Here is a 460,521-nt window from a genome sequence, read left to right as displayed (position 1 = left end):
TCGCTCTTTCCAGGGCCTGTGGTTGGAGGCTATAACTGTTTCGCAAGGGCAGGGGTGGGGTTGTTGAGGAGACAGAAGCAGATAGAAGGTGCTGTAGTTCGAATGTCCTTCCAAAATTTATTGAAACATTGTTGATTAAAATTCATTGATCCTCATTGTTACAGCGTTAAGAACATGGGAAATCAGACTATGACAGTGTTGAAAGGTGGGGCCTTTGGGAGGTGATTGGATCCTGAGGGCTCTGCCTTCATGAATGGATTAATCCACTCTGGATTAATGGGTTAATGGATAAATGGGTCATCATGAGAGTGGCACCGGTGGTTTATAAGGAGAGGAAGTGAGCACATTGACACAGTCAGTCCTGTCGTATGTGATGCCCTGCTCTGCCCAGGACTCTGCAGAGAGTTCCCAGCCAGAAGAAGGTCCTCATCAGATGTGCCCCTTGGCCTTGGGCTTCCCAGCCTCCAAATCTGTAAGAAATAAATTTATTGTCTTCATAAATTATTCAGTTCCAGGTATTCTGTTATTAGCAACAGAAAATGGGCTAACACGGAAAGGATCATGGGGGCGGAATTATCCCAGGCAGTCTCAGAGCATGAGGAGCCATCTGCTGGGGGGCCTGTCACTCTCGCTGATGGAGCAGGGCAATCAGATGAAGCTGGGACTCAGTCCTGTCCATGCCCAGCTGATGATGCAGAGGATTGGGGCAAAAATAAGGACTGCAGGCTAAGACCAAGCTATACCTGGGGACTGGGGTACCCAGGGGGGCTGCTCGGACCCCATCACTCTGTGCAGCACCAGGGTCATGTCTGAGCTCCACAGAAGGAGGGTAGGGGGCACAAGGGGCTTGGAGGCATCATCCCAGGCTGCTTGGGTGCCTTGTGCCCCCAGCTAATGCAGTAAGGGAAGGGGCACTCTCCCCAGTCCACAGCCCCGAGAATTCCAGGGAAGCCTGGGACACACGGGCATCTGGAGGTCCCTGTGTGGCATGTATCTTGGGTCTTAGGAAGGCACTGCCCTCCAGGGGTTATATGGGTGTTTGGAGGGGGGACCGTGAGCACTGCTGGGGAGTTTAGGCTTGCCCAGACTAGAGGAGACTTTCCTGAGAGCCACGGTCCTGACTTAGATGGAGACGAGAGCCAGAAAACAATTGCTTTGACTATGACCCCAGTTCTGTGCAAAGGCCTGTGGCCTGAGTTACTCTGTACACCCCCACCCCAACCCCTTCAGCTTCCCAAGGAGGGAACTTTTCATTAGACACCCACATATGGGGAGCATTGGAAGGGCTGCTGCCCCAGGAGGCAGAGGGTCACAGGTGGGCTTTGATTTTGGACCACCCGGGGGCACACCAGGCCTCCACTACTTATTTGCTATGTCCCCCCAAGCATGCTTCTGAGTTTCTCTGAGCCTCCATTTCTTTCTGTTCAAAGTGGGATTGATGATTATAAGAATGGTGCCTAACTTGAAGCATTATTGAGAGGGTTCAATCAGGAAAGGCACATCAAGTACTTAGCCCTAAATCTGGCACCTAGTTCCAGGCTAGTGCTAGTAAAGAAGGAAAAGGAGAGCCATGGAAAGTCACAGACTTGCTTGGAGAAAGTGACACTGGTGCATGTGGGGCCCCAGCACCTGTGTGAACCTGTGACTGCAGCTTCTAGACCTGGAATAAGGAAGAGGGGCTATGGTGGGCTCCCTGATGCCAGGAGAGACAGGAGTCCTGAGCCCCACCTCTACTGCCCCAAGAAAAATGGTTCAGAGTGTGAGTTTGGAAATATACTTTTGCCAGTTCTCACGCAGGTAGTCAGGCCTGCAGGATCAAGCCTTACTCACTGCACTCACCAAAAAACAGCTTGTAACCCAGGATGCTACTTATTACATTTCCGGTGGGATTTGTTTGGCACAGGAAACAGATCCGGGACCAGTTTTCTGTGCAGCTGCCCCAGAGGAGGTGGCCGGGGAGGAGGGCGTGTGAGGATGCACTGCTGCTGCTAAGGGAGGCCACCATGCAAACGTCCCAGCAGGCTAGAAAGCTGGTGGTTTTTAAGGGATTGTTTGTCATGGAACAGAGCCTGGTGATAATTTTTCTCCTCTCTACAGATAGTTCCAAAGGAGGAGAGTTCTAGAATGAGAGCTTTGTTCCCCTGGAAAGTGCTGGAGAAATGCTCTTTTTATTCTTTCTTGTCCGGGACGCATCTTCCAGAGCTCCATAACTGCCTTCACCTTTCTCTTTGTCTTGTCATGACCCCGTCTTTCTCTAGTCTCTCACTTTCTCAACTTGGAATACTCAAGTTAATAACTTATTTCCAAGGAGTGCATCTTTTAGAAGTCAGATTTGATGTATTTGTATTTTCAGGCCATCCATGCAGAATTGAAAAGGAACCAAAGGTTGCAGTGTCAAAGAAGCTCCTCTTCCCCACATCATCCTGCCAAGCAGGTCCTTTCCTGGGAAACAGTCGACTCATTGTTCTTTTAGATACATCTCCAGAGCTATTCTAAGCACATATAAGCAAGTAAAATACATTGGTTTGTCATGGGTTTCCTTTTTGCCCCAGTGGTCACGTACTTTGAAGAATGTAATCTCTTGAGTAAATCTCCCAATCAGAAGTTCTCAGCCATACGTATGTCAAGGATCGGGAGAGAGGCAAGGAGGGAGTGAAACCAGCAGCCGCAGGAACAACCCGACTTTCCTACCCTCCAGCACTCCCCAGTGAGTGGTGTCAGGGATGGGACTGGGTGGGGCCTGTGACAGTTACCATCTGCAGGTACTATAGTGAGACTCTGTGTTCCAATCATGCTCAAGGTTGAAATTCTCTGAGAACTTCAACTCTGTTTGTGACTATCACTTTTTAGGCAACCAACCCATGGAGCCTTAAGCTGCATATCTGGATATGGGGTGGTTTCCGCAGGTGCAATGGGTGACTGTTTACAGGTACTTATGTCCATGGTTAGGCTCTCCCCAGGCCTGGAGAAAAGTGGGCAGAAAGCATAAGGTCAACTCACATTCTGAGACCAGTGGTTCTGAATGACAGCACTTTGACACTTTGATTAGAGAGTGCTCCTGGCATTCAATAAGCAGGGGCCAGGGATGCTATAGGATTATTTCCTATAATGCCCAGGATAATTCTACACAAGAAAGAATTTTTCTTGAATATAAATCCAACTTTTGGATGCCCCAGACATTTATGTAGTTAAAGAGTACACACACACGCACACACGTAAAGTTATCTGCTCCTAGAACCTAATTTTGTTTTATATATTAATGCAGACTGGTTTTTTTTTTTTTTTTTTTTTTTTTTTTGCCTGGTTTTACAAACAGTACACTTTCCAGAAACACAGCTATGTGAATTGAGGAAACCTTGTGCTTTGTTGTGTTTGGAGCTTTACCATAAGCTGCTGATTTTAGAAAATCACGTCACTGACAGTAGTACTGGACAGCAGCGTGGCATTTGCTGAAAATATACACCAAAACACCAGATTAGGTGCTGCTGCACTCAGCGTGGATTTTGTGTTTAGATACAAGAATTTGATGACTTCGTGAATGTGATTGTGCCTGAGCACTTATGTATGGAACTATAGATGTTATATTATATATATATGTTATGTTATATTATTATAAGTGACCTTCCATTTATTTATTCTTTATATTATGTTACAGCGTTATATTGATTTTCTTTCAAGTTTGGGTGGGTAGGTAGACTCTATTATTTATGATGGTCATTTCTAGATTTAAGAAGTGGACATTGTAAAATATTTGTTATGTAAAAAAAAGAGGTGAGTTGCTCTGTTCTAGGGCCCAACAGAAGAGGAGGACATAATCGGGCAAAGGAAACTGATGCATAAGGGACTAGAAGTGGTGACTACAAGTGGGATGACAAGGGAAGACACTGAATGAGAAGTCATCCATCGTGACAGCCAGAGGGGTCATCATCTTGTCCTCTGGGCCACTGGTTCCTTCAAGGTGGCACATAATCTTATTCCTACATAGAGCCAGCTTCTACCTGCGACCTATGGGCTTCCTGGGAGCACAATGTGTACAGTGGTGGCCCAGGGGACGGACAGAGGAGCTAACATGTGCAAGTCAGTCACCAGAAAGAACTCCAAATTCATGATGGGTCAGATTTTTTATGTATGAAGATCTAAGCTAGACATAGGATACTGTAGACATTAATTGCAAAGATACTTTGTTTCTATTTAGAATACGTATTTTTCTTATTTTTATATGCTTTTACATATAAATGTATATAAACGTATACATGTGTGATATCTGTGTTCCCTTCCATGCTTTTCCTAGGTCAATAGTTTTATGGAATATTGTTGATATATTGCCCTCCATAGAACTCCTGAGAACAGAAATCTGTCTCCCTGTGCTTTTCTAGTGCTCTGACCACAAACAAGGCTTTCATAACAGAGTGAGAATCAACAGGAATAATTCTATTTATCCAGCAATGGCATGCTGTAGGGGATTGAATTATGTCCGCCAAAACTCCCTGAAGCTTGAATTGTGTCCCCCAAGTTTTATGTGTTAGAAACTTAGCCCCCACTGTGACTGTTAAGAGGGTGGGAAATCCTACTATGATAATTGAAAGGTGGAGCCTTGAAGAGGTGATTGGATTGTAGGACTGTGCAGTAGTGAATGGATTAAAAATGGTGGTCGGGGTGTAGTTCCCAGGGCTTTAAGAGAAGAGTCTGTCTCTCTCTCTGCTTCCACCATCTTGCAATGTGAGACCCCTGGGTCACAGTCATCACCACCTGATAGACTTTGGACTTCCCAGGTTCAGAAACTCTAAGCAATGAATTTCACTTTCTTTATAAATCATCCAGTTTCAAGTATTTTGTTATAAGCAACAGAAACAGACTAATGCACATGTGGAAGCTCTTTCCCCATGTTCCTAAATCCCAGGTTGTGTGCATTCTTGGCCCTCCTCACAGTGTCTGCAGAGCTGCATGTCTTCCTGGTACGTCTTCTGCTGGCCGCATCAAGTCGTCATGGTCCTGGGGGTGTGGCCCCTGCCCCCTACACCTTCTCTGGGAGTAGGTGCAGGGGTCAGGGGTTGGGGTCGGGGGTGGATTATGGGAACCTTGGCTGACTCCTCACCTTCAGATCTGCACTTGGCTGCCTGGACTATTTTAAAATCCACTTAACTAGCCTTAGTGGAGAGAAAACAATGCCTTTGTGTACATACTGTTAGCACTGTCATCTTTTCTCCCTTGCCTCCCTTTTCTGGCCAGAGTTTCTTCAGCAGTCCGCACTCTCTAATTTCCTGTGTTTTGCTGCCTTTAACTATCCCTTTGCCAATTATAGCCCAGCCTAATTACAGCTGTGTTCCACATGGTTGTAATCAGAGTGGATATACACTTTCGTATTCTGACTTTTTTGATTTGTTTATATCAAATATTAAATTGCCTTACTCCTACATAGTCTACAATAAAAATTATTGTGTTGGCTTCATAATTATTTCACACCAAGGGGAAATATTATGATTTACCTCTAAAGTCTGCAAAAAATAGTGCTTAATTAAAGACATGAATAAATTTTTTCTCTTCATTTGGATTATTTCCTTTGACTAGATTGCCAGAGTTGGGACTTGTGGGACTTTATGGCTTGCTAAGATCTTTCAATATGTCATCATGTGGCACTATAAATTGTGCTTTTCTTTTCTCATGCTTGCTTTTTATTTTGTTTTTTCTCCCTTATAGGCTGGACCCCCTTTCTCCCAGGTCTAAAGCACCTGTGCCTGAGTTCCTCAACACTCAGAGAGGAGGTAGTGAAGTAGAGCTCCCTACACCCTCATAACTACACTATCTGCTTCTGTAGAATTGCTTGCTTAACCTAAATAACTCCATTTTGCCCCCTGTCTGACCTGCAGATTACCCTCATTTCTGCATGAGAAACCATTGACCTTCTCATAGAAACAAAAACAATTGCATAGAAAAAGGAGCCATACACAGTGAATTATTACATGGGAACAGGAACCATTCACAATGAAAACTTGTATGCTTGACTGTTCGAATGGCTCATTCTCGGCCTCTGTGACCTAGCTCCCTAGCTTGCTTTGTGCACCTGGACAAACCCATGTGCCAATGGGATATAGTTTTTGCTTTTAAAAACCCCACAAGACCAAAGCCTGATGCTGCTCTTCCTTGGTTGCTCCTTGGGAGATAGACGCTGGCCAGCTGGAGTGAATAAACTGCCCTTTTCTGCATGAGTGGCGTGTAAGTGCATTTCTTGCGGGAGGGTGCCTCACATTTTGGAGGCCCCAGTGAGATTCTTTCTCTCGTGAGTATATCCCTCCCTGCATTTATCTCCTAGGAGAAGATAGAGAAGCTGTTCCTCTTCTTCTCCCTGGAGGCAGACGGGCACTTTACTCTCTCCCCAGGTAGGTGAGATCTCAGTAAGGGACAGTGCACCAGTGGGTGGACTGAGTGGGAGGCTGGACGCAGCATTAACTCCCTAGTCCTTGGGCTCCCAAGATATCACTGGGCCAATTGGTAATTTGGATTTGGATTTGGGTTTGGGACTTGCAAATCAATAGGAATTGTGTTTCCGTGTTTCTTGTTCATCTTTGTCATTGTGATTGTTGTGTCTGTGGATATCTTAGACTAATTTTGGACATGGCCACTTGTCTTTTGTGTGTTGCCAGTTGTGTGTTTTTGTGTGTCATTAACTGTGGTCCTATATAACAAATGAGACAAAATTCCTCCAAACAGGTCTATGGGACATCCCCCTTCCATACAGGTTTGGCTTGATATAATCTCTGACAAGCCATCATGACTAAAAAGGTGCCATAAAAAAAATGTCCCAAGGAGAATGGAAATAGAACACCATCTGTGCTTTTAACTAAGCCTTCTCTTCCAGTTTCTCTAAAGAAGAGCGCAACATCCACAGCGCCTTCCATACTCTCTGACGCCTTGGAAGACCCAAGGTGGCTTTAAAAATTAAAAATAATCTAATGGGCTGAGCCCGTGGCGCACTCGGGAGAGTGCGGCGCTGGGAGCGCGGCGACACTCCCACCACGGGTTCGGATCCTATATAGGACTGGCCGGTGCACTCACTGGTTGAGTGCCGGTCACGAAAAAAGACAAAAAAAAAAAAAATTAAAAATAATCTAAGAGTAGTTCCTTTAATAATTTCTTCTCCCTTCACTGGAGAAGATTTAAAAATTTGGGGGAAGTTGATGATAAGTTAAACAGCAGTAGTTCATAACAGCAATGATTTAATCTCTGAATGTACTGTAACCAAAGAAAAGAATTTGAAAAACTGTTGTAGGACTGCTAGATTAGTCCCAGAATGTCAACCTCATTTTCGATTTATTGGCTTTAGTTACTTTATGCCCTGACCTTATTGTAAAAAACAGGTTTGTTGGCATTCTTTCTACTCATGGAGAAAATGGGGAAAACATTACTTTTAAGTTGGTTGAAAGCATTAACTGACAAAACACCTCAGAAAAATGTAAATTAGGCAGCTAAGAAAGCATACTCTGTTCATTACTTTAAAAAATATATATATACAGCCTTATTAACTCCATAGTGTCACAGTTGTCAGAGTCAACATTTAGGTAGATAATAAATAAAATATTTAAATGGTAGTGTAAATAGATTTCAGGGCATACACATAGCTTTTTCCTAAAGAATTGCTCTGGCAACTTTGTTAAAAACCAATTGACCAGAACTATGGGTGTATTTCTGGACTTTCTTTGCCTGTTTCCCATATTCAGAGCAGCACTGCCTCTCCCTGCTGTTCCTCCAAACCCCCCTCTCACTTCCCCACCTGATTTTTCCCTCTGCATACTCAGAGTGGCACTGCATATCAGTCCTCTCCCTGCCATTCCTCCAAACCCCCCTCTCACTCCAGCAGGCTCCCTTGCCTCCCGGAACTCCTCAAGAGCAGGCTCCTTTCATGGTTTACAACTGGACCTTGAGAGCTTGTTTGGAGGTTCTAGCAGGGGAGCGCAGCTACTAGTATACCCTTGACCGAAGAACGGTCCTCTCCTCTAGCGGGGAAGGTCGTCCTCTTTGACCGAGTGCGCAGCTTCGGGAGGGACGCACATGGAGCGGTGAGGGAGGAAGGGGACACCCGCCTAGCCAGCCAGATCAGCCGAATCAACCCTGGCGATCAATGGGTGACAGATGTCGCAGCCAGATCGCCCTCACATCCTCATGGTTTACAACTGGAAAAATCAAAATCCTTCTTTCTCAGAAAAACCCCAGGGCCTCATCTCCCTCCTGGAGTCTGTTTTCTTTACCCACCAACCTACATGGGATGATTGTCAGCAGCTCCTGTAGACTCTCTTCACATCAGAAGAACGCAAGTGGATCCAGTGGGAGGCCCTGAAAACTGTTACCAGTCATGATGGCTGACCCTCTGATGACCCCATTCACCTCAAATGTGTGTTCCCCTCTAACAGACATGGGTGGGACCCAAACAAAGACCAAGGTAAGGGGGCTATCGACCTGTATCACCAGACTCTCCTTAGGGGACTCTGCACAGCAGTCTAGAAGCCCACTAACCTATCAAAAGTAAGTGAAACCATTCAGGGACCAAACAAAACCCACACTGCTTTCCTGAAATGCCTTATGGAGGCTTACAGGACCTACACTTCTGTGGACCCTGAGACCCCAGAAAACTGGCAGGCAATAAATATTGCCTTTGTTACCCAGTCAGCCCCAGACATTAGGAGAAAGCTTTAAAGACAGGAAAGATTTAAAGGAAAATTGTTATCTGAGCTGGTTGAAATTGCCCAGAGGGTCTTTAACAACAGAGATAGTCCAGAAGAGAAACAAACCAAAAAGCTAGATCTTAAGGATGCCTTCTTCCGCCTCCCACTGGCTGAAGTAAGCCAACCTCTCTTTGCCTTTGAATGGACTGACCCTGGGGGAGGATACTCTGGACAATGAACTTGAACTCACCTCCCCCAAGGATTTAAAAATCCCTCAACCTTATTTGATGAAGCCCTTCACTCTGTTTGGTGCCAAGATGTGAGGCATTGCCAAGGGGGTGCTCACCGAAGCCCTGGGACCATGGAAGAGGCCTATCACCTACCTCTCCAAGAGGTTGAACAGTGTAGCTGCAGAATGGCCAACCTGTCTCTGAGCCATATCTGCAACTGCTTTACTGGTAAAAGAGGCCAAAAAGACATATGTTTAGTGGACCCCCACTCTGTACAGACTTTCTTACAAAGTGCACCTGAACATTGGCTCACCAACTCCCACTTCACCCAGTATCAGGCTTTACTTCTAGATCAGCCCCCCAAAACCATGGCTCTAAATCCAGCTACCCTCTTCCCAAATGATAATCCAACTGAGCCTGTCCATGACTGCCTTGAAACAATCGAGACTTTCCAAGGCCTCCAGCTGGACCTGACTGATGTGCCCTGGACAGAGCCTAATGAAATGCTGTTCACTGATGGAAGGAGTTTCATCTCCAATGGAATCAGGGATGCTGGGACAGCCATGGTAACTTTAGATCAGGTCATTTGGGCTCAAACCTTAAGTCAAAGAACCTCTGCTCAAAAGGCTGAACTCATAGCCCTAACACAGGCTTTAAAACACAGAAAAGATAAAACTGTCAACACATATATTGACAACAGATATGCTTTTGCCACTGTCCATGTTTACGGGGACTTTCTACAAACAAAAAGGACTATTAACATCAAAAAATAAATAATAAAGCAAAAATACTAGCCCTCCTTAAGGCCATATGGTATCCAAAAAGAGTGGCCATCATACATTGTCTGAGGCACCAGAAAGATAACTTGTTTGAGGCCCAAGGCAACACTGCTACAGATTTGACTGCCAAAGAGGCCACATTAAAACCAGTGGGGCCATTTGACTCTTTAATAGTCGTTCTAGCACCTCAATTGCTGCCAACTCCCTATTATGCTAAAGAAGAAGTAAAACATGCTAAGATCTTAAAAGCTTCCAACAATGCCATAAATTAAAAAATTCTGCCAGACCATAGGATTTATTTGCCACAGGCTCTAGGCAGATTGCTAATTAAACAAATACATCAAGGAACACACCTTGGATCCACAAAATTAACTCAACTTCTAAAAATATTATTACATCCAAGATCTTGACAAAATAACAAAAGACATTGTTACCAGATATAAAATTTGTTCACAAGTAAATCCAGGGCCAAAACCAAGGCTGCCCATTGGAACCAGAATGCAAGAAACCAACCCTGGCGAACACTGGGAAATTGACTTTACTGTGGTAAAACCTGAACAATATGGGTATCGCTACCTTTTGGTGTTCACAGACACTTTTTCTGGATGGGAAGAAGCCTTTTCTACCAAAACTGCAACCACTCAGATAACACTAAAAAAATTGTTACAAGAAATTGTCCCCAGATTTGGCCTACCTGTAATCTTGGGGTCTGACAATGGCCCAGCCCTCACAGCCCAAATTTCCTGATTATTAGCTAAAACATTAAAAATAAATTGGAATTTACATTATATTTATAGGCCATAAAGTTCAGGACAGGTAGAACGAATGAATCGGATTTTTAAATAAACACTTACCAAATTAAAACTAGAGACTGGTGAGAAGTGCGTGAGCCACCTTCCCTTTACCCTCCTAAGGGCTAAATGCACTCCCTATATACAAGGAATTACACCCTATCTGTTTCCCCACCTCAGAGATGATAAACTTGCTGAAATCACTAACCATAACCTTCTTCAGTCTATGCCAGATTCACCCCTTGGTCAGAGAGGCCTACCCACCGACAAAAGCAATTGGTCAATTCTGCAGAAAGGCCTCCTGGAATTTGAGAGGGGTTATATTGAATCTATGGATCAACTTGGGAAGAATTAACATCTTAACAATATTGTCTTCTAGTCCATGAACATGAAATGTCTCTCCATTTATTTAGATTGTCTTTAATTTCTATTAGCAGTATTTTGTAGTTTTCAACAGACAAGTCTTGCATGCTTTTATTAAATTTGTTCCTAAACATTCTATTCCCTTCAATGCTATTGTGAATGAAATTGTTGAGTTCATTTCAGACTGTTCATTGCTAGTATATAGAAGTACAATTGTTTCTTTCATTTTAATCTCAGGTCCTCAAACTTGTCAAACATGTTTAGTTCTAGTAGCTTTTTGTATGGATTCCTCAGTATTTTCTACACACAGGACCATACCATCTATGGATAAAGACAGTTTTACTTGTTCCTTTCCAATCTGGACCTCCTTCTTTGTCATGAGCAGACTGGCTAGCCTACAATGCTGGCCCCATACAATGCTGCATAAAAATGCCAAGAATGGGCATGCTTGCCTTATTCCTCAGTTTATGGGAAAAGCACCCAGTTTTTCACCATTAAGTATGATGTTAGCTGTGGGCTTTTTGTAGATGCACTTTATTAGATTAAGAAAGGTGCTTTCTATTCCTAGTTTATTGAGAGTTTTTTCCAATTAAATAACAATTTTAAAATGTATAGTGCTTTGATAAAAAGATTTACACCAAGTGGTCAATCTGACAATGTTATAAAAAGTTAGTTTTTTCCTCTTTGCTGTGGTCCTACACAGAGGCTGGACCTATCTGAATACACAGCAGCAGCTGCACCCATATATAATCCACACAATCAGACTAACAAGGTGGATTATATATGGCTCTAGGAACACCTATTGTTTCTATACCAATCATTCGGGTGTTACTAGAGACAGCCTTGCATTAGTCAGAAAACACATTAAAGAAAGAGAAGAGTCATATAGTAATAATGAAAATTGGTTTGAAAATCTTTTTTCCTGGTCACCTTGGTTAACAGCCTTAGGAACAACAATCTCTGGCCCCCTAGTCCTCCATCTCTTCCTAGTTACTGTTGGACCCTGCCTAATTTCTTGCCTCACTAGCTACATTCAAAAACAAGTACAATCAGTCAAACTCCTTGTCTTACATACTAAGTACAACAAATTAAGTACTGATGAGTCATGATTTGATTCCTTCCTAAAGAGGAGTTGGGAATGAAATAGATCTCCCTACACCCTCATAACTACACTATCTGCTTCTGTAGAATTGCTTGCTTAACCTAAGTAACTCCATTTTGCCCGGCATCTGACCTGCAGATTACCCCCACTTCTGCATGAGAAACCATTGACCTTCTCATAGGAACAAAAAACAATTGCATAGAAAAAGGAGCCATACACAGTGAATTATTACATGGGAACAGGAACCATTCACAATGAAAACTTGTATGCTTGACTGTTCGAATGGCTCATTCTCGGCCTCTGTGACCTAGCTCCCTAGCTTGCTTTGTGCACCTGGACAAACCCATGTGCCAATGGGATATAGTTTTTGCTTTTAAAAACCCCACAAGACCAAAGCCTGATGCTGCTCTTCCTTGGTTGCTCCTTGGGAGATAGACGCTGGCCAGCTGGAGTGAATAAACTGCCCTTTTCTGCACGAGTGGTGTGTAAATGCATTTCTTGTGGGACGGTTCCTCACAACAGTAGCGGCTGGGTGCACTGACCCCAGACCGCTGTTGTAGGGAGAACGTATCAGGTGCCATGAGATTTGCAGAGTGGAGAAAACACTTCCACTGCTGAGACTTTTGATAAAATGGTTATCATGATTATGATATTGGTAGCTATCATTTGTTGACTTCCTTTATGTTAGGCATATTACTATTTCATTTTCTCCTCACAACCACGTTACAGGGTAAGTATGTTATCATTTTAATAAAGGAAAAAGCTAAAGCCCAGAGAGATGAAGTAACTGTGCTTTCAGCTGTAAGTTACAAAATACCAAGTTGCAAGTGAATGAAACAACAAGTGTATTAGTCCCTTTTGTGTTGCTATAACAGAAATACCCAAGACAGGGTAATTCACAGAGGTTTATTTGGCTTATGATTCCAGGACAGCTGCATCTGGCATGGGCCTCAGGCTGCTTCTACTCATGGCAGAAAGTGGCAGGCAGCTGGCGGGTACAAGCAGATCACATGGTGAGAGGAAGTGAGAGAGAGAGAGAGAAGGTGCCAGGGTCTTTTTAAGCAACGAGCTCTCGTGGGAACTAATAGAGCGAGAACTCACTCATTAATCCTCCCTACCCCAGGGAGAGCTTTAATCCATTCATGAGGGATCCGCCCCCATGACTCAGTCGGTTTCCGACACTGCCACATTGGGAATCAAATTTCGACATGTTTTGGCAGGGACAACACACCCAAACTCCATCATTGAATATGTAGCCTATGTTTGTCCTACCATTGTAGCTTGGAAGTAGATAACTTATATTGATTTCACAGATGGGACTTTGAACTTTGTACTCTTGAGTTGAAACAAGTTAAGACTTTGGGGATGAAATGAATGCATTTGCATGTGAAAAAGAAATGAGTTTGGGGGGGCCAGGGGTGGAATGTAGTGAATTGGATTATGTTCCCCAAAACTCCCTGAAGCTTGAATTGTGTCCCCCAAGTTTTATGTATTAGAAACTTTGCTGCCACTGTGATGGTTAAGAGGGTGTGAAATCCTATTATGGTAATTGAAAGGTGGGGCCTTGAAGAGGTGATTGGATTGTAGGATGGTGCAGTAGTGAGTGGATTAAAAATGGTGGTCAGGGGAGTGATTCTGAGGGCTTGAAAAGGAGAGTCTGCCTCTCTTTCTGCTTCCACCATCTTGCAATGTGAGATTCCTGAGTCACTGTCACCATCACCAGATGGACTTTGGACTTTCCAGCCTTAGAAACTATACGCAATAAATTTCGTTTTTCTTTATAATTACCCAGTTCCATGTATTTTCTTATAAGCAACATAAACAGACTTATTAGTATTCAACAAGGCTTTCTTAGTCTCTCACATGATGATAAGCCTAGAGGGGGGTCATTCTAGGTTGGTTTGGCAGGTCAAGTGTCATCACGGAACCAATTTCTTTCCATGTTTCTGCTTTGACACCATTAACTTATGGGTGTTTTCCTTCCTTGGTGCAGTGTAAAGCTAGGGCTAGGGCTCACAGACCCCTCGCATGCTAGGCTGGGTCACAAACCCTCCACACGCAGGTCTACGAGCTAGGTAATAGGAAAGAGTCCTTGGAGCTGTGGGTGAAGAAATAATAGGCTTTTATTCAGAGCTAGAGGCAGCCAACCTAATACGGCTTCCCGGAGCATCCTCTAGAAGCTTCACGCATCTTTGCCATTAGTCCTTTATACTCAAGTCCATAATCCAAAAAAAACAAAAAAAACAAAAAACCTGGATGCACATGTGCAATCACATCAGACAATAACAAGGAACACCCATGCACACACGCATACCCACCTCAGATGCTCCATGAGCCTCTGAACATTGGAGGGGTCCTGACAATTTTCCTTATATTTTCCCAACATGCAGCAACTATTTATTTATCTTATTGAAACATAATTGGCTGTACATGTCTGTAGGGTACAGAGTTGCATATCAATACCTATGTGCAATATGTGATGCTCAAATAAGAATAATTAGTATATTCAATATTATACAATGTTATTGTTTTTAGTGGCCCTTTATCAACTCCTCACCCACTTCCCCTCCCCCTTTCTCACCTCTCTGTTCTGTTCTCTCTTTTTTAAAATTCAGTGTTCAGCATGTTACTGTGATTGATGTATCTTTCTTCCTTTTAGTATTTATTTGATGATTTTTTTAGCTCCCAATTATGAGTAAGGACATGCAATGTTTTTCTTTCTGTACCTGGCTTATTTCACTTAACATAATTTTCTCTAAGTCTATCTATGTTGCTGTGAAAGGTAGGATTTCATTCTTTTTATGGCAGAGTAGTATTCCATTATGTAAATATACCACATTTTCCTTATCTAGTCTCACAACTGAATTTAAAAGCAGGAAGACAGTGAAAGGTAGCAGTCTATTAGTGTGTTTGCGTGGATGTGTATTTATTTAATCAAGAAGGAAATATTTCCCAAAGCCTCTGAGACAATTTCCCCTTATGTCTCATTGGTCAGGAGAATTATGTTACTTGGGTTGGCCTGGCCAGGCTGGGTCCACCTTCTCTGAGCACATGGCCCTCCATCTCCCAATATCTGAATAAAATAGTGCTACTCTTAGCAAGAAGAAAGTGAGAGTGGTGTTGGGTGGGCAGCAAGTCTGCCATACTTCCTTCTCCAACATTCCATGGTAGAAGATTCTCTTCTCACAAGACAATGCTGTCTTCCATGACCTTTGCCTTTTAACATGTGTTAGTAGTGTGTGTCTGTGTATGTATGTTTGTGTCTCAGGTGCTCATAATTTTGTTACTGGTGTAGCATGGTCATCAAGTCATAAATTAAGAAATGAGAGGGAACACTGCAGTAATTCTTGCCTGCTATCTTGCACATGAGACAGAGCAGGACGGAGTGGCTAGATCAGTGAGGCATCATCATAAATTAGGAGGAATGCAGGGGGAAGAATGAGATCTGGATTCTAGCCCCAGGTCTGCTTCTTTGTATCTGTGTTGCCTGGGATAAATTATTTAATCTTTCTGAGCCTCAATATTCTAATTGTAAAGCAAGAAGGTTAGACTAGGTAATCCCTAAAGCTCTAATATTCTATAGATGTAATGCAATTTTTTTGTTGAGCAGCTATGAGTAATGCTCTGTGCGGTCTATCACATTATTCCTTTAAAAACTGCTCAAGAACTTCCAGTCAAGATGGAGGAACAGACAGCCCTCAGCATCACTCTCTCCCACAAATCAACCAATTTACAACTGTTAAAAAGCAACAACAGCCAAGCTGGGGCCACTAGAGCTCAAGGGAAGAGGAGGAGAGATCTACAGAGTGCATGAAGGCCAGAGAAGCCATGATGAGAGAAAGAAAAAACCTCTCCAACTGTTCTAAACCCTGTCCACTTCCAGACTGGAGCTGCTGAGCACACTGAACAGGAGCTGGCAAAAGCTGCAGCTGTACCCTTCAGATGAAGATGCTTGGAGGTGGCAGGGAGAAGAGGGCCTTGGTGGCCTCCAGGCCAGCAAGACCACTAATAGGGTTCCTGTGGACCCACATAGGACTGAGGAGCTAGAAGAGCTGAAAAAAAAGGAGCCACGCAGAGGCCAGTGAGTCATCGCAAGGGACTGGAGCATGGCCTGTCCCATGGAAAATATTTGGAGCACCAGCAATGGAGGAAATGGGCTCATCAGGGGAACACTGGGGCATAGCAAGGACAGCTGATCTGCACCCCAATCAGCATAGGACCACTCAGAGGAGAGTGGTCAGGAATATAGAATTGCATGGGGTGCAGTTTGATGAAGACTCAGGCCCAGACCAGTGTTTCTACACAACCCAGGTGCATTGGAGTTCACTAGACCTGGAAGTTCCTATAAAGTCAACCATTAAAACCTGAGCAGCACAAAAAGCCTTCCCCAGGGAACTAACAGCAAAGCAGCAATTTAGCTCAACCACAGAGCTCAAGTACTTGTCCCCATAGAAAGTTCCCCCACTTTAGAAGTAAGCAAAGTACAACAAATTAGTTCTAGTGCAGAGTTTAAGTGGTGGGAACAGCAAATAATTTAACAGAGAACTGAGAGCAAAAACAAAGTACCTACAACCAGAGACAAAGTTTGATATTAACTAGTAAAGGTCTCATTTCACCAAAGAACACCTATAACACCTAGAAGGACCAGAAGTCCCCTGGGCTACCAAGCCAGAAAGGGGGGGACAACTAGGCACACCACAGGTGTCATGGGGCCCGCCCAGAGTCCTGAGGTATGGATCCGGGGACCGGACCCTCCTCCCACAACCAGGCAGACCACCAATGCCACCACCAACTAGCAGCTAGATGCCACAACCACCACACAGATGGTCCACCAGCCACTGGAGTGCATTGATACAAGGAGAGTCACCAGCAGAGACCAAAGAAAAGAAGAAAATGTCTCTCTCCACAAAGACCATTCCAGAGTGACAGAAGAAGCATCTGCTCTATGATAATATTGGGGGACCTGATCACACCTCTCAGCACTGGACAGATCACCTAGGCAACAAATCAACAGAGTAACCATTACTCTTTCGGAGGGAGAGAAGAAACCTAGGGTTATCAGTGGTGGGAGGGGGGAGGGAGGGGGGATACGGAGAGATTGGACAAGGGACATAAAGAATAAGTATGATTTGTAACAATATATATGCTAGTCATATTGATTTGATCAACATATGTCAACATTGAACTCCCAAAATATGTATAATCAATTATGATTCAATAAATATTAAAAAATGATTAAAAAAAACTGCTCAAAATGTATCTTCAAATCATCTGAATGGGGAAGTCAACATTATTCTTGTATATGAGGAATAGTACATTATATAACAGAATTAGATACAGACTATAATATAAGCAGATAGACTCTTTTAAAATGTCTTCATTTTGCATTCCAAATTGCACTTTGAGTGATTATCGTGTTGAGTACTTGTGTTTTACATTTACAGCACAGCTCATCTTTCAGAACTTTTCTGCTATTTCTATTTTCTGTTTTATTGGCAATGCTGTTTCTTTATAATTAAGGAACGTAGCTAAGCTGGGGAAATTCTTTGTGCTTGTATGTTTTGCTCTGTCTTCTGCCCCTCTGCACAAAAACAGTATCTTGGCAGTGGATCTCTTTGGCTCTTAAAAAAACAAACAAACAAACAAACAAACAAAAAAACCAGGAAAAGGAACCAGCAATGGATGATCTACTTTCTGAAACAGTGTGAGAAAGATAAGAAGGTTAGCTTTGCACTCAAAGAGCTTCAACTTCTGCTTTTCCAGTATTTGCAAGAGTTTTCCTGACACTAGGGGAAAAAGAAACAGTGGCCAGAGACTTTCTCCTAAAAATATGCATGAAGGAAACGTGGAGGCCAAGAGAATTCCATGCAATGGGTGCCAGGCTTGCCTCAAAATAGTAGCTGAGGGCCAGCCCATGGCTCACTCGGGAGAGTGCAGTGCAGATAACACCGAGGCCACGGGTTCGGATCCCTATATAGGGATGGCTGGTTAGCTCACTTGTGAGAGCGTGGTGCTGACAACCCCAAGTCAAGGGTTAAGATCCCCTTACCGGTCATCTTTAAAAAAGAAAAAAGAAATTAAAAAAAGAAACAGGAGCTGATGACAGTGAGTTTTTGGTATTTTTCTTCCAAGGTTGTTTCAATATGCAAAGCAGGTCCTCAGCGGCAGCTACTATTCCATCAGCCACATTTCCTAAACTGGATAGTGTATTTTTAGTTGGCAGGAAAAAGAAAAACAAAGCAAAAAAATCCCGACTTGATTAGGAAAGAGGTTGGAAGGTCACTTGGTAGTTAGAAACTCAGATCAGTGCTTAAAGCTTCACTATATTTCCCAGATGAACTACCGATAACCTGTGCAGCAGTGAGCAAGGTGTTTACTTCAATTCTCTCCTTTTATTTGAAAAAAATCACATTAGTAATGATGAATATACTTTTCTGTACAAATCAAACAATATGGAAGTCTCCAGAGCAAAATTCCTAATTTCACCCTCTAAATCACTACTCCCCTCTTCAGAGGTAATCAGGATCAATATGTTTGATTTACAATATTTATAGTTATCTTTCTAAAATACACTTACATATTTTGGAGCACACATTTATGTTTTATTGTTTGTTTTTCTTTGGTTAGGTCTATTTTAATGTAATTGTGATGTCTGTAGCTAACTTATTTCATTTAACAATATGTTCACGGGATCTTTCCACTTTAGGTTCACTTAGGTTTTTTTTGTTATTATTATTTAAAAGAATTTATTAAATGCAGAGAAGGCCACAAAAAAATACAAGAAGTATACTACTAAAATACTTACAGGTAAAATGATATGATTTTGAGATTTACTTATAAACTATCTGGCAATAGAGAAGAAGTAGACTGGGATATAAATATAAGAAGACTGGCCGAGAATTGATCATTGTTGAAGCTGGGTAGTTGGAGGTATACAATACTAGTCTCTTCATTTCCATGCATTTAAAATTTTCCATAGTAAAATACAAAAATATATATGAGCGGCATAAACTATTCCAGTTCACCAAATCTCTGATTCTGCCACAGATTACAGGCTCCCAGGGCTCCTAGGCCTTGTCACATTCCACATTTCTTCTGCAAGAACTCAAAAGTCACCCTCTCTGGAAACTTTCGATTACCTCAGCAGATGGAAGTGGCCCCAGTTTTACTCTCATTATACTTTGTATATACACTCCTAAACACACATACACACTATAGGAATTATCTTATTAAACTGAGATTTTTAAAAAGCTATCACTGATTAAGCCCTTAACCTATATCATACGTTATATCTACATTAGTTTATTCCCTCCCCCAACGGCTCTGGGAGGTAAGATGTTTTATTTCCATTAATAGCTGTGGAAACTGAGGCTAAAGAGATTAAATAACTTGCCTTACCTACTTTTTTTACTTTTTTATTCTCAAATATTACATCATTTTGTCAACAATTATTTTCATATAAGTACATGTGAAAAGTGATCGATATAAAAACTGAGAAGCAAGTACACATCTCACTCAGAAGGAAAGAATGATATTGCCACTATGATATGAAGGCTCCCAGAAGATGAGCTGAAGAGAGTCTCTGGGTCATAGTTTGAATTTTGCTTCCTTGGGAGTTTTACAAGAGCCCTTTCTGCAGAGGTCTGTGGGCACGGCCACAATAGAGTCTTAGGAAGCACAGGCTCACCACAGCTGGTGGGTCCTCGGTGCAGGCCCAGCAGAGCTTATCCAGCAGGAACTTGGTCTGTGGGAGTGGACTACTCCACTTGCTCTATTTCAAACCTTATGTCTAGTCTCGGGAGTGGGCAAAGCAATACTTCTTGTGGTGAAGGAAGTGTCCTCAGCTGATCCTGGTTGTAGAGCAAGGAGGGGAAGGGCAAAACTTCATCAGCACATGATCAAGGCAGGCCAAATACAGATAAGAAGCTGGGCTGAGCTTACCTGGGATTTCTGTCATCAAGGTAGAGTGTGATGACTGCAGACACCTTGGTGATAACAGTCTTCACTGTGTCTGTCTCAAGTCATACTACTTCAGTTTGAACTATTGCTCTCCACATCGTACACACACGTTCTTTCAGATTCCTTTGGACTTTTTCCTGTGTTTGATCCTCTGCTTCTGTATCCCAGGTTTTCCTCTCTCTTGGCTTACTTTGTCATTTTGGTGGAGCACATCTTCAGTAGCTTCTAGGATGCATGGGAAGAAAGTTTTTTGAGACCTCAAATCTCTGAAAATGTCTATATCTTACTCTTACAATGGATTGATAGCTTGGCTGGGTATGAAATTCTAGGATGGAAATCATTTCCTCTCAGAACTTTGAAGGCATTGCTCCATTGTGTTCTGGCTTCCACTGTTCCCGTTGAGAATCTAAAGTCAGACTGACTCTCGATCCATTGATTATGACTTTTTTCTCTCTGGAAGTTTAAAAAAATCTTTTTTTTGTTCCAGGAATTCTGAATCATGTGTTGGGGTATGAGCCTATTTTCGCCCATTATATTGGACACGTAGTGGAACCTTTACTCTGCCCCTTACTCATAGGGGCAAGTTACTTTCAATTCTGGGAAATCTTCTTGAATTCTCTTCTCCATTTTTCATGTTCTTTCTTTCTGGAACTCCTATTATGTGGTTGCTGCACTCTGACTTAGTCTTTAATTTTAAAAATATTTTCTTTCCTTTCTTAAACCTATTCCTTTTCATTCTACTTTCTAAATTTCTTCAACATTATCTTCCAGTCTTTCCATTAAGATGTTCATTTCTGCTGTTGTATTTTTAATTTCCAAGGGCTCATTTTTTGTTCTTTGAACTGTAAAAAATACCATCCTTATTTTATAGGATCTCTCTGAGGATCCACGGAACCAGGTACAATGCCAATAGGAGACCTGAATCATAAAATATATGTGGTGACAACCAGAGGGTTTCTGTTCCTGTTCTTTGAGTTAGTGTAGATTATCTTCTTAAGGTAGCATGCAGTCTGTTTCTTAGCATGGAGCCTGCAGCCTGTTTCTAGCTGGGTCCTATTTGCCACCTTGGAACAGAAAACACAGTCTTGTCAATTGTGCGATGATTACGTAGTGGGCAAATGAAGGAGCATGGAACAGTCACCAATGCAGACTATATACTGGGCTATAAAACAAGTTTTCAATAATTATTAAAGAGTTGAAATCACACAGAATATATCCTCTGTGTGACACAGTGAAATTAAGGTAGAAATGAATAACAGAAAGATATTTGCAAAATCCCTAAATTTTTGGAAAGTTTATAACATATTTCTAAATAACCCATAGATCAAAGAAGAAATTGCAAGGGATATTAGAAAATATTTTGCATTGATGACAGTGAAAATATAACATATAAAAGTTGCAGCAAAAGCACTACTTAAAGGGAATTTTATTCGCTTAAATACTTATATTAGAAAAGAAGAATGATTTTAAAATCAATGATAATGTAAGTGCTAATCTTAAAATGAGAGAAAAAAGAAAAACAAACACGAAGTAGAAGAAATGAAAAAAATCAAAATAAGAATGGGCCCCACACCAGTCAGCCACCAAAAAAATAAAAAATAAAAATAAAATAAAATAAATGAAAGCATTAAAAAAAAAAAAAAAAGAATGGGGCTGGTCTGAGTGCAGAAGTATTTACAACTAATTGATCACAACTTGTTACAGGTTTCTTTGTTCTTTCTCCACTTCCACTGTTTCACTCGACTAGCCTTAAAAAAAAAGTTTTTTTAAAAAGAAGAATGGAAATCAGTAAAATAGAAAAAATTGAGAAAAATCAACGGTCAAACATTGATTCCTTGAAAATATTACTAAAATCAATAAACTGCTGATAAGGCCAACTAAGAGAAAAACAAAACCATGAAGAATAAAAAAAGGGACACTGCTATAAATTCTACAAATATTTAAAAAACTGATAAGGAGGAAGTGTTAAGGAGGTTGTGGAGGAATTGGAGTCCTGGTACACTGATGGTTGGAATGTAAAATGGTGCAGCTGCTGAGGAAAACATTATGGAGGTTCTTTAAAAAATTAATAATAGAACTACCATATGACCAGCAATCTCACTTCTGGGTATACATCCAAAAGAATTGAAATCAGGATAATGATAATGAAGAGGTATCTGCACTCCCATGTTCATTGCAGGATTATTAACAATAATCAACCCGAATACCCATTGACAGATGAATGGATAAAGAAAATGTGGCATACACATTTCTTTGGAACATTATTCAATATAATGAATAATATAACGGAATACTATTCAGCCTTAAAAAAGAAGGAAAATCCTACCATTTGCAACAACATGGGTGGACTTGGAAGACATTATGCTAAGTGAAATAAGTCAGTCACAGGACTACATAATTCCTCTTATATGAGGCATCTAAAATAGTCAAAGATATAGAACTAGACAACAGAATGATGGTTACTAGGGGATGGGATGAAGGGGACATGGGAAGTTGTTGTTCAATGGTATAAAGTTATATAAGATAAGTAAGTTCTAGAGATCTGCTGTGCAACATAGTGCCTGTAGTTAACAATAAGGTATTGCGTACTTAAACATTTAAGAGGGATCTCAAATGAAGTATTCTTACCACAAACCAAATCAAAACAAACAAAAAAAACAAAGTGGCACACAGAAACTTTTGGAGGTGATGGAGTGATGGATATGTTTATTACCTAGATCATGGTGATGGTAACATGAGTGTACACATATGTCCAAACTCATCAAATTGTATACATAAATCATGTACAGTTTTTTTGTATACCAATTTTACCTCAATAAATCTGGAGAGTAATAAGGATATTAAGGACAATAATATCATGCCAATAAAATAAACAACCTAGATAAATTGAATAAATACTATTTATCAAATAAGCTATCTTTTTTTTCTGGCTAACTTGAAATATCACCTTATCAGCAGTTTACTGATTTATACTAAATTCATATATTTATATGTATGTGTGGGTTTGGATATTTCTGATTTCTATATTCCAGTCCAGTATCCTATTTGTAGATTTTTTCTTGACCAATGTCATACTACTTTAATGAATATCTTTAATGTTACTGAATTTGGTAGGGAAAGTTTCCTGTCCTTTGAATTTTACCACCAAAGTCTTGCAGCCATTCTTATGTAGTTTCTCTTTCATATGACTGTTAGGATCATGTTTTCAAATTTCATTAAACAGTTTGGTGGGAAAATGATGTTGGAGTTCTAATTTTGGTGGCTTTTAATAGATTAATTTGTGGAGAGTTGACATTATCACAAAATCAAGACTTCTCATTTAGAAATGTTTGTTGCCTCTGCATTTATGTTGGTCTTTTTTTATTATTATCGTTATTATTATTATTTTTGGTGGCTGGCCAGTACAGGGATGGAACCCTCGACCTTGGTATTATCAGCATCACACTCTAACCAACTGAGCTAATGGGCCAGCCCTTTCTTATTTTTGTATTCTTCAGTGAACTCTTTTTTGGCAGTTGGCTGGTATGGGGATCCAAACCCATGACCTTGGTGTAATAAGGCTGCGCTCTAACCAATTGAGCTAACCGGTCAGCCCAGAACTTTCAACTATTGTACTTTTCAGCTGTAGAATTTCTATTTGGTTCTTTTTATTATTTTCATTTCTCTTTTGAGATTCCCTACCTGTTCACTTAGTAATAACATACTTTCATTAAGTTCCTTAAACATGATATGGTATTTGAAAGGTGGGGCCTTTAAGAGGTGATTGGACCATGAGGACTTGCCCTCATGAATAGATTAACACATGCATGGGTTAATAGGTTATCATGGGAGGAGACTGGTGGCTTTATAAGGAGAGAGAGACACACGCTAGTGCGCTTTTACCCATTCTTCATGTGATACTCCACACCACCTCGGGACTCTGTGGAGAGTCCCCACCAGGAAGAAAGCCCTCACCAGCAGTGCCTTGACCTTGGATTTCTCAGCCTCCCAAACTGTAAGAAATAAATTTATTTCTTTATAAGTTATCCAGTTTCAGGTATTCTGTTGTAAGTCATAGAAAATGGACTAATACAAAGCATATGCCTTACTAACTCTTGAACATATTCATAATAGCTGCTTTGAAGTCTTTGTCTGTTAAATCCAATATTTGGGCCCACTCCAATTCAGTTCCTATTTACTGATTTTCTTTTTCCTGAGTGCTTCTTTTTCACTTCCCTGATTCTTTGCATGTCTAGTTATTTTTGGTTTAAAACTGGACATTGTAGCAATGTGTTACACCCACTTTGGATTTTTAAAAATTAATTATTACTATTATCATTATTTTACATTCTAAGATGTTGTTGTGGAGCAGATGGGGGAGGGGGAGAAGGGAAAAGGGAGGATGATAGGGTTGGAGGGGCAGTGTGGTCGAGGCCCATGGCATCCCCCTCATTCTGGCAGAGGAGCCCAGGGGCCTCCAGTGGTGGCTCAGTTGTGGTTGGGCTGGACGTGGATGTCAGCGGGGGCATGACGGAGGCCCTCAGCCTTCCCACAACCCTGGCTTGGGAACCAGAGGGGGTGTTCTGATCCTTCTATGTTTTATAGGTGTTCTTTGGTGGTGTTAGACCTTTACTGGTTAATATCAGAACTTTGTCTCCGATCTGTGGATGTTTTGTGTTTTATTTCACTGTTGTGCTGGATTATTAGCAACTCCCACCACTTAAACTCTGCACTGGAACTAATTTGTTATCCTTTGGTTACTTCTAAAATGGAGCAACTTCCTTTGGGTACCAGTATCTAAGCCCTATGGTTGAGCTAAATTGCTGCTTTGCTGCTGATTCCCTGGGCAAGACTTTTTGTGCAGCTCAGGGTTTAATTGTTGACCTTGTAAGCACTTCCAGGTCTTGTGAGGTCTGATACACCTGGGTTGTGTGGAAACTCTGATCTGGACCCGAGTCTTTTCAATAAACTGCATCCCCTGCAGATCTATACTCCTGAACAGTCTATACTGAATGCTCCTGTGCTGATTGGAGGGCGGATCAAATGTTCCCCTGATGGGCCTGTTTCCCCCACCCCCAGAACTTCAAACACTTTCATAGGGCTGGCCATGTGCTGGACCCATGCAATGACTCACTGGCCTCTGAGTGGCTTATTTTTTCAGTTGTCTGTGGCCCCTTGCTCCTGTGTGGGTCCACAGGAAGCCTGTTAGTGGTCTTGCTGGCCTAGGGGCCACCACGGCTCTCTTCTCCCCTGCTGCCTCCAAGCAACTTCATCCAAAGGGGACTTCATCTTAAACTGGTCAGGGCTCAAAATGGTTGGAGCGGTTCTTTCTTTCTCTCATTGTGGCTTCTCTTGCCTTCATGAACTCTGTAGGTCTCTCTTCCTCTTCCCTTGAGCTTTAGCAGCCTCAGCTTGTCTGTCATTGCTTTTTAACAGCTGTAAATTGATTGATTGTGGGAGAGTGTGATGCTGGGTTCCACCTCTTCCACCATATTGATCAGAAGTCCCACCCTAGCCATTCTCCCACTCTGGATTCTGTTTTGTTCTTACGAGGGTCGTTGCCTTTTTGTCCTAGAAGGCAGTTAACTTGCCTGTATTTAAACTGAAAAATCTGTCTCCCCAGCAGTTGACAGAAATTGATGAATAGTTCTGCAGTTTTCTCAGGTTCCAGTTGCTTCTTTTTTAGCCTGGTGCCTGGGAGTCTCTCCTGAACTAGTGTAGTTTTTCCCTACAGATTTGGGAAGAATTTATACTCACGTTTTCAGGCTTACCTGATCTACAGTCCCCTTGTTTCTTCCTAAATATTTCTGCCAGCCCTATGTTCTTCCCAATGACACTTCACACCAATAAGGTTTTTGCTTTCTGCAAAAACTGAGCTATGTGCACATTGAGTCAACAGTGCAACAAACTCACAAATCTCATGAGAAGCAGTTATGTCTTCCAAGGGCAGATTCCTCTCTAATCTCTGCCTGCTTTTTCATTGGGCTTCCTGGGGTTTCTAGTGTGTTTCAATAGTTTAGCAGTCAGGAAGTAATTTGAGTAGAGCTTACACTCAACTTTTGGATCTCAGTCTTTCTGTGGCTCTTATACTTATGGAGTTTCCTCCTTAAATATCCAGCTGCTCTGCTGTCCTAAACTCTTCTGACACCTTGAGCTGGTAAGGCTGTGATTTTCTGCCACCAGAACTGGAGGGTATTGGGAAGTACCTTTGGCTTAAGGGCCAAAAACTGTCGGTTCTTACCTGATGCAGTAGTTCAAGAGTAAATTCTTCTCAAGAGTCATTTTCCAAAACAGTAACAACAACAAAAAACATTAAATAGTTGTTTTAAATAAATTTGTACAGTTTTTATAATTTATATCTATGGAAGAAATTGCCCAACATCTTTCATGATACTATAACTGTATGTTCTGCCTTTAGTGAACTGTAACAATTTTCTCCATATATGCTTTGCATACTTCTTACCTTTTTACTATTTTAAGGTTTTTATTGTTTTGGTAATAGCATCTTTGTCTAAATACATTTTCTAATTAGTTATTAATTTTTGTATGTCTCTTTTATACTTAAATTATGCTCATACTGAACTCTTTCTTCTTCTAATTTTTTTAGTTGATTCTCTTGAATGGTTTATAAAGACAATCATATGGTCTGCAAATGACAGTCATGTTTTATCCTTTCTAACATAAGGCCACTCATTTCATTTACTTGACTTGATGCTTTGTCTATAACTTCTAATTCGATATTAAATATGTATTTGTCCATTTCTGCTGCTTATAACAAAATACATGGGACTGGGTGATTTATAAGAAAACAAAATTTATTGTTTACAGTTTTGGAGACTGGGATGTCCACAGTTCAGGGAACACATCTGGTGATGGTCTTGGTGGTGGAGAGAGTAATCACATTGTGAAGTGGCAGAGCAGAGAGAGCACAGAGTAATCTCTTCATTCACTCTCTTTTTAAAAGCTTTCAGAACCAAGTCCATGACCACCATTTTTAATCCATTCACTATGGCATGGTCCTACAATCTAATCACCTCTTCAAGGTCCCACCTTTCAATTAACATAATAGGATTTCTCACCTTCAGTGGTTACAGTGGAGATTAAGTTTTGGGGGGACATTCAACCCAAAGCATTCCACCCCTGACCCCCAAAACTCATGTCCTTTTCACATGCAAATACATTCATTCCATCCCCAAAGTTTAACTTGTTTCAACTCAAAAGTCCAGAGTTCAAAGTCCCATCTGTGCAATCAAAAATAGTTATCTACTTCCAAGATACAATGGTGGGACAAACATAGGGTACATATTCTTATTCAAAAAGGGAGAAATAGGCCAAAAGGAAGGCATAAAGGGTTGGGTCCCCAAGTCCTCAGGGCAGCTCTGCTTCTATGGTTTTCCTGGTCTCAGGCCACACTTCAGCTCTCCCAGGCAGGCATTGCATGCTGGTAGCTCCACAGGTCTGGGGTCTCCATGGCAGTCCTGCTCCCATGGCTCCACCAGCCATGGAACTGTTGGGGTTTCTCTGCTGCAACTTTGACCCCACATTTCAGCTCAGCATTGCTCTAGTGAAGACTCTATGTGGTGACTTTGCCCCTATGACAGATCTCTTCCGGGGCCCCCAGGCTTTTCCATACATCCTCTGAAATCAAGGTGGAGGCTCCCAAATTTCCACAGCTCTGGCATTCTGCAAGCCTGCAGAGCTAGCACCGCATGGACACCACCAAGACTTCTGGCTTGTGTTTTCTGGAGCTGTGTGTCCAGCCACACTTGGGGCCAATTTAGCCATTGCTGGAGCAGCCAAAGCACCTGGGGTACTGGTGCTGCAAGCAGCTTCCCCAGGTGACCCTGGGCAGTGAGCTCCTGGAAGGTTCCTCAGGCCTATTCCCCAAGACCATCCTGTCTCCCTAGGCCTCTGGGCCTATAATAGAAGCATTTGCTCCATAGCTTTCTGAAATGCCTTCTGGAACCTTTCCCCCTTCTCTTGATAATCCCTTTCTTTTGTACTAATCTTCTTAGTACCACTGAATTTTTCTCCTAAAAATGCTGTCTGCTTCTCTACCACATGACCAGGTTACAAATTTTCCAAATCTTTATGCTCTGCTTTCCTTTTAAATTCTGGCTTTATGTCATGCCATTGCCACCATAACTTAGTTTAGGTTGTTACAAGTAGCCTTAATGCTTTGCTGCTTTGAAATTTCTTCTGTGCTCACTTCAGCAGCACATATACTAAAATTGGAATGATACAGAGAAGATTAGCATGGCCCCTGTGCAAGGATGACATGCAAATTCATGAATTATTCCATACTTTTTGATGTGGGGGGGGAGGGGAGAGAGGGAGGGGGACGAGGAATGGGTAAAGGGTCATGAAAATCAACTACAATGTATATTGAAAGTTAAAACAAATAAATAAATAAAAATCTAAAAGAAAAAAAAATTTCTTCCACCAAATGCTCTGGTTCATAACTCCTAAGTTCCAACTTTCACAAAGTCCTAGGGCAAGGACACAATGTAGCCAAGTTCCTTGTCAGTTAATAGCAAGGGTGATCTTTGCCCCAGTTTCTAATAAACTTCTTATTTCTATCTGAGACCTCTGTAGAATGGTCTTTACCGTCCACGCTTCCATAAGCATTCTGGTCACCATCATTTAACCAGTCTCTAAAACATTTCAAATTTTCACTGGTTTTCTTGTCTTCTTCTTCCTCCAAACTCCTCCAAACTTTGCCTAACACCCAGTTCCAAAGCTGCTTCCACATTTTCAAGTATTTGTTATAAGCAACATCCCACTTCTCTGGTACCAAATTTCTGTATTAGTCCGTTTCTGTTGCTTTTAACAACACACACAGAACTAGGTGATTTATAAGAAAACAAAATTTATTGCTAACCATTTTGGAGACTTGGAAGTGCATAGTGCAGGGAACACATCTGATGAGGTTCTTGATGATGGAGACAGTGATGTAGGGTATCACATTGCAAAATGGTGTAACAGAGAGAGCAGAGAGGAATCTCTTCATTCACTCTCCTTTTAAAGCCCTCAGGACCATGCCCCAACCACCATTTTTAATCCATTCACCATGGCATGGACCTACAATCTAATCACCTCTTCAAGGCCCCACTTTTCAATTAATATAATAGGACCTCCCACCCACAACAGTTACAGTGGGGATTAAGTTTTGGGGGGACATTCAGCCCAAGGCAAAATAATAGCAGTGACAGAGGGCACACTTTCCTAATTTTTGTCTGTTTTGGTTACAATTGCTATGAAACAAATTACCCAAAACTTAGTGGCTTAAAATTTTATTTTGCTCATGATTTTGAGGGTCAGGATTTCAGGAAGGGCTTCATCAAGCAGTTCTCACTTGGGGTCTCTCAGGCAGCTGCAGTCAGATATCGGCTAGGGATGGAGTCATCTGAAGGCTCACCTAGGCTGGATGTCCACGATGGCTCACTCACATGGCTGACGGCTGATGCTGGCTATCAGCTGGGAGCTCACCAAGGCTATCAACTGATGTGCCTACATGTGGTCTCTCCATATTAAATGGCCTCTTCACAACATGGCAGCCTCAAGGTAGAGAGACTTACTGCATGGAAGCTCAGGGCTCCAAGAGCAAGTGGGAACCTGCATCACCTTTTCTGATCCAGCCTGAGAAGTCACACAGTACCACTTCTGCTGCATTTTACTTGTCACAAGCAAATTATATGTCCACTCAAGTTCAAAGGGAGGGTACATAGACTCTACCTCTCAATGGGAGGAGTGCCAAACAATTTGTGGCCATATATATATATTTTAAAAAATCTATGCTGTCTTTAGTGGTAAGGCTTCTGATGTCTTACCATTAAGTATAACATTTTCTGTAGAGTTTTGACAGATATTATTTTTAAGTTTGAGAACTCCTTACATTAGATTATGGGCAAATAAAAAGAAGCAGCAGTTGTTGTTGTTTTTTTCATAGACAAATTAATGTAATTCATGGAGAATAGTTGGGAGAAAATTGCCAAACTTGTGAAACATGGCTACACAGATGAAGGTTACTACACAATACCAAATAATATTTAAATTCTAAACTTTGGATTTTAAATCTTTGTTCAGAATATTTTACAGCATAAGAGGGATGTTATTCTTTATGAATTATAATCTGGCTAACAATATTTAGCAATATATAACACATATTGCAAAAATTTCTTATAGAAATAATACATTTCTGTTTTTATGCAAAGGAGCCATTTTTCCCTTAAATAGGGAATCTAAACAATGGTCAGTGAAATAACATTAATTTCACTAAAGCCTCAAATCCCAGCATAGAATCCTGCTAAGCTAGATTTGTTTAGACCACATGGTGAGCTCTTTAAGCAAAACTAAGTGGCCTCTCTCCTAAGCCCACATTTACCACTTCAATAAAGAAAGACTGATCTGGAGCATATAGGTTAAAGGGAAAAATGGACAAGAACCAGATTATCTGCCCCAGTCTCAAGAGCTGAACTGATTTAGGCCATCTGCAGCAGACCTTTCTAGAACACGAAGTGACATATTTTCCAAGAAAGCTGTCCCTGGCCCCATCTTACTTGGTTGCACAGGTTGTGATCAGAAGGGAGGTAAATGATTGCTCTAGAGGGAAAGCAGAGCATCCCACAGGAGAATGGATGTTTACACAATGTGAGTTTATTCATATATCTTTGACCCCTAGGAACACAAGCTGTTCTTGACCTTAGCACATACCCATGCTTGGAAAAGATGTGTTAGTTGGTGGGAGGTGAGGAGGAGGTGAAAAAGCAGGAGTGTAAAAAAAATTGGGTTTCCATTGGAAACCCTTTTCCCCTTTTCCTTTTAAAAATTTAATCAGTCACTCGATTAAATTGATGTTCCCATCTCAATCAGATCATTAGGTGGGAATAAAAAGTTTACATACCAACATGTGGACTTAAACCCATGAACCCTCCATTCAAAATATATAAAAAAGAAAAGGATGATATGGTGTTTTGTTTTTTTTTCACCCTCAAGCATTAAGAAATTTCTTGCCCTTTAATTGCTTTCCCCAGTGACATCAGGTGAGTTATATTAGACATTTTATGTAAAATGGGTATTTCGGAATTGGCTGTGGTAGAAAAAGAAAGGAGTGACATTTAGGAGCTGTATCCAGATATGAGTACTGCTGCCCCCATTGCCCCCTTAGCCACCTGCTAGATCTATTGCCTTTTAAGCAACTTTCAACATCATTCATGTTTGCTAAATGTGGGGAGAGGGCTGGGAAAGGTCTGCCTGGCATGTTAGAACATATTAAACTTATATTCTGTCAAAACTCTAGGAAATAGTGAACCTGTATCTGTCGTAAATTCTGGCTCTCCTCCAGTGAGGGTGTTTCATCCATTTTTGAACAGTCCTTCATACTAGCTATTTGAGTGACTAGGAATCTTGCCTTTTAATCTGGCTCGTTAATTAACTTTTCAGTAAACTGAGATATATCCTACTAATTGCCAAGTTTGTTTCCTTGTTTGTGAAGCACTGAAGTAATCCTCTTATGAATGTGCCTGGGTCACATTTTAAACACTTGTCACTCCTGTAGCAGGTTTGGGAATATTGCAATAATTCCAGAATTGGATGAAGAAATGTATCTTGAATTAAAAAGTATTTAAGCCTGTAGAAAGTGCCACAGCTGAGTATGAATTTCTTACTAGGCAGTATCAAATCCAGGTTGGCTAGTAAATAAACTAGAAACAACAAAGTAAGTAGGAATGAAACATGTAACAGATGCTAGGTTTGCGAGCACACCAGGCCATGCCACACGCCACACGGTGGCAGGCTTACTCTGTATAGAATTTCCTCTTCAGTCCCCAAACTAAAATCCAAACGGGGAGAACAAACTTCATCAAAAAACAAATCTTAAAGCTTGGATTTAACTACATTAAGCCACATGGTTTAGGAAATTAACTTTTAGAAAGGATGACATAAGTTGTTAGGTTGTCAGGATTATATTTTCTCTAAAAAATGTTACTTTACATCGTATGGTACTTGAGGGCAATTATTTGACCTTCACTAGGACATTTTACCTCTAGATCTCAATTTCTTCATCTCTAAACTGATGGATTTGGATTACTTACAGTTCTAAAATCGTCAAAGCTCTCTTACAACTAAAAAAAGCCTAACTATTCTTCAGTAAAAGGAATGTCAGTCATATTGCAGTTGGCTTTATAAGGAATATGGTTTCTGGGATAAGACTGCCTAGGTTTGAGTTTGAGTTCTGCCATTAACTGTGAATATTAGGTACAGCATTCAGCCTATGAAAACTTCAGTTTCTTTGTCTGTAAAGTGGTATAAGTTATAGTACATATCTTACAGAGTTGTTAGGATTAAATGGAAAAAAAAAAGTATGTGTGGCAGAGACTGGCTAACTGTTCACAAAACCATTTCTTTTCTTCCTGGACAAACAGCTAAACCACATTGTCCACCTTAAACTTGCAGTTATTTGTGGCCATGTGACTAAGTTCTGGCCCATGGAACGTGAGAGGAAGGGAGGCATGCTACTCCTAGGCTTAGCTCACAGAATGCTCCCTTTGTCATCTACCTGTTATTTCCCCTTCTGCAAAGACACTGCAAATCACTTATTGGTGGAACCACAAAATGAAAGGGACCTTGGTCCCTGAATCACAGCTTGGAAGAATGCTTTATGCCTATTAGGAACACTATTAATACCATTACTCTTAATATTGCAAACCAAAATCCTAAAATTCTCAAAACTCAAGCAATACAACAGTGATCCTGTCTATAGTATACATGATCTAGCCTTTTCTTTTCTTTTTTTTAAGCTAGAGAAAGTCTAGGAAATAAAGTTGCGTGTGGAAGCAGTAATAATCATATATATAATTTGTAGGAAGTCAGTATCTTGTGTTTATATTTGCTACATTTTTGAAAAACTTAATGGAATATAAAAGAAAGGAAATCAAATAAAAAATTTGAGTTGATGTCACCTTGAAAATAATATTTAAATTTATTTTTCCTTTTGATTACCTCAGTCCATGTTATGATTCTTTCAATGGTTTCTCTCAGTATTTCACACAATGTTTATCCTTCTTTCTTGAAAAGGTCTTTCCTGGCTCCAACACCTTTTGCTGTGTTAGTGCTTTTGCTCATGCCCAGTTTACTCTAATAAAATTCTACCTCTCTTGAAACTCAAATCAAATTTCATGTATTCAGTTAAAGCCTTCCAAGACATCCTAGTTGGAAGGGACCTACCTCCACTGAACCATAATGCTGATACCTATCCCGGGCTCTTAGTATTTGCTGTATTTGTCTTCTTCTATCCTAGGTTTTATTTTCAGGTTGGTTTATATAGCTTGTTTCTCCCTAATCAGATTATAAGCTCCCTGATGCAGGGACTGTGCTTTTTTTTTTACTTTGTATTACAGAAAATAGTAGAGTTCTATGCAAATAGCTATTGATGATTAACTCATTCATTTAAAAGTCAAGTATATGAGATTTTCCCTCACATTTTGGTACCTATCTTTCATAAACTTTTATAAGAATGAAGAGCAATAGCTCTCATAAAATTTCCTTCATAGATGAATCATAATTTATAGTCAGGGACAATAGCGGCAGAGGTGGTATTTTATAGTCAGTGGTTTTGGTTAGAGGAATTTTACAAGGAATAAGTTAGTACCTGTTTTTCCATATTGAAACAAGGACTGTATTATATGTACTACTAATTAAATTTATTTAGTTTTTTTGGTTCTTCATCCTATTCACTTTTTTCTCTTTGTATATTGCCTAAGATGTTTTCCTTAAATTAAGTTATAGCTGAAAATTTTGATGCGTACTTCAACATCTTAAGGACCTTAAGAATGTTTTAACTCTGAATATTGCCTTTCATCTTCAATTTGATTGCTACGTAGTATTCTAGTTCCACCCTGTGCTTATCCTCTAAATAATAGTCATTTTTAATGGCCAATGTTTATTTGGATTTACAAACTCTGCCAATTTCTTTGATCATTGACTCTTGCCTCCTAGTCTTTCCTGCTGTGTTTATTTTTCTTCTATGTCCTTCAGAACTTCTTTCAGCAAGGATCTGTGAGTGGGAAATTCTTCTAGTCTTGGTTTGAAAATGTCTATTTTATCCTAAACTTTGAATACCAGTTTAACTGGTTAGAGAACTCTAGATTAATAGATATTTCCCCCCACCATTTTGAAGATATTATTCCATTATCCTCTGGCCTCTTCTGTTTGCAATAAGCCAGCTTTCAGTCTACATATTGTTTCTGTGTAGGCAATGTGACTTTCAGACCCATTCCTGACATATGTAGGACCCACAGCAAAATTACAAATGGTGGTCCACATACCATATGTCTAAAAACTCATAAGTTAAAAATCAAGCTAACAACTTAATAAATAAAGTATGTTCTATCTTCTTATTTCGATGTATAAAGCTTTTTAATGACCTGATAGCCAAGCTTTGAATTTAGGATTCTTGGAATCCTTGGGGTTCCACATTGGAACATGGGAGAGTAAGGAGTGATTACCACCCTGGCCCTTGCCCCTCAGCTCACCCCTTTCCTTTCCAATCCTGGCTTCATCTCACACTGCAAGGGGCTTCACACGTGCTTGTGGACATTCCACTTCCAAGCTCTGTCCACATTCCCCACAAACAGCCAACTCCCTGGCCATCTCATAGCTCTAGGGGTGTGCAGTCCATCCTCGTGGGAGTGGACCTAGGGAAGAGGCCCACGCAGGTCCTGGAAATGGGTGGGAGCTATCTGGGCAGGGAGTTCCAGGATCTTGAGCATCTGCACATGGTTTGGAGGGAAGGGGCAAGCTTTGGGTGGGCATCTTTCCTTGACACTGCAGTTACCTCCTTAACGGTTTCCTTCTGTCCAATCTGATCCCCATGCTGTATCCAGAGAGAATTAAAAAAACTTTTTAAATCACAGCATTTCACTTCTTTCTTCAAAGTCCTTTAAATGTTTCCCATTGCATTTGAAATAAAATCCTTTAAAAAGACTACAAAGCTCTGGGTGTATGTAAATATACTACGCTTTTTGGCAACAGCTTTTATTCAAGATGTTTCTCTTTCTAGAACACACTCTTCTTCCTGCTCTTCATTTGGCTGACTTCTATCTATTCTATACTTATTGGCTTAAATGTCACCTCTTCTCCAAGTACACCTCCCCTGTTATTTGTTGTCACTGCAACTTATTCATTTCCTTCAGAGTACAAATCACAAATTTATTTTACATCTTTGCTGTCTTCTCCTGCAAACTGCAATCTATACTAGAGAGACTGTCATGGATAAGATGTCCCAAGTCATTCTACTTGGTTATTTAAGGCTTTGTCAATGGTAGATGTGTTCACAACCTGAGGAGGAAAAGGATTGTATCAGTTCGTTTCTGTTGCTTGTAACAAAATACTTAAACTGGGTGATTTATAAAGAAAACAAAATTTGTTGCTTATAGTTTTGGAGGCGAGGAAGTCCAAAGTCCAGGGAACACATCTGGTGAGGGTCTTGGTGGTGGCAACAGTGATGCAGGGTAGCACATTGCAAAATGGCAGAGCAGAGAGAACAGAGACTAACCTTATTCATTCTGTTTTTAAAGTCCTCAGAACCATGCCCCTGACCACCATTTTCAATCCATTCACTATAGCACAGTCCTACAATCTAATCACCTCTTCAAGGCCCCACCTTTCAATCACCATAATAGGATTTTTCACCCTCAGAAGTTACAGTCAGGGCCAGTTTTCTAAAACATAAAACTTGGGGGACAAAATTCAAGCTTCAGGGAATTTTAGGGGAACATAATTCAATCCACCAAAGGGATGCAAGCAAGAGTTGGCAGAAAGAGAAAGTAGGCAGCAGTACAGTCATAACCAGGGCACAGCCAACCCCATGGGGATATCTGAAGCTGTGATGACATTTCAGAGTTATCCCTTGTTGAGATGAGGGAGTCAGGTCTTAACAATCCCACATTGATCAGTCATTTGTTGTAGGCTGCCCCTAGAATGTGGCATGACCTTGCGTAAGGCAGCTTTCTTTAGCCAAGACTATCACTGAAGAGGAATGTCAGCATGTTACAAGCTTCCCAGAAGCTGGGGGAATAAACCCCTGTCTTAAAGGAGAGACTGGACAATGCAGCATAGCACACACCAAAGAGACCATTACTATTTTACTGACCAGTGGTACCCGGTGCTTAATGTGGTTCCTAGCACATAATAGGCATTCAAGGTCTTTTTGAATAAATAAATTACTGAAGTGTCTTGCTTTCTTAGTTTGGAGTATAAAGATCACATCTCATGCCACCTTTCAATATTTTACTAAGAAAATTTAAGGTTAAAGAACAGTACAAAGAACACCTAGATTTAACAATTGTTAACATCTAGTCATATTTGCTCTCTCTCTTTAAGAATAAGGACATGCATATTATTATTATTTTTGCCAAACAATCTGCAGACCTCACTACACTCCATCCTTAAATATTCTGGCATGCATCTCCTAAAAATAAGGACAGTCTCAATATTACTATTATCACATCTAAAAAAATTATAGTAATCCCCTAATATCATCTAATATCTAGTCCATATTAAATTTCTATGATTCTCCACAAAATACAGTGTACAGCTTTTAAAAAAAAAAAATTGGAACTAGGATTCCATCCAAGTTTCATGCATTACATTTGAATATCATATTTCTTCAGTCTCTTTTAACCTAAAACAGTCCCCAGCCCCCTTTTCCCCTATAAACTTAACTTTTTGAAGAAACCAAGGCTAGGAGGATTCTTATCTGTCATTCCATATTTGTCTGATTGTTTTCTCATACTGTCATTTAATTTGTCCAAGGTAACTTCTTTACCATTCTAAACCAATGAATCAAGCACCATCTGAGAATATTTTTACTACCTCCTTCACTACCTCGGCTCACTCCAAGAAGTCTTCAAGATGCATATTAACATCCAGAGCACCAGTCCTGCTTCATAGTCAATTACAGAACTCCTACTTCTTGGAAGACTAGAGACCTCCTATCTCCCAGCAGAAACCGGTGGCCTCCTAATGAGCTATTGTGCTGCCACAGCTAAATGCAGGAGGAACAAGGACCACTGCTGATGAATAAAAAAGAAATATGTCACTGTGAGTTAACATGGACAGTGCAGGAATTCCATAATTAAGAAGCTCTTCGGGCCGAGCCCGTGGCGCACTCGGGAGAGTGCAGCACTGGGAGCGCAGTGACGCTCCCGCCGCAGGTTCGGATCCTATATGGGAATGGCCAGTGCCGGTTGAGTGCCGGTCACGAAAATGACAAAAAAAAAAAAAGAAGCTCTTCCACCTCACAAAGGACAAGTAAGCAACTCTAGACAGAGGGTATTGAATCCTTTTTATGCATAAAGATGATCATATGTGGAGTGATATAGACTGTCACATAACATGCTGTGTTTGGAAGGGTTTCATGCCTAGTCTAGGGAGAGGTGCAGGTTTATGTCTTTAAGCCACCTGTTCGGCACAGGATCTGCCTTGGGACAGGTGGAAGATATGAGTCAGCAGAGTAGTTTACTTTAGCCAGGGCTAAGACACTTATTTGTTTATTTAATATGTTTGCATGGTGAGCAAAGGGAATTCATCTGATTCTTGGGGTGAGGGAAAAAAGGAATTGGAAAATTTTTTTCAGTTCTCTATTACCTCTTCTTTCAATCTTTTTTTCTCTTGTTTTATGCATTGCTTATTTATCCCAACTATAAAAGCGGAAGTAGTTTGATGGATGATTGAGGTTGTAAAACTTATTGTGACACTGATCATATTTACCATGTTTGGTTAAGCTAATTGAAAATCAAGGTGGAATCTCCTTCTAGATACACTCAGTATTTTATTACATGTGTAAAATCCTAAATTAGGTTATCCTTAATTCTGAAAATTGATTATATTGTTGTTGAGACTGTCAGAACAGATTTCCTGACTGTGTACTACATAAACAGGTAAGCAATCCTATATGGTGACCTAAACCTTCCCTATTTAGCCATTATAAGAGTAATGGTTCTCTGGCTTGTCTCTCTCAATCTTGACCAACCCCAAGAGGAGAGAAGGGGCAGAGGAAAAAAAGGGTGGAGATAATCTGGGTGCTCACAGCTATTTTCATTCTCTTAGAAGAAACAGTATTCAAGTCTTTGAGGAAGTAACTTAAATCCTTTTTAATTTTGCTTGCCCAATATCAAGAACTTTCCCGTGGCCTATGAAAAACAAGTGTCCTCCTAAAAGACCTTCAGAAGACTTTTCTTGGCAAAGATGGTCCAGCTGAAGGAACTGGGATCGAATTGGCTGACCCACACCTGCCCAAATTGACACCTGTAGAAGAGAAGCATAGTGGAGAAAAAGATAGCAAACAAAAAATGTTCTAATTTTCTATTTATTGAGAGGTTAACTTTTGAAATGAGATTCTAAAGCCCCCAAGAGTAATTAGAATCATTCTCCTATGTTCTACTCCATCTTAAACCTTACATTAGTTTATCACGTTCTTGACAGGTACTTTTTACCAGCATATCTGTTAGCATTAAGAGGAGGGGTCCTTCCATCCCTTCCACCTGCTAGAGGTATAGCGCAGTTTCTTCTTTAAAGTACTACTTGTAAATTGAGTTCTTTTGCTTTGTATAAAAAGTTTAGAGTGCTCTAAAATAATTTCTGGAACAAGTAACTTTGCTATTTTTAGATAATAATCATAGACAGCTTTTGGAGCTGGGAAAAGACAGGTAAAAAATCATCTAGCACTACTCCAGGCCAATTTTAGATGAAGTGCCTATGACCTATCTGATGGAAAGTTATTCAATCCAATAAATAATGCTAATATGAATAAATGTCATTCTTTCAAGCTCATCAAAATTAACCTAATACGGTTTCCCTTTTCCCAGAGGTAAATGAAGTGACCAAGGCCCCCAATACAGGGTTACTTGCTTTTTCCTAAACAAATAAGGTTTCATGCCTCCCCGCCTTTGAACACATCGCTCTCTCCTGGAATGTTTTTCCTTCCCTTCTTCATCTACTGCTTGTCCTTCAAATCCACCTTCCCAGGAAGTTTTTTTCCTGAACCCCTAATTTGTGGTCCTTAATTTGTGTTCACTTAGCACCTTGAATCATGATACTTTTCACCCAATACTGGAGTAATGAATCAGACTACACATTCCTTGAGGTCAGCAACCATGTCTCAGTGAACTTTTTATCCTCCAAGATGTTCCAAGTATGACATCTGACACATAATAAGCAGTGAGCACTCAGGAAATATTTGATATTTGACTAAAACCACAAGCCCCCATTTTTCTCAAACATGTTTTACAGAAGTTTTTTGATCAAGTTTGTAGCCATAAGAAACTGATTTCAGTTTCTTTGAGCTCAATAGGCCTTTTAGTAAACTCACTGAACTGCTACTACAGTTGGCAACCCACTTCATTCAGTGGATATTGAGGGTCTGTCACATACCAGGCACTATACTAAGCTCAAAGAGCCCTGTTTCAAAGAATTTATAATCTAGGGGAGAAGATGGCAATAGAGAATTCACTTCAAGAAAATTTACAGTACATTTTCAGGCAATGGGAGATTTACGTATCAGAGCATGTACAGAGGTTTCTGGAAATCAAGGAAGAGGTTGCAGCTGACACTGTCTGAATGAAGTTCAGTTGCTGAAGCTGTTGATTCAGGGAGAAGGATACAGGGAAAGAAGAAAAGAGTAGGTGGTATTTGACCTGGATTTTGAAAGATGAGTAGGACTGATGTGTACTTTGGAGGTTGTTAAAGAAAATCAGAGCCTGACAGTAAAGCGACAAAACCAGATTTTATTTACCAACTATTGCAATAGGGGGAAGAGACCTCAGAATAGGCACAAGAGCTGGGCTCAATTCTCCTATTGCAATAGTTTCTGAATAAAACATTTTTACCACTTTACTGTCTGGCTCTAGTTTTCTTTAAGGGGGGTAGGGAGATAGTGTTTCAGGACATTTCAGGTAGAGGCAAAAGAATGAGAAAACCCAAAGGAGAGTTAAGCAACTAAGGGAAAAAGTAAGTAATCCAAAGAAAGTTGAGTACTCAAGGAAGACAAATTCTCTGTCGCCAGAGCCTAGAGTAGTACCGCAGAAGTGGCAGCAGATGAGGAAAAGCAGGCTTCTTTTAGTGACTCAGCGGAGCTGTTTGGTGATACTTAGAAAACGAGATGTTTTCCCGTTTATTCAGGGCAGCTCTGCTGGGAAAGGTAGATTTGAACAAGACTGCTTGGAATGCCCTGCCAAGAAGTTTGGATTTTTTCCTGTAGAGCCAACTGGGGATTCTCAGAGAGCTGTACAGTATTTTACGAAGATGACCGTGGTCTCTATAGGTAATGGGCCGGAGTAGCACAAAGCGGCCGCTCTTCGAGCTTCAGTTTACTCACTTATAAGAAACGGGTGGGTCAGATGCCCGCTCGCGTTCCTCAAACTTCACAGCCTGCTTCCGAGGTGTATCTGTCTTCCTCCCACTCTCCGGACCCTGTGCCTCACCTTCTCCTTTCTCATCTCGGTCCAATTGCCACCTCCCCCCGTCCCCTGACCTTCCTTAGGTGCTTTCAATCGGGGGGTGGGGGGTGGGGGTGGGTGGGGGGGTGGGTGGGTGGGAGGGAGTGGCAGGAGAGACACGTCTCCGGGGAAAACAAACGAGTCTCTGTCCTCCGCAGCCCTTCGCCCCAGGCAGCACCACCTGGGAAGTGCCTCAGGGCCTGACGCGTCCTAGAGTGGGCGGGGCGCGGGTCCTAGGTCCCCGGGGCGCGAGGCCGGCCCTCCCCGCGGCCGAGCCGTGGGGCGGAGCGAAGCCGGGGCCCGCCCCTCGCGCGTCCGGGTTCCCCGAGAGACCAAAGGCCGTGAGTGCCAGCAGCAGCGACCACGCTCCGCCGGGGCTCTCCGTGGAGCCCGTAGCAGGCTTCGGACGGCCAATCCGCTGCTAAAGAAGTCCCGGCTGGGCGGGCGGGGTCACGTGCGGCGGCCCGGGCCACGTGACGCGGCGGGCCCGGCGCCCGCGCGCTGCGCCTCCCGTTCCTGTCCGAGCCGCCGCTCGCTCCCGCTTCTGAGATCCCCGCGGCGCTCCCGGCGGCAGCGGCCAGCTTCGCAGGTAGCGGGTGGGTGCGGGGTCGAGCTCGCGGAGGCCGCTTCCGCCCCTGCCCTTCCCCTGCTGCCCTTCCCCGCGGCCCGGGCCGGCCGTGCCCCGTTACTCCGGCGCCCCCCGCCTCCCGCCCTCCGGCACCCGGCCCGGGCTGCGGGGCGCTGCGTCCGGGCGGCGATGGGGCGGCCGAGCCGGCCTGGTAGCACCCTAGCTAACGTGTTCTCCTGCCAGGGGGAGGACGGGAGGGTGGGGAGAGGCGGGGGAGACTTTTCCCTGCTCCTTCTCTCTTTGGAGCTGCACGGACTCGGGTTTGCTCGCAGCTGAAGTCCGCTCTGGGCGCCCTTTGGCTGAGAGACCCCGCCTCCGACTCTCCCCATCCTCACTTGGTCCTTCCCCAGATCTTAGCATCTCCTACGCCTCCCGAGGGTACCGTGTCACAAGCCGCATTCCTGTTTCCCTTTCCCCCACGGCACGGAATCCGCAAAGGGGGGGATTCTCTTAGTGGGGACCTTTACCCAGGAGTGCGGTGAACTGAGTGAATGACATTTCCCTGGTCCTGCCTCTGATCAAGTACTTGGTCTGTTTTGTTTAAGGTGACCATCGAAGCACTCTCTGTTCTGCTCGTAAATGGCTTTTTGTTTGTATTTATTTGCATGTGAAACACTGTAAAGCTATCTGCTGCAGAACTCTTTGCAGCTGGAGATTACTATTTTATAAAGCAATCTTATAATAGTGCTTTTAAAAAACCAAATTTGTGGTTTTACTTGCCTTTGCTCTGTTCTTTTTTGGGGGGAGGGGGGAGGATTAAAGCCCTTAGAGGGCAAAAACCCAGTTTCTGAAACTGCTGTGTATTGTGTAGTAAGATCAAAGCTCAGAGTACATAATGCCGGAGGGAATGGAAAAGTGATTGAACCCTGACGGGCGTTTATAGCGTGCTTAAAACTTTAGAGAGTATCCATTTGAAGTGAGCGCTGGGTGAATTTCACCCCTTTGAACTGCTTTCCGGTGTTGCTTTGCCCCCCACGGATTTGTTACTCCTTTTCCTCTGGGTGAAGGAGCCGCAAAGGATTACTCAAAGCCCATCTCTTCTGAGCAGTGGGAAGTGGTTAATCTCCCGGAACCCTCAAGAGAGAGGCATTCCTTCCATTTGGGAAATTAACCCCTAATTGGGGTTCTCTTCCCGCATTTATTCTCCAGACCAGGAAGTTACAGGAAAAGAACGTAGGTGGGATTATAGTTTAACAATATAGGCTGGTAACATTCAGTAAAACAAGCCAGATGACATTGCATAAGGCAATTTAAGTGATCCACCAACAAAAGCTTGATCTTAGCAAACATTCCTTCTCCCTACACAGCTTCCCAGTATCTTTACATATCAATCAGTAACTTGTCTGTCTTTGAACCAGCAGCCTTGCTGTGTTATAATTCTTTATCTTACAACAGAGACTATGTAGCCTGGGGAAAATTTTCTGTTTTTTGCAAGGTCAGCATTTTATATGGACTTTTAAGAAGTTAGACTAAACCTGAAAGTACAAGAAACTAGGCCCTGTGCAGGTATCCCTTCAACATGATGATTTCCATTCCTTTGGGTATATACCCGGAAGTGGGATTGCTGGACTGTATGGTAGTTCTGTCTGTAGTTGAGAAACCTCCATACTGTTTTCCATAATGGCTGTACTAATTTACAGTCCCACCAACAGTGTAGGAGGGTTCCCTTTTCTCCACATCCTCACCAGCATTTGTTATTCTCAGTCTTTTTGATAATAGCCAGCCTAGCTGGCATGAGGTGATATCTCAGTGTGGTTTGGCATTTTTATATTCTGTAGTTTAAAAAAAAAGTTACATATTGTGTATACATTGAGGAATGCACCAGAGAGGTGTGATGAGCCTGAGTTTAACCAGAATAGACTTTCTAAAGGGGTTCGATTAATCAAATAATTATCTAAATCAATTATGTATTTGACCTACAATATGGACTTAATTTTTAAAATTTCCAAATATATGTAGTCCACATTATAAACTTATTTTTTTTTTTTTACATTTCACAAGCAAAGAATGGAAAAAAATTTTGAAAATACAGATGAATATAAAGGAGAATGTACATGATCTATAATAACACTATCTAAGGATAACAGTTAATATTTGGGGGTGTAAGTACTTTTTGCTCTACAAATTTACTGGATTCCTGAACTAAGATAGTGAGAATTCAGATTGTAAGGGATACTATGAAATCCAAATCTAGTTTATTACTGAGTTTAGGAGAGCCAGTAACAGAAGTTTTGATAATGAAGAACTTATTCAAATCTATTTGATTCTTGAGTTTAGTTTGGATAGCAAGAGTTCAGATAGCCAGGGATATCTCTATATTTTTAGTATTAGACACACTTTTAAAAATGAGACCATACTCGTGCATATATAATAACAAATTGTAAGACATGTAATAACTTCGGGAGGGGATGAATTTTATTCAGGGAAGACTACACTCAGACCGTTCCTGAAGGATGGTGCCTGTCCTTCCCTCAGGGTCAGGGCTTTGCCAGGATATTCTTTCTGATGCTTAAGAAAAAGTTCTAGTTTTGGAAATAGACAAAGTCTATCTCCTCTCAAGTACTACAATCCTGAATTCAAGTGGCATGGTGGAAACAGCCATTAGTATTGTTTACAGCTGTGGTAGGTTGTTTCCAAAGATTACTGCAGCAATTCTTCCCATCCCTGGACTTGATTGCCAGCTCCTCCCATCAGGAGAGAGTCTGTTTCTGCTCCTTCTTAAATCTAGGCTGGCCTGTGGCTTGTTTTGGCCAATAGAAGGTGACAGAGGTGATGCTATGCTGGTTCTGGGCATGGTCCTTAAGACGCATGGCAGCTTTAGCTTTCACTGTCTCGGAAGCCAGTCAGCATGTAGAGAAGCTTGGGCTAGCCTAGGTGGAGAAAGACCACTTGGAGTGTCCCAGACATGTGAGTGAGGCTTCTGTTATCCCTAGTCAAGCTCCCAGTGCCGGCAACCTCATGAATAACCCCAGCTGAGGGCACTCAAATCACAGAATCAAGAGAAAAAATAAATTGCTATTGTTTTAAGCTGCTGAGTTTTGGGATGGTATGTTAGTCAGCAGTAGATAACTGAAACCACAACAGAGCCTCTCAAGCATAAAACTCTTGGTATAAATCTGGGTCACATATAAGTTAGTCCGAAGATGTGAACCCTGAGCACAAAATTGTGGTCAACATATACAGTAGCATGCTTTAGTGTTAAACCTCTAAATTAATTAAATCTTTACTGTATATCATATCACAATGTACTTATTGAATTAGTTAAACCAAAGACTGTGGCTATATCTTATACTCTAGAAGGTAACTGGTTAAATTAAAAAATTATTTTCTTTTGTGTAATTGGTTATTATTAAACTGGTATTATCAGTTTTAAGTAAAAACTTTGTGGTATGATTATCTGAAGTGTTCTAAATGAATTACCCATTATTAAGATGACAGATGTGATGTTTCTCTCTCAGGGGAGAAAGAATGAATGGATAAATATGCCTCCAACATCTAGCTCCTCAACCTTTAAACTCATTCTCATCCATATCCATCCTTTTCTTTTCCTCTTGTATTATAGCAGACACCCTTTTACAGTTTCTCTTACATCTCTGCTTCAGATCCCATTCCCTGCTACTTCTTCAAGAACCTCATTTAGTTGTTATATCCTCTTCTTTATCTGATCATTCTCTTTGCTGGCTCCTTCTCATTAGCATTTAACTATATTCAAGTCTCTAACATGTCTAAAAAGGTTAACCAAAAATGTCCCTCAACTCCATCTCATTCTACGATTACTTCCTTTTTTCTTTTTTCCATCACACATTTTTTGAGCAAGTTGTTTATACTTATTGCTTCCTTTTCTTCACCTTTCACTCACTCTTCAATCTGCTGCAATCTGGCTGCTTCCGCCCACAGGCTCACTGAGAGTCTTCTTGTTAAGGTTACTAGTAATTAAATCCAATGGTCATTTTTCAGCCCTGACTTTGGTCTCTCAGCAGCATTCGACACTGACGCACCTCCTGCTTGAGATGCTCACGTTCCTAGGCTTCCGTGAGACTGTGCTCTCCTGGTTTTCCTCCTGCTCTGCCTGTCCCTTCACAGTCTTTTCTATGGGGGGACTCCTTGTCCCTTTACTGTTGGAGTTTCTTAGATTTCTGCCCAAGATCTGCTTTTGTTACTCAACACACTTCTTCCTGAGTGATCTCATACCAAGTTTCCAAATCTCTAATCCAGGTATCTTTCTTGAGCTTCATATTTATAAATCTGTTTGTTGGGCCTATCTGCTTTCATATCCCATAGGTACCTAAAACTTAAAAAGTGTCCAGAGTAGAACTGCTCATCTCCCCTGAAGCCTGGTGTGTTCTCTATTGTAGCCAGTGGCATACAGCTTGCTCACTCACTCAAGCTGAGCATCTGGGTATGATCCTTGGCTCTGCCTTCCCCTTATCCAGCTCCCTGCCCTCCTGTTTGGTCAGTTACAGAATCCTTTTGAGTTTCCGTCTTGTCCAGTTTTCTCCATTTCCCTAGCAGAGGCTTCTGTCTTTTCTTTCCTGGCTTACTGTAGCGAGCCTTAGATTCATTCCTTCTAAGCCTTCCTTCCTCACTCCCAAATAGTCTCTATGTCCAGCCAAAGTAATCTTTCACAGGCCTACATCTGATCACACTATGTCCCTCCTTAAGACCCTTCAGGAGTTACATGTTGCTTTAGGATAAAGTCTGAGCTGTTTGGCTATAGCCATGCTAACTTTCTTTCATTTCCTCCACCAGACCTGTGCCTGGCATATGTGCTCACTGTTGCTGGTGCCTCCTTCTGCCCAGGTAGTTGAGGCACGCTCCCCAGTTCTGGTGCTTCCACAGCATCTGAACTTCTCCATCAGAGCACTGGCCACACTGTTGTGAGCATGTTCTTATGTGTCTAGATACCCTCCTCACCTCCTTGTCTAAGTTCTGCTGGCTGTGGGAGGTTGTGGTGTTGGCTCTGTGTCCTGTTTACCTGAGGACATTCAGGAAACATTTATTGAGTGAATAGAGTATGGCTCTGCCTTTCCATTGCTGGAATTTTAGTTTGGCTTTAGGTCATTACAGGGTAGATCTTATACTTTTCATATAGCCAGAGACCAGTAGTTGAAATCACTTTTGGGACCCCACATATAACAGGTTCACAAAACCATAATAGATTGGAACTCAACTCCTTCATCACAGCCTTGAACTCATTAGAAAATTAAAATGAGGTTTTATTGTGTTCTGTTCGTTTTGTGTTCTTTAACGTTTTGACCCATCTATTTTTATTTGGTCTATTTTGCAACGCCTATATGTTTGGTGCAACAAAGAACAAAACCATAGAAGGACATTATTTCTAATCATTTAGATTTCTTTTCTTGTTTCCTTTTGAAAATAAAAGTATCCTGTAAAAGCAATACTTTTATAAGGCCACAGTCAACTCACTACCCTGGGAGGTTACCTTTTTGCTGCTGACTCTTGCCACTTGGGTTGTTTGCTTTTCTAACTTGAGAACATGGCTTCAGTAGAATATTTCTTCACTTAGAACAAGCTGTCAGATTCCCTATGTCCTATAATTGCCTGAAGCTTCTGTGCAGTGACATGAAAGCAGCCCCTTGGATGATGAGGCTAAAGAAATGCTTCCAGAGGCCATTATTACAAGTTGTGCTTGAAGTCAAATAACTTACTGTCAGTTGGGAAGTGACAGTTGTAGGACTTTTTTTTCCTCTTAAATGAGTGATGAATTTGAGCAAAGGGAAGTCACAATCAGTGTTAGGAAATTCTAAAACAACAGTCATGCTGCTCTTTAAATGAAGGTGGGAACATTACCTTCACTCACCTGTACAGGTGGATTCTTCTGCATCTTTATGAAGAATGACAAACTGTTTTGGAGAATGCTTCGTTCTCATACTCCTTAGTCTTGTGGAATGTGTCAAAGATTCAGGACACTCTTTCTTTCACTTGTATTCTTGTAGTGCTGTGAGCTTGCAGAAGAGAAAAGTGGATGACAACTGTTCTAGCAGCTGGGACAGTAACAGCATTAGTGTCTCAGCAAATCTCTGAAACTTTGCTTCTTATTTGCAGCCCTTAAACTGTAGAATGGGTGAAATAGTTTTAAGATGTATCTTTATATAAAAATGTTTGAGGCTAGAGTTCCAGTCAAGATAATGGAATAGACGGTCCCCAGTGTCACTCTCTCCCGCAAATCAACCAATTTACAACTATAAAAATGTAACAACAGCCAAGCTGGGGCCACTGGAGCTCAGGGGAGGAGGAGGAGGAGGAGGAGAGACCTATGGAGTTCATGAAGTGGGAGAAGCCACGATGAGAGAAAGAAAAAATGCTCAGAGTGTTTCATGCTGCAGCTGCTTTAAGGCTGGAACTGCTGAGCACATGGAGCAGGAGCCAGCAGAAGCCGCAGCTGTACCCTTCAGATGGAGTATACTTGGAGGCAGCAAGGGAGAAGACCTTGATGGCTCCCAGGACAGCGAGACCACTAATAGGGTTCCTGTAGACCCATGCAGGAGCGAGGAGCCAGAACAGCTTTAAAAGGGGAGCCACTCAGAAGCTGGTGAGTCATTGCAAGGGACCGGTGCAGAGCCTGTCCCATGGGAAGTGTTTGGAGCACAGGTGGTGGGGGAGATGGGCCCACCAGGAGAACGCTGGGACACAGTAAGGACAGCTGATCTGCCCCCCAGTCAGCGCAGGATCACTCAGAGGAGACTGGTTGGGAATGCAGAATTGCATGGGGTGCAGTTTGATGAAAAAACTCAGGCCCAGATCAGAGTTTCTACACAACCCAGGTGCACCAGGTCTCTGGAGAGCTGGAAGTACCTATAAGGTCAACTGTTAAACCCTGAGCTGCACAAAAAGCCTTCCCTAGGGAAACAGCAGCAAAGCAGCGATTTAACTCAACCACACAGCTCAAGTACTGGCTCCTACAGGAAGTTCACGCATTTTAGAAGTAAGCAAAGGACAAAAAATTAGTTCTGGCCCAGGCACACCACCGGCGCCTCAGGGCCTGCCAGGGGACCTGAGGTATGGGGCCAGGGACCAGACCCCCCCCACCCACCCTTCCCACAACCAGGCACATCGCCAGTGCCTTGGGCTGCCCGGGGTCCTGAGGCATAGAGCCAGGGACCAGAACCCCCCACACACTCCTCCAGCGCCAAGGAGCATGCCAAAAACATCACCTCCATGTGGGTGGCCCACCACAGCCACCACCATCACCACAGCTGCTATGAAAGTGGCTAGACATCACAACCACCATGCAGATGGTCCACCAGCCACTGGAGTGCATTGACACAAGGAGAGTGACCAGCAGAGACCAAAAAAAAGAAGAGTCTCTCTCTCTCCACAAAGCCTATTCAAGAGTGACAGAAGAAGCAGCTGCTCTATGATAATCTTGGGGGACCTGAACATACCTCTCAGCATTGGACAGATCATCTAGGCAGCAAATCAACAGAGTAACCATTACTCTTTCAGAGGGAGAGAAGAAATTTAGGGTTATCAGTGGTGGGAGGAGGGAGGGGGAGAGGTGGATATGGAGAGATTGGACAAGGGACATAAAGAATAAGTACAATTTGTAACAATATACACACTAGTAATCTTGATTTGATCAACATATGTCAACATTGAACCCCCAAAATATGTATAATCAATTATGATTCAATAAAAATACATAATTGAAAAATAAAAATGAAAATGTTTGAGGCTGATTCTATCTTAAAAGCTTATCTGGACCTGGGAAATGCATTTGTTGTCTACAGCAGAGGTATAGCATCTGCTCAGCCTCAAAAAGCCCATTAGAATGAGTATGGAAGAAATTGGTAAGAGTAACATTTGGCTCTTCTGTAACTTGAGAGGTTTTTTGAATCACTTTGGCTGTGGCATAGATGGATGACATAAACTGTAATGTTGTACACTAAAAAGTTTACCCCAAACCCTTGAACTCTTGTTTGAAAGTCTTCTTAGAATTGAAATATAATGTACTCAAAAAAAGAGAAAAGACAGCCACACCATTAAATCTTTCATGTCCAAATGGAACTTCCTTTGGTGAAAAAGGAAATTATGAAGAAAAGCTATTCTTGCAGGAAACTGGATGATTTTCGCGAAGGAAATGCTTACATTTTGTCATCTGCTAGAGTATTGAAAATTTGGTTTCCTGGATTTCATATAACAGTTTTCTGGGATATATAATGTTTATATAGTTGTCACTGTTTTGCATATTATTTTTTCTCCATTTAACACATTAACATGTATCACGTGGACTATATACTTATATGTTGTGTCCTGTGGTTTGCTTAACTATTGCAGTCATATTTGTATTCTAGGTTACTCAGGATCTGACTTTCTGTTAGACCTTCAGCTCCTCAGAGGCAGGGACCATAGTTGTATTGTTCTTTATGATGTCCCCAATATTCTTGGTATCTGGGGTCATTGCAGAAGAAGAATTAATATATGCTATTATTTTGTTCACATTATTATACAGTAATGCTTTTTTTGTGAGGCATCTTAGACTTTATCAATAGCTCATTAACTATAAATAAATTCCTTTTGTAAGGTGGCTTAGCAACTTAAACTGATAACTAATATCATCAACCCATCCAGTTGATGAAAATAGAGAAACTTCTATTAGGAATCTTCAGTGTACATGCAAGTGCTTATTAAAAGCTTTTTTTGCAATTAAAGTCATTTTGTATGTTTGACATTGCTGTTTTCAGTTGTCTAAACCTGGCTATATAGCTTTTATGCAGAAGAAGGTTTAGGACATTTTAAATGGATTGTTCCAGCATTCAGAGTTCTGGTTTCCTCTGAGAATTAGCTTCCACAATAAAGAATGATACAAACTCATTTCATGTTCCAAAAATGACAACAGAGGAAGAGTCAGAATCTTGGCACTAACCAGTTTTGAAGGGTTGCTTACTCTATTCTGGCCTCTTTTCATTAGAAAGCTTTTAGGTCCGCAGAATACAGGTACAGAGGGAAAAAGTCCTCTTCGTGGCTTCAGTCTCCTTGCACCAAATACATTCTGGTTAGAATGGGTGGGGGGAGGGGTGCTTATAAGGAATTTAGGGTTGATTTGTATTGTTAATTCCTTGTAAATTCCTTACGTTGTTTAATATTGAGACCATTATGTTGTCAAAACCAGTTTCCCTGTACTTTCTCTCCGTATCCTGTTGTTTATCAAACTGTGTAAACATAGTCAAATATAACTTTGCTAGATCAGTAAAATAAAATCCTCCTGTGATACTTGGTTCCTAGGGGCGAGTAAAATTCATGTGCTCTTAGAGGAATCAAAAGATTGGTTGCTCCATTATTCCTTCAGTCTTCCAGTTCTAAATGTAGATTTCTAAAAATGGAAGGTCTGTGTTTGTCCTCTTGACTGAATTTGCTTTCAGAGTATAAAATAAAATAATCTTTTCCTCCCCATGCCGCAAGCTCTCTGAGGACAGTGCCAGTAGCTAGCAAAAGCCATCCCGGGGAATGGGATATTGATCTATGGTACTCACGGATGTAGAGCAAGTCCAGTGGGGATACAGGATATATTTTCAAGTGTCAAAAGAAAATGTGGAAATCCAACTGGGTTGGCATTTTATCTTTTGAGGGTATTAAACACTTTTACACTTTTCTTACTTCTATTTGCATTTCTCTTTTCTGTTCTACCTTGCTTTATCTCCATACAGTGAAAAAATCATTGATTCACCTACTAATAATGCACAATGAGTGATAATTCAGGCTGAATGTATCAGTGCTATTTATGATCAAGTATTTCCTAGATAAAAAAATGAGTAAAAAAGTTTACAAAAAACTACTATCTTCCTGACGTACTTCAGAAGTAACTATTTAATATGGCTGACATGCTAATTACAACTCATCATTTTTATGATTATCAATCAAGCCCTGGAAGTACCTGTCATCTTAGCAGTCAGTTTAGTCTAGTTTGAATTGTTCTATGTGCTACAAAGTTCTAAGAAGGCTATGTTTCTTTCAGAAGTGTTCTATTCAGAATTTCTCTCATCTGGACTTGATTCCCAAGACAGAATTAATGAAGTATGATTATACTTTTCCAAAAGTATTTTTTAGGACTGAAACCTTTCTACATTTAATTTTAAAAATGTATTTTAGTGTTTATTAATGCAGGCTTGATATAAGCTCATGGGATCATTATTTGATTTTTAAAAATTATGGTAAAATATACATAACATGAAATTTACCATTTTAACCATTTTTAAGTATACATTTTAGTTACATTAAGTACATTCACAGTTGTACAACCATCACCAGCATCCATCTCTAGGACATTTTCATCATCCCAAAGTGAAACTCTGTACCTGTTAATAACTCCACATCACCACCTACTCCTAGTTCCTAGAAACCACCATTCTACTTTCTGTCTCTATGAATTTGTTCTAGGTACTTCATATAGGTGGAATTATACAATATTTGTACTTTTGTGTCTAGCTTATTTCACATTAGCATAATGTCTTCAAAATTCATCCACATTGTAGCATGTATCAGAATTTCCTTCCTAAAGCTGAATAATATTTCACCGTATATGCATACCACATTTTGTTTATCCATTCTTCTGTTGATTGACATTTTGGTTGTTTCCACATTTTGACTATTGTGAATAACACTGCTGAGACTATTGGTATACAACTATCTGAGTCTCTGCTTTCAATTCTTTTGGGTATATACTGGAAGTGGAATTGTTTGATCATATGGTAATTCTATGTTTAATTTTTTGAGGAACTGCCATACTGTTTTCCACAGTGGCTGTAACATCTTACATTCTACCTTCTGCATTTAATTTTATATTAACAATTCCTTTTACAGATTTTGCCTGAAACATTTTGTCACTCTGTTGTAAATCTAAGGCAAGAATATATCTTAAAACTTTTAACAGCTTAGGGGGTAAAACAATTCAAATAATTAAGCTTTTATTTTCATTTAAAATATTTGTTTATTTTTATTGGTCACAGAATACTTGTTATGAAATTTGGGAATATATTTTAAAGAAAATGTCACCTGTAATCTCTCCAGAGAGACACATTTTAGTGTGTATTATCTTTTTTCTGTATATGTTATACTTAGCAAAATTGTAATCATATAGTACATGTTGTTTAATAATATAGCTAAGTCATACATGGGTTTTGTGGGTTTTTTGTTTCATTTTGTTTTGAACTTGGGAATAAACATATAGTTTAGTTGTATTATACTTTTCATTGGCATCTTCCTTTGGGATGCTTCCTTGTGGGGTGGTTATGATTTGGAGTATACATAGTACTGTGGGAAGGAAAAGCATTGAGTTACCTTTTTTTTTTTTTTTGGTGTTTGTTTTTTCTTGAGTTAACTTTCTTAGGGTACTTAGTTAAGCACTGCTGAATACTAAGCAAGGTATATGCCTATCAGAGAAGGCTTGGGTTGAGCAGACCAGTTAAAGATTTTTTCCTATTAGCAATGCCTCCTTAGTACATTAATAGCATCACTTCACGTCTTACTATTTGAAGCATCTAAATTGCTGCAACTTTATTGAATTTGTTTATCAGCTCTAGGAGATTTTTGGTTGAGTTTATAGGATTTTCTGTATATAGAATCATGTCATCTGCGAACAGGGACAGTTTTACTTCATCTTTTCCAATTTGGATGCCCTTTATTTCTTTCTCTTTCCTGATTGCTCTGGCTAATACTTCCAATACTATGTTGAATAGGAGTGGTGAGAGTGGGCATCCTTGTCTAGTTCCTATTCTTAAAGGAAAAGCTTTTAGCTTTTCTCCATTCAGGATGGTGCTGGCAATGGGTTCGTCATATGTGGCTTTTACTGTGTTGAGATACTTTCTTTCAATCAAGCCCTGGAAGTACCTGTCATCTTAGCAATCAGTTTAGTGTAGTTTGAATTGTTGTATGTGCTGGGAAGTTCCTAAGAAGGCTGTTTCTTTTAGAAATGTTCTATTCAGGGGCTGGCCTGTGGCTCACTTGGGAGAGTGTGGTGCTGATAATACGAAGGCCACAGGTTCGGATTCCTATATAGGGATGGCCATTTAGCTCACTTGGGAGAGCGTGGTGCTGACAACACCAAGTCAAGGGTTAAGATCCCCTTACTGGTCATCTTTAAAAAAAAAAAAAAAAAGAAAGAAACGTTCTATTCAGAATTTTTCTCATCTGGACTTGATTCCCAAGACAGAATTAATGAAGTATGATTGTATTTTTCCAAAAGTATTTTTTAGTCTTGGTAGTTTGTGTCCAGATATTATCCATTTCCTCCAGATTTTCAAATTTATTGGCCTATCATCATTCATAATAGTCTCTAATGATTCTTTATATTTCTGTGGTATTGGTTGTAATGTCTCCTTTTTCATTTCTGATTTTTATTATTTGGGTCTTCTCTCTTTAGTTAGTCTGGCCAATGACTTGTTTATTTTATCTTCTCAAAAAACCAACTTTTTGTTTCATCAAGTTTTTGTATTCTTTTGGTCTCTATTTCATTTTGTTCTACTCTGATCTTAATTATTTCTTTCTGTCCGCTAGTTTTGGGATTGGGTCATCTTGTTTTTCTAGTTCTTTGAGGTGTAATGTTAGGTTGTTTATTTGAAGTCTTTCTATTCTTTTGATGTAAGCACTTATCGCAATAAACTTCTCTCTTAGTACTGCTTTTGCAGTATGCCATAGATTATGGTAAGTTGTACTTGTATTTTCATTGTTTCAAGGAATATTTTGATTTCCTGCTTTATTTCTTTTTTGGCCTATTGGTCATTCAGGAGCATGTTGTTTAATTTCCTTGAATTTGTGTAGTTTCCAAAGTTTTGTTTGTTGTTAATTTCTAATTTTGTTCCATTGTGGTCTGAAAATGTACTTCATATGATTTCAATCTTTCTAAATTTGTTGAGACTTAATTTGTGGCCTAACATGTGGTCTGTCATGGAGAATGATTCATGTGCTAATGAGAAGAATGTATATTGTGCAGTTGTTGGATGAAATGTTTTATATATGTCTGTCAAGTTTGGTCTAAAGTATTGTTTAAATCCAGTGTTTCTCTGCTAATTCTTCGTCTTGATGATCTGTCCAGTGCTGAGAGTGGTGTGTTAAAGTCCCCAATTACTGTGTTGGAGACTATCTCTCCCCTTAGATCCAAACAGTTGCTTTATATATCTGGGTGCTCTGATGTTGGGTACATATATATTTATGATTGTTATATCTTCTTGTTGCATTACCCTTTTATCATTATACAATGTCCTTGTCTCTCTTTATAGTTCTTGATTTGAAGTCTATTTTATCTGATATAATTATGGCACCTCCTGCTCATTTTTGATTTCCATTTGCATGGAATGTCTTTTTCCATCCCTTTACTGTTAATCTATATGTGTCTTTACTGGTGAAATGAGTTTCCTGCAGGCAGCATATAGTTGCAGTATACAAAATCAAAAAACAAAAATCAGTAACATATTATACACCAACAACGAACAAGCAGAAAAAGAAATCAAGAAAACAATCCTATTGCACTCTGTCACCTCTCTCCCCTTGGGTGATGGAGATGCAAAGGATTACTCAAATCCTATTTCTTCTGAGCACTGAGAAACCCTGAAGGCGTTAATTTCCAGGAACCCTCAAGAGAGAGGCATTCCTCCTTGGGAAATTAACACCAGCCTGGGGTCTTCTCCCAGTGTTTCTTCTCCAGGTCAGAAAGTTACAGAAAAGGAACATAGGTGGAGTTATGGCTAAGTATAGTTAATAGAAGCTGGTGGCATCAGTGAAATAACAAAGTGACATTCCATAATGCAATTTGCAAAAGGTTAAGTCGATCCACCAACATAAGCTTGTTCTTAGCAAATACTGTCTTTTCCTACAGCAATTTCCTCAGTATGTTTACATAACAATCAAGTAACTTTAGGTTAACCTGCACCAAGGATGCCTGTCCTTGAGCCTGCAATTTTGCTGTGTTACAATTCTTTATCTACATCAGAGACTTTAGTCTGGGGAAAGTTTCCTGTCTTTTGCAAACTTGACATTTCCATATGTAATTTTTAAAAGTTAGGTTATACCTGAAACTACAGGGTTTTGGCAGCTAGGCCCTGTGAAATACATTTGCTTTATTAATGTCTGTGCTCTCTACACAATCCCATTTATAGTAGCTATCAAAAGAGTAAAATACTTAGGAATACATTTAACCAAGGATGTGAAAAGATCTCTACAATGAGAACTATAATGCACTGCCAAAAGAAATTGAAGAGAACACAAAAAGATAGAAAGACATTTCATGTTCATGGATTGGAAGAATTAACATTGTGAAAATTTCCATACTACCCAAAGTGATCTACAGATTCAATGCAATCCCTATCAAAATACCAATGACATTCTTCACAGAAATAGAAAAAACAATCCTAAAATTCATTTGGAACAACAAAAGACCCCAAGTAGCCAAAGCAATCCTGAGCAAAATAAATAAATAAATAAATAAAGCAAGCCAGAGGCATTGCACTATCTGACTTCAACATATATTACAAAGGAATAGTAACCAAAACAGCATGGTACTGGCATAAAACACACATGAACCAATGGAACAGAATAGAGAATCCAGAAATCAACCCACATACTTACAGCCTACTGGTCTTCAATGAAAGCATCAAGAACAAACTGGGGAAAAGATAGCTAGTCTCTAGCAAGTGGTGCTGGAAAAAGTGGATATCCATGTGTAAAAGAGTGAAACTAGATCCATACATCTCACCAGATACCGAAATCAACTCAAAATGGATTAAAGAGTTAAATATAAGAAATGAAAGTATAAAACTCCTGGAAGAAAACTTAGGGGAAAAAATTTCAGGATGTAGGACTGGGCAAAGACTTTATGAATAAAACCTTAAAAGCACAGGCAACAAAAGGAAAAATAAACAAACAAGACTATATCAAACTAAAAATCTTCTGCATAAGCAAAGGAAACAACAGAGTGAAAAGACAACTTACAAAATGGGAGAAAATATTTGCAAACTAAGGGATTAATCAGTGTACAAGGAACTCAAACAACTTAGTAAAAAAAGAAATAATCCGATTAAAAAATGGCCAAAGGCGTTGGATAGACATTTCTCAAAGGAATGTGTACAAATGGCTAATGGGTATATGAAAAAATGCTCAACATCAGTAATCAAGGAAATGCAAATCAAAACCACTTTAAGATATTATCTCATCCCAGTTAGACTGGCTCTTATCAAAAAGACGGAGAATAACAAATGCTGGCAAGCATGTGGACGAAGGGGAATTCTCCTACGTTGTTGGTGGGACTGTACGTAGTCCAGCCACTATGGAAAACAGTATGGAGGCTTCTCAAACAACTACATGTAGAACTACCATACGATCCAGCAACCCCATTACTGGGTATAAACCCAAAGGAATGGAAATCATTATGTCAAAGGAATACCTGCACTCCAGTGTTTATTGCAGCGCTATTTATAATAGTCAAAATATGAACTCAACCTAAATGTCCATCAACAGATGACTGGATAAAGAAAATGTGATATATATACACAGTGGAATACTACTCACCTATAAAAAAGAATGAAATTCCACCATCCGCAGCAACATGGATGAGCTTTGAGAAAATTATGTTAAGTGAAAAGCTAGGTACAGAAAGAGAAATACCACGTGTTCTCACTCGTAAGTGGGAACTAAAGAAAGAAAGAAAAAAAGGAAAGAAGGAAAAAAGGATACAATAATGTGTAGAACTTTCAGAAGGAGAGAACAGAACTGTGGTTACTAGAGGTGGTAAAGGGAGAGGGGGAGGGTGGCTAGCAAGAAATTGGCCAATGGACACAAGGCATGATTATGTTTTGTAATGATGAACATGCTAATTATCCTGATTTGATCATCACACATTGTACACAGGCATTAATATTCAACTCTGTACCCTACAAATATGTTTAGTAAATTACTTTTCAGTAAAAAAGCAAAAATAAAAAAACCCCTGGGGTCTAGGCACTCTTCCAGGAGTCACTGTGTGGGGGAAAAAATTATTCTGCAGTCTCTGGAATAATTACTTAAATGAAATTTGGTTGAACTGTATTTATGTTACTTTAAAATGAAATCCACACAATTAGAACCAATCTGTTAATACTTCTGTTTCATGTTTAGGCAAATTCAGTAGATACGAGACATCAGAGCTGTCTTACTGCCCTTCCTGTGATAGATCTTTGTACTTCTGAGTCATTATTAGCTACAGAGTTCTTAAGTCCATTGTAGATTTCATAACAGGTTAAATACTAGTTAATTTTTAATGATTCCACCTGATTTGGCTTATTTATTGGTAGTATAAACATTTTATACTTTTGTGATGAGGGTCGAATATTAATTCTTCTTGAAGTTGGTAAATTTATGATACCTAGTATGGTTTTCTAAATACTAGCAAAGGTGCCATGCTCCCAGGAAAAAGGAGTAATTAAACATCTTACCACAGTAATCAAATTGTAATGATGATGGTGGTAATTTTAAGTTAATTAGAATTTTTTTTTTTTTTGTCTTTTTCGTGACCGGCACTCGGCCAGTGAGCGCACAGCCATTCCTCTATAGGATCCGAACCCGTAGCGGGAGCGTCGCCGCGCTCGCAGCGCTGCACTCTCCCGAGTGCGCCACGGGCTCGGCCTTAATTAGAAAATTTTGATGGTCTTTGCATTTATACTGGGCTGCCTTAGGAAGGAAATGCCACATGCCCAAGTTAAGACCTTTTTTCTGTTCTGTATGGCACATAGCATATCCTGCATTGTTTTTCTTTTTCTCTCTTTTTTAAAGTTCTGGAAGGCAATTTTTTTTTTCATTCATTAAATTTTTAAAAATTTTAACATTTGTACATACTTGTGGGGTACAGTGTGTTGTTTCAGTGTTCACTTTTTTTCTGTATTGAGTTTGTATTTTTAAAAAATTGACAGATAACTGTATGTTTTTATTATGTACAACTTTTTTTTTTCCAACAACATATTTTGAGGTATATATACATTGTGGAATGCTTAAATCTAGCTGTGTTAGTCTGTTTTTTTCCCGCTCATAACAGAATGTGGGTAGTTTGTAAAGAAAGGAAATTGATTTTTTACGGTTTTGAAAGCCAGGAAACCCAGGGTCCAGGGGGCACATCTGGTGAGGTCCTTCTTCTGGGAGGGAAGTCTTTACAGAGTCCCATGGCGACAGGGACAACCACACGGTAAGAATGGCAAGAGCACTTGCTTACATGCTCACTTGCTCTTTTTATAAAGCCACCGGTACACACTCGTGATAACCCATTAAACCATTAACACGTTACTCCATGAATGGATTAATCCACTCATGAGAGCATAGTTCTCACAATCCAATCACCTCTTAAAGGCCCTCCCCCCTTTCAACAGTGCTACATTGGGAATCAGGCTCTCACATGAGCTGTGGAAGGAACAAACTTTCAACCCATAGCACTAGCTAATTAACAAATGTATCACCTCACATAGTTACCATTTTTGTGGTAATAGCACATAACATCTACTCTACATTTCTCAAGAATGCAATGTATTATCATTAACAATAGTCACCTTGATGTGCAATAGACCTGAAATTTATTCCCCTGTGTTTTTATACCTCCATAGAACTTCTCAGATAACCTTGCCTGAATTCTGAGGAGATCTGTTCATGTCTTCAGCTGCCCAGGTTGAGTATGGTCTGATGAAGACATACTTTGTGCCTTAGCAGCCTCTAGCCCAAGGACACACCTTGTACTGTTGTGAGCTCCCTGAGGACAGAGATCCTGTTTGATCTCCAGGGCCTGCCTCCCAATGCAGTTGGAAGAGTAAAGGAATAAATGACATTTATGAGGTTTAACCAGGCAAATCTAGGCAGAGGCATTTTGGGGAATTTTTGTTTTTTGAAAGTACTTTTTATATTTGAAGCACTTTAAAAGCAGATACTGGTGTACATTTTTGAGACAAGATAAAGTCAGAAGATAGTAACGTTGGAGAAGTTTAGCCATTGAAGGGCCAGGACTGATGTTCTCTGGAAGATGGAAGAGTCAGAGAGGTGGGGGTTGAATCCTCACTATGCCACCTAATTGCTGTGTGACTTTGGCACATCTTTTCACCTCTGAACCACAATCCTCATCTGTTAAGAGTGGATCATAGTCTCCTTACAAGATCATTGTGAAAATTAAAGGAAATAATGTATGTGAAGCTACCCAACAATTGTTAGTTTCTTCCTTCTGGTTCTTTATTCTTCTTGCCAGATTGTGTTGCTAGGAGTAACTACGTGCTTGGCCCACATTACTACGCCTGCTCTCATGCATCGAAGAAATCCCCTAAAGCTTCTTCATTACATCTTTGATATAAAGTTACACATTTTTAGAAATGGAACAGATTTTTGGGAAACCCAGGCTCAAAAAAGTATTTGTCCTGTCACACTGACTGATTAAAAGTAAACTTGGGACTGACGCACAGGCCTCAGGACTCTCCACTCTTCCCATAATACCAGCTATTGGTGATGCTTTTTCCTTCTGTGATGGGTGTGCACATGTAAGATATATGAACTGTTTTTTATATTGGCTCTTAAATTACAAGTCTTTGGAGAAATACCTTGTAAAATAAAGCTTCAAGTAATTTAGCAATGGGAAAAGTCAAGCCATGTAATAAAACATCATTATGAAAATTGGCCTGATCTTGCAGTAGATTACCAAACCCTCAGGGCAAAGTTGCCTGTATATCTGATTAATGATCTCAGTGTGAAGAAGTTGTGCGGTTTTGAATGGTAATATCTCTTTGTGTTGTAATGTTAAAATCTATATGCTTCTGGATTTTCTTGAAATGTATCTACCAGCTGATAGACATTTTTAGTGCTTGACTTCTTGTGACTCCTTTTCCCCATCTGTTTTGTAAGAGGCTCAAAGCAGGCCACTGCGGGGAATTTTTTTTTTTAATCTTCTAAAGGCATTTAAGATAATCTTATCATGCAAAGAATACTTATAATCGAGAAAAAGAACAGCAGTCCAGTAGAAAAAATAGGCACTTGGCACAAAAGGCTAGCGTGTAAGCTCTTAAACATGAGGCCAAGCAAGAGGTGAAGACTGCAGACTCTGGTTCCAGGTGGCCTGGATTCAGATCCTGACTCTGCTTCCTCCTGGCTTGGGCAAATTCATAAAGTCTCTTGGCCTCCATTTCCTTACTGGTAAAGTAAGGATTATATGCTTTAATAAATGTAAGTACTTAGAACAGTGCTTAGTAATAAGGGTTAGTTTCTATTGTTGCTATTATTCTGGTTATTTCTTTAAAGGATGCCCAACCTCACTCATCATAGAAGCAATGCCAGTTTAAACAAAGCTGAGATACCGTGATGATACACTATGTGGTAAGCATGTAGGTAAACAGGTGCTGTCCTACACTGATGGCGATTTTATATATTGGTACTACTTCATTAGAGGACAGTTTGAAATAGCTATTGAAGGTAAAGTATTAGAAAGTATTAGACTTTGACCTAGCAGTTCAGTTTTTAGGAGTTTATGTATAAAACAAGACGTGTATACAGTAATATATGCAAGTGATAATTGCAGTATTGATCCAGCAAAAGACTGGAAATGACTTAAGTGTCTCTCAGTAGGAAACAGGTAAATTGTTAAATCTATGTAATGGAATGCTATAGTGCCATTGAAAAGAAATAAAGTAGGTTTACCTGTGCTAATACAGAATGATTTTCACAATATACTGTCAAGTGGGGGAGGAAGTTTCCCTTTGTGTTTTTGTTTTTAAGGAAACACACCTACCCACCCCCCCATATAATGCTCATATAAGGGTACTTCACAAAGTTTGAGGAAAAATAGGATTAAAAGATTATATGAATCTTTCCATGAACTTTTTGAAGACCCTCATATGAGTATATGTTCTCTCTGGAAGGAATTACAAACAGCTAATGACAGTGGTTGCCTTTGAGGAGGGGGTCGGGGAGGGATGATAGGGAGACTTATTTTCCTACACCCTTTTGTGCCATTTGAAACAATTTTTTTTTTTTTTATCATGTTCGGGTATTACTCTCCCACCCCCTAATCCTTTACCTGTCCCCACCAACACACACACACAACACATGTGCACACGCACACATTATGCACCCATGCACACACACTAGTCAGAACATTCCAGTGTTATTTGAGGAGTCTGGCTGTGCAGTGACACGGAATAGCCTGATTTGATGGTATTTAGTCCTTATTGAATATGTGGTATGATAATTGGGGCACATAGCAGGCACCTGATCCTTATCATCCAAGTTGGTATCAATGGGAAAAATCTCTCTGGATGGTGGGAACTGAGGCCTTGGCTAAGTGTGCCCAAGCCCCAAGCGTGAGCTATTGGAGATGCTGGGGCCAGAAAGAAACTGGTCCCGAGCCCTCTTCTCTTGGCTATTTGTAGAGGTCTAAGGAGAGGATGAGTAGGAAGGAACTTCAAGTGTTCTGAACCTCATTAGGAAACTCTGGTTTGCCAACTGTTTCTTTCTATTTCAGTTTCCAGAGGTGAGAGCCAGAATGGGAATTGACTTGGCATGATAGGATTTTGTACTTGTGAAGCCCCCTGGAATTTTTAGAAATACTTTTTAACCCTAGAAAAATTGGAGCCATGACCAGGATTCTTTGCATAAAACTTCTTTCATTTATTTATTTGGTTTTGGGTTTTTTAATTTTTTTAGCAGCTGGCTGGTAAGGGGATCTGAATGTGTAAAACTTCTCAAACAGATGAAGTTCAGACTTTTATGGAAATTTATACATCTCTCTACTTCTTGTAGAGTACCATTTAACCTAATTGCAACTTGCATGAAGGCTATAATCATCAGCTTATCAGGATTAGGATAAATTGCCTTATCTTTGTTCATGTGGTAACTTTTCTCAATGTGGAATGAAATATAGTCTGTATATATGTAGAAAATATGGGCATAGAAATTAGAACCAGAAAATACTTTCTTTTGTGGTTTCATCTTGTAAATCGTAGGCAAGTGCTTCTTAGAATTTTGCCCACTCTAGACTCTCTGAGGGATGTCACATTCCCGTCATTAAACAGTGGCTCTGTGTGGCAGTGATTTTCTACAAGGGATGGGGTATTTCAGTGTATCCTGGGGGTGGTAGAGGGAGACTGAGGAGGTAGAGGTAATGATTCTGGTTTTTATAGCACAAGCACACGCACGTATTCCTAGGTGAGAATTAACTGTGTTAGACAAACCAGTATGGTAACCTTTAACTTTGTCTAAATATCTGGGGGGAAACATATTTGAGGAGAGGCTGTAGTTCCATCCAGGTAACATGTCTTCTGTCTATTTTCTGCTGTCTGGTTGCGTGTAAGCACATGTAGAACGATAAACACTGACTAGTGAACGGGCAAGACAAATAGCTGGTTCTAGCAAGATGTTTTCTCGTTCCAGGAAAAGGCCCAGGTGTAAAGGCGAAGAAAGGATTGGACACATTGCCGCAGGAAGTGAGTGATCTGTTTAAACAAAGGTAGTTCATTTACTCTGGAATTAGCTTTAGTTGGCTTTTATTAACAGGCTTTTTTAAAAGTTGTCTTAGTGATTATTTAATTTTTTCTTGGAATGCTTTTTGTTTGTTCCAACAGAGATGTCGGCTTATTTATAGGAATTGCTTGAAGTCAGAGTCATGGTGGATGTAGGAAAGTGGCCAATCTTCACTCTGCTCTCACCTCAAGAAATTGCGTCTATTCGGAAAGCATGTGTCTTTGGCACCTCAGCCAATGAAGCACTGTATGTTACTGATAATGATGAGGTAAGAATCTTTTCAAGCCTAGAGTTCAGTTTTAGAGCTTATTTTGGGGTTGGGCTTCCAAAGTGTGTAGTTTGAAGGCTGAGTAAAGGTGGAGTAAAGAGAACCTGAAGTTTAGGAAGACTGTGTCTTTGATACAATTTCTGTCTTCTTTCAGTTTCTTGATTTTAAACCCCTCTACCCCATGCTACTGTTTGAATTTCATAGTATAGACAAAATAGTGTAAAAAGTAATGTCAGCAGAGGTTGAATTTTTCTTAACTTTATCAGTCTCTTCTTACCTACTGAGCTATCAAATTGAAGTTGAGTGTGTCTTATTTTCAGAGTGGAGAAGGGATCTTTTAATTTAGCTTTAGGCCAAATGACTCAGACAAAACTCTTTGTTTTCTAGGTCTTTGTATTTGGACTGAACTATAGTAACTGCCTAGGAACTGGAGATAACCAGAGTACAATTGTACCCAAAAAGTTAGAAGCCTTATGTGGAAAGAAGATTAAAAGCCTTAGTTATGGGAGTGGTCCACATGTTCTTCTCAGCACTGAAGGTAAAGGGAACAGATCTCAAATCTAGCTTTTCAGTATGTGGGAAACCAAGGAGTTAATTCTAAGCTAAGGGGAGGTAAGGCTGTATCAAATAATTAATCTCTGATTGCTTGTTTTTTAAATTCTGAGGGGAATTAGACAAAGCTGGTAAAAGTTAAACACTTCAGGCTAACTCTGGAACAGCCGTAGAATGTCTTGGAAATTAGGCAAACTTCTGAGGTTTTAGACTACTTAGGTGAAGTTGTGAAAGTTTAGATATAGCAAACAAAGTGGCCCTTCCAGCCTAGTTTTTCAGTGGATTTGTGGTTGCAAGGCAGCTTTCAGGGTTTCCTTGGTACATTTTTTTTAAAACACAGACAATACTATTTTTTCTTTCTTTATGTAGTTTCTGAATTGTGAAGTGAGAAATCTTTGTTTATTCCCTGGCATTCATGTAGATGCCATAGTGAGAAAGTGAGGGTCGCAGGTGCATAGATTCTCATCTTTTTTTCTCTGACTCCCTAAGATCACTAAAGGAGAGTAGACATTTTCCTTTGGTAATTTATCTGCACTGTGGGCTACCAGCACTCTCTGAAAGTTTATGAAATATAACCTAAATTCCTCCTTTTATATTTTAGGCACATTAGCTCTTCCTCTCTCTTTCACAAAGGTCCTCAGCTTTTTGCTGGATAATTTCCTAGAGAGGCATTTGGGAGACAGTTTGCATCCCTGCTTTTCTGTATCTAGATTGAGGAATCACAGCTTCCTTGGATGCTGCCAAAGGCCTTAGTATCTAGCTTTTTAATTGCCCATAACTCGTATCTGAATCTACTCCAAGTTCTCTGCATCTTTTTCAAGCCGTGAGATCCAGATCTTGGCATGATCATCTGGTGAGAGTCTAACTGGTATTGAGCATGTTGAGGTGATTATCTCACTTCTGCTTTGTATAATTGTGCTTTCTGGCATCACACGGCTCTTTCAAACATTGACTGCATTACTGACTGGTTCATCTTGTCATCCACTGTGAACTATGGATTTAAATTTTTCCTAACACATATCAATTTTAACTAGTCCTTGATGGCTGACCGTAAAATTCTGAGGCAGGTTTTTTCAGAGCAAACATACTTAAACATTAACTTTCAATTCTTGGTTTTCTTCAAAGTGGTAACTTTAGGAAACTATAACTCTTCTTTTGGAATTCTTTTTAGAGTCTAGATCATACAGTTTTAGGTATCTTGAGGGTTACACTTAAGATATAAATGAAAAACCGTGTTTTTTGTGGGAATATTTTTCTTTTTCTTTTTAATGTACACAATATACATTAAACATGCTATATATTATGTGACATATGTATGTAAAATGCATATATTCGTGTATATTATATATATCACAAATAGTTTTAAAACAACTTAACACTTTAAACCATCAAGTAGTATCAGATTTTTAGTGAAAAACAGAAATACCTTTGCCTCACCCCCCTTCACTCTTAGTAACTACTCTTCAGAAGGAACCACTGTTAACTCTCTCAGATGTTTTTTCTGCTATTTAATCTCATGGGTTTTTTTTTTTTTTTTTTTAAGAAGATGACCGGTTAAGCAGATCTTAACCCTTGACTTGGTGTTGCCAGCACCACGCTCTCCCAAGTGAGCTAACGGGCCATCCCTATATAGGGATCCGAACCTGTGGCCTTGGTGTTATCAGCACCACATTCTCCCAAGTGAGCCATGGGCCAGCCCTTAATCTCATGTTTTAAAAATACTTTTATTTCTGAATTTTCAATTTTAGATATTATCCTTTGACTTTTTATAAAAGCAGGTGGAATTTAGCTCTCTTTTCCCTATCTTCCCTCTCTTTATCCTTTTAATATACTGATATCACCATTTTGGTTAAGTCGATATTCAGTGTTTACATTATTAGGACTATATAAGTATCATTTATAGATGAGCCATCTCTTTTCTTGTACAACTGTTCATTTTCTTGGGGTTGATAATTGCCTCAAGTTTTTTTCATTTACAGGCAGACCTTGGAGACATTGTGGGTTTGGTTCAGGACCACCACAATAAAGTACATGTTGCAATAAAGTGAGTGACATGAATTTTTTGGTTTTCAGTGCATATAAGAGTTATGTTTACACTATACTATAGTCTGTTAAGTGTGCAATAGCATTATGTTTAAAAAAATACATACCTTAATTAAAAAATACTTTATTGCTGGAAAATGCTAATAATCATCTGAGCCTTCAACAAGTTGTAATCATTTTGAGGGTGGAGGGTCTTACTTCGATGTTGATGGCTGCTGAATGATCAGGGTGGTGGTGGCTGAAGGTTGGGGTGGCTGTGGCAATTTCTTACAATAAGACAACAGTGAAATTTGCATTGATTGACTCTTCCTCTCATGAAAGATTTCTTGGTGGTGTGTGATACTGTTTGATAGCATTTTACCCACAGTAGAAGTTCTTTCAAAATTAGAGTCAGTCCTCCGAAACACTGCTGCTGTTTTATGAACTAAATTTATGTAATATTTGATCTTTTGTTGTCATTTCAATACACAGCATCTTCACCAGGAGTAGATTCCATCTCAAGAAACCACCTTCTTTGTTCATCCATAAGGAGGGACTCCACATCTGTTAAAGTTTTATCATGAGATTGCAGCAGTTCAGTCACATCCTCAGGCTCCATTTCTACTTCTAGCTCTCTTGCTTTTTCCATCACATCTGCAGTTATTTCCACCACTGAAATCTTGAAACCCCCAAAGTCATCCATGATAGCTGGAATCAGCTTCTTCTAAACTCCTGTTAATGTTGATATTTTGACCTCCTCCCATGAATCACAGATATTCTTAATGGCATCTAGAATGGTGAACCTGTTTGTTGGGAAAATGTAATAATTTAATCAGGCCCTCTCGCCTGCTGTCTGGTTAGGGGTGGTGCAGTGCATTCTTTGTAAGCAAATAAGTTGTGTGTGGGTGGAGTGAGTGTGCCTGGCAGCACTATAGCTTGGCTGGTGACTGCCTCGGGCATCTGCTGTGAGTGGCCATGCTCTGGCTTCCAAGGATCTTTTTGTTGGTTACCTAGCTCATAGAGGGGTCTGGTGAACCCAGCCTGGCGTGTGAGGGGTCTGGTGACCTAGCCTGGCGTGTGAAGGGTCTGGGAACCCAGCCTGGCGTGTGAAGGGTTTGCGACCCAGTCTGGACAATGGGCTTGTGAGGGGTCTGTGAGCTCCAGACCCAGCCCTAGCTCTACAAATTGGCCCAGTCTGCAGGATTATGGGCAGGTAAAAGAGCCCGACACTGTTCCAGAAGGTTTTCAATTTACTTTGCTCAGATCCATCAGGAATCAGTGTCTATGGCAGCTGTCACCTTATGTGATGTGTTTCTTAAATAATAAGGCTTAAAAATTGAAATGACTCCTTGATCCATGGGCTACAGAATAGATGTTGTGTTAGCAGGTATGCAGACAGCATTATCTCCTTGTACATCTCCATCAGATGGGTGATTAGATGCATTGTCAATGAGCGGTAGTATTTTGAAAGGAATCTTATTTTTTCTCAGCAGTAGGTCTCAACAGTGGGCTTAAGATACTCAGTAAGACATGTCAACAGACGTGTTCTCATCCAGGCTTTGTTGTCCCATTTATAGAGCCAGGCAGAACAGATTTAGCCTAATTCTTAAGGGCCCTAGGATTTTTGGAATGATAAATGAGCATTGGCTTCAACTTTAAGTCACCGGTTGCATTAGTCCCTAACAAGAGAGTCAGCCTGTCCTTTCAAACTTTGAAGCCAGGTATTGACCTCTCTTCTCTAGCTATGAAAATCCCAGAAGGTGTAGTCTTCCAATATAAGGCTGTTTTGTCTACATTGAAAATCTGTTGTTTGCTGTATCCACCTTCATCAGTGATCTTAGCTAGATCTTCTGGATGACTTGCTACAGCTTCTACATCAGCACTTGCTGCTTCACCTTGCACTTTTATGTTATGGAGACAGCTTCTTTCCTTAAACCTCATGAACCAAGCTCTGCTAGTTTCAGACTTTTCTTCTTCAGCTTTCTCACCTCTTTCAGTCTTCATAGAATTAAAGAGAGTTAGATCCTTGCTCTGGATTAGGCTTTGGCATTAGGAGAATGTGGTGGCTGGTTTGATTTTTCTCTCCAGACTATTAAAACTTTGTCCATATCAGCAACAGGGCTGTTTCACTTTCTTATTTGTGTGTTTACTGAAGTAGCACTTTTAATTTCCCATAAGAACTTTTCCTTTGCATTTACAACTTGGCTAACTGGTGCAAAGTCCTAGCCTTTGACCTGTCTCACCTTTTGACACGTGTCCTCACTAAGCTTAATGATTTTTAGCTTTCGATTTAAACTGAGAGACAGGTGATTCTTCCTTTCACTTGAACACTTAGATGCCATTGAAGGGTTATTAATTGGTCTGATTTCAATATTGTTGTATCTTAGGGAATAGAGGCACTCCAGGAGAGGGAGAGGGACAGCGGGAACAGCTGGTCAGGGAGCAGTCATAACATACACAGCATTTATCGATTAAGTTGCCATCTTATATGGGCATGGTTTGTGGTGCCTCAAAGCAATTATAGTAGTAACATCAAAGACCACTGATCATAGATCACTATATAATAATAATGGAAAACTTTGAAATATTGTGAGAATTACCAAAACGTGACACAGAGACACAAAGTGAGCATATGCTGTTGGAAAAATGGTACTGTAGACTTGCCAGATGAAGGGTTGCCAAAAACCTTCAATTTGTAAAAAACATAGTATCTGCAAAGCTCCGTAAAGCAAAGTGTGGTGAAACAAGATATGCATGTACTTACTTTTCTATACATTTATTGTTAACATATGCCCAGACTCTTCCATAGAACGGCACAATGCTTCTCAGCACATCTAAGCACATCAGGTAATCTCTGGAGCCCTCCGTCCCTTGCTCCAGTCTGGACTGGTCACTCTCTATGCCTACCGCAGCCATCAGCCTGAAATTCACCACACCATCATCCTCAGAAGTCCCTTCAGTTTGTCCTTTCTGGATCCCCTATTTTTTTTTTTTTTTTTTTTTTGACCGGAAAGGGGATTGTAACCCCTGGCTCGGTGTTGTCTGCACCACACTCAGCCAGCGAGCTAACCGGCCATCCCTATATAGGATCTGAACCCGTGGCCTTGGCGCTATCAATGCGGCACTCTCCCTAGTGAGCCCACTGGATCCCCTATGTTTTGTGTTCTGTGTTGTTCTCCTTGGATTATATCCTCATTTGGGTGAAACGCATTCCCTAGTAGCTTCCCTTGGAAGAGGGTGTGAGAGAAACCTTTGAGACCCCATCTTAAGATGTCTTTATTCTACTCTTGCTAATGTTTACCAATGGTTTGCCTGGGCTTAGAATTCTAGGATGGAAATCATATTTCCTCAGAATTTTAAAGTCATCGTGCCTTTTAAGTTTCAGGGTTGCTGTTGAGAGCCTGATGCCATTTAGCTATTTTGTGTATGACTGTTTGTCCCTCTTTTTCTTTACTCCAAGTGTTCTGAAATAATCATGATTCTATATTCTTGTGTGGGTAGTATTTAATTCGTTGTATTGGTCATTCTACAGGCCCTTTAATATGAAAATTCCTTTATTTCTAGAAAACTTTCTTATAATATTTCATGGATAACTTTCCTTCTTTGTTTTCTCTGTCCTCTTCTTTTTGGACTTTTTCTTCTAAGATCAATGTTCATTTGGTATCATTAGTTTACATACAGAACTAAGGCTTGTGGATTTCTTTTTGTCTTCTGAAGCAACATTAAATTAAGTTACTTATAAAATTAATTGTTTCTGGGCACTTAGCCGACTTAGTGTCCAGTCTCTGAAGATTAAACCAAGTTTCCTTAAAGGTCAGAATTCATGGGGTGCTTCCCTGCCTCCTTCCAGGCTCTTCCTCCCCTACTCCCCTGTCCCAGCTTGTTTCACTGTTATATTCTTGGGTGATTTTGCTCCTCTGTTAAGCCTCAAGTGGTCCTGAAGTTTTGTCGTAGGTCTGCCAGAGACAGTGTGGCCAGAGCACAGGACTAGGGAAGTGGATGCTGATGTCCAGTTGGATTGCATTGCTTTGAGGGTTTCCCCAGGTTTTGGGACTAAGAGCCATCTTGTGATGGAGTTCACCTTTCCTGTGCTTCAACAAGGAAAAAGGGAAGAAAGGTGTATGTATACTGTTTTACAAACAGTGAGCTAGCACCAGGCATGGGTGGCTTACCTGATTGGGTGACTCAGACTCTCCTCCTTGAGGGGTATGAGCCCAACCATGCTGTACTCTGGCCATGGCAATTGCGCATATCTGTTCACCTTCATTCACTATTCATCAGTCCCTTGGTCTGATGAAATGTTTTGTGAGATCCATGTCAGTGAATTAAATACCCTGTAAGCCCTCAGATAATGGCACTGGCTGAGGCCCTGTGGGCAGGAAACCCATAGATGGATTGTTGATTTCTGTCAATAAAGGCTGCCTCTTCCGGGATCAAATGAGTCAATTGCAATTGTAATTAAATTACCACCAAGTGGCTGGTTGGTCTCCTCGAGGGATAATGATGTATCAGGGCCTGTGCACTGGCCTCTGTTACTGGCATAGTGGACATTCGGCAATGGTAGCAGCTAGACCAGCCTTGGGGAGTAGGAGCCTGGTCTTCTGTTGTGTTAAGATGTCATTTGCATTTTTCTTCTTAAGAATGAGGTTGAACATCTTTTATATGGTTAAGAGCCGTATTTCTTTCTCTGTGAACCGTCAGTTCATACTTCTATAGAGTTATTTTTTCTTTTGTATTTTTAGGAGCTCTTTTTACATTTGAGTTATTATCTTAGTGATATAAATTACAAATATTTTTTCCCTATATTTAATTTTTTCTTTGCTCATGGTGGTTTTTTCCATGTAAAAGTTTTGTGTGTGCGTGTGTTTTAATGTAACTAGATTTATTAGTCTTTTTTCTTGTTGCTTCTGGAGTTTTGAGTCAGGGAAGTTTTCCTTACTCCCAGGTTATATAGGAATTCATTAAGTTTTTCCTTCTAGTTCCTATATGATTTTATTTTTTACATTTAAATTTCTGATTCATTGAGATGTTATCATAGTGTATGGTAGAGGAATAAATCTAATTTTTCATTATGACTGTACAGTTATCTCAACCCAACTTGTAAAAAGTCCATTTTTCCCCAACTGATACAGCTTTTACTTCCATATGCAATTGATCTATTTCTAGATTTTCAGTTCTATTCTATTGGTCAGTCTGTCTGTTCATGTCCTACTATTAAGCTTAATTTTAGAAGCTTTTTATAGGTTTTAATAACTGGTAGAGTTAGCTATCTTCTTTTTTTTTTTTTATAGAATTTTCCTATTTATCCCTGTTTGTTCTTCCTGATGAACTTCCTATTCAGTTTGTCTAGCTCTAGAAAGCAGCTTTATTGCTTGAAACATTTTATTGCTATGGCTTTAAAGTTATAAATTTACATAGAAAAAACTGGCATCTTTATGATACTGAGTTTTTCTGTTCAAGAACAAGGTATGTATTTCTCTGTTCAAGTTTGTTTTTCTGTCTTTCAGGAGTTAAAACACTCATAGGTTTGCATATTTATTTCACTGATATAACTTTAACATAATATTGTCAGTCGTTTTTTCTAGGTCTTATACAGTTGCTTTCAGTCTTGAGCCTCATCATTCTTAGGATGAAATGTCCCATTTATGGTTTCTGTCATAATTTCTATAATAGGCAACACCTCTTGTGAGGTACACTTTAGAGGTTCTCTAGATCTGCTCTCTGTGTGTGGTCTGTCTTCATTCTAGAATAAATATCCAGAAGGCTGTTTAAATATCAGTACCTTTCCCCTGGTTGCTTGGGGGCTATTGTCAGCGAGCCAGTAGCCTAACTGTAACACTTGGATTTCTTTTGTCGCTCTTGGATATCATTGTTGCCAGGTCTAGATTGTCCTTTACAGGTCGGGGTGTTTTATTACCATGAGAAAGAGAAGAGAAGAGACCATAATTCAGGAACACCTACTCTTCATCCTCACGCGTGCTGTAGGAAGAATGCACAAAACAACAATACTTCAAGTGAGGACATAAAACAGAAAAGTTACCTCTATCAGGATCCCCCCAAAGATAAAGTTAATTAAAAAAAAAAAAAAAAAAAGAAATTCGGAGGCTTCCAGTCAAGATGGTGGAATAGATGGTACCCAGCGCCACTCTCTCTGACAAATCAACCAGTTTACAACTATTAAGAAGCAATGACAGCCAAGCTGAGGCCATTAGTGCTCAGGGGAAGAGGAGGAGAGATCTATGAAGTTCATGAAGGCAGGAGAAGCCATGGTGAGAGAAAGAAAGGATCGCTCCCACCATTTCGAGCCCCGGCTACTTCAAATCTGGAGCTGGTGAGTGTACGGAGCAGAAGCTGGCAAAAGCCACAGCTGTGCCCTTCGTATGAAGTTGCTTGGAGATGGCAGGGGAGAAGAGGACCTTGGTGGCCTCCAGGCCAGAAAGACCACTAACAGAGTTCCCGTGGACCCACACAGGAGTGAGGAGCCAGAACAAATGAATAAAGGAGCCACTCAGAGGCCAGGGAGTCATTGCAAGGGACCAGAGCATGGCCCGTCCTATGGGAAATGTTTGGAGCATGGGCAGCTGGGGAGATGGGCCCACCGGGGGAACACTGGGGCACAGCAGGGACAGCTGATCGGCTCCCCAGTCAGTGCAGGACCACTCAGAGGAGACTGGTCAGGAATATAGAACTGCAGAGTTTCCACACAACCCAGGTGTACTGCAACTTACAAGACCTGGAAGTACAAAGAAGGTCAACAATTAAAACCTGAGCTGCACAAAAAGCCTTCCCCAGGGAATCAGCAGCAAAGCAACAATTTAGCTCAACTACAGGGCTCAAGTGCTGGTCCCCACAGGAAGTTCTCCCATTTTAGAAGTAAGCAAAGGACAGCAAATTGGTTCCAGTGTAGAGTTTAAGTGGTGGGAACAGTGAATAATCCAACACAGAACTGAAAGAAAAAACAAAATACCCACAGATCAGAAACAAAGTTTGATATTTACTATTAAAAGTCTCACATCGCCAAGAGCACCTAGAAAACCTAGAAGGACCAGAAGCCCCCTGGACTCCCAAGCCAGGGCACTGGGGGGCTGAGGGCCTCAGCTATGACCCCCAACATCTGCAACCAGCCCATCAATGACCACCAATCCACCACCAGAAACACCTTGGGCTCCCGAGCTGGGGCATTGGGGGACCGAAGGCTTCAGCCACACCCCTCTGACATCTGTAATCAGCCCAGTGATGACCACCTAGCCACCGCTGGAAGCCCCCTGGTCTCCTGAGCCAGGGTGGTGGGGGGCCAAGGGCTTCAGCCACACCCCCATGACATCTGCATCCAGCCCAGCAATGACCAAATTACTGCTGGAAGCCCCCTGGTCTCCCCTGAAGGAATGAGTGAGGTGCCACAGGCCGCAACCATGCCCCCGTTCCTTCCTCCTTTTCCCACCCTATTTCCTTCCCTATTCCCATCTCTCCTTCCCCTCCAACTGTTCTGCAACATCTCAGAATGTAAAAAAATATATATATATATTAATAAATAAACTTAAAAAAAAAGAATTCAGACAGAGCAGCTTCCAGGTTGGTGAACACGTCAAGGTGCTGGGAGGGTGGCATGCCCAGCCCCTCCCCCATGCCCTGTGCCTCTCTTCCCTTTGGCTGTATCCTTTACAATAAGCCGATTATACTTTCCAAAGATAGCCACAAGAATGTGAGTGAACATGCTCCAGAAGATGCCAACCCCCAGCCATCAAATCATCCCGTCTTTGAAAATTCCTGAGATCACACATATCATGAAGCAAAGACAAGCCGTCTTCCTTATCCCCGTCCAAATTCCTGACACACAGAATAAATGAGTATAATAAAATGGTTGCTTTATGCAAAAAATAAAAAACAGTCAGATTTCATACCATTAAAATTGTCTGTCTGAGAGAAGCTCTGTGATTTTTGTTTCCTTTGCACATAGTGAACCTTTTTCCTCTGCTCTTTGTGAATAAGTGACCCCCCTGCCGCCCCACCCAGGGTTCCCTGAGACTTGGTATTTGGTAAAGTAATAGTAAACATTAGTGTTGAGATTTCCTGTGTCTTCTTCCTTTGGCTTGGTACCCAACACAGGAATTATTGAGATGAATCAAAGTGTTTAGAAACTAATTTTTGTATACATTGTCTTCTGACCACAAAGCTGGTCTTCTATGTTAGTATCAAGTCCTTTCATTAAAGATCTTGCACCTGTTTATCCTGTTCTGTCATCCATCCCTCTGTCCCCCACCTCCCATCAATGGTTACTTTATAGAGAGGAGGATGCAATGTGAGAGAATGAAGGTTGGAGAATGAGTTGTGCAGAGTTCGGGAGAAGAAAGTACAGGGGTTACCATGTCTTCTTGGAGCTGATTCTCTGTGTGCTTTTCCTGTATAGATGGAGTGGTTTATGCCTGGGGCCACAATGGATACAGCCAGCTTGGGAACGGGACGACCAACCAAGGTGTTGCTCCCATCCAAGTCTGTACCAATCTCTTGATCAAGCAAGTGGTTGAAGTGGCTTGTGGTTCACATCATTCAATGGCTCTGGCAGCTGATGGAGAAGTAAGTGCACTGCTTTTATTCTTTTTTTTAAAAATTGTGGTAAAACATGCATAACATAAAATTTACCATCCTAATTTTTAAGTGTACAATTCAATGACATTGAGTACATTCATGTTGTGCAGCCATCACCACTATCCACCCACGGAACTGCTTTCATCTTGCAAAACTGAAACTCTGTACCTATTAAACATTAACTCCCCTTCTCTCCTCTCCCCAACCCCTGGCAACTCCTGTTCTCCTTTCTGCCTCTATGAGTGTGACTGCTCTGGGTACTTCATGAAAGTGGAATCACACTGTATTTGTCTTTTTGTGATTGGCTTATTCCACTTAGCATCATGTCCTCCAGGTTCATCCACACTGTAGCATGTGTTAGAATTTCCTTCCTTTTTAAGGCTGAATAATATTCCATTGTGTGTGTGTGTGTATGTGTGTTTGTATATATATATATATATATATATATATATATGTATATATATGTATATATATGTGTGTGTGTGTGTGTGTGTGTACCAAATTTTGATTATTCCTTTATCTGTTGATGGACACTTGAGTTGCTTCCACTCTTTGGCTATTGTGAAAGTCCCCTGCTTTAAAAAAAAATGAAATAATGACCATGTTTGTAATTGGCATAATGGGACATAGTAGCCCTGTGTGTGTAGCTAAAAACGCTGCAGGAACACACTCTTTTTCTGACATATGTGTATTATGTAACCATGATTGCTCTCTTGATGACAGTAGAATTCATTCTTAAGCCAGTTGAGTCTCATGCTCTTTGATAAGACTACAAATCATATGTGTATGACTGTGTTCTCTACTTTTGTTGTTCATTTATGACCCCATCCCTTGTTTTCTAGTATGTGTGATAATGTTGAGAAAATAACTGTACCAACATTCATAGGTTCTATACCATTGTTCAGTCCCCAGTTCTATGCTTACCTTAAAAGTTAACCATCCTATTGACTCTGCCTTCTAAGTTCTTGTATCATTTTGTTCCTCTCATTGCCTTTGGTCAAGTCTTGTCATCTCCTGCCTGGACTATTGCCATAGTCTCTTCCATTCCATGACTCTTCAGTTGATATACCTGTCTAATCTTACTTCTCTATCCCCTGTGGTTTCTAAAACAAATTACATCATATCGTTCCCCTGTTTAAAGTTCAGTGGTTACAGTGATTTTACTACATAGGACAAGTTATGGATGAAGAAACCAAAAAGGTCTGGGAGACCAAGGATTCACGGCCAGGATATCCTGGAGCCAGGTGCAGCATACAGGCCTTATGCCCAGAATCCACTGTTTCCTAATCCATTTCTCGGTTAGTGGAATTACAGTCCCAATTTTTAAATAAAAGGCAGTGTCATTGCAAGGGAACTTGTGATATTCGAGGAATGCCAGCAGAATGGTTGTTGAAATTAGACAGAACTTGCTAATTTATACAGGCTGGATTCCTGCTTTATTTTAACCTTAAGCGTATGCTACTTTGGATAATTGTGCCAAATATTTGCATTTTTAAACTAGATATTCCTGTGAATATACTTTGAGGAAGTGTTGCGGATTATTTATTTTCTCCTTGTGAAAGGAACCTGTAGCACATATTCTTTTACGACATCAGCAGTGGGTTTTACTGTTGCCTTGGACAGCACCAGGAAGTGCTGACAGAGGAAAGAAGGAATTGTGGAAGCAAAACTCAGGGTGGGTGAGGACCATCTCCTGCAGGCATGTGAAGGGGGGTGGATTGTGGGGGTCTTAGAAATTCTCCTAGGGTTGGAGGAAGTTATCTCCTCTTAATCTCTCTGGTCACTCTCCTGTTTAATAGGAGCAATTGGTAATTAACTTGGAGTGACTTTTTGTTTTGTTTTCCATCTTTGTTGCTAGTTTTTAACTAGCTTAGAGACCTGTTTGTGTCTCTCTCTTCGTTAAAAATCTGGTTTTCAGGTTATGGCAGATAACAGACCAAAAGTAAGCATGGTATGTGGTTGGGGTGGGGAGCCGCTTGAAGCTGACAGACAGCAAATGAGAACTCAAAGCAAGTAGTACTGAGAAAAGCCTCACAACCTGGGGTCATTTCTGTAGGCAGACGTCTTCTTAGCACTTGTGAGCACTACTACTATGTTGTAATGTGAAACTGTGGTTAATAATTACAACCACAATGATCCTGAGTCATCAAGGGAGGCTATGTAATGCCTAGAATTGTCGATTAGTTAAGACAGGGAAAAGCATAGTATGGTTTAGAAGGGTTTTCATGAAAAATGATGAGTATTTGTGCCCACAGTTGAGCAGATTTTTTTATATTACTGATATTTATGTGGCATATACCTCGTTTCCCACTGATGCCAGATTAAAAAATATACATAGGTGCTATAATTATAGAGGCAATGTAGCCTAGTGGTTAAGAGGATAGTGAGACTGCGTGGGCTTAAATTCCACTTGTACGGCTTACTAGCTGTGGAACCTCAAGCAAGTCACTTAACCTCTCTGTGTTTCAGTTTCCGTATATAAAATGGGTATGATAATATTACCTACCCCAGGGTCACTTTACAGAATTACTGTGAAGATTAAACAGGTTAATTTGTGTAAATCATTTAGAACCATTTAGTGCATTGCAAGTACTCATTAAATGGGTTTATTTTATTTTATTTTATTTTTTCGGCAGCTGGTGAGTGTGGGGATCCAAACCCTCAACCTTGGTGTTACTAACACTGCGCTATAACCAGCTGAGCTAACTGACCACCCTCCCCACCTTTTTTTTTTTTAAATGATGTTAAGCATTGTTTTTTTGCGATTAATGTCAGCCAATCACTGCCCTCATTTCTTTCTTTTTTTTTTAAATTTAGCAGCTGGCCGGCAAAGGGATCCAAACCCTTGACCTTAGTGTTATCAGCACCATGCTGTAATCAAGTGAGCTAACTGGCCAGCCCCAAGTGGGTTTATTTTTATTTTATGATTATTTGTGTTAGAGGTAGAATTTTCACCCTAACTATTCTTTTTCTTTTTCCCCTCTCTTTTGTAGGTATTTGCTTGGGGCTATAACAACTGTGGCCAAGTGGGATCAGGATCTACAGCCAATCAACCAACTCCTCGAAAAGTTACAAACTGTTTACATATTAAGAGGGTGGTTGGCATTGCCTGTGGTCAGACCTCCTCCATGGCTGTTCTAGACAATGGCGAGGTGAGCTCTCTCTCCATCCCCCTTTCCCCTTCCACTTCCCCTTTCAACTAAATATCAGTTTCTTCATGAGGTGCGGTATGAGATCAGGGTAGGAAGAGTGCTTTGTTTTGGTAGCTCCGTTGATAGTTAACTGGTTACTGAGCTCCTCCTCAGTATGACTGTTTTAAATTCCAAGATTTATCTGCAAGTAAAGATTCTAGCATGTCTAAATTTTATTTTTTGCTAGATGCTAATAGTCTAATGCTTATAGGTGTTTGTTTGTGATATAATGTAATTGATCAAAGAATTTGATATTACCTCTCACTTCAAATGAAAACGTCAACTGTGCAATCATTGTTTTTAATTTTTAAATTTTTTATTTTCTCAATATACATTGTAGTTGATTTTCATGCCCCTTTACCTGTTCCTCTCCACCTCCTCCCCTTGCCCCCCACAACTGTGCAGTCTTTAAAATTAGCTGATGAAGTCTTTGTAGAACCATCTGCCTATACTTTGAATATTTTTTCATGGGAGGAAGCATCTTGCAAAACCAGAATTTTTTTGTGTTGTTTTGTTTGTTTTTTGGCAGCTGGCTGGTACAAGGATCCAAACCCGTTGACCTTGGTGTTATGAAGCAGAATTTTTTTATCCTGATTGTTGTTAGCCTCTTTTAGAAACTTCCTCTTCAGTTACCCTCTACTGTGGTCACCTTTGAGCTGATGGTTACTTTTATGAAGTTGTTTCTGGTTGTAACTTCCACTTAAGTGGGCTGGTTGCCACCTATGCATGTTTTAGTGCATGAAAATTATACAAAGATACTTCTTTGGACACAGGTGTAATGGCATCATGCAGTAGGACTACTGGGGTGCTTTAGAGTTTACCGATTGCACACCTATGTTAGCTTATTTTTTAATTGATCCTGATTACCACCATGACTTCAGAATTCCTTGAGATAGTCATCTAATATCCTCCATTACAGTATTCTCACTTCTTTGTTTTTTAAAATAAGTTTAATTTTTTAAAATTAGTATTATGTAGTTAATTTTAACAAAGGAAAACAAATAAAATGTATAAAGTAAAAAGTGAATATCTTTTCCACAATCTTGTTAATAGTTTGATGCATATTCTTTTGCACTTTTCTGTATGAACAATTATATATGGATGAGTATAGTTACCTTTTTTTAAAAAAATGGGATGATTATACCTACTACTGCTTTTCTCTTGCTATTCTGCTGCTTGCTTCTCCTCTACCCCGTTGGACAGCATATGTTTTATCTGAATCTATTGTCAGACCGTTTATACAGCTTTTCATCATAACAGCTGCTTGGTTTTGCTTCTGTTGGTAACCCGCATCCAGAGCTCTACTGATGGACATCTTAATTGTTTCTAAATTTTTGCTGTTATAAATGGTGTTGCACTGATTTTCTGTATTGCTGTGTGTCTGTGTATATATCTTTGTACACTTATGCAAGTATTTCTATGGAATCAATGCCCAGAAATAGAATTTCTGGGTGAAGAAGGATGCCATTTAAAATGGTGATAAGCTGTTGCCTGATTCCTCTCCAGAAAGTTCAGATGTGTTAAGCTCTGGCACTGGATGAAAATGCTTTTGACTGTCTCTCACTAGGATAGGCCAGCCCCCTCTTCTCTTCTATCACATAACTTCGAAAAGCCCCAGTGTACGCCTGTCTGCCCTGCATTGCTGTGGGGCTTGGGGCCACTGCAAATCTTGGGTTTCTAATCTGAGCTAGGCCTTTTTGCGTCTGTTCCTGGTCAGTGCTTTTTCCTGCTTCCCACACTGGCTACACTAAACCTTTAGCGCTCCTGTCAAACCTACACCAGCTCCATTACTTTCAGCAGCTGGTTCTCCTTCCTCTCCAGGTATCTAAGGGACCCCCACGTGAGTGAAGCCCATGTTTAACCTCTGTCCTGTCCAGTCCCTCTCTTGGTCCCACTGTCACTCCTTAGTTTGGAGCCTTTTCAGAGCTCACCTAATTGCTGATGAGAGACAAAATAACCTACTAAATTGTCTTCCTCCCTCTCATCTTATACGTTCCAGTCACCATTCATGTTGTGGGCAGCATGATCTCTCAAAAATGCAAATTTAGTTAAATAAATTTGTTTTGAAACATTTCAGTGTAAAATTCATTGGTGTACTCCACTTGCCCCTGTATGTTTTTTTTTTTTTTTTTTTGTCACTTTATCCCCTGGCCCTTGCCTTTCGTTCTGGTCTTTTCTCCTCCCATTACCCCAGACGTGTCCAGCCAGGCCCAATCACTTGTATTCTGGACCTGCCTCTAACACAGTCTGTGCCTGCTACCTGGAATGCCTTTGCCCCCATTCGTCCTGCAACCCTGCTCAGATCTCCACTGTCTAAAAAGTCTCCCCTAAACTTTTTTCCTAGAGCTAAATCCTTTCTCCTCACTGTTCCTATAGTGCCTTGATTATATCTCTACTGTAGTGCTTGCTACCTGTCTGCAAAAAATTGGCAAGTGTCCATCTCCTCTGTTAAACTGTGATCAAAGACTTATTCCTAGTACCTTTCACAGAGTCCTCACATACAGTCAGTGCTTAATGTTAACAAGTCTTGGCTTCCTCATATATAAAACAGGAAAGTGTGACTTTCTAACTAGTAAGTCATGGAGTAGGAACTGATGCCAAATTCTGTGATTCCCTAGCTGCGAAATATATTCTATTCGGAGGTCAGTTGTAGGATCACATAAACTAGAATACATGTGTTGAAAGGATCTGACTTGTTTAGATGGACTGGATTTTTATCTCTTCCTTCTTGTCAGCAGTTTTAAAAGCCCATTCTCTCCCTTTCTCTCCTCTCTAAGGTATATGGCTGGGGCTACAATGGCAACGGTCAGCTGGGCTTGGGAAACAATGGCAATCAGCTGACCCCTGTGAGAGTGGCAGCTTTACACAGTGTGTGCGTGAACCAGGTACGTGTAGTGACCTCATGCTGGCTGGTCCCCATCTGTCTTCCCTGCTCCGACTTGGAGGCATATTGGAGGTTTACTCTTCAATTAGGCTTTTCTGGTAATACTCTGTGCCTTCATTAACCGTATTTAATATTACATCTTCCCTAAATTCCCATGAGAAGAAGGAAGACCATGGTGCTGGTGCGGTCAGTTTTGGCAAGTTAAAATAAAACAAAACAAAAAAAATGGAAAAATTAATTCAGTAGCCTAGGTTTAGGCTTTTCTAATGCTTTTTTAAATGTTTCAGCAAATGTCAGTCTACATCTGATGATGAATTGGCATTCTGCAGAAGCTGGCTGTAATCCTTAAGTAGATGTTTTCTCTGTCCTTCCTGTTTTCCTGTTAATGGTAACCATTTAAATTTATTTGCAGATTGTCTGTGGCTATGCACATACTCTAGCACTAACAGACGAGGGCTTGCTCTATGCCTGGGGAGCTAACACATATGGGCAGCTGGGAACTGGCAATAAAAATAACCTGCTAAGTCCAGCACACATCATGGTGGAGAAAGAAAGGTAACTTGGCTGTGCCGTGTCTTGGGACTTTGTGTGTGTTGTGGCCTTGGGACCGTGTGTGGCAGAGCTGTGGTTGGTGTTTGGCTTTGTGACTTTCTATTTATTGACATCCTCATGTTGAGCAAAAGAGTTTTGAGTACCAGCCAGAATGAACATGAAGTTGATATGATTCTTATGCAGCTTTCTAAAAAAAGCTGTGATTGACAGGCGTGAACACAACTTGGTGTAATTCCTATAGACTTCTTGTTGCTCAGTTAGTAGGGAAGTCAAATTGGGTCTGTGACCATGTTGAAATTCAAAGTGTGATATAAACTTTTTCTTTGAGTCAACTAAAACAGCTTTTAAATAAATGAAACCTGCTCTTGAAAGGCCATTATCTGTTTAAATATCAGTTTTATTTAATGAGTGTTACTGGAATAGATGCTTAATGTTTGTTTGGCAAATGGTGAGGTCTTATGCACCAAGTCTTGGAGGGAGTGTTGACTTTTGATTCTCGAACCCTGCTAACAAAGCATACTGAGAAATGGACGAAGTGTGACTTGAAATCCTTCAGATTGAAATGTTCAAAGCCCATAACCCCAAGACCAGTGCTTAGTAGCCTAACAAGTGTTCTGAGCTCTGGTTGGGAACGAGAGAAGAAGTTGTAGCAGGGTACTTCAAAAAGTTCGTGGAAAAAATAAAGTTAAAAGATAATATGAATCTTTCCATGAACTTTTTGAAGATCCCTCATACTTATGAGGAAATGTATATTGAAGACGGTATTTTTTTGCTACTGTTTAAGCCCCTAGAACTGTCAGGACATTTTGTCAGTGTTCATTTTCCTCGTTTACTTTGATTTCTAGTGTGTTTTTTCAGGTAGGTTGTCCTCGACAGTATGTATTATTTATCCTAAGTCAGAGCAAGCATAGGGTGAGAAGTGAGGCAGTCAGGAAGAGGGAAACACAGTGCCCTGATCTTTTGGTTCTGTTGATAGGACTTAGCAGATGATGTCCCTGGATCTTGGGCTATTTTTTGAGGTGTTCTAAGCATGAACTTTGTAATTAACTTGTGTGGCGTGCTGTGGGCTTCTATGATAAAGAAGTGACATGCATTTTTCTTAAAACTTTTCAGGGTAGTAGAGATTGCAGCCTGTCACTCTGCCCACACATCTGCCGCCAAGACCCAAGGTGGAAACGTGTACATGTGGGGCCAGTGCCGGGGCCAGTCGGTGATCCTACCTCACCTCACCCACTTCTCCTGCACGGATGATGTATTCGCCTGCTTTGCCACCCCCGCCGTCACGTGGCGCCTTCTGTCTGTAGGTAAGAAAACCCAGGGCTACTTCTGCCAAGGAAGAATGGTACTATCAACTGATCGATTTTCCTATTTATTTGCTGGTTGTGGGCTCTTTTAGGTTCTAGAATGTATTATTCTCCATTAACTTTAATACTTTTCCCTAAATTAGATTAGAGTAATCACATTTATTCCTATATTATGAAATATACCCATAGACGACTTATTTTCTCTCCTCAAGTACTTTCATTTTAATCAAGATCAAATTCACATAAGATTAACCATTTTAAAGTGTACAATTCAGTAGCATGTAATATATTCACAATGTCGTGCAGCCACTGTTTATCAAGTGCAAAAACATTTTCATCACCCCAGAGGAACCCTGTGCTCAGGAAGCAGTCACACCCCATCTTCCCTCCCCACTGCCCCTGGCAATCACTCATCTGTTTTTGTTCCTGTGAATTTACCTATTGTGGATATTCATAAAAACGGAATCATACAACATGTCATCTTCTTTGGGTGCTTTTATATAATGTTTTTGAGGCCCATACATAGTGCATGTATCAGAACTTCATTCCCTTTTATGACTGAATAATATTCCATTGTACATATATACCACATTTTTTTTTATCCGTTTATCTGTTGATGGACATTTGAGTTGTTTCCACCTTCTGACTATTGTGAATAGGGCTGTTATGAACATTGGTGTTTAAGCATTTGAGTAACCTGTCCTTAAGTGCTTTGGTTATACTAAATTGATTACATAATTCCATATAATACTAATCTAATCAAAGATGAACTTTTAAAAAAGTGAAGAACTTGTGGTGTTTCAGGTAATGAGTTAACTCCATCTTCTTTGTCTCTTTGTCATTCAACCAGTTTCAAATTCTTTATTTTGGAAGGATATCAAAACATGTATTATAAAGGGTAGGGAATTCATAATGATCTTTTATTACATAATCTGTACCTTTTCTGAATATTATTTTCTCTGAGTCCATTATTGGTTTAAGATATTAAGATATCTTATGGCTGAGTAGCCATTAACAGGGTGATTTTAATCTCTTTTTCTTTTATGTCTTGTTCATTTCTGCCTTTTTGCCAATGTATTTCTTCTAAGGTGTTCTTTTGTTTGTAAGTAGAGGGAATAAGTGGGTCATGATGCCGTGTACTTAAAATTAATGTAGTTTTTGACAACCAGGGAATTTGGGTTGCTCAGCAATTGGTGTTGGAGGTTAGTCTTCTAATATGGGTCATGCTCAGGTGTGTCAGACAGCTGGAATTGTCTCATCATTAGGTGACTAATCGTTATGGTCGTGGGGGCAACAGTATGTTTAGGAAGAGTTAAGCTGCTTGCTGCTCAACTTAAAGTGGAACCAACTGAACATTTCTTTTAAATTAATTTTGCTAGGTTCTTTAGCCATAATACAGTATTTTTTGCAGTGAATATTGCAAATAGAAGAAAATGAGTTCACTAAGCCGGACTGTTTGGCCATAATCACACTTACGTACAGCGTGCACAGCCAAAGCACTTGTGCACATGTCCTCAGGCTTCTGAATACTTATCCTGGAGCTGTCTATAAAAGGCTTCCCCAGGTTCTTGCATCTTAAAGTGGCACAGGTGTCCTTTTCAAAACAAAAGTCCTAACATTTGTAATGTTAAGTTTGGAAAAAATATAGTCGTTGAATATATCTTTTAGATAACTTCTTTCCACCCACTGAAAATCAGGACTGTTTTTTTCCTCTCAGTATATGATCTCAGCTGAGTGTTGGGAAGGTCAGATGGTGAATTCATACTCTTAGGAATAATTCTTCTCTGAAAGGAGAAGAATTTGTTGCCAATTCTTGTTGCCAGAAACAAAGAGGGAGGGAGGGTCATTTCAACCCTATGGCCAGATGCAAAAGTTGAAGCACTGAGGATAAGCTGGTTTTTTGGATGGGCGGGGTAGCAATCTAGACCCATGGACTACTTATCCATCTTAGTCATTTCCTTTCTTTTATTCACCAGCGATCCAGGATACAGGGTCAGGGAAAGCCTGAATTTTGAGGGGCTTTCCACCTTTCCTCCATAGCCAGGAGAGCTCTGTGTTGTGTGTGGTTGAGGCAAGGCTATAGATTGAGATCACAGGGCTTAGGCAAGTGATATTTCTTAGTCACTGTCCCTCCTCTTAGCGTTGCCTTGATAAATACCAGGGCACCGAGTGACACAGCTTCTTCCCAGACATGGACAGCTGAGCTCTATAAGTCACCTTTCTCAGCTTGTGGGCAGGTGAAACCTGTCTCCTACATCCATAGGCTTCCTTCAGTGCCCGATGAGGATCTCTGAAATTTTTTTATCTCCCTGTTAGCCACCCTCTACTTTTTTCCCTTCTTTCAAACATGTGAAGCATAAGAAAGTGTTGCATGAATTTGTACAAGTACCTTTACTTCATAATAACACAGTTCTACTTATCAGGTAACGTCATCACATGTTCTTGTAAAACTGTTCCCTTTGCATATACATTGTCTCAAAATAAAGTTGCTTTGTTTTGAGATAGTGTGTAAGGATTATTCTTTGTACATTGATATTTAGGGCTAAGAGAGATGTTTAGATTCCAGATCCCTAGGAAAAGAGTTTTTCTGCTTAGGAACATGCCTGCTTAACATTACCACTTAAGTGGTTAGTTTGTTTCTTGGACCTCCTTGAGTTGAATATGCAACTACACCAAAGCAGAGCAAAGATGTTTTCAGTGTTTCAGTCAAGGGAATTTGACAGGTTCTTAGTACCAGAAGAGAACCACTCAGGTTTTGAGAGTAGTTGTTGTATCATCATGGACTACCTGTAACTTTTCCTTTTCTTTTTTAAATATACATTTCTAATGTTTAACTAAGATTTTATTTGGCCTTTCCAAATATTTTTATTTCTTTTTGGTAGTTTATAAACACAGGGTACTTATTTTAATACCATGAAACTGATTTGTCAATAAGGCATGAACTCTTGTGAAGTAAAAATCGAATAGAATTACCCACCATGCTGATGATGGTCTTTTTAAAAAATCTTTCAGATCTTGAATCTGTTTCCTGAGATTTCTGTATTAATAATGTTTGTTGCTTTCAGAGCATGAAGACTTTTTAACAGTTGCAGAGTCACTGAAGAAAGAATTTGATAGTCCAGAAACTGCTGATCTGAAGTTTCGAGTCGATGGGAAATATATTCATGTCCATAAAGCTGTTTTGAAAATCAGGTATTTTTGCATGAGCTTAGAGATGTCAATAACCTTACTTTCTTTTTGCCATTTCTATTTCTTTGTTATTCCACAAAATGAATACTGATAAGAAATAGCCTTGGCAGTAGAGAGAAATATCACAACTTAATAGTTTTGCAGATAGTGTCAATCCATTTACTATCAAAGAGCTTTGTGTGTCTGCTCATGTGCCTTTTGGAGAAAGTATAATGTGGGAGTATAAGTATTTGTCTATATTGTTTTTTTAAATTAAGGTTCTTAGGAATACTTATATCCATCTAAAAATGTGTTTACATGGTTAAAAAATATGCAAAAGGTTGTCAGTGAAAAGTATATAGGTCTTCTTTTAACTGTTAAAGATTGATTTTCCCCAAGTAGAAAACTCTCATAGGAATACTGGACTTCTGGCTCTGAGGGACATCTAATTTTTAATTAAAGAAAAGTTCTTTAGATGTAATAAATGGTAGGAGTTTCTTGTATAAATGTGAGGAAACTATGCATTTATTATTAACTCTTTGGACTGTTGCTCCCTGAGGTTGCCATTACAGAGAAAGAGGCACATAAAATCAGACCATTAAACTGTCCATTTAAAGGTCTTTTTGGAAATTTAGTTAAAAACTTATTTGTAAAATAATACATTTTAAGGGAACTGAAAAGTCATATGTCATTCATTACCTAAGGGAGTAAATATTTGAATCACAGTATTAATTGAAAAGATGAACTGGAAATGCTTCTATCCATGAACCTGTGCTCAGCCAGTCTGCTGCTTTCATGTACAGTTTTCTGACCCACTGCATCCATTATTCTTTAATTAGACAGTGATTTCTTTTTTACATCTCAGATGGAGTACAGTGGTCCCCCTTATCCTTGGGGGGATACACTCCATGACCTCCAGTGGATGCCTGAAACCACAGATAGCACCAAACCCTGTATATAATGTGTTTTTTCTTATGCATACATACCTATGATAAAGCTTAATTTATACATTAGGCATAGTAAGAGATTAACAACAGTAACTAATAATAAAATAGAACAATTATAACAATATGCTGTAATAAAAGTTATGGGAATGTGGTCTCTCTCTCTCAAAATATCTTACTGCACTGTACTCACCTATTTCCAGACCTCAGTTGATAGAGGGCACTTGAAACTGCAGGTAAAGGGGAGGACTACTTTAATCTCTTACGTAAGTGGAGCCATTCTTTGAGTATTCCAAATGGATTTTTGAAAATATTTTATGTCTCTTTGTACTATATATCACATTAAAATAATTTGAAAGGGTGATTTTTAAAAAAAATGGATAAAGTGGGCTGGCCCTGTGGCTCACTCAGGAGAGTGCGGCGCTGGTAGCGCCAAGGCCGCGGGTTCGGAACCTACATAGGGATGGCCGGTGCACTCACTGATTGAGCGTGGTGCGGACAACACCGTGCTTGGGGTTGCAATCCCCTTACCGGTCAGAAAAAAAAAATGTATAAAGTATGTTATACTTTAAAAAAATCCAATATTCAGAAATCGGTTCCTCATGCATGTAAATACAGTTTAAAAAGACCCACTCAGGTTTTCTTGAAATAAGTGACTATTCTAGTGAAGTTGAGTGTTTTATAAATAAGTTTGTAATAGGCTTGAGAGGTGAGGAGAGGGAGCAGACAAGGCAGGGAAACAAAATAGCAGTGGTGGCTGTTTTTAAGATGAGTCAGAAGAGAAGAAAAATCACATCAGGTAATGGAATAATAATCAGCTTTACATAATCCAGTTAACATTTAAAACATTTTCAAGAGTTTACTGGTTACATAAAACAAACAAGTGAATCATTTAAATGATGTTAACTCTGTTAGTCAGAGTTTTGAACTCTCATTTCTGGATTTTTTTCATTATTTAAAATGCATTTCTGTATGTCTTTTAAAAAATAAACAAATGAGCAAAAAACTTGATCAGAGTGGGAACTGTCAAAAGGAAACAGCAGTGCTGTTGAAGTGCTGGGTAGTTCTAGGGTCCGTGTATAATTTTTAATATTTGAGAGGAGATCTCAAAAATGAAAGTGTATACGAAAGTTGTACATAAAAGCCCTTGCCAGGGAATGTTTTTAGGGTGCTAATTCTAAAGGTTCACGATCCTGTTGTGTGTGGGCCCAGATATAGTAGTGAAGGAACCCCTAATATCTGCTTAGCTGATTTCATCACCTTAATTAGGAAACTTTTGCTGTTCTGTTTTAGGTGTGAACACTTTCGATCTATGTTCCAGTCTTACTGGAATGAGGACATGAAGGAGGTGATAGAAATAGACCAGTTTTCCTACCCCGTGTATCGTGCCTTCCTCCAGTACCTCTACACAGACACAGTGGATCTGTCTCCTGAAGACGCCATAGGTACCTGAGCCGCACCGGACTGGCCAAGCTGTGTGGGCAGGCAGATAGCTCCTCACGTGCCTAGAGTAGCGAAATGTGAAAAGTTTCAGGTTTATTGGCTTTTACATGGTTTTTAAAAAGGATTTGAAGTAAATGTCTTTAAAAATAGTATTGTGTCATTGTCATGGTTAATCATTGCAGACACAGTTTATGACTGTGGACTTATCTTAATTTTTAAATATTGATGTATAAGTTGCTAATGGATTTAGCATTTTGGAAGCAAAGTTGGGGGGGAAATTTCATGTTTTTTCTTTGGTACTATAGAAGATGTCGAATAAAGTGTATAGGAGAGGTATGTTTTTGGAGGTGGGAGAGTTAGGGAGTAAAAAAGAATTTATTTATTCAAATTCAGAATGTTATTTGCTGAGAAACTTCTGCTGACTTACTACATAACTGTTCACCAAAGTGAAATATGTATGTTTCTGAATTATAGGAAATTATTGTAAACTTGATGAAATCTTTCACACTTTTTGCTTTTAGGTCTTTTGGATTTGGCAACATCTTACTGTGAAAACAGATTGAAAAAGCTCTGTCAGCACATTATCAAGAGAGGAATTACTGTGGAGAATGCCTTTTCATTATTCTCTGCTGCGGTCAGATATGATGCAGAGGTAACATAAAACAGCAAACAGAAAACCAAAGCCACCCTTGTTTAGTCAGTGAACTGACTGATCCTTAAAAATTGAAATCTGACTTTGCTTCTTTATTTTCTGTTCATTGTTTCAAAAGTGGTTGTTCCTCTACTTCCATTTTAACTAAGATAAGAAACTGACTGAGGTCCCAGCAGCTGTACTGCAGGTTGGACTATAAGGTGCCACACCCAATTGGACTAACAAACTGTGTATTTTAGTTTCAAGTCTTTCTCAGGGTCAGCATATATGTTTTTTCAAGATCCACTTTGCTGTGTCCCCAACTCTACCCTGTCATAAGCCAAGAATGCTGTATGATTTATATCTGTGTGTGCTCTGAAATTCTATTATTGTCTAATTATAACTTACAGTTATTCACATGTTAAGAACTTCATGTGGGCTCCTTTCTGTTTTTGCACTGGATTGCATTCTTAATCTAGGATTCATGGATTTCTATGAGAGTCTATGAATTAATGCGCTTTTAGGAGTCTGAAATTTTATGTGCATTTTTTTGAAGTTAAGAATCAAAGCATCAGACTGTAAGCTCCTCATGAGCAGGAACTGTATCTTATTCATCTGTGACCCTACAGTGCCTGGCAGGTATTAGATACTTGATGATAAATGTTGAACTCAATGAAGGTAGTACCACCTAAAGAAGGCATTAAGGACAATTAGTGAGCTAAAGGTTGGTGACATTCAAGATGTCTAGCTAAGGTATGCATGTTAAATAACACAATTAGCCTACTATAGGTATTTTATCATCATTTGACCAGGCAGAATACCTGGTATCAGGGAATTTACCCGCAAAGGTCTGTAGCTATGGCCTTTGAGGTATAACAGAAGACAAACTTCATATTTATCACACTTAGAGATTGAGGTTGACCATTACATCTTGTATTTTCAAAATGTATCCTGTTTTTGTTTGAGGTTATATTATAATTGTAAATATTTAATAAGGTCAAATATAGCTGACTTTGCCTAAGGTCTGACAAGAGATAGAAAGATGATCAAAGTAAATCACTTCTAATAGAAAATGGAGGTTTGAATTTTTTTCCTGTTCTTCCTGTGACACCATAAACTTCTTTCTTAGAAATGCGGGGGTGGCTGGTTAGCTCACTTGGGAGAGTGTGGTGCTGATAATGCCAAGGTCAAGGGTTCAGATCCCCTTACTGGCCAGCTGCCAAAAAAAAAAAAAAAAAAAGAAAGGCAACTAAGAATAGAAATGCTATTTCTTTAGATTTCATTTCCACCCAGTGATATAATTTTAAATTGGGTTGATGCCATTTCTTTCAGTTTGGTGATTGATTGCAGAATCTTCCCTGTGCCTCTCCACATTCCTCCTCCCATTAACAAGTTACACCCTTGGGATTACCAGAGCAATTACACCAGTCAGAACAACTTGGTCAGAGGCAGACATTTTGGCTGTAGTTACTGGAAATTTCTACTTCCTCTGCAGCTAAAATCTACCCTGTAAAGTCTATAGAGAAAGCCTTATGCCTGCCACTTGTACCCATGCCAGCTGATCATTTCTTTCAATAGTTTTCATTTTTCTTATATTAAGTTTGCACATTAAAACTGTTCCTGTGGAGAGACTGCAAGTACATGTGATTCCTCAGAGCCCGTCACAGTGTGGGTGTAGAGTTGTCACTCAAGAATGCATGTTGAGGGCCGGCCCGTGGCTCACTCGGGGGAGTGCGGTGCTGATAACACCAAGGCCCCGGGTTCGGATCCCATATAGGGATGGCCGGTTCTCTCACTGGCTGAGCGTGGTGCTGACAACACCAAGTCAAGGGTTAAGATCCCCTTACCGGTCATCTTTAAAAAAAAAAAAAAAGAATGCATGTTGAATTAAATGAATGAATGAGTGAATTGTATTTGAGACATCTCACCGTGAAGGTATGCTTTTTAAAAAAATGTTAAAAAAAACAACCCCCAAAACATAAACCCCACAAATAGTACACATTCAATGTAGAAAAATTAGAGAACAGAGAAAAGACAAAAAGAAAAAAAATAGCCTCTTTCTTTCTAGGGTATATTTTTTAGGTTCTGATACAAGCTATATAATTGACTAATGTACTTTTACATTTTATTTCCTTAATACTATAGAATGTACTAAGTAAATAAGTGAAGTATTTAGAGTACAAAAATAAAACCCACTTACTATATCTATTAATTGATTGGAAGCTACTAATAAGTGAGATTGGAAATTAACTGCCAAAACTGTTATTTTCAGGAGCTCAACTTAGGGATACTAGGTGACTTTGCCTTCCTTCTGAGGGTCAAAATGCTAGAAAAATGGAGACTACCTGCTTCTCACATTTCTTCCGTTTTCTATAAAAGTTATTACGGTTCCTCCATGTCCACTTTTGATAAGATAATTTTGAAGCACGTGTCCTCACAAAAGCAACAAAAATGTATAGACTCAGTAATTACAAGGATTTGAAAAGGTAAGTTGATTCTTGTGGACCCCATGTGTTATAAATGTGTTATCAAATTTCCTACAAGTTTAATCAAAAAGGGCTTGAAAAAGGAACACTTACATATTCCTCCAGTACAGACCTGAATAAATATTGATGTCAAGGGAGAAAGTGTGCATAAAATATTGTCTCAAGACAGTTCATTATCACATTATAAAAATTTTGGAATGATTCTATTTATACTGATTTTTTTTTTTTCAAGAAATGTTTTTCTACGTATATTTGAACATTAGGAGAAACATTTGGGAAGTATTATTTGTTTAACCAGAGTAGGGAATTTTCCAGAAAAGGCTCCTTGCTGAGCAACTTACAGCTTATGATTTTGCTTTTGGTCGGAAGCAATAAATATGAGCCCAGGAATCTAATTCAAAAATTGGTTCCCCAACCAATATGAGTATTAGAAAGCTTTGTGCTAAAGCTTAGATGGTCAGCATTTTTTTCTTCTTTTAGTGGGCCAAGTGAGGTTTTCCATGATCAGTAGGCTGTGTAATATTTTTTGTGTACTGAGAAAAAGCACGCTTATTTTTTCTTATATGGTAGGACATTTAAATATGTTCTGAAAAACAAAATGCACTTTGATCTGTAATATTTTGTACTTGATACACTATAAAATGAATTGTAGACTTATGGTTTTGGGTTTTGTTTTGTAATTATTTTAACAGGTTTGGACAGAGTTAGGTGTGGATTGTGATCCTTTGCCATCTGGAATGTGTCTCAAGGGTGGCTTATGACACAAAGGCAACCTGTCTCACCCCCGCTAACTAGTCTTCCAAAGAAGTGTTAACATTCACTTCTTTTAGCTGTGGAATTTTAGGACTGGATAAGAACTTTGTTAAAGGCTGAATTAGCATTTAAAAAAATAAGGATATTAAGACTATCAATTCTTTGTTTTGTTTTGTTACTAAAGAAAATCTGTGGAAAGGAAAAACAACTCATTTTCAGAGTTTGTATAGTGATTGGAATAATTTAAACGTTTAAAGATTTGGAATGAATTTATAAATTATTTCAGAATTGCAATTTTTAATTTTCATCTTCCTTGTTAAGTACAATAAATCTGCTATTTTATCTGATTTGCCTTTGAACCACTTTATTATAATCTCACCATAGAATATCATAAACATAGAGTTTAGTTTCTAATATCAAGAAGACTGTATTAGACCCCTCGGTTTTACATCCTTTTCTTCACTTCCCTGTTCCACGGACCTTAAGAAGACTTTTTCATTCTCTTATGAACTTTTTTCATCTGCTGGTCAAAGGATCCTTCTTGTCTTTCTTGGAATTGTTTTTTTTAAAGCCTAACAATCTTGTTACAGAGTTGACCCTTGAACAACAAAAGTTTGAATTGTGTGGGTCAATTTGTATGTGGATTTTTTTCAATAAATGTATGTATAGTACTGTAAATGTATTTTCTCTGATTTTCCTAACATTTTCTTTAGCTTATTTTATTATAAGAATACAGCATATAATACTTATAGAGAATATGTGTTAGTTGACTGTTTATGTTATCAGTAAGGCTTCTGGTCAGTGGTAGAGCTTCTGGTCAATGATAGGGTATCAGTAGTTAACAGGAAAAGTTATGTATGGATATTTGACTGTGGTGGGAAGGGATGTTGGTGCCCTTAACCCTCAAGTTGTTCAAGGGTCCACTGCAGTTGACTTACTAGTTGAGCAAGAGTTGCATTCTCTAGGTAATTAAAGATCTGATCATTTGCAGAATGAGGTGAGCACATCATGTAGGTTCTTAAAGAGTGGTCTCACCAGAAGGGTGTTTATGTAGTTCACTCATCAAAGGCAAACTGCTCAGGGCATTGGCTGCTAAGTGAATCTGCATGACTGCCCCTCTCTCTGGTTCATTTAAATGAACTTGCAAATTCAAATCTCTCTCCAAATGCATTCAGTGCTTCCTTCTGTCTGCCTTAAGCACGGTTATTTAAACAACCCAGATTTAGATTGTTTTCGGTATTCTCTAGTTTGACTTTTAATGTTTGAAACTGTTGAACATTTTTTGTATACCAAGATATCTCACCAGTTCAAACAAATTGGAGGGGAAGGGAAGGCGGTTTGATAGGACTGCTTTTTTAAACGTATGAAGTGAGTTGTAACTAGGAGCCCCATTTGTATAACTAACTGTACTGTGTAAAAAAGTTCTTGAAGTTTATACTCAAAGTAATTTCTGCACAGTTAGTAAGCTAAGTAAACTCACTGTAAACTCATGTTTTCATATACACTAAAAAGATCTTGAATTCCAAATTAGGCACAAAAGTGATAAGATTTTACAGTGCCAGAGTTTGGTGCATTCTTTTCCTGTGAATTTGAAATTATATAAGTAAGATTTAATATTTGAAGGTCCTTATCCGATACATTACATGGTTTGAAGAACTTTCTATGCTCATAACTGGCTACTTCTTCAGAAGTTATGTGCAAATAAACTGGTTTTTATTTTTAATAACTAAATAAGATTAAAATGTGACTTTTATATCCCTGTGGAATATAATTTAGTCCAGAGAGCTATTTATTAATCACTGGGAGAGCACTACTGGGAGTAGTGCTTTTTCTTGAATAATAATCTGAAAGGGAATGTTTTATATAGCTTAACATTTTAGTTTATTATAATACATCGAGTATTCAGCTGTACGTTTGGTCCACTGAGAAACTCTGATTTAAAAACATGGATCCAGGGATTGTGCTATCATTTTAAATGCATTTTGTAATACCTAGAAAACAACTGGCAGCAGCTGGCTAACACACATTAGGTGCAGTTTAGCTCTAATGGTGACATGACTGGATGGGTTTCCTGAGTTAACTCTAGGTAGGGCATCTTTCAGGACCCTTAGAATAAGGAAATAATTGTTTGCACAAGTTTGCACTGAGAAAGCAGAAAAAGAGTCTTTCTGTATGTTTGCGTGGTCCCTTCCTCTCTATCTAAAATTGCCAACTTGTGGTGCCTGGAAATGTGAAGCTAAGACCCTGCAGTTTAAACGTTGTTGAGTTCCTGGTTCAATAGAACCCTAAGTATTGACCTTCAGTGTAGAACTTACCAGCTGGCCAAGTTATAAAACTCAAGCTATTTGTGGTAAGAGCTTTTAGTATGATTTGCTTATATATATATTGTCTTTGTATACATTCCACGTGCCTAACTGATTTAATAAATATATGTTCCAACATTTGAAGGAACAAACAATATTAGAGTTTTGGAGGGGATGAAAGGATATATTAGCATAGGCAGAAATTGATTTTTAAATAGTTCTGGTTTACCACTTGTATAGGTTACTTTCCTGTGGAAAATCTATCTGTGATGGAAGAGGGGTATATATAGTTTTGTAGCTTCAAAAATGAAGTCATTTTTATTAGGAGAGCATGAAAGTGAATTTAAGATTTGGGAGATTTTCTTTTTAATGTGTCACTTTAGGTTGACTACAGCTGTTCATCACTTTTCTATGTTTCTTAAATTTTTCTCTTCCTTAAACCAACTAAATCACATCTTAATTATTTTCTCTTTCTTGAATGTGACAAAACACATAATATGGACTAAAGTGGCATTTGGCTTTTTACATCTTTGAGAATAACTAGTCTATATGATATCTGCGGAGAAATGTGCGTGTGTGTGTGCCCGTGTGTGTGTGTTTTTTGAAGAGTCACACTTGAGTTAGGGGAATCATTGTTTTTCTGTGTTGTGAGTAAATAGTATGAGTTTTTCTTTTTATTTTTTATTTTTTTTTATTTTTTTTTATTTTGTCGATATACATTGTAGCTGATTATTGCTCCCCATCACCAAAACCTCCCTCCCTTCTCCCCCCCCCCCCCAACAATGTCCTTTCTGTTTGCTTGTTGTATCAACTAGTATGAGTTTTTCTGACACCTGTTTGTGGTCACTTGTTTGCCTAATTTGAGGCATCTGGCCTCTGAAATATGTTTTCTGGGGGAGGGTGAGAGATTTGGGGTAAGCGGTTTGGAAAGAAGTAAATCAGTCATAGTTAATAAAAAAAGGCCTCTTCTTGTTTTTATTTTTGTTGTGTGTGTCCAGGATTTAGAAGAATTCTGCTTTAAGTTTTGCATCAATCATTTGACAGAAGTTACACAGACTGCAGCATTTTGGCAAATGGATGGCCCTCTGCTAAAGGAGTTCATTGCTAAAGCCAGTAAATGTGGAGCCTTTAAGAACTGAAGCACAAGCTGCTGGGTTTGTGAGTGCTCAGGGGCACTGCTGATGCTGTGCCCAGTGTGTGCTCTACGGGTGATGTAATTCTGCAGGTAAAAAACTATCAGGTTTTTTTTTTTTCCCCACATCTGTGACACAGTCTCTGTGTAGGAATACATGAAGGATGTAACGGCTTTTCTTGAGCCCATTTTAAACAACTCTTGTTTGCAGATATGTATATTTTAAATGTGACCTTTCTTATATTTGGCCTGGAACATTGTAACAAGTTTAGCTGTTTTTTGTTTTTGATTAGAGGAACTTCTGAACATGGATAGGGGAAGTTGGTAATTACCCTCCTGGGCCACGCATCAAGGATGTTTTGATACCAGAAATTGTAATAGTTTGTGAATTGTGAGATAAACTTAGAGGCCCTACCATGAATTAAAGATGCTGGAAGTGCTGCATTAGTTGCTAGTTCAGGATCCTTACTGTGAAGGAATAGTTAAGATTGTTTGAGGCTTTTGTTTGTGTGCTTGTGCTATCGATGACTTTTTTTTTAATTTCAAGGTATATCAAAGTAATATTCAGTTTAACGTAAGTTAAAACTATTAAAATAATTACGTAAAGATAAATTTCTAGGTTAGACAAGATTTCTCTTAAGATTTAAGTGCATGAAGAGTAGTAATTTTGAACTGAAAGACTCCCGCAGTGGGTAGTCAGTCAGTTCAGGGAGACCCTCCCAAGGAACAGCGAGACCACGGCTTCGGATGCAAAAACAAGAGGTTTATTGAACACACAGGTACCCGGGCGACTCAGTCTTTCGAAAGACTGGCGCGCCGAGTAGAGCTCCTGGGTCCTTTTTATAGCAAAAAGCGCGGGTACAGAAGCGAGAAGCAAGGTAATTGGTTAGTTTAAATCAAGCCAGGGGTGAACTTCGGTCAAGTGGGAGTCCTTGAAACAGCTGAGGGGCACTCTTGAAACTTTAACTGACTTGTCTATTTCTGGGAACTATCCGCCCTTTGCCTCGGGCCGGGGCCCAGGTGCATAACCACAGATATCCTGTTTGACTCTGTTCCCCTTGTTTCTTAACTTGACTTTTTGGCTGTATTTTCCCTATACCCTTGTAAAAAGCACTTCCTTCATTCCCCCATTTCTCTTGTGGATCGCTCTAATCTTAGAGCGGAATTAAAGTTATCTTCGCCATTTAAGGTTTGGTATTTTTGCCTAAGGACCAGAATCTTAACTGCACTTACCCTATCATTGATGAATTGGACTAGTCTATTGATGACGTAGGGCCCAAGGGTGAACAACAGAAGGAGGAGTAATAGGGGCCCGGCGATGGTTGACAGTAGGGTGGTCAACCAAGGGGAGTTATTTGATCTGGTTATAAGCATTTTCATAGTTTGAGTCAGGAGGCCTGACTCTTTTAGAGGCCGGTGCATCAATTTCTGGAATATCCCAAGCCTCGAGACCCGCCGCCAGGGCACATATATCAGGGGTAAGGGAGGGCCACCAAGTCCAAAGGGGGTGGACTTCTGTCTTGAACCAGACAACCTTTCCAGTTTGGGACAGTACCTGCCAGGTGAGGGTGTTGGGCTGGTTAGGGTTATTACTTGGTAGGCTTGCTCCGCCGCCGCCGAATGCGCAACTTAAGAGGATTATCAGTCCTCTCCAGCTCCCAGGATTCATCTGGTACGGAGGGTGGCGCAGGCTTGAGGTGAGAAGCATGTACCCAGGCTGCAATGCCGTCTACTTTTACCGCTGTTGGTGTGGTCAGTAGCACCAGGTACGGGCCTTTCCACCGAGGCTCAAGGCTGCCGGTCCGATGGCGCCTAACAAGCACTTGGTCTCCGACCTGGAACGGATGAGGGATGGCCACGGCACCTGGCTCGTATACCTCCTTGATCTGGTCCCAGATCTGGGTTTTTACAACTTCTAAAGCCTTTAAGTGAGTAAATAAGACAGGAAGAAAGTTATCATCGGGACCCAGTGTTCCTCCCAACTCAAGTATGGGGGGGGGTCCCCCGTGGAGGATTTCATAAGGGGTCAGACCAAGCTGGCCAGGGGTATTCCTGGCTCTGAACAGCGCTAAGGGAAGGAGGGCCACCCAGTCTTTTCCACCGGTCTCTAAGGCCAATTTAGTTAAGGTCTCTTTGATGGTTCTATTCATTCTCTCTACTTGACCTGAGCTCTGGGGCCTATACGCACAATGTAATTTCCAATTTATTCCCAGTTGTGTGGCCAGTCCCTGGCTTACCTGAGCAACAAAGGCTGGGCCATTATCTGACCCGATCACCTTAGGGATCCCGAAACGGGGCAGGATTTCTTCTAGTATCTTTTTACATACAGTCAGGGCCGTTTCAGTTTTGGTAGGGAAAGCTTCTACCCATCCAGAGAAAGTATCTACAAATACTAGCAGATACTTGTTTCTATACCGGCCAGGCTTTACCTCTGTAAAGTCTACTTCCCAGTATACGCCGGGTCGATCTCCCCGTTGTCTTTTTCCGGTCTCTCGGTAGGTGGTAGCCGCATTAGTCATGGCGCAAGCCGGACACCGATTGGCGACTTCTTGAACAGTGGACCGGAGGTTCGGGATGGAGAGGCTGGTGCGGCTTGCCAGTTGAAGGAGCTTTTCTGGTCCTAAGTGTGTTAGCTGGTGTAACCGCTGAATGAATTCCTTTCCCTGGTCAGGAGTGAGCTCTCCTGGCCTGGTCTTAGCTTGAGCAGGCTCGATTGGCTCTTGAAGCTTTATAGTTTCTGCTAGCACCCTGACCGACAGGGCGGCTTGTTTTGCAGCCTCGTCGGCCCTCCGGTTCCCGGCCGCCACAGGGTTATTTCCTCTCTGGTGGCCCGGGCAGTGGATAATGGCGACCTGCTGTCCGTGTAGATGTTGATGTTTTTTCCTTCGGCTAGGCGTAATGCCTGCGTCAAGGCGATTAGCTCGGCCTTCTGGGCTGATGTCCCTTCTGGCAGGCTGCTTGCCCATACCGTCCGTTTGCCATCTACGATGGCGGCCCCTGCTCTCCGCTTACCTTCCACAATGAAGCTGCTACCGTCTGTATACCAGGCAGGCACTCCGGGCAATGGCTGGTCCTTCAGGTCCCGTCGAGTCCCAGCTTCTTCAGCAAGGATTTCTGAGCATTGGTGTACTGGGGTGGATTCTGACTCGACTGGTAGTAGGGTAGCTGGGTTCAGGACAGCAGGGGGCGCGAAAGATATCCTTTCGTTTAGCAGCAAACTCTGGTAATGAGTCATTCTGGCATTGGTCATCCACCGATTGGGGGGCTGCCGCACAATACTTTCGAGGCTGTGGGAAGCAATCACAGTCACATTTTGCCCCAAGGTTAACTTATCAGCGTCTTTGAGGAGGAGTGCCACTGCAGCAACCGCTTTTAGGCAGGTTGGCCACCCACTGGCCACTGGATCCAGTTTTTTTGATAGATAAGCTACTGGCCGTCGCCATGGTCCTAGGGTCTGAGTAAGCACTCCTCGGGCCACACCGGCTCTTTCATCTACGTATAGAGTAAACGGTTTGGTGAGGTCTGGGAGAGCCAAGGCGGGGGCAGACAGCAAGGCTTTTTTTATGTGGTCAAAAGCCTTTTGATGCTCCTCAGTCCAGGTAAAAGGAATGTTTTCCCTTGTCAGGGGGTACAAGGGTGCAGCCAGGGAAGCAAACCCAGGAATCCAGAGCCTGCAGAATCCGGCAGTACCCAGAAATTCGCGGACCTGCCTGGGGGTTGTGGGAGTGGGGATCTTCATAACTGTAGCTTTCCGGGCCGCGGTCAGCCATCTTTTTCCCTCTTTGAGCAGGTACCCCAAATAGGTGACCTCCTTCTGGCATAACTGGGCCTTTTTAGCTGATACCCGGTACCCCAACTTACTCAGTTCCTGCAAGAGCTTCTGTGTCCCTTTTTTGCAGCCTTCATATGTGGGAGCCGCCACCAGGAGGTCGTCCACATATTGGAGTAATGTGACCTGGGGGTTGAGAGCCCTAAAAGGAGCTAAATCTCGGTGGAGGGCCTCGTCGAAGAGAGTGGGAGAGTTTTTGAACCCCTGTGGCAGCCGTGTCCAGGTCAGCTGACCTGTGTTACCTTTTTCTGGGTCTCTCCACTCGAACGCGAACAGTGGCTGGCTGTTGGGGTGTAGTCTGAGGCAAAAAAAGGCATCCTTGAGATCCAAGACTGAGTACCAAGTGTGACTAGGCGGAAGGGAACTCAGGAGGCTGTATGGGTTTGGGACTGAGGGATGAATGTCTTGCACCCTTTTGTTAATTTCTCTCAAGTCTTGGACTGGCCGATAGTCATTGGTCCCTGGCTTTTTTACTGGTAGCAGAGGGGTGTTCCAGGGCGACTGGCAGGGCACTAAGACCCCTAGGTCTAAGAACCTTTGGATGTGGGGTCTGATGCCTTCCCGGGCTTCTTTAGTCATTGGATACTGTCGGACGGCCACCGGTGAGGCACCCGATTTCAGCTCTACTACTACTGGTGGGACGTTATTGGCCAGTCCCATACCTGTCTTTTCTGCCCATACGGTGGGAAAAAGTTGGAGCCAGGATGGGTCGATGGAGGGAGAGGCCGGCTTTTCATACAGCCGGTATTCTTCTTCTAGGTTTAGGACCAGGCACATGGTAGAGTGATCTCCCCATGTTACTTGTGGGCCCTCTGTAGAAAACTGGATTTGAGCTTTTAGTTTGGTTAGGAGGTCCCTGCCCAACAGAGGAGCGGGGCACTCGGGTATGACCAGAAAGGAGTGGGTTACTTGTTTATATCCAACTTTTAAAAGTCTCTTTGTGGTCCAGGGGTAGACGTTGCTTCCTGTCGCTCCTTCTACAACTGTCCGTCTAGGCTCTATTTCTCCCATGGGTTGGGTCAATACCGAATGTTCAGCCCCGGTATCGACCAGGAACTCAATGGGGGTCCCCTCCACAGTCAGTGTTACCCTAGGTTCGGGGAGGGGGTCCGAACCCCGACTCCCCTAGTCATCTAGGGATAGAACCTTGGCTTCTCTGATGTTCTTTTTCCGGGGACATTCTCTTGCCCAGTGACCCTTCTCTTTACAGTACGCGCATTGGTCTTTGTCTAGAGGGGGTCTTCCATCCCTAGGTGTTTTCTTTGCCCGGTTGCTCAGGTTCCCTGTCTGCCTATCTCTAGACCCTCTTTCACCTACCACTGCGGCCAAAATCCTAGTCAAGTTTTTTTTTCTTGGCGCCTATCGCGCCGTCTCTCTCTCTCTTCTGTCTCTCTTTTTTCTCTTTCTTGTTTTTCCTCTTCTGTCTCTCTCTTGTGGTACACCTTTTCTGCCTCTCTCACTAAATCTTGTAAGGAATAATCTTGGAGCCCCTCTAGCCTCTGCAACTTTTTCTTGATATCTGGGGCTGCCTGTCCGATGAAGGCCATTGCAACCGCAGCCTGCTGCCCCTCAGAAGAGGGTTCAAACGGAGTGTACCTTCTATAGGCCTCCATTAGGCGTTCCAAGAAAACCGAGGGGGGTTCTACTGGTCCCTGCAAGACCTCTCTTACCTTAGCCAAATTGGTGGGGCGCCGGGCTGCCCCTTTGAGACCTGCCACTAGAGTCCGGCGGTAGACCAGAAGACGCTCCCTACCTTCGGCCGTGTTGTAATCCCATTGAGGTCGATTGAGGGGGAAGGCCTCATTAATGAGGTTCTCGAGTTGTGTAGGGGCCCCGTTGTCCCCGAGAACGTTCTTGCGGGCCTCCAGAAGAATCCTTTCTCGCTCTTCAGTGGTGAAGAGGATCTGGAGTAGCTGTTGGCAATCGTCCCAAGTGGGCTGGTGAGAGAACATAAGGGACTCAAGAAGTCCCGTGAGTCCTGCTGGTTTTTCAGAAAAAGACGGGTGGTTAGACTTCCAATTGTAAAGATCTGCTGAGGAAAAAGGCCAATACTGTAGAGGGACCAAGCCATTAGGCTCAGCTGGGGGCCCTATGGCTCGGAGGGGCAAAGCTACGGTGGAGTCAGGACCGGAGCCGTCTCTCGGACTGCGAGGTTGGCGGCTCCTAGTCCCCGCAGCCGGTCCCTCAGGGCTAGGATCACCGGGCGCTCGGCCTGGTGCCGATCTGTTTCCCTGAGGGGCCAGAGGGGGCAGCGGAGCCGCCGGGTAAGGTGGGGTTTCAGAGAGAGAAAATAGGTCATCTGGTGTCGGGAGGACGGGGGGTTGGGGAGGGGCGGAAGGCTTCCTTGTAGGTGGCCTTTGAGTATTTTCTGATCCCGAAACAACAGCGACTTTGCTGGAGGGTGGCACCCAGGGAGGGGGATTCTGGGCGAGGTCTTGCCATACCACGACACAGGCAACCTGGTCCGGGTGTCCTCCGGTCTCCTGAAAAACAATCTTTTTAACTGCAAAAATGACAGTAAGATCAAAGGTTCCCTCTGGCGGCCAACCTACGCCGAATGTGGGCCACTCAGACGAACAGAAAGTCTGCCATTTTCCTTTTTTGATCTCCATGGACAGATTGTGAGCCCTGGCTTTGACATCTTTCCAATGATCTAGAGTAAGGGAGAGGGGCGTAAGGGCACTTTGCCCCATCTCGAAAATTTCCAATAGGGGAACGACGACGCAAAGACCTATCACAACTAAGACAAAAAGAAACCAGAAACGGCGACGAGACCGAGTGCCGTAGAAATAGAAGAAAGAGTCCGATGGCAGAGCGCGCCTCCCGAGACGCGGTGAGACCAAAACACAATAATCCTCTGCCAAGGGGTCCACCAGGCGTCCCTGGTCCTCCCCTGATCCTGGGACGTCTCCCAGGATTGCCGGGTGGCGAGCCCCCGAACACGTCTGTTCGCTACCCGCACTTCGCTCCCAGAGCGACTAACCCGGAACAAACTGAAACCAAAATGCGCGCGCTCAGAAAAGACAGTCGAAATCACTGAGTCAGACACAGAGACGAGACACAGAAACGAGACACAGAACGACTGCTGGCCAGCTTACCTCCCGTTGGTGGGTCGGTGGTCCCTGGGTGGGGGTCTCCGATCCCGGACGAGCCCCCAAATGAAAGACTCCCGCAGTGGGTAGTCAGTCAGTTCAGGGAGACCCTCCCAAGGAACAGCGAGACCACGGCTTCGGATGCAAAAACAAGAGGTTTATTGAACACACAGGTACCCGGGCGACTCAGTCTTTCGAAAGACTGGCGCGCCGAGTAGAGCTCCTGGGTCCTTTTTATAGCAAAAAGCGCGGGTACAGAAGCGAGAAGCAAGGTAATTGGTTAGTTTAAATCAAGCCAGGGGTGAACTTCGGTCAAGTGGGAGTCCTTGAAACAGCTGAGGGGCACTCTTGAAACTTTAACTGACTTGTCTATTTCTGGGAACTATCCGCCCTTTGCCTCGGGCCGGGGCCCAGGTGCATAACCACAGATATCCTGTTTGACTCTGTTCCCCTTGTTTCTTAACTTGACTTTTTGGCTGTATTTTCCCTATACCCTTGTAAAAAGCACTTCCTTCAGAACTATCCTTGAAAAGTTGATAATGAAAGAAACCGCATTTGGATAAGGGTGAATATTTTATAAATTAGAATCTCCTTTACTTATTCAACAGTGTTTTATTTTTTATTTCATTAAGGTAGGATTTGAGAACTCAAATTTAAATTGTCCTCCTCTTTTTCCCCTATAAGTGCTAATAACTCTTGAGGGAAATGACGACATACAGTATATTCTTGCCGTCCTAAGTTATTGCTGCTCAGTCATCAGATCTGCTACACATGATGTAAAGAAGTACTTCTTAAAACCAACTTTCTTATAGGACTTAATGGAATTTGCTGTACCTCTTTAGGCCAAATACCATCACAAATTTGCTTATTTGAAACTACACTACCTTTCATTTTTGATGTTCCTCTCCTTTTAATTGTATTAGGTACAATATTTAACTCAATTTAATCTTGAGAAAGGGTCAAAATTAAGATTTTCTTGAAAAGATTCTATTTAAAATGCACGTTTTTAAAATCTGGTTATGAAACATGACTTTGGGATGTAAAAGTGTTCAACCTTAAGTTTTATCATGTTATGTCCATTGAGCTTGCTTTAAGAATGAAGCTTTGTTCTGCTCTCTGGTATAAACTTGTTTCTGTTTATGTGAGCTCCCTGAGTGAACTTTCCCTGCTTGGAAGGTCCCCCTTCTGAACTTGGAGCCTGAATAGTTTCAGAGCCAAATTAACAAGAGGGCAAAGACATGCTGCAGCTGCTATTTTTAGCAGTGTTTTTAAACGTGTGTATATACTGGGATAGGAGGGGGAGTGAGGCCCCATATATAGGAGTTCATTGATAAGCGAAATACATGCAAACCTAGAAGTCCCCGCCCTCTTTTCTTGATCATCACAAGTGATTGAAGCCCGATAAATTATTAGGTTAGAATTAGTCCTATAACATGATAGAATTTTTCTTTCTAGGTTGATAAATTCACATTAATTTGGTTATTAGCTATGATGGGTAGTGTTTGTAACAATCACTGTTCTGTAGGGTTATGTTCTGAACAAAATGAGAACTTCAGTATGTTTACTATTGCTCTTACTTGAAAAAAAATTTTCAAAAAAAAGCACAAATTAAAGTAGTAGATCCATATCCATAGATAGTTCGTTCATTCAACAAATATTTACTGAGTTCCTAATATAGGTGAAGAACCACCTCTCATATTAGATTACTGAGTAATTTGTATGAGTATGTATGGAAGTGAAGAGAACAAAAATAAGTCCTTCAAAAAATACTTGAGTATCTTTTTAAAAAAAATACACCCTTGTATTTTCTACTTGGTTTTGTTGTTAATCATAGCAGGAGATGAAAACTATTCTTTGAATTGGTGTTTTTCCATCTGATGTAATAATGGAAGCCAAAGTATTCACATTTCTTAAAATAGCCCTAAATGTACTCTTGAACTTCTTACTGGAACAATGTTTGATACTCTAGTATATAGGCTGTATTTATGTAATGTTTAGAATGACATATTAATAAAGTAATCCATTAAAACAGGCATGTAGAGTTGTTCCCCGCCCCCCCAACAATCAGCAGTATGCAGCCTTAAAAAGGAAGGAAATTGACACATGCTACAACATGGATAAACCTTGAGGACATTATGTTAAGTGAAATAAGCCAGTCACAAAAAGACAAATAGCATATGATTCTACTTACATGATTTAGAGTAGTAGAGTAGTCAAATTCATGGAGACAGAAAGTAGATTGATGGTTGCCAGGGGCTGGGGGAGGGAATTGGGGAGTTAATGGGTTGAGAGTTTCTGTTTTGCAAGATGAAGACTTCTTTGAATGGATGGCAGTGATGGTCGCACAGCAATATGAGTGTGCCGTTGAACTGTACATTTAAAAATGGTTGAGGTGGTAAATTTTGTTATGTATATTTTGCCACAATTAAAAAAAAAATTCAATAGTATGATTCTTAACAGGTATCAGGCTAAAATAGGTACCACCATAAACATGTCAACTGCTTGATTTTCAACTAATACACCCACATACATCATAGAAATCCTTGAATTTTATTTCTGCTGAAAGATAGTACAATTGAACTGTCACAGCGGAAAAATATATGCATCCTTCAGGGGTAATTATAAATGAAGGGAAAGACGTAGTTCCTATTAGCAAGGAATATATAAATTATTAGGAGAGAGGGGAGATAGGTTTAGGAATTAACAACACAGTAAGATATTTATGAACAGCTTTTCATAATAGAACCCAATCTGGTTAACATGATAAGGAATTGTTCTGAAGATACTGCTTGTGAAGTATAAGTGAATATATAACATGTCCTTTTAGCTTATCTCCAAAACAATGGGTAAGTGGAAGAGCAAAAAATAAGCCAGGGCCTTTTAGAAGGAAATGTTGGCAAGGTGAGTGAGAGAGTGTGTGTGTGTGTGTGTGTGTTTGATTACATATCCCACAATGCCAAACACTGTGCCCTGTGCTTCACATACATTTTATTTAGTATATACATTTTGTCCCATAACATAGGTAGAATGAGGCTTAGATAGATTAATTTGTTTAAAGTTTTTCAGTAGCGACATAGCTGAAGTACAAATCCAGGTCTGTTTTCGCAGTTTGCCCAGTGTTTGCCTACTTTTTGACCACTAAACACATGTTGCTACATTATGCCAAGTTACTTACTGTGAGTGATAGATTAAATTTCAAAGTAAAGCAGGGAACAAAAGTTTTTCAGTAAAGATCATGACATCAAAACCATTAGATAAGCTTTGCTTATGATGTTGTATGAATAGGAAGCTAGCTAGAGTCATATAGACCAGGGGAAATGTTTATTCAGTGGGTCTCAGACGGAGTCTTGGCTTCTGTAGTTTTTAAAGTTCCCCAGATAATTCTGATGTGCAGCCAAATTTGAAAATCACTGATTTACATTTTTGTCCTTCAAGTAACAATGACTTGGGCTAGGGTTACCATTACAACAGGAATGGAATGTTCTTTTTGGTCTATGTTGTAGTCTTCCTTTAACAAATAGTTTTTTGAGAACTTAGTGTGTCAGACACCACGCTGGGGACTCAGATCAAATCCATTTTGAAATGTAGCATTATTGCAAATCAATCAGAGTACTATGGTAAAGGGAACTGTTAATATTTTCAGGAGTCATACATGGTAGTATGTGCTTAAAAATCTGAATTGTATATCGTTAGGTCGGAAAAAATCTTAACTATTAATGTTTTTCCTTCTTGCATATTCCCACTGCTGTTCTTATTCATAGAGTCCAGTTTTAAATGTAGGCATAGGTTCTGAAGATGATGAATGCTGTTGTGATGATTGTGGCTGAAAAAAAATTTAAAAAGCAGAAGTGACATGAAGACGGGTAAATAAATTTGGTACAAAAAGTATGTTCAAATTTATCTCCAAGAGCCATTATAGGCTGGAACTAGTCTCAAGAACATTTTATGCATGCATTCCACACACATTTATTGAGCATGCTAGGTGGTGGGAACACGATAGTGAGCAAAATATTGTGAGGAAAATATAAAGTAAGCAAAACACAGGAATAGTGAGTTACTGCCCTCAGAACTCATACTCCAGTGGTGTGATTCATGTAAGATACATTCAGTTACACTAAGAAGTGATATGAAAGAAAAGTACTGTGAGATGGAACAAACGAGAGATTGTTATCATGAGATCCCCAGGAGAAGGCAGAGAAAGGTAAAAGAGCAGTTAAGACTTCACAACAGGATGTACAACGGCCCTGGGGATAGGAGCACCTTGTGTGTTACTGGAATCAACTTAGGTCACTAGGGAGTGGAAGGACACACTAGCAGGAAGCCACCCACAGGATTTTAAGTGCAGAGGGTGGGAGAGATGGGAGGCATGATGCAATTTACTCCAGCAGAATCTGAAAAACATTTTATTGGAGAGCAAGAGAGAGAGGTGAGTTGGTGATAGAGGGAGGCAATAAATACCAAGTTGGGCATAAAATGTCAATCAGTAAGAACAGGTAAGAGCTGGTGGAGACCACACTTTGTGGCCTAGAGAGAGATGAGAGGTCTAGTCCCAAAGGTGCAGTTTTCACTGGCTGGGTCTCCGCTTTGAGCCTGCTTGCAATTTTGCCTGAGTCCTGGCTAAGGAAATGGTAATCCTTAGGAAGACAGGGAAGACAGTGACGTAGAACTTGACCTGAGGTCTCTGTTTACTTGAAAATGGCACATGGTTTGTTTTAAGTCCTGAAGTAGCTCAATCTCTTCCTTCAGTTGCTGCCGCCTTTTTTCAGATTCATGAATTTTATTCTCTATTGCTATAAAAAGAAGAAATAAAGTGATTTCAGATTATTCAGTACTTTTATCAGAAATAATGTACTATTTCTAGTCCTTTTCACTTGCCAGTATACAGTACACAATACTTGTGGCTCAAATGAAAAGAATCTTGTGAGCAGGAACTGGTTCTTTTGTGCCTTTGCTTTTTCTTCTAATTCAGGCTACAAATCTAGCACTTATCACACACACAACTGATCAGTAAATCTTTAAGATGTTATATACATTTATAGCAGAACAATTCCCTTTTGTATATCTTTGAGAATTTGAAAACAGTGCCTGTATATCCTTCATGCTATGCTTTATCTGTTGAGAGATGATTGGAGAGAGAATGTGGCTAGAATATCAAGGATAATGGCAAATGTTTCATACAGGCGCATCCAGTTTTTAATGTTACATAAAAGCTACTAGTTTTACATAGGAATAGGAAGGTTTTATTGGGGAAATTTAGGAAGAAAATATTTTAGTTAGCCTTTATATACAATAATATACAGTGGCAATGTAATTTTTTAAAAAGCCTTGAAGAGTTTTTAAAATACAAACATACATAATCTTCAGAATAACTGCATACCTATAGTTAACCAAACATTAGTAAGGCTAAATTAAGAGAGTCTTTATCATTTGGGTGTCAAAAGTTAAGCCTTTTAAGTTGGTTCTCATGTAGTTCCAAGTAGTGTCTCCTGGTGTCCCACACCCCACAAATACTACATTATAATACACAGTTGGCCCTTTGTATCTGTGGGTTCCACATCTGTAGATTCAGTCAACTATGGATCTAAAATATTTGGGAAAAAAATGGGTGGTTGTGTCCATACTGAACATATACACTTTTTTTGTCATTATTTCCCAAACAATACGGTGTAACAATTTACATAGCATTTACATTGTATTAGGTAGAATAAGTAATCTAGAGATGATTTAAAGTATATGGGAGGATGTGCATATGTAGTATGCAAATACTATATACAGTTTTATATCAGAGACTTGAGCATCCTCGAATTTTCTGCTGGGGGGATGGTGGTAGTCCTGGAACCAATGCCCCTGCGGATACCAAAGGTCCACTGTCCCAACTAACCCATTCAAGTAGTGATGTGTGACATGTCCCTACAGACATGAGTGACATGTTCCAAATGTATTTCTTTTATACGAAAAAAAACATAGATGAAAGTCCCCTATAAAATAAAGCTTTTTAGAAAAAGATTTTAAAGCTGCTTTTTTAAAAAATAAGGATACTCCCATTAGCACATATCCTCAAGAGACATTAAAAGATGCACTTTTTTGGTAGATTTTTAAAAATTTTTTTCTCTAATCATAAGTGTTAATACAAAATTCAAATAGAAACGTGTGATGTAGAAAACCAAAATAAGAAAGGTTGTGTATGTTGAGACAGGGATGTGAGCTGATGTCTTCTCTACAGGGAAAACCTCAGACAAATGCATCTGCGGGAGAGTGGAGGGTAAGGCCACTTCAGAGGGAGCCCTTTACACCAACCTCCGTGTCAGTCTGCGCCCCCACTCCCATCCACGAGGTGCAGTGCACAGCCTGCCCTGCTATGTGAGGCAGCCTTGATAGAGAAGTCAGATCAGACTCATAAATAAATGGAAAGTTATCTGGTCTTGAAGGTTTCTTAATACTGAAAGGAGGACTCGATAAATGGGCATATTTTATGGGAAGGTTGTCTCCCTCCCTGACAACCCACACCAGTTTTTCTTCTACAAAAATTTTTTGGCTATTGCTCAGTTTTTCTGATAAACGTGAGAATCAGTCACAACCCTCCCTTCCCCCAATAAGATATTGGATTAGATTTGAAGATTACTGTTGGGAGAATTGAAATGTTTACATATCTTACCAAGTGAGAAGGAGGCAGGCTGCAGGATGGCTTGTTACAGCCTCTCCACCCAAGAGCAGAGAGGCTGCTGGGAAGTCTCCTGCCCGAACCCACACACATGCCAAAATGCATTCCAATTTTGAAGTCCATTTTTTGTTATTTCTACTTTTTTTATGAGTTTTTTCTGATTACAAAAGTATTCATGCATATGTAGAAAATTTGGGAAATATAGCACTAAAAGAACAGACAAAAGAAATCACTATAATCCAACTGCCTATCAATAATTACTGTTTCCACTGGGTGCAGTTTTTCTGTGTGCATTTGTTGCCCATATACTGGTTTTTTTCTTTGTGTGTGTGTGTGGGGGGGTCATACTGTTTTTACTTATGTTTTTTTAATTTTTATTGAATCAAAATTGATTATAGATATTTTTGGGGTTCAACATTGAGATATGTTGATCAAATCAATATTACTGACATGTATATTGTTACAAATCATACTTATTCTTTATGCCCCTTGTCCAGTCTCTCCCGATCACCCTTTCTCTCCCCACTCTAATCACCCTAGATTTCTTCTCTCCTTCTGAAAGAATAATGGTTACTCTGTTGATTTGTTGCCTGGATGATCTGTTCAATGCTGAGAGGTATGATCAGGTCTCCCAATATTATCATAGAGCAAATGATTCTTCTGTCACTCTGAAATGATCTTTGTGGGGAGAGATGTCCTCTTCTTTATCTCTGCTGGTAACTCTCCTGGTGTCAATACACTCCAGTGGCTGGCAGACCATCTGCATGGTGGTTGTGGTGTCTAGCCACTTTTGTGGCAGCCATGGTTATTGTGGTGGCTATGGTGGGCCACCCAAGTGGAGGTGATGTTTTTCGCATGCTCCTTTGTGCTGGCTGTGTGCCTAGTTGTGGGAAGTGTCTGATCCCCGGATCCGTGCCTTAGCACTCTGGGCGGGCCCTGAGGTGCTGGCGTGTTGTGCCTGGTTGTGGGAAAGGGTCCCCTTCTCCATGCCTCAGGTCCCTGTGCAGGCCCTGAGGCACTGGCATGGTATGCCTGGTTGTGGGAGGGAGGTCTGGGGGGCTCCATGCCTCAGGTCACTGGGTGGGCCCTGAGGCGCTGACGCAGTGTGTCTGGTTGTGGGAGGGGAGTCTGGTCCACTTCTTCATGATTCAGGTCCCCAGGCAGGCCCCTAGACGCTGGCAGTGTGCCTGGTTGGGGGGTGTGTCTGGTCCTCAGCTCCATGCCTCATGTCCTCTGGCAGGCCCCAAGGTGCTTAGTATTCCTGGGCCAGAACTAATTTTTTGTCCTTTGCTTACTTCTAAAACAGGGGAACTTCCTGTGGGAACCAGTACTTGAGCTGTGTTGAGCTAAATTGCTGCTTTGCTGCTGTTTCCCTAGGGAAGGTTTTTTGTGCAGCTCAGGGTTTAATGGTTGACCTTATAGGTACTTCCAGCTCTCCAGAGACTCGGTGCACCTGGGTTGTGTAGAAACTCTGATCTGGGCCTGAGTTTTTTTCATCAAACTGCACCCCATGCAGTTCTGCAGTCCTGACCAGTCTCCTCTGATTGGTCCTGAGCCAATTGGGGGGCAGAATGGCTGTCCTTGTTGTGTCCCAGTGTTCTCCCAGTGGACCTGTCTCCCCCACCACCTGTGCTCCAAATACCTCCCACAGAATGGGCTGTACACCAGTCCCTTACAATGACTCACTGGCCTCTGAATGGGTCCCTTTTCAGCTGTTCTGGCTCCTTGCCCCTGCGTGGGTCAACAGGAACCCTTTTAGTGGTCTTGCTGTCCTGGGGGCCACAAGGCCCTCTTCTCCCCTGCTGCCTCCAAGTAACTCCATCTGAAGGGCACAGCTGCGGCTTTTGCCGGCTCTTGCTCCATGCACTCAGCAGTTCGAGCCTTAAAGCAGCTGTGGCCCAAAACACTCAGAGCAGTTTTTTCTCTCATCATGGTTTCTCCCACTTTCATGACTCCATAGGTCTCTTTTCCTCTTCCCCTGAGCTGTAGTGGCCCCGGTTTGGCTGATTTTACATTTTTATAGTTGTAAATTGGTTGATTTGTGGGAGAGAGTGACGCAGGGGACCGCCTATACCGCCATTTTGACTGGAACTCCATACTGTTTTTATAATGGACTTTTTTTCATTTAGTAAAACCGTGCACATTCTTATAAAATATAATTTTTATCACCTACATATTATTATATTATTTCAGTACAGTATATGTGATAAATATTTTTAAACTATGCTGCTCGGTTATTTTATAACTCATATACCTGCTTGAAAATTTACAAATGTGTCTTCAAACAATCCACAGTCAAAAAGTGATGTCCCAATTTCTTCATAGTCTGGAGGGAGAAAAACATTTTCAGTATTAGTTTTAATTTTAATAATTTGTATAGGCAGAAACACCTCAGAAAATAAGCCAAAATAGGGAAAAGTAAAAGAGCAGTCATCTACTGTAGAACTTTAGTGTTAGACTGCAGAAGCAGTAGCATCACATGGAACTTGTTAGAAATGTCAATTCTTGGCATTTCTATGGAATCAGAACCCCCAGGGGGGAGGCCCAGCGATCTGTGTTTTAACAAGCCCTCCAAGCGATTCTGAGGTACTGCTTGGTCCAGAAAACAAGTAAAAGAATGTAAATGGAAATGTTTACTCTTAATTTCACTTTTTGGTTTTGTCCTGTAGAAAATAGTCCCTTTCAAATAAGCATATATTTTATATTATTGCCTATAATATAGACTGTCAAGCTTTCCCTTATAAAATAACTATATTTATAATAAAGTTTTTAAGGTCATGATATAAGAAGGCTAAGTAGCTATATACCTGCATATACACATGGAACTTCAGTTTCCGAAAGAGCTCCTTACGAAACTTCTTTACAAAAGTTCATATTCAACTAAACCCAACATCAATCAAAACATTAAAATTACTTCTATACTTTAAACTTTAAGTTAATATTATTAAAAAAAGGACAATTGGTTTATTAAGGAATAGACTTAGTGTCCAATCAAAACTGTAACATAACATCGTTCTCAGACCTCAGCAACAATCATGCAGGCGGTCGGGGCAGACGTGGCCCAACCCTGTTCTGAACATGCCTTTCTCTGAGTGGTCACCTGTTAGCACCTCTGGAATACACATGCCATTTCTCAGAGCATCAAGCTACTTTTTACTACATTATTGAGTTTGTGAATTACCCACATGCTGTTGATTTATAAAAGACAGCAGATCTGATACAGAAGACAGAGAGAAAAAAGAAACAGAATGGAAATAAAATGTGTACCTTTTTTCTTTGTTTTGTTTTACACCTAGGGCTGTGAGAAGTCTATATTTAGAAATATTGCTTATTCAGTACCTGATTCTGAAGTAGTCTCATCCATGAGTCTTTCTTGAATCAAATGAAGTTTGTCTAATATTTCTTCAAATAAGTCATTAAGAAGTCCTGCTTGCTTACATTTCTTAAGAAACGGAACTTGCACAATTTTATCTAAGAATAAGAAAAACATTTTAGAAGGAAATGGTCTGTCTTAGGACAGCTAATCACTGATGGTTATTTCTGCAGACTTTGCCTCGTGGCAAATAAGCATAATCACTAACATAACACATATAGCACCTTTGCCTTTTCTATTAATTGTAATTTCTTCATACCTCATTTTTTTCCAGCTGAAACAATGAATGAAATGTTACAAAAAGAGAAAATAAAGACTTCTTACAATAACTATATGAGTTAAGAGATTTTCTAAAATTTAGAAATCTCAAATATTTGAGATGACAGTCTCTGTTGTTTTTTCTGTCACAGTTACTATGTGTTGTTATGGAATGTCTATTTCCCTAAAGAATGGAAAGCTTCAATCACTGGGGTCACAATGTGAGACACACACAACAATGGATTCTGGACTCAGGCAAGCCTGGCTTTTTCTTTATTAAGAAGCATATCTTTTCTTGATACTGAAGAGTAATGGACCATTTGAACCCGAGTTATTTTGATATGCTGGAGTTATGAGTGGATAGTTATGATATGATTTATACATATTTATACAATTGACATGATTTATACTCATGTTAATTACTACAAGTCTAGAAGAATAAATATTAAAGTGGGATACTGATGGAATTTGGATGTGTTGTCCCCTCCAAAACTCATGTGGAAATTTGACCTCCAATGTGACAGTGTTGGAAACTGATTGAGTCATGGGGGCGGATCCCCCATGAATGGATTAATGCTCTCCCTGGGGGAGGGGGGATTAATGAGTGAGTTCTCGCTCTATTAGTTCCTGTGAGAGTTCGTTGCTAAAAAGACCCTGGCACCTTCTCTCTCTCTCCTCTCTCTCTCTCTCCCTCCCTCCCTCTCCCTCTCCCCCCCTCCCCCCCCCTCCGCCATGAGTAGAAGCAGCCTGAGGCCCGTGCCAGATGCAGCTGTCCCGGAATCATATGCCAAATAAACCTCTTTTCCTTATAAATTACCCAGTCAGGTATTTCTGTTATGGCAACACAAATGGACTAAAACAGATACCAACTTTGAAATACATGGGTCAACATTTTTATAAGTATTGTAGGCCATATTTGTTACAGATGTCACTTATAGCAAACCTGTGTGTCTGCCATGCTCTTCCTTCATTTGTCTTAAGATTCCAGTGAATTTCATTTTTTCAGGTGGCTAGAAGGAGAGAAAATCAAGATTACATTGATTTTACTGTTGCATAAATGAAAACCAATCTTTTGCTGTGTATGATTAAATGATATGCCTGTGGTGAAAATCATGCCCATATTCATATGTAGATATAAACATCAAGTGTCTTTTTGTTTTGTATAACAAAACATCAAGAGGTGTTTGACAAGCACCTCTTCTATAAACAGCAGGAGATGAAGGTTGCTGGCTCATATTAATTTAGTTTATATGAGCTGATGTGTAAAAACTTAATTTTAAATCTCCAAAGTATTTTCACATACTTTAAACGTAATAATAAATTTGTAACAGTTACAAATTAGCTGTGTGGTTCACACACCTGGGAAATAACTTGGCTACGTAAGGGTGCTCAACTGCACCCTCTGCCTATTGGAAGACCTTAAGTACCCTGTAGGGTCAGATGTTCTCACTGATTTGATGCCAGGGGATACTTTATAGGAGCTGCAGGAATGTCACCTCCTGAAGGTTATTATGTGATTGGAACTTCCAGCTTCTCTTTAATACTCATATCCTATGTTTCTATCATCTAGGAATTATCTAAGAGCTTCCTGAATATGGGATTCTTCCCAAAAAGGCATTCTCAGGATGCCTAGTTTCAACTCTATCTAGGCTGAGAACACAGATGAAGAATTTTATAGGGCCGAGCCCGTGGCGCACTCGGTAGAGTGCTGCGCTGGGAGCGCGGCGACGCTCCCGCCGCGGGTTCGGATCCTATATAAGAATGACCTGTGCACTCACTGGCTGAGTGCCGGTCACGAAAAAACGACAAAAAAAAAAAAAAAAAAAATTTTATACAAATGCTATCTAATCAAATGATTTGAAAAGTACATTTCACCTGAAATTCAGAATGGTTTAAATAAGGACTCTGTATGAAGAAATTTAAAGCTATAACTAAATTAAGTCAAATTACCTGCACATGAATGCCTGTTGAGAGAGTTTTCTTCTTTCCTTTTTTTCCTTTCCCTCTTGAAAAATCAGCTGAAAATATAAATCATTTAATATAAAGCATTTAAAAATCAGAATACATAAAAGATTGCTGACTACATAAAATATAAAACTCTTATATGTCAAAAGTTATTACAAAGTCAAAAGATATGACAGAGATGAAACATTTGCAGCACATATGATAAAGGGTTAATTTTTAAAATGTAAAAAGATCTTATAAGTCAATACGAAAAAGATAAGCAATTGAGGAGAAAAATGGGCAGATGGGAAACCCTCTGGGGAGAGGGCTCATTGAATAGAAAAACGAACAAATTGGATCATAGGAAAAAAATATAATTGGTGAAAAGGTATGGGAATGCACTCAATTTCACTCATAAGTAAAGATATGCAAGTAAAACAAGTTTTCACCTATTAGACTGATAAGGATAAAGACATTTAATATATAATGTTTGCAAAGATTTAGGTTAACCATGTACCACTGGTGCAGTTTCTCTGGAAGATAATAAGCCAATAGTTATCCAGAATTTCACTGTTTATATTCTTCGGCCCAGCTATTCTACTTACAGGAAGTTTTCCTAATAGTATAGTTACATAAAGTCACAAAGATGCATGGAGACTATGTTAACTGCAGTATTAAATGTAATAGAAAAGATTAGAAATAATCTAAATATCCATCAAGCAGAGAATAATAGTCCAATTGTGTTACAGCTATACAATGGAATATTATGCAGCCTTTTAAAAATAACGTAGATTCTACTTATGCTGATGTGGGAGGATCTCTGAGACATTGCAAGGGAAAAAAGCAAAGTATAGTACTAAGTATGTTTATATATACTGAAAAGTTTTGGAAGAATTCAAAAGAAACAAGAACTGTTTCCTCTGGGGAGAGAATTCATTTTAGACAGTGGTATAATCTGCTTTTTAAAACTAATACATTATTGTCTTTCCCTGTCAATAAATACTGAGAGAGCAATATTTTTTTACAGTATTTCCTGATGAGTTAAAAGGATAAATGACTGAAAAATGAGGATAAAGATATTGTTTAGAGAATGCTCTTTACCACCATAAAACGCAGTTGGTCTGACACAGAACTAAGTATTTTCTTAAAGAGGTCCTGACTCTAGTTTACAGTGAACATTCCAGATTTAGTGCTAAGGCACTGCTATTCTCATGAATGAATATACAAGTACATCCCATAACTCCAGTTAGCTGGGATCCAAATTGCTTCAGTGGAAATGCTAACCATGCGTTCTTAGGAAATTTTTATTCAGGGAATGTGCAGCACTTTATTAATTTTATCTACTGAAAACTCTAATATTCCTATAGGAAAGAAGTAGTCACAAAAGTCAAAGCTTTCTATGTCTTTGGTCCTGTTAGTGTAGTGAGGATGGAAGATATCACAGAATGGCCTAGAGAGAATAGGTCTAGTTCACAAAGAAGAAAAATTAGTCAATTGTATGACACAGTGCACGAAGAAGCTGAGTCCTTAATTTTATAACTATGTAAAATTTTAACTCAAAAATTTGTATGTTAATTCAATAAGGCTAGTTAATCAGACTGTTACATATCTTACCTAAATGTTTAGCTTCTTTAAACCCATAGTACTAAATTTTAGAAACTTACCACTTTGAGTGTTAGTCAGTGATTCAGGAACATGTTGTTGGCAAAACACTCTGAAAATATGCAATTTCAAAGAATTGTTAAATATTTTTATTTATGGTTTTCAAATATTATGTCTATTTTCTTGTGATTTAAAAAGGTACTAACCTATTTTCATGATGGCTTCACCCAAAATATTTATTTTTAAAGAAAATGCATTTAAGCCTGTATGAAAGTACTGACCTACATCAAGTATAGACGGAGACTCTGTCAGGTGTCTTCTGTGTTCTCTGAGCCCCAGGACGGTCATTATGTTCTCTCAAGGAGTGAGTGCTTACTAAATATTTTGAGCAATACTAGTTCATGTAATGTGGTCAGTGGGATTTTATTCTATAAAGATAGCTAGAGATCTAACATCTTGTAAGACATGCAAATTTCTGTCTACACAATCTGTGTACAAATATGACTACACAAAATTCTGATTTTCAAAAATAAATAGCACAAAATTGTATGCATTAATTTGGGGAAATGTAGTTTTCAAAGTGAACAGGTATCTCCCCTAGATCTTTTTTTTAAGTTATTTTTTCTTTTACTTTTGTTTTCATTTTTTTCTCTCTCCCCCAGACCTTAGATTTGACCTACAAAGAGCCTAGAATTGATCAATGTCCTCCAAGAGAAAAAAAAGTAGCATAGCAGTCTATGATGAAGAAATGAAGGGATGAATTTCAAGGAACCGCTCTGGCCCCATTTTCTTTTCAGCACTTTGTCCTCAGCCCCCAGCTACAGCTCCCTTTCTTTCCTATGATGCTAACAGCCAGGATGCAGTGCTCATCTGGCCTAGGGGAATATACAATCTCTTCCCATCTCACACCAATTTCCACCTCCTCCGTGCAGCCTTCCCGGCAACACTCAATCAAAATTAATCTCCTCCCTGCTCCCCTCCACCCCCCGGATTCTGGTATTACTGAGCACTTTCATTTGCCAAGTACATAAATTTTTTCAAATATATTGACCTTTCGGGGCCTCCCACCAGGTGACAACTTCTCTGAAGTTCAGTCTATATCTTATTTCTATTTGTATAAATAGCACGTAGCAAGGTGTCTCGTTTATAAGCACTCCAAATGTTTAAATTCAGTTTAAAAGGCCGGCCCGTGGCTCACTCGGTAGAGTGCGGTGCTGATAACACCAAGGCCACGGGTTCGGGTCCTATATAGGGATGGCCGGTTTGCTCACTGGCTGAGCGTGGTGCTGACAACACCAAGCCAAGGGTTGAGATCCCCTTACCGGTCATCTTTTAAAAAAAAAAAAATAAATAAATAAATAAATAAATAAATAAATTCAGTTTAAAAATGTATAAAAATTCACTTATTCTTGATAAAACGATGGGGAAAAAAGACTAGAGTACTTACTCATTAGTTCTACTAATGTGTGATCAGCATATTTTTTCAAACTTTAAGATACAGCAGGGACTTGACTTTTTTGTTTAATCTTGTTTAATGTCATTGTAAAGTCATAATAAAACAAATCTCTGGGAAGGTAAATAATAAAAGTGAAACTCAGAGTATAAAAACCTATGCGTGTCTTAGCACATTAAACATAAAAAGTGCTGTACAAAATTAACGTATTTACACATTTCCCTTCTAATGTCTCAAGCAATGAAATACCTATGGAACTTGCTCAAAATCAGATTTAAAATTATTTAGGAAACTTCTTTTAATGGTAGGCCTGTCCATCTAGTTTTAGAATATATGGCTCCTAAACCTAAAGACAACATGGTGAAGAGCAAGAACTTGGGAGCCCTGAAGCCCAGCTCTACTACTTACCAGCTAAGTGACCTGGGAACAAGTTACTAAGTGTCTCAGGGCCTCAGTTTCCTCATCTGTAAAATGGGGATAATAGTACCTACTTCACTGAGCTGTTGTGAGGATTAAATGAGTTAACATTTGTAAAGCACTTAGAACTATGCCTGGCATAAAGTAAGTGGTTATTAAATAAATTAATAAAATAAAATAGTGCCTGGAATACTCTGATAAAATTGGGGATATATGCCCACAGGGGGGAAAAAAATACAGCCTCTGAATGGAATTTTACAAAATAATTTTAAGAATGTAACAAATCTTACAAAAGTTGTATTTTAAAAAGTAATGCTCTCCTAACACTAATCTTGTTATTCACAATATTGTGATTCAAAAAAATAAATGCATTTCACTGAAATTTAAAATGTTCAAGCAGAATCTATGCACATGCCCCCCAAAAGTGAGAAGTGTCATCCTGGCTCTTCAACTTCAGAGGGCCAAACTCTTTCTAAGATGATTTGTTCTTTCAACTTTGTGTGACATAATTTAGACTGCATTTTTTACACCAAAAAGAGTCAATTGAACATGATCTGAAACAATTCAGTTAACAACTGTCTTACTGATTTCTTGTGACCAAACTGTACAATTATTTAACTGAACTGAAATATTTTGTCAGAAAAAAGACCAAGGTTCTCCCTGGGTAAAACAATATAATCCTATTAGATTTGAAATATGCCTTACTGGATCCAAATTAACATTAAAGAATTATTTAAAGAAATGGAGAAAAATTTAAACACCAAAGCAATATAGAGTAAGTTTCTTTAAGAACTTAATGACTGATTACTGTGTTTGCTGCCAAGTTTCTTTATCATATTTAGTATCTATTTATAGGCAAGATTGTGGTGGTGACCTATTTATTGGTATGATGGTGGGAAATTATATTTATTCCACACAGAAGATGGAGGAATAAACCAATGAGCCTGTGGCTATACAGGAAGTAAGGACCTCTTCCTGTTTGCAGTAAACAACAAGTTTGGACTGGTTCCTGTCTCTTGCTCACCCTTTAGGTCATTCCCGCCATTGTGACAAACACTATGACCAACAGGAAGGAAAGGATACAGAGAAATTAAAAACAAAAACAAAAAACCCAAGACTTTAAATTATTTTCTTCTTAAGTTATTTAGGGAGGATGTTGTGAGGTCAGGTTTCCAACTGGGCATCCCCCAAACCATGTTCTCATTTGAAAACCATTTACATGAAATTAAGTGTCCTTGTCTTAATCTAACCATTCCTATCTCAATCCCCCCAAAATGTAGTTTTAAAACTGGTTTATTAAATACTTATAAATTCCTCGAGCTCCATCAGTTTGTAGAAATGCGTTGTCTCTCCTGGCACAGAAAAAGTGGTAATTCTTGGCACAGGATTTTAAGTCACATCCCACGGTGGCTCCTCTTTCACCACAAAATGTGCATTTCTACAGAAGAACAGATTTTATGAGTAAACGCGTTTTTCATCATCTTTGTTAAAAGTTAAAGATATCATTAAATGCTATCTAAGTCAGCAGCCCTATGTTTTTATCCTGAACATCATTAGCAAAATTCCACTTTCAGCTACAAACATTAAGTACTTACATTTGGCCTCTCACTTGGAAATATCAGCAAAACCTTAGCTAACTAGAACACTTGGCACAGACTATTTTGTAATGATCTGATTAAAAGTAGAAAACGCTTTTTGTTTCAGAAACAATCTCTCGTTTTAAGAGATTTCTACAAAGCAGAGCTGGCAAACTTGTCCAGCTCCAGGCAAGGAGTCCTGTTATGAACACTGAGCCTGGGGCACAAGCAGCTGCTGGCTATGCCACAGAGAGCAGCACAGCCTCAAGCCAGCACTTCTCCCGCTCAGATTCCTTCCTAGGGTATAGGACCTGCCTTATGGAGGTCCTGTTGAGGATAACGTGAGATGAAGTCAGGGAAACCTCTCTGGAATCTATGTAGTAGGGCCCAAAAGTAAAAATTTAAAAAACACACCCTCTGGGTAATACAGTTTTTTCTTAGTTTAATGTATTTGATCCCTTGCTTTTATTTACATATCTACTTGTATTTTTATATATGAAGGTGATGTAGAGATGGTTCGGCAGATAGTGTGACCACAGAAACTCAGCTGGTCAGGACCAAGGCTGATTAGCATCATACTCTGTCTGAGTGACATGGAGGCACAATGAAGCCACCTTGCAGAACAGGAGATCATTCATACAATATCCCAAGGGCAGAACAAGCAAGCACATAAATAGTTGATTCTGATAACCCACAGAAAAATGGTAACAGGCAAATCACAGAAGAAGAAATACAAATGGCTAATAAACATTCATTTAAAGAGTATATAAGTATGTAGTATTTAGTATGTAGTAGCTTTGAAGTGGCAGACACTGTTTTGTGAAAAAGGAAAACACTAGTGAACAAAGCAGAGAAGGTACCTGCCCACATAAAGTTTACATTTTAGTAGAGAGAATGTACAATGGTCAAATAAAGGAAATTTATTTTTTTTATTTTTTTATTTTTTTAAAGATGACCGGTAAGGGGATCTTAACCCTTGACTTGGTGTTGTCAGCACCACGCTCAGCCAGTGAGCGAACCAGCCATCCGTATATGGGATCCGAACCCGGGGCCTTGGTGTTATCAGCACTGCACTCTCCCGAGTGAGCCACGGCCGGCCCAATAATGGAAATTTAAATCTAAGTTTACATTCTAGTGGATAGACAATGATCAAATAAAGCAAATTTCAAAACATCTCACAAAGTGTATTTTAATTCTACACAATGTAGAATGTGTAGAGTATCTTTGGGTCCTTATATCAGACTGGGTGGTCAGTAGATTGGGTGTCACCTCTATGGAGGTGATAAAGAAGCTGAAATTTGAAGAATAGCTCTGGCCATGCAACAAAGCAGGGGAAAGACATTCTAAGCAGAGGGCCTTGAGTTCTTGTAGAAAGAATGAGCTTCCCCACTGCCAAGCTTACCAGAAGGACCAGAGGGACAGCCAGTGTTGTTGGAGCAGCGAGGGGCCAAGGGGTAGAGTCTCAGGTAAGATCAAAGAGGTAAGGAAGGGCTGGATCATGCAGGACTTACAAACCAGAGTAAGGAGCTGGGTTTCATCTTCATGCAAGTGGAACATATACTGATTAGTATCTTTAAGAGATCCTTCTGGCTGCTTTGTGGAGAATGGGTTGGGGTAGGGATGGCAGAGAGAAAGCAGGGCAAGTATCAGTAATCTTCAGCAACTGCCCAGCAAGAGAGATCAGTGACTTCACTATGGTGGATCAGTGACACTGACAGCAATGGGTGGGTGGATGCAAGAAATGTCTAGAGATAGCACTGATGGGCTTGCTGTTGGCCTGGGAGGCTGATGAGGAAAAGATAATCGTTAGATTTCTAGCTCAGACAAATGGATGAATGATGATGCTGTTTATTGGGGTGAAGAATGAGCAAGTTTGGATGGAGAGAGTGTGTGTGTGTAGGGGATGGAATTGTGTTCTTTTTCGGTGAGTTTAACATGAGATGCTATTACATATCCATGTAGATATGTCAGGTGGAAATCTGGAATTCTAGGAAGGGGATAGGGCTGGAGATAGATAGATTTCTAAGTCCTTGGCATATGGGTGATATTTAAGCCATGGCAACTGGGTGAGACCATGTAGGAAAGATGTTCAGATTGAGGAAGAAGCCCAGGACCCAGCGTTGAGGCACTCCAAATTTCAGAGGCTGAACAGAGGAGGAGAAAGCAGCCAAGACGCCTAGGAAGAAACAGCCATAAAGGCTGGAGACACTCGGAGTGTGTATCAGGAAGGAAAAAGAAGAAAGTGCTTCAAGCTGCAGCGCATGGACAACCGTGTGAAATATTGCTGAAAAGTCAAATATGGACTCAGAAGTGACATTTGTGATATTTGACCAGTTTCTTGTGTACATGGGAGGATTTCTTTTTTAAGATAACATGATCAGTTGAGGGGAATAATCTAGTAGAAAGGGAGATACTGATGTGAAGTGCGTATAGGGAAATCCAAGAACCTAGTCCTGAAGGAGGGCTGCAGGTGGCTGCAAAGCCCAGGGGAGGAGTGGCTTTGACAGGAGGCAGGTCAGAGAGTCCACCGACAGAGGTGGATGGGCAGTAGTTTGGGTAATGGGAGTTTCTGTCTAAAGGCTTCCATTTTCTCAGGAAAAACTAGGCAAAATCAGCCTGGGGTTGGGAGAGGTTTTAAAGAGAGAAGAGAGGAGGTAAAATAAAACAGTAAATGTACAGGATGGAGTGTGAAGCAAACATATGACGAAAGTGTAGAGGGCCCTTTTGAGGTTGGTGGCCATGAATCAAAGATCAGTCAGTGCATTTGCAGGTTTTCCTCCAATTCTTCAACTGCTCAAGTACTAGTGCTACGCAGCCTATGCACACAACAGACAGAAGGGTTCAACCACAGTTGGGACTTTGCTAGGTGAGTAAGGAAGTGTGTGGGGTGGTGGGAGAGGGAGGCCAGGGTGTTTGCAAGAGAGTGATCGTGGTGGTGGGCCTTGGCTTTAGGGGGGCCACTGACTTTAAGGGGATCAGTGAAGAATTGCTGGAGTTGGGTGAGCTGGGAGCATGGGAGATACCTAAACAGAAATAATGTTCAACCTCTTCCATAATCATGGAAATGCAAGGTAAAGCTTTTCTATGAGACTTGCAAAAATTAACGAGTAGTGATATTCATTTTTGTCAAGGGCTGGGAAAAGTTCTCTTCTATCCACTATGCACAGAAGTATAAATTGTTACAACCTTTCCAAGAGGACAGTTTGTCAGTGCAGTTCAAAAATTTTAAAAGGAAATCTCTTCAACTCAGCAGTTCCATTTCTAGGAGTCTGTTCTACAGTAATAAGTACACGAGGATATATGTACGTACAAACGTGTGTTGCAGCATTACCTGTTATGGTGAAAACTCAGAGTTAACTCATCATCTAACAAGAAAGGAATGCTTTCACGAATTATGGTATACCCTCTGGAATTCTAGGAATTCAGTAAAGAGAATATCTCGGAGAGTCATATGCTCGCAGTTTTATGAATGTGCCCTGATCTTTCTTGCCTTCCACACCTCTGCATATGCCATTCCCTTTCTGGAATTCCCCTTCCCCATCTTCCTTTTCACCCTGCTACCCCCCAACACTAGGAAGGCTTCCTGAGCCCCAGCTGCAGGGAGGAGGCTGCTTGCTAAGGGCCTGCTTGCTGACCTCTCTCAAAGCACTTACCCGTCTGTACTGAAACTGCGTGCACTGGCCTGTCTTCCCCATGGGGTGTGCACTGTGAATCTGCCCACACACAACAAGGCTTCCACAAGTACCTGTTAGTGAGTGGGTAACTATTATATCAGGTAACTTTTCACTCCTCTCCCCTTTATCCTCCACTTCCAACACATCTCAAAGTCTTCCCAGTAGCAAAGTCTGCATCTCAAAGTCTGCAAAAACCCTCAGGTGCACCTGCTTCCTTCTGAATATTACGCCTCCAGTCAACTGCCCTCATTCCTCAGCCTGAGTTTTTTCATATGTGTACAACCACTACAATCTAATGGTGGGGTTTCTTTAACTCTATGTCTCCTTACTCAAATGCAATAAACAAAGAGCAACAAAAAAGCAATCTTTCAGGTGAGGTCTGTCTGCTACTTTCTAATCAAAGGGGCTACTTGCTTACCCATCTTATCATACCCAAAGTCCTAGGGATGGACTCCAGCAGCTTCTTCCTCCCTGTCAGCACTAATGATATCACTGTCCAGTCTTTCTGATTAATATTGTATAAAAATTGAGGGCAGGAGCCAGTCTGTTTTTATGACTTGCTTCAAGAACTACTACAATATTGTGTACACCGTCCAAGACAGCATAATTTGCAGATTTCCATCAGGACTGATCTCCTTCATTCTGGACTTTCCATTTCTTCTATTTACAAAATGGGCATCATCATCATAGCTGGGAGTCTTCATAGAGCAATGTGTGTAACACACCTACTGCAAGATGCTGCTGATGCCTTGCAAGGACTAAATAAATATTTGTCCCTGGTCACTAACCTTACTGTGGTTGTGGTCAGAGTGTGGGGCACTCACACTTGCTGTCCCGCTTGCTAAGCTGTAAGGGCCTTTCACAGAGGAGGTCGATTGTAATGAGCCCAGTAGGATAACTCCTCAGCATTCCTTCCTTTCCAGTGAGCCCCCTATGACTCATGGGGAGCTGACCCCAGCTCCAAGGGTAGATCCTGATTAGTATGGACACCCCCAGAAAATGGTGCAGAAAAAGGGGTGCAACCTAATTAAACTTTCAGAAGGGCTCCTATTCCATGCGTGGGGATGACCCTTCTCTTTTGCTGGATATGAACAAGAAAGCTTGATGCTCCAGTTGCTGCCTCCCCCACTACAACCACAAGGGGACTAGGTGATGTGGGGACAAGAGGGCAGAGAGGAAGAACCTGGACCCCAATGACATCATAGAGCCACTGTATCAACCAACCTCGAAGCAGGTGTTTCCTTTGGTTATGTGAGAAAATAAACATCCTCTTTCTTAAAGCCAATTTGAGTTGAGGTTTCTTCTACTTATAGCCAAAACCATCTAATTCATATCTACTTTACTGATGAAGGGTGTGGTAGTTTATTTTAAAATATTAAATGTTCAGTTGAAGCTAAGTTTCCAGTAGAGGTCCTACTTCTTTCAGCTCTCCAAGATGCTTCTCTATCCCTGGTTTATCAATCAAATAGACTTTCTTTTGAATGCATCCCCTGAGGGTCTGTTCATCCTGTATGAATAATAAAATCATTTACACTTACCAATTTCCTTCCTCTATGGATTTCTTTCTTTACTGATTCCACATCAAAATTTCTATCATAATTAGGTGAATTGGGATCCTCACATTCCACAAGTGCTGAAGAATACAGCTGCAGATTGGAAAAAAAATCCAGAGTATGCACAAAGTAATACTGAAAGCTAAAGTCAGAAAATGATACCAAAAAGTACTCACCAGGAATGGAAGATGGATTGGGGGTTGAACAGTGACCACCTTTTGGAGTGTATGAGCAGACCATAGACCACCCTACTTCTTAGGGAGAACCCAAATCCCCAGGCATGTTTTATACTCAGTAACCCTAACCCACAATGGCTAATTGGACCTGGGTGGGACCCTAATACCAAGCTGGGTCAATCAGATTCCCTATCCTAGGAATGTGGAATAGGACCTAAGCAACAGCTGAAGCCACATGATCAGAGCAAGCTAGTACACAAAGAAAGAAAAGCAAAACTGAGGGCTAGAGAAAGGACATTCTAGTTTCCTGATGGCTTTCTACCTCCTGTTTCTTAGACCTACCTGCATGCCTGCCTTTAGGAGCCATGAAATGCCCTCACAATCTTATTACAAATCCCCTTTTATGTTTAGGCCCGCTCAAGTTTCTATGTGCTACTTGAAACCAAAAGAATCCAACCTACCTTCTGAATTGAAGATCAATATTACACATATACTCAAATAACAAAGGCATGAAAAATGTAAGAGAAAATTTTGGTGACATTGGCATAGGCAAATATTTCTTATAAAAAGCAGAAACCAGGGCAGGCCAGTTAGCTCAGCTGGTTAGAACAGAGCCATATAACACCAAGGTCATGGGTCCCCATACTGGCCAGCCACTAAAAAAAAAAAAAAAAAAAAAAAAGTAAGTACGAAAACAGAAACCATAAATAAAAATGAGGTGGACCTCATCAAAATTAAAATTCTTTGCTCTTTGATGGACATTGCTAAGAAAACAAAGAGGCAAGCCAGAGAATGGAAGAAAATATTCACAATACATATATCTGATGAAAGACTTATATCTAGAACATTGGAAAAACTTACAAGTCAATAATAAGACAAACAATTAAATTAAAAATGGGCAAAAAATTTGAACAGACACTTCATAAAAGATTTATGAATGGTGAATAAGCACATGAAAAGATGTTCAATATCATTAACCTTCAGGCAAATTGAAACCAACAATGAAATACTCATATACACCCACTAGACTGACAAAAATTAAAAAAGACTGAAAACATCAAGTGTTGATGAGAATGTGGAGCAAATGAAATTCTTACACACTGTTGGTAGAAGTGTAAAATAACACAATCACTTTTAAAATTAGACACACATTGGGCTGAGCCCGTGGCTCACTCGGGAGAGTGTGGCGCTGGGAGCGCCGAGGCCGCGGGTTCGGATCCCATATAGGGATGGCCGGTTTGCTCACTGGGTGAGCGTGGTGCTGACAACACCAAGTCAAGGGTTAAGATCCCCTTACCGGTCATCTTTTTAAAAAAAAATAAAAAATAAAAAAATAAAATTAGACACACATTTATTTTATGATCCAATGATTCTTCTAGATATTCACCCAAGAGAAATAAATGCATATGTCCACATAAAGACTCACAGATGTTTATAACAGATTTATCATACTAGCTCCAAACTGGAAATAACACATGTCTATCAACAGGGGAATGAATAAACAAATTGTGATATATCCATACAATGGAATACTACAAAGAAAGAAAAAGGAATGCAATACAGACACACAAAAACATGGATGAATCTCCAAAACACTGTACTGAGCAAAGGAAGCCAGACGCAAATGAGTACATATTACTGATTCCTTTCATATGAAATTTGAGAAACTATAAGACTAATCTATAGGGGCTTAGGGTAGGGAGGAACTGACTGCAAAGGGCCTGAGGGAACCTTCTGGAGTAACAGAAATGTTCTATATCTTGATCATGGTAGTGGTTACACTGGTGCGTTATGTGACTCAAAACTCTTCAAAATCAACACTTAAAACGGGTGCATTCTGCCTTATGCAAATTGTGCCAATAAAGTTAACTAAAAACAGTAGCAAATCAACATCAATAGCATATTAGAATAAAATATAATGATCAAATAGTGTTGATCTCAGAATGGTTTAACATCATAAAAAAAATATATAACACATTACTGACAGATTAAAAGGAAAAAACTCGAGACATGAAAACTAAATGCAACCCATGAGCTGCAATCCTTTAAAGAATATTATTAGGAAAACAGGTGGAACCTGGGTGGTCTGAGGAGAGGAATGTAATAATGTTAATTTCCCAATTTTTTTGGTTATATTGTAATCGTGAAAAAAAAAAGTTTATAAAAAATAAAAAAAGATAGAAATCGGGACAGATGACACATCATTTAATTTAAAATGGTTCCAACCAAAAATAAATTCTTTGTACTGTATGTGCAACTTTTCTATAAGTTTGAGATTTTAAAAAACCATCAAATTATGTACATAAAAAAGCAGAACAAATCATTTAGCACTGTTTGTGGACAGAGAAAGAGGGAAAGAATCCAGATCATTTCAATAGACACAGAACAAGCATTTAATATTCAATACTCTAACTTTTAGCAAACTAGAAATAAAAGGTAACTTCCTTATTTTAATAAAATAAATACAAAGGGCCGAGCCGTGGCGCACTCAGGAGAGTGCGGCGCTGCAAGCGGGGCGACGCTCCGGCCGCGGGTTCGGATCCTATACAGCAATGGCCGGTGCACTCACTGGCTGAGTGCCGGTCACGAAAAAGACAAAATAAATAAATAAATAAATAAATACAAAATTTAATGATAAGACTTTAGAAGCATCCCATTAATATTAGAAACAAGACAGAACTCCCTATTTTAACTGCTTTTAATCACCACTATGATAGAATGTTCTAGAAAAAATGCAGTAACAAGAAAAAGAAATTAAGACTCCCCCAGATTAAAGGGAAATAAATAAAATCATCCTTACTTACAGATGAGGATTATCTAAATAGAATATCCAGGTGAATCTAAAGACTTTTAGAATTAAAAATAATCTGGCAAGGTTGTTGGATGAGATCAATAAATAAAAATCAGTAGTGTTTGTATATCCCGATAATATCTCAGTTAAAGAAAGAGGTATTAGAAAAAAGCAAAACAAAACAAAAACCCAAGAATAAGCCTAACCCAAAATTCTGGACCTCTACTGAAAAAAAAAAACAAAATATTAAACAATTTTGAAACTCACAAAAGAAGACCTGAGTAATTGGAGAGACAGAAAAGTAAAATAAGGGTTATTTGAACACAAGGACTGCGATAAAATGACAGTCGATCTGATAACTGAGACAGCTACTGGGTGTCTAACAGGCAGGTAGCGAATACGGCGTGGATATTCTGGACAAAGGGTTGATTCACATCCTGGGTGGGACGGAGCAGGATGGCATGAGATTTCATAATGCTACTCAGAACAGCGCACAATTTAAAACTTATGAAATGTTTATTGCTGGAATTTTCCATTTAGTATTTTTGGACCATGGCAGACCACGGGTAACTAAAACCACAGAAAGCAAAACCAAGGATAAGGCGGGACTACTGAGCCATTTATCTATTCTCATATGTCCTACCCTAAAAGTACTCATGTACTTTCAAGTAAGTTTTCAAGTAACTTACCAAACAATTTTCATGAGCAGCTATATTCTCTGATTGTGCAAAGTACAGGATGCTAAACTCCTTGAAATCTTTGGGGCAGAGTGCACACGTCCTTTTTTCCATCTTTTCTGTAACCTGAAAGACACCTATAAGTAACATCCCTGGTGAGAAATGGAAAAGTGATTTCTTGGTCTTGCTAACTCCTCTTCCAGTCTTAAAGTAGGGCACTTACTTAAGGCAGGGCACTTGTTTTTATGAGAGATCTTCAACTCCCAGAGAGACAAAAAAAAAAAAAAAAAAAAAAAAATTGGGGGCCAAAGTGGAAAAGTAACTTACTTTGTATTTTTTAATGAAAGAAAAGAAAAAAATAATAATAATGAATTCATTTAAAAATGAGGAAAACCTTTATTCAGGAAACACAACCAGGAATTTAAATATAGGCAAAGTTCTCAAAACACTGCCTCACCCCATAGCAAGCTCTCAATAATAATAATCATTACTGTCATTACAAATCAACAAGAAAACAATGGCGGATTTACAAAATAGTACTCTGGTTAACTATCTGTAAAAAAAAAAGTTAGATCTTTATGCCATATTACATTCAAAAATAAATTATAGGAGAATTAAAGAAGTAAATAAGCAATGTACTTCAATTTAAATGTGCTTTAATTCAATATTATAATTAGGAGAGAAAGATATATAAATGTAGGAATTTTTTTTTTTTTAAAGGAAAGGAATGTAAGAAAGGAAAGGAACCTAAGGGAAGAAGTGCTAGGAAGAAAAGGGAAGAGGCAGAGGGAAAGAAAAGCCAGCTTTTGGGAAGATCCAGAGCTTCTCTCACTGTATCCATTTAAGATTTTTTTTTGCTTGTTTCAATGCTCACCCTCTTATTCCTTTGGTACTCTATAGTAGAAAACAGCTTTTATTTTTAATCTTAAAATTTTAGTGTTTTTTCAAAAGAAAAAAATTTGGGGGGCAGCTGTCCAGCACAGTGAAAACATTTTGTTTTGAAACACAGATTTATCATTCAATGGTGAAAGTTTTAAATTTAGATAAGGTAAGCCACTTTTAAGCAGTTTCTAAAAGTCCGTTTTGTTATTCAAATCTCTTATACTCTCTCTCTCTAAGTTGTCTTTCACTTTACAAAGTCAGGAGACTGTATTTGGAGCTGGCATTTATTTTCACATTCAGATGAGTTTCTTCTTTAATTAATATCTATTTCTTGGACTTGGGTCCTACCTAGTGGGGATAGAAATTAGTTGTCCCTTGCTCCCCACCAACCAAGAGAAAAGGGTGAGTCACAGTGAAAACTGCTCAGGTGAAATAGGCTGTTTCTCTTCATTCATCTCAAACAACCAACGATTTGGGGAGCATGTCTTGTGTGCAAGTCACTGTGTTGAGCACTCTAGACCAGCGCTGTCCAAACATACAGCGAGTCACAAATGTGAGCCACAGGTGTCACTGAAAACTTTCTAGGAGCCTCGTTGAAAAAGCAAAAAAGAAACAGGTGAAATTAATTTTAACAATGTGCTTTATTCAATCAAATATATCCAAAACATTATGTCCTTTCAAAATTTAGTCACCATAAGAATTATTCATTCTTTTGTACTGAACCTTTGAAATCCAGTGTGTATTTTTGAACTTACAGCACATCTTGATCAGATGAGACACATTTTTAAGGGCTCAATAGCTACAGGTAGCAAGTGGCTACTGTATGGAACAGTATAGCAGAGGAAATAAAAGATATGTGAGACACAACTGGTGTCTGCAAAAAGCTTATAATAGCAATTAGGAAAATAACAGAATAAATGCCACAAAGTAATACAATTGCTAAGTGAGGGAGAAATACAGATGCTCTGAAGTTGAGGAGGAAGTGCTCCTTGGAGAAAGGGTTGTCAAGGACGTGGGTCCTGAGTTGGCACAACTTGGAGACCACAGAAAGGGGAGAGGGGGTGGGAGGGACAGTGCCAAGACGGTAGCAGCCAAGGCCAAGGGGTGTGAGCAGGAGACAGTAAACCAGCAGGGCTGAAGAGGAGAAGCTGTGCAAAAGAAGCTGGAAAAGGATTTGAGAAACAGAGGGTGAAAGGCTGCCAAGAAGGATGTTTAAACAGGACAATAATATGGTAACAATGTTGTTTTAAGAAGCTCAATCTTAAGAGCACAGCAGCGTTGCCACCACCTCTGTATTCCCAGACGCTGAGATCCTAGGAACCTACGAACTTGGGAGTGCCACTCAGACAAGGCACAGAGCCACCAGAGTGAGCACCAGGGACTGTGCTCAGGTATCAGCCACCTGACAGCTCCATCCAATGCAGCACACTTGTCGCCAGGTGGCCTCCAGCTGTCCACAGAAGGGGGCCAATGCTAATGGACAGAAACACAAGGCGAGACTTACAGGCTCTTCTTAGTGGCTTTTTCCCATCACAGTGTCCTAAAAGATCTTGCCTCTTCTAGCTCATTTATTCTTCTAGAATAGAGGAAGCATGTAACTCTCTGTAGTTGGGCAAGTCATATGGGGAATTTTACATAGACAGGCATCTCTATTTGAATTCTTTCTACACATTATCTGAAACCCATGAACCAAATACATTTGGTATCCCTTGCAATCCGCGCTTAGGTACTGTACAGATTTCAGATGGGTGTGTCATGGTGACTGGGGGATTTTAGACAAGAGCCCACTGGTATCCATCAGTGGCTGAGACCAAGAACAATGAAGATCAGCAGGGCCCCTCAGGGGCCTTCTCCTGGTTTAGCAGCCCTCAGGACCCACAGAGACCCACCCACTGGGCAAGATTACAGGATTTGAGAACTCTCAAAAATGAAACTGGTAGGCAAGAAAGGTCAACTTTATCACTGAGTCCAGTAATTGCATACCTGAATCGGATAAAGACCAAAACAGAAGAGGAGTGGACATTACCTAGAGGCTTGGAAAGGAACTTAGTAATGGGCTTGGAGAACAAATGTCTCCATCATATTGTCTCTCATGACATGGCTGGATATAACTTTGGGAGAAGTTAAGTGTGACTGAATTTGTACTTGGGATCACCAGAATGCATTAGCAGGGCTATCTTTAGAATATATAAAAAGGAATAAAGTTGTGTGTGTTGTAGGGGAGGGACGGTGGGCAGCCAAGAGACTCCGTTATGGTATCTGTCTAGCTCACAGTTTAACACAGGGTTGACTCTCAGTAGGCATGTTTGTCCTCTGTGACTCCATTTCTTTAGATGGATGTGATAGTCCCAGAAGACCAACCTATCCATCTCCCACATACACAGAATTCAGAATACAGGGGTACTTCAAAAAGTTCATGGAAAAATAGAATCGAAAGTTAATACAAATTTTTCTGTGAACTCTTTGAAGTACACTCATAGAAAATATTAGTTCAGATTGGGCTGGTTTCTTGAAGGAGATGTAAAAACTGGGAGGCTATGAGGGTAGTCACCTTCTATCCCATTATCAGGAAAACTGGACCAAAGAAAGACAGAAAAGAACAAAACAGATAGGCTGAGGGATGCAGCGATAAGAGACAGGAGAATACTGTCAAAACGTGTAATGAGGGCTGACCAGTTGGCTCACTTGGGAGAGCATGGTGCTGATAAAACCCAGGTCAAGGGTTCAGATTCCTATACTGGTCAGCTGCCAAAAAAAAAAGTTTGTAGTGGCTTCTCAGGCCCTAGTTCCTGGCTCTTTCTGGAAAATGCTACATCATCCGGACTCTAGGGGTCTGTGAGTTTGGTCTCCCTGCTTATCAAGCATCCCTTTCACTTAAGTTAGATCAAGTTGCTTTTGTAGTATTCACAGCCAACAAGTCCTGATTGACACTGGAAGCACCATGACCTGATTTGTGTATGAGCACTCACGTGTGTGTACATGAGTGTGTGCACACTTGTGTTTAAAACACAATACTGGCAGCAGTGTGGAAGGTGGACTGCCCTGCCCTCAGTGGCCTTCTGATGATTTCCTGTTCCTGCCTCTGCTTCCCTGTCATGACCCCACTGTGTTCTTCACATTACTGCCAGGGTGATCTATCTAAAATGTACATCTGCCCCCATCTCCCCATCACTTACAGAATTGAAGCCAAGCTCCTTAATGTTGTATACAAGCCCATCCATTCCTTCAAAATTTAATAAGGAACTACTATGTCATCATTATTTAATATTTAATAACATTTAATGAGGACCTATTGTCCTAACACTAGCAGGTAAACTATTCTAAAAGCTAGGGATATATATAAGAGAATAAGACGAGAGTCTCAACTGTCATGGAACTTACATTCCAGTGGTAGAGACGACATACATTAAAGTCCCCCCACTCCCCAGGTATTGTTGATAAATGCTACAGAGAAGAACAGAGCTGGAGAGGAGGTAGAGAGGAATTAGGAGCCAGGGACGGGTGCTCTTTTAGAGAGGATGGGCAGGCAAGGCTGAGGGAAGATAGACATGAGCAGAGAACTGAATATGGTGGGAAAATGAAAAGGGGTGATATGGAGACAAATTTTCCTTGCAGAGGGAAGAATAAATGGAAAGATCCCAAGGCAGGGACAGGTTTGGTGGTTCAGAGGACCCACAAGGCAGCAAGAGGTGGCAGAGTCATCCAGATGGGCAGGAGTCAAATCAGATAAGGACATGGGGTGAACTGTAGGCCAGGTTAGGAGATTGTTCTGAGTAATGGGAGACTAGTGGAGGGTTTTGAGTAGGAGAATCACATTTGCTTTTTGTTTTTTAAGGATTATTTTGGCTGCTATAGAGTCCTGTCTGTAAGAAAGTCTAGGGTAGAAGCCAGGAAACCAATAGTCCAGGTAGGAGCCAACGGTGACCTGGGCTTGGATGTCAATAACGGAGGTGGTGAGAAGCAGTCAGGCCCAAGATACATTCTGAAGACAGAACTGACTGGCTTGACTGGTGCATTGTTAGATGGCGTCTGAGGAGGGAAGAGAGGCTCTTAGGACACTGGCCCAAGCAACTGGGTGAATGGAATGGTGAAGACTGGTGGTCGAGCAGGTTTGAGGTATGTGAGTATTTGTGGGGGAAACAAGAGTTGGTCTCTGGGAGTTGTTCAGATTGAGATCATTCCAGACAAGGAAGAAGTTGCTTATAACAGTTTGGAGTTTAGGAAAGAGTTCCTAATGGAACCTCACCTTCTGAAACTCATCTTGCAGTCCACATATGAGTATGTACTAGATGAATGAAACATTCAGCTGGTTGGCTTGTGGTTGTTACATATATTTTCTTTATTCGTGTCATCTTCTCTGCCTGAAACACCCTTTCAACCTTTCTACCTTTGGCTGACTCTTGCTTTTTAAAACTAAGATCAGGTATCCGCTCTTCCAAAAAGCTTTCCCTGAACAGCAGGCGGAGTTCGGAGCCCTTCATCTGTGCCTGTGCGGTTCTGACCACCTCATAGTATATTAAAGTTACCTATTAGACTCTCTAGGGCAGAGTCTGCCTGACTCATCTTTGTATCCCCAGGACCTAGCCCTGATCCAGACACATAGCAGGAGCTCTGCACATGTTTAAGTGAAGGGAAGGAGCCCACTCAGAAGACCCACTGAAGCTGAAGGCCCAGGAAGGATGGAACCACTGAAAGGAGAGGTACGGAGGTCCAGTCACATCCGTGAAAGCTTTCCCGACTGCTTACTGAGCCGCAGCTGAGCGCGTCCCTTGCCCAGGGCCTACTTCTCTCTGCCAGGGCCCCTCTCCCACTGCAGTTTTCCGGGTGGGTGGAATGGCGAGTTTACGTCGGTTCTCCTGCATGCTCGCCGGTCTGACGGAGTGCAGCTGGGGGGACCGGGCTGCCCCGTTGCCAGCGGGAGAGGTAAACGGAAGCCGTGCCCGCCTGTCCGTCCCCCCGGGCACGCCCGCGGGGCACGCCGGGTCCGCCCAACGCTGCCCGGCGGCGGCTGTGGGCCGGGCCGGAGTAGAGCACCCAGGCCCCGCAAACGGCCGCGACCCGAGCGCAGGCCCCTCGGCCCGGGCCTGTGGCTGCCCGCCCCCGCGCCGTACTCACCGGTGGGGAAGGGGAGCGCGCCCCGCGCGGGCTGGGTCTCGGGGCGGTCAGCGCCGCACACCCAGTCAGGCCGGGACGGCGAGGCGTGGGCCATGGCGGCTGGGCCGCTGAGGGGTGGCGGCCCGACGGCTGCGCACTCGCTGCGCTCCCGGAAGTGGCCGGCGGGGTCCGCTTTCGTTTTTTGAATCCGCGCTGTGCCGGGAACCGGCCGCCGGGCCCGGGTGGGCTGCGCACGCAGGGCTTCCCATGCGCAGTTCTCCAGACCCGATTCTTGGTATGAATACTTTTAAAAACAGAAACAAAGCCAGGCACTCCGGCCCCTCGGCTCAGCTGGAGATGATCGCTCTTGTGAGGGTTTCTTCTAAAAATTTTATCACACCGAGTTTGGCCTAAATAGGCACATTTTAAACAGATATATCTTAAACCGATGCAGGATTAAGCCGACCCTAAATCCAGTTGCCAGTAGCAAGCCTTTATTTAGCACCCATGGGGCACAGAGCACCATACATAAGTTTTTTTCAGTCCATGTTAACAAATATATATGTAGAGAAATATGAATGCATAGTTAAATTATAGTTTTTTAAAAAAGTTCTGGAATATCAGCATATAATAGTTGGTTTGCTGAAGAATTAAAGGAAAACTTTTGGAGGTCTTGGACTTGGAGCGGGTTCTAAAGAGGAAAAATGCAAATTGGGGACAGAAAAGAGAAACAATAATAAAAAGTACAACTTGGATAGCCTTGACAAATACGAAACTGATTACAGAATCAGAAATGTGGGAGTTAAAAAACAGGAGAAAACAGAACCAGTTTTTTGCTCTCCAGGCAGAAAGATGGAAGAATATTTCTTGCCAGAGTGAAAAGAACGCCCTTAACATTAGGAGGTTTCTCAGCAAAATAGCTCAGGTAGGTCATGGTAAAGTGGAAAAGCCCTTTCTCACACTTTGGGCTTATAATAAGCTTTTATGTTCCACTCTTTTTTTTTTTTTTTTTTTTTTTTAAAAAGATGACCGGTAAGGGGATCTTAACCCTTGACTTGGTGTTGTGAGCACCACGCTCAGCCAGTGAGCGAACCGGCCATCCGTATATGGGATCCGAACCCGTGGCCTTGGTGTTATCAGCACCACACTCTCCCGAGTGAGCCACGGGCCGGCCCATATGTTCCACTCTTAAATATGAGTAGACTACCAAGATCACTAACTCCAAGAAAAGCCTATAAAAGACCAAAGCAAACATACAGGGAAAACAAACTAACCTTGGAGAACACAAAATATGCAGGAAAAAAACATAAACATGAACGCACGTGTGTGTACGTATATGTGTGTATACATACACACACATATAAATAATATCTTCAAAGAGAGGAAATACTGCAACCATGAGCCAAAAATAGTGTGGTATTAAAGAAAAGATTATTCAGAGAGGAGAACTCTTAGTAATAAAAAATATGAGACCAGGAAAATAAAGCACAATAGATGATTTGGAAGATTAAGTTGAGGGAAGGTCCCAGAAAGTAGAGCAAGAAGATAGAGCTGGAAATTAAGACGTAAGAAAATACAAGATAGGAAAATTAGACAACCAGTCCTGGAGGTTTAACATCTAGATAACAGGAATTCAAGGAGAAAAGAGATAAGAAGTCATTAAAGAAATAGTTCAAGGAAATTTGCCTGAACTGAAGGACAAAGTTCTCAGATTGGAAGATTCCACTAGGCACCCAGTATAAGGGATGAAAATGAACCCTTACTAAGGACAGAACATTGGGACAAAGACAATCCTATAACCTTCCAGTGAGATTCAAAACAGGTTATAGGGCCAGCCCGTGGCTCACTTGGTAGAGTGTGGTGCTGATAACACCAAGGCCATGGGTTAGGATCCCAGATAGGGATGCCCGGTGTGCTCACTGGGTGAGCGTGGTGCTGACAACACCAAGTCAAGGGTTAAGAGCCCCTTACCGGTCATCTTTAAAACAAACAAACAAAAAACAGGTTATACGTACAAAAGATAAGGAAGAGAATGGCATCCAACTTTCTAGTCACCACGGAAGCCAGAGACAGAATGTTTTCAGACTTCACAGCAACACTGAAAGCTAGCAGAAGCCTTCAAAACTGAGTATGGGCACTACTCAAGAGTTCTTTACCCTGCTAAAACAGCAATAAAGTGTAAGGGTAAAATAAAGCCATTTTCAAATGTGCAGTCTCAAAACATTTACTTCTCATTTTCCCTTTCTAAAGTTATTGGAGGATGTGCTTCACCAACATGTGGGAGTAAACCAAGGAAAAGGAAAATAATGGGATCTAACTGGAAACAGATTTGACATAAAAGAAAAAGGGAATCTCTAGGTTAACGATGGAAGATGATAGCTGTAAACCAGTCCAGACTGAAGCACACCAAGACTTCAAGAGAAATTTCCCCAGGAGGGTGAAATCTCAAGGAAATATTGGCTAATCCATAGTCCCTTCTGTGCAAAAACATTTCCCATATTGATCAAGTTTCTTCACTTTTAGAGCATTACCTAAAATTCCTTCATTTTTATTCTGAATAAATGGACTTCTCAATGTTCCTCACCTGTCTGCACGCAGTTGGGTTATAATCTTTTGCTTTTTTTCCTAGTTCTTTGGTTTCAAATTCTCTAAAACAATTTCAAGTTAAAGTTTCATCTAGCTCAATATTTTTAAGGAAGGAAACTGGATCCAATCTTAGAATAGATTTTTGTTTGAAAGGTAACTAAACGCAGAATCAAGTCCAAATAAAAGAAAAAAAACGTACAAGATTTTTTTATTTCAAAAGTTCATAGAAAAAAGGAATTAAAAGATAATGTGGGGCCAACTCCGTGTAGCACTCGGGAGAGTGTGGCGCTGGGAGCGCAGTAGTGCTCCCGCCGCGGGTTCGGATCCTATATAGGGATGGCCAGTTTGCTCACTGGCTGAGCGCGGTGTGGCCGGTCACAAAAAAGACAAAAAAAAAAGATAACGTGAATCTTTCCATGAACTTTTTGAAGTACCCTTGTATAACCTCTCAGAAACCAGAATTACTTTTAATCACTCTTTTTTATACTAGTTTTCCCATCTTGGTTCCAAAGGGAAGTTCCTGGCAGCCAAAAGTACATTTTTTTTAGGGATAAAATTCCTTTTGACTCTTGGAGCTTCCCAGTTCCCTTTTCCACTAGATGATCAGAACTAGGTAACCTACACCAAAGTGGTAACTCTTTCCCTTTTTCTCTAGAAAAACAATTTGTAAATTATGCCCAGGAGATCCCAAGAGGCTGTTTCAGACTTTGGGGCTCAGAACTGTTTTGTTTTTTTGTTTTTAAGTGAAATTCTTGCCTAGCACAATTCCTTCTGTCTTATTTTAAATAAGCCAACTCTGATGAGTTTCTAGATTTCCTTTTCTTGTAGGTCTACTCTCTCTAAAACAAAATATTAAACTTCCTGCAGGTTTCTATTCCTTCTTCTACTGTTTGTATTGTAGGAGTGAAAGGAATCTGTGGAAAAGAAGATTCATCTCAAAGAGTTTGCCAGAACCTTACTTATAGAATAGTTTCTCCACCTCTCTACTCAAGTGGTTGATGGGACATTGTTTCATGGAACTTCCCAGAAGTGTTAAAATGTTTGGGAGTAATACACATAAAATTAGTTCTTACATATTCCTCAGGCTCTGATGCCTACCTTGTACCTCATAATGGTAAATGATTTGCCAGAAATTAAACATCAAATATATAGGTAAAATATGTGAAATTTGGCCCTTTGAGGCATGAACTAAAAAAAATAATCACAAAAGCAGTTAGAGAGAGCTGAATTCTATCATGACATTCATTTCTCTTAATATATAATTTACAAATAAGTTATAAATTGCACAGTGATATTTCAGATAAAATGTACATTTCCATCCTACTCATGTAAGAACAAAAGATACCCAATGCATATAATAATGTCCTTATCTTGTTCCTGGCATTTCTAATTCACACAAATAAAGTTAGAAATAAAGGGCCGGCCCCATGGCTCACTCGGGAGAGTGCGACGCTGGTAGCGCCGAGGCTGTAGGTTCGGATCCTATGTAGGGACGGCCGGTGCGCTCACTGGCTGAGCGTGGTGTGGACTACACCGTGCCAAGGGTTGTGATCCCCTTACTGGTCAAAAAAAAAAAAAAAAAAGAGAGAAATAAAGTATGAACCTCCTGACAAGGGGAAACTGAGAAGAATTACCTTGATGGACCTCAACTTAAATGAATTCCGCTTATAACTGAGAGTTCCTTTGCATGGCCGTAATTTCAGCCTGATAAGCTAATATCATGGACAGGCATTAGTTACATATTTACAATATTTTTTTTCTACACTTATTAACCCCACATTGGCAGAGGATTTCCTTCTCAGGCACAGTGCCAGCTTCATAACCGTAATCCCATGTTAGTTCTGTTCTTGCTTTCACATACCTAGAAAGTAGAAATTAAAAAAGAATCATAAATTACCCTAAGTAACTATCAAATGAACCAAACTTGATTATATCAATTTTATATTAACACCATTAACCATCCTCAAAAATATGATCTAGTCTCTCACCCTGACACCAACCAATTAGAAATGATCTTTTATTAAGAATAACCATTTGAGTTTTATTTCAAGCCCACTTAAAATCCTAAGTAAGAAAAATCCATGAGAAAGGAAGTACATTTTGCAAACAGTGATGTGATGACGCCTGTGGTGTGGAAATAGTCGGGGCATAGTCCTGACTTAAATAAGATGTAGCACTGTATCATTTATCCCCTGAATTGAACTGGGTGAGATCTGACATCCTCAGCCCTTTCAGACATTAATTCTAAGTGGGCATAAGAACTAAAATTTTCAGTGTGCAAAATTTTATTGACTAGGAACAGTTTAGGATAATTGAATATTCTAGGGTACTAGATATTTGGGGCTACAGTATACATCTTTTTGCATTTCTCTATTGTTACTTTTAAAGTTACAATTTCAGAATTAAATCATATAAGCAAAATCAATTTCAAACCTGTTGGTGAAGAACGCCACCAATGGAAAATTCCTGTCATGGGTTTCTACAAAAACATTCTGTACCAAGAGATTCGGGCAACAACTATGCTGTTAAAAAAAACCCAAACAACAACAACAAAGGTTAAATATAGCATAGGTTGATGCTTTGTGCTTTAAAGCATTATAGAATACCATTCTGTTTCTAACACATCTCACTAATTTTCTTTCTCTTTTTACTAATATATAAAATATCATGTTCATGACAGTTCTGATAATAGCAGGAACCCATTCAGAAAAGCCCTATTCTGACACTCCTAATATTTTATTGGTGGAAATGTAAAATGATATAAAACCCCCTAAATAAAGATAACTTGTCAATATCTATCATTATTATAAATGCATTTATCTTTTGATTCAGCAATCCCATACCTAGGAATGTATTCATTCTACAGATTCATCTGCATATGTATTTATGTGTAAGATTATTCGTTGAGCATTGTTTTCAAGAGTAAAAGTTTAACCCAAAGGCTGCTTAAAGAGGATTAGTTAAATGAACTTTGGTACATCCAGACAATGGGATTCGATGCAGCCATAAACAAAAACATAGAAACAAAAAGAATGAGGAGCTCTCTCTGTGTATCAATATGGAAGGATCACAATACATTGGTAATTTAAAAAGCAAAGTGTAGGACAGTGAATATAATATGCTAGCTTTTATGTAAAAAAAGGAGAGAAATAAGAACACATATTAACATTTACTTGTATTTGCAGAAGGAAACACTAGAATAATACACAAGAAAGTAATAAAAATGATTACCTTTAAGGTGGAGTGGGGACAGGGAGAATGGGGGCATAGTACTTCTCAAGATACGGCTTTTATTTTTTAACAAAACAAAGTTTTCACAAAAAAGTTTAATATGAAGAATGTACACAAACCTAATTTTTACATCATAGTCCAAAACAGAACTTTTGTAGACATGTGTAAGCAATTGATTTCTCTGCTGAATACAGCCATTAGTTATACTTATTCCAAGGCTTCTACCATGATGATACTATTTCCTTTACGAGTTTTACCACCACTGCAGTACTGTTCTGTTGCCTACTAGCTGCCATCTCCGCACATTCGTCTATTGCAAGATTCATAAAGGGATCAAATCTCTGCAATATTCCTTGGACATGCCTGCTACCGTGTAATTTCATTGACAACTATCTGTCCATACATTTTTTTCAACTTGAGCAAGTGAGCTTGAAAACCTTTTGATATATTTAAATACTTTTCTTACACACCATTCCTGATAGGTTTTTAAAGCAAATGTTTACTATGTGCTAGGCACTGTTTAAGCACTTCATAATAATTCATTTGATCTTCACAACACCCTGAGGCAGTTATTATTATTATCCCCATTTTCCATCTCTGTAATATGAGGCATCAAGAAGTATAGTAACATGCCCATGGTCATACAAGTGGAAGACTAGAACTCTAACCCAGGTAGTCTGGTTTTAGAGTCTCTTAATCATATTTTCCTCACGATTTTGCTAAGAAGCATGGAAAAAAGTTGTTTAGAAATATGAATCTCAGCCCCTATACTCACATTAAGGAAGCGGCCCACATTTCCTTCTTTTGTGGCATCCAATAAAAACACATTCCCTTTACTGAATTTTGGTAGAGAATCAGATGGAGTATTCTTGGTTTCACACAACAACTCTTCATCACAAAAGACCTGCTGTTTTTGACACGTTGGAGATTTTTCCTCTTGGGGCTTTGGTATCTGAACCTCAAACTCCTTTTTAATATTCTGATTATCCAACGTGGTTGCTTGGTTACATCTGCCCCCTGGTGGAGTTTCTTCTCTGCTTTTAGTTATATCTATCACATCTGATTCAATCAGCAGATTGTCTTCAGAATCTTCAACTTGGTTTGAACGTGAGTCCTCTAGACATTTTGGAAGGAATTGTCAGCAAATATGCTTGGTTGAGCAATAGTGCTCAGACTAACACCACTAATTAGATGGTATTTGCTTTAATTATCGCTAATACTTAAATGTGTTAATAATGTAGGTGGTATTACTTTAATTTTAGAAATGAAAACTTTGAGTCTCTGAGAGGCCTGACCCATAATATTGAGAAGTGGGGTAACAAACCCAGAAATATTTGGCTCCCAAAGTCTGCCTTCTTTCTACTACATAACAATGCCTTTTTATGAATCTACATGTTATTTCCTCATTACTATATTTAATCGCTATTCCTACCTGACTTTCTTCTCTTCCACTCTGGAATTTCTATTTAAGTATACTATAAACAGATGTAACAGAGTGGGTGTTTAGGAGCACTCTAGGCCTTTACAATGTCAATGAAAGGCTGAGAAGACCCTGTCAGAGTCACCTTCTACAAGTCCTAACAGCAAAAATTATATTGCTAGGAGTTTGTACATATTCGTGTTGATGTTTTGCTAGATGACCACTCAATAATTGTACTTTTATAAACAATAATAGTTTAATATGAGCCATATTGGTGGGTGTGTAGTGGTATCTCATCATGGCTTTTGTATACATACATATATATATGATTTGGTAGCCAGCTGGTACAGGGATTGAACCTTGGACCTGGGTGTTATTAGCACCATACTCGGCCAGCGAACAATAATACTTTAAAAGTGGATGAACTGCTTAATCGTTTTTCTTATCCAATAATGGAAATCATTTTTTGAGAGTATTCAAAAGTACAAATGCATGTCAGATGAAATAAGGAAAATCACTTATTTAAGAAAAAGTTACTTGTGTCACCTAACTTCAGTGGCACAAAGAAAGTATACCTCCCTAAAATTAAGGCTCTTGATTTAATCATTACTGCTGCTGGCTGCTGTTCCTACATGTACTCATATATTAATCATGGGTTACTTGTAAGCCATAACAATATATAATTATGATTTTTGGAGTGCCTGCTATAGATATTGAAGCAGTCAATGAAAAGAGCAAAAGAATCAAAAGCAATAATACTCATTGTGACTCACATGCATTAAACGATAAAATAAATATAATACATAAAATGCCTTTTCTTGATAGACCTCTTCTATCAAGAAGCTGCCATGCTCCCCCCACCCTCAATCTCCATCCTTTAATACTAGGTGGGTAGTTGGGGTTGCATATGCAAGGAGGCTCAAAGGGTGAAGAGGGAGCAATGGCTGGTTCAGTTCTTCAAACAGGGATATCTGTCAGCAATGTCTCCCTGCTGATGGATACAATGAAATGCAAATGTACCAAAAACCAGGTTTGTCCAGTTGTAATATTAAATATGGCAGGGACTGGTAACTCCGAAAGACAAACACTCAAGGTAGCGATATTTTAGCCCTTCGCTAGAGTCATGCTAAGCATCCTCTGCAGCAGTGTTTGTTGGACCACCACAGGACAATGATATGTTTTTATTTTTAAAGGAGTCCAAAACAAAGAGTTAGAAAGTGGCTGCTTTGAACAGTGCTTCCAAAGCAAGCCACAGACCACCTCTGTGGACCATGTAGAATCAGAGTTGTCCATCCCACCCTTCCTGCCACACATCAGGTCACTGTTGGCAACTAGACTAGAGATCAGCAAACTTCTGTAAAGGGCCGAGCAGCAAATATTTTAGGCTTTGCTGGGCAGTGATTTCTGTTGTGACTACTATCCAACTCTGCTGCTGTAGTCTGAAAGTACAGACAATATGTAAATGAATGACTGTGGCTGTGTTCCACTAAAACTTTATTTATGAACACTGAAATTGTAATTTCATGTAATTTTCAAGTGTCACAAATATTATTCACCTTCTGATTTTTTTCAACTATTTAAAAATATAAAGATCATTTTTAGCTCACAGGCCATACTTAATAGGTAGTGGGCTGCATTTGGCCTGCAAACCATAGTTTACTGATGTCTGATCTAGAGAACTTAGAACTTTTGTGCCAAATGCAGCATGTTTGTCATGGAATCTGAGAAAATGAGCTATAGGTATTGATCTCAACAGATACAGACAGGCAGAAGAGGCAAGCAGTCATAGAGTGAAACAAAGCCTACTTTGCATTCCCTTGGCCTTCAGATGTTCTTGAGTTGGTTTAAGCCCATCATTATCTTCTGAGGTGACAGACTCTGAGGACACAAATCCCTTCAAAGGAAACAAGAAAAATACCTTTACTTTCTAGGTCAGGAAAAAGTATTCAGCAATTAGGCCTCTTTTATCAAGTGTCACTCTTCATAGGCTGTATGTACTAGATTAATTCTGACAAGACTCAAAGCATGTCATAAGTTTTTAGACTAGTGGAAACAACATTTTAACTATGTTCAATTTCTAGGCACTTTATTAAGCCAAAGCTATAAAGACTGTCAAGACATTCTTTGGGCATTAAAATTCAAATACAATCATGTGCCACTTAATGATGTTTGGGTCAATAATGAACTGCATGTATGACAGAGGTCTCATAAGATTATAATATTGTCATAGTACAATTTTAAAAATAAATTTAGTGTAGCATAAGTGTACAGTGATTGTAAAGTCTACAGTAGTGTACAGTGATGTCCTAGGCCTTTGCATTTCACTCATCGCTCATTCATTGATTCACCTAGAGCAAACTTCAGTCCTGCAATCTCCATTCATGGTAAGTGCCTTATATAAGTTTACCATTTTTATCTTGTACACAGGATTTTTACTGTAACTTATGTATGTTTAGATATGTTTAGATACACAAATACTTACAGTTGCCTACAGTATTCAGTAAGTAACATGCTGCACAGTTTTGCAGCCTAGGAGCCATGGGCTGCACCATATAGCCTAGATGTGTAGTAGGCTAAACCATCTAGGTTTGTGTAAGTACACTCTGTGATGTTCACACAAAGATGAAATAGCCTAACAATGTGTATCTCATAACATATCCCTGTTGTTAAGTAACCCATGACTATCCATCTGTCTGTATCCCTCAATTCTAATCATCCTCAGTACTGAGAAAGTGTTGATACTAGATTATAAATTTGCCTTCAACTATAAGTTGTGTAAAGATAAAAATACCTAGTTTCTACTTCAAAGAAAAGGTTAAAGAAGTTGCTTGTCTTTATGCATTGTAGACACTGCCGTCCCTTTAAATGGTAACTTTAAATCGTCCCTTTAAATCGTTAACTTTAAAAGAGGGGTATATGCTTAATACAATATTTGGCACCCAACTAACTGCTCAGTAAATGTTAGCCATTATTATTATTAAAGTTAATAATATTTGAATGGCCAGCATTTACTGAGCACTTAGTTGAGTGCCAAGCATTGTGGTAAGCAATGTTTCTGATATTTATCTGACTTAATCCTCATTTACAGTTAAAAGAAATGAATGCATGGAGATGTCACCCAGCAGCGGAGCTGAAGGTTAAAACCAAGTCTATGTGACCCCATGGCCCAATTTTTTCATAATTATGTGATACTGAGGTGGTACCTACTATACTGTTACTAGGCAGATGGCAAATATTTGCACACCTAGAGCAGAGTTTTCATTTTTCATCACCAAGCCCTATTGTAAGCTACCATTATGTCTACCTCTGTTCATTTTCCCATATCTTTCTCTGCTTCTGAATTTCAGTCTCAGACTAATTTCTTTTTTTTTTTTTTTTTTGTTTTTTTTAAAGATGACCGGTAAGGGGATCTTAACCCTTGACTTGGTGTGGTCAGAACCACGCTCACCCAGTGAGCGAACCGGCCATCCGTATATGGGATCCGAACCCGGGGCCTTGGTGTTATTAGCACCGCACTCTCCCGAGTGAGCCACGGGCCGGCCCTCAGACTAATTTCTGAGTTCAGACTGAAAAGTGTATTCTCAGAGGCTACCACATCGAATATTGCTTTCTGGATGATTCTTTTATAAATTGCATCTTTCCTTTCTCCTATATCTCAAAACCTTCTTCTCCTTAACCTAAATTACTCCATCCCTTTTTACATATCACTATTAACTCCTGAACACTTTAGCTTCTCCCACAAATTCTCCAGATAGCTCTTGGTCTCAGTGGAGCATACTGTCAGATCATGACCAACATTCTCCTCATACATCTAAGTTGGAAACATGCCAACTGACATGGACAATACTAAGTAAATAAGACATGGTCCTAACACTTTAACAGTCCACACATTCCAAAACAATAAAAGAAATCCTAAATACTATTAAATAACAAAAACATTTTGAACTAAGTGGAGGATAGAAAGGTGAAATAACAGTTAATGTTCTTAGAAGGCCCCATCTATGTTTTGCAGTTTTTACCATCTTTTTTCCATTGCATTGAAAAATGGCTGTCTTGGATTTAGGACTTCTAATAACTGAAGGATAGTGAATTCCTGAAATATTGTTATACTCCATTTCCCTGAAAAGGAAAAAAAAAAAGTTACTCTGTATATTACTAAAAATTCTCTTTTTTTGGACTTTGAAATATAGACAATATTACTATTACATAAATATCCATTATCATTAGAAATTAATCTAAGAACATCTATGCTTACCCCTCACTGGAGGAAGGAAATATAATCATATTTTAAAGCCAATAATTTTTGAATTATGTTTTTAAAAAATGAAGAGAACCAATGAAACCTTTGCAAATAGAATGGTGATAGAAAATAGAACAGCAAAACTAAATGACATCCATAAAGAACCTGATTAAAGTCACACAAATTAAAACTCCAAAAACAACACTGAGGAAGGTATGTTGGCTAGCTTTTTAATTGTCCTAGATTTCTCAAAGTGTTAAATTTACAATTGTGAGATAAGATAATAAATAGGAGTGGGGGGGATGGAGGGTGGGAAGAAAAAAAGAGAAGAAAAAAAGAGCCACTCTTGATGAATAATGATTTAGATTGACTTTGGGTCCTCAGCTCTTACTTACATCACAGGCTCTTTTGGATTATTACTGAACTTAGGTGGACATTCCTCAGTTTCAGCACTTCTGGAATGTGTTTCCGATTCTAATGGGATGACTTCAACCTCACAATCTGAACATGCAACTTCTATTTTCCTCTTTTTTGAAAATATATTTTTCATAATATTCTCTTCTTTCCCATTTTTATCGATAGCATTAGGTCTCTCAGTGTTAGCTCTGCTTAGTAATCTTCCTAAATGAAAAAAGTAAAAGACTTTGAATAAGACAGAAGATAATATAATTGCTAACAATAAACAGACATCTCTTCCTGCTCGATGACTAAAGAACCCTGTGATGTATACCTTATTTCTAGAATGAACATAAACACATGAACTCATCTGAGAAAATTGTTCAAGATAATAAACAAAGGACCAGTGACAATATAAGTATCTTAAAGAAGAATTTATTTATTTTGGTACAGAGCATCCGTAGCCCCAAAATACAAAATCTGAAATACTTCTGGCCTCAAGCACTTAGGGTAAGACATACTCAACCTGTATAACATGAAAGAGATTTAGCTACAATAATATAGAAAAAGTATAGATGGATCAGAAAGTTTTCTAGAAAATTAGAGAAGTGAACTCTAGTTTTAAAATTGTAGCTTTTGTGTCTACTTAAATAGGATTTATCATTTAAAATCCACACACTTTTTTATGAAATGACCTTTTTAAATCTGTGGTGATATGTACCTGCTATTCTCATATAAAGTTATGCACAACATTAAAATCTTAGTCTAAAGTTCATGCATTTTCTTTTAAGGGACTCAAAGTTATAGTTACCACGTTAAAGTTAGCAGCTGGGTATTCTCATCCATCATTAGATCACAGAGATACCTTAGGTGCAGATAAAGCCAATGGTACTTCCTGGATACCATTTGGCATTTTATAGACAGCTTGCATCCAAGAGTTATTTTGAGAAAAATGAGAGACAAATGATTTATCAGGCTGTGTAGTGTGATGTGTCTGTAAGTGGGGTGGGACTATTCTGATTTCCAACAATTCCGTTAGCTTCTTCTTGTCCTCCCTTGAAGTGAATCCTGAATTTCAGATGAGGCAGGTTGCTCTGCTCCCTGCTGCCGCAGCTGCAGAGACTCAGTCCAGCACATTTCTTTCAGACTGGCTCTAAAGACGTGTTTTCCAACCATTCTCACACAATGGAGCACAAAGAAAATGAGGATTTTTGCTTGACACACTGGGGTAAACAGACGAGACTACTGGAGACCAACGTGTTTGGCCTGGGTGCTGAGGCTCGAAAGAATGAGTAATTGCACAACTGTTACACATGGCTTGGGAAGTTCTGTTCTAGAGCATATACAACTCTCTGGAGTCTCTGAAATGGAGTGAGTTGTCTAAAGTCACTGCCTGAATGATCACAAGCAGATATACATTACAAAAGTAACTTGTTAGGGCCGGCCTGTGGCTCACTTGGGAGAGTGTGGTGCTGTCAACACCGAGTAAAGGGTTAAGATCCTCATACCAGTCATCTTTTAAAAAAAAAAGTAACTTGTTAAATTCTAATAATAGCTCAAAGCACTGAACAAGATAGTCTTTGACTGATAATCTTTACCTTAGTAAGTCAGTCATTTAGTTATTTTAAAAGTTTTTTCCCCTTACCCTAAGCATTATAGTCAGACAAAAAAATATGCCTTGTACATAACAAGCCCTCATGCAATAACCCAACTGTTATATCTGAGCTTTTTTTTTCTGGAATATCTTGTATCTCCTAAGGCATCTTACCCCTTGAGTGCTCAAGTTCCCTGTTGCTTGCCTTCCTCTGATGCTGCTCCTAGATACTGTTGCTCTTTACCTTGCTATAAGATCTCAATGGCCCTGATTAGGAAAATGGATATCCAGAATTGCAGATCCTATTATAGAATACTTTGAAAACAAACCTTTCTTTTACCTGAATAAATGCAAACAAATGTCCCTCTGTCAATGTCGTCTAGGCAGCGTACTCCCCATCCCTTCTTCTCAGTTTTGAACACCTGTAGCCTCACTTGAGGACCATGTTGGACAACTCGGTTTTGACACATCTGTCGATTACACTTGCACAACAAGCTGCATTCATAAATGCTATCAATAAAATATGCAAAAGAGAAAATCAATCAGGTACCCTAAAAAAGCAGTTTATATTGCTACCTCACTGGCACTGATAATTACTGAGGGAAACAGACTAAGTTGAAAGCTCTTAGAGCTAGACTGCCTGGGAAAACAAGCTGCGTGACCTTAAATGAGTTATTTAAACTCTCTGTGCTTCAATTTTCCATTTTTAAAATGAGGAATATATGATAGTACCTATCTCATAGGGCTGTTTCATGAAGATTAAGTGAATCAATATTTACAAGGAACTTGGGACAATGCCTGTTACATAGTGAATGTAAAGTCTTCTAATTTGTCTAGGAAGAAAATTTCCTACTTCTGTTTCTAAAGGAGTTATTATTTGTTAATAACAACCTTGAAAACTTGAAAATTCCCAATTTTCAGGTAAGCTCTCCAACAGTATATTTCTTAATGGGGAAATGGCTGTCCAATGTAGACTGACCTGAGAGGGGTAACAGGTAACAGCCAGACTCAAAGCAGATGAGTGTTGGAGTATACTTTGTATGTAATACATATGTGGTCTCTGACTTCCATTTTCAAGAACAATATTCAGGTTTTTTAAAAAAAACCCTTAGTAATTTAGATTGTTGGTATCTAGAACCTGAGATTAAACAAAATCTGTAAGACTGGACACCACAATAAAAAAGTACCCACCTTCAAAGACACAAACACCCTGCAACAAATCCTCAAGATATCTTACCCAGTAGGTATTTGTCTCTGTAGTCTTTTATATTTATATCCAGTGGTTATTTTATTACTTGATGGACAAGTTTTGGCATTCCTTGCTGTCAGTTGAAGACAGGCACATTTTGTTCTAAAAGGAAAGCGATGGATGGAGAAGTCAGAATAAAAAAGCACCAAGTCAAGTCTAGACACTGTCTTGATAAAAGTGTAAATGATGTAGTAAAGGTTGTAACTGTGTTTAGAAGAGTTGTTTGGTTCATGGACAATATGGGTTTCTTCCCTAAATAGAATAGACCTCTCTGAAAGACAATATCTACCAAACATTCATAAATAATTATTAACTGCACTGCACCTCTATTTGCTCAAGAAATACTTAACTACATGAGTTTTGTTTAACTTTTCAAGATAAATTCCTTTCATTTCCTATTCAGCAGAAGCTCACTTGTGAAAACTCTGCTAGTTCTGCTCTCCTGCAATAAACCTATGTGTTTCAAATTTGCAAGGGCATAGTTTTGCAGATGTCTTAAGGTTCTTACTCACTTCAGCAACACAAAAACAGACTGGGGAAACTGATGCTGGGTATTTGGGCTAGTACAGTCCTTTTTTTCATATTGTTGCCAGGCAAGAAACTTGCAATCATAAAATTTAACCTGTGTATTTTTCCCTCTAATTATATGGATGATTATCTAACTTCACAGGGACAAATAACTCGATAGAGAGTAAGGAACCTGGGTATCCCAGGTATGAACTAGATAAGTGACTACTGGTGAGCTGATTAGAATCTCTGTATCTCAGTTTCCTTTGCTGAACAAGTGACTTTAAAATCTTTTCTTCCATGCTTCTCTTCCATATATACATAATACAGTCCAGAGTGACGGATGCTGTTTGCAATAGAAAAAAAAAAAAAAATCAACAAATTCATTAATTTGGATTCTGTTTGCAGATGTAGAAATCTAGTTACTTTTTACATGTGATTTTGTTTGCAAAGTTCAAAAAGAACAAAAAAATACAAATAATATAATATACACCTGCATTTCTATAACCCAGAATTAATCGTGAGCATTTTGTCTAATCCTTCTTTTTCCTATACATGTAATTTTAAATGTATACACTGTATATACAGTCTTAAAAAAAAATTAAATAAAACATTACAGGTAAAACTAATCTCTCAAGAGATTTGGTGTGGTGTCCTTTATACTTTTATATATGTACACATACATCTACACACAATATATTGTATTTTCATTAAAAATAAATTACTACAGTTATTATTCTACAGCTTGCTTTTTTCGTTCTATATAATATTTTTGAGATCCATCCGTGCTATATACAAATCTAGCTAATAACTTCTAACTTTTCTATAGCACTTAGTCATTGCCTACTTAATACACAATAAAGTTACTTACAGGTTTTCAATATAACAAACAATGTTGCAATGAGTATCCTTATTCTTAAACACATGTGTAAGCATCTCTAAGATAGTGGCTTTCAAATACTTTTGACTATGATCCACAATAAAAAATACATTTTCCTCATGATCTTGTACAGGCATACACATTTATTTATGTATGTATATATATAAACTGAAACAACAGTGGCATGAAACTTTACCCTTATCACGAGTTATGCAAAATACTAGTTATAACATTTTAAATGATTTTATATCCCACTAAACTTGTAATTTGGAAAATGATGTTCTAGATATACCTAAATGTATTGTTGCTGGAGAGTAGGTATACATGTCTTCAACTGCTATGTAATTGAAAAAAAAACAAATCAACCAACCCTCACCCCCTTAAATGATTGGTTGGTAGAGAATTCTAGTTTTACATTTATTTGCCTTTAGCACTTTAAGCTAATATGTCATTTTTCCCCTACTATTTCTGATGAAATGTGTGTTGTCATTCTATTTTTCCTTTGCAGGAAATCTGTCTTTTCCTTCTGATGGCTTTTGAGATTTATGCTTTACCTCAGATATCTTTAAAGCTGCATTATGATATATTTAGGTGAACATTTATTTTGTTTTCCCTTCTTCATACAGATCAGGCTTTTTCATCCTGAGGACTCGTGTCTTTTTTCTATTCTGAAAAATTCTCAGTGATTATCTCTTTGAATGTATATCTTTCCCATTTTCTCTTCTTCTCAGATGTATGATGAAATTTCTCATTTTATGCTCTGCATTTTTTAACCTATAAGTTATTTCCCCTGTATCTTTATCTCTTTGCATTCTGGGAGATCTCTTTAGTTTTACCTTGCAATTCACTAATTCTTTACTTAGCTATACCAACCTTACCATTTAGTCCATCTACTTAGCTTTTATGTCAATGACTATGTTTTATTTTCCATATTTCCAAATGGTTCTTTTTCATATATTTCACTTTCCTTTTATGACCTCTTTTTCTTATTTCAAGGAAGCAAATTTTTTTTCTCTTTGGACATTTTTTTTTTTTTTTTGTGACCGGTAAGGGGATCGCAACCCTCCTGCGCTCAGCCAGTGAGCGCACTGGCCATCCCTATACAGGATCCGAACCTGCGGCCTGGGCGCTGCTGCGCTCCCAGCGCCGCACTCTCCCGAGTGAGCCACGGGGTCGGCCCTCTTTGGACATTTTAAACAAACCTATTTTAAAGTCCCTAAATCAGATTCTACATTTGTCTCTGATTCCTCAGGTGTGACTCCTTCCTACTTGTTAGGAGTCATGCTGCCTTCAGGGTCCTAAACATCTTTGTGTGCTGTAAATGTTTTTTTGAAATCATACCTTCCGTGGGTTTTACTCCTGTGTGCCACTCTATGTTGGATGCCTTCTCCATTGCTCTGGCTTGGACCCTAAGGGTTTTGCAGCTACAAACCAGGTTTTCATCAATACAATTCCACGCCTTTTGAAATATGAGCATAGATCTCAGCCTTGTGCAGGTACCTGTTTCTATACTCCTGGAGAGCTCAGTGCCGAGATGAAGTAGTTGGGTTATATTTAGAGGCAATGTTTACAAAATAAATTACTTATTTTAAACAAAATAGAACCCAGCATGGTGAGGTTTTTTCTATGAGAGGCCTAAAAGAACTGAGCCAAAAGAAGATAGCAGATTTATCTCTCTCATTTCACACTCCAGCTAACTGAGAGGATGGTGAAAACTATCATCTACACTATTTAAATTATTTCTCTTTCTCTTATTCTTTCTTTTGCCTAGTACAGGTAACTAAATTTGCATTAAGTTAAATATGAGGGTACATCAAAAAGTTCGTGGAAAAACAAAATTGAAAGATAATACAAATCTTTCCATAAACTTTTTTTTTTTTTTTAATTTTATTTTCTCGATATATATTGTGGCTGATTATTGCTTCCCATCACCAAAACCTCCCTCCCTTCTCCCTCCCCTCCTCCCCGCCAACAATGTCCTTTCTGTTTGCTTGTCGTATCACCTTCAAGTAATTGTGGTCGTTATATCGTCTCCCCCCCCCCCCCCGGTTTTGTGTGTGTGTGTGTGTGTGTGTGTGTGTGAGAATTTATATATTAATTTTTAGCTCCCACCAATAAGTGAGAACATGTGGTATTTCTCTTTCTGTGCCTGACTTGTTTCACTTAATTCTCTCAAGGTCCATCCATGTTGTTGCAAATGGCAGTATTTCATTCGTTTTTATAGCTGAGTAGTATTCCATTGTGTAGATGTACCACATTTTCCGTATCCACTCATCTGATGATGGACATTTGGGCTGGTTCCAACTCTTGGCTATTGTAAAGAGTGCTGTGATGAACATTGGGGAACAGGTATACCTTCGACTTGATGATTTCCATTCCTCTGGGTATATTCCCAACAGTGGGATAGCTGGGTCGTATGGTAGATCTATCTGCAGTTGTTTGAGGAACCTCCATACCATTTTCCATAGAGGCTGCACTATTTTGCAGTCCCACCAACAATGTATGAGAGTTCCTTTTTCTCCACAACCTCGCCAGCATTTATCGTTCAGAGTCTTTTGGATTTTAGCCATCCTAACTGGGGTTAGGTGGTATCTCAGTGTGGTTTTGATTTGCATTTCCCAGATGCTGAGTGATGTTGAGCATTTTTTCATATGTCTGTTGGCCATTTGTATATCTTCCTTAGAGAAATGCCTACTTAGCTCTTTTGCCCATTTTTTAATTGGGTTGCTTGTTTTCTTCTTGTAAAGTTGTTTGAGTTCCTTGTATATTCTGGATATTAATCCTTTGTCAGATGTATATTTTGCAAATATTTTCTCCCACTCTGTTGGTTGTCTTTTAACTCTGTTAATTGTTTCTTTTGCTGTGCAGAAGCTTTTTAGTTTGATATAATCCCATTTGTTTATTTTTCCTTTGGTTGCCCGTGCTTTTGGGGTCGTGTTCATGAAGTCTGTGTCCAGTCCTATTTCCTGAAGTGTTTCTCCAATGTTTTCTTTAAGAAGTTTTATTGTTTCAGGGTGTATATTTAAATCCTTAATCCATTTTGAGTTGATTTTAGTATACGGTGAGGGGTATGGATCTAGTTTCATTCTCCTGCATATGGATATCCAGTTATCCCAGCACCATTTGCTGAAGAAGCAGTCCCTTCCCCAGTGAATAGGCTTGGTGCCTTTGTCAAAGATCAGATGGAAGTAAGTGTGTGGGTTGATTTCTGGATTCTCTATTCTATTCCATTGGTCAGTGTGTCTGTTTTTATGCCAGTACCATACTGTTTTGGTTATTATAGCTTTGTAGTATAGCTTAAAGTCCGGTAGTGTTATGCCTCCAGCTTTTTTTTTTTTGCTCAGCATTGCTTTGGCTATGTGTGGTCTTTTATTGTTCCATATAAATGACTGGATAGTTTTTTCCATTTCTGAGAAAAATGTCTTTGGAATTTTGATGGGGATTGCATTGAATTTGTATATCACTTTGGGTAGTATGGACATTTTCACTATGTTGATTCTTCCAATCCAAGAGCATGGAATATGTTTCCATCTTCTTGTATCCTCTCTAATTTCTCTCAGCAGTGGTTTGTAGTTCTCATTATAGAGATTTTTCACCTCCTTAGTGAACTCAATTCCTAAGTATTTTATTTTTTTGGTGGCTATTGTAAATGGGCAGGCTTTCTTGATTTCTAGTTCTGCATGTTCACTATTGGAGAAAAGAAATGCTACTGATTTTTGTGTGTTGATTTTGCATCCTGCTACTGTGCTGAAATCATTTATCAATTCCAGCAGTTTTTTTGTAGAGGTTTTAGGCTGTTCGATATATAGGATCAAGTCATCTGCCAACAGGGACAGTTTGACTTCATCTTTTCCAATCTGGATGCCCTTTATTTCCTTCTCTTCTCTGATTGCTCTGGCTAGTACTTCCAACACTATGTTGAATAGGAGTGGTGAGAGTGGGCATCCTTGTCTAGTGCCTGTTCTTAAAGGAAAAGCTTTCAGCTTATCCCCATTCAGGATGATATTGGCTGTGGGTTTGGCATATATGGCTTTAATTATGTTGAGATACTTTCCCTCTATACCTAACTTGTAGAGGGTCTTTGTCATGAATGAGTGCTGAACTTTATCAAATGCTTTTTCAGCATCTATAGAGATGATCATATGGTCCTTGTGTTTGAGTTTATTAATATGGTGTATCACATTTATTGATTTGCGCATGTTGAACCAACCTTGCATCACTGGAATGAATCCCACTTGATCATGATGAATAATTTTTCGTATGTGTTGCTGTATTCTGTTTGCTAGTATTTTAGTGAGGATTTTTGCATCTATATTCATCAAGGATATTGGCCTGTAGTTTTCTTTTTTGGTTATATCTTTACCTGGCTTTGGTATCAGGATGATGTTTGCTTCATAGAATGAGTTTGGGAGATTTGCGTCCGTTTCAATCTTTTGGAATAGTTTGTAAAGAATCGGTGTCAATTCCTCTTTGAATGTTTGGTAAAATTCTGCTGTGAATCCATCTGGTCCTGGGCTTTTCTTTGTTGGGAGCCTTCTGATAACAGCTTCAATCTCCTTTATTGTTATTGGTCTGTTCAAATTTTCTACGTCTTCATGGTTCAGTTTAGGGAGCTTGTGTGTGTCCAGAAATTTATCCACTTCCTCCAGATTTTCAAATTTGTTGGCGTATAGTTGTTTATAGTAGTCTCGAATGATTCCTTGTATTTCAGATGAATCAGTTGTAATATCACCTTTTTTATTTCTAATTTTTGTTATTTCAGTCTTCTCTCTTCTTTTTTTTGTTAGCTATGCTAATGGTTTGTCAATTTTATTTATCTTTTCAAAAAACCAACTTTTTGATTCGTTGATCTTTTGAATTGTTTTTTGGTTTTCAATTTCATTCAGTTCTGCTCTGATCTTAATGATTTCTTTCCATCTGCTAACTTTAGGTTTGGATTGTTCTTGTTTTTCTAGTTCTTTAAGGTGAAGTGTTGGGTTGTTCACTTGCCATCTTTCTATTCTTCTGAAGTGAGCGTTTAATGCAATAAATTTTCCCCTCAATACTGCTTTTGCAGTATCCCACAGGTTTTGGTATGATGTATCATTGTTTTCATTAGTTTCAATAAATTTTTTGATTTCCTGCTTGATTTCTTCTTGGACCCATATGTCATTAAGTAGAATGCTGTTTAATTTCCATGTGTTTGTATAGTTTCCAGAGTTTCGTTTGTTATTAATTTCTAGTTTTAATCCATTGTGGTCTGAGAAGATACATGGGATAATTCCAATTTTTTTGAATTTATTGAGACTTGATTTGTGACCTAATATGTGATCTATCCTGGAGAATGATCCATGTGCTGATGAGAAGAATGAATATTCTGAGGTTGTTGGATGGAATGTTCTGTAGATATCTGCCAATTCCAATTGGTCTAGAGTCTTGTTTAGATCTTCTGTTTCTCTACTGATTCTTTGCCTAGATGATCTGTTTAATATTGACAGTGGGGTGTTCAGGTCCGCTGCTATTATGGTATTAGTGTCTATTTCCTTCTTTAGGTCTAATAGAGTTTGTTTTATAAATCTGGCTGCTCCAACATTGGGTGCGTACATATTTATGATTGTTATGTCTTCTTGATGGATCAGTCCTTTTATCATTAAGTAGTGTCCCTCATTGTCTCTTTTTATGGTTTTTAGTTTAAAGTCTATTTTGTCAGATATAGGAATAGCTACTCCAGCTTGTTTTTTTTTTCTGTTTGCATGGTAAATCTTTTTCCATCCTTTCACTCTTAGTCTGTGTGAATCTTTATGGGTGAGGTGGGTCTCTTGTAGGCAGCAAATAGTTGGGTCCTGCTTTTTGATCCAGTCAGCCAGTCTGTGTCTTTTAATTGGGGAATTTAAGCCTTTTACATTAAGAGTTGTTATTGAAAGGTGTTGATTTATTCCTAGCATTTTATTGGTTGTTTGGTTGTCTTAGGTGTCTTTTGTTCCTTGCTTTCTGATTTACTGTTTGGTTTCTGTGTTTGTTGGTTCCTTAGGTTGTAGATAGCGTTTTTGTTTGCTTGTTTTCTCTTCATGAATGCCATTTTTATTATACTAGTGGGTTTTGATTTTTCTTGGGTTTTTAGTGCAGTGGTAGTTATTTTTCAGGAACCAAACCCAATACTCCCTTGAGGATTTCTTGTAAGGGTGGTCGTGTGGTAGTGAACTCCCGCAGTTTTTGTTTGTCTGAGAAATATACTATTTGCCCTTCATTTCGGAAGGATAGCCTTGCAGGGTAGAGTATTCTTGGCTGGCAATCTTTGTCTTTTAGTATTTTGAAAATATCATCCCATTCCTTTCTAGCTTTTAGGGTTTGTGATGAAAAGTCTGATGTTAGCCTGATTGGGGCTCCCTTATAGGTGGTTTGACGCTTCTCTTGCAGCTTTTAAGATTCTCTCTTTGTCTCTGAGTTTGGCCAATTTGACTATGACATGTCTTGGAGAAGGCCTTTTTGGGTTGAATACATTTGGAGATCATTGAGCTTCCTGGATCTGAAGATCTGTGACTTTTCCTATACCTGGGAAGTTTTCTGCCACTATTTTTTTGAATATGTTTTCAATGGAATCTCCACTTTCCTTCCCTTCTGGAATACCCATGACTCAGATATTTGAGCGCTTAATGTTGTCTGATATCTCTCTCAGATTTTCTTCCATGTCCTTGATTCTTTTTTCTTTCTTTTTGTCTGCTTGTGTTATTTCGAACAGCCCATCTTCAAGTTCAGAGGTTCTCTCTTCAACTTCGACAAGCCTGCTGGTTAAACTCTCCGTTGTGTTTTTTATTTTGCTGAATAACTTCTTCAGTTCAGCAAGTTCTGCTACATTTTTTTTCAGGACATTGATTTCTTTGTACATTTCCTCTTTCAGATCCTGTATACTTTTCTGCATTTCATCATGATGTCTAGCTGTGTTTTCTTGTATCTCATTTAGTTTCCTTAGAATTATCACTCGAAATTCCTTGTCAGTCATTTCAAGGGCTTCTTGTTCTGTAGGATCTAGAGTTTGAGATTTATTAACTTTTGGTGGTGTACTTTCTTGATTTTTTGTATTTCTGGTATCTTTTTTTTGATGTTTATTCATTGTGGCAGGGGGTTTCACAGTCCACCGGTTTGAGACTAATGAATAAGTAGGATGTTGCTGTGGTTGCCAATTTGGTATGGCTACCTCCGTGGCTGCTCAGTTGGCCTCTAGTGCCTTGTGTGTGTGGTTGCCTCGGGTCTTGGGCTTCTCCGGGGAGCCACCTTTCTGGTCAGCTTGGACTCTGCTGGGCTGGTGGATCACGTACCACAGGGTGTGTGATCGCTGTTGAGCTTTCACTTCCTGTGCAGGACTTCTCCCTGTTCCGTGTGCTCTGGCCCAGGCTGTTGGATCGTGCAGTGGCGACCCCACAGGGTGTGTGGTTTCTGTCGAGTCTCCGCCTCCCTGGCCGCACGTCTCCCCACTCTGTGCGCACTGTGCTGGGCTGGGGCGTGTCTTCTGCAACCCTCGTCTATCAGCTGGGCCTTCAAGACCCTGCTTGGCACCGCCTCGCCCAGGAAGTCTACCAGGTTTCTGCTTGGCACAGACGACCGGTCGCTCTGGGTGCCTTTGTAGCACTGTGTAGATCTTTCTCGGGACTTGTTCACCTTTGTATCCCCCCGGTATAAACCGAGTCTAGCGCCCGCCTGCAGCCAGCTCTCCGGCAGGTTCAAGCAGGCCTGGGAACTCTCCTACCACACTATTCCCAACCAGAAATTGGTTAGGCTTTTTTTCTGAACTGGTCGCCGCAGAGATGGTATCTGCCTCCCAGTAACAGGAAGTTTACCAGGGGCCGGGGTCCAGGGTGCGGTGGAGTGACAGTCGGCCCGTCTGTACTTCCTTGCCCTCCCAACACTGGCCGGGGACGCCCCACGCCACCAACCCGCCAGAGAACCGTGGAGGGAGTGGGAGGGGAGGCCGGTCTGCAGGCTCTGGAAAGCCCTGCGCCGGGCTAAGCAAGTGGGAGGGCTCAGTGGCGGCCGAGCCGGGCGGAGCTGCCTGGACCTGGGAAAATGGTGGCAGCCCCGGGGCGGTGAGTGGCCTGGTGATGCAGGTGGGAGCCGGGTGGGCATCTGCCACCCACAGGACTGGTCCAGGGGTCACTCACAGGGTTTTGCCAGGTCGGGTGTTCACTCTCTGTCTCTGGTTTGTCGCCTTTCCCATTCTCGGCCGCTGCCGTTTCAGGCTGTTCAGTCGCGGCGTGGCTCGGGCGCTCCCAGGAATCTTCTTTAATGCCGGCCTGAAACCTCAAATCCTGAATATGGCAGCTGGCCACCTTCAGCGTGGCCCCGGCCTCAGGGATCCTGTCTGCATCCACAGGAGCCCTGGCGCCGTGTTCCCTGTTTCGAGACTCGCTTTTGCAGGTAAGAAACAGTTCTTTTCCTACTCCACACTTCAACGCTGTTGCCTGTAATTGAGGCAGCCTCTCCTGCCGGGGGCAAAGTGGCGGTCAGCCCCCACGACCGGCCACCAGCAGCGGTCCTCCCTTAAGAGATGGCAAGAGGAAGGTCTACAAGTTTCCTGGCTGCCTGAGGCCCAGTGGCCGACTTTTCCACCTCAGCTACTCCGTGCCAGCCGCCGCAGCCACCGCCATCTTGAAAGTCCCTTTCCATAAACTTTTTGAAGCCCACTTATATAATACAGCTCCACTTTATATCCGCATACCTACAAACGCATATATATTACACATCCTTAAAACAAAATATTTTTCAAAGTCTTAATATATTAGAACATGTTTTCATTTTTTATGGAATATCAATATTATGATCAAGAGGATACTAGCAATAAAAGTTAACTTTCTAAAAAATTAGTCAGAAAATGATTTTTTTACATGATTTGTAAAAGTAAAATATAACGTATAACACAGTGGTTAAAAACATGGGTTCAAATCCTGGATCTACAATTTGTTTGCCCTATGATCTCTCTGATTTGACTTCTCTGCAATTCAATTTCCTCATTTGTAACACAGAGATATTACCCAACTCATGGGTTTTTGTGAAAATTAAATAAGAAAATGTATATAAACTACTTGTCAAAGTGCCTGGCACTGTTAAATGGCATTTGTTATAACTGCTATTATTATGATATGGTCCTAGATTATAAGAAATACTCATCCTTGGAAGAAATCATTTTCAAATTATTATATTTGGTGAAGAGTTTTCTTTCCTATTGCTAGTGAGAGTGCATCTTTCCATTTTAGACTCCTGGTGAACAGGTTTTAGAGAGAGAGACAGACAGACAAATTGACACATATCAGGACTTCTTGACAAGTGTCCCTACATTTAGAAGATTTTTTGAAATGCCACATTTTTCTACTCACATGTCTATGCAGCCCTCAGAACAGTCACATGAATCAGTAAACATGTTGGAAAAGCTGTTTAGATAATATGCTCGTGGCCACACAGTCTTTCTGTACTTAAACTGTGGAAGCTTTCTACTGTCAATTTCATTACAGAAAGAAACAGGCACCGATTCCACTCCATTGCTAATGTCTGCATCAGAAACAATTTCTTCTTGCCTTGGGTAATTCCGAGTCAACTGAACATAGGTATTGAAAGAAAAGTTATCTGTAAATAAAAAGTTACATTCTGTCTCAAGCAGGTAACGAAAAACTTCCTCCACGTTTCGTAGACTCCTTCCACAAGGGGTTTTATAACTCACATGGAGTGCTGAAGAATGAGAGTTTGTCTTCGCGTGTCGTCTTTGGAAGTGACATTTCATTGGTAGCTGCAGAGGGTTTTCTCCCTTGAAGGTTGGTGACATTTTCATTAGACAGGAACAGGAACAGTCATGACATTGGTAAGATGATTCTTTTTCTCCAAACTCTACAACTTTATTTTCCACAGTGAGAATTTCCTTATTTTCTGTAGATCTGTTAAAATAAATCATTTATTAGTATTTCAAATTGATAGTTCAATTCCCCATTTTTATAAAACACTGGTGGTAATTAGTTCCTATTATCTTCTTAGATAACACTAAAATAAGCCAGACTCTGAAATAAACATTTTAGTATGTTCAACAGCCATATAAAGATTATACCTAATCTCACAATACTCCAGGAAGTTATGATTATAGCTGTAACTTCCCGCTAGGTACTTCACAGCACCTAGCAAATTTAGAGTTTATTAGAGCATGCACTCTGATAAAGAGCTGGAAGAAAGGCTACAAGCTTTTTGCTTACAAAAAAACAGTAAAGGCTAGCTGAAAAATTATTTAGTTAGTCAAGAATCCTTTACATTGTTTGTTTGCCTTTAACTTTTTTTGTTTGTTTTTTTGTTGTATCTTTTGTGTTGTTTTTTTCTTAGTACATTTTTTTATTGGTTGTGAATATTCATGAGATACAAAGCTGATTGCCACCACTTGTGCCCTAGATGTGATGGTCAGATCCATACTGGCAGCATACCCATTATTGCAAATTGCAATTATACCCCGTGTCCCCCACCCAATTATCCCCGACCTCCCTCCCCATCCCCTTTCTGCCACTCCACTTTGTATCCCTAGGTATGCTCTCTCCCTCTGCAAGTCCAACACACCACTGTGGTCTTTCTTTCCTCCCTTCTTTCTCTCTTAGTTCCCACTTATGAGTGAGAACATGTGGTATTTATCCTTCTGTGCTTTGCTTATTTCACTCAACATAAGTTTCTCCAAGCTCATCCATGTAGTTGCAAATGGGAGAATTTCATTCTCTTTTAATTTTTTTCCATAATATGTAATCCACCTGATCATATTGACACATCTGAAAATGATGGCAAACTGATATTTTAACAAAATAAAAATCTATGAAGATTCTACTTGTTTGAAACTCAGCTTTAAACTTTCACAAAGAACCTGTTTTATGTAATATTTTCTATTTTTAGATGCCTGTTATGTATTGTAATATAGGTATTTTAGTGATTTTTTTATATTAACTGTACAAAGCAGCAGTGTCCAATAAAACTTTCTCACTGATGGAAATAATCTGCGCTGTTCAATATGGTTGTCACTGGACACATGTGGCTACTAAGCACTTTTAAATTGGCTAGTATGACCAAAGAACTGAACTTTAAGTTTTATCTAATTTTAATTAATTCAAATTAAATGCCACATGTAGCTGGTGGCCACCATATTAGATGTGTAGATATGGACTTTCCTCATCCTTTCTCCAGCTATACAGTAATCCTCTGCCTTAGTTCTACAATTTATTTAACTAGTTCACTATTTTCTCTAATCTTCAGCTATTACAAGTCATGATGTAATGATGTAATGAATAATCTTGTACATAACAATTTCATACATTTAAAGATATCACTGCAGAATACATTTCCAGAAGGTGGAATGCTTGGTCACAGTGTAAATGGATTAGTAATTTTGTTAATATGACTAAATTGCTCTCGATGGAGTCAGCCCCTTCAACAATACACGAAGAGTGCCTGCTTTCACAGAGCTTCATTAATCAACTGGATCTTGATGCTTTTGGATTTTGGACAATCTAATAGGTTAACAGATATATTATATTTTTAAATCTTTTAATGCTGAAAATGTCTGTTTCCAATTTGTCTGTTACCACTTTGATGAACATCCTCATACATAAATCCTTGACCAAATTCCTGATTATTACCTTAAGATACATTCCTTTAACAGGAATATTAGGTCAACAGTAATATGCATTAAGCAAAACTATAATTAGTAAAACTTTCAAACATACACATAAGAGTATATTTTTCTTGTAAAAAAGAAACTATACCGGGCCCCCATGTAGCTGTGAGAAATGCAAAATTCTTGGCACATAATGACTCTGTTCAAACCTCTGCACTAAATGACCACCAAACTCTGGCATGATTTCTAGCAGCAGCATAAGGCCATGTCCCCAGGATGACCCCATCCCCCTCTTACAATGCCTGCCTGAGAAAGCTCAAAGCTTCCAGGAGAATTTACTGTTTGCTCTAGCCAACACCTGACAATAAGCTGACCTCCCCTTTTTAGAGCATTTACTTTTAAAAAAAGGACTTACAATTGTGAACCTTTCTCCTGTCCTTTTGAGATTGATATCTACAGTATCTCCAACTCAGGAGTCTCTTTCTCAAACACCTGATAGCCATTCCTTTGAAATGTAATTATAAAATAAAGAAGGATGAGGCTTCTGTTTCCCAGTCTCTGTGGGAGGATGGAATCCTAATTGCCAGCCAGCAGACACAGCTGTCCTAATCACATTTACACTGACCCTTTGTAATTTTTAACTTGAGCCCCCAATTGTTCCCTGTCCATACTCCCTTACTGTCCTTTTAAAATGCCCGGTTGCTTCTCCACAAAGGAGTCTGGAGCGCAGCTCTGCCCCCTACTGTCAGTACATAGTAAGTGATATCTGTTTTCACCGCATTAACTAATGCCCACCTTTATCTTTGACATATCTTACCAAGCTTCAATAATTACCAAAAATTTTGCCCATTTTACGTCATCTATTCTCTTTCCCTCTTGCTCCTCCCTGAAACGAACACCCACTCTTTTTTCCTGAAGTATTTTAAAACAAATCCCAGACATCACATCTTTTTACCTGAAATAATTCAGTATGTATTTCCGACAAAGCTTTAGAAATAAACATCATCTCAGGGGCTGGCCTGTGGCTCACTTGGGAGAGTGTGGTGCTGATAACACCAAGGCCACGGGTTCGGATCCCTATATAGAGATGGCTGGTTAGCTCTCATGGGAGAGCATGGTGCTGACAACACCAAGGGTTAAGATCCCCTTACCAGTCATCTTAAAAAAAAAGAAAGAAAGAAATATACATCATCTTAATGGCCATCTTCACATTTTCCTGAATCCAAACAAATCCCACATGTTGTATTTGATTCAGATGTCTTTTATATCTCTTTAATTTCATAGCATTGTGGCCTAAGGCTACTGTTTCAAGGGAGCAGGGGTCGGGGGTGAAATGGAGGCTGCAAAACTAACAACCTTCTAATTCTATCACTCTTATTGAATTTTCTGGCTGGCATTCTTTTGTAAAGAAGAAATTTTCCTCACCAATTCTTGGGTTATCCTGACATACAATTCGGACAGGAAAGGCAGGATAAATGCTTGATTCTTTATTTACTACTACTCAGAATAATGAGTTGACTCCTAGCAACTGAAAAAGTGACTGATTTTTAAAATGTTATTAATAAATGTTATTATGAACTCATGGATTTTTACATATTTAATGTCCTTAAGTCAATTGTAGTGACTATTCTTTTTCATGTTCAAATTGTGCCATTTTTGGCCAGTGGGAGCTCCTTCAAGATTGTTCCTGTATCCTTCTAACACAACCACCAGTTTTTGATAGCAGTTTTGCTTTCTGTTACAGGATGCCCAGGTCTGGAATCAGATAATTATCTAAGGAACAATGGTTCCATTTAATAAGAAATGACATGTAGAGATCATAATCATGGTGCTAGGAGGCAGAAACATTTTAATCAACATAGACTCCCAAACTGCTTTCCAAAAAAGCTGAACCAATTTACACTCTCATAAGCACACATGAATGCTTTGTCTATCAGAATATTATTAATTTTTTACTCAACTTGATACATTAAAAAATAGTATTTTATTACTTCCTTAATTGGTTTTTCTATAAGTAATAAGAAGTTTGAACATAACTTCATGTTTATTGGTCTTTTTTTCCCCTCTGGTAAAATGTCTATTCATATACGTTGCCAATTTTTCTAAGGGGCATTTGTTCATTCATTCATCAAAGATTTCTTGAATGCCTGGTATGTGCTAGGTACAATGGAAATAATGATGACAGGAGATCCATAATCTCAAGAAGCTTATATTCTAGGCAGAGAACTAAGTATTTAAAATAAAGTGTAAATAATGTTATGGATACAGCTGTGATACAGGTCATGGAAACAAATATGGAAAGTCATCTAATCTTTATTATTTTTCTGACTTTTTATGGTTCTAATTTTATAATTAATTTTCCTATGGTTTAGGGGTACTATTTCACCTAGAACTTATTTTGATGTACCATGAAGTTCTAACTTAAATTTTCCAAATGATATCCAATTGTTCCAGAGTCATTTTTGAAGAAGTCCTTCTTTTACCTTATGGCCTCTGACAACTTAATCATAGGTTCTTATAAATACATAAACACATTCTCCTATTTTCTATGCTTATTTCATCTCTTGATCAAATTGTTAATTCTTATACCAGTATAACACTGTTTTTCATAGGCTGAAGGAAAATTTTGGTACTTCTCAGGGATGAAAGTCTTCCCTATTTTTCCTTCCAAACATGTTGTAGGTGTTTCCTGATCTTTTATCTTCTGAGATTAAATTTATAATAGCTTGTCAAGTTAAAAAATCCAAGTGCTGGGATTTCATATGGAATTAAATGGGATCTATAGATTTACTTGGGAAGAACTTACATTTTTATAATATTCAGTCTTCCCACCCAGAAACAAGGTAAGTTTATCTGTTCGTTAAAATCTTTATCTTCTTCACGTATATGTCTCTTGTGATTACTCCCAGCTATTTTATTTTTGGATAGTGTAAACAGGGATTTTATTTCATATTTTCTAACAGTATGGACTTTTGTATTTCTGTTTTATGTGATCATTTTACTAAACCCTCTTCTTAGCTTAATAGTTTTACACTTAAATCAGGTTTTCTAGATAGATGAGATTACCTATAAATAGTTTTACTTTGCACATTTCAATAATCATATTTTCTTTGATATTCTATTGTAGTGGCTGGAATTTCTAGAAAAATTTTGAATAACAATAATGATAGCAGGCATTCCTGTCATCTTCATTTGAAGGATATGCTTCTAAGGGTTTCATCAATATGAGAGATGTTGGATGTTGGTTTGAGAAATATCTTCTATTTCTAATAGCTCGTATTTCCTTTTTAAAATGTATTTTAGCATCTATTAGGATGAGATTTTTTCCTGTGTGCACCTTTGTAAAATAGATTGCCCAATATTAAATCATTCTTGCTTGACTAGTATAAATCCTACTTGGTCATCTCATTCTTTAACAATATCTCTTGATTAGAGTTGTTAATACTTTATTTAGAATCTCTATATCTATAATAATGATATCTAAACTTTTTAGGGCCATGAACCCCTTTGACAATCTGATGAAAGCTATGAACTCTCCCCCTCTAGAAATATGCTTTTTAACATAACACTTTGCATACAATTCAGAGGCTCCATAGATCTTATTTAAGGATTCATCTTTATTACAAATAAATCCATATTTACATGGTTTCCATGCCACTGCTATGTTTAAAATATCATATCTTACCCATTCTTAAATTCTACATTTTGACTCATCTTTTGGTAAGAGGATGTCTGAAAAAGTTTCCTGGAAGGGTATGAAGACTGTATATTTTCTGAGCCTTTGCAGAGGTTAAATTTGGTATATCCTGATTTTTGCTATTTTTTGTTTTTTGTCTTGGTACTTGTAAGATATTTATACTTTAGTATCGATATTAAAATGTTTTTAACCAATGTTTATCTATTAGTTATTTTCATTATTGTGATACTTGGTAAAGCATTTTACCTCCAGACTTGATATTTTCTTATACTCAAAAGTTATTGCCTTTGATTATTGCTTCTACTTCATTTATTCTAGCTTCTGGTGTTGTTTGTTTTACATTTTAATTCAGGATAAAACATGGCAGATTTTTCCAAAAGCAATGCTTTTGTAGTGCAGGTTTACATTAATTATTTTTTAATTTATTGAAAATATCTACATTTCATATTTATATAAATATCACATTTTTAAATGGAAAATATGTATTTTTATTTTCTAGGTGCGGAGACTCTGAGTCCTAGTTTAGACATGGTGATTTCCTCCATTTGAGATATGAGCAGCAGCACATTGGCCTTTATCTTACCATCTCTGTTTGAAATTTTTATGTTTTGTAAAGAACATTATAATATATGGATGATCTTGAAAATATTTCAGTAGCACTCACTGGAGTTATTAGTTTCCTATTAGTAGTTTCTTTTAAATATCCTCCTTAATGGAACACATAAATAAAATGTAGTATTTTTACATTACAGAAAACCAAACAAGAGTTAAAGGGAACAAAATAGACTATACACAGTTACATTATTAGATCTCAAAACCAATGCTGAGTAAGGCAAGTAAGAAGGTATGTATGACTGTTCATGTAAACTTAAAAAACTATAAGCAATAGTACTATATATTATCTGTGGATATATAGATGCAATATATATTTATGTGTATATTCATATATTAGGGGCTGGCCAGTTTGCTCAGTTGGTTAGAGCATTGTGTTATAATGCCAAGGTCAAGAGTTTGGACCCCGCACCAGCAACCACCAAAAATAAATATATTCTTATATTGGAAAAGAACTGAAAAAATAAATAATAATACTGATTGCTTCTAGGAAGGCAGATAGGGGCACAGAACTTCTGCTGGGAATTCGGGTATGGTTCTAACATACTAAAATGTTTTATTTTCATTTTAAAAAAGAGACTGGAAGCAAATACAATGGAATGTTAATAGCTGTTAATTCTGGATGGTATGAAAATGAATGTTATATTCCTTTATACATTCTCTATCTTTTAAATTTCTTCAAAAAATAGTAAAAAATATTGGATGAGAATGTAGCTAAAAGATTACTGTCAGTTCATCACTATCCATGGAGTACAATGTACCTAATGCACTAAAAATGAGGGGAAAAGTGGAAAAAAAAAAATAAGGTAAGATTATGTTTTCCTTAAGTAACTTTAATCCATTTTGGTGCTTTTGAATAATGTTGAGAGTTATACAACATAGTAAGAAATATATACTATAACCTACCTTTTGTTTTACTCTTCTATTTATTGTCTGTCTTCTTTGGCCTCGTCTACCTTAGTAATTATTTTTATTCCTTTATTTATTTATTTTAGTGTCCAATATTTCCTCATTTTTTTAAGCCACTGCCTGGATCTACTTGTTCCCTATTATTAGGTGCCAAGTTCCTTCTTACTTCTTTCTCTTATAAAACACTATAGTATACCCTGAACTCTGGGCACTTCTACTTGTTTATCTATCTGAGATCTACCCCCTTTTGTTTTGTTTCATTCAGGATTCATTGTAATAAATTCTCTTAGGTTTTCACAGTTCTGTTCTTTGTTTTGATATAGGCTACTCACTCTCAAGTTACTCATGCATCTATAGGGTTGTATAAATAGTAAACCGAATATTTCATTTCCTTTTTCAATTTGATTTAACCAAATAAATTATGTTTCAAATCAGATTGTGTAGTACCCTTTTATCCAAATGTCATTTTTGATTTCCTTCATTTCATCTATCATTTTTTTTTTTTTTTGGTTTCTATTTTGCCTTTTGGAGGAACAGAACATGAAATACTAATGTAGATGACTCAGTAAGTTCTTCTCTGAATATGAAGGAAATAACTTAGGGAATATGTGAAAGTTATCTGGGTTATCCTTAGTTCTTAAACAACTAATATTTGTACATTAGTTTACAATGTACTTTTACATAATTTCCTCATGTGACAATAAGTACAGCTCCAAGTTAGCCTTTACTGGAACAATATACAATTAGAACTACTTAGGACTAAAATTTGTAATAGAAAATATGCTGATAAAACTTGTAATTTGGAATTAAATAATTTAAGAGTCCAAGAAAGCCAACCCAATTTAAAGTAGTCTTCCTGTGGAGGGGGAGAGTGGAGTGGGGGGAAAAAAGTATTCTTCTTGTGACTAATTTAATAAAAATTAAGAGATACAAGGCTCTAGTTATTGAGCAATTAACAAAGGGAAAAATGTCCTTTTACATTTATTTCATTTTATAAAGAATTTATTTTATTTAAATATTTCTCTTAAATAATCTATATAGAAGAACTTCAAGGTTTTTTGTTTGCTTATTTTTAAATTTTTCTTGCGACTGACCAGTGTGGGGATATGAACCCTTGATGTTGGTATTACCAACACCATGTTCTAATCAACTGAGCTAAACGGTTATCCCTCTTATTACATTTAAGCTAACTGACCATCCCTCTTATTACACTGAATTAGAAAACAAGAACAAGAAAAACATGTAAATGAAACACTAGCATGAGCCTTCGAAATGATTCTTTTCTCATCTTTGCCTAGTTTTATTAAATAGATGGAAAAACCCAACTTACTAAAAGTCTCAGGAGTAAAGTAACCTAATTTCGTCCCCATTTTATGGAGATTAACTTTCTTTAGATGTGAACATTACTGGAAAAAAAGAAAAACAGAAGTAAAACCAATCCTATGCAAAGCATTGTAAACTTAGTTACTGACCCTACAAAAATGTAAAAATGCTAGAGGTAAACAAAGGATAAAGATGTAAGTATAGTTATCCAGTATTGTCTGCACCTGTTTGCCAGCCTCTGGGTAAGGGATTCTCAGTTTGTATGAGGGTTAATAACTGTTTTGTCACTAATCACCTTGAACTTCAAGGTAGAGCATGGCTTCAGAAACTGCCAATTGATTATCTAGCTTTTGACAAGGCTAAGGTAAAAAGCCATTTTATTTTTTATGACCTTTAAAGACGCTTATTTTAAAAAATGAATGTAAACTGTATTCATCTTAAAGACTGTAGTAGACACGTGAACTCAAGAATAAAATACTGAAAGCCTGTTTTCTATTAGAACTAAGATTTTCATCACTGGTTTTGCCATTGACAAATTGTATGACCTTGAGCAACTGAGCTAAGGTTGAGAACCCCTGGGTAAAGTTATTGACCATTTAGTTCACCGGTGTGCCTATAAGACTACTGCCCGCTAAGGGGTTTAACTACTAAAGTAAAATAAGTAATAAACTCATTATCTTCAGAGGACATACAAAAGGAATTACTTAAACATAATTCTGGTCAAGAATGAAATGTTGCCCTGGAATTCTTAATGGCAAAGGAAGAAAATCCTGAGCCTAATTTTTTTTTTTTTCCTGACCGGTAAGGGGATCGCAATCCTCGGCACGGTGTTCTCTGCACCATGCTCAGCCAGTGAGCGCACCGGCCATCCCTATATAGGACCCGAACCCACGGCCTTGGCGCTATCAGCGCCACACTCTCCTGAGTGAGCCACGGGGCCAGCCCATCCTGAGCCTAATTAAACATGTTCCTTCATCAGAGAAGATCTCAGAAAGTTCAACTCCAATTTAGATATGATCTCATGGACAAAGCCTCACACTGGAAATATAGAACAAGAGGGATAGGAGGTTCTAAGGAAACTAAGTTCTGATGATATAATCATGAATACTCCTAATGAGATAAGAAAGCAGTTAGAGAAAACAATTTAATTTCTCTAAGACACTCAGATTTTTAAAAGAATATGTATAAAAGAAAAGATGACTAATTATGAATACAAAATATTGGTATGAACCTGTAAGAAAAGTGTCACAAAGGCTCAAGCCTAATAAGAACTAAGGTTTCTAAAAATGCTGATAAAACAACAATTAGCTTTTTTTTAAAGCTATGCTTCGAACAAAAAAATAATCTGTTAGGGGAAAGATGGCATAAAGTTAACTGATAACAGAGAGAAGGAAGAATTTCTCAAAAACAGTTTTGCCTCTGTCTTTTCCATCTATAACTATGGCCCTCAAGTTGGAAAGACCAGACAAAAATGAAAAGAATTGAAGTCTCTGACAGTTAAAAAGAGGGTATTAGGACTCAAGTTTATTTAAACATGTTCAAGACTATGCCCAAAATAATTAAATACCAAGGTCTTGAAAAAACGTCAAATACAGAAGAATTAAAAAGTAGAAAAATTCTGTCCTGGTTTTTTTTTTTTTTTTTTTTTAAAAGAGAAGGGCAGATTTTAGAAAGTGAAGAATGGTTAGCTTAACATTGAGCTTTTAAATATTTCTAGAGGATGGTATCAAGTGTGTGACTTCTAAATACTTAGAATTTAAAAAGCCAACACTAGACACTGAATCAATAACTAGGTGAGAAAAGTCCAAATTAACTGAAGTTTCCTTTGTGATAAAGTCTTCAGTAAGTCTTGATAAAGTTTGGTAAAGCTATTGTGCTATAGCAGTGAACCTTGATTTCTCATGACAGCCTTGTGAGAGAGAAATGTAGGTGAGACAATAGTAGAGGTAAGTAAACTCACAGTTGGTTGAATAGTTCTTTCTAAAGAGTAATGAGTAATTTCTAGTAGTAATATCTACTAGTGAGCCAGCCACAAGGTTTTGTCTTTGTTCATGTCCTATTCAATATTGTTTTCAATGACCATAATAAAGACTAAAAAGCTTATTTATTTGTACAAGATGTTACACTAGAAAGGACAGAAAATATTAAAGAGATCCAAAATTCAAAAAGATTCTGATACACTGGTTTAATGAGCTTAAACCAAAAAGTGATACTTAAAAGGAATAAACTAACTCCTACATTTAGGCTTAAAATACAATTATCTAAATATAAGATGGGGAAGAGCTTGTTTGATGGTAATTTACATGAAAAAGAATCTTATATTTTACTGAATTAGAGTGAGTGAATCTGTTTTTAAAAATTAATGAAATTTTATGCTGCATATTAGAAGGTCTGAATATCCAGAAAAAAATTGTTTTGAGATCTACTGAAATGGCAAAAGGAGTTAAAAAGTGTGAACTCAGGAGTTATAAAAAGTGTTACAAGTGTTTTAAAATTAAGGAGTTATAAAAGTGTGAACTCAGCTTTCTCTGGGAGCATTTTAAAGTAAGTTTTATGGGTCTTTTAGACTCACTCGAACTGTAATGACATCTCTAATATTTGTAAATACAAATCATATATAATAGTGTCTATCTACAACTCTCACAGACACTAAAATGAAAAAAGAAAAAAAATCTATAATGAGAAATTTTGTCAATTTAATGTTTACCTAAAAAGACAAATGAAATTAGGGCAACAATGTAAGAACTTTCTTTCTCAAGACACTTTTTTGTTTTTTGAAACTATATTTTCTGGGCCGGCCCGTGGCTCACTCGGTAGAGTGCGGTGCTGATAACACCAAGGCCACGGGTTCGGATCCTATATAGGGATGGCCGGTTTGCTCAGTGGCTGAGCGTGGTGCTGACAACACCAAGCCAAGGGTTGAGATCCCCTTACCGGTCATCTTTAAAAAAAAAAAAAAAAAAAGAAACTATATTTTCTGCTCTAGCACAAAATACTTTCAGAAACTTCCTTTTAAATAGTCCTTGAAGATTTTGGTACGGGCATAACCTACTAAAAATACATAAAAAACCAAGTATAAGAGTGTCAGATTCCCTCTTGTACAATTCTTCTTCATGCTGAGGAATCTTTACTGAAATTAATGGTAAAAGGAGAAAGGGAAGATCAGAAAAATTTAGCCTATTCCCATAAACTTTCTGACATTACTTTAGAATTGTTATGCATTTAAAAAACTGAATTGAAAAAGAAGAAACAAAATTAAAAAAAAAAAAAATTGAATTAATACTGAAAGAAACACTTTTGACCATTTTTAATCCTCCGAATAATCCAGGGGAGGGAGAAAAAGCCAACTTAGCAGATTTCAGTTTTTTAATAAAATACACAAAGACACCTGAAGTTAATATTTTTCAAAAGACTTGATTTCCTAGAGATATGAACAAATAAGTAACCTATTAAGGGACTCATAAACTTTATCCTACATAAGAATACTAAAATTTACAACTTTTAAAGCTTTAATGAGGAAAAAACCTTATTTATATATTTTATCTATTCTAATGTCAAATGATTTAGAAAGAGTAAATCTCTTTCTAGGAGCAAAAGCATTAACAACATAAGTAACTTATATACATACAGAAATGTATAGTCTTCTGGAAAGGAGGTTTCATATGATGTAGAAGGAAACGCATTTGATTTGTTTTCCTGTTCATCCTGAGTCACAGACGTATGACCTACATGAAAAAAATACAAATGTGAGTAACAAGTACATCAAGTTAAAAATCATTCACTATAATATTCATAATATATTCATTGACTAGAGATTCTGCCCATACAGAGCACTAAAATTTGCAAACATATTAAGATTTCAAGATTGAGCCAGAACATTAGGTGCCAGAATTTTCAAAAACCTTAAGAAAATAATATAGGATTAAAAAAAACCACTTAGGATAGAAGAGATTTCTACAGGAGAAACTTTAAGATGGCTTGAACTTGAGCTGAATTTTAATCAACAAAGTGAACATCAAGTACCCCTACTTCTGCTTGTATTTTACAGAAAAATAACACAACTTTCCAAGGCTCTATAAAAGGCTTAGAAAATGAAAAATTTATGTACCTTTTGTTTTCTCACTGCTGTATAACTATCTATGGGGAGGTGGCATATGAGGTATTTGGGTACCTCTTCAGATCTGTTTTTTCATATTTTTTCATGTATCTTTTAATCTCATTTCTTGTTTCTTCTTTTTCTTAATTTTATATTTCACCTATTCTTACCCTCTAACATGACTACACTATAGAAATAAAGCTGTGTATAGTATTTAATATAAAAAGCTATAGATTTCCTGTTCTTATTTTGAAAAGTGGATATGTGGAATATTCTGTTTGGTTTAAAACTTTTCTTTATGTGCTGACTTCTTCCTGTGCACTGCGGAACCATAAGAAAAAAAGTGATTCTTATCCTGCCTTAGACTACTGTCTTGCTGTTAAAGAAAAAAATATTCAATAATACTTGTTAAAGCACAGTAAGGCAGACTTCAGGACCATCTCTATAGATATAAGGACCACTGCAGTTGGATTTTGCAGTTACAGAGGGAGACTGGGCTCTAAAGATGCATAAAACCTACTTACAGTAAGGGCAAGTGGGAATTTATAGCCAAGAAGCAGGCTGGGGGTCAGAGGATGGAAAAATTACTAAGAGGAAACATCAGGGATAAAAGGGGATTCTGGTTAAAGTGAACCAACAGGATTCTTGCTGAAGACAACCCAGGGTGATCAGACATCACCTGGGGATGATGGAGTATGAGGAATCTGATCAGATATTTACGGTGCTCAGATATCAAGAGTGATAAGGTATTGAAGGTGGTGGGGCATCATGCTTAAGTGACTTAGGGTTCTTGCTAAAACTGGATTTTTACAAGGAATTACAGTAGTCCTCCCTTTATCCTTGGGTGATATGTTCCAAGACCCCTAGTGGATATATAAAATTGTGGATAGTATTGAACTCTACACACACTATGTTTTTTCCTATACATAATACCTATGATAAAGTTTAATTTATAATTAGGCATAGTAAGAAACTAACAATAACTAATAATAGAATTATAACAATAACCCTAATAAAAGTTATGTGAATGTGGTCTCTCTCTCTCTCTCAAAATCTTATTGTACTGTATTCACTCTTTTTCTTGTGATGTGTCAATCTGATAACCGAGATAGCTACTAAGTGACTAACAGGTGGGTGGCGTATACAGTATGGATATGCTGAGCAAAGGGATGATTCACATCCTGAGCAGGACAGAGTGGGATGGTGCAAGATTTCAACATACTACTCAGAATACTGCACGATTTAAAACTTATAAATTATTTATTTCTGGAATTTTCCATTTAACATTTTCAAACCAAGTTGATTGCGGGTAACTGAAACTGCAGAAAGTGAAACCGCGGATAAGGGGGGACTACTGTTCTCAGGTGGGCCAAGGAGAAGGTTCAGAGGCCTGACTAAAATTTGGTCAAGCAAAGAATCACTGTCATAACATTGGACCTTTATGCAGACCAGTCTTACTAAAAACAAGACCAAAAATTTAAGTAAATAAAAGAATATTTTAAGTTGTAATCCAAAGCCACTTCTTGGCTAATTGGAAAACAAATATCCCTCTTTAATTATCGAGGAAAAGAAAGAAGGTTCAAAATCTGATAGTTGAGGAGAGCTCTAATAACTGATTAGAAATTAAATAAATTTTACAAATTAAGAATTTCTGATTTGTTTCCCAGCTAATTTCTTTGTGTGAGTTATATAAATCTATATTAACAAATATGAACAAAACAAATATATATAAGCATAGTTAGAAATAAAATTATCTGAAAAACATGGACATTTAAAATTAATTAGATAAGGAAAGAAGGGGAAATAATTCCTCTCAAGAAAGTAATCCCTTGTTTGCGGACACAGCAAATATTTATGGGGTTAAACGTAAGCAAGGAAAATAAAGGTAATTAGTGGTTTATAACAGCCTGGGGAGCTCTAAACTGGATCTAGGATGGCTTGTTTTGACTTCAACACCAGGTCCTTCTACTTCTCTCAGTCTCAATATTCCTTTTAAAATAAATCTAGCATGAAACTTTATTACTAGAAGGTTTTTAATCCTTACATTTGCCAGCAATGTCAATTATATAACTCTCCTCAATTACTTACTTACTTAAAAATACTTCACCACCACTGGCAAATACACAGACTTTTATTTTGATAAATCTGTTAAATTTCAGATGAACTATACAAAAATATAAAATTATAACATTCAGCATTTCTACTGAAGAAATTACAACTTTAAAAGACACAAAACAAAAACGCAACTTACTTTTAGTGGAAAATAAGTTGTTTAAGAAAGAAAAATACGTTGTTTAGAATTAATTCCTTGTTACCAGCTCTTCGTAACAAGAGAGGTTAAAAGCTTCTTTCTTGCAAAACTAAAGTAATCCCTTAAGGGTGTGTTGATTCTGAAAGGGTACAGATGTGCCACAGTGGCAGGCAGAATCAACAAATGCAGGAAGAGACTTTCTCTGAACTACATTTACCTGTTTAAAAACAGATTCTCCAAAATAAAAACTCAATTGTCATAAATCCCTTCCCCTGGAAGTTTCATCTACCAGGAAAGACTGACTCTTACCACAAGAAAGCACAGGAAGTGGGCATCATACCTAGACATTTTCACAAACTATCATATCTCCCATCTATTTTCCTCAGGGTCCACTTATATTTCAAAACTCATTTGTGTTTCCAGAAAGGCCACTCCACCCCTCCCTTTCCCCTATTAAGTTGGTATAATAAGCTCTGAAATCTCACCGCTGCTTTGGGTATTCACTTCTTTCTGTGATGTTCCTGTGCACATAAAATTAAAAGTTAATAAATTTGTCTGCCTTTTCTCCTGTCAATCTGTGTTTCATCAGTTTAATTCACAGCCCCCATCACAGCCACTGAGATAGAGAAAAAGTTTTTCCTTCCCTACAATTCCAAGTGTAAATGAACGACACTATGAAAGGGAGACTGTTTTCTTCAAGAACCTAGTCTTGTAAAACTATACTTTAGCTACTGAAATTGAGAATAATTTTGAATAACAGGTTTCTTTAAAATAGATGGTGATACTAGACTGTATTCTCAGAGATTTAAAAGCCTTATGGCTCCAAATTATGGCAGTAAAACAAAAATTATTAAAGTTTGTTGACAGTGTATTATTCCATTTTTGTTGCTTACAACAAAATATCTGAGACTGGGTGTACTTTATAAAGAAAACGAAATTTATTGCTTACTGTTTCTGGGGCTGGGAAGCCAAAGGTGGCGGTGACGGGGGGGGGGGGGGGGGGGGCGGGGGGGACGACTCTCCTCTTCTTTTAAAGCCCTCAGAACACACCCCTAACCACCATTTTTAATCCATTCACTACAGCATGGTTCTGCAATTCAATCACCTCTTCAAGGTTCCACCTTTCAATTACCACAATAGGATTTCCCACCTTCTTCACAAAGTGGGGGATAAGTTTCTAATACATAAAACGTGGGGGACACAATTCAAATTCAGTGAGTTTTGGGAGTACATATTTCAATCCACTACAACAATGTCTAACAGCATTAATTAAATAAAATCTAGTAAATGTACTTTCTCAACACTTAAGCAAATTTATGATAGACTAAGATTTATGGAATGGTGATTCTGATAAAAATAACTTCTCAATTTTTCTTTTTCTAATCTTGGTACATGTAACATAATAAAAAATATATAATGGGTCTCTGCCCTGGTTCCTTACACAAAGTTCCTAAAATCCTTGTAACTTCCTGAGTGATAGGGGTGATAGAAACATCTTCTGTTATAATATTTGGTCTTAGTTCCCAGTTCCTGACACAAGAGCTTCTAAGACCTTTGGAATCTCTGGAGTGATGAGTAGCTTTTGTATGCTAATAAGGTAATTGTGACTGGGATCCCTAGACAGCTTCAGAATGGGGACTAGTCATCAGAATGACCAAGGGACTATTAAAGGGTGGGAACTTTCAGCCTTAACCACCCTCCTTCCCCCATCTCCAGGGTGGGGAGGGAGGCAGGATATTAAGTTAATTGCCAATGGCCAATTATTTCACCAATCATGCCTATGTAATGAGACCTCCACAAAATCCCTAAATGATGGAGTTCAGAGAGTTTCCAGGTGAATGCATCTACATGCTGGGAGGGTGGCACACCCCAATACTCCACAGGGACAGAACCTCCTACACTCAGGGCCTTACCACACATCATCCTATGTACCTCTTCATCTGGCTGTTCATTTGTATCCTTTACAATAAACTGGTAATAGTAAATAAAGTGTTCATTTCTCTGAGTTCTGTGAGCCATTATATAACAAATTACCAAACCTGAGGAGGGGGTTGTGAGAACCCCTGATTTGTAGCCAACTCAATCAGAACTACTAGAGGCCCAGGCTTGTGATTGGCATCTGAAGTGGTGAGCAAATCTTGTGGGACTGAACACTTAAACTGTGAGGTCTATGCTAACTCTGGGTAGTTAGTGTCATAATTGAAATAAATTGCAGGACACCCTGTAGGTGTCCACAGAAAATGGGACAATTGCTTGGTAAGAAAAACCCACACATCTGGTATCAGAAGTGTGTGAGTAGAGAAACAGTTTTCTTTACTACATTATCTGTAATCCTTCTAAACTGAATTTGTTTAGCGCCTGAAAGACCAATGTTCTAAAAGCAATCTAGAAATGATAAATTTATCCACCAATTTATTTATATCAGAATATACCCTTCTAGTACTGTTCTTCTCAGAAAGCAAGTTTAATAGTGGTTTAGAGTCTTAGAATTCTATTTGCCCTCTTTATATGAGGTTTTCTGAAGACACACACTGTGGATTAAATGTCCCCCCAAACTCATTGAGACTTAATCCCTACTGTGACATTAAGAAGGTGGGAAATCCTGTTACAGTAACTAAAAGGTGGAGCCTTGAATAGGTGATTAGATTGTGGGGAACATGCCCTAGTAAACAGATTAATTCATTGATGGTTTAATTGTAGTCATAGGTGTGGTTCTTAGGGCTTTAAAGAGAGTGAAGTTAAGTCTCTCTCTCTTGCATCCTCTTGCCACATGACTTCCTTGCACCCGCTGGCGGCCCTTTTCTGCCGTGAGTAGAAGCAGCCAAAGGCCTACACCACATCCAGCTTTCCCAGAATCATGAACCAAATAAGCTTCTTTCCTTTATAAAGAACCCAGTTTCAGGTATTCTGCTGTAGCAACACAAAAAACGGACTAACACAACACACATCTGCCCATGCTTTCCCTAAGAGGCTTAGTAGGGTGTGCATTTCCTATTTCTGGATGGGTAGGACTTGTCATTTAACAAAAGAAACTGTGATTTATATAATTTAATAATGTGGATCTTATATTTTACTTATAATTATCTTTAATTAATCTGACATATTAAGGGTGGCCTACTTCATGGCAAGAAAATACCAGAGAATACTTTAGATTGGGATAAGAGATGTACATACCCTTTATCAATGTTGAACTGTTACTTATAGTTGCCTCATTCACTAGAATCATTGCTTGGATATATTCTGTTAAGGAAGGAAAAATAGAAATGAATGGTGCCAGCTACTGTGCTAAACAATTTACATATTTTATTTCATTTACTCTTTACAACTCCCCTGAGAGGTTATTATGACTGTCTGCATCAGAGACAAAGAAACTGAGGCTCAAAGGTTAAGCTATTTATTCCAGGTCACTCAGCTAGAAAGTAGCAGAACTGGATTCAAACCTAGATATGTCTGACTCATGAAGGACTGAGAAGGAATATTAAGATGAAAAATAGTATCATAGTACCAGTTTTTTTTGCCAAAAACATAATGTCATAAGAACACCCAGAAATTAAGAATAGTCTGGGGAAAATTTTTCTTTAAAACCCTATGTCCTATTCCCGTACCAGCCAGCTGCCAAAAAACAAATGAATGAACGAAACCCCCAAATATCCTGATGGACTGAAGGAGGATTCCACATTAAAACCTTAAGTTTTACAACCAACCAGAGTTGAAGAAAAATAAATAGAAAAATAAAAACTTGGATGACTGAACTGACTGCCTACATAGAACACAAGTTTTGCTTTCAGCAGACTAGTAAAGCAAGTTCTGTTTAGAGGGCAAAATATAGTTCTATGTATTTTTTTAGATTAGTTGTCTCCGAATAATGGGGTAATAGATAATTTTTCTTTGTTATATTTTTCTATATGTGCCAAATGTTGTACAATGAAAGATATTACTTTTGTAACATTTCTCCTCCCTGCCACACACACACACACACAAAAGATATAAAGGTTAAAAAAAAAAAAAAAAAAAAAAGATAAAACGAAGGGAAAAAAGTAGACTGAGATTTAAAAAACAAAAAATTCAGTGGCTGTTATTCACAAGTAATCACATTCACTCTTACAAAATGTCCATGGTATGGTAAAAGCAAGTTTTCATAGAAGCAGAGTACAAAAAAAAGCAAATAAAATTGATGTTAGGTTCTTAGAAAACAAATCATTTGACTTTTAAAATAAACAATAATATTGTAAATAGAATTATACTGTGTTGCCAGTAGGCAATATTTAGTATTAAATGTATTGAAAGTTTTTATTGCTTTAGACCTTTATTTGTGGCTGACCCATCTTTGATCTTTTGCTTCAGTGACTGCAGCACATTTTGCACTTGTTCAAATATGAAGTCTATTTTTCCATCGTCTTCCAGCTTCATCCAGAAAGCTTTTGCATCACCTAAAATAGAAATAAGTAAATTGCCAAAGAGTTTAATAGAAATAGACTGTAATTTCCCTAAGGCACATATTACAGAAAAATCTACCTGGTTTCTAAATAAAATCAAGATTCTATTGGTCTGTCACTTTCCTTAAGAAAAAAGATTTTGATCATGTCTCCTTATAAAGAGCTAGAAACAATATGATCTAAGTATCTCACCTATTTCTGCTAACTTAAAAAATTCATTGAAAACTTTAGTGACATTATTTCTTGAAAACAGAAGAAATGACTTCACTCTAGAGTGGTAGTAGGGCATACATATAGATATACATGCATTTTTAAAGTTTCAGGGATATAATCTCCACTGAGTATAGAAAAAGATGGTTTCAGAATGAAACATCTGAATGATTGCTGAAATAACTAAATGTTCAACAGTATTGCTTTTCAAAAAGCCTTTTTCAATTTCATGAAACAAAATGTTTAAAGATTTTACAGATAAAGTTATATAAATGAGCCAACATTTTCTGATTCCCAGACAGCTAACACCTTAATCAAAATTCCCTTTGAGCTGTCTGGTTAGCACAGTTGATTAGAGCATGGTACTGGTAACACCAAGGTCTAGAATTCTATCCCTGTGCTGGTCAGCTGCCAAAAAAAAAAAAAAAAAATCTTTGAGAAATAATCCTTTCAAAGTTGGAAACAGAATATGAGAAAGGCAATTAAAATAAATTGGCAAAAGCCAAATATCATGTTTAAAAACAAAGATACCTAAAATGTTAAACACAATTTGTAAAACGTTAAAATTAATGTATAAAATTATTTCAAGTTAATAAGGCCTTAAGCTAAGGAGGGACATCATAACTGCATTTTAGAAAGGTCACTTGGGTAATCACTGAAAGTATGAATGAGCAGAAAGCACAGATAATTTTTAAAAAATAAATTTTCCTTAATAAAAATTAAACCCAGAACCTCTGAGTTTAGCAATGGAAAGAGCATCTTCAAAGGAAAGAGGCCTAGACCTCAGAGTCCCAACTCCAGGTGGAAAGTCACTTTACTCAAAGAGGATCTCTGGCTAATGAGAGCTGCTGCTACCACAGTGGACTTGGGAGGGGTGATATTTCCCTGTCAACACTCTGGCCCAACGTGTAGTACATAAGACTAAGCCTACTTTTAATTCCCCATAGCACAGCTCAAGCAAGGTTTCAAGATTTGAAACAAACGTAATGTGAGAAGACAAAATGGATGAGAAATAGTACTTAAGAGGCAGATAGGGGCCATGACATGGAGGGCCTTGTGTGCCATGCTAAGCAACTTTACTTTTATATAGAAGGCTACTCAAGAGGTGCAAGCATCTTATGATGTTATTAGATATGTCTCTCAGAAAAATCACCCAGGTGGCAGTGAGAGAAGTCAGGAATGATTTCCATTTTTCTGCCTGAGGCAACCATATGGACAATAATGCTGTTCACTGAGGTAGAGAATAAAGTTAGAGGGACAGTGAGAAATTTAAGTAGGGAGAGTCTAATTGTGCAAACTGTATACACAAGCTTTAGAGTAAAGTCTAGTTCAGAAACACAAATTTGGGAGTCAAATAGCATACAAAAGCTTGCTAAAGCCAGAGAAGATGTGATTCCTTAGGGAGACCATATAGACTAAGAAGAAAGAGTCTTCTGTAGAACATCAACATATAAGGGATGAATATAAGGAAAAGGAATGATGAAGACCAAGAAGGTGAAAAGGAAACCTAAGAGGGTAATATCTCAATTTTCAAGGGACGAACAGGAGTGGTGACTAACAATCTAGGTTTTGGAGTTCAGATATATTTGGGTTTGAATCCCAGTACTGCCACTTAGTAGCCATGTGACTACATCTGTTAAATGGGAATAAGAGTAGCATCTACCTCATGTAGCTTATGTGCAGACAAGCATGTGGTAGTTAGTAAGAAATTACCATATATAATTTAATGGGGAATATAATCTTAAGCAAAAGGAATTAATCTTTAATTGTGTAATTTTAGAGATCATCCAACTTAGTGGGGAAAATATTTCGTGAAGCAGAGCTTTCCCAGGGTCCCTAAAATCATTAGGTTTGTCACAGATAGATAACCAACAAAAATACCACTTTTAGGCAAAACTACTTTTCAAATGACTTAATGGATTATTGTTACCATATTTCTTTTCATGGATAGGAGTCCATATGCCATACAAGGATTTATCTTTATTAGAGGTAGACATCTAGATGGGAACGATTTTGAAAGCATTTTAAAATAGCTTCTGGTACCATTAAAATAAAACTCTGTCCTGGCCTGAGAAAAGCAGTAGTGATGCTGGAAGACAGCAACAGGAAACAACTGAATTTTGTCTCTCAGTGACTATCATCTAAAACTGTCTTAGAAATGCCAATACATGTTACTAAATTATTCCGATAGGAAATACTTAAATTATTTAAAAAGTAAACAGAGTAAATACTTAGTCTTGAAACTGATTAATATAGACAACACTAGTAATACAATTTAAGAATATAAAGCCAATCAAAGAAAATACTGAATCTATCTGCTTCTTAAATAAATGACTGTAACTATGCAATTCGTACTTATTTGTTCTGGGTTTTAAATAAATATATTGTTCCTTATGACATCCTTATTATCTCACATTGCTAGTTTTAATTTTCATTAAACTGGCACTTGTTCCTTATGTCTTTCCTCTTGATTATTTTTGTCTTCTTGCTATGAAAACCTTTAACTACAGTAATATTAAACAAGAAAAGAGGTAACCAACTTTCTGATAAATCCAGTTAACAACTTCTGTGCACAGAGACTAAATTAAGTATCATGGGAAGAAACATCTGGATGACTTTCATTTCAACTGCAGACTGAATAGATGGTTACTACAATGTTGACAATTTTCGTTTCTTGCTCCTGACCTTTATTTATTTGCACATTATGTGCATGCTCAGAGTTATAATCTAAAACTGTAAATATTTCAGTATACTTCACTAGAAGATATTTACAAGGAATAAAAGCAGGTACCTGAAGATCAACTCAGTATACGAATATTGCTGCTACTTGCCTATAAAATGAAGAATACCATCTGATAACTGTATTGCCTGTTCAAATTTGCTCTTTTATTTAGCTAGATGGGACTATTTATTGTCAGACCATAATCATGAAGAAGTATAGTAGCTTTGTAAAGAAGGAAGCCAATTAAATTGTGTATCTATATTATATGTCTCCCAATCTCATTTGAGGTAGACAGTCTTTATAAACAGGCAATGCTCATGTATCATACTAATCTGAATTCATTTACTAGATGAATATTTACGGAATACCTACCAAATACACTGATAATGACCTAGGTGCACAAAAACATATATAGAGAGGAGCTTCAGGGCATCTTTGAGCCTGTGATTGGCAAAATGTGGTCTATGAACTCTTGGTAGTCACCAAATCTTTTCAGACAATACACAACATCAAACAATTTTGAAAATAATATGAAGACATTTGCCTTTTTTATGGTATTGACATTAACTGACGTACGGCTCTGGTGAGTAAAACTGCTGGTGTCTTAGCATGAATCAAGGCAATGGCACCAAACTATCAGTAAGTCAATGATCTTCATTGCCAATTTCACTTAAGAATATCTTTGATGAAGCAACATAAATGATTATAATCATTTCCATAGCCATTACAGCACAATGGCTGTCTTAAGAAAAATCACTGGTAGGGTTCTTTGCCTTGCTTGCAAGCTAAACTAACTGCCTTTTTCCCCCCCCCATGGTAAACCATTTTTACTTAAAAGAACCACTGCAGCTGGCCAGTTAGCTCACTCAGGAAAGTGTGGTGTTGATAACACCAAGGTGAAGGGTTCAAATCCCAGTACTAGCCCGCTGCTTCTGCCTACCAAATAATAGTAATAATTGGGGTTTTCCGGTTAGCTGAGCTGGTTAGAGCACAGCCTTATAATTCCAAAGTCATGGGTTTGTATCTCCATACTAGCCAGACACACACACACACACACACACACACACACACACACACACACACACACACGCAAAAAGTTAAAAAAAAAAAAATTAAAGAACCACTGATAAAACTATGATTTTTCAGATTTGGGTCTCTGGCACACATTTTCTTAAAAATGATCAAAGTGAGCCCAAGGGCAAAACTGACAATATTTGTTGCTAACAATAAAATTGAAGCTATCAGGTGAAAACTAAAATTCTGGAAACGTTGCACCTGCCATGGCAAGCCTGAAAGTTTCTCAATAATTAACCTTTTTAATGAGATCAACAGCAATATTAACAAATGTAGTTTTGAAATATCATATGTTGAAATGTATCAACATTTGGAAGATCTTCAAAATTCACTGACCAATATTTTACAAGTGGCTACTATATGATGTTGTAAAATAACACACGAATGTCTTGTCCCACTCAAAGTGCAAGACAGACCAATGGATTTTAATGTAACAGAATATTAAAAACACTCATTGATTGGAGTTCAGATTCCACACTCAATTAACCTTTAAAGAGTGCCTACTTGAATTTTGGAGTCCTAACAAAAAAAATATCCACAATTATAGTATATGAAGAGCTACTAAAATACTTTTCCCTCTTCGAACTTCTTGTCTGTGTGAAGCTTCACTGCCTTTATACAGTTCAACCAAAGCAACATATCACAGCAGACTGAATGCAGAAGCAGATATGAGAATCTCTCTTCTATTTAGCCAGATATCAAGATATGTGTAACAATGTAAAATAATGTTATCCTTCTCACTAATATTTCTGCTTTAGAAAATAGTTACTTTTAACATTTCTAATACTTTGAATTTATTTTCTTAAAAATGAGCCAATTAATACTTTTGAAACTTCTGTTTCAATTCTGAATACAGTAAGTATGAACAGATATAACCCTCATAAACAAAAGGTCTTTGGGGTTTTATATACTCTATAAAGTAGTCCTGAGATCAAAAAATGATTGAGAACCATTGACCTAGATGAGTAAATCAGTACTATAATCTGTTTAATAACACATATATTACAAGTAGGTTAAAGGGCAGTGGAACTATTCTGTATGATACTCCAACAGTAGATTCACGACGTCATGCATTTGTCAACACACACAGAGATTTAAAGAACAAAGAGTGAACCTTAATGTATGCAAATTTCAAAAATCATTTAGAAAGTCAAAGACCCCAGTATAGAATGCAGACTGTGAAGAGAATCTAATTCTATAACAAATGTATAAACAACCTCACTAAAGGGCTGGATTGAAAAGGTGCTGACTGAAGTAACTCTGGAAATGAGTGAGTCTGTAAGATTATAAACAAAAGGAACTGCACATATGTACTGTATTCTAATGGATAAATTATTTTCCCACCTGGGAATGGGTTTACAATTGTGATATACATACACATATACATACATACAGGAATTGAACAATTAAGCAAACGGATGATGGGTGTTGGCAATCAAGTTTCTCACTACTGGAGTGGGAGTTCACAGATAAGGAAGGACAGGAGATTAGAATGATCCATGTGGTAATGAATTAGAGTTGAAAACATCAGCATAAATTCATATTTAGCTTAATATAGATACAGATGATTACATATAGAAATACTTATAGATATGTATATATGTACATGTCAGAATACACATGTTTCCTTGCTCTGTCACCTGAGAGGGACTATAAGCAAGGACACCCCAGTAACAACAAGCCTATCACCCAGACCTTGGTTTCTAATACCATTCTCTCCCATAAAAGGAACCAGACCTCATTCAAGAAATGACTGATTCTAGGGCTGGGGCAAGAAATACACCAGATGAGCCTGGAGACTCTTCTAGTGCTATAAATCAGAAACAAATAACAAACACCTACGCTGATGAGGGTGTGTAAAAAGGACACTGAAGCCAACTGAAAGAGCTCCCAATGGCCAAATCTGGGGCAATTCAGGCAATAAAATAAAGTACAAACTGATTATAATCCAAAGTATAAAATAAGTATCTATGAGTCCATATTGATATAAATAATTGAATAAATAAATGGGGAAGAAGAGAGAAATCTCCCTTGCAGAAAAATTCCAAATAATTTGTGTAGATATTCTGCTGTCAAGGAGGGGGATCATAAATCCCCAATCTTTAATGTGTGGGCTACATGTAGTAATTTACTTCTAAAAACAGTAGGAAATGGGAGGGGAAAAAAAAAAAAGAAAACTTTACGGTGGAGAAAACTGATAAAACTACCTACTAACATCAGCCAGATGATTAAGCTCGGTATCAACAATGAGAAATCATGGTGATAGCATGTACCCTTGATATGAAAATGGCATTTTAACTCTGTGATCTTATCTCCCTAAAACCCATAAACCCAGTCTAATCATGAAAAAAACATCAGACAATAACTCCAATTCTGGGGCATTTTACAAAATACTTGGATACAAATCCCAAAATATCAAAACCGAGAAAAGTCTGAGACAATTCCACAGCCAAGGGTAACCTAAGGAGACATGACAAAGAAATGTACTATATCCTGGATGGGACCTTGGAATGAAAAAAGACATCAGGTGAAAATTAAGGAAATCTAAATAAACTATGGACTTTAGTTACTAGTAGCGTGTCAATATTGGTTCATTAATTGTAACAAATGTTTGCTGGCCGGTTAGCTCAGGGTTAGAGTACAACACTGAGGTCAATGGTTTGGATCCTCTTACTGGCCAACTGCCAAAAAGAAAAAGAAAATTTGTGACAAATGTACCACCCATATGTAAGATGTTAATCATAGGCAAATCTGGGTGTTAGGTATACAGAACTCTCTGTACTATCCTCTCAATTTTTCTGTTAATGTGAAAGTTTCCTAAAAAATAAAGTCTATTTTAAAAACCACATTAAAGTACTAAGTTAGGACTACTGATTCAGAATTATCAAGACAGCCAAAATTGGCTACATGAAAATAATTCCTTAATTCCCTCTAATTCAGAAGAGTCACTTGCAATGAAAAACCTAGAAAAATTCCACAATTCAGCTTAAGTTGTCTATATACTATTAAATATAAAGTTTAACAATGTGTGCTTCAACCTACCATTTTTTTCTCCCATCTTTTGTTGTTGTTTATAAATATAAAACTCTTCAAAATTAGGTTTATAGAAGGACTAAATGATATGAATCACTTTGATTGGAGAATATAATTGTAATCCAATTGTGGTCTCTATGAAAGTTGCAGTCCTCAGACAAAATACATCATTATACCCTTCTAAACCCAATATTCTTTGATACTTGAATTTTCATATAGAAACTGTGGCTGAAGAAAATATCAGAAATGACCAATAGTCCAACCAAAAGACAAGTCCATGCATCTTCACCAAGTGAATATTTGTAGTTGTATCAGATCACTGACAGTATCTTTAAAAATAAAAACCAACTCCATCTTTTGTTCCACAACTGCATGAAACATTCTGTAAAGAAAATAAAGAATAGTGCATATTTGTAAAGGACAAAATATAAAAGGTAAAAAGATACTGTTGTAACAATAGCTCTGTCTTTTAAAATGTCATGACCCATAACAAAAATAATACACATTAACTGGAAAAATGTGTAAAATATCAGATTTCTTGGAATATTGCAGACAAGAATCAGCTATAATCCTTACACTCATATTTAACATATTTGTTAATTTACATTTACATTACATTGTTAGTTAACAATTAGACTATCCCTATTTTTCTTACTTTGGATTTTATAGTGCATATAATATTTTATAATCTTTCATTAATAACATATCCTGCACTTTCCCCATCATTAACTTTTTTTTATAATTCAACTAAGTGGCTGTATAATGTACTTTGGTCAATAATCCATACATTAAAGTATATTAAAGATTTTAATGATTAATTTTTAATAAATTATTAGTAAATAGTATGAATAAGCCTCTGTGTTGGACATTTCGATTGTTTTTATTTTTTTAGATTGTTATTATTTTTCAGTATATAATAAATAACGTTGGAATAAATATACTTTATGCATATTTCCGATTATTCCGTTAGGACATACACCTAGAGGTGGAACTAATAGGTCAAAAACAGATCAACAATTTTCATTATCAAGATGTTATTCAACATTTGGTAAAATCTTCTGCCACTTCCACACCAAACCCACAGAAATGCTAGAAGACTTTTTAAAAATCTATATAGTCATGCTGAAAACAAACAAACAAAAAAACAGAACTCTCTATGGACCAAGTCTGTGAGGCCTCTCTGGGGAAAGGTAACAGATGGGAAGCTACATAGATAAAGCCAACCATAATCACAACAGCAGAAGGATGGGCAGGAATCCTCTCACAGGAGGTAAATGCACAACTGAGAGTCCTCAACCATGTGAAGAAGGCTACACCATGAAAGAGACTTAAGAAGCCCACCAAATTGATGGACTTGTATTCAAGAGGAGAATTAACAGAGCATCCAGAAAATAACTTTAAAACAAATGTTATTGTATTTAATATCCTCAAAGAGCTAAAGAAGGAAACCTCATCCATATAAGGATGAATATGGAAGGAAAGAAGGAAAATATAAGGAAGGAAAGAAAGGAAGAAAATATAAGGAAAGAAATAACATATAATTTTTTTTTTTTTTTTTTTTTTTTTTTTTAAAAGATGACCGGTAAGGGGATCCTAACCCTTGACTTGGTGTTGTCAGCACCACGCTCAGCCAGTGAGCGAACCGGCCATCCGTATATGGGATCCGAACCCGGGGCCTTGGTGTTATCAGCACCGCACTCTCCCGAGTGAGCCACGGGCCGGCCCATAACATATAATTTTGAAAAATAATTAGATACCTTGGACATAAAAGTTGTTGAAATAAACTCAATAGACGACAATAATAGAACAAACTTACACAAAGTGAGTTTGTAACCTAGAAAACTAAGTTGAATAATTCACCAAGAACACAGAGCAAAGAAACAATAGGAAGGATAAATGGAGAGAATGGAGATGAGGTAACAACGATCAAGAATTTCTCAAAAGTGGGAAACACATAAGCCAAGCCCACTGAGTCCACTGGGTGCCAAGCAGATAAAATTCTTAATACACACCACTAGACATACTGTGATAAACTGCAGAGAATAAAAAATACAGTCTTCAGAGCTTCCAAGAAATCTAGGTTATTTAAAAGGGAAGCGTATCAAACTAGTAATGAGACTTCTCACCAGAAATGCCAGATGCAAAATGTTAAAAGAAAATAAGTATGAATCCAGAATTCTATATCCAGCCAAGCTAACTTTCAATATTGAGGGTGAAAAAAAGAGGTTTTAACACATATTAAAAAGCCACTCAGAGACTCTCTGAAAGAAGGAAGTATTTCATGAAGAAAAATGAAACTAGAAGTACTGAGGTACAAGAAGGAACAATAAGCAAGTAAATGAGTAAAACACATCAATGCTACATAAATACAGATTAAAAAGAATTTAAATAACAAATGAAACAAAAATGCTATAAAATATCACCATGAGAGATTATGTTAGTTTTTTGAAGGGGGGATTAAAGATCAGAGAAAAGTAGGAGCATGCTAAATTCTTCATAGGGAGGATATCAACACTGATTAAATTTAGACTTTGTCAGGAAGATATAAATTTAGGAACTGTGTTGAAAATGAAAAGGTAATCTACTGAAACAAACAGAACAGTGAAAACTTGGGCCTAAACTCAATTAAAAAGAGAAAGAGGAAAATAAGATATAAAAGATACAAAGAGAAACATGGTAAATGACAGAATAAGGCCAAATACATTAATCACAATAAAGGTGAATTTGTTAATCCCACCAACTAAAGGACACACTCTCGGGCTGACAGGTTAGCTCAGGTGGTTAGAGTGCAGTGTTGATAAAACCAAGGTCAAGAGTTTGGATCCCTGTACAAAACAGTCACCAAAATAAATAAATAAATAAATAAAGGACAGACTTTCAGACTGGATTACAAGCAAACCTAGCTATATTTTTAAATAAGAGACCCACCTAAATCACATAAAATGTCACAGAAAGGTTGGAAATGAAGGGATGTGAAAAAAGACCCACCAGCAAATACAAGAAGCAGCATTATATGAAAACCAGTAAAGACAAAGAAAAATATTTTATACCAGCAGAACTTACCATGAAGATTTAATATTCATAAACTTTTATGAACAAATAATATCATCTTGAAATATGCAAAGCAAAACTTAAACAAATACAAGGAAAATACACAAATCCAAAATTTTGGTGGGAAAGTAACAAACCTTTCTCAGAAACTGACAAAGTAGGCCAAAAAATGTGGTTATAAAGGATTTAAATGACAGATAAATTAACATGCTTGATCTAACAAAGGTATAGAACTCTGAACCCAATAGAAAATACTTTTGGCAGGGAGGGGAGAAACAGGCATGAAATTTATAAAAATTGACTGTGTACTAGACCAAAAGGAATTCTCAAATTCCAAAGGAATGTTATGAATAATTATACAAAGAAATAAAAACAATAAAGATCTTACCAGAGGTGCATGCCACACATCCTCACCCCTCACTCCCAGTATACCAGGGTCCTTAAAGTTTTATAGATGACCTGTACAAAACTTTCATGGAATGAATAATTTTTATCATATACAAACTTACAGAGCAGGAAAAATACAGAAAGCTAATCACCTTTTTATGAGATTAGGAAAACCTCGACAAGCAAGAAAAAAACTCAAGGTCAAAATCACTTCTGGGAATGGATGAAAAAAAATACTAAATAAAGGAATCCAGCAGTACAGTAAGAGTTTACTACCAAAGTAGGATTTATCCCAGGAATACTCAAAGTTTAACATGAAAAGTTTATCAATGTGAATTCCTCTATTAACAGACGAATGGAGGAAAATTATCATCTCAGATGCAGAAAAACAAAACGAAGCAATTCAATAAATATTAATAACTATTCTGGAGGGGCCTTAGCAAACTAGGAATAAAAGAGACCTTCCTTAATCTGATAAAGAATATCTGCCCAAACCTGGCAGCAAACCTCATACTCAATGAAAAAACATTAGAAACATTTTCATTAGTCAGGAACAGGATTGAGGATACTTGCCATCACTGCTCTGACTCCATATTGTGCTGGAATTCTTAAAGAAATGAAATGTAAGATAAAAAGAGGCCTAAAGATTGAAAGAAGAGAAAAATCTATGACTAGAACAAATAAATAAAAACTAACAAAAAGTAAAGTCAAAAGCCAAGCAAGGAGTCGAGAAAAAACATCAATAACAAAAAGGGGACATAATTAACCATACAAACTGAAGAGATTTTAAAAATTATACAGGATATATAGCATCCAGGACACATAAAGAACTCCTTAAGTCATTAAGAAAATGATGACCCAAAAGAAAAATAGGTAGTTTTCTTAACAGAAATTTTAGAAATGTATATAAATAATAGGTTAACAAACATATAGACACCCCAAGCTTAAATCAGAGAATAAAAATTAAATTAAAAAGTTAGTATCATCTTCAGCCATAAGATGAGCAAAAATTAAGATATCATGTGTTGGTCTAGACTATAGGGAAACCGAATTCTCATAGACTAGGCATGGGATGTGTAAATTAGTAGAGGTACTTTGGAGACAAATTTGGCATGACCTATTAAAATTTAAAATGTTCATAACTTAAAACCAAGCAATTCCACTTTTAGGTATATATCCTTGAGAAATAGCACAACAGCACAAGAAAACACAAAGATTTTCCTTGCAGCATTGTTTGTAAGGTGAAAAATGGGAAACAACCTAATGTCCATCAAGAGAATGGCAAAAAAAAAAATGTTCTATATATAGCACATATCAAACAAAAACAGAATTTAATATGAAAATCGATGAGAGACAAAGAGAAATATTTTACATTAACAGAACAATTCAGTTATACACTGGAACATTATGCAGCAGGTAAAAGATATCCATAAATAACACAATGAGCTATAAATAACATGCATACAGGCAAAAACATTGCCAAGTAAAGAAATAAAGTTACAGAATGATATAGTATACTATTGCTATTTTTAAAAGTACATATGCGGGCCGGCCTGTGGCTCACTCAGGAGAGTGTGGTGCTGATAACACCAAGGCCACGGGTTCGGATCCCACATATGGATGGCCCGTTGCTCATTGGGTGAGCGTGGTGCTGACAACACCAAGTCAAGGGTTAAGATCCCCTTACCGGTCATCTTTAAAAAAAAAAAAAAAAGTACATATGCACATGTGCAACTATAGACAATATGTAAGTATAAGTATAAAAAAGGACTTGAAGGCTCTGCACCAACATGAGGAGGCAAACAAGGATTCTGGATTGTGCTCTTTATCAGTAAGGTTCTAATTTTGTAAAAGGAGAATGTAAAAGTGCACTTAATTTTAAAAGTTGAGGGGACTTCAAACCGTTTCTGAGAAGATTTGTATTTGTACTGTCTTTAATTCCACTTTTCCACGAACTTTTTGAAGTACCCTCGTATACAATTTTCAAAAAGGAGTTGTCTGTTTTAAAGCCTTTTAACAGGCATATTGCCAAGTTGCCTTCCAGAAAGATTCTATCAGCTTATAATTCTACCTAAGCACACTCAGTAATAGCTTTATTTTTAAAAAGCTCTTACCAGTGTTGTTCACACCTTCCTAAAATTTGAAAATAACTGAACTTACAAAAGTAAAACATGTTTACTGAAGACAATTTGCAAAATACTGTACAGTAAAGCATAAAGAAAATATAAATCACTCACAATCTCATCATCCAGAGACAACCGGTGTTAATATTTCTGAGGGTAACTGGGATTTTAAAACGTGTTTACTTTTCCCTTTTCGCACTTTTTCATTTTGACAGCAAAGTAATTAAGACATTTAGCTTCGCTTCCATGTATGCATGACTCCTTTTCGTTTTAAAAAATAGGGCCTAAGGTATCTCGACTCCTGTTTTAATTATGATACTAATGAACATTTACTGAGTATAAACCACGTGTCAGGCACGCTTCTAAATACTTTAAGTTTGTGGGATAAACTAGCATGTCAGCTTTTCTATGAGGAAGCTAAGGCGTGTCACATTGTAAGTGGTAGACAAAAAAGTAAGGAACTGGGCAGCCTGGTTTCAGAATCCAAAAGTTTCGATTACTCTTCTACCGCCTTAAGGTTACCTCTCCTTGGCCTCATAGGATTCCACATGCCGAAGAGCACAGTTAACTACCTGCCTTTCCTTATTTTATTTAATTACTTACGGGGTAATTACTTATTGGATTGTGGTTGATGAGAGTCAAGAGCTCTTAGGATCTAATCTGAACTCCGTGATCTTGGATAAATGATTTCACTTATTTAGGGCTTGTGTCGTCTTACCTGTGAAATGGGTCAGTGGTTAAACCTTCAAATTCTGCTTCTGGGTATTATATTGCAGTCCATTTATAATGCAGCCCCTTTTACAGCCTCAGACTCCCAGATCTTAGAAAAAGCCTCTCATTAAGGCGTGCACCGGGAGACAGACTGAAATGGGGGTTGAGAATTCCGTGCCCCCTTCTCCAGCCCGGGAGTGCACGTGGGTGCAAGGAGCGGAGAGGCTGCAAGGGCTGGAGTGCAGCCCCTGCTCACGCGGCCGAGGGCTCTGTGGCGTATCCAGGTCCTGTCGGGGGGGCTAGCCACCGCCGTGCCTCGCCTACACTGGCTCCACTGCGTTCCACGCCGCCCACCAGACCTGAGGGCTGCGCTCCGCCCGCTCCGTTGTCGAGGCTGGGTTCCCCCGCGGGTAGGGCTCTTCGGCTCCCCGTCACAGAGACCCCACGGCCACAGGTGCCCTCTGGCCGGGAAGTACTTCACCATTTACCATCCCTCAACTCAGAGACAACTGCCCCGCCTCGCCTCAGCCGGGGAGTGAGGAGATTGCAACCTCTCTTTCCTAACGCGATTAACTAGATGGGAGGAGTCGGATGCCAACATCCCCCACCGCCTGGCCCGAAGTCCATTGGTCGCACTCCCCTTGGGTCCCCGCCTCAGAGGTCGGCGCGCGCACCGCCGGCACCGTGGTGGCGTCCGAGCGCGCCGCCTCCCGATTGGCCGCCAGAGCTCTCGGCTTGTCTCGCGTTCCCTGGCTGGACCAATGGGGTTACCCGCAGTCGAGAGGCCAGCATAGCTGGAGTGGTGGCGCAGCTGTTTCCTACGGTAGGTGTATGGCTGCCATCTTGTGTGTGGCTGGGACTGGGCTTCTTGCGGGTGGAAAGCTTATAAAGCAGTTCGTCGTTGTAGAGGGGGCCTGGGGGAACAGTAGGGGAGAGGAGGGGCCTGAGGGAGGAGACCTACAGCCTTTTCAGTTGCCTGAGAGGATAGGTTTCTTGGTCCTGAGCGTCATTCCTCCTCAGGGAAAGGGGATCCCAGGTCTTAGTTTGTTGGTCGTTGTGGGGACTTGGTGAGGGCTTTGATGCCTTAACATTGATTCCTTGGTTCCGGGGAGCTTTTTTAGTTATCTTTGTCTAGAAAAGATTCTATCAATCCCCTTTATTGACGAAAGAGGCTGGGTGGTGGACTACCTGACCAGAAAGGAAGAAAGCTGGTAATGGAAGGGCAGAGAGGGAGATGCCTCACCACTTCGTTTTCTGCAATTTGCGAGGGAGCGGCGGCTAAACTGTTTGCTCTTCTCGAGTGTTACCCTTTGACCAAGGCCATCCTTTGGTATTAGTGAGTTCTGCGTTTGGGTAGTTTTATTTATTTATTTATATTTTTTATTTTTTGACCGGTAAGGGAATCGCAACCCTCGGCACGGTGTGGTCCACACCACGCTCAATCAGTGAGCGCACCGGCCATCCCTATATAGGATCCGAACCCGCGGCCTCGGCGCTACTAGCGTCGCACTCTCCCGAGTGAGCCACGGGCCGGCCCTGGGTAGTTTTATTTCTTAGCGTGCAGCCAGCATTCCTGCAGCGGTCTGTTTTTAAAAGCTAGAAAGTGATGGTCTTTGTAGAAACGGGGAAAGTGAAGAATTTTGTCAAATCTTGATCTTACTGCTTTTGATGTGTTGAAGATTTATAATTCACTGGTCTGCCATGACGTGTTTGCTTGCTTCGTCATGGGGCAGGAGAGGCTTCTGTAAGGGAAACCACCTAAACGTCTGATCTCTTTAGGAGTGGGAGGAAAGAGACAGGAATTGCCCGTTTTCCTTCTTATATATGTAATTTTTTATCAATAGAAATCACGCGTCGTCTTTCATTTCAGTAGAAATTTTTTTCGGATCTGAAGACCAAGGCAATGAAAGGCTAGTATTTTGTGACTAACTCTGGCAGGTTTTAATTTTTTTATTTTTGGCGGCTGGCCGTTAAGGGGAACTGAACCTTGACCTTGGTGTTACAAGGCTGAGCTGTAACCAACTGAGTAACCGGCCAGCTCCAACTCTAGCAGTTTTGACACTCAGAAGAAAGCAGAGATACTTATCTTACTCTCTTGAGTTTAGTTTTCAGTTATTCAAGGTTAACTGATGACCCAGCCGAGCTATCAGTACGTGATATAGACACTTCGTGATAGGAATACTGAAAAACAAAAACAAACAGTAAAATAATAGTGATGAATTTAAAATTAATTTTGTTTTTAATTTACTTTTTTGTTTGTGAGCTCTGTAAAGTCTTAAGTTGCAAGAATGCAACATCAATAATTTAGTGTGAGTTGATGTGTTAATACAATCTGTCTTATCATGTAGGAGATGGATGCATTAGAAACACCAATTTCTTAGTAGGAACTCAGTAAATGCTTGCTAATACTTTAGTGTTTCATTAACCTATAAAAATGCCTGGCATATCTTAGACAACATAATCGTTGAGTGAATAAGTAAAAGAATGTGATAACTGAGAGGTATGAATATTTTTTTTTTAGCCCAACTAAGAATCTTTTAATGTGCTTTCTGGAAAACTTGACTTTTGGTTTGGACTAAATATATTTGTTACTTCCAGTTTATACATACAAATAATATTAAGGATAGGTTCATAATACTTTTACAAGGTCTTCCTATAGAGAAATTTAGATAATTAAGATGAGCCCTCAAGCAATAATGCTCTGTTTGCCATTGTTTTCTTGAAAGCACATAAGATCTCAGTAGATGAATACCAAATTTAACAGTGCTTTGTATCTCTTCTTTTTTTTTTTTTTTTAAAGATGACCCGTAAGGGGATCTTAACCCTTGACTTGGTGTTGTCAGCACCACGCTCTCCCAAGTGAGCTAACTGGCCATCCCTATATAGGGATCCGAACCTGTGACCCTGGTGTTATCAGCACCACACTCTCCTAAATGAGCCACAGGCCGGCCCTCTTTGTATCTCTTTTGCTGAAGAAAATTTATTGCTTTGCCAGTTTCTTTCTTAACGGGATTAAGTCAAAATACTGCAAAATTTACCATATTGCACAGATATCTGTAAATTTAAATAGATTAGTAAGTTTTAAATAATAAATTATCTTCAGGTTTTTCTATGAAGAGTACAGTCCTTTAGATTTCATAATCTATAATTTCCTGAAAAATTTTAGAAATTTTTTTAGGTGTCATTTTTCAATGAACTACTTTAAGTGACTAAGCAAAAATGATTTTCACTTAAATTGGTATGTTCGAGATTATTTTCTAATGAAATCTCACATACAAATTTAGATTTTTCCCCTTATCATAAGTGATGCACCCTGTTTAATTATAAAAGAACAAATTTGATAACACCTTTTAAATAAATGTACTGTTTTGTGCAGAATGTAGATTAAAATCTGCCTTTATAATTCTCCACAAAAAACCAATTAAAGCTGTTCTCAGGATTTTTTTGGAATTTTTGCATTTGCTATTTTAAAAATCTAAGCGATTTTATGATTGAAGATTTTAGGGTGATTATAAGCGTTTCCCTAAAAAAGCACATTTAAAATATGATAGGTTTTTATGCTTCGGTAACTGAAAAACCAAATTAACATATAATCTTTTCTTCTTTTAAAAATTACTTTTGAAGTATTAGAAATGCATTATGTACTTTATAATAACTTTAATAATATAAAATATCACTTGGGGAACATTTTGAGGTGAATTTGCAGAAAATTTTCCTCATTAATTTAGTGCATTTCATCACATTTCTGGTCTTTAACCAGTGTAGTCCATATGGGGATAAATAAAACAATGTGACTGAAAATAAAAAATAATTTAAAACTGTCTAAAGATCAAAATGACCACTGCAGTTTGTAATGTTCAGCTAATCAGTGAAACTATTTGAATGTCTGAATCATGAGAATTTCCATTAACCACTGACAATGAGTGTTAGATAAAAATGGAACATCCAGATTGTTACTGTTAAAGGAGAAAACATTTAAAGTATTATATATTTAGCTTTTTTTTTAAATAAGGATGGAGGAGGGATACTTTTCTAGGTAAACCCCCTGTGACTTCCTTTCTAATCTCATTTGTTTCTGCTGCTTAAACCAGTATTTTATGTAAATGAGCCCTAAATCTCTGATAAATTCTGGTCTCTTGAGCCCTTAACACACATTTCTCATGGACTTTTGTACACTTTGAGCTACTCAGTTTTATACAACTCTTCTTTTTTATGTTTCCTATCTTGATGAATGTAATAGGTGGCTCAGATTTAAATTTTTAAATTCTTACCTCTTTCCTTTGCCCAACTGGGTGATCTATAGTGTCAGTCTCCAAAATGGCTTTCTTCATGTTTTTACTCTCACTGCCACTGCTCTAATTTAACTGCTCTTTTTTTCCCTCAAAAACATTTTACAGTAGTCCCTTCTTGTCCTCAGCTTTGCGTTCCTGTGGTTTCAGTTACCTGCAGTCAACTGAGGTCTGAAAATATTAATATATTTTAAGAGAGACGGAGAGGCCACATTCACATTACTTTTATTACAGTATATTGTTACAATTATTCTACTTTTATTGTTGTTAATCTCTTACTGTATCTAATTTATAAATTAAGCTTTATCACAAGTATGGATGTATAGGAAAAAACATAGTATATACAGAATTCAGTACTATTGCGGTTTCAGGCATCCACCGGAGGTCTATGGTATATGCCATTGTATTTACAAAGTCCACCCTCCTCAGCCTGAAATTTATATTAAAGTATGGGTTTGGTTACTGTGATGGAGAAACTAAAAAATAATTGTGGCCTTAAAAAAAAAAAGTTTATTTCTTTCCTTTGTAAAAGTATGAGCTGATCAGGTGGCCTTGCAACACACAGTTGTCAGGGGCCCATGTTCTATCTTGTTGCTCTGCCATCCTCAGGCAGCTCCATCTTATGGACCAAGATGGCTGCTTCACATTCTGCCATTACATACTGCATGCTTATGTTGAAGGGTAAAATGTATTGTGGTAGGCGCACAATATTTGTAAGTGAGAATGGGAGTAGGATTTTATTCCCCACCTTAGTTTTTGTTTTTATTTTTATTTTTGTCTGGCCAGTAAAGGGATCTGAACCCTTGATCTTGGTGTTACAAAGCTGTGCTCTCACCAACTAACTCAGCCAGCCAGCCCACAACTTAATTTTTAAAAACTTATTTTTACATTGTAAAAGAAAAAAAAAGTTGAACAATTTTATCACTTCTGTGATGATTTCATGAACATTTGATGGTTATTATCAGGTTCCTGATAGTTATATTGGGAAGGGAGTAAGTAAGGTAGCTTGTGGCCTATATTGTTACTTGTTATTTGTGCATTCTAATGACCACTTTGTACTTTCCATTTCTCTCTGTCAAAGTGTTTCCCACTGCCAAAAATTACATTCTGTTGAAAGTAATTGATGCCTAGCTCTACCACCTTCTACCTGAAGTTTAAACAGGTTTCATTCAAACACAATCTCAAATTCTTAATTTTACATATTTTGTTTTGTTTCTCATGGTCTTGTGAGAATATATTATTTTGGTGAGAAACAAAATAACTCCTTGGAAGGCAGGACTTCTTCCTGAGTCTAGTGAAATGTTTTGTATGTGGTTTATATGGGGTAAATGCTCATTTAAATTATATTTTAAATAGAATAAAGAATTGGGTGAGGAAATCCAAGCTAGGCCTATTAGGCTTTGCATGTAAAGTGTGATCTATGCCTTTGGGGAGTGTGTTCATCTCTCACAAGTCAAGAAATAAAAACATCAGTATCCTGATAGGAAGTGAGCAAAGGACATGAACTCATGACCACAAAAGAGCAACCACAAATGGCTTATATGAAAAAAAAATTAACTAGTAATTAAAGAAATATTAAAACAGTGAAATTATTATTTTTAAACCTGTAAGATAATATACTGTTGACTAGACTACAGTGAGATAAAAATTCTTAATCACTTATAGGAATATAAATTTGTATAACTTCTAGAAAGCAATTTGTCAGAGTATGTTGAGACAAAAATATGTATGCTCTTTGACCTTTTCAAGGAAACTCCTAAGCAAATGGAGATGGAATCAAAGCTTTATGATCACAGTGTAATTTTATACTTGTGAAAATTAGAAATAACAAATATCCAATGGTAGGAGAATAGTTTTATAAGCCATCAAACATTCATCATATTATGAAAACACCAGAAAAAAATGTGGCCATAAAGCAGATAAAAATTACGTAAATATTTTAGAATGAGCTAAGAGAAATTTTTTTTTTTTTTTTTAAAGATGACCGGTAAGGGGATCTTAACCCTTGACTTGGTGTTGTCAGCACCACGCTCAGCCAGTGAGCTAACCAGCCATCCCTATATAGGATCCAAACCCGTGGCCTTGTTGTTATCAGCACCACACACTCCTGAGTGAGCCACGGGCTGGCCCTAAAGATGAAATCTTTGAAAGAGCCACATAAATCAGAAATAAAAGGAGAGATGGCTAGACCACAGAAGGATGTGAACTGAGAGCTGACAGAACTCAGGAAAGATTAGGAAAAAGGAGATGTTCTAAAATGATGATTAAATTAAAACACAAGAGTAGATATATATAACAGAAAACACAATAAGAGAAATAGAGAATAGAAAGGAGAAAAGTGAGGAAAATCAAACATTTTTAAAAAGGAGTCAAGAGGTGACAAGACGGGCAAAGAGGGCCAGAATATATATAATGGGAGTTGCCCAAATGTAAAAACCAAAGCATAGTGGTGATGGGTATATAACCCGTGAATATACTTAATGCCACTGGATTATATATTTAAAAGTGATTAAGGTAAATATTATGTTTATTTTACCACAATAAAAAAAAAAGTAAACTAAAGCAGTGGACTGGAGCAACTATTAGAATTACATTTCAAGAACACTTAACATTAAAGGTTTACCGTGAATCTGGGGTAATCAACCCAGAACAGTTAACACTGAGATGGAGTCTTGTGAAATTGTTGGATTTTGAAAATAAAGGAAAAAACCTTAATGAATCCATGGAAAAAAAAGACCAAGGCCCTTGGAAAGAAAATCAGATTGGATCAGATTTTTTGGCAGCAACATTTTATGCCAGATAAAACAAAGCAACATGTTTTAAAAATAAGGAAATAAAATGATTCGTATCTCACTAAACTGCCTTAAAAGAATTCAGGGCATTGATAGATATTTATAAACATGAAATAATTCAAGGGATATTCTCCCCATGATTTCTTCCTGAAGGATGTATTAAGAGAACAAGTTTCAGAAAACCAAGAAATGATTGGAAAATCTTCAACATAGGCTCAGGTGGTGAGCATTGAATATATTTTGTGTGTATTACCAAGATTAAAAGATGGGTATAATGGTGATAGAATAATTTGTAAATGTTATATAGTCTGACAATGTAGAAATAATATAATCCAACAAAAAATGGGAGAAAGGGAAAGTGAATGTAGAATAAGGTTGTTTGTCTGTTAGGCATAGCTAGGAGCCAAAAGGTAGTGCTTGAAGCTGACTGCTGGAAGCTTAAACATGTACAACATGAGTTTGAACTGCATGCATCTGCTTATACATGGATTTTTAAAAATAAATATATTGGAAAACTTCTTGGAGATTTGTGACAGTTGTTAAAAACTTGCAGAAGAATGGCATATCTTAGAAATAGCAAAAAAATTAGGAAGTGTGTCATGAATGCATAAAATATATGTGAAAGAGAGTGAGCTGAGATGCCGGGTACTGTTCAGGCTTTATTAAAGGAAAATAATCTGCCAGGCTGTGCTCAAAGTGACAGGCAGCCCAGGGCTGCCCTCAAAATGGGGGACAGGACCAGGTATGGGGGTAGGAGAGCATATAGTGCACAGAGGGCTGACTGATACCATCAAGGAGAGGGGCATTATGCTAATGTGGAAACTATGCAACCAGGGTGGAGAATTGTACCCTGGCAGAAGGGTTTCTGTTTTTTCAGGAGGCTTCTCGTAAAGGGAGGGGGGAGGGGTTTAGTGCTGGAGTGGAAAATAAGGCCAGCGGCTATTTTACACTTATTATGTGCACAGTGGTGCTGGTCACATCCAAAATCCATAATTCCTGCCTTTTAAGTATAGGGAGAAGGGGCAAAGGTCTTGTTCTTCTGAAGCTGCTTCCTGCTGGACATGGGCGAAGATATGGAAGAAAAATAAAAGATTTATGTTGGCGAGTAAAACAATTAGGTGGCAGGGTATTGGTTTCGTTTGGGGAGGCTGTATTCCTCCAGGGAAGAGTCACTGATTCTGAGGGACTGATACCCTCCTCGCAGGAACAATTCAGTGACCTTTTGGTTGATGAAAGCCTGCATTCGTTCCTGCAGGAAATTAGAGAAACACCAAAGGAGGCAGGGACCAAAAAATAGGATGAGGCAGAGTTAGGGGTCCTAGTAGGGGCATAAGAGGGTATCCAAGGGTTCAGTGAAATGGTTTAAGTTCTTTTGGATCAACCTGGATCCATTTATGTAATAGCTTTCCTCCTCCAAGAAGAGGCAGATGCCTCCCTTCTCAGCTATAAGGAATTAAAGGGCCCGACGGTTCTGTAAATCAACTGTCCAGAGTGAGGTGACCTGTTGCTGGAGAGAGGACATGTTATCTATACTTAGTTCTGAGAGGTTTTGATAGAATTGAGAGGCAGTAGCAAGGCCCGCTATGCCAGTCCGAGTTGAAGGAAGGATTCCTGCCCCAATTTAAAAGGTACTAGGGCTCCGTGGCGCACTCGGGAGAGTGCGGGTGCTGGGAGCGCAGCACTGCCCCTGCCGCGGGTTCGGAGCCTATATAAGGATGGCCAGTGCGCTCACTGGCTGAGTGCAGTGCGGCCGGTCACAAAAATGACAAAAAAAAAAAAAAAAAAAAAAAAAGTACTAGGGCTGGCCCTTGGCTCACTCGGGAGAGTGCGGTGCTGATAACACCAAGGCCACGGGTTCTGATCCTATATAGGGATGGCCAGTTAGCTCATTGGGTGAGCGTGGTGCTGACAATACCAAGCCAAGGGCTAAGATCCCCTTACCGGTCATCTTTAAAAAAAAATAATAAATAAATAAAAATAAAAGGTACAATTAGTGCCCTGTGGAAGCAGGGGACACTTACTGAGGGAGGGGGCCAAAGTTAGTCCAAGTCCCATCTCCATCCCTCCATCTGTCTGGACGGGGATGTCCAGGAGGAGCCAAAGAAGTATATGCAAGAAATTACAAGAAATTGTGTTGGGGGCAGGCAACAGGATAACATAGTTTTACAAAGGAAATATATTCCAGTTGTAGGGCATGGATGAGGAGGGGGTACGTGAGTGGTAGCATTTGGTGGTGTTATTAAGGCAGAGTGTGGGCAGGCCCTGCACAACACTGACAGTCCCCACTGAGGTGAGTTTAGAGGAAAGCAAAGAGACGTTTGTGGAAACATTGTGGGCTGCATCGACAGGGAGGGGGGTGACCACAGAAAGTTTCTCATGAAGTGGGAGACAGATAAGTTGCCTGGGGACCAGTCTGATTCATTGAGGACTGTGTTGTCCCTGCAGACCTGGAACCTCCATGTTCCAGGTAAGGTGGAGCATTGAGATAGGAGGAAACACGTGGGGAGGATGCGAAGAGTTAGGGAACCAAAAGAATTTAAAGGGCACATTGCCACAATGAAATTGTTAAGCATCCTACTGATAAGTAAAGGAGTGCCAGGAGAAATCTTCCTATAATGTTGCACTTCTTTGGGACAGCACTGGCCAATCCTGTAGCAAGTACTAGAACAGATAGTGTAATAGTAGCTCTTGTGCAAAGGACATGAAGTGGGCCTGCGAGAGTGAGAGGATAATCACTGGGGGAAAGATAATCCTTTTTCAGGGATTGTGGGAAGAGCGGAGGTCCTGGAGATTTTTAGTTTTGTGGGTCCTAAAATGGACGAAGTGTGAAGAGATGTTGGGTTGGGAGTTCAGTAGAGGGACCCCTCTGGCTTGGTGTTAACAGATTCTCAGGTGCTCATTTTACCAAGGATAAGTGATAACAAGGGGCCTTTCCTAGTACTTTTACTGCCATTGGGGTGGTAAGAAGTACTGTATAAGGCCCTTCCCAACCTGGTGAGAGGGGCTTTGGGATTCAGGTCTTAATACACACTTGCTGTCCCGGGCTCAGTTTAAAGTCTGAGAGCGTGGTGGGGAGAGGATGAGGTACTAGAAGGTTGGCCTACTCCCTAAGAAGATCCCTAATGAGTGAAAGAGTAGGGAGATACTGGCCTAAAGGCGCTGAGCTGAAAGAGAGAGATGTGAGGGTGAAGGATCTGCCATACAGAAGCTCAAAGGGGCTGCAGCCTGTGGGCTTGCGGGGGAGCAGCTCACATGCAAGTGAGTGACTGGTAGGTAGGCCAAAATGAAGGATGATTTCTGAGGTAAGAGCATGTGTTACTGCTGTAGCATCCTCTGAAGTGCAGGGAAAAGCCTCAATCCAACCTGAAAAGGTATCTACTAAGTTTAGAAGATAGCGTGTCCTTTTGTGGGGAGGCATGTGCGTAAAGTCAATTTGCCAATCCTGGCTAGGAGTGTATCCTCTGGCCTGGTGGGTGGGAAAGGACCGAACTTGGAGGCCAGCTTGATTGGAGCAACGAGTACACAAAGGACAATTTTGAGTGATTTGTTTTAGTAACTTGGCCATGTGGGGAGAGTAATATATGGGTTGGAGAAGGCGTAGTAGGGGTCCATAGCCTATATGAACCGAATTATGGAAATCTGAAAGAATTTGCTCAGCTTGTGTGGTAGGGAGGACATAGCAACCAGAGAGAGTATACCAGTTGTCCTTTCTTTGTGCTCCCAACTGATGGAGGTGTTGTATTTCTTGGGGTGTGTATTGGGGTAAGGGCGTAGAGGCCATGAGAAGGACCTGAGTGGGAGATGAAGAGTGGGGGCCTGGTGATTGAGCAGCCTGTTTTGCAGTTTGATCCACCAGTTTGTTTCCCTGGGCCATGGAGTTGTTGGAGGTTTGGTGTCCTATGCAGTGTATAACCCCAACCTCGTTTGGGAACTGTGCAGCCTCAATAGTTTGTGTTAGATTTAATATGGCATAACCTGCCATGGGGGGGAGGGGTGTAGGTGGTGCTCCCATCTGTGAACCGTGTAATGGGATGCGGGGAGATGTAGAAAGAGGTCTAAAGCCTCCATGCAATTATGTTCTAAGGGTCATGAGTATTTTGGGATGAGAGTGGCTGAATTTAAGGGGAGGGCAAGTTTGAAGGAAAACTGGACTTTCTCAATGAAAGTAAGGTGAATAAGTTGTAGGTGGGAAGGGGAGAGAATTGACTTGGCCTCATGGCTGAGGAGGTCTTCTTGACTGTTTATTGTCCAAAAGTTAGTTTAGAACTTTGTTGTGTTAAAAGGGTGGCTGCTGCCAACGCCCGTTAACAGGGGCCCATCCTCAAGCTGTGGTGTCTAGTTGTTTAGAGAGGTATGTAACCAGGGAGAAAATATCTCCTGCGTTTTGTCCCAAAACCCCAACTGCCAATCCTTGCGTTTTGGTGATGTATAGGATAAAAGGATGAGATAGGTTTGGGAGAGATAGAGATGGGGCTGTGAGGAGATTGGCTTTTAATCACTGGAAGGGAGAATGAATGGGCTTTGTGGGATCCAAAGGAATGGCTGGATCCCCGTTGGCTGCCTCATAAAGTGGCTTTCCTAGCATGCCAAAGTTAGGAATCCATAGGTGAAGATACCCTGCAAGCCCCAAGAAAGAAAGGATTTCACCCTTTGTGGTAGGAGTAGGGAGTTCAGAAATTAGACTCTTGCAGTCCACCATTATTTCTCTGGTGTGGGGGTGAGGTGGACTCCCAAGTACGTGACTGAAGGAGAAGAAATTTGGGCCTTGCTGGGGATACTCGATATCCCCTGGAGGTCAGCAGGAAAGTAAGAAGAGCAACACTGTGGGCCTGTGAATCATCGTAGGAGGGGCTACAAAGGAGGAGGTCATCCACATATTGTATTAAAGTGCTAGAGGTTGAGGGAAGTCCAGATAAGTCTTGATCCAAGGCCTGGCCGAAGAAGCGGGGGCTATCCTGAAACCCCTGGGGCAGTACTGTACAGGTGATTGTTGGGAACGAGGTGTGTCAGGATCAGTCTTGTACTAAACAGTATGAGCCATTAGGCTTTATAATCAGACAGGTGGGTGTATTAAAAGGTGAGTGGGTAGGCCGCAAGAGATGAGAAGAAAGGAGTTTGTATATGATAGGTTTTGAGCCTATTAGGTGTTTGTTAGCGATGGGGTATTGTGGGACATCAGGGAACAAAGAGGGGTTCCACAATTTAACAAGGATAGGGGAATGGTGCGTAGCAGTGGAGGGAGAAGAAGTGTCCCATATTTGGGATTAACGTTGTCTGAGGGGGAGGGGAAGATGGAACCCCAGGGGCCAGGTCTGGGTGCGGCCTGTAACAGGAGTATTGTAGCTGGAGTTAAAGTTTAGTGTAAGAATAGCTTTGAATAGCAAAGAATAGCTTTGAATTTGTAAAGAATGTCCCATCTCAGTAAGGGGGTTGGGCATTGAGGCATTATTAAGAATTTGTGTGTGAATTGGGTGTGATGTAGGCTGCAGGAAAGGGTTTGGGTGATCCATGGGCAGTATTCTAATCCAAGGATGGGGTTATTGGTCCTGCATATTCAGGAAGGGTAGAGTAAATGGCCCCTTTATCGATGACAAAAGAGATTGGCTTAACTGCCATGAGGCAAGGTACCCTGGGCTCATGCCTGGTGATCTCTGTGGGCCTCGGGCCCTGGGCATCATCAGTTGTCCTCCTGGGCAAAGCCCAGAAACTCCGGTAGGGGTGGCCTAAGGCTGTGGGTTGGGGACTGGGCCACCCCCTCTCTGGCGAGTAGAGCAGTCAATCCACCCAGTGACCGGGGTGTTTGCAGTGAGGACAGGGCCAGGAGGGGGCCTGGGGTTATGACAGACCCGTGGCAAGTGGCCCGGTTTACCGCACTTGAAGTGATTCCTGGGTGATTTGCCCCTTGAGGCAGCTGGCTTTGGAGTATGTGAGCCTCGGATGGCATTAGCCAGGAGTTGGTATATGGCCTGGTCTCTTTTTTCTCCTCCTTCTATTTTTAAAAGCCTTGAAAACAGCATTGAGGAGGTCTTGTTGGGTTGTATTTGGACCATCCTCAAGTGTTTTTAGTTTTTTTCGAATGTCAGGGGCTGATAGGGTAATGAAATGAGAATGTAGTAGAGCCATGCCTGCTAGGGTGTTTAGATCTATACGTGTGTATTTATGTAAGGCCTCAGAGAAGCAGGTTACGAATTTGCTGGGACTTTCAATGGATCTTTGTGTGATTTCTCTAAGCTTGTCATAATTGACTGACTTGTGAGTAGGCTTTTGGAGGCCATGAAGTAGTTGTGTTATCCCGTAGATCCCAATCCCCGTGGCCAGCCTGGTAGTCCCATTTTGGGTCCGTGTGAGGGACGCCTGCGGCCCCCACAGGCCTCCTGTTATTCTGGGCATGTGCCTCATCTTCCTGTTTCTGGGCTGCCATCCAGATCTGTTCCCTGTCCTTGGGGGACAAAGTAGTAGTGAGGATCATAAAAATATCATGCCAGGTGAGATCATAAGACTGGGTGAAATATCTGAATTCCTTAAGATATGTATCCTCGTTGGACTGGAAAGATCCCAGTCATTTTTCAATTTGGGAGAGATTGGAAAGAGAAAAGGGGATATGTACCTGGATAATTCCTTCCATCCCAGCCCCTTCATGGAGGGAATATAAAGGAGCTGGAGCTGAGGTGGGGTTGTTACCTGAGCAAGGGGAAGAAAGAGAGGAATTGGGTGGCTGAGGACGAGCATCTTGAGACCAGGTGTGGGGAAGAGAGGGAAAAGGTGGAGGGGCTGGTGAATGATCTGGAGCATAAGGAGGTAGTTGAGGTGGCCTGTACGGGTAGCAGAGTAGTCTGACGGATCAAAAGATTAATCTGAGTCCAGAAGGGGAAGTCGGGCATGAGCTAGGAGAATTTGAGACGTAGGACAGTTTTTTTGTGTGTGTGTGACCGGTAAGGGGATCGTAACCCTTGGCTTGGTGTCGTCCACACCACGCCCAGCCAGTGAGTGCACCGGTCATCCTTATATAGGATCCGAACCTGCGGCCTCGGCACTCCCAGCGCTGCACTCTCCTGAGTGAGCCACAGGTTCAGCCCCATAGGACAGTTTTGACAGAAAGAAGAATGCATTCAGAGATAGGAGAAGGCCTGAATGAAGAATCTCTACGTCTTGCCATTTCAAGAGTGCAATCTTGTGGCCACTGGGATCTGTTGTAACGAGGCATTCGAGTATTAGTGTCTCCCTGGAGGCTGAGAGGTTGTCCAGGAGACAGCCCAGAGGTGTAGAGCACGGAGTACAGTAGAAAATAAGACATCTAGTTTTGGATTGTGAGGATCCCATTTAGAGGGTGAGAAAGGGCAGTCAGCCCTGGTAGAAGAAGCACAGCAACAAAGAGCATCCTCTTTGCTGTCCATCTTCTTTTCGAGAGAGAACAGCCACCGACTGGCTAGAGGAGCATCCTCCAGTAGCTGGGGGACACGAGAAAAGTTCCCTCTGCCAGGCACGTGGGCTTCGAGAATGAGAGAGAGAGAGAGTTGGGGGAACCCAAGACGAGAGAGGACTGACCCACTGACTCACCCTGGATTGAGGCCAATGTTGGATGTGTTGGTCTGAAATGGCGAAAGGAGAGAGTCCCGAGTATACCCGGTTCTGCAGGTCCAGGAAGGGCAGCTGGGAGCCAGTTAACCCAAGAGTGGGGATCGTCCAACGGTCTGGCCAAGACCCTTCCCGGGTTTCAGCACCATAATTAAAGAAAGTGAGCCGAGACACTGGGTACCGTTCAAGCTTTATTAAAGGAAAAGAATCTGCTAGACTGTGCTCAAAGTGACAGGCAGCTCAGGACAGTCCTCAAAATGGGGGACAGCACCAGGTGTGGGGGTGGTAGAGCTTATATAGGGTGTCAAGGGCTGGCTGATATAATCAAGGAAGGGCATTATGCTAATGTGGAAGCTGTGCAACCAGGGTGGAGAATTGTGCCCTTACGGAAGCAAAAGAGTTTCTGTTTAAGTCAGGAGGCTTCTTGTAAAGGGAAGGGGGTAGGGGTTTGGTGCTGGAGTGGAAGACAAGGCTGGTGGCTATGTTGTGCTTACTGTGTGCACAATGGCGCTGGTCACATCCAAAATCCATTAATACGTGGTGCCATTTGCAATCAAGAAATGTAAACAAATTTAAAGGTGTAGTATTAAACTGATAAGAACAGATACTACCCTTGATCTTAGCCAAAAGGCCAAGAAGTGATGTAGTATTAAATCATAACTGCATAAAATTTACTGTAGTACATGCTGTACTACTTTAGTAATTTCATAGCCACCTCTTGTTGCAAGGTTATGAGTATGGCCTTAAAATGTTGTATGATGTGAATCTTTTCCACATAAGCAGTTAGTTCATCTCTCCTGCAAGTTGTGTATAGCAGTAAAAAGTGGTTTCTGGGGATTTACTCATCTTTATGATTTTCTTAATAACATCATTTCTCTAGCTTACTTTATTGTTAAGGATATAGCATATAATACTTAGGACATATAAAATGTGTGTTAACTTTATGTTATCGGTAAGGCTTCTGGTCAACAGTAGGCTATTAGTAAAGTTTTCGGTGAGTCAAAACTTTTACAAGGATTTTGACCATACAGGGGGTTGGTGCCCCTAACCTTTGTGTTGTTCAAGGGTCTAATGAACAATATAAAACACTAATAAAAGTAATACCATTGATCAAAACTAAATGGTGGGAGAGAAGGAAGAGAAGAGGAAGTTACTAGTTAATTTTGTTATTGCTTATAGTAGGAACCTAGTAATATCTTGAAAGGCATGGGGGAATGAAGAATATTATATGAAGATATTACTATAGAGTTAACCACAAGAACAAAATATACAAAAACTTTGCTAAATACTAAAAGAAATAGTCCTCTAAAAAAAGTAAACAGACCCCATGGTGATACACACACTCTATATGTATTTGTGTGTACACACACACATAATACATGGAACATAGAATATCACAACACCAAAAATATCAGATTGTGATATATAATAAGAAATATATGTTCGGTCTTTGTCCCTGGTTTCTGGCACAGGAATTTCCTGAGTGATAGGGGTGAGAGTAGTGTCTCTTGTTATTCATCATAAGCCCCTCTCAGCCTTACCAGCGTTCATGCTAATGAGGTAACTTGGAGGATGGGGACTGAATATAAGAAGAACTAACCAAGTGAGTAGAAGATTGGAACTTTCAGCTCCACCCATTGACCACCAGGGATGGGTCCGTTTCTTGGTTGCAATCAACCAGTGCAACCAAGACCAGAAGTTTGGATAGGAAGGTTTGTTACTTGTTACAAGCAAGGAGAACACGGGATTGTTCTCAAAGCAGTGTCTCCCCCAAAGGAGGGTTACATCTTTCATAGAGGATAAACATGAATAAGCTTTATTGAAGTTATCACATGTAGAGGTGGGTACCTGCCAGCACAGGTGCAGTTCATCACCATGCTTGCTCATGCATCCCATGTTATGCTAATTAGTAATTATTCTGCCTCTGGGTAGAGAATCTAGTATTGTAATGAGCAAAGTTCCCTCTGGGTTCAGAATTTTAGCCCCGAAACTTGGTGGGTCTGGTCTTAACTGGTTTCTGCTGGTTCTGTGGTCAGAGCTTCTCAACTACCTCGAGCTGGCTGTTCTTATTATTAACCCTTATTAGTCCCCTCCTATTCTGATCCTTTTGGCTAACAGATTGAGTTCGGTCACCAATGGCCAATGATTTAATCAATCATGCCTACTTCCCTAAAAATCCTAAATGATGGAGTTTGGTGAGCTTCTGGGTTGGTGCACACATCAGAGCACTGGGAGGGTGGCATGCTTAGAGAATGCATGGAAGCTCCATGTATCCCTCCCCATACTTTGCTCTATGCATCTCTTCCATTTTTCTGTATCCTTTATAATGAACTTGTGATAGTAAGACACTTTTTTTGTAAGCTCTGTGAGCCATTCTAGCAAAGTATTGATCCCAAGGAGGGTGTCGTGGGAACCTCTGGTTTATAGCCAATTGGTCAGGAGGACAAGTCAGAACCTGATATTTGCAACTGATATCTGAAGTGGGGGTCAATCTTGTGAGACTGAGCCCTTAACTTGTGGGGTCTATGCTAACTATAGTCAGTTAGTGTCATAACTGAATTGTGACCAGAGAATTGGAGAATTCTCCAGTTGTTGTACAGAGAATTGGAGAATTGCTTAATATGAGGGGGAAATTCACACATTTAATGTCAGGAAGTATGTGTGAGTGTACAGAGGAAACAATTTGTTCTCTCTTTGCAGGTGTATCAATAAATGTAAATAGGCTCAACTTAATTAAAAAAAGGATTTTCACATTGTTATATACAAAAGGTACAGCTGTAAAAAGTATGAATAATAAAGGGAATTAATAATAAATTAAGAATAATTTAAAATAGTATCGTTAATAACAATAAAGGGAAGGGCAAACATACACCCTTACAGACAAGTAGAAATTTTTAAAAAGCTCAGTTCATCATCTTGGTATCAGACAAGGCTGAATTTAGGCCAGAAAACATTAAGATGAAGAACATTTTATAAGCTAGAGCCTACAATTCACTAAAAGACTTTTTAAAATATCTATTTACCAAAGGATACATTGACAGCTTTTATAAAGTAAAAACTACAAGAACTGTAACAAGAAATAGAAATATGCTCATAAGAGGGAATTTTAACACACCTCTCAAAATATAGTTGACCCTTGAACAACAGGTTTGAACTTCATGGGTTTACTTATATGTAGATTTTTCAATAAATTTTGTATAGTACTGTGGATGTATTTTCTTTTCCTTCTGATTTTCTTAATAATATTTTCTTTTAAGTAGCTTACTTTAAGAATACAGTCTATAATACATATGATACACAAAATCCATGTTAATCGACTGTTTATGTTATCAGTAAGGCTTCTAATTAGTAGTAGGCTATTAGTAGTTAAGTTTTTGAGTCAAAATTTATACATGGATTTTTGACTGTGGGGGTAGCGGAGTTTATGCCCCTGTCCTCCACATTGTTCAGTGGTCAACTGTAGATTAAAGTGGACCAGAAAAAGTTAGTCATATAATCAGTAAGGTAGTTCTTACAGATTTATATCAAACTCTGAATCCACTAATTGAAATGCATATTTTCAAGTGCACATGGAACACTTATAAAAATGTTTAATATATTTGATGACAAAGAAACCTTAGTTAAAAAAAAATAGGCATACAAATTCTGACCACATACAATAAAATTAGAAAATTATTTGAAAATAAATAAAGGCTGACTCCAGGTTTCTGTAGGATGATGGCAACTGTCGGCAGTAGTCCCCCTTTATCTGTGGTTTTGCTTTCCGCAGTTTACCCATGGTCAGCCACAGTCCAAAAATATTAAATGGAAAATTCTAGAAATAAGTAAATCATAAGTTTTAAATTGCTTGCTGTTCTCAGTAGCATGATGAAATCTCTAGCCTTTCCTCTCCGTTCCTCTGGGGATATTGTCCAGCATATTTTATTGGTTGATTGATTGGTTGGTTATGAATATTCCTGAGATACAAAGCTGATTGTTACTCCTCGTGCCCATGATGTGGGAGCCAGATTCATACTGGCTGTATACCCATTACCACAAATTGCATTTGTACCCTGTGTCTCCCACCCAGTTATTCCCAACCTCCCTCTCCTTCCCCTCTTCCCCTGCACTCCACTTTGTAGCCCACAGAATGTTCTCTCCTTCTGCAAGTCCAATGCACTACTGTGGTCTTTCCTTCTTTCCTTCTTTCTCTCTTATCTACCACATATGAGTGAGTACATGTGGTATTTATTTATCCCTCTGTGCTTTGCTTATTTCACTCAACGTAAGTTTCTCCAGGCTCATCCATGTTCTTGCAAATGGGAGTATTTCATTCTTTTTTATGGCAGAGTAGTATTCCATGGTGTATATATACCACAGTTTCCTTATCCAGTCATCTGTCGATGGACATTTAGGTTGGTTCCATGTCTTGGCTATTATAAACAGAGCTGCAATGAACATGGGAGTGCAGATATGCCTTTGACATGATGCTTTCCATTCCTGTGGGTATATACCCAGAAGTGGGATTTGTCCAGCATGTATATTTACACTGTTTACACTACCTGCCTGTTAGTCACTTAGTAGCCTCTTGGTTATCAGACTGACTGACTGCCCTATTGCAGTGCTTGTGTTCAAGTAGTCCTTATTTTACTTTATTACAGTATATTGTTGTAATTGTTCTATTTTATTATTAGTTACTGTTGTTAATCTCTTACTGTGTCTAATTTATATATTAAACTTTATCATAGGTATGTATGTATGTATGTATAGGAAAAAACACAGTATTTATAGGGTTCAGTACAATACAAGATTTCAGGCACCTGTTAGGAGTCTTGGAACTTATCCTCTGCAGATAAGGGGGGACTAATATAAATTCAAATCTCTCCATACATAATCCAGAAAAGGCATACAGATCTATAAGAGCAAATTTAAACCACCATCACCTTTGTCTAAATAGCATAATGTCAAATTATGGTTATATAGGGAAATCAACACTGAAATCCAGCAGAGCCAGCTCTGGAACCCATGTAGTTGTGGCAAGTGAGATGGAGACTGTGTAGAAAAGAGGGTAGGGAGTCAGGACCTAGGGCCAGCAGAACACAGATAAAATAATTCCCAGAAAGAGAAACCCCCACCCTGAATAGGGAAATACTGAGAAGAGGGGTGAGGCCTGTTAGGCAAAAGGAAAGTAAGTAAAGGAAAGTAGTGGGACCAAAGAGGCAGTCTCAGGAAAGTACTACTTCTTGGGAACGAGGGTGTTATAGAAAGGGCACCATCTACCTGGAGGCTTGGTGGTAAAGAGAAAGAAGAGATAGTAGAAATTAAGGATCTTGGTGAAACAGAATAGAAGATAGGTCATCTCCTCTCTCACCTAAAAGGAGTCATTGTTTAAAAAAAAACAACCAAACACTTAGGTACTATTGAACTAAGAAATCCAGTAAATCATCCAAATCCCTCCAGTCTATACACAACTGTCATCTGGTTTAGGAAAAACAAAAAACTTCAAAATGAAGAGAAGATGACAGACAACATCCATAAAAGTTACTTAAGTAGAAAACAAAATGAGAGTCAAAAAAATTTGAACTGTTTAAAAGTCTCCCCCGAACATTCCACTACAGAGATAAAGAAAACTACGGCACAATACCTCTATCTGAATTAAATATCCCTAAACAAGTATTTGTATCAAATCCAGATTCAAAACTCCATAACAAATGGACAAAAAGAGGAAGATTTGAAAAGTGAATTTACTGAGCTCAGGAGATGAAATGAAGAAAAAGGAAAATTGTCTTTTAAAATGAAGCTAAATTCCAAGGTACCTAAGGGAGAAACAATTTGACTGAATATAATAAGGGTCTCTGACAAAATGCATGAAGATAGCCAAGAGAATGAAAATTAGATGAAGAAAGGTAAATAGAAATAGAAAGTGATTAATATAGAAAATACGTAAAATTAGACTTCCTAAGGAGATAAAACAATGGCAGAGCTAATATTTAAAGTTCAGTCTGTGAAAACATTCTGGAAATAGGAGAACACTCAAATCTACATATTGAAAAGGCTCACTGTTTACTGGGAAAATTGATCCAGAGTGGTCAGCTCAAAGTCATGTCCTAGTAAAACTATTAGACTTTCAAGATAATGAAGAAAAATTCCTCTGGGCTTCTAGGTAGAGAGAAGAGGTTAGCAACAGACTTCTCAACAGCAACCTATAAAGCAAAACAGCCATGGAAAAATATATTTAAAGTCTATGAAAGTGTAAGCCAAGAATTTTCTAACTATGACTCACTCTTGGATTTACCAACTGTATTAAAGTATTTACATGGTGAAAAATGCCATGAGTAAAGACAAATGACGGGGGGGGGGGGGGGGGGGGGGCGGGCGGGAGGGGGCGGGGATATTTGGACTTGAATCACAAAGAGCTAATCTCAATGAAAACAACTTCTAAAAATCCAAGCAAACAAGACCATCAATACAGTAGAAAAATGGGCCAAAGATATGAAGAGTCCACAGAAAAAGAAACTCACATGACACAGGTATAAAAGATGTTCCAGCTTGTCATACAAAGAGAAATACAAATTAAAGATATACTAAAAAATTAAAGCTATACTAAAGCATTTCTCACCAAAATCCAAAAGTTATACAATATGTACTATAGACTGTAGGGAAACAAGTACTTTGATACATTGCTGGTAGGGATACTAAAGCACAAACTGTGGGAGAGAATTTGGCAATATCTAGAAAAATTGCATATGCATTTATCCTTTGACACAGGCATTTAAGTTTTAGGAATCTGTTCTAAAGACACACTGAACTGGCATTTGTGTAAGATTAGTTACAGCAGCATTACTTGTATTAGCAAAAGATTGGAAACAACCGAAATGCACATCAGTAGGGAGCCAATTGGATAAACCAAGGTACATCCAAACAATGGAACAATCTCCAGGTAGATGGTACTCCTTCCAAGTCACCCTCTTGCCCTAGAGGTCATAAAAGAGAATGTAGACAGTCTCTGTGTAGCAATGTAGAATGAGCCGCAGAACATATTATGAAATGGAAAAAAAACTAAGCCATGGAACAGTATGTAGAGTAACCTATAGGTAGAAGGAGTAAAGGAAAGGTGCCAACAGTGGAAGAGAAATTTCTCTAAATATAATTTGTTTATATAATTTTGACCCTATTACATATTCAAAAATAAAATAAGCGTTTGACTGGTTAGCTCAGTTGGGTAGAGCGCAGCCTTATAACACCAAGGTCACAGATTCAGATCCCCATACAGGCCAGTTACCAAAAGTAAAACAAGAACAAAAAAGAAACAAAAATAAAATTAAAAGGTGGAATGAAAAGAAAAATCTGGAAAGGAATGGAAATAAAGTTACACAACTACATATATAGAATTTTGGTGACATAACCACACAAGAAAAAGGAACAATTTACAGTAACTATTTATTTTTGGTGGGTGGCAAGCCAGTTCAGGGGTCCAAACACTTGACCTTGGTGTTATAACACCATGCTCTAACTAACTGAGCTAACCAGCCAGCCCCCTCTAGGAACTTTAAAACAGATTTTGGACTGTGTCATCTTAGTGGGATATCAGTAGTATTATTGTTGGTGTACTGCTGTTGTGAAATGATTTTTATGTATATTACTGGATAAAATAAGTGTTGCGAAATGTTGATAATTGTTGGGCAAAACCACAGAAGTTTATCAAGGCAATGACTTAAGAAAAGTTAGTCTGGCAAGTCCTTTGACAGACTGAATAAAGTGAAAATAAAGTACAAAATTACAAAGAAGCAGAGCTAACATAACAGAGTACATGTTATATGGCAGGCACTGTGATGGTGCTACATATATGCTGTACCGTTAGGTCCTTGCAGCTACACATGGAGACTCACGGTATTATTTTCCTGATGTTATGTAAAGAACTCGGTGAGGAAACAATTCCAGTTACTCGGAGAGATGGAGAGTCAGAAAGTTTATTATGCTAGTGGGACAGGAACACTAGCAGGACCCAGGTGGACTCACGTCCTGATATCCTGGGACCCTGAATGCAGGAAGAGTTGTGGTTATATACTTTTCTTGAGCTGGCATGCAAGCCTTTTATTAGCCTTGTCTGTATCCAGGCAGTCACCTAAGCTGGGGGGCTTTATAAAAGAGGTGAGGGGCTTCACCATGCAGGGTTACAGAGACAGGAAATGTGGTTAAGGGGCTTTTGAAACTCAAGCATGCAACTTCTCTGAAACAGGCAAGCAGCAAGGTTTACACAAGCAGACAGTGCAGTTATGGTGACCACAAACAAGGGTCTTTAGCAGGCAGCTACACAGAGACAGGATGTGATCCATTTTCACAAACTAGGGTCTTGGGTGGGCAGCTTCTGAAGCAGGCAGGTGGCAGGGTTATAAAAGCTGAAGATGCAAACAACTGATTTGACCACTAAACCAACTTTTAGGAGCTTTTTGCAAATAAGCACTTTCCAGCTGCAAAATTAAAATAAAGGGGCTTAGAAATCTACTTTTGGGGGTTTACTATACTGATAGGTCCAGAGAGGTGAAGTAATTTGCTTTATTAGCAAAGGTTGTCCAGTTACTAAATTGGAGATTTTGATTTAAACCCAGATCTCTGTGACTCCAAAGTCTGTGCTTTTTCTATTACATTATTGCAGGCTATACATCAAATATTGAGAAGAAAGAACTTCAGGAGCTAAGTGTTCTATTTAAACCTGTAGTTGCTGCTCAGAAAATAAAGATGCAGACCCCAAATCAGTGGTTTATATGTTCTTCATGCAAGAGCAACATACTAAAGGAGACAAGTGTAAGTTTTCTTTCTCTCTCTCTCTTTTTTTTTTTTTTTTTTGGCAGCTGGCCAGTACAGGGATCAAACCTCAGACCTTGGTGTCATCAGCACATGCTCTAACCAGCATAGCTAATTGGCGGGTTCCTATGTGTCTCTTGTTTTTCTGATGGGAAGACGCAAGCATATACAAACACCCTTATATTGATGTTGGAGATAAATTTTATAAAAGTTGCCATTGGTGACTGAAGTTAGTAAAAGGTGTGATCTAAAAGTATGCTGAAGCATAAAAGAAAAAACCTAGCAGGCGTGGGTTTTCATGATGTTGTTAAAGGCAAAAATCCCTTCAAAGCTTTCCTTTGTACCGCTTCAAAGCTCTTTTTTGAGTATTATGGTATAAAACAGTAGAAAGATGAAAGAGCTAAAATTTTACCAAACATCTAATAGGAAGAGAGCATCTTTAAATCAGGAAATGCTTTGCATAGCCTTTTTGTAAACATTGGCCTTTAAGATACTAATTAGTTTAAATAAGTTTTGTTTCCTCCTGTTGTAGATGCGGGCTGATGGAGATTTCAGAGGTGCTCAAGCCTCCTTCACCCAGGCCTACTCTTTATACTTCTGCTGGTTTCCTTTGATGATAAATATATTTTTCATTCAGTTTAATACTTTTTGTAAGGCCTATCATTAGAAGTAATTTCAAGAGGGGTTTTCCTGTTTTAATTTGATTTATGTATGTTTGATTATGATGAAAAATTAATTTGTAATCCTATATAACTGATAGCAATAAGAATATGTGTTGGATTTGCTATAAGGATTTTCAAAATTAATTTTGAAGCTCTTCTTTTGTCAGAAGCTGTGTTGATTAGTGGCTTTGGGGAAGGCTGAGAACGTTGAAACAAATTTGCAAATGATACATAGCTCATAAGGTAAGCTAATATGATGACTCAGTCAAGATTATAAGTGCCCTTGACAGATTTATAGACTACACTGAACACACTAAAATAAAATATCAGTTACAAATATAATAAACTGACTTAAATTTTACAAAGTAGTTGCAGAAGTACTAAACAGACTTCCATTTGTAGCAATATGATAGACAAGAGATCTTGAATCTCTCCCTCCACTGCACGTGTTTAATACTAGATTTGGTATTAAAAAAATCACTGAAAATGAATGGATGAACCTGTAGGAAAATAAGGGAAACTTTCTGGGACTAGAAACAAAACAACTCTATCCCGTGAAGTCACTGAATACTTTGGGGACAACCATGGATTTCTGTTGGCATAAAAGCTTTGTGCATGGAGAGGGATGGGGACTGAAGAAAAAAATCCTTGGGTCTCACAGAGTTTAGGAAGCCTAATGAGTGACCATCTTGCCAAGGCATTCAGCTCTGGGTGGAGTTAAAAGTCTCCCCTAATAATTCCTGGTTATCAGCTCATATTTATTTGAATTTGGGGCCTTAATTTACACTCTTTTCATGATTCCTTAAACTCCACAAGTGGAGGATTTTGATTTAAAATGGACCTGTGTCTTTAATACTCTTAGGTACCTGGTAGAAACAATCCCAAATCCTCCATGGAGGAATGTGCTATCAACAGTTAGCAAATAATTGTAATTAAAATTCTAACAAATACATTTTTTTAAAAATCACAAAACAAGGGGAAAAAAGCCAAAACACTATGAACCAGTGTCAGTAAAAACTACAAACAACTGAAACAGATCTATGGAGACTTCAGCTATTAGAAATATTCAATACATAAAATAAATATGTTTAATAAATAAAAGAGGGATTCTAAAACATAAACAGTAAGAGACTATAAAAGTAATCAGGTGCATTTAGAAAAGAATAGAATATCAGAAATGAAAATAATATATAATGATAGAACTCAAAAAATTATATGATGGGTTAATCCAGCATATAAGGAACAGTTACAAAGGGAAAGAAACTACATAGAAGGCCATACAGAGAGAAAAAAGGTAGGAAAATGTAAAAGAGATTGTGAGATGATCTGATTAAAGTTCCAGAAAGAAAACATAGAACGGGTATGAGCCAATATTCATAGTAACCATTAAAAATATGCCAGAATTGATGAAAGACACAAATCCTCAGATTTGAAGAGCCCAGTGATTCCCAGGCAGGGTAAAGAAAAAGAAATACACACTCACGTTGTTGTTAAGCTACAGAATACCAAACACAGAGAGACCAATAGGTCATAACCCACACTTTAAAAATACTGTTCTAAATGGTATACTTCAAGAAGAAGGAAAATGGTCCTAAAAGGAAAGTATGAAATGAAAGAAGAAATAGTGAGTAAAGAAAATGGTTAACATGAGTGGTGCTTACAACTAATTGATCACAGTCACTTACAGATTTTTTTGTTTCTTCTCCACTCCCACTGCTTCACTTGAGTAGCTTTAAAGGGAAAAAAAAAAAAAAAAAGGTTAACATGATAACATGAAAAATCTAAGGTAATATTGAAGAAGAAAACAGTAATAATAATGTCTAATTTGGTTGACAAACAAGGTGGAACTATAATAATGTACTTACCTGTAATAGCATGTAAGCTGGTAAGGGTTGATTGGAATTTTAGTATTCTGAGGTCTGTGCATTGTGTGCACTGAAGGAAAAGACATTTTAAATGGAACCAGTAAAAAAAGACTTTCTTTTTTAAACCAATAAACGGAAAATAAAGGAATGATGGAGGAAAAAGTAATTTAAAAAGACGTCAAGAAATAAGTACTCTTTTTTTGTTTTGCTTCTTTTACTCACCTTAGTTATTTTGAGATTTATTGATGTTGTCACATGTATCAGTCATTTATTCCTTTCTATTGCTGAATATTATGTCATTGTATGGATATACCACATTTGTTTATCCATGCATGTGGATGGAGATGGATTGATAGATAAAAATGCTATGACTATTCATGTATGAGTTTTCATATGGACATATGCTTTCTTTTGTCTTGGGTAAATTCCTAGGAATTGGAATGGCTGCGTCATATGGGAGGTGGATGTTTGACTTTTTAAGAAACTGCTAGAATTTTCCAAAGTGGTTACTAACAGGTAAATGAATAACCAAATTGTGGTATATCTATACAGTTGAATACTACTCAGCAATACTTGTAACAAAGTGGATGAATCTCAGAACAATTATGCTACGTGAAAGAAGCCAGGCAAAAAAAGAATACATACTACTTGATTCTACTTATTAAAAATTCTAGAAAATGCAGCCAATCTATAGCAGCAGAAAGCATATCAAATGCAGAGAGTACAGCAATGGAGGGGAGGAAGGGATTATCAAGAGACAGGAGACATCTAGGAGGTTCACTATCTTGATGTGATAGTTTCATGGATATATATACATATATCAAAACTTTTCAAGTTGTACATTTTAAATATTGTGCAGTTTATTGTATGTCAATTATTTCTTAATAGAGCTTTTTAAAAAGAAGGAAAGAAATTAGAGAAGAGAGGAACATGACTTGATAATAATTCCTGTGAAAGGCCTGCAGATGGGGTTCTTATTTGAATTATATTACCTTTAAGCCTCTCAGTGCGATTCTGTGAAAATATGAAGGAAGCAAGTATGATGTTTTCAATATTAAACAACAGGAATTATTAATTAAGAATCAAATATTTAATAATATCAGGCAACGGTAGCCTCAGACAGTCTGCATCTATACCATCCTCACCAACAGAGCAGGAATGTATCAGACCCTGGGACCAGACAACTCTCCTAGAGAGTGCTTGAATGGGCCTTGCAAAATATAACTTTTTTCTCCCACCATATGCACCAGTGGCTGGCTAGTGCTCCTTCTGAATGACCCAGAAAATAGCTAACACTTTCAGTTAGGTTATACGTATGTTAACACTCTCATTAGGTTATAGCCAAGTTGTGTTGGTCTGAAAGCCATTTTGTCTCTATTAGGTAATGTTACACATGTCTACTAATTTCCTATTGCATACTTCACAGTTTAATTCACAGCATTTGGTGATATATTGCTACCCCTACCCCCAGCTGTCTACACCATAAAGAAATCTATCTTTTTTTCACTTCAGTTAGCAGCATGAAAAAGGGCATCCTTAGTTAAGTACAAATTCCAAATTCTGCAACTAAATTTAAATTAAATATTGTAGATCAGCATAAACTCCAGACTGATTAAAAGGAAAACAAGCATTACAGGTAGTAGCATATTTATCAACTTTGTGGGCAACTGGTAGCTTCTCAGCTTTAGAGTAAAAAAAAAAACACTGAAGAGTATTTTATAGATTACAGTATATTGTATAACTTATTGTACTAATGAGTGTTAGTAAACCCAAAGTAAGAAAGGAAAGAGATTAGGAGAAATATTTGAACCAAATAACAAAAATTAATGTTTATAAAACATAAAGAACTTATTAAATTTTATGGGAGAAACCTCAAAACTCTGGTGGATAAATGAAATATGGATATTAATTTATAGTTCTTGTAAGAAGAAATTAAAAAACAAACACAAAGGGGGATGTTCAATCTCACAAGTAATCAAATACATGGAAATTAAAATGGTGAGAGGACATTTTATTTCTAAAGCAGCGAGGATTCAAAAAGGTACTAGGAGATGGTGAGGTTCTGGTATACTCATGCTGGTAGCATCTTTAATTAGTTAATTAAATTACTTTTAGAAATCAGTAATATATACCAAGGTTCTCAAAATGTATATATGTTTTGATCCAGTAGACCTATTTGTGGTACTTTATCTTAAGTAACCTAAATAGGGAAAAAAATGCATGAAAAATTTTTGACAGGATTGATGACAAGAGTGACAAATGGGAAATAACCTAAGTGTCAGTGATAGCAGGTCAGGGAAATTTGGTTAATACTGTGTTGTCAAAAAATGGCAGTTTTTTCTAAATGACTATATAGAAATGTGGGTAATATTTTATATAGTAAGTGATAGAAGTATGTAAAATTTATACTGTTAGTACAGTTATGTGAAATATGTATGTGTATGATAAAAAAAAGTGCTAGGAAATACTCTGAATAAAAATAGTTTTTGTGTTTACAGGGTGAGATATTCTGTTATTGTCCCTAAATTTTTAAAAATGAATTTTCAGTGGAAAAAAATGCAACTTAAAAAAATTAACTAAATGAATGAATGCTTATTGACTTAGAACTGTGGGATATGTAATTTTCTTAGAATTAATGGAGGTCCTGAGTTAAATTTAATTCTCAAATATTTAGGTGCTTTGAAATGAAATCACTTTTTACTTTGCCTGTTCTAGCTTTCTGTAGCTAGCATATATGAATGTCATTGATTTGAGTGGACAAGGTGCTATATTTTATCAATTTGCTAAACAAATTATATTTCAAACATTCGAAGTGTTTACTTATGAGTTATCAACCACATGAGATCATTTACTTTTGTTAAGCATATGTCTGGTTAGAGAGCTGAAGTCATCTTTTCGGGCTGAGTTTTTGTATTATTTTATCTTAGTTATTAGCACTTATTACTATGTTGTAAGTGTTTTTGATGTTTTCATAGCAAGAAAATCATGTTAGTGTAATGCATATCATAACTTAATTCTCTTTATGGGAGAATGGATTTGACTCAGACATGATTCTGTCATTTCCCAAGTAGATAACATGGGTCCAGAGAATTGAATGTATGTGTGAGCTATAGTTCAAAAGGCTGTTGGGACATGAAACTTATATGTACAGATGGTTTAATCATGCAAATTGTTCTGAAGGTGTCATACAGAAATTTTTGCAGGGAAGTTTGGCTTTTTGTTTTTTAATTTAAAATATTTATTATTCTTAGTTCTCTAGACAGTTGATAATAAAGGCCTTGGAGAAAAATAGGAGAGCAGGTGATTATAAAGAGGAATATGGGAAGTTCATGGGAGTTTATCTTTTATGACCTACTATATATTTTTCCTTTAAAGGGAATTTTGATAAACTGTCTTTACGGGCATAAATTCTAAAAAAACGTTTTTAAAATTATAGCTAACGAAGGACTTAAAAAAGTTCTACCTTTTTCTTCTCATTTTCTATAGGGTATAAAAATAAACACGTCTTTTTGAGAACAATGAAAATTTAATAAAGGAATGAAACGATGACTCTATATGACCAAGAATTAATCCTTTATTCTTGCCTTAACATAACAGCACTCTATTTTGCAATAAAAATATATTGCAATCTTCTGAATTATGCTTTTGAAATTGAAAATCAGGAGGTGTTATGGCATTTAGTTTTAATTACATCTACAGCTCTATTTTTTAAGTAATCTTTTCCCCATATTTTTACCCTCGCTAAGTAATTTAGAACTATGGTTACGTACGACATTCTTAACTTGAAATTGGCTTTCTGTTGGACATTGGGGTTGCAGTAAATCTATTAACTATTTTGGTAGTTATTAATCCTATACTTAATTTTTTGGGTTTTTTTTTTTTTTTTTTGACAGCTGACTGGTATAGGGATCAAACCCTTGACCTTAGTGTTATCAGAACCACACTCTAACCAGCTGAGCTAACCAGCCAGCCCCTATACTTAATTTATACCATGCTGCCTCTCTGGGTATTCTGAAGATTAAAAGGCTTAAAGTAGGAGAGACTCTGCCAAGGGACTAATAGTAAGACTCTGCAGTTTAGATGAAGAGAGGTATCAGAAACTGAGCTGAAAACTGATGCTCCAAACCAAGGAGGGATGAGGGGTGATGTCGCACAATGAGAATGAACCAGGAATGCCCTGCTTTAAAGACTTAGGAGAAAAAGAGTGAATAGGTGGGCAGAAGAATGGTCTTTCAGGCCAAATTCATGCAGGTAATCCCTTTTTTTTTTTTTTTTTTAAAGATGACCGGTAAGGGGATCTTAAACCTTGACTTGGTGTGGTCAGCACCACACTCTCCCAAGTGAACTAACCAGCCATCCCTATATAGGGATTCGAACCCTTGGCCTTAGTGTTATCAGCAGCACACTTTCCCAAGTGAGCCACTGGCTGGCTCCTCATGCATGTAATCTTTACTAAGAAATGTACACAAAGACTTTTTAGAGGATGTGTGTGGCATTATGTATAACAGGAAAAAAAGGAAACAACTATAATTGCAGCTTTATTAAATTGTGATATATTTTGCAGTAGAATAGTATACATCCATTAATATGGGGACTTGATATTAAGAGGTGGAATAGAGTAATGTGGAGATTGATTTTATCCAGGGCTGTGTCTGGATAGTAGAATTAATTGTGTCTTTACAGCATTCAGAAGGATTAATTTGAAAGCACCTAGCATGATACCTGGCACATAGAAGACACTTAGGTAATGTTAGTTACTTTTGGATGTGGGGTAAGAACTCAGCTGAATTTCTTGTCAAGGGTGTCTCAAGGTACATGGAAAAGGAAAAGACTTGGATAATGGTGGGAAACTCAGGCAACCTCAATCTTGTGCTAAAACAGTGGGAAGGCACAAGTAGCCCTGGCTACTCCAGGTAAATGAAGGACCTTTGTATTTTAGGAAGTTGGAAAGGGAAAAAGGGGGGAGTGGGGAGGGGGGAACAGAGGCAATAGAAGAGAAGGAAGGAGAATTGAACATTAAATTATACACATTATCCTTGATGCTATGTAAAGATGCTGGTATGTTCAAATATTGACATAGTCTGTATATTTCTCATTTTAAGAAAGAATATGCAAAATCTTCTGGTTGTATAAACTAATATATTCATGACTGTGTATATTTCATAACATGAATATCAATAAATATTGCTGAAAGTATTTTTTTATTAGAGTGTGTTTTTTAACTATATGCGTATGACAATCATAATTTATGGTTTATTTGGTATTATCACTTGCTCATATCTACAAAAAGTTACAAGGAACATTTTAAGATAATATTTTTATCCCTATATTTATTAATAGAAACAAATAATTTGGGGAGGAAAAATTTGTGAAAAATTATTTTTAGCAATGAAATTGTCCGGGCTTCTCTTTCCCCTTTTTAATTGAACCAAAGATGTTGCTACCCTTTTTAAAAAAATTTTTTGGTGGATGGCCAGTGTGGGGATCCAAACCCTCAGTCTCGGTATTACAAGGCTGTCCTCTAACCAACTGAGCTAACCAGCCAGCCTGATGATGCTATCTTATAGAAATACCATTTGCATCTAGTTCACTTAGTAAACAAGAAGGAAATGGAATTTTAAGAAATAAAAGAAAATATATCCAAAATATGAAGAATTGTGAGGATGTCATTTTTAAAGAGTACATGTGTACAGTTAGCAATATTCAGAGTTAGCTAGGAACATAAAATTTAATGAATTACAAAGAAAATAAAAAGTCAAAATAAAGGGCTTATTTTTATTCATGGGAGTCAAAGAATTCCCTTTTGTAATCAGAAATAGTTATTAACAATATCTTTTAAAGCAATATTTATGCCAAAATTTTTTATATTTCTTGATTGTAGTAGTTGACCAAAAAACGAGTCTAAGATTTCGTAGACTCATCTATTCAGAAAATATCTTTCATGGCACACGTATTTTTGCAAAGTAATCTAGTGAGGAGAGGTTTTTAAGTTTAAAAATATCACAATTATAGTAATCTTGAAATTATAATTAAACCAAATGTTATTTCATATATAATGCTGTGTAAAACCAGATAGCTGATATGAGTAGAAATGCCACTGGATTCAAATCCTGGTGATATCACTTGTAAGTTGTGGCATCTGAATTAAGCTATTAAGCATTTCTGAGCTTCAATATCCTTTTCAGAGGCTGCTATAATAATATTTGCTTCATGTTTCTTATTGGTAAAATGGGGCTACTATAATAATAATTGCTTTGTTCCTTTCAAGGCTGTTGTAAAGAATAAATATATGAACATTCTTCGGATATTATAAAATGCTATATAATTATAGTGATGAATGTTAATCTAGGATATTTTGTTTAAATTTGTGTCAAAAGCAACTTTTCAAACATCTTTGAGGTAAAACATTTAATTTCTAGAATTCAGGAATATACAAAACGTGGTTGTAATCACTGATTTGTATATCTTTGCTATGCTTTTTACTTAACTTTTGTGGCAGACTGTTGATTGTCTATGCAAAAGTCATACCAAACCTCCTACTTTCCTGCCTTCTTCCCATGATTTAGGCTGAAAATGCTAGGTACTCATTTTCCTAGGCTTCTTTGCATTGAAGGGTAACCATTTTATCCTATTCAGGCCAATAAGATGTAGATGTTTGTTGCAGGGCTTCCTGAATGATGTTTTTTCCCTGGTAAAAGAGAAGATTGTGAAGAAAGTTCTCCTTTCCCTACCCATTTCTTTCCCTCTTTATTTGGATGCCATTTTTCTTTTCTTTTTTTAAATTTTAATTTGTCAGTATACAATGTAGGTGATTTTTGTGTCTCTTTACCAATTACTCCTTTTCCTTCCTCCCTCTCCCCCCTTCCCCCATCAACATCATATCTGTTCACTTGTCTTAACAAAATCAAGGAATTGTTGTGGTTGTTGTCCCCCCCCCCCCCCCCCCGCCATGCCATTTAATGAGACTATGTCTGAAATTGCCAAGCCATCTGTAGTAGCCAGTCTCCAAGATAGCCCTGTCAGCATGCTGGTATTTGTGCCCTTTTTTCCCCACTTTATACACATTGTCTGTGTGACCAATAGAAAATAGTTGAATGTTACTTTCAAGATTCAGTTATAAAAGACATTGCAGTTTCCATCTTTATCACACTCTTTCTGGTTACTGCTGTGAGAGAAGTTAGCCATGTTGTGATCATCCCTATGGAGAGGCCCACGTAACAAGGAAATGAAGCCTCTAGCCAGTAGCCATATGACTCTTTGGAAGCAGTTCTTCCAGCCCCTGTCAAACTTACAGATGATTGTAGCCCTGAAACTGACATCTGAGCCAGATCCACTCAGCTAACTATTCTTGGATTTCTGACTCTCAGAAACTATGTGAGATAATAAATCTTAAACTGTGTGTCTTAAGTTTATAAGTTTTGGGAAATTGTTTTATAGTAGATAAGTAATATTGATATTGGTACCAGAAGTTGAGTGATGCAAGAAACTGAGTGTTTGTGTCCCATCAAAATTCATATGTTGAAGCCTAACCAGTGGGATGGTACTTGGAGGTGGGGCCTCTGGGAGGTGATTATGTCATGAAGGTGGAGCACTTATGAATGGGATAGTGTCTTTATAAGCATCCCAAAGAGCTTGATTTATCTTCCACTATGTGAGGACACAGTGAGAAAACAGCTGTCAGTGAACCAGGAAGTGGGCCCTCACCAGACACTGAATCTACTGGTGACTTGATCTTGGATTTTCCAGCCCCCAGAACTGTGAGAAACAAAATTGTTTATTTGTTGTTTATAAGCCACCCATTCTGTGTTGTTCTGTTATAGCAGTTCAAATGGACTAAGTCATGTGATGTCATAACAAATATTTTTAAGTGGGCATTGCCTTGGAACTTGGTAGTGGGTGAAAGGTAGATGAACTTTGAGGATAGTGTTAGTGAAACTCTAAAATGTCTTAAAGAGACTAGTCATGTCCTTTGATGAGGTTGTCAGTGTTGGGAAAATAGAATAATTTAATCAGGACCCCTTGCCATAGGCCTGGTTGGGGTAGTGCAGCGCATTCTTTGTAAATTGTGTGGGTGGAGTTAGTGCGCATGCGCTGCGCAGTGACTTGGAGTTTAGTACCTTCGGCTGCTGACACGCACTACCACGCTCTCCAACCTACGGCTTCCAAGGACCTGTTTGCCAGTTACCTAGCTCATAGACCTGTGTGTGAGAGGTCTGGTGACCCAGCCTGCCATGTGAAGGGTTTGTGACCCAGTCTGGACAATCAGCTTGAGGGGTCTGTGAGCTCCAGACTCAGCCCTAGCTTGACAATTGGCCCAGTCGGCAGGTGAAGGAAGGGGGCAAAAGCATGACAACTGGTGTAGTCATGTAGCTTTACAATTGGTATAGTTGGCAGGATTACAGGCAGGTAAAAGAGCGTGACAGCCAGTAAGGGTTTAAAGGAAACTGGGGAGAATCTTATTAGATATTGGAGGAAAGGGGGGTCCTCCTAATGTAGTAGCAGAAATTTTATAAAGCAACACTGTCACCTGTAGTAATGTAGAAACTGGAAAATGTTCATAAGGTACTGGGTAATATAGCTAAGGAGATTTCCAACCAGAGAGTTGAAGGTGCACTTGGTTTATTCTTGCTGCTTATAGTAAAATGTGAGAGGAGGAAGTATGCTAAAGAAAGGGTTGATAAACGTGAAGGAGCTGGGACTTGATGGTTTTAACCATTTTCAGCCTCTCCAGACCATAAATGATGCTAAAATTAAGAAATGGCTGCTTTGGAGCAAAGATCAGATCCAAGGCATAATAAGGAAAACATGTCCTTAAACTGAGGGTGTGGCTATAAATACACATTCATACTTAAGAAAGATAAAAGGTCCTGACTCAGAGTACTTTTCAGTCAGATAAACGGCCCTCAGAAGACTAAGGGTGTGACGAACAGATGGATTCAATCAAATAGGTCTTCTAAGAAACTTACCCTTCATCCATTTCAGAAAAATTTCAAGGTTGAAAAGGGCTTACCTGAAAGATTTATGCATGTGGCTCTTGTTTAATGGAAAGAATCCAAGTGAGATTCCTAGAAGACCACAAAACTTTAAGAAAATTATATTGTAAGGATCACTGCCAGCTTGGACTAAAGGAGACAGACAGAGAGTACAAAATGAAAAGAGGCTTTGGTCACCCAAACTTCTACAAGCAGGAAGCAGACTGAGAAAACTACTCAGCCAAAAGCATGTACTACCTTTCAAGAAAAAGCAAGAATGACTCAGAGGGCTGCATCTAGAGGATGGAACCCAAAGCCACAGAGAATCTGTTCCTGATGGAAGTGGGACTGAATCTTAATCAAGGGACTCTCCAACATTTGTCTGGCTGTATTTCAGTGACCTCATCTGTAAAGCTACATGACTACTCCAGTTGTCAGGCTCTTTTACCTGCCCATAATACTGCACCGACTGGGCCAATTGTGGGGCTAGGGCTGGGTCATTATCTGTTAATTATTTCCTTGTTCTTAGGCTTTTGAATTGTTTCAAGTTTTTCTTAATTACAAATGGTATTGCTTTGAAAATCTTTTCTATAGATTATTTTCTTTTCCCCCTTAGGGTTACTTCTTTATTTATTAATTTTTTTTTTAAAAGATGACCAGTAAGGGGATCTTAACCCTTGACTTGGTGTTGTCAGCACCACACTCAGCCAGTGAGCGAACCGGCCATCCATATATGGGATCCGAACCCGGGGCCTTGGTGTTATCAGCACCACACTCTACCGAGTGAGCCACGGGCCGGCCCAGGGTTACTTCTATAAGAATATTTTCTAAATTGTATTTTTTGGGTAAAGGGGGATTGAACACATGCATAACTCTTAAAATTATCACTAGATTGCTTTCCAAAAAGTTGTAACTAACTTATGATATCACCTGTAGTAAATGTACCTGTTTTTTCAGTTAACCAAATAATTTTGCCACCATGGCTATGCATTTTTCTGTCTTGATTTATTTATTGTATTCCTACTTGGAAATTATTCCCTTGACAAGGCACAATTGAACTTTTATACTTACCTCTATATATGTGTATACATGGATATGTATTTTTCTGTATTTGCATATATTTTTGTGCATGAATATTTTGAGTACCAGGCTTTGTAATTATTTTTCCTAGTCTTATATTCTTATGATTTTTGTTTTGTTTATTGTACAAAACCAGATCAAGTTAATTCTTTTCTATACTAACATCTGGTTGCTTCATTATTTAATTGGGATTGCTTAGGATTTGTTTACATTTTTTTTTTTTTTTTTTTTTTTTTTTTTTTTTTTCCGGTGACCGGCGCTCAGCCAGGGAGTGCACGGATCATCCTTATATAGGATCTGAACCCGCGGCGGCGGGAGCGTCGCCGCGCTGCTAGCGCAGCACGCTACCGAGTGTGCCACGGGCTCAGCCCTGTTTACATTTTAAACTCATTTTACTACTGCAGATTTTGAAAGCACGTTATCTCCTTCATTCTTGTAGATTTTGTCAATTGTAGCTTCATACTGGTGTAATTCTGGTGAAGTGAATTCACTACCATTAAGATACCCATCCTCTTATTATGAAATGTACATTTAACTTACTTAAGCATTCCTGTCAGGAGCAAATCTCCATATGTTTATTTGTTCCTTTATTTAACCAAATAATATATTCACATATTCCTTTATTTCTACTTTTGGAGTTCTCTTACTTTTTTTTTACTTAATTTTATTTTGTTGATATAAAATGTAGTTGATTATTGTGGCCCATTACCGAAACCTCTCTCCCTCCTCCCTCTCCCCCCTCCCTCCCAAAAATGTCCTTTCTGTTTGCTTGTCATATCAACTTCAAGGAATTCTAGTTGTTATGTCTTCTTCCTCCCCCCCCCCTCCCGGGTTTTGTGTGTGTGTGTGTGTGTGTGTGTGTGTGTGTGTGTGTGTGTGTGTGTGAATTTATTTATTTATTTTTAGCTCCCACCAATAAGTGAGAACGTGATATTTCTCTTTCTGTGCCTGACTTGTTTCACCTAATATAATTCTCTCAAGGTCCATCCATGTTGTTGCAAATGGCAGTATTTCATTCGTTTTTATAGCAGAGTAGTATTCCATTGTGTAGATATACCACATTTTCCGTATCCTTTCATCCGATGATGGACATTTGGGCTGGTTCCAACTCTTGGCTATTGTAAAGAGTGCTGCAATGAACATTGGGGAACAGGTATACCTTCGACTTGATGATTTCCATTCCTCTGGGTATATTCCCAGCAGTGGGATAGCTGGGTCATATGGCAGATCTATCTGCAGTTGTTTGAGGAGCCTCCATACCATTTTCCCTAGAGGCTGCACCATTTTGCAGTCCCACCAACAATGTATGAGAGTTCCTTTTTCTCCGCAACCTCGCCAGCATTTATCGTTCAGAGTCTTTTGGGTTTTAGCCATCCTAACTGGGGTGAGATGGTATCTCAGTGTGGTTTTGATTTGCATTTCCCGGATGCTGAGTGATGTTGAGCATTTTTTCATATGTCTGTTGGCCATTTGTATATCTTCCTTAGAGGAATGCCTACTTAGCTCTTTTGCCCATTTTTTAATTGGGTTGCTTGTTTTCTTCTTGTAAAGTTGTTTGAGTTCCTTGTATATTCTGGATATTAATCCATTGTCAGATATATATTTTGCAAATATTTTCTCCCACTCTGTTGGTTGTCTTTTAACTCTGTTAATTGTTTCTTTTGCTGTGCAGAAGCTTTTTAGTTTGATATAATCCCATTTGTTTATTTTTCCTTTGGTTGCCCGTGCTTTTGGGGTTGTATTCATGAAGTCTGTGTCCAGTCCTATTTCCTGAAGTGTTTCTCCTATGTTTTCTTTAAGAAGTTTTATTGTTTCAGGGTGTATATTTAATTCTTTGATCCATTTTGATTTGACTTTAGTGTATGGTGAAAGGTGTGGGTCTAGTTTCATTCTCCTGCATATTGATATCCAGTTCTCCCAGCACTATTTGCTAAAGAGGAAGTCTCTTCCCCAGTGTATAGGCTTGGTGCCTTTGTCAAAGATCAGATGGCTGTAGGTGTGTGGGTTGATTTCTGGATTCTCTATTCTATTCCATTGATCAGTGTGTCTGTTTCTATGCCAGTATCATACTGTTTTGGTTATTATAGCTTTATCGTATAGTTTAAAGTCAGGTAGTGTTATACCTCCAGCTTCATTTTTTTTGCTCAGCGTTGCTTTGGCTATGTGTAGTCTTTTGTTATTCCATATAAATGTCTGGATAGTACTTTCCATTTCTGAGAAAAATGTCTTTGGAATTTTGATGGGGATTGCATTAAATTTGTATATCACTTTGGGTAGTATGGACATTTTCACTATGTTGATTCTTCCAATCCAAGAGCATGGAATATCTTTCCATCTTCTTGTATCCTCTCTAATTTCTCTCAGCAGTGGTTTGCAGTTCTCATTATGGAGATTTTTCACCTCCTTGGTTAACTCAATTCCTAAGTATTTTAATTTTTGGTGGCTATTGTAAATGGGCAGGCTTTCTTGATTTCTAGTTCTGCATGTTCACTATTGGAGAATAGAAATGCTACTGATTTTTGTGTGTTGATTTTGTATCCTGCTACTGTGCTGAAATCATTTATCACCTCCAAGAGTTTTTTTGTAGAGGCTTTAGGCTGTTTGATATATAGGATCATGTCATCTGCAAACAGGGACAGTTTGACTTCATCTTTTCTAATCTGGATGCCCTTTATTTCCTTCTCTTCTCTGATTGCTCTGGCTAGTACTTCCAACACTATGTTGAATAGGAGTGGTGAGAGTGGGCATCCTTGTCTAGTTCCTGTTTTTAAAGGGCTAGCTTTCAGCTTTTCCCCATTCAGGATGATATTGGCAGTGGGTTTATCATATATGGTTTTAATTATGTTGAGGTACTTTCCCTCTATACCTAACTTATAGAGGGTCTTTGTCATGAATGAGTGTTGAATTTTATCAAAGGCTTTTTCAGCATCTATAGAGATGATCATATGGTCCTTGTGTTTGATTTTATTAATATGGTGTATCACGTTTATTGATTTGTGTATGTTGAACCAACCTTGCATCCCTGGGATGAATCCCACTTGATCGTGGTGAATAATTTTACATATGTGTTGCTGTATTCTGTTAGCTAGTATTTTATTGAGGATTTTTGCATCTATATTCATCAAGGATATCGGCCTGTAGTTTCCTTTTTTGGTTATATCTTTACCTGGTTTTAGTATCAGGATGATGTTTGCTTCATAGAATGAGTTTGGGAGATTTGCGTCTGTTTCAATCTTTTGGAATAGTTTGTAAAGAATCGGTGTCAATTCCTCTTTGAATGTTTGATAAAATTCTGCTGTGAATCCATCTGATCCTGGGCTTTTCTTTGTTGGGAGCTTTCTGATAACAGCTTCAATCTCCTTTATTGTTATTGGTCTGTTCAGATTTTCTAGGTCTTCATGACTCAGTTTTGGGAGCTTCTGTGTGTCCAGAAATTTATCCATTTCCTCCAGATTTTCAAACTTGTTGGCGTATAGTTGTTTATAGTAGTCTCAAATGATTCCTTGTATTTCAGATGAATCAGTTATAATATCACCTTTTTCATTTCTAATTTTTGTTATTTGAATCTTCTCTCTTCTTTTTTTTGTTTGCCATGCTAACCGTTTGTCAATTTTATTTATCTTTTCAAAAAACCAACTTTTTGATTCATTGATCTTTTGTATTGTTTTTTGGGTTTCAATTTCATTAAGTTCTGCCCTGATCTTAATGATTTCTTTCCAACTGCTAACTTCAGGTTTGGATTGTTCTTGTTTTTCTAGATCTTTAAGGTGAAGTGTTAGGTTGTTCACTTGCCATCTTTCCAGTCTTCTGAGGTGAGCATTTAATGCAATAAATTTCCCCCTTAGTACTGCTTTTGCAGTATCCCACAGGTTTTGGTATGATGTATCATCATTTTCATTAGTTTCAATAAATTTTTTGATTTCCTGCTTGATTTCTTCTTGGACCCATATGTCATTAAGTAGAATGCTGTTTAATTTCCACGTGTTTGTATAGTTTCCAGAGTTTCGTTTGTTATTAATTTCTAGTTTTAATCCATTGTGGTCTGAGAAGATACATGGGATAATTCCAATTTTTTTGAATTTATTGTGACTTGATTTGTGACCTAATATGTGATCTATCCTGGAGAATGATCCATGTGCTGATGAGAAGAATGAATATTCTGAGGTTGTTGGATGGAATGTTCTGTAGACATCTGCCAAGTCCAATTGGTCTAGAGTCTTGTTTAGATCTTGTGTTTCTCTACTGATTCTTTGCCTAGATGATCTGTCCAATATTGACAGTGTGGTGTTCAGGTCCCCTGCTATTATGGTATTAATGTCTATTTCCTTCTTTAGGTCTAATAGAGTTTGTTTTATAAATCTGGCTGCTCCAACATTGGGTGTGTACATATTTATGATTGTTATGTCTTATTGATGGATCAGTCCTTTTATCATTATGTAGTGTCCCTCATTGTCTCTTTTTATGGTTTTTAGTTTAAAGTCTACTTTGTCAGATATAAGAATAGCTACTCCAGCTCGATTTTCTTTTCTGTTTGCATGGTAAATCTTTTTCCATCCTTTCACTCTTAGTCTATGTGAGTCTTTATTGGTGAGGTGGGTCTCTTGAAGGCAGCATATAGTTGGGTCCTCCTTTTTAATCCAGTCAGCCAGTCTGTGTCTTTTGATTGGGGAATTTAAGCCTTTTACATTGAGTTGTTATTGAATGGTGTTGATTTATTGCTAGCATTTTGTTGATTGTTGTTTGGTTGTCTTAGGTGTCTTTTGTTTCTTGCTTTCTGATTTACTGTTTGTTTTCTGTGTTTGTTGGTTCCTTAGGTTGTAGATAGCGTTTTTGTTTGTTGGTTTTCTCTTCATGAATGCCATTTTTATTATACTAGTGGGTTTAGATTTTTCTTGGGTTTTTATGGCAGTGGTAGTTATTTTTCTATATAACTACCAAACCCAGTACTCCCTTGAGAATTTCTTATAAGGGTGGTCGTGTGGTGGTGAACTCCTGCAGTTTTTGTTTGTCTTAGAAATATACTATTTGCTCTTCATTTCGGAAGGATAGCTTTGCACAGTAGAGTGTTCTTGGCTGACAATCTCTGTCTTTTAGTACTTTGAATATATCATCCCATTCCTTTCTGGCTTTTAGGGTTTGTGATGAAAAGTCTGATGTTAGCCTGATTGGGGCTCCCTTATAGGTAATTTGACGCTTCTCTCTTCCAGCTTTTAAGATTCTCTCTTTGTCTTTGAGTTTTGCCAATTTGAGTTCTGTTACTTTTAATGACTAAATTTATTATTCTGAGAAATTAATCCTCAAGTTTTTAATGTTTTTTTAAAAACTTTTTTTTTTTTTTGCTGGCCAGTACAGGGATCAAACCCTAGACCTTGGTGTTATCAGCACTGTACTCTAACGAACTGAGATAATAAACTTCATTTTTAAACAGTTTTAGATTTACAGAAAAATTACAAAGATAGTACAGAAAATTTTCATGTTTTCTGCAACCAGTTTATTAAATGTCACGTGTTAACATTTTACAATTAGCGAACCAATGAATATTGCTACATTATTAACTGAAGTCCATACTTGATTCAGATTTTCTTGGTTTTTACCAATGTGCTTTTTCTGTTCCAGTATACTAAATTACATTCAGTCGTGATGTCTCCTTAGGCTCCTCTTGGCTGTGACAGTTTCTCAGACTTCCCTTGTTTTTGATGACCTTGACAGTTTTCAGGAGTGCTGGTCAGGTGTTTTGTAAAAATGTTCCTCAATTTGGATTTGTCTGATATTTTTCTCATTAGTATACTGGTGTTATGGTTTTGAGGAGGAAGATCACAGAAGTGCCATTTTCATCACATACTGTCAACATGATTTAGCACTTTTGATGATGACCTTGATCACTGGGGTGAGGTAGTGTTTGCCAGGTTTCCTCATGGTAAAGTTACCATCACCCCTCTTTTTATACTGTGCTCTCTGAAAGGAAGACACTATGTATAACTTACACTTAAGGAGTGGAGAGTTGTGCTGCACCTGCTAATTACTTGGAATTCTTCTGCACAGGGGATTTGTTTCTTCTCTCTCATTTATTATCATTCAGTATGGACTCACCGAAATTTATTAGATTTTTAATGTTTTTATTGTTATCGGAGTGAAATCTCTTCTTTTTGTCATTAAAGAATAAGAATGCCACTGAGGTTATAACTTGCAAATATGCTGGACAGATTTTCTGTATTTGTTATTTTGTTGAATTCCTTAACTTTTCTAGGTCTATAATTACTTTTCTATTTTACTTTTTAGATTATGAGATTTTTAGCGGTTAAGGTTTATTCTTGTTTGTGTTCTTGATATGTGGGGTGTTGGCTGGCACATAGTTTTTGTTCAATAAATGTTGAATAAAATGTGTTAATAAGGTGTTTTGGGGTTTTTTTGTGGGAAGAGAGTTGCTTATTTGTTTTTATTTTCTGGTTCTTATGAACTTTACAACACCTTAGGATTCTAACTTCCATTTCTCTCCCACTAATTCTTACTGTTAATTCAGAATTAGGTATAACTGTTCTGCTTGCTTCACTAGAGTTAGACTTCGAACAGCTAACCTTTATTAGTATATTTAGTGATCTGCATAAGCATCATCTCTTATGGCAGTGGTTATCAAAGTGTGGTCCCGGGACTGACAGCATCAGCATCACTTGGGAACTTGTTAGACATGCAAATTCTTACCTGTCCTAGATCTATTTAATCAGAAACTCTAGGGGCAAGAAGCCATTTCATCTGCCTTCCAGGTGATCCTGATGATGTTTAATGATTGAGAATCCCTGGTGTATGGTATAGTCCTTCACCTGTAAGACATCGGTTTCTTCTTTTGTCCTCTCCCAAGCTCTACCACATTTCTGCACTTAGGCTTATAGATTTCATTTTTTTCTACTTTTTACATGGACAAAATATACTGAAAATATGAGAATAACATTTTCTAGTATTTTAAAATAATTTTAGTGTCATTCATAAGTTATTTTGAGTTTTTGCAGGATGCTCTTTAATACTTAAAAATTGCCTTTTAAAATCATTATTGCTGAATGCTCTTGGTCTTATTCTTCTAAGAATTGCACACTAAATAATATTAGAGAAGAAACAAACTTGAGAAGTGCAAGGAATTCATTGTAGTTGCTTATAGTCCAATAAGTTTAAAAAATAAAAAAAATAAGGGAGAAAAAAATTTTTAAATGCCAAAATTTTCTTGGGCTAATATTTTTAGGAAATACTTATTTTCTTTATCACTAAGTTCATACTTTCCTTGTGCTATCTTTTTTTTTTTTTGTGGCTGGCTGGTACAGGGATCTGAACCCTTGACCTAACCAACTGAGCTAACCAGCCATCACGCTTGTGTTATCTTGAAAATTAGTAAAGGCATTTGCTGTGTAAGTTCAAGGTACCAGTGGAATGTCAATCTGAAGGGCCTGAAGATTTTGAGAGGGAAAGAAAATTGTACAGTTTATTAATCTGTGTCAGTGTTGGCATCTCTTGATTGTCTTTAATCATTCAGTTTGAGATATTATTGGTTCTTGGTACAGTGAGTGACTTGGTACAGTGAGTGGCTGAGACTTGGACATTTGTGTATTATGCTATAAGATTTTAGATCTTATTTAAATCTGTGTTTAGCAGGCCTCCTCCAACACTGCTCCTGGGGGTGAACAGGGTTACTGCTTCATTATCACCAGGTGGGGTTAGAAGCCCAGGTTCTTTACATGTCCTGTGTTGACAGCCTGTGGGGGAGAGTTTGCTTGTTACTGCTGGGCAAAGGAGGGAGTTCGGTTTTCCAGTAGGCCTCCATTGATAACCACCTTGGTTGGGAGGAAGAGGAGCGCTTCATTTCTGCTTCCCTTGTGACCTCCACGGACACCACAGGGAGGGGTTGCCTTGGTAGTGCCGAGTGGTGATGAAAGTCCTGACTCTCTACAAGTCCTCTCTGGCACCACTCCATCGTGGAGAGGGAGGGGCACGTTGTGACTGATAGGAGGCAGTTGTGGAGGTCCAGGCTTCCCAGTGGTCTCTACTGACACAGATGGGGTAAGGGATGGTACTGATTAATGCTCAGGAGAGATGAATGTCCCAGCTCCCCTCTTGTTCCTGATTTAGGGGAAGAGGTTGGAATGTCTTGCTACAGCCAGGCAGGGATGGAAATCTAGGCTTTCTACTTGGTCTTTGCTGACAGGGATGGGGTGGGGACTCACTTTTTTCTGTGATGTTTGTTTGGAGTTATTTATTATCTACAAGTTTTTTCTCTTGCTGGGCTTTTCATGGTTCTTTGGCTAGAGAGAGCAGTCCTTTGGTTGGGGGTGGGGGAGGCTTTTTTTGGTCTCCACTTGGCATTTCTGGGTTACTGGCTTCTCTTATAATGAGTCTGGGATATATGAGGCAAAAAGAAGAAAACCCAGGAAACTCGTTATCGTGTTGTTCCTTGAATCCTGAGGTCCCTAGTCAGTTTGGCTTCTCTCCACCTTTAAATCTTTTTTTTTTTTTTCTTTTTTTTAAATATAATGTACAGGGTTTTTAAAGTTTTACTTAGAAGAATAAAGAAAAATATATCTACTGTATCTTTTCAGAAGCCTCTACTTATATTTTATTGTCCAGTATTCACTCACACTGACACCTCTAGCTGCAAAAGAGCCTGGAGAATGAAGTCTTTATATTGTTTGGCAAAGTACTAAAATAAACAGCATTTTGTTACTAAGGGGAAAGTATAGAGTGGGTATTTGAAGGCAATTGGCCATCTCTAACACATTCATAAAATATGTAAATAAAATTGCAAAATGTTAACCAGTGGAGGAGTTGATTTGGGCAACTTAAGATGAGAAAGTCAGCAAAAAGTGAGGCTAAATGGAGAAGTATCATTAAGTTATATTTATGCATTATTTTCAGAACCTAATTTATTTACATGGAGAAATATGACAATATATTTAAATTTATGTGCTGGCATACTTGTCAGTTCATTGGGGTCTTCTGGACAATGCTATAGAAATAGCAGCAAAATTTATATATCAAAAAATGTTAAAATTCTTCTGTCACATATCTAATTGGATACCTGAGACTTCCTTCTTTAAAGTTGTAATTCTCTAATCTCTATGTTAATGTATTTAACATTACTTACATTTTATGATGGTTGTCACTGAATAATGTATAAAATCTATGGACAAATTGAAACAAAGAATGGATTTGATTAATCCTATTCACTGTTTATTGATTCTTTGACTTTAGTACCAGGATTGCTGACTTTAACCCTAGGTTTTAGAGATAGCTTGCTCTTTTGGGACTATGGCAGGCTTCTTGAGACATGGAATAAAAGAATGAACTAGTTTGAGCTCTTTGTTCAGATTTTGGGGCAGGGAGGGGGGTCTTAAAATTCCTGGTTGAGGTTCAGATCCCTGTACTGGCCAGCTATTTTTAAAAAAAAAAAAAAAAAAAAAGAAAAGCCCCTGTTGAAATTTTCTAGATTCACCATCTCTTGCAAAGTATGAACCAAATAGATTAAAACACAGAAGTGTTTTCTTTTAGAGTGTGTGCCAACTGGTTATACAAAAATTGAATTGGAAAAATTGTGACTCAGGCATTGTAGACTTTACATTTTAAATTTCATTTCTTATTTTTTAGTGGAATACAACATTCTGATTCAAAGGCAGAAAGAAGATTTTGAAGAACCTCTGAAAGATTTTATGTTATTTTATATTTATCAAATAGTTCTTTGAAAATATTTTGCTGAATTAAATGTAAATTAATTGAAAGCATGAGGATTAAGGGTCTTTTCAAAGATACATGAAGTTAAAATAGTAAAGAGTAAAAGCATGTGGCAAAATTATGTCTTTTCTTAATGTGACTTATTTATTTATTATTTATTTGGTGGCTGGCTAGTATAGTTATATGAACCTGTGACCTCGGTGTTGTCAGCACCATGCTCTAACCAAGTGAGCTAACTAGCCAGCCCCCATAATTGCTTTATTTAGATGGAATTAATATATCTTACAGTTTACCCACTGAAGTGTATAGTTCAGTGGTTTTCAGTAAATTCAGAGTTGTGTAACCGTCACCACAATTAATTTTAGAACTTTTTCATCACTCTAAAAAGAAGCCCTATACTCATTAGTAGTCCCCCTGTCCCTCAGCCCTTCCAACCCTAGGCAACCACTAATCTATTTTTATGTCTCTAGATTTGCATATTCTTTATATTTTGTATAAATAGAATCATACAATGTGTGGTCTTTTGTGATTGGCTTTTTTCACTTAGCGTAGTGTTTTTCACTCATGTACATGCATCAGAACTTCATCTTTTTTGTCAAATAATATTCCATTTCATGAATATGCCACATTTTATTTATCCATTCATCAGTTAATGGACACTTGTCTTTTTCTACTTTTTGGCTGTTATGGATAATGCTATGAACATTCATATTCAAGTTTTTGTGTGGATATATGTTTTCATTTCTCTTGGGGCTATACCAAGAAGTGAAATTGCTGAGTCATATGGTAACGCTATGTTTAACCTCTAAGGAGCTGTCAAATGGTTTCTAAAGCAGGTATACCATTTTATATTCCAAAGAACAACGTATGAGAGTTCCAGTTTCTCCACATTTGTGCCAGTGCTTATTATCTTTTTCATTATAGCTATCCTAGTGGGTATTCTCACTTCCTGAATATTTAGCATAATGATTTGAAAATTTTTTTACTCAGAATTTACTTTCTGAATTGAAAACACGCTATAACAATTCTGTGTTTATATAAGCACTGGTGAAAACTTCCTGGGAGAACAAGAGAGCATATTATAGTTTTATCTCAATATTTCCTCTGGTAGAATCTCTTTCTCCTAAGCTCCCAAAGGTGTATGTGTGTATTATCACTGCTATCTTCTCTTCCCTTTTCCTGAAGGATTAACCCTTCGTAGTTCCCAGCATTTGCTTCTGTTAGGTGCCTAAGTCCAATTTAGATAATATATTTAATATTGTTAACACATTATTTTATTTATTTACATTACAGGGCATGTCAGCTTCACTGTAGAAGGAAAATGTAATTTCTATCTGATACAATAGTGTTAAATAATTAAGTTGGGTGTGTTAATCATATGTGAGGAAATCAGTTGGGATTTCTGGATCATCTGGAGATGCATGATTGTTTTCTTCATTTAAAATAATAGAATGCGGGAACAGGGAGTGACTGCAAATAGGCAGGTGATACAAATAGGAGTGATGGAAATGTTCTAAAACTGAAAATGATGGTCACACAGCTCTGTGAATCCAATAAAGTCATTGACTGGTACACTTAAAACAATTTAATTTTGTGTTATGTAGATTATACCTTGATAAAAATTGGAATATAAGGTGTCCACCATCTGAAAGTTGACTGTCCAACACTAATCAAGAATGGATTAGATTCAGATAATAGGGATGGGTGTATATGTGTTGGAAAAAAATCTTCTCACCCAACAGTGAGATTTTTATATGTCAACATAAATTGTGTGATCTAATCATCTAGAATATCTATTTAGGCATCAAAGAGAAACACCAAACAAATATGGATAAGCATTTGCTTGGTTCAGTGTAGAAGATTTTGCGATTATCAATTTTCTTTTTCTGTTTTTAATGAGAACATGAGGACATGTAGGACCTTTTGATCATTTCCTATATCCTACCTAATTATCAGTGTGTGGTCTTTCTCCTCAGTAGGCACCATAATAATAACCTTAGCAAGTATTTGTATAGTGCTTATTGTGTATCAGGCATTGTTCTAGGCACTTTATATATACTCATTTAATCCTTGTAACAGTCCTATGATATAGATGCAGTTATCTCCATTTTACATAAGAGGAAATTGAGGCACAGAGAGATTAAGTAATTTTCCCGAGTTCATCTAGTAAATTGCAAAGACATGTGAAACCAGGCAGAAGTCTCCATAGTCAGTTTTCCCTGGTTGCATAGAGCCTGCAGGTCAAGAAGAAGAGCACTCTTCTCCTCGGTGGTGTTTTTCAAACTGCTGTTCTCCACCCATTAGGGGGTTGTAAAATCAGTTTGGTGGGTTGTAATCCACATTTAAAAAATATAAAATTGAATAGAATAGACGATATTAGAGTTCATCGGATATGATAACAGCAAGTGTTCTGTGAAACTTTTGCTTTAATTGCATGCATGTTAGTTCGCTACTGGGGTTTTTGTGTCAGGCATAATTTTTATTGTGATCATGGCTGGGGTTTAAAAGCACATTCTGTAGAGGGCCACAGCTCTTATGGGGAATCTTAGGCCACTCGTCTTTACTTGTTCTAAAGCCAGTAACAGGAAGTGACGTGTTTTGTCCTCACTAAAACCCAGTTAGGTGTATCTACCTACCCATGAACAGTGAGACAACTGGGGCAAAAGCAGGACTTTCCAGAAGATATGGCTCAGCATAAATGCTCTTTGATTATGAGGAAAGTCAGCACTAACGTAGAACAACTTACAGTAAGTTTAAGCAGAACTTCTCTCAAGAGAAAGTGTTATTCCCTTTGTAGGGGGGGGAAAAAACCCAGAAAATCCAGTTCTGTTTTTAATGAGCATCCCCACTCATCACCTGAAAGTCAGCCCTTCCCCTCTGACTTTCCTTTTGGTTAGAAATAAAGAATGCAGTAGAAAACAGGAAAGTGATTTATAATTTTTTTTTAAAAACCAGTAGGAGATTTATTAACAAATACTTGTTGAGTGCCTACTGTGTGCCAGGCATTATTCTACCTGCTGTGGATGAAGCAGTGAACAGAACAACACACCGAGACTCTGCCCTCGCAAAGCTTATATTCTAGTGTCATTAAAGTTGTCTGCTGTAAAGGTGGAGGCTCCTGCAATAGTGGCTGGCTGTGAGGTGTAGGACTTCCCTGTGCCCATCAGGTCTGACCCTTTCAGCGTTCTGCTCCCACACCAGCCTACCTCACTTCTTGGTGTCATGACCACCATCACTACATTCAAAGGTGTCGACCCCAATAGCAGGAATAGCTCCCAGGTTTTGTGGCCAATTTTTCAGTAGGTTTTGATGAACCAACAAAACAACCCATGAGGAAGAACAAAATGTCCTCTAAAATCTTTGGGATACTTAAGGAAAATCCCCCTTCTTGGGCCAAGTTGGCAGAGGCCAGGTCTAGTGGTGGTATGGAAGATTTGGAGTCATCTGGACTGCAGAGAAGGAACTCTTCCAAAGCAAGCTCTGGAGACTTCTAAGAAGGTGATATTCATGAAAATGTGAACACAAACTTTGTCAGCCACCCTGGGGCAGAATGAAGAGAGAGGCACATGCCTGCCAGCTGCATCTGAAGAATGCAGATGGTGGCAAGTTCAGCATTGTCTTGGACTAACTCCCACTGTCCTGAACTCTGTTTTTTTGTTTTCTTCATGCTTGTGAACTGCACAACTTGAGCCTGACTGTGCCTCCTTTGGATTTGTTCATTAAAAAAGAAGCACTTTATGTATTGCTGACTTTTTTCTTTCTTCCTTTTTGAAGAACAGGTTTTCTTATCTGTCCTGACTTCTCTGGGTCTACTGGCAATGGCATGAATGTTTTCTAGTAGTAGATTGGAGGAAAAGCTTTGTGACACAGTACTGTGTTTTTAAGAACAAACAATTTGGCTCCAAATGTGTTAGAAGATGTTTTGTACTGAGGTTTTTAACACTTTTTACTTGGGTTTACCAAGCCTTGACTGAACAGAACATAAACAGTCCAAAGGCACTGTTCCTGTCAGGCCCTGGCACACAAGCACACAAGGTTGTCTTTATGCAGTCTTCTCCTTGGTGTTGTCCTAGCTTATAGTGAGTGCCCTTTCCCAAAAGCATCTTACTGTGCCATATGGAGCAATAAAGAGGCCTGCGTCTCATGCCTGTTGCCTGCAAAGCAAAGAACTGCCTTTTATTTTTTAACTTTATGAAGTAAGCTGTTACTAACATGACTGGCTGTCTGATGAGCAAAGCCTGCTTCTCTCACGCAGAGGAAGGCTTTGAACATATGATCAAACTGACTGGAGTTCCAAGTGGTAAAGCAAGCAAGGGAGGAGGTCACAGAGAAGTGGGTCTTCATCCAGGAATGGTTCCCACAGGGGCATTGTTCTTACTAAATTGTTGCTGTGTGCATGATGCTGGGGCTTGACCATGAAATGAAGATCTCATCCTTAAATTGTGCATTGTACTTCACAATCCTGGACTGTTGCTCAAACTAAACAATATCCATGTTTTGAGGGAAAAAAAAAAAGTTGTCCACTATGAGGTCCAAATGAGGACCCTTCTCATGCATTCATAACTTTCCTCAACATGGAGTTGTAATAGAAACTCGGAAGTTTACAGGCTTCACCAAATGGTATGGTACCATTTTGTAGAATGTGTAGGTTATAAGAACATCAGAGCCCACATTTTAAAAAATGCTATTTATGGAGAAACATAGCTGCTTTTTTTTTTTTAAACCTTTTCCACTTAGAAATGCTGTGATAGAAAACTTGATTATTACAGAAAAATATGAAGAAGAAAAAAGTAATCCATTATCCTAACACCCAAAGAAAATTACTGTTAAAATTTTCTTGTATTTCCTTCTAGTCTTTTATCTACATAAAATTATGCATGTGTACACACACATACACACATTTATGTGTGTGTATTTATAATTTACAAATGAATTTTAAATATATATCAGTTCTATTGATTTTTATTTAATATTTTCTTATGTGAATATATGGCATTTTAAAATCTTATTTTGATAGCTCTATAATATTCTGTACTAAGATGGTAGCATAAAATAATTTACTCAGTGATTTTCCTATTGTAAATAACATTGCAATAATATCATTGAATATCTAGCCATATCTGATTATTTTCTCAGGATAGCTTTCTGTTAGTATAATTAGAATGGTAAAGAGCATAAATATTCTGGTAAACTGTTTTCCAGAAAGTTTCTTAGGGATTTTGTTCTACTCAGTGGTGTATGAGATTCTGTCTCATCCACATTCTTCCAGGTCTGGTTTATTTTATTTTATTTATTTTTATGTTATTCTTTTTTTCTTTCTTTCTTTTTTTTTGCCTTTTTCGTGACCGGCACTCAGCCAGTGAGTGCACCAGCCATTCCTATATAGGACCAAACCCGCGGCGGGATTGTCGCCGCGCTCCTAGCTCCGCACTCTCCCGTGTGCGCCACGGGCTTGGCCCATGGGTCTGGTTTATTTTTTTAAAATCTTTCTTCCTCTATTTCTTGGGAAGAATGATTGTTTCTTATAATAGTTATGCTTCTTTTTTACTAAGGCAAAAGCTTTCACTTACATTTTGACTCTATTGAAATGGAGAAATTGTCAACCTTTTAGTAAACAAAAATTCTATGTGTAGAAAATGCTGAGTTTCAGTCTGGCTGGTTAGCTCAGTTCTCTGGAACGTGGTACTGTAACACCAACATCAAGGGTTTGGATTCCCATACCCACCAGCCACCAAAGCGAAAAAAAAAATGCCGAGTTTGTTTTGAACAAATGCATTGATAATTCATTTGTGATGAATGCAGAACCCACAGGGGGACTGTTAAAGTATCAGAAGATGACGGTTAAATTGCTTTTTAAGGAGGTGTTTCCTGGCTATTTGAATGGCCTCTGTTTTGTTGAGGTTCAGGATGACTTAAGAATACAGGTTTAGAAGTAGAAGCTGGAACAGAGCTTAATTTTCGTGTTTAATAAAGGGAAGAGGCCTGGCCAGTTATCTCAGTTAGTTAGAGCATGGCGTTACAATGCCAAGGTTATGGGTTCGGATCCCATACTGGCCAGCCACACACACAAAAAAATTTTTTTTAAAGGGGAGAAAAATTTGAAAGGCACAGGGAAAATCCAGCTGGAAAGCAACTCTGGAGAAATGCTATGTGTTGTGTAATGCGAGTCTTCTCTATGACCTCACAAATAAATAAAGAAACTAACTTAGGAAAATCAGGAAATACTTAGTGTACCTAGATTTCTTGTAGAAGCCAGTAAAGAGGCTGTGTGCTAAGTATTGGTTGAAATGGGACCAACACACGTTTGACCAACTATATAGAGGACAGCTAACCGCTGGGTTACCTTCACCATCTAGGTGTCTCCAGTGTCTCATTGTTCATTCTTTCCCTTACCACTGACTTCGTTTCTCATTAGGATCTTTCAGTTTTTACCTCTCCACAGACTTCTTCCTTTGACAACAAATGTATGTGCCCTATCTGCCCACCACTCCACTTCAAAAACTCTTCCCTACATGTTTCCTTTTTAACCATGATTTTTTTTTTCTCCCATTTCCCTTGCTCTCTTCCTTTCCCCTTTCCTCCTGTTTCCCTTTCTCTTTCATTCCAGTCTTCAGATTTTTGATAAAAGTGTTTTCTGTTGCTGGGAATATTGTCCTGTTTTCTATCTCACCATAATTGAATCCTAGTACGGTACTTTCTCAAAGTGCATCTAAATTTCCATTTTTTCCATTTATTCCTTACTTTTTCTTTCCTCACTTAGGTGATCTCTATATTTTATCTTATGGTACTTGATCCTTGATTATTTCTTCTTCCTTTTACACTTTCTTCAGTTTTTATATTCAGATATAATTGTTCATATAGACAACTAAGTTCCGCTGCCCCCACCCCCTGCCAAAAAGTTGTATAAGCTTCTCAAAGACAGCTTCTTTGTCACAGACTTCTTTTGAATTCCTTAGAGAAACTAGTACCACAGTAGTCTTTTAAAAACAACAATAAAGAGTTGTTAAGTGTGATTGCATAATAGTGGAAAAGTAATGAGATTTAGCTCTCAAGTCATACTGGGTACCTACTGCATATCCAAAGACTATAATGTGTAGTTAATTTGAAAATCAGTTGGATTGTAAGTTTTCAGAATTATTGATAATATCATATTGAAAACATTGACAACTTTTTCATGTGTTTTATCAGCTATAAGAAGCAAAAATCTTTTTTTTTAAATAAAAAAAAATGTTTATTAGATGATTATTTTACAGCTTCTTTCAGAGGACTAGCATCTTTTTTTTTTTTTTTTTTAAAGATGACCGGTAAGGGGATCTTAACCCTTGACTTGGTGTTGTCAGCACCATGCTCTCCCAAGTGAGCTAACTGGCCATCCCTATATAGGGATCCGAACCCTTGGCCTTGGTGTTATCAGCACCAAACTCTCCCAAGTGAGCCATGGGCCGGCCCCTAGCATCATGATTTTTAATCCTAACTTATGCTTATGTTATCAGTGAATAAATTAAAAATAGGTTATAAAGTAGCAAAACAAAACAATAAACACCACCTAAATGTCTACATGTAGAGAAGGGGTTAAATAAATTGTGGTACAACAGTATTAAGGAACACCATCCAGCTCTTTAAAAGAACGAAGTAGAGCTACCAAATCTGGCATGTAAAGAAATCCAGGATCTACTATAAAGAAACAAAAATATGTTATAAAGCAGTATGTGTAGTATGATCCCATTTTTAAAATGGTCTCAGTGTCTATTCAAACAAATGCATGTGTCTGTGTGTACCTGGAATAAAAGGTGTGGAAAGAGCACTAAACAGTTAACTGTAGTTAACTTTGAGGAGTGAAATTAGAGAAGAGGAAGGCAGGGGATTTTCAAACAATAGAGAAGCATAAGAAATTAGTTTTTTTAAATGAGCATTTATTTTGAAATTAAAATGCAAAGGATATATTTTTAGAATCAATATAACTAGAAAAGTGTACTAGTTTGTATATTATTTGTAAAACAAGATGCCATTCTGTGTTTACGTTAATTAAATATATTTTTCTCTGAGTAGTAGTTATCGAAAGATTGTAATCATTTCTCCTTCTACCCTAGATCATGTTTTATAAGTCTTCAAAGTTATCATGAAATTTGTTTTATAAAGATAATAGATTCCATTATAATTATTGAACTAATTCCATGCGGGTTTTTCCACTCAATAAATTACCTGAATATGTTTTATTATAAATGCTATGTGTTTGTTTGCCATAAGTGGCTTTGTGTGAATCTGAAAATTAAATGTCATCTGAATATTTCCATTTTAACTCCATAACCATGTAGAAAGAAATACTTTGAGACTAGTTTCCCTTGACATTTTAAACCAAGTTATTTATAATGTTTTCTGTCCCTTTTCTCAACCTCCTTCTTTCTTTGTCCTTCCTTTCTATGGTCTGTTTTTGTTTTTTTTTGTCTTTTACGTGACCGGTACTCAGCCAGTGAGTGCACCGGCCATTCCTATATAGGATCCGAACCCGCGGTGGGAGCGTCACTGCGCTCCCAGTGCCGCACTCTCCCGAGTGTGCCACGGGCTCGGCCCTCTGTGGTCTGTTTAGATCCTGCTTTTCTTTTTTGGTTCTAGAGCACCAGCTCACAAATTATATTTTTAAAAATTTATAACAGTAATGATATGATTTTCCAACATAAAATTTTTGTGTAGTTCTGATTTCAGTAATTTGTAGAAAAGTGAAAGTTTGCAAAAACTTGGAAAATTGGAGTATGAGACACCTTATAAAAAGAGAATGTGTGTCTGTTTTCAACAGGGTGGGAATTGTTCTTTTATTGAGAGGTACCTTGTGTTTTTAACTGAGTCAAGCAAGAACTTTTCATAAAAATACCAACTGTGGAGAAAACAGAACATAGATCCAGCAAAGAAGGGCAGGGATATATGAGAATTATTACTAGCTGCCCTTGTTTATAGCACTAAGCCTATTTTGTTGGTTGTGGGTGCTAGTTATACTCATATATTGTATATCAGGACTCCATGATCTGTTTCTTAACCTCATCCTTTGTTGTTCCTTAAATTGGGAAGTTGGCAGAAAACCATAGCATGTATTTCACTTAGTGTTCTTATGTTGTTTGGATATAAGTGGAATTGTAACTGTTAAATTTAGGATTTGGTTTACATGAATTATAGCCTTCAGCTTTTCTTCTCACTGTATTCATGCGTGTGTGTGTGTGTGTGTGTGTGTGTGTGTGTGTGTGTGTGTGTGTGTTTTGATAAGACCAATTCTCTCTGCTCAAATGCACATTCTCTTACTCCACGACCTCATTCTCTTCAGATGACAATGAGAACTGCTTTTCTGAGAAAATTGAAGCAAACATATTTCCTAACTTAATTTGTCTTTACCTGGGCAGTCTCTTTACTCACACCTTCTCTATCCTTTTCATTTTATGAAAATATATAACATTCTTCTTGGAGTTTAACCTTTCCACTTAAGTTCTTGATCCCTTTCATTGTGGGCGTAAGAATCTTGCCCCATTAATTATCCCCTTCTCATCTTGCATCTTCCTCCTGTCTGTCCCACTCAATCTACCAAGAGGTAATAGTTTAAAAAAAAAAAAAAGGGCAAACAAAAACCTCTTTAATTAGCCGTTCAAGCTGCACTTCTGTTCCTTATCCAATACATGGAAACAATATTATATGCTTGTGCCTCTATTACCTCATCTAACCTCTTATAATCCTAATTTTGCCCTGACCTATTTGTTGTGTCAGGTATTACTAAGACTTCAGCCTGTCATCCTGTATTCTAATCATGGCATGGCAGTTGAACAATGCTACCTAGATCAGAGCCAATATTACCAGTTTTCCAGAAGGACTGGCATGGAATCCTCTGCCTGCTTCATGCTTCACTATACTGCAATATGCTTTGGTGGTTCCAGCCTGGCTGTAGTTTCTCTATCAGCCTATGTCTTTAGGAATTTAGGGAATACGATTTTTTAAAAGGTTTATTTCCTTGTCCTAAGTGGTTCTCTGAAGGCCCTCTTCACCTTAATACCTTTACTTAGTAAGAATTGAAAATGGGCCTTAGAAATTACATTACAGGGGCTGGGTGATTAGCACAGTTGGTTAGAGCACGGTGTTGGTTAAACCAAAGTCAAGGGTTTGGATCCCCATACCAGCTAGACACAAACAAAAAAAAGAGAAAAAAGAAAAAAAAGATTACAGGGTTATGGGTTATGTAATCTAATGGTGTTTGTCACCTCTCTAAGGCAGTCAGTATTATCAAACGCTTCTTGTTCTTGAAGGTCTCTTTTTTTATTTATGGTGACAGTGTACTTTTCTGTTTCTCTTCTCCCTCTCTAATGACTGTTCTTTAGTCACTATTTTTCCCACCACAACCTGTAGGGATTCTCTCAAGTTTTGTCCTTGTTCTTTTTGGTCTTTCTAATACTCTACTGGCAGAATGGATGATTCCCTGATATATTACTCCAGCTCTGTTTTCTCTCCATGTTCTAATTCTGTATGTTTAATCGTCTGTGGGTATCTATATCCAGAAGTCTTGCTGCCACTCGGTGTTGTTACATATCAAGCAACTGGCTATTTTGTAAAATTTGTTTTTCCTCCTGTTGTCCTTATTTATTTTAAAGGTATTTACCCACCAACTCTTTTACACAGGCATGGAAACTCATTGTCATCTTGACTCTTCTTTCTATTACCATCCACATTTACTCATTTGCCAAATCTGTTCTCTCTGATACTCACTCAGATAGTCCTCTCATTTCCACTGCCTACCCACCTTCACCGTCATCCTAGACTACTGAAATTGCCTTTCATTGTACCACCTACTGTTTCTCTGCACTTTTGATTCGTCTTCATACACTGCCAAGTTCATGTTCATTAAGAAAGTTCTGACCATGTCATGACTCCCTTTTGTCCCCCAATTAATTAACTCATTAGCCCAGTATAATCTTCATAATCTGACCCCAACCTGCTTTTCCATTGTTTTTTTATTCACATAGTATTTGCTTCTGACAAACTAAATAATATTTATTTGTTATCTACATTTGGCACTTCCCAGTCCTCTTTGTTCCTATCTCTGTGTGACCAAATCATATCTATTATTCAGGACTGAGTTCTGATGCTACCTTTTCTAATTCCTCAAGAAAGAAGTTTTTGGCTCCTTTGAATTTTTATTATATTTCATTGGTCCTTTCTTTGTGATTCATAATTTTTTTACTTGCACTTAGTTATTTTAGTGCATGCCTTATATCCCCTATTAGAATATAAATCCCTTATTCCACTCTGTATCCCCAAAGAGCAGATTGCCCTCCGGTGGTTGGGTAAATGAATTCTATACACTGAAGTAATAAAGTTGTAACAGAGCCTTGCCATGGTACAGTTTTCAGGGCCACAGCATTTAGTTGTATGATCTGTGTACTGCCCAAAGGCTCCTGGCCTGGGGAATGTATGGGGACTGAAATCCAGCTCATTTCTTATGCCCACCAAACCATAGGCTAGGCTGGCACAAGGCTGCATCTAACTGAAGAAAGGAGTACTTTTTCTTTGTCCAAACATACTTTCTGCTGTTAATCTCTGCATCCATCAACTAGACTACTTCTGTCCCCTTTTCTAGCTCTTACTAAAGTGCTGTATAAGTTAGTAACAGCCTTGAAAGTATTGACAGTATTAGTTGAAGTTCATTATGAAAACTACTTTGTGTCACATAGAAACTGTCCGAGAACTGTTTGGATAGAGCATTTCCTTGATAATTTACTATTAATTTTAGATTCACAAATATTATGGAATCCTACGGCCACTTCTAGAGCCTTTGCTATTGCTTATAATTTTTGACTTAGATCAAATGGCTAATCCATTTCCCTTGCACCCATCTCAACTCTACCTTTTGGTCAAGGTAATCTGATAGGAAGTAACATTTTTTTAATCTTCTTTCAGCTCCATTATGGTGGATTTAATGATAGTGGTTTCTGGAAGTTTTTCCAGTTTGATTTAAGAGTTGGATCATAGAAAAGAATAATATATTTATTCTTTAAGCCCATTTCATTTTATTAGTTTTCTAGTTTAGTAATGTGTCCAGTTATTTATGGATGTGTATAAAATTTCTGTAATCCTGTGGGGGACTGATGAAGTATTCCTCCTTAAATGTATAGACGAAAAGATTAGAGAGGTTAATTGGCCTCTCCAAGAGCACATGGCAAGCAAATGGTGAAGCTAGACTGAAATCCAGGTTTCCATATCCCTATCCTATGATTTTTTTAAAATGCTGCATCCATGGTAACACCTCTTTTAATGGAATTGATTTTGTCTAGTTGGTATATAGTACAAATTCAGAAGTCCTTAAACACATAGTTAATGATGTGTTGGTGTGTGGATGTCTGTGTCTCTGGAGCATCTAGTATTGCACTTTGTATCTGCTAAATATTTAATAACTGAAGCTGATTATATGCTGCTTGTGACTCCAGTGGATCTGCTCCATTCTAGAGTAGTGAGAGAGCAATCACAAGTGGATTTATATACTTTAAATATATGGTGGAGTTGGTTTTTATTCTATGGGTTGGGCAGTACTAACATTCCTCAGTAGGTGCCAGGCATTAAATATATTATTTCTCTTGATCCTCACAACAAGTCCTGGAAGTATGTACATGATCACAATTTAAAGATATATTACTTATGTACAATCAGTTTTCATTTAAATCTGTGTCTGCCTAATTCCAAAGACTCTGTGGCCTGGAATACTAGCCACTTGATATGTGAAGAATGTTCACAACAGCTTATTACATAAAGGCCTTCAGAGGCTGTATATAAATCTATTTACATATTGTTAAATAGATATAGATATATAATATCTCAACATTAGGGAAACTAATTTGTTTTATTATCTATGTCTGTTTGTTGTTAAAAAGACATAGATTTGTTGTTAAATAGATACATGCTATCTCAGCATTAGGAAAACTGGACAGTCAGTCTTTGCACTGGTATAGTTGATCTCATCACTTGGGGTGAAGTATCACAGCTGCCACTGCAGCACAGTACCAGTAGGGGGCCACACTAGTGCTGAAAGGGAGAAAAAGAATGACTTCTGAGCTTTAAGAAACTGTTAATGCATTTTAAGTAGGAGTATCACCTAATTTGTGTTATTCAGCTTCTTCCTTCCTAAAAAAAAGCAGAAAGAGGTGGGGAGCAGAGAAGTCTAAGAGAGAAATCAGAATAATTAAGTTTTGCTCTCTTGTCGAGGTTAATTACAAGACCTTTTAAAGATTTCTAAATTTGGTCTAGAATTAACAATAGATGGGCAATTGGAAATGTGGATTTTAATCTATCAATTAGCCTCCATTTCTATGCACCTTGGACACTTCTGAAGCATTTCTCCTATAGCATTTCCCCTGTATTCTGCTTTTATGAAAGCAATTTGAATATTTTTAAGTAACTTCCAGGGCCCTACAGTTAATTGTGTCAGAAATGGAAAATGAGAAGGAAGAGCTAGAAATATCTATGGCACATGGGCAGTATGGCAAGATTCTAGGAAAAAAGACAGAAAACAAGTTCTTTGCATTGGGGGGGGCCTCCTTCTTAGCATAGGGCTATTGAAGAATAAATCAAATGCTATTCCTGGGCTACCTAAAGGTGTAGATATGATATTTTGTATCTATACTATGATCTCTAGGAACAGAAAAAAAAAAAAAATAGAAAAACAAAACCATGAATGAGAAGTGAGGTAAAGAAAAAGACAATGGGAATAAGAGAGAGGTAAATACCACTTTTTAGAAAAAGGCCTGTGGTTGCCCACATAAGCAAAAATCACAGTAATAGGTCCACAGTGCTTTTTAGCATACTCTAAGAGATACTTATACATACATTTTATTTTATTTTATTTTATTTCCTTTTTTTTTTTTTTTTTGACCAGTAAGGGGATCGCAACCCTTGGCGTGGTGTCGCCTGCACCGCGCTCAGCCAGTGAGTGCCCCAGCCATCCCTATATAGGATCCGAACCGCGGCGGGAGCACCGCTGCGCTCCCAGCGCCGTACTCTCCCGAGTGAGCCACGGGGTCAGCCCTATACATACATTTTATGATGGTGGAAGCAATACAGTCATTTCTGCTATAATGCTTGTTTTGAAAACACAAATTTGTTCCAACGTTATTTATATATTAGGGAATAATTTGAATGTAATGTTAATTTCATGTGTGCTTTTGTGTGGTTTCATTTGTGAGAAACACTACATGATTGCAGAAAATCACCCAGCTGAATCAAGCCACATAGGAATACACAAATGTACACATGCATGCAACTTACACATTTACCAGCTGTCTCAGCATACCATGTGTTTCATGACTCACATCTAATTATGAATGGTGTTACAACTTCGAGCTGATTTCAGATAGCCCTACTTCTGCTATCTCATGATAACTCACAAGTTACATCTAACACCTACCTCCACAAGCAAATTTCACGTCTTTAAAAATTAAGGTTAAGTGCCATATTTATTGTAATATTGATGTATTTTTAATCACTTAACGTGTAAAACTGTGCTACTGTTTTTATTAGGTTCCTACCCTTTTTTTTTTGTTAATGTGTCCCTGAAAAAATTTTTGAGTAGTGTGTTCCAACACCATTCATTTTCCCCATAATCGCTTTTGTGTAACATGATGACTGCTATTTCGTGTTGTAGCAGAAGTGACTATACATGTTCATATAGAAAATTTGGAAAACATACAAGAATACAAGGAGAAAATCACTAGTGATCTAGCTAATGGTTAATAATTTGGTAGTCTTTTCATATCTATATGGAAGGAAATGTTTATTTTAAAAATTTGGGGCTCATATTCTTCACTAAGTTGAGCATCTTGGATTTTTTTGAAACTTGATATTATGTAAGAAATGTATCCCCGTGTATTTAAATATTCTTAAAGAACATGACCTTGATATTCTGGATGGATGAGTGAACTCCACCCAGTGTTCAGCAGGTGTTGTTGAGTGGCCTGTGACTGTGCTGGTTGTTTGGACATCTGTTTTGATGGGTCAGTGCCCATGCCAGATGTACTTTAAATGATTAAATGTAATCCCCTAGTTTTGGGCTTTTAAATTGCTTCTTTTTGTTTTTTCCCTGTAAGTAATGGTGTGATGAACATCACTGTATGTTCTTTCTTCAATACTTATTACTTTCTTAGAATAAATTTCTAGATGTTGAATTACTGAGTAAAAAGTTATATAGCTTAAGGCCTTTGCAACTTATCATCACTATCTCTGTAGAAAAATTTTACTAATTTAGACTCTAACCAAGTACTAGAGTTCTTGTTTTATTGCACCCTCACCAACCTTAGAAGTATAATCAAAATAAACACAAAAACTTTATTATATGTTTAGGTAACTACAGTGTTACTGATCAGGAGAGAAGAATGTAGGGAAAATATGGAGACTAACCCCTTTCTATGGAGTTATATACAGAAGCATATGTACAATGGGAAGTGGAATGATGGCTAGAATTGATAAGTGGGGCTTATTATTTTAAGTAATAAGTGAATGAATGTACTTGGCTAGAGGTTTTATAAAATGTGCAGGTAAGATAAGGAAGATAGGCTATAAAATTTTTGCCTTTTTGCAATAAAAAATGCTGAGTGATTCAAGGATATAAGTAAAAGTCCAATCAAGGGGAATGGAAGTCTTATTTAAGACTTTCCAGACATAACCTCCAGTTGCCAGATTTTAAGCCGCCACCCTCGTGATAAGATAGATGAAATGAAATGAAATGAATCATAATCAGAAGTGGAGCAACATGTGGTTTTGCAAAGCTCCATCTGGGTAGAATTTGAGTCAGAGGATTTTGAGTAGAGACAAAGAATGAGCTTATATGGAAAAGTAACTAAAAGGGCATGTACTAAGTCTGAGAGCTTAGGAACTTCCTAAGCATTGTTTCTGCCTGTTTGTCTGTCTGATGTGCTCACAGCCCTGAGCTAAATTATTATGTAAAAAAGCAGGGAGGCGAAAAATGTAAGAAGGGTTCTAAAGGTTTGTTAGAACCTAGGAGAAGCCTGAACACCCAAGCACCTCCTGCCACTTCTTGCCTGTCAGACAAAGATGAAAGTCTGCTGTGAGGCAGGCTGGGTGTAAGGGGCACGTTTTCCCCATTGTTTGGAAGAAGAGTCAATTAACCTGGAAGCCTGAGTAATGAGCAGAGAAGTGAGGCCTGTGAGAGACAAAAATCACAGTAGCAGGTCCGGAGCCAACAATTTCTGGCTTTGATTAGTAGAAAACAAAAGGCAAAGTGATTAAAAGCCAATCAAGAATAAAGCAGTTGTATTGTCAAAGAAATGGAAGGCTCGGGCCGGCTTGGGGCCGGCCCGTGGGCTCACTCAGGAGAGTGCGGTGCTGATAACACCAAGGCTGCGGGTTCGAATCCTATATAGGGATGGCCAGTTAGCTCGCTGGCTGAGCATGGTGCTGACAACACCAAGCCAAGGGTTAAGATCCCCTTATCGGTCATCTTTAAAAAAAAAAAAAAAAAAGAAGAAATGGAAGGCTGAGAAATAAAGGTGTGTGATGTCCCATCCCCTAGCAACTTCCAGACCCCTAAAACTGATCCAAAACAAGTGAATTGCTTCAGCAGGAAAGCTGTCAGCCAGGAACCATCCACGGTGTCCTCTCAAATATGACCTTGGAGGACAATTGATAAGGGAGAGTCTCCCAGAGAATAGAACCAGAGGCAACCAGTTTGATAACTAAGGAACTCATCTCATTTCCCTTCCCAGGCTGGGAAGCTTGCTCTTCCTGTCCAGCAAAATATCATAGGGATTGATGTTTCTTACCTCCCCCTTTTGCTGGTGTTTTGCTTTCCCTTTGCCTTGTACATTAGATGTGTGTGTGTAGTTGGAAAAGGAGGAAGGGAATGTTTAAATTTTTAATTGAGCCTTAGGATACTAGACCATGAGAAGCTACTTCCAACTTAAGAGCAGATAACCAACAGAGATCTTGGAGCTGGGTGCAATAGGTAGACAAGTTTGAGCAAGGGTGAGTGCACTGTTAGTCTCATTTAGAAAACTTGCCTGATGTTGGGCAGGACCATTCTTGAAAGTATAGATGTGGGAAAAGGGTAGGTATGGATGCTGAGCAACCAGATTGGATTGTGGAATGGTATTATATAATATACAAATGTAACCATACACTCTTTGCAGTCAAATCATAGGGCGGTTAATCTCACCTGACATTTCACTCAATACCTCAAAGTAAGCTTGATAGAAGACTCGAAGTTGCTTTTTCCATAGTATGTCTCTAGAGACGTAATGTGAGCTTCTCACTGTGCCTTCTGCTACCTGGTAGGACTGTCAATTGCTTAGCACTCATATACACTCAGCTGCCAAGCCCGTCAATAACATCCCATCCGTATGGTTTCTATTAGTCCATAGTTGGTTACCTGAGCCTAGCAGAACCAGAGTCATTTTGCAAAGATTGATATGGCTATTAAGAGAGAGATTCACGGCCTTCTCTCCTTTTGAGGATCAAGGCCATGTAACCTGTCAGGGATCATCTTTGCCACCATGTGGAAAGAGCCCAACTGAATGAAAACAACACAGGAGAAAACAATGCAGAAAGAAATATCTCCAATGACATTGTTTAAGCTTGGGCTGAAGTTAGCTTTAATCCAGGTTTCTCAGCCTTGGCACTGTTGACATTTTCAGCTAGATAATTCTTTGTTGGGGGTGTATGTTCTCTGATTGTAGGATGTTTAACAGCATCCCGGCCTCTTTCCACTAGATGCCAATAGTAGATTTCGAATTGTGATAACCAAGAATATCTCCAGACATTACCATGTCTCTTGGGGGGTGAGGGGGAACAAAATATCACTCACCTGAGAACCGTTGCTCTAATCTAGCCTTTTTGGTTACATGATCCTTAAATTCCCTTTTTGCTAAACTTATTTGCATTGGGTCTGTCACTTGCAATCCAAAGAGCTTTAATTAATACACTTTTTCTTAAGCTTTTTTATATTTAAACATAAACAAATGTATTAAATATAAACAACTCTAAAGCCAGTAAAGCAAATTTAACAGATAACAGTAATTGAAGATGTAGCTCTTACGCATAGAACTATATATTTGTGTATTTAGTATTTTACATATTAGAGTCGATTTTTTTTCTTTTGAGCATGACAAACCAGTTTTTGTGCCATTCTTATTGTTGGCAATAAGCATTTTGCCAACTACTTGGGGGCTGGCTGGTTAGCTCAGGTGGTTAGAGCATGGTGCTGTTAAACTACCAATGTTTTAATTTAATTGACTAGTTAATTTAATAATGTGCCTTAAATAATTCAGTAGTTACAATACTTATTACTAGTGAATTGTTACAGTAGATATATACAAAGATGGAGTCTAATCCTCATAACCTGATAACACTGAATGTGAATATGACTGCTAAGGTCGAGGAGGTAATTTGGAATTCTGCATAGCTGTGCTACTATACTGACAAATTATTTTTCTCACTACTTTTCTGTATTCAGATAACTGTAGAATCATTGCTTATTTGGCATGTCATGATGTCATTTGCATAACTTGATCGAAATGCATCATTTACATTTTCGACTCTTCCTCTGTGCTTTTCTCAATAGTTGAGACAATTTTGTTGAACTACATCATTTACAGATTGTTAGTTTCTATTTTTTTCTTTAAAGTCTTATTTAATAAATGAAGTTAAAATCTCATTTTATGAAATTGTGAATTAACAATGTAAAATAGATGTTTTTGTAACAGGTAAAAGAATTCAACATTTTGACATTAGGACTTGCTAATGGCAGTCATATAACCTTAACAGTATTTTAAAAGTTAAATTATAAATTAACTGCAAAGAATTCTTTAAACTTCATTTGAATCTATATTAGATATATTGAAAGATAAAGCAAATACGTCGTTATGTTAATGTGTTATTAAAACAAATATTTTTAATGTAAGAGAAAGCGAGTATGAGATCAAACTAGTAGAGTTAAAACCCTGTAATGATAGATTAGAATTATCAGATTGAGAGATAGATTAGAAAATATACATACAAACTAATGATTTTTTAAATCGTATTTTCTAACTTTGACCACTGGAAGTTGTAGATGTAGTGACATCCCAGTAGCAATGAGTATCCCTGGTACCCCAATTTTTTCTAAATACTATTCCTCACTGAAAAGAACTAGGGCTCCCTGGAGAAATGGCTCATTCTGGATGTGGCACAGGGTAAATACAGGGTGAGCCAGGGACATTTTGTTGAACTGGAAAGCAATGAAAGTTCAAAAATTAATAGCATTGTATCAAAAGGATTCAGGAGCTATCTTGAAAGGACTCCCACTGGCCAATTTGGAAAAATTTGGAGCAATTACAGTATTTTAGATACCTTTTATATACCATCACAAATCCTCTAGGACTCATTTGTCTCATTTCTGCCTTATGCATGCTCTCATGCAGGCATAACCTTACACAGCCTCATCTCCTGCCATTCCACAAGCCCGTTGTTTCCTGCCCCAGGAATTCCTTGTTGAAACTGCTATGGGGTAAGCTGAGTGCCCAGACCCCCACATGTGCACCCTGGATGTACAGAGAAGTTAAAATCCAAGTGTAGGAGAATTGATACCCTGCTGGGCAAGCCTTTGATCAGTGGAAGATGGAGTCCGTGGATAAATTCTTCTCTCACTTTTCTCCTCCTACCTCCCAGGAATGGTCTTGAAATGCAGTTTATGTGGCTTCTAAGGCCTTCTATCTGAAAAATGAAACAGGTGACCAGCTTGATAATACACTGTCATATTAGCTTTCCTTCTCTGCTTTATTCTCTGGTTTCTCACTCCTGCTTGTGATTGGATTCCCTATTAAGATAATATTACATAAGCTTTTTTGCCTCAGACCTTGCTTTTTGGTGAACTCAGGCTAGGAAGACAGCATCAAAAGAATAATGTTGGTAATAAATTGAAACATTGAATATATAAAACTTTATGAACTATAATGATAGTTTAAAGAAGGGAAAGACCTCTCTCACCAAAAAGTATCCTCATTTAACTCTGTCATCAAACAGATGACTAATAGTGGAACAGTGAGACATTATTGCTTCCTGATGTGTAATACATTGTGAATTTATGAAATTATCTTGCCAAAAACATTTAACTTAATTATATTTTATTATGCTTTTAGATCTAACTTGCTGTTTATAGGAAATGCAGAGAGGACAGAGGAATAAGTTACATGACATCACCACAACAAACATTCTCATAAGTTTCTTGAAAAAACCAGACAGTTGTCCTGGTTTCTTGAAAAATTCAAATCAGTTAAAATTAAAAAGGAAGACCTAACCAAATTCAATGCATTATTGTTAATTAGATCTGGTTTGAAAAAACTAACTCTATCTTACCCATCCAAAGATCAGATAAATATTCACCTACATTTTTTCATAGTTCTTTAAGGTTTAATATTTTGTTCCTGATATTGGTTATTTGTGTCTTTTTCTTCATCACTTTTGCTAGTTATCAATTTTATTGATCTTCTCAAAGAATCTATTTTTGCTTCATTGATTTTCTATTGTTTTTCTGTTTCTCATTTTATTGATTCCTGCTCCTTGGGTTTTTTGTTTTTGTTTTTTGTTTTTGCTTTGGGTTTAATTTACTCTTCTAGTTTTCTCAGGTGGAAGCTGAAGTCGTTAACATAAGGCCTATCTTTTATAATAGGAGTACTGTTAAGCATGTCTCTCTAAATACATCTTTACCTGCAGTGCACAGGTTTTGATATATCATGTTTTTACTTTCATTTAGTTTAAAATACTTTCTAATTTCCTTTTTTTTGTTTCTTCTTTGACCAGCCGATTATTTAGTAGTGCGTTGTTTACTTTCCTAATATTTGGGGATATTCCAGAATCTTTTATTTTGATTTCCAAGTTAGTGTGGTCAGAGAACATATTTGATATTATTCAAGTCTTTTTATTTTATTTTATTTTTTAAAAAGTGACCGGTAAGGGGATCTTAGCTCTTGACTTGGTGTTGTCAGCACCACACTCACCGAAGTAAGTGAACTGGCCATCCCTATGTAGGGATCCGAACCCATGGCCTTGGTGTTATCAGCACCACACTCTCCCAAGTGAGCCACGGGCCGACCCCAAAGTCTTTTTAAATTTCCTTTTTTGTTTCCTGGTGGATGGCTGCTATGGGGATCTGAACCTGTGACTTTGGTGTTATAAGCTACACTCTAACCAACTGACCTAACCGGCCAGCCTCTTAAATTTTTTGAGCCTTGTTTTATATTCCAGAATATAGTCTGTCTTAGTAATCATACCATGTGCATTAAAAAAGAACATGTACTTTACTTTTGCAGAGTGGTTTGTTTGATATATGTCACTTTGGTCAAATTGTTTGTGGAACTGTTCACGTCTTTTATGTCCTTACTGATTTTCTGTCTACTGTTTTCAATGAATTATTGAGAGAGGAGTATTTATTTCTTGGACTACAATTGTGGCTTTGTATTTTTATCCTTTTAGTTCTCTCTGCTTTTTTCTTCATGCATTTTGAAGTTCTTTTATTAGGTGTATAAATGTTTAGGATTTTTGTGGCCTCTTGATGAATTGACCCCTTTATTAGTATGAAACTACCCTGTTTATGCCTACTAATATTTTTTGCTCTGAAATCTACTTTAACATTTATAGCTACCTCAGCTTCCTTTTAAGTAGTGTTAGCATGGTATATCTTTTTCATCCTTTTACATTTAATATATTTGTTTCTTCATATTTTAAAGTAGATTTCTTGTCAGCAACATGTACTTGGGTTTTGCCTTTTTTGGGGCCAGTCTAACAGTATTTTATTTTGAATTGAGATGTTTGGATCATTTACATTTAATGTGGTTATTGATAAAGTTTTTTTATTTCATTTTATCTCATTTATTGGCATATTAGCTATATTTCTTTGCAGTTTTTTGTTTGTTTATTTAGTGGTTTCTTTTGATTCTATACAATACATGTTTACTTTATCACAATCTACCTCAAAGCATATACTTTCATTTACCCTCACCTGGCCTTTGTTCTGTTGTTGTAATAACTTTGCGTCTACATATGTCATAAATCCCAAAATACTTTGTTATTATTTTGCTTTAAAAGTAAATTCTCTTTTAAAGTGGTTTCTTAAATAAGAAAATATTATTTTATATTTACCTACATGTTTATTTTTTCTGGTGCTATTTATTCCTTTGTGAAGATTTTCATTTAGTATAATATTTTTTCTGCCTGAAGAAAGGAACTCCTTTAACATTTCTCATGATTCAGATCTGCTGGTTATTAATTCCACTTTTCCATGTCATCATTTCTGAAAGATATTAATAGTTGTTTTCTTTCAGTTGTTTTCAGCATTTCTTTGAAGATGTTGCTCCACTGTCTTCTGACTTATGTTGTTTTTGATGTTTGCTCTCACTTCTTCGTATGTGATGTGTCTTTTTTTCTTAAACTGCTTTTAAGGTATTCTCTTACCACTGTTTTTAAGCAATTTGATTATGATCTACTTTGGTATCATTTTCTTTATCCTTTTTGTGTTTGGAGTATGTTGATCTTAGATCTGTGGATTTATAATTTTCATTATATTTGGAATTTTTCAGCCATTATTTTCAAACTTTAAAAAAATTAATAGCATATTCATTATTACAAATCATAATTATTCTTTATGCCCCTTACCCAACCAATCACTCTCCAACCCCCCTTTCTCCCTCCCCCCCATCTCTAGTATCCTTAGGTTTGTTCTCCTGAAAGTTCAACATATTATGGTGGTCTTTTCTTCCTTCCTTCCTTCTCTCCCTCCCAGTTATGAGTGAAAACGTGGAATTTCTCATTCTGTATCTGGCTTATTTCACTTAACAATTTTCTCCAAGGTCATCCATGTTGCTACAAATGGCAGAATTTCATCCTTTTTTATGGCTGAGTAGTATTCCATTGTGTATATATACCACATTTTCCTTATCCAGTCATCCATTGATGGATATTTAGGTTGGTTCCATAGTTTAGCTGTTGTAAATAGAGCTGCAATGAACATGGGAGTGCAGGTATCCCTTTGAAATAATGATTTCCATTCCTCTGGATATATACCCAGTATTGGGATTGCTGGATCATATGGTAGTTTTATCTGTAGTTGTTTGAGAAACCTCCATACACTTTTCCATAATGGCTGTGCTAATTTACAGTCCCACCAACAGTGTAGGAAGAATTCCCTTTACCCTGCATCCTTGCCAGCACTTGTTATTCTTGGTCTTTTTAATAGTGGCCAGTATAGCTGGGGTGAGATGCTATCTCAGTGTGGTTTTGATTTGCATTTCTCTGAAGATTAGTGATGTGGAGCATTTTTTCATGTACCTGTTGGCCATTTTTATGTCTTCCTTTGAAAAATGTCTATTCAGCTCCTTTTCCCATTTTTTAATTGGATTATTTGTTTTTTTAATCGTGTGGTTTCTTTTTTTTTCTTTTTTCTTCTTTTTTGTCTTTTTCGTGACCGGCACTCAGCCAGTGAGTGCACTCGCCATTCCCATATAGGATCCAAACCCGCGGCGGGAGCATCGCTGCGCTCCCAGCACTGCACTCTCCCAAGTGTGCCACGGGCTTGGCCCCGTGTGGTTTCTTTTTTTAAAAAAATGTATTTATTAATTTTTTTTTTTATAATTTTTTCTGAGATGTGGAGAAGGTGGCAGGGGAAAGAGGGGAAGCGGGAGGAGGTGGAAGGATGGGGGATGTGGTCAAGGCCTATGGCACCTCCCTCATTCCAACAGGGGAGACCAGGGGGCTTCCAGTGGCAGCTCAGTCATTGCTGGGCTGGATGCAGATGTAAGGGGGGTGTAGCTGAAGCCCTAGGTCCCCCACCACCCTAGCTCAGGAACCCAAGGAGTTTCTGGTGGCAGCTCAGTGGTCATGACTGGGCTGTTTGCAGATGTCAGGGAGGCATGCCTGAGGCTCTCACCTCCACCACTCTGGCTTGAGAGCCCAGAGTGTTTCTAGTGGCAGCTCAGTGGTCATCACTGGGCTTGGTGCAGATGTCAGGGGGGCATGGCTGAGGCCCCTGTCCCCCCACTGCCCAAATCAGGAGCCTGGGGCACTTCCTGCAGCAACTCAGTGGTTGTCACTGGGCTGGTTGTGCATGTTGGAGGGACATGCTGAGGCCCTCGGCCCCCCACTACCTCAGCTCGGGAGCCCGGGGAGCTTCCTGTGGCAGCTCGGTGGTTGTTGTTGGGCTGGTTGTGCATGGGGGGGGTGGAGGCGTGGCTGAGGCCCTCAGCCCCCTTCTGCCCCAGGTTTGGAGCCTGGGACGCTTCCTGTGGTGCCTTGCTGGTCATTACTGGGTTGGTTGTGGATGTCAGGGGGACATGGCTGAGGCCCTTGGCTCTCCACTGCTCTGGCTCAGGAGCTGTTGGCACTTTCTATGGCAGCTTGGTGGTCATTGCTGGCCTGATTGTGGATGTTGAGGGGGTGTGGTTGAGGCCACGGCCCTCTCCCCTCCCTGTCTTGGGAGCCTGGGGGCTTCCAGTCCTTCTAGGTTTTATAGGTGTTCTTTGGTGGTGTTAGACCTTTACCAGTTAATATCAAACTTTGTCTCTGATCTGTGGGTGTTTTGTTTTCTTTCAGTTCTGTGTTGGATTATTTGCTATTTCCACCACTTAAACTCTGCACTGGAACTAATTTGTTGTTCTTTGCTTACTTCTAAAATGGGGCAACTTCCTGTGAAGACCAGCACTTGAGCCCTTTAGTTGAACTAAATTGTTGCTTTGCTGCTGTTTCCCCAGGGAAGTCTTTTTGTGCAGCTCCGGGTTTAATTGTTGACCTTGTATGTTCTTCTAGGTCTTGTGAGGTCTGGTACACCTGTGTTGTGTGGAAACTCTGGTCTGGGACATAGTCTTTTCAGCAAACTGCACTCTCCCCAGTTCTGTGTTCCTGACCAGTCTCCACTGAGTGGGCCTGTGTTGACTGGAGGGCAGATCAGCTGTTCATGCTGTGCCCCAGTGTTCCAGCAGTGGGCCCTTCTCCCCCATCCCCCGCACTCCAAACACTTCTCATGGGATGAGCCATGTGCACATCCCTTGTGATGATTCACTGGCCTCTTGAGTGGCTCCTTTTTTCAGTTGTTTGTGGCTCCTCACTCCTCTTTGGGTCCATGGGAGCCCTGTTAGTGGTCTTGCTGTTCTGGGGGTTTCAAAGGCCCTCTTCTCCCCTGCCACCTCCAAGCAACTTCATACAATGGGCACAGCTGCGGCTTCTGCCAGCTCTTGCTCCATGTGCTCACCAGCGCCAGCTTTGAAGCAGCCAGGGCTCAAAATGTTGGGAGTGGGCCTTTCTTTCTCTCACTGTGGCTTCTCCTGCATTCATGGAACTCTATAGGCCTCTCCTCTTCTTCCCCTGAGCTTAAGCAACCCCAGCTTGTCAGTCGTTGCTTTTTAATAGTTGTAAATTGGTTTATTTGTGTGAGAGAGTGATACTGAGGACAGTCTATTCCACCATTTTGACCAGAGTCCTATTATGTAGTTTTTTGAGTTCCATATGTATTCTGGATATTAATACCTCGTTGGACGTATAGTTTACAGACATTTCTCCCATTCCATAGGTTGACTTTCCACTCTGTTTCCTTTGCTGTCCAAAAGCTTTTTAGTTTGATATAATCCCATTTGTTTATTTTGTTGTTGTTGCTTGTGCTTTTGGGATCTTATTCCTATAGTCTTTGCCCAGTCCTACTTCCTGGAGTGTTCCCCCTATGTTTTTTTAAGGTAATTTTATGGTTTCAGGTCTTATATATAAGTCTTTAATCCATTTTGAGTTGATTTTGGAATATAGTGAGAGGTACAGGTCCAGTTTCATTCTGCATATGGACATCCAATTTTCCCAGCACCATTTATTGAAGAGGCAGTCTTTTCCCCAATGTATGTTCTTGGTGCCTTTGTCAAAGATCAGTTGGCTGTAAGAATGTGGGTTGTTTCCTGGGTTTTCTGCTCTGTTCCATTGGTGTGAGTGTCTGTTTTCATGCCAGTACCTTGGTTATAATAGCTTTGTAATGTAATTTGAAGTTGGGTAGTGTTATGCCTCTGGCTTTATTTATTTATTTTTTTGCTCAGGATTGCTTTGGCTATTCACGGTCTTTTCTTGTTCCATATGAATGTTAGGATTGTTTTTTCCATTTCTGTGAAGAATATCATTGGTATTTTGATGGGGATTGCATTGAATCTGTAGATTGCTTTGGGTAGTATGGACATTTTTGCAATGTTAATTCTTCCAATCCAAGAGCATGGTATGTCTTTCTACCTTTTTGTGTCCTCTTTAATTTCTTTCAGTAGTGTTTTGTAGTTCTCACTGTAGTGATCTTTCACCTCCTTGGTTAAATTGGTTCCTAAGTATTTTATTTTTTTGGCAAGTATTGTAAATTTGCTTGCTTTCTTGATTTCTTTTTCTGCTAGTTTGTTATTGCAGTGTAAAAACACTACTGAGTTTTGGGTGTTTATTTTATCCTGCAGCATTATTGAAATTGTTAATCGGCTCTAAGAGTTTTTTAGTAGATCTTTAGGTTTTTCTCTATATATCATGTCATCTGCAGACAGGGACAGTTTGACTTCATCTTTTCCAATTTGGGTGCCCTTTATTTACTTCTCTTGCCTGATTGCTGTGGTTGGTACTTCCAACACAATGTTAAATAGGAGTGGTGAGAGTGGACATCCTTGTCTTGTTTCTGTTCTTGAAGTGAAAGCTTTCAGCTTTTCCCCATTCAGGATGATATTGGCTATTGGTTTGTGGTATATGGCTTTTATTGTGTTGAGTTAATTTCCTTCTATACCTAATTTGCTGAGAATCTTCGTCATGAAGGGATGTTGAATTTTGTTAAATGCTTTTTCTGCATCTATTGAGATAATCATATGGTTTTAGTCCTTGATTTTGTTGATGTGATGTATCATATTTATTGACTTTTGTATGTTGAACCATCCTTGCATCCCTGGGGTGAATCCCACTTGATCATGGTGAATAATTTTTTTGATGTGTTGCTGTATTATGATTGCTAATATTTTGTTGAGGATTTTTGCATTTATGTTCACCAAGGATATTGACCTGAAATTTTCTTTTTTTGTTTTATCTTTGTCTGGTTTTGGTATCAAGGTGATGCTGGCCTCATAGAATGAGTTTGGGAGAATGAATTCTGTTTCAATTTTTGGAATAGTTTGAGGAGAATTGGTGTTAATTCCTCTTTTTTTACTTTGATAGAATTCAATTGTAAAACCATCAGTCCTGGGCTTTTCTTTGTTGGAAGATTTCTGATTACTGCTTCAATCTTGTTGCTGTTATTGGTCCGCTCGTTTTCTGTTTCTTCTTGGTTCAGTCTGGGTAGTTTGTATGTGTCCAAAAATTTATCCATTTCCTCCAGGTTTTCATATTTGTTGGCACACAGTTGTTTATAATAGTCTCTAATGATTTTTTTATATCTGTGGTATTGGTTGTATCTGAAAAGATACTTGGAATGATTTCAATTTTTTTTTTGTTTTGCTGAGACTTGATTTGTGACCTAATGTGGTCTGTCCTGGAGAATGTTCTATGTGCTGATAAGGAGAATGTATATTCTGTAGTTTTTGTATAAAATGTTCTTTAGATATCTGCCAAGCCCAGTTGGTTTAAGATGTAGTTTAAATCCTGTGTCCCTTTGTTGATTTGTTTCCTGGAAGATCTGTCTCAAAGAGAGAGGGGTGGTCAGGTCACCCACTATTATCGTATTAGGGTCTATATCTTTCTTTAGGTCTAAGAGTGTTTGCTTTATATATCTGGGTGCTTTAATGTTATGATTCTTATGTTTTCTAACTGGATAGATGCCTTTATCATTATATAGTGGCCTTCTTTGTCTCTTTTTATGGTTTTTTTGCTTAAAGCCTATTTTATCTGATATAAGAATAGCTGCTCCTGCTGGTTTTTGGTTTCCATTTACATGGCATATCTTTTTCCATCCATTCACTTTTAATCTGTGTGTGTGTCTTTACAGGTGAGATGAGTCTCTTGAAGACAGCTTATACTTGGGTCTAGGTTTTTAATCCAATCAGTCAGCCTTTGTCTTTTGAATGGGGAGTTTAATCCATTTATGTTTAGGGCTGTTATTGGCAGGTATTGTTTTACTCCTGTCATTTTATTGCTTTTTGTTTAGGTGTTTTAAATAATCTTTTCTTCATTTCTTCCCCTTTTGTTTCTTATCTTCAATGTTAGCTGGAAATTTGAGGTGGCATAATTTAGCTTCTTTCTCTTTCTTACTTGCATTTTTGTTTTAATGACAGGTTTTGCTCTTTCTTGTGTATCCATGATAGTCTTTTTCAGTTTCCAGATGCAGGACTCCCTTGCAAATTTCTTGCAGGGATGGTCATGTGGTATTGAACTTCTACAATTTTTGTTTATCAGGGAAATACACTATTTCTCCCCCATTTCTGAAGGATAGCCTTGCTGGGTATAGAATTCTTGGCTGGCAGTATTTTTCTTTTAGTATTTTGAATATATCATCTCACTTTCTTTTGGTCTGTAGGGTTTCAGTTGAGAAGTCTGCTGTTAGATGATTGGGGCTCCCTTATAGGTGACTTGACGCTTTTCTCTTGCTCCTTTTAGAATTCTTTGTTTTTGAGAACTCTGTATTACTTGGAATATCTATAATATTCAGAAAATTTTCAGCCATTATTTTCAAACTTTTTTTTTTCTCCTCTCTCCTTTTGGAATTTGAGTTATATATATATATGAATAAATATATGTACATATTAAGTATATATACATAATTTAAATCCAAAATACACACACAGACACACACACACAGCTGCGTGAAGGTTTTCAATTTTTCAGGGATGTGTTCTCTTTTTTTTAATCTTTTTTCTTGGTGTTTTATTTTGATAACTTCTGCTGCTGTGTCTTCAAGTTTACTAATCATTTCTTCTGCAGTGTCTAATCTGCTGTTTATTCCATTTAGCAGAATTTTTATTTCAGAAATTGCGGTTTTAATCTCTAGAAATTTGATTTGGGTTTGTTTTTATATTTTCCACATCTCTTCTTAACATCCTTATTTTTCTTATACCTTATTGCACCTGTTTCTATTGATTGATTTTTCTCCTTTTTATGCATTGTATTTTCCTACTTTGCATGCCTGATAACTTTTTTATTTTTATTTTTATTATTTTATTTTATTTTATTTTATTTTTTATTTTTATTGAATCAAAATTGATTATGCATTATATATTTTGGGGGTTCAACATTGAGATATGTTGATCAAATCAATATTTCTAGCATATATATTGTTACAAATTGTAATTATTCTTTATGCCCCTTGTCCAATCCCGTCTCATCCCCCTTCCTCTCCCCCTCCCACCTCTAATCACCCTAGATTTCTTCTCTCCCTCTGAAAGAATAATGGTTACTCTGTTGATTTGCTGCCCAAATGATCTGTCCAATGCTGAGAGACATGATCAGGTTCCCCAATACTATCATAGAGCAGATGTCTCTTCTGTCACTATGAAATGGGCTCTGGAGACAGACATCCTCCTCCTTTCTTTATCTCTGCTGGTGACTCTCCTTGTGTCAACTCACTCCAGTGGCTGGTGGACCATCTGCATGGTGGTTGTGGCATCTAGCTGCCTTCACAGCCGCCATGGTTATCATGGTGGCTGTGGTGGGCCACCCACATGGAGGAGATGTTTTTGGCCTGCTCCATGGTGTTGGCAGTGCTCATGGTTGTGGAGAATGTCCGATCCCCGGTTCCATGCCCCAGATCCCCAAGTGGGTCCCGAGGTGCTGGCATGGTGTGCCTGGTTGTGGGAGGGGGGGTCCAGTCCCCTGCTCCATACCCCAGGTCACTGGGTGGGCCCAGAGGCGCTGGCATGGGGTGCCTGGTTGTGGGAGGATGCCTGACAATTTTTGACTGGATGCCAGACATTGTGAATTTTATGTTCTTGTGTGCTAGGTTTTTAAAAAATTCCTTTAAACAATTTTGAATTCTACTCTAGGATGGAGTTAAGTTAGTTGGAAGGAATTTGATCTTTCCAAAGGCTTACTTTTAAGCTCTATTAGGAGGAACTAGTACAATCTTTAATCTAGGGCTAATTTGGTGCCACTGCTGAGGGAATAATCTTCTGAGTACTCACCCAGTTTTCTGTATATTATGAGATTTTGTAACTCTTGCTGTTGGTAACATGAAATATTTCCAGCCCTTTGTGAGTACAGAACTGGGAATTTTTCTGCCTCCCGCTTTCCAGTAATTCCTTCACCTTGGGGAATTTTCTCACAAACATGTGCTTTGTGATGAAAATGTGAGAGGAACCCTCTGCAGATCTCTGGGGCTGTCTTTGCCACTGTCTCCTCTCTGGTACTCATTTGTATGAATTCTAGTCGCATTAGCCTTCCTGAATTCTTAACTGTCTCTTCAACTTGGAGAGGCTGCTGAACTGTGCTTAGGTTCCCTTTTGTGCTCTGCAGCCTGAGGCAATTGTTAAGACTTAACTTGTTTCCTTTCTCTCCGTGATTACTGAGCTGGCCTGCATTGAGTCCAGTGTCTGAAAACCATTTTTTACATATTTTGTCCAGTTTTTTTAGTTATATAAGACAAAAGAGTAAATCTAGCTGCTGTTACTCTGTCATATCCTGAAGCAGAAGTCCCTGTTATTGGACTTTTAATTCTTCTCTGTCCAAATAATTTTTAGAAGATTTTTGTTGTTGTTTAATTTTGAAGTATTAACAAAGCTTTTAAAAGGATATTTGTTTATCTGTTGAAAGTTTTTTAAAAACTTCCAGTTTTATTGTGCTGTGGTCAGAGAATGAAGCTTGCACCATTTCTTCTTTTGAAATTTATTGATTCTTTGTGGCCTAATAAGGTCACATTTTGTGATTTCTTTGTGTGCATCTTTAAAAACGTTTAGTATGAATCAAATATACACACAATCGTATGTACTCAGTCTTATTAATTATGTATTTTAAATTCCTTGACTTTACTTTGTGCCTTTGAATACATTGTAGATTGATTTAAAGTCTCTGAATTTTAAAATAACTTAAAAAAATTAACCTTGTGGTTATTCTAAGAACTACCCTTATAAATTCTGAATTTCAATTATATTAGAACTCTTTGAGTATAATCCAAAATGCTAGGCATTTGAAAAAAGTAGCATGAAAGGAGTTTCAAGATGGCGGCGGCTGCGGCGGCTGGCGCGGAGTAGCTGAGGTGGAAAAGGTGGCCACTGGGCCTCAGGCAGCCGGGAAACTTGTGGACCTTTCTCTGGCCATCTCTTAAGGGAGAACTGCTGCTGCTGGCCGGTCGTGGGGGCTCAACGCCACTTTGCCCCCGGCAGGAGAGGCTGCCTCATTTACAGGCAACAGCTTTGAAGTGTGGAGCAGGAAAAGAACTGATTCTTAGCTGCAAAAGTGAGTCTTGAAACAGGGAACACGGCGCCAGGGCTGCTGTGGATGCAGCCAGGATCCCGGAGGCTGGGGCCGCACTGAAGGCGGCCAGCTGCCCTATCCAGGATTCGAGGTTTCAGGCCGGCATTAAAGAAGACTCCTGGGAGCGCCCGAGCGGCGCCGCGACTGAACAGCCCGAGGCGGCAGCGCCGAGAACACGGAAGGCAACAAACCAGAGACAGAGCGAGCGCCCGACCTGGCACAGCACTGTGAGTGATCCCTGGCAAAGCTCTGTTCGGGGGGTGGATGCCCACGCGGCTCCCCGCCTGCACCACCAGGCCACTCATTGCCCCGGTGCTGCCTCCATTTTCCCAGGTGCGGGCAGCTCCGCCCTGCTCGGCCATCACTGAGCCCATTTGCTTGGCCTGGCGCGGGGCTTTCCGGACCCTGCGGGCCGACCTCCTCTCCCACTCCCTCCACGGTTCTCTGGCAGGGCTGGGGGTGTGGGGAGTCCCGACCAGTTTTGGGAGGGCTAGGAAGTACGGGCGGGCCGACTGTCACTCCACCACACCCTGGACTCCGCCCCGGTAAACTTCCTGTTACTGGGAGTCAGATACCATCTCTGCGACCACCAGTTTGGAAAAAAGCCTAACGAATTTCTGGTTGGGAATAGTGTGGTAGGAGAGTTCCCAGGTCTGCTTGAACCTGCCGGAGAGCAGGCTGCAGGCGGGCACTAGACTCGGTTTATACCGGGGGGATACAAAGGTGAACAAGACCCGAGAAAGATCTACACAGTGCTACAAAGGCACCCAGAGAGACTGGTCGTCTGTGCCTAGCAGAAACCTGGTAGACTTCCTGGGCGAGGCGGTGCTAAGCAGGGTCTTGAAGGCCCAGCTGATAGACGAGGGGTGCAGAAGACACGCCCCAACCCAGCACAGTGTGCACAGAGGGGGGAGACGTGCGGCCAGGGAGGCGGAGACTCGACAGAAACCACACACCCGGTGGGGTCGCCACTGCACGATCTAACAGCCTGGGCCAGAGCACACTGAACGGGGAGAAGTCCTGTACAGAAAGTGAAAGCTCAACAGAGATCACACACCCTGTGGTACGTGATCCACCAGCCCAGCAGAGTACAAGCTGACCAGAAAGGTGGATCCCCGGAGAGGCCCAAGACCCGAGGCAACCACACACACAAGACACTAGAGGCCAACTGAGCAGTCACGGCGGGAGCCATACCAAATTGGCAACCACAGCAACATCCTAGTTAGTCATTAGTCTTAAACCGGTGGACTGTGAAACCCCCTGCCACAATGAATAAACACCAAAAAAAAGACACCAGAAATACAAAAAATCAAGAAAGTACACCACCAAAAGTTAATAAATCTCATACTCTAGATCCTATAGAACAAGAAGCCCTTGAAATAACTGATAAGGAATTTCGAGTGATAATTCTAAGGAAACTGAATGAGATACAAGAAAACTCAGCTAGACATCATGATGAAATGAGGAAAAGTATACAGGATCTGAAAGAGGAAATATACAAGGAAATCAATGTCCTGAAAAAAAATGTAGCAGAACTTGCTGAACTGAAGAAGTTATTCAGCGAAATAAAAAACACAACGGAGAGTTTAACCAGCAGGCTTGTCGAAGTTGAAGAGAGAACCTCTGAACTTGAAGATGGGCTGTTTGAAATAACACAAGCAGACAAAAAGAAAGAAAAAAGAATCAAGGACATGGAAGAAAATCTGAGAGAGATATCAGACAACCTCAAGCGCTCAAATATCCGAGTCATGGGTATTCCAGAAGGGGAGGAAAATGGAGATTCCATTGAAAACATATTCAACAAAATAGTGGCAGAAAACTTCCCAGGTATAGGAAAAATCACAGATCTTCAGATCCAGGAAGCTCAACGATCTCCAAACGTATTCAACCCAAAAAGGCCTTCTCCAAGACATGTCATAGTCAAATTGGCAAAACTCAGAGACAAAGAGAGAATCTTAAAAGCTGCAAGAGAGAAGCGTCAAATCACCTATAAGGGAGCCCCAATCAGGTTAACATCAGACTTTTCATCACAAACCCTAAAAGCCAGAAAGGAATGGGATGATATTTTCAAAATACTAAAAGACAAAGATTGCCAGCCAAGAATACTCTACCCTGCAAGGCTATCCTTCCGAAATGAGGGGCAAATAGTATATTTCTCAGACAAACAAAAACTGCGGGAGTTCACTACCACAAGACCACCCTTACAAGAAATCCTCAAGGGAGTACTGGGTTTGGTTCCTGAAAAATAACTACCACTGCCATAAAAACCTAAGAAAAATCTAAACCCGCTAGTACAATAAAAATGGCATTCATGAAGAGAAAACAAGCTAACAAAAACACTATCTACAACCTAAGGAACCAACAAACAAAGAAACCAAACAGTAAATCAGAAAGCAAGGAACAAAAGACACCTAAGACAACCAAACAACCAATAAAATGCTAAGAATAAATCAACACCTTTCAATAACAACTCTTAATGTTAAAGGCTTAAATTCCCCAATTAAAAGACACAGACTGGCTGACTGGATCAAAAAGCAGGACCCAACTATATGCTGCCTACAAGAGACCCACCTCACCCATAAAGATTCACACAGACTAAGAGTAAAAGGATGGAAAAAGATTTACCATGCAAACAGAAAAGAAAAACGAGCTGGAGTGGCTATTCTTATATCTGACAAAATAGACTTTAAACTAAAAACCATAAAAAGAGACAATGAGGGACACTACTTAATGATAAAAGGACTGATCCATCAAGAAGACATAACAATCATAAATATGTACGCACCCAATGTTGGAGCAGCCAGATTTATAAAACAAACTCTATTAGACCTAAAGAAGGAAATAGACACTAATACCATAATAGCAGGGGACCTGAACACTCCACTGTCAATATTAGACAGATCATCTAGGCAAAGAATCAGTAGAGAAACACAAGATCTAAACAAGACTCTAGACCAATTGGAATTGGCAGATATCTACAGAACATTCCACCCAACAACCTCAGAATATTCATTCTTCTCATCAGCACATGGATCATTCTCCAAGATAGATCACATATTAGGTCACAAATCAAGTCTCAATAAATTCAAAAAAATTGGAATTATCCCATGTATCTTCTCAGACCACAATGGATTAAAACTAGAAATTAATAACAAACAAAACTCTGGAAACTATACAAACACATGGAAATTAAACAGCATTCTACTTAATGACATATGGGTCCAAGAAGAAATCAAGCAGGAAATCAAAAAGTTTATTGAAACTAATGAAAACAATGATACATCATACCAAAACCTGTGGGATACTGCAAAAGCAGTATTGAGGGGAAAATTTATTGCATTAAATGCTCACTTCAGAAGAATGGAAAGATGGCAAGTGAACAACCTAACACTTCACCTTAAAGAACTAGAAAAACAAGAACAATCCAATCCTAAAGTTAGCAGACGGAAAGAAATCATTAAGATCAGAGCAGAACTGAATGAAATTGAAAACCAAAAAACAATTCAAAAGATCAACGAATCAAAAAGTTGGTTTTTTGAAAAGATAAATAAAATTGACAAACCATTAGCATGGCTAACAAAAAAAAGAAGAGAGAAGACTCAAATAACAAAAATTAGAAATGAAAAAGGCGATATTACAACTGATTCATCTGAAATACAAGGAATCATTCGAGACTACTATAAACAACTATACGCCAACAAATTTGAAAATCTGGAGGAAATGGATAAATTTCTGGACACACACAAGCTCCCAAAACTGAACCGTGAAGACGTAGAAAATTTGAACAGACCAATAACAATAAAGGAGATTGAAGGTGTTATCAGAAGGCTCCCAACAAAGAAAAGCCCAGGACCAGATGGATTCACAGCAGAATTTTACCAAACATTCAAAGAGGAATTGACACCGATTCTTTACAAACTATTCCAAAAGATTGAAACGGACGCAAATCTCCCAAACTCATTCTATGAAGCAAACATCATCCTGATACCAAAACCAGGTAAAGATATAACCAAAAAAGAAAACTACAGGCCGATATCCTTGATGAATATAGATGCAAAAATCCTCACTAAAATACTAGCAAACAGAATACAGCAACACATACGAAAAATTATTCATCACGATCAAGTGGGATTCATCCCAGGGATGCAAGGTTGGTTCAACATACGCAAATCAATAAATGTGATACACCATATTAATAAACTCAAACACAAGGACCATATGATCATCTCTATAGATGCTGAAAAAGCATTTGATAAAGTTCAGCACTCATTCATGACAAAGACCCTCTATAAGTTAGGTATAGAGGGAAAGTATCTCAACATAATTAAAGCCATATATGCCAAACCCACTGCCAATATCATCCTGAATGGGGAAAAGCTGAAAGCTTTTCCTTTAAGAACAGGCACTAGACAAGGATGCCCACTCTCACCACTCCTATTCAACATAGTGTTGGAAGTACTAGCCAGAGCAATCAGAGAAGAGAAGGAAATAAAGGGCATCCAGATTGGAAAAGATGAAGTCAAACTGTCCCTGTTTGCAGATGACATGATCCTATATATCGAACAGCCTAAAACCTCTACAAAAAAACTGTTGGAATTGATAAATGATTTCAGCACAGTAGCAGGATACAAAATCAACACACAAAAATCAGTAGCATTTCTTTTCTCCAATAGTGAACATGCAGAAGGAGAAATCAAGAAAGCCTGCCCATTTACAATAGCCACCAAAAAAATAAAATACTTAGGAATTGAGTTAACCAAGGAGGTGAAAAATCTCTATAATGAGAACTACAAACCACTGCTGAGAGAAATTAGAGAGGATACAAGAAGATGGAAAGATATCCCATGCTCTTGGATTGGAAGAATCAACATAGTGAAAATGTCCATACTACCCAAAGTGATATACAAATTCAATGCAATCCCCATCAAAATTCCAAAGACATTTTTCTCAGAAATGGAAAAAACTATTCAGACATTTATATGGAACAATAAAAGACCACGAATAGCCAAAGCAATGCTCAGCAAAAAAAATAAAGCTGGAGGCATAACACTACCTGACTTTAAGCTATACTACAAAGCTATAATAACCAAAACAGTATGGTACTGGCATAAAAACAGACACACTGACCAATGGAATAGAATAGAGAATCCAGAAATCAACCCTCACACTTACTGCCATCTGATCTTTGACAAAGGCACCAAGCCTATTCACTGGGGAAGGGACTGCCTCTTCAGCAAGTGGTGCTGGGATAACTGGATATCGTTATGCAGGAGAATGAAACTAGATCCATACCTCTCACCATATACTAAAATCAACTCAAAATGGATTAAGGATTTAAATATACACCCTGAGACAATAAAACTTCTTAAAGAAAACATAGGGGAAACACTTCAGGAAATAGGACTGGGCACAGAATTCATGAATACGACCCCAAAAGCACGGGCAACCAAAGGAAAAATAAACAAATGGGATTATATCAAACTAAAAAGCTTCTGCACAGCAAAAGAAACAATTAAAAGAGTTAAAAGACAACCAACAGAGTGGGAGAAAATATTTGCAAAATATACATCTGACAAAGGATTAATATCCAGAATATATAAGGAACTCAAACAACTTTACAAGAAGAAAACAAGCAACCCAATTAAAAAATGGGCAAAAGAGCTAAGTAGGCATTTCTCTAAGGAAGATATCCAAATGGCCAACAGACATATGAAAAAATGCTCAACATCACTCAGCATCCGGGAAATGCAAATCAAAACCACATTGAGATACCATCTAACCCCAGTTAGGATGGCTAAAATCCAAAAGACTATGAACGATAAATGCTGGCGAGGCTGCGGAGAAAAAGGAACTCTCATACATTGTTGGTGGGACTGCAAAATGGTGCAGCCTCTATGGAAAATGGTATGGAGGTTCCTTAAACAATTGCAAATAGATCTACCATACGACCCAGCCATCCCACTGTTGGGAATATACCCAGAGGAATGGAAATCATCAAGTCGAAGGTATACCTGTTCCCCAATGTTCATCGCAGCACTCTTTACAATAGCCAAGAGTTGGAACCAGCCCAAATGCCCATCATCAGATGAGTGGATACGGAAAATGTGGTACATCTACACAATGGAATACTACTCAGCTATAAAAACGAATGAAATACTGCCATTTGCAACAACATGGATGGACCTCGAGAGAATTATATTAAGTGAAACAAGTCAGGCACAGAAAGAGAAATACCACATGTTCTCACTTATTGGTGGGAGCTAAAAATTAATATATAAATTCACACACACACATACACACATACACACACAAACGGGGGGGGGGGGTAAGAAGATATAACAACCACAATTATTTGAAGTTGATACAACAAACAAACAGAAAGGACATGGTTGGGGGGGAGGGGGGGAGGGAGAAGGGAGGGAGGTTTTGGTGATGGGGAGCATTAATCAGCTACAATGTATATCGACAAAATAAAATTAAAAAAAAAAAAAAAAATAAAAAAAAAATAAAAGTAAAAAAAAAAAAAAAAAAAAAAAAAAAAAAAAAAAAAACAAAATGCTAGGCACTTAATACCCCTTACGCATTTAGGATGATTTCTATGTAACATCTCTTTAAAAATAAGAGATAAAGCTTTAAAAATTTTACGAAGTTACCGATTGAAGACTAAATTTTAGTAAACTACCGATTGAAAGACTAAGCTACTAATTGGCAGACTAACCTCTATTCTTTGATACCTATTTATTAGGTATTTAGAAATAATCAAATTACCATATAATATATTTAATTTTAAAAGTCTACTTCAAATGAACCAGATTAAGAAATATATAAGGCCGAGTTTAATTTGCTTATTTACTTATTTATTATTATTATTTTTTTTATAAATAATAGAAATTTATTTCTCACAGCTCTGGGGGCTGGGAAGTCCAATCCGTGCTGACAGATTTGGTGAGGGCTGCTCTCTGCTTCCAAGGTGATGCCTCTGGCGGGGAAAAATGCTGTGTCCTCACATGGTGGAAGGGCACAAAAGGACTAATTCTCTCCTACAACCCCCTTCATTTTTTTTTCTAATTTTATTTTGTTGATATACAATGTGATTGATTATTATGGCCCATTACCATAACCTCCCTCCCTCCTCCCGCTCCTCCCTCCCACCCAACAATGTCCTTTCTGTTTGCTTGTCATATCAGCTTCAAGGAACTGTAGTTGTTCTGTCTTCTTCGCCCCCCCCCCCCCGTTTTTTTTTTTTTGTGTGTGTGTGTGTTTGAATTCATTTATTTATTTTTAGCTCCCACCAATAAGTGAGAACATGTGGTATTTCTCTTTCTGTGCCTGACTTGTTTCACTTAATATAATTCTCTCAAGGTCCATCCATGTTGTTGCAAATGGCAGTATTTCATTCGTTTTTATAGCTGAGTAGTATTCCATTGTGTAGATGTACCACATTTTCCGTATGCACTCATCCGATGATGGATATTTGGGCTGGTTCCAACTCTTGGCTATTGTAAAGAGTGCTGCAATGAACATTGGGGAACAGGTATACCTTCGACTTGATGATTTCCATTCCTCTGGGTATATTCCCAGCAGTGGGATAGCTGGGTCATATGGCAGATCTATCTGCAATTTGAGGAACCTCCATACCATTTTCCATAGAGGCTGCACCATTTTGCAGACCCACCAACAATGCATGAGAGTTCCTTTTTCTCCGCAACCTCGCCAGCATTTATCGTTCAGAATCTTTTGGTTTTTAGCCATCCTAACTGGGGTGAGATGGTATCTCAGTGTGGTTTTGATTTGCATTTCCCGGATGCTGAGTGATGTTGAGCATTTTTTCATATGTCTGTTGGCCATTTGTATATCTTCCTTAGAGAAATGCCTACTTAGCTCTTTTGCCCATTTTTAAATTGGGTTGCTTGTTTTTTTCTTGTACAGTTGTTTGAGTTCCTTATATATTCTGGATATTAATCCTTTGTCAGATGTATATTTTGCAAATATTTTCTCCCACTCTGTTGGTTGTCTTTTAACTCTGTTAATTGTTTCTTTTGCTGTGCAGAAGCTTTTTAGTTTGATATAATCCCATTTGTTTATTTTTCCTTTGGTTGCCCGTGCATTTAGGGTCGTATTCATGAAGTTTGTGTCCAGTCCTATTTCCTGAAGTGTTTCTCCTATGTTTTTTTTAAGAAGTTTTATTGTTTCAGGGTGTATATTTAATTCTTTGATCCATTTTGATTTGACTTTAGTGTATGGTGAAAGGTGTGGGTCTAGTTTCATTCTCCTGCATATTGATATCCAGTTCTCCCAGCACCATTTGCTAAAGAGGCAGTCTCTTCCCCAGTGTATGGGCTTGGTGCCTTTGTCAAAGATCAGATGGCTGTAGGTGTGTGGGTTGATTTCTGGATTCTCTATTCTATTCCATTGATCAGTGTGTCTGTTTTTATGCCAGTACCATACTGTTTTGGTTATTATAGCTTTGTAGTATAATTTAAAGGCAGGTAGTGTTATGCCGCAGCATTATTTTTTTTGCTCAGTGTTGCTTTGGCTATATGTGGTCTTTTTTTATTCCATATAAATGTCTGGATAGTTCTTTCCATTTCTGACAAAAATGTCCTTGGAATTTTGATGGGGATTGCATTGAATTTGTGTATCGCTTTGGGTAGTATGGACATTTTCACTATGTTGATTCTTCCAATCCAAGAGCATGGGATATCTTTCCATCTTGTATCCTCTCTAATTTCTCTCAGCAGTGGTTTGTAGTTCTCATTATGGAGATTTTTCACCTCCTTGGTTAACTCAATTCCTAAGTATTTTATTTTTTTGGTGGCTATTGTAAATGGGCAGGCTTTCTTGGTTTCTCTTTCTGCATGTTCACTATTGGAGAATAGAAATGCTACTGATTTTTGTGTGTTGATTTTGTATCCTGCTACTGTGCTGAAATCATTTATCACCTCCAAGAGTTTTTTTGTAGAGGCTTTAGGCTGTTTGATATATAGGATCATGTCATCTGCAAAGAGGCACAGTTTGACTTCATCTTTTTGAATCTGGATGCCCTGTATTTCCTTCTCTTCTCTGATTGCTCTGGCTAGTACTTCCAACACTGTGTTGAATAGGAGTGGTGAGAGTGGGCATTTTTGTCTAGTTCCTGTTCTTAAAGGAAAAGCTTTCAGCTTTTCCCCATTCAGGATGATATTGGCAGTGGGTTTATCATATATGGCTTTAATTATGTTGAGATACTTTCCCTCTATACCTAACTTATAGAGGGTCTTTGTCATGAATGAGTGTTGAATTTTATCAAAGGCTTTTTCAGCATCTATAGAGATGATCATATGGTCCTTGTGTTTGATTTTATTGATATGGTGTATCACATTTATTGATTTGCGTATGTTGAACCAACCTTGCATCCCTGGGATGAATCCCACTTGATCGTGGTGAATAATTTTACGTATGTGTTGCTGTATTCTGTTTGCTAGTATTTTATTGAGGATTTGTGCATCTATATTCATCAAGGATATCGGCCTGTAGTTTTCTTTTTTGGTTATATCTTTACCTGGTTTTGGTATCAGGATGATGTTTGCTTCATAGAATGAGTTTGGGAGATTTGCGTCCGTTTCAATCTTTTGGAATAGTTTGTAAAGAATCGGTGTCAATTCCTCTTTGAATGTTTGATAAAATTTTGCTGTGAATCCATCTGGTCCTGGGCTTTTCTTTGTTGGGAGCCTTCTGATAACAGCTTCAATCTCCTTTATTGTTATTGGTCCGTTCAGATTTTCTACGTCTTCATGACTCACTTTTGGGAGCTTGTGTGTGTCCAGAAATTTATCCATTTCTTCCAGATTTTCAAATTTGTTGGCGTATAGTTGGTTATAGTAGTCTCGAATGATTCCTTGTATTTCAGATGAATCAGTTGTAATATCACCTTTTTCATTTCTAATTTTTGTTATTTGAATCTTCTCTCTTCTTTTTTTTGTTAGCCATGCTAACCGTTTGTCAATTTTATTTATCTTTTCAAAAAACCAACTTTTTGATTCATTGATCTTTTGTATTGTTTTTTGGGTTTCAATTTCATTAAGTTCTGCTCTGATCTTAATGATTTCTTTCCATCTGCTAACTTCAGGTTTGGAATTTTCTTGTTTTTCTAGTTCTTTAAGGTGAAGTGTTAGGTTGTTCACTTGCCATCTTTCCATTCTTCTGCAGTGAGCATTTAATGGAATAAACTTCCCCCTTAGTACTGCTTTTGCAGTATCCCACAGGTTTTGGTATGATGTATCATTATTTTCATTAGTTTCAATAAATTTTTTGATTTCCTGCTTGATTTCTTCTTGGACCCATATGTCATTAAGTAGAATGCTGTTTAATTTCCATGTGTTTGTATAGTTTCCAGAATTTCGTTTGTTATTGATTTCTAGTTTTAATCCATTATGGTCTGAGAAAATACATGGGATAATTCCAATTTTTTTGAATTTGTTGAGATTTGATTTGTGACCTAATGTGTGATCTATCCTGGAGAATGATCCATGTGCTGATGAGAAGAATGAATATTCTGAGGTTGTTGGGTTGAATGTTCTGTAGTATCTGCCAAGTCCAATTGGTCTAGAGTATTGTTTAGATCTTGTGTTTCTCTACTGATTCTTTGCCTAGATGATCTGTCTAATATTGACAGTGGAGTGTTCAGGTCCCCTGCTATTATGGTATTAATGTCTATTTCCTTCTTTAGGTCTAATAGAGTTTGTTTTATAAATCTGGCTGCTCCAACATTGGGTGCATACATATTTATGATTGTTATGTCTTCTTGATGGGTCAGTCCTTTGATCATTATGTAGTGTCCCTCATTGTCTCTTTTTATGATTTTTATTTTAAAGTCTATTTTGTCAGATATAAGAATAGCTACTCCAGCTTGTTTTTCTTTTCTGTTTGCATGGTAAATCTTTTTCCATCCTTTCACTCTTAATCTATGTGAGTCTTTACGGGTGAGGTGGGTCTCTTGAAGGCAGCATATAGTTGGGTCCTCCCTTTTAATCCAGTTTTGATTGGGGAATTTAAGCCTTTTACATTAAGAGTTGTTATTGAAAAGTGTTGATTTATTCCTAGCATTTTATTGATTCTTGTTTGGTTTTCTTAGGTGTCTTTTGTTCCTTACTTTCTGATTTACTGTTTGTTTTCTGTGTTTGTTGGTTCCTTAGGTTGTAGATTGCGTTTTTGTTTGTTTGTTTCTCTTCATGAATGCCATTTTTACTATACTAGTGGGTTTTGATTTTTCTTGGGTTTTTATGGCAGTGGTAGTTATTTTTCAGGAACCAAAGCCAGTACTCCCTTGAGAATTCCTTGTAGGGGTGGTCGTGTAGTGGTAAAATCCCGCAGCTTTTGTTTGTCTGAGAAATGTACTATTTGCCCTTCATTTCAGAAGGATAGCCTTGCATTTTAGAGTATTCTTGGCTGGCAATCTCTGTCTTTTAGTATTTTGAATATATAATCCCATTCCTTTCTGACTTTTAGGGTTTGTGATGAAAAGTCTGATGTTAGCCTGATTGGGGCTCCCTTATAGGTGATTTGATGGTTCTCTATTGCAGCTTTTAAGATTCTCTCTTTGTCTTTGAGTTTTGCCAATTTGACTATAACATGTCTTTGAGAAGACCTTTTTGGGTTGAGTACGTTTGGAGATCGTTGAGCTTCCTGGATCTGAAGATCTGTGATTTTTTCCTATACCTGGAAGTTTTCTGCCACTATTTTGTTGAATATGTTTTCAATGCAATCTCCTTTTTCCTCACCTTCTGGAATACCCATGACTCGGATATTTGAGCGCTTGAGGTTGTCTGATATCTTTCTCAGATTTTCTTCAATGTCTTTGATTCTTTTTTCTTTTTTTTGTCTGCTTGTGTTATTTCAAACAGCTCATCTTCAAGTTCAGTTCTCTCTTCAACTTCCGCAAGCCTGCTGGTTAAACTCTCCGTTGTGTTTTTTATTTCACTGAATAACTTCTTCAGTTCGGCAAGTTCTGCTACATTTTTTTTCAGGGCATTGATTTCCTTGTACATTTCCTCTTTCAGGTCCTGTATACTTTTCCTCATTTCATCATTATGTCTAGCTGAGTTTTCTTGTATTTCATTCAGTTCCCTTAGAATTATCACTCGAAATTCTTGTCAGTCATTTCAAGGGTTTCTTGTTGTATAGGATCTAGAGCTTGAGAGTTATTACCCTTTTGTGGTGTGCTTTCTTGATTTTTCGTATTTCTGGTATCTTTTCTTTGTTGTTTATTCATTGGCAGGGGGTTTCACAGTCTACAGGTTTGGCACTATTGACTGACTAAGATGTTGCTGTGGTTGCCAATTTGGTATGGCTACCTCAGTGACTGCTCAGTTGGCCACTAGTGCCTTGAGTGTGTGGTTGCCTCAGGTCTTGGGCCTCTCTGGGGAGCCACCTCTCTGGCCAGCTTGGACTCTGCTGGGCTGCTGGATCATGGGGTGGGGGTGGTACCTCAGGGTGTGTGGTTTCTGCTGAGCTTGCACTTCCCATGCTGGACTTCTCCCTGTTCCGTGCACTCTGGCCCTGGCTGCTGGGATGTGCTGAGGCACCACAGAGCGTGTGGTCTCTGCAGAGCTTCCCCTTCCCCTGCAGGATGTCTCCTGCTCTGTGCACGCTAGGCCGGGCTTGGGATGGAGCCCAGTGATGGCGGTGAAGCCTACCTGCTGCTGGATCGCGCGGCAGCAGTGTGGACCCTGTGGAGTTCCTGCCTCCCCTTCTGGATGTCTCCCTTCTCTGAGCGCACTAGGCTGGGCTGGGAATGGAGCTAGGTGCCTGCGGTAAAGCCTACCTGCTGGATCACGCAGTGGCAGCCCCACAGGGTGTGTGGTTTCTGCGGAGCCTCTGCCTCCCTTGCTGGACATCTCCCCACTCTGTAAGTGCTGGGCTGGGAATGGAGCCGGGTGGCGGCAGTGAAGCCTATCTGCCGGATCTTGCGAAAGCGGCCCCACAGGGCATGTGGTCTCCACGGAGCTTCTGCCTCCCCCACTGGATGTCTTCCCATTCCTTATGCACTTGATGTTATGTTTTTATAGTTTAAATCGGTTGATTTGTGGGAGAAAGTGACACTAGGGACCGTCTATTCTGCCATCTTCTCAACCCCTTTCATAAGAAATTATTCCCATCCATGAGAGCAGAGCCCTGTGGCCTAATCACCCTGCAAGGGCCCCACCCCTTGATACCATAAGCATAGCAGTGACCTTATTTGGACAAAGCGTTTTTGTTGATGTCTCCTTATTTTTCTTAAAGTATAAAACATTTATATATTTACCTTTTACCTTATTTAAAGGCTTTTGTAGCCTTTAGCCTTTGTAATTCTCACTGAAGAGCTGTTATGCATCCTGACCAATAATACTTGGGTGGTGGGGGACTTTCTTTCCAAATGAAATAATTACATTTGGTTTGTACATAAATAATTAAGCTGCTCTATTTAGTATTTTTGGTGTCAGTATTTTTCTGTGTTCTTTATAATTTTCCCTTTTATAACTGCAAATGTTGGTTTGAGTTTCAAAATATACCATCTTAAAAATACATGAAATTTTCATACAATTACACTGTTAAATTTAAATTATAACTACTCTAAACATAAATCTTCCTTTTTAATTTGTAATTCAGCTCTTTCCTTGGTCTCATAAATTCATAATACTTGCAAATTTACTTGTCCTACTTCCTTATTATGCTTGGGAATAGCATCTTTCCTGAGGAGCTAACATATTATCAGATGAATATGTTATTATTACTGTCAACATGCCTTTGTTAGAAACCTTTATTTACTTTTTAAAAGAGGACGGTCAAGCCAGTTTAATCAGTTGACAAAACCCCATGTTTGAAAAAGTATAAGACTTAAGGGGGAAAAAAAAGTAATGAGAAAAAATTTTGTGTATATCTCTGGACTTTTTTTTTCCCCCAAGAACTAATTTTGCCCCAGCTTATTTGCTTTCTGAGCTTTCTTGTGACATTACGCAATTGGGGAGGGAGGAAGAAAAAGAGAGCTGTGACTGTGTGGTGTGTATCTTAAAGCATGTGGTAGAGAGGGAGAGGAGGACACATAAGGAAGCTGGTTTGACCAGAAACAGAACTGCCTGTGACAGATTAAGAGTCAAGCAAGGCTTGGAATCTGAGAGCAAGCAGAGTGGAAATTTACAGCTGCTCAATTTGAGTGTTCAAGTGATCATTTTCTGTGGTAACTGTTACTCTTCAAAGAGAGAGAGGCAGAAAGTCAAGACAGAATTGTGGAAACTCTTTTCTCTGCCATGCTTTGGTAATAGGAGGCAACTTCTCTTAAATGGAAGGTAAGGCTACTTCATCTAAAGTGCTTTGAGACCAAGAAAGAGCTGTCTTCAGCACCTCATCATGTGTCTACTTTTTGTTGGTTAGACCTGCCTGGGAGTTTCTGTAACATTTGGTGAGTGTCAACAAAGTTATTTATACTGGTTTGTAGAAATGGAATTAATATGGTAAACTTTAGTTTTAATTGAGGTTCTACAGTTAGTGCTTATATATTCATTTTAAACCACGCTGTTACCTTGTTTCTTTGTGCATGATGGATTGCTGTTACTAGGAGAGATTTAAAAAAACAACTACAAAACAATACTTCTCTGTTGCCTAAGGCACTTGAACCATTACCAACTATTCTGTGTCCTTGGAATATCTTATTTTGGAAATGGGTTTTTATTTACAAAGAGTTTCCAGAAATAAAATAGTGGCAGTATACCATTTTTCATGTTTGTCTTTCAACTGCATGAAAATTAAAAAGTTATTTCTTTTTGTCTGTTGTTGGTAAATTTAAAGTTATCATTGTGATGTTTGCTACTATAAATTGTTATAAATGACAGCATTCCCTCTTAATTCAAATAAAAATGTTAACACCCTTAGTTAAAAGGATATATAATTTAAATGTTGAATACTACTGTTAGATTCAGTAAGTGACACCTGATTTTTCTAAAGTTCTGTAATGAAAATAAGAATTAGACAGTTTACATGTTGAATTTGCTATTTGATATAAAATGAATACACAGGGATTTCTCAGCTAAGGAATAAGGCAATTATTTTGTTCTTATAGCTGGTACCAAACTCTCATAAAATCTTGTTCTGTTGAAGAAGTATTATTACCAGATGTGTGTGTGTGTGTGTGTGTGTGTGTGTGTGCGTGTGTGTGTGTGTGTGTGTGCGTGTGTGTGTGTGTAAGCAATAGAGCAGAGAAAAGAAAAATAAACTCTTAAAATATCCAATCACATTCTAATAAACTTTCATTTGTATAATCAAAATAGGAGATTTATGCTCATTATGTATACAGATATATATATTTTTAAAGGCATGAGTGTAAGGCATGTAATCATTCTTCTGTAGGAGAAAGGAAGTATACTTGGGGTCTTCAAAAAGTTTATGGAAAGATTTGTATTATCTTTTAATTCCATTTTTTCATGAATTTTTTGAAGTACCTTCATATATTTTTAACTGCTAAATTGAGTCATTGTATAAAGATGCACCACTATAAGCAAAGTTTCTAATCTACCCTCATACTAGGCTCAAGAAATATATATGTCCTTAGTTATTTAGTCAAGTGAGTCCCTTAAGGCAGAGCAATTTAGCTTAAATTAAAACTTCTGCAGTGTCAGTAAGCACATTAAAAGGGTTTGTACCCTAGATGTAATACAAAATGGCTGTACTTTCTCTAGTATTTCCTCTCTGTGTACAGAATCCTGTAGAACAGGTTTTATTTTGTGAGGTTTTGTACGGTTTTTGTTTTTTTTTTAATTTTTAGCCTCTTGACCTATGTACATATAAGAAGCAACTCAGCTGGTCTGTGGAAACCTTTTCTGGACTTCTTTTTCACTTAAAGTCAAAGGTAAACATAATAGAGATGATATCACAAACCATCTTTTACTTCTTTACAGAATTTCCTACACTTACTCTAAGACTGATTGGAAATTTGCATACAGCTTTACATCTTCAGAATAATTTTTTATTTTAAACCAGTTATTCACTGGTGTTATCTTAGTGGTGGCAGCATTTCTTAAGCCCATTGGAGTATAAATATAGAAATAAAAAATAAGTCATTTCCAATTTACAAATACTTTGTATTTCAGAAGTTTGTGAGTGGGTTGTTGGGAATTTGGAACTCATCTTCCCTGGGAAACAATTTATCAAGTACCTGTTGGGCTTTTATTGTAGCTTAAGAATATATTTTATTCACACTTTAAAAAAAACTATCACCACCTTGAAAAATACTAGAAAATAAATTCTACTGGTAAAACTAAATATAAAACAATTCTGTTGAATAAGACATTATTTTTACTTATCCCAAATATTGATGCTTGAGGGAGGGCAAGTTTTTAGAGGTGGATGGATATTGGAAAGATGCTTATAAATAGGATTTCTAGGTACTTTCACCACCTTCCAAGGTTGATTGCACTGTTCATAAGATCTAATCTGATATTGAAATCAGTGATTTCTCTTTTCCTTGCTTCAAGAATATTTCTGGCCATTGCTTTTATGCTTATCAGCCATTCCTGAAGCCTCGCTCAGTGTGTGGCACATAGTAGGTACCTGATAAATAGTTAATTCATAAGGGCTAAACTGTTTCTTTGGTTCACAAAAGTGGAGCTGAGTAATTTTTCAAGGTGCTGTGGATTGAATGTCCTCCCAAACTCATTGAAATCAAATCCCCACTGTGACAGTGTTAAGAGGGTGGGAAATCCTATTATAGTAATTGAAAGGTCAGGCCTTAAAGAGGTGAGTAGATTGTGAGGACTGCATCCTTGTGAATGGATTGATCCATTCAGTGGAGTAATGGGCATGGTTCTGATGTCTTTATAAAGAGAGCAACTGGGAAGCTTAGTCTCTCTCACTCAAGCCATTTGCCATGTGATACCCTGTGTCGCTTTAGAGCCACCACCTAGAACAGGGCCCTCACCAGATGTGTTCCCTGGACTTTGGACTTCCCAGCCTCTGAAACTGTAAGCAATAAATAATTTCTTTACAGATTACCAGGTTTCAGGTATTTCTGTTATAAGCAACAGAAATGTACTAATACACAAGGTATCCAAAAAAGAAAAGGGGTTTAGGGGCACATATGTTCCATTATGAGATGAAAGAGATGGCCTGAAAAGAATTGATGGAATTGTGAGATGTGAACAAAGCAAAAGTAGTGCAGAATAGGCCTAACTCTTAAGAGAAAAAGAAAGGACTGTGGTGTAATTTGGTAGAATTCCTGAATGAGTAGTCTTGGTGTTGAGGGGAGGTAGTTTATAAGCTAGGTATCTTGAGTACATGGGACATTCTCAAGTCAGGTGTCAACTTTAACTCAGAGGATTATATTTTTGCATATGTTTACTAGGACCCATATGAAGAAATGTGACTTGTTTGAAAAACTCAGATTAGGTCTCTCCAAATTAAGTTTAGTTACACTGGCCCTGAAAGTTTCTCTAAAGTACAAGTATATCAAATTTAAAAGTTAGTAATGCAATAGACATATGTAATGAAATAATAGTGAAATAGTGCAATAGATGCAGGTTACACTGATCTTTGATGATTTTTAGTGGAAGAAAAACTTTTCCATTTGGTAGAAAAAAACTTCCTTCATTCCATGTCAAATCATACAAAAAATGATTATTTTGAGTAGTCCTAAATGGTGTATAGTAGGTTTTTAATAAATATTTATTGAATGAATTAAGGTGGATTTGGGGAGATACTGCAGACCTGCAACCCAGAGCAGCTTAACAGATTTTTTCTCTTAAGGAAAAAATCTACTGTAACTGTAATAGCATGCCTATTAATTATGGTCATACTTAGTATTCCATTGATAATTAAAGTAATTGGTTTAAACTGAAATCTTTACTGCTTTCCAGTTTTGTGACTTATATGTCTTAAATTTCCAGCATAAAGTTACCTAGTTTTTTTGAACTTTGGAGGGATGAAAGATTATAGAGGATTACCCAGCCAGAAAAATTGAATCTGCCCTGGTCATCTGTAGGATAAGAGATAACTTCAGCTAAATCACTTTCATCTCTATTCTCCCATGTTAATGTTTTATAGAATGACAGTTCATAGACAGGCATAGGGGTTACTGAAGCTATGAAACAGTTGCATTTCACACTGTACCTATAAACCTTATCTTAAAACCAATAGCAGTATCTAAGCAAAATTTAATGTTATGTGTAATATATATGTGCTTACAGGAAATACTGAAAAAAATGAATTATATGAGTTTCCCTTGCTAATTCTCTTTTAAAGGATAACCATTTATGAATTCCAGTGAGATCTGATGCTTTGATTATAGTTACCAGTATTTGAGAAAACAAACCTTGCTTTAGATCTCTGCTATAAATTGAGATTGTGAAATTCTAGTATAAAATTGTCATTCACTGGCAATCATTATTAGCTAATAAATGTAGAAAGTTTTATCTCTGATGAATGATGAGAGCTGTCAGCAGAAACATTACTATGAACATAATGAATGAGGTGTTACTAGTTGTTTTTTCTGGAACAGTAGTCTATCTAAGGACCTTTCCTTAGATAGCAATAAATATATTAGGAGTTTTATGTCTTCCTGATTTTATATTAATTCTGTTTTAAAATTTATTTCAGTGTTACAGTACATTAGAATTAAGAAGTATTTACCAAGAGTCATGGGTTTCTCTTATAAAAGAGTTTTTATTGTGCTGTAGGTCTGGCCACGACTTCCAGATAAATGAGGATTCATAAAAAATTTCTCACAAGTTTTCCATTTCTGTGTAAATTATCCATTTCCAGAAAATGTCTCTCCTTCAAACTCTGTTAATAAAATAAAACTTATAAAAACAAAGTCATTCTTAGCCATTTTGCAGTGAGAAAAAGGATTACCAGTGAAAGTCGTTATTTATGCTTGTCTGCTGATTTTCACTCATGTCCATAGCTTTTCAAGTACAAAATTCAAAAAATTGTGGTGCCTTCTAATTACATTTAGGATGTATATTTTTAGATGGAAGAATTGAAGGACAGGAGATAATGACTGAAAGATATTTTGACATATATAATGTGCTTTATAATGGATTTGGTGTCATAATGTGTATGAGAGTACATCAAAATATTCACAGAAAAATTGAATTAAAAGATAATACAAATCCTTCCATGAACTTTTTGAAGACCCCTCATATAACTGCGATAATATGCTCTGTAGTTTATTATCTCTGCAAAGGCAATTCTAAATTGTGATGGGGGTGGGGAATCTTCTTGTATACAGAAAATTCAGTAGAACTGTCAGGTGTACATACAATCAAATGTACCTATTTTAAGAGAACAGTTCAATTAGTGTTGACAGATGTTACTCATGTGGCCTGCTGTCCCACTGACTTTTTTTTTTTTTTTTTTTTAAAGATGACCGGTAAGGGGATCTTAACCCTTGACTTGGTGTTGTCAGCACCACGCTCAGCCAGTGAGCTAACCGGCCATCCATATATGGGATCCGAACCCGTGGCCTTAGTGTTATCAGCACCGCACTCACCCGAGTGAGCCACGGCCCGGCCCCCCACTGAGTTTTTAAAAATGAAACTTACAGGCTCAATTTTTTTCCATAAATGAACTTTTGATGCATTTATTTCTATCTGAGTCATATGTGGGCTACAGATAAAAGAATGGCAATCCCTGAACCTTTCTGAAATTTTTTTTGTGTGGTGATAGGCATATTTATTTATTTTTTTAGTTTAAGAGAAGATGCCTGTATCTTAAGTTTAAATTAACAAGCTCTAAGAAGGAAATTTGAAAATGTTCCTCTCTCACTCATTGTTGATTATGAAATCTGTGAAGGGAAAGAAGGTTTATTTTTGGAGATGGCTTTTGACAATGAGTTAGCAATTTGCTTATACTTTTAATGGTCTTACCTATGAAAACCTTGAGATTTCTTTTTCGGTTTCAGACAAAAATTTCCTACTCCCTTAAATTTTCTTAGGAAACCTTTGAAATTATAACTATTACTGAACAGCGTAATTGGAGGTTAGACATAAAGGCCTGAAAATACTTATTGCTATCTACAGACAGATATTTATTCCCCTTTGAAATCTTTTAAGTGGAATAACAAGAGCATTTAATGCCGAGTAACCTCTTCCTGTAGGTCCTGTGCTTCCTTGCCCCCCACAGCACTCCTCTCCACTTATGTCACTGAACATATTCAGATGACTCACTCAAGTGATTGACTTTGGGTCATCTTTGATGGTGTTCACACACAAGTTAGGAATACAAAATATTTTACTGTGTGTTAGGAAAGGGATTGCTGCCAAAATCTACTACAAAATCTTCAGGGCATGAGTTCCCTGAGAGCAGAGCTGAACAATCTTTTTTGGCCTTTTCTCCAGAATCTGAGCCAAGTACAACTCTTTATGAAACTTCATAGCCAAATAAATCATATTTGACTAATGCTTTTAGAAGACATGATGATCAGGTATTCTACAGTTTGAACTTTAAAAAATGGTTATTTATTCATTAAAAATACTTGAGAAGGTGTTTCATTATAAAAGCATTTGCATGATCTATTATACAAGGTTCTGAAAAAAAACAAAACATTTGAGAGAAGTAGAAAATGAAGCATCTATAAGCCAACTACACTACCCAGAGGCAATCACTGTTAACTTTTTAAAAATATTTTTTTCTATTTATAGGTTTTGTGTGTTTGTTTCCTTTTCATAGTTGTTGTTATGCTCTATGATATGGGATGCTGTTTTTAACATTAATGTTTCAATTTTATTTAATATTCTTTGAAAATATTTTCATATCTATATAAAAGTACCATATTTCATCAAATCTAAGAAACCATTGGTTATAAGTCATATGGCTACTTCATGTACCACCAAGAAAGAAAAAGAACCTGCCAGTTTGTGTAAATGGCTATCAATTGCAAGACACACCCAAATTTCAGAGATATTGAAATGTAAAAAAAAAAAAAAAAAAAGCTTAAAAAATCTGTGACATATACTAATAATTCCATCAAGTGGTTATGTCACAATTTGTTTATTCCCCTCTGGCAGACATTTAATTGTTCTCAAGTTTTTACTATTATTGTATTATAATTATTATATAATATTATAACATTGCAGTACACATTTTTGCATATAAAGATAACCCCTTACTTTAGTTTATTTTCTTAGAACAGGTTGCCGGAAGTGGGATTACTAAGTCAGAGGTTGTGAACATTTTAGGGTTCTAGATCCATATTACCAAGTTAGTGTTCAATTTATATTTCCACCAGTAAGAAATGAGAGAGCCTCTTCCATTGCACCATCAGTAGAATTGAATTTTGTCAGAACAACAACAAAAAAGTTTTTATATCATGGACAAAATAGTCTTTCACTTTGAGTTTGCAATTTTTAAAAAATTTTATGGAGAATGCTTAAACATATAGTTTGTTAACTATATTTTCTCCTTTGTGATTTTCCATTTTCTATATATTATTTCCTTAATGGTTTTCTTATTCGACTTAAAGAGATCTTCTTTTATAACAATATTAGCCCTCTTTCATATTTATATCCCAGAATTCTCTTGTTGTTTGCCTGTAATTTTCATTATTTTTCTATAGAAATTCAAAATTTTTAAATTTGTGGCATATTTATATTAACTTTGACTAGTCAGTCTTTTTCTTTGAGATTTATTTCATCATTTCTAAAATTAGAGAAATTATTTTACATCCAGGAGTTTGAAAGTCACTTATATCAACATCTGTATCTGGGCTGTTTTGTTCCATTGATCTGTCTGTTTTCTTGTGCTACTATGCTACCTATAGTAATTTACATCACTTATGATTTCATTTTTTTCCTTAGTAATCATTCTTTTAAAAATTTGCTATTTGGTATTCTTGTCTAAATTTAGTTACCAACTTTTTTTTTTTTTTTTTGGACTTTTGATTGGAACTGTATTAAGACATTACATGGACTTTAGGACTAAATGGACATTTTAATGATAGTGAGCCTTTCTATTCAAGAACAAGAACAAAATAGATTTTTTTTTTTTTCCGTTGGCAACTGGCTGGTACAGGAAGATAGGTTTTTTTAAACTCAGATTGTTTCTTAGTTTATGTTGTCTTTCTTCCCAAGTGTCTTGTTTCAGAAAAAAAGAAATATGCTCATTATAAATAATGCAGAAAAATACCTAGATGAAAAAATTTAAACTACTGCAAATCTCATAATACCATTATGATTAGCTCAGCTACATTCCAGAAATTGTTCTGTGGATATACACAGTTCAAAAAGGTGGCTGGCTGAAGGGATGAATAGATAAACAGACACATCTTGTACATCTTTAAGTATATCTTCTATATTTTTCAGTTTCATTTGAAAGTTTTCTATTTCAGGAATAGTAATTATCCTTATTTTTGAAATTTAGGCTTTATCGTTTTTAAAATGTAGATCTGGTATAGATATTGTACATATTTAGTTGTAAATGTGAATGGGATATTTTTTTCATTATATTTTCTGACTGGTTATTATGTATGAAAAGTATTAGTTGGTGTATATTTATCCTGTATTCAACTGCTTCACCTAATTCCTGTTAATTCCAGTTGTTCATCTTAGGTTTCTTATGTATATGATCATATTGTCTGTGAATTGCAGTTTTGTCATGTCCTTCCCAAATTTTATGCTGTCTTATATTTTAATGTATTGACCAGAACATATAATAATGGTAGTGTGATAGTGATGGTCTTTGTTTTCTACTTGTTTTTAGGAAAAATGCCTCTATTGACAGTGATTTTGTCTGTTGAGCTGAGATTTATATATCTTTCTTGGTTTTGATTTTATTGGATGCCTTTTTATCATCAAATGAAATAATTTTAATTTGACCTATTGATACAATTATATTAATCAATTTTCTGTTAAATAATCTGATTTGGCATATTATTTTATAAACATAGCCTTTGATTTTATTGACTACAATATTACTTAGGATCTACATTGAACATATTTAAACTGAAAATAATTTAAATCACTTCTCAAGGAACTCCTGTTCTAAATAATTTAAATCACTTCCCAGTGAACTCCTGTTTATATCAATAGCTATTCTAAACTTTTATCTCTTTCCTTAAAATCCCTACCAGACTCCTCTGTTCACTGTCTCTCAAGCAGTGACTTGTTCTTCTACTTAGAGAATATCATAGGTTGCATCAAGGTTACAACATAAAAAAATATATTTAATATAGCCTTTATTCTACCTAACTTATATAAGATACTATTAAATTTATAAAAAGAATTGACTATTGTATATATTATATATATTCTATATACTATATATAGAATATAATAATCTATCCCATTCACAGTGATAACTAAATACATACATTATCTACATTATAATGTGTGTGTATATAATATCTTGAATTCTGCTTTGTCTTATATTCATGTTGTAATATTACTTGTTATATATTTATACATCCCTTTATTCTTGATATTTTTGTGTCATTTTGTTTTAGGTATGTCCATGGCAGAATTTATAGCTGAATTGTGTGTGTGCATGTGTACCCAATTTGAGTCTTGATTTTTTTAGTAGTGGTATTGTATTGTTAATGTTTGCTCCTATTTCTTCCATATTGTTTTATATTCTCTATTTACTATTTATTTATTCTTTCCTTTTCTTTTCCATTCCTGATGCTTGCTGATTCAGTCAAACTATTTTTGTTCCTTTTTTCTCTGCTTCCAGTGGTTGAAAGTTCTGTATCTTAGATCCATTATTGTAGTCTTCACCATTATATATTTAACAACCAATGTAAGAGACAGAATTATCTTAATTTGTGTAAGATGTGATTTTAGAAGACCCAGATGCTTAACTTAAAATAGTTTGGCAAGGTGATTAAATACATGGCAAATATGTTTAAATTTTACCATGATTTAATCATTATCTGTATCCTTTTCCTTGAACAGTCTATAAGAGAATTTTAGTTGTATTTTTGCAGGTTGTTGTTATTTTTGTAATACGTTGCCTCTAACAGAATACTTCATGAATACTTTTTCAGCGATTGTGTTAAGCTTCGTAAGTCATGTTATCAGCCTTTATTTAGACTTTATTTGGACTATAAATTTTATCAGTTTCTTTGCTCTACTCCTTATCTTTTTCAACTATTTTTTCATTTTCCTGTTTCTCCTCCCTCTTCCTTTCTTTTCCTCCTACCCCCTCTCCATCTTCATCCTTAAATAATTTTTCTTTGTCCTCACACCCGCATAATAGTTTGAGTACAGTACTCTAAGTTAAAAATCTTTTCCCTGAAAAATTATGTAAACAGTGTTTAATTGTCTTCTAGCACTTAGTATCCTTATAAATCTTGATTCTACTCTTAGGTGCTACTCTGTATTTTCCCCATCCATGGAAGTTTGTATGATTTCTCCTTAGTCTTAAAGTTCAGAAATTTCAGAGTGTATCTTGGAGTGGGCCCTTTTGTATTCTCTCTGTGTGATAACCATTAGTTTACTTAAATCAGAAGACATGTTCAGCTCAAGGAAATTTTCTTCCTTTTTTTATTTCTTGATTTTTTTGTTATTCTCTCTGTCAGTTATCTCTGTTTTTTCCTTTAAGAATTCCTATTCAATCAGTACTGGCTATCCAGCTCTATCCAGTATATTTCCAACTTTTTTCTCTGAATAGGGTTTTTTTGGTTTTTTTTTTGCTTTTGTTTTGCTCTTCATTCCAGATTTCCATGGTTTGGTCTTCAAATGCTAATTTGTCTCTCAGTTCTATACCAATCTACCAGTCAGCTAGTCTATTGCATTTTTTATTTAATCATGCATGCTTTTAGTTCCAAGAATGTTTTCTCATTTACTGTTTACTACTTTTTCATAGCAGCCTGTTCTTATTTTATGGATTTGGTAGTATAGCATATCTTTTGGAGATGTAACTATAATATAATTTTTATCCCCCCCCCCCAGGGGTTGCTATATTTATTTATTTTTATATTTCTCTTTCTGTTTCTTAATTTTCCTCAAATGCCTGGTGATCCTTGATTGGTATTTATATTTTAAGCAAGGGATTATATTAGTTGGTATTGGTAACTGATATGCTTTCTTCAGCCACCTAAAACAAATGGGCAAAATATAGAAATATGAATTTATAGAAAAATAAAGTTAAAAAGCCAGTAAGTATGTATAAGAAAGTGTTCATTCTTGTTAGTAATTTGAGAAATAAAAATTAAAACAATAATGAGACAACCTTTTACAACTGTCATATTGGCAAAGTTTTAAAATTCTGACAGGTCCAACTTTTGGGAAGGGTGGAAGTTAACTGGAACTTATACACTGCAGTGAGAGTGCAAATTGGTATAACCACTTGGGAAAGCAGTTTGGCCATGTCTAGTAAAGATGAACATAGCTTTTGTCCTCCCACCCCTAAACTTTAGATTGTAACTCATTAGCAGGTAGTGAAATCAATTAACAGAGAATTGTCAGCTCTGTTTGTAAATGATGTAGGATAGAACAGGTAGAATAAAATGGAAAATATTCAGAGGGCAGGAATTGTTTCATGAAACAATAATACATTTATATATTCTTTTGTACTGGGTCTCAATGTAAAATGCATTTCTTCCCACAAATCACTATTTTAAAAAAGTTGAAACCACCACTCTAGAGAAACTCTCATACAAATGTAGACAAGCAAAAGAATCTGTATTACAGCAATGTTTGTAATACTAAACAATTGAAAACAATTAGAAGCTGGAAAATTGGTATATAAATTGTGGTATAGTCATACAATGGGAAGCTACACAGCAGGTGAGAAGTATAAACGAGATGTGTATCAAAGCAAATCTTATAAAAACATAATGCTGAGGTTTTTAAAAAAGCAACTGACAGTATGATACCATTTCTATAAACGTTTAAAGCGTATACAGCAATATCATATATTGTCTGTAAGTGTTAGTAAAAGTGTGAAAATGTATTGGAAAGATAAATGATAAACAGGCACAATATGAGAGAGGGGGATGGGAGCAGGGAGTTGTACCAAGGAAGTTGCTTCAGTTGTTTTGTATTTCTTAAGCTGGTGGTATATGTATAGGAACTTGTTACATTGTTCTCTATTTCATCTTTAAATATTTTATTTAAATTATTTTAAATATTTTACTATTTTATTAAATTATTTTGTTTAAATTAAAATTCCAAGGGGGAAAGTCCTGTTAAAGATTTTTAAAAATTATTATTTTTGATTGACAAATTATAATTGTGTACATTTATGGGCTACAAATGTGATGTTTTGATATATGTATATGGTGTGAAATGATTAAATCAAGCTGGTTAACATATCCATCACCTTGCTTACCTATCATTTTTTATGGTGAGACATTTGAATTTCACTCTAGGTTATTTTGAAATATACAATGTATTATTTTTGAAAAACTTTTTTTATTGATTTAATACACAGAAAACTTATCAAGGAAAATTTCATATTTAGCTTACAATGATAAATATTTATTCTGCATTATGACACTTACCCAGTATAGGTATATTCCTTTGTTTTTATTTATTTATTTATTCATTTTTGGTGGCTGGCCAGTACATTTTTAAAAAAATTTTTAATTGCACATATTTGTGGGGTACAGTGTGTTGTTTCAGTACATGTATATATTGCACAGTGATTCACTTAGGGTAGATAGAATATTAATCACCTAACCATTTATCTTTTCTTTGTGGTGATTATAGTCTTTTCCAGCAATTTAGAAATGTGCCATATAATATTATTAGCTCTAGTCAGCCTAGAGCACCAGAACTTATTCTTCCTATCTACCTATAATTTTGACATTATTATTGATTATAGTCACCCTGCTGTGCAATAGATCTCCAAACCTTATTTCCTCCTATCAATCTGAAACTTTGTACCCTTTGGTCATCAACTTCCCATTCTCACCCTCCCCATGTGCCCAACCTTTGTTAACCATTATTTCTATGAGTTCAACTGTTTTATTTTTATTTATTTATTTTTTTTACTGGAAATTATTTCTTTTCTTTTTTTTTTTTTTTTAATTTTATTTTGTCGATATACATTGTAGCTGATTAATGCTCCCCATCACCAAAACCTCCCTCCCTTCTCCCTCCCCCCCTCCCCCCCAACAATGTCCTTTCTGTTTGCTTGTTGTATCAACTTCAAATAATTGTGGTTGTTATATCTTCTTCCCTCCCCCCGCCGATTTGTGTGTGTGTGTGTGTATGTGTGTGTGTGAATTTATATATTAATGTTTAGCTCCCTCCAATAAGTGAGAACATGTGGTATTTCTCTTTCTGTGCCTGACTTGTTTCACTTAATATAATTCTCTCGAGGTCCATCCATGTTGTTGCAAATGGCAGTATTTCATTCGTTTTTATAGCTGAGTAGTATTCCATTGTGTAGATGTACCACATTTTCCGTATCCACTCATCTGATGATGGGCATTTGGGCTGGTTCCAACTCTTGGCTATTGTAAAGAGTGCTGCGATGAACATTGGGGAACAGGTATACCTTCGACTTGATGATTTCCATTCCTCTGGGTATATTCCCAACAGTGGGATGGCTGGGTCGTATGGTAGATCTATTTGCAATTGTTTAAGGAACCTCCATACCATTTTCCATAGAGGCTGCACCATTTTGCAGTCCCACCAACAATGTATGAGAGTTCCTTTTTCTCCGCAGCCTCGCCAGCATTTATCGTTCAGAGTCTTTTGGATTTTAGCCATCCTAACTGGGGTTAGATGGTATCTCAATGTGGTTTTGATTTGCATTTCCCGGATGCTGAGTGATGTTGAGCATTTTTTCATATGTCTGTTGGCCATTTGGATATCTTCCTTAGAGAAATGCCTACTTAGCTCTTTTGCCCATTTTTTAATTGGGTTGCTTGTTTTCTTCTTGTAAAGTTGTTTGAGTTCCTTATATATTCTGGATATTAATCCTTTGTCAGATGTATATTTTGCAAATATTTTCTCCCACTCTGTTGGTTGTCTTTTAACTCTGTGAATTGTTTCTTTTGCTGTGCAGAAGCTTTTTAGTTTGATATAATCCCATTTGTTTATTTTTCCTTTGGTTGCCCGTGCTTTTGGGGTCGTATTCATGAAGTCTCTGCCCAGTCCTATTTCCTGAAGTGTTTCCCCTATGTTTTCTTTAAGAAGTTTTATTGTCTCAGGGTGTATATTTAAATCCTTAATCCATTTTGAGTTGATTTTAGTATACGGTGAGAGGTATGGATCTAGTTTCATTCTCCTGCATATCGATATCCAGTTATCCCAACACCACTTGCTGAAGAGGCAGGCCCTTCCCCAGTGAATAGGCTTGGTGCCTTTGTCAAAGATCAGATGGCAGTAAGTGTGTGGGTTGATTTCTGGATTCTCTATTCTATTCCATTGGTCAGTGTGTCTGTTTTTATGCCAGTACCATACTGTTTTGGTTATTATAGCTTTGTAGTACAGCTTAAAGTCAGGTAGTGTTATGCCTCCAGCTTTATTTTTTTTGCTGAGCATTGCTTTGGCTATTCGTGGTCTTTTATTGTTCCATATAAATGTTTGAATAGTTTTTTCCATTTCTGAGAAAAATGTCTTTGGAATTTTGATGGGGATTGCATTGAATTTGTATATCACTTTGGGTAGTATGGACATTTTCACTATGTTGATTCTTCCAATCCAAGAGCATGGAATATCTTTCCATCTTCTTGTATCCTCTCTAATTTCTCTCAGCAGTGGTTTGTAGTTCTCATTATAGAGATTTTTCACCTCCTTGGTTAACTCAATTCCTAAGTATTTTATTTTTTTGGTGGCTATTGTAAATGGGCAGGCTTTCTTGATTTCTCCTTCTGCATGTTCACTATTGGAGAAAAGAAATGCTACTGATTTTTGTGTGTTGATTTTGTATCCTGCTACTGTGCTGAAATCATTTATCAATTCCAAGAGTTTTTTTGTAGAGGTTTTAGGCTGTTCGATATATAGGATCATGTCATCTGCAAACAGGGACAGTTTGACTTCATCTTTTCCAATCTGGATGCCCTTTATTTCCTTCTCTTCTCTGATTGCTCTGGCTAGTACTTCCAACACTATGTTGAATAGGAGTAGTGAGAGTGGGCATCCTTGTCTAGTGCCTGTTCTTAAACGAAAAGCTTTCAGCTTTTCCCCATTCAGGATGATATTGGCAGTGGGTTTGTCATATATGGCTTTAATTATGTTGAGATACTTTCCCTCTATACCTAACTTATAGAGGGTCTTTGTCATGAATGAGTGCTGAACTTTATCAAATGCTTTTTCAGCATCTATAGAGATGATCATATGGTCCTTGTGTTTGAGTTTATTAATATGGTGTATCACATTTATTGATTTGCGTATGTTGAACCAACCTTGCATCCCTGGGATGAATCCCACTTGATCGTGATGAATAATTTTTCGTATGTGTTGCTGTATTCTGTTTGCTAGTATTTTAGTGAGGATTTTTGCATCTATATTCATCAAGGATATCGGCCTGTAGTTTTCTTTTTTGGTTATATCTTTACCTGGTTTTGGTATCAGGATGATGTTTGCTTCATAGAATGAGTTTGGGAGATTTGCGTCCGTTTCAATCTTTTGGAATAGTTTGTAAAGAATCGGTGTCAATTCCTCTTTGAATGTTTGGTAAAATTCTGCTGTGAATCCATCTGGTCCTGGGCTTTTCTTTGTTGGGAGCCTTCTGATAACAGCTTCAATCTCCTTTATTGTTATTGGTCTGTTCAAATTTTCTACGTCTTCACGGTTCAGTTTTGGGAGCTTGTGTGTGTCCAGAAATTTATCCATTTCCTCCAGATTTTCAAATTTGTTGGCGTATAGTTGTTTATAGTAGTCTCGAATGATTCCTTGTATTTCAGATGAATCAGTTGTAATATCGCCTTTTTCATTTCTAATTTTTGTTATTTGAGTCTTCTCTCTTCTTTTTTTTGTTAGCCATGCTAATGGTTTGTCAATTTTATTTATCTTTTCAAAAAACCAACTCTTTGATTCGTTGATCTTTTGAATTGTTTTTTGGTTTTCAATTTCATTCAGTTCTGCTCTGATCTTAATGATTTCTTTCCGTCTGCTAACTTTAGGATTGGATTGTTCTTGTTTTTCTAGTTCTTTAAGGTGAAGTGTTAGGTTGTTCACTTGCCATCTTTCCATTCTTCTGAAGTGAGCATTTAATGCAATAAATTTTCCCCTCAATACTGCTTTTGCAGTATCCCACAGGTTTTGGTATGATGTATCATTGTTTTCATTAGTTTCAATAAACTTTTTGATTTCCTGCTTGATTTCTTCTTGGACCCATATGTCATTAAGTAGAATGCTGTTTAATTTCCATGTGTTTGTATAGTTTCCAGAGTTTTGTTTGTTATTAATTTCTAGTTTTAATCCATTGTGGTCTGAGAAGATACATGGGATAATTCCAATTTTTTTGAATTTATTGAGACTTGATTTGTGACCTAATATGTGATCTATCCTGGAGAATGATCCATGTGCTGATGAGAAGAATGAATATTCTGAGGTTGTTGGGTGGAATGTTCTGTAGATATCTGCCAATTCCAATTGGTCTAGAGTCTTGTTTAGATCTTGTGTTTCTCTACTGATTCTTTGCCTAGATGATCTGTCTAATATTGACAGTGGAGTGTTCAGGTCCCCTGCTATTATGGTATTAGTGTCTATTTCCTTCTTTAGGTCTAATAGAGTTTGTTTTATAAATCTGGCTGCTCCAACATTGGGTGCGTACATATTTATGATTGTTATGTCTTCTTGATGGATCAGTCCTTTTATCATTAAGTAGTGTCCCTCATTGTCTCTTTTTATGGTTTTTAGTTTAAAGTCTATTTTGTCAGATATAAGAATAGCCACTCCAGCTCGTTTTTCTTTTCTGTTTGCATGGTAAATCTTTTTCCATCCTTTCACTCTTAGTCTGTGTGAATCTTTATGGGTGAGGTGGGTCTCTTGTAGGCAGCATATAGTTGGGTCCTGCTTTTTGATCCAGTCAGCCAGTCTGTGTCTTTTAATTGGGGAATTTAAGCCTTTAACATTAAGAGTTGTTATTGAAAGGTGTTGATTTATTCCTAGCATTTTATTGGTTGTTTGGTTGTCTTAGGTGTCTTTTGTTCCTTGCTTTCTGATTTACTGTTTGGTTTCTTTGTTTGTTGGTTCCTTAGGTTGTAGATAGTGTTTTTGTTAGCTTGTTTTCTCTTCATGAATGCCATTTTTATTGTACTAGCGGGTTTATATTTTTCTTAGGTTTTTATGGCAGTGGTAGTTATTTTTCAGGAACCAAACCCAGTACTCCCTTGAGGATTTCTTGTAAGGGTGGTTTTGTGGTAGTGAACTCCCGCAGTTTTTGTTTGTCTTAGAAATATACTATTTGCCCCTCATTTCGGAAGGATAGCCTTGCAGGGTAGAGTATTCTTGGCTGGCAATCTTTGTCTTTTAGTATTTTGAAAATATCATCCCATTCCTTTCTAGCTTTTAGGGTTTGTGATGAGAAGTCTGATGTTAACCTGATTGGGGCTCCCTTATAGGTGATTTGACGCTTCTCTCTTGCAGCTTTTAAGATTCTCTCTTTGTCTCTGAGTTTTGCCAATTTGACTATGACATGTCTTGGAGAAGGCCTTTTTGGGTTGAATACGTTTGGAGATCGTTGAGCTTCCTGGATCTGAAGATTTGTGATTTTTCCTATACCTGGGAAGTTTTCTGCCACTATTTTGTTGAATATGTTTTCAATGGAATCTCCATTTTCCTCCCCTTCTGGAATACCCATGACTCGGATATTTGAGCGCTTGAGGTTGTCTGATATCTCTCTCAGATTTTCTTCCATGTCCTTGATTCTTTTTTCTTTCTTTTTGTCTGCTTGTGTTATTTCAAACAGCCCATCTTCAAGTTCAGAGGTTCTCTCTTCAACTTCGACAAGCCTGCTGGTTAAACTCTCCGTTGTGTTTTTTATTTCGCTGAATAACTTCTTCAGTTCAGCAAGTTCTGCTACATTTTTTTTCAGGACATTGATTTCCTTGTATATTTCCTCTTTCAGATCCTGTATACTTTTCCTCATTTCATCATGATGTCTAGCTGAGTTTTCTTGTATCTCATTCAGTTTCCTTAGAATTATCACTCGAAATTCCTTGTCAGTTATTTCAAGGGCTTCTTGTTCTATAGGATCTAGAGTATGAGATTTATTAACTTTTGGTGTGTACTTTCTTGATTTTTTGTATTTCTGGTGTCTTTTTTTTGGTGTTTATTCATTGTGGCAGGGGGTTTCACAGTCCACCGGTTTGAGACTAATGACTAACTAGGATGTTGCTGTGGTTGCCAATTTGTTATGGCTCCCGCCGTGACTGCTCAGTTGGCCTCTAGTGTCTTGTGTGTGTGGTTGCCTCGGGTCTTGGGCTTCTCCGGGGATCCACCTTTCTGGTCAGCTTGTACTCTGCTGGGCTGGTGGATCACGTACCACAGGGTGTGTGCTCTCTGTTGAGCTTTCACTTCCTGTACACGACTTCTCCCTGTTCCATGTGCTCTAGCCCAGGCTGTTAGATCATGCAGTCGCGACCCCACCGGGTGTGTGGTTTCTGTCGAGTCTCCGCCTCCCTGGCCACACGTCTCCCCCCTCTGTGCACACTGTGCTGGGCTGGGGTGTGTCTTCTGCACCCCTCGTCTATCAGCTGGGCCTTCAAGACCCTGCTCATCACCGCCTCGCCCAGGAAGTCTACCAGGTTTCTGCTAGGCACAGACGACCGGTCTCTCTGGGTGCCTTTGTAGCACTGTGTAGATCTTTCTCGGGTCTTGTTCACCTTTGTATCCCCCCGGTATAAACCGAGTCTAGTGCCCGCCTGCAGCCTGCTCTCCGGCAGGTTCAAGCGGACCTGGGAACTCTCCTACCACACTATTTCCAACCAGAAATTCGTTAGGCTTTTTTCCAAACTGGTGGTCGCAGAGATGGTATCTGCCTCCCAGTAACAGGAAGTTTACCGGGCCGGAGTCCAGGGTGTGGTGGAGTGACAGTCGGCCCGCCCGTACTTTCTAGCCCTCCCAACACTGGTCGGGACGCTCCACACCCCCAGCCCCGCCAGAGAACCACGGAGGGAGTGGGAGAGGAGGCCGGCCCGCAGGGTCCGGAAAGCCCCGCGCCAGGCCAAGCAAATGGGCTCAGTGATGGCCGAGCTGCCCGCACCTGGGAAAATGGAGGCAGCACCGGGGCAGTGAGTGGCCTGGTGGTGCAGGCAGGAGCCGCGTGGGCATCCACTCCCCGAACAGAGCTGTGCCAGGGATCACTCACAGTGCTGTGCCAGTTCGGGCGCTCGCTCTGTCTCTGGTTTGTTGCCTTCCGTGTTCTCGGCGCTGCCGCCTCGGGCTGTTCAGTCGCGGCGCCGCTCGGGCGCTCCCAGGAATATTCTTTAATGCCGGCCTGAAACCTCGAATCCTGAATAGGGCAGCTGGCCGCCTTCAGTGCGGCCCCAGCCTCCGGGATCCTGGCTGCGTCCACAGCAGCCCTGGCGCTGTGTTCCCTGTTTCAAGACTCGCTTTTGCAGCTAAGAATCAGTTCTTTTCCTGCTCCACACTTCAAAGCTGTTGCCTGTAAATGAGGCAGCCTCTCCTGCCGGGGGCAAAGTGGCGTTGAGCCCCCACAACCGGCCAGCAGCAGCAGTCCTCCCTTAAGAGATGGCCAGAGGAAGGTCCACAAGTTTCCCGGCTGCCTGAGGCCCAGTGGCCACCTTTTCCACCTCAGCTACTCCGCGCCAGCCGCCGCAGCCGCTGCCATCTTGAAACTCCGAGTTCAACTGTTTTAGATTCCACATACAAGTGAAATGATGCAGTATTTGTCTTTCTGTGTCTGTCTTATTTCACTTAGCATAATGTCCTCCAGATTCACCAATGTTGTGGCAAATGACAGGATTTCCCCCATTCTAAAGACTGAATATTATTCTATTAGGTATATACATACCACATTTTCTTTATCCATTCATCTGTGGAACTTAGGTTGATGCCATATCTTGGCTATTGGTGAATAATGCTGCATTGAGCACAGGAGTGCAGATATCTCTTTGATGTATTGACTGACATATTTTTTTATATTTTGGCTATACCCAGAAGTAGGATTGCTGGATTATATGGTAGTTGTATTTTTAGTTTTTTGAAGAAACTTCATAGTTTCCAAAAATGGCTGTACTACCGTCCCACCGACAGCATACAAGAGTTCCCTTTTCTCTTCATTCTCCCGAACACTTATCTTTCATCTTTTTTGTTTTTATTAGATTGGGTCACAATCCATTTGTGAGTCAATTGCTCTAACTAAGAGCATTGGAATAGTCTGTTCATGTCTGGGTCATGTTTCTACCCTTTTGGTAAGATGGGGTGGGGTGAGGTGGAGAAGTAGGGCAGACTGACCTATCACTAGAAGAAGCAGGGACCAAACACCTAGCAGAGATTTCTTCTTTTTCTTTTACTTCTCTGATTCAGTTATTTTTACTTCTATCATTATCATTTCCATCCTTCTTTTCTTGGAGATTTTTGGAGTCATTTCCTTTTTAACTTTTTTAGTTGAATTCTTATTTATTTTTATTCCCATTTAAATGAATTATAATTATAGATTCTCACCTTCCCACATGTCCTCCCAGCAAAATAAAGGCTCCCTTTCAAAAACTGTTTCTGATTTTTTAGCATTACTTTTGTTGAGTTCTTTGTGGGGTTGATTCCATCTCATCTTTCAGTTAAATTTTTAGTAAGTGTCCATAATCTGTTCACACATAAATGATATGTTGGCTAGAGATTTAATTAATGAGGTTACCGACTTTCCTTCTCAGAAGTCCGTAGATTTTCTCCATGGTTTTATGGCATTTAGTTTTATGGAACTCCAAAGACAATCTGATTTTTATGTTTTTTTGTTTGTTTAAGGTCATTTTGTTGGAATGTGCTTTGAGAGAGGAAATTTGAAAAGCAACAAGATAAACTGAATTTTAGATCTCATCAGTCTTGACTAGAACAAAATTTTAAATGATTGGGTTAAGATCCTTTTGATGCTTAAGTTGTTGTGTATTTGATTATTGCTTCTCCTCCATTTTTAGTTCCTTTTGTTGCTGACTTCCTCCACTTCCCCCCGTTATTGTAATATCTGTTTCTTATGGGATAACACTCTGTCTTCTCCATATCACTATAAAATACTTATATAGATATAAAGATGTATATCTATATGCACTCTATATCTTTTCTCCATCATTTTAGTTTTTCAACGTTTTCTGGCCTTCTGGAAAAATCTTTTTTGTGTCCGTATCTCCTACTACATTGTGAGCCCATTGAAGCTTATTTTGTATTTCCTAGTCCAGTCTCTAGAACATCTTACGTGCTCAGTAAATATTTTTTTGAATGAATAAATGTAGACTAACTTTGTACTTTGCAGTTGCCCTCAATGATTTTCTGTAGTATCATTTCTGCTCTATGCAGATTTGGATTACCATGTTGCACTTGGGGCATGTGTGTATGCACATATATGTATACATATGTTTTTGGTCATTTATCTTGGTCAGCTCTCTTTTTATCTAAATTCTTTTCTCTCTCTCTCTCTTTTCTTTTAATTATGTCTGTTTTAGTTTCACAGAGAATTAATTTTGCACACAACCTTTCCTGTAAGTTTGCAGGGCATTTCCCTCCTTTGCTTATGTAGTTTAAAAAAGGAAAGAAAGAAAGAAAGAAAAAAGAACCTGCTGTTTGTTGCTTATCCGTTTACTTGCTCTTGAAAACGGAAAAGTGCAACAGGGCCAATGTCGGTCCACTAACATTTGTGTGCTGTGTGGCCCGCTGTCAGGATAACACTGAGGGCAAGTACAGTTTTCAGTGCCTTGCAGGCATTCATCTAGTGTCAGTCTGTTGAGCTAACATGGCGTTTTCTTCTGTCCCTACTGCCTCCTTTCCTAAGATATAATGTATGTTCTTAAAACTCTGAGGAAGACTTTATGGAAAAATTACTACCACCATTATATACCCAGAAGGACCATTTTCAGGACTCTCCATTCCTTTTGTCTCCTCCTTAAGCACTTTATCTTTGGCCGTGATGTATACTAGGAGTTAAAGACGCAGAATGGATATGGAATAGTGATGAGTGACCTAGAGCCCACAGTAAATGGCCTATCTAATTAAGAACCCCTTCATTTTATAGATAGAACAAATGACACGCATACAGGGCAATAACTACTTTTGAATTACACAGTGGATCAGTTATCAATCAAGCCTAAATGGGGGTTTAAGTATCTTATGTTTGTGTAGTAGCACAGTTGTCCTGAAAATAAGAGGCGTAGCACTAAGTTGGTGGGTGATGGGGGAGGTGTTCAGGATGGGAGTGGAATGGGGGCTAGCCATGGTCTGAGGAGAACTGGGGCAGGCAGGAGAATTCTTCCTTAATTTGCAGAGGATCTGGGGCTGGACCTGCCTAGTTTGAGAGTGTGAATTTTGATTTCCCTCAAAAGATGGGTCCCAAAGTTGAAGAATAATGATCTTATGAAATTTTAAATCATTATTAAATGAATTTTATATTAGTTATTACAGTAAATAGTACATTTAAAATATAAAAACAACTCAAAAAAGAATACTGTGTTAAGAGGCACTATACTGTGTTATTTCTCCTTATATAAAACCCCATTGCCCCTAAAACATTTGCTTTTTCCCCTTAACAGTAAGCCTCAAAGAGCGGAAATTATGCTTTTCTTGTTTATTCTCTATCCCTAGTACTTAGCAAGGTGCCTATGTTTAGTACTTACTCAGAGTATTTATTTATTTATTTATTTATTAAAAGATGACCAGTAAGGGGATCTTAACCCCTGACTTGGTGTTGTCAGCACCACGCTCTCCCAAGTGAGCCATGGACCAGCCCTCATAGTATTTATTAAATGAATTTAAATGAATTAATGAATGAACCAATAAGCAAATGAAAAGTTGAGAGATAGTGAATCAGGAAATGCTGGCTAACTACCATATTGACATGGAAGTTCTGAAAACGTTTGTAATTTCAGCAAATTAGCATTAGAATTAGCTTGATAGGATGAGAACCAAGTAGAGCAATAGGTGATGGACAGAAACCATATCATATCATATACATATGATACCATATCATATATCTATAATACCATATCATAATTTTTACTGTTGTGATGTCAAGGAGTATTAGTTGAAATTTCCCTCAGTGTGGTGGGACTACATGGAGAAAAGGAGAGATTACATGATTGCACTTGGCTTCTTTTTTTAATTCTGTTTTAATGCTAAATATTTGTACATTGAGTACTAACAGAGAATAGATTTATACTTAAAAAAATAATGAAAAAAAAAGGTGTAATTGACTCAAGGAGCCAGAAATGTCCAGGACACTTAAAACAGAATCATAGCTCAACTACTTCCCCTTTCTCATTAGTGAAATAATTCATTAACTCTGCCATAGAAGTTTTCATAATAATAGCAGCTAAACATTATAGAATACTTGTACAAGGCCCTGTGCACAGTGCTGTACATACCCTTAATCATCACAACAACCGTAAGAGGGAGATGTTATTTCCATTTACAGATAAAACACAGAATCTTAGAGAGGTCACATAATGTGCACAGGATGACCCACGTAGTAAGCAGCAGATGGCTGGATCTGCCCAACTATCCAATGACAGTTTCAGCACCCTCCCCACCCCCACACTACATAAACTTTTAAATACATTCTACCTTTGTTTATGTTTATATCTGCTTATTAAAGAAAAGATTATTAAAGGAAAACCTAGTATATCATTATAATTTTATTTTTGTGTTTTATAGAGGCAAAAAGCTGTCTTCCAAAGCTGTCTCTCTTTTTTTGCACAATACACCATGCACTAAGAATCGCAGTGTAATGATCTTCACATATTTTATCTTTGAGTGCTGTGACAGCTTTTGGTGTTAGCTTTAGAGGCTGATTGGCGTGCCTTACTGTGTATTCAAACTTTTCCTTGGACTGAGAGCAAACAAGTTCCTTTAACACATACCCTCCCCAATTGGGGAGTTGGGGCATAGCCCCAGGATCCCTGCTGAAACAGGAAATGTTTTTTAAGTTTTCTTTCTTATCATCAAAATTTACACCAACATTTTTGGTTTCTACTTCATAACATGTATGTCGTATCCCATTGGAATTCTTGATCACAAACTACAAATATGGATTTTGTTACTTAAAAGGAATTGATTGGATGGATATAAGGTAGTTCATAGATCTGGCAGAAATCCTGAGGAACCAGATTTGAGAAATAGACAGGAATCTAGGGGGATGATGGATTTGGAACCATAGCCTAGGCTATACCATGGGAATAGCTAGTTAGGGTGCTGCTATCAACTGGTGTATACATTTGTGTATAAAAATCTTTCTTCATTGATTAATTGTAATATTTTTAATGAAAATATTGAGGAAAAGTGAAAGTAACCCAAATTCCATCAATAGGGTAATGATAAAATAAATTATGATGTATTTTTACATAATGGCATACTATATAGTTGACCCTTGAACGTGGGGGTTAGGGGTACTGACCCCCCTCAGCAATGAAAAATTTGCATATAACTTTTGACTCCTAGTCTGCTGTTGACCAGAAACCTAACCGATAACATCAGCAGTTGATTAACACATATTATGTATGTTATATGTATCATATACTATATTCTTACAATAAAGTAAGCTCGAGAAACAAAAATGTTATTAAGAAAATCATAAGGAAGAGAAAATACATTTTAAAAACATTTAAATACATCAGGAAAAAAATTTGTATGTAAGTAGACCATGCATTTGAAACCCGTGTTGTTCCAGGCTCAATTGCATTGTTATAAAAAATATCGTAGTAAATCTAAACATACACTCATGGAATGGTATTCAAAATGTAAAATTGGAAAAAAGTTGTGAAATACTTAGTTTAGTATTATTCTATTTTTGTTTAAAATATATTTTGAAACAATAAAACTTCTTAAAAAAAACATAGGAGAAACACTTCAGGAAATAGGACTGGACACAGACTTCATGAATACGACCCCAAAAGCACAGGCAACCAAAGGAAAAATAAACAAATGGGATTATATCAAACTAAAAAGCTTCTGCACAGCAAAAGAAACAATTAACAGAGTTAAAAGACAACCAACAGAGTGGGAGAAAATATTTGCAAAATATACATCTGACAAAGGATTAATATCCAGAATATATAAGGAACTCAAACAACTTTACAAGAAGAAAACAAGCAACCCAATTTAAAAATGGGCAAAAGAGTTAAGTAGGCATTTCTCTAAGGAAGATATCCAAATGGCCAACAGACATATGAAAAAATGCTCAACATCACTCAGCATCCGGGAAATGCAAATCAAAACCACACTGAGATACCATCTAACCCCAGTTAGGATGGCTAAAATTCAAAAGACTCTGAACGATAAATGCTGGCGAGGTTGCGGAGAAAAAAGAACTCTCATACATTATTGGTGGGACTGCAAAATGGTGCAGCCTCTATGGAAAATGGTATGGAGGTTCCTCAAACAATTGCAGATAGATCCACCATATGACCCAGCTATCCCACTGTTGGGATTATACCCAGAGGAATGGAAATCATCAAGTCGAAGGTATACCTGTTCCCCAATGTTCATTGCAGCACTGTTTACAATAGCCAAGAGTTGGAACCAGCCCAAATGTCCATCATCAGATGAGTGGATACGGAAAATGTGGTACATCTACACAATGAAATACTACTCAGCTATAAAAACGAATGAAATACTGCCATTTGCAACAACATGGATGGACCTTGAGAGAATTACATTAAGTGAAATGAGTCAGGCACAGAAAGAGAAATACCACATGTTCTCACTTATTGGTGGGAGCTAAAAATTAATATATAAATTCACACACACACACACACACACACAAAAAAAAAAAAACCGGGGGGGGGGGAGAAGATATAACAACTACAATTACTTGAAGTTGATACGACAAGCAAACAGAAAGGACATTGTTGGGTGGAAGGGAGGAGAGGGAGGAGGGAGGGAGGTTTTGGTAAGGGGCAACAATAATCAACCACAATGTATATCGATAAAAGTTTAAAAAATTAAATTAAATTAAAAAATAAAAAAGTGTTAGGAATAAAATAAAATAAAATAAAATATATTTGAAGGGAATATGTATACCAAACATAATATTTGTCATCTCTGGGCGCTTGGATCATGGGAACCTTTGATTTAGTGCATCATATTTCTGTAAAATATTTTTGTTAATAAATGTGAAATAATGAATATGGCTTTACTAGCTGGAGCCTTCAATTACAAGATTTTTGCCCTAATACTTACATTATGGCAGATGACAGCCATATTTGGCTTTTTCTCCTCTGTGTAAAATAGATGTTCTCAACAGCTTATATTGATACCTATTCTTCACTCTCCTCACCCTCTACCATGGCAGTGAGGATATAAGACACATTGCCATCAGTGAATACAGCCAAATGAATATTTGAAGAGAAAATAAAGAATTCTTAGTAATTTTACATTACAATTTTATGATTGCCATGAGTAGTTAGTGGTATGCCTTTACGTATTGCTTTACGACAGTATATGCATCTTAATCCCACTTTTGTTTTACTTGTTTTAGTTAATTATTTATTTTATTATCACTCTCTTTAGTGACAATATCTAGTTTTAAATATCAGCTTATTTTCTAAAAGTATTCCTTTTCCCATTCTTCCATAATCATTGTATTTCTATTGTGGGAAAAATTTTAAACTTTGAGTAAAAACTTTCAGGTAAAGCTTTTAAAATATCCTACTCGAAATACTTTATAGTATTAAATTTGGCATATAACTTGAAAGTCATTTTAGTTTGATTATATTTAATGTTTCAAATTACTGAACTGATGTTATTGAAAACTTATAAGACATTTTGGTGTGACAATTTAAACACATTGAGTTAAAGTTATGATTTTTAGTTGCTTGTTTGTTTTTAGCATTCCATATTGGAAGAAGAAATTTCTATACATGAAAAAAATGCCTCTGTTTAGTAAATCACAGAAAAATCCAGCAGAAATTGTGAAAATTCTGAAAGACAACATGGCCATTTTGGAAAAGCAAGATAAAAAGACAGACAAGGTATGAGCTAAAACAATAACATTATTATTAAAATACATGCATTCCAAGGCCAAAAACCAATGTAAAAGCTTAATGAAGAATCCTCGATATGGTCTCTATAAATACGTTTTAGTTGATTTTAGGATTTATGCAACTGATAATTGTTTAGTCTCTTGTCTTGAACTTTTGATTCACTGTCTAGAGCTTACCAACCCTGGATCCATCTAGACTACAGAACTTAAAGATCTAAGAGTTTGCACTGGTGTATAATGTTACACTAAGATAAGGGTAAAAAGTGTTTATTTAAAGATTGACTATTAGTTTCTGTCACAGTGCAACCTCATTTTTTCATTGTGTTTAGGTCTTAGCAACCAGGGCTTCCTCACAGGTAAGGTCTTTTAGTATTTTAGTTAATCGCTGAAAGGGATGTTGAGTCCTACATATTCGATTTCTCTTTAAAGTGACTAGTTTAGGGCAAGACTCAACATATCTATAAAAGAAATACCCTTGAGTTCATAGTACCTTTGTATCCCTGTATGTGATATAATCTTCGTTTCTATAAGGGATTTAGAAATATCTTATTTTAATTCTAGTGTACTTTGTAATATTGAGCCAAATATTGGCCCAAATAGAAATAAAAAATGACCTTCATAAAAATGTAAATCTAAATAGCACGAGACAAAAAAAAAAACAAAAAAAAAAAACTTTTACTTATTTTTATTAGTAATCAAGAAAAGGCCAATTAAAACCACAATGAATTTATATTACACACCTAATACCTTGGCAAAAATGAAAAGTCCAATGATATTAAGTGCTGATAAGGATTGAGAACAATGAGAACTTTCATTCACTGTGGGTGATAAAGTATATATTGATGTAACTTCTTTGGAAAACTGTTTAGTATTATCTGTGAAATGTGAAGATGTGCATGTGCTAAAATCCTGCACTCTTAAGTATAAACTCAGAGACATTCTTGCTCATGTGCACCAGGAAAAATGTACAAGAATGTTCATAGCATTGTTGTTCATAATAACTCTTCAATGGAAGCAACCTAAATGTCCCTGAACAGTAGAATCAATAAAGAAGTTGCGGTACAGCCGTCAGTGGAATACTATAGAGCAATGAAAGTTACGGAACTGCTGCCTACATGCAGCAGCATTAGATGAATCTCCCAAGTATAATGTTGAGTGAAAGAAGCAAATCATGAAAGGGTACATGTACTGTTCCATAAAGTTAAAAATCAGCAGAACTAAAAAACGTTTTTTATTAAGATACAATTCACTTACCATATAATTCATCATTTAAAGTGTACAATTGAGTGGTTTTTAGTATATTCACAACGTTATGCAACCATCATCACTTTCTAATTCTAGAATATTTTATCACCTCAAAAGGAAACTCTGTATCTATTTGCATTCATTCTTCATTTCCCCTCCCTGAGGCCCCAACACCCACTAATCTAATTTTGGTTCATAGATAGCAAAACAGACAATGATTATATGTGAGGAATAAGTGGATTGACAAAATTTATGTGTTGTGACAATTATGATTTTATACCTGATCCATTAAAAAATCAGGAGAATAGGAATTTGTTGAAAAACCTTAACACAATGCTTTAAATAAAGACTAATAGCTACTGACAGGTCTTCAAAACACGGTCAATTTAATTCTCATGAATGAAATTTATATTGAATTTCTAGGAAAATTATACTGTGAGTATGGTTTAAAGGAAAGTTACTTCAATTATGTTGACTAAGCAAAAATATTAGAGATCTTTTTTATACAAATAAATTTTAGTTACATTTTAAAAAATAAAAAAGAGGTGCCTACTAAATGTTTTTTTATTTGTTTGTTTGTAACTGTACTGTGGTCTTTGATTATAAACAGGGCCAAAGAAGTGTTTTTTTGTTTATTTGTTTATAGCCTGAAAACTGTTATTCTTTTTAACTATTAGCATACTTTTGCTCACTAGGCTTCAGAAGAAGTGTCAAAATCACTGCAAGCAATAAAAGAAATTCTTTGTGGTACAAATGACAAGGAACCCCCAACAGAAGCAGTGGCTCAGCTAGCACAAGAACTCTACAGTAGTGGGCTGCTGGTGACACTGATAGCTGATCTACAGCTGATAGACTTTGAGGTAAACTATTTGTGAAAGAATGACAATTCTGCTTTTTGATTTTAATATATATGATTATCAATATTCGTCTTATTTATTATTGCTACACATATATTTTAAAAACCAGATATTTTCTAAAACTTCTAAAGCCACTTTAATCTTTTTTTAAAAAAACAAAGATATATAGTTATGCTTTTTGCAGCTAGATAGCGAGGTTAATAGCTAACAATTAATAGCTAAGAATAATAAGAATAGATACCATTTGTTGAGTGCTTACTATATGCCACGTATAGTTCCAAGCACTCAACTCATTTAATTTTTAAAACTATCTGTGGTTAATACTGCATTATTAGCCCTGTTTTATAGATAAAGAACCTAAGGTTCAAAGATATTATGTAATTTGCCCAAAGTCAATCAGTCACTAAGAGCTTAAGGTGGGATTCAAACTCAGGCAGTATCTACCAATGCAGTTCTTTTAATTAAAATATTATATCAATGATATAGGAAGTTTTTAAATGATAGTAATATAGTAATATAGGATATTTATCTCATTTTGAAGTTAATTTATACCTAATTTACCTAAATAATAAATTGATTAAATAAAACGAAAACTTAGAAATATAAGTGGTAAATATGTGTAGGCATTTTATTATGTATACTATATCTAACTTAGAATAGTGATTTTTTTCAGTGAAAAATGTGTACACAGGCATGTTTGGTCACTGACTGTTTAGGTGATGGAAGTCCAGGTTTTGCTTTGTTTGTTTCTATCATAATACTTTGGTAGTACGAGGTTAAGTGCTAGGATCTCCATTAAGTCTCTGAGATGGAGATGCAGATTTCTGAAGTGAATTGCTTTTAGTTTTGTTCACAGCAAATGGAAGGAAAACTAATTACAGTGATTACAATGATTAGGCCAAGATAAGGTCAAGGCTCTGGGGATCTGTCAAATACTAGCCCACAGCTCTCTAGACAGGTCAGATGGGGGAAGATTTTGGCTGAATGGAGTGGAGGAGGAGGAAAGCAGGTCAGGACTGCTCAGGAGGTGCTCAGTCATGCCTGTTGGCTGACACAAGACTGAATGAGAACACAGGGGACCCACACTTCCACTCATCCTTCCTTTCAGATACATCTCTCTCTTTTTTTTGCCCTCCCTTATTCTATTTGTCTGTGTTTGACATTTTCTTGCACATAGTTTCTTTTCTCTTTTTCCTCTTGCTTTACTTGCTTGCTTGCTCTCTCCATCTTACGTCCTATCTCCTTTTTAAACTGGCTATATGTGAAATTAAAGTGTAGTCTTACTGTGTTTATATGCTTTTATGTTTCTTTTATTTAGTTAAAATTAAATATTATGAACATTTGTAGGAGCTGTGGCATAGTGGAAAAACATCCGACTTGGAATTAGAGTGGTTTAGAGCCCCAGCTCTGCTCTTTGATAGTAAAGTAACTTAACCTCTTTGAGTCTAAGTTTTCTCATCTATAAAATAGGAATAATATGAACTTAACAGCATTGTTTCAAATATTAAACTAAATAAAAACATATACATATATGTTATGTTATATAAGAACACTAAATACAAATGCAAACTATATACAAATATCAGGTAGTAGTATTTTTATTTCCTCTCAAACTAAAGAACAAAGTTAAATGTAAGCTGGTTTGTTTTTATTACAACCCTTGATTTTTTAATCAATTATTTTTTTAGATTTAGATTTAATTGTTCAGTGGCAATAAATAGGAAAAAGATTCCCTACTCTTGGATTACAGTATTGTTTTTTATATGTTTACTATTGTTTTGCACATTTCCCTGCAAACAAACATATTAAGCTATTGTCATCATTAAATCATATGTTCACTTGAGTTTATGAAATTAGCCCAATTTGCAGTTGGGTGCTAGAGGCAGTATGACTAAAAATGGTTATGTTTTCAGGGATGAGCTGTCATCAGGTGCAGTGACCTAGAGAAGCCTTGAGCAGCCACAGAACAGCATAGGTTCAAAGTGCTCTCCAAGATTGCAAAGATAGGAAGAAGTACACCAATGAAAATCTTTGGGTACCTGATAACATTGTTTAGCATTGGCTCAAATAACCAAAACGGAATGGTAAGAAACAGTTAAGCAGGTTTCCCTTCTTTTGCATGGTGTACTAAAAATAAATTGAAAATTTAGAGAGGAAGATTATTTAAAAATTATTTTGGAACTAAACATTCAATTGCCTAAAAATTGACTTGATATATTATCAAGTAGAATAAACTTTTACTCTCTGGAATCCTTGGGAAAAGAAGTATCTTTCTGAATCTTTGAATTCTTCATATAGCTGAAGATAAGTCTTCAAATGCAGAAAGTTAAGTTCATTACTTCTGTGTATTACTTTGCTTTTTTTAAGTAAATGTATTATATACTTGCCTCCCCTCTAGAATAATATGCTAAATATAATAAGTTTTTATTGATGAATCAAGGCTATCGTTATGATGATCTGTTACTGCAGTAATAAAACAGCAGACAGTTATTAACTTTATTCAATTGATGTAACACAATGCCTAGAACATAATTATAAATGAATGTGACACTCAGTATATGCAGCTGTTCTTCTCCTCTAATCCATAGAAAATAAATACTTCTTGGTTGAATGAATGAACGAATGAAAAGCAGTTAAAATTTAGGGCAGTTCGATTTTAAGCCTTCCACCAACTACATACAGTAGTTTCAGGAAGAAGGCAGCATTATTAGCATCACTAGCCTGCTTGCAGAAATGTGCTATGTATCTCTATGAACTGCAAGCATGGATGATTAGCCCTTCTTAAGCCTAAAGTATCCATATAAGCTGGTGACAGTTTGATAAAATTTTTCCTGAGTTCAGAACCTGTTCTAACCAAACAGAATCCCCATCCCCTGGTCTCTTGACATGCCTAGTGGTGTGTCGGATGGTTTGTTGATGGGTTGGTTGGTTGAATGTAGGAAAGAGAATGAAAGATCAAAACAGATAAAGGAATTGAACCAAAAGAAGGTGTCCTGACACACATCAGTAAGCTCTTTATCTTGAGGAATTAGTAAATTATTCAGAAGATAATTCAAACTAGTTTGAGTGATAATCACATCATTTCTGCAAGTGAATAGCCTCTGTTGTGCTTCTTTGAAGAGCACAACAGTTATTTGACTGTAAAATTTCTGGTATGTTTTTATAACAGGAAGGAAAAATTATTAATTTAGTGATGGGCTGCAGCTTTAGATGGAGTATGTATCACAAAGAAAAAAGTGAACGTTGGTTTAGAGGATACGTTGATGGGCTTTTTTGTTAGTTGTGAAAGGTTGACATCTCTAGGTACTGTCTAGAAAGAAAATATTGAAAGAAAAGAGCTTAGATACCTTTGCAAAGTAAAGTAACAAAAATTTGAGAAATGCCTTGTTTAGCTAAAGTTGATAGGAGTAGGAAACAGAAGAGAGAGATCTAGAAGAGAAAGATTTGGAGCAAGAGAAAGAGAACACTTGATAACCATGACACAAGGAAGGAGCTTAAGGAGAAAGATGATCAGGAAAATTGAGGAACCTCTAATAGCAATATAGAATTCAATCTGAAGTTGTTTCTGGGCCATGGTATAATTACCTTTTGTTTCCCTTAAACCTTTGATAAAAGAACTACATACTAATAATATGTGTTGACTGAAGGAGAAGGAGCAGTTTTCTACACTTGGGGTAAACAAGGTGTTGAGAAAATAACCAGTCTACGGAGGCAAGACAGTGAATAGGAGTTGAAAGGAGCTGGGAGCAGGGATTTGGAACCCCAAGCTGATTGTAGTGATGATGACTGAAGGCAGAGACTTAGATTGGGTAGCAGGGAACTACCTTGGGAATCTGTGTGACAAACCTATTTCTCCTTCAGGAATCCAGAGGAAAGTGGCCTTTTGGGATGAGGACAACGCTGGAGGATCCTGCTACTATGTGAATAATGGCTAGTTAGGAGGCAGACCATTGGGTTACAAAAAAACTCATTACTTAGCCATAAATTTTTATCTAATCCTTTAAGCCTTAACATTCCTGATAGAAAAGAACCATTTCAGCATACTATTATGCAATTTAAAAAAATTACTTGTGGCTGAGATTGCAAGCCTTCTGATTTTATGGGCTCAGGATCAAACTCAAAGTTGTGTTTTGAGGTCTGGCTACTATTCAAGACACAGCTTTAGAGTCTTTGATGTTTTGTAACATGATGTGATAAGAGATCAAAGGATGAAAAATTTATTGCATATTAAGAGTTGATACATTCATTTTAAAGGCAGGTGTGCCTTGCAAAACTAGGGTGGATGCAAAGTCAGCTGTTGCAACTGAATAAGAAAGCAGCTCAAAGAAGCAGAAAACTTTCTAATGTAATAATTTAATCTCTAATGATTATTTCTTGCTATGTTAAAAAAAATCAGCAAAACAAACATTCCAGGATCAGCTTCTCAGTAAGCCATTTTATAGTTCTAAGTTTTTGAAACATTTCATCCTCCAAAAATCTTTTTCTCTTCCCTGGCCCTGATTAAAGTGGTTCTTCGCCTTTGGCTCCTATGATAAAAATGAAACAAATCATAATGCCTTAAGATACAAGCTTTGACTGTACTTCATGCATTTAGGAGTTTGAAATGCTTACTGTGTGTGTAGGCCACTGATTCTATTTGGTTCTATTTGATCTTTTTATTATTTGATTGTTTATATATTTCGAGCCCATCATTAAAGAATTGACAATCTCAAGTGGGGAAATACTGTATCATAGTAAATGGAATTTTATGTTATTATTACCCTATTGCCCTTTTAAAATTATTGCATATTAGCTTTAGAAGCCTTTATATCCTATAAAGGTACATAATTTATGGGTGATAAATTTGGTATCAGGTTCTTAATCAGAAGCAAAAACCTGTTAATTAAGACAATGACCATTTTAGTTTGACTTTACCATACTTTTTAAGGATTGTAACTGCTGTAAGGATAGACTGTTCATGCCATGTATAAGTACAAAATGTTTGGTGTGCCCAATCCCTCTGCTTTCCGGGGAATGCTCCCTCCTGCCCCATCCACATGGTTACAGTGGAAGCAACCATTTTGGGCAGCATAACACCTGCCTAGCACAGCACTGACTGGCCTACCAGTGGGCATCTGACTAAAACATTCCCCACTTGAGGGATATTTAGCATATTTCCAGTTTTTAGCAGATACTAATCAAGTCACCATAACCATTTATGTACAGTTTTTTGTGTGAACATAGGTTTTCATTTTACTGGGATAAATACCTAAGAGTACAGTTGTTGTGTAATGTCAACTTTTTTTTAGCCATTCTAATAAATATTTGCATTTCCCTTTGACTAATGATGTTGAGCATCTTTTCATGTGCTTATTTGCCACCATATCTCCTCTTTTGCCCCTTTCTATTTGGTTGTTGAATTTTGAGAATTCTATATATATTATATTCTGTGTACAAGTCAATGTCTACAATTTTTAAATGGGTGTTTTCTAATCTTTGTCCTCTTTTCTCTCATTTGCCTTTTCTCATCTCTGCTATTAGTGAGGGATTCTCTTTACCAGCAGTTACTTGATTTTGTGATTGCTGTTCACCACATCTTTACTCCCTTCTTTTCTCTTTTCTTGTTTGATACTTCCATATACATCATTCATTCAGCAAATGATTGTTGAGCATTTTCTGTTAGAGCTGACCTTTTTTGAATTTATCAGCTACTACAAGAGCTTCTTCAGGTTTGAGATCTGATCAGTTACATTATATGTAATCTTAGAATTGCCAGCTAGTTTTAGGCATTTTTGGTCATTTCTGGATGTTGCTTGTTTATTATCAAATATATTTTGAGGGTTTTTTGTTTTGTTTTGTTTTCTGGCCTCTTCTAGGTCCAGAGCTTGAGATCTGGCAGCCTGAGGGTTACAGAAGACTGGCTTTGAAATAGTTAAGATTTCATTCCAGTTAAATTTAGTGTGACGAATGGATAGCTACAAAGATTACGTAAAATGCAGAGACCATTATTCACCATCTTGTACCTGTTTCAGTTTTCTTTAATCCTTTCCATTCTAATCCTTTCCTCTGTTTTGGGAAGTGGTCCCTAGTAGCAGAACTTGTTTTTGTTATCCACAGGGATCTTCCTTTGCCTTTGCACACATTTGCTAATGAACTGGAAGAATGTTTTCCTCTGTGTAAAATTTGGATAGAGTTCTGTGGAACTTCATTTCTACCTTTCACTGGAATGCCGTATGGAAATATTCTTGTGACATTTTACTGGGAAGTGTGAAAAACACAACTCATGACATTTCAAAGAAAGTTGATATTTATTTTACAGTATTACACTGTAGAGTCTAGAAAGGTGTGAGCAAAACAGATGATTTCTTTTATTTGAAGATTTATATTTATAGCTATATCTTTTATATGACAAATATAGTCTAACATCTGTGTAAATGAAATTCATGTAGTATGAAGATTTTTTAGTATTTAAAATTATGAGAGCAACTGATTCTAAAGTATCCTTTTAAATTGAAGATTGGCTTCCTAATTTTCTATTAAAATTTGGATTTTGTTCTAGTGTTTTTTCTTAAAGGAAGATATAATTTGCTTTTTCATATACCTGTTCTTTATTTCCCTGTCTCCTCTCCCCCTAAATCCTTCTTTCTTCCTCCCTGATTCTCTCTTCCTTTTGTCTGCCTTCTCTTTCTCTTCTTCTTTCTTTTCCCTATTTCCACCTCTCTCTTCATTTTTCTCTATGATATAAAGTGAAAGGAATGGATAACTTAGATATTTTTTATATTCAATCATTGCCAACATTTTGATGTTCCAATTTCTTATTTCTACCAGTTAGGTATATCATACTTTATTTAACCATGCACAATCCTGAACATACTGATTGTTTCAAACTATTATTACAGCTGTGATTTTTGTGTCTGCAATTTCTTTTTGTACTTAGTATTGTTATTTAGAATTATTTTCTCAGGCTAGATTTCCAAAAGTGGGATTCTAGGATATTGATTGAGCATTATATTCTCACCAATGGTGTATGAGAACCGACATTGAATTTTATCGTTTAAAATTTGCTGGATGAAGAAAAATGTCTTTTTTTTTAAATTAATCTTTTTATTTTGAAATAATTGTTGATTGGCATTCAGTTGTAGGAAATAATACAGAGAGATTCCATGTATCTTACCCAGTTTCCCCAGTGGTAATATTTCACAAAACTATACAACAGTACCACAACCAAGATATTGACATTGATAAAGTCAAAATATAAAAAATTTCCCTAACCACAAGGATTGCTCCTGTTGTCCTTTTATAGCCACACTCACCTTTCTCACCCCCATCACCACCCCATCACTGATTGACTTCTAGCAACCACTATTGTATTCTTCATTTCTATAATTTTGTTATTTCAGCAATGTTGTATGAATGGAACCATACAGCTTGTAACCTTTTGGAATTGTTTTTTTTCACTCCTCATAGTTCTGCAAAATTTACCCAAGTTGTTGTGTGTATCAATAATTTGTTCCTTTTTGTTGCTGAGTAGTAGTTCTTGGTATGGATGTACCATAGTTTGTTTTTATAATCTTCTTTTTTTGGGGGGGGTCAACTGGCTAGTATAGGGATCGAACCCAGGACTTTGATGTTACCAGTACCGCACTCTAACCAACTGAGCTAACTGGCCAGCCTTATTTATTTAACCATTTACCTGTGGAAGGGTTTCTGGGTTGTTTCTAGCTTTGGGCTATTACGAATAAAGGTGCTATGAATATTCATGGCCAGATTTTTGTGTGAACTTAAGTTTGTATTTCTCTGTGATAAATGCTAAGAGTGCAATTGTTGGTATGTTAGTTGTATGTTTAATTTTTTAAGAAACTCCCAAAGTGTTTTCTAGATTGGCTGTACTGTTTTACTTTTCCACTGCAGTGTATGAGTGGTTTCTCTTCATTCTTGCTAGAATTGATGTTGTTTCTATTTTTTATTTTAGCTATTCTGATAGGTATGTAATAATATCTCATTGTAGTTTCAATTTTCATTTCTCTAGTGGCTAATGTTGTTGAACATCTTTTCTGTGCTTATTGCTGTATGTATATCCCCTTTGGTGAAATGTGTCTTCATGTCTTTTGCCCATTTTCTAATTGAATTGTTTGTTTTTTATACTATTAAATTTTGAGGGTTCTTTACATATTCTAGATACTAATCTTTTGTCATATATGTGGTTTTCAGTATTTTCTCCCAGTCTGTAGCTTGTCTTTTTATCCTAACAGGATCTTTGCAGAGCAAAAGTTTTAAATTTTAATGAAGTCTAATTTATCAGCTTTTATTTTTGTGGATTATGCTTGAAGACTTTCTCCTATTTTTTCCTAAAAATTTTCTAGTTTTATATTTAAAGTTTGTGATCCATTCTGAGCTAATTTTTTACAAGGTGAATGATAGCCTTCCAGAATTATGTCTATATATTAGTATTTTATTTTATTCATTTATTTATTTTTTAGGGTGGCTGGCCAGTACGGGATCTTGAACTCTTGACCTTGGTGTTATCGGCACCATGCTCTACCAAGTGAGCCAACCAGCCAGCCCTATATTATTATTCTTAATCAGTCCTTAGTTTATATTTTATGTGACTAGTAGCTTTAAGATTAAGTAATTAATTGAAAAATCTTATTGGTCTTCATTTTGGGTCTTAGTTCTTTGAGTGTCCCTTTAGTGTTAAAAAACACCAAATGAATAGATGAGAGGGACCAATGGCCCATATTTGTGATAAGGATGGCTATGCCTCTGAAGTAATGAATCAGTTTAATAGGTATTTATTGAGTGCCTACTATATTCTGGGCCCTAATATGACATTGAAATATGAGCTATGTCCTGGAGAGGTAACAGTGCAATACGGAAGAGACAAAACCGATTTGTTTCAATGTATTGTGTTAAGTGTTGAGAGTCAGTTTAGTATGATGGCTGAAAACCCAGACTCTCGATTCCATCAACCTGGGATATGGTCCTGGCTCTTTCACATCCTGTCTGGGTAGGGCAACCTCACTAGTCTTTAATTTCCTTATTTACGATAAGTATATTATAAGGTTTTTGTGAAGATTGATTAATACATATAAAGCTCTTAGCATAAGTGCCTGGCACAGAGTAAGCATCATAAATGTTTGCTGCTGTGACAGTGGTGGAGGTGGAGGTGGAGGTGGTGGTAGTGGGGGAAGAGGAGTTACTGTCAATGTAGGCAAAGGACATTGTTTTAGTACAGAGAGGAGCACTTATTCCAGAGAATACTCCTGAACTGAATCTAAAAGAATGACAGTTTGCTAATAAAATAAAAAGCATGAACAAAGGTATAGAAGCATGAAAGGTTGTGTATGAGTATATGTAGACAGCAATTTGGTTTTAGTAGAACTTGGTGAAGGAATTGGAAAGAAATAGGTAGCTGATGAGGCTGGAGAGGTGGGCAAGGGCCAGGTCATAGAAGGCATTGGATTAGACTTTTTTCTAAGCAGAAGGGAGACGTTGATAAGTTTAAAGCGAGTGAGTGGTAGAGCCAGATTTGCATTTCTAGCAAACTCACTCTGCAAAGTGTGAGGATGCTTGGAAGTGGAGGGAGTAACCAGGAGAAGCTCTTTCATAGGTTAGTTGAGAGATAAAGGGCAGAACCAGGGCCATAGTGACTGAGAATGCCATGTCATTCTTGTTCTTATTTCCTGTGTAGTAAACTCCAGTCCAGTTCAGGGCTTCTTTTGGAGAGAACCAGGCCAGAGTTGGGTTATAGGGTATATGAGAGTAGAAGCTTATCCATGAGGACTCTACAAATTCTACCTGTTATTAGCTAAATAGTTTTTCTAGCTCAGACGATTACAATTCAATCGTCCCTTCTGTTCTTCTAGGCTAGATGTGATTTCTTAACTATACCTAAGTCACATATATTCACCTAATGGAAAATTCACATTCTTCTCTCTCTTTTTTTTTTTTTTTTTAGTTAAGGCACCAGTGTGGAAGAAGAGTGAATAAAGTGAAGGAAAAAAATTACCAGGAAGTAGATCTAAAAAAGAGGAATTCAGTTCTAACCTACATTTTACTAAAATCTTAACTTCATTTTCTGTATCTATTTTCCCTCCTTGTTTATGAATATTAATCATAATTTTCTTCTAGAATAAAGCGAAAAGGTAAAAATACATAAAGAATTCAGTTCTGTCATATTCACTATTTTATATCCTCTTATGCTTACTACTGTGTGAAATAGACTTCCAATTGGTCAAATTTCCCACAGTGCAAATCCTGTGGAAAAGAGTTGAATCCATTTTGTAGACTTGGTTTGAAAACACAACTTGTTAAAGATATATGAAAGGAATAAATTAATATTTTTGCATATTTTAAAGAATGGCGCTATTTTGGTGCATGTGTATGTATATATTTCACATACCATACTATTCACCCATTTAAAATATACAATTTAATGGTTATTTGTTTCTTTAACAGGGAAAAAAAGATGTGACCCAGATATTTAACAACATCCTGAGAAGACAGATAGGCACTCGAAGTCCTACTGTGGAGTACATTAGTGCTCATCCTCATATCCTATTTATGCTCCTCAAAGGGTAGGTGCATGGTTTCCTTTCAAGTAGGTTTGAGTTTAAAATAATTGTTAAAAGTACATAGCAGTAGCCTCATTTGAGATATGATAAGTTCCCTTTTAGAACTGCAGTAACGGTATTTGCCATGCTTGAGGTCAACGCTCCAAATCTCTGCTCTATGATTGCCTCGGCTGCAGCAAAATCCTTTCTTTGCACCTTTATGTTTCTAAATGTTATGTTTCCATTTACTGCCTCTCTTTCTTCCACTTTTCTGCTATCTCTGCCTCTTCCTATTATAGTTTTGCTTATGCTTTTCAGTTCCTCTCTGTGTCTCTCTCTCTCTGTCTCTCTCTGTCTCTCTCTCTCTCTGGTCCTAAGAAGACAAATATAGGTATAAGAATTCTTGCAGTAGCCAAGGTGACATACTTCTACATGGGAACAGAATAAACATTAAATAAATATTACTATATGTATGTGGGGCTATAAGGGAGCCATAAAACTGAAGTTAAGCTAGATAGTAGAATCCCTGATTATTTTTTTTTAATGCATACTCACTTATAAATGTTTCTTGGGCATTTTGAGGCTACTCTAAATCCTAAAGACTAGAGCTCTGGGTGTAGGAAGACTTGTGGACAGTAAACTATCTTCTTTTTCTCCTTCCCTGTCTTTCTATTTCACCATCTCAAACTAGCATTGTTCTTTTTATTTTATTGTATTCCTGTGTTCAATTCTTGTGTGTCCAGTTCCTTCCTTGTACACTTTCAAACATTCAATTGTATCAAAATAATACATAACACATAGTTTAAAAATCAGGTAGATCAACAAACAACAGCTGTTTGCCTCTTCCTTTTCCATCCCTCAATCCTGTTGCCCAAAGGCAACCACATTCATCTTTTTTATTTGGTCCTTTGTCTATTTGTTCTTTTTTTTCTTTTTCTTTTTTATTTTTAATTTAATTTAATTTTATTAATATTATTTTTTTACATTCTAAAAATAATATTTTTAGATATTGCAGAGCAGTTGGGAGGGAGAGGGAGAGGGAAAAGGGGAAGGAAATAGGATGGAAGAAGGAGGAAGGAGGAAAGGTGGGATTGAGGCCTGTGGCGCCCCCCACATTCCCACTCATCCCTTTTTTCATCATATTTTTACCTCTATTTTTTTTCTTTTTTCTTTTTCTGGCAGCTAGCCAGTATGGGAATCTGAGCCCTTGACCTTGGTGTTATAACACCATGCTCTAACCAAGTAACCAAGTGAGCTAACCACCCAGCCTTACATTGGCCTCTATGTTAACAATTAATGGTCATATACTAGCTTTTTCATTTACCAGTTTTAAACAATATTTTTGATGTGATGGACTAGATGATAATTTAGTTTTTTATTGCCACCATTACTCAGTTTTCTTCCCCTTATCCTCCCAATATACTTTATCACAATTTTTAATTTTATTGATAATCACATTTAGATTACTATGACTATGTAGTTATTCTTCATTGTTGAGCAAAATAGTGTACTGTGATTACTTTGGTTTTTGGTACAGTTTTTAGTGGAGAATTGTGTCTTCAATTCTGGAAAGGGAAATATACTTGTATTATATATTAGTTAGGGTATGCTAAACTTCTATAACGAATAGACCCCAAAATGGAGTGGCTCCACCACAAGATAAGTGTATTTCTCACATAATAGTGCAGGGAAGATGTCATAGGTCAGCAGAGGATTCTGCCATCTTCAACACGTGCTTTCTAAGATTATTTTGTTCATTGCCATTTCAGCCCACAGGAAGATTAAAATATATAAGAGCATTTATATGTTTGGAGAATGACAAGAATTCTGGTGCAGCTGGAGCCCACCATGAATGTGAGGGAGGGATGGGGGATAAAGCTGGAAAGGCTGAGACCAGATTATGAAGAGCCTTCCATGCCCTACAAAGGAGTTCAGATGTCATTCTGTAGGCAACATGGAGTCACCCAAGGACTAGACATGATGAGTTCTGGTGGCAGTGTGGAAAGTGGCGGCAGGAAGAGGAGGGAAGCTGAGATTCTAGCTGGAAAGAGCCCAAAGAAGAGATAATTAGGGCCAGAACCTTATTGGTGATATTGGGAATGAAGAGAGTGACTGTTTTAAAATCATTTCATTTTCTTCAGATTTAAAGAAATACATATTTATTATTAAAAAACTTAAACATTTTAGAGGTGTGTAATATAAGAAGGGAGTGCGTCTCATAATCCCTCCGAAAGAAACCATTGTCAGCAATTTGGGGACTACTCTCTTGGTTTTTATTCTCTATTGTAATGATTCACCTTCTATTTTTTAACTCAAACTTTTAACCCATTCCTTCACATCCTGTTTTGTAGATACCATTTATTGATTGCTTTCTATGTGCTGAGTAGTGCGTTCAATATCTTTACTTATGTTATATTATTTAATCCTTCCAGTAATACTGTGAAGACTAGGTATTATTCTTACAATATTACAGATGAGGAAATTGAAACTCAGAGAGAGTAAGGATATTACTCAAGGTTTACAGCTAATAAGTGACAGAGCCAAGTTTTCAACCCAGATCTGATTCTAAATCCTGTTTCCTCTGTCATTAACATATCCTTAAGGAGATTTGAGGATCATTCAGATGTGAAGGGACAGGGAGTTGTTGATGTTCCTGAGGATGGGGTAGACAATAAGAAACTCTAACTGGAATAGTTGCACTGTGATCAGTTTTACCTATTACCATTTCTTAGGTTAGCTCGGAATGCTAGAGATTTAACCCTTTGTTAAAGGTCAGAATTTTTACTTAGTCATCTCTTGTGAAGTTAATTGAAAACTTAGCACATAGCTTGACTGGTACATTTTTATATCAAACGATAATGTTATTTAAGGGATAGCTACATGCTATATTGAACCTAAGTCTAACCATAAAGAATGTAAGACTGAAAGAAACTGATACTTGCCTATCAAGGAGAATCATCTGCATATGTGATGGAAAACATGGTGTAAAGGATTTGGAGCCCAAGCTTTATGAAAGATTATAAATAAGGACTTGCTTAATCTAAATGAATTTGTCTAGCTCAGGCAAATGACATTCCAGGGTACTGAGAGAAGGTGAAAATGAGGTCACTAAACTACTCTTAGTAGTAATCCATAAAGAATCGTGGCCAGTGGAAAATGTTCCAGGAGTCTAATGTTAAAATCATAAATTTCTCCCAATAATTCAATTTTTTTTTAACTTTAAAAAACCCCACGTACCCACATTAACAACAATCAGTATTTTGCTGTGAGTGTTTCATCTATCTCCCCAACATCCCTGCCTTTTTTGGAGACTAGAATATTTTAAAGCAAATCCTAAAAACTTCAAAAAGCATAAAAATAAAAAGAATTTTATATAACCACAATGCTATTATTATTATTATACTTAAAAATTAACAATTCCTTAATAACTAATATTCAGTCCATACTCAAATATCTTTGATTGCTGAGTGTGTGTGTGTGTATCTTTTCATGGTTGGTTTTTTCAAATAATGATCATAGCAAAGGTCACTTATTGTATTTGGTTGTAATTTCACTTAAGTAAAAAAAAGTTTAAGTCCCTTTCCATTAAGAACAGTCCCCCACCTCCCCGCCCCCACACACATTTTTGTGCTTTTGACTTGTTGAAAAACTGATATCCTACAGAGGGTACTGGTATCCTACAGAGGGTTCTCCATCTGGAGTTGTCAGATTGCTTCCTCATGGTCTCATTTAACTTGCTCCATTATGCCTATATTTCTAGACTGAAAGTTATGTTTAAAGGCTTGATTAGATTCAAATTCAGTTTTATTTTGGCAACTTTATTTTGTAGGTGATGCCATGTAGTTCATATTTTACACTTCAGAAAGCATACTTTTAGTAATGCTAAGATTGAGCTGTGGGTTCAAACAGTGATAGTCTAATCCATTGTAAAATTTCCCATTAGCGTACTCTTGTTTTACTATCCATTGATGAACACTGCCAGATTCAGTCATTTCATAAGGGGTTACAAAAAGCTAATTTTCAAATTCTATCATTCCCTGTGTATTTATTGGCCAGAGTAGTTCTCTATAAAGAGAATAACTTTCTTTCACCCACCGCAACTATTAGATTACTCTGAAATACAATTCATACCAGAGAGGCAGAATAAATGCTTAGTTCTTTTCTTTTAATTATCAGTGTAGAGAATAAGAAGTTGTTCTAGGAACTTCTTTTGGTGTCCAATGCATTGTGTTTCATTCCCTTTCTCTCTCTCTACACACACACACACACACACACACACACACACACACACACACACACACACACACACACACACACACACACACACACACACCCCTTTAGTATCTTATGAACTAATGGATTTAATGTTTTCCATATGTCTTATTTAGTTGCATACATTTTTCTTTTTAATGCTCAACTGACCATCTATGTCCATCTATGTCATCTACTTCTGAGTGATATCTTTTGACATCATCAAAATAGTTTGTGAGAGCTTCCTTGCTTTCTGGTGCATTCAATGTACAATGTATGTTGTACAATTCAAAACGTACAATGCATCAACTTGTACGTTTCCTGACCCAGACCTGGAATTTCTACCAAGAACCTTGGTTCTTTTTAGTGAGGAATAGTTCTTAGAGACTACAATCTGGATGTGAGGGGTGCTCATTGACATTGGATTGTTGTTACTTCTAGGGCTTTTCATTGAACAGAGTTAACTCATTATATTTAAAGAAAGTAAATATTTCCAGATTAGAAGCAAACCTTCTTGACTATACTGAAAAAGCCAAGTGTTTGTTGAATGGCATTTTACAAAAGTTTTTAAAGTACTTCCTGGCGTTGTTTCCTTCCAGCAATAATAATGTCATTTCTCCCCTTACATAATATAATCTTTGTTCTTAAGTTGAGATATTCTTGCACAAGATCTTTCTTCTGGCCATTTTCTGTGTAGTGATTACTGTAACTGCTAGCTGAGACTTTTGTTCTTACATTTTGGCTTTTATTAAATTTGAAAGGATGCGTTGATTTGCTGTCATTGTTTGAAGGAGCATGCATATATAGTAGTGTGCCTTTTTCATACTGGCAATTGATTATAGTCCAGACTGTATGATCCAAACTACAAATCAGGAAGGAAAATGTAATTTAATTCTATAAAATGGTGGTTCAGCATTCATCGACCTGCCATCGGTTAGTCACTGCGGTGAACACAGAGTGAATAGTTATTGTCCCTGCCATCAGGAAACTTATCCATAAGTAGAATAGATTACATAAGATAAATACTGATTCTTTACCAGACCTAAGGATATTAATGTAGTGGGATTTCAAACTTAATAGAGGCTTAATTTATGGAGTACTTGTTTATATAGTAAGCAATAACCTATCAAAAATATTCCAGAGGAATATTTTTTAAAATCTTCTCTTGGTTCTCAAGAATTAATCATCAATGAATCAGAGATGGTTCCAATAAACTTTATCAAATGAAAGAAAAAAGAGAACTAATTATACCCAAAAGTTGGAGTGGAAACTTTTTATAGGTGGTCTCAGTTTGGAAATAGAATTACAAAATGAGAAAATGTTGGCTAGAGATCATACATCTTTTTTGCATAAGCCAGAGTTTGACTCTCATTAGAGCCCTCCAGTATTAAGAAATTTAGTCAGAGTTTGAGGTTCATTAAATTTATTGTATGCCTGTTTTGTGAAAAACATTATGCTAGGCACTCTTTCGTGATTGGGGTGGGGATGGGGGGAAATAACAATAAATAAAACATAGAGACCAAATGGAGATAGGTAGGAGAGGAGAATGTAACAGGATAAGTAGAACATATCCCTAGCAATTAAGTTGTTTGTAATGAGGTGAAGAAAACAGATTTATAACAATTTACTACAATGTAGCATAATACAGAATGAAAAAAAGTGCCAAATGTTAGAGACAAGCTATTTAAGGAGTGTAAAGGAAGGAGAGAGTAATCCTGAATGATGGGTGATTAGGAAAGACTCAAAGGAGGAGGTGGCATTTAAACTAAGCCTTGAAAGGTGAGAGAGTCTTAGTGGTAGAAACATAAGAAGAAGGGCATTCCAGTTGAGGGAACAATGTACTACAGGGAATTGGGGAATATAATTGAAGATGAAATGGAAAAGTTAAGTTCAGGACCAAATTATGAAAGTTTACAAATATCTTTCTCATAACGGATTTTGATTGTCTGTCCCTTAGGTTGTTTTTTTCTAGGCCATCAGTCTTTATCTTATACTCTCTTAAGTACTCTATCAATAAGTGACAGTGTTTTTCTTCTTCACATTTCAGAAAATATACCCCTCTTTACAACATCTTTAACAATAGCCCACCTTTTAATTCTTTCATGTGTGCAGTAGGATAACTTACAAAATCTTCTGTTAAGATAAATTGCTAACAGTATAAATTGACATTTCTTATATTCTACAAAGAATCATATGTATCTGAATGTATTAGCATTTAATGTTACTTTGAGTTATTCAGGGAATATTCAAATGATATTTGTGAATATCATTTAGCATAAATAGACAAATATGAATAAATACCAGTGTATCCTTGTTTGCTATTTCCCCTACTGTATTTGTAAGTTTGATGTTGCAGAGTAGCCTATTTCCTGAATTTTGGGCTAAATGTATAGTTTCTAAATCTTATCACAAACTGGAATGTAACTCAGACCTAGATCTATTTTGATGTTGAATTTGACATTTGAGAGATTGTTGTTAAATTGGAAATGGAACAGATCTAGTATGCCAGTCCTGAATTGTTTCCTGCAGTAGGTATTGGGTTTTTCTAGTAGCGTTTGCTGTGAACCGTAATTCCACTTAATGATTTCAGTGAGTCAGTCAATCCACAGCTATTTATTTATTGGTCATCGATTGCATGCAAATCGTATATTTATATATATCTCCTCAATCTTTTTCATGAACTTCACATGGGTGTATTCCACTGCCAAGGAGAAATCAATAGTTAGAGATCAGCCATCTCAAAGTTAACACAGCCAACAACAAACTCTTAATTTCCTCGTGAACCTGGTCCTCTATTAGCTTATTCATCTTAATGAATGGCACTACCATCTACCCAGTTATTCAAGCCTGAAACATAGGAATCATTCTTGAATCCTCACTTTCCAAATTTTATTCCCCAACCTACCCCAGCTACAACATCAGCAAGGCTTGTTGACTCTTCCTCCGAACATTGACCAACAGTCGTCTGTTCTATTACTACTACTCCAGCTCAAGCTGCCATCACCTCTCCTGGGCTTGTGCTCTTCTTCCTACCTAGTCTCCCAGCTTCACTCTAGCTCCCCAGCCCATTTCTTGCTGCTTTACAATACATTCTCCACAAGTAGTCAGAGTGATCTATTTTAAAGCGTAAGTTAGGTCATGTTAATTTCTTGCTTCAAACTCTTCAAAGGCTTCCCTTCACACTTGAAAGCTGCTTACCTTGGCTTACAAAGCTGTATCTGATCTGGCCCCTGCCCTTCTCTCCAATCTTGCCTCATTCACACCACTCACTACTCTTCCCCTACATTCCAGCCACTCTAGCCTTATTTCTCTTCCTCTAACTTACCAAGCTTGTTCTTGCCTCGGAGAATTTGCACAATTAATTCCCTTGTCTGGAATGCTTTTTTCCTTCCCTTCAATCTAAAGTAAAGTAAATTAAGTTGTCATTCATATACACACATACACACATACAAACACACAAAATTAAGTAGTCACACTCTATAACATTGCCTATTTTATTATCTTTAGTTTTCACAGCACTTCTCAGTATGTGAATATGAAATTATTTTTTCATTGTTTATATTCTCCCTCCTCCCCCCTCCAGATACACTCTTGCTAAAATATGAAGGCTCTGACAGCAGTGACCTTGTCATGTTGACTGTTCTATCCCCAGCATCTGGAATAGTGCCAGGCACATAGTAGATATTCAGCAGGTATTGAACGAATGGTGTTTGAATGAACTGTGACAAATGGTATCTGTTTCCATTAAAAGCAATATTGAAATGGTTCTTTTGATACCATTAATATTATTTTGTTAATAAGATAACAGAGTTCTCCATTTCTCTCCTGTTTATGCTTTAGATATGAAGCCCCACAGATTGCCTTACGTTGTGGGATTATGCTGAGAGAATGTATTCGACATGAACCACTTGCCAAAATCATCCTCTTTTCTAATCAATTCAGAGATTTCTTTAAGTATGTGGAGTTGTCAACATTTGATATTGCTTCAGATGCCTTTGCTACTTTCAAGGTAATTTTTTTTTCTGAATCAGCTAGGTCATTTAATTAAAGTCAGTTGTCCTCTGAAGAGGCAATTTAATTTTAAAAGCAAAAAATTCTGTTCCGTAGGCCTGAGTGTAGCCAGCCATGTATAATGTGAATCATAAGAGGCATTAGTAAATAGAAAAAACTCTATGAGGCCAGTCTGTCAAGTTGTGGAAAAACAACTCAAAATATTTGTCACAAGCTCATATGGAATGAATTACAATATATACAGTTAAGTGACAAAAGGAACATGTACTACTGTGTATAGCATGCTGTCATATATGTTAAAAACAGATTAAAGGGTATAAACTCCACATAAGGTGTATGTGCACTGAATACCTCTGGAAGTATATATAGGAAACAGCAACAGTGGTTACCCCCAGGGAAAGGAACTAGTCAGTGAAGGGAGATAAAGAATTATGTCTTGGAATTTGAAGGACTTCACATTATTTTATCAGTGTAATTTTTAAATTTCTACATGGTGAAACAGTCCTAATAAATTATATTGTGTTTTTTTCATAATCATCTATATTTTTGTCATCTATTATCTACTTTGTCATTACATAGGAAATAAATTTTATCTAACTTAATTTTTTAACATTAAAAATTTTTTTAATTGTGGTAAAATATACATGAAATTTATCATCTTAATCTTTTTGTGGGGGAGAGGGGCAGCTGGCTGGTATGGGGATCTGAACTCTTGACCTTGACCTTGGTGTTATAATACCATCTCTAACCAAACGAGCTATATGGCCAGCCTTAACCATTTTTTAGTGTATAGTTTAGTAGGGTTAAGTATATTCACAGTGTTGTGCAATCTATCTCCAAAACTTTTTTATTTTGCAAACCTAAAACTCTTTCTCTCTACACCCATTAAACAAGAAATCCCCATTTTCCCTTCCCTCCAGCCCCTGGCAATCAATCATTCTACTTTCTGTTTCTATGTGTTTTACCACCAAATATTAGAAAATAATGTAGCTAATTTGCAAACAAAGGTACCAGAATTTATATATACAATGAGTGATGTTACCTTTAAGTTTTCTATTGTAGAAAGCCATTTACTTATGGTTATGATCCAGCCATTATTTAATATATTTTGAAATTGGATCAATGTCTATGGCATGTTTATTTTTTCAGTAATGACAAGTCTTCATCCTGTGAGGATAGTTAAAAGTTTTGGAAACATGGGATGGCCAGTTAGCTCAGTTGGTTCGAGCATGGCCTTGTAACACAAAGGTCAAGGGTCAGTTCCCATTACCAGCCAGCTGCCCCCCCAAAAATTTTTTTTAAGATTTTAGAAGCAAAAAGTTATTTGACATCCAGGTTAATGTATAAAGTGGGTGGTCAAGTTAGCTAGAACTGCTTTTAGTTTTGGCAATGATAATAATTATAATGATAAAAATAAATTTTAGGTTGACTAAAATAGAGTCTGGTTTTCTTCACTGTCTACCAAATTGTCTCTGAAGGCTATTTAAAAAGAGGAATTCCAAAAATATTATAAGCTCGTGATATAACAGCATCACTGAAAAAAATAGGTTTTCAGGTTGGCTATAAAGTAGATAAGACTTATATAAATGTATATATTCAGATTTATTTCTTAAAAAGCATTTCAGCGATTTAATTGTTCCATTTGCATAATTTCAATTTTTTTTTTCTGGGTATAAATACATACCTTTTATTATTATTTTTTTTTATACTTTTTACTTAATTGTAACCTATGTATGACTTTTATTTTTTAATATTATCTTAAATACATATTTCAGCAATATTGACATAGTTCATATACTAATATTAATATATATTCTAATCTTATTACTTTATGGATGGACTTTGAAAGTTGCTTATGACCTGGATGATAAATAGTTCTTTTTAATAGCTCTCTGGAGGTGAATAAAGGGGAAAGCAGTGGTTTGCTGTGCTGAAAACTACCTATTATCTGTAGACTAGGAAATCACGCAGCCCATTCTGAGAAGGTGCCTTAAATCTGTTAAAAGGTATATTAGCTCACATGGTTGCAGAAAGTGTGAGGTTGTGTCAGGGAGCAGAAGGAGACAATAAAGGGCCAGAGATTTGAAGGAGCAGAAGGAAGAGGGTGCTAAGGAGAAGAAGAACGTCTGGTGAAGGGAAAGGGACAGAGCATAGTCCGCATAGAGGTGGGCAGTGAGAGGACCTTGATGTGACAGAGAAAAGATGGAAAGGTGGTGAGTGGACTCCACCCTGACGAGCTTGGGGAGGCAGGTCTGGGAAGCTGCCTAGGACACAATCTATAAAGGCAACCAAGACATCCCTGGAAATATAATGAGCTGAGGACCATTGGATTGACAGGAACTCCTGTCAGGGAAAAGACAATTTGAGATGGCTGGGAATATTTGGAAGCCACTTGGGGTGAAGGGGCCAGATTCCAGGGCATGCTTGAGCAACAACAGTTGGTTGTTATAGCTGCTTGTGAGGAGGGTGAGTCTAGTCAACTGTGGCGCTTTTGTTGTTATAAACAGGGTGTGCAGATTTGAGACCAGTGCTGAATTGCCGAAAATGATAGAGAGAGGAGCTGCAGTGCCATCATCTCCCAAAAGCCTCGGCCACACCTGCAGTAAAAACGGGCATACCTAGCATCTGGGTTTGAAGGGAGGGCAGTCCCAGCCTGCTCAGGTGCTCCACATGTGTCCATCCAGCCTCCCAGGAAGAGCAGGGAGGAGAGGAGGCTGGGATAGACAGAAAAGTGCAGGGCAAGAAAGAGAAGGGAACAAGGGGGATTAAAGAGAGGGGGAGTATGAAGAAGACAAAGACGCAGAGTAAGGAAACAGAAAACTAGTGAGAATGGCCAAGAGGAAAGGAAGGAAAAGAAAGGCAGGAAAGGCCTGGGAGCAAACTCCAAAGAGAGTTGACTGGTGGGTAGAGGTAAGGGGAGCGAGGACAGCAAACACGGCTGTATGCTCAGAGGTGTGTGAAGTCTCAGGAGCCTCATCTGTTTCACAGGCGACTTAGTCTTACCCAGTAGAACAAAACCTGTGCAGAGGCTACAGGTGAACCCCCATGGAGGGTATATCTAGAACACATGGTGAGAATAGGCTTCAGTTACATCAAATATGAAGAATGATTTTTAATACAAAGGATGATTCCTTTTCTTTCTAGCAAAATGGCTGTGCCTAAACAACTAAGGAAGTTGTTTTCTAATAATAGACACTATAGTCCCAGTTTTCCTCCTTTTCTATCAGATGGCTCTTTGCTGTCATGGAAACCAGTCAGTTCCTTTTCAAAAAAACCATAGGTAAGACTTCACATAAGTACAAACATAGAAAAAACTCTAATGGAGGAGAAAAGCAAATAATGGACATGTATTTTTGAAAATTTTCCCAGAGCTTTCTCAACATTTAATAAAATACATGTACTTATAATAATTCGTTGCTATCATATATTCAGCCAAATTTGATTTTTAACAATGGTACTGAATCACAAAAATAAATTATGACGTTTTGATTTGTACTTCAGCTTATTTTCCATTGAACTTAAGTCAGTTCCTTGAAAAACTAAATAATCAAGAAAGTTTTCTAGTATGCTACCGGTATTGGAAACACCAATTTTCTATATTTTACCAAGATGCTTATGGTTAATGTGTAACAATGACCAGAAATCACTTTTTTTAACTACTAGTTTCAAAGGGTTTGTTTGTTTGGTTGGTTGGTTTAGTATTATTTTGGCTTTGGCTTTCATTTTTTTTAACCTCTTTAGACTCACCCTTTTTGTTTTGAGCTCCAAGCTGATTGTTGCCCAGTTTAAACATTAATGTTTTAACATTGTTGGTTTATGTTTTTACCATGGTATTGTCTACAAATAGCCCTTTTCCAAAAAATATTTCTGAAAACCATAATCTCTTTCATTCCTCCCTCTAAAAATCTCATAATAGAAGTGATTTGAATTCCATCTCTGTCACCTGATTAGTTCTGTATCCTCGAGCCAATTAACCTTTTGAGTTTCATTTTCCTCGTCTGTGAAATGAAGAAAATAATTCCTGATTTGCAGAGTTGTGAAGATTAGAAATAGTATTTGTAAAGTGCTTGGTACATTCCCCAACACACAGTAAAACCTTGCTATGGCAGCGGTCACTGGCCCATCAGTCTCATGTGCCTGCAGTTGAGAGCCTCTGTCACTCCACCCCAAGTTTCTCCCAAGCAGAATTCACTAAAAATATCAATATCAGATTTTTTTTAGCATAATACTTAGACTATGCCAAACTTAACCCTGTCAAAATAGAATTGTTAGGAGGTAGGATGAGTGAGTACACTATTACAAATAATTTTTTTAAATTTTAAATTCTTTAAAATTTGAACTTTATTTTTCTTTGAAACTTTCTGCTTTTTCCTTCTTGGGTAGGATTCTAGCTAGTTTTTTGTGGGGGGTTTTCCCTCACTTAGTTATATGATCTATAATAATGCAGCAATTATGTTTGTCTCTGTATTATGTGCATGTAAGCATGCATGTATGTATACATGATATAATTCTTCCAGTTTTGTGCATAGATTTATTTTGTACATAAATTTGAGGGTATATCTATGTATATATCTTATATACACACTCAAGTATAAATAAGTGTGTATCTGAGTGAGAGAGAGCATATCATTTGTTGGCTGTATTAATCATATGTACGCTGGAGGAATTCTACCCTACCATATTTTCCTACTATTGGATTTTTAAGTATTTCAGGTTTTTTTTTTTCCTTTGGAATTTGAAATTTCTGGTTCTAACAGAACTCCTTGCTGATTCCTCTTTCTTTGGGATAACAGTAATACATAACACAACCTTTCCAGGCAGCACTGATCTGTAAAGTGCTCTTTCTCCATCACCACGTGTGCTGGGCCTAGAAGAACCCACAGGAGAGCTTAGTCTGCACTTTCAAGTCTGACCATTGTTGTAACAGGTAGAGAATTCCCATAGGTACAGCAATCGAGTGTCTTCTGCAGCCCATAAAGAGAACCCCTTCTACCTTGGGTCAGCTCAGGAAATCTCTGATACTGCTCAGGGAGTTTTTGTGAGATTAGGGTGCCTGAAACCAAGGTGTCCTAAATATCCTCTTAGAAAAAGATTAGGAATCCCAAAGGTTGCTGTGAACTAACTGTTTTATTCCCTCCCTCAGGAGTACTCTTTTGTTACAGGAACTAGTTTGAATCAAGACCTCAGACAGGCCGGGAATGGAACCCACTTTAGAGGGGTTTCCCATTTTAAAACTCCAGTTCCAGAACAGTACTGAGTGCTCTACTCCACTGGGAAAAAAAAGCACCACATTTCCACTGATAGGCCCAGTGGTCATTCAAGTTGTGTGATGATAGGTAATAGGAAATTAAGAGCTGGTCGTGTTATTTTTGAACATGAAAATTATAGTGTACAATGCTTTAAATATTTTACTTTAAAAAAAAAATTAAAGTAGAAATAAATGGGTTTTTACCATTGCTACTGCTTGTCTTTTCTCTGCGAGGTTATGATGTGTGACTTCTGTATGCTTTTATGAGGTTTTAATTAAATATGTATTAAAGAATTTATTTTGGAAAACTTAAAAATTCTTGTTATGTTTTTAATTAAATTCTGCATGGTACCTGGGGCAGGGTATTTAGCCTTGAAGCATATAAAAGGAATTAGGTGAGGCTTGCTTTCTTTCAACTTAAGGTGAATTAAGGATATCATTTAGATGTAAGTTGAAAACAGTCAAACTTTCCTTCATGCTTTTGTTCAGTTTTCTGCAAGTTTATATCTGCAATAAAACAGGGCTACTTGTCTTCAGCTTTGAAAGGTACATTGTCCTTCGTAACTTGCACAACACCTCACAGCCTGTTAACCCGAGAACAGGACCATACTGATTTGACACTGTTAAATGTCATTCCTATGCTTCTCAGTATCTGAGGTGCCTTCCTTTTAAAAGTGATTTAAAAAAAAAAACCAAAGATTAAAATCCTTGAAAAATATGTTAAATTAACCTGTGAAATATGGCTTTGGGCCATTCATAATTCTTTTTTTAAAGAAATGATTAGTTATTAATGACATTTGAAAAATATCATAAACTTTATCTGAATATTTGTTATATCATAATCATATATGCTATCAACTCATCTTTTAGGTTCTATTTGTTTCACCAAAAATTATTTCTATCACAAATCTAACAACAGTATGAATTTAAAATACTAGGTTTAACACTAGGTTTTCGTGTTTGTTTTTTTACATGAAACAAATTTGTATTTCACATCTTAAACTAAGGTAGAGATGGAAATAATTTTGTGGTGTAATGAAAATGTTTTTCTGCAACTTTTAGATGTTTCAAATGAAGGAAAAGATTTGTAAAATTTATTGGCTACAATATTGTTTCACTTGGTTGTTCTTTTTCTAGGATTTACTAACGAGACATAAAATGTTGGTAGCAGACTTCTTAGAACAAAATTATGACACTGTAAGTAGATGTCATTTTTAGGACTTTACCTCTTTCTCTTTTTCTCTTTCTCCCTTCCTCTTAGATTTATGAGCAATTGCCCCTGTTTATTAGCCACAAGAGAAATCAACCATGCTCAACCATACCCCTGATTTGTCTATTTACCTGGAAACCAGGTCATCAGGAACCTTTATGGAAAATTGAGTCTGAGAGAAGGTCAGGGCTTTCTCGTTTTTTACATCTTTTTCTGTTGTGCTTTGGATCTCCAAGAAATGACTAACACCTGCTTGCTTTGATTCTGAGTTGAGTCCCATGGAAGAGCACCCCATCCTTACTAACATTTTACTTGGTTGATAGTTAGTTTTACTTACTAATAGAAATACCAAGAATATTTCTGTCTTCCAACTCCCTTCTCTAAAGGTGAAGCCAACTCATCCTTTTGAAATTCAGCTGAAATGTCACTCTTCTAGGAAGCTTTCCTTAATCTTACCCCTCCCCAAACATATACACACACACACATATTCTTTCTCTCTTCCTCTCCCTCTCCCATTCCCTCACTTTATTCCCCCACCTTTCATTTGTCACATCATATTACTATGGTGTGTCTGTAGCTTTCTGGCTGGCCCTGAGGTCCCTGAGAGGCAGGAACCTTATCTGTAGAATACAGGGGTTCAGAGTAGAGTACAGACTTTATAGTCTGCATGCTTGCTTGGCTTCAAGACCCAGTCTGCCTCCTTACTAATTGTGTAACTTTGGGCAAATTATTACACCTACTGCAAAATGAAGATAGTAATAATACCTACCTCATAGGGTTGTTGAGGGAGTTTGATAAGATTTAAAGTTTTATAATATGATAGTAAGCCCTCAGTATTACTTTTTATCATTATTACTTGTATCCGTGATACCTAACTCAGTGCTATACATTTGTTGGTGTGCAATGAATGATGAATGAACAGATCCATCCAAGAGCATATATCTGTTGCTAAATATAAAGTGATAAAAACAAGTTTAAAGTAGAGCATAGCACAAATCTAGAAGCAGAACTTTATAAGTTTTGTTCTAGTGTTGGTTAAGGTGCTCTAGCCCAGTAGAAATATAATGTAGGCCACAAATGCAAGCCACTGTGTAACTTCAGATTTCCTAGTTACCACACAAAAAGGTAAAAAGAAACAGGTGAAATTAATATTTATCTATTTAACCCAGTATGTCAAAAATGTTATTTTAATGTACAATCAGTATAAAAATGATTAAGCTGTTGTACATTCTTTTTTTCATACTGAGTCTTGGAATTTTTGTGTCTATTTTCCACTTACAGCACATCTCAGTTTGGACTAGCCACATTTCAAGTGTTTGGTATATAGCCTTGTGTTGGGCAGCACAGGTCTAGATTGACTCTGACAAGGGGACTCTCTCATCATCATCATCATCCTAGTGGTGATACCAGCAACAGCTGAAGTTAATTTTTGCTGAGATTTCAGCCATTTTGCATGTGTTGGTTAATATTAACGTTCTTTGTATCTCCATTGACCAGCATGATACCTGACACATGACAGCAGCAGTGTAATATGCCATCTTAAAGGAGCACTTAACTATTTATAATATTGATGCCCAAGCCAAGAAGTTCCAAATGTTTCTGTATATGGTACAATTAGTGGATTTTTTGTCTTCATCCATTAAAAGCAATAGACAATTTCATATGTATATAATATTTAAGGTAATGATAAATAAATTAAGGTATTTTCTTTATTGTTTGAGATATTTGGCATTGAAATTAAATCATATATATTTACAAAAAGAAAAGTATTTTTGATGATAACTTTATGACTTCATGCCTTCCCAACGGTACACAGTATAGGTAGAGAGTTGGGAATATAATAGGCATATAACCAGTGGTGGCCCACAAATACTAATAATAATCCTCAAGAAGTCTCTGAACCATTTATACAGTAGACAAAACTTGCCATATGCTCCTAGACTCTGGGAAGATGTGGGATACCCTATCAGTAGTATATCTTCACACATGCAAGTCATGAAGATTTAGCTATGTTTCTATTATTTATAAATTGTTTATTGGTCGTGCTTCACATTAAGATAGCATATGGCAAAATCTGTAGGATCAACTACTAATTTTTCCTATAGAATATGTGAGGTGAATGTGTTGGGCAATAATGCTTTGCATTCTGGGATAATGCACAACAATTTGAGAAACTAATAAAGTCATTTTCTTTGACTCCTTATTTACCTAATTTTATTTTTGAATCTCTGTGTCACTTCTTGTGTAATTTAGTTGTTTCACAGATGTGAGCCTGCTGCATTGGCCTGAACGTTAGCTCGAGAACTCCTCATGCTCCCTCAAACATTTAATATTTCTTTTTTCTTTTTTTTTTTTAAAGATGACCGGTAAGGGGATCTTAACCCTTGATTTGGTGTTGTCAGCACCGCGCTCACCCAATGAGCTAACCGGCCATCCCTATATGGGATCCGAACCCACGGCCTTGGTGTTATCAGCCCCGCACTCTCCCGAGTGAGCCACGGGCCGGCCCTTTAATATTTCTTTAGTTTCATATTTCTTTAGCAGCAAACCATGAAACTGGAGCACATGATATATGATTCTAAAAGAATGAAACTGGTAGCTTAAGGAGTCAATCATACCTCATACATGTATGTGCATTTTAAAGTTACAATTACAATTTATCACAAGGTCTGATAAATTTAATGATTCACAAAATCCTTGTGTTTTAGGACAGAATAAATTGTCATTTATATAAAAGAGTTTAATTACTGTGATTTTAAAGTGAGCTATGTTTTTGTTTTTGTTTTATTTTTACTTTTCACTTTCTCATTCTCTTATCAGTATTTATCAGCATGCACAACTTGCCCTCATTACACACTTGTGCACACACACCCCTCACACTTGGCTCTTGGAAGGCTGGGACTGTTTTCCACCCTCCTCCGTTCCTGACCTCTCTTGCTGTCTGTCCTGGCTGTGCTCACTTCTCCCTTTTATTGGTCTCTGAGTGCTGGGAGGCAGACACTGAGCTTCCCCAGCTGCCGGCACTCTATGTTAGACGGAAAGGCCTAGACTATGATTGATGACTGCATTAGGAAACAGGAGGACCTCACGCACCAATGTCCCCAGCTTCTGGTGAGAGTGGAAGTGCTCCAGAGAGGCCAGTTGGGCTTAGCCTGGCCATCATGCGGCAAAGCCTGCCTCATTCCTAGCCTTTTCACGCTATGGATTTGATAGTCTGATTTTTTATGTGTTGCCAAGTGAAGCCCTAAGTGTATTTAATCATTTCCCAAATTTTTCATGGACCCATAGCTACCAGCAAGGCTGCATACACAGATTTCTGTAAAATGGCATAAAATGAATTATCTTGCAACTTTTAATAGATATTTTATTCAAAATGTTTAATTGGGAGGACTCAAAATTATAGTTTTTCTAAACAGTTTCCAATTTGCAGAACTAAAATAAAATACAAAAGGATGTCCCATGTATCTTATCATGTGACCTCCCTGCCCCCCAGTATCTTCATGTGTAAAGGAGAGTGCTGAAATGGTGAATCCTCTATGGACAGCGGTGATCAACGAGGGTCAAGTACACGGTGGTACAAAGCACAGAGACTGGCCTGCGTGGGGCTAGAGGTTGGGCATTTACTCCTGAAAAGGAAAGCAAGCAAGTCTAATACATAGAATGCACTGCTGCTTTTACACTCTAATGTGTATTTTCTTTCCATTAGATTTTCGAAGACTATGAGAAATTGCTTCAGTCTGAGAATTATGTGACTAAGAGACAATCTTTAAAGGTAATATCACATTTCTTTAAGTTAGAGTCCCCGTAAGTTGATGTCTCATTAGCAAATGATTGATCTATTAGTGGACAAGTAAATACAGAAAAAATAAAGTGTTCTTTTTTTGTAACTTGAGAAGTATATTTTATGTTATGACTGTACTTTATAGCAAAATAATGTAAGCATCCTGTTTCAAATACTTTCTGGAAGTAACAATATAAAGAATAAGTACATGATAAAGTAGAATTTAGAATGTTTCTGCTAAGAAGGAAAACCAAACCTAAGCTAACTTAAATAAAACCAAAATTCTCTCCTAGGGGATATTTTCTGGAGATGAAATTACTCTTACAGTGAAATGAAGATAGGAATTACAGTTTATAAAGAAGAATCAGTGAGGATCCTGTAATTATACTGTGTCTTAAAACAGAATAGGCAGAAAGAAATGATCTATGTCTCTTATACTCTGTAAACTAGACTTAGGAGGGGGTATTTTTGCAGAGAAGGGGAGAGGAAAAAGTAACAGAAAAAAATATATAAAATGCAAAAATTAAACTTTCCTTCTAAGTTGCCAAGCACAGTAATCGATAAATTCTTATCTTCATTTTTGAATGGGAAAACAACATTTTACTATGATATGGAATTTATAGAGTAGAAATGTTATGGGGCTTCTGTTTCATCAGAAGCATTTATCTGCCAGATTGTGACATATTTTCCTAAAGAAGAGTTTTTTACCATATTTCACTGCCAGGTCCCATTCTCTGAGCATTCTAGTCAGTCGGCGTTTTACTGTAGGTCATTTTAAATACATCACCATTTAACACAACATGTTTGAATTATATTTACCACAAAGATTCTGAAATATGAAACATAGTCATTCTCTAACAATTAAAATAATAATATTTTAAAAAATCTCTAACAAAGTTATGTGAGAAGACCACATGATCATGTATCTAAAACTATGCTTTTCTTTTTATTTATTTATTTATTTATTTATTTAGTCTTTTTTTGTGACTGGTAAAGGGATCGCAACCCTTGGCTTGGTGTCGCCCGCATCACGCTCAGCCAGTGAGTGCACCGGCCATCCCTATATAGGATCCAAACCCGCGGTGGGAGCGCCACGGCCCTCCCAGTGCCGCACTCTTCCGAGTGAGCCACGGGGTCGGCCCTAAAACTATGCTTTTCTAAAAAAACTGCCAGGATTACACTGAAACAGATTCTGGAAAGAGGTTAAAAGATGATGTAGCTAGCTGGAAATGAAAATAAAGTCGTACTGGCCAGCTGCCAAAAAAAAAAAAAGAAAAGAAAAGAAAGTCAACTGTTATCTGTAAATAGCTTAGATGGATGATTATTGGGAAGGGGTAGGAGGAAGGTAATAGGACATTCCATTCAGTCAACAAATGTTTTCATGCTCTTATTCCAGACATATGGTGACAGCCAAAAACTTCACATGGACCTCATGTTCTGTTGGGGGAGAACAGAAAATAGACAGATAAACAAATAAATATGTAATTTTCAGGTAGTTTTAGTACTAAAAAGAAAAGTTAAGCAGGGTAAGATAGGGCAGAAAGTGATGACTAAGGGGATACGTGTGTACGTCTGTGCTACAGTAACTGGACCATCAGCAAGTCCTCTCTAATAAGTCGATAAGTCCTCTCTAATAAATAATCCTTGAGCAGAGGTCTAAATTTGTGGAAAATTAAATGACTCTGAATAAATGTGTGTGTGTGTGTGTGTGTGTGTAAAACCAAATGGCATTTGGTATTTGCCATGCCTGTGGAAATGACAGGGAGTCCAATAGAGAGGGCCACGTCATGAGTGGCCTGCCCTCCCTCAGTGAACAGGTGCCTGGAAGCAGCCATTTGGCCTAGGGGAAGTGAGAAAGCTCCTGAGGGGTGGGACCTGGGCTAGAGCTGTATCTCTCCCATCAGCTTCCACTTGGACATTCAAAAGAATGATATTAGTAGATAAGATTAACTGTTTTTCGTCCAGCAGTTTGTATGATGTTCCAGCTTGCTTGTATTATTTTTACATGTCAGAATGATGATATTCACAGAACAATGTATTTGTTTCTAAATATTGGATACATTTAAGCTAAGTCAAGAAATTAAATCTATTTTTTACATGTTTTTGTAAGTTTACCCATGATTTTTGCATTAGCCATGACCCGCTTTCCCCTGTGTTTGTGCCCTTGCTACTCCAGCTTTCTACCTGTTAAAGGAGAGGCCAATTTTCAGCCAGTCATTCAACACTCTTTATTGAGTTTCCCCTTTGTGTGAAAATCCATACAAGGTGATCCATCTAGGAAAAAAAAAACCATGGGTGTGCTGCTCTCCATGCTGGAACTTGTAGTGACAGAACTGTGCACTGAGCTGATCTCCAGGCAAAGGCAATGACCTCAGAGCAGTGTTACATCCAGGCAGTTTGCTAAGAGCAGATGAAGATAAGGATACATCCTATTTCCACAGCCACGTACCTAAAGAATAGAATTCTTTATTTGTGAAGGGCTCCACAAGGACAGCCTAAACAAGCAGAGCTTGTCCATGTTACTAGAGATGGTGGCCTGGAAGGGAATAAAAAACAGAAGTGACAGGGCTCTGAAGGGCCAGCATATAGGAAATTGCTCATAAGTTTTCCAAATCTTTCCTCTTTTCAGTGGGAGTCTGTCAGGTACTGGACCAAAGTAGAGAGGTTTGTATGAACTAAGGTGCTGAACCAAATTGGGAGGAAGAAAAGCTGAAGGTTATAGTCTTTAGAATTTATCCTTGTACTATTTTCAGCAGTGACAAGAACTTGTATCAGAATTTTTTCTGTAATTGACTCTCTCCAGGACTTTTGGCAAAGTCACAGAGCTGACTGCTTCTTTTTTACCCAAACATCTCCCTTCTGGGCCTTTTCCCTGCTTTTTCTGTCCTGCTATCCTATAATCCCCACCTAGCCACATACCCATTGCCCTCATTTTCTTCTCAGGTCCCACCTTGTCATGTTCCCCTATTAATGTTTGTAAAGTAGTTAGAGCAGAGCCTAACTCATGATAAGAAGTATAGATTTTGTTAAATAAATCAAACTAAATTCTGTAAATAAATATTCCTAGTCATTATCACTGGAGTTCATTATCCCCAGTCTCTGGGAGGGGTTGATCTATTCTAAATAAATAATTAGGACTAGAGTATAAATGAGGTTTATTTCTACCAGGGTGCATTGCGTTTAAAAATAGAAGCCTGAGGCCGGCCCGTGGCTCACTCGGTAGAGTGCGGTGCTGATAACACCAAGGCCATGGGTTCGGATCCTATATAGGGATGGCCGGTTTGCTCACTGGCTGAGCGTGGTGCTGACAACACCAAGCCAAGGGTTGAGATCCCCTTACCGGTCATCTTTTTAAAAAAAAAAAAAAAAAAAAAAAAAAAATAGAAGCCTGTCAATTCAGTGAATATGTGATTTGTACAATATGTAATACAAATTTGAGGGATAGCAAACAGGACGGAGAAGTACTCCTTCCTTACCACCATTAGCCTCTTTACCCTTCATGTGATTCTCCAGCTCAAGACCTCAGTGCTGTTCCCAGTGAGTGGCACTAAAACTCTCGTTTAAACTCTCCCTTTTCAAATCAATTGTGTTTCCTATTTATTTACAAATGCCCCAGCCTACCTGGGAGGCACCTTTCTTGTCCTTCATTAATTCACCCATACATACTGCATTGGCTGCTATTCCTGCCTAAAATCCTTTACAGTTAGGTGTCTCACAGATATTTGATTTACAACATGGCAAAACTGAGCACTGTTTGGGCAGTGAAAAAAAAATCTGATAAAAGGCAGATAAAATATATCTTAGAATGCAGAAACTGTTAAAATAGTTTCTGAAGAGTTGGCTGTTTTTGAATGCTAGACTATAGGCAGAAATGTTGCTGAAATGGTCTTGTGTCAGTCTAAGGAAACAAGAAGATAAATAACTGTGAAATGGGTTCATATATAAACATTGAGCTCATTAAATATTGTTTGCTCTTGTCTTGGTTTTCATTTGCGTAGCATGCCTTTTTCCGCCTCTTCACTACTAGTTTATGTGTTTGTATTGCAGACAGTATATAGTTGGGTGTAGTTTTTTAATCCATTCAGCTAGTCTATAGCCTTGAAGTGGGGAATTTAATCCATTTACATTCAGTGTTGTTATTGAAAGGTATTGCCATATTCCTGCCATCTTAATTTTTTTAATGGTTACTTTCCATTTCTTTTGTTCCTTTCTTTACCTTTTATTTTTTATCTTTGCTGTTGGGTTTTTTTTTTTTTGGTAGTGATAAAATACATTTTTTTTCCTCTCTTTCTCATTTGGGTTTCTGTTCTACTGGCAGTTTTTATTCTTTCTTGTGTATTTATGGTGATATATATCACTCTTTTGTTCCAGATGTAGGACTCCCTTGAGGGTTTGGGTTTGTTAAAGGACCGGTCTTGTGGTGGTGAATTCCTGCAGTTTTTGTTTGTCTGGGAAAGATACTATTTCTCCTTCATTTCTGAAGGAAAGCTTGGTTGGATGTAGTATTTTTTGATTGGAAGTTTTTTTCTTTTAGCGTTTTGAATATGTCATACTACTCTCTCTTGGCCTGTGAAGTTTCTGTTGTGAAGTCTGCTGTTAGCCTGATGGGGATTACTGGATAGGTGATTTGACACTTTTCTCTTGCTATTTTTACAATTCTTTGTCTTTCACTTTTGACAGTGTGACTATAATGTGTCTCAGGGAGGTCTTTTTTGGGTTGAATCTGTTTGAGAATTTTTGAGCTTCTTGGGTCTGGGAGACCATACCTCTCCAAATACTTGGGAAGGTTTTGGCTATTATTTCATTAAACCAGCTTTCAATGCCTTTCTCTTTCTCTTCCCCTTTCGGTACACCCATAATATGGGTGTTTGTATGCTTGAGGTTATCAGAAAGATCTCATAGGCTTTCTTCATTTTTTTAAAATTCTTTTTTAATCCAACTGTTTTAATTTAAAAAGCCTGTCTTCTTGTTCGGAAATTCTTTCTTTCCACTTGTTCTAGCCTGCTGCTTATGCTGTCAGTTGTATTTTTTATTTCCTTGAATTAATTCTTTAGTTCCAGGATTTCTGCTTGGTTCTCTATTATCATTTCTATCTTTTTTGTTGAATTTGCCATACATGTCCTGGATTTTTTGTTTGTTTGTTTTTTTAACTTCATTGTGATTCCTATCTATTTTTTCATCCATCATGTTGAGTTTCCTCAGTATTACCATTTAGGATTCCTCTTCAGGCGATTCACCCATTTCCTGTTGTTTGGGGTCTGGTATTGGAGAATTGTAGTCTTCTTTTGGGAGAGTCATGTTTTCCTGTTTTTTCATGTTTCTCATATCTCTGTGTTGATGTCTGGGCATCTGGTGGTGTAGTCACTTTTAATTTTTGGAGTGGTTTTTGAGGGGAGAGACTCTTTCCTATAGAAGTGTTTTATATTGATAGTTGGGTTGGGCTTTGTAGATTTGATTCTAGGTAAGCACAGTAGTAAGTGCCAGCTCACTCCCCACACTTCTCTGCTGGTGCAGGTGGGCCACTGTGTCAGATGGGACACTGGGTTCCCAGTAAAGTGGTGTGGATCTAGGCAGCTTGCACACTACTGTCATGCAGTCTGCTGGTATTAGCAGGCTCGCTGCATCAGGCAAACCCCTGAGCTCATGAATAGGAGGTAGGAAGGCATGGAACCAGGCATCCAGTGCAGGGGAGCAGGGCAGACCCTGCTTACTTCCCCCCAGGGAGGGGGCAGGGCATTGAGTCAGCTGGAACTCTGGGCTCCCTGGGGAAGGAGGACATGGATCTAGACAACTGGCGCATTCCTCCCATTCCCTGCTGGCACCGGCAGTTCCCCTGTGTTGAACAGGGCTCTGAGCTCCCAGGGGGAAGGAAGGCATGTATCCAGGGAGCCAGTGTGCTCTGCCCCCACGCTCTCTGACAGGGTATGCAGGGCCACTGGGTTGGCAGGACTCTGAGCTCCCCTGGCTCCTAACCCATTTGCTCTTTCCTTTGATAGAAAAACGTTGTTCTGGGGACCTCTGCTGATAGTTTTCCTTTTGGGGATTAGACCTGTGGTAGCAATATATTCTATTTTTTCATAACCACATTTATATACATGAATTTTATATTATTTTTAACATAGATCGTAATTGTAGGAAAAAAGAGAGGTTAGATTATTATAACAGTAAGTGACTTTGTAAGTAATAAACTGCATTAAATACTAGGCTACTTTTTGATTCCAAAGTAGTTGCTATTTGCTGCCTTTTGTTAATCATACTCTAAATTTTCCTGAACCATCTTGAGGTGCTTAATTAGTGGTGTCAATAAAAAATAATTAACAAAGAAATTCCTTTCCCTCATGTGACTGAGCTTAGGAATTTATTTCTTATCTTCTTCAGAGGCCTGGCATTTAATTACTAGCAAGAAAGATTATAATTCAGTAGAAGCTTGGTGGAATTTGGTGGGGATTGGGAGCTCCAGTCAATTTCATTAAAACACTAAGTTTTAAAAAAAGCTCTTATTTCTACTTGCATGGTTTTACTATGTACTATGAAGCATAGAAAGTAAGAAATTTAAAGAAGATAAATATGAATTTTTCCACTTAGTATAGTGTTGCTTTACTGCTTTATATTATTATGGAATACAGAATTTTGTCATTGTGAGTGTTAAATAAAATAGATTAACATTTAATGGCTAAATGATTCAGTGTTGTTAGTCAAGTGATTTAACACAATTAATTCTTTCAGAAAAGTTGTGAAATCATATTAGCAGAGGATAGGTTAGGTAGAATTTATATGTAATAAAAATTGAAGTGACTTAATCTGAACTTAACTTATAACTTAAACAACTTTATTGAGTGGGTGTGTGTGTATGCACAGATTTTAAGAGTAAATATTTTAAAATGGAATTTTCCTTTCGCTGAAACCTTTTGATACATGCATATATGGTATATATGTATACATATGATATTTTACTCTATATATATCTTTAGAAGCTAAGTAAGCCTCTTATCAGCTTTACAACCCAAAATTGGTTGCTATTTTTGTTTTGTTTTGTTTTGCTTTTTGAGGGTCTGAGACTCATCCCTTTGAAATATAAATATCTAGGAAGATAGCACTCCTATCTCCCTGTCACCAGGGAAGTTTATCCTAGGTGCCTTTCTCTAAGCTATAACCATTTGCTTGTCAGAGAGATAAGAGAGGTTTTGTTACTCAGATAAAGACAATTGGCTAAAACAAATTCCCTTGCCAGGTGAACTATAAAAGAGTGCACTGAAATGGTGCTGTCACATCCTCTTACAGGGGACAGGTTACCCTTCGTCTTGAAAACTATGTATGTAATAGATTGTAGCTGCTTGGCTGTGTAAATAAGGTGGCATTTTATCTATCTTTGTAATCTCTTTTTCAAAGATTGCCTATCGTATTGTGCTCTGGATATACTTATTCAGTAATAAAACTGCTTTCCATTCTGTGTTTTGTGGAGAGGACTCTGTTTTGGTAGGACTTTTATTTCCCAACAATATCCAACACACATCACATAGTTAGGTTGTAAGGAGTCCAAACATGAGCAAGATTTGAAACATAGCCTTATGGAACTTACACTTTGAATAGGCTGACAAATAATTCTAGCTAGAGAGAAGAGGAAAGGCTTCCCTAAACACAGCATATGAGCTAGTCCTGAAAAGAGGGGTAAGGTTTGGACAGGCAGAGATGAGAGGAAAGCATTTCTCAAAAAATTGAAGCCACAGAGGCAGACTGAGGGAGGGAGTCAAGAAAAGGAAATGGTAGGAATGACTCCAGATCACAGAGGGCTTTGATGCCATCTTAAGGAGTTTACATTTTTTCCTAAATCCATAGCACTCTAGGGGTTGGTTTGTTTATTCATTCACTTTATAAGTGGAATTAGTAACAAATACAGCTGATTTTCAGAAAGTTTACTTTGACATAATGTGCAGAATGGATTGGATCGGGTGAAGATGAAGGAGAGACCATTTCGCATGCTGTTGCACTAGTCCAGCTGAAAGGTAGTGAGGGTTTGAATAAGAATATTGGCTGTAAAGAGGGATGTTCAAGAGACATTTAAAAACAGAAAATTGGCAGATTTTGGATGTAGATTTGGTGTGGAGAGCAAGGGAAAGAAATGAGCTGAGGAAGACTTCAGCTCTCTGCCCTAGGGGACTGCCAGATCCTGATGTCATTGACAAAAGGAAGAAAGGGAATTGGTTTTAGAGATGTTAAGTGTAATGGGCCAGCAAGGTGTTCAAGTGGGGCTGCCTAGTGGGCAGTTAGAAATGTGTGTGTAAGGTCCAGCCCGTGGCTCATTTAGGAGAGTGTGGTGCTGATAACACCAAGGTCACAGGTTCAGATCTTATATAGGGATGGCCGGTTAACTCACTTGGGAGAGCATGGTGCTGACAACACCAAGTCAAGGGTTAAGATCCCCTTACCGGTAATCTTTTTTAAAAATAAAAAAGAAAGAAAGAAATGTGCGTGTAGAGTTTAGAAGAGATATAGATTTGAGAGACATCTTCCTAGATGTTACAGTTGAGCCCCTGGATATAGACGAGACTGCTAGGAGATAAAAGATAAGAGATTCAAGTATACAGCCTGGAAAATTCCTGCATATGTTGTGCAGAAGGAAGGGGAGCCAGTAAAAGAGGCAGCAAAGGCCCAAGTTGCTAGAGGTAAGAAATCAGAAGAATGCAGTGGCCATTGTACCAAGAGCAAAGAAAGTTTCCAGAAAAATATTTAGTTAGCTTTAGATGCTGCAGAGAGATTAAGGAGGATGAGGATTAACAATTTAATAACATAGTTGCTATTCCATATGTATAAGAATAATAAGTGATCAGCTAACATCCAACAGTGGTCATCCTTTTTACAGGTTTAACAAATGTTATTTTTGTGCACTAAAATAACCTTAAATGTGTACTTCTTTGTTAAATAGAAAAAAGGTGCATCATAGTGAAGGCGGTTGTTTACTGACAGCCAGACACACACACATGCATATCTCCCTGCATACACAATGTGGGGCTCCATTGTGATAGACAGCTAAGCCCTCAGTTTGATGTACTTTCTCTTCTCATCCAGAGTTTCTGTAACCACATAATGATGCATTAGTATCCTGAGGCCTCCAGAAAAAGTTCAGTATATAGGACAACTGAAAACTAAGTATGTCTTTTATATAAAATTATGTTGGGATATGTTTCAGCCTCCTGGTTGCTGAAGCTTTAGGAATTGCTACCATTGCAATGAGAGCAAAAGTTTCTGAAGTAGAGCAAAAGTACTCTCAGCCATGCTGCTGAATGGTCTTCAACTATTCTCACTTTGGGTATTTCTGTTTTGTTTTAGAGTAGTGCTAGATTTTGGGAACTATTAATTTGTCACCAGAAAATGTTTTGCTTTACTTTTCTTAATAAAAACTTGCTGCACTTATTAAACTTGATATGGATTCAGGGTCAATAATTTTTTTCTGGCTTTATATCTGGTTTTATAATAAAAGTCAGGGGAAGGTTAAGAGTCACTTAACATAGACTTTCTAGTAAGCTACTAGAGTACAGTCGATTTCCCTATTCCTATTTTACCTGAATGCCTAAAGAACAATACATTAGTGGGAAGCAAGATAATTAAAGTAAGTGATGAAAATAATAAATTCATTTCTGGCTAGCTCTAGGTGAGCTGTTGCAATGACTGGCTTTAAAAAATGCATTAAGTACTGAGGTTAGCAAAACTGTGTAAATAACTTATTAACTACTGCTTTTATGCTTGTGCTTTAAGATGTACTTACATAATCTCCAATTTTTTTTCATGACACCATTCTTACATTTGTATTTTGTTTTTCAGTGAGAAGTGAGATATATTTTAACTAAGGTGACTTTGAGATTATATCTCTAATTTTGTGTTTTCTTGTAGCTGCTAGGTGAACTGATCCTAGACCGCCATAACTTTGTCATTATGACAAAGTATATCAGCAAGCCAGAGAACCTGAAACTGATGATGAACCTCCTTCGAGATAAAAGTCCCAACATCCAGTTTGAAGCCTTTCATGTTTTTAAGGTAAAGTACAGTCTATGGAAATAATGTTGTAAGCATTATCTTTGTTTCAAATAGCAAACTCCCTACTTTCTTCATACTTGAGAGAAAATTAAATAGGCAGGCTTTCTGTTTTGCATTTAGATGAAATTTTAGTTATCTAATGAATGCCCATTTCATTAAGCTATCTTAATGCATCTTCTAAAAGGGATGCTAGCTAATCCACATCTCTAAATTTTTTTTTTTTTCACTGAGAAACGGGTGATGCTATTTCCCAAAAGTTACTAAAACAGTCAGTAATTGAGTTAGACCCCAAACTCTGAGGGTCAATCTCTGAATGCTTTGCTTTCTGCAAGCTCCATCTCTCTGAACCTTTAATGAAGCTCTGAAGAAATACAAAAGTACTGCTCACTTTATTAATGATTTAGAAATATTATTTGTTATAATGCATTTTGCTATGATAGAAAATTAGCCCCTATAACATCTGGGTTTTTTTCTTCTATATTTTTTCTTTAGCATAAGAATAATAAAATCACCACCCAAAAACTTTAGATAATGGATTTAAAAAAAAATAGGGTAGGTGGGAGAAATCTAATCTGTAATTCTATACTCTGTAATGATTCTATTTTAAACATTTTGGTAAATTTACTTTTCCTGTTGCACATATTTGAGGGGCTTTTCTATAGCTTTACTCACATTGTACAAACAATTGATGTCCTGATTTTATTCCATAAGTAAATATTTTCATTATTGCTATATATAATTTTTAGAGCCAGTAGTTTTATTGGTATCATAGTTTATCATTGGGTGTATTTATTCTGTTTACTTAAATAGTCCTGTGTCACTGATATTTAGGTTATTTTCCATTTTTCCTACTATAATTAATGCTTCAGTGTGCATTTTATGCATCTGGCTAGCTTTTCCCCTATTCAGGATTATGGTATTATTTTCTCCCTTCCAAGTACTAAGCAGGTGGGACCCTGCTTAGCCTCCCAGATCAGATGAGATCAGGCACATTCTGGATGGTGTGGCCATAGAGTTTAGGATTATTTTCTTATGATAAATATCTAGAGCAGAATTAAGGGTTCAGATAGTCCCAGTCTTTTTTGGCCTTTATAATGTATATTGTGATAGAATTTATAAGTCTATAAATGGGAGACATGGCAATTTATAAAAATAATTGTTGCTTTTAGAGATAAAAAAAAAGTTTTAGTTGGTCTTTCAGCCGCCAGATACTTGGTGTCCAAAAAGCCACTAGAGCAATTAAAGTTTTAAGTTATAAATTCCATTCAATTCCATTTGAAATCCCAACAGGAGATTTCCTGGAACTTGACAAGCCAACTCTAAAATTTGTATGGTACAGCATTAGCCTAGGGTTATCTACGGCAATTGTGAAAAATGAGGTAGGGGAATCCACACTACCAGATATTAAGATTTATTGTGGATTTATAATAAATGAAGACAGTATTGTATTGACACAGAGATAGATAAATAAAATTAAACAGAGTAGAAGGCCCAGAAATAAACATATGTAAATATGTAACTTGGTATTCGATAGTAGAAGGATTACGAATCAGTGAAGTAAGGGTTAACTGTACAAAAAATGGTTCTAGGAATAATGGGTTATCCATATAGAAAATCCTACCCTCTACCATACACAGAAATAAATTCTAGGTAAAGATCTACACTTAAAAAGCAAAAATTTTTAACATTTAAAAGAGAAAATAGATGACTGTCTTTATGATGTCAGGGTAGGAGGAATTCCTTTAAAAAGAAAAAAAAATTACAAATCATAATTAAAAATATTGATGCATGATGTCATTAAAATATAAAACTTCTGTTCAAAAAAGACATCATAAGCAAAGTGAAAAGACAGGATAGAATGTGACACATATAACTGGCAAATTATTAAGAAAAAGACAATTCAACAGAAAAACGGGCAAAAGATACAAGTTGGTAATTTACAGATCAGTGAACCTAATTGGCCAATAAATAGGGAAAGATGCTTATTTTACTTATAATTGTGGAAATGGCCATTAAAATTTCAATGAGATATCACTCTATGTCCTCCATATTGGCAACAATGTTTAAGTCTAACAATATCAAATTTTTGTAAGATTGGAGAGCAATGGGAACTCATACACTGTGTAAATTGGTACAACCACTTTGGAGAGGAGTTTATAGCAAAATAAAGAATTGTAATCTCTGAAATCCATTCCTCTGCAATTTCCTAGAGACACTCTTGGACATGTGCATAAAAAGTCCTGTACAAAGATGTTTATTGCAATATTTTTTAGAATGATATAAAATGGGAAAAAACATAAATGAGTATCAATGGGAGACTGGGAAAATAAGTTGTGCTGTATTCATACAATGGCATGTAGGAATGGATTAAAATAAATGGAGTTATGTGGATCAGAGTGGCTAAATGCCAGAAACATTTTATTGTGTGGAATAAGCAAATGTTAAAAAGATGTCATTTATCTGAAGTTTGAAGTTCATGCAAAACAGTACTCTGTATGCATTTATATATAAGCAGTTATAGCCTAAAAACATTCATGGGAACAGCAAGTACCAAATTCAGGATAGCGGTCATCTCAAGAGAAGGGCTAGGGACGAGAGTGAATGATATAATGGAGAAGCATCCAACAACTTTCAATTATATCTGTAATGTTTTATTTTATTAAAAAATCTGAAGGTTAAGTATAGCAATAATGTTAGATTTTGATAGAGCTGTAGGTGGCAACATGAAGTCTGATATGTTATTTCCTGTACTCTTCTCTGTGTTAGAATTTCATAAAAAATAAAGAAATTGGATGAACAAAAATAGAATGCTGTAGGACTAGAAAATGCCTACACATTATAAAATTACAAATAGCTACGTGCACAGGAAAAAATGCTGAAAGAATGTACAGCAAATTTGGGGTGGAGGAATTATGTAAGTGATTTTTTTACTTTCTTTGTTTCCCTAGTTGTCCACTTGCATAATCAGAGTGATAAGAATGGTGGCAATGAGGAGGAGGAGCTCGGGGGATTCTAGAGATTTTTTAGAGCATCCTGAACTTCTAACCTGCTGGCCTCCATCACCTCCCTCCCTTCCCAGGGTTTAAATTCTTCCCTTGATGTGCAGCGGGGTCCAATACAGTGTTGTTGTGGGGTCATCAGTGCTCATACTCTCCAAACCAGCGTGCAGATTCAGGGATCAGGTCCTTTCTTAAATAGGAAAAAAAGTTAAATGTCTCTGATCAGTACCAACAAGTATTGTGTCCAGATATTCTAAATAATTTATTACTCACTTATTCAAATGAATTTGAGTTGAATAAGAATATAGTTGCCTTATTTTACACTTCCATGGACTGGAATTTTCTTTGTAACAGGAGCATGTACAAAGCTTTCCCGGCTTACAGCATGCGTCAAAGACAGTAAGGGCAGCAAAACAGAAGACTGACCTCTCTATACCTCAATTTGGCTCAAATCTCTCTTGGCAAAATAGGATTTGAATGAAGTTAATGAATATGTGTGTAAGATATTGATTTTTTATTTTTCATAGAAAGCATTCAGATTAAAATGAAGAACAAAATATTTTTAGTTTTCTGAACTAAAAATATTTGAGTTGTGGTCATGATATGTGTCTTCTCATGATGCTTGAGAACTCCATAAATCACATTTCTGAGACATGTTCTGTAAACTCAGAGATACAGGCAATGAGACTGCGTTCTGAAAAGAGAAGTCATGGGTGGTTTCATTTGTTTAATTTGTTTTGGGGTGGTTTGAAAGTGGATTTTTTTAAAAAATGGGGACAGCAGAGAGAGAACCAAGAAAGTTTCTATATTGGACATAATATTCCAGAGACTTGGTTCCCCACACCTTGCATTAGAAGTGCATTCCCCATGATCAGTGGTTCATCTCAAGTCTTGACATGTGCGCTTCAGTGTCCAGCTGCCCCAAGGGATGCACTATTGTATTAGTTGCCTCCAGTCAGCAATTCCCTTCAGAGGCAATGTTCATAAAAAATAAAAAGGCAAGAGAACCATAAAAAATAAAAATACAGAAAATTTTAAAACATGAAAACAATGTTTTTCTTATATTTATGGTACAGTACATGGATTCAATGGAATTGATCCAATGATGCCTGTCTGCATATTCAACTACATTTTACATTTATTTTGGATTGAAACAGAAGCTTAGTTTGTCCATTATATTTAATCCTTTTTTTTTTTTTTTTAGAAAGACTGTTATGAGTTATGTAGTTACGACAAAATGCCAAACGATTTTTAGTTAAAACTTCATAGCAACTCCCTTGTAAACAAATGGTAACTAGAGGAGACACACATTTTGGCTTCAATATGTGATTTCCTAACACACTAATAGGTATTTTATAAACATCAGGCATTTTGTGTAACAATATAAACAAGCCTGGAATAGCTTTTCCTTATATATGTAACCAGTTTAGCTTATTGTGGTGAAATTTACATAACATAAAATTCACTATTTTAACCATTTTAAAGTGTACAATTCAGTGACATTTAGTATATTTACAGTGTTGCGCAACTATCACCAATATCTAATTCCAGAACATTTCATCATCTGAAAAGGGAACTCTGTAATCATTAAGCAATCATTCCCCATTTTCCCTTACCTTCAGACCATGGCAACCACTAATCTGCTTTCTGACTTTCTGGATCCGCCTATTCTAATATTTCATATAAATGGAATCCTGCAATATGTGGCCTTCTGTGCCTGATTTCTCATTCGCATAATGTTTTCGAGGTTCATCCATGTTGTAGCATAATCAATCAGTACTTCATTTTTTTTTAATGACCAAATAATACTCCATTGCATGGCCATTTGTCAAATGATGGACATTTGGATTGTTTCCACTTTCGACTTATGAATAGTACTGCTATGAATATTGGTGGGCAAATTTTTGTTTGAACAAATGTTTTCCATTCATAGGAATGGAATTGCTCAGTCGTATGGTAATTCAATGTTTGACTTATTGAGGAACCACCAAACTGTTTTCCACAGAGGCTGCGCCATTTTACATTCCCACCAGGAATGTGTGGGGTTCCAGTTCCTCCCCATCTTTGCAACACTTGGTATTGTCCTTTTTTTTTTTTTTTTCATGGTAGCCATCCCGGTGGGTATGAAGTGGCATCTCATTGTGGTTTATTTATTTATTTATTTTGCTTTATTTATTTATTTTTTTTTTTAATTTTATTTTGTCAATATACATTGTGGCTGATTATTGCTCCCCATCACCAACACCTCCCTCCCTTCTCCCTCCCCCTCTCCCCCCCAACAATGTCCTTTCTGTTTGCTTGTCGTATCAACTTCAAGTAATTGTGGTTGTTATATCTTCTTCCCCCCCCCCCCGGTTTTGTGTGTGTGTGTGTGTGCGCGTGTGTGTGTGAATTTATATATTAATTTTTAGCTCCCACCAATAAGTGAGAACATGTGGTATTTCTCTTTCTGTGCCTGACTTGTTTCACTTAATATAATTCTCTCAAGGTCCATCCATGTTGTTGCAAATGGCAGTATTTCATTCGTTTTTATAGCTGAGTAGTATTCCATTGTGTAGATGTACCACATTTTCTGTATCCACTCATCTGATGATGGACATTTGGGCTGGTTCCAATTCTTGGCTATTGTAAAGAGTGCTGTGATGAACATTGGGGAACAGGTATACCTTCGACTTGATGACTTCCATTCCTCTGGGTATATTCCCAACAGTGGGATAGCTGGGTCGTATGGTAGATCTATCTGCAATTGTTTGAGGAACCTCCATACCATTTTCCATAGAGGCTGCACCATTTTGCAGTCCCACCAACAGTGTATGAGAGTTCCTTTTTCTCCGCAACCTCGACAGCATTTATCGTTCAGTCTTTTGGATTTTAGCCATCCTAACTGGGGTTAGATGGTATCTCAATGTGGTTTTGATTTGCATTTCCCGGATGCTGAGTGATGTTGAGCATTTTTTCATATGTCTGTTGGCCATTTGTATATCTTCCTTAGAGAAATGCCTACTTAGCTCTTTTGCTCATTTTTTAATTGGGTTGCTTGTTTTCTTCTTGTAAAGTTGTTTGAGTTCCTTATATATTCTGGATATTAATCCTTTGTCAGATGTATATTTTGCAAATATTTTCTCCCACTCTGTTGGTTGTCTTTTAACTCTGTTAATTGTTTCTTTTGCTGTGCAGAAGCTTTTTAGTTTGATATAATCCCATTTGTTTATTTTTCCTTTGGTTGCCCGTGCTTTTGGGGTCGTATTCATGAAGTCTGTGCCCAGTCCTATTTCCTGAAGTGTTTCTCCTATGTTTTCTTTAAGAAGTTTTATTGTTTCAGGGTGTATATTTAAATCCTTAATCCATTTTGAGTTGATTTTAGTATACGGTGAGAGGTATGGATCTAGTTTCATTCTCCTGCATATGGATATCCAGTTATCCCAGCACCATTTGCTGAAGAGGCAGTCCCTTCCCCAGTGAATAGGCTTGGTGCCTTTGTCAAAGATCAGATGGCAGTAAGTGTGTGGGTTGATTTCTGGATTCTCTATTCTATTCCATTGGTCAGTGTGTCTGTTTTTATGCCAGTACCATACTGTTTTGGTAATAACCAATAATCATTGTGGTTTAGATTTACCTTTCCCTAATGACTAGTGATGCCAAACATTTTTTTATGTGCTTATTGGCCATTTGTATATCTTCTTTGGAGAAATGCATATTCAAGTCCTTTGCCCTTTAAAAATGAGTTGTTTTTTGTTGTTGTTAATTTGTAAGAGTTCTTTGTATATTCTGGATACAAGACACTGATTAGATACAAGATTTGCAATGTTTTTTTCTCATCTGTCTGTTGTCTTTTCACTCTCTTGATAGTGTCCTTTGATGGACAAAGGTATTAAATTTTTATGAACTTCACTTTATCTATTTTTTCTTTTGTTGCTTATGCTTTTGGTGTTATATCTAAGAAACCATTGCCAAATCCAAGTATGTGAATATGTACCCCTATATTTCCCTTGTAAGTTTTGTTAGCTGTTATATTTAGGTCTTTGATTGATTTTGAGTTAATTTTGTTTATGGTGTAAGTAAGGTAAGGGGTTAAATTCATTCTGGATATCTGGTTGTCCCATGTTGAGTGTGTTTATCATGAGAGGGTGTTGGATTTTGTCAATACCTTTTCTGTATCAATTGAGATGATGTGTAGTTTTTCTTCATTCTATTAATGTGGCACATTAGTTTCCTAGGGTGGCTATAACAAAGTACTACAGGCTGAGTAGCTTAAAACAATGGAAATTGGGCCAGCCCATGGCTCACTTGGGAGGGTGTGGTGCTGATAACACCAAGGCCATGGGTTCGGATCCCTATATAGGGATGGCTGGTTAGCTCACTTGGGAGAGTGTGGTGCTGCCTACACCAAACCAAGGGGTAAGAACCTCTTACCAGTCATCTTTTTAAAAAACAAACAAACAAAACAATGGAAATTTATTCTCTCACAGCTTTGGAGAGAATGGTGGCCACAAGTTCTAGAGGCCAGAAATCCAACATCAAGGTGTTGGCAGTGTTGTCTCCTTCGGAGGGCCATGAGGGAGAATCTTTCCATGCCTCTTTCCTAGCTTCTGGTGGTTGCCAGCAATTCTTAGTGTTTCTTGGCTTACAGATGTGTCACTCCAATCTCTATCTCTATACTCATGTCTTCACATGGCATTCTCCTCTCTATATCCCTATATGTCTCCACGTCCAAAGTTCCCTCTTCTTGTAAAGACACCAGTCATTGGATTAGGACCCATCTTCACCCAATATGGCCTCTTCTTAACTTGATTACATCTGTAAAGCCCCTATTTCCAAATAAGATCGCATTCACAGGTACCAGGGGCTAGAACTTGAACATATCTTTTTTGGGGAATACAGTTCAACCCCAGTTCATATGGTGTGTTACATAGATTGATTTTCTTATGTTGAACCACCTTTGTATTTCTGGAATAAATCCCACTTGGTCATGGTATATGATCCTTTTAATATGCTTCTGGACTTGGTTTGCTAGTATTTTGTTAAGGATTTTGCATCTTTATTCATAAAGGATAGTGGTCTGTAGGTTTCTCGTGCTGTCTTTATCTGGCTTTGGAATCAGGGTAATGCTGGCTCGAATTAGTTAGGAAGTTCCCTTCCCTTCTGTTTTTTGGAAGAATTTGAGAAAAATTGGTGTTAATTCTTCTTTAAAAGTTTGGTAGAATTTACCAGTGAAATCATCTGGTCCTGGTCTTTTCTTTCTTGGGAGTTTTTGATTAATGGATTTTATTTCTTGTTATGGATCTGTTCAGATTTTCTATTTCTTCTCGAGTCAATTGGGTAGTTTGTGTGTTTCTAGGAATTTGGTCATTTCATCTAGGTTATCTAATTTATTGGCATACTTTATTGGCATAATTTATTGTTCATAGTATTCTCTCATAATCCTATTTTATTTCTATAAAATTAATAATGTTTCCACTTTAATTTCTGATTTCAATAACTTGAGTCCTCTCTTTTTTTTCTTTGTCAGTCTAGTTAAAGGTTTGTCAATTTGTTGATCTCTTTAAAGAACCAACTTTTGGTTTCATTGATTCTCTCTATTGTTTTTCTGTCCTCTATTTTGTTTGTCTCCACTCTAATCTTTATTATTTCCTTCCTGTGTTTCTTTGGTTTAGTTTGTTCTTTTTCTAGTTCATTAATGTATAAAATTGGGTTATTGATCTGAGATCTTCCTTTCTTTCTTTTTTCTTTTTCTTTTTTTTCTGTGGGGGCAGCTGGCTGGTACAAAAATCCAAATCCTTTACCTAGGTGTTATCAGCACCACACTTTAACCAAGTGATCTAACTGCCAGCCAGAGATCTTTCTTTTTCAATGTAGGCATTTACAGCTATAAATTTTCCCCTGAGCACTGCTTTTGTTGCACCCTGTAAGTTTTGTTTTTTGTTTGTTTTTCGCAGCTGGCTGGTACAGTGTTCAAACCTGGACCTTGGTGTTATCAGCACCATGCTCTAACCAGCTGAGCTAACCAGCCAGCCCACACATTCTGTAAGCTTTGGCATGTTGTATTTTCATTTTCATTAGTTATTTTTTCAAGATATTTTTTCATATTCTTTGTTGAAGAGGTTTAAGTCCCACTGGTTGTTTAAGAGGAGCCTAGGATACTTTATAAAACCCACTGGTTGTTTAAGAGGAGCTCAAGATACTTTATAACCCAGAAAGTCAAGGATCAGTTCTTTCTTGTCTCTCATGTCTGTAGACCCACCAAGCAGAAGTTTGGGAGATCCTTTTCCTTCTCTGTTATGGGTCCCCTGTCCTGGTTGAATGGTGGGCTTACTGTAAGCAATGAGGGCTGCCAAGAGTTTGTTTCATTGTGAATAACTAATGATCATGGGTACATGCAGTTTTCCCACAAGGTGCTTTGCGTTACTTAGCACTTGCTGAGTGAGCAAAAACCCAAGGCCTTTGATGGAAAGTACCAAAACATGAAAACTTAATACATCATATTTCTATCATATATATGAACATTTCAGAAATAAATTGGTCAAATGAGCTGAGTATCAGGGATTTGTGGGTTTTGGTTTCCATCTTTGAACCTCACCTGGCAAAGTGTCACAATTTATCAGTCCTCACATATGCAAACAAGCATCCGCAGTTTAGTCTCAACTTCAGCCCTTACTAGCTCTGTGAGCCTAGCAAGAGCTGTGATGGTAACAGTTGATACCTCTTGAATACCTGCCATGTGCCAGGCCCTGTTCTAATGTATATATGAGAATACACATAGTATTCTCATTAGTCCTCACAGTCACCTAATGACATATAGGTACTGTCATCATCCCCATTTTCCTGATGAAGAAACTGAGGTGCAGAGAGGTGAATAAGTTTTGTATGATCGTGCAGCTAATAAGCAGTGGTGCTGGGATTTGGGCCCAGGTAGTGTGCCTCAGAGTCTGTGCTGTTAACCATAGTACTGTGCGGTCAAGTTTCTTAGCCTCACTAAGCCTGGGTTTCCTTAAAATCAAATGGGGATAACAGTTATTATGTTTCAGGGCTGTTGTGAGGATTAAGTGGTCTGATGAGTGTGAAGCCCTTCACTCATTGAGTGAAAATAACCAGCTGGTAGGACTGCGAATGGGCAGTACAAGGTCAGTTGACCAGAACTAGAGCGATGGGGCAGTGACAAGGCCTTGAATTAAGTGCAGGTGCTTCGCCCCCAGCAGTCGTGAATCCCCACACTGCAGTGACAACAGAAGGCCTTTGGGAGACTTAGCTGTGTCAATGCCTCTCTCAAGCCAGCCAGGTAGAGGTACTCTTATATCTAGATAACAAAACTTTGGCTCAGAGATGAAAAGGATTTGTTTGTGGACACATGACTAATAAGTAGAAAAGGTGGGATTTGAACCCAGATGAGACTGTGTGCAGAGCCAGCGTCCTAGAGCCTGCACTGCCTTAGCTCCCGCAGTTTCCACACTCTCTTCTCACTGTTGCTCCATGTCCCCACCTCCACTCACCTCAGGGCTTCTGCTGATACAATTCCATTTTTCTGGATTACCTTCTCTTGTTACCACCACGAGTAACAGTTCTCTGAGTCACTCATGGACAGGCTCCTGTGCTGCCTACTCCATGGGAGGAAATCTAATGACATCTCCACCTCCCTCTGCCTCCACAGCCTTTATTCCCTCCCTCACTGGTACTTAGATCCTCACGTAGTTTTCTCCTTCCTCACACTTGCTGGGTGGAGGAACCTAAGGCTCAACCTTCCTGCCCCCACTACCCCATGACCAAGCCTCATCGCAGTGTGATCACTGCAGAGTTGTGCACTGCTGGGCCTGCAGGTGGGGGGTGAGGGCACGTGGCTGCTGGGAGCCCTTGGCCCTTTGGAGGAATCAGAAGCCCAGTACATGGCACTAGAGAGCTCTCTAGGGGTCAGAGACCCTTTGATCTGTATCCTGGTCATATCGTCATACATGTAGCAGTAAGTACGGAGTATTTCCATTACAAAATAGTGCACCAATCATTATTATAGTTTTGAGTTATTATGTACTGTTATTATAGTCATTGCTGTCTTTTATAATATAGCTGAGTTATTAGTCCAGGATTGTGGTCTCCACCGGGAGTGCACATAAGAATCTTTGTGGAACTTTATAAAAATACAGAATGCCAGACCTCCACTTCAGATCTGTTGAGTTGAAATCTCTGGGAGATGGGGTCTGGACTGTTGTAATTTTTAAAGCTCCACATACATGAGAAAACAGACAGTGGTGAACTCAGGGAGGGAAAGTGAGAAGAGGACTGTTCACATTTGTCGTTTTTGAATTGTGAGCAAGGTGAATATATTACCTGTTCAGAAAATAAATTATTTTTTAAAAAGAAGCTCACTAAAAATACTCTATGTTATGTTTTCATATATTCATAGTAGGAGGAAAAGGATAAAAATGTGTAGGAGATGGTGTAGCACACTGCTGGGTGTGAGAATGGAGGGGGAAGGTGTGTGTTTGGTTCCATTTGTAATGTTTTATTTCTTTAAAAAGAGAGATTTGAAGCAAAAAGACAAAATCTGTTCAGTTTGTGTGGTGAATATATTGGTGTGTTATGTTATTTTCTGTTTGAAACATTTTATAGTTCAAAACAAACATTTAAAATTAAAATAAAGAAAAAGTAAAAAATGTTCTCAGATAGCTCAGTGTGCTCCTGGCAAGAGGTTGATAGGAAAGGTGAATTTACTGATTTTCCTCAATAAGGAGGTTTATAATCAGGGGCTTTCTGTGTTTCAATAACGCAAGTCACACGTGAAACACGAGTAGGGTCTGTGAGGTCCCTGACCTGTAGTCCCTAGGTATGTGTTTCTTTACATTTCAGGTATTCGTGGCCAGTCCTCACAAAACGCAGCCTATTGTGGAAATTCTATTAAAAAATCAACCCAAACTCATTGAGTTTCTGAGCAGCTTCCAAAAGGAGAGGACAGATGACGAGCAGTTCACTGACGAGAAGAACTACTTGATTAAACAAATCCGAGACTTGAAAAAAACGGGTCCTTGAAGGTCTCACTGTTTCCTGCCACAGTCATTCGTCTCATTCATCCAATTTGTCCAATAAGTGTCATTTCAAAAAGTCATCATTCTTGGGAAGGCTTTGGAGGTGCCTGTTTTTTCTCAATTAATTTTTCTGGGTAGATGGAATATAAACATTTGAATGGAAAAAAATTAACCTAGAATAATATATTCATTTTAATCCAGTCTGTGATTATTTATGTGAAATCAGAGGCATTGTATTAGACGTTGATAAAAGCAGTTTTAACTTGCAGACCCAAGCCCTCGGTCACCATGAGCCACCAAGTGGGTGCCACCAAGTGGGGGCACCACCTGAGTCTTCAGGGAGGACTGAGTTCTCAGGGGAGAACTGGGAATGGGGTCAGAAAGTGCAAAGTTGCTTTACCTATCTGCACTTAGACAAACAGATTTCTTAAGGCACTGAAAGATCTCAGAAGATAAGTTTAATGTTTTCAGTCATTATATGTCCTTCTGTTCCTGCCCAGTATGCATTGACTGTAGTTAGTGGGTCCTAACCTTCTGGGGAACCTATGCCCTCCTCTCAGCCCAGCCCCCCTTTCTGCTCACTGTCCCACACTCCATCCCAGCAGAGCTCCTCAGTACCCTGACTGTGGCCCATGTCTGCTCCTCCTGCAGTCAGATTAGCATGGGAGCAACTGTGTAGGAACTGGATGGATCAACAAGGGTCACGGGTCATTGAGGACCCATGGGGTGTGACCTGCTCACTGGAGAACTGCGAACAGATGGTCTAGATAGAGTTGCTACTGTTCCACATTGACTTCTGGAAGGTAAGGGGGTGTCGGAATACTTCACTCATAATTGTCATTATGGGAAGAAAGCTTTGTGGTGTAAGTGTGTTTTGGAGTAGGAATTGTTTCCCAGCAGGTACAAAACCATGGGTCCAACAGGAGAACTTTTATCAATAAGGGGACATCATCCTTGGAAGGGGAAATGATTATGATTAATGCATGGAAAAATTCTCAAATGACTAAAAATTCTTTTTTTAAAAAAGTTTGTTTTCTAATAAGCTGTCATTCTATAATTGCCCATCAAAGTCTTCGGTGAAAAGAGAAAAACCTATAAATTTTGGTCCCAAATTTTCTGTTACATACTAGGATGATAAGGAGTTGTGTTCCTTAAAAAAAAGGCATGGAAGCAAAAAATAAATTCAAAAAGGTCATGGTTTATTTTCAGACATCAAGTGTATAAAATGGAATTTTAAAGCTATTTTGCAAGACATTAAAGGTAGGATTGCTAATCTGTATTTTTATAATTCTGTTTTTGAATTATGAGTTGTTACCTTCCATAGGAACCCTTCCTTTTTACAATACTTGGTTGCTGTGTTCTTTTTCTTCAGCCAGATATTTCTTTACCCACAGAGGGGAAGAGAAATGAATTCTCCAGGATTGGTGCCCCTTGTAGATTTTGCACCTGAAGAATTAACTGGCAAAGCTTCAGCCTTCTTGGCTGGGGCGCAGGTGTGTTTTGCTTTTGGGCCCAGTGTGGAATCCTGAGACAGATGGCTGGGGCCTGCCGTGCCTCCTCGTGGCAGCACTGTGAAGGTCAGCAAGTGAGGGTCAGCGGCAGCCCCTGATGACCTGCATTCTCTCTAGTCACCGAAGTCAGACTGTTTTTATAGCATTCCCAGAGTCTCTTAGAATTTGACTTTTCTGGTTTAGCTTATTTGATTTTAAAAGAGATGAGTGTAAATATTTTTTTAAATGAAGGTAAAATAGCCATTGGAAATGTATTTGATTGCTTAATACTGTTCCACAACATCATGGGACACATGTTTTCAATTTGGAAAGCAAGGCCTTGTTATAACTTTTTTTTGATAAAGCATATTTTGTTTCTTTTGGGCTTGAATTAGTTCTTTCCTAGCAACTCCTTATCCTAGCTCAATGCCTGTCAAACAGAAAATGAGAGTCTGGGGTTTTGTTGTGATATGAATTTGTAAATTATTAATGCAAAAAGGGGAGCAGGAAACAGTCAAAATCTGTTTGCACAGAGTTCACTGTAAATATTGCGAGGATTAAATTTTGAAAAGGTCATATTTAATAAGCTGTTTCAAAAGCAAACGTTTAAATAAAGACTGACTAAATAAAAAGGTACCACGTACTCCTTGCTCTGTTTTATTCCTCTACATGTCGTTGCCTGTGTTCTTGTCACTTCTACAAACAGGGAAAGCCCCAGCTGGAGGGCAGACCAGCCCTGCAGGGCCTAAGACTCACTGAGGCCTAGCACTGTCTTCCCGCGCTCTGCCAGCCAGTGACCCTGTCCATCACATCCCACCGTCCAAGTGATGCTGACTGCTGGTGAATGAGGGCCACCTGTCAGTCACTAAATCTGCACATCCCATTATTGGTGCATAGCTAGGTTTAACTCTCCCAGATCCAACATGGGATGCACTAGAGACAAACCCATGGTGGCCTAAAGCCAAGCTCCTGTCCTTTTTCCCTCTTTCGTCCTCATGGCTGTGAACCAAGCACACCCCAGGTGTTGGGAACTAACGAGCTGCTGTCCCCTGATGCTGCCGGGGAGGCTCCCAGTTGTTAAGATCCCAGAGTGAGGCCAGCAAGGGCTGAGATCACAATGTTCTTGGACGAGGCTCTAGGCTAAAGCCAGGCATCTGCCCAAGTGTTCGGATTACTCCTTGAGAAAAGGCTCAGCAGTGCACGCCTGTTATAAATGCTCCTGACTCCCAGCTTTGTAGGTTCTCACCCTCTGATGGCTCTGGAGAATAGTATGTGTGCCCAGGAGGGTCCGGGAGCTTTTCAAAGCCCCGTCGCTAGCCATACTGGTTTGTCTGTGCATTTCCCACTAGACACAGCTGCTCTGAGCCATGGTGCAGTCTGGAAGTTACACAAGACCTGAAAGTGACTGTAATAATGTGAAGGAAAATGAAATTCAAAAACTACTAGAATTGTTTTTAAAGTGAAAAGATAGTTGTTTCCAAATAGATTTATAGATCTTGCTAGTCATATTATATTTTATTATTATATTGTCTTTTACTTGTTTTTCTGTTTCATCCAAAAAATATAGTACATATGACATGAATAATCACCATGTTTTCATGGGTGTTCTTTCAGGAAGGTTTTAAAAAAAAAATTTTTTTTTTTGATGGCTGGCTGGTACGGGGATCCAAACCCGTGACTCTGGCATCACCAGCACCACGCCCTCCCAAGTGGGCCAACTGGCCGGGCCTCAGGAAGGTTTTGGACATTTTAGTGAGGGCTCACAGTTGGATAAAAGTCTGAAACTTGGGCCGAGCCCGTGGCGCACTCGGTAGAGTGCTGCGCTGGGAGCGCGGCGACGCTCCCGCCGCGGGTTCGGATCCTATATAGGAATGACCGGTGCACTCACTGGCTGAGTGCCGGTCACGAAAAAACGACAAAAAAAAAAAAAAAAAAAAAAAGTCTGAAACTTAAACTATAAGGAAACCTTGAAAAGCTAGACTTAGTCTGCCTAAGAAGATTGAGAAGATTGAAGATTGGATGTGAACAAGGACAGTGTTTTGTTTTGGAAATATGGAAACTGCTGTTGTGTAGCTGCCATCATTAAAGCAGAACAAAACACAATGGTAAGCCTGGCCTGCACTAAGCCTGTACAGACATCTCATTCAAGTCTCCACTTGGTGGAAGAAGAACATGGAACCACTGGAAGGGTGAGTAACTTGCTCCATATCCAACGGGTGGCAGGTCTGACCCCAAAGCTGGGCTGCAGGTCCAAACCACCTCCTGCCAGGCCTGCTCCTCAGGTCTCCACCTGGATCAGACACGTCATTTCCTCATGGCCCCATGAAAAAGAGGAAGTCTTGGATGCCAGGGCTAAAGGATAACTCAATGGAAAGATTTTAAAAATTAGTAACTTTACTCCACTTAGTTATCTGAGTTCAGAAGATCAAATTAGACCTCTGTAGGGTAGGGGCATTTGACCTTGAGCATCTCCATTATGTTGAGCCATCCCTTTGCTGGAGTGAGCAGGACCGAAGCCATGTTGGGACTAAAAGCTGCCTGGGCTGCAGTGGGAGGAGGATTTTTAAAAGGACAGTTTTTCCCTCTCCACTCTTTCTTTCCATCCCCTGACTTTCTTACCTCACTCACTAAGTAGGAAAACAAGGCTGAGAAGCTAATAACTTCTTTGCAAAGCTTACAGTTCTTTCTTTGAGACTTATAGAGTTTTGAGAAATGATCAAGGCCAAATGACTGAAGCTGACCTTGGGCACCAGCCAAGTACACGGGCACAAATCAGAATCTTGCAGGGTCCTGGGATAACAGTGAAGATGAAAACAAAAACCAGATGAGGCCTCGGCAAGACCTGACCCATAGAAACGGACCCCTCGTAACTCATCTCCCGCTCTCCTGCTTTTCACCTCCCACATTCCATTCCCTCAAGCCTTCCTTTAAAAACCCCTCAATAAATGTAAATCTTTGCGATGGGGTAGCCTACCATCTCCTTCAGCTGAATACATCTGCTTTTCTAACACCAACCGTTTGACTTCTGAGTTTTTTTCTTTCCTTTTCAAGGGGGTGGGCAGCCGGACCTGAGTCCAGTAACACCTTGACTCTAATAGGCATTTATTTCAGCGGCACCTACTCTTGTTTCCTTGGCTCGCCTCTTCAGTTGGACATAACACCGGCTGAGATCTCTGATAGGAGCGGTGGCTTCCCCACCAGCCGTTCCCCACTTCACAGTCACATTCCTCAGGGGCCCAGGGCCGTGGGCTTACCGCAAGGCTGAAGTTCATGGTGGGTGTACACGCAACACCTGCGGGGTTGCCTCCTCCCCTCGTCACTCCCTCAGAGGAGGAGGATGTGCAGTTACAATGATGTACAATAAAGTCACCATCAAAACACACATACGCAAATGGTCACAACCCCTCTACCAGGGGACTTTGGGGATGGGCACACCTGGACTAAAGCCTTAGCTTCACTACTAACTGTTTGATCTTGAGGACTGAGCTTTAGTTTCCTTCCTGGAAAACAGGCGAAAAGAGGACCTGCCTCACAGATCATTGTGGGAACCAAGGATGCCAAGTATGCCACGTGCCTGGCTCGGAACAGATACCCCCTCACCACAGCAAGAGAGAATTCCACTGCAGTGTGAGCGCCATGGGCCTGAAGCATGGTGTGGTCAGAAAGTGACAGGTTGTCTGGGGCATGTGGACATGTGGAGGGGGGCTGGGAGGGGAGCCTTGAATGCCGAATTAAGGGTTTGAGGCCTGCATTAAGGTAGCTGGCCTTTAAGCAGGAAGTGACGTGAACCCTGGCATGTCTGAGCAAGGCGGCTCTGGAAACCTCCGGAGTGGGGAGTGGTGAGGGAGGGGCCACAAGATGATGAGGACTATCTAACAACAGCCCTGCAGACTCGGGGCCTGCTCTGTCAGGCCCTGTTCTAGATGCTTCCCATGTATTAAACCCAGTCCTCAGAACCACCCAGTGAAGCCTGTACTGTTATCTCAATTTTACAGATGCGGAACAGAGGCGCAGAGAGGGTCGCTTACCCAAGATTGTACAGGAAGCAGATGGTGGCACAGGATTCAAACCCAACGTCCAGAGGCAGACATTTAGGACAACAACAAGCAGGTGTACTGCCGCACCACTTCCAGACGATACAGGCCTGAGTAGGTGGTGATGTGCTCAAGCAAGAGAAGGAGCTTGGGATGAGGGGCAGACGCACATGACTGTCCAGTGCCTGGAGATGTCCAGGCGGCCATTGCACAAATGGATCTGCAGTTTAAGAAAGGCATGGGGCAGAGGCACTGACTTGGGGGTTGCCTGAGGTCTGAGTGAGGGGAAGCAGCGCATTTCTTGCTGATATTCAAGCCTCGGGACCCACTCACCCTTTCACCTGATTTGCCTGTATTTTAACCTCATCTGTAACTATGACCCACCTGGAGACTTGCCCTCACCTCCAAGTGGAGTGCAGGGACCCACCACACTCTTCCCTGCTGCCCCTCCTCTCGTTCAATCCGGGGGCAGAGGGATGCTGAGCAGCAGGGGGACTCCACCAGCCTAGGCACATGCAGCACCATCCCAACACTTAGCTGTGTCAGTCAGAGCTAGTTGTTCAAAGGTTTGGCAGCCCCATTATCCCAAAGACCAGGTTGACAGTGAAGAGTGCCATCGGGACAAAGGGTGGTTGAACTTCAGGCCAGGGCCTCACTGTGTCCCTCAGCCCCCACCCTCAGGAGGTCCTTACCATGACCCTGGCATTAGGGACAGATAATCCTTCTATAATCTCAGAACTCTCAGGGGAAAGGGGCAAGACCCGACTGCAGACCCATGTTCCTTCTGTAGGAGGGGAAAGCCTCAGCCCTTTTTCCGGGCACCCAGCCTGACATTCACATGGCCGTGACCTGCCCTGCCCACATGAATGAAACTCTGTGCTGCCGAGGGTGTGGGAGGAAGGAGGAGGGTGCGCCTGCGGCTGCCCGGAGGCGTCTGGCAGCACCAGCCGTGCCCTTCACCTTGACCAGGGACTGTTTCCAAGCAGAGTAAGCAGAATGGCTTTATTCAGTTGTCAATTTGCTGTGCCCGTGTGAATCCAGATGTAGCACACGACCTGCAGCCAGGAAACTGCAGATGAGAAGGCCGGGGCAAGGAAGGCACAGGATCCCTCACCCGTCACTGTTAGGGGAGGCTCAGAATCTGGCCCTGGCCTGGAAGCCATCCCCTCCCTGGCAAGGTCCTGGGAGAGGAGCTTCTCTCTGGGCGGGGGGTGGGGGGAGCCCACCAGCCCCAGGAGGCGAGTCTGTGAGTCAGTTCACCATCAAATGACAGTATCCACAGGACTCCCACCGAGGTATGTGTGCTGGGGTGTAGTGGGTTTGACCCCTGTCCAGTGGCTGCCTGTGAGGATCCAAAGGCCTGGACTACTAGGCAAACACCAGTCTCCAACAAGGCCTCTGCATCCAGTCTGCTAGCATCTCCTCTTAACTCTTCTAAGGAGGCTCTCCAACTGAGGCCAGCTCCCAGGTCACTGAGACGAGGCCCAGATCTCCACAGGGTCGAAGGAGGAGGGACATATTCCTGGTCCTCAGGGTCCTCATTCACTCCCATGTCCTGAAGTGGACAGATAAAGGGCTCACTCAGTGAGCTGCCTCTGCTGCCTCTAGTTTGGCACAGGGCAAGGGCACGTTTTGCTTTTAGGGGCATGTTTGGCCCTAGGATCCCCTCAGCACATCCCTCCTCAAAAGTCTTGTCCTCTTAATCTTTCAAGACCATGCTAGGTACTTCCTGCTTAATTCACTCAGAATGTGGCTCAGAGGAAACTACCTGCCCAAAGAGAGGAAATCTTGTGTTTCAGAGGAATAGTAACTAGACAAGTCACAAAAAGTAACAAACTTGAGTTGTGGTAAGGACAATTTTGATGAGACAATTTTTTGGAAGGGTTGTCAATATCATTTCTGTCTTGCTGACTTCCTAGCATATTTCCCATGGCCACATTCCTCAAAACCCTCAATCCTGCTGCACCTCTTTGGATAATGGCTCTGGTTTCTATATATCCACTGTGAAGATGAAGCCCTTAGACTTAACTGTCTTCCTCTTTCCTCTCTACATACTCATGTGGTTTCTTCACACATCTCAAAGTAGCTTAAGTAAAAAAAAAAATGTACATGTGCGTGCGTGCGTGCATGCATGTGTGTGTGCGTGCGTGTGCGTGCGCGTGTGCGTGCGCGCGTTCTTATAACTCCAAGGGTAGGTTTAGTTTTAGGCACAGCAGGATCCAGGGACTCAAACCACATCATCAGGGCTCTCTCGGACTCTCAACTGCACTCTGTTTGTGGCTTAATTCTTGGGCAGGATGTGACCATACGGTGAGAGAGTGACCATTGACATTCCCTAAACCAACACATTTATGGCACATGATCAGGAGGAAGAGAGCCCCTCCTTCGCTCTCCCAGTGTCTATTTACCACATCTCCTGACTGGACTCTGATGGCCCTGCCCGTGTCTCATGCTCATCCCCGGACAATGTCTAATTCTAGCTTGGTCACATGCCCACGTTCATGGACAGGGAGGGGGAGAGGGTTTGGGGGCACGGAGCAATGGGGCACTGTGGTTCGCAGCCCCCCAGCACTGTCTGGAGTGGGGGCAGAGTGGGTCCTCCAGAAGGGGTGCTCACAGAACACTCAGGTGGTCCTTCTTAACTGGAGCAAACATTGTGTCCCACTGACCTTAATGATCAGGGCTCTGCACTACTCCTCTCTTTTCACATATGTGTGAAGACATCATGTCCACACCTCTCTGTTCCCGTCGCCAAATCATCTTTTCTCTAGGATGTTCCAGAGGTTACAGAAAAGCTCCTTTTCCCTCACCTCCATCAGGTAAGTCACCGCGGCCTAGTGACCTCCCCAAGTGCCTGAGAGAACCGATCTGCCGTGAAGGGCCTTGAGTGAGCGGCCCGATCCCACTGGCTCAAGCCCTATTTTCCTCAGTTGCCGACACACGTTTACGTCCTCTCTCCATCTTCGGGACTCTCTGGTCTCTGAGACCTTCCTTTGTCCCTCAGCCTGCCCACTCCAGCCCCACTTCCATACCTGTGCTCCTTCAAGTCTCTCCACGAGTGGGTCGCACCTCCTCACCTTTGATGTGCCCCCAACAGCCCCCTCTGGCTTCCCCCGCCCCCAATGCTCATCCCAGGGCCGTGGGAGCAGCCGCGTGCCCGGCCGGTCACCTCCGCTTCCCCGCCCCGTCGCCCTCTGCCCCTGGACGGCTTCTGGTCTGTACCCTGCGCACAGGCCTCTCCACTAGGGTGCAAACTTCCGGGGCCGCGGGCAATATCTGTCGTCCCCAAGGACATATCCCAGGCTCTAGCCAGTGTCTAGGACATATTAAGTGCTCTGTTGATAGTTTCTGAACACACGAGTGACTCATTCTTTATGGATCACAATTTCACTTGCGCCTTGCTCTCCCACTCCCCGGGCTCCATCGCATCTCCCAAGTTCGCCCTGTGACCGCCCCGCCTCCCCGCTGCGGCCCCGCTCGCTGCCACTCCGCCCTCCTCCTGCTCAGTTCCCTTGCCTTCTCTGTCCCCTCCTTTGTTCCCCTCAAATGTCCTTTGCTCAAACCCTTGTCATTTCTCATTTTGAACCAACCGCCAGCCTTCCAGTTCCCCTCTGGCTCCCTCCACTCCGCATTGACGGGCTCTCTGCACTGATGCCGGGGTGACTGTTTTAAGCTACAATTATGACAGTCTCACTCCTCTGCTTAAAACCCTCTGATGGCTCCGTTACCTCTCAGAAGAGTTCCCAAGGCCCTTCATGGGTTCACTCTCCCCGCCAACCTCCTGCTCCTCCCCCTCCTGGGCCCCCTCCGCCCAAATCCCCAGAGTTGGACAATGCCAGATTCTACTTTCTCTTCTAAGTGGCACCTGCAGCAACTTCCGGAACATGCAGCCCTCTGGTGGCTAAAACAAATATATTTATAATATAGTAAATACTATATATTTATATTTACCATATTCTATAAATATATAGTATTTACTATATTACAAATAATAGTAAATATTTATAAATATAATATAGTAAATATTTACTGTACGTATTTACTATATTCTTCCTGCTGGGCCCTTTCTAGTCAACATTATCTGTGGCGTGGACAGGATAGAAGTAATGCTTTGATCAAATGACTGAGTGACACAAGTCTGAGAGGGATGCCTAATTAGTGGATATAACAAAATTAACAGGAGCATGACACATTGGACTAAATCCAACCATGGCTCCATTTAATAAGGATAAATGTGAAGTCTTACCCCCAAGTCCCCAAACAGCTCCAGCTCTGCAAGTAGAAGTGTGGGTCTCAGAAATGGGTTTCCGGTGACCCTGATGCTCGCCCTGCCCGGACTCTTGCGGTACCTTCCTATGGGGAGCCCCAGCCGTGCTCTCCCCCCAGGCAGGTGCTTCCTCCACACATCCCCAGGGAGCTGTCGGGCAGACGTGCATGTATGGCTGGCACTGCAAAGAGACGCAGGCTGGAAACAGTGGTCAGCACTTTGGTGGTCCTTGAGGTCACGGGAAAGGATGGGGGCCATGTAGAGAGGGAAGCAAAGCAAGAGGCAAAGAGGACACAGGAGGGACCCCTGGGAGGAGAGGAGAGACGAGGAACATAGGAACAGGCGGAGACAAACATGAACCTGGGGAGGACAATGTCCTGAGAGCCACGGAAGGAGCATTTTGGAAAGATGGATGACATGGCACGTAAAAGGCTGTAGGGGGACGAAGCAGTGTTTGGCCTCAGGAGTGGGGAACACCTACCATGGGGAGGGCACGCAGAAAGAGCCGTGGTTTGTGGGATAAACAAAAGATGATGACGTTGAGAAGGAACACAGTGGGTTATGGGAAAACTTTTTTGAAAGTTAAGGAGATGTGTCACTTAGGAACTGCTGCATAACAAATCCCTCAAAACGAAAACACTTAATACCAATTGTTTTTTCTCCCAAGTCTGTGGGCTGGCTGGCGTCACCTAATCTAGGCCGAGCTGGCTGGCTGGCTTTGCTCCGTGTCATTTGCTGATGGCAGAAACCAAAAGAGCAAGTGGACACATGTGGGCTTCTTGAGGCCTAATGTCAGAAGTGGCTCAAGGACATTTCCGCTTCATTCACCCAACCTCAAGGGTGGAGAAATAAACTCCACCTGCTGCGGGGAGGAACTTGCAAAGCATGTGAATACAGGAAAGGATGAACAATTGGGGCCACTGATGCCTTCTACCAGAGCAGACACACTGAGTTGTAGATGGTAAGAAAGAAGACATCAGAGAGGGAGAGAGAGGACAAAATTTAGTGCATACTGTGAACATTAAGAAAAGCATTCGATTTAGAGCAGAAGAAGTAGACTCAGATTCCAGCTCTGCCAATTACTAGCAGTGCAGCCCTCGTGAGTCATTTAACCCAAGACTCCATTCACAATCTGTAAAGTGGAAATGATAATCCCTACCTCATGGTGTGAAAATTAAATGAGGCGATGTAAAAGGCGCTTTACTGTAAAATGCAAACCTATGCATGATGACACAGTAAATTTCCAGGAAAGGTGGGGAGAGAATGTCATGGGACAGCAGAACACAAGGGGTAATTTCAAGTGCTGAAGGACATTCATGTGGAGAGGGTGAGACACAAAGAGGTCTGTGTTGTAGACCAAGACTAACGGTGGGAATGAGGGAATGACAGGGAGGAGTTATTCCATAAAAAGAACATTTTCATAGTGAGGACAGTTCACATGTGGCTTTAGGAGGTGGACATTTCTCCATTGCTGGGGCTGTGAAGCCAAGCCCTGCTGACCTGTTAGGCTTAGAGGAGAATTGAGGAGGACTGACACCCCAGGTGATTCCAGTGGCATTTGGTGGGTGTGGGCCAGGGATGCCCCACCTCTAGCAATGCTCAGGACAGCCCAAAACAATGGAAAATGCTCATATTCAAAATGCCAATAGAGACTGGCTGGTTAACTCGGTTAGAACACAGCCTTGTAGCAAGGGTCCAGTTCTCCATGCCAGCCAGCCACCAAAAAAAAAAAAAAAAAAAAAAAAAAAAATCAAAATGCCAATAGAGTCCCTGGGAATAAATACCACACTAGGTGGGTTCAGATCCCAATCTTGAGGGTCCTAATAATGCATGCCCTATTTTTAGCAAGCCCCCTCTTTTTTTGCCAATGTCTCACTGCCCTAACTGAAAAGGTATTTGACTTCAGAAAAATCTTGGATATGACTAAACAAGCAAAGTCACAACAGCAAAATATTACAATCCTTTTAAATAGTAAAATTATACTCAAAGGTTTATATAACAGTCAATAAATACACATGATGATTGTGTATAGGGCTATGAAAATGTTGTCAGGTGCATAAATCGTCAATTACTCTACCTTGTAGAGAGCCAGCTACCCTGTTTGGAGACACCACATTAGTTATGAAGTTAATATGTTAGCTGAAATCAACTGCATTTTTACTGAACTACTATTTCTCTTGCTACACAGAACACAAAAAGGCTCTTTAAAGATGTCTGTTTTCTTTAAAAAACTGGCTAGACAGTTTGAACTAATTCCTTCCTTTTTTCCCATTAACATTCACATTTTCTTGATTTGAGGGCTTGAATCAAAGTAGTAGATTCAGTAAACACTTGCTGCTGCCACTGGTGTTGCTGTTCTCACTGAAACGATTTTTAAGGAAAGGCCTCTGCCCTGCATCCTCTGTGTCCTCCTCTCCCCCTTGGCTTATTCAGAACCTGCATCATCCAAAGGTAGGGGGAGTGGGTGGCTGGAGAAGGTCTAGGTTCACTCTTCCTGCAGGTGTCACACGATTACCAAGCCACTAGCAACGACTTCTTAGCAAGAGTTCTCAGAATTGTCTGCAGAATTCCTGATGGCACCTGATTCTAGCAATCCCCAGGAAACGAGTAGGCAGGAAAAACTGAGGTTCATTTGTCACTTTGGCAGCAACTTAGCCAAGAAAGGTGGGGCCTCCCTGGCCTGTATTCATCTTAAAATGTGAGTTTTCTACCCATCAACTGGGGGATGGTTTGGGCATTATTAGAGTAACCGTGATGGTGGATTTTCCTAGCAAGTTGAAGATAAATCTTTAAACTCAGGAACACACACACTTGTGCAGCAAAACCCACAACCTCTCAGATTTACCAGCTAAAATTTGGGTTTGTGGACTTGAACAACTGCAACTCTTAAGAAACATCAAAGCTTCAATATGAAGGTCCCTGGATGGTTATCATTGCTATAAGCATGGGAGAGTTGAAAAGTTCCATGAAAAGTAATGGTGCTGGGGACCGAAATCTGCCCAGCGGCCAGGACATGCGGCTTGATTTTCAGTGGCATTAACTTCAGTGATCTGCTCAGTGCCTGTGGTAGGCTGTTACATTGGTGGCCCCAGGGAACTACACCTCCCTGGTTTGCTGCCCTGTGCGGGCCCCTCCACATGGACTCGGTATGGCCACGCAACTGGCATTGGCTAACGAGCCATGAACCAGCATGATGCAAGGCGGCACCCTGGGCTTGTCTTCTTGGAGCACTCTCTTTGAGAGCCCTGAGCCACCATGTGGTCTGACCCCCTGCTGAGGAGACCCAGCCAGTGCCCTGTGATTCAGCCTCCAAGCTGAGGCTCCAAAATCCTCAATGAAGCCTCTTGGAAGTTCCAGCCTAACTGTCCCAGCTGCGCCCCCTCACAGCTGACCTACTAGCTGCACACAGCCAGTGCCACAGGGAGTGGAACTACCCAGCTGAATCTTGCCCAAACTCCTGGTCTGCAGAAAAGCAAAATAAAATGGTTATTGTCTTAGGCCACTAAGTTTTGGAGGGTAGTTTGTCATGCAGCAATAAATAACTGAAACAGTCCCCCCTTTGTCCCCTGTGGAAACTTTTGCTTTGTTGTAAAATAAAGCACTTATTTCCACCAGTACCCCAGTCAGCAGATGGGTTCTTGGTCAGATTACACTACAGCGTGTCCAGCTCAGCTGAAAGTGTCCTTTCAGAAAGCCACTTCAGCATCAAAGTGAGGAATGGCTAAATTCCTGGTCAACAGAAACATCTGTATCTGAGAGTAGAACTATTTGCATTTTTAATGTCACTGTTCTCTTCTTCCAAGATTTCCAAAAGATTTCCAGAATATTTCCTGCTTAAGAATGTAGGATTTAAAAACCTACACCAGTACAACTTTCTGGATCCACTAAGTACAGCGCATGGTTTTGCTCACCACTGTATCGAGCTCCCTTCAGAGGGCCTGGCTCACAGTAGGCTAAGCACTCAGAAATGTTAATGAGTTGTGGCATGTTCAAATAAAGAACCCAGAGAATTACCATGGGTTACCATCATGGACTGAAGTTGCTCACGAGTTAGGATACGCTATACAGGAGCCCATGGCTCATGAGCTTACCTTTCTTGACACTTAATGGCATAATGCACCACAGTACTTTCGAATCTCTGGCTTAGCTCTTGGTTTTGTTTTTAACCCCAGGAATGGGCATGTCAGACTGCACAAGGTACTTCAGGCTATTCAAACCACCACCATCTCCCCCACTCATTAAGAAGAGACAGTCTGTTTCCACATGCTCTACTGGCAAAACAGCCTCCTTCCTCCACCCTTCTTCGCCCTTGGGATATACCCTGGGCCACAGCCAGGTGTGGGTGTCTACATTAGCATGAATCATGGCTTCTCCCTTTTTCACCTTGGCCTGGACCCCCATTTCTGAGGACAGAAGCATGGGGTGGGGGAGGTATTCCAGGAAAATCCTGGCTCATGTCTTTCTCGAAAGACGTGGTTTCCCTAAAAATTACTTTGTGCAACACTCACCAAGGAGCGCCTGTCCTAACATGGGCTCGCCCTTTCTTCCCCAAATGTTACGGGGTTTAGAAATAAACATTCAGGAAAATTAGGGGCAATGCCACCATGAGTTTCGCTTATGTATCTTAGTGTCACTAAAGATAGAGTTCATGTTTATAAAGAAGTTAATCACTGATCCAGAAATAAAGCTGACCAAACTGAAAAGTTTTGGCAGACCAAGGGTTGGGGAGGAGGTTTGCAGGAAAAGTAACTCGCTGGGTTACAGTCATCCTTACAGAAATGAAAGCTACAACTCTAAGTGGTAAATTAAAATTAAAAATCTGCTACATAGTAGTAGATATGTACACTCACTAGTCTTTCACTAATGAGTTATTTCTACTATTATATAGGAAACACAGGTTTGATGATACCATTGTAAAAACAGATATAGACAATATTTCTCCACTAATTTCCTATTTTAAATAATCATTACAAATTACTAAAAGCCCATGCATTTGATTGTTGCATACTAAAACCACACTGAAATATATCATAGAAGATTTAAAAATAAGGTTGCAGTTCCTCACCAATGATATTTTCCTTTTCATATTTTGAGTTTCTGTCAAAGACGTTCATGAAGTAAATGTTTAGGTCTCATGGGGAATTCAGTAGGCAATACCCAGGGTAAATGGTTGGGAGGTGCTGGGTGAGCCAGCCTCACCCACCTTAAATAAGCTGGGTTTGAATGAAACTTGAGTCTGAAGCCACCTAGTGGACCAACTCCAGTAATGATCAGAGAGAGTTAAGCACCAGTCAAAATACAAGGTAAGCCTGGTAAAGTGTTTCCATTTTAAAATGCTTTAAAATATACAATCAGAAATAACAAATGGCAGGACACCCAATTGCTCTAGTGATGTCCAACAAGACTTAACTCTTTCTCCCCAAAGGTTGTTTTTGAGAAAATCTGTATTTTTCAGGTATTCATCTCCATCAAGTCTTAATAGCCCTTGAAGGAGAATATGTATTCCCCTAACACAATATCTTTGAGGCTTATCGCCAAGGAAGAGATGCATAATGATATCACGGGATGTCTGTCGGTACTAAAATATACTAATAAAAATGTTAAGTTAAAAAGGATATGAAATGAAGGTACTAAACTGATGCTCAGTCCTAAAAAAACAACAGTAACAGCCTCAGCTAAATGCCAGGTGGCCCCTATTGCAATACCAGGACTCTTCAACAGTTGTGTTCAATGCCACTTGCTCTAAAGCATGTCAAAAGCAGATTGTTGTGGCAGATCCCAAAGCAGAACCGTTCATGCATAAAAAGAGGAAGTCTTATGAGTGAATGGTATATTTTCAAACTCAGTGAGTTGAGGAAGAAAAACACACAGAAAAGCCAGATTTTTAAAAAAAGCTTCAGCAGTAACACAATGAACATACATTAACTTGTGCATACTATGCATGACAGATTGGAAGTAAACCAGGCCAATGTTTCACATATTCTGTTGTCACTAAGTAAACAAATGGCAGCACTGTTCTTACAAATTATGAATTTACCATTATTCTCCCAATCTTTAAAATTAAGGAAGACACTGGACTTTTTGTTTAAACGCAAATTCTGATTTCTCGGGTTAAGGCATGAAGTCTCTTGACTGTGAATTAGTAGGCCTGAGTCAACATTGCTCCCCACAGCTTCTGCAGACCCAACTGTGCTCTCGGTGGGGCTCAGCAGTCCTTGTGTGTGTCCTCTAGTCATTTTCCTTTCCCACTCCCATGGTGACCGTCCATGACTTTCAGAAATTCATCTCATCCCACTGTTTGCCTGGCAACCCCCTGACTCCACCTTGGGACCCTGCTCAGCACCTCCTCTTCTACAAGGCCCTTTCCATGACTTCCAGAGGGTCTGCACGTCCTCTTGTGCCATCACTGTTCCCATAGTTATGTCCACAGTGGCGGTTCTCAGCCATAGTCCCCAGGACGCCCTGGAGGACCTGTGAAAACAGCTTGCTTGGCCCACCCCCAAAGGTTCTGCTTCAGTAGGTCTAGGGTGGACCCTAAGAATTTGCAGTTCCAACAAGTCCCCAGGTGATGCTGATGCTGCTGGTCCAGGGACTCAATCTGAGAATCATTTCTCTTAAATACTCGATTCCATGCTTGTATCTTCCACTCAGCTGTGAGCATCTTAAGATCAGGGAGCATTTCCTGCACATCTCCTTCCAGGGTCTAGATAGTGTCTAGCAGCCATTTAATCAATCAACAAAAGTTTACTGAGTGCCTGTTATGTGCCAGGCACTGTTCTAGGCACTGGGATTCAGCAGTTTTTTAAAAATTACATATATATATATAATTACATATATATGTAATATCTATATAAAATCTCCCTGCCTTCATGGATCTTCTGGTGCTACACAGTAAACCCTCAATAACTGTTAATGAAATCTGATAGTTTAGCAGAAAAATGGCATCATCAGGATCATTTAACAGTGCTGTGGGAATATCACTTTTCCATTTCCTCATCACAGCTTTCCCATTCATATGCTTCTCCTTTCTGATATCGCAACCCAATGCCCAACACCTAAATTCATAAACCTAGCAGGATACCAGGCTTTGGGGTCTTACAAAATATGTGCTGATTGTTTTATAAAAAATTTGATGTAGATGACATGTTAGTAAAAAATAACAAATCCAAGAATTAATATAGTAAAGTGATTTGGGAGGTAGGCAATCTCAGTTTGATAAATATTGAATAGCTTAACTAATGGTTTTCAGCTTAGCATTAGTTATCTCTAAGGGTAGCTCCCCTCCTCTCCCTCCTTATTCCATAACCTACATCTGTGTAAAGTGTTTATGGCAGTTCTCAGTTAACTGGTATGACAACTTTGGACTCCCGGTAGATCTAAACAGGCTGCTGCCTAAGCTGGGATCCAGTAACCATTTGGATCATCCTTATGTGATTCTGAGAAACTGACAGGAGGCGCCATGAGGGTGTGTGATGCCATGGAAAGAAAGGGGACAAAAGCAGAGGCAAAGCTGACTCCCTCCACACAGCCAGGGCAGCTGTGTCTCAAGACATGCACCCCAGGCCTGAGGGCCCTGGGCCGCAGCAACCCCCTCCCTAACTCTAGGAAAGTACAAAACATGGACCTTCATCTTTGAACTAATTTTCTGAAAGTTTCTCAGGAAATAAAAATGAGAGAAATCACAAAGAGCAATTTGGAATGTAACTGAAATAACCATAATGTCTACTTTCAAGACTTTCCATATTCTTGAGGTTTGCAAATGTTCTTAAAAGGCCCTCATTTTTAAGGTCAAGCTGTGAGATACTACATGTTAATTAAATGGAGGGGAAAATTAGATGGGGGGAAGCATTTATGAATGGAATTCCTAAAAGGCTAATTTCAATAGTCCAGACTAAAATATTTATTCTCTGTTAACATCATAACCAAATTTGAGGTTCATTATTAGTGATATCAGATAGCAATACTATCTCAGAATAATATTCTCTTCCCACTGCTACCCCAAATTAGTGATAAAACACCCTAGCCCAACAAGTCATTGTGATTTCTACATATTAGAAGATTTAAGAGTAACTAACAACCTTTTAAAAAATATGCTTTTAAGATGGAGACTAGGTCCACCAACTTGATTTTTCTGAGTCAATTCTAATTAAAAAAATTCTGAGAAAGCTTTAGGTAAAAATGTGACCTTTTGGTTAGTGATACACTGACTCTTAAAAGATAGCCAGATTGTCATTTATTTCCATGGAGCAGTTTACTGATTGTCTTCCTTGTAATCCAAAGGAATTAATATTTCTCAAAGCTGTATAATTCCCTGCTGAGGTGTGACCTCCAGTGAACCAGCCCCTTTCAAACTGGCAAGTATAAAGTCAAGATAAATAAAAATCAGTCCCTACTGGTGATTACATTAGTCTCATTAAGTTATTGCTACCTCATTTAGTGTAATAAATGAAAAGACTACTATATTCTGGGAAACATACAAATCTAAAATAAAAATATTCTTATTAACATCATTCATATCCTGGTAATAAATTAGCTTCCTTTAAAAAATTTCTCAATTATTCACAAAATCCATCCTTACTTTCTGAGTTAACAAGGCTGCATTTTAAAAGTGCAATAAAAAATTCTCGAGGCCTTCACTCCAGCGTAGCCCGGACTTCTTTGTAGTTTCCAAGACACAGCTTCTTGTTCTGGTGCTGTTCTTCGCACAGAGGGGTGGGTGTCAGCACACCGTCTAGCATTCAAGAATAACTTCATGTCAGGAACACTTCACTTCAAATAAATGAGTACTTGTTACAACCATACAGGTTTTAAGGGCAAAATAATGCTTAAGTTGAAGAAACACTCACTTTTTTATCTTCAAATTCTCAACGGTGAAGAACTAATTCTAGAAAACTCACATAATACACTATCTGACCTTTTAAAAACTGCATTCACTCAACAGCATATGGCAAATAACTAATAAAACTTTTTTGGGAAAAAGTTCTTATTATCAGGCTGGAAGAAACAAAATACACTTAATCCTCCTGCAATGGGAGGAGGGAATGGTCTGTGGGGTGTGGAGGTTCTGGGAGACCCTCCACATTCACACACACGTCTCCTGGGAGGAAGACAGGCTTATCTGACTGGGCAGGCTGGGAGAAGAGTCTGCCTTCCACCACTTCCTGGCTTTTGTTTTTAATAGCTTTCTTTGTACAATAAACTGTATGTGTTTACAGTATACAATAAACTGCACATATTTAAAGTGTACAATTTGAATGAGTTTTGACATAAGTACACATCTGTGAAGCCACCACCACAGTCAAGACAATGAATATAACCATCACCTACAAAAACTTCCTCCCGGCCCTTTGCTTCCCATCTTTGGAAGGATCTCCTGCCCTCCAAGCTGTGTATTCTGTTCTGTTGCTGCCTTAGTGTCTTCCAGAGTAGATCTGGAAAGACATCTCTCTCATCTTATTAGGTAATATTTGAAACACACACAAAAAGAATATATATAATATAAATGGGAGTTCTAAAGCTTAATAATAAAGTGAACACTCAAGAACCTACTGCCCCAAAAGAGTTATCTTGCTTAAATGTGCACTAACTGAATAAAACTGTTTGTATAAGGAGGAACAAAAAGAACCTACTGTCCAACCTAACAACGAGAACATTGCCAGTTCCCATGTCCTCTCTCTTGGATCCCATCCCCTTTCACTCCATTCAGAGGAAATCACTATCTTGAATTTCGTGTTTATCAATTCCATTGCTTCCATTGTGAGAATACACCATAATATTTTTGTCTAATCTCCCAAGATAAACATTTGTGTTATTTCCAGTTTTTGCTTTTAAGAACAACATTGCAACGAATTCTGTCTCTCTGTCTCTCATGCAATATGCAAGAGTTTCTCTAGGGCATATACTTAGAAGTCCAATTGCTGGGTCATGGTATAGGCATTTGTAGCTTTACAAAGATGTCAAATTATTTTCTAAGGTGGCTGAAAAATTTCCAGTCCAATCAGCAACATACAAAAATTCCTAATGACCCATATTCTCACTAGCACTTTGTAATGGCAAACTTTAATTTTGCAAATCTACTGGGTGTAAAACATTGCTTCAATGTGATCTTAATTTACATATCTATGACTACTAATGAGTTTGATCATCCTTTCATGTGTTTATTGGACATTTGGGGACAAAACAAACAAATAAGTAAAAACAGGCTGGCTGGTTAGCTCACTTGGTTACAGCAGTGTTGGTAACACCAAGGTCAAGGGTTCGGATCCCCATACTGGCCAGCCACCAAAAAGAAAAAAAAAAATAGAACAATTATATTGGACATTTGTTTTTCATCTGTTGTGAAATACTGATAACTGTTACCCATTCATTAAATTTTTTTTCTTATCAATTTGTTGGACTTCTTTACATGTTCTGGGAACCAGTTCATTGCCATGTGTGAAAAATGTATTCCTCCAGGGGATGGCTGGTCTTTTCACTTTCTTTAATACTGTCGTTTGGAGAAGAGAAGTCCTTAATTGGAATGTATTCTAATTTCTCATTCTTTTCTTTTACGAGCGTTACAGGTATTTGTGTCCTGCTTAAGTTATCCTTTCTACTATAGATTTTAAAGATATCTATATTTTCTTCTAAAACTTGAAAAAAGTAACCTTTTCCACTTGTCTTTAATTCATCTGGGATTGATTTTTGTGTATTATGTGAAGTGAGAATACAATATCATTTTTTCTACATGGATAACCCATTTTCCAACCCTATATATTAAATGGTTCATACCTGCCCCTGCGATGTGCATGGCCCTTTCTGTCAGCAATGATAAGTGTCCCACAATTCATGAGGCAGTACCCCCACATTAAAGAACTGGACCACTCAAAATACCAACAGTGTGCCCACTGATAAACAGCCGCTTAACTTCATCCACTAAGTTTTTTTATTTTATTTTATTTATTTTATTTATTTTTTTAAAAGATGACCAGTAAGGGGATCTTAACCCTTGACTTGGTGTTCTCAGCACCATGCTCTCCCAAGTGAGCTAACCGGACATCGCTATATAGGGATCCGAACCCTTGGCCTTGGTGTTATCAGCACCACTACACTCTCTCAAGGGCTGGCCCCTGAGTTTTTTCGTTTTAACAAGAGTATTTTTTCATTTCTCTAAATTCTGATTACTTTAAAATATACCTAGTTACTTTCTTTTACAAAAGCTTGTTCCTTGCTCATTTTTTCAATACCATCTTTCACTTCTTAGACACTTTATGTCCTCTATTTAGACTCTTTGGGAGACTAAATATGCTGTTTGTTGTTTCTGTTGGCTCTCACTCGTGGTGCTATATTTTCTTCCGTGTTTGGTGATTTTCCAACTACAAACTCATATTTCATTATATCCTGTGGGCCTAAGTTGGGATTGCTTTCCTTCAGTTTTTTTTTTTTTTTTTTTTTTTTGCATTTGCTTCTGCCAGGAGCGAGGAGGTGCCCCCGAGTGGGAGCATTTTAGCTTTGAGGACCCAGTTTAATGAAGGAGTCTCAGGCTTTGTTTACCTACCTTGCAGCAGACCCCAGACCTACTCTCATGACCCCAGCTTATATGGACATTTATCCATAGTGTAACTCTGGCTTTTGCGTCTGCTTTTGCTATTTACATCCTAGCAAAATGTTCCTCTTATCTCTATTTTTTTTTTTTTTTTTTGGTTTTTTGAGGGGAACATGGGTGCCTGGATAGTTTCCTTATTTTCTTGAAAGCCCTGTGATTCTTTAAAAGGAATGCTTGTTATGGTTTGTTTGGGTTCCAGTTGTAAGGAGTAGAAGGGCCCTTGAGAGGAGTCAGTCACACTGCCCGCCTGTGCTCGTATTGTCCCTGCTACTGACACTGAGAGGGTGTGAAGCAGCAAGTCTCCAAGAGCTGGACCGACTGATTTGGCCAAAGGTCAAGCCCCACTCTAGCAATAAAGGTGGGGTTTCACCTTTCATCTGTTTGATTCCTGTGTCTATTTCTCGACTGAATCAAAAATCAGAAAGGAACCACGTTATACAACTCCATTTATATGAAATGGCCAAAATAGACAAATCCACAAAAATGTGAAGTAGATTAGTGGTTGCCTAGGGCTGGGAGTAGGGAAGAATGGGAAGTGACTGCAAATGGGTATATGAGGTTTCTTTCTAAGATAATGAAAATGTTCTGAAATTGGCTTGTGGGGATGGTTGCCCAACTCTGTGAATATACTAAAAACCACTGAGTTGTACACTTTAAAAGGGTGAATTTACAATATGTGAGTTATATCCCAGTAAAGCTGTCATATACCTGGAAAGATAGGAATATTATTTACTGATATAAAACGCTCAAAAATGAATATAAAACATAAACTTACAATTCAATGAACTGTCACAAAGCAAACATACACTTAACCATTACCTGGGTCAATAAATAAAACATTGCCAGCAAACCAGAAGACTTCCTCTTGTCCACTCCTTCTAATCTTGGGACTTTAACCACAAGTTAAAGACCTTCTTCCTTAATGATCTAGGAATTTAACAAATCCTGGAGACAAGCCCTTTGTTGATTATAAGTGGCAAATATCTTCTATCCCATGGCTTGCCTTTGCACTCTCTTAATGGTATCTTTTGATGAATAGATGTTTTTAATTTTAACACAGCTAAATTAATTCATCTTTTTATGACTGGTGCTTTTTTTATCCCTTCCCTAACAATATGGAATTATTAACTGATCTCTCAAACACTGTAATCGAATATACACTCTTTAATCAGATCCATATATTTTCTTTCCTTCTTCTCTTTTGCCTTTTTTTCCTGATAAATTTTTTAAAAGAAAGATGTACTGGATACATATTTTTTTCAAGATTGCAAACAATAAATTCATTAGTTGCATAAAATACAGCTAATTCAGAACACAGGAAATTAAAATATTCACACAGAAATTATTTTCTTTTCCTTTTTTTTGGTTTTGGTGGCTGGCCAGTAAGGGGATTGAAAACTTGATCTTAGTGCTATCAGCACCACACTCTAACCAAGTGAGCTAAATGACCAGCCCAGAAGTTATTTTCATAGAGATCTAATAAAATCATTGTTATCAAGAAAACTTACAGTAAGCTTCCATTTTCCTAGAATACAATCAGATAATATAGCTACTATTTTTAAACAATATTGTAGAGCACTAACTAATGTTCAAAATTAGTGCCTAAGGAATTGTAAGATCTCCCAAAGATTATCTTACATTCAAAATATCTGTGTTAATATGCAAATAATGAAGTTTTAGACACTAGTAATTCATTTCTGGTAGCTATGATAATTCTTGGTTAACCAGATTGTTCAAATAACCAGAACATTTCCATTCTCTGTCCAATCTGGGCAAATGTGACTTTACTCTAGAAGAATGTATATATCCTCAACATCTGGTCCTAGATCCATCTGTGCTAATTATACATTTTTCCTTCCTTGCTGCCCAAGAAACTCTAGGAGAGCATTATTGTTCATTTTTCATATAAATTTAATTTATAAATTCAATTTGTACATGATTATTTGTATTATTCTGTAGGACTAATTATTAATCAGCACCTTCATAGCACCTAGCATACGGTAGATACACAAATGTTAATAAACAAACTGAATGGCAAAAATCTAACCTGAAAAAAGAATAAGTTCCATCTATTAACAGAACAATTTCTATCACCTGATCATTAAAATTCACTACAAAACCTTTCTCCTCAGCAACAAAGTTAACCTCAACATAGGACTTGTAAATACTCACTTTCTCTCCTTTCAGGCTCATTTTGTTCCAGACCATAAGCTCCTGATTGATTCAGCTGCCACTGTAAGAGGAAGCAAACATTTTATTTATATGCTTAAAAGGGATTTAATAAATAGCATCTCAGCACCCTGTTTTTAAATATCAAAAAAGCTTTAAAATAATACAAGAAAATGGAGTTAGCAAGACCATATCAACAAAGCCCTAATAATGTCACCCTGAGTGATCCTGAATGATAGGACTTCTGGGATCAGAATCAATACTCTTAGAGAAGGAAGGGACCTTAAAGATCCTCTACACTGATCTCAGAGGTAAGGAAGTGGAAGACCAGAGAATTACAGTGACTTGACCCAGGTTACACACTAACTAAAGGCAGTGCTAGAACTAGAATCTGGGCCTGCCCATGCCCAGTACTATGGAATTTCTACCACATCATATTCTATCTCCAGGTCCTACAGAATTTTACAATAGCTAGAGAAGGCCTAGATATTAAAGAATAAAATATGACCAAGATTACCTTGTCTTTTAATATGGTTATGTCACGTAAGTTATTATTTATATAATGTTATGTCATTCTATATCATATCATATCCTATATCATATCCTATATCACTTCTGATTACAGTTTTCCATCTCAACCATTCAAAAAGAAACAGGGAAGCCTAAAGATTCTCAGATATTATACAGAAGACTAGGGCAGCAGAAAAGAAAATGGAGTGTGATCAGTATCTCATAGCACAGTCCTTCCTTTCTTACCTGGCTAGATTCTCCATCACAATCACTAATGGCTTAACCAAAAAGACTGCTAGGGCACTATCTCCAGAAAGACACAATTAAGTACAAATTACCTGGGAGCCTCTTCCACAAGCATCAATTAGTTCATCAGATTAACTAGTTAACATCTTGAGCCTTGAGGGGGGATGAGATACAAGACAAACATTTTACCATGTATAAAAAGTCCTTACAAGAGAAGACATCTAGAAATGGTTGGTCATTTATAGAAATGTGATGGTTACAGTTAGCATCAAGAAAGAGAAAGGACTTAGAAGGGATGGGAAGTTACATAAGAAATTACACATACACATGGACACAAAAGACATGTTTTGAAACATGTTAAACCACTACAATCTATTAATTCAGGCAAACAAAGTAAAAACCAGTAACCCTGAATTTATGTTCAAGATTATTCACAAAAAGGCTTTTTATAAGTGTAAAAAATGAGAAACAATCTAGGTGTCCAACAACAGGAGAATGGTTAAATAAGTTAGGTCTATAGGTTGGAATATTGTATAATTATTAAAATAATTTTTGAAGAATTTTAAATAACGGAAAATACAGAAATATGTTAGTAGTGGTACGTATGAGTTGTGGGATAATATATGTTCTTTTTTATTTTCTGTCTTCTAAAATAAACATATATTACTTTCATAATTTAAAAAAAAGTAATACAACCTAATAGAAAAAAATCCACACAAATTAAATAGAAAAAAAAAAAAGAACTGAATGAATGGATATACACTGGTAAAATCTATTCTTGAAAATAGCGTTATCCAGCCCTAGCTTAGTTTTTGACAATACCATAGAACTAGTTATCTCAAGGTCTATGGTAACATATCAAAAAGAAAAGCAAAAATCTTTCCAACAGAATAAATTTTAATTTAGCTTAATCTTAAAAACGAATATCAAATTTATTGATACTCTTACACTACTTTTGATGGTCTAAAAGTAACAGTATAATTATTACTGAAGTTAAAATTTAGGACAAATATTAGTTCATGTTAATTACTGGTATTTATAAAACTAGGTGTTCAGCTAACCATTTATATGGTATTTCAAGCCATGACAGATGAGGGAAAGGATAAGAAGGGGAAGAACTAATCTGCATCAGAAGAGAACAGAGAAAAGCCATGAGAACGTCTTTTCTCTCAAATGTGTGCCTGACTGAGGGTGCTCCTGCGCAAGTCTGGTCCAAACAGGCCTTTCTGTTTCCCATCTCTGTCCTAGGACCTCCCTTTGTCTGTCTTCCTACCTCCCTCTGCTTCTCTTGCCCTATCTTAAAGGCTCTTCTGATCTCTTCATTCTCTTTATAATTGAAAAGCTACTAAAATCTACCAGTAAGCAAGATATTTCAGAATTTGCTATAATGCATCACTCACAGTCTTGAAGAGCTAGGTCACTTAATCTTTCTGAAGAGAATTTGAAAAACCTATTTCTTCACATTCTTTAGGAGGAATGAAGAGACAGAAAACAAAAACACAAAACTGGAAGAGCTAGTGATTTCTCTGACTAACTGGATGTAAGCTTTTATTTAGTTTTACAAGAGAGGCACCTTTCCCATCTCTCCCTTCTTTCAGTGCCACATCACCCCCTCATAAACAGTTCTGTTGTATGCTTTTTCTATCCACTGCAAATTCTAGTATGTAAATCTTACATTAAGTGCCAGGATTAAATCATTAGATGTCATAAAAAACAATGTATGATGCTGGACAGGGTCTTTTTGCTATATAGAACATTACTGGGGCAACTGGTGAATGTTGATTAGAACTGTGGGTTAATGGCACTAATGTATCAATGTTAATTTCTTCATTTTGTGGTTTTACTGTGGTTATGTGGTTATTCCTCATTTGAGAAAATGGAAGGCAATCTGGTATCATGTCAACAACTTCTGGAAAAAAATTTCTTTGTAGTGTTTTTGCAACTTTTATATATTTGTGGGATGTTTCAAAATAAAGTTTTTAAAAACCTAGATACTAAAAAAGATAAAGTTTTGAGTTTTCCATGAACCACCACAGTACTTTTAAAAAAAATATCAAATATGAAATTCTAGTTTTTTTCTGATTTTTATCATGAGAAATGTGTGTGTGTTTACGTATGTGTCATCTTCCTGTCTTTTGGGTAATAATAAACTATTTTCACTTTTATCCAATCCAGAAAGGCAGGTGAAGGAAGGGAGGTGGGTCAGAGATTATCTTTCATCAGTCACCAGATGGCACCAAAGGGCCCACTGGCTCAAGAGTATGTAAGGTCAATGTACAACTTTCTACAGAGCTGTAAATTCATAATTCGGCAGAGATCCTTAGCTGAACATTTGTAGCTAGGTAAGTGCTTTCACATAAAAATAAACTCAGTGATAATAACTTGTTGAAACTCTTAAAATGGTGGGAATCACTAATTTACAATATGCAGCAGGATACCTAACAACATAATAGAAAGTACACTGTGCAAAAATGTGTATCTACTTACTGTAAATTTGCTAACACCCTCAAGTTCCCTAAATCTCATGTAAGAGATGTCTGCCTTCTTTTTTCCAACATCAACGTCCCCTGCATAGATTTGTTTTATGCCTGCACCTTTAATTAAAGGTACACACTCATCACAAGGGCACTTTGTCACAAAAATCATGCTTCTTTCTTCTGGTTTTATTTCCTGACACCTACAAAAAAATTATAAAATATTAGGAAGGTAGTTTCTGAAATGGTAAGTTCTTTTTCAGAGAAATCTTTAAAATTAAAATTAAAATTAAAATTGAACTGTTTTAAAAACATGTTATAAACAATAATCATTAAGCCTTATTCTTCTTGAATTAGTAAATGTTCAAAATATATAAGCCCATAAAATGTTACAATACCACCTGAACAAGACATTATAACTAAAATTCATTTATTGATTCTAAGCCATTGGCAAGAGGTTCAGTATAAGATTACAAAATAGATGAAAACAGAAAGAGACAGACACCAATAAGAAAGAGAGAGAGAGAAAGATAAAAAAGAGAAAACAATGCTTTCTAAGTAAGCAAGCACCTCTTTTTAATACTGGAATTAGTGCTTAAAACTAACCTGTGTCTTAAGAGCTAACCATGTCTGCTTAGACATTAACACATCATGGCGGCCAAAAGACCTACCCCTATCTGGTACCTAAAGGATATTTAATAAATGTTTACTAAATGAATAAATTAATACTAAAATTCTGTTTTGAGTTTTAGTTTTCTTATCCATTCCCTATCATACGATAATTTTATTTAACAAATGTTTGAATTTGACATATTCATACTGCCGTACAAAATAAAGCAAGTAAATATGTAGTAATGAAGAGGACAAGGACAAGAATGGATTTTTGGTGAAATTTTGCATGCTGGAGGGTAGTTTAGGTCTAAGGGCTGCTCTCATCTGAGGCAACAGGGATTGTTCTTCCAGGTTCTGTGGATTATACTGCTCTTAGCCAGTGTCTTCAGTTCCCCCACTGCCAGCATTCTGTATCCATCTCCCTAGTTCAGACCCTCATTTCTGTTCACATGGACTAAGGCAACAGAATTCTGTACACACAGTCTGTTCAGATAATACACCTGCTACCTAAGTGATGTCTAGAGGGTGGCTCTGTCAATGCCATTCCATTTCCCCACTGCCTACCAAAGAGTCTAACCTCCAAGTCCTGTTGTCCAGTCCCTGCCTAACTCATGAGCTGCTTTTTCCATGTGTCCACATTCCAGCCTGACTGGAATATTCATGGTCCTAAACACACAAGGCATTTTCCTACTGTAGACTGATGCTTATGCTAGAAGCAAGAACAGCCTTTTTTCCTTCCCTTCCTGGAAGCATCTTCAAATGCCGCAGTCCTAGCAATCCTTTAAAGCTCAGCTCAAGTGCCAGCTCTTCCATCAGCTTTTCCCTTGCACTCTGCCTCTTGCCTGCATGTATGTCCATAGCACTTGGTGTTTGCCTCTTCTGCAGAATCCATCGCATTAGGTGGATGCCATCTTATATCCGCTACTGCATTAGAAGCTCCCAAGGACAGAAACCATGTCTTATCAGGTTTTTAATCCCCTAACCTCACCTCCTTGATGGTAAACTCTGAGAAGGGTTTGTGGAAATGACCTAAATTAACATTAGAAGGAGGTAATGCCAGTTATGATCTCTAACAAAAGCTCATTACAAGCAATTTAGTTCATAATTAAGTCTACATATCTGTACAGTAAACAAAGGAGATTTTAACATACAGAAATATGAGAGGCTGAGCAAAACCCTAAAGGATAAACTTCAAGCAGTCGCATACTGAAATGAGAGGTGGGAAAAAAATGACTTGCTCAATAAATTGGAAGGCTTGGAGAATCCATGACAGTGGCCTCAGGTCTAGCAGCAAAGTTATACTTCTGAAAAAAATATTTCTTGGAATTTGAAAAAGGAAATAAATTACAACTAAAAGAAAACTTATTTTGACTAACCTTGCTACATTTTAAAGAAAAATACCTTAAAAGCATTTCATACCTAAATGTCAAGGCATTCTGTTCTGCGTGTATGATGTATCTGAATTTCCTTATTTCTCTGTCCTTCTGCTTGTCGTCCATGTGTGGGAAGTCAGCATACTCAGATCCAACAGGAAAAGCATTATAACCACATCCTATGAAGTACATAGCGCCTGTTCCATCACAACTTCTCTATGGAAGAGACCAAACCAACAATGGTTAGTTTCAACCTTCTGAAAAGGCACTTTGCAATGTATTTTTAAAGCTTGCTGTCATACTTTGTATAATGAATATTTATCTAATTTTCTACAACAAACTGAGCCATCAAAAAAAATACAGTGTTAGATCCTTCTACTGCAGTGTGGTCTTGCCAAAGCTAAATTCCAAGAAGGCTAACCAGCTTTCTTGTCTACGATCTCAAGTCAGTCCTTGGTTTTAGCAGTTAATTAAATACTACCTTGTTTAATTCAAAAATTGTTTCACTTGATTCAGATATTTCTCCCCAAATAGATCCTGGAGAGCAGAAACCATGTTTTTATACTTTTCTATTCCTTTAAGTACACATGTTAGAATGTTACATACATAGCAGGTACTCAGTAAGTGGTTGTTAATTATGCTTACATGCTCTGTGCTGTACTACTCGTTAACAAATCAGAAATTTTAAAAACACTTTGAGCAATTTCTGTTCGGTTAAAAATGTGTTATTGTGTATAGGCCAGCTGCAAAAAAATTAAAAAGTGCTATCATGATATAGTTGTAAAATAAAATCATACTTTTCTTTAATTTTCAATACTTATTGAATGTGTGTGAATGTGTTCTATGTGTGTGTATGTGTGTGTGTGTGTGTGTGTGTTTTTTTTATTATACATACATATGGGGTACAACGTTGATTTCCAATAATTATGTAGAATGTGTGGCGGTTAAATCAGTAATCAGCTTATTCATCATTACAATATGCAGTCATTCTTTGTGTCCGTTGACCATCTATGTATATATTATCATAGAACGTCTTACTTCAGTGGCTCTTTCTTATTTCTCTTGGTCAATGGCATACTAGTTGTTAATATAAATGCTTTATCAGTTATTAGAATGAAATATTTTATCAATAACAAGTGTTTATAATAGTTTGGAATATACTGTAAATGTCATTAAATTTCAATATATTATAATTACTCAAGTGATAATATCACAGACTACTGCAGCAACTTAAAAATCATTGTGTTATGTAAGCCAACAGAAGCTTGCAAATAAAATATTATCTCATTAATAAATCTTCTTGAGCATTTACTAAATGTCAAACACCACGCTGAGTTTTATATGCATTATTTATTTGGTCATTCCTCAAAATAACCTAGAGAGTACTACTGTTATTATCCCCATTTTACAGATAAGGAAACTGAGGCCAAGAGAAATTAAACAACTTGTCCAGGGTCACAAAGCTAGTAAGTAACATAGCCAGAATTTAAGTCCAAGCTGCTTGATTCCAAACCCACATCCTTACACTGTACCATGCTGCATGTCTCCACTAGAGATAACTGGAAACTTAAATTCTCCACAGAGTAGTTGAGAACCAGATGTTGAGCCAAAGGGCTGCTGAGCATTCCTATAAATGCAAAAGAGAATTTGTTGTGTTCCAACCACAGCCCAGACCTGTGCTAGGTGCTGGTAATGCCGCTGTAAACAACACAGAGTCTCTGCCTTCATGATCCTTATAATCTAGACAGGGTAGGAAACTGGACACATAATTTTATGATGGGTTTCACAAATGAGTTGTACAGAATGCTATGGGAATTTTTGGCAGAGGAACCTATTCTAGTCAGAGTTAACAGTTGGGGTAGAGATAAGTAGAGTCAAGAGGTATTTTGAAAGTGGAATCCACAGCTGCAGGTGACCGACTGTACGTGTGGAGTAACAGGGAATGAGATGGTGACCACTGACCAAGTAGTAGGTTAGCAGGGATGATCTGGATGTACTGATGAGGATGAACTTGAGGGGCTTATGAAACCAAAGCAAACAGTCAAATTACTTGTGGTAAAGTCTGTTGAAGCAAAATGTAGGCTCATATTTCAGTCAGCTACATAGTTACTAAATGTCTCTTGATCTGTGCCCTCATAACCCATCCCCACAACTCCAAGTCCTCATCACCTCTTTTTTATTAATCTCCCTATTCCTGTCTTGCCCCACTTAATTTTTCTTATAATGTAAATCTGATAAAGCCATTTTCCACTTAAAATATTCTTGTACTGCAATGTCCAATACAGTAGCTGCTAGCCACATGTGCTTAATCTAAACTGAGAGGTCTTTATAAGTGTAAAATACATACAGGATTTTGAAGACTTAATATGAAAAATGCAGAATATTTTATTAATAATTTTTATATTGATTACATGTTAAAATGATATTTTTGGGCATATCAGAATAAAATATATTCTTAAAATTGATTCACCTGTTTCTTTTTACTTTTTAAAAGTAACTCCTAGAAATTATGCCTTTTGTTTCTACTGGTTAGTGCCATACTAGGGTATGCCACTGCCTAAACGATAAAGTCCAAGTTCTTTACATGACATACAATGTTCTTCATGGTCCAGTCCCATTTTTGCCCACTCTACTCTACACAGGACGTTGGACTCCAACATGCCAAATCACCTACATCTTCCCACATTTTCTCTCTAGCCCTCTACCTTTGCATGTTATCCTCCTCATCCTACTAACTGCTCTGTTTGATGAACTCCTACTCATTCTTTAAGACTAAGAGCATGTTACCACCTCCAAGAATATTTCACTCACTTCTCCACGCAGAGTACAGGTTCCTCCTCTATGTTCTCACGGTATCAGTCATAATTACACTTATGTACCCATTTCTTTTTTACTTCTCTGACTCCATCACTAGAGAAAGAGGCCATGAAAGGCAGAAAACGTGATCTTTAAATACCCAATGTTCACTGTGGCACAGTGCCTAACCTGTAGAAGGTGTTTAATAAACGTTTGCTGAATGAATGACTCTATCTAGAAAACTGTTGAGGGAATGAAAAAATGTTTACTGAACTTAATAAATTAATCTCAACAGGTCAATAAAATGACAGAACTATGTTTAAACAAAATCCAGGTTAAATATTTGAAGAATTATTTTCATACTTACAGATTTCCCTTCTGCCCAAATAACTGCTCCAACTCCTGTTTTATGATCCTCTGAAAGATATATGACATTTAAGTCAGTTAACATCAATGATCTGTTAGTTTCAGAAATACATTTTTCCAAAAATAAAACACATTTATTGAAACATACTTCATAAATGTAACAGCAATCCTTGACATCTTCAGTAATTACAGAAAAGTATTAAAATAAATACTTTTAAGTATGGACTATGGGAGCTAGGTACCAAATAGCTAGACAGGGTCATTACCAACCCAGTCACACATCAGGTATATGTGGAGACCTCTAAAATGGCGGTGCCCAAAGTCAGGTCCCTTCAAAGCTATAACCAGAACTGAGAGCAACTTCATCAATTCTCTACTAACAAGTCTGTTTCTAAATAACGACTTCCAATAGATGATGAAATTGAATAAGAAAATTTTTTTCTAAACTAATAGATTTAGTGTAATAACCATTCACAACAATCAAATTTGTCCTCTCCTAGTATTTTTTACACTCTAACAATGGAAATTACATTTTATAGAAATGTTCTTGCTAAGAAAAAACTTAACAAACTTATAATACCCTAGGGCATTTTCATACTGGTGAGGGTTAAGTGAAACTATGGCTTCACCCTACAATTGTTTCCAATGATAACATATTTAAATACTTAGCTTTCCAGAAAAATAAAAAGAAAATTTGTGCCACTATTGTGTTAAAAACTAGAATGCCTTAAAGATAAGTTAAAGAAAAAGTGATGATAACGTAATAAAATTCCCCATCGCCAGCTCAAGGAAGCTCAGGTTTTCAAAATTATACCACAAAGCATTTTCATAACTTATGTTAAGCACTTTTTATCTGTGATGTCATTTTCACCCTAAAGGTAAAGCAGGTAAAATTTCCATTTCTAGTTGAGAAAGCAGGCAGAGAAATTAAGTGATTAAATTTAGCCCTCCAGGCCCAACCTACCTGCCTTTCCTCCCCCGCTCCCCCTGACGTTAAGATTTCCTTAACAAAGATTTCCATTTATTGCCTCATATGTGCCAAGTACTGTAAGAGGCTGAGTATCAGTGGAGAGGGAAACATAAGTCCCCATCCTCATGCAACTTATAGTAAGATGGGGGGGAGGACATGACAAGAAAACAAACAGGTATGTGTGTGCTGTGCTCGGAAGGATGTGAAGACGATGCTGAAGGGTAGAGTATACAGGACACTTCTATAGAGTGCAAGGAAAAGGGATTTTGGTGTAAACAAAATTTTGTTCCTTCCTGGACCTTTAGATGGCTTTATGCTCATTTCTAAGGCAAGCGGCAGAAATTAATAAACATAAGCTTATATTTGCCTACAAAACCAAAACCTGTCCTGTAAATAAAGTTGTTAATACATGCATAAATCTAAAATGAAAAATGAAAAACTAATGTAGAAATTCTTCATATTAAGAGTCCACTTTTCCTACCATAAACACTAAATATTTTTCATGTTATGTTTTGTAGTCTCAGGAGCCACTTTTTCTGTTTCAGCCTAGGAGCAGACTAAACCTTGTCAGGAGGGGGGAAATGTGATTTTTCTGTCAGCATGCAGCTCTACTGCTAGCTAAAGTTAGTTACACCAAGACAATACTCATTACTACCTGTTTTTTCAAATAGGAACAAATTCTCATCCATGTAACATGGAGTCAATTTCATCTAGCCCCAAGGCTGGTGACAGATGAAGTAATTTCTCAAAAATCTTTTCATGTCTGTAATTTTTACAGAAATTGCTCCCATGGTCTGGTCACTTACAGGGTTTTCTCTGTGCAACTTTGAAGAAATGGTCAACTTACGATCACTGAGCCAAATTCCTGGGGCTCTTTGATCACTGAAAGTCAGAGAATTTTTTGTCCTACAGTTGTGGAACACAGGCATGGTTATGTTAGCTCCTAATCCTGTGGTCACATCAGTGCTTATCCAAGTGTGCCCCACTGATCACTTGCATCAAAATCTCTGGATGCTTGTCAAAAAGGCAGTCTCCCGGCTTCCATGGAGATCCCCTGAACCAGCCTTTCCAAAGGAGGCTGGCACATTTCACACAAGCTCCCCTTCTGATTCTTAGGCACACTAAAATTTGAGAACCACTGAGTTATGGTTTAAAACAGTTAACTTTCTTGGCTACTCCAGCCTATTTTCATCAACACTTCCAGGAGGAAGGCATAATCTTTAGCTTTGGAAAACACCTAGTCTAACTGGAAAACAAGACTCAAAAAGAGATCAAAACTCAGTACTTAAAAGAGGTTAATAAGATGTGATGCCCTCCTACCTTATTTTCCTCCAAGAGTCCAAACGCATTTTTTTGTCATTTTTTTGCTACCTCTAGGTATCCTAGAAACATACTTTTAATGACAACTCTGTGGATCCTCTTTATTCATAAATTCAAAAAGCAATAATTAAGCACCTACTCCAATTCATTTTATAAGTCTGTTGTTAGAGGTTTTGGAATTCATTTTAATCATATGTATATTTCTAAATGAAATGGTTTAATAAAATGGCATCTTCATATATTGATTAGGGAGAAATAAAGTCATCAAACCAAATGGAATACTGTGCAATTAAAAGCTTGGGTAATTGAAAGCACACTATATCATGGGGATATCCACTATGCTGGATTCTCCTGTTAAATGAGATACAGATATAAATCACCTAGCTCAGTGCCTAACACATAGTAGGAGCTCAATGAATTATCATTGTTACTTATCATCAGTGAAGACTTCCAGGTTCAGAATCTCTTATCTGAAATCCCTTATTAAAAAGTTTTTTCGACAGTTTGATGCATTTATTTTGTGGCCAAACCTGACTCAAATTGAGTTATTTATAGTTCTTAATTATTCTGCTTAGTGCACATATTTGTACATTTTTATCCCATATGTATTAATGTATTTGACTCCAGGGTACTGTCCCACAGGGAGTCCTACATAACAGTAATATGCAGTATGTATATGCACGCTTATTATCTTTTCAAAATCTGAAAAATTCTGAATTCCTTTTCATAAGGGATCGTGGACCATTTATCTTTGGATATAAAAAGATTTTCTTTTATCCATTCAACACATTGTGTATAGTGCTAAGAAAAACAAAAATGATGATTAAGATAGGGTCTTTTCCCTGGGAGAGCTCTCCATGGAGTAGAGTGAGTGATGGTAAGAGATGCATCTTATTTAGGATTTGAGTTCCAGGCAAAAAAATCATCCACAGTCAAAAAATTAACTTCGAAAAAACTTTTAAATTGCCCATCAAGTGCATAAGCATAGTTTTATGTACAAGACTCTGCACAGTAATAAATTTATAATATAAAACTATACAGTAGTATAGACTATCTAATATATATACAAGTTTATATCTATACATACTGCATCTTTAAACACTGGGATCACAGATGGTATAACAAGGTGTTCTCCTATGAGAAGCAAGAGGTACTGAGATCAAGGAAAAGAATGGCAGATTCAAATGGCCCATCTTACTCTGGAATATAGGTAGGGATCTGCTGAATTCTAATTACTGAAGGAATTAGTGAATTATATCTATACAGCTATTCCCATTTACGTATTTTGTCTTTCCAGAATGGTTTACAGAAAAATTCTCTACAAAGCTGGTGTTGGCAGAGATTAATATAGAACCCACGATACAAGAGCATTACATTAAACAGGATATTAAATTCTTTTAAAATAATTGCATGATTATCAACCCTGCTGAACATCAGAATAACTTGCAGAACTTCTTACAAAACATAGGCCTAGGCCACACTTGGTTATGAACTTGGCTTAATAGGTCTGGGTTGGAGTATGAACACCTGTTCTTTTTATAAAAGTTTCAGTAGTTACTCTGATACGCTGCCGGTTGAGAACCTCCATACTACTGAATTTACTTTGAACTGTGATCTTTCTTTAGAACATACTACAGACTCCTGACATCTGTATGGGCCTTTTTTGGAGATTTTCTTTCTCTTCTCCTTCTTTCTTGGTATAATTTAAAAATCAAATTATAGTCCACTCCACAAACAAACCCTCTTCTAATACTCCCCTGCCTGCATTCTTCTTTTTCTCTTATTTCAAAGTTACATTTAAAAAATGATCATGATTTTAATTTGAAAAATCTTACATATTGTAAGATGTAAAAACACTGTTCCATAATTGGAAATACAGATGCCATCTTTTATCACAATAAATAAAATTCCCAAGTAATATTCTCCTTTTCCATATAGACAAACTAATACAAGAAAGTAAAAATGTTTGATTTCTCTACTTGCTGACTAAAGACATACCAGCAATTGGAAGAATCTGCAATAACCAACATTCCTTTACTTTGATTCTATTAGTTATTTTGAATTCGTATTTTTATTATAAAGATTTTTTAAAAGTTTTTATTGAATACGGAATACAAACAAAATATTAAAGTGTTAACAAAAATGAATACTTTTGGTTCTCTCTCCTCTTTCTGTCCCATCTTTAGGGAGGGCTCAACAGTGAAATCATAAAAGAAGCAGAAAGAAGGGCCTAGGTAATCAGGCCCTGACTTATAAATGGAGCACTGAATATAAGGTCACAAGGAATCCTAAAACTGTTCAAAGAAAGAGTTGTCTACTCGAAGATGTCACTAACTTCTCTATATTGCATGAACAGCAAAACTGAGTAAATGAACTCTGCCAAAGATGAGATGAACACCACTTTACTCCTAAGACAAATACAACCAATCAGCCCCAATTTATGAACTAAGAACAGAACTCACCAGTTCGATAGGCCAGTAACCTGGCCTGAACCATGCAGTGCCTTGCAATTTCTTGTGGCAAACTTTGATTGTGAATTTCATTAATCTGTTCTGGATTGCTACAATAAAATCCGAAGTGTTTAAAGTTGGGCACACTGGAAGCTACTGTGGCCAAAAGTAGGATAAGGTCTTTCATGTTTTGCCTTAGATTGCTAAAGTATGGATTTTCACACAGGTTCTCCAAACCTATAGTCATCAGAATTTGCTTATGTATTTCTTCATTTGAAATCAAAAATAACATTTCATATTCTTTTATTCTTTCTTGTTTACATTCAGAATAAAAGTCAATGTTAGCATCCGGCAATGTTTTTGTAATTTTTTGAATAAAGTCACATTTGTAAGAGGTCTCCTCTACAAACTGCACCATATAACACACCAGAGGTTGAAGTAAGACACACACATGGGCCCGACTGTTTGACTTCAATCTTTCCACTGCTTTGGCATCTAACTTTGCATCTTCAGAACTAGAAGCCTCAGTAAGCAAACTTATTTCTGGATCAGCAGGCCAATATGAAATTCGGTTAACTCCAGCTGAAATACAAAATTTGAAAGGTAATTATCTGATACATGCTGAATTGAGCATTTTCTTGATAAATCCACCCTACTATTGCAGTAGATCTAGAGGCCCCGATGTAATAAATGTCTATTATCAAATCACCTATTACACAGCCCGAGGGTTGGCAAACTACCACCACAGACCAAATCAGGCCCACTGCCAGTTTTTGTACAGCTCACAGATTAAGCATGGGTTTTATATTTTTGAGTAGTTGGAAAAATCAAAATAAGAACATTTTGTGACACATGAAACAATGGAAAATTCAAATTCCAGTGTCCATAAACAAAGTTTTATTGGAACACAGATGTACCCATTCATTACATTTGGTTACTTTTGCATGGCAGAGTTGAGCAGCGTGAATGGCCTGCAAAGCCTAAAATATTTAGTTGGTTGGCACACAGTGTTATAACACCAAGGTCAAGTGTTCAGTTCCCCTCACTGGCCAGCTGCGAAAAAAAAGTTCCTGTCCTCTGACTCAGAATTCTTCTGGGGAACCATTCAAACAAAATATTATAAATAGAGAGAGAAAAAAAATCATGCATGCATGTTTAGTGCAACATTCTTTAAAAAAGTAAAAATGTTTTTTAAAAAACCTAATGACCAAAATAGGACAATGGTTAAACAAACATGGTCCTCTTCATAATAAAATATTATACAGTTATCAAAAATATCCACAAAGAATTTATAAAACAGAAAAAAATTTTTTTTTCTTCAAAGTAACCAATTCAATGAATCCTACATTGGGATGAAACATTTTAATCTAATGGTAGCACCTAAAACTATATGGGGAGCACTCACAGCTCCAAGATTTTCCTTCCAGATTATAAGAAAATTCTTGGAAATAAATAGCTATGCTACAGCCTGGTCTGCTGACTGTGGGAAGGAGGGGAAATGGATGGGAAAAAAATTGTGGTCTGTCCTCATGTCACTCGTAGATCCAGTCCTGAGCACCGCTCTTGTAATCCACCAGTTCCTTAGGGTGAAACCACAAACTGATCTCCTTAACTGCACTCGCCATGGAATCACTGCCATGAATAATGTTCCTGCCAACTTAGATGCAAAAGTCCCACAGATGGTCCCAGGCTTGGAGTCTGCAGGGTTGGTCTCCCTGAGCATCACTCAGCCTGTCTTCACAACATTCAGTCCCTCCCAGACCATGGCAACCACTGGCCCTGAGTGCATGTACTTCACCAGGCCAGGAAAGAATGGACAGTCCTTCAGGTCAATGTGGTCTTCCTTGAGAAGGTCTTCAGCAGCCTGCATGAATTTCATACTAATGAGGCGGAATCCCTTCTGCTCAAAATACTTGATGATCTCTCCCACGACCCCGCTGGACCCCATCAGGTTTGATGGCAAGGAAGGTATGCTCATTGTTGGCTGTGGTCCTCTCCAGCTGCTTCAGCTTCAACTCCGGCTGCTCGAAAAATTCTTATGTAACATGAGGGTGGGGGAGAGCAGTATTAATTTCTTAAGCCCATAAAATTAAAGACAAAACAATGAATTAAAGGAACATTTTTCAACCAGTGTGAAAGAGGAAAGGTTAATAATCTTTAATATAGAGAGAAGATTTTAATTCATTAAAAGTATATATGAATTGTCAAAAATAATAAGGCCTCAGAAGAGACAAAAAGATATGAACAAATAATTTATAAAACAGAAAACATAATTAGATAACAAACGTAAGGAAAAATATTTTACTTTGTATTTGAGATTAAATAATGAGATGCCTCGTACATAGTTAAGCATCCAAATATTCATCAATTAATGAAGTTTTCAATAAAGAGACCCCTTTGCTAGTATGTCATGTAATTTCACCTATGAGATTTTTGTGTGTGTGTGATTGTGTCCCGAAGCAAACAGACACATAGCCCACAAGGTCTTCTACCCTTCAAAGTAATAGATAGGCATAAACTAAAAAGTCTAAGTTAAACAAATGCACTTTTCTGTCTGCTCTCTGCTACTCCTGACTCACTGTGGCTTGGGCTGCAAAGCAATTCTGAAGGCCTCAAAGCTCATATCTGAGTGTTTCCTCCGGCTACATTTTACTTTCCCTCTGTCCGAATTCTCATAATCCATTTCCCAACCAGCAATGATGGCAAACCTATCATCTAAGAATCGTAGTTGCTCCCAGTAATCCTGACCCAAGAAAAAAGAGAGGATAAATAATCTTTAGACAAAAGTTCATGTACTAGTAGCACTGCAACAGATGGGGTTTTCAAGTTTTGTGATCTCAGGATCCCTTTACATTCTTAAAAATTATTGATGACCCCAAAGAGTTTTTGTTTATGTGAATTATATCTATTGATACTTATTATATTAAAAAATTAAAGCAAAAATTTAAATACTCATTAATTCATTAAAAATAACAATCTATTACACATGAATACAAATAACACAGCTTTATGAAAAAACTATATTTTCTAACGCAACAAAAATTAGTGAGAAGATTGGCATTGTTTTAAATTTTTATGAATATCTTTAATAGTTGGCTTAATAAAAGACAGTTGGATTCTCAAATCTGCTTCTCTTTCAATCTGTCACAATACGTTGTTTTCTTTTCTTTTCTTTTCTTTTTTTTTTTTTTTGTGACCGGCACTCAGCCAGTGAGTGCACTGGTCAGTTTTATATAGGATCAGAACCCGCGGCGGGAGCGTCGCCGCGCTGCCAGCGCAGCACTCTACCAAGTGCGCCACGGGCTCGGCCCACAATACGTTGTTTTCATCGAAGTATATGAAAAGCCCAGCCTCATAGAGATATGTAGTTAAACAAGGAGTATTTTAACAGCCATTTCAGATGATTGTGAATATTCTTCTTTAACATTACATAAAAATTTGACAAGGGATAGTTTCTTAAAGGTTAGATGTAATGTGGGATTTGAAACCATATCAACAACTTTTTGTACTTTTACTGGTCCATTGGTCTGTCTTACACTTAGAATGTTTCTTTTACTCATGCATGATTTTGTAGCATCATGCATAAGTCATTTGGAAAACAAAGACTTAACTGATTTTACAGTATTCAGAAAAAAACCATTCATTAATATCACCACCAATCTCATCAAAAGGGTCTAGGTACTGGTAAGATGTCAAGTTCATAATGGTGGATATGAGCGTTCCAAAATTCTAATTTTCACTTAAAAGCTCAAATTTTATCATTGGCAACAAATATTGTCAATTGTTTTCCTGAACGTGACAAGCTCAATCTATTTTTGAGACAATGTCTGCCAAATATCCAAGTTTAAATACCATAGTTTGTAAGTTCACGGTATTCCACAAGAAAACTGGATAATTCAGTTTGCAACTCAAGCAATTACATAATTGGTTTTCCTTACGGCAACCTTCACACTTAGGTTTGTAGCAAAACTGCTTCCTGCCCACTTCCTATTTCCTCATACAGAATATTAAAAAGATGTGTAAAGATGTATATGCAAAGGTTGGGATTTAATAAAATTAGTCATTAGCAAGGACATTCTTACGTGAGATTGGTTTTCCTTTACTCTGAGTGCAAAGAATACAACGTCCACCAGTGCAGTTTGGCACCACTGCCTTGATCCATACTACTGCACCAGTAGTTTTAGAACTCTTAGTGTGAATATTAATATTATTATGAAAATAGTGTTGAACTCAAGGACCAGCAAGCAGCAGTCCACAGACCACACTTTGAGAACCAATATGTTACAGAAATGTTTGCTTTGTCACTGAAATGATAGTAATTGCAAGTAAAGTAATTTAGCTATAGCATAGGGTTCAACCATGCCCTTCCCAAGATAACTAACGTATAACATAGCAATTTCGTTTATATATGGGTCTAACGCCAACATCAAAGCACTTCCATTGTAGTTCTTTCCTGATTTTCCACACTTCGTTATCTCTCTTGCCAGGCTGAGATGTCTTAACTCAAAGACATCAAGCAGCAGTGAGTTACCTGCACTCCTCTGTTCTAATTCTTGGCTCTGAGGCTATTAAGAGCACTTTCAGTGCAGTCAGCTCAGCACAAAACACAACTATCTTTTATTCATTGTTCTCCCTAGAGTCTAGAACAGATCAGTCAATAAATGTTTTCTTTCACATTCTTTCCTTTCTATATCAGTGCCACCAACTGAACCCTCTTTTATACCCTGCCTAATGCAAAAGTCTACTAACCAAGCTCCCAATCTCTAATTTCTCCCTGCTCCTATTCAATAACAATAAAAATTTCAATCATGTTACATCCTGCTCAAAAATCTTCAATAGCTCCACATCATCTATAAAAGGAATTATAAGACAGTTGAACACAAGTGATAAAATGAATGTCCAATCTGCCTGCTTAATTGGAAAAAGGAGAAAAAAATGCCACCACTATCATACCTACCTTCTCTATCGGTAACTGCAGTGGAGAGACTATAGAATCAAATATCAATCATAGACACCTTCTTGAAATACTGGTTGCAGGCCAGGAGGCTTCTAGCCACATGACTATTTCTTCTGGAAGTTCTTCTACTTGTAGCTCAAGGCATTGACCTTGACACAGATCTGATCATTACTCTTAAAACTTTTCTTTTATTGGAGAATTACTCTTAAGACTTTGATATAAATAAAAATATCTCTTCCTCAAAACAGGTCTAGAAACTCTGTTCCATAAGATAATGCCCAAAGGCCATACAGGTTTCTCCATTAAAGCCCCAACCTGTCATTATAATCCATCTGCCACTATTCTCCAAGAATACTCCATTTCAAATATTGACCCCAGAACTTTGCTTCTTACAACTTGATGACTCCATATGTGCTGTTTCCCCAACCAGGAATGTGTTCTTTCTTCTCTACATCTGATCCCTCAAGATCCAGCTTAAGCCCTAGCCTTTCATAACATGCCAATCTGTAGGGATCTCTGTTTCTCCTTTGAGATCATATATCACTTACAGCTTGTGTCACTCATTGGTATTAGATAATGTGTTACATTAAACTGTTATTTTGGCCACCAAATAACAGTTTGAGGTAAAGGATTAGAAACCATTATTAGTATTTTTTTTTTTTTTGATCCGCCATAGCACCTACATACAAGATACATATTTTTTAAATAGAAGAATGGTCTGCATATTTACCTGGGTGCAAAATAGACTCTATAAGCACAGGACAGGCCCGTGGCTCACTTGGGAGAGTGTGGTGCTGATAACACCAAGGCCACGGGTTCAGATCCCTATATAGAGATGGCCAGTTAGCTCACTTGGGAGAGCGTGGTGCTGACAACACCAGGTCAAGGGTTGACATCCCCTTACCGGTCATCTTTTAAAAAAAAAAAAAAAAAAAAGAATCTATAAGCACAAAGAGGTTTAGTGAGTAGCCTGGTGTAGTAGAGATAAATGGCTATTCATTAAAAATTTGAGCTTCTCCTTCCAAAGTATAGAGAGCCATTGGGAGACAGCTGCCCAGCCAGGGACTATAGTTTCCACAATGGAAATGAACAGAAATGATGTATGTGACTTCCAGGCCAAAGTTTCTTAGAAGTATGCCTTCTCTACTCTCTCTTTCTCAGTGTGCTTCTGGATGACAGACCCTAGGGATGACAACAGCAAGAGGCAGAAGATGCCTAGGCCCATGAATCAACTACATGAAGAAAAGTTGCCTGCTGTCCAGCAACACCTGTGCTGGACTATTATATAGGTGATAAATGTCTAGTATATGAGGGTATTTCAAAAAGTTCATGGAAAAATAGAATTAAAAGATAATACTAATCTTTCCATGAACTTTAAACCCCTCAAATCAAACCACTAAAATTTTGTGGTTTATTTGTCACAGCAACTAGCATTAGTCTATTAATTCACTGAAGTTCATTTAACTGGTTAGTGGACAGAACTGAGACCAGAATCCATGTTTTCTGATTCTTCCTCTTACAATGTGTCAAACCGTCTTTAGATATACACTTATATTTCCAAATTATCTCTGTGGTATTTAGGCAATTTGTTCCCACTGATTGCTCTCAGATAAATGCTCTTAATCCCCGACAGAGCCTTATCTGCACTTACCATTTACAATCATTTTCAAACAAGCAGAACATGGTTTTCTTGAAAAATAAAGATCACAGTTTTTCAGCCTTGACCCATGTTTAATAAGAGCAATTTGCCCAGCATGTAAATCTTCACTAGAACAGTGCAGACCAACAATTTTCATATTTTTCACCACCACAAGACCAGTTCTCTTCACCTACATTAAGATACAAAATAATAATTTATTAGTTATCACACTTAATGATCATATCATGAATTATAGTTGATTTATTAATACAATGAAGGTTTTGTTTAATTCTTTATCTGAAGAGTTTACACAATAGCACATTTCTCATCAGGTCCAAAAAACTTTCTGAAAGTTTAGTGTTGACTTTAGACTTGAAATTTTCTAAAGCTAGGCTCTACTAACCAAATAATTAAGCATGTAATTATCATTCATTTGTTCTAGTGAAAGATGAATACATTTTAACCTAGTAAAGAACCAAGTTGATATGACTTGTTTCTTAAAGCATCTAATCTAGGATATTTTGTATTAAGCTTCTAGATGGTAATAAGAAAAAATTTGGAAAACCTGCTTAATTTACACACGGATTAGTGAAGTCCAGACAGTTTACATAACTTTCTGAAAGACCCATAGATGGTAAAAGGCAGAACTAAATCTTAAATTCTAAAATATTTTGAATATTGACTGAAATAAAGATTATTCTCAACTTCTTTCTAAAAACTGGCTGTACCAATTTTTAGCGCTATGACAGTCTAGATTAAGGTAGTTAGGTCCCACCTACTACAAATATATGGATAAGTTATAATAACAAAAAAAGGGAAGACATACCCTCAGGTGTCACAAAGGGAGAGAATTCAAAACCAGGGCAGTGAGCTTGAGCTTTCTTGGCAGTATTCCACAGAGAGGGGATGGGGCTGACTCCGATTTAAGCCCTGCAGGCTTGGGACTGACTGGGGGTCTAAAGAGTCCCAATGTACCTCTTTGAATGAAGATTTCCTGTTACTTTGACCTAAAGTGTCCCAACTTATACAAATACTAATCAAAAAAGCTGGTGTAACAATATTAATATCAGATAAAGCAGACCAAGTTAAAAAAATCAGTTCTACATAAGGCACAAAATAATCTATGCTGTTTTCACAGCAAAAGACTCTGAAGTAAGGAATGTAAACCTAATCCTTGGGTTCAGGACTGACTGTTACAGCATGTGGGGAACTTGGACTGACGACAGGGTATCTCTTATTCCCCACCTCCTTCCAAAGGGGTTTTACGCTATACTTATCCCCCAATACAACGTATTTGAAATCATTTTAAGGATCAGACCAAAGCTATGTTAACTAAAATAGTCAAGTTTCAGTTTCAGTTATGAGTATAAAAATTTAAAACTATGCAGAATGATACCTTGTGAAACATGTAAAAAGAAGAAATAGAGAAGATTTTATGGAATTTCATACCTGAGTTAACCAACCGTCTCCTAAACTGTAGGAACATTTAAAAGGAATATAAAATATTTCCTTCACAAAATATATATCTAAGAATATATCTAAAATATGAAAAATTTATCTATATTGGCTTTTAACATAAGCTTTAAGTTTACCTTGAATTTATGAACACTTTCCCCTCCCCATCCCAAAATTTCTTCAAGTTTTATGTTCCTCACATATGCAGTGTATGCTATTATGTACTTCTGAATACTTCCAGCAAGTTTGTTTTTTTAAAAAAGGTCACTTTGGAAAAGAACTGATGATACCTTATCAAAAGATCTTGCCACTAGAGCTCACGTTGTGAAACTGAACCAATGTGACCGGTGGAAGTGGTTGTAACTGAATGACTTTAGCTTTAAATATTCTAAGTACTTAGACAGATGTAAAACCAGAAGCCTTGTGCACAAAAGACTTTTAAAAAATTTATTCCAAATAAATGAGAAACATACTCATCAATTTATTTTTTATTAGAATAATCTTTGGGGCCAAGTTTATCACTTTTTTGTCTAGATCCTTTTTACCTCAAAAAATATAATTTTTTTTCCCCATTTTGCTTCAAGTTTGAGACAAAGATTTTTTTCCATCCCTAACTTAACAAAACAAAACAAACAAAAGCCTAAGCTGCATTCCATTTTGGCACTTCCGCCTACAGCAACTCCCCAAAGACTGAATCTTTTCAGTGAATCGCTGTTCTGGATCTTGGTTTTGCTTCACTACACTAACTTCTTGGCCAGTCATCTATGTAATCCTAGTCAAAGAGTTTTACATTAAAACATGGACAGTCCGTTCTGTATATGAACTAGTACACTTACTTAAGTGGTGATTCTCTATTTTTTTACCTTTGCCTTTCTTCTAATAAAAACATCTAAATCTTCTGAGGCAAATTATTTCTATACTCTTGCTGGGCGTTTTAGAGACTCACTCTCAGAACTATCAGGAAATCTATAGGAATGTACATAAGAATAATCAAGGTAATTCTTTTCAAAATATACATGCTTAGTCTCCACTCCACACCCAATGAATCAGAATCTCTGGAAAACTCAAAAGATTAAAGTAACAAGGAAATATTATACAATATTAAAAAGAACAAGGTTCACTTTTCAGGTCTGGGCTTTGATCATACCCTACTTACAAACTAATAAGTTAGCCTATTACTGTTTCATGGATGTTAGCAGAAGACATGAAACTCCTGGGTCAAAAACAATGGACTTTATTATTTGCAACACAGCAGTCTGAGCATCATGTTTGGGATTTTTTTCTTGCCCTCAAGCCCTGTACAGGGTAACACAGAGGGACACTGATGATTGTCTGGACAGACAGTGGGCTGTGTTACAGAAGAGGAACACCAAGCTTGGAGATTCAGCTGTTTCATAGCAAACAGTAAACCAATCTGTTCTTTGTCCTGGAGAAAAACATGGAATTAAAACTGATTTTTTGTTAAACAAGATATAAAGTTGTATAAAATCTTGTTATTAATGTAGTTTTATAACTCTAAAATTTACTTGGCACTTTTTTTTTAATGGAAATGCTAACTGAACGCCTTAGTTATTTTCTCATGCTACATAGTTTTTCTATAAAGTACAGGATGTGTATTATTTGCACAGGATGTATTCTCGGGGGGCGGGAGGGAACAAAAATATAACTAAACTGAATCTGGATATAAAAAAATAACTTCTTCAAAATTAGTATTCAATCTCTAACAAGCCCAGCTTTTTAAATGTATCTTTTTAAGGTCTTAAATCTATAAACATTTGCTTCTAATCTGGCTCTTCAAGACAAATTTTATCAGCAAAAAACCTGAAAACAAACCATCAAAAAACCCCAACAGCTTGGGAATCTTTGACTTTCATAAAATAATACTAAGCTATTAACAAGGAGAAAGAATAAAAGAACTTCAAAATTCATAAAGGAAATGAAGAGATTTCTCAAAGCCATTAATAAAATATGGAGGTACGGCAGGGGTTGGGGGGTTGTTGAGAAATAGAGAATAACAATGTGTAACATTTTTAATGATGTTTTACTATTTATAAAACATTTCATATAGGAATTTGAGGGAAAAATTACTTCAAGAGATATCATTTTACCATGAGAAGTGAATTCCCTCACTTCCTGTTAAAATTCCTCAATGCAATCACAATACTGACAGGATAAAATCTAAACTCCTTTGCAAAGCATTCAATGGCTATTTGTGATATGATTCCTGTCTACCTTTCCAGGAACACTTCCAGTCTCTTCCCTCCACCCAACTTCATCCTCGACATGAAGACAAAAATTCTCTCGCTCTTCCAAGCTTTTCCATGTGGAGTCCCTTTGCCTGGGCAAATGCCTATTCATCCTGCAAGTCTCAGTTCAAATACTACCTCCCCTGTGAATTCTTCCTTCACTTTCCCATATAGAGTCTGGCCTTGGTAGTTACCTCTGCTTATACTTTGTATTGGCTTTACCATCTAATTATATCTTAACTAATTGTTTAAATGCCTAGTTTTTTTCCCCAACCTTTCAGCAACCTTTAGCAGAATTATTGGCCAGTTGGAAATCTCAATGAGTATGCACAGAATATAATTATATTTTTGTAAGAGTTAAAAAAACAACAACAAAACCTTATGTTTAAAAAAAGATTAGAGGGCTGGCCCATGGCTCACTTGGGAGAGTGTGGTGCTGATAACACCAAGGCCATGAGTTCGGATCCCTATATAGGGATGGCCGGTTAGCTCACTTGGGAGAGTGTGGTGCTGACACCAGCAAGTCAAGGGTTAAGATCCTCTTACCGGTCATCTTAAAAACAAACAAACAAAAAGATTAGAAGGAAAGTATCAAAATCTTAACAGTGATGTTGTTAGAATGGTGGGAAGCCATGGTCCCTGAATATACATGAAAAACACAAAGTGTTTTTCCTATACTCTTACTCAGCAACAATCAACATAGAAGACTTCTGTGACCAGATGTTGTGAGGGTTTTCCCCCTCACATACCAAGCAATCAGTTCTCCAACACACACCAGCTGGGTGTCCTTCAATTCAGTTTCAACATTATCTACCTGGAGATAGCATGAGATCCCACAGGTTGAGGGATCAGTCCCCAAGACCGCTCCCCTCCCAACTTCAGGTGCCAATCACAAGCCCCAGGGTGTTTTACCTGTGCTTCTCACAGATTGACTATAAACTGAGGTTCACGCGACCCCCCTCCTTGGATTTCATTAATTTGCTAGAGGAACTCAGGGCAACATGGACTTAATGCTTACTGGTTTATTATAAAGGATATCACAAAGGGTACAGATTACAGATGAAGAGACACATAGGGCAAGTTATGGGGGAAGAGGCAAAGAGCTTCCATGCCCTTGGAGTGCACAACCCTCTAGGATCCTCGATGTGTTCAGCTATCCAGAAGCTCCCTGAACCCTGTGCTCTTGGGATTTTGATGGAAGCTTCATTACATAGGCATGATTAAAGCATGTACAACTATGTAAAAATGTGATTGAACAAAAAGGATATGATCTAACAAACTGGGTGTGGAAACCTAGCAAGGTTTCCAAGACCAAGATTCTTCTTGGTCTCTCTGTGCAGCCTTCCTTCCTCTTGCATATGGGGTGGTACCCCTTCTCAAATAGGGGTCTTATGACATACAATCTGATAAGGTAGGTCGGAAAACTTGCCTCAGGAAGAAAGAGGAGGTGAAAGGAAGGCAGGAGAAGGTCAGAGAGACAGACACTGTTTCCTGAGACCTGCTTCTTTTGTTATATTGTTGGCCTAAAGTATCCCAACAATATAACAAAAGAATAAGGGTTATGGGAGTTATGAGCTAGGAAGGATGGATAAGAAACAATATACATATATCATAATATCACACATGGGTAATTTTCTGCACCCAGCCCTTTTTTTCCTGTTTTCAAAAATATCTTAAATGCTTAACTTAATCTAATACTATTTTCCATGATATGATGTTGGACCTCTGTAAAAATTAATGGAAACACTCTAAACTTCCAAAATCACCAAATCAAAATGGGGAGAACCTAGCACCATGCCATTCCAAGCACAGAGGAAAATGACAACCCAGCGTCTTGTTGCCCCAAGGGCAAAAGAAACAAAAAAATGTAGAATGTACATACTTCCAATACATTGGCTTTTATGATTATTCTTTACATTCCTAACTTGTTTTGATCATTTCTTTTAAAATTCAAAAAAGATGCTACTTATATGGAATTAGAAACCAATTAGCATTCATAGATTACTTATTATAATAGTAGATGCTAAACTGTATATCAAATAAAATAAGACATGGTATCTACCTGCAAGCAATTTACCATTTGGTGGGACAGGGAAAAACTACTGCAAAAGTTTTCAGAACCAAAATGGAGTTACTAGTGTTAAAAGAAAAACCCTGACAAATAGAGCTGGGAAAGGCCATGAAGGCAGAGTTCTCATGCATGTATGCCTGATAACAAGAACTATCACAAAGGACTCTGCAAAACCACAACCTTGCACGGGGGCCATTGCAAACCTAATAAAAAATATTTCTGCAAGGACATCTGCCCAGCAACTGCCTGTCCAACCTCAGACTGTCATCACCCTTGTTACTGACACTTGAAGCCAAGGATAATTATCCCAAAGCAATTATGTAATCCTCCATCACTTGTCCTTTAAAAACCTTTGTCTTCCTTTATCTCCCTGAATATGCGCATAATTCATTATGGCACACGTATTCCCATCGCAACACCTTATTCCTAAATAAATACCATTTTATTTTCTGTAGACTCTCTGTTATTTAGGTTGACACTATCTAGATAAAACACCAATAGTACATAATTGGGTGATATATGTGACAGACAATAATCTCATTGGCCAAACCAACACAAAATACCATTAGTACCAGATAAATATGACACAGTCTGAGAGAGTAACTATTCTATTTTTAGATTAGAAAGATGAGACATTACAGCTATAAGTTAGAAGATCACGCTAAACCATAAAGCTATTTTTCAAATGTTGAGGATTGAGTTTGGTTATAAGTGTGACAGAAATTGTAGCAATAAAATCAAATTTTAGACTGTTGATTTTCTATGCACAAAAACCTTCTATGGAAACAAATTATACCTGAGGTTTTTGCCTCTGGGCTTCTACTGCTGGGAAGAGCTCCATCCAGAGACTCAGCAGAGTGAAAAGGTTGACTTTAGAAAGCCTTGGTATCTGACCTACAAAAGAGAGGACGAACACTTTAAAATTTTTCTAATGATGAATATAAGAACTAAGCTCAACGCCACTTGGGTGCTGCAAACTTAGCTCATTTGCTTTAGCAGGCAGCAGAGAAAAGGGATTAGAGAACAAGAGAATCAGATTTCTCAGCAGGAAACATCTCACCCTCAGTTGCGGCGACCTCCTATGGCACTTTCCAAAGTTGGGCCCTCTTTTTTCCAGCCCTCACCAGGCAGAAAAAATGTTACAACTGATACATGTAACTGTGGAAACAACCCAAAGGAAGTTGGGAAAAGCCTTCATCTCTGACGTCGTCGTGGAGCACGCTTTTCTTTGGTCTGGGATGACGCGTAGCTACAAGGGCGGTGACTAGAACACGACACTACAAATGCGGTGACCTTCGACCCCAAAGCAGTCGAGATATAAAAACGCGTCAAGGGCGGCTAATTTAGAAACCAAGGCAAACGCGAGGTTTGGGGTATTTTCAGGCTCTTCGACCTCTGAGATCCCAGCTCTAGGTCCCGTAAAGAACAGTAAAGGGGGGCAATTGGCACGACTTCAAAAGCCGGTGCCGCCGAGCCCACAGGACCCGGTCACCAAGGCGGGGACACGCCCAGGGCGGGTTTGAGACCTCCAGGAACAGCAGGGCAGGCAAAGAAGGGCGGGCAAGGGACTCGGAGTTCAACGGCGGGAGACGCGCAAAGCAGAGCCAAAGGCGGGGTGGCGGGGGCAGAGTCTCGGGCACTCACCGGTCATGCTGCCAGTCTGCGTGCTGACTGACCGCCCGGCCCCCGCGCTCTCCAGATTTTGCATCTGCCCTGCTTCTTTCATCCCAAGCCTAGCGTCCTCTGCCGCCCGGGAAACCTCTCCCTGTCAGGCATGATCTTGGCCCCAGCTGTCGCCTCTCCCGCCTCCTCCCAACAAGCGTAAAGCAATTGCCAACTAGGCGCGGCCGGATGACGTCTCAAGCCCACCGCCACTTCCGGGCGCCTTGTGGGACGTCATCGAGGCGTGGACGCGGCCGCGCCGGGCTGCACTTCGGGCAGTGACCGAGTGGGTGTGAAGCTTGGAGACTATATTTGGTTGTCGTCTTTGGTTTTGCCGGAATAAGGTCACTGGAGGATTTCCTCTCTTGAGGTCCTAGGTTGCTCAAACTCTGATGGGGTGATGGCTGCCAAGAGATGAGAATTTTTTTCTGGGAGCGAAGGAGAGTTGGAACGGAAACCTACCCCGTCTGTCATGGTCAAGATTTTGGAGAACCTTGGGGGTGAAGCGGGGGGTGCGGGGGTAGCTGGACGGTCCAGGGTATTGTTATTATCAGAGATTGGCAGGTCCTGGGGAATTTAGTGTCATGGGACGCTGTAGGGACTTTCCGCTTCCTGTCAGGAACATGAAGACATTAAGAGATTGAACTGTAATTGGGGAAAAGGTGAGGGGAGGAGAGAGTAGCACATGGCCCCTGGAAAGTCTGAGAAGTAGCCTGACATCGTGGGTTTGTGCCCAGTGCTTTTTATTGAAGTGTCCCAAGGCATGACTCAAAATGAAGCCCCTCCCTCCCTAGTGACTCAAAGCCCAGTTTCCATCACCAGTTTGCTCTGTTACCACAACTTGAAAACTGACGAATAAGACAAAAATTGCTCTCATACTTTGAAAGCAAAAACTGAATGTTGTGAAGGTACAGAATTTTGTAAAGGACTGAAGTGAGAATCTTCGTGTTGATGGTATGGCTGTGGTTCATTAATTTTCATTACTGTATAGTATTTCATTGTAGGTATATACCACAATTTATTTGAGTCGAGGGACATTTGGACCATCTCCAGCTTCTTGCTATTGCAAAAACAAAACAAAACAAAAAATGCTTCTATAAACATTTTTGTATACAAGGGTACAATAAAAAGTTTATGGACTCGACTATTATCTTTTAATTCCGTTTTTCCATGAACTTTTCAAAGTACCCTCCTTATGTTCATATGCAAGAGTTTCTTTAGGGACCATACTTAGGAGTACAATTCTTAGGTTGTTATTGTTAAGTTTACCAGGTAATGCTGAAACATTTTCCAAAGGAATGAACCAATTTACATAGCTCTGTATTCCCACCAGTTCTTGGTATTGTCAGACCTTTAATGTTTGCCAATCGGACTGGTATAAAGTGGTATATTGTGGTTTTATTTTCCCTAATTTCTACGTAGGTTGAACGTCCTGTCATATGTTGATTGGCCATACATGTTTCCTCTTTAAAGTATGTGTTAACAATTTTTCTGTTTGATTGTTTCTTCTTATTTCTTATTGGTTGGGAGGCATTCTTTATATATTCTGGATATTCATTCTCAGTTGTGTATATAGTAAATATCTTTTCCCCATTTGAGATTTGTTTTTTCACTTTCTTTATGATGGCTTTCAGTGCACAGTTCTTTATTTTAATGTGCCAAACATACCAATACTTTTCTTTAATGGATTTTTAATCTTTAAAAAAACTTTCCTACTCAAGACTATAAAGTTTCTTTTATATTTTCCTCTAAAAGTCATAAGTTTTTCCTTTCACATTTACATTCTAATGCATGTAGAATTCATTTTCGTGTATGGTATGAGGTAGAAATCCAATTTTATTCTATTTTCAATTTGAATAATCAGCCATCCTAGCATTATTTCCTCATTAATTTACAATACCACCTTTGTCATATATGAAATTTCCATGTACACGTGGATCTGTTTCTGGGTTCTATATTCCATATCGTTGGTTTATTACCTCTCCCCGCAAAGGAAACCTTATTTTGATCAGTAATGTCTTTGATATTCTTAGCCCTTTAATCTTCCGTGTACATTTTAGAATCCTATTGTCACATTTCTCAAAAAATTCCACTGATTGAAAGTGTATTAAATTTATAGATCAATTTGATAAATATATATAGGTTTCCTATTCATAAACATGGTATATGTGTGTGAACACGCTATATTAGGTTTTTCACAAGGTTTTCAAAGGGGTTTATAATTTTTCTTCACAAAGATTTTTTCATATACTCATATTTATGATTTATATTTGTAAGTACTTGTGGCTAATGGATAGAAATATGAGTGGTTTTTTATATTTACCTTGTATTCAGCAATCTTGCTAAACTTTCTTATTAATTCCAATGCTATTTATTTTTAATAAATAAAAATAGACTGAAACTGTATCATCTACAAATAATGACAACTTTATATGTTTCTAATCCTCACACCTTTTATCATTTTCTTCTCCTGTGAAACTCTAGGATCTCCAGGGAAATATTGAATAGAGGTAATGGTAACAGGCATCCTTTCTTGTTCTTGATTTTAATGGAAATTATTGTAATAAACTTTATAGTATGGTTTTTGTTGTAGGCTTTTGATAACTGTCCTTTATCAGATTATGCAAATTTATTCCTTTAAAAAAAAATCAGATATTGAACTTTTTCAAATGCTTACAGTAGATGGCTTTTTTTTTTATCAGTTTAACAGAGGTTATTTCTCTACTGGATTGCTGAAAATTATTATCATGAATGGATGTTGAGTTTTATCAAATATATTCTCTGCATCTATTAAGGTAATCCCATTGTTTTTATCCTTTAGGCTGTTAATGTGGTGAATTCTACTAATAGATTGCTTAGTGTTAAGCCAGACCTTGTGTTCCTGTGGTAGATCCATTTTGGCCATGATGTGGGGTTTGTTTGTTTGGGATTTTTTGTTTATTTTTAAATTATTCACTGTTGTATTAAATTTGCTAATATTTTATTTAAGATTTTGAATCTATGTTCATGAATGCATTTAATGTATAATTTATCGTGGTCTCATTGTTTGGTTTTGATGTCTTGATTAGACCAGCCTCATAAATGAATTAGGAAGTATTTCCTATTTTTCTTTTCTCAGGAACAGTTTGTGTAGGATTGAAATTACTTGTTCCTTGAATTTTGTTAAAACTTGCTTGGAAAGCCATCTGGTGCTTTCTAAAGTGGAAAGACATTTTACTGCTAATTTAATTTTTTTATCGGTTATAGGACTACTCAGACTATCTACTTCTTGGTCAGTTTTTGGTAAGGTATGCATTTTGAAAATGTGTTCATTTTATATGTTTTTAAATTAATTGGTATATATTAGTTCAATATGTTCTCTGTTATTTATTTACTTATTTGTTTTTATTGAAACATAATTGATTATACATATTTATGGGGTACCAAGTTGACTATCAGTATTTGTGTACAGTATGTGATGATCAAACCAGGATAGTTGGTATATTCATCGTTACAAAATGTACTCATTCTTTGTGTCCACTAACCAGCTTCTCTCTAAGTCTTCTCCCCCTCTTCCTTCCTCCCTCTAATAACATTGCTGTTCTCTCCTTCTGAATGTTCACAAAGTATTATTGTGTTTGTTATTTCTTTGTTTCTTTGTTTACTTTTTAGCTCTCACATGAGTGTGTTCTCTATCTTTTAATTTCTACTGCTTTTAGAAAGTACAAATATTGTTTATTTTAGACATTTCTTTTTTTCTTTGTAGATTTTGCCAGATATTTATCAATTTTGTTAGTCTTTTCATAAAGTGATCTCTTTTCCTTGTCAAAGCTGACAGATTTGTTTTCTATATTACAAATTTTATGTTTTATTGCTTTCACTCTATTTGCATTTATTCTGTTATCATTTTATAACTTCTTCAATTGACTGTTTAGCTTATTAATTTTTAGTCTTATTTTTTAAAATAAGCTTCCCACCCCCAACCAGTACCAGGATCTAGACCCTTGTCATTGGTGTTATAACACCATGCTCTAAGCAACTGAGCTAACTGGCCAGCCCTACATAAGCATTTAAGGCTAAAATTTCCCTCTAGGGCTGAGCCCGTGGCGCACTCGGGAGAGCGCGGCGCTGGGAGCGCAGCGACGCTCCCGCCGCGGGTTCGGATCCTATATGGGAATGGCCGGTGCACTCACTGGCTGAGTGCCGGTTATGAAAAAGACGAAAAAAAAAAAAAATACTTACTAAAATTTCCCTCTAGGTACTGTTTTAGTAGCATTCCATAAGTTTATCATCAGTCAGTCATAATATCTTAAAAGTACCCAGTGGTTTTTTTTTCTTTGACTTATGAGTTATTTGGAAATGTGATTTAAAAAAAAAAATTCCAGATGTAAAGTGGGCTTTTAAAAATTATTTTATTGATTTCTAATATAAAGTTTATGTCCAGAGAATATGACCTGTATAATACCAATTCTTTGAAATTTGTTCAGACTTGTTTTATGGCCTAGATCAGAACTGTCCAATAGAACTTTCTACAATGAAGGAAATATTCTATATCTGTACTATCCAATATGGTAGAAAGTAGCGATTATGACTGTTGAGCATCTGAAATGTGGCTAATGCAATTGAGGAACAGAATTTGTAACTTTATTTTATTTTAATTAATTTAAATTTAAATAACCACATGTGGCTAGTGGTTACTGTATTGTACAATATAGCTCTAGACTCTTCTCCTGGAATTCTTATTAGATATACGTTAAACCTTCTGAGTTCTTTTGATTTGTTTTTGACTTTTTTTTTTTGGTTTTTATTTTTTTTATTTATTTTATTTATTTTTTTAAAATTTTATTTTGTCGATATACATTGTGGCTGATTATTGCTCCCCATCACCAAAACCTCCCTCCCTTCTCCCTCCCCCCCTCCCCCTCAACAATGTCCTTTCTGTTTGCTTGTCATATCAACTTCAAATAATTGTGGTTGTTATATCTTCTTCCCCCCCCCGTTTTTTTTTTTTTTTTTTTTTTTTTGTGTGTGTGTGTGTGTGTGTGTGTGTGTGAATTTATATATTAATTTTTAGCTCCCACCAATAAGTGAGAACATGTGGTATTTCTCTTTCTGTGCCTGACTTGTTTCACTTAATATAATTCTCTCAAGGTCCATCCATGTTGTTGCAAATGGCAGTATTTCATTCGTTTTTATAGCTGAGTAGTATTCCATTGTGTAGATGTACCACATTTTCCGTATCCACTCATCTGATGATGGGCATTTGGGCTGGTTCCAACTCTTGGCTATTGTAAAGAGTGCTGCCATGAACATTGGGGAACAGGTATACCTTCGACTTGATGATTTCCATTCCTCTGGGTATATTCCCAACAGTGGGATAGCTGGGTTGTATGGTAGATCTATCTGCAATTGTTTGAGGAACCTCCATACCATTTTCCATAGAGGCTGCACCATTTTGCAGTCCCACCAACAGTGTATGAGAGTTCCTTTTTCTCTGCAACCTCGCCAGCATTTATCGTTCAGAGTCTTTTGGATTTTAGCCATCCTAACTGGGGTTAGATGGTATCTCAGTGTGGTTTTGATTTGCATTTCCCGGATGCTGAGTGATGTTGAGCATTTTTTCATATGTCTGTTGGCCATTTGTATATCTTCCTTAGAGAAATGCCTACTTAGGTCTTTTGCCCATTTTTTAATTGGGTTGCTTGTTTTCTTCTTGTAAAGTTGTTTGAGTTCCTTATATATTCTGGATATTAATCCTTTGTCAGATGTATATTTTGCAAATATTTTCTCCCACTCTGTTGGTTGTCTTTTAACTCTGTTAATTGTTTCTTTTGCTGTGCAGAAGCTTTTTAGTTTGATATAATCCCATTTGTTTATTTTTCCTTTGGTTGCCCGTGCTTTTGGGGTCGTATTCATGAAGTCTGTGCCCAGTCCTATTTCCTGAAGTGTTTCTCCTATGTTTTCTTTAAGAAGTTTTATTGTTTCAGGGTGTATATTTAAATCCTTAATCCATTTTGAGTTGATTTTAGTATACGGCGAGAGGTATGGATCTAGTTTCATTCTCCTGCATATGGATATCCAGTTCTCCCAGCACCATTTGCTGAAGAGGCAGTCCCTTCCCCAGTGAATAGGCTTGGTGCCTTTGTCAAAGATCAGATGGCAGTAAGTGTGTGGGTTGATTTCTGGATTCTCTATTCTATTCCATTGATCAGTGTGTCTGTTTTTATGCCAGTACCATACTGTTTTGGTTATTATCGCTTTGTAGTATAGCTTAAAGTCAGGTAGTGTTATGCCTCCAGCTTTATTTTTTTTGCTCAGCATTGCTTTGGCTATGCATGGTCTTTTATTGTTCCATATAAATGTCTGAATAGTTTTTTCCATTTCTGAGAAAAATGTCTTTGGAATTTTGATGGGGATTGCATTGAATTTGTATATCACTTTGGGTAGTATGGACATTTTCACTATGTTGATTCTTCCAATCCAAGAGCATGGAATATCTTTCCATCTTCTTGTATCCTCTCTAATTTCTCTCAGCAGTGGTTTGTAGTTCTCATTATAGAGATTTTTCACCTCCTTGGTTAACTCAATTCCTAAGTATTTTATTTTTTTGGTGGCTATTGTAAATGGGCAGGCTTTCTTGATTTCTCGTTCTGCATGTTCACCATTGGAGAAAAGAAATGCTACTGATTTTTGTGTATTGATTTTGTATCCTGCTACTGTGCTGAAATCATTTATCAGTTCCAACAGTTTTTTTGTAGAGGTTTTAGGCTGTTTGATATATAGGATCATGTCATCTGCAAACAGGGACAGTTTGACTTCATCTTTTCCAATCTGGATGCCCTTTATTTCCTTCTCTTCTCTGATTGCTCTGGCTAGTACTTCCAACACTATGTTGAATAGGAGTGGTGAGAGTGGGCATCCTTGTCTAGTTCCTGTTCTTAAAGGAAAAGCTTTCAGCTTTTCCCCATTCAGGATGATATTGGCAGTGGGTTTGGCATATATGGCTTTAATTATGTTGAGATACTTTCCCTCTATACCTAACTTATAGAGGGTCTTTGTCAAGAATGAGTGCTGAACTTTATCAAATGCTTTTTCAGCATCTATAGAGATGATCATATGGCCCTTGTGTTTGAGTTTATTAATATGGTGTATCACATTTATTGATTTGCGTATGTTGAACCAACCTTGCATCCCTGGGATGAATCCCACTTGATCATGATGAATAATTTTACGTATGTGTTGCTGTATTCTGTTTGCTAGTATTTGATTTTTTATCTCTGTTTCTCTGATCTACATTCTGGCTGATTTGTTCAGATCTTCCAGCTTGCTACTTATTTCTTTGGCTGTGTAGAATTTCTAGTTTGCCTATTCTGAGGGTGAAGCTCTTCAGGTGACCTGACTATATCCAGGGACTGCATTCTGCCTCTGCACCTTTCCTGGGTTTTAGGCTTTGTTTACAGTCCCTTCATGGCCATTAACAACAAAGTTTTAAAGACAAGCCACAGACTGGGAGAAAATATTTGTAAATCACATATCCAAAGGACTCATATTCAGAATATATAAAGTACTCTCTAAACTCAAGAGTAAGTAAACAATCCAAATAGAAAATGGGCAAAAGACTCGAACAGTCACTTCATCAAAGATATACAGGGCCGAACCCGTGGCTCACTTGGGAGAGTGTGGCGCTGGGAGCGCCGAGGCTGCAGGTTCGGATCCTATATAGGGATGGCCGGTGCGCTCACTGGCTGAGCGCAGTGCGGGCGACACCAAGCCAAGGGTTCCGGTCTCCTTACCGGTCACAAAAAAAAAAAAAAAAAAAGAAGAAGATATACAGATGGCAAATAAGCACTTGAAAAGATGTTCACTGTTATTAGCTGTTAGGGAAATGCATATTAAAACCACAATGAAATTCCATGGCACACCTAAAATTAAAAAGTACTGACAGTACCAAATGCTAGTGACAGTGGAGAGCAACTGAATCTCTGATACATTGCTGTTAGGAATATAAAAGGTACAGCCACCCTAAAAAACAGTTTGACAGTTTCTTATAAAGTTAAACATATGCTGGGGGCTGGCTGGTTAGCTCAGGTGGTTAGAGCACAGCCTTATAACCCAAAAGTCACGGGTTTGGATCCCCAAACAGGGTAGCCATCATTTACAAATAATTGAAACAAACGAGAAGCTCCAGCAATCTTTGGGGAGTCTCTTAGAGTGAGACAGGCTATACTAAAAGTAGCTTTGTAGTAGCTCCTAGTATCTGGCCAAAAAATCTTCACTTACTCTGTGCTACCCAAGATACACCCTATTTCACAGGTGTATTAAATGCATCAATCACTCAATAAAATCAATTCACATGTAGAGTTAAACATGTTTATCACCCAGCAGTGAAACTCCTAAGTGTTTATCCTAGAAGAATAAAAATGTATGTTTACATAAAACTCTGTATATGTATGTCATATAGTAGTAGTTTTCTTTGTAATAATAAAAAACTGTAAATAAGCCAAACAGTTCTTCAATGAATGAATAGAAAACAAACTGGGCAACATCAATGCAATGGAACACTACTCAGCAGTTCAGCAGTGTAAAGCCACGTGACTACGACTACGCCAATTGTTGGGGCGACGCAATAGCTACACTAATTGTATTGTTAAAGCAACTCATAACTAAAGCCAAAACGTTTCATTATTTTAGTTATACTAAGTTTCCATTTGTACTGTCCGGGCTTGGGGTTAGGGCCCATAGACCCTTCAAGCCCATTGTACAGACTGGGACACCAGACCCATCACATGCCAGGCTGGGTCATAGACCCTTCACATGCAGGTCCACGCTAGGTAATTTGGAAAGGTCCCAGGAGCCATTGGCAGACGACACAAGCTCAGTCCTCAGCAGCAGTAACAGCAGTTTACAGCAGATCCCATGGCAGCAGTGGTGGCAGCCTCCTTGCGGGGGCGGGGGGACACTGGCAGCAACAGCCTCCAGCAGCCGTAGTGGCTTCCTTGGGGGTGGGGGGCCCCCGTGGATCAGAGCCACTCCCCCTTTATACTTAAGTCCATAACCCAGGACACCTGGGCACACATACACAATTACATTATCAATAGCCAAGGAACACCTGAGCGCACGTGCATATTTACATAAAATGCTCAGCAAGATTTTGAACATCTCAGGGGCCCTGACCATTTTTCTTCACTTTCTCTACAAGCAGTAAGAAGGAACTATTGACACTTGCAACAATTTGCATGAATCTCAAGGACACTGTGCTCATTGAAAAAAGTCAATCTTCACAAGGAGAGTCACCAGCAGAGACCAAAGAAAAGGATGTCTCTTTCCACAAAGCCCATTCCAGAGTGACAGAAGAAGCATCTGCTCTATGATAATATTGGGGAACCTGAACACATCTCTCAGCATTGGACAGATCATCTAGGCAACAAATCAACAGAGTAACCATTACTCTTTCAGAGGGAGAGAAGAAATCTGGGGTTATCAGAGGGGGGATGGGAGAGGGGGATGGGGAGAGATAGGATAAGGGGCATAAAGAATACGATTTGTAACAATATGTATGCTGGTAACATTGATTTGATCAACATATCTCAACGTTGAACCCCCAAAATACGTATAATTGTTATGATTCAATAAAATTTTTTTAAAAAAAGAAAAAAGTCAATCTTAAAGGGCTACGTTCTGTATGATTCCATCTATATACCTTTCTCAAAGTCAAAAAATTATAGTGATGAAGAACAGATCAGTGATTGTCAAGTGTTATGGTCAGGAGAAAGGAGTATCTATTAAGAGATACCATGAGGGAGTTTTTGTGTTGACAGTTACGCATGTCTATATATGGGATAAAATTTCATAGAACTATACACTAAAACCAAAATTAGTGCATTAAAAACTAGTGAAATCCAAATAAGATCTATGCCTGAATTAATAGTATTGTACAAATGTCAGTTTCCTGGTTTTCCCAATGTATGAAGATTATTTAAGCTATTATCATTGCAGGAGCTGGGCGAAGGGTACACAGGAACTCTGTATTATTTTTACAACTTCTTTTGAGTCTTTAAAAAAATATATATATATATCATATCACGTGTGTGTGTGTGTGTGTGTGTGTGTGTGTATGGGTGTATGTGTGTATGTATATATGTATGTATGTATCTTTAATCCCCAGAAGTCAAGATCTGCCCTGCCCTTCTGCCTTGGGTTGAATTTCTTCCCAAAACTTAATTCCCACTGTAACTGTTGAGGGTGGGAAATATTATGGTAATTGAAAAGTAGGGCCTTGAAGAGGTGATTAGATTGTAGGACCAAGCCATAGTGAATGGGTTAATAATGGTGGTCAGGGGTGTCGTTCTGAAGGCTTTAAAAGGAAAGCACACGAAGAGTCTGTTCCTCTCTCTACTCTGCCATTTCCTGCTATGTGAGACTCCTGCATTACTGTAAAGCCAGCACCAAACAAGACTCACCAGATGTGTTCCCTGGACTTTGGACTTAGTAGCCTCTGAAACTGTAAGCAATAAATTTCATTTTCTTTATAAATTACCTTGTTCCATGTATTTTTGTTATAAGCAACATTCACAAGGGCATAGTCCTCACAATCTAATCACTTCTTCAAGAACCTCACCTTTCAGTTACCATTATAGGATTTCCCACCCTCTTAACAGTTGCAGTGGGGTTAAGCTCCCGTGAATTTTGGGGGGACAGTCAATACACAGCAATAATATTTTCTACTTTTCTTCACTATTGTCTTGAACATCTTTTTAAAAATTCATTCCTAGACATATTGCTCTTGCAGAATTTTTTTTTCTATTACATTTGGGTTGTTTCTAGTTTTTACTATTATAAATAATGCTGTATAAAATACACGTTTCTTATTGCACATGTGCCCTCATTTCCATTGAGTATACACACACCTTGTATTAAAATTGTTCTGTCTTAGGGTAACCAATCTTGAACTTCACTTGATAATGTTAGCTGTTTTCCAGAACGGTTGTACTAGTTTATACTCCACTGGCATTGTATGAGAGTTCCAAGTGTTCCACATTTTCACCAGTACTTGGAATTATAAATATTTTTATTTTTAGCCATTGGATGGGTGTGTTTACTGGCATCGTATTGCAACTTTCGTTTGCTTTTCTGTGATTACTTACACAGCTGAGAAAGTTTTTACTGTTTAATTTCCTTGCTCGTTTTTCTCCTAGACTGTTTATCTTTTCACTGTTGGTTTGTAGGAGTACTTTATGTATTCTGATTTCAACTTTGTTATTTGTTATATTTATTGCAAGAAACCTTTTCTGCTCCATCATTTGCCTTTTCTCTGTCTTAAGAATATCTTGGTTCACAAAAGTTCTTAGTTCTACTATAGTCGAATGTAGCATTCTTTCCCCTTGTTAAGTTAGTGCTTTTTGTTTTGTTTTGTTTTGTTTTGTTTGGCAGCTGGCTGGTATGGGCATACGAGCCCTTGACCTTAGTGTTGTCAGCACCAGACTCTAATCAACTGAGTTAACCGACCAGCCCAAGGTTAGTGTTTTTGTGTCCTGATTAAGCAGTCTTCTCTGAGTTTAAAAAGACATTCTTCTGTATTATCTTCCCGGAGGTTCATTCCATTTGGAATTGATTTTTCTCTGTGTGTGGTATGAGGAAGGGGTCAGGTTTAATCTTTGCCCATATATGACTGTCCAATTGTTCCAGCACACTGATTGGAAAGATTTTCATTTCTTTACTTCTTTGTGAAACATGGATCTTTCTGAGCTTTCTATTCTGTTGGTTGCTCTTTTATCTGTCTGTGTGCCAGTAGCACAACTATCGTACTGTAGCTTTCTAATAAGTCCTCATTTTCAGTCAAATGAGAATACCCATCCTGTTCTTTTTCTTCACAGTTTTTTGGGTATTTTAGGCCATCTACATTTCCATACATATTTTGGAATCAAGTAGTCAGATTACACATACACACACCCCTGACAGAAATTTGTTTGGAATTGCATTAAATCTGTAGATTGGGGAAAATTGTAGAATTGCAATCTTTACAACACTGACTTTTTCAGTCCATGGACAGTGTCTTTTTCATTTAGTTAGATCCTCTTCAATTTTTCTTTACAATGTTTTATCATTTTCTGAATAGAAAACTTGCATATCTTTGATTAATTTATTCCTAGATGCTTGATATTTTTTATGCTATTTAAATGATATCCCTTTAAATTTTATTTTCTAAATTTTTGTCATTGCTCTAAATGTGATTGATTTTATTTGTTAACCTTGCAATTTGCAATTTCACTAAACTCATTTATTAATTCTACTAATTTATCTGTAAATTCTTTTGGATTTTATGGTATATGATTATATCATGTAACAATAATGAATTGTATTTTTTCCTTTTCAATCTTTTTTTTCCCAAGCACTGTCTAGAACCTTCCGTACAGTGTAAAATTAGCAGTGGTGATAGCAAGCATCCTTGTTTTAGTTCCTGCCTTCACAGGAATGTCTCTCTAGTTGCCTTAGGATTTTGTGTGTATGTGTGCTTGTTCTTTAGATACCCTTTATTAGATTAAGAAATTCCTTTAGTTTACTGAGATTTATTTTTAAATCATGAATAGATGTTAAATTTTATCAAAACCTTTTTCTGAATCTTTGAGATAATTTTTCTCCTTTATTCCATTAATTTGTTTAATTGCATTGATTGATTATCAATTGGTAAACAAACTTGTATTTCTGGAATGAATGCAATTTAGTTGTGCTCTATTATCTTTGTAATAAATTGATGGATTGTTTTCGTTAATATTTTATCTAGGATTTTTGTATCTATGTCATAAGTAAGATTGGCTATAATTTTCCTTTCTCATAATATTCTTTTCAAGTTTTGGTTTCATAAAATGAATCAGGTGTGTTTCCTCTTTTAATTCTGTGGATGAGTTTGTATAAATTGATATTATTTTTTTGCTTAAATGGAAGGTGGAATTCATCAGTGAAGCCATATTGACCTAGAGTTTTCTTACTGGGAAGGTTTTGAAATTATGGCTCAATTTCTTTTAGAATTATTTATAATTTTATTTATTATAAGTATTTTGGTAGATTGTATTTTTCAAGCATTTGTCCATTTTATCAAAGTTTTCAAATGTCTTGGCGTAAAATGGTTCAAAATATTATTTTACCATTCTAATGTTTACAGTGGTGTTGTGTTTTGTATTCCTTACATTGCTTTCTTGTTGCCTTCTCTTTTTTTTTCTTTTAATTAGTCTTACTAGGTGTCAAAGTACCAAATTTTTGGCCTTATTGATGGTCTCTATTGTTTATTTGTATTTATTTCATCAATTACTATTATCTTTAGCGTTTCCATTTTCCCACTTTTTTTGGTTTAATTTGTTTCCATATTTCTTGAGATGGATAATTAACTTTTAGAGTTTCAGCCTCTCTGTTTTCTATTTAGCATTCAGGACTACACATATCCCTGTAAGATAAGGTTTAGCTTCATCCCACAAGTTTTTATATGTAGTGTTTTTATTATTACTTAGTTAGAAATATATTCTAATTTCCTTTGTGCTTGTTTCTTTCACCTATTAGTTATTGAGAAGTATACTCCCTTATTCCAAACATATGAGGATTTTGTAATTATCTTCAAGTTGTCGATTTCTGGTTATATTGCGTTGTGAACTGGGAACATACTATGTATTTGTTTCAGTTCTTTGTTATTTGTTTAGACTTGCTTTATGGCCCAGAATCTGGTCGATTTTTTCAAATGTTTTCTGTGCACTTGAAGAGAATCAGTACTATGCATTGTTGGGAACAGTGTTCTATATGTGTCCATTTGTTAATTATGTTATTCAAATCTTCTATATCCTTATGACATTTTATTTTGGTTTGATTAAATTTTTTATAATACAATTCCTTCCCGCCCACCCCTTACTCCCCACCCCCCACCATTAGCTTGGAAATCATATACTCTTTTTCTGTTCTTTTAGTAATTACTCTAAAGATGTCAACCTGCATTCTTGATTTAGCTATTGATTTTTTTTATGTTGGCCTCACATCTAGCAATCTTCCTAAACTCTCTCATTACCTTTAGGAGTTAGCTTAGCTTATATATTTACTTAGATTTTTCTAGTCTGCAAATGATGGAAATTTGTTTCTTCTGTTTTAATCTCTCTACATTTTGTTTCTTTTGCTCACCTTACTACACTGGCTAGGCCCTGCAATATAGTGTTAAATGGAAGCAGTGAATAGTGGGCATTTTTGTTTAGTTCCTGACTTCATAGGGAATGCTGTCAACGTCACATTATTAATATGTACCTGGTAGGTATATTGGTAGATTCTCTTTATCAAGTTAAGGAAGTTTTCTAGTTTTTCTTAATTTTTAAAATCATGAGTGTATGCTCAATTTTGGTGTATGCTTTTTCCTGCTTTATGTAATTGCAAGGTATGTCTCCTCTAATTTGTGAATATGATAAATTGCATTAATATAAATTTCTGATATAAAGTTATGTCCCGCGCTACCGTCTCGCCAGCAAGAACGACGCGGCACACAAAGGATCCTTCTGCAGATCAGCTTTAATGCATCTTGAGAGGGAGAGCATAAGCTTGCCAAAAATGGAGACCCCGAGCGAGGGAACCCGCGCCCTTTATATAGAGACTGCTCCTCGCCTAGGACGTGCTCCTACCTTATTGGTGGCTGCCTAATCGGCCCAGGCGTGTTACCGAGCAGCCCTGCCCTCCACCGGAAATCAGCGCCATCTTGTAATGGCGATTTCGGGCAGCTCCTCACATCTCCCCCTTTTTTATCATTTAAAGCGGCTGGTACAAGCTCGGCGGTCGCGGACAAATTAGCCAGCGTTCCTGTCCTAGGTCGTCCCTCCACAGACTTTGACCTTACCCGTCATAGGTTGACCCTATCGCCACCGGGCACCATGTCTTAGGTTGGTTCAAGTCTGGGGGAAGTTGCCCGTCTCTGGACACACTGGAGCCTGTTGTTACACATAGACCTGTTTGAGCAAGGGCGAACTCCTCTGAACAAGCTTCAGGGAGGCCAGCCAACAGGAAGGGGGAAGGGGAGTCAGAGCAGGCTAATCCTTAAGCATGGACAGCCAAACGTCAGGGTTGGCCCCCTGTTCCAGGGCTAGAAATGCCTGGGCGATGACTACCCTGTCTCTCTGGGTCTGGGCTTTTAATCTGCAGACCAACCATAGTAGGAGCACAGTTCCCCCACATAAGAACATGCCAACCCCAATCACTCCTGCCCACTCCTTGAAGTGGGACACGGCCGTTTTAATCCATGAGGACAGTCCGGCTGCGAAGGAGACATCCACTCTTGTTGAATTCACGGACACAATGGCCATGCGCAGCTGGTTTATCAGGTTGTCAAATTCTCTCGTCCAACCTGTTGAAAGATGCTGGGATAATTGTTTAGACAAATTTGCAGCTTTGGTATACTTTTTATATTGGATACTGGTGACACATAACCCTGAATATTTCCATTGACACCCCAATTGAGCAATTTGCCATAAAACGTCTATTTGTTCCTGCACAAGATCCACCCGCTGGTTAACCACCATTAATCCTCCCTTCAGCTGAGCATGAACTCTCCCTCCGCCCTCAACCTCAAAAACTGGGAAGGCAGCTTGAACCTTTTTCCTCACTTTATCAGAGAGGAATGAGAAGGGATTAGAAGACTGCACGTAAGGAGGAGGCGCCGAAGGCGCAGGCCGTGCGGGGGCCACTGGGGGCGGCCGGCATTTCCACTCCCCGAGTGGTCTCTGCCGCCTGTCGGGATGATATCTCTCCTCCTCGTACCTGGCAGCTTCCTCCTCCAAATCGGATTCCTCACTAGGGCTGAGGGGATCGGAGTCGGACTCATCCAGATTTAAATCTTCTAATTCTTGTTTTAAGGCCCCCAGCTCTTGCATAGGGTAGAGGCCTCCTTCTTTCCCTTCCAACTTTTGTCTGGGTTTTGAAATCCCTCCTTTACCGGCAGATGTGCCGGGAGTGTCACTTTGTTGTTTTAGAATCTCTCCCTTGTCCGTAGACTTACCGGGAGGGCCCTTTTTCTTATGGGAGACGTCTCTCCTCCTGCGGGTACCCATCCTCTCACTCCGTTCAGTTTCTGACATGCTGTCTTGGACCTCCTCTAATGTATTTTGCCCTACTATCACTACCGGTTTACAGCCCTCATCTTCTAAGCAATTTTTAATAAACTTCCAAATGGTCTTGGTGCCCTGACGGAGGTCTCCCTCCGCGTACTTGCGGTCAAGGTCTCTGCCTAGTTTGTTCCAAGAGCTCAAAGTCAAGGAGCCGGAACAAGCAAACCACGGCGCTACACGATCTACCTCTTTTACAAAATTTTTGAGCACACGGCCCCCTACCTTGATATCACGCTGTCTCAGCACGGCCTCTAACGCGGTAACCATGGACTGAGTGGAACCCATAACGCGCCCCACTCCGTGGGAGGCGCTGTGAGACGCGCCGCTCCCTTATGTACGAGAGGCTCACACGGGTCTCAGGTGCAGCTGCTTATCTACGTCAGTCTGACCACACCAACGGGCGATTTCAAAACCTTTTAAACCAACCGGATTAACCCCAGACCAAGAACAGGCATACCTCTCCGAACTTACCCTCCTGCAGTTCTGAATCCTCCCTGTCTCCAGGGGGTCTCCGAAGGTGCTGACGATGACACAAGTTCCCGGGTTTCGGCACCAAATGTCCCGCGCTACCGTCTCGCCAGCAAGAACGACGCGGCACACAAAGGATCCTTCTGCAGATCAGCTTTAATGCATCTTGAGAGGGAGAGCATAAGCTTGCCAAAAATGGAGACCCCGAGCGAGGGAACCTGCGCCCTTTATATAGAGACTGCTCCTCGCCTAGGACGTGCTCCTACCTTATTGGTGGCTGCCTAATCGGCCCAGGCGTGTTACTGAGCAGCCCTGCCCTCCACCGGAAATCAGCGCCATCTTGTAATGGCGATTTCGGGCAGCTCCTCACAAAGTTATTCTTGCATTACTGAGATAAATGTTACTTGGTATTAATATATGTTTTTTCTACATTGTTGAATTCACTTTGAAAATATTTCAGTTAGTTTTTTTAAACATCTAAATTCACAAGTGAAACTGATAAAAAAGTCATCTTTTCTTTTACTATATTTGTGCAATTTTGGAATCAGTTATACTAGTGTTATTGAGTGAGTTGGGAATTTTTCTTTTTTTACTGTTATCTGAAAAATTTATAAAAGATAGGAATTTATTGCTTTCTTATATTTGTAGTAAAGATCTCATCTCGTCTTTTTGGGCAAAGGTGAGAAAGACTTCACTTGACTCTTCTTGAGTCAATTTTTTAAATTAATATTTTTCATTTAAGTTTTAAAAATGGTTGACATGAAGTTATTCTTATAGTGTTTTTAAGTTTCAGATATATCAGTAATTTTGCCCCCCTTTTTAATCCTAATATTTATGCCTCTCCTTTTTAAAAATCAGCATTAGGCTTTTACAGAGTGGGTACAGCAAAAGGACCCAGAAGCAACAGAGGCAGTATTATTGGCAGTGTTTAACCAATACTGAAATTGTCCACCATCCATCTAGATAGATGAGGAAGTGAAACCAAAGAGAGAGGGGAATGGTCCTGGAACTGGATTCATCATAAGTTGAAAGGGCACATGTATCCATTTGTTCATGCACTGAGCACCAGATGCTGTCCAGGTGCAGAAGATGTGACAGTGTCCAAAGTAGAAACACTTGCTGCCCCTGTGGAAACCATAATCTGTTGTTTACAAGGAAGAAAATATATGTAGAGGTTGCTAATTGATATGTAGATGGTCAAGGAAGTTTTCACCAATAAAATGACATTTGAACAGAGATGCCATACAAGAATTATAGTAAGAGTACAGGTGTACAGAAAACAAAGAGTATAAAGGGCACCATGAGCATGTCAAAGAAATAAATCTACCATAACTTAGGAAATTCACATGGGGCCTGAGCAATCACGATTCTTTGTCTATGTGAACACTACCAATCCTTCGTTTTAAGTATGTCTGTGTTAAAATTTCTCTCTGAATTAACACCAAGGCCATTGCCCTACAGTTTGGGAAATCCACCATTTCCTGACTTCCAAAGTAGGAAATTAAATTAGCTCTAGGCTATCAGCACCTCTCATGTTCTCTTCCATGGGAATATCCAATGATGTTGAGTGATGTCTTTTGCAAGTTTAACCAGTTAGGGATTCTAAGCTTTGGGGGATATAATTTCATTGGGCCCAAGGACTAGAATTCACTGAAAACTGTCTCTCACACATTCTTTGGCTCTCTTTTATAGATGTCTTTTACCGATGTTTACTCTGTCTTTTTCGATTGGAATTTTTTTTTTTATGTTTTAAAGACTGAAAACAAAAATAAGTTGAGGAGTTCCAGTTGCCAGAACACGGTGGTTAAAAGCATAGATCTGAAATAAAATACCTGGGTTCAAATCAACTATATCATTTAATAATTGTATGGCACTGAGGAAATTATGCCTTAGTTTGCTGATATGTAAAATGCAAGTGATGAAGTACCAACCTCAGAGTCATGTTGTGGAGATTAAATGAAAGGTGTGAACTACCTGGCAAAAAATGATAATGGATCAATAATATTGGCTATTATATTATCCCTCAACATCATACAATGAGTTTTTAATACCAGACTTGCCTTTTCTTAGTCTTTTTCTAGTAAGGTATGAAATGAGCATCTTTTTATTTAAATAACAGGGTTGAATGTTTAAACTTCTCTAGCTCTTCAACATCTTTTCAGGGATGCTACAAAGGACATTTTTGTTTGAGACCTTCATTGTATGAAATGAGGAGTCAAACTGACAAAAGGCTATTTTGGTCTGAGTATCTTGAATGCAAAATTTTTTTCAATTACATTTCAAGTGCTTTATATAAGGAATACACATATGTACTACAACTCTTGGTGTGTGTAAAATCACCTCAGTGCTCTGCTTATAGATTAGGGAATTTTGAGTATAAATTCTGCATTGTTGAGGAGGGATGATGGACACAGCTTGGAAAAGATTGAAGTTTAAGGATTATTGTAAAAGGTCATATAAGCTAGTATAGGGGAAGCAAAATTTTCCCTTTACCTTTTAAGGGTTTTTCAGTGGGATTGACAATTAAACTGACTTAAGATATGTCAACAGAACAGCAAATTTAATACAATTTTAATACAATTTTTAATACAAATTTAATACACTTTTTACGTTGCATTGGGGAGTCCTTATAAAGAAATGAAGATAAAGGTGTATTTAAGAGATGACTGCTTATAAACTGATTTAGACAAAGAATAGTAAATTACGGAAGTGTGATGAGGCAAGAGATCTTGAGTTAGAGGAGTTAATTAGGTGGAGAAATGGCTAGAAGGATAAGGATTAATCTAACGAGATTTGCTTATACAGATTTCCCTAAGCCAGCCTCAACTTCCCATCCTTGATGAGAATGATACTTTCCTTCCAGTGTGTAGGGAGGACATCTTTCACATGGGAATTTCATCTTCTGTGTTTAAGAAAAACAAAGAAGGTCAGAGTGATCTTCTTGAGCCCGCTGTTCTTCAAGTGCCTTTAACTCAGAACAGTCAATATGCCAGGGTGTCACATTTTCAACTTCCTCAGTGGTGTTAAGATATCTTGCTATTTGGCTATGTGAAAGTCTCTCAAACTTGTAGAACCTCTTCTTCATTTTGCCAAGTTATTTACCTCATACAGAGACTTATTGCAAAGATTATATGATATCTGTGAACGATTACCCAAATGTTAGGTATTATCATTATGAAGGCCAAGAACTGTTTTATATTTAGAGATGCAATATGCTTCTGCCAACTTCAGTATAACAGAAGTTCTGAACCTTTAAAAACCCATCCAGCTCCTAGTTTGAGGAGACAAATTTGAGAGCACCTTGCCTCCTATCCCCTTGCCAGTCAACCTCACAATAAAGCCTTTCTTATCTCAAAAAATGGTGCCATGGTATTGGCTCTGTGCACATCATGCAGCGAGCCCTTGCTCAGTAACAGTACTTGGTATAAAAATAAGTTCAGAAATACTCAAAAAGTGCATTTTGGATTTATTTTCTGTTACCGTAAACGTGTTTGTCCAATTATTTCAATTCAGACTGGGTGGGCTATTTCCACGTCTTGAAGCAAGGTTCTCAGTTGTTTTTCTGCCATGATATTGCTGAGAAATTACCACCAACAGGACACGCCCCAGCAGCTCTGCTCGTCACTTGGCCCGCAGTCTAGAGACGAGAAGCTGTGGGTCATGAACGACACGAAGCACTCTAATTCCGCCACCCTTGTTTTTCTAATTTGAGGGACACAGGGTTTGAAAATGGGTGTTCTAGGAATAGTGTTTTTCAAACTATGGATCATGATCTCTGAGTTGTAAAATCAACTTATTGAGTTGTGACTAGCTAGCATTTTTTAAATAAAATGGAAGAGGGCAGAACAGAAAATATCAAAAGGTAAGTACAGTTTTGTGTGTGCGTGTCTGTGTGTCTATGTGTGTGTCTCCTAGGTTTATTAATGTGGATTGTAGCTTAAAAGATAAAAAGCTTGAAAGCTATTGATTGAGGCGTTTCAAGATGGTGGTGGCTGCGGAGGTTGGTGCGCAGTAGCTGAGGTGGAAAAGGCGGCCACTGGGCCTCAGGCAGCCGGGAAACTTGTGGACCTTCCTCTTGCCATCTCTTAAGGGAGGACCGCTGCTGCTGGCCGGTCGTGGACGGTGGCCGCCACTTTGCCCTCGGCAGGAGAGCCTGCCTCATTTACAAGCAACAGCTTTGAAGTGTGGAGCAGGAAAAGAACTGTTTCTTAGCTGCAAAAGCGAGTCTCTAAACAGGGAACACGGCGCCAGGGCTGCTGTGGATGCTGCCAGGATTCCGGAGGCCGGGGCGGCGCTGAAGGCAGCCACCTGCCCTATTCAGGATTTGAGGTTTCAGGCTGGCATTAAAGAAGATTCCTGGGAGCCCCCGAGCCGCGCCGCGACTGAACAGCCTGAGGCGGCAGCGGCTGAGAACAGGGAAGGCGGCTAACCAGAGGCAGAGAGTGAGTGCCTGACCTGGCACAACCCTGTGAGTGACCCCTGGCCCAGCCCTGTTTGTGGGGCTGATGCCCACCCGGCTCCCGCCTGCATCACCAGGTCACTCACCGCCCCGGGGCTGCCTCCATTTTCCCAGGTGCTAGCAGCTCCGCCCGGCTCGGCCGCCACTGAGCCTTCCCACTTGCTTGGCCCGGCGCAGGGCTTTCCGGAGCCTGCGGGCGGGCCTCCCCTCCCACTCCCTCCACGGTTCTCTGGTGGGTTGGTGGCGTGAGGCGTCCCCGGCCAGTGTCGGGAGGGCAAGGAAGTACGGGCGGGCCGACTGTCACTCCACCACACCCTGGACTCTGGCCCCCGGTAAACTTCCTGTTACTGGGAGGCAGTTACCATCTCTGTGGCCTCCAGTTCGGAAAAAAGCCTAACCAATTTCTAGTTGGGAATAGTGTGGTAGGAGAGTTCCCAGGTCCGCTTGAACATGCTGGAGAGATGGCTGCAGGCGGGCGCTAGACTCGGTTTATACCGGGGGGATACAAAGGTGAACAAGTCCCAAGAAAGATCTACACAGTGCTACAAAGGCACCCAGAGCGACCGGTCATCTGTGCCTAGCAGAAACCTGGTAGACTTCCTGTGCGAGGCGGTGCCGAGCAGGGTCTTGAAGGCCCAGCTGATAGACGAGGGTTGCAGAAGACACGCCCCAGCCCAGCACAGTGCGCACAGAGTGGGGAGACGTGCGGCCAGGGAGGCGGAGACTTGACAGAAACCACACACCCTGTGGGGTTGCCACTGCATGATCCAACAGCCTGGGCCAGAGCACACGGAACAGGGAGAAGTCCTGCACAGGAAGTGAAAGCTCAACAGAGATCACACACCCTGTGGTACGTGATCCACCAGCCCAGCAGAGTCCAACCTGACCAGAAAGGTGGCTCCCCAGAGAAGCCCAAGAACCGAGGCAACCACACACACAAGGCACTAGGCCAACTGAGCAGCCACGGAGGTAGCCATACGAAATTGGCAACCACAGCAACATCCTAGTTAGTCATTAGTCTCAAACCGGTGGACTGTGAAACCCCCTGCCACAATGAATAAACATCAAAAAAAAGATACCAGAAATACAAAAAATCAAGAAAGTACACCACCAAAAGTTAATAAATCTCAAACTCTAGATCCTATAGAACAAGAAGCCCTTGAAATGACTGACAAGGAATTTCAAGTGATAATTCTAAGGAAACTGAATGAGATACAAGAAAACACAGCTAGACATCATGATGAAATGAGGAAAAGTATAAGGATCTGAAAGAGGAAATGTACAAAGAAATCAATGTCCTGAAAAAAAATGTAGCAGAACTTGCTGAACTGAAGAAGTTATTCAACGAAATAAAAAACACAACGGAGAGTTTAACCAGCAGGCTTGTCGAAGTTGAAGAGAGAACCTCTGAACTTGAAGATGGGCTGTTTGAAATAACACAAGCAGACAAAAAGAAAGAAAAAAGAATCAAGGACATTGAAGAAAATCTGAGAGAGATATCAGACAACCTTAAGCGCTCGAATATCCGAGTCATGGGTATTCCAGAAGAGGAGGAAAATGGAGATTCCATTGAAAACATATTCAACAAAATAGTGGCAGAAAACTTCCCAGGTATAGGAAAAGTCACAGATCTTCAGATCCAGGAAGCTCAACGATCTCCAAACGTATTCAACCCAAAAAGGCCTTCTCCAAGACATGTCATAGTCAAATTGGCAAAACTCAGAGACAAAGAGAGAATCTTAAAAGCTGCAAGAGAGAGGCATCAAATCACCTATAAGGGAGCCCCAATCAGGCTAACATCAGACTTTTCATCACAAACCCTAAAAGCTAGAAAGGAATGGGATGATATTTTCAAAATACTAAAAGACAAAGATTGCCAGCCAAGAATACTCTACCCTGCAAGGCTATCCTTCCGAAATGAAGGGCAAATAGTATATTTCTCAGACAAACAAAAACTGCAGGAGTTCACTACCACACGACCACCCTTACAAGAAATCCTCAAGGGAGTATTGGGTTTGGTTCCTGAAAAATAACTACCACTGCCATAAAAACCTAAGAAAAATCTAAACCCGCTAGTATACTAAAAATGGCATTCATGAAGAGAAAACAAGCAAACAAAAACGCTATCTACAACCTAAGGAACCAACAAACACAGAAACCAAACAGTAAATCAGAAAGCAAGGAACAAAAGACACCCAAGAAAACCAAACAACCAATAAAATGCTAGGAATAAATCAACACTTTTCAATAACAACTCTTAATGTAAAAGGCTTAAGTTCCCCAATCAAAAGACACAGACTGGCTGACTGGATCAAAAAGGAGGACCCAAGTATATGCTGCCTACAAGAGACCCACCTCACCCATAAAGATTCACACAGACTAAGAGTGAAAGGATGGAAAAAGATTTACTATGCAAACAGAAAAGAAAAACGAGCTGGAGTAGCTATTCTTATATCTGACAAAATAGACTTTAAACTAAAAACCATAAAAAGAGACAATGAGGGACACTACTTAATGATAAAAGGACTGATCCATCAAGAAGACATAACAATCATAAATATGTATGCACCCAATGTTGGAGCAGCCAGATTTATAAAACAAACTCTATTAGAACTAAAGAAGGAAATAGACACTAATACCATAATAGCAGGGGACCTGAACACTCCACTGTCAATATTAGACAGATCATCTAGGCAAAGAAACAGTAGAGAAACACAAGATCTAAACAAGACTCTAGACCAATTGGAATTGGCAGATATCTACAGAACATTCCAGCCAACAACCTCAGAATATTCATTCTTCTCAGCAGCACATGGATCATTCTCCAGGATAGATCACGTATTAAGTCACAAATCAAGTCTAAATAAATTCAAAAAAATTGGAATTATCCCATGTATCTTCTCAGACCACAATGGATTAAAACTAGAAATTAATAACAAATGAAACTCTGGAAACTATACAAACACATGGAAATTAAACAGCATTCTACTTAATGACATATGGGTCCAAGAAGAAATCAAGCAGGAAATCAAAAAATTTATTGAAACTAATGAAAACAATGATACATCATACCAAAACCTGTGGGATACTGCAAAAGCAGTATTGAGGGGGAAATTTATCGCATTAAACGCTCACTTCAGAAGAATGGAAAGATGGCAAGTGAACAACCTAACACTTCACCTTAAAGAACTAGATAAACAAGAACAATCCAAAGCTAAAGTTAGCAGACGGAAAGAAATCATTAAGATCAGAGCAGAACTGAATGAAATTGAAAACCAAAAAACAATTCAAAAGATCAACGAATCAAAAAGTTGGTTTTTTGAAAAGATAAATAAAATTGACAAACCATTAGCATGGCTAACAAAAAAAAGAAGAGAGAAGACTCAAATAACAAAAATTAGAAATGAAAAAGGCGATATTACAACTGATTCATCTGAAATACAAGGTATCATTCGAGACTACTATAAACAACTATACGCCAACAAATTTTAAAATCTGGAGGAAATGGATAAATTTCTGGACACACACAAGCTCCCAAAACTGAACCATGAAGATGTAGAAAATTTGAACAGACCAATAACAATAAAGGAGATTGAAGCTGTTATCAGAAGGCTCCCAACAAAGAAAAGCCTAGGACCAGATGGATTCACAGCAGAATTTTACCAAACATTCAAAGAGGAATTGACACCGATTCTTTACAAACTATTCCAAAAGATTGAAATGGACGCAAACCTCCCAAACTCATTCTATGAAGCAAACATCATCCTGATACCAAAACCAGGTAAAGATATAACCAAAAGAGAAAACTACAGGCCGATATCCTTGATGAATATAGATGCAAAAATCCTCACTAAAATACTAGCAAACAGAATACAGCAACACATATGGAAAATTATTCATCATGATCAAGTGGGATTCATCCCAGGGATGCAAGGTTGGTTCAACATACGCAAATCAATAAATGTGATACACCATATTAATAAACTCAAACACAAGGACCATATGATCATCTCTATAGATGCTGAAAAAGCATTTGATAAAGTTCAGCACTCATTCATGACAAAGACCCTCTATAAGTTAGGTATAGAGGGAAAGTATCTCAACATAATTAAAGCCATATATGCCAAACCCACTGCCAATATCATCCTGAATGGGGAAAAGCTGAAAGCTTTTCCTTTAAGAACAGGAACTAGACAAAAATGCCCACTCTCACCACTCCTATTCAACATAGTGTTGGAAGTACTAGCCAGAGCAATCAGAGAAGAGAAGGAAATAAAGGGCATCCAGATTGGAAAAGAGGAAGTCAAACTGTCCCTGTTTGCAGATGACATGATCCTATATATCGAACAGCCTAAAACCTCTACAAAAAAACTCTTGGAATTGATAAATGATTTCAGCACAGTAGCAGGATACAAAATCAACACACAAAAATCAGTAGCATTTCTTTTCTCCAATAGTGAACATGCAGAACGAGAAATCAAGAAAGCCTGCCCATTTACAACAGCCACGAAAAAAATAAAATACTTAGGAATTGAGTTAACCAAGGAGGTGAAAAATCTCTATAATGAGAACTACAAACCACTGCTGAGAGAAATTAGAGAGGATACAAAATGGAAAGATATCCCATGCTCTTGGATTGGAAGAATCAACAGAGTGAAAATGTCCATACTACCCAAAGTGATATACAAATTCAATGCAATCCCCATCAAAATTCCAAAGACATTTTTCTCAGAAATGGAAAAAACTATCCAGTCATTTATATGGAACAATAAAAGACCACGCATAGCCAAAGCAATGCTGAGCAAAACAATAAAGCTGGAGGCATAATACTACCTGACTTTAAGCTATACTACAAAGCGATAATAACCAAAACAGTATGGTACTGGCATAAAAACAGACACACTGACCAATGGAATAGAATAGAGAATCCAGAAATCAACCCACACACTTACTGCCATCTGATCTTTGACAAAGGCACCAAGCCTATTCACTGGGGAAGGGACTGCCTCTTCAGCAAATGGTGCTGGGAGAACTGGATATCCATATGCAGGAGAATGAAACTAGATCCATACCTCTCACCGTATACTAAAATCAACTCAAAATGGATTAAAGAATTAAATATGCACCCTGAAACAATAAAACTTCTTAAAGAAAACATAGGAGAGACACTTCAGGAAATAGGACTGGGCACAGACTTCATGAATATGACCCCAAAAGCATGGGCAACCAAAGGAAAAATAAACAAATGGGATTATATCAAACTAAAAAGCTTCTGCACAGCAAAAGAAACAATTCACAGAGTTAAAAGACAACCAACAGAGTGGGAGAAAATATTTGCAAAATATACATCTGACAAAGGATTAATATCCAGAATATATAAGGAACTCAAACAACTTTACAAGAAGAAAACAAGCAACCCAATTAAAAAATGGGCAAAAGACCTAAGTAGGCATTTCTCTAAGGAAGATATACAAATGGCCAACAGACATATGAAAAAATGCTCAACGTCACTCAGCATCCGGGAAATGCAAATCAAAACCACACTGAGATACCATCTAACCCCAGTTAGGATGGCTAAAATCCAAAAGACTCTGAACGATAAATGCTGGCGAGGTTGCAGAGAAAAAGGAACTCTCATACATTGTTGGTGGGACTGCAAAATGGTGCAGCCTCTATGGAAAATGGTATGGAGGTTCCTCAAACAATTGCAGATAGATCTACCATATGACCCAGCTATCCCACTGTTGGGAATATACCCAGAGGAATGGAAATCATCAAGTCGAAGGTATACCTGTTCCCCAATGTTCATCGCAGCACTCTTTACAATAGCCAAGAGTTGGAACCAGCCCAAATGTCCATCATCAGATGAGTGGATACGGAAAATGTGGTACATCTACACGATGGAATACTACTCAGCTATAAAAACGAATGAAATACTGCCATTTGCAACAACATGGATGGACCTCGAGAGAATTATATTAAGTGAAACAAGTCAGGCACAGAAAGAGAAATACCACTTGTTCTCACTTATTGGTGGGAGCTAAAAATTAATATATAAATTCACACACACACACACACACACACACACACACACACACACACACAAAACCGGGGGGGGGGGGAAGAAGATATAACAACCACAATTACTTGAAGTTGATACGACAAGCAAACAGAAAGGACCTTGTAGGGGGGGAGGGGGGAGGGAGAAGGGAGGGAGGTTTTGGTGATGGGGAGCAATAATCAGCCAAAATGTATATAGACAAAATAAAATTAAAAAAAATAATAATAAAATAAAATAGAATAAAATAAAAAAGAAAGCCATTGATTGATAGCCAGAGAGCTAGGGACCTGTGCTCGAGGCCTGCCTCTAACTGGCTGCAGTGTCTCCACGACAAGTCACTTGGTTTTCTTTTGGTCTCAGTCTTCTTACTGGTAAAAAAATGGAAGAGTAGGAAGAAGGCTAAGGTCTTTCCAGCTCTATAATTCTGTGTCCTTATGAATCTTTGAATAAGAGAAGTCCTTGATGTGGCTTTGCTAATTTAGTTTGGATAGCCTCTGACCAAAGACTCCTGACTTAAGTAAATCATGTGCCCATAGAAACTTTAAGATTGCGTAATACAGGAAAGGGAAGAGTTCAGATGAACCATGGCTGGACTGTCCCCTTTTCTGTAGGAGAGCCTTTCTTATCTTGGAGGATGATAAACAGATAAAACCACCAGCACCAAATTTCAAGGACTAGAAACTCCTTCCCAGGTGAGTTTTCTTTTTCAAAAAGGGAGTTTTTTAGCAGAGTGGGTGAAGAATGGCACCTGTTATTTGGTTTCATTTTAGACTCATCCTTTGGTGATCAGGCGGCAGCACTCGGGTGCCCTGTGACAGGCCGTGATCTCTCCCCGAGGCTAAGAGTTGCCCTGCCCGGCAGGTGCTGCCCATGCCTTGTGAGTTCTTGGTTCTCCCCAGAGCATCCTACTTTCCATATTATATTGGTTATTGTTTACAGGGGTCAGGAGTTGATAACCTTCCAAAAGAAGGAAGGTCCAATACCTAAGGCTCCAGATCCCTGAAGATATCTTAAATCAGTAGCCTTTGATTTCCCTGTAAAGAGGAACTGAGTCTTCCACAAACCCTGCAATCGAACCCTTGTGGAACATCACAAGGATTGTTTTTGGATGACTCCCCTGTGTGTTTGAAAGAGAAAGAAAAGGGGAAATGAACATTTTTCAAAAACCCTACTATATACTAGACACTACTGCACTTTTACATATATCTCATTTAATACTCATAAAACCTATGTGAAACATATGCTATTACCTGACTTTTTCCTTTTAAAATGTTTTAGAATCATGCAGTGAATCCCTCTATAGTCACCACTGTGCTTCAAAGAATCATTTCACCCAGTAACCACCATTCCCTCCATTTATTCATCCATTCTCTCCCCAGTCTGCTCGAACGCCCCAACCCTACTCTCCTCTCTTTCTTTCCCTAAACCTGGATTATTCTGAAGGAAATTCCAGTCATCAGATGATTTCATCCCACAAGTATTTCAGTATGACATGTAACATAAGGACTCTAAAACAACAACAAAACCTCAATGCCATTTATCGTATCTAAAAATATTATACCTTCATAATACTTCAATAATAGCACATTTCTAGTCTGTGTTTAAATTTCCATAACTGTCTTAAAGTCTTTTTAAGTTTAGTTTGTCTTAATCGGGATCCAAACAAGGTCCACACATTCCATTTCGTTGCTGTGTCTCTTTAAGTCTCTTTCAGTTGGTAGGTTTTCCACAACTTTATTATTCCTTGTAATTTGTTTATTGCAGAAGCCAGGACATTTATTGTATAGTTTACAACATTCTAGCCTTTGTTGAACAATTCTAAGGACTCATTTAATATTGTTAATAACTTTATGAGTAGGCACTATTATGATTTCCATTTTACAGACTGGGAAATTGAGGTTCAGAGAAATTAATTTTTTGAACCAAGAACTTAAATTCAGACCTGTCAGACTCTGAAGCCCGCCCACTATTTCCCATGCTCTGCACAGCTTCTCATCTTTATTGCCTTTACATTACTGTCCATCAGACTGAAGTGAGAACTTTGGTTGATAGTAGCTGAATGGGTACCCTTGGCCTTGTTAGCAGAACACTGTAACTTTCAGCCCTAGAACTTTAGTTTGGGCCAAAAGAACTCAGCTCTATCTTCCCACCCAAGCCAAAAAAAACCCAAACAAGATAGCCATAGAGTCTAAGCTAAAAGTAATACATTGAACTTACTGAAGTCCAGCTATAATCATGACATTTACATGTTCAAAATCCATAATGACTCTCCTCTGCTAATGGCAACAAATTAAATGTTTTAACCTGGCACTCAAGTAAAATGGGTCAGACTGTCCATCTCTGGGACTTGAGAAAGAAAAGAAAGTGGAGAGAGGCCTCCAGCCCCATGTCACCCACCTCATTTCCCTGCACAGCGCACCCTCTGCGGAGGTGGGAAAGCAGGGAGGTCTCAGCGGGGGTGCTGGGGCCTCATCACTCAATGCCAGACAGGCAGCAAGGGGGTGATGCTTCTGCTCCCTAAAGCAAAACTCCTGTAACAGCCAGAGTGTGCCAAGTGCTGGATGTCATGGTGCCAGAGCACAGCTATCCACCCAGATAGCCTAGTATTTTCAGCTTTCTGAGGACGCACACAAAATGAGATCTAGATATATTTTTGTCAACATTTTGTCCAATTTTTCAGAAATATAAAAGACCTTGAAAATATTAAAAACTCCATAGTCCAAAAAATGACAATTGTTTATTAAAATTTTAAATGCTCTTTGTCAAATTATTTACATATGTTTATTTCCCCCACACGTATCACCACTCCCTCTTGGTGGGGGTGAGGAATTTTAATGGATTACCACAAACATTACGTAGGTTTCTGGCTTTTGAAAACAAACTTCAACCCAGTAGCATTGTTTCTGTGGGAAGTTTGGTCTAGATTTCCAAACAAACATTATGCAGACCCTTGAAACCCAGTCTGTTCTAGCAGGAGACTGCCTGGGTATACAAATGAGCACCTGTTTGTGAAATAAAAAACCTTGTAGACTGCAAAATCCTCTCCATTATGACCGCTTCATGGGATGTGTGTGAATTAGGAGGGTCGTAGTGGAGCCTAGTGGCTGATCTCACTCAGAACCCCAGCGTTGTCAGGACTCCCAGCAGCAGACGTGCCAGCCTTGCCCAGCAGCTGGTAGAAGGTGGGGGACAGTGGTGCCTTGCTCCCCTTCCTTTCCACATGTGCTGGGGCCCAGCACAAAGAGCTGGACTGCTTTATTCTGCAGTGTGAGAGGCAGCAGTCTGCTGCGGGAGCAGTTTCTTCCCCTAAGACATTTACACCCAACTATAAAACTAACACGTGGTGTGATAGCCTGTGTTATACTCATACTCTGCCTCAGTTTCTTTGTTAACAACAGGAATAACAGTGTCTATACAAACTTCTGGGAGTATTAAACTATTCTACACCGGCAAACAAGCTTTAAGTCTAATGGGGTTTTATTGCACTTCTGTAATATGAACCAACAATAAGAAGAGAAGTCATTTTTGAAAATTCTGAGCATAAAAATGTTTTAATAAGTTCTAGAATTTCATATGTTGTGTCAGTCTGATATTACATCCTAAGACTGTGACTTCTATCATAATAATGTTTTGAATTTTACTTCAACACTGTGGAGACAGTGTTTAGTTAAAACTCTAAGGTGCAGATCTGGAGAGCAGGAGAACTAATCCGAATTTGTAAGTACTGCAGGTAAAATATAGCAGAGAGTTTCATGGGCTTGATTTCCTAGTCTTGGGCTAACATAAAATAAAGGATTTTAAAAGCCCAATCTTACTCATGAAGACTTGCAGCCAGGAGACTGAGTTTGTGACTGTAGCTGCTGAGTATTGTTTGCAGAGCAGACATAAGGAGGCCTGTATGGCAAGTTAAAATTTTATAACTCTGTAAGTTGTAGAAAACTGATCAAAATGCAAATAATTTTTGTCCCTAGAAATGCAAATTTCCTATCTGCCTGTAAATATGTGGTCCTTTGACCCAGCTGTAACATTGTACTGATTCCTTATTAATTTGTGAGTTAAATCCAAATTTTGACATGTGTTTAAAAAATGCAAGGTATAAGACAGTGCTATGGTGTGCAACTATTGCTGTAAAACAAAAGAGAGGATTAATATTTGTGTGTACATACACATATAAAAACTTCTGGGAGAATATATATTCATATTTGATTATATATGCATAAACAAACTGGCAGTAGTGGTTATATATTTGGGGCTGAGGAACTAAACAGGTGAAGGATGAGTGAGACTTCACTTTCATGTCTTTTCACTTTAATTTTTAAATCACGTAAAAATATTTATTTTAAAATGTTTAAATGTATAGGGATTTAAGCTGATGAATCAATGCTCTTGTCATGTGATAAGTATTTGACGTAGTTCAGTTCTGTGTTTCTCTGATTTCTGTTAGACATCAGTAGAAAGAAGTTCTGCAGCTGGAATGGGATGGGGAAACTGAGGCCGGAAACTGATGCCTAATGACAAACTAATAACATGTGAGTGAAAACAAAATTAAATGAAAGGAAAAATAGAATATGAGATGAGCAATCTAGAATGATTAACATGTGATTTTATTAGAATATTTAATTCTCTACCTTTAGTTCTGTACATACTGAAAGTGAAATATGCAGGGTTGAAAGGAAAGCAATAAAAATTAACTGGAGGCTTTGAGAAAATAGGCCTTTGAAGAAATGCTGAAGGAAGTGGATCATTTGAATTGAAAAAAAGAGGCAAAAGACCATTTACCTATTTATACGGAACATCAAAGGAATATTTGGATATAGCTTTCCTATATTTTCACAGAGATTGCATTATGAACTGGACTCACAGGAGGGCTAGAGGAATTTCAACTACAGTATTTATTAAAAAACATTATGATTAGAAGTCTGAAGAAAGCAGCACATTAGCAAGAAGAGTTGCAAATCGACTTCCCTAAATATTTTTTTCTAGAAAGGTGAAGTGATAGGATTCTAAGTCTTAGAAGCTGAGCTATATGTCTTTTCTTTTTTTCTCTCCAATTTCACAAAATATGCCTTGGGAGTCAGAATTGGGCATGAAGTCTTGTCTTTGAAGGAAAAATCCTTGCAAGACCAAATGATTAAATATTGACACATTGTTAACTGGGATCAGTTTTTCTTTTTTTAATCCTTAATGTTAATTGGCAAAGATACTTTGATCTTTTCTCTAACCGGCCTAACTTTTTAATTTAATTCAGTTGATGGAAAAGGCAGTGGACATGATCTAAAAATACAAATAATAATGCAGCGAAAGACTGTCTTTTCCTATTCTTTTAAAAACTATACAGTAAGAGAAAGCATATGAACTGAAAATTCTGGTGTTTGTTTTAAAGCTCAGTGTCAAATCAGCACGTTGATCTCCCCAAACCATCACTCACCATAAAGAGATGCCAACTTGCTTTCTGGTTACCACCTAACTTGGTGTTACTCGGTTTGGATGCAAACCAGAGCTAAATTAACCACATTGTTCAAAATAGTTTTTTCAGGGCATTTTCCATAATATACTTCAGTTCAGAACATTGCTTTGCCTTTCACTTTCCCACAAATGCCAAGCATGTTCTCAGAAATCTATCAGGACTTTAAATTCACATATCTGGTCATGTTTAGCCATTTTCTCTTCTTCTTGGTCATTTTATCTTTTACCATATAGCACCAATTCTAAAATTTTAGTGAACATGAAAATCACCTAGGAGCTTGTAAAGATGCACGTTCAGTTCTCTGTTTTGGCACCAAAAATCCCAAACAAAATACAAAACAAAGATGTACATTCTTAACTTGTACCCCTCAAGTATGATTCAGGAACTCTGGAATAGGCCCAGGAATCTAGACTTAGCAGTGTCCCAGGTGACTCTAACTCAGAGGTTCTGTGGGTCAGCACTATGAGAAACAATGCAAGAGCGTAAGGATTGGGGAGGAATCTTTCTGGTAGTGTATGTTTTGCTTAAATGTTGAAGAAGTGTCTAAGACTACAGACTTTTTCTGAAACAATAAGAAAGCTTCCTTCATGGGTCTAAGAACCATAAACTTCTAGAATTCCCTCCCAGGCTTTTGTCTGAAGTTCTCCTACTAGCAACACTATTTTCTCCCTTCCCCCTTTTTTTGCCTCTCATAACTGAGGCATTCGCCCAGGCCCATCCTTGGCTTTCTGTTCCTGTCTCCACAGATATTCTCTTCTTGGTCACGCTCACCCATGCTCACCCATTCCCCTTCTTTATACCATCATTTGTTCCTTCATTTACTGAACAGATACTTAGGAGCACCCACTGTGTGGTAGGTGCAAGAGCTGCGCTGTAAACAGTCTCCACCCAACAATTCAAACACATTAGTCAATCCACGTTTATCAGATGAGCTTTTCTTCTGCTTCTGCAATTGGCACAAGTATTCTCCCACTCAGGCCTTACAGTCTGGTATTACCTTTGATCCTCTCTCTGCAGTGGCCCCTAAATCCAGGGAGTCACCAGTTCTGTTGACTATGCCTTTGACATTTCTCTTCACTCTTCCTTCCTTTCTGTTTTCACTGCCACTACCTATTCTGGGACCTTGTTTTCTCATGTCTAGATTTCTGCAATGGTTTCCTTACCTTTTCTTTCTCCTTATAAAATGCAGTGTATAGAGCCCTGAAATATGCATCCTGAAATATTGCTCTGATTCTGAGAAGCTGTAGGTACAGCAAGAAACACACTGTGTGTTTATGGTCAAAGCCAGTTAACACCTCTGGCTCAGCATTGTCATCTATAAAATAAAGATCACATCTCAAGTGTTGTGAGAATTAAATTAGATAATATATATGAGGTTGCTTTGTGAAACACAAAATAAATTTTATACTTGTATGTGATGATTATCAGGCCACTTTGTCACACAGGAAATGCCTTACCATATTCTCCAGCAATTTCATCCTTAATTCCCTGGCTCTTGAGCTCTCAATATGTAATAGCCCTATCATACCTTCATTCCCGAGCTTATTTCCATCAGTAACTCAGCCTGAGACTCCATTCCAAGTAGACCGGGTTATCCTCTCTGGCTCTTGGAACACAATCCTCTAATTTCTGTTTCATGTTTTTGCTGGTCTTTCCCTACCATCTGGACTAGATTCTGTTTTCAGTGCTCTTCTTCGTTTATCGATATCCTTCCATGCACAACTCAGTTTCTACCTCCTCATTCTACACCCTGTTAATCCTTTCCCCCACAGTGCATAAAAGCAACTCAGTCTTCATCATACAGCTTGACACTTAATTATATACCATTCTACTATTGTTCTTATGTGTACAGCTCCTCGAAGGGACTGACTGAGTCTGTACCTTCTTTGGTATTTTCCACAGGGCCTAGTATAGACCTTTCTCGTTGTGGGTGCCATCATTATATGAGGGTGAATCAATCACAATTACTTAGTATAGTTTCAAAGTTGTTCATTCCAGAAACGACCTATTTTGGTTATTCTATCCAGCAGCCTGCAATGGACAAAGCCTATGATCCGATCCACAAAGATTTTTGATAAAACGTGATCAGTTTTATCAGTGTCAATGCTGGCTTTAAAACTGAGCTTCTTAGTGTTCTCAGAAGAGTCCCCAATCTGTGAAAAATCAGATGACACATTAAACAGTAATATTTCCTTGGTTAAACTCCAGTAGGGAATTGAATACTTTGCTTTTCAACAGTGTCCCACCATAAAGGTCAAACTTGTTGTCCTTTTAAAAATTTAAGCAATAGTATTGCAACTTTACAGAAAAGATGGTTAACATTTATTTATACATGTAGTGATTGGGCTGAGACCAAGAGCACTTGATAAATGTAGGAAGCCTAGTTAAGTGAAAATGAACTTTATTGTTACACTTATCTCATCATCAGTTATGTAGGTGTGTAGTTCTGAATTCCATGTGTTCATTCACAGACATCTCATGACATTGAAATGGACAGAGTAACAATTCATGCATTCAACTCTCCAGAGCTGTAGGATGATGTGGAAGTGAAATTTCTCCCTTCCATGAGTAATCATTAAACATCCTCTGCTATTGTTCTTGTCTGGTCTTTTGAATGATTTTGGTTTGGAATTTCCTTTGCTGCAACTCCCAGCAAGGGAGAAGACAGAGGTCAACCCCTAACCAGGGAAGGGGAGAAAAACAAGTCAAATCTGCAACTAATTTTTTTTTTTTTTTTTTTTTGTCGTTTTTTCGTGACCGGCACTCAGCCAGTGAGTGCACCGGTCAGTCCTATATAGGATCCGAACCCGCGGCGGGAGCGTCGCTGCGCTGCCAGCGCAGCACTCTACCAAGTGCGCCACGGGCTCGGCCCTTGCAACTAATTTTTTTAAAAGAAGAACATATGCAGTTTTAAAAGTTTTTGTTCATTTGTGTTTTCTAAATTCTGTACAATTTGCATGTATTAATTTTCAAATACAAGAAAACCCCCAAATGCTAGAAAGACAAAGGTATGATTTACTGCGTAGCAATGATTCCATTTTTGTTTTGTATCTTTAAAACACATTGCTCCTCATAATTTATAAAATACTTTAAAATGAGGGAGATTTTACTTTCCCCTAAGTTGATGTTATGTTATAAACAGTATTTATTAATCCAGTATTTACTTTATGAAAAATGAAAATGTCTTCCTTTGTCATTGCTTGAATGGGTGTATAATTTATATTCACCATCCATAAAATATATGTCTGAGTATTATTCTGTATATAACAAATTTCTAAGCCCCAGTAATTTCAATTCATTTTCCTATTAAATCATCAACTAGAGCTGCCAACAAGTAAGTGTGTTGGTCAATTTAAAATTTATTTCCTGTAACCTTCTTCAACCCTGGCTTGCTCTCTGGAGGAGAATCTACTAAATATTGAAATGGTAAATGTATTAAAGCAAGTGACCTGGGTAGTTCCCATATTGAATGTTGCCCCTTGAATAATGGAGCCACTCTGAATTCTCACTCAAACCGTGGTCTCTCAGCAGAAGCAATGGTGGAAAGTTCTCTGGCCTAGGGCACCTAAGTAATATCCAGTGTTTGTGATAATCAAGGGCTGTGAGAGGAAAGCACTTAAAAATTTTTATCATCATCAGTAATGATGGTTATTCAATATAGCCGCTCCTTATAAAAATAGATATGTGTTATATTTTCCTCTAACTTGCTCTTGAGATCTCTCTCTGGAGAGTGGCCCTGCTCTGACAGGGCTCCAGGGCAGGTGGTCATGGAAGTTTACTGTGTGCCTTTCACGGGATACTTCTTTATCCTGGCAGATGGCTGAATGCCTAACCTGTGACCCCGTGTCCTTCTCTCAGGAAGCTTGTTTATATTGGCAGACATCCTTGTGACTTTTGTCTGACCTGTGTCCAGTTTATTTCTACCAAGATAGCCAGTCTCTAGGAGAGTTCTGACCAGGAGGAGAGTTTGGTTCTGGTGTTTGGGTCAGGTGAGACACACAGAAGGCAGCAAAGCAAAACACATCAAATAACAGACGCAGTTTTCTGTTACCTAAGATCTAAGAGAAAAAAGGGCAGCGTGCCTCACGGAGCCAATGAGAAGCAGGGAGCCGTCCAGGACACATGCCCTCAACTAGTGAGTGGGGAGCTATAGAGGCCTGAGGGTCAAAGCCTTTGTTGGGGTCCAGGTTCCCCATGGGGAGGTCTGATTGGTGGGCTTATAGCAAACAGGCACGATTCCACAGTCATGCTGTGGCTGAGAGGTGGTCACTGCAGCATATCTGGGGCAGTCCAAGTGTGGTATCGGGGTCAGTTTGATGTCCCATAGGGAGGTGGTCACCAGGAGGTGGTTGCATAAGGCAGATACCTGACAATAACCTTTTTTTCTTTTTTTATAAACCATGTCTTTTTAGGATCTTCCTAACTCTATGACAACTGTCCACTTTTCTTCTGGTTTCATACATCTTTTATAGAAGAGAACAGGTATGGATATAACATAATCCAATAGAAGCAGCTTAATCTTCAAGTCTGAGGGTAAGGTGTAAGTCTTTTGCCGATTGTCATAGTCTCACTTTATAGAAACCAAGAAATCCTCCAGTTACCATTCTCCATTGCCTTACTGGTTATTTAAAAAAATACAACTCTTCTTGAGACCCACTGTTCCATTATCCTCAAGGCCCAAGCCATAGGACTGTGTTATAAGTTAAAAAGTATTATATCTTGAGTGTGGTAACAAATTCCTCCCATGGAAGTTTAACATAAGTCTGCTCAGTACCTTGAATATGGCAGGTCTTCAGTGAGTGTGGATTTACTGATGAACGACCACCACCAAATTCTATGCTAAAGTAAGGTGTGATCTAGGGAGGCTTTGGTTAGTTTGAAAGCTGATTGACACACCTCTATCTAGGGCAAAAGTTATAAGACATGATAAGTATTAATGAAGACAGCTAAAAAGTCATTAATAGTCTCCCATTTAAACATGATTTCCTAATTGAATTGGAAAAACTTTTAAACAATTATTATTTAAGTAATTAAGTAAAAATAATTATTTAGTTATTTATTAATTATTAATAGCTTTGAAGATTATTATTCCAAAGAAACTTCTACCATATCTGGAAACTCATTCCTGAGTCTAGACGTTCTCTCCACTTTAAGGAGTATTTGTTATGTGGTAGTGAAAAGTTGAGATTTTTGGTATCATACCATACGATACAAAAGGAAAAATATTTTAAAAATCACCGAGGTGAGAGTTGAAGAAGTGGTTATGACTGAATGTGCCCTGAATTGGCAGCTGTTGTTAAGTCCAATCCTAGTCTCTTCTTCACATCTGCACTGGCAATAGCACGTTGGACATCTTGTCTGTACACTTGGAATGCACACACATTGAATGGGTTTTGACAGAGTGAACTTTGGATTTGATAGAAAATTTTTACCAGTTTTTTTCCTGGATGTATACAAACAATAAATTTGACTCATATTATGAGTGGAGTCCCCCAAATAGAGAGAGTTGGGTGAGGTTTCATTTGGTGCTACTCCTCAAAAGAGATTCTTGCTAAAGGATACAGTTTTTTCCTTTAAAACTCCATGTTCATATTGGAAAAACAAGTTGGGTCACTCTCAATTTTTCATCTTTCTAAAGATTTCTCTAATATTCAAATTTACATACTACTTGGTAAAGCTGTCTATTATTTATGAGATTGTTGTTTAGCCAAAAATGCCAACTTCATTTAAAAGAGACACAGTATTTTATTACTGGGTTTTAATACACATCTAGTCTCTGGCTGATTTCTGTCACATACAGACATTTAGATATTTTGTTAAATCTGGATGTCATTAACTCCATAAAAGGCAATGTTAAAAGAATCAGTTGTCCCTGATTTGTTTGTTACTGAAGACTAAGGTGTTTTGCGTCTCACCGGGGAGGCGGAAGGAGTCAGGTAGGACACAAAAAAGGGGCTGAGGTGCTGATAGTGGTGACCAAGTCTTTTTCATTAAAGCTTTGACAAGGGCGCCCTACTTCATAGCTTTTCTTTTAGCCCTGAAATAAAATGTAATGATTTTTAAAAATTATTCTTTCTAGGCTTTATCTACCAAGAAATGAATTGGATAATCTCCACAAGCAAGAAACATGGAAAATTTACCATCTAGACTTTGTAGCACATTTCAAGAGAAATGGCCTGATTATGTTATAGCTCATAGCTGATTAAGCATAGTTCCCCTTCTAGGATAGAATGATATTACATATTTATATCTGCTGCATATTTATACCTTATGTATTTCCTTGCTACATATTTGTAGCTTATATATTTCCTTGCTGGCATACCTATATTAATATATATGTGCATAAGTTCTTCAGAAATCTATTAAATATGAACAGGTAAAATGTCAGTGGTATGTTTTGGGGTTTTTTTTTCTTTTCTTTTTTTGAAGGAATGTGCTTCACAAAATTTCCATTTTGTATTTAGATGAATTTGGAACATAGTACACAGGAACATTAGGTATCATTTTAAAGAATTTTGAAATAATGGAACTTTTATATCAAAATAATTGGGATATTTAAAAATTGTGATCCTCCAATATCTATTTACTTATATATTTTTGGACAAGCATTTATTCCTTGCTTTGTTTCACATTTGTAATTGCAGATTTCTTAGAAAGCAAATCTCTACTTTCCTTCTCTGTTTGATTTACAAACTCTGTTAACAAACATCAGATTGGTGGCAAAGACTAAGTTTTTAACCCAGAGGAGAGAAGTGTTTCACACAAGCAGTTCTCCACTCAACACACACTGTTTTCTTGTTCCGGGCACTACATGGGGAGCCTATATGACAAGTTCCCTTTAATTACACACAGAGACATAGGGAGAGTAAGAGGATCTTGGTAACATGAAGAATAAAGAATCTTCAGTAACTTCTGCTTTTGTGTAACATCATTAAGTGAAGTCAAAAGAAATATTTGTTCTTAGAGTAATCTAGATTTATAAATCCACCACCTCTGCTCACAACCGACTTCACAATCTAAGACTGAGGAACGATGTGAAAGAAGATCACCTTTTCATTATAAAAACTAGTTAGTCCCGTGTCCACGGGGAATTATTTTCTCTTTGGTACTGGGTACTGCTTTATTATAAGTACCTTCATGGCCACCACATCTTACTGTGACTGTCCTTGAAACGAGTTCTATTTTGGCTTAGTTGAAATTATCCTTATTTGAATGATTTTCCTTTTATTGGCAAAGCTCTGAACGATCCAGACCAAGTTGAATTCACCAGACAGTGAAGGGTAGCAACTAATAAAACAGGTCTTAAGACGATGAACTCATTCCTGAAGAACCTTGCCCTCTGCAGAAAGCACACACACAAAAACAGTGCATGAAAATAAAAAAGGGTTTGGGGCAGACGCTCCAACTAAGCAACTTTGTAACCAGCACACTAACCACTTGGACTACCAGGTCCCCAGGGCAGAATACCCGGAGGTTGCCACAGTAGCTTTTTAAGTGGAAATAGAAGGGCTGTGGGTTCCAAAATGGCACAGAAGGGAGCAGAGCTCTGAGCCGTGGGGGCATGGAAGGACAGCAGCCTGCCAAAAGCCCCATAAAGCTAGCGGGTGGCACATGTTTTTTTTTTTTTTTTTTTTTTAAATATTCCCAAAAGGGTTCCAACTGCTGGTGCAGCAGCCCGACTAAAGGTTTTTTCCTTTATTCCCCCAATCTGGCTCCCCTTGGAAGAAAAGGTCATAGAACATGCTTTCAGTTCCTTCCATGTTATTGCTGATATTTTCCCCTGTAATCTATGTTACAGAAACATGTTGTGGTAGAACAGTTTGTACCATTTCATTTAAAATTCACACAGCAGTTACCCAGAGGGCAGATTATGGGGCAGGCCTAGGTGAATGCGGATAAAAAATAATTAGCTGGCTCAGTGTATTAGTCTGTTTCTTTTGCTTGTAACAAAATACCTGAAACTGGGTGATTTATAAAGAAGATGAAATTTATTGCTTATAGTTTCTGAGGCTGGGAAGTCCAAAGTCCATCTGGTGGTGGCGACAGTGACCCAGGGGTCTCACATTGCAAGATGGTGGAAACAGGGCGGGGGGGGGAGAGGTGCCAGAGTCTTTTAAACAACCAGCTCTCACGGGAACTAGTAAGGTGAGAACTCACTCACTACCCCCACCCCCCAGGGAGAGCATTAATCCTTTCATGAGGGATCTACCCCCACGACTCAAACTGCTCCCAACACCTGCCACATTGGGGATCAGATTTCCACATGAATTTTGGGGGGGGACAACACATCCAAATTCTATCAGTGAAGAGTAAGACCTATTTTTTTCAATAGAAGGGAAGGAAACCCCAATTTTTATTTTAAGAATCTTGCTTTTTGTAATAAGGTGGTTACAGTTGATGTTTCTCTCCCAACCACCCTCCAAGACTCATCAAAATTTCTGGGAGTTATGAGTTGCCACACTATTCTGCTTTTGCTCACATAAAGAAAACGTATTTAGGTCTGTTGTTGTATTGCTAGCTTTGAACAATGTGAGGAAAGTGGAGTTGGTTTGGTCAGGCCTCCTGCCTCATATCCAGCTAGGTAAGATTCAGAACATCCTTTGTAAACAAGTTGCATGGGAGTAGGCTTAGTGCACATGTGTGCTGGGGTACCCTTTTGGCTTGTTGTCCTTCGTGTGTGTTCTTTTCGGTATGGAAGGCAGCATCTCTGAACCACTGGTTGGCAGAGCTCATGTCTAAAAATAAAGCATGTCCATTTTGCCCATGGCTACTCGGTTTTTCTTTCAACTACCTGGCTCAGGACCTGCACAGGATGGGGCAGAGGGGTCTGTGATCCAGCCCAACAATTGACACAGTTGGCAGGATGAGCAGATAAGGGAGACATGAGCCCCTAGGGAAGGGGAGGAGATGTGGCTGCCCTCAAGCATGTGGTACCTGGTGGCAGCATTCCTGTGGACTTGGGCTCCACTGGAAACATGGGACCAAGTGGATGGATCCCCTGAGAGTGTAGAAGAAGTTCTCGTGTATTGAGCTCCATGGTGAGAGATGAGGAGTCCTGGAGAATGGCTGGCCGGATGGGCTGGCTGTGGTTTGCTGTACTGCAAGCCAATATGGATCAGGCACTCCATGAGGCAGCACAGCAAAAGGCACACATGATGGAGAATGAAGTACAGTGACAGGTCACCCCTGTTCCTGAAGCTGACGATGATGACGATCCTGAGCATGAGCTGGGAACCTGTGTGTCTCCTCGCAAATCTGTTGTGCATCAGAAACAGGCAAACCCCTAGCTGCTTGGCTCCTACAGTTGTGGGGCCTAGGGGTGGATGGCAAATGTACAGCGTGTGTTTGCATTAGTGGATACCGGTGTAGAATGTAGCCTGATACATGGAAACCCGGATGAGTTTCCAGGGCCCACAGTGAATGTTGATGGTTATGGAGTACATTCTTTTCTAGTCAAAGCTGTGTCTTTTCTGCTGAGCATCGGACGATTGCCCTCTCATGTATATACTGTGTATGTATCTCCCGTAGCAGAATACATTTTGGGTATAGATATATCTTATGGGTTACACCTGCAAACAATGGTTGGAGTAAAGCCTGTGCTGTGGGGACATGTCAAGCATGATCCACAGGTATTACCCAAGCCAAGGCATGTGGTCAGTGTGAAGCAGTATCACCTGCTGGGAGGACATGCAGAGATAGGAGCCACTATTGGAATTAGAAAAAGTTGGCATCATCCGTCCCACACATGCACGGCCAGTGAAAAAAAGCCTGATGGTACTTGGAGAATGACTGTGGACTATCGGGAACTGAACAGAGTAGTGCCTCCTTTGCACGCAGCTGTGCCTTCGGTTCATGGCTTGATGGATCAGCCGACGACTCAGCTAAGAACTTACCATTATGTACTGGACCTTGCAAATGCTTTTTTCTCTATCCTGATCTCAGCTGATAGCCAAGATCAATATGCTTTCACCTGGGAGGGAACACACTGGACTTTTCAAGTGTTGCCCCAAGGCTACCTGCATAGCCCAACCATCCGTCATAGTTTAGTGGTTGGGAACCTAGCCAAGTGGACGAGGCCCAGCATGGTTACAATGTTTCCTTACGTAGATGATGTCTTACTAACTTTGATTCTCTTGCAGATTTAACCAAGGCTACTCCAACACTGCTAGGTCATTTGGAACCATGTGAGTGGGCCGTATATAAGGGTCTTACCCTTTGGATATGTACTTGGAAATATCAATGGTGGGTGCTAGGCCACTGACTCCTGTGGGGACAAGCCATGCAAGAGTTATTGGAATTAGGACATGAAAAGGAAGTAAGTCTTTTCCACGTCACAGGACATTTCCCCTTGGCCAGTCCAGGCAATGATGAAGCTGATGCACTGGCTAAGGTAAGATGGCTGGAGAGAGCTCCAGCAGCTCATGTAGCTGGGTGGCTATGATGGAGAATGCAGCATGCTGGCTGCAAGACCGTACGGTCGATGGCCCACTGGGTGCTGCATAAACCTGAAAAAGAATGCCCCTGATGGGCAGATGTGCTCCTGATGAGCAGACAGGTGCCCCTGATGGGTAGATAACCTGTGTGAGAGTAGCCCTGACATGGTGGCAGATGGATCTTGTGGGACCACTCCCAAAGTCAGAGAATTACTGGTCTTCTGTTTGTATGGCCTTATGGGGCCCCAGATCAGGTAAGCACTGCAAAGGCATTGAGTAGCCTTCTGGGCATGTATGGGTTGGCCACTGGTCATAGAGTGTGGTAAAATAACCCACTTTACCGGACACGAAGCACAAAAATGGGCTTCTCAGTTGTCCATTCAGTGGAAGTTACATGTGCTGTATCATCCCCAGGCAGTGGGAATGATTGAATGGTACAGTGGTCTTCTGAAAAAGGAACTAAGGCTATCTGCCCAACCCGTCCCTGAAGGGGTGGACACAGCAGTTATGGCCGACAGGATCTTAAATGAGAGACCCCGCAAGGGCCAGCCCTCTCCATTGGAGGCTCTGTTGCACAGAGCCACAGCACTGTTCCTGCAACCATTCTTTCCAGGATGGTAAGCTGGCATGTGTTCTGTCAGAGGGACGAGAACTCCCTTTATTGGTGCCAATGACTTTTTTTGTCTTTTTGCCACAGTATTGTGGCTGCAGGCCCAGAGTCGACTGGACACATACATACATTCGTGTGGCCAGTGTGTCGGTTTGCTGAATATGCACCGAGTTTCCTACCAGTGTAGCTGCAGGATTCCTGTGGAAAATCACCCCAATGATTACTACTAACCAGACATGTGTATGGGTGGGGTTTTCGTGGCTAATAGTTGAAAGGATAGAGCTATGGGGAGAAGCCTCAAGGTGTGTTGAATGTACAATAAGTACAGAGGTTATATGGGTGCAAGGGTCAGCCATCCTCCCTAAGGGAACACTGCAGAAGATCACAGAGGCATAGATTGTTCGGCGAGAGACCCTGAAGGGGCGGAGTGTGAGGAAACAGGAGTCATTATAGTCAGGCCCCCTTGCCTCATATCCGGCTGGGTGAGATTCAGCACATCTTTTGTAAACAAGTTGTGCAGGAGTAGGGTTAGTGCACATGCATGCCTGGGTACCCTTTTGGCTCGTTGCCCTTTGTGCGTGTACTTTTCGGTATGGAAGGCAGTGGCTCTGAACCGCTGGTCAGCAGAGCTCATGTCTAAAAATAAAGCATGTCCACTTTACCCACGGCTACTCAGTTTTTTTTTCAACTACTGGCTCAGGACCTGCACAGGATGGGGCTGGGGGGTCTGTGATCCAGCCTGACAAACAACTTGAGAAACTTATGTCAGGATTATATTGGTTTTCTTAAATAGGATTACCCAAAACTTAATAGCAAGCAGTTTAACTATTTTAAAAAATGGACAGAGGGAGGTGGAAGGAGAAACTAATTCATAACTTCAGTGTATACAAACAGCATGTTTTCGTCAACTTACCTGTGGTGAAATTATTTTACATCAGGAATCCCACTGATGAAAAACAATACCTTTTGCAGTAAAACTACTACCTTGAAATATTACTATACGTAACACTCCTGACAGTTGGTTCCTAGTGTGGATATAAAGCACTTAAAGCTCACCATAGACTCAAACATTAGGTAAATAATTTAATGATGATAAAACACTCAAATTTCTTTAATATTTTAAGTTACTATATTTTTGTCTACAGTACACATATGAAATGGTACAAATTTTACCCAAATATTGAACCATGAATTAAAATAGAATAAAAAAAATTCTCCTAATTTAGGTTTCCATTCTTCACTCCCACTTGCCTCAGGCTATTTGTATTGAGTTAAATCTTTAATCGATGACCTGTGCGAAGATCTACTGCCAACAAGGCTAACTTTACCTAGCTCTGGGCTCCGGGCAGGGGAAATGTGGACTCTGACGTGGTTCCCTTCCTGCGGAAGCCAGTCCGACTGTATTATGCTTCAATCCAGGCCTGTTCAGATAAGGAACCACTCAGTAGCTCCTGACTATTTAAGTATGGAGAGAACAGTAAAGAGAAAAATAGTTTTCTCCTAAAAAGCAAATGGAATGGATCACATTGGGCATGACAAGCATCCCCTCCCCAAATGTCCATGGCAACACATCCTTCCTCCCCGTGTCACCCTCATTTCCCTGACCCCCTTGCTTTAAAATTGTCAGCGTGCTTGCTGTCAGCTTTGTAGGCTGCTTAAGAACACTTTTTATGAGAGAGACGCTGCTGCTCTTGGAGCAGCACGGAATGATGAGGCTTACTTTAGTGGTGACGAGAATGACCCTCTTACACCATATGGCCAAAGAATAGCCTCCCATCCCCAAGTCTGCGGGAATCAGATGAGCTGTGGGTTGGCTTTTTTTGTTGGTATGTACGTACATATAGCACAGTTTGATAAAATTGCTTTTCTTATTTCCATTGCTTTATAAAGCCACACCCCATTTATAGTCATCAATAAAATTCACTGACTGCCAGTACCAAATGTAGAAGGCTTCTATAAAAGCCATGGCAAGGATTAATAGATCCCAGGGTAAATTTCAGGATAGGTCAGCCTTGACATTACTCACTGTGGAGTATGAGCACTGAGTTCTTTCTAGCTCCATCGGAGAGGAGAGGACTTCAGCCATAGTACTGTCACCTGATCACGAAACAGGAAACAGTCTTCTTTTGGCTTTGGCACTCTGTGCCTTGGAAGGGCTTCTGATTGGTGGAGGCAGAGAGGACAGTGGGTGGTCCAAAGTGGACAGATAGCCCCAGATGGGTGTCAACAGAACACCCTGGAGTCCTACCCAGGCCAAGACCCAAAGATGGAACTTAAGAGCTGTTCCACTGTGGAACATCCAGCCATGTGGTTCTTCATCAAAGCACAGCAGTACTGCCCATCCCCTCAGCCCCTTCCTCAATCTAAAGCCCAGCAGAGAGGAATCTCTTTGGGAGAGAGGAAGGGTTAGGGTTAGGTGAAGGCCGTGCTATGTTCCAAAGGCCTGATCCTCTAGGCCACATCTAGCAACATCAACGAGTCAGAGTGCGGAATATGATCCCACCTAGAAAATGAATGGCACTATTTTAAGAATAGAGCATTCTTGGGGAAATCCAGGTTGCCTGCTCTGCAACATTAACTCAAGAATGTGGAAGCCCCACCCGTGTGCAGGTTATTCTCTTAAAAATCTAGATTAATATTTAGCCTTTCAAGCACCACATGAAAACTTTTTAAAAACTTCAACCATTTAAAACAGTACATGTGTTAAGCAGACTTTAAGAGACCTTACGTCTAGAATGGCTTAAGCAATTATTTATAACAATCTTCATGAAAATGGCCATCTGTGGGTTTTTCTGCTAACAATTGAAATTAAACATGGAACCCAATTATGTTGGCTCCTCAA

At 38.5% G+C, this 460,521-nt stretch overlaps 4 protein-coding genes, 1 non-coding gene and 4 pseudogenes across 16 annotated transcripts; 4 read left to right on the top strand and 5 right to left on the bottom strand.

Moving 5' to 3' along the window:
- The first annotated feature begins 28,061 nt into the window (after window positions 1-28,061).
- LOC134382912 (U6 spliceosomal RNA) lies at window positions 28,062-28,168 on the top strand. Its single transcript, XR_010024155.1, has one exon. It is a non-coding gene; the product is annotated as a U6 spliceosomal RNA (small nuclear RNA).
- Window positions 28,169-40,840: 12,672 nt separating this feature from the next.
- On the top strand, window positions 40,841-112,231 carry RCBTB1 (RCC1 and BTB domain containing protein 1). 4 transcript variants are annotated; one of them, XR_010024093.1, is made up of 14 exons: window positions 40,841-40,944; window positions 62,356-62,431; window positions 62,547-62,713; window positions 63,101-63,251; window positions 73,695-73,861; window positions 76,867-77,025; window positions 79,842-79,949; window positions 80,361-80,503; window positions 81,614-81,804; window positions 84,870-84,996; window positions 87,210-87,361; window positions 87,881-88,011; window positions 94,531-94,757; window positions 112,030-112,231. XR_010024093.1 is itself a non-coding variant. In XM_063103514.1 (14 exons), the coding sequence occupies exons 3-13, from the start codon at window positions 62,588-62,590 to the stop codon at window positions 90,470-90,472; spliced, it is 1,665 nt and encodes a 554-aa protein (XP_062959584.1). In that variant the 5' UTR covers window positions 40,841-40,944; window positions 62,356-62,408; window positions 62,547-62,587; the 3' UTR covers window positions 90,473-90,476; window positions 94,531-94,614. The 4 variants fall into 4 exon arrangements, 3 of the variants coding, with proteins under 3 accessions (XP_062959584.1, XP_062959583.1, XP_062959585.1); XM_063103514.1 differs by lacking the exon at window positions 112,030-112,231 and adding an exon at window positions 90,263-90,476 and having other exon boundaries at window positions 62,356-62,408; window positions 94,531-94,614; XM_063103513.1 differs by lacking the exon at window positions 112,030-112,231 and adding an exon at window positions 90,263-90,476 and having other exon boundaries at window positions 94,531-94,614.
- LOC134382392 (tigger transposable element-derived protein 1-like) lies at window positions 65,449-67,629 on the bottom strand (annotated as a pseudogene).
- Window positions 105,973-192,575, bottom strand: SETDB2 (SET domain bifurcated histone lysine methyltransferase 2). 5 transcript variants are annotated; one of them, XM_063103512.1, is made up of 23 exons: window positions 192,065-192,575; window positions 185,795-186,167; window positions 178,615-178,740; window positions 177,485-177,550; window positions 171,592-171,688; window positions 159,168-159,719; window positions 148,422-148,535; window positions 147,525-147,694; window positions 145,590-145,815; window positions 144,974-145,073; window positions 142,761-142,848; window positions 140,310-140,650; window positions 138,737-138,825; window positions 138,082-138,164; window positions 127,754-127,878; window positions 124,083-124,190; window positions 118,598-118,731; window positions 115,486-115,535; window positions 113,828-113,895; window positions 112,821-112,887; window positions 111,586-111,717; window positions 110,501-110,572; window positions 105,973-106,375 (listed from the first exon to the last, which is right to left on the bottom strand). In XM_063103512.1, exons 2-23 carry the CDS (start codon window positions 185,808-185,810, stop codon window positions 106,221-106,223), a joined length of 2,979 nt encoding a protein of 992 aa, XP_062959582.1. In that variant the 5' UTR covers window positions 185,811-186,167; window positions 192,065-192,575; the 3' UTR covers window positions 105,973-106,220. The 5 variants fall into 5 exon arrangements, with proteins under 5 accessions (XP_062959582.1, XP_062959580.1, XP_062959581.1 ...); XM_063103508.1 differs by lacking the exons at window positions 105,973-106,375; window positions 110,501-110,572; window positions 111,586-111,717; ... (4 more) ...; window positions 124,083-124,190; window positions 127,754-127,878 and adding an exon at window positions 174,796-174,831 and having other exon boundaries at window positions 137,599-138,164; XM_063103509.1 differs by lacking the exons at window positions 105,973-106,375; window positions 110,501-110,572; window positions 111,586-111,717; ... (5 more) ...; window positions 127,754-127,878; window positions 185,795-186,167 and adding an exon at window positions 174,796-174,831 and having other exon boundaries at window positions 137,599-138,164.
- LOC134382821 (small nuclear ribonucleoprotein G-like) lies at window positions 139,695-139,935 on the bottom strand (annotated as a pseudogene).
- A 253-nt stretch (window positions 192,576-192,828) lies between the features above and the next one.
- Window positions 192,829-365,496, top strand: CAB39L (calcium binding protein 39 like). Of its 3 annotated transcripts, none has more exons than XM_063102477.1 (11): window positions 192,829-192,880; window positions 215,349-215,497; window positions 216,330-216,402; window positions 310,061-310,202; window positions 312,154-312,318; window positions 322,753-322,871; window positions 330,939-331,107; window positions 337,495-337,554; window positions 341,274-341,339; window positions 351,237-351,380; window positions 363,215-365,496. In XM_063102477.1, exons 4-11 carry the CDS (start codon window positions 310,092-310,094, stop codon window positions 363,392-363,394), a joined length of 1,014 nt encoding a protein of 337 aa, XP_062958547.1. In that variant the 5' UTR covers window positions 192,829-192,880; window positions 215,349-215,497; window positions 216,330-216,402; window positions 310,061-310,091; the 3' UTR covers window positions 363,395-365,496. The 3 variants fall into 3 exon arrangements, with proteins under 3 accessions (XP_062958547.1, XP_062958546.1, XP_062958548.1); XM_063102476.1 differs by having other exon boundaries at window positions 216,327-216,402; XM_063102478.1 differs by lacking the exon at window positions 216,330-216,402.
- On the bottom strand, window positions 207,246-207,356 carry LOC134382893 (U2 spliceosomal RNA; annotated as a pseudogene).
- LOC134381655 (jupiter microtubule associated homolog 1-like) lies at window positions 241,007-241,556 on the top strand (annotated as a pseudogene).
- A 15,900-nt stretch (window positions 365,497-381,396) lies between the features above and the next one.
- CDADC1 (cytidine and dCMP deaminase domain containing 1) lies at window positions 381,397-414,227 on the bottom strand. 3 transcript variants are annotated; one of them, XR_010024047.1, is made up of 10 exons: window positions 414,064-414,227; window positions 413,216-413,313; window positions 406,660-406,837; window positions 400,064-400,633; window positions 395,313-395,362; window positions 392,196-392,365; window positions 390,178-390,367; window positions 387,783-387,843; window positions 386,938-386,998; window positions 381,893-381,912 (listed from the first exon to the last, which is right to left on the bottom strand). XR_010024047.1 is itself a non-coding variant. In XM_063102311.1 (9 exons), exons 1-9 carry the CDS (start codon window positions 414,143-414,145, stop codon window positions 381,815-381,817), a joined length of 1,497 nt encoding a protein of 498 aa, XP_062958381.1. In that variant the 5' UTR covers window positions 414,146-414,227; the 3' UTR covers window positions 381,397-381,814. The 3 variants fall into 3 exon arrangements, 2 of the variants coding, with proteins under 2 accessions (XP_062958381.1, XP_062958382.1); XM_063102311.1 differs by lacking the exon at window positions 387,783-387,843 and having other exon boundaries at window positions 381,397-381,912; XM_063102312.1 differs by lacking the exons at window positions 387,783-387,843; window positions 414,064-414,227 and adding an exon at window positions 413,480-413,568 and having other exon boundaries at window positions 381,397-381,912.
- Window positions 414,228-460,521: the final 46,294 nt, after the last annotated feature.

This window comes from Cynocephalus volans, chromosome 7 (genome assembly GCF_027409185.1).
Source record: "Cynocephalus volans isolate mCynVol1 chromosome 7, mCynVol1.pri, whole genome shotgun sequence".
Taxonomy (NCBI): domain Eukaryota; kingdom Metazoa; phylum Chordata; class Mammalia; order Dermoptera; family Cynocephalidae; genus Cynocephalus; species Cynocephalus volans.
The sequence above is the reverse complement of the archived record's forward strand: the minus strand, read 5'-3'. Positions and strand labels throughout refer to the sequence as shown.

Bases quoted from the DNA above. Each gene is read 5' to 3' on its own strand.
- RCBTB1 (XM_063103514.1), top strand. From the start codon at position 62,588: ATGGTGGATGTAGGAAAGTGGCCAATCTTCACTCTGCTCTCACCTCAA. The intron at 63,252-73,694 runs GTAAAGGGAACA...TTTCCTGTATAG, and splicing joins TGTTCTTCTCAGCACTGAAG to ATGGAGTGGTTTATGCCTGG. The intron at 81,805-84,869 runs GTAAGAAAACCC...TGTTGCTTTCAG, and splicing joins GTGGCGCCTTCTGTCTGTAG to AGCATGAAGACTTTTTAACA.
- CDADC1 (XM_063102311.1), bottom strand. From the start codon at position 414,145: ATGAAAGAAGCAGGGCAGATGCAAAATCTGGAGAGCGCGGGGGCCGGG. The intron at 386,999-390,177 runs GTAAGTAGATAC...TTCCTCTTACAG, and splicing joins AGGGTGTTAGCAAATTTACA to TGGCAGCTGAATCAATCAGG. The intron at 381,913-386,937 runs GTGAGTATTTAC...CTTGAATGCTAG, and splicing joins TGAGCCTGAAAGGAGAGAAA to ACGGTGTGCTGACACCCACC.
- SETDB2 (XM_063103512.1), bottom strand. The intron at 159,720-171,591 runs GTATGTATATAA...TTATTTTAACAG, and splicing joins CCAGAAGACTATACATTTCT to ATCTACAGAAAATAAGGAAA. The intron at 127,879-138,081 runs GTGGGGTTAATA...TGTTACTTATAG, and splicing joins GAAGGAAATCCTCTGCCAAT to GTGTCTTTCAGGTTACAGAA.
- CAB39L (XM_063102478.1), top strand. From the start codon at position 310,092: ATGAAAAAAATGCCTCTGTTTAGTAAATCACAGAAAAATCCAGCAGAA. The intron at 322,872-330,938 runs GTAGGTGCATGG...TTTATGCTTTAG, and splicing joins CTATTTATGCTCCTCAAAGG to ATATGAAGCCCCACAGATTG. The intron at 351,381-363,214 runs GTAAAGTACAGT...TTTACATTTCAG, and splicing joins AAGCCTTTCATGTTTTTAAG to GTATTCGTGGCCAGTCCTCA.